General features: G+C 45.5%; 1 protein-coding gene across 1 annotated transcript; it reads left to right on the top strand.

The window, feature by feature from the left end:
* The first annotated feature begins 1556 nt into the window (after positions 1–1556).
* LOC146833291 (uncharacterized) lies at positions 1557–317092 on the top strand. The gene is made up of 9 exons (XM_085601001.1): positions 1557–2276; positions 34943–35003; positions 63858–63953; positions 94066–94230; positions 180711–180827; positions 228650–228870; positions 229909–229958; positions 262664–262737; positions 313930–317092. Exons 1-9 carry the CDS (start codon positions 1711–1713, stop codon positions 315397–315399), a joined length of 2820 nt encoding a protein of 939 aa, XP_085457127.1. The 5' UTR covers positions 1557–1710; the 3' UTR covers positions 315400–317092.
* Positions 317093–576716: the final 259624 nt, after the last annotated feature.

Here is a 576716-nt window from a genome sequence, read left to right on the forward strand (position 1 = left end):
ATTACAAAGCCTTTTAATAGAAAGCTGTTGTTCCAACTAAGAGTGGGTACATTGCCCGTTAAGTCCTTCACAGCAAGTTGGGGGACAATAGTTGACACGTCCTGCCCCTTTTGCCATGTACCCACAGAGTCTTTGGCCCATTTGCTATTTGTGTGTCCAGCATATATAACTCCACGGCGCATCTGGCTGGCTGCTATCTGCCGTGCTCTGGGCACTCGTAAATGTGAGGTTGCACTTAGATTAATTTGCACCGAAACATGGTTACCACTGCTTATAGCTACTGCCAAATTTTTTTTTAGGATGAGCATGGATAATTAGATCAAAAGTGATTGTGGCATCATAATTCATGAATATTGCATTGTTTATTTTTCCTTTCCATCTTTTGCACATTGGTATATACTTAAGAGAAAAAGTAATTGCGGCTCTGTAATGATTGAAAATGGTTTGTTACATTTTCTATTATTTGTACATTGGTATACAGTCTTGAGAGGATTCTATGAAGTTTACTATTGTTGTTTTTAGTCTTTTTATGGTTTTTATATTTGAGGGAAAAACGTCCCGCTTTTTAACAATTTTTTATAATTGGTTATTTATTGTGTAATGGATCTTGCTTTTATGATTGATCGTCGAATAAAGCATTTCATGACTAAGAATGACCAAGTTAACTGCAAAATGTACAGTCATGTTATATATTTTTAATAAACTGCGACCTTTTAAGTCACCAAATCATGTTTGTCCATGGTGTAATTGAAGGTAAAGGGACGCAGTTGAATTGGCAAAGGGGGGAGAGGGAGACTCGCCCCTGGGAGGGGTTAAAGATTTTCAAACATTTACTACAGTGGTACATGGTTTGCGCGGTCTAAAGAAATTAAGACAAAAAGTTGCAGATGAATGCATTTGGAAAAACTCTGATAACTCTACAACATGGAGCTTCTTAGGGGCACCACCTGTACTGGAACAAATATTGCTACATTGTGTGTGATTCTGCCTGCACAACCTTAAATTAGTATAGATATTAGTCAGAACAGTGTGTTAAGGCCACTGTCCTTGCTCGTGAAGCGCGTTCAAATTTTATTCCAGTGAGACATGAAATGTGCGAGGTTATCCATGTGGTGCAGGGAAACGTCACAAGTAGGAGTCTGAGGCCTTACATCTCTATGCTACTCAGAGTTTGTGTTTTCATTTGTGTAAAGAATTACATTTCAGAAAAATAGCTACGTCAGCTGCACGGCTTAATGTGTTTAATACATTTGTCAGGTAGGAATGTGTTTTTTCCCACCAGATTTGTGCTGAGATGTACATGATATTCTGATGAATACCAATTTAATGCCTGCAGCTAGGGCCGGTTTGGTCTGCTTCGTGCAGAAGGAGGATGCTGAGATGAAGGAATAGGATGCATTGCCACAGGCGCTGGGTGGAGTAGCTCGGCTGTTGCATGAAAGAACAAGGTAGTCCTGTGAAAAAATAACTCATGGTTTTGCAGTGGTGCCTGAAGCTGGGCGTCACCCTGTATAAAAGATCTTACTTTCTCCAGAAGAGCAAACACTTGTGGTTCACCTTCAGTATATTACTACCCCTCTCCAAATTACTAGCTTCGTCAATCACCTGGTATCTCTGAAAGCCTCGCCTCAACAGCTTTGTGACTCTTGGCTGGTACACTTAAGGTTACCCGAGCAGCAAAAAGACCAGTTAGATCGACCATTAAGGACCATGTCTGTTCTTCAGACGTTCCGTTCGTTCCTGCATCACAGTTCAGTGCCCTCTGAGAAAGAGGTTACTTCCTCCGTTCGCGAGAGCACCGCGAGTTCTACGGAGGCCCACGTGGCCACGTCTAGCTTCTCTCGATCAGAATTTGAGGAGACCGCTGAGATGCTGAACAAACCTTTGGAGGTCGAGTCGTCCCGCATATCCGCCAACTGGTCCACCCGCAGCTCAGAGCTATTGCTGCCGTCCTACCAAGAACTGAGGTTTTCAGGCTCACAGGAGGAAAACTGGAAGTACTGGAACCGCTGCTCCAGCGAGAAGGCCGAGCTGCAGCAGCTCAACGAGCGCTTTGCCACGTTCATAGACAAGGTGCGCAGCCTGGAGCAGCAGAACGCGCAGCTCCTGGTCGAGCTCAACATTCTGAAGTCCAGGGAGTCCCAGGGAGGCGGCGGCGTGTACCAGCAGCGGCTCAAAAAGACGCGGGAACAGCTGGAGCAGCTGACCAGTGATTACAACCGCGTGAAGCTGGAGAGGGATAGGCTGAGGGAGCAGCAGGACTTTCTGGAGCAAAGGTAAGCTCAGAAGGGAAGCAGGTGGCGGGGCCAAGATAGGAACGGGAAATTGGGGTGAAGGTTAAACTTGCTGGAGGGTTGCATGGTTATATATAGGATTAAGGCAGAATCGGACCAGCCTATGAGGCAATCAGGCTGTGCCCATAGACTGGTCAGTGCGTGGGACTGTTTTAGGGTCTGGTCGGTCGGTTTTTAATGTTTTTTTCTCTGATATTAAAACAGACATTGCCTTCAGGATGCACACATGCATGTAGTCTTCCAAACTATGCAACACACTCATAAAATGTGTCTTTGCAAGTTCAAAAGTGCCCCAAATTACAAACGTGGGTCACTTTTTTGTAGCTATCTAATTCACTTATGGGGCTAACTTTTATTTTGGAGCCTGGTCTATGTTTTTTTGTCCCAGTTTTCTGTCCCGTCCCACACTGGTTCGAGGGACATGGAGCAAGAGATATTTTGCAGAAGCTAAAAAAGTACCATTCCAGGGTTCGTTCTGCCTTCGCTCCAAGACTCCTGTATCCTCTGCTGCTTTTTGTAAGTTTGTGACCACAAGGAAGAGTACATTTCAGTAGCACACACTCTGCAAATGTTGTATAAGTGCAAATGGTTCAAGTGGAATGTGTGAGAAAGGCATGAACAGCCCAGTGGCTCTAAATGTATACAGTATTTCATTTTAGCCCGTGTTTGCTATTGCTGGGCAACGACGATTATTTTTGGGGACTGGCACTTATTTCCCCCGTGCAAAAGCAAAGACGGAGAAATATGGCAAAACCGTCACAAAGGAAGAAAGCAGGAACATTCAAGAGTGAGGAACAGGTAGTGTCTGCTAGTGGGTTATAGAGAGCCCCCCCCCCCCCCCGTAGTGTTTCTCAGCCCCGGTTGCTGCAGCTCAAGCTGAGTTGGGCTCGGCTGGGCAGTGTCTGGAGTCTCATTCCCGGCACCCCTACGTTTTTCACAGATCTTTAAAGACCGCATATTTACCTACCTTTGTGAACTGATTAACGAGGCTTAATTTTTTTGGGGGTTCCAGTACCCCCTGAGCCGGACTCTGCCGATTCCTTACATTTGCATTTAACGTTTACCGCCGTAGTCTGAAAATGCATTTCGGAGGAGGAATATAAAGTAGGGTTGCCCAAAAAAAATGCCAGCCATGTGTTGTTTAAAGAGCCTGCAAAGACCTCTCTTGACACTAAATAGGATTATAAATAAAAAAAAGTATGTATTCATTTGTAATGTGACAATTCTGTCGTTGTCATGGATCATTCAGGCAGCCTTAGAACACAATAAAGTGCTTTCTATTTGTATTTGCTGTTCGAAGTATGCATAGATAAGTGCTGAAAATACTCATTAGGTTACTGTTTAATTTTGTACCATCTGGGACATCAAAATAATGAGCTGGCAACCCTAATCACAAGACTGGAAGTTTGTTGCAGGATCAGCACATTATTTATATCCTCCACCCTCGATAACTTATCAATGCCATAATAGCAATAGTTTAACTTATATCTGAAACCCTGCACCGCCATCAATAACATGCTGAGTTACTTCAAGTGTCTGGTAATGAACCCTGCATTCAGACAATTCACTCCTCAGTCTCACCCTTCACTTTCACATTCACCCTGCACTCACAGCGATCACAGCACTCTCACACTGATCACGATGTACTCACACCATTCACCCGCTCACCCTGCACTCACAGTGATCACTCTGTACTCACAATGCACTTGTGCTGTTTACCCTTTACCTCGCCCTGCAGTTAATCGAGCACATTACTCACCCTGCACTCATGTGACACTTCACTCACTGTCCCCTACACTGCTCAATCTGCAATCTCACTCAAACAAGCCCATCACTAACCTTGCATTAATTCGTCCCACTCTGCTCTTACATCTGCACCCAAATTCATATGGTCAACTCACTCACTCCTCTTACCCTACTCTCACACTGTCGCATTGCTCACCTTGCACTCACATGGGCACTCCTGCCACCCACACAGCGCAGAGGGTTAATGTGCCTGCTACAAAGAACTTGTACCATGCAGATCACAGAACTGAGTTTGAGTAAAGTATGAGTAGCGCAATAAAAAATGAAATATTTATCAGGAAGGTTCTATAGAGAGATGAGGTGCATTGTTGGTGAGTGGTAGTGAGGGAATTCGTGGAGAAGGAGGAAATGAGGGAGGGGGTGCCAAAAAAGACTTGCAGCATGTGCGACCAGTGCTAGGGCCAGCCCTGTTTGGGAGTGTTAGCCACCCCCGAAGTTCGGGTCTAGTTGCTCCCCTGGTTATAGACTTTCAGCCTTGGTATTCCACGTGCGGATGTTTAATTGCACCGGCCCCCGGCTTCTGAGCAAAGCTTCGCCAACCAGCACTCTTTCTTTCACAAATTAAACACTGAACATACACAGTTATGAACTTTTCAAACTTTATCTTGAAGAAGTATTCTGGAGAGAATACTCGCTCCTCTCCTCTTCAGAACACACTAAACAAACATACACATAACTCCCTGCGTTAGAATCACATTTTGCAGGATTTGTAATTCGACCTGGCCAAGCCAACTGCTTCTGGGGAGATTATACTATTCAGTTCTGTGAGGACAGTGTTGCTTATCATTTACCCATTTTTCAGAATCACATTTGCTATGAAAAGGCACTTTTATGATGGAACATTTATTTTTGCCTTGGAGAAATCCAATCCTAAAAATTGATTAGCAAAAATATAATGCTTAGCTACATCTCAAAATTCTGCTACTTTTCCAGCTTTCCAACCTTTCAAATATGACTGCAATACCCTGCTCAGTCATATACAAGTGGCACGAGTCAAGGTCTTTCCCTTATAGACATTTTTTAATTGTACTTTTATCCCATATAGTCCTATATGCCTGTCCGTCATGGATCTCAGCCAAAATAAAGCAGTATATATCAGGAAAAAAAGACCCACTTGGGCTAGGCTTGTGTTTACTTCTGGCACTTTGAAGAAAAGCAGTAGATTTTCAGGAAAATCTGAAAAAAGCCTTAAAATCCTTCCCTGGATTAGATAACATTAGTACTAACCCTGGGCGTTATACTACGCTTCGCCCACGTAGTGTACGTAGCGCTGCCTGCTTCGCAGTTTTCGAAGTAGGCGAAGCAGGCAGCGCTACGCACACGCCAGGGCGAAGCGTAGCTGCCTGCCACCCGCTACCCGCCCGCCCTCCTTTTAAAATAATATCATGCATGATAAAATATTTAAATGTAAAGACTTACCTGCAGCGCGGCGTCTCCGGGGCTCCCTCTTCCTCGTTTCCAACTTCTTGTGACAAATGCGCCTGGGTTACGTGGAGCGCGCAAGTGTGCGTAGATTTGGGCACACTACGCGCTGCTCCACGTAGCCCCACTATGCCCAGGCTTAATTAGTACCACACGACACCTGCTAACAAATACATACACTCTCGATCTCCCAGAGACTGGCATGTTAGGCGCTTGTGGTATCTCTGGGAGAGTGGTGTGTAGGATCACTTTGATAGGTCCTGAAGGTCAATTTTTAGACCATGTAAGCATTCAGTTCAGATTGGTATGATACACAACCACAGTATTCTTCAAAATGGCTACTTTAGACATCAATCTTTTGCTGATAGGTCTGATTGACGACTATTGTTATATCTTGAAAATGTGTGTTTAAACAATTTTGAGTATTTCTCGGGGACAAGTTTGTCTGATATCCTTGGTCACCTCTTTTGATGGGTTAGTAAGACTGCCAACAGTATCACTTGGAATGAATTTGACATCCAAGGGTACTCTTGGATGATGAAACCCATCTTGGGATGGTTGTGTTGGGTGATCTTGGTCATCTCTTGAAGAATGGTATGTTAGGTGATCAAGTATGCCATTTGGAGATGGGTGCCGTACACAGATGTGTAAGGCTGCCACTAACATCTTGAGATGGGGTGGTAGATGATTGAGAGTATCGTCAATAGAATAACGTTAAGATAGATTGTCCTCCCGGGGAAGTTCTTCAGGTGTATTTAACAATGTTCCTGTTGCCTTCCCCTTTTCAGGAATTCTTTCCAAATTATAAATGGGATAAGAAAGTAGCTGTGAAAGCCCTAGAAGTAGCCACAGTGAAAGGATGTGTTCAACAATTGTGTTGCATAAAAGTAAAAGATTACTATTTTATACTTCAGAACTTAAAGTCACTGGATTAATATGATCTAACGTGGGTTTGCCTGTGAGATTATTTAAACTTCCAATGGTAGCACAAAGTGTGACAGTAATAATAAGGGGCATTCTATATGACTGACACATAGGGCTGATTGACAAATGTAAACTTACCCATTTGTGTGAGTTTACTCTTTTCTGTATTCACAAAACTGCAATTTAATAGTAACTTTATGACTGCAGAAACTCTACAGTTGGGGCAGAGTTCTCCTCACATAAAAAGATAGGCTTGTTCTATGGTTTTTTATTTGGGGTAGTTCTCCCCTCTGCTCCGCCTGACTGCGAATTCTCCGCAGTCATAAAGTTACTATTAAATTGCAGTTTTATGAATCTCTAAAAAGAGTAAACTTACACAAATGTGTAAATTTACCTTTGTGAATCAGGCCCAATGTCTCTATTTGAAAAGTGCCTTAGATTGGATACCTATCTCTGCTGGAGTCCTTTATAAAATTGCATCTTTTAATACATCAACTATCACATGAAGTTATATGTTTTGAAAAACCTGCTCTGCTTTTGAAGTCCTGGGTGTTAGGAAAGACCAAAAAGGAGTCTTCATGGAAAGGTGATGCTTTAACGGACAATAGTGATTCGGAATAAAGTACCTTACAACTGAAATGAAAGAAAGTCCCAGATTCTCAGAGAAAGTTTGAAATAGTCCGGGCATAGTACTTTTTAATGCGACGTATCTTTCTGGTTGTCTTTCAATCTCTTTGTATATAGTACTTAAAAATAATTTCCAGGTCAGATTGTCTGTATTGGGGAGCAACGAATGCCCAAGTCACTAATTGCGTCATCAGTGTCATTGCACTAGGATAAAGGCCACAATTCGTCCTGAGTAAGTTTACTTGCTATTTGGCTCGAAGTATTGTGGTTTCTGAAGATACTGAAGAAACCTACAGCTGATTATGGGGATCTTAATAACTAGCGGCCTATCTCAGATCTTCCTTTTCTCTCAAAGGTCATTGAAAGTATTGTAGAAATACAACTTAAACAGTGCATCTCCAACAGTTATCTCATATGAGTTCCATTGAGGATTCGAACCAGGCTGTAGTCATGAGACTGCCTCGCTCCAGGTTGATGAAAATGCAAATCACATTCTTTAACTCTGTGCTTCCTTTGACACAGTCAGCCCTTCCACTCTTATTAGCATCCTGTATGAGTTCAAAATTAGCAACTCCTTTTCCAGCCCTATCAATATTTTGCAAGGAGTACCCCAAGCATCCATTCTGGCACTTCCCCTCTTTAGTATCTACCTCAAACCACTATACTGGCTTCTCATCCAGAAGAGATGCAGTTCAAGATACTCATTCATGCATACAAAGCTCTACATGATCAAGGACTGAACTTCCAACTGCCCGCAAGTCACCTGCGCTCCACCTCACTGGCCCTAGCACAGCCCCCCATCCACCGCAGCCGCAGCGGGGGACCTTCTTCTTCTTCATAGCTGCCAAGACCTAGACAACCTGCCCCATCACCTCTGAACAGCACCCTCCCAGGCAGACTTCAGAAAGAAACTCAAGACCTGGCTTTTCGACGGAGACACCGCACCCTCAGCATCCAGATATTCTTAGGGGTGACATTGCTGCACTATACAAATGCTGATTGATTATTTACTTCATCCTGAAGATCTCTTGGCTCTCATATCTCCAATAAACTTCTGATACTCTAATCTACCCCAAGATTGCTTTACCTACACACCTTCTCTTGAAGTTTAGGGACAGACTTAAAGACATGGGGGAGGAGTAATGACATTGTTTAAGCTGCTAGGCCGACTCATGACATCGTGATACAGACATACTGTGGGGAATTTCACTTTCCCTGCTGCAATGCATGCTATGAAGTGGATATCAGACCGTGCTCCTGCATCACAGGCCAACACCGAGGTGACCCTCACTTTCCTCAGGGAAGTTGGCAGGCTGCCTCTGCCGCTGCAGGGATCCCCGTAACCCAGGAGACACTATGGGGTTATTACAAGCCCATTGTGCCGCAGTTTCTTCACTTCTTTTGACGCGCCAGCAGTGCAAACCCATATCTACGAGTCCACGCAAAGCCACTTTGTGTGGCTTTCCATGGCCTCGTAGATATGGAGTAAGGCAAAGCAGTGCAAGTCGCTATGTTGCCTTATTCTGCGTCAAAGAGTTGTTCCATGGGCGTTGCAGTGGGTGTTCATATGCAACACCCATGGATTTTAACACCTTCCCAAATTTACATGAATGTTTAAACCTGAGAATGTGTCAAAAACCTATGCCTTCCCAGGGAAGGCCCAACGAGGAGAAATAACTTTGGGCCTTATTTACCAGAAATGACGCATCAAACTGCAGCAAAGCAGCGAGGCATCAACATTACTTGTGACTGAGGCAAAAAACCTTACAATGCCAGATTTACAATATAGGGCTCCATGGTACAAGGACCCACTGATGCATCAGAAATAGTGACTCATCTGTGGGTACGGTGCTGCAAGGCAACATGCCCAAAAGTGGCGCATTGATGTAGTTGGTCATAAGACTGACACAGCTACGGCAATACATCAAAAAACAGAGTGGCTGTGTCAGTATTGACTGACAAAAGTAGCCTACTGTATGGGAACCAATGTAATAGAGTGTGAAAAGGTGAAAAACTCACCTTGGACTCTACTGCATTGGTCCTGTATGTCTTGCATACAAGTAGGCATAGTGTACTTATGTGTACCACTACACCTACATATGTTTGACATATTGTGTGAGACCACTATGTGTGTGGTAACAAGTCATTAATGTTGTGTAATGTGGCATTTACAGTTTTACCTACCTTATGTGTGCACTTAACTGTTGAGGGGACATTATTTCCTGGTAAATTACATTGTTGAAAGTGACTTCAGCTGGTCAGATACCGATGCCACAGCAAATGCGTCATTCTTACGCCTGGATTTTAGAAGCGTAGGAATTGTGACGCATTGCAAGCACAGCGGCCCGCCTCCCGATGATGTGTCACTTTTCCAAAAAGTCAAAAATACTACTTTGTCAGTTTTACGGAAGATATTACTTGGGAACGCCTACCTTCATATATTAATTCCAACACAATGCAGCCGATTTCGATGAAGGTAAAAACTGATGCAAGCTGATGAAAAAATTGACACATCTGTCTAGATGTGTCACCTTGAAATTGTGCAGCAAACAAAGCGCTGCCAGTGAGTAAAAGAAAAACGCAATGTCGGCGCAAGCTGCTTGTAAATAAGCCCCTTTATTTCTCCTCACTTTTTGCTCTTTCTATCTGCGCTGCATTCTGCAGCACACATAAAAGGAAGAAAATGCCTCCATTTACAGTTTTTGTGCAGAAAGGTATCCCTTCCTGCACAAAAAGATGAATTCCTACAAAACAGATACCCTTGCACCATGGTGCAAGGGTGTCTGCATTGGCACCAGTGCAGAGGGAAAGGACAGGAATGCGCCGTATATCATAAATACAACACATTCCTGCCTTTTCTTTGGATGCAGGGCAGCAAAGTGCCTTACTGCGTCAAAAACTTGGAAATAAGGCAGTTCATTTACAAGAGGCCACTTTTTTTGATACTCCGGTGGTACAGGCCTCTCAATCATATCTGTGAGGTGACGCTAAGCCACCCTGAGTGGCTTTGCATGGCCTCATATATATGGAGTAATGGCAAGGCAACGGCAAGTGCTGTGTTGCCTTACTCTACCTCAAGGAGGTGTTCTATAGAGGTTGCTGTGGGTTTCCCCACACAATACCTATGGGCTTTGACACATTCCAAGATCTGCAAGGATCTGTAAACCTAGGAATGTGTCAAAACTGTGCACCTCCCCAGGGGAGAAGACATAGACAGTGGAAAACGCCTCCATTGATTGTTTTGGTGCAGGGAGTTGTCCCTTCTTGCACAAAATCAATCATGGGAACAATGCAGACACCCTTGCACCCTGTTACAAGGGTGCCTGTGTTTGCACTAGGCATCAATTTGTGCAATGGCGCAGGCAGAAAGTTCAAGAATTCACAGTATCTCGTAAATACGATGCATTCCTGTCCTTTGGAAATGCCACAGGGCAGCGAAGTAAAATGATTTGCCATGCTGCCCTACGCCAATTTTCTGTAAATGAGGCCAACATGGTGGTGGAGCACTGAACTGCTCTAAGATCGATAGCTGTGGAGGTGTACTGGTTGGGCCATGGCTATGGAGAGTTAAAATAGTGAGAGAAGACCCCAAGGGAGGGCAAAGGTACCAATAGACATAGCAGGAGAGGAGAAACAGAGGTCATCTTCAGGGTTGGAACTGATGAGGAGCAGAGACTTGCAAGGCTAAGGAGGGTCACCACCGTTAGCCCGAAAAGGATCTGAGAAGTGTCAGGTTGGAACAAAAGACAATTCTCTAGAGGCAGAGCAGACAAGAGGAGATGGGCAAGGGTCAAGAAACCTCAGAGATTGGAGAGTAAGAGGGAGAAAAGTGTGGTTGCAGACTATGAGCATAGAGGAAGTTAGTGGATTGATTAGGACAAAGAAAGGGGACAGAGTGAATTGATGAGAGGGAATATGATGGAAGGAATTAGGAGGGGTAGAAGGCAATGGGAGAGAGTGGAGTTTAAGAGGTTCCAGAGAGGAGGTGGGATTTGTAGGAGAAATTCCTTGACGGTGGCAGGGGGAACAGGAGAGGCCATGATGAAGTGGATGGGGTTGACAAGGAGACAGACGCAATGGAACCCGAAGGGTTTGAGAAAGTAGGATATGGAGTGCCTCTCGCAGTTGGGTTGTGAAACAAGTAGAAGGGGGAGTAATGGAATTGGGAAACAGTGCAGAGAAAAAAAGAGTTGGGATGGATGCAGAGAAATGCTTAAAGCTGCCATTCCTGGGGGTAGCATACCCATTGGGGCTCCATTTACAATATATGTTATATATATATTTTTGAGCTATTGCACAGAGAGACAAAATATTAAGTAGTGTCTATTGGAGGAGAGGGAACTAGGTAGATGCTCTAGAGTACAAATTAATATTGACATTTGGACAGTAGCATTTACGTTATATGCCAGTATCATTTATGATAAATCACCTGAGAGTAGTGTGGCATTTTTCAAGTATTAAGGTCATAAGTATCAGTTTTAGCAGTCTTGCATGGATAAGGTACAGAGAAGAATACTAGTTTAGACAAAACTTGATTTCATAGGAGTCACAAGGGTAGTTGGACAATGAGCATTAGCTGAAGTATAAGTATATGACACTTACAAAACCCATGCTGTGTATACACAAGACAAGTAGTTTACCACTGCTCTACTCACTGTTTCCAGGGTGGCCACTTATGGGGAAGGAGCATCCATGCCAGGGCTGAGAGGAGGGAGTTTGAACTTTACCAAAGACTTGCTGCAAGTCCGTACATGAATATTCAAAATATGTTGGCTGACACCCATGGGCAGATTTACTAACATTTTCAGTTGTTGTTGCTTCAATTTTGTGGCGCAGCCATTATGCAAAACGCTGGTAGATATTTACAAAGCCACTTAGGGGGTGATTTGCGCTGCCTTGTTTGGCTTTGCATAAAAATGTAACGCAATGCAGCATCTTGCGCTGCTTTCTGTTACATTTCGCTCTGTGAGGCATTCCATAGGTAGAACATAGGCGTTCCCATGCATCCACCCATGGATTTCACACAATCCTAGATTTATAACGTTTGGAAACCTAGGATTACTTGAAATCGCTCCACTTCCCAGAGGACGGCGTAACAAATTGAAAAATCTTTTTTTCTCCTTGTTATTTCCTCTTTCTATGTGTGAGGAAATGGGCCATTAGATGTGTATCCTGCACAAGTAATAGGTCTACATTTGCACTCCACTGGAAACAAAAAACCCCATTGTAGCGATTGACTCTCTCAGCATAGCGGAGCAGAGCAGTCCAAAGCCTACTCAAGGGAGTTGGTGTGAGTTAGTAATCACCATTCACTGGCATGCAATAATAACACTCAATAAATGATTGTCCAATCTGTGCTTTTTCTTTAGAAAAGTAAAAGTACATGTATTGCACACATGCACACACTACTCAATATTACATAGTAATGTATAAATATTCATAAGGCTGGTGGAAATTCCTTTCTCAACATTATATTTGACCCCTAAAGGGTCATGACCTAAAAATTCACATGACACCCCTTTCATGTACAGTACAGCATTTAACTATATATGGTGGTGTCAGTTTCAATAGGTCAATGTTGTCCAATTTCTAGAGGTGGCCAATACATTTCACTCTGTCTAGCGGAGTTAGCTGAGTTTTGCCCACCATATGCGGAGTTCCAGCAAAACTCAATGAACTGCTGTGTGGAGGAGTTTTTTCTCACACGGTTCACCAACATTAAGTTGGCACACATGAGCGAGAATTGGCGACCCCTATCGTGATTTTCAGGCACCACAACAGCACCTGGAAAGATTTTCTCAATGCGGGTGGTCATGGCAGACACAACCGTTCGTGGTGAGAAAGCTGTCACTCAATTAGAAAATCTACTCAAATGGCAACAAAGAAGTGGGGCATTCTGGCCGTGTGGTGTCCTTCATGCTAATTTTGCAGTGCGGAGCATGCTCCCGTTGCTAAAAATCAGCGCGAGCAGATTGATGTACTGATTTCTTCCGAAAGCTTCAGAATCTCACTGAGCTTTTATGTAACTCTGTGAAATTCAGCAGAGTGAAACTCAGAGAGTCCCTCCCACCCCTACCCATTTCTTGATTGAAATCACGTTATGGTGATACTTAATTTCATCACTGATTTAACTATAATCCCTCTGCACATATTAAGAATAATCAAGCATTGCAATAACGTGCTCACCTTACCAGTAATAAGGCAGACATCACTGCATTATCAACAATAAAAAATGACATCTCCTCCTGCACTTATAAGTAACCAGGCATAGCAATAAGGTGCTTACATTATCAGTAAGAAACATTACAGCCCACCCGAAATAAGACTTACTGTCAGCATTACCAACCCTTTGAATAAAGGTATGTCATTAACATCTTTGAATGAAGCATTGGTTAATCTCATGGTGCAAAATCCTTTGAAAGGAAGCACTGTCAAACCATCATGAATAAAGCATTTTCAAGCATGTACCATGTGGCTTTGTCTTTTATAATGATCTTTAGGCCACAGAACCAACAGTCATAAACTCAGCCTCTAGAGGGCACTGCATTCCCAATTGTAGAGAGCCAGCCTGGGGAGCATTCAAATACCAACAAATGAGGCCTGGATGGTATTCCCCTTCTGGACCCACCAGATTAAGGGACCGATTACGATATCAGGCGGACGCACGTCTGCCTGACACCACCTCGCAAATGGGACTGACCGACCTCCAGTCAGCGGTCCTGCCCACCTCATTAGGATGCGACAATAACCACATCTCAGTGGTCATCACACATGACAGGGAAACACTTCCCACATAGGAGCAAAACCAAGATGTAGGAACCTGGCTCGGTACATACTATACCAAAGTAAGGTATAGTGTGCACAGATTCCAGTGGATCCACAGAGGTATAGCAGAGACTAAAGTATATAATACCTTACTCTCTTTTGCGGCAGTGTGGTTGAGCAGTTTGGCTTATCAGGAGGGTAGTGTTAAGCATTTGTTGTACACACTCAGGCAAGAAATGATGTCACACACTCAAAGACTGAATCCAGACCAATTCTTTGTATAAAAAGTTATTTTGTTATTTTATTTCTAGAACCAAGATTTACTTACAAGCAGGTAAGTTGCACTCTTCATACAATGTTACTTTTAGCAATACAGTGAAAACTGGGTTCTTAGGATCATTCAAATTAGGTTTTCAGTGCAGAAAACGACTTGTAAACTTCAAGAATGCATGTAATTACTTTTAGATTACAGTTCTAGTTTGATACGAAACACACTCCTAACACAGTTTCCACAACACAGGACATTTGTAAGCAGGTTACCTCTTGTGCAAGCAATACATTTTTTTGTGCAGCACAAGACAGTTCAGCACAGAAGATTTTGTCAGAGAAAACCCATCATTCAGTCCTATGGGAAGAACAAAGTGTTAAGTTACAGGCATGTAAAATGGTTTTGGATTTGGAGTTTTAGGGGATAGAACCAAGGTTCCCCAAGGTTCAGGTTGGCACTCAAGGGACACCACCAGCAGCACTAGAGCGGCCGGGTGCATAGTGCAGGCTGCCAGTATTAGCCAATGGGGCACCTTGGTTGGGGACTGCTCACGGGCAGGGACCTCGGTCTAAAGATCCAAGCTACTAGGGTTGAGATCAGGGCAAAGGGGTTCACTGGTTTGCACCAAGTCCACACCACCAGTAGCGCTGGGGCTGCTGGGTGCAGAGTGCTTAGTAGGTGTCGGGAACCCAATGCATTTCAATGGAGGGTGTCGGTCGCAGAAAAGGGCTGCTGGCTGGACCCAAAAGACTGGACAAAGGGAACCAATGACTGGAGGATGAGGTTGGAGAGTTGCTGGACAAGCCCTCTGTGTGCATTTTTCATTAAATCCCAAAACTGGCATCAGTGTGGGTTTAATGTGCTAGGAAGTTTGATACCAAACTTCCCAAACATCATTAAAGCCATCATGGAACTGGGAAGTTTGTGTTTGACCAACTCCCAACTCATGTACTCAAAATAGCTTCACTGCACTTACAATGTCTGTGAATGGCACACACACTGTAGGGGCATAGTGCTCATGCAGCTATGCCCTCACCTGTGGTGTGGTGCATCCTGCCTTTAGGGCTGTAAGGCCTGCTAGAGGGGTGACTTATCCATGCCACATGCAGGTGGGCATGGCACACAGGGATGTGTTACTTAAAAAGAGGAGGAACAGGGGCTGTTTATGACAGGTCCAGCATACATAGCCCAGATGTACTCGAATAAGTAAGAAAGTATGCTGTTCCTAAAGAGAATTATTGGTGAAAAAAGAGATAAATGAGTCCCTGAGGTCAGGAGGAAAATCCTTCTTTAGGAAAAAGACCCTCACACACCCGGCAGACTAGCTGTCATATGTCGTCAGCATGTGGCCCAGATGTAAAGTGTCATCATCGGGTCTGCTCCGAATCGGGGCGGCGCTGCAATCCCCGATCGGCGACCCCAATGGCGCCTTTTAATGGAGATCTTTATTCCATAGTTGCCGGTGGGTGAATGCAGGTGAGGGCCTTCAAGTGAGAAGTGTGTGGTGAGGGGAGTGTATTAAAAATAAGTAGTGGGGAACCTGAATAGTGTTTATTAAATGACTGGGGTCCCACTCTTACAATAAAAACAATAGAGTGCGTAATATTACAGTTAGATTGACTGTATTACGCTGTGGTCATAGATGGTCAACATGTTTCTTGCTTAAGTAAAGTAACCGCAATTCTTCAGGACCAGGTGATTCACACACTCATTGGTAGTGGTAGTGGCTAATTTGACACTTACCACACATACAGCACCCTAATAAGTGGTGACTAGTGCAGGTTAGGAAAAATGCCTGAAAGAGAAAAATATATACAGGGACACAAACATACATGTAAGTAACAATCACATTGCGACAAGCATTATAGATCTTATCTCTTAACAACTACGATAATCAGTTGTCATGCAAATTCAATACTGCCAAGTGTTCAGCTATAAGGTGGTACTAGTTGTGAACACCCTATAGAAGTGGACTAAAAACGGGAGAATTTTAAAAAAATATATGTATTTTTGACCACTTCCCACTGTGACTGGTGCTAGGGCAGAAAATTAAGAACGCCGGATGCGCGAGGTGTTTGGTGGCATCGGGGCAGAGATAACAGTTTATTTTAGTTCAACCACTCACCCTTCACTGCAGGGCTGTAAAATCCAACGAGCTGGCGCTGGAGGCAGACACCGGATAGTACAGTGTCCTAATGATACACAGAGCGGCGACCAGCGGGCAGAAGGTGCAGCCGCAAGAAAATGGAATAGAGAGCTGATCATTTAGTAGCATGATCATATAATAAGGAAATCCGCATAAGATGAGGACCCAGGTGCCACGAGGGGATACTTACAGAAGTCCGTAGTACAGGACGCCTATCCACCTACCCTTGATCCACGCCGACTCGGGGGACGAATCTCAGAACTCCCGAAGGGATTATCTAGCGTAGACCAGCCAATCCGAGCCGTGCACTAATTGCTACGTCAGAGAGGTGCTGGCGGAGAGACTAGTGCGCGAGGTGTACTTCCGGTAGAGGAAAAGAGAGGGATATGGGCGTGTGGCAGGAAGCGCCGCGTAAACCACAGGAAGTGATGACGCGGGGTAACGTGTGACAACAGTGTTACGTGAGGAGCCCTTATTGGTTGTTAGAGCTGGGGTTGCTGTGGTAACCAAGTGAAATCGTGTCAGTCTGGAATGCTTGGACTGGACGTAATTCCACAGATCGAGCCGCGAAAAGGTATCTATATATGTGACAAATGCGTGTTGTTGGCACATGATGTAATGTCATCATTGTGTTGCCAACTCGCATATTTTACGTAGCCAGTTCGAATGTGAGGGAAACTGGCATGCATATATCATAGGATATCTATAGGTATCTAATGTGAAGTGATCATTTTGTTGACAACTTGCATGTTAGGGAAACTAAGTGTATCAGAGGATGCCTATAGGTACATGTATTAATATGCTCTGGTGTCTAAGCGTCACATGCTTAAACGAGGGGGGGCCCACACAGGTACAGAACGTCTATTGGAGACAGCTAGTTCTGTCACGTCAGATGTTTGTAAGGCTGCTCCACGGGATGTCCTCGTTCAATCCATCGGTATTAGAAGACAGTCTCATCACCCACCTCTGCTCCAGGGTGAACAGTTTGGTTTTGGTGACATTTTTAGGGGACTGGAGAACTACCCACTTGAAAGAGTCAGGGGAGTGGTTATTTTCACAGAAGTGCTTGGTCATCCTAGTGTTCATTTTTTTGCATTGGAAATTACTCCGATGCTCAATGATTCTCGTCTTCACTGATCTAGTCGTCATCCCTATGTAGGGTAAGTTACACGGGCAGGTTATCAGATAAACGCAGTAGGCAGTATTGCAGTTAGTGTGCGTTCTGCATTCCCACGTGGTCCCATTAGGGAAGACAATGTCTTTGGTTATTTTAGTTTGAGGACAAACCACACAGTTACCGCAAGGGTAGTGGCCCCTGACGGGAGGAAGGTTCCATAAAGTCGATTGATTGGTGTTCACTGGTGGTTTGGGTTTGGGTCTGGTATGTATTAATCTCTCCTTCAAATTGGTGGTGCGTTTGAAGGCAAAACGGGGGTTCGGTATTGTAAGTTCCCCGGTGTGGAGGATACCCCAATGTTTGTTAAGGATTTTCTTGAGTTGTGAAGAGTTAGGGGTGTAGGTGATCACACAGGTGAGGCAGTCGTCAGTTTTTTTCTCTCTTGGTTCAAGTAACCCTTCCCTGTTATTGTTGCGGGCACGTTTGTAGGATCTCTGGATGTCCCGGTTCTGGTACCCCCTCTGGAGAAGATTGGTCATGAGGGTTTTAGACTCCTTTTTGAAGTCAGTAACAGCGCTACAATTCCTCCTAATACGGAGGAATTGACCAAAGGGTAAATTTTGTTTGAGCGCCCCAGGGTGGTAGCTGTTGAAATGTAGCAGACTATTTCTGTCAGTAGGTTTGCGATGTAGTGTGGTGCTCATTTGATGATCGTCTAATATGATCAGGAGGTCCAGAAAGGGAAGCTGGTGGTCAGAGATGGTACTCGTGAATTTTAAATATGGATTTAAAGTATTTATCCATTGGCAAAATTCATTGCAGTGTGCTTGATCACCCTTCCAAAAGGATCAAAATATCGTCAATGAACCTCTTCCACAAAAGGATATTAGCTCTGTAAGGGTTCGATTCATTATGGATGGCTCGTTCCTCAAATGCTGCCATGTAGAGGCAGGCCACACTAGGGGCAAAGGTACTCCCCATCGACGTGCCCTGTGTCTGATGGAATAATTGGCCTTCAAACTCAAAAAAGTTCTCTGTAAGAGCTAGAGTGGCACATTCAATAATGAAAGGGCGGGGAGTAGGTGATACCCATTCCAGACTACTCAGTGCATCCTCTATAACATCAAGGGTAGCCCTCTGGGGGATATTCGTATAGAGGGCCTCAACATCGAGGGTGATGAGGAAGTCAACCTCTCCCTGATGTTGGGTGTCCTCTAGAAGCCTGAGTACATCGGTGGTGTCTCTTAAGAATGAAGGGGTGCTTTGGACTAGAGGTTTGAGAAAGTAGTCTGCAAACTGGGAGAGGGGTTCCAACAGGGAACCAATCCCCGAAACAATCGGTCTCCCTGGGGTCGGATTAGTGCCCTTATGTATTTTGGGGAGACAATAGAAGTAAGGAGTTCTTGGTTCGCCAATGACTAGAAAGTTAGCCTCTTTTTTCGTGATCCAGCCCTGAGTTTCGGCATGGAAGACCATGCTCGCGATCAGGGTCTTGAGCCTGTTGGTGGGGTCCTCCTGGATGGGAGTATAGTATTTCCTATCCCGTAACTGGCGTTCACACTCAGTGCGGTAATCACAGGTTGACATGATGACCGTAGCGCCACCCTTATCTGCTTGTTTTATGGTGATAAGGGGGTCGTCATTAAGTGAGCGTAGTGCTGCTTCTTCCTCGTTAGTGATATTGTGGAAGGTCGCAGTAGGTTTAGCTTGCTTCCAATCTTTAAGAACGGCCTGTTCATAAGTTAGCACCTCGTTAGGGACCATCCCGCTGTGTGGTGTAAAGGTAGAGGGTTTATGGAGGCCAGAGTCTTCACATTGACCCTCTGGTCCATCCTGAAAGTAAGCTCTAAGACGTACTTTGCGAAAAAAGGCCTGAATTTCACACATTTCTTTAAAGTGATCGACCTTAGGAGTAGGTACGAAGCCCAGACCCTTCTCAAGTACCCGCCTTTCTGTGTCATCTAGAGTGCGGGAAGAGAGGTTAACAACTAGCGTCTCTTGTTCTGGGCTTGGCTCCTGGTCTCCATGGATGTTGAGGGTTGATCCTGCCAGTGCACTTTCTTGTCGTCTCCTCTTCTCCGCCCTCTTCCTCTGCCCCAGCCTCTGCCTAAAAAAGGGGGGCCTTGTTGGTAGAAGGGAGGGGGCGGAGGGGGACCCGGTTGGAAGTTGGGAAAGTGCCAGAATGGTGGGGTTGGCTGGTATTGTCCCTGGAACGGGATCATAGGATAGTGGGAGTAGTTCTGTTGTCTCTGTCTATTCCGATTGTTAGAGAAGCTGCCCCCACTGGAATCGCTACTCGTATTGGAGTTGCGTCTGGAACCACTAGACTCCTCTTCAGAAGAGTAGCTGTTAAGCGTTGAGGTATAATCCGCCTTAAGGTAGGGATAAACCTTTTCCTTATCAAACTTTTTTATATCTTTTTGTAGTTTGGTAATCTTCTGTTTCATTAAAAACTCTTTGTTCTCCGCTATTTCATTGTTGATTTCAGACAATTTAGTTTTGAAAATTGCCGTGGTTAAGGTGACTTTAACAGCCCCCTCCGCATTCTGAATTCTGATCAGAAGAGCATCAGCTAGTCTCTTGGACGTATTAATTATTAGAATCAACCAATCCCTGGTGCATTTCCATGACACCAGGGACCATTCCTTTTTGAAAATCATATCGTCAAGAAAGAGGCGAGGAAATTTTTTTACAATTAACCCATTCGGGGCGATATTGGCCCTCAGGTATTCTGTCATCATCGCTCCATGCAATGTGATTTTAAGCCATTCCCGTTTCAATGTGGTAAGGGTCATGAGGTCGTCTGATTGGGCTCCAGAGGTGGAACTGTTATCAGGCCCCAGAAGAGACGGAGTTCGTAGAATTTCTGCAGCTATGTCATCGCCAAAACTCAAACCTTGGCAATCATCCATGGTTGAGTATAAGGTTAGTCTAAGATAGAGGGGCAGCCAATGTACCCAAAATCAGGGGAAGGTAATGTATAACACAACAGAAAATATATATATATAAGGCCAACAGATAATCTAGTGCCTTATGTAGTGTAAATGGACCAAGGCTTCAAAATAATGAATGTCTCTGGTATCCTATGTAGTTCCTACGGGATGACCCCGTGTAAAACATGGTACTTAAAAAGAGGAGGAACAGGGGCTGTTTATGACAGGTCCAGCATACATAGCCCAGATGTACTCGAATAAGTAAGAAAGTATGCTGTTCCTAAAGAGAATTATTGGTGAAAAAAGAGATAAATGAGTCCCTGAGGTCAGGAGGAAAATCCTCCTTTAGGAAAAAGACCCTCACACACCCGGCAGACTAGCTGTCATATGTCGTCAGCATGTGGCCCAGATGTAAAGTGTCATCATCGGGTCTGCTCCGAATCGGGGCGGCGCTGCAATCCCCGATCGGCGACCCCAATGGCGCCTTTTAATGGAGATCTTTATTCCATAGTTGCCGGTGGGTGAATGCAGGTGAGGGCCTTCAAGTGAGAAGTGTGTGGTGAGGGGAGTGTATTAAAAATAAGTAGTGGGGAACCTGAATAGTGTTTATTAAATGACTGGGGTCCCACTCTTACAATAAAAACAATAGAGTGCGTAATATTACAGTTAGATTGACTGTATTACGCTGTGGTCATAGATGGTCAACATGTTTCTTGCTTAAGTAAAGTAACCGCAATTCTTCAGGACCAGGTGATTCACACACTCATTGGTAGTGGTAGTGGCTAATTTGACACTTACCACACATACAGCACCCTAATAAGTGGTGACTAGTGCAGGTTAGGAAAAATGCCTGAAAGAGAAAAATATATACAGGGACACAAACATACATGTAAGTAACAATCACATTGCGACAAGCATTATAGATCTTATCTCTTAACAACTACGATAATCAGTTGTCATGCAAATTCAATACTGCCAAGTGTTCAGCTATAAGGTGGTACTAGTTGTGAACACCCTATAGAAGTGGACTAAAAACGGGAGAATTTTAAAAAAATATATGTATTTTTGACCACTTCCCACTGTGACTGGTGCTAGGGCAGAAAATTAAGAACGCCGGATGCGCGAGGTGTTTGGTGGCATCGGGGCAGAGATAACAGTTTATTTTAGTTCAACCACTCACCCTTCACTGCAGGGCTGTAAAATCCAACGAGCTGGCGCTGGAGGCAGACACCGGATAGTACAGTGTCCTAATGATACACAGAGCGGCGACCAGCGGGCAGAAGGTGCAGCCGCAAGAAAATGGAATAGAGAGCTGATCATTTAGTAGCATGATCATATAATAAGGAAATCCGCATAAGATGAGGACCCAGGTGCCACGAGGGGATACTTACAGAAGTCCGTAGTACAGGACGCCTATCCACCTACCCTTGATCCACGCCGACTCGGGGGACGAATCTCAGAACTCCCGAAGGGATTATCTAGCGTAGACCAGCCAATCCGAGCCGTGCACTAATTGCTACGTCAGAGAGGTGCTGGCGGAGAGACTAGTGCGCGAGGTTTACTTCCGGTAGAGGAAAAGAGAGGGATATGGGCGTGTGGCAGGAAGCGCCGCGTAAACCACAGGAAGTGATGACGCGGGGTCACGTGTGACAACAGTGTTACGTGAGGAGCCCTTATTGGTTGTTAGAGCTGGGGTTGCTGTGGTAACCAAGTGAAATCGTGTCAGTCTGTGTAAGTGTATCAGAGGATGCCTATAGGTACATGTATTAATATGCTCTGGTGTCTAAGCGTCACATGCTTAAACGAGGGGGGGCCCACACAGGTACAGAACGTCTATTGGAGACAGCTAGTTCTGTCACGTCAGATGTTTGTAAGGCTGCTCCACGGGATGTCCTCGTAGGCATCCTCTGATACACTTAGTTTCCCTAACATGCAAGTTGTCAACAAAATGATCACTTCACATTAGATACCTATAGATATCCTATGATATATGCATGCCAGTTTCCCTCACATTCGAACTGGCTACGTAAAATATGCGAGTTGGCAACACAATGATGACATTACATCATGTGCCAACAACACGCATTTGTCACATATATAGATACCTTTTCGCGGCTCGATCTGTGGAATTACGTCCAGTCCAAGCATTCCAGACTGACACGATTTCACTTGGTTACCACAGCAACCCCAGCTCTAACAACCAATAAGGGCTCCTCACGTAACACTGTTGTCACACGTGACCCCGCGTCATCACTTCCTGTGGTTTACGCGGCACTTCCTTATTATATGATCATGCTACTAAATGATCAGCTCTCTATTCCATTTTCTTGCGGCTGCACCTTCTGCCCGCTGGTCGCCGCTCTGTGTATCATTAGGACACTGTACTATCCGGTGTCTGCCTCCAGCGCCAGCTCGTTGGATTTTACAGCCCTGCAGTGAAGGGTGAGTGGTTGAACTAAAATAAACTGTTATCTCTGCCCCGATGCCACCAAACACCTCGCGCATCCGGCGTCCTTAATTTTCTGCCCTAGCACCAGTCACAGTGGGAAGTGGTCAAAAATACATATATTTTTTTAAAATTCTCCCGTTTTTAGTCCACTTCTATAGGGTGTTCACAACTAGTACCACCTTATAGCTGAACACTTGGCAGTATTGAATTTGCATGACAACTGATTATCGTAGTTGTTAAGAGATAAGATCTATAATGCTTGTCGCAATGTGATTGTTACTTACATGTATGTTTGTGTCCCTGTATATATTTTTCTCTTTCAGGCATTTTTCCTAACCTGCACTAGTCACCACTTATTAGGGTGCTGTATGTGTGGTAAGTGTCAAATTAGCCACTACCACTACCAATGAGTGTGTGAATCACCTGGTCCTGAAGAATTGCGGTTACTTTACTTAAGCAAGAAACATGTTGACCATCTATGACCACAGCGTAATACAGTCAATCTAACTGTAATATTACGCACTCTATTGTTTTTATTGTAAGAGTGGGACCCCAGTCATTTAATAAACACTATTCAGGTTCCCCACTACTTATTTTTAATACACTCCCCTCACCACACACTTCTCACTTGAAGGCCCTCACCTGCATTCACCCACCGGCAACTATGGAATAAAGATCTCCATTAAAAGGCGCCATTGGGGTCGCCGATCGGGGATTGCAGCGCCGCCCCGATTCGGAGCAGACCCGATGATGACACTTTACATCTGGGCCACATGCTGACGACATATGACAGCTAGTCTGCCGGGTGTGTGAGGGTCTTTTTCCTAAAGGAGGATTTTCCTCCTGACCTCAGGGACTCATTTATCTCTTTTTTCACCAATAATTCTCTTTAGGAACAGCATACTTTCTTACTTATTCGAGTACATCTGGGCTATGTATGCTGGACCTGTCATAAACAGCCCCTGTTCCTCCTCTTTTTAAGTACCATGTTTTACACGGGGTCATCCCGTAGGAACTACATAGGATACCAGAGACATTCATTATTTTGAAGCCTTGGTCCATTTACACTACATAAGGCACTAGATTATCTGTTGGCCTTATATATATATATTTTCTGTTGTGTTATACATTACCTTCCCCTGATTTTGGGTACATTGGCTGCCCCTCTATCTTAGACTAACCTTATACTCAACCATGGATGATTGCCAAGGTTTGAGTTTTGGCGATGACATAGCTGCAGAAATTCTACGAACTCCGTCTCTTCTGGGGCCTGATAACAGTTCCACCTCTGGAGCCCAATCAGACGACCTCATGACCCTTACCACATTGAAACGGGAATGGCTTAAAATCACATTGCATGGAGCGATGATGACAGAATACCTGAGGGCCAATATCGCCCCGAATGGGTTAATTGTAAAAAATTTTCCTCGCCTCTTTCTTGACGATATGATTTTCAAAAAGGAATGGTCCCTGGTGTCATGGAAATGCACCAGGGATTGGTTGATTCTAATAATTAATACGTCCAAGAGACTAGCTGATGCTCTTCTGATCAGAATTCAGAATGCGGAGGGGGCTGTTAAAGTCACCTTAACCACAGCAATTTTCAAAACTAAATTGTCTGAAATCAACAATGAAATAGCGGAGAACAAAGAGTTTTTAATGAAACAGAAGATTACCAAACTACAAAAAGATATAAAAAAGTTTGATAAGGAAAAGGTTTATCCCTACCTTAAGGCGGATTATACATCAACGCTTAACAGCTACTCTTCTGAAGAGGAGTCTAGTGGTTCCAGACGCAACTCCAATACGAGTAGCGATTCCAGTGGGGGCAGCTTCTCTAACAATCGGAATAGACAGAGACAACAGAACTACTCCCACTATCCTATGATCCCGTTCCAGGGACAATACCAGCCAACCCCACCATTCTGGCACTTTCCCAACTTCCAACCGGGTCCCCCTCCGCCCCCTCCCTTCTACCAACAAGGCCCCCCTTTTTTAGGCAGAGGCTGGGGCAGAGGAAGAGGGCGGAGAAGAGGAGACGAAAAGAAAGTGCACTGGCAGGATCAACCCTCAACATCCATGGAGACCAGGAGCCAAGCCCAGAACAAGAGACGCTAGTTGTTAACCTCTCTTCCCGCACTCTAGATGACACAGAAAGGCGGGTACTTGAGAAGGGTCTGGGCTTCGTACCTACTCCTAAGGTCGATCACTTTAAAGAAATGTGTGAAATTCAGGCCTTTTTTCGCAAAGTACGTCTTAGAGCTTACTTTCAGGATGGACCAGAGGGTCAATGTGAAGACTCTGGCCTCCATAAACCCTCTACCTTTACACCACACAGCGGGATGGTCCCTAACGAGGTGCTAACTTATGAACAGGCCGTTCTTAAAGATTGGAAGCAAGCTAAACCTACTGCGACCTTCCACAATATCACTAACGAGGAAGAAGCAGCACTACGCTCACTTAATGACGACCCCCTTATCACCATAAAACAAGCAGATAAGGGAGGCGCTACGGTCATCATGTCAACCTGTGATTACCGCACTGAGTGTGAACGCCAGTTACGGGATAGGAAATACTATACTCCCATCCAGGAGGACCCCACCAACAGGCTCAAGACCCTGATCGCGAGCATGGTCTTCCATGCCGAAACTCAGGGCTGGATCACGAAAAAAGAGGCTAACTTTCTAGTCATTGGCGAACCAAGAACTCCTTACTTCTATTGTCTCCCCAAAATACATAAGGGCACTAATCCGACCCCAGGGAGACCGATTGTTTCGGGGATTGGTTCCCTGTTGGAACCCCTCTCCCAGTTTGCAGACTACTTTCTCAAACCTCTAGTCCAAAGCACCCCTTCATTCTTAAGAGACACCACCGATGTACTCAGGCTTCTAGAGGACACCCAACATCAGGGAGAGGTTGACTTCCTCATCACCCTCGATGTTGAGGCCCTCTATACGAATATCCCCCAGAGGGCTACCCTTGATGTTATAGAGGATGCACTGAGTAGTCTGGAATGGGAATCACCTACTCCCCGCCCTTTCATTATTGAATGTGCCACTCTAGCTCTTACAGAGAACTTTTTTGAGTTTGAAGGCCAATTATTCCATCAGACACAGGGCACGTCGATGGGGAGTACCTTTGCCCCTAGTGTGGCCTGCCTCTACATGGCAGCATTTGAGGAACGAGCCATCCATAATGAATCGAACCCTTACAGAGCTAATATCCTTTTGTGGAAGAGGTTCATTGACGATATTTTGATCCTTTGGAAGGGTGATCAAGCACACTGCAATGAATTTTGCCAATGGATAAATACTTTAAATCCATATTTAAAATTCACGAGTACCATCTCTGACCACCAGCTTCCCTTTCTGGACCTCCTGATCATATTAGACGATCATCAAATGAGCACCACACTACATCGCAAACCTACTGACAGAAATAGTCTGCTACATTTCAACAGCTACCACCCTGGGGCGCTCAAACAAAATTTACCCTTTGGTCAATTCCTCCGTATTAGGAGGAATTGTAGCGCTGTTACTGACTTCAAAAAGGAGTCTAAAACCCTCATGACCAATCTTCTCCAGAGGGGGTACCAGAACCGGGACATCCAGAGATCCTACAAACGTGCCCGCAACAATAACAGGGAAGGGTTACTTGAACCAAGAGAGAAAAAAACTGACGACTGCCTCACCTGTGTGATCACCTACACCCCTAACTCTTCACAACTCAAGAAAATCATTAACAAACATTGGGGTATCCTCCACACCGGGGAACTTACAATACCGAACCCCCGTTTTGCCTTCAAACGCACCACCAATTTGAAGGAGAGATTAATACATACCAGACCCAAACCCAAACCACCAGTGAACACCAATCAATCGACTTTATGGAACCTTCCTCCCGTCAGGGGCCACTACCCTTGCGGTAACTGTGTGGTTTGTCCTCAAACTAAAATAACCAAAGACATTGTCTTCCCTAATGGGACCACGTGGGAATGCAGAACGCACACTAACTGCAATACTGCCTACTGCGTTTATCTGATAACCTGCCCGTGTAACTTACCCTACATAGGGATGACGACTAGATCAGTGAAGACGAGAATCATTGAGCATCGGAGTAATTTCCGATGCAAAAAAATGAACACTAGGATGACCAAGCACTTCTGTGAAAATAACCACTCCCCTGACTCTTTCAAGTGGGTAGTTCTCCAGTCCCCTAAAAATGTCACCAAAACCAAACTGTTCACCCTGGAGCAGAGGTGGGTGATGAGACTGTCTTCTAATACCGATGGATTGAACGAGGACATCCCGTGGAGCAGCCTTACAAACATCTGACGTGACAGAACTAGCTGTCTCCAATAGACGTTCTGTACCTGTGTGGGCCCCCCCTCGTTTAAGCATGTGACGCTTAGACACCAGAGCATATTAATACATGTACCTATAGGCATCCTCTGATACACTTAGTTTCCCTAACATGCAAGTTGTCAACAAAATGATCACTTCACATTAGATACCTATAGATATCCTATGATATATGCATGCCAGTTTCCCTCACATTCGAACTGGCTACGTAAAATATGCGAGTTGGCAACACAATGATGACATTACATCATGTGCCAACAACACGCATTTGTCACATATATAGATACCTTTTCGCGGCTCGATCTGTGGAATTACGTCCAGTCCAAGCATTCCAGACTGACACGATTTCACTTGGTTACCACAGCAACCCCAGCTCTAACAACCAATAAGGGCTCCTCACGTAACACTGTTGTCACACGTGACCCCGCGTCATCACTTCCTGTGGTTTACGCGGCGCTTCCTGCCACACGCCCATATCCCTCTCTTTTCCTCTACCGGAAGTAAACCTCGCGCACTAGTCTCTCCGCCAGCACCTCTCTGACGTAGCAATTAGTGCACGGCTCGGATTGGCTGGTCTACGCTAGATAATCCCTTCGGGAGTTCTGAGATTCGTCCCCCGAGTCGGCGTGGATCAAGGGTAGGTGGATAGGCGTCCTGTACTACGGACTTCTGTAAGTATCCCCTCGTGGCACCTGGGTCCTCATCTTATGCGGATTTCCTTATTATATGATCATGCTACTAAATTATCAGCTCTCTATTCCATTTTCTTGCGGCTGCACCTTCTGCCCGCTGGTCGCCGCTCTGTGTATCATTAGGACACTGTACTATCCGGTGTCTGCCTCCAGCGCCAGCTCGTTGGATTTTACAGCCCTGCAGTGAAGGGTGAGTGGTTGAACTAAAATAAACTGTTATCTCTGCCCTGATGCCACCAAACACCTCGCGCATCCGGCGTTCTTAATTTTCTGCCCTAGCACCAGTCACAGTGGGAAGTGGTCAAAAATACATATATTTTTTTAAAATTCTCCCGTTTTTAGTCCACTTCTATAGGGTGTTCACAACTAGTACCACCTTATAGCTGAACACTTGGCAGTATTGAATTTGCATGACAACTGATTATCGTAGTTGTTAAGAGATAAGATCTATAATGCTTGTCGCAATGTGATTGTTACTTACATGTATGTTTGTGTCCCTGTATATATTTTTCTCTTTCAGGCATTTTTCCTAACCTGCACTAGTCACCACTTATTAGGGTGCTGTATGTGTGGTAAGTGTCAAATTAGCCACTACCACTACCAATGAGTGTGTGAATCACCTGGTCCTGAAGAATTGCGGTTACTTTACTTAAGCAAGAAACATGTTGACCATCTATGACCACAGCGTAATACAGTCAATCTAACTGTAATATTACGCACTCTATTGTTTTTATTGTAAGAGTGGGACCCCAGTCATTTAATAAACACTATTCAGGTTCCCCACTACTTATTTTTAATACACTCCCCTCACCACACACTTCTCACTTGAAGGCCCTCACCTGCATTCACCCACCGGCAACTATGGAATAAAGATCTCCATTAAAAGGCGCCATTGGGGTCGCCGATCGGGGATTGCAGCGCCGCCCCGATTCGGAGCAGACCCGATGATGACACTTTACATCTGGGCCACATGCTGACGACATATGACAGCTAGTCTGCCGGGTGTGTGAGGGTCTTTTTCCTAAAGGAGGATTTTCCTCCTGACCTCAGGGACTCATTTATCTCTTTTTTCACCAATAATTCTCTTTAGGAACAGCATACTTTCTTACTTATTCGAGTACATCTGGGCTATGTATGCTGGACCTGTCATAAACAGCCCCTGTTCCTCCTCTTTTTAAGTACCATGTTTTACACGGGGTCATCCCGTAGGAACTACATAGGATACCAGAGACATTCATTATTTTGAAGCCTTGGTCCATTTACACTACATAAGGCACTAGATTATCTGTTGGCCTTATATATATATATTTTCTGTTGTGTTATACATTACCTTCCCCTGATTTTGGGTACATTGGCTGCCCCTCTATCTTAGACTAACCTTATACTCAACCATGGATGATTGCCAAGGTTTGAGTTTTGGCGATGACATAGCTGCAGAAATTCTACGAACTCCGTCTCTTCTGGGGCCTGATAACAGTTCCACCTCTGGAGCCCAATCAGACGACCTCATGACCCTTACCACATTGAAACGGGAATGGCTTAAAATCACATTGCATGGAGCGATGATGACAGAATACCTGAGGGCCAATATCGCCCCGAATGGGTTAATTGTAAAAAATTTTCCTCGCCTCTTTCTTGACGATATGATTTTCAAAAAGGAATGGTCCCTGGTGTCATGGAAATGCACCAGGGATTGGTTGATTCTAATAATTAATACGTCCAAGAGACTAGCTGATGCTCTTCTGATCAGAATTCAGAATGCGGAGGGGGCTGTTAAAGTCACCTTAACCACGGCAATTTTCAAAACTAAATTGTCTGAAATCAACAATGAAATAGCGGAGAACAAAGAGTTTTTAATGAAACAGAAGATTACCAAACTACAAAAAGATATAAAAAAGTTTGATAAGGAAAAGGTTTATCCCTACCTTAAGGCGGATTATACATCAACGCTTAACAGCTACTCTTCTGAAGAGGAGTCTAGTGGTTCCAGACGCAACTCCAATACGAGTAGCGATTCCAGTGGGGGCAGCTTCTCTAACAATCGGAATAGACAGAGACAACAGAACTACTCCCACTATCCTATGATCCCGTTCCAGGGACAATACCAGCCAACCCCACCATTCTGGCACTTTCCCAACTTCCAACCGGGTCCCCCTCCGCCCCCTCCCTTCTACCAACAAGGCCCCCCTTTTTTAGGCAGAGGCTGGGGCAGAGGAAGAGGGCGGAGAAGAGGAGACGAAAAGAAAGTGCACTGGCAGGATCAACCCTCAACATCCATGGAGACCAGGAGCCAAGCCCAGAACAAGAGACACTAGTTGTTAACCTCTCTTCCCGCACTCTAGATGACACAGAAAGGCGGGTACTTGAGAAGGGTCTGGGCTTCGTACCTACTCCTAAGGTCGATCACTTTAAAGAAATGTGTGAAATTCAGGCCTTTTTTCGCAAAGTACGTCTTAGAGCTTACTTTCAGGATGGACCAGAGGGTCAATGTGAAGACTCTGGCCTCCATAAACCCTCTACCTTTACACCACACAGCGGGATGGTCCCTAACGAGGTGCTAACTTATGAACAGGCCGTTCTTAAAGATTGGAAGCAAGCTAAACCTACTGCGACCTTCCACAATATCACTAACGAGGAAGAAGCAGCACTACGCTCACTTAATGACGACCCCCTTATCACCATAAAACAAGCAGATAAGGGTGGCGCTACGGTCATCATGTCAACCTGTGATTACCGCACTGAGTGTGAACGCCAGTTACGGGATAGGAAATACTATACTCCCATCCAGGAGGACCCCACCAACAGGCTCAAGACCCTGATCGCGAGCATGGTCTTCCATGCCGAAACTCAGGGCTGGATCACGAAAAAAGAGGCTAACTTTCTAGTCATTGGCGAACCAAGAACTCCTTACTTCTATTGTCTCCCCAAAATACATAAGGGCACTAATCCGACCCCAGGGAGACCGATTGTTTCGGGGATTGGTTCCCTGTTGGAACCCCTCTCCCAGTTTGCAGACTACTTTCTCAAACCTCTAGTCCAAAGCACCCCTTCATTCTTAAGAGACACCACCGATGTACTCAGGCTTCTAGAGGACACCCAACATCAGGGAGAGGTTGACTTCCTCATCACCCTCGATGTTGAGGCCCTCTATACGAATATCCCCCAGAGGGCTACCCTTGATGTTATAGAGGATGCACTGAGTAGTCTGGAATGGGTATCACCTACTCCCCGCCCTTTCATTATTGAATGTGCCACTCTAGCTCTTACAGAGAACTTTTTTGAGTTTGAAGGCCAATTATTCCATCAGACACAGGGCACGTCGATGGGGAGTACCTTTGCCCCTAGTGTGGCCTGCCTCTACATGGCAGCATTTGAGGAACGAGCCATCCATAATGAATCGAACCCTTACAGAGCTAATATCCTTTTGTGGAAGAGGTTCATTGACGATATTTTGATCCTTTGGAAGGGTGATCAAGCACACTGCAATGAATTTTGCCAATGGATAAATACTTTAAATCCATATTTAAAATTCACGAGTACCATCTCTGACCACCAGCTTCCCTTTCTGGACCTCCTGATCATATTAGACGATCATCAAATGAGCACCACACTACATCGCAAACCTACTGACAGAAATAGTCTGCTACATTTCAACAGCTACCACCCTGGGGCGCTCAAACAAAATTTACCCTTTGGTCAATTCCTCCGTATTAGGAGGAATTGTAGCGCTGTTACTGACTTCAAAAAGGAGTCTAAAACCCTCATGACCAATCTTCTCCAGAGGGGGTACCAGAACCGGGACATCCAGAGATCCTACAAACGTGCCCGCAACAATAACAGGGAAGGGTTACTTGAACCAAGAGAGAAAAAAACTGACGACTGCCTCACCTGTGTGATCACCTACACCCCTAACTCTTCACAACTCAAGAAAATCATTAACAAACATTGGGGTATCCTCCACACCGGGGAACTTACAATACCGAACCCCCGTTTTGCCTTCAAACGCACCACCAATTTGAAGGAGAGATTAATACATACCAGACCCAAACCCAAACCACCAGTGAACACCAATCAATCGACTTTATGGAACCTTCCTCCCGTCAGGGGCCACTACCCTTGCGGTAACTGTGTGGTTTGTCCTCAAACTAAAATAACCAAAGACATTGTCTTCCCTAATGGGACCACGTGGGAATGCAGAACGCACACTAACTGCAATACTGCCTACTGCGTTTATCTGATAACCTGCCCGTGTAACTTACCCTACATAGGGATGACGACTAGATCAGTGAAGACGAGAATCATTGAGCATCGGAGTAATTTCCGATGCAAAAAAATGAACACTAGGATGACCAAGCACTTCTGTGAAAATAACCACTCCCCTGACTCTTTCAAGTGGGTAGTTCTCCAGTCCCCTAAAAATGTCACCAAAACCAAACTGTTCACCCTGGAGCAGAGGTGGGTGATGAGACTGTCTTCTAATACCGATGGATTGAACGAGGACATCCCGTGGAGCAGCCTTACAAACATCTGACGTGACAGAACTAGCTGTCTCCAATAGACGTTCTGTACCTGTGTGGGCCCCCCCTCGTTTAAGCATGTGACGCTTAGACACCAGAGCATATTAATACATGTACCTATAGGCATCCTCTGATACACTTAGTTTCCCTAACATGCAAGTTGTCAACAAAATGATCACTTCACATTAGATACCTATAGATATCCTATGATATATGCATGCCAGTTTCCCTCACATTCGAACTGGCTACGTAAAATATGCGAGTTGGCAACACAATGATGACATTACATCATGTGCCAACAACACGCATTTGTCACATATATAGATACCTTTTCGCGGCTCGATCTGTGGAATTACGTCCAGTCCAAGCATTCCAGACTGACACGATTTCACTTGGTTACCACAGCAACCCCAGCTCTAACAACCAATAAGGGCTCCTCACGTAACACTGTTGTCACACGTGACCCCGCGTCATCACTTCCTGTGGTTTACGCGGCGCTTCCTGCCACACGCCCATATTCCTCTCTTTTCCTCTACCGGAAGTAAACCTCGCGCACTAGTCTCTCCGCCAGCACCTCTCTGACGTAGCAATTAGTGCACGGCTCGGATTGGCTGGTCTACGCTAGATAATCCCTTCGGGAGTTCTGAGATTCGTCCCCCGAGTCGGCGTGGATCAAGGGTAGGTGGATAGGCGTCCTGTACTACGGACTTCTGTAAGTATCCCCTCGTGGCACCTGGGTCCTCATCTTATGCGGATTTCCTTATTATATGATCATGCTACTAAATGATCAGCTCTCTATTCCATTTTCTTGCGGCTGCACCTTCTGCCCGCTGGTCGCCGCTCTGTGTATCATTAGGACACTGTACTATCCGGTGTCTGCCTCCAGCGCCAGCTCGTTGGATTTTACAGCCCTGCAGTGAAGGGTGAGTGGTTGAACTAAAATAAACTGTTATCTCTGCCCCGATGCCACCAAACACCTCGCGCATCCGGCGTTCTTAATTTTCTGCCCTAGCACCAGTCACAGTGGGAAGTGGTCAAAAATACATATATTTTTTTAAAATTCTCCCGTTTTTAGTCCACTTCTATAGGGTGTTCACAACTAGTACCACCTTATAGCTGAACACTTGGCAGTATTGAATTTGCATGACAACTGATTATCGTAGTTGTTAAGAGATAAGATCTATAATGCTTGTCGCAATGTGATTGTTACTTACATGTATGTTTGTGTCCCTGTATATATTTTTCTCTTTCAGGCATTTTTCCTAACCTGCACTAGTCACCACTTATTAGGGTGCTGTATGTGTGGTAAGTGTCAAATTAGCCACTACCACTACCAATGAGTGTGTGAATCACCTGGTCCTGAAGAATTGCGGTTACTTTACTTAAGCAAGAAACATGTTGACCATCTATGACCACAGCGTAATACAGTCAATCTAACTGTAATATTACGCACTCTATTGTTTTTATTGTAAGAGTGGGACCCCAGTCATTTAATAAACACTATTCAGGTTCCCCACTACTTATTTTTAATACACTCCCCTCACCACACACTTCTCACTTGAAGGCCCTCACCTGCATTCACCCACCGGCAACTATGGAATAAAGATCTCCATTAAAAGGCGCCATTGGGGTCGCCGATCGGGGATTGCAGCGCCGCCCCGATTCGGAGCAGACCCGATGATGACACTTTACATCTGGGCCACATGCTGACGACATATGACAGCTAGTCTGCTGGGTGTGTGAGGGTCTTTTTCCTAAAGGAGGATTTTCCTCCTGACCTCAGGGACTCATTTATCTCTTTTTTCACCAATAATTCTCTTTAGGAACAGCATACTTTCTTACTTATTCGAGTACACAGGGATGTGTGCCATGTCAACTCTCCAGTTTGGTCTGTACCAAAATACCCAGTCTGCAATGGAAGGTTGGGGGTGTTATGGTGAGGGGACTCTGGGGATGGCACAATACATGCTTCAGCCCTCAGAGGCCTCCTTGGGTCACAGGGTCCTTGGTATCAGGGGTACCTTTTTCAAGGGACTTAAAGGTGGCCCATAGGTATGCCAATTGTGGATAACAAAGGTACAGTTTTGGGAAAGAACACAGGTGCTGGGGCCTGGTTAGCAGGATCCCAGCATGCAGTAAGTCAATTTGGCATCAGGTATCTTGTAAAACGTTAGGGGGCAACCATGCAAAATGGTCACTTTCCTACATAAGACAACAGTCTTCGAACCACATACCCTTAATGACATAGCATGGCATTCCCTTGACCACCACACATTGGAGTAGTAAGCACTTTATAAATGCAATACCACATAATACAAATAGTACAAATCAAACAAGCTCCCCAAAGCCAGGCTCTCTCTCTGCATTGAAGACCCTTATGTGTTTCGAATAGATGCTGTGACCTTTGCTTCATAGCACTAAGATGCCCTCTCCCAAACCTTTTCCAAGGCACTGGGTTTAAGGGATGTACTCAGACTTTCTATGTGTTAGAGGAAGAAAATGATTAGCAAAATAACTACTAAGCTTGATTTGTTAGTAGCAGATAAATGTGAGATGAAGTGTGGCTACAAAAGTGTAATGATTTGCCCTTACTCCTTCGTCACTGTCTTTTTTTTGCTTAGACTTGAAGAGGAAGTTCGCATTCGATTAGAAACCCAAACCAGTTCTGACGTGAAGCAGAAGGTGAGCCCCTGGTCCAGAAATTGCCTTTGATCTTCCTCTCTTTCACTCTGTCCACTCTTTCTGTCTTTCTTTCACCCCCTCAACCTCACACATTCTTGCTTGCTCTTTCAAGTCATTATGTTGTCATGTTTTATAGCATTAGATGTGTTGGGAAAAACTATACAAATTTCAAAGCATTGTACACAGTTTGCGTACTGGCAATTATTCTGTTGGTTAGTAGAATTTAGATCCTGTGTTGTTCATGTAACTTTGCAAATCAGTTACTGACTCCTTTCCCCCTTAATGGCATGTCTTTGTTTCCTCAAATTTGGGCCATTATAATATTATCATGTTCATCTTCTTTCCAAATCTGGTTTTGCTCACACTGTAGATCTATCTTAGTGTTGCCCTTACTCCTTCTTCTACTTGCTAAGCATACAACAATTGTGCTTCCCTGGTAAACAGGATGAAGGATCTTAACTTCCTCACTAAAGTGAGGATCATCAATCTGAGCTCTGTTCATAAAATTGCAACTCCTGGTGCAAATGTAACTGAATACCAGGGAGATTAATAAAAATGTAACTTTGTTTCATGGATTTTCATATTAGGCAACACGATAAAAAAAACAGCATAACAAGCAGTGCAAAGGTCTCATGCACTAGCACTGTATCTACCACTGGAATATTGCAATAGACATGTACAAAAAGAATTTCCAAAAAAGGCAGTTTAATGCAACCAGACCACACATTGTAAAGGATACCAGGGCACTCTGTCTTAGTCTCCGAATAAGACTCACAGAAGGGTATTGAACCTTACCACACTTAGCTGTCACATCACCTGGTCACAACAATACAGAGCATGTGGACGTCACGCCTCATCCTCCAAGCCAGAATCCAAATCTGAAATCCCCATATAAGTAAATTTGTCTAGAAGCCTCCCCATGTCATCACATCTTCTGCAGCCTTGTCATTTGGTCGGGAAAGATGCATGTGTTGCTCCTCTGCTTCCCCTTGCACAAGTAAATCCCTAAACCAGAAGGAGATCTGCAGCAGTTTAGTTCCCAGCCATCCAATGGCCACCCTTTGTTTATCCAGCAAAAGTGCAAGCTGGGAGACTCTGAATGGGATCTTCCGCCTGTTAGGTTTCTTCACCGACCCAGGAGGCAAGCCCCGGGTGCAAGGGGATCTTGATGCCAGTGGATGCCTCAATCCTAGGGACCACCTCTCTCCAAAAATCCCTGAACTATAGTACAGGCCCAGGCAAGAAAGAATTCCCCCACCACCCCACACCATGCACATCTCACTGCCCTAGTGGGATCCATCTTGATGAGCTGATAAGGGGTTACATATGTGCGGAGCAAATAGTTAAAGTCTAGTAATTTAAACAGGACACTGTTCTCACGAGTTCCCCAGATCCGCTTCCCATGTTCGCCTGGCCTTATAGGGAGGTTGTATCATGTCCCCCTTAAGAGACTTATAGAAGAGAGTAATTACGTGATGTCACTCCCCCCATTGAATTTTCTCCATAAAACCAGTGAGAGCTGCAGTGCAGCTGGGAACTCACTCCATGCCTTCCTTGCTGTTTGCTCCAGTTTAGCATAATGCAGGAGGTAGCCCGGTCCCACGCCAAACACCTCACTGGCCTCTGTGAAGGAAAAAACCTCTCCCCTAGATATAGATCACCCACTACCTGACCTGCTCTTCACTGATCAATGGACATGCCAGTTTCGATTGCCTGAAACAGTGCCAGGTCCTAGTGCCGCAATTCCCTGTCTAAAGGTGCTCTACGTAGCACCCTCTTGACCACTGTACCACCATATCGCAGTAGTGTGCCGTACCAAGTACGGGATAGGGTACTCAGATCAGCCCCCTCCCATTAATAATTGAGCCAATGTGTCATTTCCAAGCATGTCTCAGGACAGCCTCTTTTCCCAATTGTCTGGCTCCACTAACCAACGTGTTGCATTCTGCAGGTGAGCCACAAAGTAATATAGTTGCATGTCCGGAAGACCCAGGCCTCCATCCTCAATGTCCCTTTAATGAACCAACAGGGCTACCCTACTATGTCGCACCCCCCCCCCGACCAGAGATCAATAGGCTATTCAACTTGCAAAAGATTTGTGACCCAAGTAGGAACAATGAGTTCTGCACTAAGTAGAGGCAGTGGGGAAGAACAAACATCTTGGCTATTGCCACCCTTTCTATCACTGGCAGAAGCAATCTATTCCAGAGCTCTATCGGTCTAGCAAGACCCTCAAGGACCCTGTCTATGTTCATACGCCTGTAGCCGGTGTCAGTATCGGTAGCCATTATGCCAAGGATCGGAAGCTCTAGGTGTCCCAGTGGATCCCCAAGTCTGGAAGTTGTTCAAGAGGTTTCTCCACAAGTCTCCCAAGAAGAAATACCAACATATTCCTAATATTAACCTGTAGGCCGGAAATCTCTCCGAAGTCCACCAGTAGCCTCATCAGGATTGGCACCACCCTTTCAGGAGAATGAACGTACAGCAATGCCTCATCCACGTATAGAGAGATGACATGGTTGGCACCACCGACCTCCTGAATACCCCAGTGATCCAATTCTTTGCATAAAAGTAATGCCAAGGGTTTAATGCCGATTGCGAGTAAGAGTGATGAAGGAGGGCAGCCCTGTTTGGTGCTCTTTCCTACTGACCAGGCCTTTGATAGTTCACCTCCGGTCTAAAAACGCATCATTGGGTCCGTGTACAGCAGCTTCACCCAGTCATAGAAGATAGGCCCAAACCCCATCCCCCGCAGCACTGCCATCAGATAATCCCACTCCACGGTATCAAAGGCTTCTCCAGATCTATAGATACTAGAGCCATTTCCCGTTCGTCAGCAATGAATTAGTGAAGCACACGCTTAAGCCGACAGAGATTTAACCCCGACTGCGAGCCGGCATGAACCTAGGTCTTCATGCACCAGTCCTCGTATGTCACCTCATAGTCTCATCATCAACAACTTTCAGAGACCCATAACATCTGAATTAAGAATGGTGAGTCGCAGGTGTGAGTAGGAGTCTGCTGGGTCCTCCCTGGTTTTAGCATAAGTCAAACTATACCCTCATGCATGGAGGGTGGGAGGATCAACGTCTCTGTGCCTATGTAAGAACTTTCAACTTTCAATGATTTCCCCTTAAGTTCAGAGGAATAAGTTTGAAGGAATTCAATAGGAAATCTATCCCTACTGGGTGCCATAGATGTATTTAAATCACTGAGGGCCACACCCAACTACTCCAGGGTGATATCCCCATCTAGCTCTCACAAACACTCTGGTGATAGGTGTGGCAGACCCACCCCTGCAAGAAACATCTCCAGCACTCCCAGACGACCCACCCCTCCTGCTCTGTACACAGTGTGGAGATATGCTCCAAGGATATGAAGAATTTCCTGCCTGCTTGTCACCATCTGGGGCACGGCGACACAGGTCGGGGGGGCTGTAATTTGCACCTAAGGATCCAAGCTAGAAGCTTACCAGACTTATCACCCTCCCTTTGCAATCATTGGCAAAATGTCTTAAGCGTACATTTGTCCAGAGCAGGGTTCTCCAAAGTTGGTCCTGGAGGGCCGGATCCATGCCAGATTTTTAAGATAACTATATTAATCTAAATGTGGATATGCTAAAAATCTGGCATGGAACTGGCCCTCCAGGACCGACTTTGGTAAACCCCGGTCCAGAGTGTCCCACAGCCCCCTGAAGGTCACACTGAGCACGCCTCACCATGGCTCACCCCTGCACTGAGCCCAACTTCGAATTATGGCATTGCTCTTGCACCTTAATGTCAGCCTCCAGTTATCTTCGGACCCCACAAATGCATGTCCCTCTCATAACTGCCTTAAGAGCCTACTATTCACTAGCTCTAGTGATGGTGTTCCCCCAGTTAGCCTCTAGATAGTAAGTGTGGTCGCTTGTGAGTTCCTGCAGACCGCATCCGTCAGGAGCACAGAGGGCATGTGTGAACTTCGAACCAGGCAAGGACCAGCACCCCACCACAACAGGAGCAACACTGGCACGTGATCAGAGAGGAACCGCCCCAGGTGAGTAATCGTGCCCAAGCCCACAGGGTCTACACAAGCCACCAATATGCGGTCCAGATGGCTATAAGTGTTATGACTTAGAGAATGGCAGGTGTAGTAGCAGCCCTCTCGGTGAAGCACTCGCTATCCATCCAAAAAACTAGATTCCATGTGGTTGCAGCAAGTGAGCCAGTCATCAGTGGCTTATTTGCCAGCCTTCGTGGGTGGCGACTCATTTACCATCCAAGACACAGCTGAAGTCTCCATACCATATCACAGGAATCCCCAGACTATCCTCCAGTATGTCCTGCATCCCCTCATAAAAATTCCTTTCATCCATATTGGGCGCCTCCACCAAGTACGAGCATCCAGACCTGCCTGTCACCCACAAGGCCCAAGCAGAAGTCCATGAGTCAGGTGGGGGTCCATAGAATTAAGATGCCCTCCTGCAATCAGGGAGCACGTCCCATAAACTGATGGAGGGTTAGATGGAGGGGGCACACCAAGAGGACCACAGGGGAGCCATCAAAAATAGCATCTCGCAGATGGAGGACCTCCAGTAGTACAACCAAGAGAGGAGGAAGCAGGGGGGGGCACCATGTCCTAGGTTTACAGTCAATGTTGCCCCATTCCCCGAAGACCAGCTCAGACAATCCCCCAGGGCCAGAACTCACCAGAGGGTCCAATCTCACAGCGAGTCCGGCAGGGATCTAGGAATCCCAGTCATAGAGTGTGGTGAGCCTCCAATGCCTGAGACACCCTGATCACCAGGGACCCGCCTACATCACCAACAAGTGGGCGCCTTAGACAATGTAGCTGGCATTAGGCCTCAAGCTCGTTTTGCCCCAGCTTCACGGTCCAATCACAGCCGGCACTCACAGCAGTTCACTGGATCAGCAACGAGGGGAGGGACGGGCTGCCACCTCCTGATGCAGAATCTGAGCAGGCAGGGCTGGTCCCCTCAAGACTACCAGTAGTCACAATACAGATGCCATGCCCGATGCAGAGGTCGCCCAGCGATGCGCCACACTCTCTTTGCGGGATCCGCCAGCACCTCAGGGTAAAAGGGGAGAGAGGGAGCCTCCTCCGTCCTCTCGGCCTCAGGAATACCAAGCCCACAGGTTGCCTGCACACAGTCAAGGGACCATCCACAACTCTCAGAAGAGGCCACCCGCATTGCCTCCCTATACCTCCAGACGTGCTACTCAGTGGCTGGGCCCGCTCTGCCACGTGCGATTCAGTCCTGTACAGTGAAGGTTGTTGGTGCCAGGGCTTTAGCACTGGGACTGAAACGCCGCCCAAGTATGTAGGGGTGTTTCAGGTTCAAGCTCCCAAATCGCTGGTACAGCTTACAGGTGGCAGGATTCCAATGGGTTAGGCCCGGGCCAACAAGGAGCTTCTTAGGAACGCGTCTTGTCGGCCATCTTGTGTGGCCACATCCCCTGGAGATTAAACTTTTAGGTGTATCTACTGCATGACTACTACTTCAACCAGAAATAGATAGACAGGCTGTCACACATCCAGACTGAACAGAGGCTGTGCTTCCACTCACCGGCCATGTGGTGGTCCACTCTCAAAGAGTTCATCTCTGCTCTAGAGGGAAATTTTCAGGTAAAGGGGCATATTATCAAGCCCCCATCGCCACCACAACGTAATTTTTTGTGACAACGTGGTGGCGATAGGGTCAGCTCCCTATTATCAAGGCAGCGTTAAGCCACTTAACGTGGCTTAAAGCCACGTTAAGTGGCGTTACACTGCCTTGATCATAGTGCCCCTTTCACGCTAAATTTAGTGTGAAAGGGGCGTGCAGTGGGTGTTGTGGTGGACGTTCCACCGCAACACCCATTGAATTCGACGCTACCAGCTATTATCAAGGGTGTCGATAATATGTGGCAGCGCCAAACTTAAGACCAGGAAAATCCTGGTCTTAAGATGACGACAAGAGGAGAAATGCATTATTTCTCCTCTTTTTTGCTTTTTCCAGGTGTGCTGCCTTGTGCAGCACACATGGAAAAAGCAAAATGCCATGGTTTGTTTATGTACAGGAAGGTGTCCCTTCCTGTACATAAACAAACCTTTGTTAAAAATGCCATTTTGTAACTTACATGTGTGCTGCATGAAGCAGCACACACGTAAGTTACAAACTGGCATTTTAGATTTGTTTATGTGCAGGAAGGGACACCTTCCTATACATAAACAAACCTCCCTGCTCACAGACACCCTTGCACTCTGGTGCAGGGGTGCCTGCGTTGGAGCTAAGTTGTAAAATTTAGCGCCATCGCAGGGGAAACGCGAGGTTGCACCATATCCTTGATAATATGGTGCAGCCTTTTGTTTTCTGAGGTGGCGGAGGGAGGCATTAAGCCAAAAAGGCTAACACATCTCTCCGCCACTTCCTTGCTAATATGCCCCATAGTGCTCTATTGAAACAGCATGATTGAACCTGGCTGATGTATTTTACGACAGGGGAACTTTAATGCCACTACAGCAGTTGTGTTCATTAAAATTTAGTTTGTCCTGACAATAATCCTTTAATGTGCAGCCACTATGATCAAAACATTTACTTGTTTCTAGTGAATGAATGAGAAGTTGACCACTGAGTGATCACACAAAGGAGATGATTTTAGCAGTTTTTCTAAATGGAATTTTACCTCATCTCTCCCATTGTGTTTTATATATTTTTCTATGTGCTTTTTAATACTTTACATCTCACAGCAAGAGTGTTAGATTGTAAAGGTTTTGGCAATTATTCTGTACATATATTCACTCATGAGGCTAGTGGCGACAACTTATTAAACTAGCACAAATAATATAAAGTGCCTTCTAGAATGTCAGTTGAGTGATTTGTTTATTCCGAATATGCCTTTGGATGTTCCTTGATTAATCAGATAATTTTCCAGATAAACATTTGTTTTGTGATCAATTAACTATTTCAACATGAACTAACACATAACCATTTTTATAAAATTTTGATGGGTTACCATTTCCTATGTGTCCATTTTATTTTCACAGACTTTATTCCTATGCAGACATCATACAAGGTGTCTGTAGCGAAAAGTGTAGTAATGAGTAAGCAAATTCCGAAGGCAAAAGATTTTGTGGGATATCAGGAATCTGAAAAAAATGATAGTCATTCCTAGATTTTGCAGGATTGATTTTTGGTCTATTTGCCTAATCACATTCAAAGACATCTAGATGTTTGGCTTTCTCTGTGAGATAAAACTGGAATCTATTGATTAACATCGCTTTCTGAATGCTAGTCTTGACTATGTTCATAGTTCATAGGATCTTGTGGCCTTGATCAAAAAAATATTCCGACTTCAACAAGAATACATACAAACCCAATGTGAACCTTTTATAAAATGACTTGGGTGGCCATTTAGAGATTGTTGGAATGGGTGTACTGTCATAAATTGGCAGTGCTTCTGCCTCTCCATTCTTGCAGTTCCCCAGCTCCAATTGGAGGTGAGGGAACTCAACCGCATGGCCCCTCTGCCAGGCCACAGTGAAGCTCGCCTTCATTACTGTCATTAAGTTTTCTCACCCGGGTCCTCATGCTTTTACAGATTTTCAGTTGAGGGGCAGGCAGTGGTTCATTTTGCAAGTGATTATCAAGATTAATAATCCTGAGTCATGGTTCATTATTTTTGAAGATGAGATTAATGAAAGATGATGTGCCCTCTGTATTTCTTTTTAGAAGTACCAGGCAACATGTTCCGAAAAAGAATCAGACAGAAGTTTAGCCATACATATCTGTGGTTTAACAACCTTCTCTCGCTCCAGAATCTGAACTACTTTAAATTAAATCTGCAATGGCGATCTTCTAATGTTTTGTAGTTCCTAACAATCCTTAGGACCTGCACATTATTTGAACAACATAAACTAAGGGCTTGGTGTCAAGACTGATTCCAGACACATCCGCAGGATATGTCGACCTACAGACCAGCTAGCTCACAGTGCACCCAAACACCCTCTAACCTTACTAGGTAGCGAATGGTTTCTGGCAACCACTGAACATGACAAACCTGATACCCCAGGGATCGTAGAAAAAGTACAGAACCTTTTCTCTCAGTCACTCATGCTCACTGGTTCCCAGAGAAATATACAGAGAATACACAATGGGACGTTTTCAAAAGCATTTATTGAACCGATGTTATTCTTGCATAAAACACGTGTGTTGCAATGATTAGGAGACAGAAGCAGATAAACGTGATTAAAAGCACCAAAAGTGTAAATAGTAGGTAGGGTTCTACCATGGTGCTAAAACAGTGGATATATGCAGGCATATAAACAAAGCAGTGATATAGTGTATTTCTGCGAGGCAAACCCTACTTAAGTGTACCTAGAGTGTATGTAGGTTTAGAGCCAAGTATCCCCACGAGGGACGATCCAACCCCATTACCTGATGGGAAAGAGTGAAGGACCCTGTCTTGGTCATGAGCTAGACACCCCTCACAATATGTTAGGCAGCTCTGTGGTGATCTCTCAGCATGCACAGAACCTCAGTGTCAGCGGAAGTGCCTCCTCTAGCAACCGGTCAGGATGCTCATCTTTTATAGTAGAAAGCAGCCTTGCGATGTACGCATAGATTAGCGGTATTATGGATATCCAGATAGTCTTGTTGCCCCGTGGATAATAATAGTGCTGACATTTGTAAGCATTAGAGAACAAGCCCTTGTACGTGATGTTCAGGGCATTGTGATAATGTTACGCGAAGCAAAATATAAAACAAGTTTAGTTTCAGAGGAACAAATCCAGCATTGTCATGCGCGCATATGTATGCCAAAGGTTACAGCTTGGAAAATGTGTGTTCATGAGGACAATGTAATAAATATGCTACTTCGGCCTACCTGGGGATATAACACAGAGTTTTTCATGACAGTCTCCTCCTGTTCTTGTCTCTTTCCTTTATATCTCTGGCTCCAAAAGCTCTCCTAGTTTGGCAACTTTCTTAACTGCCCAACAGATTGGTACTTAAAAACTCATTGGGACAATTGAGAGCTCAAGCTGCAATACTTTATGAGAATCTCTCTTATGAAGGTCTGGAGATGGAAACTGACAAGCTAGCATACACAGATGAAATCATTCCTGTCAGCACTGACACAACGCCAACTGCTCCAAATTTTACCACACCAACTTCTGTCACTATAACTGTCACTGCTGCTTCGACTTAGGTCCTCATTCCGAGTGGCCTTGACCCAAATGTGATAAAATTTATTAAATTCCGTTTCCCAGGGGAAAGGGTTAAACTTAGCAAATTTAAAACATGCAAATTTGTGTGTTTTCCGCTGTAATAGCTGCAAATCCCAATATGTTCAATCCATTTTTAACATGTTAAATTTCAGCAGGTACAACTCCAGGGAGTCAGACTTTATCACATCTGGGAATTGCCTGCTGGAGTAAATGCCAGCAAACTTATATTTGAGACCTCTGTGCAAATAGGTGTTTGTGCTGGGGCTGCAATATACTGGGTGACCTTAAATGACATCCTATGTGATGGGTGGTGTGAACCTGGTGTGCAGTGTGGCACTGGAGTAGTTTCATCCAGCCAAAAGTCAAAAACGTCATCACTGTGTCATGATGGATTTTTCCTTGTATACTGGCCTCCATACAGTGGTCACTCATCCCAACTTTGGGCCTCATTAGGATGAGGGATAGACCGCAACCAACAGGCCGGCGGTGGAGATCAGTCTGACATCCAGAAGAGCGCTACCACTGCATTATGATGTGGTTGGTCAGCCCGCATTGGTCGGAGAGTATGTCGAATCATATTCCCTACATGTTCCCTACAATAGGGCTGGTGCCTGCACAGGAACTGCTGTAGGGATTACGATGTCCCTTTTCAACAGCCTATCCATGGTGGTCCAACTGCCATGGAAAGGCTGTCGGAAAGGGACTTTGTGGGCCCCTAGCGGGTCCCCCGTCCCCATTGGTCCTCCGCTATGAAGCCTGGGGGGCACCAGAACATCCACACCCAGTGTGCCAGGCACCAAACGGTACCTGACACACGATGCATGGATGTTTAAAAACATCTTTTTTTCCATTGCAGCTTGTGCTGTGGCCCTTTTTACACATCTTTCGTTCGCCATTAATTAAAATAGTTCTCAGCGTACTCAAGTTCCTTTGAAGCGTTCCAGATGCAAGTCAAAGGAAAACTTTGTCCTCCATTGGTAGATACTACCTCTCGATCTGTTCATAGGGGAGTCTTTTTATCACCCATAGCCACCACTGACTCTAATTATGGGTACATCTTTCTAGGGCTGGTGTCATCTTTTCTTCTGTGCGCTGTGAACACCATAAGCAAAAACAACAATTGATGGACAGAATGCAGAACAATGTCATACATTCACCCCAGTACAGAGATCTGGGCCTAAATCCATCATTTTTTTGCTCACCATGCCATTCCAGTTTGAACCCAGCCATATGCAAATCAGTCTTGACCCTGTGCCCCATGGGAACAGTCCAGCCTGACCTGCCAAGCCCAGATCTCTGTACTGGGGTGAATGTATAACATTGTTCTGCATTTTGTCCATCAACTGTTATTTTTGCACAGTGAACACCATAAGAGCATAAGCTTCACATGAACATTCTCCATCTCAGAACAGTAAGGTTACACATCTTCAGGAGAAGTAGGCCCGCATCTTAACAGGCAGTAGCTGTTCAGTGTACGACCAAGCAGGGAGAAATATGGCTACTTCTCATGAGTAAGGAAGCCACCATGCGTCTCTAATAATGAGCCCTCAAGCAAAGCAAGACTTTATCTGTTAACAGCTCATATAGCTTGGCACCTGTTTACCTTAGCAGAATCACAAAGGGCAGGTTCAGCTTGAGGATTTACATTGTTTCTTCCTGCTAGGGGCTTTCTGAAAATATATCTGTTTGCAAAACCTTTCAACGAAAGGTTACCATTGTACATCTCTAGTCAGCTTTCTCTACTGGATTCTTTGTGTGATGCTTTTTCGATTTCTTGAATCTTTCCCCTGCATTGTGCTGTGCCTCTTGTACCCTTACTGCAGAGGGTCACTAAACAGATCTGAGTTAATTGAGCTGTTTTGATTCTAATTGCACCTGCCTAGGCAAAGATAATCTTCTACATCTGAGTATCTAACTGCCTTGTTGCCTTCTGCCCTGGGAGGATATTCGTTCATAGTACAATTAAGAGATTCTACATTCCAGTCTGGAGACTCTGGGGCAGATTTACAACCCCTTGCGCCACTTTTGCGTCACTTTTCCCATGTTAAAAATGACGCAAAAGTGGCGCAAGGGGCTTGTAAATCTGCCCCTCTGAATTTACCTACTTGGAATTCGCTCTATCTTCCTAGGGATCAAACATCGTCCTGTTGGCCAGCCAGCTTTCTACTAAGGCAGTTTACTCTGGTAAATGGGTCATATTTGCTACGTCCAGCCAGAATAAAGGTTTGGATCCATTCTGTGTGGTGGAACCCCCATTCTTCAGTTGGCTGCCTTTCTAGCTAATAGAATTTACACTTTTGGCGAAATGAAGGATTGTCTCTGCTCTTTCAGCCTGCTTGTTTTCCTTTAATTAGGGCTCTCTTCTCAAACTACTTGTCGTCACTTACTTTTGAAATGAACTTCAGAATCAATTCGTTCCAGCTTTGTTTTGAGTTGCTCGGTAGGGCTTGCATTTGGTACTTGCATTTTTAATTGAACTGCCATTCAAACCATTGCTTCGCTGCCCACTAAAATATCTTCGCCCGCAAACGTCTTTCCCCCTTGCACACTCTTTAGCTGTCGGTCGAGTGAGGGAACTTCAAGATTTCACCATATGCACCCTTCACCACATTTTTGAGAGATAAAGTGCCCCGATTTGGCCTTCTTAATACCACATCGACAACCACCCCATTGGCATATCTCATACCGAGTGTACTGGTAACCCCACAGGCGTCGCTTAAATGGATTACAGACTAAACAATTAGATACCGCTGAGAGATAAGGAATTACTCTCCAACTGGGACTTCTGGTTATTATTACTCTGGTAATTTCTCATTTACCCTGTAACAAAATATGTTCCAAGTCCCTTGTAAATTCTTAGAGGCAGTAATTTATCTGAGGGGTGTTCCATTTTAGACCATTTTGAAATGTCAGCTATTTGGGCCTCCAGCCACTCCTTCTCAAACCACATTTGTCTTATTTTGGAAGATTAAAGAAAATCTCTTTTCAGTAGAACGATGTTGCTGTCTTTCTTAACGCATTTTTTTCTGGATATCCTAAACACTCCTCCTTTAAGAATACTAATGGAGTAGTTCACTTAAGACATCTTCAGCATTGCTTATCAATTAGAAGAACAAGTTACTTATTATCAGCAACATTCCATCTGATGGGTACAATAGTTCCCCCAGATTTCTAGAGACCTTCCCACCTCCTCTATTGATGATGTTTTTTATGGTGATTATGACTGGTTCCTATTGGCTTTGTCCTCTATATCGCTTGTCCTCGATAGGGATGATGTGGAAAAAAGAGAAAGGGAACTGGCCTCTCCAATGGTGGAGTGCCCATTCTATGCTGTACTTTTTTCCGAGTAGAGTTGTGAGGCTCTGTTGCTAAAATCGAAGGGTGCCATCTGGTGTCAGTGATGGAGTACTGCTACTGAACATTTTCTGAATCCAGTCTGGTGACCATAAAGGGATCATTTAAGAAATCTACCAGAGCTATTCTAGCCATCAGATGGAATGTTACCAAAGGTAAGTAATTTATTCCTTCTTTTAGTCTTAAGAGGGGCCTCAGTGGTGTGTGTGTATTTCATGGAGCACTAAGTGCATGGTATGCTTTATGTAGAAAATCCACCTTTTGTGCGTGGTCACCCTGGATTTTTTGCCTTTTGCTGTACTCTGTATTTTGGATGGCTTTAAAACTTTGTGTACTTCATCCCTTCTTACCAGTAGTAACCCCCGGCCCCCTCCCCTTTTAACACGGTTGAATTAGCATACTCCTAATTGGTATATTTACCTAACCCTAGTATGGTACAAAATATATTCAGGGCTTGTAAATTAAATGCCACTAGTGGGCTGAAAATCTGTTGTGTCATCGGGGGCGCTAGGTGGCGCACGAGTGGAATGGCCGCCTTAGAGTGAGGCTCCCACAGGCTGGCGATATAATTCATTAGTTATCCTGCTCCCATCGGAAAAAATTTGCTGTAAACTGCTGACTACAGAGGCCTGGAACTGTGGTATCATCCGGTGACCGCGGGAAGGACCTAGCAGCTGAGTTGCGCCGGAGGGAAGTCGCCCAGGCTCTCGGCGGCCGGAGGCAGGAAAAGTCCTGGAGCCGAATGACGACGGTGGAGCTCACGCGAGCGGCGGGCGGCACACGTGACTGCCAGGCCGCGCTCTGATACTTCCTGGGACCCTGCACCGAGCTGCGCGTAGGAGGCCCCGGTGACGGGCTTGATCGGATACGGACAGGTTTAGAGGCATCCACATATGAGACGGATGCAGAGCGAACTCCATGATAGATCGACTGCTTGGGCAACGGCAGCGGAGAAGGCGGCTCAGCGAGGCCCAACGGGCCGAGGGACACTCCCCATCGGACAGTGAGTAGGAGCAGGGGAGCGAGGCTGCTTGCTGGGAGGACAATCGGCGCTAGGGGACAACACGCTGCGAAGGTACACGTTGGCGCGCGACTGTGCCGGAATCGATACCCGTGGGCGCATTATTGACGGTGCTGTACAGGATCGGAGGGAAGGAACAGTGCCCGCTGCGGATGCGGTGGAGAGCTGGGACACTGCGAGAGAGGCGGCGCAGGGCATCGTGGTGCCACACGAGAATCGAACGGTGGTTGCTCCTGGCTGGGAGTGAATAGGCATTGGTGCACTGGCCCCTTCCTCCGACGTGCGACTGGGAGGTCAAGCGAGAGCAGTTCTGTCTGGAGGTGGATGTGCATCCCCCCCCGCGTACACCCAAAGTTACTGGGAGGGCACGGCTGCAAGGGAACTCGGCGCCCTCCGGAGGGGACTTCACTTTCCTGAAGCGCTGGACTATCGGGGGTGAGCCATAAGCGGAGAGACGTTCGCCGCCCAGATCACTACGGCAGGTGCACTCCCGCAGAGAAGCATTGAAGGGCAGCTTTGAGGATACTGGAGAAGTCAGCGGGGGGCTTCCGGATGCCCGAGGGACTGGGCTAGCCTGCATAGAGTGTGAGATAATTGACGGCTGTGAGAAACATTGATCCTACCACTTCTATCAATCCCACTGAGATGGGGAAAACAGATGCCCGCCAACAACGACTAACTTTCGAAGCCCAAAAAAATGGCGAAACAGCCGCAGATAGAGGCAGTATCAGAGTCGGAGCCCCCAGGGTCGGAACTGGTGGTAGGCCCAGGGGAGGACATAAAGACGGTCCTAACGGAGATGCGGCAGGGGTTTGTGGCCATTGCGGGCAAAATAGATACAATGTCCACCCGCATGGACGTGATAGCTCGGAAGCTAGAGGGTCACGAGGCGCATTTGACGGAGGTAGAACAGCACGTCTCCAATGCGGAGGACTCTGCTACACAAGTGCAAAAAACTACTGAACAGCTTGACAAACTGCTTAAAGTGATTGCGGCAAAGAATGAGGACATTGAAGCGCACAGTCGCAGAAATAATATTCGCGTATTAGGGACACCGGAGAGCACCAACACGGGCAAACTGGAAGACTATATGGAAAAATTGCTGTTGGCAGTGGTAGGGAAGGAAGCACTTTCCTCACAATTTATCGTGGAACGCGCACACCGATCCCTTGGGCCACGGCCCCCCCGGGCGGAATCCCTAGGCCAATCATCGCCCACCTATTGAACTATAGGGATAGGGATGTCGCCCTCCGAATAGCTAAAGAAAAGAAGCAATTAACCTATAATGGGGTAACATTCACCATATACCCGGACTTCACCCAGCACGTGCAGGAGGAGCGCCGTCGTTTCTTGGGAGTGAAGCAAAAGCTCCGGCAGGCTGGGATTGACTATGCACTGCTGTACCCGGCCCATCTCCGCATCACACACCAAGGTAATCAAAAGTTTTTTACCACCCGCAACAGGTGGAAGACTATCTAAAACAGCAAAGACGGTTACTTAAAGTGTCGACAACGCTGGACCAACCTGGGAGATCATCGTCACCTGAGGTGGAATAATCGAGCTGAGTATGGAGATGGTGGAACATTGGCACATACCTATAGACTTAGCCGACGGAACAGTTTCGAGTGCTACAGGGGAGATAAAAGAGTGGAAGCCGAGATAAGCAGCAGGCAGGACAATGACTAGAACATTTGCCACTAGTGAAGCCCCATATTTCTGGATCGCCAGCCGCCCTCGGCGTCGGTCATGGGGCCAGTGGACGACACTGCTGGAACAGCACTGACGGGAGGTTGCCGTGCGCCACCCAGGCACAGGACCCCAAAGGGAACTACCCTATATTTTTACGTTGATGTGTTATTGTTTTCCCATGTGCACTACCTAACATGGGGAGGGGGTGTAATAGTCCTGTTGACTTGTTGTGGCTTAACAAGGGTACCCCTAAAAAACATTTCCTATTCTAGGGTTTTAAAGCAAAAATTTTTTGAGAAAAACATAATAGGAAACAATTCATCATTTATATTGCACAGACATTCTGAATTTTTTACTTATGATTATCCATTGATTAAGTAGACAACTGTTGCATATATCATTACTTCTTTTTATTTCTTATTTTTTCAGTTCTGTTTATATATATATATACACATGTACAAAAACCTTATTTTTTGTATGCTTTATAACAGAAATATCATGTCATACTTCAATATAAACATTTGCATTCGTATTGTACATTAGATAATCAATAGGACACTAAAGTTAATAAGTAAACCAAACGGAAGAAATAACAAAAACAAACAATAATAATGTGTTATGGCTAATTTTTTGTGTTTCTACGCGCGTTTCGGCGATCAGCCTTCTTCAGGTAGCCATAATCCTGATACCTCCTATGGTAAAAGAAAATAGACTATAATTGTCTGTGCAAACCACGACATCCTAACAGTGCATAATCACGATTATAAAAAATATATATATATACATTCATTTACAAATTTATCACATACAATTAACTATTTACAATTTCATTCCTATTCTTATACTTATTAAATTATATTCATTTCCAAATCTGTAAAGGTATCTATACTTTTCAAAGTAGTTAATTTTTACTCAGGAGCTAAGGTTTGGGGAAACTCAAAGCATTCAGTTTAAATCAAAGTCATTAGAGGCTCTTCAATTTTACGAATTACAGTGTTTTGAATCTATCCCTTTTTACACTGTGATAAGACTCTTCACATTCTCCCCTTGTTCTCTGATTAATAGTGTATATCTATACTTGACACGACCTTATTCTATAATATGCGAGCTCATCATAGTATTTAAAATATAGACGAGTTTCATTAAGGTTCTATTCCGTTTCTCTTTATATATGCTCTACATAATTACATATCGTTTCGTTTCATTACCTTACAGCGTCTGATCACTCGTATCTATTCTGTTGGATACAGGTCCATAGATACTAACTTATTTTTTCATTTTTTTCCTCTCACCGCTAAAAGGTTGTGATCAGAGTTCTACAACAGGGAGAAATAAATTTTTTTGATTTTAGAGTTGATGTTGTTGCATGTTTGGGCCTCATTGTATTTGCATAATTTCAACTGACTTACTAAAGAGCAGCTTTTAATCTCATTAAGCCTGTAGTTTCAGAAATTCACTCACCGGGGCAGAAACGTTATTTGCTTTAGTGAGTCACCGCATACACAATGGTTGCTTGTTATTCGTGTATTTTCTCAAAACGGCTCGCAATGATGTCGTCTGTAAATGAGTATATTTAAACTCAATTAGTAGTTATAGTCTGTCTTATATTTATGCGAACTTGTTCGCATTATCTTCTCTATTGATGCTAGTTCTTAAAAAGCTTGATTTGCACTCACCAGAGATTCGTCCTAATCTTATTTAGAGTTTTTCCGTTCCCCGCTTTATCGCTCTCCTGTGGTCGTGTCAGCCTGCAAACGCCATTGACATCCGGCAATCACATTATATTATGCAAGCCTCTCTACTATTGGCTGATTGTAGACCGTGCTAGCCTATCACGCGCCATTTTGCAATCATTTCCACTTATCGAGCCATGCATGATTGGCAGCTTTTTAAACATTTAAATACCTAATTATGTCTGTATCCAATCGATGTTGTCGATATAACTTGATTAAGTGGAAATGATAGAGAAGATAATGCGAACAAGTTCGCATAAATATAAGACAGACTATAACTACTAATTGAGTTTAAATATACTCATTTACAGACGACATCATTGCGAGCCGTTTTGAGAAAATACACGAAAAGCAAATAACGTTTCTGCCCCGGTGAGTGAATTTCTGAAACTACAGGCTTAATGAGATTAAAAGCTGCTCTTTTCACCAACTAACAATGTATTAAATATAAATATAAAGATCCGTCTAGCTGTATTTGGACTTCTTCTCTCTCGCCCCCAGATCACGTCACTACTCCTCGCCTAATCGTTAACATATTAACTAGCTGATAGACACGCCAGATTAAGGACGGAACAATCTGGTGACTATACATTGATACTGTGCTCGAGTAAGTATCTAAGATAACTAATATGAACTAAAAGGGCCAGTTATGAATGTTTTGCTCTTAAAAATAAAAATAAAAATATAAACATTAATCTTGGGAAACCAAAATGTTATATCTCCCATAGAAACCACACCAAGCCGTTCTTAAGACGTATCAGATGCACGTTATTATCATCCTGCCCTGCTCAGTGTCAGAAAATATCTCACAAAGTAAGTCAGTTGAAATTATGCAAATACAATGAGGCCCAAACATGCAACAACATCAACTCTAAAATCAAAAAAATTTATTTCTCCCTGTTGTAGAACTCTGATCACAACCTTTTAGCGGTGAGAGGAAAAAAATGAAAAAATAAGTTAGTATCTATGGACCTGTATCCAACAGAATAGATACGAGTGATCAGACGCTGTAAGGTAATGAAACGAAACGATATGTAATTATGTAGAGCATATATAAAGAGAAACGGAATAGAACCTTAATGAAACTCGTCTATATTTTAAATACTATGATGAGCTCGCATATTATAGAATAAGGTCGTGTCAAGTATAGATATACACTATTAATCAGAGAACAAGGGGAGAATGTGAAGAGTCTTATCACAGTGTAAAAAGGGATAGATTCAAAACACTGTAATTCGTAAAATTGAAGAGCCTCTAATGACTTTGATTTAAACTGAATGCTTTGAGTTTCCCCAAACCTTAGCTCCTGAGTAAAAATTAACTACTTTGAAAAGTATAGATACCTTTACAGATTTGGAAATGAATATAATTTAATAAGTATAAGAATAGGAATGAAGTTGTAAATAGTTAATTGTATGTGATAAATTTGTAAATGAATGTATATATATATATTTTTTATAATCGTGATTATGCACTGTTAGGATGTCGTGGTTTGCACAGACAATTATAGTCTATTTTCTTTTACCATAGGAGGTATCAGGATTATGGCTACCTGAAGAAGGCTGATCGCCGAAACGCGCGTAGAAACACAAAAAATTAGCCATAACACATTATTATTGTTTGTTTTTGTTATTTCTTCCGTTTGGTTTACTTATTAACTTTAGTGTCCTATTGATTATCTAATGTACAATACGAATGCAAATGTTTATATTGAAGTATGACATGATATTTCTGTTATAAAGCATACAAAAAATAAGGTTTTTGTACATGTGTATATATATATATAAACAGAACTGAAAAAATAAGAAATAAAAAGAAGTAATGATATATGCAACAGTTGTCTACTTAATCAATGGATAATCATAAGTAAAAAATTCAGAATGTCTGTGCAATATAAATGATGAATTGTTTCCTATTATGTTTTTCTCAAAAAAAAAAAAAAAAAAATAGTCCTGTTGACTCACATGGGAAAGCGGTTGGGGGAAGGGATGGGGGAGGGTTTTGTCTGTCCTGGCATGATTGGGATGCTCCAGTGGGTGGGGGAGGGGCGGGATGGGGAAGTTATGGTATATAGTGATACGTACACGCAGTTCGTGTGCTCTGTGCAGATGGGTAGTGGAAAATGTATTAGTGGCAAGACTGACTTAATACAGGCATGGTATTTGCAGGTGCTGCACCCCCATGGCGCAGGAAGATAGCCAAATGATTAGAATCCTGTCCTGGAATGTTAGAGGGCTGGGGGATCCGAGGAAGAGGAGACGGATTCTGGCATACCTAGACAGGCAGCAGATACAGATAGCATTGCTGCAGGAGACGCACCTAGCCCCGAACGCGATCTCTATGATCGCAAACAAATGGGCGAGTCACCGTCAGTTCTCCTCTTACTCCTCCTATGCTCGGGGGACGGCGATACTAGTTAAAAAACATACTCGGTTTGAGCAGGTAGGAGCCCTCACAGACACGCAAGGCAGATATGTTGTTATATGGGGCAGATTGGGCACAGATTCCGTGACAATAGCAGCCTGTTACGGGCCGAACACAGATAGTCCCGAGTTCTTCACAAACCTCTGGAGTAAAATATTGACGATAGGATCCACCCACATCATATGGGGAGGGGACTTTAATGTTGCGCTATATCCGCGTCAGGATCGGTCCAATGCAGCGACGCACCATGACAGCAGGGCTAGAGCAGCACTTCACGGTATTCTGGAAGAGGGTGGTCTTGTGGACAGCTGGAGACATCTACATCCGCAGGGCAGGGAGGGCACACACTTTACATCCTATAGTGGGACCTGGGCGAGATTAGACTATTGCTTTTTGTCCAGGGGACTCTGGCCCAGCGTCAAACAGGTAACACATTTGGCCAGAACATACTCGGACCATTGCCCGGTCAGGGTATCGTTCATACCACCAGGATATACGTGTCCAAGACCCCGATGAAGATTGCAACCCACGATGTTGCTGGACACAGTGTTCTCTACAGAACTGCAGGAAGAGATTCAGGATTTTTTTGTTAGAAATAAGGGGTCAGTGGATAGTGTCGAGGTGATCTGGGAGGCCTTCAAGGTGACGATTAGAGGGATTTGCATGTCAAAGGGTTTTGGAGTGTTACGTGACATACAGCGCACTCTCAGGCGCCTGGAGAGGGAATTAAAAGATCTGGAGGAATCTATGGAGCGGGAGGAAGGGAGACAGGCACATGGTGCATTTCGGACTAAGCTGACGGAATATGAAGCAGAAGCCCAGCGAGAGCTGAATTTCCCCGGACGCTACTGGAAGGCCCGCCAATATGGGGAAGGGGAGCGCCCAGGGAAGGCGTTGGAGTAGATTACACGACACTCTCGTTTCAACACCTACATTTTAGAGGTGCGGAGTCAAGAGGGAATCGCCCAAAGAGACACGTTAGATATTCTGGAGACATTCACCTCACACTACAATACACTATACACATCTCAGAGACGAGGGGAGCTCGATCTAGAGGACTTTTTAGGGGAGGTAGCAATAGGGTGGCTAGGAGATGCGCAGCGTGAATTCTTATGTCATCCGTTCGAACTGGACGAAATACGGGAGGCGATTATGCAATTTGGAAATGGAAAGGCACCAGGGTCAGATGGGTTACCGGCGGAGTTTTACAAGACTTACATAGACATAATGGCGCCGGTCCTAAAAGAAATATATGAGGAGTCCATGGAGAGAGGAATGTTGCCTCCTTCGATGAGAGAGGCGACGGTCACATCCCTGCTAAAACCAGGAAAGCCCCCTGACTCATGCGACTCATACAGACCACTATCACTCATAAATTGTGATGCCAAGATATTGGCCAAAGTATTGGCAAACTGCTTGTCCCTCCTGATGGAAAAACTAGTACTGCCAGACCAGTCAGGATTTGTACCGGGCAGGTCGACCTCGCACAATCTCAGGATGCTTTTTTCGTTAACACAAACAGTAAATCCCGAATTCCTTCCTTGACGCTACAAAAACGTTTGATTCAGTGGAGTGGGATTACTTGTTCGGAGTTTTGTGGAGGATGGGGTTCCCGCGACTGTATATGTCATGGCTTCAATTACTATATTGTCAACCCACAGCCCGAATATTAATAAATGGCCATCTGTCCCCCGGGTCTCTATCTCAAGGGGCACTCGTCAGGGATACCCCTTGTCGCCGCTGCTCTTCGCTCTTGCAGTTGAGCCTCTAGCGGCACGACTGAGACAAGTTCATAATGACAAGGCGTTCCGCTGCTGTATGCGACAAATATTAATATCATTATATGCTGACGACATAACATTATACATAAGAGACCCACAGAATAACATAAATCCCATATTGCGAGAATTTATATGATTTGGACAGCTATCTGGGATAGGGATTAACTGGGGGAAGTCCCAGGTATTCCCGCTGGAATGGTGTCAGAGGGAGTTGAAATATCTTGGAATCTGTATAACTAGAGATAAAGAGGAAACTCTTCGGGCAAACTACGGTACGGCTGTGGAGCGCCTGAAAGGCAGTGTTATGCGCTGGATGGCGCTGCCCCTGTCCATGGCGGGTAGAGTCTCACTCACTAAAATGGTGGTACTCCCGCAATTCTTGTACCTGTTCCTCAATATCCCTTACCACCCCCGACGATTCTTTTTTGCCACGCTGCGCTCGGAGTTAACGCGGTTGGTCTGGGGCGGCAAGCAGCCACGGTTGAAGTGGTCCATATTGACGAGACCATTTGAACAGGGAGGGTTTGCTGTCCCTGACTTTGAGGTATACTTCCTTAGCGCTCAGGCGCACTATGCATATTATTGGTTGCATCCTCCACGATACATGCCACAAATAGCGGTAGAAGACTGGCTTGCAAACCCGACACCCCTTAACGGGATTATATACAGCCCACTTCGCGAAATAACGCCGCGCTTCACCACTGTAACGAGCACAGTATCGGCCTGGCACCGGATAAAAACCTTACTGAAAGTGCCTCTCATTTATACTCCTGAAATGCCACTTGTATATCATCCTGACTTGACGCTATTGCAGGAAAAGGGGTTCCGGGATCTGTGTGGCAGTGCGCAGATCAGAACATGGGGGGACCTCTTTCGTGAGGGAAGCTTCCTTACATTAGATCAATTTCGCCCAGAGGTGGCTCGTACGCTACTGGACGTTTTCTTATATGTACGGCTACGGCAGGGTATGAAGTCGCTCCTTCCGGAGTTCCCACAGGAGCCTATGAGATTAGAACCATTGCATAGGATGCTGCGGTCTACCGACGGCAAGCATCTAGTGTCCGGACTATTCGCCACGGTGCGAGCCCTTAAGTCGGAAACAGATGATAGGTCCCGGCAGCGCTGGGTGAGGGATGTGGGAGGGGAGGTCACCGCTGAGCAGTGGAGGTATTGCTGCCTACAGACGGAACAGATCTCGGCTAATAGTCGTTTCCGGATGATCCACTATAAATTCCTGCACCAGTTATATTACACACCGGTCAAAAAAGTACGCTTCCACCTGGCAGACAATGATCACTGTGAGAGATGTGGTATGTCGGGAGCAGGGTTCCTGCATCTGGCGTGGGAATGTGCGAAAATAGCAGAATACTGGGACGGGGTGTTTGTGGCGCTGGAGGTAATGATAGGCATTCAGCTAGACAGAGACCCCATGGTGGCACTCATGGGATACATGGCGCAGATACCGAAACAGTGCAGAAAACTGGCTGCTATAGCGCTGCTGCTGGTGAAGCGTAGAGTTGCTTGTCGATGGGGCAGGGGCAGAGCCCCGAAATTTAAGGAATGGCTCGCAGACATAACATATTGTCAGGAACAAAATAACATATACGCAGAATTGCTGCCACGCAGGTCCCAACCCAGAGACATTTGGGGACCACTGGTGAAATATCGGCTATCACACAGCACTGCAGTGGTGGAGGCGACGGGGGTAGGGGTTGAGACGGGAGGGGAACAGGATGGTAGATATGTGTAAATCAATTGGGAATGATCATGGGCCTGGTGAGGAAAGAAAAATGGGATTGGATTGGATGGTGGATGTCTGCAGCATATTGGAAGATCAGGAGAGAATATAAATGTTCTGGCAGTCGTGAGGTACTTAACAGATGTCTACACCTTACTTGGGCTGGGCTGCTGGTCACCGGGCACTCTGAGTATGACATAGCTGTGCTTAACGAACCTGTAATGAGAAACGTAAGAACTGTATCATGTTTTGCCACTATAGACCTATGAATGATGTAGTAAAACTCTTGACTGCACGTGAATTGTAACACTGCGTACAGGCTTTAAACTATAAATAAAGTTTTAAAAAATCTATTGTGTCATCCACTAAAGTGGCAGTGCAAACATTGCCTGACTGTAACAGTGCAAAACATACAATGCAACCTGTCAAAGTAAACTCATTTTGAAAGGTATACACCTTCCTTTTCAATATTATTAAGTCACCCCTGTGTAGACCTTGTAGTTCACAATCCAGGGTGTAGGGCATGTGAAAGTAGGACATTTAGAAATGTAAAGCTAACAAGTCTTCACTGTGACTAGTCACCAAAAGCTATTTTCACTGTAGGAAGGCTGCCTCACTCAAAGATGAACACTGTGAAGCAATATTAAACTTACTGTATCTTGAGTAAGGAGCCCGATAGAAAAATAATTAAACCACAATTATTTATAGTAATTCAAAACCCAATTCAACAGTTGTTAGAATCCGGGGTCTCTGGTTGGCGCAGGTATGCACTTGCGACAAGCAGGGACCCTTTTCATCTAAGTCAGGGCAAAGGATCACCTCTTTAAAAATAACCCCTGCTCACCCTCTAGGTAACGTGGCGCGAGCAGTCAGGCTAAATTTCCAGAGGGCATATAGGTTAAGCGTTCAAGTTGTCCCACACAATAATCACCACCCCACCACACAAAGACACAAGGCTGTATTTATGTCCAAAATATAATTCTTTATATAAAAGGTTTTCTTTCAGGCAGGTTGCATAAATACAGTTCTCTTGGTAAAATAATCCAGTTACTCTCAAAATGCTTTACGGGCAGTCCACAGTTGTAAAAATGGCACAGTTCTCTTTAAAATAGGTTTCTTAGGTCTTCTGGGCACTTCGTAGCGCCTTTGGGGTGCCTTTGGCAAGGTTTTTACAGTGCCTTGCCGTTTCCCACGCTTCTCGCGTGAGCCGGAGTACGCTTGCCGAGTCTCACTCTTCTCGAGTGAGCACCGGTAATGCTTTTCAATGCAGTACGGTTAAAACGTAGGTACGGTTCGAACCTTGCTGTTCCCAGGGTAAGTACGGGTCGAACCAAGGCTGTTACGGCTCGAACTCAGCCAAAAGGAGCACTTTTCAAAGCGCCATTATTTCAGCTGGCAGTACGGTGCGAACCAGGCACAAGTATTTACAAGGCGGGTACGAACCAAGGCACTTCACAGGCAGTACGGTGCGAACCAGGCACAAGTATTTACAAGGCGGGTACGAACCAAGGCACTTCACAGGCAGTACGGTGCGAACCAGGCACCCGTAGTTACAGGGCAGGTACGGTTCGTACAAAGGCAAGTACGGGCCGTACTTTTCACGCGCTGGCACAATACCTTGCAGATTTCACGGGGAAGGTTCGTGGCGGCCTCGCGGTCCAGTCCAGGGGTGTCCCACGTCGCGCTGGTGTCCCCAGTGTCCAGGGGACGGCGGAGCTTCGTGGGGCGCTCGGGCAGGATGCAGGTTGCCACGAAGGGGGTCAGAAGCAGGAGGGCAGCCTCGGGGTGAGATCACAGCGCCGCGCGCTGTTAGCTTCGGCCGGAGACGCGAACCAGGGCACTTTAGTCCTTTGCAGAAGCCTCTACAACCCGGCAGGGGTCACAGGGACTCGGCGCTCAGGCGCGGAGATCTCCACCTTACTTTGCGAGCTACGGCTCGAGGGGGCAACTGTTCACGGTGCTCGGGCTGTCAGGCCTTTACGTTGTTTGCAGCCACGCCAGCAGCAGAAGTCGCGTTGCTCAGCGAGATCAGGGGATGCACAGGTTCTCCGGGGTCAGCTTGCTGAATCACTTCAAGGCACTTCTCCTCTTCTTTCAGGATGGTAGCGCCCACTGTTCCTGGGGCGCAGGTCAGGGGGCAAGTTCACACGCAAGCCCTTGGAGATTGTTTTAAAGGCACAAGTTGAATCAAAGTCCTTTTCTTCAGGCTTTCCCTCTCCTTCCAGCAGACAGGCACCCACTGCAGGCCAGTCTCTCAGGCAGAGAGACAGTATTCCTCCTTCAGCTTCTCCAGGTCCTTCTCCTTCAGGCAGAGTTTCTTCTTGGCGCAAACAGGATCTGATTTCTTAGGAGCCAGGCTCCTACTTTTATAGTGCGATTCTTTTGTTCTTTAGCGCCAGGGGGCCTGGGCCTGGCTCAGTCCAGTTCTGGAGCACTTTGTTGTGGTGACTCTGCGCTTTCCTTTCAGCAGCAGGGCAGAGACATCAGCCGCTCCACAGGGGGCGGCGCCGGCTTTGTGCTGTCAGAGCACAGGTCTATTCAGAGTCAAGGGTGGACTCCTCCCACCCATCCTGGTGTAATCTCTCTACCCACCACCTGGCAGCCAGCCTGTCTCTGGGGATTCCCCAACCCTGCTCCTTACTGTTGCTAGGCAGAACACACACACACAGCAGAGGCGGACTGAAATGGCCAGGTCAGTAAATACTAACTTTCTAAAAGTAGTATTTACAAACGCAGGATATTAAAATAAACTTTACTAAAAGAAGTATTTTATTATTCTGAGTCCAGGCATACTAAACATGACTTTCTACCATGCTCTATGAGTCCACTGGGGTCACAGCGTGTAGTGACTCCAGCAGCCCATTCTGGCCTATGGAGAGCAGGTAGCCTTCAATAGTGAAAAACGAAAATGGCTGTAATTCACTATTAAGACATGCCACACACATCAGGGCATGTCCTACCTTATGCCTACAATGCACCCTGCCCTTGGGCCTACCAGAGGGGTGACTAATATGTAGTTAAGGGAAGGTTTAGGGACTGGCAAGTGGGTGCACTTGCGCAGTCAGCGCGACGGTACCAGACCGCACGCAGGTTCTGCAGTGGCAGATCCTAGACACATTTTACTAGGCCGCTTCTGTGGGTGGCACAACCAGTGCTGCAAGCCCACTAGCGGCATTTGTATTTACAAGCCCTGGCACTCCTGGTGCACTCTACTAGGGGCTGACAGTAAACCAAATGAACCAATCATGGACACCAATCAATGTATACATTTTACCATAGGGAGAGCATATGCACCTTAGCACTGGTCAGCAGTGGTAAGGTGCCCAGAGTCATAAATCAGCCAACACCAGGTCAGAAAAAATACAGGAGGAAGGCAAAAAGTTTAGGGATGACCCTTCAAAAAGGGCCAGGTCCAACAACAGTGAAGTCGGAGTTTTAATAAATATTAAGGAAAAATAACTTTTAGAAAGTTGTCCTTTATCTGTTAAACTGTTAGAAGGCTAACTAGCATAATCCTCTGCCAGCTCTCAGCATGTGATCAAGCGTTGAATAGGTGTGAAAAAGGTCTGAAATGACTCCTTGGAGCAAACAGTAGGCTGACCTGAATGGGCAGAGATGACACCTCAGATTATGCACGGTGGGGGCTGTGGGTCTCCTTTGGACAGCACAGTGTCAAATCCTGCTTGTCAGGTATGTTGATCACATGGAACACTTGGGGCAAACTTGGAAAGAGAGAGAACAGGATGCCAAGTCAATTCTTGTGGATCCACTGTCTGGTAACTGGAGGCCCCTGCTTTTATCCTACCAGACTTCTGTCTCTGGGTTTATTGTGGATAGAGTTCATGCTTTAGATTGGATCTTATTGCTGGATGTGGGAGGACTCTAGGACTACCATAGTACACTTCCCCCTCCTCCCCCCAGACCTCAGAGCCCAGGTTTAGTGTGGCTCATGACTTTCATCATCTTAAAAAATGCTATGACACATGTAATTCGAGGCCTGTTTGCAGTAAGGCAAACAGCAATTACTGGAAAAGTGGGTAGGGTTTGCCCCAGGAACTTTTACACCCATTGCTTAGGGTTTGTCCAGGAGTCACCCCAAATCCCTAGCTTGTTCCAGGCATAAATGTGACACCACCAGGAACACATTTCAGAACACTTTGTAGATCTGCAGAAGATTGGGAAAAAATACTGGACTTGCTGTCTATAACCTGAGAGGAGTGGCAAATGTCTGATCCTGCTCTATCTTGTACCCTGTAGGCCTGGGCACATTTCTCCGGGTTCTGGTGCATGATACGCCGCAAAGTGACCAAAAAACTCTACCCGCTATGCAAACTTCCACAAGCGGTGGAGTGCGTTACGTTGCGCCATTCGTGTTGATTTTTAGTGCCGGGTGTTTGTCCCGCACTGTAAAATCAGCATGAACGGCACCACTTGAAGCGCAAGAGGGCACCGCTTCTTTCTGCCGCTCAAGTAGATGTTCTACATGAGCTGCAACTTCCTCAACGCAGAGGGAAGGTTTCTCAATGAAAGTGGTAGCGACCATCCGCAACTCCCGCTTTGAGAATGCTCACTTGGAGGTGGGCAGGAGTAGAATTTTCCTCACTCTCAAGCGCAAGTGAGGATAAAACTCCACGTGCTATGTGGAGCATGGAGTTGGAAAAACTCTGCAAACTCCATGAGTGGAGTAAGACTTTGTGCCCTGGCCTAGTACCCAGGACAAAGAACAGGATTCCAGAGGTCAGTTGGCTGAACTCCTGTGTGGCTACAGGAAGACAACAAGCTACTGGAGGCCTTTTCCTTGACATACGCAGCTGACCAGTGGCAACTGGACCTGGGTTGGACCCTGCTGTTGGCCTCTGCCTGACACAAGGTGGGTCTCTAAGTACCTTTCCTGGGGTCCTTGGCACTTTAAAACTGTACACATGTGATGGAATGGGAAATAAGACTAACAGGCCAATTTAGACTTTCAGCGGATGGGGTTTTACTCCATCAGGGAGATGGAGTAAAGTGCTCTGGCAAAGTACCCGCCTGCCACATTCTGGCATGTCCACTGGCCCAGCGGACATCTTCATCAACATGATGGAGCTGCATGGCAAACTAACAATGTTTTTTTTATTTTCCGAAACAAAAACCCAAAGTGGGATTTTGTTTTGAAAGAATTACCAATGCCCCCGCCCCCCGCCATGGGAGTTTTCTCCCATGGTGAGTGTGGCATGTTGCTGTTTTCACTGTCACTTACCATCAGGTTTTCCCTGACCCATGACGGACAATAAAAACTGGGCATATGTTTTCCCACTCTAAATCAGGTGAGTGGACACATGGCCAAACCTTCAAGGGCCCTGCCCCTTACGCCGTCGGGCCATCAGAGGTTTATTTTGGCAGCGGAGATGGTTTAATCTCTGCCATTGACATAGTGAAGATCCCTTAATATGCAACTCCTGTCAATGGTGCCCCAAGTGCTGCCAGCAACTTTATCAAATGGAATCAAAGTCATTTAGATACATAGACAGAATTCACCTGTTTCTTTAGCCTTTCGAGTGTAACAGCGCCTCCACCAAAACAGAATGTGATCCTCTATGGTGGATAATACAAACCTCTTGTTTGCACTTTTAGCAGCATTTTTGTGCCAGTTGCCACTGGTGAGAGGAAAGAGGCTTAAATACTGGGCCACTTCCGTTCATCCACAAACTCTAAACCCTTTGCTCCCTACCTCTCTCCTTGTCTCTCCCTTTTCCTAAACCTCTCCCCTTCTGTCTTTTTCTCTCCTTCACTCTTTCCTCTTTGGTCTACATTTACCTTCCTCTCTTCTTCCTCCACTCTGTCTATGCTTGCTTGTCTCAAACTTCGCTCTCATGTTTTTCAACCTGTCTCTCTCACTGTTCTTCTTTTGGCCCTACGTCAATGCAGGAAATGGATAATGCCAAGCTGTACAACTTGGACCTGGAGCAAAAGATTCAGTCTCTGAAGGAAGAGATGGAGTGCCTGAAGAACGGCCATGACAAGGTATGTTGAGGCTGAGAGCTTGTACCATTCTGTAGTACAGGGCAGCAGTGTCAAATCTAGATTATTATAAAGTAAACCAATGCATATATACCTACACTTTTAGTTTTTCGATGCACTTACTCGAAAGTACCTCAACACACTGAAGGAAAAAGTCCCCTTAGGTCAATGATCCTCACAGGGATGGTGTTTATCTGGCTTTGTCAGGGATTACCAATACTGTGAGTAGCAGTCCAATCATCACAGTGTGGTTTAAGCACAGTGATTAATATGAGCCAGTGGTTGCCGGTGGGGACCACTGGCACCCATTTTTCCTCATCACACATTTCCAGAGAGCAGGAGAGGAAAAACCACTCAGACAGAAAAGGAGGAAGATAAACACAGAAAAAAGATACCAAGGGAGAAAGCAGGAACCCACAAGATTGAGATAAAGAGACAGAGAATGCCTGGCAGTGGATTAAAGAGGCCTGGGGTGTATTGAGAACTTTGCAGCCTTGGCATTTGATGCTCTGACTTTTATTAGCGTCATCCATGGACCTCTGATAAGCTTTTTGGCCCCGGCACTCATTATTTTGCAATACTTCAGCACTGATTAAACATGCACGCACACACGCAGGTACACACGCATGTGCACATGAGCGCATGCATGCACACACACATTATCTCTGTTTACTCTTCACATTCAATCTGTTTTCTTATTCAATCAATTAATGAATCAATTAAACATTTATAGAGCATGGTGAATCAACAGTGTGGGTCTCGAGGTGAGGGAGATGTTTGCTGATGCGTGGAGGTTTGATCATTCAAACACTCAGGCCTTTAACCCCTTCGCTGCCAGGCCTTTTCCCCCTCCTGTGCCACGCCCTTTTTTGGCTATTTGGGGTAGTGCGCGCTGAGGCCCCTGTAACATTTTGACCACATAAGGTATCAATGCCAAATTTGCGTCCTTTTCTTCCAACAACATGGGGATTCTGAAGGTACTCAGGGTTTGTGGATTCCCCTGGAGGGGTCACAGAAATGAGCCAAAATACAGCAAAATTTAGTTTTTGGGGGGGAAAATGGGAAAAAACGGGCTGCAAATGAAAACATCTGGGGTTTTCCCTGCAAATGTTATCAAAAAAGGGTTTGTGGGGCTGAAATCACCATTTTCCCAGCTTTTAGGGGATACCAGACTTTTGTCAGAAACCCAACATTTTTTCACAGTTTTGGCATTTTTCTGGGACATAGCCTATTTTTGCTATTTTTTGTGCTTTCAACCTCCTTCCAGTTAATGGTAGAAATGGGTACAAAATCAATAATGGATCCTGGAAAGCTATACATTTTAGAGAAGTAGACACAATTCTGAATTCAGCAAATGGTCATTTGTGTAGATCCATCAAGGTTTCTTTATAGAAACTAACAGTTAAATATAGGATACATTGAAAATTTGTTGAAAAAAAAAGCCTTTTGTGTCAACGTTTTCACCTGTAACTTCTTCTAATTATGACAGCTCTTTGAAAGCAATATACCGTTACATCCGCTGGACATTACTGGTTGTGGGGATATATAGGACTTGTAGGTTCACCAAGAACCTGATAAACCCAGAGCCAAAAACTGAGCAGCAACTTGCAATGGTTTTTTATTATGTACCGGTTATACAGTAATTATTCTGTAAAAATGAGTACGTGGAAAAATCGGTATGAAAGACACCTATGTATTTCTGAAATGGGAACAAAATATACAGTTTAGAAACAGTAGATATTTGCACATTTTCGAAATTGGGAATACTCATACTAGCATGAGAATTATCAGTCATTTTTTAGAATGACATCTTTTTTACACAATGTCTTTCATTTCGAAGGCAGAAATGCATCAAAAGTCAATAGGTAATAACAGTTCCTTTACAAATCTGAATTACCTTAAGTCTCCCGATAAAAATGGTACCTCACTTGTAGGGGTAGGCATAGTGCCCACGACAGGAAATGGCTCAAAACCCAACGTGAACACACCACATTTTCACAATGCAAAATTACCCTTTTTTAGCAAAGTACCTAGCTGTAGTTTTTTAACCTTAGCTCTGCCGGCACCTAGGGAAACCTAGCAAACCTATACATTTTTGAAAACTAAACACCCAGGGGAATCCAGGATGGGGTGACATGACTGCCTCCCACCAGGTTCTGTTACCCAGAATCCCTTGCAAACCTAAAAAATTGCCAAAAAAAACACTTTTTCCCCACATTTCTCTAGTGGAAAGTTCTGGAATCTGCGTGGATCCACAAATTTCCACCCACCCCGCGTTCCTCAAAGTCTTCCGAGAAAAATGGCACCTCACTTGTGTGGGTCAGCCTAGTGCCCGCGACAGGAAACGGCGCAAAACGTAACGTGGACACACCTCAATTTCGGAGCGAAAAATGACCCTTTTTTGGCAAAGTCCCTAGCTGTAGTTTTTGAACCATAGCTCCGCCGGCACCTAGGGACACCTAACAAACCTATACATTTTTGAAAACTAGACACCCAGGGAAATCCAGGATGGGGTGACTTGACTGCCTCCCACCAGGTTCTGTTACCCAGAATCCCTTGCAAACCTAAAAAATTGCCAAAAAAAACACATTTCCCCATATTTCTGTGGTGGAAAGTTCTGGAATCTACTTGGATCCACAAATTTCCACCCACACAGTGTTCCCCAAAGTCTCCCGAGAACAATGGTACCTCACTTTTATGGGTCGGCCTAGTGCCCGCGACAGGAAACGGTGCAAAACGCAACGTGGACACACCTCAATTTCGCTGTGAAAAATGACCCTTTTTTGGCAAAGTGCCTAGCTGTAGTTTTTGAACCATAGCTCTGCCGGCACCTAGGGAAACCTAGCAAACCTATACAGTTTTGAAAACTAGACACCCAGGGGAATCCAGGATGGGGTGACTTGACTGCCTCCCACCAGGTTCTGTTACCCAGAATCCCTTGCAAATCTAAAAAATTGCCAAAAAAAACGCATTTTGCCCACATTTCTCTGGCGGAAAGTTCTGGAATCTGCGTGGATCCACAAATTTCCACCCACCCCGCGTTCCCCAAAGTCGTCCGTGAAAAATGGTACCTCACTTGTGTGGGTCAGCCTAGTGCCCGTGACAGGAAACGGCGCAAAACATAACGTGGACACACCTCAATTTTGTAGCGAAAAATTACCCTTTTTTGGCAAAGTGCCTAGCTGTAGTTTTTGAACCATAGCTCTGCCGGCACCTAGGGAAACCTAGCAAACCTATACATTTTTGAAAACTAGACACCCAGGGGAATCCAGAATGGGGTGACTTGACTGCCTCCCACCAGGTTCTGTTACCCAGAATCCCTTGCAAACCTAAATAATTGCCAAAAAAACCACATTTTCCCCACATTTGCCTGGTGGAAAGTTCTGGAATCTGCGTGGATCCACAAATTTCCACCCACCCCGCTTTCCCCAAAGTCTTCCGAGAAAAATGGTACCTCACTTGTGTGGGTCGGCCTAGTGCCCGCGACAGGAAACGGCGCAAAACGTAACGTGCACACACCTCAATTTCACAGCGAAAAATGACCCTTTTTTGGCAAAGTGCCTAGCTGTGGTTTTTGAACCATAGCTCTGCCGGCACCTAGGGAAACCTAGCAAACCTATACATTTTTAAAAACTAGACACCCAGGGGAATCCAGGATGGGGTGACATGACTGCCTCCCACCAGGTTCTGCTACCCAGAATCCCTTGCAAACCTAAAAAATTGCCAAAAAAAACACATTTTCCCCATATTTCTGTGGTGGAAAGTTCTGGAATCTGCGTGGATCCACAAATTTCCACCCACCCCGTGTTCCCCAAAGTCTTCCAAAAAAAATGGTACCTCACTTGTGTGGGTCGGCCTAGTGCCCGCGACAGGAAATGGTGCAAAACGCATCATGGACACACCTCAATTTCGCAGTGAAAAATGAACCTTTTTTGGCAAAGTACCAAGCTGTAGTTTTTGAACCCTAGCTCTGCCAGCACCTAGGGAAACCTACCAAACCCACACATTTCTGAAAACTAGACAGCCGGGGGATTCCAGGGAGGTATGGCTTGCGTGGATCCCTCAACGTTTCCTTACCCAGAATGCCCTGCAAACCTCAAATTTAGCTGAAAAAAATCACATTTTTCACACATTTTTGTGTGGGAAAGTTGTGGCATCACTGGGCTGACACAAATTTCCTACCACTCAGCGTTCCCCCGGGTGTCCCGATAAAAACGGTGCCTCACTCGTGTGGGAGGCCCAAGTACCCGCGACAGGCAAGGGCCCACAACGTAGTGAGGCGACATGAAAATTGCCTATCTCAAAACGACCTGGTTTTGCAAGGGGGGTCATTTGGGTTTTTGGCCCGGTGCTCGGCGGCCACATAGGGAAACCTACCAAACCCACACATTTCTGAAAACTAGACACCTGGGGGATTCCAGGGAGGTATGACTTGCATGGATCCCCCAACGTTTCCTTACCCAGAATGCCCTGCAAACCTCAAATTTAGCGGAAAAAAATCACCTTTTTCACACATTTTTGTGTGGGAAAGTTGTGGCATCACTGGGCTGACACAAACTTCCTACCACCCAGCATTTCCCCGGGTCTCCAGATAAAAACGGTGCCTCACTCGTGTGGGAGGCCTAAGGACCCGCCACGGGCAAGGGCCCAAAACGTAATGAGGCGCACTACGTTTAGGACCCTTGCCTGTTGAGGCGCACTACGTTTTGGACCCTTGCCTGTCGCGGGTACTTGGGCCTTCCACACGAGTGAGGCGCCGTTTTTATCGGGAGACCCGGGGGAACACTGGGTGGTAGGAAATTTGTGTCAGCCCGGTGATGCCACAATTTTCCCACACAAAAATGTGTGAAAAAGGTGATTTGTTTCAGCTAAATTTGAGGTTTGCAGGGCCTTCTGGGTAAGGAAGCGTTGGGGGATCCACGCAAGCCATACCTCCCCGGAATCCCCCGGGTGTCTAGTTTTCAGAAATGTGTGGGTTTGGTAGGTTTCCCTAAGTGGCCGCCGAGCACTGGGCCAAAAACCCAAGTGACCCCCCCTCGCAAAACCAGGTCGTTTTGAGATAGGCAAATTTCATGTCGCCTCACTATGTTGTGGGCCCTTGCCTGTCGCGGGAACTTGGGCCTCCCACACAAGTGAGGCACCATTTTTATCTGGAGATCCGGGGGAACGTTGGGTGGTAGTAAATTTGTGTCAGCCCGGTGATGCCACAACTTTCCCACACAAAAATGTGTGAAAAAGGTGATTTTTATCAGCTAAATTTGAGGTTTGCAGGGCATTCTGGGTAAGGAAACGTTGGGGGATCCACGCAAGCCATACCTTCCTGGAATCCCCCGGGTGTCTAGTTTTCAGAAATGTGTGGGTTTGGTAGGTTTCCCTAGGTGGCCGTCGAGCACCGGGCCAAAAACCCAGGTGACCCCCCTTGCAAAACCAGGTCGATTTGAGGTAGGCAATTTTCATGTCGCCTCACTACGTTGTGGGCCCTTGCCTGTAGCGGGTACTTGGGCCTCCCACACTAGTGAGGCCCCGTTTTTATCGGGAGACCCGGGGGAACGCTGGGTGGTAGGAAATTTGTGTCAGCCTGGTGATGCCACAACTTTCCCACACAAAAATGTGTGAAAAAGGTGATTTTTTCAGCTAAATTGGAGGTTTGCAGGGCATTCTGGGTAAGGAAACGTTGGGGGATCCACGCAAGCCATACCTCCCTGGAATCCCCCGCGTGTTTAGTTTTCAGAAATGTGTGGGTTTGGTAGGTTTCTCTAGGTGGCCGCCGAGCCCCGGGCCAAAAACCCAAGTGAACCCCCTTGCAAAACCAGGTCGTTTTGAGTTAGGCAAATTTCATGTCGCCTCACTACGTTGTGGGCCCTTGCCTGTTGCGGGTACTTGGGCCTCCCCCACAAGTGAGGCACCGTTTTTATTGAGAGACCCGGGGGAACGCTGGGTGGTAGGAAATTTGTGTCAGCCCGGTGATGCCACAACTTTCCCACACAAAAATGTGTGAAAAAGGGGATTTTTTCAACTAAATTTGAGGTTTGCAGGGCATTCTGGGTGAGGAAACCTTGGGGGATCCACGCAAGCCATACCTCCCTGGAATCCCCTGGGTGTCTAGCTTTCAGAAATGTATGGGTTTGGTAGGTGTCCCTAGGTGGCCGCCGAGCACCGGGCCAAAAACCCAGGTGACCCCCCTTGCAAAACCAGGTCGTTATGAGGTAGGCAATTTTCATGTCGCCTCACTATGTTGTGGGCCCTTGCCTGTCGCAGGCACTTGGGCCTCCCACAAGAGTGAGGCACAGTTTTTATCAGGAGACCCGGGGGAACGCTGGGTGGTGGAATTTTGTGGACCCACGCAGATTCCAGAACTTTCCACCACAGAAATGTGAGGAAAATGTGTTATTTTGGACACATTTTTAGGTTTGCCATCGATTCTGGGTAACAGAACCTGGTGAGAGCCAGTGAAGTCACCCCATCCTGGATTCCCCTCGGTGACTAGTTTTCAAAAATGTACAGGTTTGCTAGGTTTGCCTACGTGCCAACTGTGCTAGGGCCCAAAATCCACAGGTATGCACATTGCTAAAAAAAATTTGGAGTCCGGTGGGCTTTCTGCCGCCCTGGGGGAGAATCGGGGAAGGGGGTTTCATCCCGATATGCCCCTAAAGGGGCAGAAAGACTGTGGCTATTTTTTGTGGGGGTGGGGGCATTGGTATGACTATTTTGGGCAGACCCCACCCCCACGCATAAAAAAAGCCTGCGTGCTCGCTGGCGCCTAGTGGTCTTTCTGCCCCCCAGGGGGCAGATCAGGGGCCACTGCCACCATCTGCCCTCCCGGGGGGGCAGATAGACTGGAATTTCTCTGGGGGTGGGGTGGGGTATTGTCATGCCCATTTTGGGGAGCCCCTACCCCTACACTAATAAAACAAAAAAATCCATGGTGTCTAGTGGGCATTCTGCGCCCCCCAGGGGGGGCCAGATTGGGGGCTACAGCTCCCATCTGCCTCCTGGGGGCAGGAAGACTATCATTATTGTGGGGGGAGTGTGGGGGCATTGGCGTGCCCATTTCGGGCAGCCCACACCCTAAAAACAATTGCGCAAAAAAATCCCTGGTGGATAGTGGGCTTTCTGCCCTCTGGGGGGGGCAGATTGGGGGTTACTGCCCCATCTGCCCCCCGGGGTGCAGAAAGGCAGTAATGGTGGTGGGGGTTGGGGGCATTGGCATGCCCTGTTCGGGCAGCGTTCACCCAAAATAAAATCCAACACCCTAAATAAAATTGCGCAAAATAAATCCCTGGCGTCATGTGGGCTTTGCGCCCCCCTGAAGGGGCAGATTAGGGGCCAATGCCCCATCTGCCCCCCAGGGGGGTAGAAAGGCTGTAATGATGGCGGGTGGGTGGGGGCATTGGCATGCCCGTTTCGGGCAGCCTCCACCATAAAAAAAAGCTAAAAACAAATCCCTGGTTTTTAGTGGGCTTTCTGCCCCACCAAAGGGGCAGATTAGGGGCCAATGCCCCATCTGCCCCCTGGGGGGGGGCAGAAAGACTGTGATAATTGGGGGGTGGGGTGGGGTGGGGGCATGGGCCTGCCCGTTTTGGGCAGCCCCCACCCCTATTTTTATTTTTTTTCAAATTCCCTGGTGTCTAGTGGACTTTTTGCCCCCCCCAGGGGGGCAGATTGGGGGCTACTGCCCCCATCTGCCCCCCCAGGGGGGGCAAAGAGATTCCATGGTGCCAAAATATTTAGGGGGAGCAAAGGCCCTTGCCCAAGGGGCCGCTCCCCCCTCCCTGGTGTCTAGTGGGTGGATCCCTGCTTGGGGATCGCCCTCCTGTGGCGATCCCCAAGCACTGGGGAGATTCTCCCCTTTCCAACGATACCTCTCCCGTCTTTCTACATGCTCAGGGGGCTGAGATAGCCCCCTGAGCACGTAGAAAGTGAAACTGAAATGAGCCTCTTGACTCATTTCAGTTTCAGTTTCAGTGTAATGATGTCGGCGCAACGTGCGTCCCGATCGTCATTACACTGAAAGCAGGGGGGGGGGGGGGGGAGCCTCGGGAGCTGGGGAAGCCCAGGGAATGCCTCATGGGCACAGCGTGACTGTGCTCCAAGACAAGTCCAGCTCGTCATGGGCACAGAAGGGGTTAATTCTCTTCTGAATTGCTGGAGCGATGGCACTGTCCTGAGGTGCAGAAGGAGGTTGTTCCAAGCCTTGGCTGCCAGGTGTGAGAAGGAGCGGCCTTCGCTATTGGCTCGACGGATCCATGGGGTGTCTGTGAGGGAGTGGTAAGCTGATCAAAGGTGTCTGGTCACTTGGTGGAGTGTCATGTGTTTGTTGATGTATGCTGGTCCTTCATTGTGCAGAGCCTTGTAGGCTTGAGCCAGCATCTAGAACAGGCAACTCTTCTGAATTGGGAGCCAATGTATTTTCTTGAGATGTGGTGCGATGTGGGTCCTTCTGAGAAGGTCGAGTATGAGTCTTGCTACTGAGTTCTGTATTATCTGGAGTCTCTTCAGGAGATGTGCAGTGATTCCTACATAGAGTGTGTTTCCATAATCCACTCTGCTAGTGATAAGGGTCTGCGTGACGGTCCTTCTGTTGTTTTTTGGGAGCCACCTGAAGAACTGGCGGAGCATGTGAAGGGTGTGGAAGCAGGCAGATGAGACTGTGTCGACTTGCTTCTCCATGGATTGCTTGCTATCCAGGATTATGCCATGGTTGCAGGTGTGGTCTAATGGGACGGGGGTGTACCAAGCTCCGCAGGCCACCGGGTGTCGGTGCATGGCGAGGTGTTGTTCCCAAAGATGCAGACTTCCATTTTTTGGGTGTTGTGTTTGATACAGTTGTCCTTCGTGGTGGAGGGACCTTTGTACTGTAAAAGGATGAGCTTTGTGTCATTGGCGTAGGATATTATGCTGGGTCAGTGTGGTCTGACATTGGTGGCCAGGGGGGTCATGTAGGAGTTGAAGAGGTTCGGGATGAGGAACGATCCTTGGGGGACTCAACAGATGATCTTCTTGCACTTTGAGGTGAATGGTGGGAGGAGGATGAGGGCTGCTTTTTTCCTGCATTCCAGGAGAGCTCTGATGTTGTCTGTGGCTGTGATCAGGGCTCTCTTGGTACTGTGGTTATCTTGAATTCTGCATTGGGAGGGGTTCAGGAGTCTGTGGTTTTTTAGGTATTGGGTGAGTTTTTGTTAGATCGCTTTCTTGAGAACTTTTGCTGGATATGAGGGTAGAGAGATGGTCCAGTAATTATTTTTTTGACTCATCGGTGGTGGCTTATTCAGTGTGTTCCCAGTTGTCAGGAAAGGAGGTTGCAGTGATGGAGTTGTTCAGGAACATCACAAGCTCATCGCCGATTGTGTAGCTTCTGAGGTTGAAGATGTGATGGGGGCATGTTTCCGTGGGTGTTCCTGAGTGTACAGAGTTCACGATGGAGATAGTGTCTTGCATAGTGAGGAGTTTCCAGTAGGTGTGAAGGTGCTTGGGTTTTGTGTTCATGGGGGTGAGCTGGTTGATGCTGTCTATCACCGAGGGTCGGCATTCGACGTTTTCATAGTTGGCCGAGATGTTGTCATGAAAGAAGTCTGCGTGGTTGTCGCATAGTTCCTGGGAGGGAGTGATGTTGGTCTCAGTGGCTGCAGGATTGGTGAACTCCTTTATGATGGCAAAGAGTTCTTTGCTGTGGTTTACGCTGACTTTGATGCAATCTGCTAGGGTGTTCTTCTTGGTTTCTTTCAGGAGGGGGTAGTACTGGTTGAGAGCAGACATGGAGGCTGTGCGTTTTTTTTGCTGATGCGTCATTTCCTTTCAAGATATCTGCAATTGAATTTGGTGGAGTGCAGTTCTCTATGAACCAGCTTGCTATGTTGCTTTGTTCTTTGATTCTGGCTGTCCTGGTAGGGGCGATGATGTCTGCATATTCTGTGATCCACTGGGAGAAGCTCTTAGCTGCTTGTTCAGGGTCATGTGTAGATTCTGGAAGTTGGGAGCAGAGAGTGTCGTTCCATTGGCCTTCTGATACCTTTTTCTAGTCTCTTTGCATGGATCTGGGGGGCACGATGCCAGAGTAGGTGAGTCCTGAGATGGTGAAGTGTACACTGTGCTGGTCAGACCAGGTGAGTGGTGTGGTATGGATGTACCTGGCTCTGTTGCTGGAGGGGAAGATTGTGTCTAGCATATGTCCTGTGATGTCGGTAGGGTCAGTGACAAACTGCTTGAGGCCGATGTGTCTCATGCTTCTCAGGAGGTCAGTGGAGTTGGAGTCGCTGGGGTCATTGAGGTGGAAGTTGAAATCCCATAGGAAGATGCAGTGTTCAGAGTCGATTGAGAGCAAAGCAATAAGTTCCGGGATGGCGTTGCAGAAGCTCTGGCATGGTCTGGTGGTCTGTAGGGAAAGGTGCCTCTGAAGGTTCTTTTTCCACATGTGTGAAGTTGGAAGTTGAGCTGCATTACTGGTGTTGGGTTGTCAAGGCATGTCATGCAGCAAATGGTGTCCCTGTAGATGATGGCTATTCCACCTCCTTGCTTCTTGGTTCGGTCCCGCTGTGCTCTCTTGTAAACTTCAGGGATGGCGGTGGTGATGTCTGGTGCGGAGGCTGGGTTTAGCCAGGTTTCTGTGAGGAAGATGACGTCTGTGGTGAGGGAGGAGATCGTGTCCCAGACCTCCATGGTGTATTTACTGAGTGAACGTGCCTTGAGTATGATGCAGTGGAGTTGTGACGGCATGCTCGCGGTTGATGTAGCAGGTGCGGTCGCACTAGCGGTGTTGCTGATGTCACTGACTGTTTCGGTGCTGAAGGTGAGGTAGCAGTGTCAGCAGGAAAACGGTCCTCTGGTGGTGAATGTGGATGTGCAGTGTTAGTGGTTGTTGGAGTGTCCGGGGTCTATGGCTTGGACGTCAGTGGTGGTTTATCTTTTGAAAGAGCTAGGTAGACTCTGTCCAGATGTTGACGGGTGCAAACAGGCTTGCCTTCGGTGCACCAATAGCATGCCAGCAGCACGGACGCACTGCAACCTCTATTAAGTAGGTCATGGAAGGAGGGAGGCGTGCTGAGAGAGTAGGTGGGATTAGGTGGAGGGCGGCAAAACGGTCTGCAGGTGGGAACAGCAAAAGAAAAGACAAGGAAAAAGCAGTGAAAATACAAGGGAAGAGCAGGGGAAAGTGCTCCAAAAAACAGGGAAAGAAGGGAAAAGCAGTAATAAGTAAAAATGAGGCAGAAAGTAGGAGGAAGCACTCAGAAAAATGGGGGAAAGGAAGGAGAAGGCAGTTAAAACGAGGCTGAAAGCAGGAGAAAGCAATCAGAAAAATGGGGAGAAAGTAAGAAGAAAGCAGTAGAAATTAGGCAGAAAGCAGGAGGAAGTGCTCATAAAAATGGGGAGAAACTAAGGAGAAAGCAGTAAAAATGAGGTAGAAAGCAGGTGGAAGGCCTCAGCAAAAAGGAAGCTGAAAGCAGTACAAATGAGGCAAAAAGCAAGAGAAAGTACTCAGTAAAACGGGGAAAGGAAGGAGAGAGCAGTAACACGAGGCAAAAGCAGGAGAGAGCGATGCAGCAGCACGGGAGAGCTGGGCCTGGTACCATTGAGACATTTTGTCTTATGTTCATACACAGTAGAATATCACTACCCTTACCTGATGCTGGAATATAATATAATTCGGAAAATGCTTCTTCCTAAAGGCATTTTTGTATATCTAACATGCCAGCATTCTCAGTATTTTTAACATACCCTCTGCTAATTTGCAAATTAAAACTATGTATTCAGAATTGGCTGAGGACCCCCCAACCACTTTTACCATCCTCTTCTATCAATAAAGAAAAGCGGAAAAGGTGCTTTAGTTATTACATTTAACAAGGATAAGTAATTTTGTACCTGCTCCTTTAAAGGTTTTTACATGTTGCACTATCCCACTATGCCCTTTAGCGGATGCCAAATCCATTTACATGCTGGCTTCATGGAACAAGGATCTTGGAACACTCTGTAGCTTTTTTTGCTCTATTGTTTGGTTAAAATTAAATTTAGATGCACAGGTTTGCCTTTATTCTATAGTTTTGTTAGAGTTTAGTAACTCTTTCCTTATTGTTGCTAGAGAACAGGTTTTCTCTTTTATTTTACTCTTAAAATAAGCATCTTCTCATCTATACCCCGCCATTTGTTTTTCCAAATGCCTTACCTGTGTTGAAAAAAGTCCTAGCAGGAAACACACACAGGTTGTGTGGGTGGGAATTGCGGTGTTTAACTGCAGAAGCCTTACAGGAGGCTGCAGGATATGAGCGAGATTGTCTAGGCTTAGCTTTGTAGAAAAACAGTCTCATCCCTTTACCCCAGTATCTCAGTCCAGTTCTAGTGCCAGCAGAATTTGATCCCAATACTGATGAGGTCCTTCAGTGGTCCATCACTGCCATTCCAACACTGTTTGTACTGCCCTGCTAGGAAGATACTGTCAGACCGTATGGCAGTCCTTGACTCATTTTTAGACCTTCTTCCTAAGATGGTAAAGAGGATTTTCTAAAAATATAAAAGAAAGGATGATTAATGCAGCCTAGACCATTGGTACTTAAAAGGACTTGGCAGGCCTAGGTACACATTTACTTGAATGTCCTGATTTTGTGGAATGGCCTACTTCTGTACAGATGGCTCAGGTTGAAATTCCTCATGGTAACACTCCATAAAAGTGTTAAGACCCTAGGATGTTGCCTTATTTTGGAGCAGGACCAGTTTTAAATAAAGGACGAGTACAAAAGTCTCCGTCTGGATGACATAGTAGATAACCCTGAATTAGGATTTACTAATCTAGGTTTAATACCTTCAACACTACCCAACTGAGCATGTAGGAAATTAATACCTGCCATTCATCCAGGTGTTATGAGGGAAAGAAGCAACCAATACTCATTCCAGCCTTTTTCTACTTTTAAGGTGAAAGCTCTGTCAAGTGCTCCTTCTCCAAATAATTTTAAACAAAGTTACAGATGGGTGACCCTACCACTTTCCAATCACTTTCCTGAAGCCACAGTCATTCCCCAGGACAGTGACAATTGAGGTTTCAGTGCCTCTTTCCTGGAGAGTCAATCCGATGCACATGTGTGGTGTTCTTCTAGGTGTGTTTTTTCAACTCCCTCTGTGCTTCTGACCGTGTCCTCTCTTTTGACAAAGGCTCCTCTTCCAATCTTCTACATTCTGTGTGCCCTCCTTTGGTCATCTCTGGTTTGTCACTCTCCCCCCCATCTTATGATATTATTGGTGTCTCTACTTTTTTAAGTCATATCTCTATAAATCCTCTGCTTCTGTATAACTAAACAATGTTCTTCCTCTTCTCTTGATATACCAGTCTTGCGTTACTACAGTTGAGACTAGAAGTTACATATGATGATTGCATTTCTTCTCCCTTTGGGTATCAGGGAGCTGAGAAAGTGTGCTCATTGCAACTTTTGGAATGATAGTAAAGGTGGGATTTACTGAGAGATCATCTTTTTTTTAGGATATACAGAAATGAACTGTATAAAAGGAGATGTTTAAAATTGTTTTAAATTGCGTATCATAGAAAATAAGTCATTCAAAGATCAATCCTGAAATCTTACTGAAAGAAAATATCACTAACTCAACCAGTTCAAATGCCTTGCTTGAAAAGACCTCGGATTCAGACAAATGGCGAAATAAATGTTGAACTGACCTCAACTATTCACTCTCTGGAGGAAAGATCCTTTATTTTATTGCTAATGACTTCCTCACTCAGCCTTCTACTTTAGGGACTTTGCTGGGCAGATACATAGAATCTCATATTTCTGTTTGTCATAGTATAACAAAAGACAAAGGTGGCTTTTCTTTTATATAAAATAGTGACAAACTCACGTTTCCGAGTGTGCTACCCATTATTCCACCGAAGGTATTGACATATCTTATCTTATGCTAGCTCATGGTATTCTGCTGCTCTCGTAAAAAATAAAGTAGAAAAGCTTCCAGTGTTTCTTCCTAGTGAAGAACAAGAGTCTATAGAATACGTTTTGGCATATACCAGATCCAAAGGTCTCCAACAAAAGACTTAAATATAAAAGATTTTAGGACTCTAGCTCTCCCTCTGATATAGCTACAACTTAAACAAGGGGAATGGATTGTTGCCATAGAGCTGCATAACATAGTATGTAATATTCCAGTATGATAAATTGCAAGAAAGGTTTCCTATTCAAGTGGTGGAATGAACGAAGCCAAGTCAAGATAAGTTTAGCCTGAAGTCAGCTCCTGGTGTCTAAGTGTGTGGCAGTGGTAACAGCTTTTTCTGAGAAGCCATATCATTTTAGATTAACACTACCTAGAAGAATAATTGCTCAAGGTTTCTTCTTGCCAGACCAGGATTTGCAAACGACAGCAAAGATGTTTCACATTCTTGAAATGTAGTTTAGTTATGAAAAAGCAACATTGACACATGTCCAATTAATTTAATATCAGGTTGTAATCACTGTACAGGTTTTTTTAGGGCGTCTAAACTCCACGCTGTAAATGACAGTCTGTAGTGAACTATTTGGTCCATGAGGGTTGCCTTTTATCCAGATACATGCAAAAAAAATTTATGAGGTAGTTGCGAACCAAAGGTACCTGCTCCTTTATGGCTAGTGCCAGAATAGTAGTTGTTTCAATGCAAAAATGTCTGATGGATTAATGGTACCAAATGTTGGGAGACTGGAATGACAGAACAACCCACACCAAACAGCATGCCATTTCTCTGTGTGATGGCCTGGGTTAAAAGGTACAACATGGTGATAGGAGTACCTATTCGGATAACATTTCCAAAACAACTCATCATCTTGGGCTTTTTGATGGAAGAGTAGGAATCCCCTATCAACGAATTCACAGGGCAAGAGTATGGGACATTCAAGTGGCGATCTTGCCACATAAGCATGGTGGAACTCTGAGTAGTCAAGAATGCTCTAAAATTGTTTCTACATTCTATCATTGCAAATGAGGAATAATAGACCTCTAGTGATCTGCACTATTACAGGCCCATGCTTCTCAGGGCCAAAACAATATTTAGGAATTATTGCCACATACAACATTTTGTTTGATGCTTAGTCAAATATCAGGGACAATTCACAAACTGCATTTTGCAGTATGTGTAGTAGTACCGTAATAGTCAAAATGCCATTCATCAATGTGTGAGTGTAATCTTCACCTCCACCATTCCTATCTTTTCTATGCGTAAATCTATTAGGAGATCCTCACACACTTAAACTTACTGCTTAATAGTAAATGTACAAGGGACCAGGAAGTGCGGCTGGAAAAGAGGAGCATACTTACTACTGGTTGGGTGAATAAGGAGGAGTTTTGGAAGTGCTAGGGATGGGTTTAGGAAGGGCCATGCATCCACCCACAGAGAATACAACTCATTGCTATTCATAAACCGCACTTTTAAGGTTCCCACAGCTCAAAGAGGGTTATAAATAAGCCTGGGCAAAGCACTACGCTACGCTTGCGTAGTTTGCGAAGTTTGCGCTACTTCGCACTACGTGAATTGCACATAGCACAGTGCAAACATACGTAGCGTAGCGTTGCGTAGTGCAGCGGTAATTTTTTGCTTGCTCGCGGTCCTCAACATCAAGTTGGCGACCGCGAGGAAACAAAATGACATCCCGGTGAGACTTTTTCCTTGTTCGCGATCAGCAACATCAAGTTGCCGATCGCGAGCATGGAAAATAAACATCCCGGCGAGATTCTCAAAGCGGGGAGGTCAGGTTTCTCATTGTGAGTGGTCGCGTATGCTCGCGACCGCTCGCGATGAGAAACTACCAGTCCGCGTTGAGAAAGCTGCCGCTCGAGTAGGCTCAGCTCAAAGAGGGTTAATAAATAAGCCTGGGCAAAGCACTACGCTACGCTTGCGTAGTTTGCGCTACTTCGCACTACGTGAATTGCACATAGCACAGTGCAAACATACGTAGCGTAGCGTTGCGTAGTGCAGCGGTAATTCTTTGCTTGCTCGCGGTCCTCAACATCAAGTTGGCGACCGCGAGGAAACAAAATGACATCCCGGTGAGACTTTTTCCTTGTTCGCGATCAGCAACATCAAGTTGCCGATCGCGAGCATGGAAAATAAACATCCCGGCGAGATTCTCAATGCGGGGAGGTCAGGTTTCTCATTGTGAGTGGTCGCGTATGCTCGCGACCGCTCGCGATGAGAAACTATCAGTCCGCGTTGAGAAAGCTGCCGCTCGAGTAAAAATCTACTCGAGCGGCAGAAAACTACAGCTCGCACTGTGCAAGATGCCGTTTTCAATAATTGCACAGTGCCGGATGCTTGTCCGCACTGTGCAATCATTGAAAACGGCATCTTGCACAGTGCAAACAGGGTACTACGCAGTTCGCGAAGTGCTACGCGACGCTCGCGTAGTGCGAAGTGCACTTTGCGTAGCTTCGCGCAGTGCTACTTCGCGAACTACGCCCAGGGATAGTTATAAAAAATATTAAATCACTTCAGGTCAAACCTGAACGAAGTCCAGCACCACACATAGCCAACTACTGGTAATGTAACACCCTCCCATAGAAAATAAAGGAGGTAGGGACTTAACATAAAACCCATAGGAAATAATGTTAAAATCGATCCAACTATTTAAAAAAGTTAAAAATATAAATGTAATTTAATGTTAATAATGTCCAAAAATAAAACATGTTTATTATTGGAACAAAATACCCCTGCTAAAAAACAAGATACATAAAAATGTACTATATAATTATCTAATTACTAAAGGTACAATAAAGCTGGTAACACTTGTTTAAAATTCAGTGGTAGAAGAAGAGGTCGTAATAATGTATGACGCTGATTTGCAAATCTAGGGCAAATAAGCACAGTGTGTAAAGTGTCTAGTGCAGCAGCCATGTTACATGTGCAAATCACAGGCTCTGAAGGTTTATGCCAACCAACTTAAATTTGTGGGAACATGTTAAAACAGAAGCAAGTCAAAAAGCGTCTATGCAAAGCAGGCATATCTAGGGTTAAATACACAATTCAGTTTTGCCTAGGGTTTTGACCATATCATAATTTCTGCATCGATTTTTAAACCATGGCTGTTCCTCCCTTTTTCTCTGTGCAAAGGCACAACATGCCTCCTTTACCCACAGGACATCAGCTTTAGAGATAGAATCTGGGATAGTAAACAGTTCGGTTCTGCCGAGGTCACCAAAGGTTCCGTTAACATAATGGAATCAGGGAATTCGTAGATAGTGATGCAGCCCCAGACAATCTGATGCAATCGTTCCATTGAGTTCGAACTCTGTTTTAACCAAACGGATAACCACAAAACTATAGGGCACACATGTATATAGTCAGAAATAAACCCTATGTTCAATTCATCATGCACCATCTCAGCAGGCATAGATTGTGGTATCTTCAAAAGTCTTCTCTAGAATTTATTTTTCCCAACTTGAATGGTACAACAAGCATTATAGCCCTAAATTTCAGAACCAAAAGTCACTATTGGGCCTATAAAGATTAATTACTGATTTAATGCACTGAATCGACGCTGATGGTAGCTACAGAGGATATTCGAGAAACTCTGGACAGAGGAGGGAATGCGACATTGGTCCTCTTGGACCTCTCTGCGGCTTTTAATATGGTTTACCATGTTATTTTGGTTGCCTGTATGCGGAGGCTGGGGATAGAGGGCATGCACTTGCTCTCCTCCAGTCCTTCCTTGCGAACAGCCAGCAGAGGGTGGCTTTATGTAAGTTCATCTCTAAATCTTGTCCCTAGCACTGTGTAGTGCCACAGAGATCATCGCTGAGCCAGATGTTGTTCAACTTATATCTTACACTATTAGCTAAGCTTATAAATTCATTTGGCCTCTCGCTAGCATCCTACGCAGTTGACACACAGATTGCAGTGTCACTGTCAAAGCATGAGATCAACTCTGGTGATACCTTTAGGACATGCATGAGTAAGGTGGGCAACTAGATGGATGGTAACTGCCTGATATTAAATTCTGCAAAAACAGAGGTCATCCTTTTCGGCAGTAATTCATCCTTTTGGACACCTAGATGATGGCCACCGGAAGTAGGCTCCCTCCCCACCCCAGTACCTAAAGTCAACAACTTAGGAATTTTGCTATATAAGGATCAGAAGCTCAAAGAACAATTTAACAAGGTTACATCCGCCTCCTTCTGCTCACTGAGATTTGTTTAAAAAAAGGGATATATCTGCCCTTTGAGCTCTTGAAGACAGTAGTCATTTCTCTTTATTTGTAAGACTCAACTACTGCAAGTCTATACCTCAATCTTTCAGCAAGCTCTCTAAAGAAACTGCAAACACTGAGGAAATCTGAGGCATGTTTCCTTCTTAAAAACATCCCTAAATGTGAGTCAGCAAAGGGGGCTATTAGAAAACTTCATTGGCTGCTGATAAGGCAGTACATCAGGTTCAAAGCCCTCTGTGAGACTTGTAATATGCTGCAGGTCCAAGGCCCATCACTTTTTTAAGAACAAACTGAGGTGGTAAATCCCCAGTAGGACCCTCCGGTCAGGCTCGGCTTAGAATCTAGCAGTTACCCCCTTTAGGAGGACTACCTGGGGTGGGAAAAGTTTTTCAGGTCCACCGCCCTACTCTGGAATAGCTTACCTTTTGAACTTGAAACAGTTCCTTCTCCATCAGTTTTCAGAAAATCTCTGAAAACCTGGCTTTTTGTACAGCAATAGGAGACTTGCTCTTTAAAATTAGATCATTGCCCAATAAGAGGAGACCAGAGCTTTCACCTTCCTGTCTTTTGCAGCACCAAAATGCCCTCGGGCAAGAGTTTGCAATTAGTAAATCCTATTCATGCATTTCATTCATTTGCTCGTTCATTCATTTCTTTATGGGCCTAAGCTCCCTCAAGGAGGTATCAATACGTATTGCCCAAATACTTAAACACATTTGTATTACTAATAGGCTGACCCAGGATTGAAAGGGTTTTAGTCTTGACACTTTTCGGCCCCAACACCATTGTATACGTTTTAGGTAGATTCGTTTTTAGGTATATGTTGCCCATAAAGATAACAAAATGATCAATATAATCATTAGATGTACGCGCTATTAAAGAAGTATCATAAGCGTACAGTAAAGTTGTGACCAACCATTTCCCAACCCTAGGGACATCCTTACCCTGGGCGTCAAGAATAAGTCTAACTGAGTGACACACAAAATAAAAAGCATAAGTGCTACGATACAGCCTTGACCAAAAAAATCACTCCCCAACTGAAAGTGTGTGGTGCATTCACCATTTGAGCCAAATCTCACAGAGGCTACCAACACTGCATGTATGTCAAATAATAAGGAAAAATGGGCTCCATCTACCCCCTTGGCCACCAGCACAGCCCATAATTTTATTCTGTCAACAGAGTTGAAGGCTGTGCTGAGATCCATGAAAGCAAGATGGATAGACTCCTTCTTCACCAGGGTGTACTTAGAGATCAGGAGGTACAAGTTGAGGTTCTTTTCTATTGTGCCTGTACCCAGTCTAAAACCACACTGGATATCAGAAATAACCTTCCCTTTCTCTGCCCAGTCCAACAGACACTTCTCAATACCCTACCTATAATCTTCACTTCAGCAACTATTAAGGAAACAGAGTGGTAACAGGCTAGGTCTGCTTGTTCCTTTTTTTTAAAAAACATGACGAATACTGACTTCTTCCATAACGGATTACAACAAACAAATGATGGACGGAATGCTGACAATGCATACATTCTCCCCCAGTCAAGAGATCTGGGTTAAATCCATCGTTCTTTTGCCCACTACACCACCCCAGTTTAGACATGGCCATATGCAAATCAATCTTGAACCTGTGCCTCATGGGAACAGTCCAGCCCGAACTGCCAAGCCATGTCTTCCCTGGACCGGAATCAAGCATCCTAGGACCGGTTTCTGGCTATCAGCCGTCATCAGCCAGGATAGCTTGACTCCAGTGGCGTAGTGAGCACGGGTCCCACGTCTGGGAATACCCATCCCACTTGGGGCGAAAAGCGTTACAACAAACAAATGATGGACGGAATGCTGACAATGCATACATTCTCCCCCAGTCAAGAGATCTGGGTTAAATCCATCGTTCTTTTGCCCACTACACCACCCCAGTTTAGACATGGCCATATGCAAATCAATCTTGAACCTGTGCCTCATGGGAACAGTCCAGCCCGAACTGCCAAGCCATGTCTTCCCTGGACCGGAATCAAGCATCCTAGGACCGGTTTCTGGCTATCAGCCGTCATCAGCCAGGATAGCTTGACTCCAGTGGCGTAGTGAGCACGGGTCCCACGTCTGGGAATACCCATCCCACTTGGGGCGAAAAGCGTTACAACAAACAAATGATGGACGGAATGCTGACAATGCATACATTCTCCCCCAGTCAAGAGATCTGGGTTAAATCCATCGTTCTTTTGCCCACTACACCACCCCAGTTTAGACATGGCCATATGCAAATCAATCTTGAACCTGTGCCTCATGGGAACAGTCCAGCCCGAACTGCCAAGCCATGTCTTCCCTGGACCGGAATCAAGCATCCTAGGACCGGTTTCTGGCTATCAGCCGTCATCAGCCAGGATAGCTTGACTCCAGTGGCGTAGTGAGCACGGGTCCCACGTCTGGGAATACCCATCCCACTTGGGGCGAAAAGCGTTACAACAAACAAATGATGGACGGAATGCTGACAATGCATACATTCTCCCCCAGTCAAGAGATCTGGGTTAAATCCATCGTTCTTTTGCCCACTACACCACCCCAGTTTAGACATGGCCATATGCAAATCAATCTTGAACCTGTGCCTCATGGGAACAGTCCAGCCCGAACTGCCAAGCCATGTCTTCCCTGGACCGGAATCAAGCATCCTAGGACCGGTTTCTGGCTATCAGCCGTCATCAGCCAGGATAGCTTGACTCCAGTGGCGTAGTGAGCACGGGTCCCACGTCTGGGAATACCCATCCCACTTGGGGCGAAAAGCGTTACAACAAACAAATGATGGACGGAATGCTGACAATGCATACATTCTCCCCCAGTCAAGAGATCTGGGTTAAATCCATCGTTCTTTTGCCCACTACACCACCCCAGTTTAGACATGGCCATATGCAAATCAATCTTGAACCTGTGCCTCATGGGAACAGTCCAGCCCGAACTGCCAAGCCATGTCTTCCCTGGACCGGAATCAAGCAAACTGGAATGGCATGGTGAGCAAAAAAACGATGGATTTAGGCCCAGATCTCTGTACTGGGGTGAATGTATGACATTGTTCTGCATTCTGTCCATCAATTGTTGTTTTTGCATTTGTTACCCCGAGTGGGAAGGGTATGCTCAGACGTGAGTCCCTTGCTCTCCATGCCACTGGAATCAGGCTATCCTGGCTGACGAGGGCTGAAAGCCCGAAACCGGTCCTAGGATGCTTGTTTCCAGTCCAGAGAGGACCTGGCTTGGCAGTTCGGGCTGGACTGTTCCCATGGGGCACAGGGTCAAGACTGATTTGCATATGGCTGGGTTCAAACTGGAATGGCATGGTGAGCAAAAAAACGATGGATTTAGGCCCAGATCTCTGTACTGGGGTGAATGTATGACATTGTTCTGCATTCTGTCCATCAATTGTTGTTTTTGCATTTGTTACCCCGAGTGGGAAGGGTATGCTCAGACGTGAGTCCCTTGCTCTCCATGCCACTGGAATCAGGCTATCCTGGCTGACGAGGGCTGAAAGCCCGAAACCGGTCCTAGGATGCTTGTTTCCAGTCCAGAGAGGACCTGGCTTGGCAGTTCGGGCTGGACTGTTCCCATGGGGCACAGGGTCAAGACTGATTTGCATATGGCTGGGTTCAAACTGGAATGGCATGGTGAGCAAAAAAACGATGGATTTAGGCCCAGATCTCTGTACTGGGGTGAATGTATGACATTGTTCTGCATTCTGTCCATCAATTGTTGTTTTTGCATTTGTTACCCCGAGTGGGAAGGGTATGCTCAGACGTGAGTCCCTTGCTCTCCATGCCACTGGAATCAGGCTATCCTGGCTGACGAGGGCTGAAAGCCCGAAACCGGTCCTAGGATGCTTGTTTCCAGTCCAGAGAGGACCTGGCTTGGCAGTTCGGGCTGGACTGTTCCCATGGGGCACAGGGTCAAGACTGATTTGCATATGGCTGGGTTCAAACTGGAATGGCATGGTGAGCAAAAAAACGATGGATTTAGGCCCAGATCTCTGTACTGGGGTGAATGTATGACATTGTTCTGCATTCTGTCCATCAATTGTTGTTTTTGCATTTGTTACCCCGAGTGGGAAGGGTATGCTCAGACGTGAGTCCCTTGCTCTCCATGCCACTGGAATCAGGCTATCCTGGCTGACGAGGGCTGAAAGCCCGAAACCGGTCCTAGGATGCTTGTTTCCAGTCCAGAGAGGACCTGGCTTGGCAGTTCGGGCTGGACTGTTCCCATGGGGCACAGGGTCAAGACTGATTTGCATATGGCTGGGTTCAAACTGGAATGGCATGGTGAGCAAAAAAACGATGGATTTAGGCCCAGATCTCTGTACTGGGGTGAATGTATGACATTGTTCTGCATTCTGTCCATCAATTGTTGTTTTTGCATTTGTTACCCCGAGTGGGAAGGGTATGCTCAGACGTGAGTCCCTTGCTCTCCATGCCACTGGAATCAGGCTATCCTGGCTGACGAGGGCTGAAAGCCCGAAACCGGTCCTAGGATGCTTGTTTCCAGTCCAGAGAGGACCTGGCTTGGCAGTTCGGGCTGGACTGTTCCCATGGGGCACAGGGTCAAGACTGATTTGCATATGGCTGGGTTCAAACTGGAATGGCATGGTGAGCAAAAAAACGATGGATTTAGGCCCAGATCTCTGTACTGGGGTGAATGTATGACATTGTTCTGCATTCTGTCCATCAATTGTTGTTTTTGCATTTGTTACCCCGAGTGGGAAGGGTATGCTCAGACGTGAGTCCCTTGCTCTCCATGCCACTGGAATCAGGCTATCCTGGCTGACGAGGGCTGAAAGCCCGAAAGCGGTCCTAGGATGCTTGTTTCCAGTCCAGAGAGGACCTGGCTTGGCAGTTCGGGCTGGACTGTTCCCATGGGGCACAGGGTCAAGACTGATTTGCATATGGCTGGGTTCAAACTGGAATGGCATGGTGAGCAAAAAAACGATGGATTTAGGCCCAGATCTCTGTACTGGGGTGAATGTATGACATTGTTCTGCATTCTGTCCATCAATTGTTGTTTTTGCATTCTTCCATAACGGAGGCATATGCCCTTTTGAGGCGACATTTAGATGTTGTGTAATTATGGGGCCCCAAAGATCTATGCTTGACTTAAAAAGATCCCCAAGGACACCTTATGGGTCTCTCACTTAATAAACAAATTGCCCACCATCACTGGCTTTTGTCATCCAACCTGAAGTTTTTGTTGTCCCTGCCTTCTCCGTAAAGCCTAGTGATTCAAGCATTTTTAGTGAAACGGAACCTCAACTCTTTCCCTACCCCACTTGAAACCAAGAATCGCAGTGATTACCTTGAACCGGTGGTTGCAGGTGGGGCCCACCAACATTAATTTTTGGCAGTGGACATTTATTTTTCCTCAACAGCTTTAAATTTAGAGCAAGAGAGAGAAAAACAGAAATAGGAGAAGGAAGGAGGCAGAGAAAGAGAGAAAAAAATGACAAAGTGAGATATAAGGGGTGTAAAAGGAGTGTATGGTAGTGGATCCAAGATTGGAAAGCCTGGGTATTCGGCGGCCCAACCTTCAATAATGCTGACTGCATGCTTCTAAGCAAAGTTTTGGGCCCCATCACTGATTAAATGGAAACATCTAGACTCCATAGGGTGCAATCTTTTTGACTCCAGCAGTGTGGCTTATGCTAATTGCATCATTCATCTGATGCTCTGTTTTGCTTGTTCTGCCATCAACTTTTGGTTGGGAGAAGGTCTCTTATTTTGTGAGCCATTGAGAGTCCATAACCAGAGATTTTAGGGTCCTCTATTTGATCTGCAAGGGTTACGCCCTCCCCCTTTTGCTCACTGCTACAGAACTCCAACCACCCACTAGGAAGTGTTCTCATACCCATGCCTTCATATTGCAGGCTGAAGTCCTGACCTTGTTACAGAAAGAGATCACAGAAATTGTGCCCAAAGCAGAGGCATAACACAAAATGATGGTGGGCCTTCAGAATGTGATGAGGAGCCCTGGCGTTTTCCATACTTCAAAGATCCCAATTGGCCGTGGGTTCAATCGGGCCCCCCTGAAGGGTTAGGGGCTAAATGCAGGGCCTGTGTTACACTCTTGGCCCAAAGTGGATATGTGTGCAGACATGTATTCCCTCTACTTTCTGGTCCTCAACATGAATGAGTTGAGGTTTATGCACCTCTTTGTCTGCCAGGACAAGTTTAAGATTATGTCCCTGAGTCAGTCCTCCTAGAGTTGAATGTACAGAATTTAATTATTGTCCCTGCATACTCCATGATGCCTTCGTTCACCTGAAACCTTTGGGTCCGCAGATTTTTGTCTCCTCTTCACAGTGCGCTCCCAATACTGCCAATTTGAGGTGCTGCCTTTTGGCCAAAAGGCCGATTTACATGCCTTCACAGTTTTAGCAGCCTCTACAGTGTTAGCAGCCTCCTTCAGTCTGTACAAGGATGACTGCCTGGCAAAGGAAGGGCCCCCACATTGGATTTAGACTATTTGTTATGCACCTTGTTCTTTCTTAGTCTTTGGTCTATCCGCCAAAAGAAGTCATAGCGAACTCCACTATATAGCCTGGCCTTCTATGTGGTTATCCTGAATGCAACCTGCATGAGAGTTCAAATGTCCGAGATACTATGAGGAAGAGGAAAGTCTATGATCCTGATGTTTCACTCTCCAAAGTCCATTCCTTGTCTGACAGTCTTCTGCTGTGGTACTTGATGGCCTTCAGCATCCTCTTGGTGCAGCATGTCTTGTGAAGGAGGAGGTTCCTCCAATGGTGCCTTATATGGAAGTGTTTTCTACATAAGGAGACCCTTCCTGCTGGGGGGGAGAACTGTCCTTTAAAATCTCTCCTGTTGAATGTGCCTCTCTAGCCCAACCTCACCATGGGCCACTCTTAATGCCCTCCTCAGGTGCATGCTACTGTTGCAACAAATGCCTCCTCACAGGACCACAGACCTCTTCTGGAGGACATTAGAGAGTGGGGCTTTTTGTTTCTGGCAAAACCATGACTACACATCAACTTGCTGGATCTTCGGGCCATCCACCTAGCTCTGAAAGTGTCTGAAGGTGTTTATTTTTTCCATATCTTGCTCTGCTGCCCTCATGAACAACATTACTGCGGTCCACAACCTCAACACAAAGGGGAGAGAATTATTTTGCCCTTTGCTAGGAGGCCATGTACTTGTAACAAATGTATCAGGATTTTACAGTGGCAGTTTGTGAGGCAGGTATTTCAATGTGCGGGTGGATGACTCGGCCACCCTTTTAAACTAGGAATTTCTTGCGTCAACCTCAGGGTATTGAACAGGCACTGCTCGTTGCTCTGGACTTTCCAACACAGGATTCTCCAGCTGGTAGCTTCCATTTGAGATGGTCTCAGGGCCTGAAAATGCAATTGCATCCAATTCCACTAAACTCAAGGGCTCTGCAGAAATTAAAAAATATAGTACATAGCTCAATCTCATTGCCTCAGACTGGGTGGTGATGAATTGGTACACCAATCTATTGGTCCTCAGCATCCAGCCTCCTCTTTCAGACAGGGATCCTCTACTTTCACAGCAGACTTGTTGAGTTCTCCACCCCAATTCTCCAAGGTTATGTTGGCATGCATAGAGATCGAGCAGTGTCAGTTAAAGATTTTCAGTCTTCCCCCCCACCCCCCACCCCCAGAGTGGCAGATGTCATACTGGGTGCTGAGACAGATTTGCATTGGTCACAGGCTTGAATCTCTTTGCGACTTGCCTGTGAGATGTTCTGCACTCTGCGCTTTCCCTGGTTTGGAGGTATTTACTGTGAAAGGATACATGGTTGAATTGTTCCTGACCTTGTGTCTCCTTGACAAGTCTTCCTTGTTCAGGTTCCCCCTGTGGCGTGTTTCTTGAACGGTTTATTGTACGTTTTCTACCACACCTTTTGTGGCTCTGCAGTAGGATTTAAACCTTGTTCTGAATTTCCTTATGGTATTACCAATATTACCAATAAGCAGCTGATCTCTTCATCTTTTTTTTTTTTGGAATAACATTTTATTGATTTTGTCAAGTATACAAATATATTCACATTGATGTCCGCAGCACCATAGCACCCCAATATGAATAACACAAAGAAGATTGCATTCACAATGTTAACACGTCTCTGAGTTCCTTCCGTCTTAATGTCAGGTCTACCAACGGGGATGTGCATAGGGACCCTCTATAGCTATTCCACGCCTTCCATTTCTTTTCCCACTTTCTAGGGCACCCTCTAATGATAAACACTTCTTTTTCAGCTATCATGCATCTGTCGAGCTCCTGTACCCACACTCGTATGGATGGTGCCCCAATGATCTCTTCATCTTTTAACACTGAACACTGCCTCTTTGCTCGCAATTACTGCTGCCAGGTCTGGCCACCATATACAATATTTTACCTGGAGTAGTTGGTCCTACATACCTATGCCTCTTTTCTGCCTAAGGTGCTGTCCCACTTCTACATTGGCCAGTCCATAACTGCCCCATTTTTCTTTTTATCTTCAAAGAAGAGGAGCCTAGACAGACTGGCCATTAGCCATGCTGTCTTCTAATAAATCGAACGGATGAGATAAGATTAAGTAAATGACTGGTCCTTTTACTAGCACAAAGAGGGGTAAAGATGTGACCTGTCACGCAATTTCTCATTGATCACACTTTACATTAAGATATATTGCTCCGGGACCAGGACAGACCATTGTTTAAAACAATGGTGTCCAATCCAAAGGGATACTAGCAGTTTTACTGTCTTGTCCTCAGGGGTTGCTGTGCGGCCACTCGATCTTGTTGAATACCTTTGCCAGTTATTATTATCTGGTGGCTTATGCAAGAAGTGATGGCTGCTTCGTCAGAGCAGTTCTGCTGAATTTTCTTGGTGGATTGTCACCAATCAGTCCAGTCACTGCTTTGGGCAAAGGAAATATTGTTAACTTTAGCGATGTTTTCGTGGATACTATGGGCCAGATGTAGATAATCCATAAATACCGAATTCTTAATACCGAATTTTACCGATTCGGTATTAAGAAATCGGCATTTCTTATGTAGCTAATGAATCGGTAAAACATACCGATTCCTTAATATTCCTTATTACCGAATCGGAATACCTATCCATTCATTCTATGGGCTTGGAGGCCCATAGGAATGAATGTAAAGCCATTCTGTATTAGCGATTCGGTAATACCTGGAGGTATTTCAAGGGTGCCAGGGTGTCCAAAGGACACCCTGTTGCACCCCTGAAATGTGCCTATGTGCACATGTGGCACACATACATGCCCTAAGGGCATGGATGTGTGCCACATGGCACTTAAAAAATATTCAAAAGTGAATTTTTAAAGGAATTCGTTAATTACCACCAACTTGAAGTTGGTGGTAATTAACAAATTATTAAAGCACATAAGCACTCTTATGTGCGTTCTACATTGCATTTACCGATTCGATAAATACAGATTCGGTAAATACCGATTTGGTATTTACCGAATCATCACCTACATTAGGAATGGCTAAATACCGGTCGGTAACCCTGAAATTTACCGAATTTCGGGGTTACCGACCGGTATTTAGCCACCTACATCGGGTCCTATATCTTTTAGCAGATTCCTTGCCACCCTTCCTCCTCCTCTTCTGATGTAGTGTTGTTCTTAATAATATTCTATGGTATCTGGCGGTTATGTTCTGGTTGCACAGTGATCTGCTGGGGTTAAGGTCTCTTTATTTCTGCTCCTTACACTTTGGTTGATATTGTCACTTCTGGAGTGGGGCGTGCCCTGAATGGACGTGTGTGGCATCAGCTGGCGGTGCTGGAGAGCTGCAGTTACAAAAAAAACGCTATGGATCTAGTCTAGGTTCTTAGGATATTAAAGTGAGGAATCTGTGGGAAGATATAATATTCACCACAAAAATTCTTACTGAAGGCAAATAACTTTTGCTTATAAGTTATTGGAGGTGTGTTGGCTACATGGAGTTATGGCTGCCAATAATGTACTGAAAGCAGGGTTGTGTGTTGGTTTTGAGTTTGGATGATTAGAGTAGTCAGAGTAAAACCCGATACTGTCCTAAACCAGACTCCTTTTTAATGGTAAACAACGTTTACCACGAATCTTTTTCCCCGCAGGGAATCACAACGCAGTTGTTACAACGACCGCATTGTGATTCCGCATGCCATTACACCGCAAGTCAGAACAACGACTTGCGGATGGGGGGGTGTTGGATTTAAAATCCAACACCTTCCCAGCGCCCCCCCCCCCTCCGCAAGTCGTTGTTCCGACTTGCGGATAACGGTATGCAGAATCACAACGCAGTCGTTGTAACGACCGTGTTTTGATTCCCTGCGGGGAAAAAGATTGCGGGATAACAACATACATTCCTTTTTAATACATTAGTGTTGTGTTGTGTTGGGTGGTGCTTTGGAGGTGAGCAGTCAACCTTAGTTGTGTTGTGGGGGAAAAGCACAAGGAGAGGCAATGCAGTCTTCACAGTCCCAGAACAAACACCAGTTATGTGGGTAGACTCAGACCATCAATATGTACTAAAGAAGTGAATTTCATGTCAGTGAATGCTCTGCTGTGAACCATGGTGTATTCATCATAAGAAAACCTGTCGTGCGGGACCAACCAATGGCTACATAGTATGTTGTCTGCCTTTCTGTATCATCATAAATCTTTACAATGACCCTGTGGCACTTTCTTTACCTGGAGGCCTTTTTCATAAAACCAGCAAACCAAGTGTATGAAAAGAGTGAGTGGAGGTGAGAGAGAGATGGAATTAGTGTGTGTTTGTACTTAGGTGTAATAACGTCTAATTCTTAAAAGTTAAGAATTGGAGAGTGACTTTGTTACTTGTTATTTGATGTGTATCAGGTTTATTGTCTAATGTCACACCTTTCTCTAAGTAAGCTTCACATACTTGACTTTGCTATTCGGTGAGAGACAAGTGCTAAAGGGGAGTACTTGGCCATGCAGTAGGAGCGCAACCATATTTTCATCCAGAACAACAGTGGCAAATTACAGAAATTGTTACAAAGGATTCACAGTGACTACAGGCATGCCTAGGCCCCTAAGAAAAGGCAGCACACAATGCTGACATTGTCTTAACATGCTCTGGCCAGCATGGCCGCTTCTCAAAACACATTCTCCGCTGATCCTCTGTTGTCATATCGCAGGGTGTCATCAAACAGGGTGTCAAGGTCAGCTTGGCATGTACATGAGTTACCTGTCCTTAGATGAGCTTCCAGCTAATAAGTTCAACCTTCAGGGAGTTATCCAAGCCTGGTCAAGCCTCAGGAGGAAGAGCAAGAGAGTGCTGGTATGCACATCTGTCTGCAGCTGGTCTATAGGCTCTACATCTTGAACTCACAAGGTGAATCACATTACTAGTGGAATGTTTTTGCCATGGTCCAGGGAGTCCAACAGGGACCTGCTCCCTAGCATAAGTAGACCCAAACTTCAAAGTTGAAAGAATCATTCTTTCTGGGGAGGTTCAGCATAAGGGTTAAGGTCCAACTTAAAAATGTAGGGCAAAACTAAAAGGATAGGGGAACATGCAAGAGTCACATAAATGAAAATGCAAATATATATCACTGTCTCGCGTGCATGATAAGGAAGCCCCATCTTTTAAGGTCTTTGGTCCTTTCAATGAAACCATCAGCTTTCAGCTCTCTATAACCCTCTCACACACCACCTGTTCTATGTGTGAGAGGGTATGTTGCATGTATGGTACATATTTTCCATTTCTTACTTGAGGCTTGAGAAAACCTTTTAACTATAGAAGAGCCAAGAACATTTGTTTTGCTTGTTCTTAAAAGTCAATACATCTCTTTGGGTAGTTCTGACTAGCAACAGACATCCCGCAGGTAGGGTTGAAGAGGCGACAAATTAAAACCCAGTAGATACCCACATCATCAAAAAATGAATGATAGCTGCTTCGATGAGTAACTCGGGATGTCTTCTTTCTATTGTACTCAGGAGTTGAACGAGGTACGGATGACCGTCCAGAGCAATGTTCTTGGACAGAAAAGCAGTGTTAAAACACAGCCAGACCTGACCAGCGTCCTCCAGGACGTCCACAGCCAGTACGATGGCATCAGGATGAAGATTCAGAATGAATACTCAAAGTGGTTCAAGACGCAGGTAAACCACCCACCCACCAGGGCCACTCAAACGCTTCCGGGTGAAATGGGGCTGGCTGACTGCTAAGCCGGTCACATGCAAAGAGATGAAGAGGTTGTGTCTTTGTGTAGCAAACAGGGGTACTTAAGTCAGTGTAAACAATACAGCAAGAGAGAGGCACACATCTTGCTATGCTGGGGCATTCTGTGTGTGCAGAATCTTGGCTGAAAACTGTGAGCGTGTGTATGTGTGTGCACGTGTCTGTGCGTGCACCCGTGTCTACATATTTAAAACACAGCTAATTAAACCACATTCGTCAAATGAAGTGAATTCGAATGAAATTATAATGTTGTCAAAAATATTGCTAAAGCCTATAAAAATGTAGTCTCAAATGTACTCCCTACTAAGGCTAATATTATTTAAGTCGGTGACCTTCCTTACTAAAATCCTACTTGTACAGTCATCCATAGCTTGTCTGTTAGGCAGTTTTTGCAGTCACTAAGGGAGGAATCTATTAATCCTGCTGCCTTTTAATGAGTTTTTGGCTGCAATCTTACTTTTGTACTTATTTGTTGGCCTCTCTTAAGTCATTTTGCTTATTTGCAAACATTTTTTACAGTTTGCAGAAATGTTCTTGATTTTCTCTTTGAAAATATTTGTTGTTTCTCTACTCAGCATTGGCGACTCTTTTCAACAAGTGTTCACCTGGTGGTGTGAAACTGTCCACGTAGGTGTTCCACTTTGTGTGGCCTGCTTTTTGGCTTATCAAAGAGTAACAAGTTCTGGAATTTGCCAGGAGACGTCCTTAGAAGGCTGCAGGACAGAGAGCGGTTTGCTCTATGTGAGGAAGTTAAATAGTGCAGACCACCTATGCCAGCAGGATCTGTTTCCTCTGACAGGTGATGGGGCTGTTTTTTTCTCCTCCTGTGCCCATAAAAGAGTTCAGTGTCATTGTTTGACCTCCTTGCTGCTCCACTTACAGACAACATCAAGATGCTCTACGTGGCCTCTTTCTAGACACTTCAGCACTAGGACTTTTGGACAAGCTGGTTCGAATTTTAGGTATCTTTTGGCATCAAAGACTTCTGTAAATTATGGCGTTTCTCTTTTCTTTGAGACCTTTTTCAACAATGATAATTTTCAAGATGTGGTGACAGATCGAAGGAACACACCTACCTCCCCTATCTTTGGAGCCACCAGCCTAAAGAGCGTCTACAGATTTTGGCTTCATTGAATGAGATTGATGCACCTACTCCTCCAAAGATCACTCCAGGCAGTCCCAGCTTTAGGTGCATGTTACTGTTCTTGCTCAGCCCTATCATCATCTACTTTGCCTCCTGCTAAAGGTAAGCAAGGAAGTATATAATAAAAGATTAAGGACAGAAGACTCCTCCTATTGACATCATAAGAGAAATATGGAAGAAGGCCATCACACGTAAAACCTAGGAATGTGATTTGGAGGTAAGGTTACCCTTGTCCTCAGGATGAAGGGGTTCCAGAGGAAAAGAGGTGCCTAGGGGCACCCATCCACGACAACATCCAAGTTAAGTCACCTCTTGTCTGACACAAAGTCAAAAAAGAGGTGTCGTCCCTCAGCTCCAGGATCTGATGGTGTCCTCTTCTCAGCTTCCAAGTTTCAGCAGTTCTAGGATTTCACCTGTGGGCAGTGGCGTAGCATTTTACAAGTTTGCCAATAGTCCAGCAAAGAAGGTGAACATCGATACCAGATTTACATCCCTTTTTTAATTCCACAATTACAAAGTCCAAGGTTTCATCCCTGACAGTTTTGTGATAAGACTTTGGAAGCCAGAGCTACAATGTGTAAGGATATGGTTAGTATGTACCAAGTGCCCAGACTACACATAGGAACACTGATGTTACACCTCCTTCCTCCAATGAAGACACACAAAGAGGTATGTTTTTTTCTAATTCATTCACCTAGTACCACCACCAAGCAGTGCGGGGTAGCTTCTCTCTCTAACTGTCACTCAGTGGGATTTTACATCAAGATTCCTGAGTGACCTCCTTAACCTTCTAGCTTGTAGCTAACATACCTAACATTCTACCAAGCACTTACCTTAACAACTAGTTTGAAGTAACCCACTTCTGCTGTCTATATCTGAAGTGTTGAAGCAAAGTATTTACAGGAGGGGCAGCCTTAAGTTGTTTCATATGCTATTCAATCAGCTGGGCTTTCAATCATTTACTGCTTTGTGATCAGTCAGAGTCTGAAATAGGAGTTTTATAACTAGCTGAAGAGCAGACATTCTCTAGCATTTGATCTTTCATATATTCACATGCCTGAATCATTCCCTGTCGTCAGGCTGTGTAACCCCAGTGATCATAAATAGCATTAAACAGAGTTAAGATGGCAGTGGGCCTCAACAACAGTGATTGTTTAATAGCACATCCACCTAATTTGAAGTAGTCTGACCTTCAGCCAATGTGGTGAATATGCCAGCTTTCCTACTTCCCTTAGAGACCACCCTAGCTCAGAGTTCTACCGAAAGTCGAAGGGATAGAGTCCGAGACAGAGAGATCTACCTTATCCCTTTTAGTGACCTTATACTGTTGCTTTTCAGATCTACCCTTGCATGAACCAGCCATATGTTCAGCTTTAAACCTCCTGAAATTGTTTGGAGGGAACATTATTTATTTCCTGGGCTACGGAAACATTTCCAGTTACTAACTGTGCCTAACTGTCACCATGTCTGACAGAGAGAAGAAATCTATTTCTTAAGGCCTTGTAAGGAAATGCTTCTTTGTGCATGAGTACCCCCGAAGTTTTGGATTGATCAGTGGCAGTTGGTGACATTTGAAAGTGGTAGGACGTAAAAGTTGGGTATGAGTGTTACTTCGCAAGCTTGCAAAGTGTACAAGCACGACCAACACAAAGGGTGTTTGGGGGTTCTAAATGACCTATTGATTGATTGATTGATTGATTCTCCCGCAGAGAAAATTGTGAAGAAAACAGTGGCAAATGGTGCATTTTAAAGCAAATCTGAGAAAAGAAGGGAGGTTTATACAGCAATTGTGAACGTGTAGTATTGAACTATTTAAACATTAAAAACTGCCCCATATCTTACTGCATTAAATAAGTTAAACAATTACTGTAGTGTGCAAATTGTACAGTACACTGAAACTATGGAAATGTCGCACATAAGTAATCTGAAATCCCACAAAAGGCACATTCAATTGCTTCAAATGTGAGTGTCACCATCAACCCTAGACATAACTGTCAATTAACAAATAAATAAAACAGAATTCAAATTAAATTGCTTCAAATGTGAATGTCACCTTCTACAATTCTGACCAGCATTCCCTTTTTCAAGACTGTGTGGCATTATTTATGCTTACTATCGCTCTACACACTCCAGTGGGCAGCAGTGGCCAGGGAGAAAACATTTCAGTTCAAAATGTATGTCTTTACAACAATAAAACCAGTAATATACAGGACTTCAAATCAGATTCCTCAGCACTCCATACCTCAGATGTGGAAGTTGAAGAGCTTATATATTGCAGGGGTCCTCGACTTGAAAGGTCCACTAACTGCCTTCTCAAAAAAGGTCAGAACAGATTAAATCCCATAATCCTCTCAGAAGGAGAGTGTTAAAATGAATCCTTTACATTCCCAACTTCTTTAAAAAAAACTAGAAGCAGAAATCCTGCTGGCAGACAAAGTACACCTCACAATAACCTAAAAGGGAGAAGTCAGAGGGGTTCTGTAACCTATGCCATCTACAGACAGCAGCAACAGGTGAGAGCACCCTACATCAATAATGCACAGGTGTTGGCTTTAGGCTCTAGTCTGAAGAGAGGTTTTCCTTGTCTTGCTTTCTTTTTCACAGCAGCCCTTACTCAACTGCTCCCACTAATACAGTGTGTTCCTGGTGCCAGGGCAGCCGCACGAACAGACAAGCAGTAGGGGCACCTAAAATGCTGTCTGTCAAACTCCACCCGGTGCTGAAGCGCCCAATGCTCAAGTATACAGCGCTGAGGCACCCCAGTGCCCCAGTAGCTGTGCTAACAATCTGCAACAAGTGCTCCTGAACAACTGCAGCTATCAAGGAGTACTTGGTGCTCGGCTGCCTTCAACCTATACATACATGGCACCAGTGTGTGCAGATGATTTTGGAAACGCGGTTAGGAATTAATCTTTACAGAACCGTGCATAATTCTTATAAAGAAGGTTTGCAGAACGAGTGGGGCTTTATACTGGGGTATGTGGTCATTCATGGCCTTTTTTTGTTTGACTATATATTCTATGTAGGAGGACAGATTCTGTATTTTTAACATACTGAGTACTGCTCTGCATCACGTCTGATCTTTTGCAGTCACCCTTTCTTCGACAGTGACCTTATGCTGCTCCTGCCCAGTGGCTGACAGGGGCTGCTCTCACTTACCACTACCTTTGAAGGGTCAATCTTGGGCTCCTAGGGTGTTTCTCATGCCAGATCCTATTCTGGAGCTTTGCTGCCAGTGCTGGTTCTGCCGCCTTTGGTTTAGTGGTGGGTTTCCCCAAGGGTTTCTTGACAGGCAAGGTAACTCCTTCTTTGGTGGAATGGTGCCGGATGTGAGCTGTGTAACAAACTGAAATTTGGTGCCCAAGCAGCCACAAAGTGCGCAAGAAACGCTGCGCTTAGGCAACCTTTTGACCCCAGCTCTGCCTCACGTCAGAGACCCCCGGTAACACCTCTGCTTGCCAGCTTCTCAGTCTAAACCAATCCTGGCACTGCTCCTGATGTTGCAGCTGCACCAGGATTGGCTGGGGCAGGGAACCTCACCGCTCATTACTGAGACGGGGGATTCTGCTTTAAGTCAACCCCCGGTTCACTAATGTGCGCTGTTGCCGAGACTGAGAGAGAGACCTAGTGTGCATGTGTGGCTGGCCAGAGAAAGGTGGACTTAGGTGCGATGGCTACTGCTACAGGTGTTTGACTGGCAATATTGCTGCAGTTTCAAGCACCACCCCCCCTGGCTTCGCTTTTCCAGGACCCACCACAGCCAGGAGCGCTCTGCACTCAAGCAGTCATACCATATGCCTGCAAATTAAAAACACTTTAAGATATGACATTTCTGTATGTTTATTACATTTATTGGGGGGATCAAGGGGCCACAATAATGAGTGGGACAATGGCCTAACACCCTCATGGAGTTACTGCCGCTGGGATTGATGCTGCTTTTTTTTTTTAACTCAGAGCGAGACAAGGCCTGATAACTAGATCTCAGTACCAGTGCTCTGCTGACACTTAAAAGTGTAATGCTAAATCAGCTTATACCCAATTGGCCTAACTGTACTTACTTATAAGCCCCTAGTATATGGTACCAGGTGTACCCTGGACCAGTAAGTTAAAATTGTCCTACCAGGGCTGCAGCTTTTATTGTGCCACCCTTGATGTGACAAAGTGAAAGCATTTCACCCAACCTGCCACAAATGTATGACGTTACAACGCAAACATTTACAGCGCATGCCTTTACAACACAGTTTTTACATCGCAACATCCATTACAACGCATGATTTTACATTGTATGCCATCACAACGCATTTTAAGAAAATACACATTCACAACGCATTCCATTACATCGCATTATACCGTTACAACGCATACCATTACAAAGCATACCGTTACATTGCATTTAAGGTAAGTGTTGGATAGTGTAGGGGTAAAAATTACTATTCCCACTCCGGTGAATGCAACAGTAGGATAAGTGTTGGATAGTGTAGGGGTAAAAATTACTATTCCCACTCTAGTGAGTGCAACAGTAGGGTAAGTGTTGGATAGTGTAAGGGGAAAAACTATGCGTTGTAATGGTATGCTTTGTAATGGTATGCGTTGTAGTGACATGCGTTTTAATGCGTTATAGTGACATGCCATGTAATGGCTGCGTTGTAATTGCATGCGATGTAAAGGCTGTTGCGTTGTAATGACTGCGTTGGAAAGGTAGTGCGATGTAATGACTGCGTCGTAAAGGTTGTTTCCCACCTGCCACTGCAGACAGGTAGAACAGTTTTAAACTACTAACTCTACTATGCCATTTAAACACGGAAGGCCTATCGAGTCCTAGGCAGGGTTCTGTTTATTAAAAAGTAGGACATATATTTTCAGTAAAAATCCCAGTAAAACCCCCAAATTGTTGTTTTTACCTTGGAAAGGCTAGTAGCCCCATTGGTGAATATGAGGTTACATGCTGGCAACTCAGCTGAGCCAAATCCAGAGGGGGACTACTAAAGTTGGTAGATCAAGGTACCAAATTAAGCGTAACATTAAGCCCAACTTAATGTCCAAGTTGAATTTGCTGTCACTTCTAAGTGAAAGACAACTTTAGAAGTTGCCAATCTGTTGCCCAAGTTTTTCAGCAGCTATTCTCAGATGCTAATTACACACATCCTTCTACCTTCCTGGAGAGAAGTGTGAACTACTCCCAGGAGAGAAAAAAATAGAGTTCTGCTGTTGGAAGAGGTGTCATCTCTCATGGCAGGAAGTCACACAGGTTGTGAGTCCAGAAGGCAAGCTTCAAAGGGGAAGCTGCTTCTGAAGGGAAAATGATGGGCACAGACGAGAGAGGCTGCTCTTGTGCCTTGGTAGATAGGTTGTCGTCAGGGACAGAGAGGGGAAAATAGTTGCCAAATCAGTTTTTCTGTGGGTGTGTAGCCCTAAGGTAGTCGCACCTCTAGGGTAGGCTACCAACCTCCACACACTTAGAGTGGGGCTCTGCCATCTTAGGGGTGGACAGAATATTGAACTCCGAGATAGCTAGATGCAACACTTTGCAGGAATCTGGCATCAAGCAGGATATGACATCACTGGCACCCAGACCTCAGATCACATCAAGACTGGAAAGAGAACTGAGGAAACACTGCCCTGCTTTACCCTGGAAAAGAGAGGTTGCAACAGTTGCTGGACTACACCTGCTGATCCTTCGACGAGCAAAGAGTGGATTGTGACTGAGGTGTCTGGCTCATGGAAAAGTCACTCCCGAAACTGGGACGGAAGAAATTAACTTGAAAAGTCAGTTGACTTGACTTCGTGTTATAGTCACTTCATAAACACTGACTGCCGATGTGCAGCCTGGAAGATCGAGTCCCAGTGCTCAAAAATTGCACCCAAGTCTGCTGGACCTGGGGGAGCCATTAAGTGTAATTTGGTCACCCAAGACGAACATTGGCCATCATGAAAGGGAACCACTGGTTTTTCTATGTTCGGAAACTAGCAATCCTTGGTAACTGGGTTTTTGATGGGCCAAGGAGGACTTTGGCCATGGGGGTTGATGTCCCTCAAAGTCACCCCACCAAGCCACTGGGCCAAGGAGTAGCCCTAGGAAGCCCCCATACACCACACAGCATCCTCAGCATCTTACAGCATCTTCAGCATCCTGTATCCCTTGCATCAGGACCACTATGTTAAAGTCTATGGTGGTTTGCCCATAGAGCCTGGAACTGGACTTGAGAATCCTTTGTAATGTGGTAACTGTTCTACCTCTCATTTTTGGCCTACCTGACCTTCCCCTTATCAGAGTTGGTCATCCAACACAGTACGCAGTAGTTGAACATATGTTTCCAAACTTTGCAGTTACCAATGCTTGTTGGAATTTTGAAGTGTTTTATGATTTACCTAAAAATCTATATCCCTGGAATCCTCTCGTGGATTGTGTATGTTTTGGTGTCTAATAATTCACAAAAATAAGATCTATTTTTATAAATGGTGTTGGATTTCCTTCGCGTTGCAATACTTTCTTATTTCTCCATGAATGGTGCTTCTAAGTTCTTTATACTTGCTCTTTTGCCTGAAGCCACAACTACCTACAAATGGATCTGACTGAACCCATGACAGGTTTTGAGTTTATTACACAGTGAGGTCGCACAATCATACCACATAATAAAACATGTTTCCTTGCAGGCATGCACTACCTTTGGCCAGAAAAAAGTGTATTTGTATGTCCCTCTTGATAAATGTTTTTATTAGCTTGATCCTAAACACAAACCTTCACATTGTGACATTTGTAATACTTTTCCTTCAGAAACTCAGAGAGTAAATTGGCCCGGTATTTGTTGGAAAAGAAGAAATACCATTCTTCTAAGGCGGGATGCCTGTCATCAGGGAATGATTAATTAAAAAGCACTCCTCCAAGTACTTCCAGGAAGGCTGGGCAAAAAAGGTTTAGATTTTTCTGAGCTGGAGCTACAAACAAAAGTACCAGCTGGCATCACTTCACATACAGGCAATGAGGTTTCCTCAGAAAAATGCCTAAATATACTAGACACAAGTCTGTACAAAAACTTGGCAAACAATGTCCTCTCTAAGCCTTCAAACTGATTTTCTGTCTCCACCATTGACATCACCAATGTCAATAATAAAGAAAGTTTCACCTTCAATGATGTTTCAATTGTCACCCATGACACAATCGACAATGACGATACCATCAACATTATCAAAGTCAACACCGTCAATGACACTGTCATTCACCAGATCATCTCCGACAGCACCAGCTTCAACGTTAAGGACACCGTCAACAGGTGAGTCACCATGGATAATGACAGCTCCATCGATGTGAAGGGCACAGTTGACAACGACATCATAAACAACATCAAGGATTCTGGGTTTAAAATTTGAAGATGATTGCAGTGACCAAGATGATTCAGAGACTGCTGACAGTCCAAAACACATTTAAATGTCTGTTATGTGCCAGAATTTGAGAGCGATCCCTGGATGATGCCTCTCATAACTATGATTATCATTCACAGCAATTTGCACCATGCCAATCTCATCAACCTTATAATAGACTTGGTGCTTTTTCCAAGACAGAAATATTTCAAGTGCCTGCTCCAGTTTTAACTACAATGCAACAGAGGATGGACACTTTTCAAAAGCTACTTCCCCTCCAGTCTCAGCTCATACTTGCTTCATCTCTGTTACCACCAAAACTACTGCCACTGCCTCCACCTCTGCCTTCTCCACTTGGGCATCCTATGCTACCTCCAAGACATCTGTTTCCAAATACAGGAACACCTGTCTTGGTGCCACCAACTACAGATAATATGGGAGAAGAAGATTCTTCTGAACCACTTTATTCTGACATAGAAGACAGAGGCAAATTGCTTCATGATGACAGTGCAGAAGATTTGGATGATTGGTTATGTGGCACCTAAGTAAGGTGACTAGTACCCCATTTAGCCAGATGATCCTCCATATTATATAGCCCAATCCCATGCATTAATGGAAAGAGCTGCTTTAAAAATCAACTTGCCTATGTCACTGTCGAACAACAGTTCTTCTTGTATGGTTTTAAAGAGGACACACGTAATGCTATAAAATCTAATCCTATACTGAATTTCATCTGCTGAGAAGCCCTGACATCACTGAAAATGGCAGCCACAGTACCGGCTGTCGTATCCCATTTGGAGAAGAAGTACTGGGCTCTTGGCACAGCCTCAAGCTACCTTATGGGCTATCCTAAGCTGGGTTCTGTGATAGCCTCAGTAAAGGTTAAAAAATCCTACCAAGCCTTTCTCCATGCCCCTGGATATCGATGGGAGATGCAGCAACAATTTTGGCTGTAAAGTTGGTTCGATGGTGGCTGCTTCTATCAAGGTCACCCATGGGTTAGCGATTGTGTGTCATTACGATCCACAGATTTGGCATGACATTGCGATACTTGTTGACCTCATTCTGGAGGTTAAGAGGGACATAGCCAGGAATATTGTTAAAAAGGTGCAACAACTTTAGTGGCTATCATTGGTGCAGCCATTGATGTTTCCTATGCAGGTTTTTGTTAATTAGCAGGAACATCTGTTCTGCCAGGTTAGCTACAGTTTACTTACTTTCATTTTGAAGTCCAAGCAAAAATATTAGACTTTCCATTTGATGGGGCAACTTTATTTGGCAAATATGTTGATGAGGGCTTGCAAATTATTAAAACAGATATTAATACTGCAAAATCACTGGGAGCTCTCCAGTTTCGCCACTGCAGAATCACACAGTTTTGTGGCACAAGAAGATCACAAACTTACAGCGGAGGGTTTCATCATTACAGAGTACAAAATTGCCCCTATTATCCCTCAAAACAACCTGGGTAAAACCAGGGTTATACATAAAACAGATATACCAGGCAGAACTATGAAGGATCTTCTGGACAAAAAATGAGCTCCTCCCAGTTGTGCTCTCAGAGGAATTAAAAACATGCTTGACTTTCACAGATGCCCCAAAGCTCATGCCCACCAAAGGTGTGGGAGAATTTCCCTTTATGCTCCCACATGAGAACTGTAACAATAGACCAGTGAGTGAGGCATGATTGTTTACTCAGGTTACATCTTAGAGTTTCTTTAAACAAAACTGTCCGCTCACCTAGAAAGAAGCATTGTGATGACCTGGGTATATTATATGGGATGGTTGTATGACAATACTGTGTAAACACTCACAAAAATTGTCTTAGATCCAGTCAGGCATGTTTTCCAAACCATTATATCAACCCTGGTTAGCTGTGGTTTTGAGCAGTAAGGCTCAAACAAAGGAATTAGTGTAAAGCATTTAGAAGCACCAAACAACAAAATCAGAAAGTCACACAACACAAAAGATATCTGATAGCATATAGAAATACCTTTTAGTTTTATGAATTTTAAAACCCAAAATTAGCAAAATCCACGTGCGGTTTCAGAGCTATAGATTTGTAAAGAAAACGCGAATCTCAGTTCTATTAGTCACAACCACAAACAAGCATTGGTAACTGTAAAGTTTGGAAACTTTTGAAAAGTTAGAAAGAGTTGTGTTTGGCTAGTCCAACCAGACTTGGCTAGCCAAATCCGGTAGGGAGTAGGTCAGGGTGGCCTCCACAGAGTATTTGGAATGTGTCCTGGTTAACAAAGCGTTCTCCAGTCCTGAACTTTACATAATGACTGCCATAGACTTTAATGGAGTGGCCATGATGCTTGGTACGCAGGAGATAGAGGATGCTGAAGGATTCTCTGGATGCTCTGTGGTCGACAGGGGTTCCCCTTTTGGTTACTGCTTGGTCCAGGGGTCAGGTGGAGTACCTTCGGCCACAGAGGTGGTGGTAACTCGAAGTCCTCTTTGAGCTAATAGAAGGCTAGCTGCTGCTAGGCTACCGATCTCCGGTCACAGCGGGTTCAGTGGTATCCTTTGGTGGAGGCTGGTGTCCTTCTTGGGAGACCAATCTGGACTCAGACAACACTCCCAGGTCCAGCAGACTTGGGTGCAAGTTTTGGCAGTCAAGGATCGGTCTCTTGTTGAGCCCTGCAGCAGTAATTAGGGATTATCCAGAAGTGGCTACTGACTTGGCAAGTTGGGCTACTCCAGCTTTGATGTCCCTGCTGTTGGTTCCAGGGGGTCAGCTGACTGACACTTGGAGTCACTTCTTTGGTCTGGTTCTCAGGAGCATCTTTTCCTTGAACCAGGAGCCACAGGCACAGTCCTCTTCTCGCTAGCCCAAGGTGTGGCAGGTGCAGTCCAGCAAACAGTGCAGCCTCACTTTGCCAGGTCCAGAGGCCAGCAGGACAGTCCTCCATTGATCCTTTCTCCAGTTTTGTAATGATTTCAGGTTCAGGTTGCCAGGGGTGCCATATGTATGTCCAGAAAGTGCCCTGGGGGAATAATGTGGCCACTAGCCAATGGGCAACCAAGCTCCCTCCCACCCTGTGATGTCTTTCAGCTAACTGTGACTTCTAGAAAACCCAGGGTACACTATTCTGTCCACTCACAAGATGTCATAACACTTCCTTGGATTTTAGGAGCTTGGTAGCCTTTGCTAGAGGTATGGCTACCTGTGGGCTACACACCCACGTGAAAACCGGTTTGGGCACTGGTCTCCCCTCTCAGTTCCTGCTGCCAGGCTCCCTGAAAAAAGGGGCAATCCTTTCGAAGTGTGATCATCAATTGCCCACCAAAGGTGGCTTCGCCTTTGAAGCATGCATTTTGGTCTAACACCCTGAGTGGCTTCCTGCAAGAGGGAGGTAACATCTCCCTCTATAGCAGGCTACCATTTTCAGCACTCCGTCCATCATCTTGTTGTGGCGTCTATGTTTGCTCTAAGTGGCCAGGGTATTCCCAGGTGTGGGTCCCTTGTTCGCTGTGTCACTGGATTCAGGCTGGCCTGGCTGATATGGGTTGATACCCCAAAACCGGCCCAGGATGCTTGTTTCCTGTTTAGGGATAACCTGGCCTGGCAGTTCGGGCTGGACAGTTCCCATGGGGAGCACGGTCAAGACGGTTTTGCATATGGCTGAACATGAACTGGGGTGGCACGAGAAGCAAAAGAGTGATGAATTTAACCCAGATCTGTGACTGGGGGTGAGTGTTTGAAAAGTTCCAGCACTCCATCCATCATCTTGTTTTGTTGCTACTATTGTTCCTAAGTTTGGAAGTCATCCGCACTACTTCCCAGGAGCGCAGAAAGCTGTCTGGTGGCCATCAACTGTGTGAGGCCACTTGACAACCTTGGCTACAGAGTGGCAACTTTTTAAAATGTGCTTTTCCATAAAAGTGACATTAAATTTGACTTGGTCATGAAGTCAAGTTTAATGCCCGATTAATTTGATACCTTGAGGTAACCATTTTAGTAGTCCCTTTCAGAAGTTAGCCCGGCTGAGGGACCAGCCAATAACTCTGCGTTAGCCAATGGGGCTACTACCTTTTCTATAGCAAAACAACAATATTGAAGTGTTGCTGTCAGGACAGATGAAAAGCATATGTCCTATTTAATAAATATCTCCCTACCTCAGAGCTCCATAGGCCTTCCTTAGGGAAGACTTACATATATTGTTAAGGTAAGTGGGTGCTTTGCCATTGGCTTAGAATGCAAAGTCAAACTAGCAGTTTAACACTGCTCTTTCAGGCTCCAGTGGCAGGCTGGGGATAAATCTTGTTCCTTGAACCACACAGGGTGGCACAAACAGTGCTGCAGCCCTGGAGGGACACTTCTGTCTTACATGTTCCGGGTAACCTTCGTACCATATACTAGGAACTTATAAGTAAGTCAGCTTACACTAATTGGGGTAACCAGTTCAACATACACTTTGTAAGGAGTTAGAACACTGGCACTGAAACCTGGTCAGCAGGCCTCAATGCACTCAGAGTCTAAAAAGCAGCAGCATCTGTCCACAGCATTTGGGGTGATCATGCAAAAAGAGGCATTTCCTTACAAGTATCATCTTCACTGTCAGTGTTAGAAATTGGGCTGTAGGTTTATTAGATGTGAGTCTTAATCAAGCTGAAACCACAATCCTAGTCAGGGTAAGAAGCATGCAACTCCTAAATTAACCCGTGCTCACCCTCTAGTAGCTTGGTACTGAGCAGTCAGGCTTAACTTAGAAGCAATGTATTAAATATTTGTGAAACACCTCAAAATAGTAAATCAGCAGAAACACCTCACAAAAATATTCCACACCAGGTTTTCACAATAGAGCTTAATTTAATAGGCCCTTGGTGTCATGCTTCATCATGGGGGTCTTCCTGTCCCGCTGCGGGATGGGGCGTGCTACGACCTGCGAATACACGGGAGCACTGATCTTCAGTACTATGTGTCGTGTAGGGATTTGCAGTGGGACGGGAAGACCCCCATGATGAACATGACACCAAGGGCCCTTTTGGTGTGTGAGGGGTATTTAAGCAAACTCTGTGTGCTTCCAACCAAAGTAGGAATCACACTCTAACCAGTAAGAACCCTTACACTACACTCTACCATATACAGGTGGATCCTTTTGTTTAAGTAAAGATTGACAGAGGAGGACATATTCACCTCCAGTACCCTTCTAGGACACTACCTCTTCACTCCCTCTATTGTTTTGTGCAGCACAGCAAAGCAGCAGTCCAGCACAGTGGTGATCCCAATGTTATCCTAGGAGAGAGATAGGCCTTGCATTAGTGATAAAAGAATGCAAGTGTTTTTCACTACCAGGACATGTAAAACCTACCAGTATATGTCCTGCCGATTAGATAAATTGCACCCTGCCTTCTGGGTTGTTAGGGCCTGCATTGGGGTGACTTATGTGAATAAAAAAGAAAGGTTTGGGCCTCGGAAAAGTGTGTTTTGACAGGTTGACATTGCAGTGGAACTGCCAAAAGTGATAAAAAATGTAAAAATTACAAAACATCCCATACCTGCATGCTATCAATTATTCTGATGTATTCAAAGTGTTTACTTGTTTACGTGCTGTCTTGGTGTGTGCACTCTCCTAATAGCGCAAACTGTGATGAAAAAGTTGCTGGCAGTGCCCGCACTTAACCGTCCCAAGACACACTGACAATTAGACCCATAGGTACAATCAACGTTTCTGCAAATTCTTGAAATGATAAACAAAGATTAATTTGCTGTTGCTGCCTTACAATTAATTACTTTTTTCATATGATGGATTGCAACATTAATTGTTCAATCCAATCTCAGTCAGCCTTAAAACACCATCTCAATTATCCTTGAGATGACCATTTGTTTGTCAATGAAATCCAATAATTCAGTCCAATGATTTGAATGACCCAATGCATTTTGAGTCGAAAACCCTTCATCCAGGGTAACTACAAAAAGAGAAAAAAAAATATATAGCACTTGTTGTTGTCCAGGAATCTAACATTATTGAATCCATGATTTAACAAATGTGGCAAACCATGTGTTCCAAATCAATAAAGCTGTGTTGCCAGCAATCCATGAATTGCGCTTACCCAATCAATGGAAATCACTGTGCTAAACATTCATCTAAACCGTGTGAAAGATGTTGATTGAACCCATGGGTCTAGTTGTCAGTGCATCTTTGGACTGGTAAGTGAGGGCACTGCCCGTGTAAACTGCACACACAGGGTCTGCAATGGTAGGCTTGGTTAAGGGCTACTTAAGAGGGTGGAACAAACAGGGTGGGAGGCCTGCTAGTTGCATTTAATTTACAGGCCCTAGTTATAGGGAGTACCACTTTACCAGGGACTTCTAGAAAAATTAAATATGCCAATTGGGGATGGACCAATGTCACCATGGTTAGAGGTGAGAGCACAAGCACTTTAGCACTGGTTAGCAGTAGTAACGTACACAGAGTCCCAATACCAGCAAAAACTAGGTTAGAAAAAGAGGAGGAGGAAGGCAAAAGGTTGGGGGGAAGGACGCCCTAAGGCTGTCAGGTCTAACAGGCATGTTCTGCAACAAGAAATTCTCCTCCTCCTCAAAGGAGCAATCAAAGCTTTCCCAAAGGTCCAGAGAAATCAGAGGGTCGATTCTAGATTCTTCCTGATGAAGAAAACAGGTCAATGAAGAGCTCTCATTGGCCACAGATAACTCAACAAGTTCCTCAGAAACAGTCGCCCCTCATGATCATTTTCCTGGAAGTACTCCTTATGCTCCAGGAGAACAACTGCATGATATCCCTGGATCTTCAGGATGCGTATTTCTACATTCCAATAAACTGAAAGAACTGGAATTTCCTCCACTTTCAGTGGCAGGGACGCATTATCAATTTAAAGTATTGCCCTTCGACCTCAAATCCTTACCTCAGATTTTCACCAAGTGCCTTGCACAAGTTGCTGCTTACCTTCAGGGTTAGGGTCACTAAGTATACCCTTATATGGATGACTAGCTGCTCAAAGCTCATAAAAAGGAAGAAGCAAACACTTAGAAGTTTGCCTGCATCACTCTTTTTCAAAAGTTAGAGTTAACACAAAACATCAACAAATCATCCACAGAACCTCCAATCAAACTGCAATTCTTGGGAGCGATACTAAACACACAACTTCAGAAACTTTACCTTTGCAGAAAGACTAACAAAGCTTTAATCCATTGCTAGAAAAACCTCTAGACTAAACTGTCCATCACAGTAAGGCAATACAAAATATGTACTGGGTCTAATATCTTCATGCATATGCCTAATAGTACCTATCAGGCTAATAATTTCAGGCCCCTGGCAAGACCCATACAACAAGATCTGGATAGCCAATGGAAGCAAATTCATAGCTCATGCAAGTCACACAGCATTTGAAACAAGCGCTCAAATGGTGGCAGATCCTATCGAATCTCAATATGGGAGTTCCCTTCCATTCAACATCAGACAAATTAATTCTAACAACCAATGCTTCCATGGAAGGCTGGGGAGTTCACATGCAGGAACTTTTAACCAGAGGATTATGGTCAGAAGAAGGAAAAAAAGCTTCTCAATATCTTGAAGCCCCGAGCCATAAGATTGGGACTCCAGGCTTCCCATTGAAGACTCATAGGTAAGGCTGTTCTCATAAGAACATACAGCATAACACTAATGTTTTACATCACAAAACAGGGAGACCATGGTCCACTCTCAGAAGATGCGCAGTTACTATAGGATTGAGCCATCGCCCATCAAATAGACATTGCTGTGGAACATTTTCAAGGTTGACAAAACAATCAAGCCAGTGCACTCAGTTGAACACTATTGAACTCTCATGAGTGGGCACTCCACCAAGAACAAGTGGACTATTGCTTCCATAAATGGAGTTGTCCCACACTTTACTTGTTTGCCATCAAAAACAACAAGAAATGCCAATATTATGCCAGCAGGTTTTGGCAACCAGGGTCCAAGGGCAATGCCTTTTTGATTAAATGGTCTAACGTCTTTGTGTAGACCTTTACATTATTTCTCCTGCTTCCCAGGGATCTGAGGAAATCAAAGCCAGGCTACTTTACCCTGATTTCCATTGCCCCAGCTTTGTCTTACCAATTCTGGTTCACTGAACTCTTGAATCTCTCAGCACGCCCTTCAGTTCCATTAAAGATACACTCCAAGCTCCTCTCCATACACAACAGAGACATTCTGCACCACAAGCTTTGGTAATTGAGCCTGATAGCATGATACCTGACGACCTAGAACATGGTCACCATTCAATGCCAAAGGGAATTGTTTTTTGTCTAGTACAAGATCAAAGGGTTTCATCCAATAACAATAAAACTTTATTTAATAATTCCTTATTTACTGAGTCTAGCAAGGGATGCTTAAAATACTCATCATCATGAGTCCATCTGGCAGAAGTTTCAGAGAAAATGGGGTAACTCAACTACATTTTTCTCACAAAGAATCATAAAAAAATGTATGGGAGAACTTTTTGAAGTGTTCCTTCCAGTATGGTATTTGCCAGTATCATTGTGACATAATACTGTTCTGAGCTAACTTATGCTGCTATCCTTTGAACCAATCCATAAAGCACTTCTCAAATGTTTTTCAAGGAAAACCACACTCCAAAGGTTATTCTCAAAGTCCTTACTGACTTTCATCTCAATGAGCCCATCATTCTGAGATCCTTCTTTCCAAATCCACAGCATCAGCTTAGAAATCCTTATAGATGCTTGATGTATGCTGGTGCATTAAGTTTTACGTTGAAAAAACTAAAAACATTTGCGCTGCTGAGCAACTGTTTGCTGATTCGATCTTCCAAGAATACCCCAACCCCTTTCAAAGCACGTGATTGACACTGAATATCAAATTACATCACTTTCAATCACAACAAGACCAGGCATTTTCTCCATTGACAAGTGGGGGCACATTTCATCAGGAACATGTCTGTGACTGCAGCACTCTACACAGGTGTGCCCTTGTGAGACATCTGGCATGCAGCCACTTTGAAGAGCTGTCACGCATTCAAGAAGCACTACTGCCTTGATGTGAACGCAAGAGCCAACTTATCAGTGGGGCAGGCTGTTCTACGTAACCTGTTTTAGTAAAGGTGAACCTGTTTCCGGCTTTCATTGTAATTAATATGATTGTCATGTACTGCACACTAATCTGATTCAAGCAAGTGAATATATGAAAGAGACAATGCTAAAGAACAAATTAGTTACTTACTCGTAACTCCAATTCTCTAGCTTTGGCATCTTCCATATATTCACATGCAGCCCTCCCTTCTTCCCGGTCGAAGGCATATTTATTGTATATTCTTATCCACTTGTGCTATGAAATCTGAACTGTGGTGTCCTCTAGGGGGAAAAGTAGAACTGGCAAATCCATCTCATTGTCTGACGTTTAGGTTGCTTGAAATCAGGTGGATGTGCTTCTAAACAAACACTGTTGTTAAGGCCTATGGCCATTTTAACACAGTTTACATTTTAAGATGTAGATTCCCAGGCTAACAAACTGGAATGATTCAGGCATGTGAATATATGAAAAATGCCAATGCTGGAGAACAAGTGTTACATGTAAGTAACTAATTTCATATGCTGCAATCTAAGCTCTGACACTGTCCCATTTATTGAAGTACAATCCACTAGCATTCTATCAGATTCATGACCTTTCCATGGCAGTTGCTCCAGTTGTTTTTTAAGACTCCCAGAAGCAGGATTCTAGAGTAACTACAATGATTTCGGATATTTTTCTTGAAAAATACTTAATAATTTATCCAATAATGCTATCATTTGATGTCCTATGAGACAAAGAGATTCCTTTCTAATTGGTGGCAGAAAATATTTATTTTACACAGAAAGTCTATTTCTCTCTTTGAAATGCTTTCCCATCTAGTAGAAAAAAAGACACATAATGACCCACTCGATGTCAGCAATGTTTGTTTCCCTAAATCTCATCTTATGGTTAAATGTCCTTACAACCAGAAGATGTCAGAGCAATACTTAAGGATAGACAGAAGATGTGTTTCCATGGACGGCATGAAGTTCAGCGCAAGCATCAGGAGTGAATGTCAGAGAGATCTTAGGAGCATGGGAAAGGGCCCCCTATAACTAGTGCACACTCCAACCTTTCAAAGGATTCCTTGCCTAAGAGATCCAAATCATCGATAAAAGTGGCTTCCTTTTTGACGATGAGGATGGACACAGTTGTCACCTGTTTGCTGTTGAGGGCATGACCGCCGTCGAGTCACTCAACAATGAGGCATCAGAAACTCTTAATTTCAAAGACACAGAGATTCGCGACGCCAAATAATGGTTTGAAATTGAGACATACCTCACCACCTAAAGCCCCAACATCTAGCAGATCATTAAAACTGCCTGTCGACTGGATCCGGAGGTTATAGAAAAGGAGCATTATAGGGCATTGTGAAATTTTCTTTCATGCAATTACTCAAAATGTAAGGAACATTACAAGAAATTTTCAGCGTGATAACACATTTGAAGAAGAAAAAAAGCACAAAATCATTACGATGAACAACAGCTACCGGCTTTTGGGTTGTTTGAGTTGTTAACAGAGTCCCATCCATAATTTTGCCAAGAACAACAACGTAATTACATGGTGTGGCATTGTTGCATCATTTCAGGAATGTTTTGTAACAGAAGTAGCTAAAATTTTCCAAAATTATGGGAATTAAGCTGCACTGCTGATTTCCAGTATTCCTGGGCTTACTCGCCTTACCATGAAGTAACATATCACATTGAACTTTCTTCATCTCTTTTTTTTTTTTCAAGCAAAGTCAAACTCTCATTTCAGTGTTTGACTTTGCTCAGTATTATTTAATCCATTTGGGAACTTACTATCTAGCTCCAAAATCATACGAGATTCCATCTGCCTCAATTTTCTTTCCCTCTCGCCACCTCTTCGTAACTTGGGGAACGCTGCCACCACAAAATATTTCAAACAGTTTAGATTGTTATCATGCATCTGTTTGAAGTGGCGAGCCACCAGATAAGTAGTGTCATTATTCACAATGGCTCGTAGGTGCTGCAGAATTCGGACATGCATCTGCAGCTTGGTACTCCCCATGTACCTAGAGCCGCAGGTGCATCTCAGAATGTACACAGCATACTCCATTCTACAGTTAAATTTGCCTTTGATAGCAATTCTCTCCGGGCTGAACGGAGTGGTGTAATGAGTTGTGTTTTCCCCGAATCTGCAAGCCCTACAGGAAGAGCATTTAGTAAAACCCAGTTTCGGTTGCAGCCACATGGTGGCTTTAGACAATTCTGGGCTGCTCTTCATAATCTGTGTGCGCATAGAGGGGCCTTTTCTGTATGTTGCCACTAGGTAGTTATAGTCATAACCTAGTTTCCATAGGAAAATAATTTTTTGATTTGCTTATAACTTTGGCATCGTTTAACGAATCTTTATGAAATTTTCCAAAAAGTTGCACTTTTCAGGTCAGCTCCTATCTTGAAAGTTTGGGGATGATTCGTCAAGCAGGGGCTGAGAAAAAAGGGGGGTCCCAAAATGCGTTTTCACCATGTTAATTTCCATAGGAAATTTTGCGACGAGCTACAGCCCGAACTGTTGAACGGAATTACCCCAAATTTGGCAGAATTTAGAGCTTGGCTCGGAAAACGACCTTTTTTTTAAATGGTGTAAATCCGTTCAGTTGTTTTTGAGAAATTTTAAAAATAAGAGTCAAAAAATAAATTTCCCATAGGAAACTTTGTGCAAGGCTACAGCCAAAACTACTGAACGGAATTACACCACATTTTGCAAAATGGTAGTGCTTGGATCAGAAAGCGACCTTTTTTTTAAATGGTGTAAATCCGTTCAGTAGTTGCTGAGAAATTAGAAAAATTAAAGTGTTGATATCTGGGCGGAGCCTAGGTCCTGTGAACGAGCTTCACTGTGATTGGCTGTCAACACTCCAAACCAGAGAAACAAAGGTATAAAACAAGAGAAGGGGGCAGGGTAGAAACACCCTGACCCCCTAGGCCTGCTCAGGGGGTCCCAAAAAAGATGTTTTTATTTTTTTAATTTCGGCGCGTTTGCACAGTGGTGCAGGGAGGGGGCGGGCCCCCTGGCAAATTGTAAATTGGGGGATTAAGTCCCCTTCAATCCTGAGGGTCCCTGGGGGCGAACTAGCCCACCAGGTACCTCCAGTATGCGCTAGGAAGCTGCGTTCCAGAGAGGTGTTGAGAGGCCACGCCCCTTTTTACACCTCTCTGCAACGCAGCTCTGTGGCGCTTACTGGAGGTAGCTGGTGGGCTAGTTGGCCCCCAGGGACCCTCAGGACTCAAGGGGATTTAATACCCCAATTTACAATACTCCAGGGGGCGTGTTTGCACAGTGGTGCAGGGAGGGGGTGTGGCCTGATGTGACAAGAGTGCAAACGTGCCCTGTGGCTCGTTTTAAGTTGGGGGATTAAGTCCCCTTGAATCCCGAGGGTCCCTGGGGACCAACTAACCCACCAGGTACTTCCAGTAAGCGCCAGGGAGCTGCGTTGCAGAGAGGTGGTCCAAGGTCACGCACCATTTTTACACCACTCTGCAATGCAACTCTGTGGCGCTTACTGGAGGTAGCTGGTGGGCTAGTTGGCCCCCAGGGACCCTCAGGACTCAAGGGGATTTAATCCCCCAATTTACAATACTCCAGGGGGCGTGTTTGCACAGTGGTGCAGGGAGGGGGTGTGGCCTGATGTGACAAGAGTGCAAACGTGCCCTGTGGCTCGTTTTAAGTTGGGGGATTAAGTCCCCTTGAATCCCGAGGGTCCCTGGGGACCAACTAACCCACCAGGTACTTCCAGTAAGCGCCAGGGAGCTGCGTTGCAGAGAGGTGGTCCAAGGTCACGCATCATTTTTACACCACTCTGCAATGCAACTCTGTGGCACTTATTGGAGGTAGCTGGTGGGCTAGTTGGCCCCCAGAGACCCTCAGGACTCAAGGGGACTTAATCCACCATTTAACAATGCACCAAGGGGTGCGTTTGCACAGTGGTGCAGGGAGGTGGCGTGGCCTGAAGTGACAAGCGTGCAATCGCGCCCTGTGTCGCGTTTTAGGTTGGGGGATTAAGACCCCTTGAATTCTGAGGGTCCCTGGAGGCCAACAAGAACACCAGGTACCTCCAGTAAGTGCCAGGGAGCTACGTTGCAGAGAGGTGGTCCAAGGACACGCCCCCTTTTTACACCACTCTGCAATGCAGCTCTGTGGTGCTTACTGGAGGTACCTGGTGGGCTAGTTGGCCCCCAGTGACCCTCAGGACTCAAGGGGGCTTAATCCCCCAATTTACAATGCACCAGGAGGTGCATTTGCACAATGGTGCAGGGAGGGGGCGTGACCTGATGTGACAAGTGTGCAAACGCACCCTGTGGTGCGTTTTAAGTTGGGGGATTAAGTCCCCTTGAATCCTGAGGGTCCCTGGGGGCTAATTAGCCCACTAGGTACCTCCAGTATGCGCCAGGGAGCTGTGTTGTAGAGAGGTGTTCAGAGGCCACTCCCCTTTTTACACCTCTCTGCAACGCAGCTCTGTGGCGCTTACTGGAGGTACCTGGTGGGCTAGTTGACCCCCAGGGACCATCAGGACTCAAGGGAGAATTAATCTCCCAACTTAAAACAAGCCAGGGGGCGCATTTGCACAGAGTTGAAGCGAGGGGGGTGGGCCTGACATAGCAAGTGTGCAAACACACCCCCTGGCACATTGTAAATTGGGGGATTAAGTCCCCTTCAATCCTGAGGGTCCCTGGGGGCGAACTAGCCCACCAGGTACTTACAGTATGTGCCAGGGAGCTGCGTTGCAGAGAGGTGTTGGGAGGCCACGCCCCTTTTTACACCTCACTGCAACGCAGCTCTGTGGCGCTTACTGGAGGTAGCTGGTGGGCTAGTTGGCCCCCAGGGACCCTCAGGACTCAAGGGGATTTAATCCCCCAATTTACAATGCTACAGGGGGCGTGTTTGCACAGTGGTGCAGGAAGGGGTCATGGCCTGATGTGACAAGTGTGCAAATGTGCCCTGTGGCTCGTTTTAAATTGGGGGATTAAGTCCCCTTGAATCCTGAGGGTCCCTGGGGGCTAACTAGCCCACCAGATACTTCCAGCAAGCGCCAGGGAGCTGCGTTGCAGAGAGGTGGTCCAAGGCCACGCCCCCTTTTTACACCACTCTGTAATGCAGCTCTGTGGCGCTTATTGGAGGTAGCTGGTGGGCTAGTTGGCCCCCAGGGACCCTCAGGACTCAAGGGGATGTAATCCACCAATTAATAGTGCACCAGGGGGTGCGTTTGCACAGTGGTGCAAGGAGGGGGCGTGGCCTGATGTGACAAGTGTGCAAACGCACCCTGTGTTGCGTTTTAAGTTGAGGAATTAAGCCCCCTTGAATCCTGAGGGTCCCTGGGGGCCAACTAGCCCTCCAGGTACCTCCAGTATGCGCCAGGCAGCTGCGTTGCAGAGAGGTGTTCAGAGGCCACGCCCCTTTTTAAACTTCTCTGCAACGCAGCTCTGTGGTGCTTACTGGAAGTACCTGGTGGGCTAGTTGGCCTCCAGGGACCATCAGGACTCAAGGGGAATTAATCCCCCAACTAAAAAAAGAGGGGGTGTGGCCTGATGTGACAAGTTTGCAAACGCACCCTGTGGTGTGTTTTAAGTTGGGGGAATAAGTCCCCTTGAATCCTGAGGGTCCCTGGGGACCGACTAGCCCACCAGATACGTCCAGTAAGCACCACAGAGTTGTGTTGCAGAGAGGTGTAAAAAGAGGTGTGGCACTAACTCAAGGCAAATACAGAGGAGGTCATGCTAATTACAGGGGTACCCCAACACATAGTGTTCCCTAGTGTATGTAGGTGTTTGTACTGTATTCTAAGTATCTTTTAGCATAGCACTGGCTCTGGTCCTGGTTAGTCAGAGTCAGTTACCACCAGTACCCGTCACTTAAAAGTTGGGGGCACAGGAGGACTTTCTGCTCCTCTGTTGGTTCTTTCTGCTCATCTCTTGCTTCTTCCTGCAGTTTTCTTCGTCTTTCTGGACTTTTTTTGTCTCTTTCTGCATTTGTCTTGCTTCTTTCTGCGCTTTTCTTCCTCTTTCTTCACATGTCCTAACTTTGTAGGCATATTTAGAAATTGGCATTTAAAAAACCATTGAAATTCACTGAAAAAACCATAGGTTTCAGCACGTTATAGTTAGAAATTAGCATTAAAAAAAAATTGAAATTCACTGAAAAAACCATAGGTTTCAGGCACATTATAGTTAGAAATTAGCATTAAAAAAACCTTAGAAATTCACTGAAAAAACCATAGGTTTCAGAGACGTTATAGTTAGTTGGACATTTCACTTGTTCAAAATCATAGAAATTCCCCCGTTTTAGTTAGTTCAGCTAACTATAATTCGCGCCCCCGCAATGCACTGCTGATGACGTCATGTTGGACAGGCCACACAGAGGGCTGGCTCCCCCCCCGCACGACAGGGCCCGAGCTCCGGCCCGCCCAGCATACCCCCGTGACAAGCCCCTGTACTCCGTCTCCCGACGGACCCTCTGCCCTCGGACCCCTACTCATCACGGGGTCCAGCCCCACCGGCTTCCCCGGCCAGGTCAAGCCGCCATCTTGGGCCCTGCACCACGCGGCCGCGTGGCCTCCCCTCGACCCTAACCCCGGGCCTGGCCGGCCCCGACATCCCGGCACCACCATCCACCCAGGAGGTGAGCGGACCACTTGGCAGGTCAATGGGAGAACGAAGCGTCAAGAGCTCTTCCCCCGCCAGGTGCCGATCGCCTCCAGCAGCCCCCAGGCGCTGGCTCCACCCCCTGCTGGGTGTCTGGACACCTTCATCCCGGACCCTCCGACCTCCAAGTGCGAGGGTCCGGACATCAAAGGGCACCAGCCCTATAACTAAGACAGCTCCGGAGCAGGAAGGCAGTTGTATCCTGGAGTCGAGAGACACCGAGTGAACTCAACCCTGACGGTCTACTGGCGCTGCCGTAGCCCGCTCTTGCGAACCATCGTCCTGCCTGCTGGCGCTGCCGCGGCCTTCTGCAACCTTCATCTTCCTGGGACCTGCTGGCGCTGCCGCGGCCCGTTGTACCGACCATCCTCGCCGGGACCTGCTGGCGCTGCCGCGGCCCTCTGCAACCTTCATCTTCCTGGGACCTGCTGGCGCTGCCGCGGCCCGTTGTACCGACCATCCTCACCGGGACCTGCTGGCGCTGCCGCGGCCCTCTGCAACCTTCATCTTCCTGGGACCTGCTGGCGCTGCCGCGGCCCGTTGTATCGACCATCCGCACCGGGACCTGCTGGCGCTGCCGCGGCCCATACCACCTAACCACCAAGCTCGAGGATTGTGAGCTCATCACCATCTCATCCGAATTACCTGATTGGTAAATAGACTGTCCCGCTACCCCCTTCCCTACCTTACGAGACTCTAATCGAGGGGACCCCTGAGTCCAGACCTCCGTGTACCATTTTACCGTACCTTAAATAAGTGTCGATAAAGATCACTGAACCTTATCCGTGTGTGATATCTGTCTGTGGGGGGGAAGTTACTTGTCTGTACGATCGCTGGAGACGGCTCTCCCCGGAGACCTCTCCTCCTGACCCCGGCCGACCCTCCCGGTCCGTCTACCTTTTCTAACATTGGTGGCCAGCGGCGCGATCCGAATCAACGCGTAATCGTACAGAGAGTAGCTCACCCCACGACAAAGCACGATGTCGACCAAAGATAGCAGCTCCACCGAGAAGTTCCAAATGGAGAAACTAGAGGAGTACAACCACCGCGAACTGAGACAATTTTGCATAGAACTTGGCATTGCTACCACTGGCCTGAGTACCAAGGATGACCTAAAGCACGCCCTTGAGTCGTGGACAGAAACGGGGGTCGCAAGACCCTCCGACCAAAACAGCGTCACACCAGAGGGGAACGCCACGACTCCCGAGGAACGGGGAACGGGCCTATCACCGGAGGAGATACGAGAAAGAGACAGAGTCAGACTGCACGAATTAGAGATGGCACGACTCAAGATGGATGGGGAGCTCAAGTTAGCTGAACAGAAACTCAACCTCGAGCAGATGCGGATTCGAGAGGAGCGAGAAGAAAAACAGAGACAGAGAGAGCTGGAAGAGAAAAAGATAACGCTCGAGCACGAGCGCCAATTGGCAGAGATAGAACTGCGCAAACAACATAAGGACTTGGGGGTGCCTGAAAGACCCCACACCCCGGGACCAACGGAGAAAAAAGTTCACATCCCCAAGGATGTGGTCCGCGAGTATGTCCGAGAAGACGACATACAACAATGGTTTAAGGCCTATGAGTTCGCAATGACCTCCCACCGGATCGACCGGAGTGATTGGGGAGCCGGACTTTGGGGGAGATTTATCAACGAGGGTCGCGATGCCCTGCTGCAGCTCCCCGATCACCAAATGTCGTCCTACGACCACATGAAGGCTGCCCTCCTCACCCGCTACGGCCTCACGCCCGAGATGTACCGCCAGAGGTTCAGGGATTGCACCCGGATCCCAGGTACCACTTGGGTGGAATACGTGAACTATTTCAGCCGGGCCTTCGAGGGTTGGATCAAGGGAAGTCAGGTCACCACCTACGAACAGCTCTTCAACCTCATGGTATGGGAACACCTGTCAAACAACTGCTTCGTCGAGCTCCGGCAGCATCTACTCGACAGTAAGCTGACTGACCCCCGGCAGCTCGCCGCCGAAGCTGACCGGTGGGAGAGCACCCGAGTGGGCCGGAAAGGGCCACACGACCAGAACAGAAGCAACCAAGGCCAGCACCGTCCTCGGGGAGGAGGAGGAGGCCAGGGGCGGGGGAGAGACGCCTTGCCAGCAACAACCGTGGCCAGCACCCCGCCGCCGACCGGCCGGGGCAACCCCCCATTGCGGCCTGGGTACCGAGCCAACGTCACGTGCCACAGATGCCAGCGACTAGGCCACTACGCCAACGATCCGAACTGCCCGCTGAACCAAACGCCCAAACCCCGCCAGGTAGCTGCCGCTGCCCTGGGGGAGGAGCAGTCGTTGGAGGGTCCCGAGGAGTGTGAGCCGGACCAGCAAGGGTGGGAACCGGCCGCCATGGTCCTGGCATGCTTAGGGGGAAGAGACATGGTTCCGCGGGCTCCCCTACCCGCCAACACCAGGAAATACGGTCAGTGGGTGACCATTAATGGACAGAGAGCTGAGGCCTTGCGCGACACCGGCGCCAGCGTGACGGCCGTCCGCTGTCACCTGGTGAAGCCCGAGCAGATCTTGCCGAACATTCTCTGCCCCGTCCGCTCGGCAGATAACTCTGAAAGCATGTGCAAGATGGCCTGCGTCCCGTTTGAATGGGGAGGGGTCTCCGGCCTACTGAAAGTGACGGTCCGGGACGATGCCCCCGTGGACTGCCTCCTGGGGAATGACCTCGAGAGTTCCCCGTGGGCCACCGTCGAGAGAAGAGAGCACTTGGGGATGCTGGGCCTCCCGGACTGGGCCTGCATAACCACCCGATCCATGGCCGGCCGGGCCGCCCCCCGATCAGAAGAAACCGAATGGCCGGCACCTCCGCCCCCGGTTGCCCCCGTAGAGGACAACGGCGAGGCCGACCTCCCAGACCCGGCCCCCGAAGAAAACGCGCAACCCCAGGACCTTCCGGATCTGGCTCAGTGGCGGCAAGAAGGGGGGCCCACCCAAGAACAGTTCCGCCAGGAGCAAAAGACCTGTCCCTCCCTCGAGGGGCTTCGCCAACAAGCCAGCACCCAAGCCGCCGGGGACACCACCGGAACCCACTGGGTCTACTGGGATAACGACCTGCTCTACAGCGAGCAAAGAATCGCCGAGCTGGGGGCCAGTCGAGTTCTGGTGGTACCGCTCCGCTTCCGAGACTTTCTACTCAACCTAGCCCACGATGTCCCCCTGGCTGGGCACCTGGGCCAAGATAAAACGTACAGTCGACTGGTGACCCACTTTTTCTGGCCAAAAATGAGGAATGACGTCCTGAACCACTGCCGATCGTGCCCCACATGCCAAGCAAGCGGGAAGAGTGGCCGGAGGCTTAAGGCTCCTCTACAACCCTTCCCGGTGGTCACCACCCCGTTCGAGAGGGTGGGGATAGACATTGTGGGGCCGCTGGACCCTCGCACGGCACAAGGACACAGGTTCATCTTGGTACTAGTGGACCATGCCACCCGCTATCCCGAGGCGGTGCCCCTACGGACCGTGACCGCTCCAGTGGTTGGCCGGGCCCTGATGGGGATCTTCTCCCGGGTAGGCTTCCCCCGAGAAGTCGTCAGCGACCGAGGTACGAACTTCATATCGAAGTACATGAAGTCCCTCTGGCAACAATGCGGGGTCACCTACAGATTCACGACCCCCTATCACCCCCAAGGAAACGGACTAGTGGAGCGGTTCAACCGCACTCTCAAAGGGATGATTGGGGGATTGGAAGAGCCTCTCCGTCGCCAGTGGGATGTACTACTCCCGTGCCTCCTCTTCGCCTACCGAGAAGTACCCCAGAAGTCCCTCGGCTTTAGCCCCTTTGAACTCCTATACGGACACCCTGTGCGAGGGCCCCTCAGCCTCGTGAAGGAGGGCTGGGAGTTGGCCCCCCTAACGACCCCTCCAGACGTCTTCAAATACCTCCTGGCCCTACGAAACCAGACCCGGCGCTTCAGGGAGATGGCCAAGGCGAACCTCGAGGCCAGTCAGGAGGACATGAAAAGGTGGTATGATCACAATGCCTCCTCCGTTGAGTTCGAGCCTGGGCAGCAAGTATGGGTGATGTCCCCCACCGAACCATGTGCCCTGCAAGACAAGTGGACGGGGCCCTTCAAAGTGGTCGAGCGTAAAAGCCCCGTCACTTACCTCGTCGACATGGGGTCCACCCGGAACCCCCTGCGGGTCCTCCACACCAACCGGCTCAAACCACACTTTGTGCGCTCCGAACTAAGCCTCCTGATGGCGACCGACAGTGGTACAGAAGAAGACTCCGAGCCCCTCCCGGATCTCTTAAAGACTCAGGAGAAGGACGGCTCCGTGGATGGGGTCCGGCTCTCCGACGCCCTCACTTCGGAGCAACGCCAGGACTGCCGGGACCTCCTGCTGCAGTTCGCTGCCCTGTTCTCCACCCCCGATGGCCACTATCAATTTAAGGTCATGCCCTTTGGCATGAAGAATGCCCCCGCCACATTCCAACGTCTTGTGAACCAGGTCTTGGCAGGGCTCGAAGAATTCAGCGCTGCCTACCTGGACGATATCGCTGTATACAGCCGCCACTGGTCCGACCACCTCCGTCACCTCCAAGAGGTCCTCCAAGCCCTCCAGCGGGCCGGCCTCACCATTAAAGCCGGCAAGTGCCAAATTGGCCAAGGGTCTGTGACCTACCTGGGGCACCAAGTGGGAAGCAGGCTGGTGGCCCCACTACAACTTAAGATTGCTGCCATCCCGTCCTGGCAGCCCCCCGTCACCCAGACCGAGGTCCGAGCCTTCTTAGGGCTCACCGGCTACTACCGGCGGTTCGTGAAGGACTACGGCAGCATCGTGGGGCCCCTCACGGGACTCACATCCAAGAATCAACCGAAGCGGGTCCACTGGACTCCTGATTGTCAAGCGGCCTTCGAAGAGCTGAAGGCCGCCCTGTGCACCGCCCCGGTGCTCCAGGCCCCCGATTACAGTCGGGAATTTGTAGTACAGACCGACGCCTCCGACCACGGCATCGGGGCCGTCCTCTCTCAGCTGAACCCCGAAGGTCATGACCAGCCGGTGGCCTTCATCAGTCGACGTCTCCTGGCCCGAGAACAGCGTTGGAGCACAATCGAGAGGGAGGCATTTGCAGTAGTGTGGGCCCTCAAAAAGCTCCGGCCCTATCTCTTCGGTACCCACTTCCGGGTACAAACCGACCATCGACCCCTGCAATGGCTGATGCAGATGCGGGGGGAGAACCCAAAACTCTTGCGCTGGTCCATTTCCCTGCAGGGAATGGACTTCACTGTGGAGCACCGGCCAGGCCAAGACCACGCCAACGCGGACGGCCTGTCCCGCTTTTTCCGCCTCGACGAAGAGAGTCCCCAAGGAGATGGGTGACTCTCCCCGCCTTCAGCTGGGGGGGACGCATGTTGGACAGGCCACACAGAGGGCTGGCTCCCCCCCCGCACGACAGGGCCCGAGCTCCGGCCCGCCCAGCATACCCCCGTGACAAGCCCCTGTACTCCGTCTCCCGACGGACCCTCTGCCCTCGGACCCCTACTCATCACGGGGTCCAGCCCCACCGGCTTCCCCGGCCAGGTCAAGCCGCCATCTTGGGCCCTGCACCACGCGGCCGCGTGGCCTCCCCTCGACCCTAACCCCGGGCCTGGCCGGCCCCGACATCCCGGCACCACCATCCACCCAGGAGGTGAGCGGACCACTTGGCAGGTCAATGGGAGAACGAAGCGTCAAGAGCTCTTCCCCCGCCAGGTGCCGATCGCCTCCAGCAGCCCCCAGGCGCTGGCTCCACCCCCTGCTGGGTGTCTGGACACCTTCATCCCGGACCCTCCGACCTCCAAGTGCGAGGGTCCGGACATCAAAGGGCACCAGCCCTATAACTAAGACAGCTCCGGAGCAGGAAGGCAGTTGTATCCTGGAGTCGAGAGACACCGAGTGAACTCAACCCTGACGGTCTACTGGCGCTGCCGTAGCCCGCTCTTGCGAACCATCGTCCTGCCTGCTGGCGCTGCCGCGGCCTTCTGCAACCTTCATCTTCCTGGGACCTGCTGGCGCTGCCGCGGCCCGTTGTACCGACCATCCTCGCCGGGACCTGCTGGCGCTGCCGCGGCCCTCTGCAACCTTCATCTTCCTGGGACCTGCTGGCGCTGCCGCGGCCCGTTGTACCGACCATCCTCACCGGGACCTGCTGGCGCTGCCGCGGCCCTCTGCAACCTTCATCTTCCTGGGACCTGCTGGCGCTGCCGCGGCCCGTTGTATCGACCATCCGCACCGGGACCTGCTGGCGCTGCCGCGGCCCATACCACCTAACCACCAAGCTCGAGGATTGTGAGCTCATCACCATCTCATCCGAATTACCTGATTGGTAAATAGACTGTCCCGCTACCCCCTTCCCTACCTTACGAGACTCTAATCGAGGGGACCCCTGAGTCCAGACCTCCGTGTACCATTTTACCGTACCTTAAATAAGTGTCGATAAAGATCACTGAACCTTATCCGTGTGTGATATCTGTCTGTGGGGGGGAAGTTACTTGTCTGTACGATCGCTGGAGACGGCTCTCCCCGGAGACCTCTCCTCCTGACCCCGGCCGACCCTCCCGGTCCGTCTACCTTTTCTAACACGTCACATATTACATTATTCATGACATGGTCAGTGACATCACTGATGACATCACTAATGACATCTCAAATGACATCACTGTTGACATCATCCACGTGAAAATCTGATGCACCTCCTCACACTCTAATATAACCTTTGATACACCCACTGTAAAATACAGACTACCATTTTCGAAACCATCAACACACCAATACCAGTTACTACATACGCACTCACTGATTCCTAGGTCTACACACACATCCACTCATTCACCTATACAATCACTCATACATAGAGTCACTCATCGATACAACACTATTGTTAGAAATGGGATTTCTGGTTGGCTAGGGCTTGCGCCAAAGCCAGGCAGAAACCACCACTCTAGTCAGGGCTAGGGAGTTACACGCCAAAGATAACCCCTGCTCACCCCCTTGGTAGCTTGGCACGAGCAGTCAGGCTTATCCCGGAGGCAATGTGTAAAGCGTTTGCGCGCGCACCCAGCAACAACACCCAAGGCCCACCACAAAGGAAACTCCACACAAGGTATTATATAAAAATAGCCTTTGTATTATACCAAAACACATTAGATAATATTCACACAATTTACACTGTGCCAACTGGCACTGGGCAGAATTTTACAAGGGACTATTTACACGGGACAGGGCCACATGGACCACTGTCAGAATCAGCACAAATCACCAATTTGTACATATAGAACATATACTAACTGTAGCACAAATTATCACTGTAGAGCACCACCAGTAACTACTGGCGCAATAATGACCTCAGCGTCATCACACTAGCATCAGGTATAAAACCTATCCTGCATCCATCACAGAGGCATAAACACATTATGCAATTTCTCCTTGGTCTAACGCATTAGACCTAACCACCTAAGTATACCTATACTAGGGGCATACATCGCACAGGGAAGTACAATCTCCCTAACATCAACCTAAACAGGTAAAACAACCTCCTAGGCAGAAATAACCACATTTAGAGGTATGAAGCACAGGGTGCGCAGTACATTTCCTAGCACCAAAAGCATGAACACAGGGTGCGCAAAACATACTACATCGTACATTTCCTAGCACCAAAATCACATTAGAGTCCAGGTCGCACCAAAACCTAAACGTAGCAGCTGCCCACTACTTGCTGGGCAGCTGCGGACAAGCACAGGGCCTAAACGCTGCAGCTGGCGCTAAGTGCTGTGCAGCTGGGAAGGCAAATGAAGCTTGGGCCCTCAAATCAAACATGTCCCCCTGGTTGGAGCCACACGGGGCTCTGCAGATTATGGCGCCACATATGGGAGCCACGTAGGCCCTGAAAATCACTATGTCACTTGTTGGAGCCACATTGGGCTCTTAAAATAATCATGGCCCCACCGTTGGAGTCCTGCTCAGGGACTCGAGGGACAATTGTGCCCCAGCGTTGGAGCAGCCCGCAATGGCGGGACCACTCAGCCAACAACAATGTTCCTCAAATCGCGCCACCTCACTGGGGCCCTCGGGGCCTATAACTTCAATAACACTGCCCCCTCGGTGCAGCTGCCCTCTGCAAGCGGGGCAGCTGAAGTCACAAGTGGAAGCGGGGGGCCTGGCACATCTGTGCCCTTGACGTTAGAACCCCACACAGGCTCTGAAAACAACCCATGCCAGCCTCGTTGGAGCGCATGGGCTCACGCTGGAGCGGCCCGCTGCAAGACGGGGCCGCTCAGAGACTAGGGAAAGAGAACTGTGCCTCGAGGGGCACCAACAACACGGAGCCCCCACTTACCGGGCTCTTTTCTAGCAGCAGCACTCTTCTCGTGGCGCGGGACTTCCCTGCACTCCTGGGAGCCCCGCGCTGCAATCGTCAGCCTCAATCGCCTGCCTCTCTTCACCTGGGCCCCCGGGACTTGGATCTCAAGCCGGCAAGGCTCCAGGCTTCTCCCGCAGCGCATCCTAGTGCGGGGTGGGCTCCCGCTTGGGTCGTCGGACGCCGCATTTCTTCCTGCTCGGTGTGGGGAATCTGCGGGGCTCTCTCCTCCCTATGAGAGCCCCGCCAGAAATCATTATCGTCATGCGGGGCTCCCTCTTCGCAACGGGAGCCCCGTAGGGGCAATGGCCAAACTCTGGGTCTGGAGGAGTGACGCTCGAGGCCCCACCCACAAACAGGCAATGGCGCCTGTCTTCCGGGTCGCGCTGAGACGCGGCCCGGCAGTCTCTATGTTCACTGGGCGAAACGAGGGGTATGCTCCCTCTGAGGCAAAACACCAAGAGGGGTGGGCACCCGCCGTAGCCAGAGTCGCAGCGGCCACAAGCGGGGTGGCACCCCCAGCAAACAAAGAAATAAGCGGGGTGGGCACCCGCAACAGGACACAAGGCGGGGGAATCCCTACGCTGGGGATTCCCTCCATGAAGATCGCAGCCCAGCGCTGCAGGCAGCAGAAGCGCTCCTTCTCCAAAGAGAAAATCAAGCGCTCCCAGAATAAGTAAAGCGCTCTCAAGGCGCCAGTATAGCAAAAGGTCCTGTAGGAAAAGGAGTAAATCCATCAGAATGTTCCTGTAGAGATTTAAGGGCAGAAGGGTCCCCAAAAAGAAATCCTCCAGGCATCCAGGGGCTGGGCAGGGCCCAGGGAGGCAAGCCTTCCCCTGAGCCCCAGCAGCACGCCCCTGGTAGTTTCTAGTCCAAGAACATTTTGTACGGGGTCACAGCCCCTTTTTATACACATTTTACCTTTGTCTCAAGGTGCAGGGGAGGGGCGAACCAGATGCAACTGGTTCTTGAGCACTTTGTTTTGCTCAGCCCCTCTCCCTATTCACAGGACAGGCCAGGGTCATCAGTCGCACCACAGGGAGCGGAGCCAGCATTGTGTGGGGAAAGCCCAGCCCTATTCAGGACCCAGGTGCACTCCTCCCCAGCCATCAGCATGCTAATCTCACACTCACCACTGGGGCAGACCCAACCAGACTCCTGGAGCTAGGCTCACCAGCCAGCTCCAGCCAATCGCACGCCAGACACACTTTACACTAATATGCCATCTCCTAGAAGTGGCACTTCCGCACATGACATAATCACGCATTATATATCATTGCGAAGCATTCGATCACACGAGTCCGCACACACCAAACTCGAGCCTGCACACCCCACGCATCAGGAACTACCAGGGACACATACATTCCCCATGCATTCCTACGGGAGGGCAGGCCTATCTCACCACATGCACTCAGAGGGCGCACGCACTTTACTCTGGGACACAGGGAAAGTGCGCAGAAACCATAAATCACTACCACCAGGTCACCAATAAAAGCAAAAAGTTCAGGGGTGAACCTGCCAGAAGGGCCAAGTCCAACAACTATCATGTGCACTCATACACCTATACAGACACTCACACAGCGCCAATCATTCATGGAGTTACTCTCTAACCTAGTCAGTCATGCAAAGAATCAATAACACTTCCATTTACTGACCTATAGAGTTATACACACAACAGATCACTTATTAAAACAGAAACAACCACATAATTACTCTCTTATACAATCACTGATTCAAGTAAACACTCATCTATACAGCCACTCTCACAATCACTGACTCTCACATATAGTCATTTATATACTCCAACTCTCACATACACTGCCTTTTACATATGTAGTTACTTGGACATGTACCACTGAGACATCCATTCACTCAGTAACACACCCATACACACACTGACCCACCCATACAGCTGTTTCCACACGCACTATTGAACCCATGCAGCCAGTGAATCAATCACTAAAACATGTATGCACAGAGTCACACACCTCCCATGTACCCACACACACATTCAGGCGCTCATACAAATACTCTGGCTACCAATCAATAACCCATATAGACACTCATGTAGCTACTAACCAACCCATGGAGCAGCTTATACAACAGCAGACAGACTGATACAGACATTCACACAGTTTAGTCACTAACCCATGCATTCAATAAGACACCTGTAATAACTCACTTAAACAGTCAGTGACGCACCTACTAAATTTTCCATCCAGACACCTACACACCCACTCATTCTTCAATACACCTTGGCATATATATAATACATATTTAAACTTTATAGAAACACACAGTCACTGAGTGATGTCATCAGTGACGTCACTGACCATGTCATGAATGATGTAAATGTGTGACTTCATCAGCAGTGCATTGCGGGGGCGCGAGTTATATTAGCTGAACTAACTATAACGGGGGAATTTCTATGGCTCTGTACGAGTGAAATGTCCAACTAACTATAACGTTTATGAAACCTATGGTTTTTTCAGTGAATATATATATATATATATATATATATATATATATATATATATAATTTTACAATATATATACATATACAATCACTGATTCAAGTAAACACTCATCTATACAGCCACTCTCACAATCACTGACTCTCACATATAGTCATTTATATACTCCAACTCTCACATACACTGCCTTTTACATATGTAGTTACTTGGACATGTACCACTGAGACATCCATTATATATATATATATATATATATATATATATATATATATATATATATATCAACACCAGTCTCTTTCCCAAACGAAAGAAGGACGTGTGACACATCTCCAGGGTAACAATGGCAGGCTTTATTGCTATTAAAGCGCAAGCAAACAAAGGGTCCCTGAAACACTCAGCAGACGTGTTTCATCCTTCAGTTGTAATCTTCAGTGCCCGTCTCAGTTGTAATCTTTACCGGGGGTCCTTCGCTCTGATGTTTTTAAAGCTGTGGCCACTTCCAATTCTGTGACCATGCCCCTCCTCTGCCTCACAGGTGTGAAGCTCAGTGCGCTGTGTCTGCTTTACCACTGCATGCTGGACATCGTGGTTCACTGCAGGGGTCCATGCAGTGAAGGGTTTCGCTAAACACCAAGCGATGCTTCCAACAGTCGTGGACGGTGTTCCACCACCAATGCAGTCGTATTGCAGGAAATAAAGTCCTCCTTTGTCCCCCTTTTCAGGCAGTCAAATACTGCCTCCTCTCTCCCCACTTGCTAATGACCACCAAATGGGAAACCAGCACCAGGGGGGGGGGGGGGGGAGGGGGTGACGCGATTGCAGTTCTATGCCAAACATCCAACCAGGTTAGCAGGTAAGTTGCATAGCTCCAGACCGAGAGGGCGGTCACACTCCAGCACCTACTAGCTGGCAAAATATCAACACCAGTCTCTCTCCCACACGAAAGAAGAACGTGAAACACAGCTCCAGGGGAACAATGGCAGGTTTTATTGCTATTAAAGCGCAAGCAAACAAAGGGTCCCTGAAACGCTCGGCAGACGCGTTTCATCCTTCAATTGGAATCTGCAGTGCCCGTCTCAGTTGTAACCTTTACCGGGGGTCCTTCGCTCTGATGCTTTTAAAGCTGTGGTCACTTCCAATTCTGTGACCACGTCCCTTCTCTGCCTCACAGGTGTGAAGCTCAGTGCACTGTGCCTGCTTTACCACTGCATGCTGGACATTGTGGTTCACCGCAGGGTTCCATGCAATAAAGGGTTTCGCTAAACACCAAGTGATGCTTCCAACAGTCGTGGACGATGTTCCACCGCCAATTCAGTCATATTGCAGGAAATAAAGTCCTTCTTTGTCCCCCTTATCAGGCAGTCGAATACTGCCTCCTCTCTCCCCACATGCTAATGACCACCAAATTGGAAACCAGCACCGGGGGAGGGACGCGATTGCAGTTCTATATAAAACATCCAACCAGGTTAGCAGGTAAGTCGCGTAGCTCCAGACAAGAGGGCGGTCACACACCAGCTCCCACTAGCTGGCAAAATATCAACATCGGTCTCTCTCCCACACGAAAGAAGAAAGTGTGACACAGCTCTGGGGCAACAATGGCAGGCTTTATTGCTAATAAAGTGCAAGCAAACAAAGGGTCCCTGAAACGCTCAGCAGACGCGTTTCATCCTTCAATTTGAATCTTCAGTGCCCGTCTCAGATGTAACCTTTACCGGGGGTCCTTCACTCTGATGTTTTTAAAGCTGTGGCCACTTCCAATTCTGTGACCACGCCCCTTCTCTGCCTCACAGGTGCAAAGCTTAGTGCACTGTGCCTGCTTTACCACTGCATGCTGGATATTGTGGTTCACCGCAGGGGCCCATGCAGTGAAGGGTTTCGCTAAACACCATGTGATGCTTCCAACAGTCGTGGGCGGTGTTCCACTGCCAATGCAGTCATATTGCAGGAAATAAAGACCTCCATTGTCCCCCTTATCAGGCAGTCGAATACTGCCTCCTCTCTTCCCACGTGCTAATGATCACCAAATGTGAATCCAGCACCGGGGGGGGACGCGATTGCAGTTCTATGCAAAACATCCAACCAGGTTAGCAGGTAAGACGCGTAGCTCCAGACCAAGAGGGCGGTCACACGCCAGCACCTACTAGCTGGCAAAATATCAACACCAGTCTCTCTCCCACATGAAAGAAGAAAGTGTGAGACAGCTCCGGGGGAACAATGGCAGGCTTTATTGCTATTAAAGCACAAGCAAACAACGGGTCCCTGAAATGCTCGGCAGACGCGTTTCATCCTTCAATTGGAATCTTCAGTGCCCGTCTCAATTGTTACCTTTACCGGGGTCCTTCGCTCTGATGTTTTTGTATATGTACAGGAAAATGGAATACCAGCCCGCTCCGGCACAGGTGGGCTGTTGACGACTGGAGCCAGAAGCGGAAGGGCGGAGTCAGAGCGAGTGTGAGCAGGTCTGAGGAGGCTTTCGTGGCGTTCCCTGCTTGCTCTCTGGAGAACTTTCCGGTTTCCACTACTAGCGACCCCAGACAGTGATCTTGGGGTCAGAGCTTCCTTTCCCTGGGGGGGACCTTTTCTACAGTTGCCGCCTTTCCCTTGCTTTGGAGAACCCTTCTTCCCACCTGCAACAAGAGAATGCACTAGTAACGGACTTTCCTTCTTCCTGTCTGTCGTGCGAGGTCGCGCTGCAGAGTGCCTCCCTTCTCCCCATTCACCTTCCTACGATCGTCAAGCTGGTTCTAGAGTTTCGAGAAAAAGGCGCGAGGGAGCGCTGAAACTCATTTTTTGATTGTTTGGTTGCCGCGCAGAAACGCGCAAACATTTCAAAAGAGCGCTAAGACGCGTTCGTGATGAATGAGCGTGAAGCTGCTCATTAACTTTAAAGTTCTTTCTTCTTTGGTAGCGCTAATTAGCGCAGTGGAATTCTGGACTCGCAGAGTCGCGTTACTTTTAACTTTTGGGAAAAGACTTCCTTTGTGCCCCTACGAGTTCTAGAGCAACGAGAGTAATAGTACGCACACATCTGAATTTGGAAAGCAATATAAACGAACTGATAATCGGAAAAGGACAGTCCGTTTTTATTTCTTTTCCTTTGGCCTGCCAGATTGTGGAACACGATTGAACTGAGGAACAATTGCCCTATTCACTCCACGGAATACTCTTGTAACCTGACATTGGGGCGTCCTACTATACGCTGTGTGCTCGAAGCTGTCACCCTACCTGCCTGTTCTGGACACATCCTTGCGCCTGGTGATCGTCTCCCTCCCGCTGCCGCCACTCCATCGCGGCCGCTGTGAGGAAGAGGAGACTACATCCCCCAGCATCCCAGCGGCGGAAGAGGAAGCCGCCCCCTGTACTCTCGCGCCTGGAGGCACTATAAACTGTACCTGGGTTTCCGCGCAAAGGGCGGGCCCTCTGAGGCCCTCAGAGGCACAAGGAGGCCGGGACGGGCCAGAGATCCAGGACGATATCCTGACCAGCTAATTACGGATGGAAAGGTTTAGTACTTTATATATTGTGTGGATTCTATTGGTGGGGACTTGTCTAAATTGCTCATACTACATCTTTCCCTCTCATAATCCTCACTTATACGTTTATCCTCTGATTGTGATTGAGTGATATTGGATACCCGGACTATCCTTATTTACTATCAGTTAGGATAATCCTGCCCTGTATATGTCTGAAAATAGCCTGCACAAAATGACCACGCGGGAAACTAGAAGTAAGACTGTAACCGGGGGGACTAAGCTGACGGGAACACTCGATGACTTTATCGTACGTACTAATTCCCTTATAGACCAAGGGATAGTACTAATGGAGAGAAGGGTATCTCAAGACTTAGCTTTTGCTAAGAGGTCATCGTTAGGCAATATAGCCGCGGCACGTAGCCCAGATAATATTTCATCTGATTCTCACCTACTACCAACACATGTGGAGGTACATAATAGTGCTGGTACTTACTTGGCCTCTCAGAGTCCAATTATTACGGGACTTCAATCATTACATCCTGTGGAAGAAACTATGCCAGGGGCACACTTAGATACTCAGGTTGAGGCTGCAAACACTAAATTAAAAGGAAAAAGGCAGGGGGCAATCCCAAAAAAGTGTGCGAAAAATTATAAGTCAACTTGCAAGAAAGTGAAGGTAAAAGCAGTTAAGATGGGTGGTACTAGAGAGGTGAGTATTAAAGACCTCAAGGCAAACAAAACTGGGATTGAATCCGAGAAAGAAGTTGCCAGCCGCAAGAAATTGTCCATGCCTAGGATAGATGTCACTTTACCTGATGAGTCATTAGCTGATATTCTTGATGAGAGTATCATAGTTAACAGTACAGGTGAATATGTAGACAGGGAGAATTCCATGACACATACCCTGTCAACGCTAGTTAAATCCTTACTTGCCCCCATAGAAGAGAGGCTCTATGGTATAGAGAAGCTACTTCAGATATTGCAGAAGGATATAAAAATACAGCACTATAGCCAGGAAAAAAGGGTAAACCATGAGATCATTTCGGTGGATAAACCGCTGCTTATAAAAGATAAACGGATGGAAGGGAAGAAAAGAACACTTACAACTCCTCTCCCCAAATCTATGCAAACTACCAATGGCCAAGTAGTGAGTATAGATCCTCTCAAACTAACCCCGGCACCCGAAGTAACAGTATCTACTACAGTTTTGCCCTCTGCACCCACTCCTAACCCTGATAAAGCACAACACGAGAAAACAGAAAAACGTAGAAGTATAAATTTACCACCAGATGCATGCCCTTATGTGGTAGTATTAACAGGGGTCCCTGAACTGGCCCCCCATATTATGGAACCCTTTGAAGCACTCAGAAATAAGGTGATTCACTGGTTAAATTCCAATTACCCTATACCACCAGTTCTAGCCAGTAGAATCTTAATGGTCCAAAGGGTTCCATGGGTGGGTCACAATAGGAAGAGACTACAGGGGGACTGTGTGGTCATAACTTTTGAAAACCCGCAAACGGTAGACTATATCTGCCGGGGGGTTCCTAGGAATCAGGGTTTGTCGATCACAGTTAGACCCCTGTCTTATTTTTATATTCCAATTGAACAACTAGATGACAGATGGAGCTGGACTAGGGACGAAAATTGTGCTAGGGAAGGGAGGAGATATGATGTGTATGGGGACTTAAACCTTAACAGGCAGGGAGGGAGGGAAGATGACTACTGGACATTAATACAGCGAAGGGCTGGGAGAAATCAAAAGGGAGGTCAGCAATATTGGGGAGATTGGTCAGGCGCACAGTTTGGTCCATCTCCCCTTCCATGCTATAACAGAATCAGTCCATTGGATATGGTTGACTGACGCCCAGGGTATGAAGAACGTCCTGACTTGTGGCCATCCGTAAATACTACTCTAAACCTTTCAGCGCTCAGTTCCTCTCAGAAAAAATTTGATACGACCAATGGTAGTCTGAGTAATAAGATTGCACCAGTAAGTCAAGAATCAAATAATCAGGCCAAAAGGATGGCGCAGGAGCATGTCAAATGTAAAAAGGGATTACCTCTTCATAATAGTCAAAATCTGACCTCCGAGTCAATAGAAATCCTGGGCGGATCCACAGTGGAAATAAATGAGATTGTTAGGGGTCATGTCGTCACCGACGAGGCAATAATATCTAGCCATAAAGAAAACTGCACTGTGATGTTCTGGAACGTGGCAGGTTTAAAGCAGAACATTTTCTAATCCCTCTTGGAAAACAGCCACGGATAGCATGGACATTGTGGCTCTGCAAGAAACTTGGACTATAGACCCCATACATTTAACTGGATATAAAACTTACTGTACTCCTGCAGTAGGAGGGACACATGGGAGACCTAAAGGCGGTATGATTACGTACCTTTCAAACCATTTATCATATGAAAGTGTCCGCTTTCACCAAGAATGTAGTTTCTATCACAAAGTAGTGATAGATACTAAAACTGGGATCAGTCTTGTTATTGTTAATTTTTATAACAATATCCCAAGTACTGCAATTCAGGGGATTATGAAAAGGCTAAATGTTGATTTACAAGGGGAGATAGATAGCAAGATGAAGGAAGTAATGATTTTATGGGGGGGGATTTTAACTGTCATCTTTGCAAAAAGGGTCAAAAAGGAATTTGTGGTTTAATGTTAGAGCAAGACATTAACCTCACACATTTTGACCATACTTTAACTGGGGATTTGTTGAATGAGATATTATTTCACTGTGACCTGGGATATGTAAACGAACTGGCCATGCGCCCAACACCATTTGTCCCGACCTTTATTGGGAGGGGTGCATCGACAACCATTGATTTTATTATGTGTTCAAATACCTCTGGATTTAGGGCCTCTAGCTTTAAGATTTACGAATTGCCACTGAGTGATCATTACCTACAAGTACTTGAAATTGATTGCCCATTGACAGCATGCCAACATGATAGCTTGCAGATACAGGCAGCCCCGGATGTGCTGATGGGGAGACAAAATGGGTATTCTCTTAAGTGGAGTAAGGTGGTCCCGGACGAATTCTTAGCCAAACTGGTTAATACCTGTACAGATAGCTTTAGAATTTGCCTAGATGAAAATTCAAAGAGTGATAATATAATTGAACATTTTAATATTATAGCAGCCACCGTTAAAGAGAGTTTGAGGATGTCTTCTAGAAACAGGTCTAAAAATGGTAGAAGATGGTTCGATAATGCATGCACTAAGGCCGTGATTGAGCCCCCCCTTAATAAGAGACTTAAGGAACCGTTACAATTTGGTACTGCAACAAAGTAAGAAAACCATAAAGAGGTTGGCCTGGGAACAACTATGTGATGCCTCACAGTCTAAAGATATATCTGCTTTTTGGAGGGTGGTTAATGCGCCCCTCCTTTTTGATAATACCAAGGCTCGCATAAAAATTGCAATTAGTGAGGATGACTGGGTCACACATTTTTCTACCCTCTATATGTGTTTAGAACACCCCTCACAAAAAGATTCTACCTCACTATGTGAAAAAGGGATGGATGTACAAAAAGTATCGGTTACGCCATTGGAGGTCCTATGGGAGAAAGGGGGGTTCCCGAAAAAATAGTGGTTACCCTGCCCGAGGTCTTATTGAGCCGAAAAGCCACAAAGAGCGGAAAGGCAGCAGGCCCAGATGGGATCCCAGCTGATCTGTATAAAGCTAACAGTGACATCTGGGTCCCCATTCTGGTACAGCTTTTTAATGCAGCATTAGCAAGGGGTTTAAGTCCGTCATGGTTTACATCTATTATTGTTCCCATTTATAAAAAGGGAGATAGACAAAATTGCTTATGTTATAGGCCAATATCTCTACTCGATTCATCCATAAAAATCCTCGGCAGAGTTATTTTAGCAAAATTGCAAAACTGGGCGGAGGAAACTGGGGTAATAAGTGACCTACAGTTTGGCTTCCAAAGGGGCATTGGAACTATAGAGCAGTGCCTAAATGTATTCCTTGTTCAGCAGAAGTATATATCGATAAAAAAGGAGCGTTTATACTTTGCTTTTGTCGATCTTACTTCGGCTTTTGATTGTGTATCCCATAATAAACTATGGAAATTGATGCAAGAGATGGGCGTGGATGATCCGATTCTTTGCTTCTTGAAGGAGCTATATTCTGGGGCTACAGCAACTGTCCGCTATGGAAAAGGGGGGGAATGCAGTAGACCTTTTGGGATAGGGCGTGGAGTACGCCAGGGATGTGTCCTGGCGCCTTTCCTATTCCTGATCTATATAAATGGGTTGGAGCACCGTCTACTGCAGGAGGGCAGGGATGTGCCTGTTGTTGGTAATCGGCGTATCCCTGCGCTCCTGTATGCAGACGATGCTGTCTTAATGGCACGAACACCAATTGCCCTCCAAAATTTAATAGTATCCTTCAACAACTTTATGCACAGTTTGGATTTAAAAATCAACTGTAGTAAAACTTTTACCATGAATTGCGGAACACGATCTAAGAAGAAGATGAAAACTATCTTAATAAATAATGCTTGCTTAGAAAACATGCCCACCTTTTCTTACTTAGGCATCTTGTTTCATGAGACTGGCTCATGGACAAGTGCGATTAGAGCAAGAACTCTTTTGTTCTCAAAAACAATAATGGCTTTAAAGAGCTTCATACAGAAACTGGGAAAGAAGCCCTTTAGGGAAATTGTAACTATTTATAATGCAACGTGTATATCGGTGGCTGTGTATGGAGCAGGACTTTGGGGGTATGCCAATATAAACACTATTCAATTAATCGAAAATAAGTTTATGCGGTACATGTTGTCTGTACCCGATAGTATTGCAACCCTTAATTGTCACGAGGAGCTGGGGCAGCCGTATATCTCAGACATAATAAGAATTCAGCCCATTCTATTATGGCACAGGGTCTGGACTGTTAATGAGTGTGTTGTAAATCGTGCCATACTTCAGGATGTGTTACAACTTGAAAATGTAAATATTTTCAAATGGTTAAACTATGTGAAGACCTTTTTGACAGAAATTCACTGTCAACAATATTTTGAGGATCCACTTTTAATGGTACACATCTCTAGAAAATTACTGAAAAAAATCGTGCATGGAACACCTCAGGGGAAAAAAGACTGTTTGAGGAAATGAAGAAAAAGACAGTTGATATTGAGCGGTGCTAAACTACAACCATACCTATGCCTCTCTATGGCAAATTACGATAGATTCTGCCTAACACGTTTCAGATTTAATATTGTTTTTAGATTACTAACCTTCCCAGAAATTAACTCTTGGTCTAATGAATTGTGTTTATGCCCATGTGATGAATTATCTTTACAATCTGACATTCATGTGCTGTTTTTCTGTAGATTTTATACTTTGCCCCGTAGGAAATTCATTGTCCCAATTCTTAAAGAGATGAAGGCAAATAGATGCCGCCCAGCGTTTTTAGAATTGCAAAGAATGGACACTGTATTTATTGTTGTTTCTTTGACAGAAGTTTTTAAAAATGTTTTTAAATTGCGTAAACCGATGGATGGATAATTTGTAACCGTTCATATAGAAAAAAAAATTCTGCATTTCTCCCCTGTAATAGCAACTATGTACTGAACTATTTTTAATTGTCTGCTGCTTTTATGGTTAGTGTTTTTTAACCGAATAAAGTATATTTTGACTTTGACTTTGTATATATATGAAATACACTGAAAAAAACATAGGTTTCAGGGACGTTATAGTTAGAAATTAGCATTTAAAAAACCTTTGAAATTCACTGAAAAAAACATAGGTTTCAGGGATGTTATAGTTAGTTGGACATTTCACTCATACAAAACCAGAGAAATTCGCCTGTTATAGTTAGTTGAGCTAACTATAACTCGCGCCCCCGCAATGCACCGCTGATGACATCACATATTACATCATTCATGACATTGTCAGTGACATCACTGATGACATCAATGATGATATCCGACATCACTGAAGACATCACTGATGACATTATCCAGCGACTGTGTGTTTCTGTAAAGTTTAAATATGTTTTATATATGCCAAGATATATTGAAGAATAAGTGGGTGTATGTGTCTGAATCGATGAGTTAGTAGGTGTGTGACTGACTGTATAAGTGAGTGATTAAACTGGTCTTACTCAATGCATGGGTTAGTGACTAAACTGAGTGAATGTCTGTATCAGTCTGTCAGATGGTGTGTAAGTGGCTACATGGGTTGGTGAGTAGCTACATGAGTGTCTATATGGGTTATTGATTGGTTGTCTGAGTATCTCTATGGGTGCCTGAATGTCTGTGTGGGTGGGTGGGGGGTATGTGCATAGATGTGCGAGTGGGTGATTCACTGGCTGTATGGGTTCAAGGGTGTATCTGTGAAGGGCTGTATGAGTGGGTGAGTGTGTGCATGGGTGTGTTGGTGAGTGAATGGATGTCTAAGTGGTACATGTGTGAGTAACTGCATATGTGAAAGGCAGTATATGTGAGTTTTGGAGTATATAAATAATTATATGTGAGAGTGAGTGATTGTGAGAGTGGCTGTATGGATAGTGTCTGCTTTTATAAGACAGTAAGTATCTGTATGAATAAGTGAGATGGTGTGTGTATATCTGTATAAGTGAGTAAATGGGAGTGTGATTGATTATTTGCATGACTGACTAGGAGTGTGGGCAACTCTATGAATGAGTGTTGGTGTGTGAGTGTCTGTATAGGTGTATGAGTGCATATGATAGTGCTGTATTGATGAGTGACTGCATGTATGAGTGACTGTATGGGTGAATGAGTGGATGTGTATGTAGACCTAGTAATCAGTGAGTGGCTATGTAGTAACTGGTATTGGTGTGTCTATGGTTTCGAAAATGGTAGTCTGCATTTTAGAGTGGGTGTATCAAAGGTTATATTAGGGTGTGAGGAGGTGCATCAGATTGTCACATGGGTGATGTCATCAGTGATGTCATCAGTGATGTCACTGACCATGTCATGAATTAAGCAATATGTGACGTCATCAGCAGTGCATTGCGGGGGTGCGAGTTATAGTTAGCTCAACTAACTATAACGGGCGAATTTCTCTGGTTTTGTACAAGTGAAATGTCCAACTAACTATAACGTCCCTAAAACCTGTGGTTTTTTTCAGTGAATTTCTAAGGTTTTTAAATGCGAATTTCTAACTATAACATCCCTAAAACCTATATTTTTTCAGTAAATTTCAAAGGTTATTTAAATACTGGTGTCTAACTATAACGTCCCTGAAATCTATGTTTTTTTCAGTGAATTTTAAAGGTTTTTTACAGGCCATGTCCCCTTTCTCCACCACTATGCAAATACACCTTTCGACACGTTCTAAGTTGGGGGATTAAGTCCTCTTGAATACTGAGGGTCCCTGGAGGCCAACCAGCCCGCCAGGTACCTCCAGTAAGCCCCACAGAGCTGGATTGCTATGAGTGGTACGAGGCCATGCCCCCTTTTTACACAACTCTGCAAATGTGCCTCCTGGCAGACTGCTGCTTGGGGGATGAAATCCACTTCAGTCCTCCCTCAGGTCCTCAGGACACAAGGGGACTTCATCACCCCACCAGCAGTGCGCCAAGAGGAGTGTTTGCAGAGTGGTGTAAAAAGGGGCGTGGCCGAGTACCACCTCTCAACAATCCCATTGTGTGGGGCTTACTGGAGGTTCCTGGTGGCCTAGTTGGCCCCAGGGACCTTCACTAGCAACAGGAAATTAATCCCCCAATGCAGAGTTTGCAGAGTCATGCAGGGAGGGGGCAGGGCCTCCGGTGAGTTGCCGTTCTCTTTTTTTTTAATCTTATGGGAGGGGGGTCCCTGGGCCACTTCTGGTCCTGGGGACCCCATCACCTGGGGCCTGGCCAGCCTTTACTTTTTTTAAATACATTTTTTGGAGGTGGGCCGCGTGGCCCCCCTCCTGAGGCCAATTACGGCCCAGGGACCCCATCCCCAGGGCCTGGCAAGCCTTGTTGGTTTTTTTTGAAGGGGGGCTGCGTGGCTTCCATGAAGCAAAGCAGAGTTTGCAATGACAGGGCCGGAGCCGTGCTCCCACCCTGCTATTGCAAACGGCAATGTCCTGGGTTTGGGTACCCCGGAATATTGCAGGAGCCGGCCCTGGGGGTTGGCGGTCCCCAGGGCAATAAAGGGCTCCAGGTGGGGGGCCGCACGGCCCCCCTTCCAATGTATAAATAGCCCTGGGAGGTGGTGGTCCCCAGGGGTCTGCAACGGACCCCCGCATTTAAATAAAGTGTGCCCCGGGGAGATGGTGGTCCCCAGGGCAGTGTGGGGGCACTCGAGCCCCCTACAGTTCCTTTATATTTAAGCCCCAGGGAGGTGGCAGTTCCCGGGGCTTGGGGGCTCGTGAGGCGCCCCCACGCATAATTACCAATGCCCTGGGGAGCTGGCAGTCCCTGGGGCAGCGTTGTGGGGGCAGGAGCCCCCCACTCATTTTTCAATGAAAGCCCCTTGGAGGTGGCGGTCCCTGGGGCTTGGGGGGCAGAAAGGCCCCGCACATAAATAATAAAGCCCGGGAGAGGTGGTGGTCTCCGGGGCTGCGGGGGACCCCACAGGCCCCGCTACATAAATCATGAATGCTTCCGGGACCTGGCCCGGCTGGAGGGCTTTAAAAAACGAAGCTGAAAAAAAAACAAAGGTTACAAGGCTTTTATAGTTAAGCTCAGATTTTACACACATAAAACCATCCAAATTCAGCAAACATAGTTACCTTAGTTAATTTTACCTTACCCCCCTGCCGTCACTGCGGTGAGTATAAGTGTTTTGTAAACGTTTCTGAGCCTTAAAGTGTAAGTGTTTTGTAATAGTTTCTGAGGCTTAAAGATACTAGGCTACTGCATAAGTTAAAATACTATTCTTTCTGTACTGCTAATGAGTGATACTATTTGTAACATATGTCAGATGATCTGTTATCATGTTTTTTAAAATGGGTGTACTATTTAGCAGTGAACTAGCCTCTACACTGATCCATGTGCCCTTTTGATGTATGTGTATGGTAGTGCTTTGCGACAGTCTCAGCTGTTCATTGATTCTTCACTCCACAGTGATAGCCGAGTATAGTTTTGTTTTATGACATACTGACCAGCTTCCTTAGGCTTCTCTCCTTGGTGATGAAGGACTGTAGTAGTGGATTGCAATAAAGTCATCTGTTCACCAAGGCCCATATGTACAAAATTTCCATTTTACATTTCCCTTATAGCGAATCTTAACAAATCGCTATTTAGGAAATGGAATGTACCAAAATTGCAATTCCTACAGATTTGCAATAGCTATTAGGATATCACAAATTTGGAAAATAAAAAAGCAATCACACCTATGGCCCAAAGGACCCCCTTACATCTATAAATACAAATAAAAAAGTAGTGCACTTGTAAAGCACTCCAGTGCCCTTGGGGTAAGTGCATTCACATCGCACTGCAAAAAGTGCATTTTGTGTGCCTTCTTCCTATTTATACATGGTTATCACCAAATAGGAATCAATGATAATAGCATTTCCTAAATGTCCATTTCGCATTTAGGAAATGCTTCGTACATGTGCTTAGGGAATAGCAAATAGGAAATCCCTATTTGCGATTTCTTCTTTTGGCAATCACATAATGCAATTTCTACGGGGAAGAAATCTCAATTAGCGACCACAATTCTGCTTTAGTACAAATGGAAAGCATATTTAGTGTTTCTTAAAGGCCCGAAATAGCGATACAGCCAGTTAAGAAATGCTTAATAGCTTTGTACATATGGGCCTTAGATCTTTAGTAAACATTTACAACAGACTGACCTCTCTGCTCACACTTTTCTCCAGGATGAAGAATAATTTTACTAGTGATTTGTAACATAGTGGCCTACCTGCTAAGACCTCCCTACTGGTTGTATGTTTTAGTGGTTTGTGTAAATCTGACATTTGCAATAAAACCCCTTTCCAGGTTCACAAATGGTGTTGTTGTAGCTTGCAATAGACTAGCATATACGGTTAGACGTTTTACTTTGGTCAGTAGTATTTAGAGTAGTGGTTCAAAAGAGACAAGACTATCCACTGAGAACTGACTCTTAGGTATTAACTGAGTGCAGTGGTTGATAAGATTACAGTCATCTCTGTGCTGTAGCTCTCTCACCTGTGTCTTCTTATTTTAAAAATAATTAACTAGTATTTTATGAGGTATATTGAAGTTTGCTTTGCTGAATGATGTCATCAGTGATGTTTGTTCATTTATTATATTTTTAGTTGGCATATATAGCCATAAAAAGAAAGTGCTACAATACATGCAATTAAAATCTGATTTTTACAAACCATGTAGACATAAAACAGTAGAAAACACAATAAAATCCTGCTAAAATCGAAAAAAGGAACTCAACCAGACCATAGGAAGAACCTAATTCATCATCAGCGCGGGGAAGGAATCACTTATACATTAGGTAAACATTTATACATCCACCATAAATAACAAGGGCCAGGGGTATTCCCAAACATGGGTAGTATCACATTTCTGCCCCGCCCCTTTTAAATTATATAACCAAATCCTTCAACGACTCCTATATATAGCAATTGAAAATCTTCCCATTGCACATGTCACATTTAAAAATCTCATATTTACCAGTAGGCGAAGCGCTTGATTCCTACAAAAAATTTCATAGACAGTAAAAAGGGGTTTCAAAAATGTTTTTCGTTCTTCTAAGAACCACAAGCAGTCCAACAGAATATGTGGGCCGTTGCATTTTACTTGTAATCCACATGTGCACAGACCTTGTTCATTCATCATAGCGGATTTTATCTTCCAATCAGTGTTGCATGGGTTCAGGCCCACTCTAAATTTCAAGATTATATTTCTAAGCTTTGGGTTAGGCATGACTTCATTATAGAGGAATATTTGATCATTAGTCCAACCGTTTATCAAGAACCGGGAGGAGGATTTACTCCTCAAATAACCCAAATCTTCCTCTCGGGCCTTTTCTATTAATAATAGCACGCAACACCGACTTGGGAATCTACTGCCGCAGCCTCCATTGGTCTGGTTCTAGGGATAGTTTGACACACAACTTTTCTAGCCTAATTCTAGCTTGGGACGCCCAATTTAGTACGCTAGCCTCTATTTCTTTTTTACAGAGTTTTGCTATTTTGGCAGGCCCCTCTCCAGTCATTCCCTGCCAAAAGTTCAATACTGCTTGCATACCCCGAAAATTCCAGGCTGTAAGATGACATTCTACTCGTACAGCTTGTATCATTGTTGACAAGGGGAGTGCAAGAAGCTGTTTGATTCATTTAACCTCTTCTAAGCTCCAATCCGATTGACCTCCCATATATAGTACCTCTACACCGTATTGGAACTGTGGGCATACCAATGCATTAAAAGCCGATAGAATTGGCCGCAGAGAGGGGCCTCCATACTTTTGCTTAAAATGTATGAGGCCCCATACTAAAGAGAGCCCCTTTGATTTAAGTGACTGTTTGTGATCCCTCAAATTTAACTTATTGTCTAACCACATACCCAAATATTTGTATCTATCCAATTCTTCCACTCTAACCTCTCCCAATTTCCAGTACAGGGAGCTCTTCTTTTTTCCCCAATACCATTATTTTGGATTTTTCTAGGTTGACCGTGAGGCATTATTTTAGGCAATATTCATAACAAATATCCAGTTTTTTTGCAAGCCCAACTCTGTCTTATCCATTATCACTAAGTCATCTGCATCTAACAGACAAGATATATGGGTCCCTCCCATCTTAGGGCTTACCCCATCTGCCCTACTCAATATATTGGGCAAATTGGATAAAAATAAGGAGAATAACAATGGGGCAAGAACACAACCCTGCCGCAAACCAGTCATTATCTGGTTTTTATTAGATAGGGTTCCCTGGGTGTCCAAGATAACCCTGGCCCAATTACTTAAGTGCATTTCCTGGATTAAAGCAAGTACTGCCTTGTTGATTCCGAGCTCTGCTAGCATATTCCACAGTAGACTACGATCTACTGAATCGAAAGCAACTCGGAAGTCCACAAAGCAGAAAAACAGATTACCTCACACATCGATTGCCTTTTTTGCCATTGCCCATAGACTGAGGCAATGCTCAATGGTTGAATGGCCCTCCGGAGACCCACCTTGTTCTATTGGTATTAGGTTATACTGCTCTGCCCAGTATTTCACTACGCCTAGTAGTATTTTAGAGAAAACTTTCTCCCCTACATCCAACAAACGTATTAGGCTGTAATTCTGAGGTAGTGTAGCATCTTCTTTTTTATAAATTGGCCTCACAATGGCCCCCTTCCAACTTTCTGGGAATACTCCAGAATTTATAATATGTTGAAAAGTCGCATTTAGGAACCATGCCCACCAATCTGTACTATTTTTTTATATGATTGCAGGCAGATTATCTGGCCCTCCTGCTTTGGTTAGCTTTAGGGATTGAATAGTTTATTTTATGTTTTGAATGGAGAAGTGCAGCCCTTGTAGTTCTGACTCCTCGTACCTTATTTCCAGGGTATTTTCCCTATTTGTACCATTGTACAGTTTACTCAAATGGCTAGCCCAGTCATCTTCACCCACTAAACACTGCATTTCCTCCTGTACGTTTCCCTCTTTTACCAGGCGCCAGAATGATATTATAATATTTGTGTTTATCAAGTCTAACATTGTTTCCCACTTTTTGGCCATACATTGTAATTTACTGTCTCACAACTTATTTTTATATTCCTGTTTTACCACTCGGAGGCTCTCCAGAGTTCCTTTATCTGGCCTTTTTCTTAACTGTCTCCATTTTTGTACCCTCAATTTTAACTTCCTACACTCATTATTAAACCACCCATTTGTTCTCGCTTTTTTATTAAAGGTGGGCTCTGCTTTTACCTGCATGTCATCAGAGTCGGGCTGGGCGGTGAACTTGCAAACTTTTTTCCACTCCTCTCTCTGCTTGGAGCACGGAGTTCGGCAAAATACTCTGCCTCCTATGTAGCGTAATGGAGGCCACCAGCCCACCCCTACTTTTATACAAACTCTACCATGGAGCACTTTTAAACGAATTATGCAGTATTCTTTATACATCATGGACCCTTCCAAAAACACAACATGAGGTGGCTTTAATCAGAAGTGTTTCACAAATAAACATTTGCTAACACATACATGTAGAGCATTGTATGCAACCTGTCTCATAGAAGTACACACATAGATATGCACATGTGACTCACTCCCTCCGCCACAGTCATCTGGACACCCCTCATGCTGGAGCACTATTATTCTGCAGGCGAGGAAGGGGGGACCCAGGCCACTAATAGGAGCCAGGAACTCAGCTTCACCAAAGTGACATTGTGAAGCACACTGGCTGGAGCACCAGTTGTGAGTGGGGGAGACAGGAAAGGTCTCTCCCCTGTCACCCAGTCAGCCACAGGCATGACAGAGCATCATTTCCAACTTCTATTATGCTCATCACAGAGCGTCACATCCAACTTTCATTATGGTCAACAGGTGTATATGTGAGGCTGCGCAAAGTCACTTTCACACTTTTTGCCATGTGACGAGGAGGCAGTCCTTGTTTTGAGGGGTATGTTTCTGCAGTGGGAAGTGTCTGTCTAGAGTGATCCGCCACTGTCAGGGCTTGGGGCAGGCTCTGGGACAGCTCACATCCCTCTATGGACCTGATGCTGCCACCTTGCTCCATCTGAGAAGAGCCGACTGGCACACGATGCACTGTAACAGCTCTCTGAGACCGCAGCACACTCTCTTGGCCTTGGTTTGCCCTCTGCTCAAAAGCGTACAGCTCTTCCTTCACCTACCGGACCCTATATCCAAAATTGTGAGTAGCGAGCCACAGTGCGTTTAGTTATTGGTATGTCTGGGCCACGTATATCACACCAACAAGTCTATCACTGCACAAAAACATATAAACTCTGTGATGCAGAGTTTTCACAGGCACAGCGAGCTCAGATTAGGATGGAGCGGAACTCCACAGAATTCCACAGAGTTTTTATGCAACTCCACGGAATTATTCGTAGTGCAACTCCACGAGCTCTGCCCTCCCCTACATCAGAGATGCCATTTCAGATATCATCAGAGATGCCAATTGAGATATCATCAGTGATGTCAACAGTGATTTCACTGGATCTGAGGAAAGCAGATATGTGCAATATGTGAGGTCATAGGCAGTGCATTGCGGGGACATAAGCTATAGTATGCTCAAGTACCTATAACTGCAGAATTTCTGTGTTTTTTTGTGTGTACAGTCTGAGACTAACTAATGTCCCTATAAACTTTGTTTTTTTCACTGAATTTCTAAGGTTTCTTTAAATTCTATTTCCTAACTATAACGTCCCTATAACCTACTAAGCAATTTTTGTACAGCAGTCAGCTTTTCACAGTTTCACACTGGTCTCTTTTATCCTTTCCCCACACTCTTTTAGCTCCGTTTCCATAGTAACCATGTTTCCAATAGTCCCTGCCTAACAGTAATGTCAAAAGTTCACAAAACTTTCTCTCAACAGCATACTAACTGCACATTAACTGTAGCTGGTATGGTTGAGTGCTTGCAATTCCAAGCATTACCCAAACAACATAACTTTTTTTTTGTAATGTTAATCACAGAGTTAGTTAATTTTTTCTTAAAGTCACTACCTAATTTTAGTTTCCTGTGCATCTTCATTATCAATTCACATATGTTCTTTTATATTTTACTTGCTGTCCTCCATTGTAACTGTCTTTCTTCTTCAAAACTGCCTCATACTGCTGCAGCTGTTTTCTGTGTGCTACTCCTTCTTGTCTCCAAAATGGTTAGAGTCTGGATTCTGGCCCATAGTTTTGTGTTTTGGGCCAGAGAAAGTGCTAGAAAGAGTGGCAATGACAGGGGCAATTGTTTACCTAGTGTAGATATTACTTGGGTTGGCCAGAGAGGGTTAAAGTGGCATTAATTTCTGCCTTTGGTTGAAAGCATTGCTTGGTGTGTGAGTGGTTGTGTGGGTATGTAACTGGGTGTGTGAGTGGTTGTGTAACTGGGTGTGTGAATGTGTGGTGGAATGTGAGTGGCTGTTTTAGTGCTTGTGTGGGTCTGTGAATGGGTGTGTGAGATGGTCCATAGTGGCTGCGTGAGTTTCTGTGTTGGTATGTGAATGGGTGTGCAAGTTGTTTTCTGGGACTCTGAATGGGTGTGACTGGCTCAATGGGTGTGTAAGTAGTTGTGTGAGTATATAAGTGTGTACATGGGTATGTGTGTGGGTGTGTGATTGCCTGTGTGGGTCTGTGAGTGGATGTGTGACTGGTTCCCTGGGTCTGTAAGTGGTTTGTGACTGGGCATGTTGGTGGCTATATGGGTGTCTGAGTGGGTGTGATAAGTTCTATCTTTGTGTGAGTGGGTGTGTGAGTGGTTATGTCGATATGTGGCTGGGTCTGTCATTGGTTGTGCCTGGGTGTGTCAGTTTCTGTATTGTAGTGTGGCTGGGTATGTTAGTAGTGTCTGGGCATGTCAGTGGATTGGCTGGGTGTGTAAGTAAGTGTGTCAGTGTTTGTTTGGGTGTGTGAGTAGCTGTATGGGTGCATAGCAGGGTTTGTCACTGTCTATGTCAGTGGTTGTCTGGGTATCTAAGTGGCTCTATTGAAGTGCAGGTGGGTGTGTTATTGTGTATATGAGTGTGTACCTGGGTGTGTTAGTAGCTGGATCGGTGTGTGCCTCAGTGTGTCAGTGGCTATATTGGTGTTTGCCTGGGTGTGTCAGTGTCTGAAACAAAGGGGCGTATGTACAAGGGGCTAAAGCCACCTTAGTGGCCCTTTTCTGACAGTTTTGCAGCATTTTATATCGCCATAAGTACAAGCTGTCGCTAACCTCTGTTAGTGGCAGTTTTCTGGCGAGAACGTCCATTCTAAAGATTGCCACTTCTGTTAGCGCTATCGACATGCAAGGGAGGTGTTCCAGTGCAAAAACGGCCGCTAACCCCACTTCGCAATATTTACAAGGGGATTCCTGAAGTTTGGAGGACCAAAAAAACTGCTTCTAACTGCAGTTAGAGGCAGTTTCTTAAGACCAGAAAATAGCTGGACTTAAAAATGGAGATAACACTAAGGGCCTCTTTCCAGTAGGTTTTGGTGCTGGACAGCACTCCTTCACTACGTGTCTCACCTTCTCCTTACCTGGACATTGACACCATCGACCAATCCGCTGCACTCTCTCCAAATCTGTGACTCAGCCAGCAGGAGCCTCAGCCAAGTGGGATTTCACAAGCCTGAGTAAAGCAGTTGCTGCCAAGTCCCCTGTTGAACCTCTTGATGCAGTTGAAGCAGCAGGGCCCCCTTAGGCATGAAATTGCAGCACTCCCGCCACACAAGTTCAGTGCAGCTCAGGACCTCACCCTCTACAGTGTCCAGCCAGCGCAACCGCGTCCAGCCAGCGCAACATCATCTGGCCTGTGATGCAGAGAGGCGCAGCCCACCATTGGTAATCTCCTCCGTGCACCCCGGTGTCGTGGTGTATCATAGTATACGATGCAGACCTCCCTATGTTGGTGCGCAGGAGTGCCTCTACCATTCACAGCTCCAAAGGACACAAGGCGGTCTTCTCACATAGGTCAGCAACGTGTCTCCATGCGACCAGCCAGACTTCACCACCAGGTACGGGCGATCGCCGCACCTCAATGTCTACCGCCACGGCTTATTGACTCCACAGCTCCTACGCATCCCACTCCAAGCACCAGGTGCAGATCCAGCGAGGCATCCAGGCTCCAGGCGCAGGTCCTGCGATGCATCCATGCTCAAGATACAGGTCCGGCGAGGCATCCAGGCTCCAGGGGCAGTCCCAGCGAGGCATCCAGGATCCAGGCGCAGGTCCTGCAAGGCATCCAGGCTCTCATCCTGGTCATCCTGGATGTTGGTTGGCTTGAGGGGGTTGTTGATATGTGCTACACTTGGCCCCAGCTGCTCCATTCTGCATTTCATTTTTTTTTCTGCCTATTTTCTATTGGAGGTTGACTGATAGGCTATTTTTTCCATTAGAGGCAAAACAAACTCACGTTGGGCTGACTAACATGTGTTTTTTTGCCGCTAATGGGCCTTTCATTGGTTTTCGCCTGCTAACGCCGGAATTCCTATCGCCATCACGCTAATGTTAGCAGCAGTTTTCACTGCTGATCCCTGAAGCTATCGCCATGTAGCACCGTCTTGTTCATACGTCGCTAACAAGGTGATAGTTTACAACGGTACACAGCGGTAAGAAAACTGCCGCTGATTAGATATGTGAGAGTGTGTGTGGCTGGGTGTATCAGGAGTTGTATTAGTGTGTGTCTGATGTGAAATTGTCAAGCAATGTGTACCTATGTGTGTCAGACACTGTACCTGTGTGTGCCTGGGTGTGTCAGTGGCTATATTAGTGTATGCCAAAGTGTGTCAGTGGCTATATTGGTGTGTGCCTGGGTGTGTCTGTGTCAGTGACAATGTGTGCCTGGGTGTGTTAGTGTCTATATTAGTGTGTGGCTGGGTGTGTCTGTATCAGTATATGTATGGGTGTTTGACAGGCTTTATCAGTGTTTAGCTGAATGTCTAAGTAGCTCTATCAATATGTGCCTGGGTGTGTCAGTGGCAGTTTCCATGTGTGCAAGAACATATCAGTTACTGCATCAGAGTGTAGCTGGGTGTATCATTAGCTGTATCAGTGTGTGCCTCGGTGCGTCAGTGTCTAACAATGTGTGTCTGGGTATGACAGACTTTGTGTCAGTGTGTGGCTGGGTGTGTCAGTGGCTGCATCCTGAATTCCTGCGCCCAGAAGCAGATGATTGCTCTAGAAAAATTGGTCAGGAGGGTAGCTTTAGAAGCTCAACTCCTGGACATAGAGAAACAGAGAAAAGAGGTGGGCCTAGGACACATCTCTGGTGGGAGCAATATCATAACCAGGGAGAGAGACGAATATTGTGATCCTAAAGTTCCCAAAGGGATTGTCTCCAAATATATAGATGGTGATGACATCACCAAGTGGTTTATTGCTTTAGGGAGAGCGTGTATCAGTAGAAGGGTAAACAAGGAACATTGGGGCTCTCTCTTGTGGCAATGTTTCTCTGGTAAATGCAGGGATAGACTCCTGACATTGAACAAGGAACATGCTGAGTCCTATGACCTCATGAAGGATACCCTGATTGATGGCTTTGGACTCACCACTGAAGAGAATCAAATTCAGGGAGACTCGAAAAACCCAGAGTCAGTCCTGGGTAGATTTTGTAGACTAGGTAACAATGTGCATGACTATGATGGGTTTTACAATTTAATCATGAAAGAGCATCTGTTAAGTAATTGTTATCAAGATAAATTGTATAAGTTCCAGGTAGACCTAGGGCCACTTTCTCCTCAAGAATTTAGGAAGAAGGTAGACCATATTTTTCAAAACAATGGTGTCCAAAACTACTGCTGGTGGGAGTGACTAAAAGAAAGAGGACAAAAAGACCCCCCCCAAGGGAAAGTTCGTGACCAAAACATACAAACAGTGAGTATTCAAAAGGCCCCCAAACACCTGCTCAGGAGGGTAGACGCTGAAACTCTTCACACCCTAGGGGTGGGTACCAGGGTAAGAACTGGCATCCCAAGAAGGCTTGGTGCTACGACTGTAAAAACACAGGCAAAAACAACAGTTGATGGACAGAATGCAGAACAATGTCATACATTCACCCTAGTACAGAGATCTGGTCCTAAATCCATTGTTTATTTGCTCACCATGCCATTCCAGTTTCAACCCAGCCATATGCAAATCAGTCTTGACCCTGTGCCTCATAGGAACAGTCCAGCCCGAACTGCCAAGCCAGGTCCTCCCTGGACTGGAAACAAGCATCCTAGGACCGGTTTCGGGGTTTCACCCCTCTTCAGCCAGGATAGCTTGATTCCAGTGGCATGTAAAAACACAGGGCATCGAACTCGAGACCTTAGCTGTACCAATAAAAAGAATGTCTCTAGTGCACCTGCATTAAATGCAGTGGTAAGTCTCCAGATGGCCGTGAGACCCTCATGGGTGAGTAGCGCGCTATACAAACCTTTGATTGATTGAGATGGGATCACAGTTTGGATCTGACCATGTCAAAGAGCACATTGAGGCAACTATAGTCTCAGATGGTTAGGTGGATGTAGCTACCCTGGATGTTTGGCCAAGTAACCTGTACAGACAACAGCCAAATATCAATGGGGTGAGAGTTGAAGCACTGACAGACACTGGTGCCAGTGTCACCATGGTGAATGAGCAGCTGGTGTCCTCAGAACTATACTTGACTGGTGAGACCTATACAGTGTAGCATATAATGAAGGCAGCGGACAATAAATGCCACACCTGACCTGTGTTCCAAAAGTATAATTCTCCCAACAATTAGGAGCATGTGAACACATTATAGGCGCCTGCTGCCAAGTTGCATCACCCAACATAGGTTTAAGACAATAAAATAGAACATAGAGGTGCACTTCATAAATAATAATACAGAAGAACTGGGGGGACTACCCAATCAAACTAGTAAGCTTTGTGCAATTCTTGTCTTTCCTTTCTTGAAAAGCATCACACATATACGACGTAGACAGCCAAGGCATTCCGTCCATAGCAATCGGACTACAAGGAAAGATATTGTTCGTGATTCACACGGATTGCAAACCTTGATGAAGGGAATTATCCTGTACTATTTCATACACTATCTCAGTGTAATCGATCCGTATGTGTCATCCGTAGCATCATAATTGCCCTGAAGAAGTTTGTTGCTATGGATGAAATGTGTTGGATATCTTCATCGCATAGGTGTGTCATTTTTTAAGAAAAGAAAGTAAAGACAAGAATTACACAAAATGTACTTGTTTGATTGGGGAGTCTTTTCTCCCTATATCTTTTGTGTGTTATTATTGATGTGGTGCAGCTCTACGTTCTATATTATTGAGACTTATACAGTCTTCAGCGCTGATAATCAGGCTAAGGTACATCCAATAGAATTGGTGTCTTTAGAATGGGGAGAGGTTACTGGCCTCAAAATGGTAGTGGTATCTTCTGCTATCCCTGTACAGTGTCTGCTTGGCAATGATTTGGAGTCCTCAGCCTGGGCTGAGGTAGAAAGAAAAACCTATGCAGCCATGCTGGGTACACCTGAGTGGGCGTGTGTGAAAATCAGAGCACAGTATAGAACCCAGGGTGACAAAGAAGTGTTTGAGCCTGAAACTTTGAACCAACCTTCCAAGTGAAAGGGCAAGACATCTGGGAAACCAACTTCTATACAGAAACCAGATCAAATCTCCTCTCCTCAAGGAGAAGACTTGTTAGCCTCAGAGGGAACTGAGCCCCAGGAGCTTGGTCTTACACAGCAGGGCTCTTGGGCCCTGTGGGACCCTCTAGGTAAGATGTGTGCCAGGGGCAGAGGATCTGTCCCACTCTCTAAAGCCTGAGGGACTCCTTTACACTGAGGCTAGAGACCCTAAACCTGGTTCTACTAAGAGAGTGGTTGTACTACAGCAGTTTAGAGAGTTCCTCCTCACATTGGCCCATGACATCGGGGTAGCTGGGCCTCTTGGCCAGACCAAGATGTGGAGTAGGTTTTTGAACCACTTGTACCATCCAGATATCTCCTAGAAGGCGTAGGACTTTTGTAACTCCACATGTCAAGCAATTGGCAAGATAGGTGACCACCTGAAGGCCCCCTAATTCTACTTCCAGTGGTTAGGGTTCCCTCTGAAAGGGTCGGGATTTATATTGTTGGTCCCCTTGACGCTCAAACAGCATCAGGAAACACATTCATACTGGAAGTAGTGGATCATGCCAGCAGGTATCCTGAAGATATTTCCCTAAGGCCTACCACTGCCCCTGCAGTGACTAGAGCCCTTCGTGGTATCTTTACCAGGGTTGGCTTTCCTAAGGAGGTGGTATCAGAAAGAGATACACACTTTATGTCTGCTTACCTTAAACACATGTGGGCTGAAAGTAGAGTGACTTATAAGTTCACTACCCCATATCATCTGCAGACCAATGGGCTTGTTGAAATGTTCAATAAGACCCTGAAATGTATGATTGGTAGACTCCCTGGAAAACTCAGAAGGAGATAGGATGTCTTACTGCCATGCCTGCTTTTCGCCTACAGGTAAGTGCCACAGAAGTGAGTAGGGTTTTCCCTCTTTAAACTTTTGTTTGGTTATCCTAATAGGGGACAATTGTGTCTTGAGAAGGAAGGATGGGAGAGACCTCTCAAAGAGCCTAAAAAGGATACATTGGATTATGTGCTTGGCCTTTCCTCCAGAATGGCTGAGTACATTAAAAATACAAATAAAATCCTTGAGGCCAGCCAAGAGCACCAGAACCTCTGGTATGACTGAAAGGCTGACATGTTGGAGTTCCAACCAGGGCAGAAGGTGTGGGTTTTGGAGCTTCTGGCACCTAGGGCCCTTCAAGACAAATGGCCTGGGCCCTACCCTATCCTTGAGAGAAAAGGGGAGGTTACCTATCTGGAGGACTTTAATTCTTGCAGGAACCTCAAGAGGATCATCCATGTAAACCATCTTAAACCCTACCATGACATGGCTGATGTGATCATGCTGATGGTCACAGATGAGGATCAGGAAGCAGAGAGTGAAGCTCTCCCTATTTCTGCTCAGTGCTGGGGCCCTTGTCAGAAGGAACTGTAGTTTGCACCACAAATTGCCATTGTTCTTATACAACTACTAACCATCACACTGCTACATGTGTGACAATTCAGATTGTTTGAGGCCGCCAAAGGTTAAAGAATGGATTGGGCGGCAGGTATTAGTTGTTTTTAATGTATTTTGAATTAACAATCAATAGTTTTTCTGCTCATCTTTAAATTGCACAAAAAGTGCCACCATGAGGCAGCTGTCATAAGTGCAGGTTCTGGCAATTAGGTGCTGGCAATTAAGTGCCGGATGTCAAGCACTGGAAATTACCAGCTCAAATTAAGCACAACCGCTACTCAAACAACCCTAAAGATGGGTCATTGGAAGGAGTGGCCTTGTCAGACACCCTCACTGCCCAACAGCAGACTGATTGCAGGCAAGTCGTAAATCAGTTTGCTGAGCTCTTCTACTTAACCCCTGGTCAGACTAACTGGTGTAAACATGATGTGTACAACTGGTGGTAGCCTTCCTGCCAAAAACAATATCTACAGGCAGTCTGATCATGTCAAGGAGAGTGTCAAAACTGAGGCAAGTAAGATGATGGAATTGCGAGTCATTGGACCCTCAGAAAGCCCTGGGACAGCCCAGCTGTTTTAGTCCCCAAGCCTCACACCCAGGGTAGAAAAAAGAGATGAGTTTTTGTGTGGCTTATAGGGGTCTCAATGCAGTCATAAAAATGGATGCACACCCAATTCCTAAAGCTGATGGGCTAATTGACAGGTTAGGGGCAGCCAGTTGTCTCAGTACTTTTGATCACACATAAGGGTACTGGCAAACAGGTCTGACCCCTGGAGTCAAAGAAAAGTCAACATTCTTGACCCCACATGCGCATTACAAGTTTACTGTGATGCCCTTTGGATTAAAGAATGCCCTTGCCACTTCCCAACAGTTGGTTAACAAAGTCCTTGCTGGGCTGGAGGCCTTTAGTGCAGTTTATCTTGATAATATTTCTGTCTTTATATTTACCTGATGCAATCACCTGATTCGCCATGGCAAGGTCCTTGAAGCTCTTCAAAGTGCAGGCCTCACTAGCAAAGCAGCAAGTGCTAGATAGGGCAGGGCACAGTTGTATACTTGGGTCACCTTGCAGTTGAAGGCCAAGTTCAACCCTTACAACCCAAGACCTAGTCAATTCTGGACAGAGTAGCTCCAACCACCCAGACTTAAGTCAGGGCATTCCTTGGCTTGATTGGGTACTACAGGAGGTTTGTGAAGGGATATGGGTCCATTGTGGTCCCCCTCACAGAATTGACCACCAAGAAGCTGCCCTAAAAGGCTGACTGGACAGTGAGCTGTCAAAATGCTTTTTACACCCTGAAAAAAGAAATGAACTGCTTGATGTAATCTGGAGCTTTCAGAATGGGAGCTGAGCACATGTTGCAGAAAGAGGCCTCTGAAAATGGGATAGGAGCAGTCCTATTCCAGACCAATGATGATGGCCATGACCTGCCTGTTACTTTCATAAGTAGGACGTTACTCCCCAGAGAGCAGCATTGGACTGCCGTTGAGAGGGAAGACTTTGCTGTGATTTGGTCCCTGTAAATGTTGACACCATACCTGTTTGGATCCCACTTCCTTGTCCAAACCAACCACAGGCCTCTCAGAAGGCTGATGCAAATGAATGATAAAACCCCAAACTGTTAAGGTGGTCCATATCTCTACAAGAAATTGACTTTACAGTGGAACACATACTTGGGACTGACCATGCCAATGCATATGACCTTTCCAGGTTCATCCACTTAGAAGATGAAGACTCTCTAGGGGAAAGTTAGTTTCATTCTCTTTTGTTTGGGGGCGTCCTCTATGAAGGTGCCTCTTTTGACATGGTTAGCCCACACTTTTTGCCTGGAACATTATGTGATTTTGACATAAAGTGACTTTGGTCCCTCCTACCCAGGTTCCCAATGCTAGAGTTCTTTCCCAAAACTGTACCACAATTGGCACAACTTGAGCCACCATATAAGTCCCTAATAAACGGTACTCCTGGTACCTAGGGCATTGGTACTGATGAATGTCCTCTAGGGCTGCAGCAGGAATTGTGCCACCCTAGGGACCCCTCACCAAGGCCATGCAAACTGTTTTTGCAGGCTGCGTGTCTTGGTGCAGAAAAATCTGAAGAGTCGACATGGCACACAATCTGTATGCCTTGCCCACAGACACTGCATGAGATATAGGTAAGCCACCCCTACTGCATGACTTACAGCCCTAAGGCAGGGTACACTATATACCATGTGTGGACATATCCTCATGATCAGATATGACTGTACAATCCCCCAAGTCCATTCTTGGAGATTGTAAGTACACAGGGAGCCATAGAGAGTACATGGGCTAGACACTCGTCACGATGACTTCATTGCACCCTAAGATGTATGGTACCAAACATCTCATCCTAATAAGTCCTCACTGATGAAAGTATTGGATGTATTAATAAATGCACACAAAGTATGCTTTAGAAGTGACCCCTGAAACCTACCAGCTACTAGTGGGGGTACCCATTGGTCTCAGCCAGCCTGCTACCAGTAGACATGCTTGGGCCTCCTGAGGTGAGAGATCCTTCACTCTCTGAGGCCGGGAAGAATTGCATTCCAGGGCAGGAAACTTCAAAAGCGTTGCAGCCTTTGAAATGCAACCCAGGCTCCTCCAGTCAGTAGAGAAGCCAACCCCCTGCCCTGATCCCACTTTTGGTGGGAAGACAAGCAGGAACATTAGTTAGATAAGGAGGTGTGACCACATTCAGCCAGCACAACCCCAAAGGGTGGGGTAGGTGATGTGGACCCCACTTTTAATATTCCTCCATCTTGTGTTGGAGAGAATTAGCCAATTAGGGTCAGAGTTGTGCCCACTCCCCAAAAGAAGTGGTCACATAGAGGGTGTAGACATCTTATGGTAGGTATCCCATTAGCTACTACCTGTCACTTCCTGTAACACCTCTAAATTTAGTATTTAGGTGGCATCCCTCAGCCCTGAACTTCTAATTCAACAGACCTAAGGGAGAACCGGATAAAGAAGAGCTGCTGACCCGTGAACGAAGTAGCTGCTGCATAATTTTGATACAAAACCATGCCTGCTGCCACATGGACTCGACCATGGTGGTGTGCTGTCTTGTCCTGCTGGTGTGAGGCCTCCAATAACACTGGAGCACCTACAGCCCTTTAACAATCACTAAAGAATTCCCTTGGGGTAGAGGAGCTACTCCCCTGCAGTCCACAGGCACCAAACCCGCAGAGTCCGGCTTGCCAACTTGCGGCTCTCCAGTGATGCTGTCACAGCAATGAAACCAGAAATGGTACAACAGCTCTAAAGGGTCAGATCTGTCACCCCACCAACTGTAAAGACACGAGGACCTACTGGAGTTTACCATAACAATACCCAGGGTACTGGATCCTTGCCTCTGACACCGAGACAAAGAGTCCAATCCAGACTCCAAATGCCAAGTAAGCAAGTACCCATTTAGGGATGTCAAAACTACTGAGACCTACACGATGAGTGGCCCACCTGCCCCAAATCGTCCCTGCAACCTGCCTGCTGCTGACCACAAAGACCAACCTAAGGCACAGGACCTGGCTGATCCTGGTACTGATGAACCAGCTGTCCTCCCATGTTCCTGCGGCCCTTGTGACCTGATCCCTCATTTGTCCCATTGTGCAGCCTGTTTTGCGGTGGCACCATTCTTCATAGCAGATAGCACACCTGCTACCAACAACAACAGCATCCTGCTTTTGGCCGAATCCAGGATGTTCCTGATGATCTGCTGGTTGAACATTGGACCTGGCCTTGTTACTACCCTAAAACCAGAAGGTGAACCCCAAGAACCAATTGTACAATTTTATATAGATTTTGCTATTTTTCTCCATAGATTTCCCTTGACCAAAATTGCGCACAACTTTGCTTTATTTTCCAAACTTCAAAAATTCATAACAAAATGAGTTCTTGTCTGCGAATGAAGTTCTTGGTCTTAAAATGTAAATACAAATAAGTATTACTTTTGATAATTGCTCTCAATTTTCTCTTTAAGTGTATGCCTCATTTATTACCTTTGTGAGTACAACAAATGCTTAACACTACCCTCTGATAAGCCTAACTGCTCACCCACACTTCCACAAATAGAGCATTAGTATTTTCTACTTTTGCCTCTGTCAAGCAATCTGGGTCTCAGTGGACTCTCTACACAGTGTACTTTGTTGTAGTGCACTATATAGAGAGCCATCTTTCCACAGTATGCAAGTATGACAGCCTCTGAATCAGTCTGTGAGTGGGTGGGCAAGCATCTCAGTGGGTTTGTGAGTGGGTGCATGAGTCTCTAAGTGGGTAGGTCAGTGGCTTCATGACTCTCTCAGTAGATCTGTGAATGGGTGCATGAGTTTCTTAGTGGGTTTGTAAGTGGCTGTGTGAATCTGACTTGGTCTATAGCTGGGTTCACAAGTCTCTGAACAGGTCTGTGACTGTGTGTGTGTGTCTGAGTGAATCTGTGAGTGGGTACATGGGTGTCTGAGTGGGTCTGTGAGCCTGTGCGTGGGTCTCCTACTTGCACTATGAGTGGGTGCACAACTCTGAGTGGGTCTCTGAATGGGTGCATACAATTCTCGGAGTGGATATGTGAGTTGGGGCGTGAGTGTCTGAGAGAGTGAGTGAGTGCGCGCATGGGTCTCTGAGTGACTCTGTGAGCAAGTGTGTGACTGTCTGAGTATGTCTCTGAGTAGCTTCATAACTGTCTGAGCACATCTGTAATGGGTGTATGAGACTATAATTGGGTCTGTGACTTGGTGCATGAGACTCTGAATGGGTCTGTGAGTGGCCGCATCAGTGTCTGAGTGTGTCTGTGAGGGGATGCATGAGTGTCTGAATGAGCCTGTGAGTAGGTGCAGGATAGTATGAATGTGTCTGTGAGTGGGGGCATGAGTCTGAGCATCTTTGAGTGGGCGCATGAATCTATGTGTGGTCTATGAGTGGGTGCATCAGTGTATGAATGGGTCTATGAGTAGGTGCGTTTGTCTCTGAGTGGGTCTGTGAGTGGGTGCAAGGGTCTCTAATGGAATCTGTGAGCAGATGCATACATCTCTTATTCAGTCTGTGACTGGGCGCATGACTGTCTGAGTGAGTTTGGGAGTAGTACCTGGGTCTCTGAGTAGGCCTCTGAATGGGTGCATACATATCACAGTGGGTCTCTGAGTGGGTACATCAGTGTCTGAGAAAGTGGGTGAGTTTGTGCATGGGTCTGTGAGTGGGTTCATGACTGAGTATATCTGTGAGTGGCAGCATAAGTGTCTGAGTGGGTCTCTGAATGGGTGCATGAGTCTCTGAATCACTCATGGAGTGAGTGCATAAGAGTATGAGTACTTCAGTGAGTGGGTGCATGAGCCTGAGTGCATCTGTCAGTGGGTGCATGAGTCTCTGAATAGGTTAGTGAGTGGGTGAATAAGTCTCTGTTTGGGTCTGTGAAGGGGTGCATAGGTCTCTACGTGGGTCTGTTAGTGGCTGCAAGGATCTCTGAGTAGGTCTGTGAGTGGTTTTGTAAGTCTCTCAGTAGATCTGTGAGTGAATGTATGGGTCCCTGGGTCTGTGAGTGAGTGCATAGGTCTCAGAGTGGATCAGTGAGCGGGTGCATGGGTCTTTCAGTGGGTCTGTGATTGGGTGAGTGAGCGTCTCAGTGAGTGGGTCTGTGAGTGTATAATGAGACCGAGGATAGCTGCCTAAATATATATATTATTTTTTTAATTTTCTGTGATATTCACAAATTTGGTGCGATGTTCATTCACAAATATGTAGTGACATAACAGGGGGGGGGCCACGCTGATGGTCGCAACCAATTCGCAAACATTGGTCATGGAAAAAAAATATTTTTCTCTGCATATTATATACATCAGGGGGGGCCGTAAAACACCCCTATTTTGCAGCCATGAGGGCAGGTCACATCCAACCTGACCTCTCATGCCACTTTCTCCCATTGTGTTTCAGCCCCTGGGAATGTTTCGATGAACTAAAAGGGAGGCCACAACTCTCTGCTCAGTTTGCATCCAGCCAATCAAGGCATTCCTATTCGCATGCACATTCGCGATTAATCAGATCATCACAAATTAGCTGCAATAACAGAAAAACAAATTGAGATTATATATATATATATATATATATATATATATATATATATATATATATATGAAAAGAATTTTCTCCCTTGTGTACGGAAGAAAAACGAAGCCGTGTGCGGTTGGAAAAATGCTTTTATTCCTCAGTCAGCCGTCCGTCAAACGCGTTTCGAGTGCGCAGCACCCTTGTTCACTGACGCTGAGTAAAGTTTTCACAACCATTTTAACTTTGTGCTTTCCACGTGACTATGCAACTACACAGTGAGTGTATTAGAAGACAGACTCGTAGTTTTTACGTTATTAACATAGTCAACTCAATGAGATTTCGTAATATTGAACTTAAATAGTAAATCAACAGTGATTATGTTGGAAATCAAATACTCTGTCATCCATTGCATTTTTAAATAACAATAATAATAATACATTGAACGGTGTCAGTAATTCCCAAGTGGGCTTTCTTGTAGTTGTTGCACATATTTCCGCGTTACTGGCATGTTCATCACAGTACAATTTCATTAATGTTAAACTAAAATAGTATTTCAACAGTGATTGTATTGGAAAACAATTACTCCATCATCCATTGCATTAATCAATTGTATTAATCAATCAAACAAATAAACCACGTCAATAATGTCCCAGTGGGCTTACATCATTTGACCATATCACTGTTAGTTTTCTAGTGACCTGTTCAAAGGTTTGAATTCAAGTGGGCTGTTTTGCCAATGCAATGCCTTGATACAACTTTCGTCAATTTGCACATGGAAAGCTCTACATAACAAAAGATTTGGTTAGGAACGTTAATTCAGATCTACTTATCAAAGGTGAGTGTACATGTCCTCTTCGACATTCAAACCTTCTGGCTGCTTGGAATTTAATTTAATTATATAACGTGACTCCAATCTCCTTAACTGTTTTTCCCTGTTGCCTCCCCTAGGATTCTTTTCAACAGCATCTATCACAAAATATGTGAGACCATCAGGTCGCTTATTGTGGAATTTCTCAAAGTGTCGTGCGACAGGATATGATCTGTCGTCATTTTTTATTGCTCTTAGGTGTTGTAACACTCTCTTGTGTACTTCTAAAATAGTGCTGCCAACGTACCTCAAGCCACAAGGGCATTGAAGCACGTAGACAGCGTACTCAGTTTTGCATGAGAATTTTCCTCTTATTGTTTGCATTTGTTTATTTAAGCCTGGTAAATACTTTTCTGTGTTAACACCGTGCTTGCATGCTTTGCACTTGGTGCATTTTATAAATCCCTGCTTTTTTGTTAACCAAGTCGTTTTTGGTTTGGATTTTTTTAAAGTATTTTTAACCAGGGTCTGTTTGAACGATTTCGCTCTGCGAAATGTGATCTGTGGTCTTTTTGGGAGAACTTTTCCAAGGATTGGGTCATTCTTAATTACATGCCAGTGTTTGTTTAAAATGCCTCTTAATTTAATGTGCTGTGTATTGTATGTTGTGATGAATCTACCTGGTGTGGTTAAGGACACTTTCTTACTTTTCCCTTGATCATCCTCTTTTTTGTCAAATAGAATATTTTCTCTTTTCCTTCTCTGAACTTTATGGATTGCACTTTCTATCCAATCATCTGGGTATCCTCTCTCCTGAAATCTCCCCTTTAGTACTGATAGTTCCTGTACAATTATCTGTTCTTTACTACAGTTGCGCTTTGTGCGTATGCATTCGCCATAAGGAATACTCTTTTTGAGATTTGTGGGATGAAAACTTTTAGCATGTAAAACGGTATTACTGGAAGTAGGTTTGCGGTACAACTTGGTCTCTATCTTTCCATCTTCAATATACACTGTCAAGTCCAAAAAATTAATTTCAGTCTTGCTTATTTCACTGGTAAATTTTAAATTGAGATCATTGTTTTGTAGGCTATTGATAAATGTCTTAGCCTCCTCTTCAGTACCTTTCCATATGACGAACAAGTCGTCAATAAACCTACTCCAATGTAAAATATTATTCTCCCATTGTTGTTGATACTGCGACCTGACCACCTGCTCCTCCCACCAGCCCATATGCAGATTAGCATAGCTGGGGCGAAGCAGGTGCCCATCGCAGTACCGCATACTTGATGGAACAGTTCATTGTGGAACAAAAAATAATTATTTGTGAGACATCTCTCAATCATTGACAAGAGCATTTGGGTGTGGGCCCACATTGATATAGGTCTAGAACCTAAAAAGTATTTGACAGCCTTTATCCCATCAGTGTGCCGTATACTCGTATAGAGTGTTGTTACATCTATTGTTATCAAAAGATAGTCATCTTCCCATGGTAGGTCATAGATACCCCTCAAAAAAATCTCCTGTATCCTGGATATAGGAAGGTAAAGTTTTAACTAAGGGGTTAATGAAAGAATCTACATATTTTGAAGTATTCTCCAGGGCACTACCAATTGCAGAAATAATTGGGCGCCCTGGAGGTACCTCAATATCTTTGTGGACCTTGGGAATTAGATAAAAAACTGCCGTTGTTGGATGGTCTATTTTTAGGAACTTGTATTCATCTTGTTTGAGTAGGCCCTGATCAAACCAATACTTCAACTGTACATTGTACTCATCATTACTTGTCAACATGACTTTCTCATCCACTCTTACATAGCATTTTTTGTTATTGAGTTGTTTATATGCTTCACTCAAGTATTTCTGTTTGTCCCATAGGACAATATTGCCCCCTTTGTCCGCATTACGTACAATGCAGTTCTCATTTTCAGATAGCTTCTTTAGCAGGGCTTTATATTCTGATTGCTTCATATTCTTTTCTCTCATGTTTATTTGGCAACTCAATTTTTTAAGTTCATTGGTAACAAGTTCACAAAAAATGTCAATTCCATCCCTTGCTGACATTGGAATAAATCGTGAAGTGGGTTTAAAACTTGTTGGTATCCCTTGTCCAATAGATATGCCCTCTTCTTGTGCAATTGTTTCCACATCCTCAAATGCGCTTGTTGTGTCCATTGATTTCAGTTCCATCATTAGGTCAAAGTCTGTGACTTGTAGTCCGCTTACTGTAGTTGTAGGGATTTCCAAGGTCGATGTTTCTCCCGTTGAGGGTGTGCCCCTCAGCATAGGGTTAATGAGAAAATGTTTCTTTAACTTGAGTGTTCTTATAAATTTAAAGAGATCTATTCTCGTTTGTACATAATCCAGGTTAGATTCAGGGCAGAAAGTTAGGCCTAACTGTAGAATTTCTTTTTCTCGATCTGTGAGAATTATATTCGTTAGGTTAATTATCGCCGCATTGTTTGTTGTCCTCATTTGTTCATTTTCTTGTCTTGCTTTTGTTGCCCTCTTCCGACAGGCTGCCCCCTTCCTCCTCGCTGTCCTCTGCCTCTTCCTCTTGGAGGTCTTTGTGATCGTGTTTGTACCTGTTGTCTTGGTCGCAGGTTGAACCTGCGTTCTTCGCATAAAAAATCGAATTCTTCAATTACTGATGGTACTGTGATTTTGTGGGGTTGCTGCCTCTTCTAAGTCGGTATCCACTTCTGAACTCTGTATACTACTGTGTTCAGAATGCTCTTCTGTGCTTGGTTTGTTCATCTGGGCAAGTTTGTTCCTTCTGATTGTATCAAACTTTTTTGCGAAGGTGTAGATCTGTCCCCTGTCATAATCTTGTTTGTCCCTGATAAATTTTTGCGCTTTCCTCTCTCTTATGGTGGTTTCATACTTTTTCATCCTTTCTTTCTTTCACTCTCTCCCTTCGTGCTTGTCATTAAGGAATCAGACTCACCGAGTGTATTATTATTATTGTTATTTAAAAATGCAATGGATGACAGAGTATTTGATTTCCAACATAATCACTGTTGATTTACTATTTAAGTTCAATATTACGAAATCTCATTGAGTTGACTATGTTAATAACGATATCTGGAAGTAGAAAGAGTGCCCAGGGGACTACGAATAATGGTTACTCCAACCTATGAAGAACCCAATCCAGATATGTTACGTAAGTGGGCGGCAAATAACAATGACGCCTCAAGAAGGATGCTGGCGATTTTAATAAAGTATGCCGATATCGATAGAAGCAAAATCCTATCTGAAATAGAATGTTTACTCAGTGACCTAAGCAAAGAAGAAAATCAAAGTTTGATTTCTGAGTTCAAGTCATCATTGAAAGAAAGGATGAAAAAGTATGAAACCACCATAAGAGAGAGGAAAGCACAAAAATTTATCAGGGACAAACAAGATTATGACAGGGGACAGATCTACACCTTCGCAAAAAAGTTTGATACAATCAGAAGGAACAAACTTGCCCAGATGAACAAACCAAGCACAGAAGAGCATTCTGAACACAGTAGTATACAGAGTTCAGAAGTGGATACCGACTTAGAAGAGGCAGCAACCCCACAAATCACAGTACCATCAGTAATTGAAGAATTCGATTTTTTATGCGAAGAACGCAGGTTCAACCTGCGACCAAGACAACAGGTACAAACACGATCACAAAGACCTCCAAGAGGAAGAGGCAGAGGACAGCGAGGAGGAAGGGGGCAGCCTGTCGGAAGAGGGCAACAAAAGCAAGACAAGAAAATGAACAAATGAGGACAACAAACAATGTGGCGATAATTAACCTAACGAATATAATTCTCACAGATCGAGAAAAAGAAATTCTACAGTTAGGCCTAACTTTCTGCCCTGAATCTAACCTGGATTATGTACAAACGAGAATAGATCTCTTTAAATTTATAAGAACACTCAAGTTAAAGAAACATTTTCTCATTAACCCTATGCTGAGGGGCACACCCTCAACGGGAGAAACATCAACCTTGGAAATCCCTACAACTACAGTAAGCGGACTACAAGTCACAGACTTTGACCTAATGATGGAACTGAAATCAATGGACACAACAAGCGCATTTGAGGATGTGGAAACAATTGCACAAGAAGAGGGCATATCTATTGGACAAGGGATACCAACAAGTTTTAAACCCACTTCACGATTTATTCCAATGTCAGCAAGGGATGGAATTGACATTTTTTGTGAACTTGTTACCAATGAACTTAAAAAATTGAGTTGCCAAATAAACATGAGAGAAAAGAATATGAAGCAATCAGAATATAAAGCCCTGCTAAAGAAGCGATCTGAAAATGAGAACTGCATTGTACGTAATGCGGACAAAGGGGGCAATATTTTCCTATGGGACAAACAGAAATACTTGAGTGAAGCATATAAACAACTCAATAACAAAAAATGCTATGTAAGAGTGGATGAGAAAGTCATGTTGACAAGTAATGATGAGTACAATGTACAGTTGAAGTATTGGTTTGATCAGGGCCTACTCAAACAAGATGAATACAAGTTCCTAAAAATAGACCATCCAACAACGGCAGTTTTTTATCTAATTCCCAAGGTCCACAAAGATATTGAGGTACCTCCAGGGCGCCCAATTATTTCTGCAATTGGTAGTGCCCTGGAGAATACTTCAAAATATGTAGATTCTTTCATTAACCCCTTAGTTAAAACTTTACCTTCCTATATCCAGGATACAGGAGATTTTTTGAGGGGTATCTATGACCTACCATGGGAAGATGACTATCTTTTGACAACGATAGATGTAACAACACTCTATACGAGTATACGGCACACTGATGGGATAAAGGCTGTCAAATACTTTTTAGGTTCTAGACCTATATCAATGTGGGCCCACACCCAAATGCTCTTGTCAATGATTGAGAGATGTCTCACAAATAATTATTTTTTGTTCCACAATGAACTGTTCCATCAAGTATGCGGTACTGCGATGGGCACCTGCTTCGCCCCCAGCTATGCTAATCTGCATATGGGCTGGTGGGAGGAGCAGGTGGTCAGGTCGCAGTATCAACAACAATGGGAGAATAATATTTTACATTGGAGTAGGTTTATTGACGACTTGTTCGTCATATGGAAAGGTACTGAAGAGGAGGCTAAGATATTTATCAATAGCCTACAAAACAATGATCTCAATTTAAAATTTACCAGTGAAATAAGCAAGACTGAAATTAATTTTTTGGACTTGACAGTGTATATTGAAGATGGAAAGATAGAGACCAAGTTGTACCGCAAACCTACTTCCAGTAATACCATTTTACATGCTAAAAGTTTTCATCCCACAAATCTCAAAAAGAGTATTCCTTATGGCGAATGCATACGCACAAAGCGCAACTGTAGTAAAGAACAGATAATTGTACAGGAACTATCAGTACTAAAGGGGAGATTTCAGGAGAGAGGATACCCAGATGATTGGATAGAAAGTGCAATCCATAAAGTTCAGAGAAGGAAAAGAGAAAATATTCTATTTGACAAAAAAGAGGATGATCAAGGGAAAAGTAAGAAAGTGTCCTTAACCACACCAGGTAGATTCATCACAACATACAATACACAGCACATTAAATTAAGAGGCATTTTAAACAAACACTGGCATGTAATTAAGAATGACCCAATCCTTGGAAAAGTTCTCCCAAAAAGACCACAGATCACATTTCGCAGAGCGAAATCGTTCAAACAGACCCTGGTTAAAAATACTTTAAAAAAATCCAAACCAAAAACGACTTGGTTAACAAAAAAGCAGGGATTTATAAAATGCACCAAGTGCAAAGCATGCAAGCACGGTGTTAACACAGAAAAGTATTTACCAGGCTTAAATAAACAAATGCAAACAATAAGAGGAAAATTCTCATGCAAAACTGAGTACGCTGTCTACGTGCTTCAATGCCCTTGTGGCTTGAGGTACGTTGGCAGCACTATTTTAGAAGTACACAAGAGAGTGTTACAACACCTAAGAGCAATAAAAAATGACGACAGATCATATCCTGTCGCACGACACTTTGAGAAATTCCACAATAAGCGACCTGATGGTCTCACATATTTTGTGATAGATGCTGTTGAAAAGAATCCTAGGGGAGGCAACAGGGAAAAACAGTTAAGGAGATTGGAGTCACGTTATATAATTTAATTAAATTCCAAGCAGCCAGAAGGTTTGAATGTCGAAGAGGACATGTACACTCACCTTTGATAAGTAGATCTGAATTAACGTTCCTAACCAAATCTTTTGTTATGTAGAGCTTTCCATGTGCAAATTGACGAAAGTTGTATCAAGGCATTGCATTGGCAAAACAGCCCACTTGAATTCAAACCTTTGAACAGGTCACTAGAAAACTAACAGTGATATGGTCAAATGATGTAAGCCCACTGGGACATTATTGACGTGGTTTATTTGTTTGATTGATTAATGCAATTGATTAATGCAATGGATGATGGAGTAATTGTTTTCCAATACAATCACTGTTGAAATACTATTTTAGTTTAACATTAATGAAATTGTACTGTGATGAACATGCCAGTAACGCGGAAATATGTGCAACAACTACAAGAAAGCCCACTTGGGAATTACTGACACCGTTCAATGTATTATTATTATTGTTATTTAAAAATGCAATGGATGACAGAGTATTTGATTTCCAACATAATCACTGTTGATTTACTATTTAAGTTCAATATTACGAAATCTCATTGAGTTGACTATGTTAATAACGTAAAAACTACGAGTCTGTCTTCTAATACACTCACTGTGTAGTTGCATAGTCACGTGGAAAGCACAAAGTTAAAATGGTTGTGAAAACTTTACTCAGCGTCAGTGAACAAGGGTGCTGCGCACTCGAAACGCGTTTGATGGACGGCTGACTGAGGAATAAAAGCATTTTTCCAACCGCACACGGCTTCGTTTTTCTTCCGTACACAAGGGAGAAAATTCTTTTCATTTGATAGAGACCGGCTTCCGTGCGGTCCATTACAACGAAGCAACTCTCGCTCAGGTGGAGGCACTTCATAAACGGAAGACTCCAAGGCATATATATATATATATATATATCTGTGCTCCTTTGTTTTCCACCAGCAAGAGCAATGATTATAGAACAATGCAGCATGCCCTTTCAAAGCGTAATAACTTATGCTTTGGTCTATTATATGAATCAGCTTGTTGAATAATTGCACATATTTAGTGGTAATATCATGAATTTTAACATCTGAGAGCAATTGTATTACATCAGTGCATGCTACAAAATGGCGACCGCATTAGCACTGCCTTGATTTAGGTTTTTAACTAGTGACTTCCTTAATGTCAATGAATTACAAGCAAGCTGAACGTTCAGGAAGGTGTTCGTCGAAACGCGTCCTGTTTCATCTCTGTGAATAAAGAGTGTTTTCCCTTCTCTCGAGAGTGCAGTTTCCTTCCTTGGGGAGTTTGCAGAAACTATGTATATCCTCCACCTGGTTTTGGCATGTTGCCGTCAGGCTGCCAGATCACCAGCAGTGGTCGTATTCAGCGCTACGCCACACACTGATATTGAAATCCAAAAAGGAGGCTTCCTTCACTCAAGAACACCACAGCACACCGGTGCAGTTTGTGGTTCATGTTATTTATTTCTTCACACACAGCGGAATAGCATCAATGCATTTCGGTGCCTCACTACGCCTTGGTCACGATGATGATCATTTCCATCAAACCCCATCTTAAACCTTCCATGAAACGTGACATTGGCATAAAGAAAGGACAAGCTCATAGTGATTATCAGAAGCGCCAATTTGTAATGGCTAATATTACATCATACTAATAAAGCAAATATTTGTTTGTCACTCATAAACTATTCACTCCATGCATTACAAAGATGTTCAAATTTGTGCATTAAAAAGATTTGTTAATTCCGCATTTATTTCATTGCGTGCCTCCAGTGTATCAGACATATGGAATTCTCTCCATAGTAGGTCGCTATCTTATAACATCTAGTGATCACTGCATAAAGCCCTAGTGAGAAGTTCAACTATTAAACTCGATTTTTAGCATATCTACTTTCCATCTTTACTTCACAATTCAGTCTCCATTTCTCCCTGCGTGGCATAAAGCAAAAATCGATAACAAACATCTCAACATGCACAATTTCAGTTCTATGAACCCTCCACTGACTGGGTTCTATAATTAAATACATTGAAACCATAAATCAAACCACCCCAGTTGCTCTGATTCTCTGATCTCAGGGCTGAATCAAAAGAAGCAGAGCTGGTTTATTTGCCTTCCGGTACTTGACTTCCTATATTGCAATGCATTCAAGCTTGTATTCCTATAAATACATCCATGTGCACAAAACATTAAAATTAAAAGTTGCACCAATGAACTCAGGAGCTAGCAGCGAGGAATGGAAGCCTGGAATGCAACCAGGGGTTACATATACACCTACAGTTCTTCATCAACATTCACCTCTAATGATTCTTTGCAATCCATTTCTAGAATGTATCTTGATTTGAGCCTTCTAAGCTCTTTTTCTCTGTCCCACTTAATCTTTTTGGCACGCATTCAATCACACTGTATGAGAGTAACTTGTGGTCACCTTCATGCATTCTCTGGAAGCGCATGCTACAGGATAAGTGTTGTCTGCGTTCTTTATTGCTCATAAGTGTTGGAGAATACATTTCAAAAACTGAAGGATCATACTTTCTATGTACCGTTTAGGGCATGGACTGGACAATGCATACACTGCATATTCAGAATTATACAACAAACCCTTACTCACTCTTATTTTCTTGTGAAAGCGTGTGTTGAGTTTCGTCATGTTCTTACCATTGACACAGGCCTTACATTTTGAGCTTTTTTTAAAACCTGAGCTAGGCTTCAGCCAGGTGCTGGGACTTGTGGTTACTTCGGTCTTTATCAGGAGGTTCCTCATAGACCTTGCCTTTCTGAATGTGATTAGTGGTCTTTTTGTGAGAGTGCTGCTAATGATTGGATAATTTTTGATCAAATACCAATGTTTGACCAACGGTGTTCTCAACATCTGATGTTTATCGTGGAATGTGGTGATAAATGTGATATCTTGGTTCATGTCTCTTTCCTTTTAACTGTTTTTCTCAGTGATCAATATGTCTTCCCTTTTAGGATTGGAGACCATTCTTTGGGCTTCTCTTAGCATGGCTTCTGTGTACCCATGACAGCATACTGTACTGGGTATCCTTACAGAGGTCTCAACTATTGCAGATGCACCGCGCCCTCAACAATTCCCCAAATAGGATATTGTTTTTTAGAGTTTTGGGGTAAAAGCTACCTGCATGGAATATGCTGTTTCCCACTGTGGGCTTACTAAACACTGTAGTCGTAAGTCTCGAGTCCTTGACAAGAACTCGTACATCAAGGAAATCAATTTGTGTACTAATCTCACTGGTAAAGTTGAGATTGTTCTTACTTATATCCTCTACAAACTACCTGACTGTCCCTTCATCTCCCTTCGATAGAGTGAAAACATCATCTGAGTACCAAACTAATAGTACGATCCTCCCTGCTTGGTCTTTTGAGTACCTGCTGCTCCCACCAGCCCATAGGCAGATTCCAATGGCTGGGGGTGAAGTAAGTACCCATTAATGTCCCTCTGTGTTGATGGAAAAGTTCGCCATTGAACAGGAAAATGTCCCTGCTCAGGTACCATGCAATCATCTGCAAGGTCATCAAATTGTGTTTGTAATACTTGATTGCCCTTGTTCCTAGGAAATACTGCATTGCCAATTGACCATCTCGGTGTCTGATGCTCATGTATAGAGATATCACGTATAGGTTAATCAGTAGCATACCCTCCTCCTATGCCACATCAAAGATTTTCCTGCCACATTTGGTGTATTTCTGTTCACTAGTTTTTGCAGTAGTTCTTCTTAAAGAAATACATTGAAAATGCATGGGGATTGGAACCCCTCTTTTTTCACAGCCCTGGCTTGAAAAGCTCACCCTAGGCCAAAAAAGTACACTTTTCTGGAAAATTTTCAGAAGATTTGTCAAATGGTACCAAAGTTATTAGCAACACAAAAACACATTTCCTATGGAAACGCTGAACTAACATCTATATAAATATTTTATAATTTTTTTTTTTTTTAGAAAACAGGCTGATGAGACAACATACACCTTAAAACAGGCTGATGAGACAACATACACCTTCTGTAATTTGAATGTGCACTAACACATTTATTTTTTCATTAAGACATTAAAATGTTTCTACTAAGTGACTTAGTCATTTTTTTTTTTTAAAACCGTTTTTATTGCAGAACAGAATAATAGGCAACGTACATTCATAATATTCCCGCACCGCTATTGCCAGTATCATATCTCACGTGGCCATTTAGGCAGTCTTACACAGCTTGTGAGCCCACATCCCAGAGGCCGGGCAGCGTCGTCAAGGATAACAGTATACTGTACCATATTTCGATCTGTACTTTTGCCGCGAACTAAGTGACTTAGTCATGTTTAATTTATCAATTGGAGGATGAAATGCTGAGATGTCCTTGCTGGGTATTAAACCAGTGACCTGCAGATTATATATAAACCCCTGCAGAAGACATATCTATGTACCCATAAAAATCATGTGAATTATGCAGCATGATCCATAGAATATTATGTCTTTATCCCAATTTCAGGAGGCAACATTTATTTCGTAAATTTTTTGGGCGGAGAGACTCAGACTTCCATCCTTAAATTAAGTAACAGTAGCCAGTTCTTTTTACAGCAGTTAGAAAACGCAAAAGTATGGTATTTAGCGCTATATACAAACTGTTCATATTATTTAACTTACTATTCTTACCTGCTGCAAGTTAGAAATGGCCATATGTCAGAAAGTAAAGAAAACCCCCCCCTACTATCAATCAATCAAATCTTTATTGAACAGTTAATTAAAATATTTAAGTACTAACAAATTCTAAAATTGGAAGAAAATGTTTTTGTACAAAGTAATTCATTATTATGAATGCAAATAATTATCAAAGCCCTATAACTTGCCTTTTTATTATACAATAACAAAAAACTTCATACACAAAACCACATGTGCCCTTTTTGTGCAGACATCAAAATATATTAGTTAAGGTGGGTGAATCAAATGTATCTATGGCACACGCTTCAGTCATCCCACTTTTGTACTGCTTTTATAAACTTTACAAAACTGTTGACTTAAGATCACAGCTGTTAAAACACCATTTGATGCTTCATCATGGGCTCTGTATTTTCGGGTGCACGTTTGCTGAGTCTACAGACTCCTTTGACCGGTCTGTATTAGACGTGATTTTCTTCCAAGACCGTCTTAACTGTCCCAGATCAAACAATGCAGATATAACCCCCACCCCTTTTGTTTTTTAAAGCAATTGATCCAAAAAAAGTAAGGACGGGCATGACGATAAACAAAGCAAGACATTGCAAGAGAGGCACTCCTCATCATATCACACAATGCAAAATAAAATTTTAAGGATTTAAATAAAGTTGACATTTGAGGTCTAAAAATGTTAGAAACTATTACACCCTCCTAAATTTACTGTAGATATCTACTAAGATATGAAAGTTTGTATGTTTTAAGTGCATGTAAATGTTATTTGGCTGGACAGCAAACTTACAATTGAAACTCAAGCCATAAAATTCTCTGCAACAAAGCTACAGTGGTTCTGTCGGGTATGTGACCAATTTCTTCACAGAATTATTATTTTCAACAGTAGACAATAGGAACACATGTGGAAACCACTTCATGTATACCGAATTAAATCAGAATATTTATTTAAACTAAATTTATCGGGCTGTCAACAAACACAGTGACAAATAGTGCAGTGAAATAAGTGCTCAGTGACTGTTGTGAAGTGAAAGCAATATATACAGATTTGAATAAAATATGTACAGGTATTCACAAAAGAGATTCCAATTTGTTTGCAAAGGAGGTCAGTACATATATAATCAATGTCTCTGGTAGTGCGCCAAAATGCATTATATTGAGAGTCCAGAGACTCAATAATACTGATCCAACAAGTTAATAATGCCGACGTTTCGAGCCTGATGACAGGTTATTTCTTAGGTGTCATGGCGGGTCTTCCTCAAGGCTATAGATTAGGTACGGACAGCCAAATGCTGAAGTCTGAAATTCTCAGACGCACTCTTCTTCCCGAATCCGAAGAGTATCTGCTGTGAATCGGAGGCCAGTATGGTCTTGATTGGTAACTGGAGACTGGACAATAAATTAGCCATTATTCTGTTTAGAGGCGTGCGATTTTTAATGGCACGTCCTCCACGGAGACAGTCTTGCAACATGTTTTGGTCTATTGCAACCACTAAGAAAAGTCTTGCAGTTGCTACAACCCTCATCCTAGAGGGTGGTCATCAAGGGATTAATTAACTCACCCTTGATTAGGGAAACTCCCTGTTTCTGGGAAGCCCTCAATATGTCCTAAAACGGCTACGATTCATTTAGAATGCCACAGCATGCCCACTTTTCAAGTTCCCAAAATACCTCTCAGTGGCTCCAGCATTGACTGCGTTGCATTGGCTCCCAAAACAAAAAGGATCCATCTCAAAATCCTATACATGACCCACCGAGCGATGCTAGGAAAAGGTCCCCTTCTGATTCGAAGATTACTTTGGCCTTGGAGATCACTACGCTCTGAGAACTCTTTTCTACTGGCCATTCCTAAGATCAGACGGGTTATGTGTGGAGGTTGCCCCTTTGCCTCACTGACTGCTAAGCTGTGGCATGCCCTCCCTGCCAATCTGTGACTGACTTCTAAAGACTCATCTATTCTAATGTTGGCATGGCTTGCCAGCGTCCTGCAGGTGTCCCTGTCTTAGCGCCTGGAGGCCATTCGGGGTAGCTATGTGCTATACAAGATGTCTTGAATTGAATTTTCTTTAATGAGCAAGAGAGAATTATTTTTAGATCGTTTGTCTTTTCGTTATTTTTGTCTCTTCAGCCAGTGTTTCACCTGTAATGGCTTTTGAAAAAGGAGAAAAAATCATGTTGCTGTCACTATGAGCACCTACAAATCTAACGTGCACAGAAATAGTCACAGGTTCAGTCCATGATGATTTAGCCAGTTAGCTGAAGAGCTTTTTTGTGGGCATATTTGCAAGCCCCTACCGAAGCTGGAGCATTGTTTTTTTCAACGCTACAGTGGCACACAATTCTTCACCACATTTACAAGGGCATGCAAAGCCAACCTGCATGGCTTTTCATGGCCTTGTAACGATGGCACTCTTTCACGCATTATTTGGCGTGAAAGGGTTGTTCCATGGGTGTTGCTGTGGGTGTTCCCACTATGGCCGTACTGGGAAACGAAACCGGCCCTGGCAAACTGTTTGACGGCCCCCCCCAGGGGGGGTGCAGCCGAGTCGTTTACAAGGGCCGAATGCTGCCGATTTTGTTACAGGGGGTCGATAATCTTGACCCCGGTAACAAAAACGGCCCCCAGGGGCCCAAATCCGGCCCCTACCCTGGCGGCCCACCGGGGAAATGCCCGGTGCCCGCAACAGCCAGTCCGGCCCTGGTTCCCATGCAATACCCATTGATTCTGATGCATACCTGGATTTACAAGGTTTTGTAAACCTGGGAATACGTCAGATTCCGATGCCTAACCAGAGGATGAGTTAAAGTGGTGCAGCAAGGAGAAATACCTTTATTTCTCCTTGTATTTTGCTCTTTCTATGTGTGCTGCATTCTACAGCACATGTAGAAAGAGGAAAACACCATCACTGATTGTTTTTGAATAGAAAGGGACACCTTCCTGCATAAAAACAATCATCTCTGCAATGCAGGCACTCTTGAACCATGGTGCAAGGGTACCTTTATTGGCGCTAGGCAGCCAATTGTGTGTAAGTGCAGAGGAAAGCACAGGGATGTGTTGCATTGAAAATACAACACATCCCTGCACTTTCCTAATGATGCAGGGCAGCAAGATGGCTTGCACTGCTGCGTCATTTTCTAGTATTTATGCCCCCTTGTTTACATATTTGGTGCACGTTTTGAGTTTGAACATAGATCCTTGAGAAATCCCTATGCCTTCTGACCATTACAGGATGAAACACATGTTGCCTGAGTGTTCGCTGCCTACTTACAAGCAGCTTTGCAGCTGTACATGCATTTGTGAAACTACTGTGTATATTTTGTATCGAAAGGCTGATTGTCCATTGCCTTGTAGTATATGCAGCTTTAATATTGTACATCCACATGAGAAACTATTGTGCTTTAGAAAATATTATGTACATTTTATGACTTCTAGACTGAGATGTGTCAATCAGTCTTTGGTAAACGTGTCATAAAATAATTGTCACTAAATAATCCTGAGCATTTAACCAATTCCTATTATCTTCATTGGTCAGACCAGCTTTCTGTCTTTGAATGTGGCTGAAGCATCCTCTCACTACAAATGCTTATTATATCTAAGTTTAAGGGCTGTAACCTACGTAGGTGCTGTTTCCATCCATTGAACATATTTTATCAGAATTTGGTATTATTGAAGACTGGGTATGAACAAATAGTCCTTCCTGTGTTTTTTAAAAGTTGTTTATTGTGTGCCGCCAAACAGCCTGTCATGACACCATACTACTTATGCCATATGCAAATAAAATGTTCTTTTATGAAAAGAAATGAAAAGCAACCGGGGGTGGGGGGCATCTTAAGAATTGTGGGTGCCCTGGGCCAAAGATATTTTGGGGACCCCTGTTCAGAAAAGTTTTGAATTTAGGATCCAGTTTCAACTCTTTCATGCACTCTTTGGCCAGGTCACATGTGGTTGCATCTAATATTATGGGATAGTGTAGCGTCAATATTGTAACTCAGTAGCAGCTCACTAATATTACTGTAAAGAATCACCTCTGTGACCCCCTCCTATTTCTCATATGTGAGTTCCTGTTTAGGTCTAAAAGAAACTTTTTTATGGATGTTGCATAAAACATGAATATTTCTCTGCAAAATGTCTGAAATAGACTCCCATGCATCACCCAAATTAAAAATAAATTAAAGGAAAACGGTATTTAAAACAATCTGTTTAAGAATTATTCAAGGTCATCAGGGCGAGACTCTCTGCAGATCAGAGCTGGCTCTACCAGGGAGCCCCGAGAAAGGCTGAGGCCCTGGGCCAGGGCCCCCTTTACCCATGCCTTAAAATGTCTCTGAAATAACCCTTTCTTTTCCCCAGTAGAGGGAAAGAGACATTGATTGCAGAAAGAGCAGAATTGTAAGACCTACTCTAGAAGAACTGGTGTGACTGCCACTGACCCAGCACAATGGTAATTGGGACACTGACGGAGTGTGCTTTTGTAAGTGCCAGATTTCCAGCCTCTGTAGGCTTCAGTCTATCTAGCTACATTGCCCTTCTTTTCTCTCACTTTTTCATTTTAAAAAAGGTTAGCAAAATAGTTTTTCCTGTCAGTTTTCTTAATGTAGTGACACTTTTTTAAATTTAAAATAGATTTCTCTTATAATGGAAATTAATGTTAGTTGGCTAATACAGCCTGCAATCGATATTTTAGGGGTTTTGCCCAGCATCTGGCTGCATGCCAGGCTCTGTGCCCTTTGGTCACTCCACATGGCAGAAGTCCTTGGGCAGCAGGTTTGGTGGGATGGGAGCAGGGCACTGGATCTAGCCAGGACTAGCTTTTACGGTGATGCGACCTGTGCAGCCGCACCTGGTGCTGATTTTGATGGGGGACGCTGTGTTTAAAAATAACTATTGGTTTAAAAGCATGTGAACCTCCTTTTGCATTCAGCAGTTTCTCGGCAACAATAAAAATGTAAAAAATAACTGTCGTTATCCCATTTCCCCGATCTTCAAACAGGTAGACCAGGCGCTCCGTATGTTATTATGGCAGGGAGGTGCACCTCAAATGGCTCTTGAGAAACTCCAGAAAGGGATTTACGATGGAGGCTTGGCAATCCCAGATATCAAGAAGTATTATTGGGCCTCTCAACTGTTGGTGATTAATGATTGGGTATACTCAGACTAGGATGAACCAGCCTATAGGGTAGATAGAGATGCGATGCCAGGTATAACTATGAAACCACTCTATACACTCGTAAGCGAAAGGGGGCCTCCCCAGACATACTTCTACTGTGATGAAGTGCTGGACCGAAGCGGAGGTTCACTTGTGAGGGCTAGATGCACTGACTTCCATGACTCACATCAGGCACAAGGATAGACTGACAGAGGTCTCCAAACTGACTGGCTTCTCATGGTGGGCAAAAATAGTTATCAAGCACCTCGGCGATATATGGAGGGTGAACCTTTATTTCTTTCAACACCCTGAGGTAGGAATTTGACATAGCAGACTCCAAGACACTCCACTATCTCCAGCTCGGGCTTGCTCTTAAGGTACACATACAAGAGGGACGATCTTGCCCGATTCCTCTCCCCTGGATGACCGCCTGTTAGCTGACCCTATTCCTCACAAAGGTGTTTCAGTTATCTACAAAAAATTAATGAATAACTCCCCTGACCTGCCGAGCAACTTGGATGGATAATCTGGGCGACATAGCAGATATGGGGTGGGTAGAGGCACTCCAAGGCGATTCGAGCGCGGTTTAGGTTAATACAACTCAAGTTTCTTCACAGAACATTTTATCCCCACTCTCTACTCCACAAAATGGGAGCAGTGGAAGAGCCCTTATGTATAAGGTTGTGGACAAATAGGCTCCTTCTACCATATCCTATGGGAGTGCCCACTGATACACAGATACTTGAAGGACATGCCACTGTTATGTCCAAGGTGCTTTCAGTTGAAGTCCCAATCAAGGCTAAATGGCTGGTGTTGATGATACAGGGGAAGGTAGACTGGCCCAGACATACTGGGATATGGTTTGCAATGGCGGGGGTGGTGGCTTAACAAACCATTGCCAGGAGATGGGGGGCGCGGCTCCGGTCATTGGTGACTGAATGGGATAAGGATCTAGACTGGTGTCGGAGGGAGGAGAAAGTGGTGTATCGTAGAAGGGATAGCCCCAAAAAGTGGGAGAAGATATGGGGCCCTTTAAAATGTATCGGGGGATGGACCTAGATAGATAATTGCCCCTGGATTAATGCCAGACTCTATCGCTAGAGTGAAAGTGAGTAAATGAAGAGTGTACCCACTGTTTGTTTATGTATTCTGATTGTATGAGACATGCCATACCCTGTAAGTGAAGCGAAAACGTACCTTTCTGATAAAACCATGGTGTGACGCATCTCTGCACATGCTATGTATTGTCAACTCTTATATTATGTGCTAAGCATGTTCAATAAAAAAGTTTAAAAAAAAAAAAACATGGTGATTAATGTTCGTACTAGAGAGAGATCTGAATTTTGCCTAGTGGCAGTTTTGACTCATCATAAAGTAGCACGGAGGGTTAATGTGCCTGCTGAAAAGAGCTTGTACAATGCAGATCACAGAACTGAGCGTGAGTGAACTATGAGTAGCGCTATAAAAATTAAATGTATGTCAGAGAGAGGCTATGGAGAGATGAGGTGCACTGCTAGAGAGTGGTGGTGAGGGAATTCCTGGAGAAGGTGGTCATGGAGGGGCACCACAAAATACTGTCGCACCCGTTGCCAGCAACACTAAAGCTGGCCCTGCATCTAGCCTAAGGCCAGGTCTGAGCACAGAGCCCACTGGCACAGGGGCTGACATCAGCCAGAACACTGGTCAAACTATGCATACTGTGCTTTGCGGCATGAGACCGTAAACAGGACCTCACTATAGGCAAGGCATTGCAGCCAGAGCCCGCTGCGCAAGGCCAAAGCCCATTTACAGTCTGCACAAAGACACGGGATTGGTAGCTAGGCCCTGTTTCAGACTACCTAGCTGCACAGGGTTGCATGCTAGGCGCTACAGGTTTGGTAGGACAAAGATGGTACAGGAACCTAGAATCTAGATAGTAATTGAGATAACGGAAGAGAGAGAAAGGGGATGAGACAGAGAGCCGATACACAGCGGGTAACCATTTATTTAAGGTCCAAGATTGCTTTGAGGGGTTCTTTTGACATCCTATATTACTTGGCTGAAGACATGCAGTTTTATAAATATTACCAGAACCCGGAGATAGCAATGTAGGACCATATAATGTGTTGCCATTATGTATACGTTTATTTTTTGGTACTTGGCTAGAAAAGCGTGTTTTTTAACAGAGAAATATTTATTGACGATAGTAAGAAAAGTAAGTGAAATATTGACTATACTATTCGGTCGCCTGCAGCGAAAAAAGAAAGTCCTACTTTATTATGCAGTTAGGAATATAGAATTAAAAAATACGCTTTTTGGGGGTGGGGTGCCTCCCTTCCCCCGTCGATGATTGAATGGAAAGCTGATATGGATTGGTGCCAGAGGGCGGAAGGAGTGATCTATAACAGCAGAGGGTGCCCTAGAAAGTGGGAGAAGATTTGGGCCCCCTGGCACAGCTGTAGGGGTGCAACATAGGGATCATGACTTACTTATGTGCAGCAGCCGCTGCTATGTATTCAGATATTGAAGAACGTGGGCAACTCAGGATTCGCACGAACCGGGGTAATTGCTGTAATGTCCCTGAGCCCTCCAGTCTTTGTGCTTGGACCACTCTCGTAACATGCATGCCGAATTGTGCCATTGTACTCGCAGCGGATTCTCAGACTTTAGACTGTTTGATGAGCTTGTTTAATCAAAAAAAAAATTTAAAAACCCTTTCACTGTTATAAAACACATTCCATCTGGAGAAGGGAGAAGCTGCTGTCTCAAGGGCTCAGGCCACAATGTGCAGTAAATGGGATTAGAAACGCTTAGGTTTTAAATACCCTTCATCGATAGATTAATGATAAAACAAAGGATAAAGGTCAGGTCAAGTGGAATGAAGTGATTAAGCGGCTGTATTGTTTAGCAAATGATTATGGATGAACCCACTAACCATAGAATTTGCAGCATAAATTGCAGGTTTAAACATCTAGCTCAAATGAATCAAAATATTACTGACAGATGATGTGCCACCTAATTTACCGTTTTGACACATATTCAGATACCCCAGCTGCCTAATTTGATAGTCCTATTAGCCCTGATAATGGAAAAAGCTCTGCAGAGGGGTTTGGAGCCCGTCATTATGATGATGGAATCCACGTTTCACAGGCACCCATGAAATATTTTGTATATTGGAGGAGTTTCTGTAAAATATAAGTTTGATACCACTCCTTGTGAATGTGTGTATAAAGAGATATAATTGTACAAATGGTTTTGAGGACAGAAAAGGCTGCCTTTAATAGGCTTATGTTTCCCACAGGCTTGTGCTGTATTCTAAATTCACTCCACATTAGATTTGTGTGCATTAGAAAACTCTGTTCTGCTTTCCTGTACATGTGAGACACATTCTGCTGGTATCGAATTCAGAGAAAATACCTGATTAGCAGTGAGTTTTCATTACATATTGCTCTGTGTAGCATGCTCACTATACAGTTCCTTTTCTGCATTTATTTTCCAGTTCCCTTACCACTCTCCTAGTTCAGACATCGAGAAGGAGACTCTGGAACAGGAGCTGAAAAAATCCCAGACTAAGATCACGATCTTGGAACGCAAAATCGACGCCTTAGAGGAAACAGTGAGTACACAAAGTGATGGGTGAGCAAATCCTAGCACAGGACACTCAATCAATACTTAATACAATTTATATAAGTGGATCAAAACTTAATTTCCACATGGTGCAGCAAGCAGTATATTACTCTCAGATCTGTGGTACTCAATTTAGTGAGCTTTAAAGGATGAAGAGTTGAATGGACCCTGGAAAAATCGAATCAATGACCTGAAGGCTACACACACACTTCTTTAGCTGATGTTCCACCCGCTGAGTTTTTTTATCCTCCATCTATGTAAATCCCCCAAAAATCCAAATAATCCCTTACGAAAACATTGTTGTAAATGTGTGTTTTTCAGATTGACAAATGCGAGGAAAGAGTGAGAAGGAGACGGTGTGGGAGTGATGCTTTTTGAGGTTGTGGCCATGAAGATAAGGCAATAATTACTCTTGACATCAAATGACTTTGTTGCTGTTCCTTTTCTAGGTCTGGCATAAAGACTGGTATAGTTGTCTTGACAGCCTCATGTTGTCTCCCTCAAATTATATAGAAAATATATACATATATAGGGGCTCAAACTAAGCAATCTTTCACTATTGATCTGTTGACATGTCACTCAATTTATACCCCATCCCACCCCAGCAATAGGTATAGAGCACCTGACCAGCCCACTGAAGCCATTGAATCTCTCACTTAGGGGCCTATTACATGTCTGACTCATGGCGGTGCTGCGGTGGCAGTCCATTTCGACTCTAGTGGTCGTGCTGCCTGGAGACTGCAGACTCTGCCAGTGAACTGCCATTCCCTGGTGGTGCGGCGTTCAAACTCGTAATAGGGCTCTTAGAGTAACTGCATTTTTCTCATGCACACATACACATGAAAATAGTTTCCCGAAAATAGAAATTGTTAGACACTTCCCAATGGCTGATAAACTATTTTCATAACTCTTAAGACATTTATTGTAAAGTGCAATGTTCATTCCTCACTATGAACCAGCTTTGATATAGTGACTCATCCTAATGAAAATTATCACAGATCATTAGACTAGCTAGAGTGGATATGCAGATGTTTATCTGACTTGAGAGAGCCCGCTTGTAGGACAGCATCTTCCCCATTGGTGTGTTGTACAAGCACAGTCACAGTCAGTATGCAGAAAACACTTTTCTCAAATCAAAGAATTTTGCAGATGCTCACAAGTCTACAAGTATGCCATTTTCCACTAGCGAAAGCTTCAAAACACTGCAATAGCATGGATCTCCCCTAGAAAAAGATTTACACATCTGCAGTTAAAACCACTCACCCATGGAGTAAGTGTAAAAAACCATAATCAATTAATCAATCAGGATTTGTAAAGTTTGGCTCCTCACCCGTGAGGGTCTCAAGGCGCTGGGGGGGGGGCTACTGACCTGTCTGCGCTCTGGTGTTCAGTCAAAGACCCAAGTCTTGAGGTCCTTCCTGAATTGGGTCAGCGATGGGGAATGTCTGAGGAGGGTTGGCAGGGTGTTCTGGGTCTTGGCGATGAGGTATGAGAAGGATCTTCCTCCAGTTCTGGTCTTCTGGATCCGAGGGACGGTGGCCAGGGACAAATGGGCAGAGTGGTGGTGTCTGGTGAGGACGTGGAATGAGAGGCAATGGTTCAGGTATGCTGGTCCTGCGCCACGGAGGGCTTTGTACGTATGTGGGAGGAGCTTGAAGGTGAATCTTTTGTTGACTGGGAGTCAGTGGAGTTCTCTGAGATGTTTGGAAATGTGGTTGCGGCGAGGGATGTCTGATGTTTTCTGAGGAGTTTCCATGTGACACTAGCATAGAGTGCATTTCCGTAGTCAAGTTTCCGATTAGTGCGTGGGTGACTAATTTTTGGATTTGGTGGGGATCCATGTGAATGTCTTTCAAACAGGCGTGTGTAAGCATGATGAGGTTACTGCATTGATCAGATGGTTCATGGTGAGCGAGGAGCCAGTATGATGCTGAGGTTTCGTGCGTGGTCTGTAGGTGTGGGCGGGGTTCACAGTGCGGTGGGCCACCATGAGTCATTCCAAGCTGAGAGTGATGGTCCTAGGATGAGGACTTTGGTCTTGTCTGAATTAAAGTTGAGGCAGCTGCTCTTCATCCAGTTGGTGACGGTCTTCATTTCTCTGTGGCGTTGAATCTGGCATTGTTGGTTCATTGGTGAGAGAGAGGATCAGTTAGGTATCATTAGCGTAGGAGACAAATTTGAGGTCATAGTTCCTGACGATGGTCACGAGGGGAGTCACGTAGACGTTGAAGAGGGTGGGGCTCAGGGAGGAACCCTGGGGGACTCCGCAGCTGATCTCTGTGTGTTCAGAGAGGAATGAACATTTTCTGACTCGCTGTGTTTGTCCAGTGAGGAAGGAGTGGATCAGGCCCTTGTCGCGGATGCCGGCGTCGTGGAGTCTCTTGATTAGGGTGAAGTGGAAGACAATGTCGAAGGTGACTGAGAGGTCGTGGAGAATGAGGGCTGTGGTTTTTCCTCGGTCCAGGAGTGAGCAGATGTCGTCAGTGGTGGCGAGGAGCGTAGTCTCAGTGCTGTGGTTGCTCCTGAAGCCGGTTTGGGAGAGGCCCAGAACGTGGTTTGCTTCAATGAACTCAGGTAGTTGGGCATTGATGGACTTCGTGATGACCTTGGCAGAGAAGTGGAGCAGAGAGATGGGTCTGAAGTTCTTGAGGTCTTGAAGGTTAGCGGATGGTTTCTTTTCAGAGGGCTGATCTCGGTGTGTTTCCAGTCATCGGGGAACTATTTTAGGAGACCCCACGCTTTGTTGTGAAATGCCCGCCGGGTGGGCCAGGTCCTGGGGCAGTGTACAAATAAAGGAGGGGGTGCACAAGCCCCCCCTCTTAGAGTTTATTATGCCCCGGGAATCAACACCTCCCTGTGGCTTCATTTAAATAAAAGTGCAGGGGTTGCTGTTGAGGCAACTCAAATGCCCTGGGGATTTCCACCTCCACAGGGCAAAATGTTAATTCGAATGCTGGGGGCCCGCTGCCCTCCCAGTCCCCTGCAGCCCCTGGGACCACCACCTCCCCGGGTCTAATTAAGCATAGGTGGGGTGCTGTGCTGCCCCCTTCCTGGGCCCAATAATGGCCCTGGGGACCACCACTCCAAAGAGCCGGCACCTTTGGCTTTGTGGTATGCTGGTATTTAATACTCTGACATCATCAGTGCAATAGCAAACAATGTAAAAGAACCAAGTCCCACAGGGGTATCATGGTCATCATCTTAAAATGATTCAATTCATTCTGACAAGACAGCACAAATAATATAATAAAATAGCAATGCAATTGCAATTGAAATTGGGGTGAAAAGACCCATATACATTACCTACCTCAATTATTGGGATGCATATCTCCCTTCAGTACATACTGGACTGCGCCCCACGAATATGTCCATTTCAGTAGACACTAAATTTGATAATGAGTTGAATCCAAATCAAATCAAAATTGTAAACAACGCAATATGGATTCGAATAGCAAAATAATCATGATAGTGGCCAGGTGGGCTATGCTCTCTGGATAGTACAATTATATAAGTAAGATAATACTGCCACATGTTTGAAATAATTCCCAAGATGTCTGTGAATAATCAAGAACATTGCACTGTAGTTCACTGTAACCCCTAATTCCATGATACATGCAAGGTAAGAATGTAGAATAATCAGTGCCCTAATAGTTCACTAAACTCACTGAATTGAGTACATACAAAAAAATATAAATAATTTCCCGACCTATTACCACTTTAACGAAATGGTGATAGGTAGGGTCCTAGTACGTATGTATATCTAAGGCTCTAACACTGAACATAGCCAAAGTGCAGTAAAAACAATATGGCTTCATTCTCATAAAGCAGCCATTACCCAATCATATACTGGCTTGTCTTCACCATGTACCACAGTATACTGCAAAGATATCACGGTATAGCATGGCCCAAAATATAACTACGGCCTAACTGTATTATTAGAGTGTGGTATCCTTGCATCACTCATGGTGTCGCATGGGCAATGCAATACTTTAGTCAGATTTACAAAATAACGCAAGGTCACCATGCGTGGCCCTGGATTGACTGGTAAATCTGGAGAAACACAAGGCAACACAATTTGCTGTTTTGCGTTACTCTGCACACCATAATCTACATTGCTTTTAAATATCAGATACATCCTTATGCCACGCCAATGTAGAACCTCCACTATACATTATTCCACTTACGCCTCTCCACTGTATGAGACTCCACTCTATACTAGTACACTGTATGTAACATCACTGTATGCCACTCCAGTCTACGTCACTCCACTGTATGACACTCCACTGGGTGCTACTCCACTATAAGCTATTACACTCTATGCCATTCTACTCTACATTACTGCATTATACTCTAGTCCACTGTACGCTATTCCACTGTATGGTACTCCACTGCATGCTACTTCACTCTACTCCACGCCAGTGTATGGCACTCCACTGTAGACCACTTCATTCTAAGCTATTCATTTGGACCCCACTCTAAAGTATGCAACAATACTGTATGTTAATACACTCTATCTTAAGTGACTGTACTCCACTCTGCTCTACACTACTCCATTATATGCCACTCCACTGTACGCTACTCCACAATACACCATTGCATTCTACGCCACTCCACTGTATAACACTCCACTTTATGTGTTGGCACCTCCTGGATGAGTGCTTTAACTTGAATTTTATTATCACGTTGAATGATCCTCAGTTGCTTCTGGGCTTTAAACGAATAGCTGAAATGTGCACAGATTCTTCTGCAGGTGGTCAGTAAGTTGCTGACTCTGTGTTCTTTTATGATAAAGTCTTGAACAATGATGTTAATGCAGTGCGCCAAACACAGGACCCTAAAATAGCCACCATCGGCCATGGCCTTAACTATATTACTGGCATTGTCCGTGGCAACAAAACCAATGTTAAGCCCTCTTGGTCACAGCCATTCAAAGACCTTGCTGTCAAAGTATTCTAAAATGTTTGCAGCAGTGTGGGATTTCTCCATGGCGAACATGGCTACAGTTGCATGTTTCCGAGTGTCATTAAAAATCTCAGCAAAGTCAACAGCTGCAGATATCTTTTCTCTAACCCTCACAGAAGAGATCCAGTGTGCAGTGATGCACATGTAGTCAGTGGCTTGGCAACTGGCCCACATGTCTGTTGTCAGGTGGATAGTGTGAACAGCACCTGTGGCAAAATACGACTGGTTGGGAACCTTCCATTTCAGGCAGATGGCTACCACAAATTAAAAAAAACACCCCTTCCACAAAAGAAAAAGGGAGGAGGTCCAGCGCTAACATTTTAGCCAGCTTTGCGTTTTACAAACATGTTGTTGATTTGTTGCGTTCGTTCTGCCCCTCCGACCTAAACATGCTGGGGGTGGTAGCCTGTTTTCTTTTTTCTTTTCTGGTGCCACTGATGCAAGTGACTTCTTGAAGTCAGATGTTAGGATCAATGCATGCTTTTTCGTTACAGTACTCTCTTGCCTTGGACCCCTTGGTGTCTCAGCCCGACTCTTGTGCCATTGCGATGTTGCTGCTGATGATGTTGGGGGTACCATGCACTGCTGGGGAAAGGGCTGCTTTGTGTAACATAGAAAATGTCTCCCTCTTGTTCACCTTCCACCGTGATCAGATCTTCTACTTCTTCATCCCCTCCACCAACAACACATACAGTTTTTTTGGTCACTAAGGTGCGCCTCCCACTGGATCAAGTGGTGTTTTCTCAGATGAGTTGTTTGGCCTCTGGTACCATAGTTTGTACCATGCTTACCCTGACTAACACCGTGTCCACAAATGCAGCATATAGCAATGTTCACCTCCTTCTTGCTAACTGAAAAAAGTCCTAAACAGGAGAGGTCAATTTTCTGGCACCACTGGTGCCACTTGCAATGTCGGATGAACTGGTAGGTGGGAGTGACGTTTGACTCTCTGCAGTACCTATTGCTACTGAGATGGTTGTGGTGGATGTAGGTCCCTGCCGGCAAAATATGGAAGGTAGAGGTGGCGTTGGTGGTGTCTGTGTTGGTGGTATCTGTGCCACATCCCTCACAGCAATTTGGGATGGGGTAGTGTCGGTCTCCCCTGGGGCGGGACTAATGTCCATGATGACTGGCTCGTCATCATCCTTCTCTTGTACATCTACCTCCATAACTCTAAAGCTTTCTGCAACCTTCCTTTTTCCTAGCCTTGCTTCGTGGTGTGTCTCACTCTCAGACTGAGGTAACTTCCAAGTCGTGTCTAGATCATCAGAAGGGGGGCTTGCAGAAGAAGTTGATTAACTAACCCTCCTTTTCCTTGCTGGGGATCTGGAAGACAATGGATCTTCTGAAAGAGTGTCTGCTCTTCTTCTTCCTCTGCAAGAAGGTCGATCTCCTTAACTGCCCCTAATTCAGGAGGAGCAACTACTATTGCGGGTAGTTGCGGCTGTTGTTTCACACTTATCTGAGTTTCCTGCATTGATTGGGTACTACTGTGCGATAACGATAAGTCAATTTCAACATCACTGCTAGTCGGAGTTGGACTCGTCATTAGACTGGCTGTCTCTGCGACAGACATGGGCTTGTGCCTAGGTTCACTTTTCAAAAAGAAGATGACTTCAACAACCTAACTGATCCTATGGCCAGACACCGTGGCCATGTTTACGAGCACTCCCACACCACAGACAGCGCCAACGTGTGAATAAATTCACTTATAATCTCTTCCATGATGCTTCATTATATGGATAAACTGCTTACTACCCTAATCAGAGGGCCATAAGTGTGGCAAAGTCAAGGGTTTATCTTTCAGGTTGCTGTGTAGTGGTGTTGCACCCACCTCCCCTTCGGATGTCCATTCTCGGGGAGGAATGCATCAGAGATTCTGAGTCTGTGAGCTGAGTTCTGTTCAGGTGTTGTGTAATATCTACTATCCCCTTGGGATAGTGCTTCCCCTGCTCTTTGGCTGGCTGTCTTCGGTGAATAAACTCCGCCCAAGCAGGATCAGACAGAAGCAGTTGACCTCTTCTCGGGCTGAGCGAGGGAATACACGATTTAATGGGATACTAAATTCAGCTCAGGCAATACATTGCCTGACGTTTCCCTAATACTGCAGCCACTGCTGCAAAAGAAGAGATAGGAAGCAAAATCACGAGTAATACGGAGAAGGAAATGTGAAATAAAAGAAAATTAAATGCATGCATAGTGCCAGAGTGAAAGGATAGAAAATATTTTTGAGTAGTTAGAATCGAGTTATACAATAAGGGGTGGTCAAGCAATATTCCATCTGCTTGCGGAACTCCACAGAATTTCGAATTCCACTGAGAGAAACTCTGCAAACTCCGCCCAGGCCGAATTATGAATTGAGCCTTAGGGGTGGGATCCCCAGGACTCATAGTGTATAAATGCAGCCCACCTGCCATTTTTCTGTTTATCTGGATCCCAGAAGAGTCTTGCAGGATGGTGGCATTCTTTTGCATTCTTTTTCTTTTTTGATCCCCCCCATGGGGCATAGGAGGGCAGGGTATCCCTCTTGGACAGAGAATTCAAAAGAAGGCACATTGTTAGTTGTATTCCTTGAATTATATTTTGTTATTGAATTGAGTGCATCATCCGGGTGTTCAGTCAATCTCTAGCCTGCCCCCATATATCATTATTTTTTTATACATTCAGGGCAGTCCCCGAGTCCTGTAATGGCTGCCAACAACATTTTTCTCATGGTGCTGGCAGCCAGTCGGAATGCTCACTCTCGCAGGAGTCTGACTCCTGTGGAGCGAGATGGCCCTGGGTCAATCAGAGCGCTCTGTTTTTAAATTGGCACTCCTACTAGAGTCTCTTGAGATTCTCGGGGACCCAACTGCCTAAAATATATTTTACCTTAAGTTCTCAAAGCGACCGAATGGATGTACACTACACCAACAAAAACACAATATATGGACCAAGATCTAGTTTCCTGTGAAATTTGGTGTCAGTCCGTTCAGCAGTTTTTGCTGTAGTCTTGTCTAAAGAACTTTATGGAAAATGCATGGGGATTTTGTGTTTTGGGATCACTCTTTTTTCTCAGCTCCAGCTTAATGGATCACCCCAACACTTTCCAGAAAGGAGCTGAATTGGATTAACTGTTTTCAGGGAAGGTTTTGTGAATATTCGTCAAACTGAGCCAAAGTTATTAGCAAACCCCAAAAATGTCTTTCTATGAAAAAGCCGAACTGTAACTACCTAGTGGCGACCACCACCACGTAATATGTACAATCATGTATATACATTTACAAATATATATACCCTTAACCAAATATCCAAATATCTTTGTCTGTTGGCTTGCATTTTGCTTCTTCTTACCATAACCCATAGCATAAATCAGTGGGCTTTTTAATGGAGCATAAATATAATGCCGCTCAAATGAACTGTTTCCCAACAATATGGTAGAAGGCACTTGGGTTGACCAGTGATTGCTAGTACTTATATATACCAGGTTGAATTTACAAGTGTTCCATAGTAACCAAGACATTTGTTGAAAGTTGCAATATTGATTCATCAGCATATACCAGCATTGGCATATTTACTTATCCTATTGAAATTAAGCCCAATTTATCAGAGTAGCAAAAGTGGATATGAACAATTTTATGTTGAAGCCACATCCCCTCAACTTAGTGAAGGTCATTTTAAGCAGCTGCATCTTACTCAAGAGGGACATTTAGTAACAACATTTGTTATGACAACATTATTTTGGATATGTTAAGCAGCTGCTTCTGACTTGAGAGGTCCATCTAGTAAAGTTCTGAAGGGTTGCAGTCTGGTGAAAGACTTCACACTATGTGTTTCTGACTCGGAAAGGACCTCTAGTAAATTAATTACATGAAGTAACTGTAGCTATGTTAAATGACAGACCGATTGGCTTTGACAATGCTTGTTTCTGATAGTAGCTGTTTACCCTTTCTCCAAAGGTGGCCATTAATAATTTGGCAGCTCAGGGGGTGGTAGGAGTTTTACAATATATCAGCTCATCTGTCACAATGCCGAAATGCAGTGGCTTTAGTCTGAGCCATGTCAGGAGGCTGTCTTGAGATATTCTTTGATTCACAACTTAAATGGATCGTCGGTCACAGTCATAAATATTAATAGTCTTACCTGGAGCCAGGCAGAATGAGGTACCGGGGACCCCATCCCCTGGGATGAAAAAGGAGATCTCTAGTCATGCTCCTGGGTTTAATAGAGCAGCAGAGTCAAACCTACATACCTCCCCCCCTTGCCCGTCTCTGGTGGGACTGGGGCAGACAGTAAAGCTAGTAGAGCCCTTCCCATGCTCCATTTGGGTAGCGGAAGAGAGTTAAGTTGGTATATCTGATTTTTAAAAGCTTTATGAAATGTGCTTGGGGTTTATGTTGCAGATGATTTTATCCATTTTGGCATCTATATTGGGTCAGGTTTAGTTAGTGTAGCTATGTCTGATTTGTTGGATTTGTTTCCAAAATGGACACATCCAGAGATCAGTGCTTAACTGCTGATTAGGTTGTAGGTAACATTCCCGACGATAATCATGCCTCTGACCCATCTGCCTTACTTGTCTAAGTTTCATTACAGTAATGACAGCATTCAGGTTCTTGTGATTCGAAAGGGCAACTCCATTATTTTTGGGTCTCGCCTAGGCAGCGTACATGCGCTGTCTCTCCAAGACATTCAGTAATCCGTATGGTGATAGTAATCCCGCCTGCTACTTGCCTGCTTCTTGCAATTGGGTGAGTCTGATTTCCGGCCTCCCTATTGGTTGCTGCTCCGATTCGTCACTTCCGTTTTCATCGGAAGCAGCACCGACCAACTACAGTTGTATAGCATTGCAGGGCTTTCTCAGTTTAGTTTAGGGACTACTTGTTTTTTATGCGCCCAATCCACTCAAACAACCCCCCCCCCCCACATTCAAAACATATTACAAGTTCTCCTTGCGGTTATGAAATTTACCGGTGCCGTGCTTTCTTCCCTCCTTAACCGCCCGCACCCCAAACCAAAGGGCTCCAGGGATGTAGGTGACTGACAGGCACGAGGCGCAGTATGAACGGGCATTTTCATTAGCTTTGCGCGTTACTTCTAGGAAGCTACATCGGCATCATGGATTTAATGCCGATCGTCACGTATGGTCCTAATCTCAGCCTGGCAGCCAGCGTCATACACTTTGTGGTGGGCGGCTGCCGCTTGCCCTTTCTTCCCCATAGTCCCCCAGCCCAGGCGTGCAACGCCCATTGCCCCCCCCCTCCTGTGTGTCAGCCCGGGATGAGGCAGCTTCCCGGGCACACACAGCTGCACCGAGTACTTCACAGGTCTTTAAAAGACCATCTGCGAGGCTTTGTTGTTTTTCACTCCTCCTTAGAGCCCCTGCATCTCCACTGACTATCGCTGGAAGAATTAAACCCCCCCCCCGGAAATGTGGCTCTAGTTGCGCATCTGCCCCAGCCCCCCCAGTCATTACCTCTACCGCAGGGGAGACCAGGCCCGTACAACCAATGGACACTCTGCAGCAGCAGGGCCCTCGGCAGTACTCCGTGCTTGCAGCCTCCTGTCCACCCCAGCCAGGTGCACTTTAAAGAGCCTTGGGGGCCGGGGGGTGGGGGGTGGGGCCCTCAGTATTAACAGCCCCGTAACTGGTTCCAGATTTTGACCATTTACTTTACGGACGTATGTAATCTAATGCTGATCGTCACGTATGGCTCCTAATCTCAGCCTGGCTGCCAGCGTCAAGAACTTTGTGTTGGGTAGCTGCCGCTTGCCCTTTCTTCCCCATAGCCCCCCAGCCCAGGCGTGCAATGCCCATTGACCCCCCCGTCGTGTGTGGCAACCCGGGATGAGACAGCTTCCCGGGCACACAATGAGCCGCACCTGAGAACTACAATACCCAGAATGCATTCTGTTAACATCCGACACCGAAGACCCTCGCAGAGTATTTTGCTAATCTTGCTTACATACAGGGCATGCAGGTAAGATACACTCGCCACCATTCTTCCTGCACTCCCTCCTTTGGCAATGCTCAGTGTACAGTAGCTATAGTGTGGCCTGCCATTTTATAAACTGAGAGGTGAGCAAGTGTGGTTAGGATATAATTCTCACCTGATGCTAAATTAACACTTTCAAGGCCCAATCCTTTCGTTCTGCTGTGTAACCATTACTACGGACACAAATTTTACCCATGGGTAGGGAGGATGTCTGTAATTTATGTTTTTGGGAAAATGGAGAAAAAAAAAAAGCTGAAAGGCGTTCGTGTTTTATAAGCATTATTAGCAACTGGATCTTGAACTTACTTGGTGTAAAAGTTATTAAACAGAATGTCTGTATTCATCCTCTAGATTTGTACAAAAATATTTCAAGTTCAGAAGCGATGTTTGGCGAATATTTAGTTTGTGAACTAATCTTGTGAAACGCTTTAAATGTAAATTTTAGGAATCTTCTGTAACTGTCAAAATATCCGCTCCTTAGCTTCCACACAGCTAGTCTTCAAAGCCTTGCCATCTGTTTAAACAGAAGACAATGACAAAGCTTCCTCATTCCAAGGTAAACAGGAAACGTACAGAACAAGCATTTGCAATGCAATCGGTCTCGCATTTGTAAAAGTTAAAGCTAATGCTGTTATAAAGTATAAAGTTGTTATTTATATTTTTGGGTTTGCAGTGGAGTGAGTAATTAACAAAAAAACCTGCACGAGATGCACACATCAAAGAAAACAAAGGCACGTGGCCGCTATTCTTCATGATTAAGGATTTTTTTTTTTGTAATCCTCATTTGCCTCTTAAAAGAAAAGTAGGCACCATTCCACTTGCACCAGTAAAATGGAAAGTATCATGCCCTTCTGTACATTTATGCTGGAAGGAGGGGGGAGAGGAGACGCCTGCTTCAGAATTGTTCCCGCCCTGGTATAAAAAGAAGCGCCGTCTTCCAACCTCGACTCCCTTGTTATCACTCCTCTGCAATCCCCCGTGAGCCGAAGCACAGATTGGGAAGCAAAGAAAAAGGAGAGAAGAGCCAGACCAGCCGTACCAGGCAGATAAGGCATAATCATTGGATATCAGCATTTGTTTGTTGTTCACATCACTCAAAAACAGGAGACCAAAAATTGTGCTTTTTAAAAAACTTCATGTCTAAACTGGCCACATATTTAATAGAAGACACCCAATCAAGGAACCTGGGAGGAGATACAGAAATCCACTGCTTGCATATTTCTCTGCGTGCTAGTAACATAGAGTAAAAAACAGCCTTGCCTTGTTCTCTGTGGATACTTCAAGGGAGTCTTCACAGCCAAAAATAATCGACAGAACTCTTACCTTGATGTCAGAACCCAACATAGAGGACAGAGCCTTACTCACGTCAGACCAAAATATCTGGATCTCAGGGTAATCCACAAACATATGCACGTCGTCTCCTTTCAAACTACCGCACTTTGGGCAGGCAACATCACCTCCTCTCCCGAACCTTTACAACCTCTGTGGTGACCAATAAGCTCTGTGGATGGAGAAAAGGTGATTTCTCCTTAGGTGTGTAGGTTTTCCAATCTTAAAAAGCATAGACATTGATACTTGCCACTTATTTTCCAGCGAAGACTCCGGCAAGCATCATCCCCATAATTCCGTAGGTAATGTAAAAACACCATCCTCCAGCTCAACCAGCAGCCAGTAAATCATCGCCAGTTCTTTTTTAGTAATTGTCTCATCCAGAAGTCTGTCCTCCAATTCATTCGTGTTTCCTATCTCCAAGCTTGCATCTTGGAACCAACTCCGTATTTAAATCTAGATACTTGCTGGTTCGACAGGTAATTACACGTTTCCCAGCTTATTAGTTGCGAATCCAGTGTGATATGGTTCCAGCTTGTTAAGCCTGCCTCTCTCAAAGTCCTGGCCAAAGCATCTTTTGTCCATCCCGGTGAGCCTGGTGAGTCCCAGATGGGAGCCCTAGAACTATAATATGATATCTTAAGAGCTTTTCTGATGCTATACCAGGTCTCAGCTAGGCCTCTCAGGATCTTCATCCTAACTTTCTTGAAGTATTTAGGGTCTGCGTACTTGAACATAAAACCTTGGTTGCCTCCTGGCTCCTGTCTTGACATAGCTCCCAACAGTCTCCCAATTCCGATTGTGTGGGTGTGTTTAATAGCATTTTCCCGTTTTTTAATAAAAAAGCCCAAGAATAAAAAAGCAGGTCTGGCAATGCTAGGCCCCCTTTCACTGCCCTCCTTCTTAATTTCTTCCAGGCTATTCTTGGACCTCTACTCGTCCATATAAAACTGCTAGATTGGCCTTGCAGTTTTTTAAGCGTTTCACTTTCAAAGGGGAGAGGAATAGTGTCAAACAAGAAGGTTAGCTTGGGGAGAATCATCATTTTTATTAGATTAACTCGGCCTTGCAAAGTAAGCTGGAGATGTGCCTAAATTTTTAAAAGCCCAATAATCTCTTTTTGCCATTTCCAAATTAATTTTTGTTAGTTTAGAAATATCATGTGGGATCCTAACCCCTAGATATCTCATTACTTCTTTTTTAGCATCTTCCCCTGTTTCTAGATTCCAGGACATAATTTCGGTCTTGCTTTTTTTTATGTTGTATCCCGATACTTTCCCAAAGTCCGCTGTTAATACCGTAAAACAACTTAAGGTGTTTTGGAGGTTAGTTGTGTAAATAAGAATATCGTCTGCATATAAACCCAGTTTCCTACTCCATCCCGCAAATTGGAAAGGTATAACCTCCGGGTCTGCCCTGATTTTTCTGGCCAGAGGCTCTATGTATAAGTTGAACAGGAGAGGTGATAGAGGACACCCCTGCCTCGTGCCTCTGCTAATAAAAACCCGGTCCGTCAATGAACCATTGATCAATAATCTAGCTTTTGGGGACCTATATATGGCTTCCAATATTCTGCAAAAATGTTGGCCCAAGTTCACTGATTTTGCCACAAACTGTAAAAAGACCCAATTAACTTGGTCAAAAGCTTTAGTGGCATCTAAAGCTATGACCGGAAGTGGAAGCTCATAGGTAGATGCCAGATCTATTGAATCTATCAGAGAAAAAGTTAACTCCTTTAAAAACCTTCCACGTATAAAACCTTTTTGGTCTAAATGGATCAACTCCGCAATGGAACCGTTCAACCTATCGGCCAGTATCTTTGCGAAAATCTTGTAATCACAATTTAATAAAGATATCGGCCGATACGAATTACAGCTAGTTGGACGTTTGCCAGGCTTCAGGAAATATTTGCCTCATTCCAAGAGGCAGGCATTTCTGCCCCGTTGATAAAAAAGTCGTTAAAGATTTCTGAAAGAATAGGTTTTAATGTGTTTGCCATAGCTTTATAGACTTCAAGGGGTAAGCCATTGGGGCCTGGGGTTCTTCCTTTCTTTCGTTGTCCTAATACAAGTTCAATCTCCCCTTCCTTAATTTCCTGATTCAAAAGCCTGTTCTTTTCCTCTGTAAGGGTCTTTCTTGAGCCCTGACCTAACCAAGCTCCAAGCTCATCTTGAGTGGGTTTTTGATCTTCTTTATACACCCTACTGTAATACTTATGAAAAGCCTGCTTGATCTCCTCATTGTCACTAGTAAGGGCCTCTGTGCTATCACATTTGACCTGGTCAATTCTCTTCCTCGCCTGTTCTTTTTTGAGCTGTTGGCTTACTGCAGCCTTCACTATATTCAAAGTGAGCCAGCTTGCTTGCCTCCCATTTTTTTCTCACCCTTTCATGTAAAATTGTCGCCAATTTAGATTTTACTGTCTGCACTTTTTGTAATATATTCTCCCGAGCTTCTTCATCTATCATAGGGTCGGTCAGAACTTTCTCTAGAAACCTGAGCTGGTTCTCTACTGCGGACACCTCCTCATAGTAACAACGCCTTCTTCCAGACGCTATTGTCCCTAATCTGCCTATAAGAAAAGCTTTATAAGCGTCCCAAATTATTCCATATTATTACAACAAAGGACCTGTTCACACGGTGATATCACAGCTCGTATTCCTAAAGCAGTTGTCATACATTTAGACAGTCTATTGAGCCAGTGGTTGCACCATCTGTACTCCTGCAGGAACGGATCACCAAAAAAGAAGGAAAAGTTTATAAGAATTCAAATCTATCTATGTAAACAGTGACCTGTGTCTCTAAATACCCTAAATGTGGTGAAAAGATGTGGAAAAGGAATGGTGGTGCCTCACGGTAGCAACACCAGGGAGGATAAAGCAGGAAGGTACTCGCCTGCTACCTCAAGGTCTCATCATCAGCTACCACCACTCCAAATGAGAAAATGTAAAGAAGAATGAGAGTGAGTAGGAAAAACCCAAAAAGACAAGGTGCTAGGGTGTGTGATAAAGATTAACTGTGCAACAATTCGTGCACCAGATACAACCCCACAATTAGGACCTGGGGATCAAGGTATCGCTCCCCTTGTCCCTATCTAAAAACTGAGCTAGATCACACTTGCTATCAATTTTTATTCTGTGCTGTGTGTCTGCTCATTTAAAACGCCGACATGTTTCATTGTCACAGGAGAGACTCACGGCAATTTCTTCAGGGTCTGTCGCTCCACCCTGCACCAACACTTGTCTATTAAAAACAATTCTATTGGAGGCACAGGGAAACAAAAGATAGACAGACAACACATAACATAATTAGTTGGCATCTAATCACAGAAAAAACGTAATGCAGTATGAGAGACTTCCCTCACTGATTTTTATCATAAAATTTACCGGGATGTAGCCCATCATGGGCATACCTTTACCCTCGAGCACTTATGTATGTGCGTTCAATCACTCCTTCAAAGGCTCTTCCAGTCACTTCCTATCATGAATCTGTAAAGCATAGCAGAGTATCATGAGACCATAGGTGATTCAAACTGCACAACTTCCAACACCTGTATTCTTCCATTATACCCTTAGTCTTAAATGACAGCGCACGTGCTGGCATTTGTTAAGTATATCCACCTATCTCAAGCACATACTCTCACTATGGCATTTACGAGTGGGGAAAAGGGGACTATCCCTTGCTATGTTGTTACTATTTATCTTGAAGCCTTGCCCCCGTTTAGCCTATTTACATATCCCCCTATTTCAAGCATATACTCTCACTATAGCATTTACGAATGGAGGATGGAAACTATCCCTTGCTATCTTGTTACTTAGCGGGACACATTCTCCAGTAGTTATCATTATTTATTCTAAAGCCTTGTGCCCGTCTAGCCTGTTTACAAAGCAGCATGCCCAAGGTAAACTCACCGTGACTGTGACAGTGTCCGGTATCAACTCAGCACCGTGTCTGCCCGGCTGTTGCCTCGCGTAATTATTAACGTACTGCCGCTCGGCACGTCACCGCGCCTGGTAGTCCCCGCCTTCATTGCTGGGTTCAGTATGCATGCCCTGTTAACGTCGTCGCCATTGTTAAATGGTAGAATTGTTAGTAAAATATTCGATTTTTTTGTTGTTTAAGCAGAAAACAGATGTTTCAATATCGATGTTGGGAACATTAGATATGTTATGTATCAGTGCATATTATGTTGGCTTTATCATCCAATTAACAATGTTTTTTATTTAGAAGAGCCACACCATCTATGCACAGCAGTATGCACCCCTGTGCAAATCCCAGTGGTCATGATTTGCATAGCTGTAACTTGTTGTGTTTGTACAGCTAAAACCGGGTTCAAAAATCAACAATCAGAGCCCGTGCTTGAAACATGAGTTTCTTTTTCTATTGAATGTTTGATAGCTTTATTAATCCCATGATGAACAATATGGCCAAGGATGTGTACCTAGTGTGGTTTTCAGCGGGGGTTGTCTTCAATATTACGTATAGAACAACCATATTTATATTTAGCTACTCCCCTCACATGAGAAATAAAATAAGGGGTGTTTGAACACGCTGCGACAGATGGATTTACCATATCGTGTTCGATAGTAGTTATATTTTCCCTTATATACCCGACTTCATAGGGTTCGGGGGGGGAGTCATAAACAACTAAAAGAGTGTATATGCACTCCTGAGAGACCATAGTTGGATTGATGGATTATACATTGACTTTGTTCCATTCGATAAGGTCGTTCAATCCAGATTGATCTGCACCCTCCTGATAGATCCACCGTGCCTCCCTGATGCTAAGTCTGGTTTCCATATTGTATTGGTCCCCCATTACCCTCTCAGGAACCACCCAACGAACATCCTTAGGGGCATGCTTGTGGGTTTGGAAATGCTGCACCAATTTGGTACTAAGTTTCCCTGCACGCAATGTGCTCAAATGCTCTTGTATCCTTATTTTGACCTTCCTGGTCGTAAGGCCAATATAGTGTAAATCAAATGTCAATCTGTAAATGACGTTGGTTGTGTTACAGTTGCTAAATTTATTTAAGAACCAAGTTTTTTTTGCTGGCAAGTGTGACACTCTTTGTGGGAGATGTATATTCACACACAGAGCAGCTCCCGCATGGGTAGTGTCCCTGCGGGACACTGGTCTCGCGTAGTTCTTGTTTGGGTCTGGTATGTACCAAACGATCGCGGATGTTGGCTGATCGTTTGAAAGCAAACCGAGGTTGTGGCATTTGCATGTTCGGAGTGTCTAGCAGATGCCAATGCCTCCAAATGATTAGTCTGACTTTCGTAGAGAGTGGACCAAAGGTGGTAACCACAGGAATGCAGTCTCCATTCTTCTTGGGTGTCTTTTCCAAAAGTGCGGCACGTGGCGTGTTATATGCTCGTTTTCTCGCCTGTTTGATAACCTTCTGGGACTAAGCTCGATTCTCCAATTTACTGGCTAGTACAGTAGCCTGTTCCGAATATTTTTGTAGAGAAGAGCAATTGCGGCGATATCGTAAAAACTGCCCCACAGGCAGATTATCTCGGAGGGCTCTAGGGTGATATGATCTATAGTGCAGTAAAGAATTTTTGTCAGTTGGTTTTTGGTGCACTTTAGTCACTAGCTTGTCATGTTCTGCTTGAATGTCAAGATCAAGATATACTGCTGATAGTCTGTTCACAGACCATGTGAACTTAAGGCAGTCATCTAAATCATTTAGCCATGCTAGAAACTCATTGAGTCTCTCTTCCGTGCCTGACCATATGCATAGCACATCATCTATATATCTCTTCCAGAGGACAATGTTCCTCTGGAAGAGATTGGTGTCAGAGTGGATATGGTATGCCTCGAACTGGCCTACATAAATGCAGGCCAGACTGGGAGCAAAAGTTGCCCCCATCGAAGTGCCAGACACCTGCAGGTAAATCTGGTCCTTGAAAGCAAAAATGTTTTGAGTCAATGCAATCTCTATGCATTGCAAGACAAAAGTCTGAGGGGTGTCGTAAAACCACTCGCAATCCCCCAGGGCACGTGCTGCTGCCACCAGTGTTGCTTCCTGGGGGATGCTTGTGTACAACGATTCAATGTCTATGGTGACTAAGAGTTGGTTAAGTGGATCGTATGTTACATCCTCTAAAATTCTCAGTACATCTGTTGTGTCTTGGACATAGGAAGGTTGGGTGATGACACTCTCCCTCAGAAAAAAATCCGCAAACTGCGATAAAGGTTCCAACAAGGACTGAATACCCGAAACAATCGGGCGACCCGGTGGGGGTCGTTGTGCTTTGTGGATTTTGGGTACTATATAAAATGCCGGAACTCTTGGTTTCATATTGATCAGAAATTCGGCTTCTTTATATGTCAACCATTTTTTCTCCTTAGCTTCTGTCACCAGTTTAATAATGGTTGCCTGCAGTTCTTTAGTAGGATCCCTCACCAAGGGTCTGTAGTTACAACAATTTCCCAAAAGCCTGGCAACCTCAATTTCGTAGTCCTGGGTGTCCATCACCACCACCGCCCTGCCCTTATCGGCCGGTTTGATGGTGATGGCTGGATTACTCTGTATAGTTTTTAATGCTTGCCAGTCCCTATGGCTCATGTTACTGTGCATAGCAGCCTGCGTATTCTGCTCCAAATCTGAAATGTCTTGAAAAACTTTGTTCAAAAACCTGTATCTCAGGGCCCACTGAACTATTAGGTGGACAAAACTGTGATGGGCAACGCAAATTGGTTGAGAAGATCGATGGACTATTCTGTTCCTTCCCTTCAAAAAACGTTTTCAATTTAATCTTTCTCATAAGACCATATAGTTCACCCCGGAGTTTAAACCCATCATGTTGGGGAGTTAGTACAAACCCCAACCCCTTGTTGAGCACTTTAAGTTTGTCATATGTAAGTTGATGTTTGGAGAGGTTAACCACCATGTTATTATCGCTCACAGTTATAGGGGTGTTCTGCCCCTGCTGCGTGTGATCCTTGGAGAGAATGTCTGCCAAGTTGAATTCAAGTTTTGGCGGGCGCGGCCCCTCCCCCGGCCTCTGTGACTGACCCCTCTTTGATCTACAGGGTGTGGAGTTTGTTGTCCTAAAAAAAACCCTGAACATAGCTCCCAAATCTTCATTAGTTCTATCTTGGGGGTTAAATCTCACTCTTTGATTGGAAGTTGATGATTGGGCAGTGTATTCCTCATCCTCACTACTCGTGTTCTCAAATGTCCAATTGTTAGGAGTTCTTCTACCCTGTCGACGACCACCTCTCACGCCTGTTGAAAATGATGGCTGTGGTTGAATCTGTTGATAGTATTGGTCTTCTACATATGGGAAAGCCCATTCATGACTGAATCTATCTAGATTTCTCCTAAGTCCTTTGATCTTTTGATTAACCATGTATGTCTGGTATTCACCCAAATCATTTTGAATCTTGGCTAATTGCTCTTTCATATCAGCAATAGTTGTATCTGCTTTAATTGCTTCCTCTAGCTCTACAATTTTTTGAGGAGCTCATCGCTAAGTCTCTTGGCCGTGTTAATAATCAAGACAAGCCAATCCCGGGTGCACTTATTAGCTATATAGCTCCAGTCCACCCGGAATTTCTTGTCTTCCAAAAAGATTTTGGGTTCTATACGCACTAGGAGACTGGCAGGTACTGCACCCGCCCTGAGGTACTCGGTCATTAAAGCTCCGTGGAGCGCAATCCTCACTTGTCGTTTCCTAGTGTTTGATAACTTTTCCCATTCATCACGGGCTGAAGACGTCCCATTTAAAGGGGCATTGGGTAATAGTGATGGACCCGAGAGTATAGATGCTATGTGTTCGTCAGTGAAGGCCAAACAAAACTTATCCATATTCAGACCAGTATGGTCAAAGGAAGTCAGTGAAAAAACTGAGACAAGGGAAAAGGATGGAAAAGTCCTCAATAGTGAATCAATGCCAACTAAAAAACAACTGCCCCTGGAATAGACAGCGTTGTATGTTATGCTATGTACTGTGCATCGTTGTGAAAAGCAAATTCATTAAAAAGCTCTCACGGCTAAGCTGCCGTTCTCAAGACCAAACACAATAAGGAGCTATAGGGGCAGAGAACAGGTCTTCCCCCACTCTGAGACTTATACACAACAAAGGACCTGTTCACACGGTGATATCACAGCTCGTATTCCTAAAGCAGTTGTCATACATTTAGGCAGTCTATTGAGCCAGTGGTTGCACCGTCTGTACTCCTGCAGGAACGGATCACCAAAAAAGAAGGAAAAGTTTATAAGAATTAAAATCTATCTATGTAAACAGTGACCTGTGTCTATAAATACCCTAAATGTGGTGAAAAGATGTGGAAAAGGAATGGTGGTGCCTCACGGTAGCAACACCAGGGAGGATAAAGCAGGAAGGTACTCGCTTGCTACCTCAAGGTCTCATCATCAGCTACCACCACTCCAAAACAGAAAATGTAAAGAAGAATGAGAGTGAGTAGGAAAAACCCAAAAAGACAAGGTGCTAGGGTGTGTGATAAAGATTAACTGTGCAACAATTCGTGCACCAGATACAACCCCACAATTAGGACCTAGGTATCAAGATATCGCTCCCCTTGTCTCGATCTAAAAACTGAGCTAGATCACACTTGCTATCAATTTTTATTCTGTGCTGTGTGTCTGCTCATTTAAAACGCCGACATGTTTCATTGCCACAGGAGAGACTCACGGCAATTTCTTCAGGGCGCGGGTCTGTCACTCCACCCTGCACCAACACTTGTCTATTAAAAACAATTCTATTGGAGACACAGGGAAACAAAAGATAGACAGACAACACATAACATAATTAGTTGGCATCTAATCACAGAAAAAACGTAATGCAGTATGAGAGACTTCCCTCACTGATTTTTATCATAAAATTTACCGGGATGTAGCCCATCATGGGCATACCTTTACAATCGAGCACTTATGTATGTGCGTTCAATCACTCCTTCAAAGGCTCTTCCAGTCACTTCCTATCATGAATCTGTAAAGCATAGCAGAGTATCATGAGACCATAGGTGATTCAAACTGCACAACTTCCAACACCTTTATTCTTCCATTATACCCTTAGTCTTAAATGACAGCGCACGTGCTGGCATTTGTTAAGTATATCCATCTATCTCAAGCACATACTCTCACTATGGCATTTACGAGTGGGGAAATGGGGACTATACCTTGCTATGTTGTTACTATTTATCTTGAAGCCTTGCCCCCGTTTAGCCAATTTACATATCCCCCTATTTCATCCTTTTCCCTTGTCTCAGTTTTTTCACTGACTTCCTTTGACCATACTGGTCTGAATATGGATAAGTTTTGTTTGGCCTTCACTGACGAACACATAGCATCTATACTCTCGGGTCCATCACTATTACCAATGCCCCTTTAAATGGGACGTCTTCAGCCCGTGATGAATGGGAAAAGTTATCAAACACTAGGAAACGACAAGTGAGGATTGCGCTCCACGGAGCTTTAATGACCGAGTACCTCAGGGCGGGTGCAGCACCTGCCAGTCTCCTAGTGCGTATAGAACCCAAAATGTTTTTGGAAGACAAGAAATTCCGGGTGGACTGGAGCTATATAGCTAATAAGTGCACCCGGGATTGGCTTGTCTTGATTATTAACACGGCCAAGAGACTTAGCGATGAGCTCCTCAAAGAAATTTTAGAGATAGAGCAAGCAATTAAAGCAGATACAACTATTGCTGATATGAAAGAGCAATTAGCCAAGATTCAAAATGATTTGAGTGAATACCAGACATACATGGTTAAGCAAAAGATCAAAGGACTTAGGAGAAATCTAGATAGATTCAGTCATGAATGGGCTTTCCCATATGTAGAAGACCAATACTATCAACAGATTCAACCACAGCCATCATTTTCAACAGGCGTGAGAGGTGGTCGACGACAGGGTAGAAGAACTCCTAACAATTGGACATTTGAGAACACGAGTAGTGAGGATGAGGAATACACTGCCCAATCATCAACTTCCAATCAAAGAGTGAGATTTAACCCCCAAGATAGAACTAATGAAGATTTGGGAGCTATGTTCAGGGTTTTTTTAGGACAACAAACTCAACACCATGTAGATCAAAGAGGGGTCAGTCACAGAGGCCGGGGGAGGGGCCGCGCCCGCCAAAACTTGAATTCAACTTGGCAGACATTCTCTCCAAGGATCACACGCAGCAGGGGCAGAACACCCCTATAACTGTGAGCGATAATAACATAGTGGTTAACCTCTCCAAACATCAACTTACAGATGACAAACTTAAAGTGCTCAACAAGGGGTTGGGGTTTGTACCAACTCCCCAACATGATGGGTTTAAACTCCGGGGTGAACTATATGTATGGTCTTATGAGAAAGATTAAATTGAAAAAGTTTTTTGAAGGGAAGGAACAGAATAGTCCATCGATCTTCTCAACCAATTTGCGTTGCCCATCACAGTTTTGTCCACCTAATAGTTCAGTGGGCCCTGAGATACAGGTTTTTGAACAGAAAGTTTTTCCAAGACATTTCAGGTTTGGAACAGAGTACGCAGGCTGCTATGCACAGTAACATGAGCCATAGGGACTGGCAAGCATTAAAAACTATACAGAGTAATCCAGCCATCACCATCAAACCGGCCGATAAGGGCAGGGCGGTGGTGGTGATGGACACCCAGGACTACGAAATTGAGGTTGCCAGGCTTTTGGGAAATCGTTGTAATTACAGACCCTTGGTGAGGGATCCTACTAAAGAACTGCAGGCAACCATTATTAAACTGGTGACAGAAGCTAAGGAGAAAAAATGGTTGACATATAAAGAAGCCGAATTTCTGATCAATATGAAACCGAGAGTTCTGGCATTTTATATAGTACCCAAAATCCACAAAGCACAACGACCCCCACCGGGTCACCCGATTGTTTTGGGTATTCAGTCCTTGTTGGAACCTTTATCGCAGTTTGCGGATTTTTTTCTGAGGGAGTGTGTCATCACCCAACCTTCCTATGTCCAAGACACAACAGATGTACTGAGAATTTTAGAGGATGTAACATACGATCCACTTAACCAACTCTTAGTCACCATAGACATTGAATCGTTGTACACAAGCATCCCCCAGGAAGCAACACTGGTGGCAGCAGCACGTGCCCTGGGGGATTGCGAGTGGTTTTACAACACCCCTCAGACTTTTGTCTTGCAATGCATAGAGATTGCATTGACTCAAAACTTTTTTGCTTTCTCGGACCAGATTTACCTGCAGGTGTCTGGCACTTCGATGGGGGCAACTTTTGCTCCCAGTCTGGCCTGCATTTATGTAGGCCAGTTCGAGGCATACCATATCCACTCTGACACCAATCTCTTCCAGAGGAACATTATCCTCTGGAAGAGATATATAGATGATGTGCTATGCGTATGGTCAGACACGGAAGAGAGACTCAATGAGTTTCTATCATGGCTAAATGATTTAGATGACTGCCTTAAGTTCACATGGTCTGTGAACAGACTATAAGCAGTATATCTTGATCTTGACATTCAAGCAGAACATGACAAGCTAGTGACTAAAGTGCACCAAAAACCAACTGACAAAAATTCTTTACTGCACTATAGATTATATCACCCTAGAGCCCTCTGAGATAATCTGCCTGTGGGGCAGTTTTTACGATATCTCCGCAATTGCTCTTCTCTACAAAAACATTCGGAACAGGCTACTGTACTAGCCAGTAAGTTGGAGAATCGAGCTTATCCCCAGAAGGTTATCAAACAGGTGAGAAAATGAGCATATAACACACCACGTGCCGCACTTTTGGAAAAGACACCCAAGAAGAATGGAGACTGCATTCCTGTGGTTACCACCTTTGGTCCACTCTCTACGAAAGTCAGACTAATCATTCGGAGGCATTGGCATCTGCTAAACACTCCGAACATGCAAATGCCACAGCCTCGGTTTGCTTTCAAACGATCAGCCAACATCCGCGATCGTTTGGTACATACCAGACCCAAACAAGAACTACGTGAGACCAGTGTCCCACAGGGACACTACCCATGCGGGAGCTGCTCTGTGTGTGAATATACATCTCCCACAAAGAGTGTCACACTTGCCAGCAAAAAAACTTGGTTCTTCTTATGGGGCGGAGCTTGCCGGAGGCCATGGTGGACGTGTGAGCAGAGAGCTCCCCGTACTGGCCCCAAAACCATCCGTTAATTATCCTGTACAGCGGAGCTGACAAGTGAACAGGCGGGGGGGTCCCCTCCTACACCAGGCTGCCTCACCTGAGATATCCAGCGGCGGCCGGCGGGGCCCGGAGAGACGACAACTGCGAGCGGCGTGCCGACTGACGGACTGGGCCGCGATCCCCGAGCTGTCCTGCGGCTCTCCCCGGCGTGCGTCGCTCGGCGTGCGGCGGACCTGGAGGGGGCGGACCCGGTCGGCCCTGACCATCGGCTGTGGAGCGGAGAGAAGGCGGAGCGGAGGTGCTGACCGCACCGGAGGGGGTGACGGACGTGTGCGGACCCGCAGGAGGAGAGAAGCGGGTGGCGCGGGATCTCTCCCCCGTCCTCCGGCTGGGCCGCGTCTTGAGCCCCTCGGCGGCGGCTGCTTCGGGCGCGTGGAGCTCCTGGCGCCCCTGTGGATCCTGACTGGCTGAGCGTTGCCTGCGGAGGGGGGACTTGCCCGGAGGCCCCCTCCGACTCAGGGTGCCCGGAGGAACATTTGCATTGGACAACGGGAGAGACGCTGGGGGCTGACGGACCGGGGCGGGCCCCTTCTGACTCACCTGGGGCTCTGCGCCGGCCGCGTCCCTTCCTCTGGACGCCTCGGTCCCCTCAGCACAGTGCGAGGCTCCTGCGGGATGAGTGCAGGCGGAGGAGTGCTGCGGTGACGAGACCTGGTCCCTGGGGGACGTGGGCCCTTACAGACTTCCTTTGGCGGTGGCGTGCTCCCCCCTCCTCCCGAGGCGACTATCCTGGACAGCGGGGACTGCGGAGAGATTGCCGCTCATCCTCGATCCGCGCTGGGCCTGGTTCTTGCAACGCCTTCCCCGGCTGCCCCCTGCTCAGCGAGGTGCCGGTCTCTGCATCGCGGACAGTGCGGTAGGTGGCGGTGGATGCCCGGGGGGATCGCTCCCTCGACCTCAGTTGCGGCCTGGCTGCGTGACTCGGGGAGGCCTGCAGGGCGATCGCCTGGACGGGGACGGACTGCTGCCACTGGCCCTTTGTGAGCGGACCTCTCAGTTGCTGGCTGTCGCCCCAGGGGTGCCCCCCCCCCGGTACCGGACTGCGGCGGATAACGTGGAGGAGCGTGGAACATCCGCCCTGGGCGAGGGGAGCCGCCCCCTGCTCGGGCCTGCGGCAGTGATCGGGGGCCACCTGAGGTGAGGGCTTGCCAGGGACCCTGCGGGCTGGCTGGAGACTGCGGCCGAGAGGAGCACAGAGAGAGGCATCGAGATACGGTGTGTCTAGCGGTTCGAACATTGGTGGGGTGTGGCGGTGAGCCCCTTGGCCTGCTTTGCTGGGGTTGCTTGCTGTGTGGTCCCCCCCTGGTGCCGGAGCTTTACTTGGAGCGGCGGGCTCGTGGTAGCCGCTGACACTCGGCACCGCCATGGGCAAAGGCGATAAGACCCAGCCCAAACTGTCCTTTGACCCCCGCAAGCCGAAGGGGCCTGATGTTGCGGCACCGGAGATGCCATCCGGCGGCGCTGCCTCGGAGAGCTCTATGTGCGCGGACATCAAAGCGATGTTGGCGGCAATGGAAAAGGGGCTACAGGGCAGTCTGACTGCGATAGACACCAAGCTCGATGCGCTTACCTACCGCATGGACCGAATGTTGGAGCGGGTGGATAAGAACTCGGAGAGGCTAGATACGTCCGAGAAGAGAATAACGCAGGTGGAGAAGGCCCAGACGGAATGGGATTCGGACCGCAGGCAATTCAGTAAGCTGCTGCAGGTCATTCAGGACAAGTCGGAGGACTTAGAGGCCCGCTCGAGGAGGTCGAACGTCCGCATAACGGGCGTGGCGGAGTCGACGCACACCGGGCGGATAGAACCCTTCGTGGAAAAACTGCTGCGGGCCCTGCTGGGAGAAGACATGTTCTCCCCAATGTTTGTCGTTGAGCGAGCCCATCGTTCGCTGGGCCCCCGCCCCAAGCCCGATGCACCTGCACGACCCATCATAGCTAAGCTGCTGAACTATAGAGACAGGGACACAGCCCTGCGGGTGGCAAGAGAAAAGGGGAAGTTGCAGTTTGAGGGGATGGACATCTCCATCTATCCTGACTTCACGGCGAAGGTCCAGGAGGAACGGAGGCAGTTTGCACCCTTCGCGACTTGGGCCTGGACTATGCTAGGTTATACCCGGCGAGGCTCCGGATCAACAGGCAGGGACATTCGCACTTTTTCACGGATCCGAGGAAGCTGCAGCGATCCCTAAAGGAGTGGTCCAAGGAACAGCAGAGTGGCCCCCAGGGCCGCATTGACACTCGAGGGATGCCTCCAATCTGGAGGAACAGGACTAGACTGCCGATTGGGGCTCCCAGTTGCAGATTGCCGCCCGGCTGGGGTTTGCCGACTCGACGGGGGGGCATCTGCGTCCCCGGCGGAGCCATGTCCACTGGAGCTGGGAGGAGGCGCAAGAAGTGGCGACCATCCTTGAGGACTTCGAGGCCGCTGCTGGGTGAGACCTTTCTGATATGTTGGGGGTGCCCTGGCGTCAGGGCCCTAGAATCGGGGGGTTTGGGGGGGACGGTCTGCTGCACTGGCTGGCCACCAGCTGGGTTGCCCCGTGGCCTTTATCACTGAGGGGCACCCGCTAGGTCGCCTCCTAACGTTTGCCGTGCAGGCCTGTCTATGAGACTATTGGGCACTGGACTGGATGTTAATACCGGGACACCTTTGGACTGACAGGCCTGCCTCGTTGGATGGGGCGGCTCGATCCCGATGGGGGTGTTGGGGACTCCCCTAGAACCACTGGAGGTGAGGTGAGAATAGCTTGAGCTGTACCGAGATTTGGGGCAAGGGTGTGGGGGCAAGTTTATATGGTGGCCTGTTGAAAGGTTAGGGTAGCTGTTCCCCGGCGACCTCTGCCCCAGCGCTGATAGCTTACATGGCCCCTCCGGGGGCTGGTTTGGGGAAGGTTCAATGTGTTTGTTGTGGGGTAGGGAGGGGGGTAGGAATGGGGAGCTGTCTGGCCAGGTTGGGGGCGGTCGGCTGTGGGAGGAGGGTAGGGAAGTTAGGGGGATGTTTTGGGGTTGGGGACTGGGATCCACACGGTACGCTGAGAGACAAGTCTTCTGACCTATCTTTGTATGGCCGATCTATGTTGTCCGGTGTTGAATGGTGGGAGGGACCTCCCGCTCGGCCCTTAAGCTGCAGAGGTTGCGGTATGTTTTTGCAGGGATGTCTGGCCTCGGAGCGTTGATGGGTGACACTGGTGAAGTGGCCATTAGGCCATTGACATGGAATGTACGGGGGTTGAACGATTTCCGCAAACTCCAGAAAGTACTGAATTATCTCCACAGGCATCACATTGATTTGGCGCTAATACAGGAGACCCACCTCCCCCTCGCTAGTAAAATGTTGTCGGCGAGGGGGCTGGTGGGCAGCAGCGTGGCGGCGGGCTTTACATCACACTCCAGAGGGGTGGTCACATGGGTAAACCCACGATCGAAATTGCGGTTGACGTTGTTGACTGCCGACCCGGACGGGCGTTATTTAATCGCGTGGTGCGTTGGGAAAGGCTATGACCTAATTGTAGTCAATGTGTATGGCCCCAATTACGACACAACAAAATATGACAGAGCTGTTCCTGTAGGTAGAAAGACAAGGGAAAGGAAGAGGGGAGGAATTGTGTTCACGGACAATTGAAATATTGGATATTGAGGCCCTCACACAAACTAAAGGGTATCGTAATTTACGTACCCCTTCGAATGTATTGCATCATCATCGGGCTGCTCCTGCGTCGAGTCGGCTGGTGCAATACCCGACGGGCTCTTTTTTAAGGAGCACTTTTATGGAGATCTTTTTTATCCAATGAAGCCGGTAGTTGCATGGGTGTGTGGGGCTCTAGGGTGATGTAGATGAAGTGTGTTGATTATTAAAAATAGGGGTCGAAGTACTTACTCAACCAATTTATTAGGAAGTCTTCTCCCCTAATTAAAAAACTCTGAGGTTGAGTGTTATTAACTTAGGGTTATCGACTAGGTTATATACACTGCCTCAGTCAGGTCGACATGTTTCTCGCTCCATTAGAGAAATACTCTGGCGATTCCTCAGGACCAAAAGATGTATTCTATCTACATCTAAAATTCAACATTATATCTTAGTAAACAGTGAGCATTCTCAGTCACAGTTGTAGTGTTCCCTGCAGCTCGGTCTACCTGTAAGGGGATAAAGGCCAAGGAGGTTAAAGAATGCATGGTACAGTCACTGTGTATTGACATTAAATATCTCGTGAACAATTGAGTGCAAATGTGGTGAAAGTGCACTCTAAACGTGAAGGGTGGTAAAAAACTAGGTGAATCTGAACCCTGTGAAGTGACTTCTACTATACGTGGTGAAGGTGAAATTTAAATTAATAAAGGGACTTACCCTAACAATTCCTAAGGATAGTCCACTGCAGTTCCTGGTAGATAAACGCAAGGAGTTCCTCGCGTTCTGTAATTATATAGGGAGAAAGCTAGAGGAACGGGGGTGGTTAAAAATGACATACTCCAGGGTTGTAATAACCCCTTCTCTTACTGCCGAAGTTACATCATCAAACTGGCAAGTGTGGTTAAAAACAGGTTATTCCTGAATTAAAATAATCCCTTCTCTGATTTCGTAAAGGCATTGATAGATCATGATCTACAGAGAGCTACAGTCGGTGAGGGCTATAACAAGAACCCCTATATCTGGAGATGGTGCTGTCCCTAGTCTCCTACTCAATAAATACATTCAGTAGATGTCGAAGTGGCCATCTCAAGCGCTCGTCAGGGTAGTTGTGTGCTGTGATTACATTTGTCAAATACATGATAAGACACAACATAGAATAGGTTAGCGTTAAATGGTATCCCATTAGAGACTGACTCTGACAGTCAAAGCTATCCTCCGTTAATGTAAAACCTAGAAATGAATATCACCCACATAGTAAATATATAAACTTTGAAGGGGCCGCGGTAAATCAGCGAGTAGCGCCTTAGTTAAAAACGAAACCATACCATGGGCTCAACACTGTCAGGTTCCTGTCTATTTACTGACACGCCGGATCCCAGTTTCCAAAATGTATTCACCCAATGCACAACCTAATTTTGGAGAGTTAAGGATCAACAAGTAAGAATTTGTCTACTTACTGACACGCCGAGTCCGTGTCTCGTAAACACCTACCCCGTTCTACCAGGACTGGGTGGCGATATGCCGAGTCTCGTTTCGGTATTTGAAGGCGGCGTTTGTTAAATTCAGACCCGGAAGTGAAAGGGACACTAGAGATTGCATCGCTCCATTGTGACCGGTGGTGAATCCGGTCGCCATCTTGAGTGAGGGGGGTTGATTTTATTTGGTGTCGTATAGAAGCTCGTGAAATGCAACGGTTCTTATTTTAAATCGATTGTAGTTGCATGTACACATGGAGGCCGTCGCCCCAAGGAACAGGGTATATTCTGCGAGTCTGCGTGATTTTATTTGGTGTTATCGTGACGCTCGTGAAATGCAACTGTTCTTATTGTAAGTCGATTGTTGTTGCATACACACATAGAGGCAGTCACCCCAAGGAACAGAATCTATTTTGTGGGTCTGTATGATTCACTCTATTTCTTTCTTTCAGGGTCTCCAATTGAAAAACACTCTATTGTCCACTCAAGCATATACATCAGTATCGGAGAGTGCAGTTTGTCAAGGATTAGTATTAGTACAAGGGTGGTGTTGTTCATGGAGGTTTGATGGAGGCCCAAGGAATGGCGTCATTTAATCCTGTCACATGAGTGCCCAATCTAAACACCCACCTCTGTTCTTTGGCAAGCAAAGCTTCCTTGGTGATATTGGAAAACGATTCCAATATGAGCCAGGTAAATGACTCTGGAGGATGTCACTTTTCTAGAAAGTGTGTACACATTCTAGTGTTAATTTTTTTGCAGCGAAAATTGCTGCGATGTTCAGTCATGCGTGTTTTAATAGGGCGGGTGGTCATGCCAACGTATTGTAATCTACAGGGGCATGTAATCAGATATATGCAATTGGCTGTGTTGCAATTAGTGTGGCGACGTAGCTCCCATTTAAAGTTATTGTCAAAGAGGACAGACTTGTGTGTTGTAGTCATGGGACATACCGAACATGAGCCACAGGGGTAATGTCCGGTTACAGGTGGCAAATCCCATAATTGTCTTTGGATTGGTTGCCCCTGTAGACGTGGACGAGTGTGAATCAAGGTGTCCTTCAAGTTTTTTGTGCGTTTAAATGAAAATCTAGGGGTTTCAAGTTGCATAGTGCCTGTGTTCAAAATGTTCCAATGTTTTTTGATTGTCTTGGTGATCTGATTTGACAATGGGGTAAATGATGTGACACATGTCAGGATCTCAGTTGGAGCTGTTATTTTGGGTTCCAACAGGGCTTCTCGATTGTTATTTCGGGCTCTCTTGTTGGCTAGGGCTATCTGTTTGGCAGGATAGTTGCGTGCCCATAGGTTATTAGCCAATTTCTTCGCTTCTACCCTGTAGTCTGATAAGTCACTGCAATTTCGTCTTACCCTAAGGAACTGTCCAATGGGTAAATTATCCCTCAGGCTGCGGGGATGATGACTTGTGTATAATAACAGACTATTGCGGTCTGTTGGTTTTTTATACAAGGAGGTTGATAATATGCCCCTGTGCAAACTGATGTTTAGATCTAGAAAAGGAATGGTGTTGTTAGACACTGTCTGCGAAAACTTGAGGTGTGGGTCAAGGGTATTGATCCAATCACAAAATTCAGTGCAGGTCGACATATCCCCCTTCCAGAGGATGAGTATGTCGTCAATGAACCTCTTCCAAAGGTATATGTCTGTATTAAATGGGTTAGAGTCATGATAAATGTACCGGATCTCAAAATCAGACATGTACAGGCAAGCCAGACTGGGCGCAACTGTACTCCCCATGCAAGTTCCTTGTGTCTGCTTGTAGATTTGGCCTTTGAATTCAAAGAAATTCTCCATCAATGTTAGAGTAGCACATTCCATGATGAAACTGATGGGGGTGTTGTGCTCCCAAACTTCCTGGTTCAGGACCTCTTCTACCACATTCAGAGTTGCCCTCTGTGGTATATTTGTGTACAATGCTTGTACATCTAGGGTCACCAATAGTGTGATCTCATCCGTGGGTGGTAGTTCATTCAAGAGTCTTAGTAAATCTGAAGTGTCTTGTATATAAGACGCAGTCTTTTTAACAAGAGGTTGCAGAAAGTAGTCACAGAATTGGGACAACGGTTCTAAGACTGAGTCTATCCCTGATACGATGGGCCTACCAGGGACAGGTGAAATACCCTTGTGGATTTTCGGTAGGGTATAAAAATATGGGGTGCGTGGATTCTTCTTGACCAAAAATAAGGCTTCTTTCTTGCTAATCCAGCCTTCACTCTCAGCCGAGAAAACTAAGGCTGTGATGGTAGCAAGTAAGCTTTGGGTGGGGTTGGTGGAGACAGGAGTGTAATAAGTTCTGTCACTCAGTTGTCGTCTGCATTCCTGTTCATAATCTGATGTATCCATTATTACCGTAGCCCCACCTTTATCAGCTTGTTTTATGGTGATTGATGTGTCGTTAGACAAGTTTTTAATAGCCTCAATCTCCACTTTGGACATATTGTTGTATTGGTTATTGTTTAGGTTTGGTTATGTTGGCGAGGTCTTTTAATACGGCTTGTTCGAAAGTCAAGACTTCCGGAGGGATCATAGACATATTCGGAGTAAAGGAAGACTTTGTGTGTAAACCACTGTCTGTTCGTTCTGTGGTTTCAGTTCCATTGAAAAAGGATCTTAATCTGATTTTGCGAAAAAATTGTTGGATTTCGCATTGTTGTTTAAACTCATCAATCTGAGGTGTTGGTACAAAGCCCAACCCTTTCTGGAGTACTTTGTGTTCAACTTCAGTGAGATTTCTTTTAGAAAGATTGACTACTAGGTCTTCTTCCTGGTGTTGGAATGGCTCCGGGTTTCCATTGTTCTCGGAGTGTCTTCCCACTGGACTCTGGTTCCTTGTGGGGTTTGTTGATTGTTTCTTCTTCTTTGCCCGCGCCCTCTGCCCCAACCTCTGCCTAAAAAAGGCTGGTTGTATACCGGGGGGTAGAGTTGTGGCGGGCCCTGTGGTGGCATTGGATATTGTGGTTGGCCATGTAAATGCATAGGGTATTGCCAAAAGGCTGGATATTGAACGGGCGTTATTTAATCGCGTGGTGCGTTGGGAAAGGCTATGACCTAATTGTAGTCAATGTGTATGTCCCCAATTACGACACCCCAGTGTTCTACGACGCACTGGCGACACAATGCAGGCAGTACGTGCACGCTGGCATGGTGTGGGGCGGTGACTTTAACTTTACATTCAACCCGGACTTGGACCGCTCCTCGAGGCAGGTGCGCCGCCCAGCGGCTGCTGCCTTGCATATGCAGGCGGGGCTAACTAGACTTGATATGGTGGATGTCTGGAGACATAGGCACCCTGGTAAAGGGGGATACACGCATTACTCGGCATTTCATGATGTGCACACCAGAATAGACTATTGGTTAGCATCGCGGTCCTTGCTGGCGGTCGTCAGGGGATGCGAGGTCTTACCGCGCACTTTGTCGGACCACTCCCCCTTTCTTCTGGTGCTGGCTGCTCCAATCAGACGAGTTCCGCCGTTCACGTGGAGGCTGCCGCCTTACTCACTGTTGGATGAGGTGTTTCGGGGGGAATTGGCAGATGACATAGACTCCTTCTTCGAGATAAATTCAGGATCAGTCCAGAGTTTCCAAATGGTGTGGGACTCGTTTAAGGCCTATATTCGCGGTGTAGCTATAACTAAGCACTCTGGTGTGCTTAAATCCATACGGCAGCGGCTGGGGGCTCTGGAGACGCAACTTGCGCGGTTGGAGGAGAGTCAGGGGGTATCCGCGGACCCCGAGATAGCAGCGCAGATTCAGACCCTGGTCTCCGAATTCAACAGTGAAGCGGATCGGGAAGTGCAACATATGGGCAAGTATGCTACGGGCCGTACCTACGGGGAAAGCGAGCGCCCGGGCTCCTTGCTGGCGGGGATACTCCGCCAACACTAGGCGGCCCCTGGTCATCGACGAACTTGTCACTGCTTCAGGCGATGTGATCACCGACGAGACGGGGATTATAGACTAATTCAGGACCTATTATTCCGGACTGTATAAGTCTAAGTCCTCTCAAATGGAAGAGGAAATAGAGGACTACCTCAGTTATATTAAAATGCCCTTTTTGACTAACTCACAGAGGGAATTCCTGGCGCTGCCCATACAAAAGGATGAGATCCTGGAGGCTCTGGGGGGCATGAAAGTGGGCACTGCCCCGGGAGCGGACGGGCTGACGGTGGCCTTTTATAAGGCCTTTCAGGATAAGCTTCTCCCGCACCTTATGACTCTCTTTGATGATATATGTCTTGAAGGTTGCATGTCCGACACGATGCGAGAGGCTCTGTTAGTTACCATCTTAAAACCCGGGAAACCCTCTAACCTGTGCGGTTCCTACAGGCCACTCTCCCTGATAAATGTGGACGCCAAGTTGTACGCTAAGGTCCTGGTCACACGCTTGGCACTGCTAGTGCCAGAGCGCGTGGCGCCAGAACAGGCGGGCTTTGTCCCGTCCAGACACCTCACATATAATATCCGCACAGTCCTTGGGGTCATGCAGCATGTGCGCCCGGAGAGTAAGGCTTTAGCGCTCTTCCTAGACATGGAGAAAGCGTTCGATTCCGTGGAATGGCCGTTTATGGTGAGGATATTGAGGAAGCTTGGACTGGGAGAGCCTTTTCTGCAGATGCTCGGAGCATTGTATTTTAGACCTACTGCTCGGCTGCGAATCGGTGACTGTGTCACGGAGGCCTTTGCAGTCTCCAGGGGGACCAGGCAGGGCTGCCCCCTTTCCCCACTCCTATATGCGCTGGTGGCGGAACCCTTGGCGTGCGCAATGAGAGAATACCACAGATTTGAGGGTATTAACTTTCCCTCCTATAAGATTTGTATTTCTACCTACGCGAACGATACGCTGTTGTACGTTCGCGACCCGGAGGAGAATCTCGCTTCCATATTGCGAGAGGTGGTCCGGTTTGGGGCACTGTCGGGTCTCAAGGTGAACTGGAACAAGTCGCTGGCATTCCCGTTGACTCCGGCCACTCTGCCGTTCCCTATGGAGTACCCCTTGCAGTGGACAACGGATTCAATCCGATACTTGGGGATTCGGCTCCATAAGGATCCGGATGTTCTGCTGAGGGAAAACTACGGAGTAGCTTACTCCAAACTCGTTGACGATGTAGAGGAGTGGAACAGGCTCCCCTAGTCGCTGATGGGCAGAATAGCTGTCATGAAAATTGTGGTCCTGCCGCGCTTTCTGTTCCTCTTCAACAGCATCCCTATAGTGCTCTCTAGGGCCTTCTTCGCGCAGTTGACTCAGACCCTGGTTCGGCTGGCCTGGGGTGGTAAACAACCTAGAGTTCAGTGGAAAGTGCTGACGCTTCCCTACGAGATGGGAGGGCTTGGAGCCCCAAACCTGGAAAGGTATTATAGAGTGGCGCAGGCGGCCCACCTGCATACGTGGATACATGCCAACTCAGATGTCCAGCATGTGCTACTGGAGCGACTGTTTGCGGATCCGCTTCTTCTCCCGGCGACAGTCTTCCAGCCGGTGGATCGCAGGGTGGGAACGTTGGATTCGCTTAGAGCCACAAACCACGCGTCGTATGCATTAATGAGGATGCAAGGCCGAGAACTATTGTATTCCCCGCTGATGCAAGTGGAATGGGCGGTGTGGCTCCCCCCCCCTGCGGGAGGCAGGAGTGTTGCAGGCGTTGAGCGCTTTGGGCGTTGTTAAGATGGCGGACCTGTTCCTGAACGGAGTGGCCAAGACATGGGAGAGTATCGGCTCGAATCGGCCTGAGATCACGTTACTCCAGCGCTTCCAGTTCCACAGGGTCCGTAGTGCGCTGTCGGCTCTGTTGGGGCCGGGCATGGCGGAGCCCCCGGAAATCCCGGAACTTACCTATGTCATTAAAAAAGCGGCGCCGTCCAAACTGGTCACGACCCTCAAAAAACTCGGTGACCAGCACAGGGCACACCAGTGCTCCGCAGCACGGCGAGACTGGCAGACCAACCTCGAAATGGACATCTCGGATGAGATGTGGAAGTACTGCTGCTCTAGCACCCAAAAGGTTTCCTTGAATGGTCGACACCGGTTGATACATTTTAAGTACTTACAGCGGGTCTATTACACCCCTGAAAGACTGCATAGGTACGGGCTACGCCCAACGGCGGAGTGCGAGCGCTGTCACATCCCAGTGGCTGACTTCTTGCACATGGCCTGGCTCTGCCCCGGTGTGGCCCGGTTTTGGACGGCGGTGTTTCGGGAATTGAGTCAGATACTGGAAACGGAGATCCAACCCAATCCGGCATTGGCATTGCTGGGCTACTCCAGGCCTCTCCCGTTGGCGCTGAGACGTCTGACAGACATGGCGTTATTGATGGCGCGGCGAGTTGTGGCGGCCTGCTGGATGAGAGGGCCACTTCCCACTAAGAAAAGATGGGCCAGAGACATGCAGTATTGCAGCATGCAGGCGGAGACATATAGCGAATTGGTACCCCCGAAAAGTCACCCCAAGAACTTCTGGGGGCTGTATAGAACATACCTGTCTGCTGGAGACCCCGAGACGGCTGGTCAGGGGGAGACACAGAGCGTAGACCCCAGTGCTCACAGAGGGACGGAGGGGGGCGCGGCACAAGAACAGGACCCTACTGTAGCATGATGGTGTGTGATGCCGGGACGCCGGCTGGGATGGACGCTGGTCAGTGGAGGGGGTGATGGGGGGCTCCTCGGTTGTGGCTGGCGCTCCTTAGAAGGGGCCATGTGGGGTGTGAATGAGAGCTGCAGGGTTGTGAATGGCCTGAAAGCGGGGGGTGCAGTGGCTGGTCACTACTGGCTGCAGGGCTTGCGGACGCATAGACATGCGGAAGGAACGGAGGAGGAGACAGCGAGCTTGTGGTTGGTGGGGTGGGTGGGTGGCTGTTGGGATAAGGTTACGAATTCTCAGGAACTAGACCAGGTTTGTAGGAGAGGGTGGATAACACTAGGCTTGCCATTCAAGCACGTCAGGCGGTAGTATGGACTGGGGACTAATGCACCTTCCATTCTCAAAAAGCCATTCTGTCTGGTCTGTCGTGTGTGATGTCTTTATTGCAAATGCCGCCGGTCCTCCGGGATGTTGGCTGAATGGCCGTGTAAGAGACACCTGAACCGCTCTGCTGGTCTGTAGGGTCATCCCATTGCCATGGGATCCCGCGGCGATCTGACCTGTCCATTTACTATATATCAAAGGTTTTAAAAAAAAAAACTTGGTTCTTAAATAAATTTAGCAACTGTAACACAACCAACGTCACTTACAGATTGACATGTCCGTGTGATTTACACTATATTGGCCTTACGACCAGGAAGGTCAAAATAAGGATACAAGAGCATTTGAGCACATTGCGTGCAGGGAAACTTAGTACCAAATTGGTGCAGCATTTCCAAACCCACAAGCATGCCCCTAAGGATGTTCGTTGGGTGGTTCTTGAGAGGGTAATGGGGGACCAATACAATATGGAAACCAGACTTAGCACCAGGGAGGCACGGTGGATCTATCAGGAGGGTGCAGATCAATCTGGATTGAACGACCTTATTGAATGGAACAAAGTCAATGTATAATCCATCAATCCAACTATGGTCTCTCAGGAGTGCATATACACTCTTTTAGTTGTTTAAACTCCCCCCCGAACCCTATGAAGTCGGGTATATAAGGGAAAATATAACTACTATCGAACACGATATGGTAAATCCATCTGTCGCAGCGTGTTCAAACACCCCTTATTTTATTTCTCATGTGAGGGGAGTAGCTAAATATAAATATGGTTGTTCTATACGTAATATTGAAGACAACCCCCGCTGAAAACCACACTAGGTACATATCCTTGGCCATATTGTTCATCATGTGATTAATAAAGCATTCAATAGAAAAAGAAACTCATGTTTCAAGCACGGGCTCGGATTGTTGATTTTTGAACCCGGTTTTAGCTGTACAAACACAACAAGCTACAGCTATGCAAATCATGACCACTGGGATTTGCACAGGGGTGCATACTGCTGTGCATAGATGGTGTGGCTCTTCTAAATAAAAAACATCGTTAATTGGATGATAAAACCCACATAATATGCACTGATACATAACATATCTAATGTTCCCAACATCGATATTGAAACATCTGTTTTCTGCTTAAACAACTAAAAAAATCGAATATTTTACTAACAATTCTACCATTTAACAATGGCGACGACGTTAACAGGGCATGCATACTGAATCCCGCAGTGAAGGCGGGGACTACCAGGCGCGGTGACGTGCCGAGCGGCAGTACGTTAATAATTACGCGAGGCAACAGCCGGGCAGACACACGGTGCTGAGTTGATACCGGACCCTGTGACAGTTACGGTGAGTTTACCTTGGGCATGCTGCTTTGTAAACAGGCTAGACGGGCGCAAGGCTTTAGAATAAATAATGATAACTACTGGAGAATGTGTCCCGCTAAGTAACAAGATAGCAAGGGATAGTTCCCATCCTCCATTCGTAAATGCTATAGTGAGAGTATATGCTTGAAATAGGGGGATATGTAAACAGGCTAAACGGGGGCAAGGCTTCAAGATAAATAGTAACAACATAGCAAGGGATAGTCCCCATTTCCCCACTCGTAAATGCCATAGTGAGAGTATGTGCTTGAGATAGGTGGATATACTTAACAAATGCCAGCACGTGCGCTGTCATTTAAGACTAAGGGTATAATGGAAGAATACAGGTGTTGGAAGTTGTGCAGTTTGAATCACCTATGGTCTCATGATACTCTGCTATGCTTTACAGATTCATGATAGGAAGTGACTGGAAGAGCCTTTGAAGGAGTGATTGAACGCACATACATAAGTGCTCGAGGGTAAAGGTATGCCCATGATGGGCTACATCCCGGTAAATTTTATGATAAAAATCAGTGAGGGAAGTCTCTCATACTGCATTACGTTTTTTCTGTGATTAGATGCCAACTAATTATGTTATGTGTTGTCTGTCTATCTTTTGTTTCCCTGTGTCTCCAATAGAATTGTTTTTAATAGACAAGTGTTGGTGCAGGGTGAAGCGACAGACCCACGCCCTGAAGAAATTGCCGTGAGTCTCTCCTGTGGCAATGAAACATGTCGGCGTTTTAAATGAGCAGACACACAGCACAGAATAAAAATTGATAGCAAGTGTGATCCTGCTCAGTTTTTAGATAGGGACAAGGGGAGCGATATCTTGATCCCCAGGTCCTAATTGTGGGGTTGTATCTGGTGAACGAATTGTTGCACAGTTAATCTTTATCACACACCCTAGCACCTTGTCTTTTGGGGTTTTTCCTACTCACTCTCATTCTTCTTTACATTTTCTGTTTTGGAGTGGTGGTAGCTGATGATGAGACCTTGAGGTAGTAGGCGAGTACCTTCCTGCTTTATCCTCCCTGGTGTTGCTACCGTGAGGCACCACCATTCCTTTTCCACATCTTTTCACCACATTTAGGGTATTTATAGACACAGGTCACTGTTTACATAGATAGATTTTAATTCTTATAAACTTTTCCTTCTTTTTTGGTGATCCGTTCCTGCAGGAGTACAGATGGTGCAACCACTGGCTCAATAGACTGTCTAAATGTATGACAACTGCTTTAGGATTACAAGCTGTGATATCACCGTGTGAACAGGTCCTTTGTTGTGCATAAGTCTCAGAGTGGGGGAAGACCTGTTCTCTGCCCCTATAGCTCCTTATTGTGTTTGATTATAAATGACAATGCCTTTTATTATTGTGTTTTGAAAACCTGAAAGCGTCGCGTAAGCACACACTTTGTACTTCTAGTCATTGCTTATGAAAAGCAAGGCTGGCAGTAACTGCGCCTCTTTTACTGCCAGCCTTGCTTCTCATAAGCAAGGACTATAAGCCCAAAGTGTGCGTTTATGCACCGCTTGCAGGTTTTCAAAACAAATAAATGGCATTGTCATTTACAATGCTAATAGCTCAAACTCTTGTAAATGCGAGACCTATTTCATTGCAAATGCTTGTTCTTATTGGCTAGTGAGAAGACAATTTTACGCACCCATTTCCTTTTGAACTTTAAGGTTTCTTTCTCATCTAAATGTATTACCTGGATGAATGTAACGTTAGAACCCAGTTTATCCAGTGTGAAATTATTTCCTGTCACTTTATGGGGTTGTTTATCCTTTTGATGTTCCATGAGCCACTGTTAATGTACATTTTTGTAGGTGTCCAGTGGTCTTTCCCTATGGTAGCCCAATACAAACACCATAATTGTGAGCTAATGTTTTAAACTCAAGTAGAGCCTCTTTACACCTGCACTATACCCATGAAGAGTAGGTTTATGCTCAGCCTAGTCTAGGAGGCTGAGAAATGGAAGCTGCTGATGTACTATGGCCTCCTATACTAGCATGATTCAGCGTGAGTTACTAAAATCTCTAGAACTAAAGCAGGAGACTTAGGAAAATGTAATCAAATTCTCTTTCAGTAGGAAAAACGTGTTCAATCTTTCAACAATTTAAGTCACCCAGTCATGCAGGACAAGCACAGTCTTTGTATGTATAGCTGTAGCTTTACCTAGCTGCAAAGCAACAGCGCACTTACCAGCTGATGAGAGATTAAAGATTGTATCAAGTAACAGGTATGTTCCTATCGTGCAGAAAGGTAAGGCTCTTAGAAAAGATGCGTCTTCAATTTCTTTCTGAATGTCAGGATGATCAAAGTAATATTAATGTTGATGTATATGTTGTTTCAGTTCCTAAGCGTGTAGGTGGAGAAGGCTTTTTTCCCTTTTTGCACTTCTTTGAAGCTCATTATGAACCCAGCTGTATCTCTGCATCTCAGTCTGGAGTTTGAGTTATTTTTCTCATTATGGAAAATAACATGCTGACCTAGGAAACTGAGTCCAAATCTGCTTGTTTCTTCCGCTAGCAGAGAACATAGAAAGCCAAAATTGGTGGCATACATGAAGAAAATGGGCAGAGTAGGAGAAGAGAGAGCTAGTGGAGCATCTGCAGCCATCCCCATTGCACAGGAATAGTGCAAGTGAGGTCCAACTGCTCTCAGATGCTGCATCACCACAAATGGGTCCGATGTCTAAGGGCCCAGAATTTGTGGACCAGTGATTTCCAGGCTGGTATTTGCAAACCATGTCATTTGGAGACTGGAGACAAGGGAGAGTTGGAATAACTTAGAGCATTATCCCGTCTTGGATTACTCTGAAATAGACTTCTAGAAGGAAGGGTTTCATATTTTGTCAGGCAGGAGGTATGGTACCATGCTCTATTGTTTTTCTAGGACGTGTATCCTTTGAAGGCGAGGCATTAATAAAGTGTAATTTCAATGGATTTTGTCTTGCCTGTCAGCTGTGTGGGCGCAGATTGAAGCCATATTTGTTCATGTTTGATAGACACAATTAAATCCGAGGTCTGTTGCAGCTGTTGGTGATCAACAATAGTCTTTTTTGGGTTGAGTTTGAGGTAGGTACATAACACCCACTTCTGGATTATCGCAAGTCACTGAACTACATTAGCTGTGGAGCTTTTGAGGTAGAGTTGCAAAAGATCTTAATATTGTCAGTGTGTAAGGAACCTAGGGGTTCTATCTAGAGGTTCAAGAAGTTGCTAGAGAGGTAAGAAAGCTGGGGTGCTTAACAGTAAAACAAGTTTTTGGGGTCTTATAGTTTCTAGCTGTGTGAGGTTGTGACAGTTAGCGAATGAGCAGGCAAACCATTGAAGTGCTGTATCAGCGAAATACATGCTTGTTCCCCGTGCCTGATAGTCCAATGTTTCAAAGGCCACAGAGAGAGTGAGAAGTATCAAGAAGCAGGTATTTATTGTTGTTGAGTAGGGATTTACTATCAACTATTTGAAGAGCATCTACTTATCTGCTGCATCATTGTGTGAAGCTCAATTTGTTGTCTTGCAGGAGACTGTTATTTCTGATTTTCTTTCCAAATGCTTCTTGTGATGAAACTGTGACAAGTTTATGACTTGGGAAGACAGCAACCAACCCATCCAAAATCAGCAACCCTACAGTAAGAAACCTGCAATGATGTATCTTGATCCAACAAAGAAATACAATTCCTCCATGGGTCACCAAGCAGTACAAGTAGCCCACCAACATCAAATCTGTAAAGAATTCCCACTGGTTATCTAGTGCTGGCCTGTCTTCATCAAAGGACCAATAACTTATGTTCCTCTCTATTCCTCTAAATTATGTTTATTATCTGAGAGTCTTGGTTGCACCATAGTGATGTAGGTTCATGTTTGGAGGACCATGTTACATTGGTTCTGTGAGTTTTACATATTTCTTCCAGAATATGTTGCTAGCATCAAGACATTGTTGATATCTCTTGTGGAATAGAGGGAGCTACACAGGTTGAGGTGGTCTTCTTGAAGGGCTTCCATGGGGATGTCTTTGTAGGTCTAAAATGATAGCTTGTTTCTTTTTGGTTGACTTGAGATGTATGAAGAAGGGGATGGTAAAGTGGTCAGTCCAATCCAGGGGTTATGGGCCTTGCAGTTAAATTTGGATCAAGTTCACAGGATGAGGTCGAGGGTTTTGCCTTTGGGGGGTTAGCTGCTATCTAGGTGGCTTATTGGTCTATTGGGTCCAGCTTATGGCGGGAAGACTTGGCTGAGTGGTCACAATGAAATTGCCAAGTTCCATCCAAAGGGTACCACAAAGATCACCAACCCTCTTTCAGAGATGCAACACCTTTCAGACTTTAAAGTCTAGGATTCTTTTTGGGCCTGAGTTCAAGCCTGAGCATCCTCTTTTCTCAAGAAGCAGACAGGTGAAGAGTAGATGTTCCAGGAGGAGTACGAATCTGATCCCTACTGTTTAACTGGGGCCCAGAAGTACCCAACACTTCCCTATTGTCCATTTTGTCTCTCCAGTGGCCCACACCACTTGACACAGAAGACACATAGGTCCTCTCATTGGTGAGAACAGCTGTGTTATCTAATATTGGAGAATTTGTCGCCAAGGTGCAGTTGACTGCAAAGTTGATATTGTCTGTGTTGTCGACGACAGGGTTGACCTCATCAATGTCATCAAAGGCAGTGTTGACTCTGATGTTGTTGTCAATGGCAGGGATGTCACCTTCATTGGTTTTGTCATTGAAGGTCTCGTTGACATGTTCTTGTCATCATGGATGATATTGTCATCCATAAGGTTTCCTTTCAGGATACATATTTTGAAGATGTTTTCTTCTTTATTACCGAGTGATCCTTCTGATAATGTCTAGATGTTTAGAGACATAGTTTTCCCGTTTGCTAATTGAGGAGGTTGTTGCAAGCACTGTGCCAAATCTATCCAGTTCAGCAAACTGTATAAGTCTCCTTTTCTGTGTTGCCTTCCTGCAAGTGCTTGGAGGAGCAAGAAAGACAATAAACACACTGAGAATGTGGGTCATTAGTGTCCACAAGATGAATAAGGTTTGAAAAGAGATTTCTTCTCTCCGTCAGCCATGATGACAATTGGCGACAGTTGTCTGTCAGATAAAAGACAGAATCTACCGTAAAACAACTCTCAGTACTTCTGTGCTGAAGGTAGGGCTGGTTTAAATTCTGGTCGGATAAAAAAAATATCAGTTTTAGTTTTGTTGAAAAGGTTAGACCAGAGTTCTGGTATGGAATTCCCTCACACATAACACTCGGTTGAAATCTGAACTATGGTGATGTTGGGGAGTAGGAGAGCTTAAGCTTCCTCCTCATTGACTGAAGTTTGGGTTCCTACAAATGAGGTTAATGTGCTACTAAATAGATAATATTGTTTCAGCCTATGGCCATTTTAATACTAAGTACTGCTATTATAATGTGCAGAGGACTCCCGGTCTGACTACTGGCAATGATTCAAGCATTTGAATATATAAAAGATACCAACGGTGGAGAACTGCAGTTACAGGTAAGTAACTAATTCTATATCTGCCTCTGCCACCACTTTCCAGGCCCACTCTGCCCCCCAATTCATCATATGCAATTCTGCAAAATATAGAAAGTTCCTGTGTTTGGGAACATTTGAGCTACTCTGACACTAGAACATGGGCATGGAGCCTACTTCCCACAACTTCAAATAAGTGGTGGCCCTGTCCCTTATTTAATCTTTATGATCTAAATCAGTTACTCCCTGTGCAGAATATCATCATGATGACTTTGGCTCAGGCATTGACAGCTATCCCCAGCAATAACTCAATGTGCTGAGTGAACCCTCAAGGCCTGTCCTGAAGAAACGCAAGAAGTATTTCCAGTTAACAGTGAAACCCACACTGCCAGCAAAGAATACTGTAAATTGGTCTCAACACCTCCCCTCTGGTCTCTACCAAGGCCCTGACCCTGCTGGTGGTCTTCTTTCAGCTTCAGCAGGTTTACTTCTATACATAACTGGGTAATATTACCATTCCCTGAGCTCCAAGGGAAGGTGAAGAGTTGAGTTGATCCATGACACTCAACAGACTTGGGAGCTCAGTGAACTACCTGTATTCCTATCCTTGCCAGATTTCCCAGTCAAACCAACTCCAACTACTACAAAAGGACCACCATACCATATAATACACCACAACCCTCATAATTGACTTGCCCAGTTGATGTAAAACCTTTTTCTCCCCACCTGGCTGGAACAGGTAAGCAGGGGTAAAAATGCAAAATCTACAGCACCGTCATTGGAGTCTGTGGTATTGTTGTTCACTGCTTTAAACATCATCAAGAAACATTTGACAGGCTAAATGCACTCCTTGGACTTCAGCTAGTTCTTGCCAGAGAGATGTGCAGGCCTTTTAAATTGTTGCATCCCGTTACATGCAATAGCTTCCATTGAAGCTGGCCTTCTTAGTGCCCACAACATCGGCCTGGTGCATAAGAGAGCAAGAAGTCGTTTGTTTTTCTTGGCACTTCAGGATGTTCCAGTTGGAAAGAGTTGATCTCAGAAGCTGTCCTTAGTTCATTCCATGCGTTTTGGGGTTCCATCTCTTCTGAAAATTTTTACAGGCCCCCAAACCTTGTCAATTGAGAAGATCCAGTATAATCCGGACTTTAAATGGCCCATGTGTATTTATCTAGACTAAGGACAGTACCTGCGTTTGCCAGATCAACTGTTTGTGACCTTTATGTACAATGATGTGCTTGATAAAGCTAGGGCTACCACTGTCAGATGGTTAATGTAAGGAATCACCACAGCTGCACTCTGCTCGGGACCCAACCTCCACCCAGTTTCAGGTCACACTCCAGCATGACGTCGGCAGTGATGCAGGATAATTATATCAATGTGCCCAATATCATAGATGAAGGAAAAATGACTGGGAAGAGGGAGGGTAGAGCCAGGGAGCGGCTGAAGCTACCCTGTCTCAGGGTTCAAGTGTAGGCCTTATAAACTATTAAAGTGATGTTGATCAACTTTGTGCTATCCATTACGTTCCAAACATTAGAATCTCTGTGAGTCTTTCTCTTGTCCCATTAACACTAACCAGGTGTCAGAATCTTGGAGGAAGAGGATGGAGAGGACAGCCAATCAGGCAGAGCCTGCATTGGGCTCTCATTACACTATGGGCATGGTAGCAAGAATTACCAAGCCCATTGAGATGGCAAGTTTTGTTTTTACACACAGGGTTGGGAGATGATAGACCAGAAATGTGACAATCAGAGTGAAAACACCCTCTTTTGCATATTATACCTGAACAACTTGCATTTCCTGTTATTTCTACATCCCAGAATTACCGGGACCACCAGTAATGGCAACTCCAAGATGAGGAAATAATGGGAAGTCAGGGCCCACAGTGGCTGCTCGGTCCAATCGTGGTAGTTCAGGCCTTTTACTCCTGCTGTCCAGGTGCCCAGCTTACTATGGGTCCTTAGCAACTGGGCCAAGTATACATTTTGCACTTGGCTCTCAGTGGTAGCTGTGGTCAATCAGTCAAGTCTCCCTCGGGGGATGGTGGCTGTAGACACAGGTCAGTGAAAATGACTCATAACTCAAAATGCAAGCAGTGCACACAATAAATCAATGTCCAGTCCAATGTACATGTTAAAGAAAAAATAAGTATTTTAATTATAACTCTACACATGTAAAGGTATGTTACATTCAGAAACAATAACACAATAGTATCTATGGTGCCGCAGTACCATTTGCAGCAAGTTCCCTTGGGACCCCAAAGGGACAGTTTTAGTTTTATCTTGTCTAACGGTATGGGAGTGTTCTCTTCACAGGCAGTCCCAAGTCAAAATCCGGTACAGCGAGGTTGGGCCACTAGCAGTGAACGCACCAGCACTGGCCTACTATGGGTCCTGAGCAAATGGGCCAACTACACCTTCTGCACTTGGCTCTCAGTGGTAACTGTGGTCAATCGGTCAAGGCTCCCTCGGGGGGATGGTGGGTGTAGACACAGGTCAGTGAACATGACTCAACTCAAAATGCAAACAGTGCAAAAAATAAATCAATCTCTAGTTCAATGCTCAAGTTAAAGAAAAAATAAGTATTTTATTTATATTTCTACACATGTAAAGGTAGACTACATTCAAAAACAATAAAACAATAGTGTCTATGGTGCTGCAGTATCATTTGCAGAAAATTCCCTAGGGCCCCCAAGGGCTGGTTTTATTCTTACCTGCTCCAGTGGTATGGCAGTGTTCAGCAGTGCAGTGAGTGTCCTCGCCGCAGGAAGTGCCAAGTCTGAATCCTGTAGGGCGGAGTTCGGCCACACGTGGGGAATGCACCAACAACAGGCAGCACAGGTTCTTTATGTCAAACAGTGCTGAAGGTCAGTTTACAGTGATTGGACCTGTTCCTGCTGGGCTAACATGAAAGGGAAGCTGCTCTTCCCCCAGAACAGGGGCAGGGTGTGCTGGTATAGTCCTCCGGTTCCCAACCGAAGCTCCAACGAGGGTGTGATGTCCTCAGCAGTGTCTCATTAACTAGAGGGACTTTGTCAACTGCAAATAACAGCAGGAAGGCTCAACCTGCTGGTGACAGCAGTTCTCTTTTGATCAGAACCCTGGGCCAAAGTTGCACCGGTGGCCTCTCCTGGCATACGGGGTTGCCGCATTAATCACGATCCAGGAGCAGAACCTCCTTATGCAATTGCCCTCACTACAGTGGCCCCTCTTGGTGTACTGGGTCACTGATTTCTGCATTTACAAGCCCTGCACATCTGGCCCAAACTCAGTTCACTGGTGACCCCCCTCTGGCATACTGGGCCCCCATGATGTGGCTTGGTACTTCCCGCCCAGTGTTTCCGATATGGCTCTTAACAAGGTGGCCCACTCCGGACATGCATGAGTCCCAGAGCCAATACTGCACACAGGCAATGGGCCAATCAGTGCACAGCCTCACACCTCGCTCAGAGAATCCTTGTGCAGGGTTCCATTGGTGTCAGCAGGCAGGCAGTGTATGGATAGCCTAGCTGATGAGGGTTATGAACCTGAAACCGGTCCCAGGATGCTTGTTTCCGGTCCAGGGAAGACATGGCTTGGCAGTTCGGGCTGGACTGTTCCCATGAGGCACAGGGTCAGACTGATTTGCATATGGCCATGTCTGAACTAGGGTGGTGGAGTGAGCTAAGGAATGATGATGGATTAAACCCAGATCAGTTGACTGGGGTTTGTGAGCCCAATTGCCACTGCAACCCATTGATAGGTTACTGACACCTCAAAGTAGGCGGCAACCCTCTTGCACATGGGAAGGGGTCCTTTTGGGACCCCTTCTCCTTTGTCAATATTGCAAAAAAACATTTGTAGGAGCAGGCAGTGATCCCTGGAACCACTGCTTTTTGTTAGAAAAATATTTTTGAAACTTTTCTTTTTTCAACTGCCTCCTGTTTTCCTTTAAGGATAATAGCCTGCTTTATAAAAAATAGCTTTCTTCAAAAGCAGTCACAGACATGGTGGTCTGTAGAGCCCAGGAGGCACCATCACTCTTCTAGTGGCTCACAATTTGCAACCTACCTCATGCATACTAATGAGGCAGATCAGATTGCAACCCCCTATGAATCGCAATTTTGTGAACCAACATGTTTGACCATATGTAGCTGCACAAAAGAAATGCAATCAGTAAAAGTCGTTGTGCAAATTGCAACCACTTTTACCGAAGGCATTGTACAAACCTAAGGCCCACAGCAGTACATTCCTGATGGAGCCACATAAACGAGAAAGACAGATGGAAATGGATAGAAACTCAGACATGTCTGGAATTCATACTCACTTGTGGGTCAGGACTGTGAGCACTTGTAATATGAACATGACCATTTCCGGAGTCACTATGAGCAGTATAGTGGTCTTACTTTGGATAATTGTTTTGGTTACCTTTGATAGAACGAGGATCACCAGCGTCGGATGAAGGAGATGGAAGACCAATTTTACAAAGACATTAGTATCTACCAACAAACTATAGAACAGCAGGAGCATGCTGTTCGACTCCTGAAAGAAGATGTGGCCTGCCGCCTCCAAGAGTACCAAGAGCTGCTCAATGTTAAAATGGCTCTAGACATCGAGATCGCAACATATCGCAAGCTCCTGGAGGGCGAGGAGATCAGGTAAACCTGTGTTGGTAGCCAAAGTGTGCAGTGGAGATATGAATGCTTGTGGAACGAGGAATGGGGGCTTTTGGTGTGGTCAGATGTAGAGGATGCTACTATCCTCCTCATGGCAGGGAGGTTGTCGCCTAGCATTTTTGAATTTTCTCTGTAGTTTAATCCCTTTGATTGTACACTGAGGACATAAATGTCAATGATGCACATGTTCTTTCTGGTGTGTACTAGGGTCTTGGGTGTTGGCAGTTAAGTAGAAAATGGTCAGCGTAAGAGAAGGCTCTCAGTGAAAAGTGGAAGCCACAGGCTAGGGTGCTAATGCAAATGGTCTGTTGGACACACACCACTGATTCAGCGGGACTCAGATTCTAGGGCAGCACAACACTAGCAATAGAAGTAGTTATGTCATTAGCCAGAGATTGCCTGTTCGAATATTGTGGTTTTGCATCATGTTATTGAAGTCCGGTTTGGTTAATGGTGTCAATCATTGAGAGATAATATAATGTTCCAGTGCACCTACTAGTAAGTTTGTGCAATGGTGAGAGTAAGGTAAGTCACATTCTCAGGGATGATAATAAATGAGCACATGTTGGCAAAGGTGGTCTGTGGGCATGGAAGTGAGCTCGGGTTCACATTAGTGCAAGTGGGTTGATCAATCTCTGAGACAGACTGCCATTAGGCGTGGTGAAACATAAAAGAGTGTAGATCTGATGAGTTTCACTGGGGGAACCTATGATGGTTATACTTATGTGGAGCGCTAACAGGGAGTGAATGCCAGTCCACATAGGTGCATATGTTGGTGCAGGTGGGTAAATTAATCCTTGTGACAGACTGGCAGTAGGCGTGGTGAAGTATATAAGAGTATAAGATCTTATGAGTATCACTGAGTGAACCTATGATGGGTATACTCATGTGGAGGGCTAACAACGAGTACATGTCAGGCCACCTGGGTTCAGATTCTTTCATCCATATACCAATATATTTTATAGATAGCCTGTGTCACCGGCTCGACCACTCATGTCCAGTAATAATTTTTTCCTGTAGATTTCTCAACTCTTCACCATCATCTGCCTTCGTTCAAATCAAGAGCACAGGTGAGTTCACTCTGTGGTAAATGCAAAATGTCTTCACCTTTTAATCTTTATTTATGTCCCAACCCCCTTGTGTCAGATTCATGAGGGTTCTGCCCATCACAAGAGACCAGATCACTTTTCCATAGAGTTATTATCTGACTTGGGGCTTGATTTGGAGATTGTCAGACAGGGTACTCCACCACCAACACTGTGCGCCACCTGACTGTGCACCCACTTTATTTAAAAATAGGAGTATTGTTATGTTTAAAATGGCAGTACCCCACTGGCTCCGCCAGTTAAAACACTACACCAATGGCCAGACATAATAAGCGCTGCTGGGGTAAGTACATCAGACCGTCCAAACTATTTACAAGGGACAGACTATGTACCTTTTTTCTATTTGGGAGGGCCACGGAAAGACTGGTGGTACTGAGATGAAAATAAAGAAATAATGACCCCCCCACTCCATGGGAGAAAACTTCCATAGTTTCAAAATGTTATTTAAAAACAAAAAACTTTTGCTTTGGGAGTTTGCCTTTGAAAACCTAAAAGGTTTGTTGATCAGTTTCATGAAACATTGGGTCGTCTCAGCAAGGTTTCAGTGCCTTCAGAGGAGCCACCCTGGCCACGACTCCTTTGAATGCAAACTCATTTTTTCTGAGGACCCTGATCTGATTCCATCTCACCAGCCATAAGACCCAAACCCCACATGCCTCATTCAACAAAGAACTCAAACCCTTACTCTCTATTCAGTTACTCCACCCTTAACCCACCAAAATTATGATCATCCCAAATGAATGTATCAGACCACTGAAGAGTGTTTAAAAGAGCTGTTTTCATCTTTCTCCAAACAACACTACTATATTGAATTTTCTGCCTAAACACACACCATTTTTAACAGTCGTAAAGTGCTGTGATACCCTACTGGCTCCGGTTAGTGATATATGAAAACATAAATAAATAAATGCAGAGCTGAGATATAGGAACAATACATGTCACAGAACTCTAGCAATTTTGCGTCACGTCTTGGGCTAAAGAGCAGCGTTCTTTGAGAAACAGCTATGAATCATCCATTTCCAGCTGAGAGAATGGGAGTGGTGAGCCCACAAGGGCTTCTGCCTTACCCCAAGATATAGCCCTCGAGTCAGCAATGAAGGGGTGCCATGACAGGTGTTTGAATCAGCTTCTGTGAAGGCTCTGCTTGTGATCAACGATGAACACATTCTGGCCTCAGGGGGATTCTCCTACATGAATAGACCACAACAGTCAGAATAGCTCTTCTCTGTGCTATGTATATTGCACTGGATTTATAAGGAAGAACACAAGATTCAGATTCGGAGTGTCAGTGGTGTTGTAGGGTGCATCAATAGGCGCTGCTCACCACCTAATCCCTGGGGACCAACATACAGTTCCCTTTATTCTCCTGTTCGGTTTCAAACATTTGAGTGAAAAAACATTAGATATTTGTAATTTGGAAAATTGGCTAGCAGTTTCATTCTATTTGTGGTTGCTACTTTGTGATATATATATATAAATATATATATATATCCTCTGAAAAAAATTAAGGTTTTTTGGTGCGTTACAGTTAGGCTGACATTTCACTTGTACAAAACCAGAGAAATTAAGCAGGTATAGTTAGCTAAGCTAACAGGCAACTTGCGCCCCGCAATGCACTGCTTATGATCTCACATATTACATCACTCACAACTATAACGCCCCTGTAACCTTTGGCTTTTTCAGTGAATTTCTAAGGTTCTTTTAATTCTATTTCCTAACTATAATGTCCCTGTAACCTTTGTTTTTTTTTCAGTGAATTTCTCTGGTTTTTCAAAATCTATTTCCTAGCTATAATGTCACTGTAGCCTTTAGTCTTTCAGTGAATTTCTAAGGGGTTTTTAATTTTATTTCATAACTATAATGTCCTCGTATTTTGTTCTATGATTATAGGTATTGCACATTACATGTGCATGGTGCACCACTTATTGTTGTATTTGTCATGTATTTAATTAAAAAATACAACAGTCATCTTATTTCAAGATATTTTTGGTTTTCACGATGACGCCACCATTGCAGAAGACACCTGGCGAATACCGCATGTTTTTGAAATGTATGACATTGGTGGTGCGAATACCACCTGTTTTTCAGAAAGTGTTAAACAGGTATATAGACATGTTTTATTTAAAGTTAGAGTCTAGCTGTTTAGTAAGATATTTATTTAACTTTCCTCTTTGTATACATTTGTTGAAAAAATTACATCTGTAATGCATTTTTCTTGTTTGCGGCGCCACCGGAAGTTGCGATGATGTCGGCAGTCATGAAAACCACATGTTTTTGGCAAAGTGTTAAACACACATATAGACATGCTTTATTTAGCGTTTGAGTCTAGCTGTTTAGTAAGATCTTGATTTAAAGTTCCCCTTTGGATGCATTTGTTGAAAAAAGTGCATCTGAAATGTATTTTTCTTGTTCGTGGTGACACTGGAAAGTCGTGATGACATCGGTGGTCGCTAATACCACGTGTTTTTGGTAAACTGTAAAACTCATATATTGAAATATTTACATAAATTTTGACTGTACCCGTTTAGGAGCATATTGGTTTCCGTTTATTTTCTCAATGCATTTGTCAAAAAGAGCAGCTCCCAAAAATACCTTTCCATTTTTGCGTTGATGCTGGAAGTCAGGACTACGTCGGTACTCACGAATAGCATGTGACTACCAAATAAAATTATCTCTTTGGTTTACCCAGTTTCCTTTATGAAAGGAAGTAAAACAACATTTCTCCCTTCTTGAACTTTCCAGGTATTGGTTAGTTTATTATAGGAGCTGTCCAAAACTGATTTTCAACATTGTGCTGATTTCTTGCTATTTTTTGCAAAAATAAAATGGCATCAAAAGAACCACAGAAAGACCTAAAACTGGTTGAAGTTCAAGAGCAGGAGGTCCCAGCTGCACAAGAAGAGTCTTCTGATAAAGAATTACCAAAGAATAGCTTGGAATTTTTTCACTATTCCATCTGGTGAATCGAAAATCACAGCTTAATTGGTGAGGTGCTGCTTATGTCAGAAGAGATTATCTTGAGGTACAGCAAAAACATATGGTGTACACATGCTGTACTACTTGAAAACATACTACAAGAAGCAACTTAAAATTGTACAGAGAGTGGGAAAAGGAGAAGGAGCATCAGCCTTCAGACCTCCAACCTCTGTTCCTGGTGACAAAGTTCCAGCTAATGACCAATTTATAAAATACATCAGTATTTTTAGTCAGTGCTCACAATTATGTTACTTTTGTTGCCATTTTATATTTGGAAAAAAAAATGAGGAAACCCCCCAAAAAAAACAATCTGTTCTGAAAAAAATAGTTCTTTCCAGAACCGCCTTTTCTGGTTAGAAAAAGATACGTTGAATGAATGAGTGCATGAGCGGTGTATGGATGTTAGAACGAGCACATGAGTGGTGCATGGATGATTGAATGAGTGTATAAGTGGTCTGTGAATGTTGGAATGAGTGCAAGAGTACTGTCTGGGTGAATCTTTCAGTACATTGGTAGTGTCTGGGTGATTGTATGAGAGCATCTGTAGTGGCTGGTTAATTGTATGACTGCATGGGTACTGCCTCAGTGATTAAATGAGTGCATGGGTTGTTCCTGGGTGATTGGATAACTGCATGGGCAGTGTGTGGGTGATTGGATGAGTGCATGAGTGTTGTCTGGGTGTTTGGATGTGTGCACTGATAGAGCCTGGGTAATTGTATGACTGCTTGGGTAGTGCCTGGTTGATTGGATGAGTGTGTGTGCGGGCCTGGGTGAAAGGATGAGTATGTGGGTAATGCAAGGTGATTCGATAAGTGTATGAGTAATTGGATGAGTGCATGGGAAGCACTTGGGTGATTAGATGACTGCATAGGCAGTGCCTTGGTGATGAGTGCATGAGTACTGCCTAGATGACTGGATGAGTGCATAAGTAGTGCCTGGGTGATTGAATCACTGCATGAGTAGTGCCTGGGTGATTGTAGATGTGCATGGGTGGTTCCTGGGTGAATGGATGAGTACATGTGTAGTGCCTGGGTGATTATATGAGTGCATCAGTAGGGCCTGGGTGACTGCATGAGTGCATGCATAGTGCTTGGGTAATTGGATAAGTGTATGGGTAGTGACGGGTTCATTAGATGAGTACATATGTAGTGCCTGGGTGATTGGATGAGTGCATGGGTAGAGTTTAGGTGATTGGAAAAATGTATGGGTCCTTCCTGGGTGATTGCATGAGTATATGGGTAGTACCAGGGTGATTTGATGTGTACCTGAGTAGATAGTTCCTGGGTGATTGGATGTGTGCTTCGGTAGAGCCTGGTTTATTTTATTACTGCATGGGTGGTGTCTGGTTGATTGGATGAGAGCCTGGGTTGTGACTGGGTGATTGGATGGTGGTATGAGTAGTGCCAGGATGATTGGATGAGTGCATGAGTTGTAACTGGGTAATTGGATGAGAGCAAGAGTAGTGCCTCAGTGGTTCTATGAATGCATGGGTAGTGCTTGGGTGAGTGGATGGCTGCATGGGTACTACCTGGGTGATTGAGTGCATGAATCATTTCTGAATGTTTGGATGAGTGTATGGGTAGTGCTGGGTATTTGGATAAGTGCATAGGTAGTGTGTCGGTGATTGGTTTAGTATATGGGTACTACATGGGTCATTGCATGAGTGCAAGTGTAGTTTCTGGATATTGAGATGAGTATATGAGTAGTGACTCAATGGCACCAACACTAGATTAGTGATTTGATACACACAATCTATCCAGATCTGCAACCACTGTGAAAAAATATAAACAATGTAAAATGTATTCGGATTTCATTTTCAACATTAGACAACCAAAACAAGATACAATATTTTTACTCCAAAACTTTAATACAACATAGTAAACTGTTTTGCTGTTTTTAGCTTTCACACTTCTTCATTTCCAACAGTGGTCTGTATGAAGCATCATCATTAAACAGTAGGGAAAAACTATCAATGGATTGTAAAAAAACAAAACACAAATGCGTACAGTACATCATTACAACTATGTGACACTGTGCATCCCACTCATTACCGGTTTGTTAATAGTGGGTTGCTGATCGAATACTAACATATTGAAATCAACGATATATTAAAACGGTTTCTAATATTTTTAAATCTGGTACATAATGTCCAATAACTATGCGGCAGTCTTCATTTTGGATATCCTGTTGTAAACATCATCTCAGTCAGGCCAAATTATGTCTAAAATTTTCTTGGTACATGTAAAAAATACATAACAGACAGAAGTTGCTATAGAAGAAACACATTTTTCTTTTATTTAGTGGTGAAGAGACTTCTTAGATGCAACTTAAGGCTGCTGGTGTTTTAGTACTCCATATAGTTTTAACTGTAGTAACTGAATGTAGTCCTGTAATGTTTTATAACCTCCTTTCACATAGTTAAAAAGGGTCTTTCATTTCTAACAGCTTGCTGTAGACAATACCCCTAATAGCCCAAATATTATCTCAGAAACAAATAATCCATATACATGTCAACCCAATACCACATTTTGTTTTCCTACGTTTGCCTTAGAACCTTGGTTCTAGAAATAGCAGATATGAGTTTGGAAATTTTTTAGGAAGTCTTGATTTGAATTTCATTTGTATGTCATTGTACTATGTCCATCCGGTTTGACATCGTAAATATATTGTGTAGTGTTCAGAAGTTATATTAACTCCTTCATGAAATATGATTGCTGTAGTTGTGAAAGTTCTTTTTGAAATAGAAACTTGTCCAGCTATGAAGTTTGTAATTTCAGTTTCTAATTCAGTACCATCCACTCTGCAACCTTGTAGCATGACTGACATATTTTCCATACCTTTATAGTAACAACGTAGATATAAGTTCTGATCTGCAGTTTGGACAGATAATATCTTAATGGGCGTTTTTAGTCAAATAATCCATATACATGTCAACCCAATACCACATTTTGTTTTCCTACGTTTTCCTTAGAACCTTGGTTCTAGAAATAGCAGATGAGTTTTGAAATTTTTTAGGAAGTCTTGTTTTGAATTTCATTTTTATGTCATTGTACTATGTCCATACGGTTTGACATCGTAAATATATTGTGTAGTGTTCAGAAGTTATGTTAACTCCTTCATGAAATATGATTGCTGTAGTTGTGAAAGTTCTTTTTGAAATAGAAACTTGTCCAGCTATAAAGTTTGTAATTTCAGTTTCTAATTTAGTACCATCCACTCTGCAACCTTGTTGCATGACTATGACATACTTTCCATACCTTTGTAGTAACAACGTAGATATAAGTTCTGATCTGCAGTTTGGACAGATACTATCTTGATGGGCGTACTTAGTTAAATTTTCAAAGGGCCCAGCTTTACAATCTGGTAATATCAAGTAGAGGAATCGTTCCAAATTGATTTCAGTGCTTGACTTGAATTCACAATCTTCACAGTTATGGTTCAATGTATAAGTTAAACCAAATAATTCACTGATATTCACATCTACTTCCTCTAATAATCCTAGCTACCATTAAAATTCTTGAGCATCCTGCTGAAGATTTTAAGAAAATACTACTGATCCAGTACACTCATCTGTGAGTTTTCTTATCCCAGAAGCAGAATGTATAATGATTCTTAGTTCTTCAAGTAAACTACATAGTTGTGAAGACATTCTTTTACCTAGTTTTCTTTAATAATATTTGGAAAATGAGGCAAATGGTACAGTCCATTTCTCACTAAATTTGCATAACAGTTTACTCCAGATTTATTATCAAAGTGATAGCCTTCCATTTCCTCATTGTATTGTAGGTTTCTTTTCTTAGGACCTTGTGATTTTTCTTTTTCTTCATCTTTCAGTTCAGCTCTGCTAGACTCCTTTGATATTTTATGCTTTGGACACATCATCGTTTTTTCAAACACAGGCTACTGGCCTAAATGAGGTGCATATTAACCTCTTAACCGATTATACTCACTCACACAGCTCAAATCAGCATTTACTTTCTTCTCATCAAAATCAATCAAAAATAAACAAGACAATTTTTACAGATACACAACTATTTTTCTAAACCTGCAGTTTTCAACACAGACTTTTCTAAACTATCCAATTTTGATTGCAGTTTTTCTGTTACTAGCAATGTAACTCCTTGATATTCTATTTTATCATTTGCTCTAATTTCAACGATCTCTTCTTTTTCCAGTTACATTAATTGTTCATTGAATTTACTAGGGTCTTTTGAAAATGTAACTAAAAACGCCCCTTAAGGCTTCTCTTCCTTAACAATCAATCAATCAGTACATTTGTAAAGCGCACAACTCACCCATGAGGGTCTCAAGGTGCTAGGGGGAGTGGGGGTGCTGCTACTGCTCGAACAGCCAGGTCTTGAGGAGTCTCCTGAATGTCAGCAGGTCCTGGGTCTCTCACATGCGGATGGGGAGGGTGTTCCATGTCTTAGCGGCGAGGTGGGAGAATGATCTGCCGCCGGTCGCTCGTCAGATGCGGGAAACGGTGGCGAGGTCGGTAGAGCGAAGCTGGCGGTTCGGGGTGTAGAAGGTGAATCATTCGTTGGGGTACACTGGTCCGGTGTTGTGGAGTGCTTTGTGAGCGTGGGTGAGGAGTTTGAAGGTGATCCTCTTGTTGACGGGGAGCCAGTGCAGGTCTTTCAAGTGGGCTGTGATGTGGCTGTGGTGGGGGATGTCGAGCATGAGGTGTGCGGAGGCGTTCTGTATGCGTTGTTATACATTACTGCTGCAACTGCACCATTAGTTGGAAATAGATTCTTGATAAGACAGGTTTGTAGTGCTCTCTTTCCTTCTTTTCTGAGGACTGCCATTCAGATATCCTTTAGTATATCTCCATATTGAATATCTGATGCTTGGCACATATTTCTGATTAACTCTTTGTATTCAAAGTTTTCCCAAATGTTTACATTTTCAATACTACCTAGTGAATTCCTAGTTTCATTATGTAGTAGTGTCTTGAATGCAGCTTGTACTTTGACTGGAGTTAGTTGAAGCAGGCCTCCGAAGTCTATTAAGTGTTTTCCTCTGAAAGGGCATCATAGCTAGTTTTTAATATTTGTTGCATTCTTATATGTATAAAAGCTAACATTAGACTAGACACCATGCTCACTTCATCAATGATTAGTAGCTTTAATTTTTTTAATACTCTTGCCACATCATGACAAGAATCACCAGATATTTTATTGTGTTCTAATTTATTGTCGTGTTCAACAGGCAGCATAAATAATCGGTTAAGGGTAACTCCTTTAAAATTATGTGCAGCTAGGCTTGTTGGTGCAGTAACTACAAAAGAAAAATTGGAATATGTTGTCTTCTATGGATAACTTGTCAGTGCTTTGATCAAGAAGCTTTTTCCAGTTCCAGCTTGACCAACTATGTACAATGCAACTGGTTAATATGTAGAATATAAACTCTTTTTTCTCATGCAGTAATCCATGTTCTATTTTACCTTTTACTTCATCAAAAAATTCTTTCTGATCTGTATTCAATTGCTGTATTAGTTGTTCCAGTTTCTTGTCTTGCTTGCTGCATTGTATTCTCCATCGAATTCTTGGCTATTGCAGTTTCATTTTGAATGATTGGTTGTCGAAGAGGATCTTGACTTTCAGGTACTGAACTTTGACTGCTCTGAGAACCCTCTTGCTATCTCAGCAGCAATTGTTTCTTCTTGATCAATCTCATCTCTCAACATTTGAAGATACACTGGGAACATAGCTCACTCAATGGTATATTTCACAGTGTTGAGTGAGTATTCATAACAGTCAAATTATTCATGTAGCTCACTTTCAGTTTGCGATGGCTTGAGCAACAGGTCTAATAGAAAAACTCTCTTTTGTCTGGAGTTTGGCAACTTAGCTTTCTATGGTTGATTACATTTCCTTTGTTATGTCTGACCAAACATTCTTCACATCCATCAACAACAAATTTTCCATCTTGTATGTTTTCACTGACATTATTTCTGTATATATAATGTTGAAGTATTTTATACAGACACATATTTTCTAGATGAAGACTTCTTCTTGGATAGTATGTCTCCAGCATGTTAGTCTTCAGAATATCTGTACTGTGTAGCTCAAATTCAGCAAGATTTTGGATTTCAGAAAAAGACTTCAGTACTCTGTGAAGAGTATTAGCAAACCCTAAACTCACCCAAAGAACTCCTCTAGATTTATAAAGCAAACTAGCTCAGCTTAACTGGTCTGCACATTCATAAGAGTCGATCTCTTTGTAAGAAAGTATTTTCAAACTAAAACTGTACAATTTCTTAGTAAGAATCTCTTCTGCTGAAATCTCCTCCCACATCATCTTCATCTCGGTTTTCTATGACTTCATTATATAAAAGGTGACGTACCGAGCAACAGCAATTGAATTATCTGCAACAAACTGTAGATCCATGTTTGCATTCCACATCTTTCAAAAATGACAGGATTGTAGTCATTGTTGTATTTTGAAGCTTCTGTTCTTCTAAGTTTGTACGTGGTCTTTGGTGATTGGTGTGAGAGTGTGTCTGACTGCAGACAAAAAGCTGTTAACTCTTCCTCCTGAGATCACGGGTCATGGAAATCCAAAACGACATCTTTTGTAAAAAAAAAAAACCCTTTCCATTTATATATTCTACAACAGTTTTTTCATACCTATCATTTTGGAATTGTAGAACTTGTTGTTTTAACATTTTGGCAACACTTTCATTTGGGATGATGCAAGTCACATACTTCTCTATGAAAGACAACACAGAATCCTTGGAGTCTGTTCTAAACTTTGGGACATCTTTTACCCATATTAACATGTGAATATGTGAAGCCCCTCTGGTGGATTACTTTTGTTGCAGTTAAAAGCCATCATAGCTTGAAATCTGTGGTTAAAATATGTGAAAACGTTTTCAAGGTCCAATGAACAGAGTTTGCCTGGTGTCTTTAGATTTATGTTTTTATATTTGAATTTGCCTCTATCAAGAACTGAAGCAGGTCATCACATGCATACTCAGCACAACAAAGGGGCCAATTACGATGTCGATCGGAATTGCCTCTGCCCGATACCATTGCGATTCAGGACCAACCAACAGGCGGACGGCGGTTACAAGTGCCTGATCACGATGTGACCAAACACTGCAGTAGGCCGCACGGGCAAGAGGGCCCTCCTAGGGACCCTCAAAGTCACTCCCTGACAGCCTTTCCTTGTCAGAAAGGACAGCACGGAAAAGCTGTCTGAGTCCGACATTGTAATCCCGTCACAATGACCGGCCAGTTCAAGTCTCGACCACCGACATCATAATCAGATGGTCAGATTGGAAACCAACCACACCGGTCAGAAAACCTCCAACGTGGTTGGAAAGCTTCCGACTAGCAGTTGGAGGCTTTCCGACCGACATCGTAATCGGCCCCTCAGTGTTACAAACCATGTAGGTGCTCTTAAATTTCTCAACATGCATTTTAGTTCACTTTGACGATGATACCAATATTAATTGGTTCGATGCTAGCAAGCCATGAGATTAATCAAGTTGTATTCCAGCTGTTCATCTTTTCCATGAATTTTCTCTACAAATTCTGTTGCAGATAGATTTTGCAGATTTATTCCTGCTTTCAAAATGTGATTTATGGCATAAGACAATGTGGACAAATCCCTTTCAAATAATAGATGAAACATATAAGGGATATATTGATGAAATCTAGGCTCCTCTAAAAGTCTACTACATCTGTACTCGGCCGCAGGTATTTGTACAGACCGATCATCATTCCTACCACCTACTCCTGTAGATAAGACATGAGGGAAAAAGCGAGCTTCTAAACTTGTTTCCCATATACTTAAGGGAGTTTATGTTGCTTCTTCTAGTTGGTATAGATCAATAGCATCTCCAACAATTTATTTTGCATGTAGGGGATGGATGCTGTATTGTTGATAAATTTCTTCTTCTCTGCATCAATCCACTTTTTCTATCTGACCTGTGGATGATGTATTGTCCTCCATATGTGTGATATCTTGAAGAATATCTGCATTTTAATAATATATGTTATTTTGTACCAGATATGAAGCTGAATGTTTTACTTTACTAACATCTACTAACTCTTGCCATATCTTTTTACTCTTGGTCAGTACACCATTTAGTAGAATTACAAATCCCTCTTCCAAATTTCTATGTACCCCTAATATTTCCCTTAAAATCTAATGCAAGTATACAACTCTACTTTGTAGACCTTTCTGGAGCTCAGTTGGCGGTAATTTCCCTGTCTTTGTCTCCATGCGAACTATAGCTTGAAATTGATGTATAGACTGTATTAATATGGATTAATAAACATTCAAATCCTTAAGTACTTCTGGAACAGGTTCTATTTCTAAGTAGTTGTCTACTGCTCTAGGAGCATTTTGTTTTCCTCTAACTTATTACAGCACTACTTACATATACCTTGTTGGGTGGATAAGTCTAATCGTCCCGCTACAAATAAATGATCAGCAAATTCACACCATTTATCATTATTCTCTTTTTCAGATTTAATGTACAAAGCAAAATTACAAGTTTTACTTTTTTTAGTGTGTGTGTGTGTCAACAAGATATACAAGCATAGTTGTGTTGCTCTGAACAAACTGCTTTAAAGTTTCTAATCTCTTTTTCCAAATTACCAACACTATTATCCCTCCTTCTGTTCCACAACTCTTGTTGTTTTCCAACTCTTCATTTTACCTACACTCCTGTTCCGGTCCAAAGAAACAAAATTGAACATCATTACAAACCTTTTCTACTTCTACTACTCTACCATGCAAAAGAGCATCCATTTTTCATTTCATAATATTTTCCAGATTCATAAACTGCATGCACTAATATGTTGTCTTACAGATAGCCTTCTTCATTAAAGAAAGGCTTAGTCCTTGAAGTATGAATCAATTCACCATTAAAAACTTTGTAAAAGTTACTTCTATTAACAATTCTTTTCTTTTGGCTCTGTCTACTCATAGACAACACTATTTTGTCCAGTGTCTTCATTCTGTTTAAAACCAAGAGAGTTTCCTCTTTAGAGCAAACGCCTTATCAACTACACCTTCAATAAATTCCTTTTGTCTAATTGCTTGTGTTCTTTTTTATACTTCTTCATAGCTGCTAACAAGTTGCAAAGTACTGTAGTAGGGAACATTCTGCTTCTGATTTTCTTGAACTGCCTTCTGCTTAAAATCTCTCCTTTTTTCAAAAACATGTTACTTTTTGTGCTTTGATACTCAGTTATAGTTTTGTTTTTCTCTACTTTTTTTGGCACTTTTTCCAGTTGTGCTTAAACAATTTGAATACATGTCTTGGTGCTTTTACCAGCAGCTTTTTCTCTATGACGTCTTTTCTTGTTTTTTTGCCCCTTTTGTCTCTCAGTTCTAATAAGATGCTCTAGTTGCTGCTGCTTGTTTCTCCTCTGACTGATTGTTTGCATAGTAAATCTCTGTAGATAACTTGAGATTGATGTCTGAAAACAAAATGGGGAAGTATTCATCAGTTAATTACATAGCATCACAATATATATTTTAACTATTTAAACATTTAGGGGCCGAATACGATCTCACTCGGAGAGCCTCTGACCTGGGGCGGGAGGCTTTCTGAGATCATCGGTTTCACTTCGGACCACATAATTACAATTTAGGCAGTCGGAAGTGAAACCAGCTGGTCATTCTGTCTGTATTCCGATGAGCTCAAGGAGCACGTCGTACAGTCGGAGACTGGCCCGTAATCCATTTGGACAGCGTTTTACACCGGCCTGATGACGATGCACAGTTTGCAGCAGGCTTTCCATGCCGGGCTTTCTGACATGGAAAGCCTGACAGAAAGTGAGTTTGGGGGCCCCTTACAGTGCCCCCTTCTGTTTACGGCCTCCAGTTAAGGGCTGAGGTGACACCTATGGTGCCCCTTGTTAGTCCCTGCACCGTGTGGCAGGTACCCTGAGGTGCCTGCCACATGATGCAGGGATGAACACAGCATCCCATTTTCTTATGGGAGGATGTGCTACGGCCGGGTTACAGCTGTAGCACATGCTCCCATAGGGAAATGTGAGTATGTGACCACACCATTTGTGTTCGCATAGTAATTAGGTGGTTGGGACTGCCGACCGGAGGTTAGTCAGACCCTTCTGCGATGCTGTAAGGTAGAAGCAAGTCCCCCCGACATCATAATAAACCCCTAAGTTTAAAGGAGGATATATAGCTCAGACAATCTTCGGACTACCTGTGTTACCTTTTACGTATGTAGCACCCACCCTGCTCAATTAAATGTATGGGTGAGTGAGACGGTGCTCATAAAGCTACTCTCACAACTGTCATGCAGTTCCTATAAATCTGTATTGGAACTGTGTATTTAGACAACATAAACTATGGGATTGGTGTCCAGACTGATTCCAGACACCCCCAAGGATATGTTAGTCTGTAGACCAGCTAGCTCACAGTGCCACTATGTGTCCCTCTTACCAAGGAACAAATAGCTTCTGGCAACTATCGAACATAACAACCCTGACCTCTCAGGGATCGTGGAAACAATACAGTACTTTACGCTCAGTCACTCATGCTCACTTTGGCCCAGAGAGATAAACAGAATAAGCGGTGGGTACGTTTTCAATAAGTATTTATTGAAATAGCGTCATTCTAGTGTAAAATATGTGTGCTGCAACAACCATAAGATAGAAACAGATGTATATGGTCATAAGCACCAACAGAGTAAATAGATGGTAGAAGTCTACGATAGTGCTAAAACAGTGAATATATGCAGGCATGCAAATGCATGACAGTAGTAAGGCATACTCTTACGATGCTAACCCTAAATAGATATACCTAAATGTACCTAGCATTTATGTAGGTGTAAGTAGGGATGTCAGACCACTGCATGCTAGAGTATCTGTGCGAAGGGACCTCAGCGTCTCGTGTCAGCATGGAAGCCTTTCTCCTCTGGTTTGCCCAGTTAAGATGTGGTGCTCATATACCCAAAAGGTACCCTCAGGGGTTCTACCTAGAATGTGTCATGGTACTGTGGGCATGTCGGCCTAGGGTAACGATAATGGTTACCCTTTTACAGAGTCATAATGCAGAAGATGGTAATCCTGCTGTGATACTGAGAATCCTCATGCATAATAAATTAGGCTAGTTTTCTGATAAAACCACACAACATTTATGCAACACCTAACTAGGTAAAAGGTCAGCACCAGACCGTAATGTTGAACAATGGAAGGACAAAGATAGGGAAAAGGTCATGCTACTAACTACTCCTATGTTGGGGTACATTGGGGTTCATAACACACCCTCACTCACTTACCCATAGTTACTGACACACCCCCTCACTTACCCATACACCTACTTACACAGACAGGAACTTATAGGAGCATACCCTATTGATTGACTACAGCCTACCTTAGGACACTGTCATATATGCTAGAAGAGTAGCTTAACGCTTAAGAAGGTCTTTACATATTAGAATTGAAAAACATTTTTTGCATATTTCTGAATGACTATGTGAGTCCTTATCTAGAGCTGAATTTCCACGAGCGTATAACTTTGTTGGTACATAACTACCTCTCTTTGTGACCTCTTTAATTCACTAAATGGGCTGCATGAATTGCCTCCTAGGTGTGTTAGTGAATATTCGATTATACACGTGTGTGCAACTACCTGTTTTAACACAAGAAACATATTAGTTGTGCCTGTCTATGTGAGTGATAATGTAGGTGCTTCTGTCATTATTTTAGTTGATGTTTTAATGCAGGTCTGCTTTTCTTCTTAGGTGCGTCTGATTGACGTCTGTGTGGCAGAGTGGATATATAATTGAGCACATGGCTTTCTATGAGCACATATACCTTACTAAACCTACAGAGTACTTATGTTACTTTTTAAGCAAATACCAACCTGCCCTATGACCTATCTACAGCCTCTCTTAGTGGTGAGGAATGCATGTTACAACAATAGTTTAAGCATTCTCCAGGAGTTTTAAATCAGAATGTTGACCTAGCAGTAAACCTGCATGCACAGCCTCAAGTGTAGCAGGCCCAGGCGATGATGCAAGGGCTACTTCTCTACATGTTAGATTTGAAAGTGTAATTTCTCTAACAGATATCTGAATGAGAGTCTCAGTCTGTATCTGGGGTTGTCATTGCATGTCTATGTAAGTGTGTTCGAAAATACCTGCCTTTCTTTGTGACATCTATGGCTCCTAAATGTGTCTGTAAACGTCTGCATAGATTGCCTCCTGGCTGTGTTAATGAGTTAAGGGTTTTTTCAGTATTTATGGAACCGCTTCCATTAGTGCTAGATACATAGTTGCACCTGTTTATGTGAATGAATGTATAGGTGCGTCTGTCATGATCTCATTGGGTCTTTTAGTTTCTATCAGCTTTTCAACTTAGCTGTGCCAGATTGAAGTCTCGGAGGCAGACTGGATAAATAATTAGGTACATGGGTTTGTAAGACTGCATATAGATCACTGAATTTTCCGAGTACATCTATTAACTTTTAAGCACATAGCACCCTGCCCTATGGCCTAACTGCAGCCTACCTCAGTGCTGACTTATGCTTAGCAGAATAGAAAATTTAGTCTGCCAGTAAAACTGAATGCACAGGTTCAAGTATAGCAGGCCCGAGACATGATGTGATGAAAGAGCTACTTGTCTCATGCTAGATTAGAAAGTGTTTCTTTTTTACAATATATCTCAATGAATCTCAGTTCCTATCTGAGGCTGCTATTGCATGTATAATTAAGTTTATTGGTAAATGGCTGCCTCACTTCGTGACATCAATGGTTCTCTAACTGTCTCTATAAGAGTCTACATTGATTGCCTCTTGGAAGTATTAGTGAGTATTGGGCTAATTATGTTTGCGTGCAACTGCCTCAATTAGAGCTACATACATACATATGAGTCCTGCCTCTCTTTGTGAGTGACTGCTTAGGTGTGTCTATTACTATCGCACTGGGTGTTTTATTGTCTATCTGCTTTAGTCATTAGGAGTGTCAAATTGAAGTGTGAATGGCAAAGTGGATGTATACTTTGGCACATGGATCTCTAGGAATCCATATAGCTGACAGAAACTACCCAGAAAATGTTTTACCTTTTAATCACATAGCTCACTGCACTATGCTCTAACTACAGCCTATTTTAGTGCTCAGTTATATGTGCTACAAGACCAGTTTATTGTTTGTGTAGGAGTATTAAGTGACAACACAGCCCTAGCATTAAAACTACATGCACAGGCTCAAATCTACCTGACCCAAGACATGATAAAAGGGCTACTTCTCTGCATGGTAGACTTCAAACTGTGAGTTCTTTAGCAGATATCTGAATGAGTGTCCCAATTCATATCTGGAACTGTGATTGCATGTCCATGCAAGTTTCTTAATAAATAACTGCCTCTCTTTGTGACATGTAGGCTTCTCTAAATGTGTCTGTAAGGGGCTGCATGGATTGCCTCCTGGGTGTGTTAGTGACATTTGGGTTATTTAATTGTGTGTGTGCAACTGCCTCCATTACCGTAAGATACATATCAGTTCTGCCTGGCTGTGTGAGTGAACATTCAGGTGCTTCTATTGCTATCTCACCGGGTGTTTTAGTGTCTCTCTGCTTTTCTACTTATGTATGTCAGATTGAAGTCTGGGACAAAAGGTGGATATATAATTGGGCTCATGGGCCTCTAGGAATACATATAGCTCACTTAAAATTTGCAGTACTTTCATACATTATATGCACATACCAGCTTGCCTTAAGGCCTAACTGCAGCCCATCTCACTGGAGAGTTATACATGGTAAAAGAGTACTTTATACCTTTAGTAGGACTTTTCAATATGAATATTAATCTAGCAAGAAAAGTGCATGTACATGCTCAAGTGTACCAGGCCTAAGACATGATGCAAGGCCTACTTATCTGCATGATAGGGTGACCAGGCATCCCAGATTTGCCCAGACTGACCCGGGTTTTTACCATCTGTCCCAGCAGATTTCCTCAATTTTTGCTCATGTCCCGTTTTTTAGAGGGGGTCGACTGAAACCAGTGAGAGGCACTTACTGGTTGCACTAAAATTGTGCTAGTCAGCAGCTGTTGTAAGTAAGCAATTTAATACAGGTATGATGCTGGCTTTAGAAAGTACTTTTTTTTTTAGTGCTTCTTCTGTGTTACTATCTTGATAAGAGTTGTCATTCTGTGCAGCACTGTTGGTGTTAAATTGTATTCGTCCTTCTATTTTTGCTAAATGTCCCGGTTTTTGGTTCTCAAGAGCTAGTTACCTTACTGCATGGTAAATTTGGACGTGTCAGTTCTTTACTAGTTATTTGAATGAGTGTGTCAGTTCCCGTTTATGGCTCTGATTGCACGTGAATATAAGCCTGTTGCTAAATCACTGACTCCCTTTGTGACATACATGATTCTCTAAATGTGTCTGTAAGGGGCTGCATGGATTTCCTCCTGTGTGTTCAGTTTTTTTAAATATATGTACAGCTGCCTCTATTACCACTAAATACATATCAGTTCAGCCAATCTGTGTGAGTGAGTATTTAGGTGGTTCTCTAACTACCTCACTGGGTGTATTAGTGTCTATCTGCTTTTCTACTTAGGTATCTCAGATTGAAGTCTGGGTAGCAAGGTAGATATATAATTGGACACAGAAGTCTGTAGAAGTGCATATACCTCACTAAACTTCACAGTACATGTGCTACATTTTAAGTATATACCACCCTATCTATCCTATGACTTAGCTGCAGCCTATGTCAGTCATGATATGTATAGTAAAATACCACTTTATGCCTTCCCTAGGACTTTTACATGAAAAGGTTGGCCTAGCCATAAAAGTGCATGCACAGGCTCAAGTGTACCAAGCCAGAGACATGACGTAAGGGCGAGTTCTGGGTTATTTAAGAGTATATGCAACTATCTCTATCAGCTCTAGATACATAACAGTTGTGCCTGTCTGTGTAAATGAATGTTTACGTGCTTCTGTCACAGTCTGTATGGCTGTTTTAGTCTCAGTTATACTTCAGTCTCATATATCTAAGTAGAAAAGTAGACAAACAGGGTGGAAACATATTTGGGCACATTGAGCTCTAGGACTTCATGTAGCTCACTAAAACCTCAGAGTATATGTGTACTGTTTTAAGCATATAACACCCTGCAACATTACGTAGCTGCAGCTTATCTCAGGGGTGATTTATATATCGTAAAAGAGCATTTTATGCCTTCACTAGGACTTTAAAATGTGAAGGTTGGCCTAGCTGTAAAACTGCATGCACTGGCTCAGGTATAGCAGGCCCGAGACATTATCCAAGGGCTACTTCTCTACATGGTAAACTCAAAAGAGTCAGTAGTTTAGTAGATAGATGAATGAGAGTTTCAGTTCCTATCTAGAGCTGTCATTCCATGTGTGTTTAAATGTGTTACTAAATCACTGCCTCTCCCCCTCTTTTTATCAGAGATCTCGGCTATCCCCTGTGCACAGGGTTCCCTCCTGGCCCCCTTCATGAGCTGGCTCTTCCTCCCCCGCCCCCCCCCCCCTCTGGGGGGGATTTGCCTCTCTGTCCCCTCTTCTGCCTTCCCTCTCTGTGTCCTTTCACCTCTCTCCCTTTCTCTTCCCCCCCCCTTCCCCGCCCCTGCCTCTCCCCCTTCCTTCCCCCCCCCCTCTTTTCCCCTTCCTCCTCCTCCTCGGTACAGACCCCCCCCAGTTGGGGGCATTGGAGATTGGTGAGCACCTGCCGCAGCTACATCGGCGCGGGTGGTTCCCCCGCGATGCGGCACCAATGTTCTTAGTTAGTTTGGGGTTGGGGGGAGGTGGGGAGGTGGGGGTTGTGTGGTAGGGTTCAATTGAGTATTATATCAATCTGCTCTCTGTAAGTACAGTACCTGCCACTCGGGGTACTGGTTGATTGTCTCGTTCGCTTATAATCATTGACAATGGTGGAAATGTTGTAATGCATCGATGGAGAGGCGGATCTTTGTAAGTTGGATACCAGATCTTAGACTATTTTCCGAAAAATGCACAGATGGCGCATGGATACAGGATGTAAATGTATTTTTTTTTTTGTCTGATGCTCAATAAAGATATTTTCAACAAAAAAAAAATCAAAAAAAAAATCACTGCCTCTCTTTGTCTGATATATGGTTCTCTAAAAAAAAATGTCTCTAAGGGCCTGCAAACATTGTCTTTTGTGTGTATTAGTGAGTATTGGGTTACTTAAGAGTGTGTGAAACTGCCTCCACTAGCACAAGATGCATATCAGTTGTGCCTGTCTGTGTGAGGTAATGTTTACCTGCTTCTCTAACTGCCTCACTGGGTGTTTTAGTGACTGTCTGTTTTTCTACTTAGGTATGTCAGATTTGATCTTGTGTGTAGGCTGGATGTATAATTGGGCACACAGGTCTCTAGAAGAGCATACAGCTCACTGAAATGTTAGATTGCATCTTTTATTTTTTAAGCACATAGTTCCTTGCGCTATGGCCTAGCTACAGCCTACCTCATTGTTCAGTTATATGTTGTGCAAGAACAGCCTACACCATGTGTAGCAGTTTTAAGGGATAAAAAAAACCCAACAGTAAAAGTACATGCCCAAGCTCAAGTATACCAGGCCTGAGACATAATCCAAGGCAAAATGGAAAGTGGCAGTTGTTAAGGAGATATTTGAATGAGTGTTTCAGTTTCTATCTAGGGCTGTGATTACCTGTGTATGTATTTCTTTTTTTAAATCACTGCCTCTTTTTGCGAGATATATGGTTCTCTAAATGTGTCTGTAAGAGCCTGTATACATTGCCTCCTGGGTGTATTAGTGAGTATTGGGTTATTTAAGTGTGTGAGCAACTGCCTCTATTAGCACAAAGTACATATTAGTTGTACCTGTCTGTGTGAGTGAATGCTTACATGTTTCTCTAACTACCTAACTGGATGTTTCAGTGTCTGCTTTTCTTCTTATGTATGTCAGACTTGCGTCTGGGTGTGGGCTGTATGTGTAATTTGCCACATAGGTCTCTAGGAGTGCATATACCTCAGTCAATCTTTAAAGTAGATGTCTTACATTTTAAGCATCTGGCTCTCTACAGTATGGCCTAGCTACACCCTTCCTTAGAATGGACTTATCTGTTCTAAAAGAGCAGTTTACACCTTCTGTAGGATTTTTAAGTAAGAAAACAGCGATAATAGTAAAACTGCATACACAGGTCAATTACTCCACATCCAGCACAGAATTGATAGGTTTCTACTTCGATATGTCAGAATAAAATGTGGATGGCACAGGGTATGTACACTTCAGAACGAAATGTTTTATAAGTACATATAGCTCACTCAAATATTCAAAGGGCATATCTTACATATTAGCCACATAGCACCCTGCGCTATGGCCTACCTAGTAGTTCCATATCATGGTTTAGAAAATGTTCTAGTATCTGACTATCTCTTTTGAAAGCTCAAAACATGTCAATGTGCATTGCTGAATAAATAACAACAATACTTTATTTGGCTTTTGTAAAACAGAAACCATAAACGTCAAGACTACATCAAAACAGGGCATGCAAGAATTCACCTAATAAAAATGCAGATAATACAGGTTAAAAAGATACAAAATAACTTTGCGTCTGGGCCTGCCCCACCCACATTACTTAGTCACAGCTCGATCTGAGCTCGACTGCGGCCTTTAAAAAGCTAAGAACATGCCATACCATGGTCCCTGAAAGCACTGATAAAAAGGTAAAAGTATAACACACTTGTTTATAATTTACTTTTTTTTAAAATTGGAATTAAATAAGTCTTTCTCTGCACCTCGTAATTGCTACAAAACATTATAAAACATGTGCTGTGGAGACTTGCTTCGCAGCCACAGGACAGGATTGTCTTGCCTGGAAGATGGAAAAGATCAAAGTGAAATCTAGTCAGAAAAAAAACAGTCATACGAGCTAGGAAGCCCTAGAAGATATGGTTCCGTAGATTGTACAGTTTTTAAGATGATAAATCTACATACACTGGGCTTCCATGTCCATGTCCAAAGCCGGCTGTCTAAAAAAGGACTCCGTGGCCCAAAGCCGGTCTTTCATTCTAATTGGGTCCAGGTTGCTAAAGAGATCCACTCTTCCTAGTCTCCTAAATCCATCTCATATGTATTTAAACCAGGGAATCTGATGAGCATGCTCTAGAGCCAGGTAATTCCTTAGGATCTCTCTGTTTAAAGCAGTCCTGTTACTTAACCATACTTTGAGCCAATAGGATAGGGGGCAGAAAGACAAGAGGTCTGACAAATATGACATACCCATTTCTTCATGTACGATAAAAGTAGAGGTTCCCTGAGGTACACATAAAAGCTGTCTCAGGAACCTATTTTCAACTCTTTGTAGCTTGTCATGAGAGAAATAGTCCCAGATTTCACTACCATATGTCACCTGTGCTATACACTTGGTTCTATATATCTGCAGAAGTGCGCTTAAAGTTTTTTTTGCACAAACAGGAGGCAAAGCTAAAAATGGTTGCATTAGCGCATTGGAATCCCTCCTGCTTGCTGTATTTTAATGGGCCCCAGTTTAGCTTGGCATCCAGCATAACCCCTAGGTAAGAAAAAATACTAGTCTTAGGAACTGGAGTAGACCCGACCTCAAAGTTAAAGGGCTTTTTTGAACTATGTCCCATCTGCATCACATATGACTTGGAGTTATTCACTGGCAGGTCCCGGTTTTCCATAAACGTCACAAAGGAGTTGAGTTTGCAACCCCCTCGCAGTTCGGGCCAGAAGGACCGCGTCATCCGCATACAGTGATATGGGCCAACCACGCCTTCCCACCTGCGGAAAATTCACGTGTGTAGCTATCAATTCCTTCTCCAAGTTAATAATGTATAAATTAAATTAAAACGGAGCCAATATAAAACCCTGTTGAACCCCTCTCTGGATTAGAAACTGACGGGTCACCTTACAATCATTAGTATAACGTGCCTCCATTTTGGTGTCTTTATGGAGCTCCTGTAAAAACAAGGACAATGTTTTTTATCTACCCCACACACAGTAGGGTCTCCCCTAGCTTACTTCTATTCACTCAATGAAAAGCAGAGGACAGCTCCATGAAGGCAACTGTGTACTTGTTTACAATCAAGTACAAATTCAAGCTTTGATCCACTGTTGACCTCCCCGGACGAAAACCATATTGAATGTCTGCTAAGATATTATTGTCATATGCCCATGTAGTTAGCCTGTCCAATAGAATGCGTCCCACCACCTTAACCATTGAGTCCAACAGCAATATTGGCCTGTAAAAGAGAGTACTGTCCCTGTTGCCTTTTTTTGAAAACTGGGACGATGGTGGCTATAGCCCAGGTGCTAGGCGAATCGCCTCTTATAGCTGCATTGATAATTGAAGTGAGAACTGGCACCCACAGCTGAGGGTTATATATGTAAAGATCTGGGGGAATACCGTCGGGTCCAAGGGCCTTATTTCTATACCCTTTCTAACCTCATCAGCTGAGATAACAAGAGCCGATTTCCCTTCTCCCCTACAGTTGACTATGCTAGCTTCTATCGGGCTTCTAAACATTTCCTCAAAATGACCAACCCATTCCTCTTCTGTAATATGTGCATCAGGAGTCTGTGCAGCACCTCCTACCAAAAGAGGGCTGTTAGCGATGCTCCAGAACTTTTTGCTATTTTTTAAGGTGCTAGCCTCGGAGAACCTGCTCCATCCCTCGTCCCTCAACTCGACCTTGCACCTTGCTAATTCCGTTTTGTATAGTCCTCTACAAGCTTTCACCAAGGCAGGATCCCTTGGTTTGGTCCCTAACGCTCCCCTAAGTTTCCTGGCAGCTCTGGAGTAATCACGCTCAAACTAACTCGGAGCTTGATTCATCGGGTACCTATATGGTGCCCTTAATAATATGATAGAATGATCCTGGGCACTACCTGCCCTTTTGCACAGATATCTAGTTCCCTGTTGCACCTAGCTAGGAGAGACTCATAAAAACGGTCCTGGGTTATCTGTACCAACCTTAACCTTCTACCCTGGTCTGTTGACTTTAGTGTCCCCCCGCTCCTGTCATTCTAGATATCCCTAATGGGGACCATCTGGTCAGAACGCATAGCAGGTTGTGGTCACTCTAAATACTATTCTTGATGGAGAAGTTCAACAAAAAGGAGTAAAAGGGGTTTGAAAAAAAATAAAATCAATATTAGATGCCTTCCCTCCTTGTAAAGGTGAAAATGATGGATTTCCTGCCTCGGTCCAACCGGCACATTGCCATGGTCAGATCGAACTCATCGGCTAGGGTATTGAGGATGTCTCTCTGCTTTTTATATTATACATGAATGTCTATCAAATGCAGGCACCCAATGTCAGAGGGGTTTGACACAGTTGGGTACCTGAATAAGTGAAGATTGAAGGCTCCTGCAATCACGAGATAGCCATTTTGAAGGACCTTAAGAGTAATTTTCCTTAAAAAGGGTCCCATCCTAGACATCTTATAAACATCTAGAGAAACAGTGATAGCATTATAAAGGTTCAATAGCAGCAAATTATCAGAACTCTGAGAAAATAACACCTGCAAACAAGGATTGTCGGTTGGCAGCACCGTCAGGTGACTGCGTACTGCTAAGGAGACAATTTACCAGCCCGCCCTTAGATCTTCCCACCCTGGATGGGATGGCAGGCACAAAGAAGGTCTTATATCCCTCTAGAAAGAAACTGTTCATGTTAGACCAAGCCTCCTGGAGACATATCACATCAAATCCTTTTATAAATACGCTCCAGCTAGGGCCAGTGAACTTGCTTGTTAAACTGGCTATGTTCCATGATACTAATTTGCAGGGCTTGCCTTCCCCTGAACCAGTTGAAAGGCCTGGTGTCTTCTTTGGATAATAGAATAATCGCTCTGCTGGTTCCTTTACAGTTAGTCATTCACAGGAGTCCAGCATTTCCAGGGGGGCAAATCTATTAAAGAGGGGCGTGTTGGGAGTTGCCATCTGCCTGACAGGCTGTTGGTGAACAGGATAAGCAGGGAACCACCACTGCTTCACCTCACAAAGTGTCCTCACACTGCTCGAGGGACTCTAGAACTGCCCCAGGGAAAGGGCCACAATAGACGAGACAGCACCACAAGTTTTACTCTGTGTAGCTGTGTGCAAAACCCTCTCTGCCAGGGGACGTCTGTTGAAATTGACAATTACAGTCTCCTCCCACGTATTTTGTGGACCTTCCAACCCAGGAAACTCTGCACACCATGTTAATAAATGTCTCCATCCTGAGACAAAGGATCGTATTATGATTCAGCCAGTGCAGGACTTTGTTCTTTAATTGGTCAAAGTCTTCAACGGCACCCAGAGGAAGTGCCGGAACATTCCCAAGTACCACTATGTACGGAGTTGATTCCGGGGGAAGGTGTAAAACAGGTAACCTCTGCCATTGACTCTGTCACATAGAGTCTAATACTTGGCTCACCATACAAGCCACCCCACCCCTCTCGATATTTCTCCAAGTGAGGATTTGGCTAGCCCAGGGCAAACTTTAGGGCACTGGGTTTTTGGCACCACCATTACACCCAGGGGGTCTACCAACAAGGGATTTAAATTCACCCGTGACTGGGAGGGAAGAGTGTCACTACCTTGCATGGAATTTAACGAGGATGAATGCATTTGCCCAATAGATCCTTGTTCGCTTGCACTGGCTCTCTTTAACCGAGAGCCAGCTGATGCCCCCGAGGCCTGCTTTGTCAGTCGTGGTCCCCCACTGGGATGTGCTGCCCAAACTTCCAAAGCTCCAGTTCTATTGTTGCTAAGTGTTGCTTGATAGGATCTAATTTAAGGTCCATACTTGCCAGCAATGAGCCCAACCAGCCTTCCATCTTTGCTGTCATATCTTCCTTGGTCAGGGTTTGCAGTTTGCCTGCACATTGTGCTGTCTCCTCTGCCCTTGGACCTTTTGCTGTGCTCCCGGTCAGAGGCCTTTACTTTTAACTCCCGAACCTTCCCCTGATCTAGTGCTCCCTGTCTGGAAGGTAAGCTCTGCGCCCTTACGTAGAGCGGTCGAGCAAGATGGTTCAGATCCAGTGTTTGTGACTGATACTTCGTTGGGGACAGAACCTCCATCCACCTCCAAACTGGTGAATCTTGCAGGTGAGATTAAAAATCCAAGGTCTTGCTGGGCAAACTGAGCATTTTCTGCAGACTGGTCTACACTGACTATAACAAAATTCCTATGCACACGCTATGAGTGTTCTCTTGACAGTTCATCATATAGTGAAAGCAAGAAATTGTTCGAATCTGATTAAGTCTTTTCTTTGTCTTTTAATCCAATAAACACAAAAGGATCCAGCCAACACGTGTTTTGTCGCTCTGGGGAAATGTCCCCTGACTTCATGAGGGCTGTTTAGGTCTTTGTATTTGTAGCAAGTAATCACTCCGTCGGTTGTAATTCCGACCCGGCTGGTCAAGTATGTGGGTGATCTTGGAGTTTGAGTCAAAATTAAAAACCACTCCAAAGGTCGTGATTAAACCTAAAATGGAAATAATCAGCCATAATAGGTGTATGGCGTGTTAGTGCAGACCAATGTTGCTCGATCTGAAGCGAGTGTGCTCCGACCGACCTCGGCCACAGGTGTGCGTTTTGTTACGGATGCAACCGGCGGAGTGATTACTTGCAACACATAAAAACCTAAACAGCCCTGAGGAAGTCAGGGGACATTTCCCCAGAGTGACAAAACATTTTGGCTGGATCCTTTTGTGTTTATTGGATTAAAAGACAAAGAAAAGACTATCAGATATGAACAATTTCTTGCTTTAACTATATGATGAACTGTCAAGAGAACACTCATAGCGTGCATTTTGTTATAGGTACGTGTAGGGTTTGATCCTTCACAATGTAGGGGTTGCAGGCTGTTTTCCCCTACCTTTTTGACACACGTAACCTACAGAACCTACATATTACACGCAGAAACAGACAGGTGCCATCACTTCCTATACAACCAACACCCAAGTTTATTAAGCAGCTGGTCTACACTGACCTTTGGACTTACTTTGGTGGGCTAGAGGGGGGGAGAGTTACAGGGGAACGAGAGAGTCGACCGGCCACCAGCTCGATTTCCTTGTCAATGATCCCTACAGCTCTTAATAGGGAGGAGTCCATTGTGGATGCTGAAGGCCGTGGGGCACCTGCAACTGTTCTATTACGTTTTCCAATTACTCTCGGGCAGGTGCTCGCAAAAATGAAGAGCTAAACAGGCTAGGTCAAACAGTACCAGTATCCCCCTAACCAACGCCCAAGCGGGCAGTAAATCCATCTCCTACCTGCTCGAGCTGGGAGGCTGTAATGATGTGTCACTAGATCCTTTGCTAGCAGCTCCGTCCCTCGAGATCTCTGCTGAGGGACTCCACACAGCTGTACTCCAAATACTCCTAGCTCCTACACACAGGATCCAAGCTCAAGAGCCAAGAGGGGTAGCCCAGCCCAGTCTCCTCCGGGTTCTGCCACGCGTGGACGGGCACGCCCATGGCGTGAGTCCCAAGCTGCGGGAGACAAACAGCGCCTTTTAGCACGTGCGGGCGTGCTTACAAGCTCCACCTCCTCTCCTCCAAAGGTTCTGGGACACCAAGTCACTTGACAGCAGGAATTTTGTCTAAAAACGTCCCGCACCGCGGGACGCAAAAGGCGCTTTTTAGAGCGTGCAGGCATTCGCCCAAGCTCCACCTCCTCTCCTCCAAAGGTTCTGGGACACCGAGTCCCTTGACAGCAGGAATTTTGTCCGAATGCGTCCCCCTCAGTACCTGTATCACAAATTTGAAACATATCTCTAACTGCCTTTGATACTGCTTCACATATATCTACATTGTGAGTATCTTAATGAATATATACAAGTGCTTCTCTTAATCCATGAGTGGGTGAGAGAAAGCCTATATAATTTTGAAACAAGTATGTCACATGCAGCAAAGGTGCTTTACTTTATATAGTACTTGGCAAACCAGTGCCTAGCAGTGTTATATTACATATCTCAAGCTGAATATGATTAAAGAACATATCTCCCTATGTATGCACATACAAATCTACCCTATATTTATCCAACTTCTACACTAAAGAGTATGTAACACATAGCTATCAACTTTGCGAGATCCATATTTCAAATACAGCTACAGTGCATACTTTCCACTTTTAAATATGAGTGTTCTAGTCTTCTCTTATAATGGAACAAATAAGACTACTACTAGCAGAATTCAAATAAAAACCTTTGTTATAAACTGATCATGTATACACATATAAAACTTTGACATCTTATACTACATTCTTACATATAATTTTAACCATTACTGTACACTCTTTTCTTTTGCCACTTACATAATAGAGTAAGGGAATACAAGTGCAATATACACTTTCATTTAAACACATTCTGAACTAACTTGACAGACACCTAGTCTGTACCCGAGACAAACTATATCTTAGTTACCTATTGATAGATATATAAAAACACTTACAATGGCAATTATATATCATCCTTTTTTTTAATTCTTATATACATTTCAAAATCTTATCACAATATGACATTAGTATCAACCTTATTAATCTTTTTTTTTGCTTACAAAGAAATTTAAATAGCATACCAGAATATTGAGTTTGTTTGTAAAATATTTTTTTCTCTTATTAGATAGATGCAATATTCCCAGGGTTAGTAAAATCTTTGTATGAGAGTGTTATGCTATTCTTGTCCACAGCAACCATAAATGGCAACCTTCTGAATTTTGCATTGCCTGATACTGCAAAAGTCAGCAAATAAAAATATTCCTTTCATATTTCATTGTTGTAACTGCATTTCTGAATGGTTACTGTCTGTTAACCCTTTCACTCCTTTTTAGAGGTAGCGCAAAAAGGTTGCCTTTGTGTCAGTACTTGTGACGTGATCGTGATCTTCACGATGAATTCGCAAAACAAACAGGAGTCGGAAAACCTATTTTCCTTTATAGTTTTATCTTTTCAACACTATACTACACTTTTATGCAACATTCTCACTAGCCAATATTACTTACCTTATAAATAATGAACCTAAACCTGTACAATTTCAAAAAAAAGAATAACTGTCTCTAACGCCCTTCCACCATACTTCATCTGCAGATTCTCCATAGAAACCCACTAGAACCAGTAAGTCACAAGTTCACAACAAATTTCAGAAGGGTCATATTATTTAGAAAATGAACTACAGCAGGTGTGGTTTACTGCACATGCTGTAAAGCATATCCAACTCTCTATTACATTTTTTTCTATTTACCAGACCCAATCAAACATCTATTTACTAATCATTTCCAAATGCTTCCTACGTTTTTTCACCTGCATGTTCCTTCCACCCAATCACATTTTTTGTTAAGAGACCATAACATGGGCTGTAGCTACAATTGCAACCTGCCTTTTAAAGTGCATGGAATCTATAGAAGTGATGGAGTTCACTTTACAGATGAAGGAAACAGGATGTTTCTAAGCAACCTGAAACTCTGCATACAGTCTTTTCTGTAACTGTCTTATGCACACTCTCAACACAAAGGCGCTTGTCAGAGTTACCCGAGAGCCCAAAAGTTTGTTCATTTTCTTTTTAAATATATTTTTTTAGAATCTTGGAAATTTGCGGCAACATCTCAATGATTGCGATCACATCGCAAAATTGCAAAACAAAAGGAGACATTCGTCGACCACCACAAAATTCAAAAGTTTTAACTTAAAACATTCTAAGTATTACAATACACACATTACTAACATCACCACTCCTTAAAAAACATGTCTTTACACATATGTTTCTAGTAAGTTTTAAACAACACTGTGTTTGAACCCTACATTCTGTCTTCGCGCTGACGCCAATAGTCGCAAAGCCTTCGGTAACTGCAATGATCGTGCCTTTTTTAAGAGGTGTACAGCACATACATGCACACATTTTAAAGTATTTTAGCCACTAGGGGGTTATTACTGCACAGTTTAAAGTCATATATTCATAGGGAGTTTGTATAATACCAATCTTTTAAACCGATATTCGGTTTTCACGATTACTCTTAGAGTCATGATGACGTTGGTAACCGCGACGATCCTGCCTTTTTTTAATAAAGATTAACACACATATGCACACCATTTACAGTATTTCAGACACTAGGGGCTTATTGGTGCACTGTTTAAAATCATATTTTTCTAGGGCGCTTGTATAAAAAACATCTTTAAAACCGATTTTATGTTTTCGCAATGATGCCGGGCACTGCAATGATATTGGTAGCCACGATCACTGGGAATAGGTCTTGAAATGTTAAAACAAAAGCTCCCATTCAATAGCCACCACCACATATAAAACTTATACTGCAAAATTGATTATACCCAACACACTAAACACATGACTATCTAAAACACTCTGTAATAGCATGTATAACTCACTTAATAGAGTGCATAATTATTTCAGTGGAATCTGTGACTGTATGCATCACTGTATCAGTAAGTCTCTCATTCAGTGTATAAGTATTTGAGTGCATCTGTGAGACCGTGAATCAATCTATCAATGGTTTTGTAATTAACTGCATGACTGACTCAGTGAATCTATGACTGGGTGCATCAGTGTCTCAATGGGTCTGTGATTGGTTGCATGAGCATCTCAGTCAATTTGTGAGTAGGTGCTTGAGTGCCTTTTTGCATTTGTAAGTAAGTATATGACTGTCTGACTGGACCTGTGAGTGGATATATGAGTGAGTGAGTGGGTGCATGATGTCTGAGTGGGCCTGTGAGTGTGTGAGTGACTGTATGGGTGTGTGAGTGTCTGAGTGGTTCTATGAGTGGGTGTATGAGTGTTTGAGTAGATCTGTGAGTAGATCTGTGAGTAGATGTATGAGTGTTTCAATAGATCTGTGGGTGAGAGCATATTCTTTGAGTGGGTGAGTGAATGGGTACATGCATGAGTGTTTGAGTGTATCTGTAACTGGGAGGGTGAGGGTTTGAGTGAGTCTGTGTGTCTTTGAGTGTATGAGTGAGTGACTGAGTGAATATGTCTAAGAGGGTCTGTGACTGAGTGCGTTAGTGACTGTATGGGTATATGAATGGGTGCATGAGTTTGAGTAAATCTGTGACTGGGCATATGAGTGTCTCCTATGGTCTGTCATTGGGTGTGTGAGTGTCTCAGTGGGTCTGTGTATACATAAGTGTGTGTGAGTGAGTGAAAGTGGGAACATGAGTTTGAGTGTGTCTGTACATGTGTGCATAACTCTCTGAGTAAGTCTAAGTGGGTGCATGAGTATCTGAGTGGGTCTGAGTGGTGCATGAGTACATAGGTGGGTCTGTGAGTGGGTGTAAGAGTCTCTAAGTGGGTATGAGACTGTGCATATAAGTGTATGAGTGGGTGTCTAAGTAGGTATATGAGTATCTGAGTAGGTCTATGCATAGATGCACCATTCTCTGAGTGAGTCTGTAGGTTGGTACACGAGTACCTGAATGGATATGTGAGTGGGTGCATGAGTATCTGACTGGGTATGTAACTGGATGTGTAAGTATGTGAGTGGGTATGTGAATGGGTGTATAGGTTTGAGAGTATGTACATGAGTCTGTGATAGTGATCGGTGAGTGTGTACAAATATATATTTTATATTTCCACCAATATTCACAGACATTGCAGTAGTCGCAATGTCCCTGCGATGGCACACAAGGGGCCCCACTGGCAGTTGCATTGTCATCGCAAATATCATACGTGATTGAAAAAAACTATTTTGTACACAACTTGTGGCACTAACACCCCCATTTCTCAAACAGGGGGTCAGAGTATCTCCAATCTGACCCCTTACGTTATCTTGGACCCCATTTCCGGATCGAAATTATGGCAGCCGTAACTTTCTTCTCAGGTTGTGTCCAGCCAATCAGATCATACCCGTTGGCATGCACATTTGCAATTTACCCCAAAATTGTCACCAAATATCCATACCATTGCGAAATCGCAGCTAAATATCTGCAGCCAGAGATATCACTATATGTTTTAGCTTTAATTTCTACTGAATGGATTTGCACCAAATTATTTTATGCCCCTATTTCTCTTTCATCACTGTACAGATCACCCCCAAACTTTCCATGACACACAGAACCTACTTTGACACATTTTTGGGGAAATGTCATGCAGATTGGTTAAAAGATCCCAAGGTTATAGGAAAGTCAAAAAATGTTTTTCCTATGTAAGCTAAGGTGATGATTACGATGGTGGAGGGTCCACCATTGCCAGCTGTGCAGTGGCGGGCCCTCCGCCATCCGACAGCAGTTGTCCCCCTGCCACATTATAATGGCAGGGGGAATCGGCCTGTGACCGTGGCGGGCGCAAAGACCACTCACCACGGATCGGCCACAGACAATCATTCCGATTGTCTGCCAGATCGTCCAGATAGCGTAAAATGGTGGCGGCAGCCAGCCTTACCTTGGCGGGTAAATCGCCATTGAAAGTCTGGCAGAGAATGCATTCAGGGGCCCATTGCAGGCCCTCCTTGTGTTGGGGGGGTAGAGCACTGTGGGGTTACCCATGGTACCCCCTACATTTCACTGCACTAAGTAGCAGGCACCGTGGGGTGCCTGCCACGTAGTGCAGTGAATAGCACGACATGTAGCTTTAGCATTGCGGTTGTTGCTGCAGCCAGCAGCACCCACCACAATGTTAACCATGCACGATGCGATGGCTACGATGGCAGCCGCATCCTAATCTGATGTGCGGGACTGTCACGTTGCAGGCAGGCGGTCTCAGGCACCACTACGGTGGTAGGCGGACTCGAATCCACCCACCATCGTAATGACCCCTAAAGTCCTAACAATAACTAGCGACCACCAGTAGTGATATATATAAGTGCATACACACACACACACAGGCACAAACCCCTCAAACACACATACACACACACACACAGGGGGTGGCTGTTCCTATACAAAAGACATCTGGTTAGAGTTTATATAAAGTGAGATGATCTTTATTGGCAGGTATTGCCTTCAGACACCAATGTGGTTGTCATGCTTCATCATCAGGCTAAGCTCCTCGTGGGGCCAGTGCTGCAATTCCCCATGAGAGAGCTCTTTAACAGAGATCTTTTATTTTAGCCGTGATTGCTTGCGGGTGTGTGGGGACTCAGAAATGAGTGTAGTGAAAAAAGTGGTTTAAAACTACCTAAGAGGTACCGGGAGATAACATTCATCAGGGATCCCCTTGGTAGGGTAAAAAAAAAGATATGTGTAGATTGTCAAGACAGTTTTATAAAGCATGACAAACTTGTGCAAGGTGCTTAGGAGGTCGACATGTTTCACGCTTTCATGGTCCCGGAGGAATCTGTGGCGTTTCTTCAAGACCAATGAAATCAAGTGTCACAACCCTTACTCAGGGCAGGGTTTTGAACTTATAATGACTGGGTTCTGTCCAATGATCTCTAGTGGTGATAAAAAGGTTAATAGTACTAAAGATAATCACCCTACACCGATCTCGCATTCCAAACCACAGGAAAAGGACTTGTAGTTGTTAAGGTCAAGGCAGAGGGCCACGTGATTACTGCGGTATGAATTAGTCTGACATGGAGATTTGCATGTGACCGACTCCTCGCTCTGCCAGGCAAGTATGTATCTTTTCCTTGCATGGAAACACTCTAGGGACATCACTTATCTTATTTCAGAATGTACCTAAAATATGAAATCTAAAAGAATGCCCAATTTATTTTCAGATATGCTACTTCTCTCTTACTCTTGAATTGTTCTCCTCATCCCCTTTTTCTCACTTTTATTTGCATGTGGCTCAGCTCCTGACATTAATCGCAGCTCCTACACAATGAAGACCATCTCTACTGAGACCAGAGGACCCTCAAATCGAGAGGTGATGCAAGCATTTAGTACTATGGCCTAAGTTGCAATAAATGTAAAGGTTTGGGAGAGATTACCAAAATCTGCTTGCTTTGGCATGAGAGTAAAAGTTTAATGGTCATAAGATATGGCAATTCCCTATATAAAAGTGGCCTGAGGTTCATTGGATGTATATAGTGATGAACAATGTCAATGGTCATGGGCCCCAACAATGGAAAGGTAGATCCCACGTATGGTGTATTCAGTACTCAATGTATGGATGAATGGATGGCTAGATGGACGGATGGAAGGATATATTGCTAAAAGGTTCAATGGATAGAATAATGTATCTACATTTTCATATCTAGGGATTCTAGGATTGATGGATTGAAAGATGCTGTACTTTTCAATATCTGAGGCTCTTAAGATGATGGTCAGATCTTATACATGTTGGTGTCCAGAGCCCTTAAGGCTGTTGGAGAGATACCATACAGATCAGTATATAAAATGGGACGGATACTCTGCATATCTGTCAGGGCTCTTGAATGAATATAGAGACACTCTGCATGGCAGAGTCAAAGATGCTTTAGGACGATAAAGAGCCCCTGGAATAGGTGGCGAGATACCCGCATGACAGTTTCCAGAGCCCTAAGATGAAAGTATGGTGAGATACCTCAAATGTTTCTCTTCAGACCCACAGAACAGACAGAGACATGCATGTCAGGATATGGGGCTAGGAAGGATGGATGAAAAAATGGCATGCACATCACTATCATCCATTATCTATGACATTCATAAACATCAAATACCTCTGTTTACATGCTCTAGAAACTCATAAAACATGGGAAAATTAACTTTTATGAAATCAATTTTACAGAGGCTACAAGCTTACCTAAATTTGGAATTTATTTAATTAAAACCAGGTAGGATCACATTTGGATATCAGAAGCCAATGGCATTCATATCATAGTGCTTAGGTTGTAAATAAACAAGTGTCAGTGCTCTAGCTCTGCTCTGAAGCTTGTGGCCGATGTTATTAAATGTCTTCATAGTCTTTAATCAACTTCATCACTGGCAGACCTCAACGTTTTGAGCAGTGCCAGCACTATGACTAGGATTGCACTGAGCCTGGTGCTGACACAGTCAAAACCTTTTTGAAGAGTTTAGCACCTATATGCCTATCGAGAACATAGTTAATTAGGTTGGTGGTGAAGCTATTTCAAATAACAATGCCTTACTAGGTAACAGCTACTTCTCAATACATGAAACACCAAGCAATCAATATAAACAGTAGGCCTTCAAATGACCGCATCAGAACTTTCAGGATGCTTACTTCGAATTTTACCCAATTGAGAATGTTATGAGAGCTCATATATTTACTCACTCATCCGCCTACAAATTCCTCAGTGAGTTAAGCACTGGCCCCGGAGATCTATCTGAAACTTACACGTCACTCATCCCTGAACTGTACATGTTCTATGAGTGATGAAAGCTTAGACTAATTCTCCCTGCTAAGTCTGTTCTGCCAGAAATGGGAGACGGAGCATATTGCCCTTCATTGAGAGAGATAGGCTTGATTTTCTACTGCCACACTGCCACTGTTCGCTTGCTCGGCTGTTGTCAAATTTGTACCTGTCCTGTGATGGGAAAAACCTCAACTGATGCTACCTGTGGATTTAGGTACCTTATATGATATGGCTGTGGGGTCTTATCATGTAAAACACTCGCAAACATTGTCTTGAGTCCAGTGAGGTTCATTTGCAAACCTTAAGCTCAACCCTGGGCAGCTGTGGCTTTGAGCAGCAGGGCTAAGCAAAGGAACAATGTGTAAAGCATATAACAGCACCAAACTACAACACAACAAGAAAGTAACAGCAATAATTTGTAAACATTAAGACTCTGATTATGATGTCAGTCAGAGTTGCCTCCGACCGACATCAGTTGACTGGACAGACCGCAATATTACAATGCAACAGCACATAGTGCGGTCGCACACTCCCATTTCTCTATGGGAGCTTGTGCTGCGGTGGTAAACTGGCCATAGCACAAGCTCCCATGAAGAAATTAGAGATTCCGTTATTCCCTGCACCACAGGGGCGGCACCACACAGTGCCTGCAACAAGGTGCAGGGATTAACAGGGGGCACCATGGATACAGTCCTTCTGATGGTGCAGCCTCTCTCTGCGTAGTTTCAAGGGCAGCAGCGCAGTTCTTCATTGGTTCTTTCTTCAAGACAAGTGTGATCTGGTGAGCGGCGTGCCAGTGACGCCATATTTATCCCAAGATAGTGCCCTGACGGGACCATGTAGTCATCAGCCATTAGAATACTGGGTCCTCCTAGGGAGGTATTTCCTGAAAAGTGTGGCATCTTTCTATCCCAGAGTGCACTACTCTAGCCGCAATCACAATGTTGGGACCCATTCTCAGCTGCCTGGAGCTCGGTAGCCAAAGCTAGGGGTATGGTTACCTATGGGCTACATGCCCTAGGGAAAACTGGTTGGGGGAACAGGTTTTCCCTCTTTGTCCCACTCTCTAACTTCTCTGCAAGAAAAAAAGGCATCCTGCCTGGGGGTGTTGTTGCCGGTGGCCCTTCAAAAGTGACTTCCCCTCTGAAGCTCACATTTTGGGCTACCACCCTGATTGGCCTTCCTCAGCGAGGATGTAAGACTTAAATCTGTGCCAACTGCCTTTGTTCCTTAGCCTGGGAACTTTAAAAGTTAATTAATTTGATACATTACAGGACCCAGGTAAGGCTGTCCCATTCAGAAGTTACTGTGTCAACGAGAGATGTGTAGTTCCTGCAGGACAGGAAGTCTGCAGGGAATAAAGTATTCCCATTCAGACTTCAACCTAATGAAAGAAAGTGCACAAGGGAAGGGGATCCCTTCAGGGTGGAACTAAAACCCTCACACACCCAGCAAGCTAGGTGTCATGCTTCATCATCTGGGTTCTGCTCCTCGTCGGGTCGGCGGTGCAATACCCGACGGGCACCCATACAGGGGCTCTTTGTCGGAGATCTTTTGTTCCCTGCCGTATGGTGCGTGCGTGTGAGGGCCCGGGAGTGTAGATGTAGGTGATTAAAAAAGGTTGGTAGATCTGAAATTGAATTTTATTGGCTCAGTCGACCACCTAGTTAAAAAAAGGGGGGATGAGTGGCGTAAAAGCTATATGTACTCACAACGGATGAGTGGCTAGCTACGCTCAGCTCTTATGGTCAACATGTTTCGCGCACATTGAGTCAGGAGGATCTCGCGGCGCTTCGTCAGGACCTTAAGTGAAGTGAAGTGTGCTCGAATAAAACTATCTACAGTTGGGTGAGAAAAGCAAGGGTGAGAACAAAAGTGTTGGTCAACCCTTAGTAGGCGCCCCTACCTTACGTATTTGATTTAAGAGGGGGTCACCAATTTATGTTAAAAAGAGCTCCTCATCAGGTGCATGGCGCGTCCACAGGGGGAGAAACACATTCGTTCCTGCACAGATATCCCCTGGAGGTTATTTAACCTGCCCGCGTCGCCGAACCCGGAACCCATTCAGAAGTTAGCCAGCCTGGGGAGCCAGCCGGTAACCCTCTGTTTACCCAATGGGGATACCAACTTCCACCCAGCAAAACATCAATTTTGAGGTGTTGCTGTTAAGACATATAACAGATATATATTTTACTTAGCAGCATACAACTTCCTGACATAGGACCTCATAGGCCTCCCTTAGGGGGATCTTATATATAATGTTAAGGGACTGGTGGCTTTGCCATTGGTTTTAATGGCAAAGTCGAACTAGCAGTGTACATACTGCCCTTCCAGTCTGCAATGGCAGGCTGGGAGCCAGTTTGTTCATTGTCACACTCAGGGTGGCACAACCAGTGCTGCATCCCTGTGTGGACACTCTCCTTACATGTCCTGGGTACCATATACCAGGGACTTATATAAGTTGGTACTAACCATTTCAACATACTTTTGTTAAGGGTTAATAGCACTGGCACTGAGGTCGGGTAGCAGGCCTCAGTGCACTCCCAGAGTCAAAAACCCAACAGCATCAGTCCAGAAATGAGGGGGTGAAGATGCAAAAAGAGGAATTTCCATATACTACCCTCTACCTGTGCTCTGAAAGGTAAGACATTAAGTATTCAGAAAGAGTTAGATACCAAGTTGATCAACCTTGACAAAACCCTATATTGGAATTAGAGTCACTCTAAAACCCTGTTGGAAGACAAGGCTTTGGACTGTGATGAACAATATGCATGTATTATTGAGAAGCTATGGTGTTCTAATTTAAAAGAGTATATCTCCAGAGCACACGAAGGAGAATTAAAAGCGGAGTAGTGGCACTCTGAGTACGCAAATAATGACACGGGTCAGATTGTGCACTATCAACAAGACAGTAACCATATCTTAACAGAGTTTTATGTACAACTTTATTGGGCTCCCTAGAAGGCACTGATCAGTAAGGTAGAGGCCTTCCTGCAAAGAGCTCCTCTGGTAGCTCTGCGTCCTATGGAGATGAAGAGTTTAGGCAGTGCCATTTCAGCCGCCGAGATAAGGGGAGCTATTAAGGAACTAGCCAGAGGAAAAGTTTTGGGGTCCTACTGTAGGCCTCTCTCCATGCTCAATATTGATTTAAAAATCTTTAGCAAAGTGCCGACCACCAGATTGTATCCCTGTCTTACCACCTTGATCCACACATATCAAAATAGGTTTATGCAAGGAGGCAGCGCATCTCTTAACCTCTGAAGACTGTATAGGGTGTTACATGAGCTTAAGGCTGAATCATACTCTGGGGCGATAGTGATTTCCATTGCCGTGGAGAAAGTCTTTGACACTATCCAGTGGCACTAGCTAGAGGCAGTGATGTTGAAGATGGACTTACACTAATCCAACAGCTAGGGTGAGGACTGGATAGTATGTTTTCCAGCAGTACCTTGTTTAGTGGCACAAGCAAGGGTGTCACCACTATCCCCTCCTCTTCCCAAATGTGATTAAACCATTGAGTGCAATGTGTAGGATAGAGGTGGGGAGAGGGATAGACTGTTGGCAGAGGATGTCCGTGTCATATCCTTAAATGCAGCTGTCATACTGCCACATTAGAAAAGGGGAGATGGATCTGCCAGCAATGATGCAACGGTTGGAATTTGGGTTAATCTCTGGGTTTAAGAATAATGAATCTAAAACATGTTTTTCCTGTGTCTGCAGTGGGAAGGTCACCTGGAGCTGGTAAACTGGGACTTGGTTGAGCCCCTTATACGTTTAAATACTTTGGGATACATATGTATCATGACATTGCTGACCTTAGAGAAGGAAATTTGGGGGGGGGTTTGAGATTACTTAAATTTAGTATGGCCTGCAGAATATGGCACATCTGACCTGGACTAAAATGGTCATGGTGCCCAGATTATTATATTATTTTATTAATTTACCGTTGTGGGACGCTGGTTTCATGGTTCAAGCAGTTGCACTCACTGGGCATAGATTGGCTCTCAACGTGTTTCCTTAGAAGCATATAGGAGACCAATTTCGGAGGATGACCTGGGAAGCTAGATTATGAAATGTACTATGTGGTGGTACAGCTACAATGGGTTGCAAGGTGGCAGGGTAGGGAAAACATTAAGGAGATGGGCTGTGTGAGAAACAAACCTAATTAGTGCACTTTAATAGTGCTTCTAATAGAGGCTAAAATTAAAACGTGCAGCATACATTATTTCTATCTGCAGGGTTAAAATGCTGGAAGAGATGTCTTAGAAGACAGCAAGATATCTCCCATATGCCCCTGCACTGACATTAGTTTGCTTCGCTCACTTTCTTCAGTGCGCACTAGCTTACACACTGGACTGAAGTGTGGGTCATGATAGTTGGGGAATGCTATTGGACAGAGACCATTATCTCCTTAAATACCTTCATTAAAGAATATGAATTGCTACCCGGACAATCCTCAACATATGGGGACCAACCCTGGCATTCAAGAACGTATGTGGAGCAGGCACTGAAGAACCCCAACAACTTGGCATTTGCAGTTATTAGTAAAGATGGGAACTGGACGTCATCTGGTGACCTGATTTTATAAGGCATTAATTAAGAATGTACATAAAGACTTGGTAGGATTAAGGCAAGGCAGGAGGAGAATCTAAGGTACATAATTGAAGTGAGTGAATGGGATAGCATACTGGCATTTCTCTAGAAGGTATCTAGGAAAATGAGGCTAAAGTTTATTCAGTTCGATTATACACAATAGACATAACTCACGCCCTGTAATATAACTGAGACATATGATGGAGGCCCGGGGACCTGCCCTAGTTATAATGCATCCACTGAAGTTTTATTTGACTTGGTCTGGACCTGTCCTCCAATGGGGGCTTAATGGTCACAGATCACTCAACATTTGGGACTAACTCTAAATAGAGACGTGGTTTTCACCCCATAGGTGTGCCTCCTAGGAAGCTTTTCTAGACCAAACTCAAGAAATGTTACTGATGAAAACCTAGTACCCAGAGAGGGTATCTTCAAAGGCTGAAACATGTCAACACCATTTAGGGTGCAAGGGCAATCATTCTCGTTCTCACCCATTCTCATATTTTAATACTACCTGGGTTGCCCAACATTAAAGTAAATCTCTAAAAGTATCATAAGTGCTCCCTAGAATATAATCAACCTCATCTCGGTTTATAGGAACCTGGATGAGAACCAATGAAATGAAGCATGCCTCTAATGGAGTGGTATGAGTGTTTTTAAAATAAATAAAATGTTTGTCCATGAATCGGCCACTCTGCCTTGCTTCATATCTGATAGTAAAGCTAACACATGGGTACAGGATATCATTGTGTGTTTTCCTACACTACTGAGGACTGAGCACTGACGACTGTTACCTCTATCAGGAAGTTCCCCCTCTGTCCCAGACCATAATTGGTATATCTGTGACAATATAGGTGTATATGCATCCTTTCCCATGATTATCACATCTGAGCACCTTGAAATAATTCAATTCATGATGCTCACTGTATACAATCTCTCTTGTCTATGGTTAAATAGAAGATAATGTTGCTCCACCTATAAAAATAAAGACATATAAAGGAGAAACAAGACAACTGACTTGCCTTTTGAGGCATTAGTTAAATTATCACCACAGAAATGGCATGGGTCACTATTTTTAATAAAGGCCACTTATTCCAATGAAATAATCTAAGTGAAACAATCCAAAAATACACTATTTTATGTAAACGTTTGTACCTCATTGTTAAGTAAAGTTGCAGTCAGCAACACTTGCAGCAGGGTAGGAGGTCTAGGCTGAGCAAAGAGCTGATCTTCCACACAGGATTCAACACAGATGGGGCTGCATCACCACTACTGCCCTATTGGCTCTGCTAGTGAGACAGGAGATCCTTTGGTGTTGAGAGCATGGTTCATGGTCTCAAGGCATATTCACTCCCACTGCCCACACTCCTTCAGCTGGAAGTGACTTTGCAGTGTGGGCATGGCCTGCTTCATTTCGCAGGTACAGTGACCCACTATGGAAAGCATGCTTCACATGTTTACAGCCTCACCAACAGCATGTTGTGAGCCCTCTTCAAGGCCTATATAAAATGTGAGATACCTGTATTCCTTGGAAACACATGTGACTCCACAGGGACAATATTTGAACACTGAAACATGTTGATGAAAGAGAGAGGTAGGGTCCATTGTTTAGCCCTCCTGTGTTTAATTTTGTGGTAGGCAGCCATCTATAAAAACACATTTGTAGCTATCCAACAGATGACTTTAATATAGCTCTGAACGTTTAACAAAGGGAGAACATAAATGTCAATATAGGTAACATAATTTCACTCACAACCAGTAAACAGTAGTACTCTTGAAACATGGAACCAACTGCTGAAGTATATTGCGCTAGGTAGGTGAACCTTCATCTCATATGAGTACGTGAATGTTTGGTGATTTCATAATAGGTTTAGTTTTATCTTACAAGAATTTATAAGTCTTGTATATCTGTGAATGGAAATCATTCAAAAGATCTTTAACGCATCTCACTCTTTAGTGTGCTAGCTACTTGTGTTCTGTCTGACCTGTATGTGTAAGAAAATTGTGGAATGTTACTTCTGTCACCTATCATTATTATTTGTGCTATGGAAAGTTGTGCTGCTGTGGTCCATGTTGTACCTTCATTGTGTTGTGAAAGTCAGTATAGAAATGCATAAAATTGTCAATACTAATTTTAATGCATGAGGTGAGTAATATACGAGCAGAGTTTACTTTTGTTTGGGTTTGTAGGTGACTTTGTAAAATGTTAGAACATAGCTGAGAATTGACTCCGTGTTATGTATAACACCTCTAACCAATTCTGCCATTTTAGCCAACAGCTCTGTGCATGCTGGGATTTTAAACCCCTAATGAAAGACACTGTTAAAAGCAAAATAATAGGCACAACAATGCAACATGCTGTTGGCCAAAAAACAAAAATAGATGATGGTATCCTATGTTGTAGTGCGAAAGCACTAAGGCGCCAATTACGATGTCGGGTGGAAAGCCTCTGCCCGACAGTCGGAATCTCCTCGACCGTGTTGGAGTCCTTCCATCCGACTCAGTCGGTTTACATTCTGCCCGCCCGATTACAATGTTCGCGGTTGGAAGGTAAATTGCGTGGTCATTCTGAATTGTTTCCGAATGGCTCTCGGAGTATTCGTGTCAGTTGGATCTGCATCGTAAACCCATATGAACAGCATTTCCCTCCTCAGAATTATGATGTCGATTTCCAACAGCCTTTCTGCGTCAGCCTGGCCGACACAAAAAGGCTGTCGGAAAGTGACTTCAGGGGCCCCTACAGGACCCCTTAATCCTGCAGCCTCTAACTGGGGGCCGAGGGGGTACCTAAGGGGCCCCCCTGTAAAACCCTGCACTGTGTGGCAGGCACCATGGGGTGGCAGCAACAGGGTACAGGGTTTTACACACACACCCCATTTCCCCATAGGAATCTGGGTTACAGCCAGTTGTTGAACGTAACACAATCTCCTATGTTTAATTATTTATTTACTTATTTGAGAAGTATTATATAGCTCGAACTTGACCCCTGCGGGTATCAGAGTGCTTTACAAGTTTAAGAGATAATGACATACAAATTATAAAGCATAGTAAAAGTACATAAAGTGTCAAAGAAACAAATAGCATAAAGGGGCAGAGAATTAATGATCTATACCAAGAGTCGGTTCATTAATAGGAGTTTTTCTTGAAGGAGGTAATGGAGGCAGTCAGTCTTATATCAGGGGGGAGAGAGTTCCACATTTTGGGAGCAATGCCTAAGAAAGATCTTTTGTAGGTTTTCTTCATGTTGAAATGTTGGAGCTTTAGCAGGAGGGTGGAGGTGCTTCTGGTGGATCAATCACCTTCATTTAGCTAAAGCTTGTTGGCGAGATAGGTTGGGGTGTTGAAATGTAGAGCTTTGTTGGTCATGCACCCAATTTTTAGTTGAATTCTTGCTTCGTAAGGGAGCCAGTTGAAGTATTTCAGGTCACAGGAGATGTGATTATACCTTCTTGACCCCATGATAAGTCTTGCAGCTGAGTTGAGTGAGGCCTTTAACGGGGCTGTTGTGGCTCTAGGCAGGCCAGTCACAGTAGCACTTCCATATTCCAATCTATGGATTACGAGTGCATGCACGGCTAGCTTGAAGTCAATTTCAGGAAGGAAAGGTTTTAGTTTTTGTAGTATACTCAGTTGTAGGGTTACTCCTTTAGTGGTGACACTAAAATGCTTCCGCATATTAGGATTTTTGTCCAGTGAATTGGCTATTCAATGATTTGTGTTGAGCTATTGAAAGCTGTTAAATACTTCATCCAATCGCTCGTTTAGTGTATCTGGTTGGGTGGGGCAATAAGGAGAAATTCTGTTTTTTTAGTGTTGTTTGAGGTGGTTGCATTAGAGCCAATTTTCGGTGTTTGAACAATGAGATTGAGAGATCAGATGTCTTCAGGAGATGAACTTTTCCGGTAGAGTTGGATGTCATCAGCAAAAAGATGATGGTGAATGTTGGAGGACCTTAGCATTTCAGTTCGTGGTTCCATGAATAAGTTGAAGATAGTGGGGGAAAGGGAGGAGACCTGTAGGACCCCGAGTGTGATCAGCGTAGTGTTAGAAAGGGATTGATTTACCTTGACTTTTTGCGTTCTGTTTTGCAGAAATTAGGTGAACCAATTTAATACAGACCCTAATATTCCCATCCTATGCTCTAGTAAGCAAACAAGGTAACCCTGCTTTACTGAGTCAAAGGCCTTTGAATGGTCCAAGAGGATTAGTAGGAATGATTTATTTTGGCCCAGTATTTTTAGAGCATTGTCCACTATATGTGTCAAGGCCGATTCAGTGCTGTGGCCTGAGCGGAGACCAGATTGGTGCCGGTCAAAAAGGTTAAATTTGGTCAATATGATTGCAAAGTTAGACATGAACACATTTTTCAAGAACTTGGGCCAGTGTGGGGATGTTGGAAATGGGGCGAAAATTGTCAAGGTTGGTTGGATCAGCCATTTAAAAAAATAAAAAATAGGGGTGACCTGTCCGGCTTTTTAGGCAGTCCGGAATTTTGCCCTGACTTAGTGAGGCATTTACAATCCTAGTTCAGAGTGAGAGAATCAACATTTTGATATAATTGAGGAGGATGGAGGGAAGGGGATCATTAAAGTGATTTGAGGATTTTTAAGTCTAAAAGCATGCTAAGAATTATGTGTTGCTCAATTGTTTCAAACAAACTCCAAGAGGATTGTTTTTGAGGATGCAAGCCGGGTGGTGCGTGAGATCAACTGCATCAGTAGATGCGATTCTGCCGTTTGTTGATTGATGAATTTGTTGTCGTGGAGTCTGAAGGTCAGCTATGAGGTTATTAGTCTTTTCCAGGAAGAAGCATGCAAATTCTTCACTATTGGGCCGAAGACTGGGACCATTTAGGGCGAGATTAGATAGGCCTTTAGATTGCTGTTTGACCAGATCGGATAGTTTTTTTGGGTCCATTTTTGGCTTGATTGAGTTGGTGTGTGAAGAAATTAGCTTTTGCATTTGTGATGCTTTTTTGATAGATATTCCTTGGAGATCATAGCTGTATGAGATGTTCCAGAGTTGGAGAGGTTCTCCACTTTCGCTCTGCTAATCTGAGGTTGCTCTTTCAGAATTGAGGTTTTTGTTGTACCATGGTTGTGAGACGTTTGTGGGTAGTCTTTTTAGTTAAAAGGATGCAGTTGCATCAAGAATATTTTTCATGGAGCTTTTGTAGCGGTCCATGAGCTTTTGTACAGCAACCAAATTCTCAGGAGGTACTAGGATATTATAGCTGAGCGACGTCAATTCAGTGAGATCGATGTTTCTCATGTTTTTTTTCAAGATTTTCGGTTTGCATACTTGTGTGGTGATGGTTCTCAATTGAATAGTGATGTGAAAGATGACCTGATGATGGTCAGTCCAATAACAAGGGACGATAGACTCCAATTGGGTAGAGTTATCGTTACCGATGATAAGATCCAAGATCTCCTCTTTGTTGTGTATAGGGCTATTACAAATTTGCGCCCAGTTAACATCCATAAGAAAGTATTTGACACTATTGACTATAGGGCCATTCAGGTCACTCCAGTGGAGATTAAAGGCCCCAAGAAAGATTTGCGTGCCATGTTGACCCATGTTTGTTGAGATGGTGTCTATCATTTGTACTAAGAATATGAGATTGTCGCCAGATGGATGATAGAACGTGTGTAATTTGCATGGGTGATTATTTATTGTCGGCAATTTTGATACAAAGATATTAATATGATGAGCGGGCTGGGGACTGTAACTGTTTAACCGTAAGGGTGTTACGGTGAATAAAAGCAATGCCACCCTCTACCCTGATCGTTATATTTAGTCTTATGATATCGTAATTAGGAGGAACTAGAATGTTGAGGGCAGGTGCTGAGGACTCATTTAGCCAAGTTTCTGTCAAGATCAAAAGGTCTAGATCCTGTGCTATGATAAGATCAGCGAGGTACACAGCGTGCCTAACTGCAATTGAGAAGAATGCATTTAAGAATGGTTATAGGGATATCCTTAGAGTTCTGTGCAAGTGTAATTCTCTTGAGTACATGCCTGTTTATCATTCTTTGATTGGGTGGTACTTCTCTGTGGAGGTCTGCAGTGATCAATTGGATTTGACTCTGGTAGACAATTCCATCGTGGTGTAGAGGGTTGTATGAAAGTAAGAGTGACTCCATATCTTCCTCCGATAACGAGAGTGAGTCCGCAAATGTACAAGGTCTAGAGGATGTGTTGAGTGAGGAACATGTTCTCCAAATCTGCCGTGGGCTATACAAGCCTGCAGCGGATCGGAAGGGTTGGGGAGAGTGGAAAGAAAAGAAGGTGGAGAGTTGCATCATTCACATACAAGTAAGGTTGCACAGATATTCTTACTTGTCCCTTCAATGGTATTTGCCTTAGTGGTAAGACTATGTAAGTCTTCTTTCATTTGATGTAGCATTTGTACGATCTCATCCATCCTGTTCACTAGTAGGGTGTGCCCAGTTGGATGTCGGCTTGAAGTAAGGGTAGAGAGGGAGCAGGAGGGTTGGATTCTTTGTTGGACAGGTAGACTAGACTAGTAGTCAACGAGGATAGGGGATTATCCTTAGCATTCGGATCTTGGTGTATTTAGGGATCAGTTGGTGTAGAGAGAAGATTCAATGGAGTAAACCCATCCATGTGAACGTTTTGCTGTGGACCAGGAGGATGGATGATTTGCGATGAGGGATTCAGTGAGTTTTGGTTAGCTCACAGGGGGATAGGGTGAGGTGAAGTAGGAAGAGTCAGTGAATGTTTGAGGTATGTGATGAAGGGATTTGTCATTGGGGCTTCAGTGGGCTGTAGCGGAGGAAAGGTGGCCGATATGGTCAGGGTAGGTAAATAGATACCCTGGTTATGTGGCTCATTAGTCTTAGCCCTTGGATTGGGGTGGGAATATGTTGGGATGTTGCAAACGACTCGGGTCGCTTTGAAGGCGGATAGCTATTGTGAGACTGTTTATAGCTGGCTTGGGAGTGCGAGGGGATGTTCAAGGTTGTAGTTTTACGGATAATGTGGGAAATATTTTCCAATAGCTCTGGGTTGTGATCGGAGGCTTGGATAAGGATTGTCCCATTATTATAGCTGGAGATGGTGGCTTCTGCATTGTAGGCCGGTGAGGGGCTTACCTACAATCTTGAGCCGTGGGGAGTTTTCCTTGTTGCAGAGATATGGAGAAGATAGAGTAAGGCTCCTCCAGAGTGCCTTTCTTTTCATAAAGAGGACAATGTCACATGTGATATCACCTTTTTTATGCAGAAGTACGGGTCAGAGATCAGGATGGGCTTTATGCAGTCTTCGCTATTTAATTTGTAGGCATATTTGCCATATTGTACTGAGCGTGGGTCTAATGCTGTCCCTGAATCCATCACTGTTCGAAATGCGAGGAGATGTCTAGGGTAGGAGAATGAGGTTCACATGATTGTGTTATGTATTCAGTCAGTCAACCTAATATATGGCATATGATTGAGGTCATAAGTTGTAGGCCATATAAATCCAGCTCCAGAGAACACACATCAATCAAGTACAGGCCTTAAAGAATACCGATTTTTTTTTTTTGTAGAACATTTAATTGCTGCAGTACAATAACTCCAGGCCACATTATGCTGATTGGTATTTAGAATAATTTAAACCGAGGGGGGGCTACAGCAAGAGGAGAGATTTAGCCTGTGTGTCAGGGTAGTTCTTATTTTTTACCTATGTTTAGTTAGATGCGGAGCAAGTAGCACCTGTCCTTCTATCTCTAAGGCTGTGTTAAGACAAGTCTTTGTCAGTTTCCAGCACTAGTAATGGCTGTCCACCATTTTGAGGGAAGACGACATTAGGAATGACCAAATGTCTGACCATCAATAGCCATTGGAGAGAGCTCAGAAGCAGCAAGGCCAGGTTGGGTTTTCCTATTATGTTTTTTGGTAGTGAACCAGCCTCCACAGTCATAATTGTAGAATAGAGGGGATGAATCACTTACTGAATCTGCACTATTATCGAAAGTGGAAAAGATGAGGGGTAAGCTGCATCAAGAATATCCTACCACTGCCAAATGCCCCCAAGCAACACTATGCTGTGCTGCTAGCTTCAATCTGTAGTGGGCCTGAAGAGAGCCTACTGCGGATTCAAAGTGCCATTTTTGCTCACCTTTACAGCCAGCAGGGGCACCAACAAGCACGGTCACCACCTCACCTCTCACTTCTTCCTGGGCTTTGGAAGGGCACGGCAATAGTGAAGTATTCAGATCCCTCCACCCTGCTCTGCGTGCCGCATGGTAATGATTCCTCCCGGGTCCCGGCAGTGCACAGTGCAATAGTTATTCAAATCTCTGCATGCGGTGATCCCGGCACACAATCAAGGCTGGCAAAAAAATCCCAGTAACGGTTGCCGGCCACCACTCCAGTATAACAAGGCCTCCCTTCTTGCAGCCAACAAAGCTAGATTAGGCCCCAGACACAAACAGGCAACCATTAGATTCAGGAATTGCGGCACCTACCTCAATGTCACCATTGAGGTATTCTGTGGTCCGGAACAGACATTGCCGACCATGATGGATGAGCCGACGATGCTGGAGGCAGCCTCATGCACAATCCAGCTGCAACTCAAATTGGAAGTTGAACCCATAGGAAACAATTGGAATCTGACCGAACAGTGTTTGGCCGCATCATAATGAGGTGGGCGGAACCGCCGACCACGAGTCGTTCGGTGCCGATTCCGAGTCGATGTAGGGCAGAAGCTTTCTGCCCGACATCGTAATCGACACCTATATTGTGAAATGCAAAATAAAGTTTAGTTTCTAGCTTTCTGCCTTTTTGTATGCAATCACCAGCAGTTAATTTGAGCCGATAGTTGCTGGTGGGGGCCAACAGCACATAGTTTTGGGGACCAGCACTTCATTTTCCATCTCAGATTTATTGAGCACAAGAGAAAGAAAACACACAGATCGCAGAGAAAGAGAAAAGCGGCAAAAAATGGCACAAAGGGATAAACAAGAACCTGCGAGAGTGAGAAAAAGGAACATAGCCTGTTAGGTAGTGGAATAAGGATATTTGGCATGGTGATGTTTAATTGCACCAGCCACAGGTTTCTGAGGAGAGCTTCGGACACCAGCATTCTTTCTTTCACAAATAAAACACTTGCAATCCCGGGTTAATCAGCCTAGTGTGTGAGACGGCAAGAATAGGCTTTCAGATGAAAATGCATTTTTACGGCTAATGGGTTAATATTAACCCTCATAGCAAAACAGTCAAAAGACATTATTTACAAGAAGCAGCAGTTAGGCTGTCTAGTAACACAGAGAAAGGAAATATATGTCCCATCACCCCTCTTTCCAAGCATATCCTAGGCCTAGAAGTTTGAGCGATTTAGGTGGTGCACTTAGACTACTATTATGTACACTGAGTTGAACATGAGCAATAAAAGCTTCAGGGGCTGCCCCACAAGGTCTCCCAACCCACATCATTTTTCAATAATCCAATACTGTTCTCTCCCTTTCCATGAATTTTGCTCTTGCAGATTTCTGCTTTCTCCCATTGTATTTCCACTTTCCATGTTTTCCTTCTCTTGCTCTCTGGAAATGTCTCATGAAGAAAAATAAGTGTTGATCCCAAGTGCAGGTGACAACCAATGGCAACCATGGGCTCAAATTAAGCACTTTAAGTTCTTAGTACCCTGCTACTTTAAGGCTCCAAGGAGCTGCACTTTACCAGAATTGGATCAATATTTTTTCATCAAGCTGAAACTATTATCATTATAAACTGATAAAGTGAATTTGATCTTCTGCTAGCTCATGTGCTAAGAAATTGAACGTCCAAATTGCATTCCAATTGAGCAAAGTCCTAGACCCTAATTATGAGTTGCCCTTTAAATCCTGACCCATGGGAAAACCCCTGTTTACGCATGGGTCAGAACTAAGCGTGTGAAGGTATTTAACGCATCCGATAATTATCTGATGTATTAAATATGTCAAACTTTGCTAAATTTCTGCAGGACAATCCTGCCGAAATTTAACTGGAAAAAGCATACGGTATTTACCATACCATGCGGATTTTGATGTGTCAAACACCACAATGTCCATGTTATTCCCCAGAAACTCATAATAGGTGCTATTTATCGCACCCAATAAATAACGAGCCTCATAGTATTATTATTTACCAGGTGCGATGAATAGCTCCTATACTTTTAATCGGGCCCTTATCCTATTATAGACCCTTAATGGTGCATGCAATATAAACCAGTCGTGGCCGGTACAGGTAAGAGCGGTGCGGTGGGACAGGGTCAGAGCAGGATTGGGGTGCAGTCGACGGATGAGGAGAAAATGAAATTTAAAAAAAAGAAAACCACTTACCTTGAACTCACCGCATTGCAAAGTTGGCGATGCGGCGAGCGCAAGTTAAGAGTTTTTATTTTTTTTAAATGTTATTTTCTTTCGTTGTTTATTGACTTTAACCCCGCGATGTCCTCACCCTGCCCCACCCACCGGCCATGACTGATATTAACCAACTATCACATCTTCCTTTAGTCAATTTAATGTGCCATTTTAAAAAGGCGAAATTATCATGCTTTGACCTAATATTTACAAAACCTGCTCTGTTTCTACGTGCTAAATATTGTAGTTTAGAACTATTATTTCTTAAAAAACATTGATCGATGCAAATCGTGAGGTCACTCATGACGTTTTTCACAATGCAGGCATACACCAAGGAAGTCATTGTGAGTCCTGTGTAAATGCAGATTTTGGCGCAAACTGCATTTGCAGCTGAATCAAGAGTCCGAGTTTTGCAGTAATTACCATGCACTTGCCATTTTCCCCAGACACATCGCACCACGAGAAATCAGGTGTGAATTCAGAATGGTATGGTAGTACTGCACCATGTTTTCAGTATTAGCCTGGCACACTTTCAACACTTGAAATTTCATCAAACTGGGAATTAGAGTTTGGGTGTCAAATTCCCAGTATCCTACAAATCCTGATCTCAGAATCTGTGTTGTGCAGTAATACCTGCACATGTAGAACCCCTAACCTGCACCACACAATTTATGTCGTGTAAACCTGGCAAAAGTTGTTTGGGGAAAAATTAAATTCACATTGAGTTTGGTCACTTGCATGCGACACTGGACTCTGTGCAAGGTTCTTGCACAGGCAGGTGTGTGAAAATCTACAGGGCCAGTGGAAAAGCTTGTTTGTCTGTTGTGTAATGCAGGGTTTAAATCCCCTGCTCTTACAGTCTTCTCAGCTACTCCCTAATCTTTTGAATCTAAAGGACTTTTGCAGGGACAGCTTTAGTACTGCTAGCATCCGGTGCAACAATCTTTTTAGGCGCCACCCCGTGACCTCATTCCCTCACTAACACCTACCAACAGTGCCCCTTATTTCTCCATAGCCCTTCTCTCACATAGGTTTCATTTGCTTCCTAGCACTGCTCATACCAGTTTAGGGTGTCAGCACTTCACATCACACACATTATACAGGAATAATGAATCATACTAGTGCAACTCAGTCTACAGGAAACGTTACATAACACAATGAAGATTACAAGGTGTAGGAATCACATGTCAGTAGCCAGGATATTTTAAGACTGCATAGCCTGGAGTGGGTGGGTTGACATTACTAATAAGAATCAATTTCTACTGAAACAAACCTTTTTAGATCATTAGGATAATGAAAAAACAATGTTCTAACCTTTATCTTGCAGCAGTTTGCATGCAGCTCTTTGATGACGTTCATATACCCCTGTGCTATATTAGGGTTATAAATTAGAAACTGCAATTACCAAAAGGATCTATGTGACAAAATCAGTTACCCAGAGCTATCTACATAAAATACAGTTCTGTGATCTAAATGGTATACGGTCTTTGCAGCAGGCATATTCACCATCTGCACTACTTTATGATGAGTAAATATTGCCACTATAAAAGTCTCCAAATTCTCTCTAGGCAGGAACATTAACACCAGAGTTATCTTGACATTTTCATTTTTACCTGAAAACTGCTGGATGCACAAGGAACACTGCAGTGCGTGCACCTAATCCCATAAATTATTTGTATTTTTTAACAAATGCAGCAACAATCCCCCCTCCTCAACCCCGGGTCAATGCCAGGTGTGGCTGCACCGTTCGCACTACCCTAAAGCCAGCCCTGGTCTTGCAAGGGTCCCCTGTGGATTGTTGTCCGGCATCCGTTTTCCATCTCGGAGACAAAATTATAGCTCCAACAATATGTGAACCCCAAAATCTTTTGATGACCTCTGCTTCCTGTCCCCAACAGTAGAAAGACATGTAAATCCCATTTTGATTAAACCGAATGCAGACCCAAAATAGTTGGCTAATTACAAGTCCATCTCGAGACTTCCTTTCCCAGCTAGTTTTCATGTGGGAAATAAATAGACAAGTCAGACTCGTGTAGAGAAGAACGAGATATTGGACAAAGCACAAGTGGATTTCAGGTATTTACTTTGCATAGAAACTGTATTAGTGACCATGCTTGACGCTATTAGACTTTTTTGGACAAGGCACAAAGTGCTGCCTTCGTTCTGTTGGACCTAAGTACAGCCTTTGACTCTATCACATTCTGTTTTAACTCAGAACAAAAACTCAAGGAATCAGCAGAAACGTTTAGAATGACTTAAGTTTTTCCTGCTGGATCAGATCCAGAATGTAAGAATGACCATCTCCTTTTCCTCTAAGAAGCCATTGACTTCTTAGTGGAAAAGGCTTTTCAATCAGCTCTTACCTTTAATGCAGGCTTTCTGATTTAGCAAAAAACACACAGCTGGGTATTTGCTGTGCTTTATAAATAATTTTCATCATCATTATGGCAGTATGCCACCTCACGTTAATACAACATCTTTTGTGGCAAAATTATAGTGCAGGAGCAAGGAACCAACACAAGCAACCAGAACATGAGAAACTGATGTTCGAGACAATTTTATTTTTTGCCCTTATTTAACTTATCCTCATGTCGTAAATTGACAAGAGGACTCCTGTGCACAAAAATATAAGCATCAAATTACGAATTTTCATTTCACGGACTTGCTCATTTTCCAACATTTTACATAGATATGCAAAAACAAATGATACAACTTTTGCAATTCCCTAGTTAGACAATCATACACAGAAAAATATCCGACAAATTGTGTCCAAAATATTGTGTGAAAAAATATTGTCCTTTTAATTGTAGATTATTAACTCCCATATGGTCCTATTTTTGTAAACAATATTTATGTTAGGCTATATTGTGACAATCTTTTTCTGGTATTGTGCAGTAAACAAATTCATGCAAAGAACATTCTGAAATATGTCTTCAGTTCGTGCCCTTCAAATTCTATAGGTGCTGAATACTGTGTTGTGACAACTGGTGTCTGCTCATTGTAAGCCAAACCTGTAGCAAGCTGAAAGGACATTCACTGGAAAATGGCACTGCGACTAGCTCACACATCTACACTTTCTTGAAGAGATCCAGGTCCTTCCCATTGCATAGCTGTTCTTTGCTTTTAAAAAAACCAAAGCTGCACTCCGTACCAAACCAAAATTCAAGCTTAAAGTACCTTCATAGTTTGAAGTCAATAAATCTGTACATATGCAATTGTTCTTCAGACGTGAGGCAAAGGGTTCACTCTTGCTGTTTGCAAATATCTAAGGGGTTCATTATGATGGCAGGCTGACTTGGTCCGCCCGCCACCATAGCGGTGTTTGGGACTAGACATGCGGCGGTCCCACCACTGCTATTAGGATGCGCCCGCCATACTGGCGGGTGCATCCTGGTCCTTTAACATTGCGGGCGGTGCTGCTGTCTGCTTCCAGGAAAAAGTAAGATGCATTAAAACAAAAGATGTGATAAACCTCAAAGCAAGAATTAGAGGTAGAGAAGTTGCTCTTGTCATTTGAAGGAGACGAGGTCACAGAGATAACAGAAATCCAAGACAATGGATGCACCACTTTTGCCAGACTCTTCATCTCACAGAGAGGTGCCCTCTCCTACTTCCTACGCTTTGGACTCCAACCCAGGAATGAGCAGTGCCTCTGCTAGAACCGCACTATCTTCACACACTAGTGTGGCTCCGGTGGACAACTCAATCTGTGTATGAAACCCATTATTTTGGAGATACTCCTTACAACACTACATATAAGACCAATGGTGTCTTTGGTTCTGATTCTGCAAGAAGATACAGTTCACACGTTCCTTATTCCATCCACCATGAAACCATTGTAAAGGTGGCTGCAGAAGAAGTGCAGACCTCCAAAGCTGGATCTCTTCTTCCTAGGGAAACTCCTCCACTTACCTTTTCAGTCATCTCAGCTACCAAAAAGTGTTATAGTGCTCTGAGTGGCCCATCATCTCGCTAAAATAAGTGACACCATGGGATGGAAAATCTGTCAGACCACTCTCACTTCTATGAGGGTTGATACTTCTTGCGACCTCATAAGAAGAGACAATTGAGCATTTTGGAATTCTTTTCCCTCCTTCACTGACCTCCTTCACTGGGAGAACCAAAATGAAAGGATTTCCTACAAAAAGGCATGATCAAACCTGATGTGAGTGTTGCCACTGTCAGTCAATCTGGCAGCTCAAGACAGTTTTTCCAGCAATTTGCTCATTTTCTAAGCAAGCTCAGCAAAAGATTAGGATATTCATTTTCTTCAAACATCTCTAAATGATTTCCAAGATCAAGAAAAAATCCAGAATGTGAAACCAAAAGGGTGTCCTTAAATCTGGTTCACCCAAGGAAACACAAAGAAATTACTAAGTTTATTTCACAGGATATTCAAGATGCAAATAGTCATTACTGAAAGAGACAGCTACAGCTGCAGTGTCAAGGAGAAGAACAACAACTGTCTCAGAAAGGCTTTTTTAAGGCACAAGGTGCCTAATGGTTGAGGGTCATTACAGTCTGGAAAACAATCTGTTCTCGTGCCAATCAAAGCCTCAAAGGATTTAATAACAAAAGAAAAATTATCTCTCTGTAAATCACAGATTCAGTCGTTCAAAGTGTCACTGGAAAACTGGGTTGGAGCATGCTCCACAAGTAAAGGCACTGATAAACAAGCATTAGCAAATCTATTAAGTCGTGGATTTGATGCCATCCTTTTGGCTTTGTCAATGCTTCTATTTGTTTTGTCAGGGTTTTTGTAAAACTTTATTGTTGAGGGAGCAGCCAGACCCTCACCTATGTAAAAATGAAACACTAGTTAATGCAAATATATTTTCTCAAAAAGCTCACACTGCCATAGTAGTACCTGTCACAGAAGGGGAACAAGTGTGTGAGGATATGCACCTTGTGAAAGGGCAGAATGTCATCTCTCACAGAGAAGTTAACTAATGGCTGAAATGTGCTGTCCTACTGCCACATGCTGTATGCTGTGGTGGGTGGAAGCCAAATGTGAATGACAGAACAGAAGACCAGGGGATGAAGAGGGCAGGCTGCAAACCATAGAAGCAGAAGTGAATAGTATAAATATGTTTAATAAAAACAAAAGGTCTTGGCTAATTTCAGACCTTAACCCCTTCGCTGCTGCGGACATTCCGCTGCAGCGCTGGGGGGGGCAGGGGGGCAGTGCGGCGGGCCTGTGCTCATGACGGAGCCGCTCCGTCATGAGCCACAGTTGAGCTGTGCTCATGACGGAACGGTTTCGTCATGACTCCGCCCATTTGCGTTGTCGCCCCGCACAGGCGGGGAAACAGCGCCGCGCAGGCGGAGCGGCCGCCGACAGGATTGTCATGACGGAACCGTTCCGTCATGAGCACACGGCAACCGTGGCTCATGACGGAACGGTTCCGTCATGAGCAGGGAAGGGGTTAAAAGCAGAAAGGACTGTGCCCTTTGTAATAAACTTCCCAAAGTTCAATGCCTCTCTTTAAAATGCATGCCTAATTAGGTCAATCCTCCAACTGCAGAGGTGACTGTTTATCAGGTACTGATTCATTTGTTTAGCTGTGACCCCAGTATTTCTTAATGAATTACTTCAAATATTATCTGTTCATGGTGGGAGAGTTAGGTTAAGCTCCTCTCTAGGCTGCATAGGTGGGCTTTTCTTTTAATGATCTCTCCTATCTATTCTTAGCCACTAAATGTACACTAGTGCATCGCAATACTAATGAAATGTTTTCGTAGAGGGAGACAACAACCATTGGTTAATGGTCTTATACACTGGATAGTAAAGTCCAAATTGGCTCAGATTGTCAAATTAGCCCTGGAAAATCTCTTTGGATTTCTGTACTACGTGTGAGAAGAATCTGCATTTATTCTTCCAGATGAGACTTTGTTCTCTTGACCTTTTGATTCTGTGGATTATTTATTTTAGAAATCACCGGTGTCAATTGCTTTACAAGTACCTGATTTCCAAAGCCATTATGTGAATTTTTAACACATATCTGTGACAACACATGTGCTGCAAGCACTCTTACTTGCAAGAGATATTGTATAAACAACCAGGGATTTGCAACTCACCCATTGCTTAACATTCGTTGGCTTGAGTGTCACTCATATTTGCTGACTTTAATCTTCTTTTGACTGGAGCATGGGTCAGAAAGCTTCAGCTTGATGCTGTCCTTCCGCTGATCACACTATGATTGAGGAAATATTTTTATTTCTTCTTCTTCCCTGTCGTCTCTGTTGAACCTCTTGCCGTTTGTAGTGATATTTTACAATGCTACATGCACTTCAAAGAAGCCCCTTTTCTCCTTTGGAATGGATGTTTATTGTGACAATGATTTTGTTATCTGCTTTTATTGTGACAACAGATGTTATCTGCTTCCAAATGTATTTTCGCTAAGACACGGACATGGGTGTACTTGCTTTCCTTATTTGATTAAATTATTTTGCCAAATATCATATTTTTATATTGTTTCTTATGCATGGGGAGATTAACTGATTTGCTCAAAATCACAGGGGTGTTGTGCCAAGGCCTAGCAAGCATTGGCAAAGCCAATAGGTCTTGCCTTTGATGCTATTAGCTATTTCACTGACTTTTGTTCTTGCTGTACAGCATGGGCATTGCCAACTTGAAATGATTTGTAGCCATGCTGTATAGTAATGTGGCTGCTTTGCAGTATGGCTAGAACTAATAATAATAAAAAGGACTTTCATGCATCTAGGGCTAATGCACTTTAAAAAAGGTGCATTGGCCCTGGTTGTGTCCTAGCATTTGTTTTATTTTTTTAACCACACTACAAATCATCTACACTGGTGTACTGCATTGCTAGAAAACATTGCCAAAGCCAATAACTCTCAAAGGCAGGACCTATCTGCTGTGCCTAGTCTTATTAAGTTAATTTAAAAGTTCACAGTTAGTGCAGTCTAAGTCTATAGTTGGGATCTGCATGTGAGATTTTATCTCCAGTTTATAGGAGTCCTTGGTCTCTAGAAATGTAGCCACTGCTTCCAATTAGTGAAAGGGCAGAATGTCATCACTCACAGAGAAGTTGACTAATGGCTGAAATGTGCTGTCCTACTGCCGCAGAACAGAAGACCAGGGGAAGTTCTTGTGAAGTCTAGAGTTTGTAGAGGGGTTCATCTTCCGTGTGGAACTACTCTCCTGCCTTGGTTGAGTTGCAATCCTGCTGGTGCAGAGCGGCTACCACAGGTGCAGAGTTTAGCGCCTCTCTTCATGGAGTCCTGCCTTGTTGTGGAAATGGGTTTCTTCTTAGTATCACATCGAATCTACGGTTCTGGTTTCTGGGGTACCCCTTATATACTGGATTTAGGGGGTGTTAGTGGATGTGTAGACTAGTGGCCAATGGGCATCTAGCCCTGTGGCTATTCTGCCCCAGTAGTGACAACATCCTGTGGGTGTATGTCACTAAAAACTAGTCAAACTGATTTTAAGTCTAAATCCAAGATGACCAGCATCATCCTCAACTGTACACTTCAGCTGAAACACCCTAGAGGTGTGGTCAGCTGTGTGGAGGTGCACACATTCCTGAATAGTTAATTTCATGCCTGCCTGTGAAAAACCGTGCCTGGGGCATGGGAGGCTTGAAGGAAGTGGCCTGAATAGGGCCACCCAGGTCACTCGGTACTACCTCTCAGCCTTCAATACAAATGCAAGTTGGTCAGACAGTAGAGAATACAAACCAAGAATATGTTTATTCAGATACACTTGAGCGGAGCCCCGTCTGCCGAGTCGCTTAGTGGTGTTGCAGAGAGGACTGACCTCAGAAAACATGGCGATACAACATTATGTACGATTCAGACCCAAAGAAGGCATGCCCAGACTAGAAATTTCCAGATGTAGGCAGCTACACAAAGGAGGTACAGAAGGATAAGTGTTGATCCTAGGACAACACAGGACAACACAGCTAAGACATTTTTATTCTAACAGACTCATTTAAGCAGAAGCTAACAATTTTATGTTACTATCAAGAAACGTGTAACATAGTGCAAGGATAAGAAACATCACTATAAGCTGGTGTTCACATAATCAGTATTCAAAAACACCCTCATCGATCTGCATCATGTCCTCCTGCAACATGATCACAGCACTAGTATCATGAACTGATATTTTCTGTTTAGTGGTGAGAACATTTACACAATAGGTGCAATAAGCAGCGAGACAGTGTATACAGAGGGAACATGTAAAAACAATACTAGCAACCACAATCAAAAAGATGAGGAGCTTCTAACCCCATGCTGTTAGCATATTCCAGAACCACCCGTTAGGGTCCAAGTACCTGTCTCTTGATGTATGTCAGACGAAAGTCTATGTAATCTTTGTATAGCTGCATTCACAATGGGAGCATGATCAGGTATATAAACGTGGCAGCTGCTGCCAATGACGCGAAAGGCCCCTCCCCGATCTGCAAGGATGACTTCTAACACCATCCTGTTCTGCAAAGTGACTAATTACATAACCTGGTGCTCAGCAGTGATATTTGTCATTATCCAAGCAGTTGTATTGATAACTTCTTCAACAACTCTTGTTAGCTGACAAATTGTAAGGCTATTAGCCATGGGAACCCAATAAGGTAGTAGGCCCTTCAAAGCATCCCCGAATTGCTGTTCGGTAGTTTTCAGTCTGATCTATATCCGTTGTGTCAACAACCCTTCTGACTCGGGACAAGTGGAGACTTTTACGCTGCAGCTGATAATCTTTATAATAATTGGGCAGGGCAACATACACAGGGGAAGGAGGAAAGAGAGGTAACATCTGCCGGACCATCCCCTCGGAAGCCAGACATGAGCTTGGGATCCACAGACAAAATAGACATTATGGGGTAGGACCAAAGGCGGACTATTAATCATTCTCAGTCTGTAGGTGAAATTGCATTTACTCTCCCCCACCTTTACATCCCCAATCCCCTGGACGCAGAAACTAGCTGTTGTGTCGATCCAATTCTTTCGGCCAGTGACCTTGACCGCTGTACATGTTGCTAGAAGGACCTGCTCAGGCCTCTTCCAGCATGGCTCCAAACTATGTTTCTGCTGAAAATGGCACACAAGGATACAATCACCAGGCTGGATGTCGTGCCCGGGCCCCTCTGGTATATCAAGCAGGGTGTCCCAGACCTGTTTGTGAATAGAACGCACATTTTCAGTTAACTGGCACAGGTAGTCTGTCCACAATGAATACTCATTATCAGAAAATCTGCGAGGGCGCGGGACGCCCCAGACATTTGCTGGACTTCCAAACACAACCTCGTAGGGTGGCAATCCTGTTCTAGAATGTGCTGTTCTTGTCGACAAAAGAGCTAATGGTAAAGCATCTGGCCACTGTAACCCTGATGTCTCCTGAATCTTTGCCGATTTCAGTTTGAGAGTACCATTGTACTTCTCAACCAAACCTGCTGACTGCAGGTGGTTTGCAGCATGGAATTTCTGTTTTATGTGCAAACCGTCACAAATTAACTGTAGGACCTTGACTTTAAAGTGACTTCCGTTAGCACTCCAGATCAAACAGGGCAAGCCGAAGCGAGGAAAGAACTCCTTCAAAGAGTACCTTTGCAGTCGCAATGGCTGTATTATCTTTGGGGTAAGCCAACCCCATTACTGAACGCACAGACAACCACCAACACATACGTCAAATTATTGACCCTGACCAATTCAATATAGTCTAACTGAAGGACCTCAAAAGGGAAAGTAGATGGTGCAAAATTACCAGGTGGTGTAGGGGTACCTTTTCCAGGATTATGCATCATGCACACCATGCAATACTTCACTAAATGTGCAGCAGTTTTGGAGATGTTATCATTGTGCCATACACAACTTGCAAATACCCTTAGCACTGATGTGGGCTGGGCCATGGGCCATGGTGACTACAGGAAGAACATATGCATCTGGCAACATCCATCTTTGCTTCCCTGACTTGTCAATCCAACATCCCTAATTGTTCAATTGTGCTGTACTTTCTTGCCACACTGCTAATTCCTCACTCTATATTTCCTTCACATTCTCAAGTATATACTCAAGCATAGTGACCTCCGGCACCCACGTGGCGGGACCTGCTACAAACATTCTTTTCATCCTAGTCTGGGCTGTTTCCTTAGCTGCCTGATCTGCAAAAGCGTTCCCTTTACCCACATAATCAGTAACTTTCCTATGGGCGCTGCACTTTACTATTGCCAATTTCTTAGGGAGTGTCAAAGTGGACAAAAGCCTATATACAAGATGACCGTGCTGAATATTTGTTCCATGGGAAGTAAGGAACCCTCTCTCTGCCCAGCGTCACACTGAAATTGTCCCTCACTCAACTTGCAGGCTCCTATTAGGGCAACGAGCTCTGCAGCTTGGGCCGACTGATAGGCAACTTGTGATTTCTCAACTACCGTATGCAGCGTAGTGTCATCTGATCATTTTAAACAAGAGCCATCGACATATAATTCCCTTGAGGGTCAGACAAGGGAACATCAGTCAAGTCTACCCATCCTTTCGTCTCTTCTTCGGTTCAGAAGATGCAATCATGTATGTCAATCTCCTTATTCTCAGAAGGGAGGGGTAGTAACGTGGCTGGATTCAGAGTGGCACATCGTTTGATCGTAATATGTTTAGCAAACGTCAACTCATAACCCGTCAGACGTGCACTAGTGAGGTGCTGTGTCTTTGTCTTATTCAAAAGTGTATACACAGCATGGGGTACCATGACTGTGAGGTCAGTATCAAGTACAAGTCCAGCAGATTGCCTTATCGAGACACCCACGGCAGCGACCACTCTTAGACAGCTCAGGAGGGCTCTTAAGACAGGCTCAAGAACAGCAGAGGAATAACCCTGGGCAGCCAACTATGCTACGCTCGCGTAGTTTGCGCTACTTCGCGCTACGCGAATTGCACGTAGCACAGTGCAAAAACGAGTAGTGTAGTTGGCATTTTTTGCTCGCTCGCGGTCCTCAACGTCAAGCTGGTGACTGCGAGCGAGCAAAATGACATCCCGGCAAGACTTTTTCCTCGTTCGCGTTCAGCAACATCAAGTTGGCGATCGCAAGCGTGGAAAATAAAACTCCCGGCGAGATTCTCAACGCAGGGAGGTCAGGTTTTTCATTGCGAGTGGTCGCGTATGCTCGCGATGAGAAACTACCAGTCCGCGTTGAGAAAGCTGCCGCTTGAGTAAAAATCTACTCGAGCGGCAGAAAACGACAGCTCGCACTGTGCGAGATGCCATTTTCAATGATTGCACAGTGCGGACAAGCATCCGGCACTGTGCAATCATCCTGAACAGTGCACTACGCAGTTCGCGTAGCACTATGTGTATCTCGCGTAGTGCGAAGTGCACGTCGCGTAGCTCTACTACGCAAACTACGCCAAGGGTTAGTTAAAACAGAAAGCGTGCAACCAGCCGTCTTATGGACATATAATACAAATGGCTTGATATAGTTAGGCTGGAGCCAAACAAAGTGCACTTTTAGTTGCTCAAAAGACTGCTGACATTCAGGCGTCCAAGGCAGGAGTTCATGCACATCTTTAGTAGTCAAAGCAAGCAGGGGTTTTGTTAGTTGGGAATAATTTGGAATCCACTGGCAACAGTAGGAAGTAATGCCAATAAAAGGGCGAACATCTTTTTAAGTTTGAGGAATGGGCATTTTAACATGGTACTTATGAGCTCAGGGGTCAATCTCCTATCCTACTTCAGCAGTAGGTGACCTCCTGTCGACAATACTGAAATTTGGACAGGGATACTTTATGGCCATGTTGAGCTAAATGTAACAACAATTTAACTGTACGGTTTTTGCAACCTTGTTGTTTACCTGAGGTGATGAGCAAGTCATCGACAAACTGAAGCAATACATTACCTGTAAGGAGGACTATAGAAACTTGGCCTCTCTGTATAGCCTTGAGGAGTGCAACAGAATCTAAAGCTTCTACCAACTAGGGTGAACCCAAACAGATATCTGCTGTCAGGAAGAATGGGAATGCTGAAGAACGCATTTTTCAAGTCAATGACAGAAAATAATGTAGCAGAAGAAGGAATCATTGTCGAAAGAGTCATAATGTCGGGGGGACCACCAGAAACTGTGGAATCACTATTTTATTAATTTCCCGGAAGTCAATCACAAAGCGATAAACATCTGCATGTCATCAGGGGAACCAGAAGGTGCCCGTTTGAGAATGGACAGTATATGGCGATTGCAAACATTAGCAGTCATCTCCTCAACCACTATTTTCTCAATCAAATCCTGTGCAAGTTGCAATAAAGCTCGCTCACCTGCCTGCGATATTTTATACTCAGGGATGCGATGTAGAATGGCATTGTATTTAACTCGAATTGAAACTGGCAGTATCTGTAACAGTCCCACATCTGTGTCAACTGTCGCCCAAAAAGTGGGCGGTACATCTTTAAACTCCACATGAAGAGGTGCATCTTTGGACAGGCACTGCGTAGCAATCACCACATCCAGACCCATTGTCATGTAAACACCCGCCAGGGAGCAGTAAATCGTGGCAAGCAATGGCATGCAATTTCTTCAACAGGTCCAAAGTCATCAAATTTTCTCCACAATCAGACGTCAACAAAAATGGCAAATTTACAGTGAAAGGACCAATAGTCAACGCAAGGGGTTTTGAAATGGGGCTCACAACTAGTACACTAGAAAAACCTACCAAAATATTATTATAGAGCCGCCCCAGGGACCAAGAAACGAGAAATACACCTGTATCCACCAAAAACTCCTTAGCCTAACCATGCACTTCCGTACTAACATACGGACCATGTTGATCTACAGGTATTAGAACTGTTCCCTCACTCTGTCCCTGGCTGTCCTAGCTGTAAGACATCCTTGTCACCTCATCTGTGTCATAATCATCATGATAATACGGTCTTCCCCGAGGATCATCAAAGTAATTCTGATCAGTACGACGCTGCGGGCCACAGCATTCTGAGCCCTGTCCTGACCACCAGCTTTACGACCCCATCCACAAGAACCTCACCCTCTCAGGACCACCACCTTTTGTAAAAGCACAGGATACTTTTTACGCCAGTGTCCCTCCTCTTTACAATACGCACACTGATTTGGCCCTACAGGCAGAGTATTCCTGCTAGTACCTGGAAGCTGCCAGGCCAAACCACCAAGTCCTCTACCATTTCCCCAAGAAGCCTGCTGCAACAACACCTTTGTCTTCAAATCCTTGTGCTTCTTCTCCATCCTCTCCTTATCTTCATTTTCCCTATGTTCGTAATACTGCGCCATATTCAGAATAACAGAAGGGGAAGATGTGGATCAGGTGCTCTCAGAAGCCGGTAATTGGGTCACAATCTCAGGAAGCAAATTGGAAACAAATCTATTAACAATCGAACGCCACCTTTGATCGACAAATCCTGTCCACTATAGTCTAGAAACACACCTTCAAACCAAGTGAAAAATTAAAACACACTCCTCTTTCTTCTTCTGATAATTTGTTCCAATCAACCTTTCTCAGTGGAATAAGGGAATGCATATATGTGATAATGCGGCCAGGCAAAGCAAGTATCTCCGGTCTAGGCTTATCACCTGGCTTCCGTTCCAGATCCCATACTTTTATTTGATCCCAGGTATAATCCAATTCTGCAACATGATCCTATGTGTGCTCTCCAAATATCAACCGGAACCAGCAAACCAAAAAACATTTCAATATCCGCAAGCATCATTACTGTAGAAGAGGCTGCTTCAGTCAATTCTTTATCATAAGCAGTTGGATTCTTCTTAGGATATGTTAACTGGGTCTTAAGAGACAAGACTTCACTCCTTTTCGACTGAGTATAAACCCATTGTTCTTGGAAACGGGCCGCTGCCCCTGGTCTAGTAAAAATATTATGCTGATCCCTTAGCTCTGGTATTTTGGGATGATAGATAGGATGAACCTCCCACATTGGAAACTGAGATACCGGGTGGGATTCTTCTCAAGCAGTCTACCCTGATAAGCAACCAACGTCGCAACATTACCAAAAGCTTGACCAGGCTCCATAACAGTAACATATACATGATCCTAAATATCATATAGAATTTGCGGTGCTGCATCATTGAAGCACTGTTACCAAAGACCGATCAAAGTAGCCGACATATGCTTAAGGACATGCTGTTGTACAAAAGGTTCATAATCTTTCATCACACGCCACACATCTTCCACACCATAAATGGGATTCAAAGGCCACTGGGCAGCCTGAATAGCTACTACCCTTTTCTCCTCATCACCCACATCAGATTGGACTAACATCTGCCCCATGCGTTCCTTAAATTTCGTCCAGTCTCTATCCTCAAATCCACGTACTGGTGTCCCACTACTCTGTGATGTCAGGGAATGGAAGAACACAGTGGGAGTGATCACAGAGGTAGTAGGCACCAACGTCTCTGCTGGCTGTGTCGTGGGTGTAAGAGCTGGCGAAAGAGACGCCGAAGCAATAAGTGTTGAAGGAGTACTAACAGTCATAGTTGCCACAGACAGCGAGAACAAAGAAAGGGCAGGAGGTGCCAAGGCAGTCCGATCAACAGTAACAGAAGCAGAAACAGCAGAGATAGAAGAACCAGGTAGCTGAGCCTGTGAGGGAAGAGTGGGATATATCCTCTGCAGGGCATATGGGGGTGGGGGTCTAGTATCTAACAATTGTTCCACAAACGTATAATTTTCTTCTCATAAGATTTATCAATATTAAATTGAAACCTCCTATCTTCACGTTCAATTCCTATCTGCTGTTTCTCTCTATCATGTGCTATATCTTTATGAGTCAGTATTTGTATTCTGCCCTTCCAGGCCTCTTTCTCTGCTTTCATTCACCTCCTTTTACCACGTTCGAAGAGAATCAAACATAGACTGTCTACTTCTTTTCACAAACAACTTCTGTAAAAACCAATTTTTTGTTCATCAAAAGTGCTAGTCAATGGCCACTACCACTCGGCGTTGTCCCTCGTATATTTGTGCCACAGCGCACTAAACATAATAGGGCCAAGGTCATGCTTCACATACATATCAAAATTCAGAGTGCCTTCTGGAGGCACCGCCTGACTTTCTTCCAATGAAGCATCTGCAGAGCAACAACAACAACAACAAGAAACGGCTGAATTGAGGCATTTTCAACAGTGAGCCAAATTCGTTATGTTGCCTGGCAAAGTGTTCATAAACACCTCGTACCAAAATTGGTCCTGAGACCGCACCAAATACAATCCAAAATGGTACCATATGCACAAAGAACCAAAACAAACTCACCTGGTACACACAGGTCAAACAAATTTATTCTCCACTGCCGACTCTTCGGACCAAAAGGTCAGATCCAAAGGTTTTGCCATTCAGGACCCAAGTTGGGATGACCGCTGGGCGAGGTACCGTCTGTCGGGACAGAAGGGGCAGCTGCGAATTCAGGAACTCACTCGTGCAGGGATCTCTGGTCCATCCGTCTAAACCGACGATGGCCTTGACCTCCCCACCCGTCCTCAGGAGGGGATGAGCCACTTACCCAATGGGATCCCTGTTTGGGCACCAACTGAAGGAAGTGACCCGAATTGGGCCATCGGGTCACTCACGACCACCTCTCAGCCTTCCATACAAATGAAGAGTTGTGAGACAGTAGAGAATACAAACAAAGTATATGTTTATTCAAATACACTCGAGCGGAGCCCTTAACCCTGTCGCAGAGAGGACTGACCTCAGAAAACATGGTGATACATTATGTACAGTTCAGAACCAAAGAGGACACGCCAGACCGGAAATTTCCAGATTGAGGCAGCTACACAAAGGATGTACAGAAGGATAAGTTTTGATCCTGGGATCGGGCACCCACACTCTCTATGCCAAGGACGCTCTGCCTGCGCCCATCGCTGGACTAATGGGAGCAGGCCTCTATGTAGTAGGAAAGGTATGCACTAATAAGAACAGTATATACATTAGTACAGCAAGGCCCAACCTTGGGGAAAAGGAAAATTACCAAAGCTGCTTCTTGCAGGGGCAGAGAGAGATTAGTTTAGCTCATGGATCAAAATGACAGCCAAACATAAAATGGTGTAGCGAATGCTAACTTATGCAGACTAATATATAAACAACACATCTAAGAAATGTTTATTCTAACAGGCTTTGTCCTCGAGTCGGGGACAAGTCCTTTTTTCCAGTGGCACCAGTGAAGCCTTTGAGGATCACTGCTGTACAGGTCTAAATCACTAGCCCATTCTGAGGGAGTGGAGGTGTCACATCACCTCCTGCTCACACAGGTATTTGGCCTCGGGGAGTGGCACACACCCCCCAGCATGAGGTCAGATCTCGGTCTTGGCTGCAAACACTCAAAAACATCCACCAAGACAAGGGAACACTGGTTAAACTGGATGGGCACTGTCTAAAGTGCCACCTGGGTACTTCCTACATTAACCTAGATACCACCATTGTGTCAGGGGGTAACAAGCACAGTGTTTGACACCAAACACAAAGGAAATCAGTCAGGCCATCATGTAGCTGGACATATTGGTAATGGACATATAGGTAATGCCCATATGCCAGCCCATGGTATCTTATGGACGGCTGCTCACTTGCAGTAGAAATGTGTTTAAAAGGCTACCACAGTTCTATATATGCTTGCACATATATCGCCACATATATAAAATTCAGCACCCTGCCTCCTGGGCTATTGGAGACCTACCTTAGGGGTGACTGAAATATATATAATGCAGTGAAGTGACCCTGTCTCACATGATGTGTACAGGGTTGAACTCGAGCAGCAAAGCTGCTCATGCAGATCTAAACATGGATGATCTGCAGGCTTTCATGTTAGTTGGATCACTCAGGTGGGTACAATAAGTGCTGCAGCCCTGGTGCCCCTTTAACATCCCTTCTGTGTGTACCACTGCTACCATGCTAGGACCTTACAGTCCTTGCTATTGGGTGTACCAATTCACCTTTTGTGGTTTAAGGGAGAGAGCACTGGTGCTGGGCCTCGTTTTTAGTACCCATCCCACTTTTAGATCAATTACAACAGCAACTAGCAGATAAGTGAGGCAAAACGTATGGGGGCCCTGTAATGTCAGTCCATTTTCCTAAACTGCTTTTACGATGACCCATATGGAGAAGGAAAAGTTAGTCATTTGTACTTTTTTCCATTGTTGGGATCTTCATTGAAACCATAAGCACACTCCAGCCTCTGTGACAGGAACAATGGGATACATATACATAAGACATCAGTATTCAAATGCACAAGTTACTACTTGTGTAACGATATATCTATAAGAGACATTAGTTAGTGATAGATCTCTTACCTTAGAATATCCCCAGGCTTCAGACTGGATCCGGAAAGTTTTTGCAGCAGTACCCCTGCGCGTCAGTAGGTGGCGTTGTGCGGCTCCGCGTCCGTCGCTGGCGTAAGCGCCGAGATGACATCACGGAGACTACTTAGGCGCCACCCATGCGCACTGACGTCAGATCTGTACACAACTTTCCGCGCCAGGAACACAGAGCCATGCAAGAAACTGACCACTGGTGCCAAGAAACTAGGGCCCTGAAAGGGATGACCTTAACCCTAGAATCAGGTCGCAGAATGGGGAGGATGGGTGGGGCGGTAAGGAATCTATCACTAACTAATGTCTCTTACAGATATATCGCTACACAAGTAGTAACTTGTGCATCTGAAAGAGACACATTAGTGATAGATTCCTTACCTTAGGATAGATACCCCAGCAATACCAACCCCGGTGGTGGGTCTGCAAACAAGATTACACCAGAAAATCACAGGGAGCAGAACGACTAAAGAAGCCTTCTCTCCGGACCTAACTGTCAAGGCAGTAATGCTTGGTAAACATGTGCAGCGAGGCCCACGTAGCTGCCTCACAAATGTCCTGCAAGGGGACGCCATGTCCCAAGGCAGTAGTGGCTGCCGTTGCCCTGGTAGAATGGGCACGCAGCCCCACAGGAGGCTCCTTCTTAGCCAACGAGTAACATGCTTTGATGCACAGAACGACCCACCGAGAGATGGTTCGTTTGTGCACGGCCCGACCTTTTTTGGCACCCACATAGCCAATAAAGAGCTAGTCATCCACCTGGAACTGTCGTGTGTGCTGCAGGTAGAACGACAGCTCACGTTTTGGGTCCAGACCGTGGAGCCTCTCCTCCTCTCTTGAAGGATGCGGAGGCGGAAAGAATGTGGGCAAAGTTATGGTCTGCCCGATGTGAAAGGGCTTGACAACCTTTGGCAAGAAAGGAGGACGGGTCCTTAAAACCACCTTGTCCGGATGAACAGAAAGGAAAGGAGGTTTAGAAGAAAGAGCCTGGAGCTCACTCACCCTTCTGGCAGAGGTGATAGCTACCAGGAAAACAGTCTTTAGAGTGAGAAGACGTAAAGGACAGTTATGAAGGGGCTCAAAAGGCGCGCACATCAGATAGATCAAGACAAGATTTAAGTCCCATTGAGGCATTATGAAAGGCACGGGAGGAAACGTGTGCGTAACGCCTTTCAGGAAACGGTTAACAACCGGGGACTTAAAGAGAGAAGGCTGATCTGGAAGCCTTAGAAAGACGGAGATGGCCGAAAGATAACCCTTGATAGTGCCCAGAGCAGAGCCCTGCTGGGTCAAGGATAGTAGGAACAGAAGCAACTCAGAAAGGGGGGCATAAAGGGGATCCACAGACTTTGCTGTGCACCATGCCACAAACTTGTTCCACCGGCAGGCATATACTGTCTTAGTGGAGGGACGCCTGGCTGCCAGAATGACCTCACAGACTTAAGGAGGAAGATCAAAAGCTGTCAACTGTTGCCGCTCAATCTCCACGCATGGAGGTGGAGGCTGGACAGGTTCGGGTGGAAGACCGTCCCCTGCTGCTGCTACAGAAGATCCTCCCGAAGAGGCAGTCGGATCGGGGGATCAATCGCCATGCTGAGTAGCTCGGGATAACAGTATCTTCGTGCCCAATCCGGAGCCACACGGATGACTTGGGCCCGGTTGCGCCGAATCTTCTTTAGCATTCTGGGCAGAAGTGCTATAGGCGGAAAGGCGTACAACAGACCACAACTCTACTCGCGACGAAAAGCGTAGCCGAGCGAGCGCCGCCTTGGAAATTCCAACGCGCAGAACTGATGACATTGCGTGTTCTCTTTGGGGGCGAATAGAACTAACCATGGCTCTCCCCACTGTAGAAAGAGACCTTGCGCCACGTCCGAGTGCAGACGCCATTCGTGATCCATCAAGCACTGGCGGCTGAGTTCGTCCGCCCTGGCGTTCAAAGAACCTGCCAGGTGTTGAACCACCAAGGTAATGCCTTGATGTTCCAGCCACATTCAGAGGCGCAGAGCCTCCTGACATAGGGTCCAGGACCCCACCCCGCCCTATTTGTTGCAATACCACATGGCAGTGGTTATGTCTGAGAAAACGTGCCCCACATTCCCCAGACAGAGGGAAGGAATGAATGCCTTTAGTGCAAGTCAGATCACCCGAAGCTCCAACTGATTGATATGGAGCCAGGACTACGCCGGAGACCAGAGGCCTCTGAACTCCGCCTCTCCCAAGTGGCTACCCCATCCCAGGAGGGACGCATCCGTCACCACTGTGTGCTCCGGGTGGGGAAGGGAGAGGGATCTGCCATTGACCCAATCGCGATTCGTGAGCCACCACTGCAATTGCCATGCAGTTGACTCTGAGACCTGGACGTGATCTGACAGGTTGCCCTGATGTTGCGCACACTGGAACTTCAGGTCCCACTGCAGAGCCTGCATATGCCATCTGGCATGTGTCACTAGCAGGATGCAGGAGGCCATCAGGACTAGAAGCCGGAGGGTCATCCTGACTGAAACCCGGGATAGAGATTGAAAGATAGGAATCATAGCCTAACTATCCCAGACTCGCTGCTCGGGAGGATAAACCCGAAACTGCGTCGAATCCAGAACCGCTCCGATGAAGGGGAGCTTCTGAGAGGGACTCGGATGCGACTTCGGCCCGTTGATGGAGAACCCCAGCAAATGCAGGAGGTCGGCCGTAGTCTGAAGGTGGTTGACGACTGCCTGGGGCGAGCCTGCCTTCAACAACCAGTCGTCGAGATAGGGGAAGACTGACACCCCTGACCTGCGCAGATGAGCTGCGACCACCGCCATCACCTTTGTGAACACCCGAGGGGTGCTGGTAAGGCCGAAGGGGAGCAGGGCAAACTGAAAATGCTCCTAGCCTACCGTGAACCGCAGGTAACGCCGATGATCCGGCAGGACGGGGATGTGAAAATATGCATCCTACAAGTCCAACGCTACCATCCAGTCTCCAGGGTTGAGGACCTGAGCCAGAGTCAGCATTTTGAACTTCTCCTTCCAGAGGAAGCGATTGACGTTCCGGAGGTCCAAGATGGGGCACAGGCCCCCTTTGTCCTCCTTGGGGACCAGAAAGTAGTGGGAACAACAACCACGCCCTAATTCCGGCCCAGGAAAGCACTCGATGGCCCCCTAGGCCAAGAGGGCCGTGACTTCCTGCTGGAGAAGCACTAAGTGATCCCCCAACATGCAGTGGCACCGAGGTGGCACAGTTGGAGGCGAGGACTGAAAGGGAAGGGAGTAACCCCTGCAGATGATCTGCAACACCCACTTGTCTGATGTGATATCGCGCCAGTGGGGGAGGTCGTGGCGGTATCTGCCACCCACCGGCGTGGGGTGCTCCACAAAGCTCGGATTAGGAAGGTTTGGAGGTAGAAGCAGCGTGGGTGGAGGTGGACTGACCCCCACGCTGATTTCCAGACCCGCCCCTGCGGAAGCCGCATCTGCAGCTACACTGAGGATGGTTCTGCACAGGCTTGCCGAAGGAACGTGCCTGGGTGCCTCTGCCGTGGCCACGAAAGGAACGAAAACCAGGAGTGGCTGGGCGCTTGGCAGAAAGACCCAAGGACTTGGCTGTGGCTAGCGAGTCCTTAAAACGCTCCAGTGCACTGTCGGCCTTATTGACAAACAGGCGAGTACCATCAAAGGACATGTCCATGAGCGAGCTCTGGATATCGGGTGAGAACCCGTTAGATCGCAACCAGGCGTGGCGATGCAGTACCACAGTCATAGAAATCGCCCTACCCAGTGAGTCCGCAGTGTCCAAACCACACCGAATGGCGAACTTAGCCGCATCTTTACCCTCAGCAACAGCTTGTGACAGCACAGCATGGATCTCCTCAGGACACTGAGGCAACACCTGCGCCACTGTATCCCACACCGCTTGGGAATATTGGCCTAATAAGCAAGCAGTGTTCACTGACCTCAGCCCCAAGCTGCCCGAAGAGAACAACTTCTTACCGAACTGCTCCAGCTTCTTAGTGTCCTTATCTGGTGGGGCCGTAGGAAAAGCACTCTGTGACGTTGAGGCTTGGATGACCAGGCTCTCAGGCGTAGGATGAGTGGTCAGAAAAGCAGGGTCACCAGGCGCCGGACGATGACACCTGGCGACATTCTTATCCACAGGGGCCCCCGTGGCTGGCCGCGACCAAGTGCCCAACAAGACGTCAGTGAGGGCGTCGGTAAAGGGGAGCAGGGGATCCGACGAAGTGGATGCCATCTGGAGCACCTCAGTGAGGAGATTAGTTTTGAGGGCCACCGTAGGGAGATCGAGGTTGAGGACCTCTGCTGCCCGACAAAGCACCATCGTGTAGGAGGCGCCCTCCTCCATGGTAGGCGGGGGAGAGGCAAACCCCGGGTCAGAAGAGACGTCGAGGTCGCCGGCGTCCTCCAAGTCGTCCACCCAGTCCTGCTCGGAGTCACACTGATGGGAAAGAGGGTCCTCGGACCCCTTCCAGTCGTCCTGCACCTCTGTTGCATGGGGAACAGGCCGCGGTGGTAGAGCTGGAGAAGGAACATACGGCATCGGAAATGGCGCCAGAAACGGTGCCGGCCGGGGCCGAGCCGGCACCATGTCCCAATGCGGATCCCAGGTAGGAACTAAATGGTCCTGGAACCGGGGCAAGGGCGGGACAAACTGCACCCACTGCGGCGCCGGAGGAGCCGAGGTTGGCGCCGGAGCCGGCAGCGCTGGACCTTGTGGCACCGGAGCCAACGGTGCAGGATCCTGTGGCGCAGAAGCTGGATCCACCGCTGGCGGCCCCACAGGGTCCGGACATGGGACCGCGGCGCCCGAAGGTGCACCGGCAGGAACCAGAGGCCTAAAAAGGCAGTCCAAGGTAGCAAGAAATTCTTGCACCTGTCCGGGAGACGCTGACAGACCCGGGTAAGGCGGGTAGGCCGCGGGACTCCCAGGCTCCACAGAAGCCGCAGGAGCAGAACCCCTGTCCCCCTCGTCCGCATCCGAGGACCGACAGGGGGCCTTAGAGAGCAAACTTGCTTCTTCGACTCCTTTTTATGTCGTCGCTTAGCCGAATCCAAGGGCGAAGACTTGGAGCCCGAGGAGCGACAACTGCGGCCCCACGAGCGTTCACGGGAACGGTCCCGGGACCTGGAACAGCGCTAGGACGAGTGCCGGGCCTCCAGCAACTACCGGCGCCGCTTACGCAAGGCCTTTGGGGCCATGGCCCGACAGTCCCGGGAGTCGTGGTCGGTCTCCAGGCAGTAGAGGTAAACAAAGTGAGGGTCCGCCACCGACATATTGCGCTGGCAGGCCCCACAAGACTTAAATCCAGGCATCCCTACGTGCACCAAGAAGTAAAAGGAGACAAAAGTCTCAAAAAAGGGTAGTCAAAAAGTGACTAAGGTACGTGCTCTATCCGGATCTGCGCTTGCTGGCGTGGAAAAAGAAAGAACGTCAGCCCGCATGGGTGGCGCCTAAATAGTCTCTGTGACGTCATCTCGGCGATACGATGCCAGCGACGGACGTGGAGCCGCACAACGCCACCTACTGACGTGCATGGGTACTCCTACAAAAACTTTCCGGATCCAGTCTGACGCCTGGGGATATTCTAAGGTAAGGAATCTATCACTAACGTGTCTCTTTCAGATGCCTTGTACAAATCAACTGAGAGCCCAACTTCGACAACATGGCATATTGGGGGAAACAGCTGTTGTCTTTCTTCGATGAATAGTGTAAAATTTTCAGGTGCGTTAAGCTTCTGCCCATTTAGCCCCATTGGATATAATTTCTGTTGTATACCTAAAAAAAACAAAAAAAAAACTTAACTGTTCAGTAAATGGGCTAATGCCACCAATATGGAACTTTTGAATTAGAAATGCCTTTACTTCTAGCAAGAATCCAGATTAAATCCTGCAAATGTAGTCAGTAGGTCAGTGCCAACAAATATATTCACTTTGTGAAAAGAGATTTTGCCTGTTACAAAAAGGGCTCTAGGAGCCTTTGTAGGGTGGAAGAGTCCATGTTACATACCAAAGACCACAAGTAACTTTATTAGTCACCCATCTACATTAACCAAATGTTTTAGTTGAGGGTCACCTCTGTTTCTGAGGAGAAGTTGGTTGACATGGGTCCCCCACCCCTAAAACTGCCATCTACATCTGCACCTTGTCAGTGCTCACAGGCAAGAGCGGGTACCTGGTTGGCGTGTTAAACAAATTCCATGATGTCTGGGCAAGAAGTAGAAAAGCAAGAGAGAAACTTGAGTGTGGCACAGTCCTGTTACACTGTGGGGCTCATATAGCACTGCCTTGCTGCTGGAGCAGTGTGTGCGGGACGAAAAGCGTTCTAGACTGATGACCTCACACAAGAAGCAAGGTAGAAAAGAGCAAAGGGATTGGGCGCAACAGCACAAGGTGAGCACGAAAGGTGGATGGAGGCCATATTTACATATTGAAATTGAAGAGGTATTTTTCATGGATTTAGAAGGAAAGGTTTCTTCTAAATAATGTGACAGCTTTCGAGGTAATGGATGCTCCAAAACCCCCTATTCTCTGTACCAACAGCAAAACAGAAACACTGGACTGGCCTCTCCTTCGGAATCTTAGGTATTCTCTCAGGAGGCAGTATCTCACTGGCAGTTTTTGAGAGAGTTTGAGGAGTTGACACATCTGTACGACCTGAGGGGATTAGTAAGTATAAAGCAATGGATAATAATGCCACATAAAACAAACGTGCAGTGGGTTTGGCTCCAATGAGCATGAACCAACCTGGAAACCAGCTGACCCTTCCTGGATGCAGCTGAGAACACACCTGTCCAACTGGGAGGGCTCAATTCAAAGAAACAGGCTACATCACAAGAGAATGATGGACTAATAAGAGGCAATGGACTGGCAACTCTGAGGAAACTGAACAGAAAGAAAAAACAAAGATTGGGACACAAACTACAGGTGCTAACTAAACATAACCAAAGGGCCACTCAACTAACAACTCATTACCAGGTAAGTTGCACAGGTACTCATAGGTCTTATATAGGGCTCTGTCACCAAAAATACAGAACTAACCTCAGACACTTGAAGTGATTAGTGTGAGGGTCTGCACTAAGTGGTTCAGTGTTCCAAAGCCTTTTAGTTTTCACTGACCCATCTTCCATCTCCTCCAGTCCCCCAAATCAGGTTGAGTGGTGTTTGAGACCCTTAATTCTGGCATAATAGGAACTCATAGACATCAGGAAGACTGGTAGTCAAAATATTATTAAGTAAAAGTGACACCACTGAGCAGTGTTTCTCAGTCAGGGGTCGAAGGGTGAAAAAAATATTTGGACTGTGTCCTTCAGTACAGTGGGGTGTGAAGCACTTGGAGAAAAACTCGTGGGTGAGGGTCAAAGGTGTCACCAACAAGATCAAGTATCCAGGGAAGAATGATATAAAATAACCCAAAAAGTAAGGGGACATTATTCTCAACATGTCCTGCCCACTTCAACGTCCGTCCATAAATCTCAAATGGCAACTTTTCCCATTGTGAAAATCGTCTTAGCCCTGATGAGCTGCTGCAAGCACTAGGGGCCAGATACATGATCATTGATGTTTGCGACTCACAAATTGCATTAAATTGTGAGACGCAATTTGCGAGTTCCAAACATCAATGTAAAACAGTGTCAGAGACACTGTTTACAATTCTCAATAGGGGCGCAAATTGCATGCCTCATGCATATTAATGAGGCTGTCGCTATTTGCGACCCCATTGGAAATGGCTGGGACTCCCAGGGATGGTGGCCTGCTGGGGTCAGCAGACCACCATGTCTGGGACTGCTTTGTCAATAAAGCAGTTTTTTTGTAATGCAGCTCGTTTTCCTTAACCGCTTCAGTGCCCATGACGAGATGGTCTCGTCATGGAGCGCGGTTGCGCTGTGCCCATGACGAGACTATCTCGTCATGAACCCCGCCTGCTAATGCAACGCCCGGCACAGAGCTGGGAAAGGGCGTGGCACTGAAGAGGTTAAAGGAAAACAGGAAGCATTTGGTAGAAGAAAAAAAAAACTTTTTTGTTTCATTTTTTAAGGGCAGGGAGTGGTCCCTGGGACCACTTCCTGGTCTTAAAAAATGTTTGCGCACCCATTCACAAAGGGAAAGGAGTCCCATGTGGACTCCTTCCGGTTTGCGAATGGTTTACCACCCCCTTGAAAAGGATGGTAAACTGCGAGTGTTTTGCGACTGCAAATAAGGTCGCAAACCATTCTTACATAGGGTTAAGAGTCGCTATTAGAAAGGGACGCCCTTGGAACGCCCCTTCCTAATAGCGAGTTGGTAACCCTATTTTCTGAGTCGCTATTACATTAGTGATTCACAAAATAGAGTTGGTACATTGTGCTACCATTTTTTGCGGTCGCAAAAGGGCAAACGGTCGTACATCTGGCCCCTGATGTTGAAACTTCTCCATTTGAAAGCACATAATGAGCAGGTGAAAGGACATTTGGCTTCCTTCAGCAGGTCCACACAATCTTCAGGCAATTCCAAATATCCATATTGGATGAATAAAGACACATTGCCTAGATTCATTTGGTGGACAGGGGTGGAGTTGCCTCGAATATGAGATCTTATCTGATCTGCATGTCATATTTATATATATTGTCCTTCTGACATATGGAGGTGGTCCCAAAACCACTAATGCCAATGATGTTTAGGGCAATGTCTGGCACTGGAGAGTCGTTGGGCGTGATTTAGATCTCTGCGGATGGGTTACTCCGTTACAAAGGTGACGGATATCCTGTCCACATAAATATAAATCTCATCGGATATAATGGGATTTACATTTTGGTGGAAGGGATAGCCATCACCGTTGTGATCTAAATCAGGCCCATATTTGGTGAAGACTGTTAGACATTTCTGCAATGTGTTACTCGAAAGGACATGTGGCATGAATGATGACTGAGTTTATATCCAGGGATGATTAGTAACAATAACTATGACTGATCTTCTGCTACAGTACTGTTAAATTAATGTGATTTTATGATGCATTGTTTTCCTGAACTTTTATACTGATGTTTGCTCACTATATGCTTCAATAAAGACCATCGAAAAAGGACATCTGAACTCTGGTTGAAGATGCCGGAATAACAAGGTTTCATACTTCTTCGTTGTTCAAGATTGTCAACAAGTGCATTTGAGGATAACCCAAGTATTGGATGATGATGTGCAGTACTTTCAGAGTTGATGTTCCTCTAATTTGTAAGCTATCTGGCAACCCTCGCATCCACTTTTACTAGGGAGCATGGGATAAGCCTCACTTATGCCATTTCCAAGTGCTTGTGGCCCATCATGTCGGTATGAAGGTCTAGGATGGCCAATTGAATAAAGGGATTGGCATATCCTCATAACAGGCCAACCCGTAAGGTTACTGCAAGGTCATATAGAAAATTATTTAAAGTAAAAAAAATACCAGACACTGGTACACTGCAAAGTCCAAAATTTCATATATAAATGAAACTTCCTCATTAACAAACAAATTGCATTCATTATAAAAACAAAAGCACAATGTCCAAAGACTATAAGAAGGCGCTAAAAAGAGAGGTGAGGTGTACGATGACAAGACAGTTTGTGCCACTGTGGGAGGCCTTGTTTGTTGAAAATATGGCATGTCAATTGCAGTTCATTTTCAGGTGTCGCGGAAAACGTGATTTAATGTGTTGATGTTAATGTCTGGGCAGTCTTTTTTGCGGTCAAGAAAGAAAATGTATGATTATCACTTCCTCTGTTGCTGCATAATTTGATCAGGACTGTGGTTTTAATTCTTTTTGGAAGGGATAAAGAGGATTCCCTCTCTGAATTGTTTCAATAACAAAATATTGTGTCAAAAATATTTAACACAAAAATTTGTTATCCTATACTTACAATGTAAATCACTAAAATATTGAAAAAACATATTGTACATTAATATTGAAGACAAATATAATTTTTTACAGATATATACATAAAAATAATAAACATTAAATATTTTAATATTTAACAATAATATATGTTTTATACATATAAATAATTAAAAATATAAATAAACGTTATATTTTTTTTAAAGAAATACAAGCCTGTGTGTGCATGTAAATGCAAACATAATTTAAAACTATTATTAATAATTTGAATACAATTTACTAATTTTGTATTTATGTAAGTTTTAAAACTATATATATATATATATATATATATATATATATATATATATAAGCATCCAGAAACGAGATATCACTCGCGCTCTCAGATACTTCTGACGCAGATGAACCAGACTCCGTTTTAAACAAGTTGGGGGTTTATTCCAATCATAAACCCGCCGTGACGCGTTTCGCCACCGTAGCGGCTTGTTCACGCAGCGTTTGTAAACACAGAATGCCATTACATACATTTCTAAATTAGTGACAATAAACAAAGGACTTCCCGATTTGCAACAACAGTTTCTGCAACATGGGCGCCATATTATACATGTAATTATAGCCTGATTCACCCTTAATTTGATCTATAATATGTTCTAGATATTGCACAAGTTTTTTGACTACATGACTACATAACATGTGTCATCACTCCATTGTTTCTAATAACCAACTATGTCTAGGATCTGTCAATGAAAGTAGTGGACCCGTCTCTCACTACTACGGTATTCTGGTCTATGTAGTACCAAAACCTTCTTATTTGCGACTGTGTTACAAATATACTCATGCTAATGCATTACGTTCTAGTGCATTAATTATGATAGTTTCTCGGTCGCTCGATCTCCCTTTTCATTTGTTACCCTTATTAGTGGGTGATCACATGATATAGTCAGCTTAGTGACTATATAAAATTTATCGTAAGAAAGAAAGTCCATATAAGTTCACTCTTATTAATACATATCCAATAAAACTGATAGTAGCTGAATGGCATTTAGTTTACCCCTGTACTGGTCTGAAGAAAAGGGTAGGGATCTCATTGGCATTGGTCAGCGACGTATTCCCTTCCTTTTCCTCCTGTGGGAAATAAATATATATTTACATTAGACAGACTGTAGATAAGCTTTCAAAATCTACAAATTAAAAACAGGTCAATAGTTACTAATTGCTATTCTTCTTGTAAATGTATGGCCATTTCCTCATCCAGATTATGGCCATTTGGGAAGAGGGTACACATGCCTATTATGTGTCTTGATTCCCGCTGCCCAAGTCTTAAAACTCAATTGCCACCCCTGGCCTTGGGTAAGATCTGTTCAATGGCATAGTATGTTAATCTGGTGAATCTGAAAAATGATGGCTAGCAAAATGACGGGCAATAGGATATTGCTTGTCATTGTTAGTTATCGCCCTCATGTGTTCTAGCACACGTTTTTTTGCCATATGTGTCGTACTGCCCACATAACGAAGTTTACATGGACATTCCAACACATAAATGAAAAACGTGCTAATACATGTCAAAAATTGAGAGATGTTAATCATGATATTGGTACTGGTGTTCCAGTATTCCTTGACCATTTTGATATTCCCACAGGCTTTACAGTGGCCGCATGGGAAGAAACCTTGTAGATCTATACCTCTTACACCAATATTAGAGGTTTAAATCACTATGTACCAGTGAATCTGTGAAGCTGCGTCCTCTCCTGTATGTTATGTTATGTTGGGTCTTGCGGGTAGAGTCTTGCCTATAGTAGGGTAGTTTCTCAAAATCTCCCAGTGTCGGTAGACTACTTTACGTATCTAGGCAGAGTGTCCATTATATGTCATGATCATGCATGTTGTATTGCCATCATCACTTTCTGTGGTCATTTTGTCTGATGTTGTCAAAGTACTAGATCTCTCTACTGTTTTCACTCTTTCAACCGCCTTTTTGAGGACCCATGCAGGGTATCCTCTTGTCTTGAATCTTTCAATTATGATTGATTCTTCTCAAGGTAGTCAATTGTGGAACTGCAATTTCTTTTTGCTCTGAGTAGTTCCCCATAGGGTATACTCCATTTCAGGTTATCTGGGTGGCTACTCAGAGCATGAAGTAGTGTATTGCCTGCAGTACATTTACAATAGAGGATCGTGTGTATGATGTTGTTTTTCACTTGTACCCGTGTATCTAGATATTCAACTTCCTCCATGCTGATGGTACTAGTTAGGGTGAGATTCTTTTCATTATGATTTAACTCTTCAATGAAACGCACTGCATCTCTATCTGCACCCTGCCACACCACAAACATATCATCAATGTACCTAAGCCACAATTTGACCCTGGTAATGATTCTTCTAGTTTGGTATTGGTACAGTTGTCCTCCTCCCACGCACCCATGAACAAATTCGCAAAACTCGGCACAAAGCAAGTGCCCATCGCGGTACCGTGTTCTTGCTTATATATTGATCCATTGAACATAAAATAGTTATTCATAAGACAAAATCTGATCATGTCTAAGATCCTGTCAGTATTTTCCAAAAGGCTGATGTTTCTGTGTTTTAGGAATTTTGCACAAGCTTGTATCCCCTGTTCATGGTCTATTATGGTATAGAGTGAATTAACATCTAAGGTTATGAGGATGTAATCCTCTCTTCACACTAGATTAGCAATTTTATTCAGAAAATCTTTCGTATCCCTTACGTCGGATGGAAGAGTAGAAACAAATTCTCACAAAAAATGGTCTACATATCTTGAGATGTTTTCCAGGTAACTCCTCCACAAATATTGTGTGCAAAAATATAATTGCTAAGAATATCGTTTTTATGGTAATTAATATCGATGTTTAAAATATCGATGTTAATATAAATGTTAAAATATCTTTGTTAATATCACTTACAAAAATATCGATTTTAGTAATATAATTGTTTAATTATTTTTATGCATTTTAGTACATATTTTAATAGTACATGTTTTCCATTGTATAATTATTGTTAAGTCTTTAAATATAGTTTGTACATTTTTAGTTTTTAAATTTAATTTAATAAAATATTTTAGTGCTGTAGCAGGTTGTGGGATTTATAGGGGTACAGAGTGAGAAGAAATTATTTATAATTATTTAATAATAATTTGAATTATTATTAATTATTTATTTGATAATTATGTCAATTGTGTAATTGTTTTTTCTATTATGTTTCGGGTGCGGGCTGTAGGGATTTGTAGAGGTATAAGTTGGGGAGTAATTAGATCATATTTAATTGATAATTATGTAAATTATGTAATTAATGTAGTTTTTTTATTTATATGTTTGGTGTGGGTTGTGGTTTTTGTAGGAGTAAAGGGTGTTAAGGAAATTAATGACAATAATTAATTTGATTACTAATTGTTTAATTGATAATTACTTATGTACATTGTGTAATTAAGATATTTTTTAGTTATATATCAGGTGTGGGTTGTTGGATTTGTAGGGGGTGGGGAGTTAATTAAATATTAATTTAAATATTAATATTTCTTGTCATTGAATGTAGTTGTTAAAATATTTATTTTGTTTAAAGCAAACTACTCTCTCAATTGTTGTACAGACTGGAGTGGAAATAGTACTTTTTACCCCTCTGCAATCCAACAATTTCCCTACTGTTGCACTGACTGGAGTGGGAATCATAAATTATTACCCCCCTCCCCCCGGAGTCCAACCCTTTCCCTACTTTTGCACCGACTGGAGTGGGAATAGTAAATTTTACCCTTCCTGAGTGCAACCCTTTCCCTACTGTTGCACTGACTGGAGTGGGAACAGCATATGTTACTCTTCCTAAGTCCAACGATTTCCCTAATGTTGCAGATATTGGAGTGGAATAATGTATTTATTATTCCTCCAATTTTATAGCTCTGTTTAAATTCTTTAATTTTATATTATGATGTTTCTGTGTATTTAAAATTATATTATTTTTATTTAGTAATGTTTGTAATATGTTAAATATTTTTAGTAAAATGTAATTTTTCATATTGTTTAATTTTGTATGTGTAATTAAATTGGTCTGTTTAAAAATAAAAATAAAAATAAAAAATTCCAGTTCATTTGTACAGGTTTTTAATTTGTGTGTGTATGTGTGTGTGTGTGTATATATATATATATCAATCCAAGATACTCCTATTCGTGCCTTCAATCTTTAAGGGGTGGCGCAAGACTGGCGGAGAAAGACCAGTAACCAATATGCATCCAAAAACGAGATATCACTCGCGCTCTCAGAAACTTCTAACGCAGATGAACCAGACTCCGATTTAAACAAGTTGGGGGTTTATTCCAATCATAAACCCGCCTTCCCAAAGATTCACAAGAACAGGGAGAATCCCCCGGTAGACCAATTTTTCATCAAGAGATGAAAAATTGGTCTACCTGGGGGATTCTCCCTGTTCTTGTGAATCTTTGGGAGCAGATACATGACTGGTAGGATGGGATAGTCCCTTTTCAAAAAGCAGAACTCCTCCCATTCTAGCAAACCCTTGTCTTTCCATTCATTGAGTAACTCCCAACCACTGGAAAGGCTATTGTTATATTTCCACCCATGTAGCACTGATGTAGGTTTTACTGTCATTGAGTTGGCGTAAAGCCTCATTGGCATACATCTTTCTAGGTAGGATAACGATATTGCCACCTTTGTCCACTGGTCTCACTACGATACTCTCATCCGTTGCTAGATCATTTATAGCTTTTTTCTGGGTAGCTGTTCGATTATGCTTAAAATTCTTTATTTTCTTTGACCAATTTTTCTGTCTGAATTTTAGCATTTCAGTGCTCACTAGCTTTTGGAAGGTATCGATATTATCATGGCCCATTCTAGGTACAAAGGTGGATTGTAGTTTGAAGTCACTACAGGCTGCCTTATCATGTTTAATCTCTAACTCATCTAAAATGAGCAGTGAATCTGGGCTCATGTGTGTCTCGTCTGGATTGTTTTGAACTTCATGAAGGATAATCATGGTATTTATATCTCCAGTCGATAATTCTTCCTCCTGTGTGGTTCGTACTATGTGATGTTTTTCTTCACTTTTGGCTGGTTTCCGTTTATGCCACTTTTTAAGTTTCAATTTCCTACAAAATTTGAACACATCGATTTTACTTTCAACATAATTCATGGGAACTGCGGGACAGAATGAAAGTCCTAAGCATAACGTTCTTTTATCTTTGTTGCTAATAGTCTTAGTAGTTAGATTAACGATTGTTTGATTTACCATCCCATCATCCATTACTAATTCTTCCTGGAGCGTGTTTGTCTTCTTCCCATGTACTCCGTAGTTTTCTCTTTTCTTTCTTCTTTGCCTGGACCTTTTCCTCCTCTTCCTCTGGTACCCCTTCCTCTGCCCCTTCCTCTCGGTTGCGGGGAGTCCTCCATCTGATTCATTCTGGAGAGGAGTGATGACACATGTTATGTAGTCAAACAACTTGTGCAATATCTAGAACATATTTGTATAACAATACATGAAGCAACGATCAAATTAAGGGTGAATCGGGCTATAATTGCATGTATAATATGGCGCCCATGTTGCAGAAACTGTTGTTGCATATCGAGAAGTCCTTTGTTTATTTTCACTAATTTAGAAATGTATGTATTGGCATTCTGTTTTTACAAACGCTGTGTGAACAAGCCGCTACGGTGGAGAAACGCGTCACGGCGGGTTTATGATTGGAATAAACCCCCAACTTGTTTAAATCGGAGTCTGGTTAATCTGCGTTAGAAGTTTCTGAGAGCGCGAGTGATATCTCGTTTTTGGATGCATATTGGTTACCGGTCTTTCTCCGCCAGTCTTGCGCCACCCCTTAAAGATTGAAGGCACGAATAGGAGTATCTTGGATTGATATATATATATATATACACACACACACACACACAGACACAAATTAAAAACCTGTACAAATGAACTGGAATTTTTTTTTTTTTTTTAAACAGACCAATTTAATTACACATACAAAATTAAACAATATGAAAAATTACATTTTGCTAAAAATATTTAACATATTACAAACATTACTAAATAAAAATAATATAATTTTAAATACACAGAAACATCATAATATAAAATTAAAGAATTTAAACAGAGCTATAAAATTGGAGGAATAATAAATACATTATTCCACTCCAATATCTGCAACATTAGGGAAATCGTTGGACTTAGGAAGAGTAACATATGCTGTTCCCACTCCAGTCAGTGCAACAGTAGGGAAAGGGTTGCACTCAGGAAGGGTAAAATTTACTATTCCCACTCCAGTCGGTGCAAAAGTAGGGAAAGGGTTGGACTCCGGGGGGAGGGGGGTAATAATTTATGATTCCCACTCCAGTCAGTGCAACCGTAGGGAAATTGTTGGATTGCAGAGGGATAAAAAGTACTATTTCCACTCCAGTCTGTACAACAATTGAGAGAGTAGTTTGCTTTAAACAAAATAAATATTTTAACAACTACATTCAATGACAAGAAATATTAATATTTAAATTAATATTTAATTAACTCCCCACCCCCTACAAATCCAACAACCCACACCTGATATATAACTAAAAATTATCTTAATTACACAATGTACATAAGTAATTATCAATTAAACAATTAGTAATCAAATAAATTATTGTCATTAATTTCCTTAACACCCTTTACTCCTACAAAAACCACAACCCACACCAAACATATAAATAAAAAACTACATTAATTACATAATTTACATAATTATCAATTAAATATGATCTAATTACTCCCCAACTTATACCTCTACAAATCCCTACAGCCCGCACCCGAAACATAATAGAAAAAACAATTACACAATTGACATCATTATCAAATAAATAATTAATAATAATTCAAATTATTATTAAATAATTATAAATAATTTCTTCTCACTCTGTACCCCTATAAATCCCACAACCTGCTACAGCACTAAAATATTTTATTAAATTAAATTTAAAAGCTAAAAATGTACAAACTATATTTAAAGACTTAACAATAATTATACAATGGAAAACATGTACTATTAAAATATGTACTAAAATGCATAAAAATAATTAAACAATTATATTACTAAAATCGATATTTTTGTAAGTGATATTAACAGATATTTTAACATTTATATTAACATCGATATTTTAAACATCGATATTAATTACCATAAAAACGATATTCTTAGCAATTATATTTTTGCACACAATATTTGTGCATCATGATATTACAACTCGATAGTTTTGCATCTCAATATTTGTTTTCAATATTTTGACTGAATGCCCTAAGAATTAGGGGTGTTGAGCCTTTAGGAGCACTCCTTTGCAGGAACCAGGAAGGTGTGGGTGAAGTATTGTAGACATGCAAGTACTATAAAATGAATGTTTATAAAGGAGTTAAGGATTGCTTTTTAGGTGTTAAATACCTCCCAACTGTTCAGCAAAGGAAACCTATAACAGGTAACCCACATTACAGTTAGCTCCATCCATGTGTTTGTTGTCCCTAGGATAGACAGTTGGTAATAGTCCCTACATGTTAAGAAGAATGAGAGTATGTTTTTGTTTCGTTCTACCTGCTCTGGAATTTAGGGAGACAGTCTTTGCCCTAAAACTGAGGACAGATGTAGAGAAGGGACAGAGATATTGTGCTTCCATATGAATTGCAGTTTCCTCTCCTCAAGGCTTGTTTTGAAATTTTGTCTTACAGGTTGTGATTAAGTTCTTAGAGGAGGACGGAGAGGAAGAGGATGAAGAGTCTTCAGAATTCAAGGTGTATGAATTCAGGAAGGAGCAGAGCTCATGTACCATAGAAACGCTGCCTTTAGCCAACGTGGTAAAAGTCTCATGCCAGGAGGAAACGGAGAACAAAATATCATGCCAAGCAGAGGCGGTTAATCTCTACTGTCAGAGGGAGATGCCCATAGGTGAAGTTGTGAATATTTCATGCCAGCTTGAGGAGCCCACAGTTAATTCAAAGGCGATCACAAAAGAGGTTGTGGAGTATTCGCTTGAGCAAAAGGAGATCACAGTTCAGGTTCCAAATTCCACAATCAAGGAAGTAGACATCTCCCAAATTGAGAGACCCATAGAGGAGACGGTGGAGATATTATACACAGGGGGGGAGTTTTCAGTCGAGGGGGCGGACATCTCATGCCAGGTAGAGGAGTCAACAGTAGACAAGGTGGACATTTCATACCAGGCAGGGGAGAACACCACAGATGGGGTGGAATTATCATACCAGGAGGTTAAATCTACAGTAGGAGGGGAAGACATTTCATACCAGGTGGCGGTAAATACCATAGAGGGGGAAGACGTCTCCTACCAGGTTGAGGAGACTACAGTAGAGGGAGTGGATATTTCATATCAAGTAAGTGAATCTCTACTAGAGGAAGCAGACATCTCATGCCTGGTGGTGACATGCACAGTCGATGGAATGGACAGTTCATATGTGGTGGGGGAATCTTCAATAGAGGGAGAGAACAACTCTTACCAGGTTGGGAAAACTACAGTAGAAGAAGTAGATATTTCATATCAAGTGAGTGATTCCACCACAGAGGAAGCAGACATTGCATTACAAGTGGAGGAGTCCATAGTTGAGAATGTGGCCATTTCATGCAAAGTGGAGGAATCTACAGTAAAGGGAGTGGACATCTCATTCGAGATGGAGGGACCAGCAGAAGAGGAGGTGATCATTTCATACCAAGTGGAAATGCCCACAGCGAATGAGGCAGATATCCCATACCAGGTGGGGGAATCCCTAGTGGAGGCAGAGGTTATATCATATGAGTTAAGGCAGGACAAGGAGAAAGAGGTGGCAATGGCATATCAAGTTGGTGAGTCTTTAGTAGAAGAGGTAGACATTTCATATCAAGCAGGAGGGTACACAGTTGAAGGGGCAGGCATCTCTGCTCAGGTGGGAGATACCACATTAGAGGGAGTGGACATCTCATACCAGGTAGTACAGTCTACAATGGAGGGGCAGGATATCACATACGGTGTGGTGGAGTCCATAGTTGAAAGAGTGGATATCTCAGACCAGGTGGAGGAGTCGATAGTTAATGAGGTGAATGTCTCTTACCAGGTGGAGATGCCAACTATTGACAAGGTGGAGATCACATACCAGGTGGTGGAATCTGTTGGTGGGGTGGAGGTTAGCTCTGATGCAGTATTAGATTAGCTCATTTTCTGCTGCTCAAAATTCCCTCTCATCCTCTGAAGGTTCAGCCAGGAATATTCAACTTCCATCATACAATAAGAAATCCGCATGGAGCACCAATCTTCCTCTCATCCAGTGAAGATCAGGCTGAGTTGACCACCCTCTAAACCTTACTTGCCAAAAGGAGTGTCAGCCTGAAACTCTCCAATACTACCTACCACAAGTTGTATATTAGTATAACCCACTCAGTCATTGAATTATTTGCCTGAGATCTACGACCTCCACTTACCTCATGGGAATGCAGCAGAGATCATCGACGAGCACTCACTATGTTCCCTACATTCAGTTGTATAGGAGGAACACAGGCTATGTTCCATACTGTCCTTTGCCTAATTGAGGTATTCAAGGGAAGCTAGACCTGGGTCTCTTCCACTCTTCTACTCCTACTAACTCAGTGATAACCCAGCATGAGATCTGGTACTCTCACTTACCAAATGCAAGAACATGCATGGTCCTCTAGTTCCCAACACACAATGGCTGAGTGTTAACTTCCAAATTCTTTATACCCAATCAATACAAAACCTGTAAAGCTCTGCCTTTGACTCTTACTAACCATGGGACACATGCTCATCTTCACCCCATTTATATTCCGCCAGAGTTTAACCTACCACTACTTACTTATACTAGGACTTTATCCCATCCAGTGGGAGTGAAGCCTGTGCTCCATACTTCCATGGACACAACAGGTTATGAGCTAGGCCACCTACTATCACTCACTCAACAGAAGCTAAGCTTCAGTTTCCTACCTCCCATACACACATCCAAAGAAATCTATTCTGCTTGGGGCCTATTATTCCCATTCACTCATTCTTAACTTACCCAGCAAATCAATAGTGACTGGGAGCTCAGCCTTTAATACCTACACTCTGCTGCTCTGATAGTGCAGTCTATGACCCCTATAACAATTCACCTGATTGAAGATCAGCATAGGCCACAGTTGCTCCTCACCCAGTGGGAGCTCAGCCTATAACTTCCTAGTTCCACTCACACCGTGGAAATCCGCTCTAATACCTCTTCCTTCTCCTTGCTTTATGAGAGCTGAGTAAAGGTTTCTAACTCCCATTTAATTATTTGACACATAGCTTGGAACTCTTGCTCATCTATGGGAGCTCAACCTGGGAGCTGTACATTTTAATACCCAGTGCAAGCTCTGATCCCATCAACCAATGGGAACTTAACCTACACCCCCTACATTCTATAAAGATTCACAGCCTAATTCTTAGTCACAATTTTCTCTCTCCACCCACCATCCTCCAGCCAAGCATCCATTGGTTGACCATTTCTTTTACCTCCATCTCAAGCCAACAATGAGGTTTCATAAATCAATTATCTTCAGATTTTCAAAGTCACTATTCCTCAGAAAAGTTTGCAAATTCCAGAATTCACTTTATATCATCTGTCAACCATTTCAGTACTTACTTTACATCAAATATTGGCCAACATGTGTTTTTTGAATAAATCTCTTTCGCAATCTTCTCTGGGCACAGTTCATCACTTGAAAGAAGGCATATAGTGCTCCAACGATAACAAATGACACCAGGACACTATGAAGCTTACCAATGCCCTTTGACTGACACCGCTCCTTGACCCTGCTGCATGATTATTGTACCATTTATCTGCTTCAACTTGCAAATAAAGATCATACCCAATCTGAGACCAGGTATATGTGTATGTATGAATGAGTGCGTGTGTGTTTAAAGTTTCAAGACATGTAGAAACTGGTGATTCACCTTACGATAAAGTGTTCTGATGACTAATACAATGGAGGTCCAACTACTAATATACCTTAACAAACCAAGTTGAAAAGAGACTGATATTATGGTAAAAAGATAAATACCCAGATCAAGAGGTTTAGTCTAAAAGCTAATGGCCTAATTTTTATACTGACAGATAGCTCGTTGTTCCACCAGCACAATGGAGTAAATTACTCCGTTGCCCTGGTTGAGGGACCACCCACCAGACTTGTACATGACAGCCGCACTGGAGGACATTTATAAAGCATTGGCAGGAACGGTTGTCAGAGCAGCTCCTGTCAATGCAGTTAACTGTTTAGTGCAAGGATCCGTCAGCAGGAGGGAGCCTTGTAGCACACAATTAATTATTTAATTTAATTTAAGAAGAAAATCTTGAAATGTGATTTTGTTTTTGAAAAGAAAAAAGAAAATGCATTGAGCAGTTTTTACTGCCCTTTACCAACAGGGTTTTCCTGACATTTACCTCTAATTCCACCCTCTAAATTAGGAATTACAGGTCTGCCTCTGATGACCCTTACTCCACAGGGCCATCATAGGGGTTTAATCACAGCAGAGATGGAGTAGTCTCCAACAGAGTATACACTCCATCAAGATATAAATTAAGACCCAAATCAGCAGAACAAATGTTTAACACCTCAAAAGAGTGACCATTGCTAAGGTTGAGTTCCTTAAATATTTTTAGACTACTTACATTCTACAGCAGGACTTGAGGTGAAGCTAACTTAAAATAAAACAATTCCAACGTTGGTTCTGCAGACAAGATCTCAGTCTTCAAAATATCTTAAAATATTACAACCAAAGTAAAAGTTTTAGAAACCAGGGCACCCTTGGACAAATGTACTCCAAAACAAAATGTATGCCTGCCTCTTTCATGAGCCACCTGAAACACCTGGCCAAAATGGGAGAGAATATAGCTGAAAAAACCTCCAAAGGAGACCAGAAATTACTTCAACTCTCTAGATCTCTAGATACTCAAAAGATTCTACAACTCATGCAAGCAATGTACTACACACAACTTAGGGTTGTCCTAGAAGGCTGATAAAGAACAATCCAGTCATTAGACTTGGGGCCTTATTACGAGTACGGGACCACTTTACCCATGTTGGCAGTCTGACTGCTACCACCCTGGTGTGTCCACCCACCGCATTATGAGTGTAGCAGTGGAACCACCATGAGCCGCCACCCGGATGGAGGATCCTGCTGTGGTGGCAGACTGCAAATGGCCTGAATATGCTGGTGGTGCCAATGCTGGTACCACCGAGCATATTGTGACCTGCATATCCACCACTGTTGGACTTGGCCCTTTTTGCAGGGTTATCCCCAAAAGTTTTGCTACTTCCTCCTATTTTTTCCTGACCTGTTGTTGATGGTTATAGGACTCTGGGCACTTTACTACTGCCAATCAGTGCTAAAGTGCATATGTTCTCCGTATAAATTGTGATCATGACTGGTTATCCATGTTTGGCATATTTGATTTACTGTTAAGCCCCTAATAAAGTGCACTGGTTGTGCCAGAGCCTGTAAATCAAATGCTACTAGTGGGCCCGCAGCACTAATTGTGCCATTCACGCGAGTAGCCCTGAAAAGGTATCTCAGACCTACCACTGCAGTGTCTGTGCACAGTTAACTGCCATGTCGACTTGGCCAGTGCACCCACTTGCCAGACCCTAACCTTCCCTTTTCTTACATGTAAGGCACCCCTATGGTAGGCCCAAGGTACCTCCATGGGTAGGGTGCAGTGTATGTGAAAGGTAGGACATGTACTGGTGTGTGTCACATGTTCCGATAGTGAAATACTGCCAATTTCGTTTTTCACTGTTGAAAGGCTATCTTGCCCCACAGGATAGAATGGGAAATGCTTTGTACCATCTTACAAGTATAACTTACCATTAGGACAAGACGGAGGAATAAAGTTTAGGCTCTCTGAACTCAGAATTTAATAACGTATTTCTAGTAAAGATGGTTTTTAAATTGTGTGTTTGAAAATGCAACTTTTAGAAAGTAGGGATTTTCTTCTTTAACCAGTCTGTGGGCCTCTGCCTGTTTGTGTATTGACAGTCGGATTTTGGAGTGAGAGGGGCTGGAGATGTGCATTCACTGTAGACAGCCACTGGGGAGGTTGAGGTGTGCCTAGCCCTTCCTGGATGACTCAGACCTGAGCTGAATGGGGCTTGGCTGCATTTAGAGTATTGGGAGGAGATTTCCTTGCACCTGAATAGGGCCTGTCTCCCTTGCACAATGCTGTCTCCACCCCCTGTTGTCATACTGCACCAGTGAGGACAGAACCGGTTTGGACTGGGCTCAGAGACCCTTGCGCAAAGGAAACAAAGACATTTTCGGTATAAGTGCTAGACCTAAAACCCCAGAACTTTAGACTACTTCTGGAATCAAGAGGAACCTTTACCAAGGAAAAAAGCTGGAGAAACTGGAAGAGGAGTACTGCTCCTTTGCTGTGTGCTGTCTGGTGTTAGCCTGCAGTAGCTGTTTCTACCAAGGAAAGGAAAAGGACTTTGTTGTGTGCTGTGTCCCCCTGCTTGAGGAGGATCTTCAAAGGCTTGAGTAGAGCTTGCCTCCTGTTCTGAAGTCTCAGGGACACAACAACTTCATCCCTAGCTCCGCTGAACTTCCTTGCTGTGAGTTTTGACCTGTCAAGAGGTGCCTGTGACTGTGTTGGGCCTCTGGTGGCTGTTTCTGCTATTGGGAGCTGGAAAAAAACTGACGCAGCACCACTCGATGCCACGCATCAATCGCTGATGCATCTCGGATTTCCACGCATTGTACCTGAGCGGCAAGTTTTCCCGACGCATCACCTATGGACCAGAACCGTCGCGGATCAACACTTCACTTCCCCCTACAGACCAGATTTGAAGGAACACTTCTGCGTGCAGCAGAATTGTCGCATCGCCTCCCCATGGTCTCAGGAACTGGCACATCTCTTTGTTTTTCAACGCTTCCCAATTCTGCAGCTGTTTGGCCTTGTGAATTTGGCGCGACTACAGGTACTTTGAGAGAAATCATGCATCCATAGTTTTCCATGGGTCAAGTTGTTGGAAACCTTTTTAAAGTCATATTCTTATTACATGTTTGTTGGATTTTTGTTGTTTAGGCCTTGTTGAGTTTACATAAAGATACTTTATTCTTCCTAAACTGGTGTGGTGTCCATTTGTGGTGTTATCACTGTATTATTGTGTGTTTTGAGTACAAATACTTTACACATTGCCTCTGGGATAGGCCTGTCTGCTTGTGCCAAGCTACCCAGGGGGTGAGCAGGGGTTATATAAAGTGTGTATCCCACTTACTCTGATTAGAAGTAAGGGTCCCTATTTGGGCAAAGGTACCTACATCTGCTAACTAGAGACCCCCATTTCTAACATTGGTGATCAACGGTGAGGATTTGAACTTGTATTTGTACTTGACCCACAGTGATTGGTGTGCATCACTATTTTACGGCAGACCACTATGCAACCGTATACTGTGTTTAAAAAATATATATTTTTATTGTTTTTCTTCATTTAAACAATAACAAAATTCAACTGCAGTCACATGGGACCACACAGTGCCTTCTTATAGAAGAGCATCATTTCCATCATGCCTTCTTGATGCCCTTTACTTTTCAACCAGGAACTTTTAAAACCATTATTTTGCAGTTTGCCCCTCTTCTTCTCATACAGTTCAGTGTTGCCTTCTCCGGTATTCACAGTAAGAATTCCCCTCAATATATTTTGTACATTTATAATCACTATGTTTCCTTCAGAACATATCTGGTCTATATCTACTGTTACATCCAATCCATAATAATTCCTCCATTTGCCCTATACCTTGTGGAATTTTTCTAGCCTCGTATGGGACCCTCTCTACGGCCATGTACATGTCCAATCCCGTTCTCCATTGTCGGATCGTTGGCAGAATTGTATCTCCCCATCGCCTCGTTATGTCTCCTTTCGCCACCAGTCGTCCTAATGTGCTAAATATCAGTTGTGATCTATATCTATGTCATTCAGGATTCCTACCAATATACTTTATTCCGTTATGACATACTTTCAGTATACCTGTATAATTGCGCATTCTCAAATACTGTGGTAGAAATTCCCCTCCTCATGTCCACATTGGTAACATGTTGAATCCATTGCTCGCCCTATCTTGTGCAGTCTGGCCCAGTCGTAATAGGCACTATGTAATATTTTGTATTGGCTAAGGCGGGGACGGCATTTGTTTGCAACCTCCCTGGCATGCATCAGGGCTGTCTCCCAGTCCACCTCCTCCATTGTGCCTACACATTTTTTCCCATGTAGTCCTCAATTTGCCTAGTCTGTCTGGAGCATTGGTATTTAGGGTCTTGTAGGTGGCTGATACTGCCTTTGTTGTGAGATGTTCTTGGAGTATTCTCCCCTCCAATGGTGCATAGTCTGGCAGAGGGGTATCTTCTATGTTTTCTGCATGCCATGCATGCTTTAGCTGGACATACTTAAGGAACTGTGTCAGTTGTAGTGAGAATTCTACAACTCTTGAAATTACCTTTGTCGATAATGCCTCCTATCGTGAAATGCCTATGGTGTCCCTCTCCTTAAACCCTATCAGTTTTTTTTAGCTCCTTCAGCCAGTTTCTGTGCCACAGAGGTGTTTCTTTGGTGAATTTATGGTCTCACCCCATTGTTTCAGTTGCCCTTCCGCAAGCCTCTTTCGTAACTTTTGTGGCTGGGTGCAGTTCCCTGACACCTTTACCACTGTATAGGTAATAGAGGAATGCTCGCCGTTGCATGGTGTCTGTCTCTAGTCTATATGTTGGGTGGTCACCCAGTGTGTGTATCAATTGTTAATTGGTGCTAAGTGTTCAGTCCAGTAGTAGGCTTCCATGTCAGGCAGTGATATCTCTCCATTAAACTGATTGCGTTGCAATGTATGTAGTGCTATTCAAGGTTGTTTCCCTAACCACAAGAGTGAATGTAATTCAGCGTCTATTTCTGAAAATATCGATCGTGTGGGGGAATAGTATGTGTTTTGCAAAGCGTAAAGAAATTACGGAGGGGTTATTGTACACATGGCCGCTCGACCCAGTATAGTGAGCGGTAATGTTTTCCATAGTTGTGTGTCCTCCTTAAATTTCGTCAGTATATGTTTAATATTCTTTTGGCAGCATGGGTCTCTGTCTGTCGTGAGGAAGATTCCTTAGTACCTGAACCCGTTGTGTGTTACTTGCAGATCTCTGGGAAGTACAGGCCAAGTTGTTACTTCTCCAGGGCTATAAACCACAAATGTGTGCCTGTTTATCCTATAGCCAGAATTTGGTCCTTACATATATAGTGTGTGGAATAAAATGGTAATCATTGTATCGGGTTGAGTGAGATGTAAGAGGACATCATCTGCATATGAAGAGATCTTTTCTTTTCTGGAGTCTTCTGGATTAACATGGAAACCATGTATCTCTGGATGGGGGGGGGACCAAGCAGGCTAATGTCTTCGCCATCAGGACAAACAGCAGGGGGGGTACAGAGAGCATCCCTGCCTCATCACACACTATATGGGGAAGTCCCAAACTGGAATGGCATGTGGAGCAAAAAAACAATGGACTTAGAACCAGATCTCTGTACTGGGGTGAACTTATAACATCGATTGTTATTGCATTTGTCACACCAAGTGGGACGGGTATGCCCAGACGAGGGTCCTGTGACCTCCATGCTACTGGAGTCAACTGGCTGATGAGGGGTGAAACTGCTCCTGGGATGCTTGCTTTCAGTCCAGGGCTAACCTGTCTTGGCAGTTCGGGTTGGACTGCTCCCATTGGGTGCAGGGTCAATACTGATTTGCATATGGATGGGTTGAAACTGGAATGACATGGGGAGCAAAAAACAATGGATTTAGGCCCAGATCCCTGTACGGGGTGAATGTAAGACACTGTTCTGCATTCTGTCCATCAATTGTTGTTTTTGCATTTGTCACACTGACTGGGACAGGTATGCCCAGAAGTGGGTCCCGTGCTCTCCATGGCAGTGGAGTCAAGTTATCCTGGCTGATGAGGGGTGAAACCTTGAAATTGATCCTAGGATGCTTTTTCCAGCCCAGGGAGGACCTTGCCTGGCAGTTCGGGCTGGACTGTTCCCATTGGGTGCAGGGTCAAGACTTATTTGAATATGGCTGAGTTCAAATTGGAATGGCAGGAGGTGCAAAAAACTATGGATTTAGGCCCAGATCTCTGTAAAGGGGTGAATACATGACATTCTTCAGTATTCCATCCTTCAATTGTTGTTTTGTCTTTCTCACCCCGAGTGGGAAGGGTATGCTCGGACGTGTGTCCCGCGCTCTCCGTGCCACTGAAGTCAAGCTATACTGGCTGATGAGGGGTGAAACACTGAAACAGGTCATAGGATAATTGTTTGCAGTCGAGCAAGGACCTGGCCTGGCAGTTCGGGCTAGATTGTTCCCATTGAGCACAGGGTCAAGACTGATTTGCAGATGGCTGGGTTCAAACTGGAATGACATGGGGAGCAAGAAAACAATGGATTAAGGCCCAGGTCTTTGTACTGGGTGAATCTATGACGTTGTTCTGCATTCTGTCCATCAATTGTTGTTTTTTCATCGGTCACCCCGAGTAGAGTGGATATGCCCAGATGTAGGTCCCGCGCTCTTCCTGCCACTGGATTCAAGCTATCCTGGCTGATGAGGGGTAAAACCCTGAACCCGGTCCTAGGATACTTGTTTCAGTCCAAGGAGGACCTGGCCTGGCAGTTCAGGCTGGACTGTTTCCATTGGGCGCAGTGTCAAGACTGATTTGCATATGGCTGATTTCAAACTAGATTGGCATGCGGATCACAAAACTATGGATTTAGTCCCAGATGTCTGTGTTGGGGTGAATATATGACATTGCTCTGCATTCTGTATCAATTGTTTTTGCATTTGTCACCCCGAGTATGATGGGTATGCCCAGACAAGGGTCAAGACCTCTCCACGCCACTGGAGTCATGCTATTCTGGCTGATAATGGGTGAAACCATGAAAATGGTCCTAGGATGCTTGTTTTGAGTCCAAGGAGGATCTGGCCCAGCAGTTCGAACTGGACTTTTCCCATTGGGTGCACGGCAAGACTGATTGGCAAAGGGCTAGGTTCAAACTGGAATGGCATGGGGAGCAAAAAAACAATGGATTTAGGCCCAGATCTCTGTAGTAGTGAATGTATGACACTGTTCTGCATTCTGTCTATCAATTGTTGTTTTTGCATTTGGCATTTTTCTGTGCGAGGGGACAAGTATGCCCAGACGTGGGTCCCGTGCTCTCCATGCTACTGGAGTCAAGCTATCATGGCTGATGAGGAAACCGGTCCTAGGATGTTCGTTTCACGTCCAGGGAGGACCTGGCCTGGCAGTTCGGGCTGGACTGTTTCCATTGGGCGTAGGGTCATGACTGATTTGCATATGGCTGGTTTCAAACTGGATTGGCATGCTGATCAAAAAAACTATGGATGTAGGCCCAGATCTCTGTATTGGGGTGAATGCATGACATTGCTCTGCATTCTGTCCATCAATTGTTGTTTTTGCATTTGTCACCCCGAGTATGACGGGTATGCCCAGACGTGGGTCCCATGCTCTCCATGCCACTGGAGTCAAGCTATCCTGGCTGATGAGGGGTGAAACCCTTAAACTGGTCCTATGATGCTTGTTTCCAGTCCAGGGAAGACCTGGCTTGGCAGATCGGTGTGGAATGTTCCCATTGGGTGCAGGGTCAAGACTGATTTGCAAAGGGCTAGGTTTAAACTGGAATGGCATGGGGAGCAAAAAAACAATGGATTTAGGCCCAGATCTCTGTAGTGAGTGAATGTATGACATTGTTCTGCATTCTGTCTATCAATTGTTGTTTTTGCATTTGGCATTTTTCTGTGCGAGGGGACAAGTATGCCCAGACGTGGGTCCCGTGCTCTCCATGACACTGGAGTCAAGCTATCCTGGCTAATGAGGGGTGAAACCCCGAAACCGGTCCTAGGATGCTCGTTTCACGTCCAGGGAGGACCTGGCCTGGCAGTTCGGGCTGGACTGTTTCCATTGGGCGCAGGTTCAAGACTGATTTGCATATGGCTGGTTTCAAACTGGATTGGCATGCTGATCAAAAAAACTATGGATGTAGGCCCAGATCTCTGTATTGGGGTAAATGCATGACATTGCTCTGCATTCTGTCCATCAATTGTTGTTTTTGCATTTGTCACCCAGAGTATGACGGGTATGCCCAGACATGGGTCCCATGCCCTACGTGCCACTGGAGTCAAGCTATCCTGGCTCATTAGGGGTGTAACTCCAAAACCGGTCCTATGAAAGTTACTTCCAGTCCAGGGAGGACCTGGCAGTTCGGGCTGGACTGTTACCAATGGGCGCAGGGTCAAGACTGATATGCATATGGCTGGGTTTAAAACGGAATGGCATGGGGAACAAAAAACGATAGATGTAGGCCCAGTTCTCTTTACTGGGGTGAATATATGACATGTTCTGTATTCAGTCCATCAATTGATGTTTTTGCATTTGTCACCCTGAGTGGGACAGGTATGCCCATATGTAGGTCCCATTCTCTCCATGCCACTGGAGTCAAGCTATCCTGGCTGATGAGGGATGAAACCAGGAAACTGGTCCTAAGATGCTTGTTTCCAGTCCAGGGAGGACCAGGCCCGGCAGTTCGGGCTGCACTGTTCCCATTGGGGGCAGGGTCAATACTGATTTGCATATGGCTGGGTTCAATCTGGAATGGCATTGGGAGCAAAGAAACAATGGGTTTAGGCTCAGATCTCTGTACTGTGGTCATTGTTTGACATTGTTCTGCATTCTTTCCATCAATTGTTGCTTTTGCATTCGTTACCCCGTTTGGGACAAGTATACCCAGACGTGGGTCCAGTGCTCTCCATGCCACTGGAGTCCAGCTATCCTGGCTGACAAGGGGTGAAACTTTGAAACCGGTTCTAGGATGCTTGTTTCCAGTCCAGGGATGACCTTACCTTGCAGTTCGGCCTGGACTGTTCCCATTGGGTGCAGGGTCAAGATTGTTTTGCATATGGCTGGTTTCAAACTGGATTGACATGCAGATCAACAAAAACTATGGATTTAGGCCCAGATCTCTGTATTGGGGTGAATGTATGCCATTTCTCTGCATTCTGTCCAACAATTTTCTGTTTTTGCATTTGTCACCCCAAGTGGGAAAAGTGTGCCCAGACGTGGGTCCCGTGCTTTCCATGCCACTGGGGTCAAGCTATCCTGACTGATGAGGGTTGAAAACCTGAAAACGGTCCAAGGATGCTTCTTTCCGAGCCAGGGAGTTCCTGGCCTTGCAGTTCGGGCTGCACTGTTCCCATTGGGGGCAGGGTCAATACTGATTTGCATATGGCTGGGTTCAATCTGGAATGGCATTGGGAGCAAAGAAACTATGGGTTTAGGCTCAGATCTCTGTATTGTGGTGAATGTATGCAATTTCTCTGCATTCTGTCCAACAATTTTCTGTTTTTGCATTTGTCACCCCGAGTATGACGGGTATGCCCAGACATAGGTAACGTGCCCTACGTGCCACTGGAGTCAAGCTATCCTTGCTAATTAGGGGAGTAATCACAAAACCGGTCCTACAATACTTCCTTCCAGTCCGGGGAAGACCTGGCCTGGCAGTTTGGGCTGGACTGTTGCCATTGGGTGCAGGGTCAAGACTGATATGCATATGGCTGGGTTTAAAATGGAATGGCATGGGGAACAAAAAAACTAAAGATGTAGGTCTCTTTACTGGGGTGAATATATGACATTGTTCTGCAGTCAGTCCATCAATTGATTTTTTGCATTTGTCGCTCCGAGTGGGATGGTATGCCCATTACTAGGTCCCGTTCTCTCCATGCCACTGGAGTCAAGCTATCCTGACTGATGAAGGATGAAACCAGGAAACTGGTCCTAGGATGCTAGTTTCCAGTCCAGGGAGGACCTGACTTGGCAGATCGGGCTAGACTGTTCCCATTTGGCGCAGGGTCAAGACTGATTTGCATATGGCTGGGTACAAACTGGAAGGGATCAAAAACAATGGATTTAGGCCCAGATTTCTGTACTGGAATAAATGTATGACATTGTTCTGCATTCTGGCCATCAATTGTTGTTTTTGCATTTGTCATCCCGAGTGGGACAAGTATGCCCAGACGTGGGTCCCGTGCTCTCCATGGCACGGGAGTCAAGCTATCCTGGCTGATGACGGGTGAAACCCCAAAACCGGTCCTAGGATGCTTGTTTCAAGTCCAGGGAGGATCTGGCCTGGCAGTTCGGGCTGGACTTTTTCCATTGGGCACAGGGTCAAGACTGATTTGCATATGGATGGTTTCAAACTGGAAAGGCATGCAGATAAAAAAAACAATGGATTTAGGCCCAGATCTCTGTATTGGGGTAAATGTATGATATTGCTATGCATTCTGTCCAATTGTTGTTGTTGCATTTGTCACCCAGAGTATGACTGGTATTCCCAGACATGGGTCCTGTGCTCTCCATGCCACCGGAGTCAAGCTATCCCGGCTGATTAGGGGTGAAACTCTGAAACCGGTCTTAGGATGCCTATTTCGAGTCCAGGGAGGACATTGCCTGGCAGTTCAGGCTGGACTGTTTCCATTGTGCGCCGTTTCAAAACTGGTTTGCTTATGGCTGAGTTGACATTGGAAGGGCATGGGGAGCAGAAAATGATGGATTTACTCCCAGATATCTGTACTGGAGTGAATGCATGACTTAGTTCCGCATTCTGTCCGTCAATTGTTGTTTTTGTTATCCCGAGTGGGTCGGGTATGCCAAGATGTGGGTTCCGTGCTTTCCATGCCACTGGAGTCAAGCTAGCCTGGCTGATGACGGGCGAAACACCAAAACCGGTCCCAGAATGCATGTTTCAAGTCCAGGGAGGACCTACCCTGGCAGTTTGAGCTGGACTGTTTCCATTGGGCTCAGGATCAAGACCGATTTGCATATGGTTGAGTTCAAACTGGAATGGCATGCGGAGCAAAAAAACAATGGATTCAGGCCCAGATCTCTGTACTGGGGTCAATGTATGACATTGTTAATGTTTCTGTCTATCAATTGTTGTTTTTGCATTTGCCACCCTAGGTGGGACTGGTGTGCCCAGAAGTGGGTCCCGTGCTCTTCATGCCACTGGAGTCAAGCTATAATGGCTGATGAGGGGTGAAACCCAGGCACCGGTCCTAGGATGCTTGTTTCCAGGCCAGGGAGAACCTGGCCTGGCAGTTTTGGCTGGACTGTTCCCATTGGAGTCAAGACTGATTTGCATATGGCCATATGGCTAGAGGCACTCTTGTGGTCCGACACCCTGTGATGAACTTTGACTACCATTATTTTAATTGACTTTCGTGTGTTATTTTATCCTAGCCTGAATGTACGATGTCCTGCATATGCCTTGCTTCTCTTACAGGTTTATTTCTTGTAATCGTGCTGCCTTTCAGTGGGAGCTCTTACGGATTAGAACAGCCTTGCCAAGAACAGACCGTGTGGTATGTGCATTTGAAAGCGTGAGAGGGAGAGAGAGGTGTGGAATGTACTTTTTGGTCTCGAAGTGCCGTGTTGTGGGCAGTGAGGCACACCTGTGCTCGGTGTTGTATATTGAGAGATAAAGTATGTGATGCTATAGGACATTGAGAGATGAAGTATGTGAATCTAAAAGCAGTTGTGCACAATTGTGCATTGTTGAGAATTATGAAATTCTTACTATTGGCTTTGACATGGCCTCATGTCATCCTTTTTCCTGACTCTGCCTTGCTTCATCTTTTAATGCGTGCACAGCAGCGCTTGCAAGTTGTTTGGGTTAATCACATTTAAGGATTTTTTTTGTGAGAGATCGTTTAATATACCTGGAAGGATTTTTGAGCTTCGTCAAGATAAAGGCTGGAACATGTGAGATTTGGAGAAGGGGACGTGGGAACTCCTTCCTGCCATGGAAATGCTTGTTTGGAACCTGGCCAGTTCTGGTAAGATTCCTCTGGTGCAGGGGGAGGTCTCTCCCGAACCTTCTAGTGTGTTTTGAGATTACAAATCTGAGGGTTGTTGACTTAGAAACCGGGAGTTTGGAATCCGAACGGGGACGGACGCGTCTACTTCGGAGCGTGGAACCCTGGTTGCTGAGGCTCTCAACCACGGCTGTTTAACTTCCCCAGTCAGGAGTGGGCTGAGATGCAGTGTTTGCACCAGGTGAAGTATTGAGTTTTGACTGGTACCATTGTGATGCGTGGTTCCAGGTGCTGTGGTCATTTGAGGTGCTTGAGCTTTGATTATTGCCATTGTGATGTTTGTCCAGTGGCTCTGATCATTTGAGGTGTTTTCTTTGTGATGTGTGAGTGAGTTGAGGTGCACATCCAAAGTAATCATTTGATATATATACATCTTTCTGATCTCTTGCAGGACGTCCCAGTATATTTGCTTGAGTCTTATCTCATATTCTTTGCTGCTTGTTTATATCATTACTTGCATATGAACATATACATCTCTTTGTGTATTTTAATGTTGTGCATTTGGCATCTGGGAAAGCCTTTCTGTTAGAGAGCATTGTGTAAAATAAAACCCCAAGCCTTATTCTGAAAGAAAGAGAGTCCTTGCATTTTGTTATATAAAACCTTTTTCTAAAGGTGCTGTCTTATGTCTCCTGCTTCATCGAGTGTTGAGCCATCGTGTGGAAGATTCTGTCTTACCTGAGAGGCGAAAGCATGACATTGGCTACGTTCAATCTGGAATGGCATGGGGAACAAAAAAACAACGGATTTAGGTCCAGATCACTATACTGGGGTGAATTTATGACATTGTTCTTCATTCTGTCCATCAACTGTTGTTTTTGCATTTGTTACCCCAAGTAGGACAAGTATGCCCAGACGTGGGTCCCATGCTCTCCATGCCACTGGAGTCAAGCAATCCTGGCTGATGAGGGGAAATCACGAAACCGGTTCTAGGATGCTTGTTTCCAGTCCAGGGATTACCTCACCTGGCAGTTCGGGCTGGACTGTTCCCATTGGGCGCAGGGTCAAGACTGATTTTTATATGGCTGGGATCAAACTGGAATGGCAGGGGAAGCAAAAAAACGTGGATTTAGTCCCAGATCTCTGTACTTGGTAAATGTATGACATTGTTCTGCATTCTGTCCATCAAGTGTTGTTTTTGCACTTGTCACCCAGAGTGGGACAAGTATGCCCTGACGTGAGTCCCATGCTCTCCATGCCACTAGAGTCAAGCTATCCTGGCTGATGAGGGGTAAAACCCCGAAACCGGTCTTAGGATGCTTGTTTTCAGTCAAGAGAGGACCTTGCCTGGCAGTTCGGGCTGGACTGTTCCCATTGTGTGCAGGGTCAAGAGTGATTTGCATATGGCCCGCTTAAAAAAGGAATGGCATGTGGAACAAAACAATGATGGCTTTAGGCATAGATCTCTGTTTTGGGGTGAATGTATGACATTGTTCTGAATTCTGTCCATCAATTGTTCTTTTTGCATTTGTCAACCCGAGTGGGTCTGGTAGGCCCAGACATGGGTCCCTTGCCCCCTATGCCACTGGAGTCAAGCAATCCTGGCTGATGAAGGGTGAAACCACGAAAACAGTCCTAGGATGCTGGATTCCAGTCAAGGGAGGATCTTGCAGTTCGGGCTGGACTGTTCCCATTGGGTGCAGGGTCAAGACTAATTTGCATATGGCTGTGTTCAAACTGGAATGGCATGGGGAGCAAAAAGACTATGGATTTAGGCCCAGATCTCTGTACTGGGGTGAATGTATGACAATGTTCTGCATTCTGTCCATCAATTGTTGATGTTGCATTTGTCACCCTGAGTGGGACGGGTATGCCCAGAAGTGGGTACCATGCTCTCCATACCACTAGAGTCAAGCTAGTCTAGCTGATGAAGGGTGAAACCTCAAAACCGGTCCTAGGATGCTTGTTTCTAGTCTAGGGAGGACCTGGCCTGGCAGTTCAAGCTGTACTGTTCCCATTAGGCGCAGGGTCATGATTGATTTGCATTTGGCCAAGTTCAATTTTGAATGGCATGGGGTGCAAAAAAACTATGGATTTAGGCCCAGATCTCTCTTCTGGGGTGAATTTATGAGATTGTTCTGCATTCTGTCCAACAATTGTTGTTTTTGCATTTGTCACCCTGAGTGGGACGGGTATGCCCAGAGATGGGTCTTGTGCTCCCCATGCCACTGGAGTCAAGCTATCCTGGTTAATGAGGGGTGAAACTCCTAAAGCAGTCCTAGGATATTTGTTTCCAGTCCTGGGAGGACCTGGCCTGCAGGTTGGGCTGGACTGTTTCCATTGGGTGCTGGGTCAAAACTGATTTGCATATGGCTGGGTTAAAACTGGAATGGCATGGAGAGCAACAAAACAATGGATTTATGCCCAGATCTCTGTACTGGGGTGAATGTATGACATTCTTCTGCCCATCAATTGTTCCTTTTACATTTGTCACCCCAAGTGGGACCCGTATGCCCTGACGTGGGTCCCGTGCTCGCCATGCCTCTGGAGTCAAGCTATCCTGGCTGATGAGTGGTGAAACCCCGAAACTAGTCCTAGGATGCTTGTTTCCAGTCCAGGGAGGATCTGTCCTGGCAGTTCGGGCCTGACTGTTCCCATTGGGCACAAGGGCAAGACTGAGATGCATATGGCTGGGTACAAACTGGAATGGCACGTGGAGAAAAAAAACAATGGATGTATACCCAGATCTTGGTACTGGGGTGAATGCCTGACATTGTTCGACTCCAACTGCCTTAGATATGAGAGTGGGGACGTCTTAAAAAACAAAGCCATACATTGATTGAGACACGTCCGGGGGTGCAGATCCATAATAAGGGAGGACATCATCCTCGCCGAGAGGTGCATCGTGGCCCATAGCCCAGTGGATGCAATTGAACTAACATTAACCACTAATCAACTAGTGCACAATTTGATTGCCTTGGAAGCAAGATCTCATTCCAATGCATCAACGAAGATTAGGCTGAGATTGACTGTCCCCCCTGGTCCAAAAACAAGCATGAGTAAAGCACCCCTGGCTTCCCCGACTTCAACACTTTCACAGATTGATTGACCCATTCCCTCACCTTCCAGTCCAGCAACGAATAGCCTTAGTAGGGTCCAGATGATCCCTATAGCCACTTTCCATCTACCCTCCGAGGGTTGTCCGGGTGAGCAAGAGCGGAGGAGTTGTTCCCCAGTAGAACCTGACCATTCCCACTCACCATTGGCAGTGAATACTCGCCCTCAGGCTAGCGATCCAGCTAGAAGGACTGACAGCTGAGATGGGCCCATATTGCAAGTGTTGCCCTCCCCTCAGGTCCGGGTGAAATTAGTTAATGGGGACATGATGAACATCCTCTCATGGAACCTGGCAGGTATTAGTCAAAAGTGTAACTGCCCCTATTGGTTGGACCTGGTTTCCCGCCAGGAAATATGTTTGTTTCAGGAAACCTGGTCCCAGATTCCTATACATGTCCCTGGGTTTAAGTTCTTTTTTAAACCAGCAGTATCTTCCAAAGCGGGCCGGGCGTCAGGTGGGCTACTCATCCTAGTAAATCTCACCCTGAACTGTGAATCAAAAGAGCTGGTTACTAATAACCCGGACATTTTGGGGATTAGGTTAGCAAACGGGAATGGACAAATCGTTGATATGTACAACGTATATGCTAGGAGTACCAGAGGTGGTAGTTCGCCGACCCTTCTTGCTTTGGACAATCTATTGGGGGGGCAGGAATGTCAGCCATCCGCTGATAATCGGTGGCGATTTTAATGTTACATTCGAACCCCTTGACTGGGTCGAGTCCTTTGACGTGTCTGAAGAGGATAAAGTTTGGAGGGGACCTCTGTTGGAATTACCTCCAATCAAAAAATGGTCACACGCTGCCCTCCAACTGAATGCAATTTCCCTAGAATACAGGCTAAGGGCCACTAATGGTCGAACCAACTCTGACAAAAGCGGTGGAATGACTATATATTAGTGGATCTGACCTTGTGGCCCCAAGTCCAGGACATATTCATACACCAGGCCTGTGATAGTGATCACAACTCCCTACACCTACCCATTAGTCATCTATGGGGGAGTATTCAGCAGGATTTCACTGCCCCATTATGCACGAGGGAGCGGAGTGCCACAAATGGTAAGCTTCAGCTTGAATGGCCCAAGGTCTTGGCAGATGAATTTAAAATGAAAAAGAATAATTAAGTTCTAGCTGAGCATTTAGTGACATTCGAATCAGCAAGTAGCGATCCACTCTCTATGAATACCTGTAGTGTCCTCCATGGAGCCTTTTTTGAGCAATTGGCTACTTTCTTTTACATGCCCTCTATAAAGATTAGATCCTCGCAGGGTAGTCGCCATGGAGTAAATCCTTGGTACAACAAAAACTGCAGGTTAGCGAGAGCGAGATTGACCACAGCTATCAAAAACGGGGAGCAAGTAAGCATCCGTGACTGCAGAAGGGCCTACAAACAGGTACAGGGTAAAGCTAAAAAAACAATGGGATGAAGGGAGATGGGAAGAGCTAGAGGAGGCTATTGGTCATCCTGACCCTTGATAATTTTGGTTGCTAGTGGCAAAAACAAACTTCGACCGCTCCCCTCCAGTGGCCAACAGCATCACGTCATTAGAATGGTATAATCATTTCAACGAGCTTTATTCTATAGGTAACACTACCGATAGCTTTCGGATGCCCCCCAGCTTGAATGCCCAACAAAGCACAATCAAATTTACTAGGAAAGAGTTCATGAGTTCCTTAGATGCCATTATACCTGCCAAAGCCTCAGGCCCAGATGGCATCCCAGGTGACCTCTTTCACGCCGATAGGGCGAACTGGCCGACATATTTTATGAACTTGGCCAATGATATTGTCGAAGGAGAAAGGATTCCGGATTCATGGAAGGGGGCTGAAGTGATCCCAATTTTCAAAAAAGGGGACAGGTCTAAGCCCTCCAACTACCGTCCAATTAGCTTGATAGATTGCACCCAAAAGTCTTCTGTCGCTCGCTCTTAACCAAAATCCAAACCTGGATGGATGAGAAGAACATCCTCTCTCCATTACATGCAGGCTTTCGACGGAAGACCAGTACTATTGACCAGGCTTTTCGTCTTCTCTTGCTATATTGGAAGGTGGTTGTGTTGGGCAAAGGCAGTCTATATCTTGCCTTCATAGATCTTAAAACCGCCTTCGACCTTGTCCCCAGAGATCTACTTTGGCAAACCCTCATGAACATGGGAATGCCCCTTGAAATTTTAGAACCTTTGGTCAGGCTGCATGATGACAATTTTGCAGGTGCGAGGTGGGGCAGCCAGGGAAAACTTACCGACCCAATTAAAATCCGGCATGGGTCCGCCAAGGGTGCGTTTTGCCCCCTACTCTTTTTTTCCCTTTATGTCAACCAGATTGTCGACCTTCTATGTTCAATTTGCGGTACTTCAAATTTTCATGGCGCAAGTAATATAACAAAGAACTTGGCAAAGAAGCTGAAATATGAAAAGACATCTTTATTAACTCAATTGAGTGAGACTACGTCGCACAGAAGCCTTAGCAACTGAATGAGGCAGTCTCCAGAACAAAAACCGGTCTTCTCTTTTATACAGAATATTACGCTTTGGGCAACACCGCCCCTGTTTTACAAGTGGTCATTCACATATTTTCGCTTCAAAGAAAAGGCAGAGTCATGATGACAATCCCACATTCCAGTTCATTCAGCCCACAATCTTTTAACCCAGCAAGGCTCAGAACCCTCATCAGATATCAGCAGACCCCAATAACACGGGCACCTCCTGCTCGTAAAACAAGCCATAAAGTAGGAAACAGAGTCAGATGTGAAAGAGATTAGTCAGGGTTCGTGTGGGAAGAAGGAATTTATGATGCCTCGGGCCTGATGCTAATCCCATTTGGCCGCAGTAAAAGGAACCGGCCGGACAGGCAGTAGAGTCAGTTTGCACAGGTCACAGAGAAGTCACAGAAGGTGTACGTGTCCTTTAGGCCTTAGCATGGCCTTAGCACACAGCCTATGTGAGGGCAATCACAAAAATGGCTACTGTTCTAATATGGAACCCGAGGGTTCAATATGTAGTATTATATATATATACGGTGAATTCATTGGTTAAACATGACGAAAACACTTGTACATACCGCATGTCATTTGCGGTTTGTTGATACCAAAGTCGGCAGGGTAGGGGCATGCGTCCAATGTGGTTCCATATTTTTACAGTACCACAGACCCTCCTTTTGCCCTTACATAGGCAATAACTATACTCATACTAATCTGAGTCCAGGTCTATATTCATAAAGTCATGAAGATGTTGCTGTAGCATCATCCTATTACTTAGCAACTCTCTCGGGACACGTCTCCTTACACATGTAGTAGCGCAAAGGCCACATATGGCAGGACAAAATAAGGAATACCTCTATCCGTAGGAGGTGGCGTAAGATCACACACCCAACAATTAGTGATGTTCACTACTAACTAGTGTTGATGCAGAAGCTGTACAAAAGAATTGCTTACGAATTCTGATCTTTTAACCTGCTCATGTTCAGGAAAAGGGTGAAAAGAATGCAAAGAAGCAGTAGTAGGAAAGGACATAGGTTGGGAAGCGGGTGCAGAAGTCAATTGGGTAGAAAAAAACAATCCCACCCATAAATGACAACGTCATGTTTAGAAAGACACTAGAAAACACGTTATTAAGAACATATAGGCAAGGGGAGAAAGTAGTGACCACTATTACAAATGAAATAATAATTTTTCACAACCCTAAGCAAAAAGCAAATCCCAAAATTATCCAGTAACATTTTTAGGGCTCCTATGCATTTCAGTAATTCTTGTATGTTCAGGTGAAACAGTGGTGACCCTCATCAATGCTCTAAGGTGAAAATATTCTTTCCACAGAAAATTGACTTTATTCTGCTTTTACTAAACAGAATAGTACTTTAAAACAATGCCAGCAAAACAATCAGTCTCCTAACACCTAGTCTATACAATCACACGGAAACCTCTTGTGAAACCAACTATGCCCAGAGTCCGTTCAAAAAGCCTCTCTGGCAGGCTTCTATTGTCCATCAAATCTTCTTCTGTTGTTTTCTTTTCGCATGGGCCTCTTCATTCAAGCCTTTCATGACAGAAGTACGGCTTAGTTGGAGTGCCCTCCTGGCAAACACCCACAGCTCACTCGAAAGTCTCAATGTCTCAAGGCAGTGCACCTGTGTCTTTCCTCTGCGGCAGACACTACAAATAATATGCTCTTCATTGGTCATGGGCACAGATCATCTTGTGCAGACCCGGGACCATTCTCAGGATCCAACACTCATCATTCGGTGTCAGAGGACGCTCAGGCTGCCCTTTCATGGGCACCAGAATGTAGTGCCTTTTGTCAATTTTGGACCCGCCGGTGCACTGCACTTCCATTGGAGCAAAGGAAAAGAGGGGGGTGTGTGGCCAAAAACTCAGGCCAAGGGGCTCAAGGGACTGCACACTGTCAGAGGTTACCAGCACATGACAGGCGCTCTTTTGCACTGAAATTCTGGTTCTGTGGCAAAACCAGCTCCTCCTCCTTTTCTGATGTTCAACGCCTTCTGATGAAGCAAGTGCGATGCTTTAAACAGTTTGTTGTATAACAAGGGAACTGTAAACAGGCGGCCTGTGATCTTCAAAGGAGTGGCCACACGCCATGGGACAATTTTGGTCTAGAATATACTGTCATTCTCAAAAAGCAATACAAATATAAAGGCAGTAGGCAAAACAGTGCCTCTAAGCTTTTCAATTGGGTTTCCGTGTGAGAGCCTCCATCATCTAAGGGTAGATAACTACACGAGAATTCTATCTAAATGGATGTCTTCACATATGGTGGCATTGTCTAATGGGGCAAACACATTTTTTTTTCTCAATGATTTCATCTAGGTGCTCCTAAATTCCTTATCTAGAACATCTCAATTGGGAAATCACATGGTACAAATTATCATGGGCATGTAGAAAACTTTCACATCAGGCGCAATATGCAATACACAGGCTAATAGTCAAATATGCAAACAAAAGACAAGAACTAGAGGATCCTGATATTTGCATGATTAGAACACATCTGATCCCACCAAAAATTAAAGCAGCAGGAACAAAAGGGTAAAAACCACATTAAAAATAGACATTGAAAATTTGTCATGTTCAAAAGGGTAAACGTAAGATATCTCCTATTGATATGGAAAACTTGTCTTATTATAATATTGAGTCAGTTAACCAGTCTATCGCTACCCTGACAGTCAGGCTGGAAAACATTGAAGCAGGCCTAAGGAAAATTCTTGGAAACCAGTCTGGCCATACAAAAGGGAATTATACATAAACATGCAGTCTGGAAGTGTGTACCTGAACAATACACCTACAACAATAAATGGGCTGACTGGTGAAAGGAATACGGAAAAGGGAATTGGAACTAGGACACAACTAAAATCCCCAATAACTAAGCATGATGCGACATCAGTCAGGAGAGAAGCAACAAAAGAAAAAAGAAATCTATAGGAAGAACAAGAAGTTACTTGGGTGATAGTCAGGCATGTGACACAACACCAAGAGTACGGGTGATTCACAAAAGGACAAAGTTAAAGAATTTTAACTCTACCGCTGGCGACTACACCATTTACGATACTCCTAGGTAATATTCCAGTTCCTTCTTCAGGAAAAAAAAATTAAAACCTGGTTTTTCTTTTAAGGAACAAGAGCCATATGCTACTTAGGAAACAGAACATCATAAACTAATGTAATATAAAAATTAGGCCACCTTGAGTCACAGATCTATAATTTCATCCTTAGGTCCAATCAAGGATACATAAATATAAGGCTGCCTGTTCCTTTAAGGGAAGGGGCAGTAACGTGACTAACTACAGGTGACACACTTCGATCCTGTATATCTCTTTTATTTTCCTTCAATACTATTATAGCCAAATAGCCATGCACTGGTGAAGTGTTGTCTCTCATGTTCACAGCATGAAATATCATTAGCTGTGGAATTTAGTGACCAGAACAAGTTCAACCAACTGTTGCGTAGCGATGGGCATCGTCATGACCATCCCCTCACAACACAGGTAAACTTGTAATAGTATCAAAAGCAGCAACAAAGAGAACAAAAACATGCATAATAATAAAAAAATAATAAAAACGCACAAAACGTCAAGCCATCAGATATACTTGCTGTATATCAAGCACAAAAAGCATAGACAAAACAATAGCATATGTAAATAAGCGGTGACACACAACACCATGTCATGTACTTTTATGCACTGTAAACCTGCAGCCCAAAACCCAATATACGGGCCTGTTTAATTTGTCAGGTTTAAAATCTTTACCCTCCTTTTGACAGCAGATCACCAGGCAATGGAAATCTGCTGTCAAATATAACTTCACTGTTTCTCTTCTAACGTACAGGACCAGCAAGAACAATTCATGATAGGACCAAATACACAAAAATAAATTTCCATTACTTAACTGTTACCCTCTTGTCAGTTACCTGGCAACATCAAGCCACCGTAGTTTTACCTTTCTGAAAGTAAAAATCGTTACATGACACTCCATATTAATTTGGCACCTACAATTTCCACTGTGAAAAAGAAGTCTTAATTGGCAATACGTTCTCACTTAGGCATGTAGCCTTAAAAATTTTATAATCTTATTTTCTGTCTAAGACTTAATGCAACACTTCGTTTTCTGTTAAATAAGAGCTAATAGCAGGCATCATTCTATTTTTTTTTTTTTTTTAGAGCGAGACACAAATGTATCTGTTCTGCAAAGCATTTAACATGATGTTTGGGCTTTCAAAGAAACCCCTTTTCTATATTTTCCCTTTGGAATTAAGTTCTTTAGTTTTAGTGATGTTGTTATGGAGAAACCAGAAACCCCACCTTTAGAGGCCCGTGTAGCAAGGTCATTCTGCATTCCACAGAGGCAAGGCCCTAATTTAAAAGGTCATAAATGTCAACATGGCAGCCTACTCCATTGTTTACGGGAAAACTAAAGATAGCATCTCAGCAGCGTAACTTGAGCCAGCCTCTGCAGCTCTCTTAGCCCCCAGCTTCTGCCACTCTGAATTTGTCAAAGCCAAAAGGCCTTCCTAATTCCTCCTAACTTGCAATAATTTACTCTATTTTGAAAGTAATTTCTCCTTTTTAGGCGCTAAAAAAATTATCTCTATTCCCAGATTATTAAACTACATGTACTGTGAATAATTCACAAAACTTAACACACATACCAGTTTTTAGAATAAATGCTTGTTGCAATCCTATGCAATGGTATACATTTCATCAACCTTAAATTAATGAACTTCTCAGTAGGCCCAGCTGAAGTTAGAACCTTCAACCCTGATATTAAAACAAGCCGTTGTACTGGCCTATTGACTCATTGAATCATAAGAAGGCACAACCTGTAAATATACATCAAACCTAAATGTATGTATTTAGTGAAGCCTGAGACACTTTAAAAAGTACTCTGAATGAAAGAAAATGCAGTTTAAACAGTGTTTTTACCCAAATTCGACTTTGATATTTCAGGCATTAAAAAACGAATGCCCTACAATTTTCTTGCACAATATGCATTACCAGAATGTCTATTACATAACCCATGAGTCAGGCATTGGAAATAATAACTTATACTTTATAAAAATGAGCTTGTTTGCGCCTGCGCCAAGGGAAAATTGTACACGCGAATGCTTGTCATTTTAGTGATGCAACACAACTCAAATCAAATTTTAATGCTAGGAGGTCATAGTATGAGTATTAAGCTTTATAAATATTAAAAAACGATTTTGGAAAGCACCTATTGTTTTTTTAAAATAATTTTTCCATGATTAATAATTTTCTTTAAAAAAAAAACATTATTCGTTTTTGTGATAATTCCATGTATAAAAAGCAAGCTGCATCTCTTGCCTATCATTTTGGACACATTAACTCACAAGCCTAAGCGCATAAGCCCAACTTGAAATGAGTCACATTTTTGCGCCACTTTCATTTAAAAGGACGGTTATGCAAAATTCCACCCATGTTCAACTGGGAAGGTGCTGGCTGAATGAACATTTATATCAAATATACTGCAGCTGAAAAGTTTGCCTGTGAACATCTAATACAATGCATCTAAGGAAAACGCTGTAAATTTATTTTATTTTTGCAAAAATAGATAATTTCGTTTTTGGGGCCTTATTCATGTCTATTGAATGTGTTTTCTAATTTTATCCTTTAAGCATTTAACGGCAGTTTTGTATATGTGCACAATTGCTCATTCTATAAATTAAAGCGCACCATATAGCTATTTTGGCACATCACATGGTTCACTTCTGTATTTTTTTTTCTAAGTTTCTCTTCTTAATATTAATTAACCAACATTTTGCTTAACAGACTGAAAACATCAGAAGACCCACAAACACATATTGAGCTCATTTCAGACAAACAGAAAGGGGTCAAACATACAGTACCGCACGCTTTAGCCATTTTTCATAAATAGCGCCGTCGCAATTTTCTTACAGAAGTTGCACTAATGAGAAAACCACATAGACATTTAAACACACAGTTGACTTACAAATCAATACGCAGGACAGAAAGAAAGAACAGCTCACAGACTATAACTTGAACTAAAATACTAGTTGTAAGTCATATTTACAAGAAATGCTTCTCAATAGTGTTCCAAAAGGCTGCATAAACAGCCCAACAGACAGATGCATGTCCAAGAAGTAGTGAATGCGCTCAATTCACTAGCTTTGCCTAGCAGAACACCAAACAAAATCGTTCTGCATATCTTTATTCATAAAACTGCGCAGAACGAAGGATCCTTGTTTTGTATTATGTCATATTTTAATTCCCTGGGGGTACAAAATCACCAAGGAAGAAATATGTTTTTAAATCTAACCTATTCAGATATTTCCCACACTATGGTACCTTCCAAAAAAAGCAACACATTTTTCCATGTGAGCTTACAAACAGGCATGCCAAAAATACTGCGGAAAATGCAAGTATTATAATCAAAATGGTGCTTAAGGTGTTTTTCGTACGTGCACCGTTCAACTAAACCAAATGGAGAAATATCTCCTCATTACCTGCCTACACAAATTGCAATTCGCATATCCAAACCTATACAAACCAAAAGTTGGCCAACACAAATTTCACAGTTCCAAAGCTACATTTCAAACTTGCTAAGATCAGGCATCTTATAGCTCACTAATCTAGCTTCAAACTTCAAGGGTTTATCTCTACCAATACACTCGCAAATATGCGAGACCCTTGGGTATGGTAATTGCAATGACCAAATCAACAAACCAAGAAACCAACCCCTCGGCTTTGGTAATTGCGATAACCAAATCAAAGACAAAGAACCAAAGGACTGGGAGCGACCCACTTATACTTAATTCTTATTTTTACTAATCAAAAGGTTATCCAAATTCTAACTGTCAAGTTCTACATAACCAAACGTCTTTTATAATACTCACGCCAAAAAGAGTTCTAATCGGGAGTGACATCTTTTGGAGAGTCAAAGTCAGAAAGACCAGAGATATACTGGGCTGCAGAGACAAAGAATCCCCCAGAACCTCGGTGCTCAGAGTACCTGCTTAGTGGATTTCTGTCCTGTTCTCCCCAGTAGATTTCGGTCCTCTGACAAGATCGCTCCTCCAGATAGTCACTTGTATTGATGACGCGCTGTTGGGCGCCAACTGCGGTACTTAAAATTTTCATGGCGCAAGTAATATAACAAAGAACTTGGCAAAGAAGCTGAAATATGAAAAGACATCTTTATTAACTCAATTGAGCGAGACACAGAAGCCTTCGCAACTGAATGAGGCAGTCTCCAGAACAAAAAACGGTCTTCTCTTTTATACAGACTATTACGCTTTGGGCAACACCGCCCCTGTTTTACAAGTGGTCATTCACATATTTTCGCTTCAAAGAAAAGGCAGAGTCATGATGACAATCCCACATTCCAGTTCGTTCAGCCCACAATCTTTTAACCCAGCAAGGCTCAGAACCCTCATCAGATATCAGCAGACCCCAATAACACGGGCACCTCCTGCTCGTAAAACAAGCCATAAAGTAGGAAACAGAGTCAGATGTGAAAGAGATTAGTCAGGGTTCGTGTGGGAAGAAGGAATTTATGAAGCCTCGGGCCCTGATGCTAATCCCATTTGGCCGCAGTAAAAGGAACCGGCCGGACAGGCAGTAGAGTCAGTTTGCACAGGTCACAGAGAAGTCACAGAAGGTGTACGTGTCCTTTAGGCCTAAGCATGGCCGTAGCACACAGCCTATGTGAGGGCAATCACAAAAATGGCTACTGTTCTAATATGGAACCCGAGGGTTCAATATGTAATATTATATATATATATATATATACGGTGAATTCATTGGTTAAACATGACGAAAACACTTGTACATACCGCATTTGTCATTTGCGGTTTGTTGATACCAAAGTCTGCAGGGTAGGGGCATGCGTCCAATGTGGTTCCAAATTTTTACAGTACCACAAATTCCGGCTGATGCTCCCTCATTGGCGACCCAGAAAATAGCTACTTTACTGTTCGCTGATGATACCCTTTTGGCATCCAAAACTCCTATGGGCCTCCAGAAGCTCTTGGACCAATTTAAGGCCTTCTGTTATGAGAGGGGCCTGGTTATTAGCACTACCAAAACCAAGTAGATGATAATGAACCCTCGCAAAACTTTTAAACGGAACTTGGCCTTAGATAATGTCCCACTGGAGAGGGTTAGCTCCTTTGAGTACCTGGGCATAGTGTTATCCGATAGCATGACCTGGAATAATCATCTGAATAAGGCGTCCCTAAAATTGTATTAGCTTGCAGGGGCCTTGCGGAAAGAGATTTGTTTATCACACACCAAGCCCATAGCCCCAGCCCTTAAATTATATAGCTCTAAGGTTGTGAGTAGTGTGCTCTGTGGGGTGGAACTGTGGGGTTCAGTGGATGCAAAGAAATTAACAACAATTGAAAACAAGTTTTTTAGGAGTCTTGTAGCCCTACCTCAAAGCACCCCCCTCCTTCCATTGAAACTGGACCTGGGAGTTAGATCTATACATGACCAAGCGAGTCTGCGCCCCATGCTTTTTTGGTATAGGTTGGTCACCACTCCCGACCTGGCCCCTTATGTTGCTGCTTTTAATGAAGTGTTTGCCCTGGACAGGAACAAAAGAATTGGGTGGATAAAATATGTTAACACTGTTCGGGCAGCAATTGGCCTCCCAAACGAGCCCGTTAGCTCCCCACCACTGTATCCAAAGGACCTCATAAAGCGTCAATACTGGTTATGGGTAGAGCAGACCACCTATTCGCGGATTCATCATGGTTGTTTAACCGATGTCTTTTTAGATATAAAATTCTCTAAACATCTTGAGAAATATTTGGACATCATCAAAGTGCCTGGGGACAGGAAATTGTATACACAGTTTAGGTTTGGTTGTTTACCTATTAATGCTTTTATCAATCTTTGGCTAAACGAAACCAGCCAGCCTAAGGGATGCCCTTCCTGCCCAGACCCAAATGAAATTGTGGGCCATGTTTTCTGTGTATGTCCAGCTTATGACAGACCAAGAAGGAATTGGTTGGTTCCATTATGTAGACAGTTGGGGACTCAGCCATCTTGATGCCTTACGGATTTTAAGATCAGATACAAGACCATCTTTTGTATGTGCTGTTGCAAAATTTCTTGGTCAGTTTTGGGCCATTAGGCAAAGGCTTCTGTCTACTCTCCTGTGTGCTAGGGACTAGCTGCAGCAAAGACTATATGATTTGAGGGTGACCTAATTTCCAGGATCCTGTTTTTAACTCCTTTTTAAAAAGTTCTTATCAAAATTTTTTATATCATTTTTACTTAAAGTTACAAAGGCAACAGTGTCCCTATTGAAAGCTTCAGAGTGAAAACTGTGGAGATCGTTAGACACTAATGCACTCGCACTTTATTCTTGTTTTATCTAATGAAATTGGTTCTAATTGAGTATACACATAGCTAACGATGTATCCTAGTGATCTCTTTTGTGCTTACAAACTACATCATGAGATACTTGACTATTAGAACCTGGTGTATTAAATACTTTTTACTGTGACAACTGTATCGTGGGTTCCACTGTCAAGGAAGAATATGTGTGTATCTTTTATGGTTTTACAACCGAAATAAAGATTTTTAAAATGGACATTGATCTGCATTCTGTCCATCATTTGTCGTTTTTACATTTGTCACCACGAATGGGAAGGGTATGCCCAGACATGCTTCCCATGCTCTCCATGCCATTGGAGTCTAGCTATCCTGGCTGATAGGTGAAACCCGAAACCGGGCCTAGGATGCTTGTTTCCAGTCCAGGGACGACCTGGCATGGCAGTTCGGGCTGGACTGTTCCCATGGGGCACAGGGTCAAGACTGATTTGCAAATGGCTGGGTTCAAACTGGAATGGCATGGGGAGCAAAAAATCGATGGATTTAGGCCCAGATCTATGCACTGGGGTGAATGCATGAAATTGTTCAACATTCTGTCCATCAATTGCTGTTTTTGCATATCATCATTAAGTCACTCCCTATTATGTGGTGCGAAGCCAGTGAGTCTAACAGGATCTCGGTCAATTTTATTCAGTGTGCATGTTTGTAGTTTTGACGGGGCTTATACGGAGATGAGAGTCAAGTTGCATCTGCCCAACTTCCCGGTCACTCCCACATACTTGCTCTGTGGATCTGTCCATGTGCGTGCGGGGTGAAAGGGTGGTGATTTTTTAATCAGGATCGCCTCTCCTCTAGAGCCAGAAGTGTATCCTGCATGGACCAGGACCGTGTATGTACCCCTGCCGATGAGTCCGCATTTTGTGCCCTTCATGTGTGTTTCCTGTAGTAACACTACATCTGGATGTAGTCTTTTGATGTACGAGTTACTTACCTTCGGTAACGATGTATCTGGTAGAGACCATTCTAGCTGCAGATTCCTTCACGTAGAATTATCCCCAGGCATGAGACTGGATCCGGAAACTTTTTGCCACAGCATCCCTGCGCGGCAGGGAGCGGGGCGACACTACGCAACTCTGCCTTTGCATCGTCCACATGCGTGACGTCAGCAAGGTCACATAAGCCCCACCCCGGCGCACTTACGTCAGCTTTCATCAGAGAACTTTTCCACGCCGCAACGCGGAGCCACGGGGAAAACTGTGGGAGCAGGGGAACAGTGTGCGAAAGAGTAGAAACAAAGAATGGAGACAAACGACACCATAAGGAGCGGTGCAACACTGCAGCCTCCAAAGGCAGGGGCGGAATAAAGAACAGAGCAGAGCCCCGAGAAGCCACCCTGCCAGCATGTAACCGCCTTCCCCGCCCCTCCCCCAGAGGCAGGGAACATATGTAAAGGCAGTACACCTGTAGCAGGCCTACAACCGCCACCCGGAAATAGGGAAGGGGAGCCAGCCCCAGAACAGACAGGACAACAACAACAACCACCCTCCAAGCCACCCCAGCACAGAGGGCAACCATCCTCCAAGGAACAAGGATAGGGCAATGCCAGGTGACCCCCAGACAGAGGACTGCAGAGGGGCAGGGACCCCCAGCAGCAAGAGTAAGGGAGGGAGGGCAGAGATTGAAGGTAAAACACCCCCCAAACCTGGAGCAGCCCAAGTAGCGGGGCACAGGAGCACCATAACCCCATCCTCCAGAGAACCTAGGGGAGGAAGGAACAGCAACAAGACGGAGCAACCCACCAAGAGCAAAGGAATGCACTCACAAACGACACAGCCCCCCACCAGGAGGCGAGTGCCGAGACCAACCCACGGGTCCTCGCAGAATGGGGAGGAAGGGCGGGCCGTTAAGGAATCTGCGGCTAGAATCGTCTCTACCAGATACATCGTTACCGAAGGTAAGTAACTCGTACATCTGATAGAGACTACTAGCCGCAGATTCCTAAACATAGAATAGCTACCCTAGCAGTACCCATGGGGAAGGAGGGTCTGCGAAAGGACCCCCCCCAGGCATAACACAACAGAGGGTCACACAGGGGACCAGACCTGCGGACCGGGCAATAACCCGGCCCCTCCCAGGCAAGAGGAGCCCCCCTCAAGCAGAACACCACGACCTCAGAGGGATGGTGGGAGAATAAAAAGGGGGGGGCTTCACACTCGCGATAGAGGAAACAAGGGCCAGGCCAGAGAGGCCGAAGTACCCAACACCCCTTCAAGGCAATAAGCTTCCCTCCAAAGCCAGGAGTAGAGCCCAGAGGGCCCAAGGAAATGAGGGAAAAGAAGGCTAAGCCACACCAGATGGAAGGCAACAGGCCAACCAGAGCGGCGCTAACAGACAAGCCACCAGAAACAAGAAAAAACAGCCCAGGGCCCCAGGAAGACCGAGTGGGCAACACCTGACAAGGGAGGGCACAGAATTATCCCAAGCAGGGAGAAGAGGAAAGGGCCGGACACACCCGCATGAGGGGCCGCGCACACGCCCTCAAGAAGCAAAGCAACATACAGTAATGCCACGGAGAACAGGCACCAACGGGCCACCAGAACTCCCCAGCAGAGCGTAAGCTGTTAAACAGCTACCACTACCCCACATAGGGTACGTTAAATCCCAAGACATGGGAACCCTCTTTGGAAGAACTTCAGCAACAGAGGAAAAACAAAAGAGCCACAGGGAAAACACCCTAATCTCTGGGCCAAGTCTGCGTAACAGTTCTAGCAAGAAACACACATACAGCGAACAAGGGCCGTCCAGCAGCCAACATTGCCAAAGTCCCCACAAGGAGGACTCAATGGCCAGAAAACACACCCCTCCGCAAGAAAGACCAGAACCAGCTCAACTCCTTAATTAGTGAGGAGGAGGAGGAGTAAGAGGAGTATAAGGGGGAGGAGGACTGAGCCCCGCCAGGAACCTTTAGATGGCAGAGTCAGCTGGGGCATGGAACAACAGTCTACCATCAAACGGGAGGTCAATGAGCCATTCCCGAATACTTTCGGGGAAGACGCCGTCCCGAAGCCAAGCATGGTGACGGAGAGCGACTGAGGAAGCCATGGCTCAGCACCTCCAAGATGTCCAGAGTGGAGTGAAGGATAAAAGCCGCTAGCGCCCAGCCATCCAAAGCATGACGCCGTAAGTCCACCTGAACAGTCTCCTGAGAAGCTGCGGACCCCAAAGACTCAACCGAGTCCCACAGACAAGAGGAGGCCCAAGCCAGGACACACAAGGTGTTCAGGGCCCGCAGGGCCACGCTGGTCGAGGCAAACATGTTGCGCCCCCAAGAGTCCAGCCAGCGGGCCTCCCGGGAGGGCGGAGCCAACAGAGGCAGCAGGGAGGGAAAGGCAGTCCGCAAAAGAGGACAGGTGGCAGAGGGGTGGAGGGAAAGAGACGCAGGGTCACGTGGCGCCGAAAGGTGCCGGTGTAGAAGGTGCTGAGGCACCGGATCCCCTGAGGCAGGACGCCCCCGTCAAGGACGAAAGGAGCGAACCCTCAAAGGGAAGCAAGATCTCCCTCCCACCAGAGCCCTGGTAGAGAACCTCCAAGAGATGATCCGTCGGAAAATGAGCAATCGGGTCACCCATGCGCAGAATATCCACAGCCGTGGACACCGTGTGAGCAAAGGCCGCACCCGCCTCTGTAGGGCCCCGCGGCGGAGAAAGCAGCTCCTCCGTGGGCGACGGCTGCAGACTAAGGTGGCCGTCCCCCAAGCCAAGCGGATCGGGCAGGGGCCAGACCTGGAAGGTAGGAGGAGCAGAGGAATGGGGGACCTGCCGCTCCTCCGGCAAACATCGCGGCCTCAGAAACGGTGGGGAGCCACCCTTTGACGATGCCGGTGAATAAGACACCACTCGGCGGCCAGTCTCTGGGGAGGACGACACCAATATGCACTCAGCCTCCTGAGAAGAGGGAGCGTCCGAAGACGAATCCGCAACTCGACGCCTGTCAGGAGCCGTAGAGTCCGCCGCCTGAGGCAGAATGGTAATGCCAGCCTGCGCCGAAGGAGACGCTGGATAGGGCTCCTCGAAGTCACACTGCGCCAGGGACCGAAGCAGGGCCGGAGTCGCTGTGGACAGGGGGCGGCGGCGGAATGACGCCGACTCGACCTCCACCGAGGCAGCCGCCTGCGTGGAGGGACGAGAAGGACCAGGGGAGTGAAACGAAGCCCTCCGCCAGCCACGGCCCAGTATACGACAGAGGTGGTCCGGCGAGCCATGCGGTGCCGCCAGGGCCGACCCAACCTCCGACTCGCTCTCCGACGAGGCTGCCGCCTGTGTGGAGGGACGAGATAGTCCCGGAGGAGGGCGAGGGATTCGCGCCCAGCCTCGACCCGGAGCAGGACAAGTAGAGTCCACGGACCCCTGTGCCGCCGCCCGGTCCAGCAGCTGCTGACGCCGTAGCGGCGTCACCTCGGCCTTAGACACCTTGTCAAGGGACCGAGAGGGGCTCGGGGATGCGACCCAAGCCCCGGCGACCTCACGCGACACCACAGGGACTCAAGCGGGAGTTTGCGGCGAGGCAGAGACGCCGTGGTGTGAAGGAGGGACCCCAGAGGAGCCGCACCCCAACAGCACCACATACTCCAAGCCTGGATCCGAGGCCGGAGCCACCGGAGGCGCCACGGAAGGCTCCGCGCAAGGCAAGGAAACCGCTGACACCCCAGGAGGGGAAGGAGGAGACGCCAGCGAGGCCTGCAAAGCTGCCACGTATGTCTCCATCTGGACTCTCGATGCCGCATCACCGGGAAACGGTGGGTAGGAGGACACGTGGGGCTGCATCAACGGCGGAGAGTCCACGCCCCCGGCAGGCCGAGACCCGGCCCCCGGGGACAAACTGCGACACTTACCCACTGGTGAGCGACGCGCTTGCGACATCAGGGAAGGGTTTTTGACAACGACCATGGCCGTATCTGAAGCAGTCTGCCGAGGCTGATCGAGGGGAGAATGTCGACCTGGAGAGACGCGCTGAGAGAAGTTTCATTTGGCGCTTCCGCCGCAACTTCGGCTTCAACTGTTGGTATGCCTCACAATCCGTGGTGCCGTGATCCTCCCCCAAACACCACATACAAATGCGATGAGGGTCTGTCGCCGACATAAGATGCCCACACGACGTGCAAGCTTTGAAGCCCGAAGGCATTCGCACACTGTTCCACCAAGAGAAGGACAATGATGAAGAAAAAAGGGCCTGCAACAGGCCCGTAGCAAGACCGGATCTGCGTTGCACGCAGAAAAGGAAAAAACTGATGTAGGCACGCCGGGGTGGGGCTTATGTGACCTCGCTGATGTCACGTACGTGTACGACGCCTAGGCGGAGCCGCGTGGTGTCGCCCCGCCCCCTGGCGCGCAGGGATGCTGTGGCAAAAAGTTTCCAGATCCAGTCTCACGCCTGGGGATAATTCTACGTGAAGGAATCTGCGGCTAGTAGTCTATCAGATATATCTGTTTACAAAACCCCTATTAATCTTATCCCCGAGGTCATTATTGTTCCATGTTAAGATGAAGAGAGGGTCATTATCTAACGTCATCGTGGTTTGGGGCTGCGTTCTTCTGTATGTCTGGGGTATGTCAAACGTTGCGTTCTGGGTCGATGGCTTTGTCTTGGTGTGCATTTTGTATGTATAATGTGACTAAACTTTAACACTCACTCAATTCGTCTAATCCCCTCACAGCTAACCCACCTCCATACCTCCCGCCTCCCCCTCTTCACACTCCTCCCCACGGTCCCGTTTCCAGTTCCTGTTTTAGGAGTAATAAGTGGTTTGTTGCCCACCCCCCTCATCAACTTACACTATAAGTTTAAACTCCCACAGCATTGAAACTTACGATGAACAAAGAAAACTAAAGTGGAGAGCAAGAAAGAAGGACAAAGAAATGAACATTTTATGCAGGCCGCCTCAGGCCTGTCACCTTCACTTGGTCTCGGGCCACTTGTCCACTAGAGTTCAAAGGAAGCAGTGGGGGGGTGACCACATAGTCTTTGCTCCTACTGTCACATTTTGTAGCAGTTCCTTATTTCTTTGTTTAACTTGAATAGGGTGCATCTTCCTATGTTAGGTATTGTCCTACTTCCATGTCTTGTTCCAGTGCAGATATTGCTGTTACTAATGGGTGTTGATTTCCCTCTTCTTCTTCTGATGTGATTTTCCAACTATCTGTCCAGGATTCTCTCTGGCTGGCTATGTGCGTACTTTGGGAGTCCTTTCCTCTTATGGTTTTCTTTGAGACCAGTGTCTTCCTTCTAAATGTGTCTGTTCCACTGGACGTGTCCCCGGCGCATGTTTGCCTGTGTTCCAAAGTTCTTATCTTCTTCGGGGTCCCGGCCGTTCTCAGATCTATTGTATGTGCCCTCGCTCTGCTCTGTTGCGGCCCTTCCAACCTACGTAAGTTTGGTCATTCTTCTACCCATCTCCACACCTCTTCTGGGGTCTGAAAGAAGTGTGCTTTATCCATGGAGATCACCTTCAGGTTCGCTGAGAATAACATGTTTTGAATCTGGTACGATCTGAGCAAGCTTTCACAGAGTAAAAGGTTTGTCTCTGTCGTTGAACCACCCTACTGTAGTCTGGGAAAATCATGATTTGTGAGTTCTTGTGCCTGATATCCCCCGATCGTCTTAGTATCAAGTCTCTATCCAGGAAGTTTTGAAATCTAGCTATAATGGGCCTTGATGGTGCACCCAGAGGGGGCTTCATCACTAGTGCCCTGTTTGCTCCCTCGATCACAAAGCATACTGATAACTTATCTACAGGGATGATATTTTGGAGCCAGGAGTGTAAAAATTCCGGGACATTCGTCCCTTCATCCCCTACCTGGAAACCCATGAAGCTTAGGTTGTTTCTTCTTGCTCTATTTTTGGCGTCTTTGACACGCCACTGGTTGTCTTTACTTGATGTTTGTAGTTCAGCTACCCCTTTCTGGAACTCCTTTGTTGCATCCTCTGCTTCTGTTACCCTGGTTTTGGATTCTGTCACTCTTTCATACAGATGCAGAAGTCTTACCTCAGTAGTGTAACTTCTAAGCCCACTACTCATTTTCTCTTCCAATGTAGTTCTGGATGCTTAATTTGCTTGTAGCAGTGTCTCTGTATCAGACAGGGGAGGCGGCAGAACCTCCAGGAGTGGGGTGACCACCTGAGTATAGCGATCCCTCTTCCCTTGACCAGGGGGTTTAGGTACCTTATCTTTGTCTTTACACATTGCTGGGACAGATGCGATTTATTTCTGACGGGGTTGGACTTGTTCTTGTGTTGCTTCTCCTGGTATTATGTTTTCGTTGGGTGTGCACCACTGCTTTTAGTGTCTGTTCAGGTGGCCTGGGGAGAAACCAAGCACCCACCTCTATCTCTCTCTCTTTTTTACCTCTGGCCACTGTCTTCCCAAGGGAGGGGGAGGGGGGACATCATCCCTCGGTGCTATGGGACTATGTTGTTATATTGGTGGGTCTCTAGCGTGATTTTTGATGCATCACAGGGGGCCCCCCAAATTCTCCATACCCAGGACTCTTTCACCTGATGTGAGCCATCGGCTTTTTCATTGGTGTTCGTGTTGTTTAGGATCCAGGACCCGGCATGTCCTCTCTCATCTGTCCTTCGGGGTCTCTGTCTCTTTCACCAGTGCCATGATGCCTTCTTTGGAGTCTTTCTGGTGGGCCCGTAGACAACCTGGGGCGCGGAGGGTGTCCGCTCACCCCGAAAAGTAACTCTGTTGGCTTGATGGCTTTAGGCATCTCAAATGTGGTCAGCTCCACCTTCAGTTACCCATCCCTGGCAACAGCCGGCAGGCTCAGGACATTACTCACTTCTATCCATTGTGTTGGAGAGCCATCCCTCAGCATAGGCTCGCATCCTCAGGGTGTCTCAGAGGGTCTCTCAACTTTTGGGGTTCCCAGTATGTTCCCACCCTTAGTTGTGGCAGTCTTGGAGCCGGTGCTTCTCATCGGCCTCTTTAGCTGGTAGGTCAGGTCCTCAGGCATCATGCCTCAGGGTGGCCCATCTGTCTCGCCATGTCAGCCTCACCTTTGTCTACCCTCGGGATGGGGCCGCTCAGGAATCTGGGTGGTGCTGGGGTCCTCGCCCACAATTCAGTGTCTCCAGTGTGGCTAAGCCCCCGCAAGTGTCCTGACGCTGTCTGCCCAACTGCGGTCTTTTCTTCTATTGCGGTGGCCTGCCACAGTTCCCTGGTGCGGCCTCCTGGCCACCCGTAGGCATCCTTGGTTCACTTCAGGCCCAGGGGGACAGGATCTAGCATCTTGGTCAAAAGTCCCCTGTTTCCCAGGTTGGCATTGCCTTCCACTCTCCCCGGGATCATGTGTCTCAGTAGGGGGGGAGCCTCAATCATGAATCTTAACTTCCTTACTTCCGAGCCGTACCCCACAGGTGCGTCAGCGCAGCACACTTAGCCTTAGTTTCTGGCTCCGCTTCTGCGGCCCGTCTCGGGCGTGGTCTTTTCTTTTTGGGTGTACCTGTTTGGCTCTCTCCAGGCCGGCCACACAGGATCCAGCACTTGGCCCGGACCCCTCGAGTGTCAGGCTGGCATCCACCTCTTTATTACGGTGGACCACCTCTCTGTGTCCTGGAGAGGGCCCCCGGCAGCCACCTGGGGTGTCCCCGATTTCCTGTCTGGCCATAGCGACCGTCATCCGGTTGGGAGCACGGCCTTTCCCTCTTTGATGGGTCTCCTTTATTTCCCTGAAGCCCATCAGGCCATCATCATCATCTTTATTTCTAGGAACCGCCTCGCTCAGCTTCCCCAAAAGGACCCCCGACAGCTGCTTGGGGCGTCCTTGGCGAGTACCGGCCCCACCAGGATTCCTGACTAGGCTCACTCAGTCTCCCTTTCTCACTTGGGTGTAGCGGCTGGCCCTCAGTCGAGAGCAGAACCCTCCCTTCTTCGATGGGCCTCCTTAGTTTTCTGCAGCCTGGTGGGCCGGCATCCTTTGCTTTACTTCTAAGCAACACCTCGCTGGGCCTCCCCAAGAGGACCTCTGACAGCCGCTCGGGGTGTCCCCAGTGAGCTCCGGCCTCCACCGAGGTCCTGGCTGGGCCTGCCCAATCTTGGTTACTTGCCAGACTGTGGCCTACCCTTCTTTTCAATTGGCCTCCTCCTCGATTTCTTTGCAGACCTGAGTCACGGGGATCCGGAGCTGCTGCTCAAGCCTCCCGCCTCATAGGACCCGGGGCCATCTCACCTGCTCCCAGTCTTCGGCCCCTAAGACGCGAGTAGGGTGATTGTCTCTTTTCGGCCACAGCCGGATCGATAGTGTGTGCACCGCCCTCCGTGTTGGGCCAAGGCCGGAATCCCTCAGTCCCCGCATCGCCGCCTCCTTCCGCATCTTTTCTTTGTATTTTCACCCCTTTTTCAACTTATAATACAGGATTCATTATTATTGATGTTTCCCCGATTCAGGGTGACTTACTACCCATCTCTGGACTACAGGATTACTGTTGGACTTCTCGCTTTTGGCCGGAGCTTCGTGAGGACACTTCTCTCTTGGTCATGTTGCTGGCCACGCCTCACTGTGTTTTAGTATTGGTTATATTTTTGATGTGACCCTTGAGCTATCCATGCACCATGTCTCTAAATTGTAAATCCGCAAGTAAGGCTGCAGAATTGGAGTTTGACATTGTAATGTTAAGTAGTTACAAAGTAGAGCAACTCAAGCAACTCTGCAAGAGCTTTGGGTGTCCTATGAAGAGCCACTCCAGGAAAGAGGCGCTGCAAAGACCTTAGGGGCCAGGTGGGAGACCAGAGAAGCTGGGGAGTCAGATGATGCAGATGTGGATGGGGGTGTGCCAGAGGGCAGTTTCAGAACTCAGTATTTGCCTGTTGGAAGAGCAGCCTCTAAGGCTTGCTGCAATCATTCTTCCAGGAATTGGGTTCCAGAGGAAATAGAGGAAAGGCTAAGGGCCAGAGATCATGAGTTGGAGGTCATGAGGCTCTGGGCAAAGGCAGACGAGAGCAAGAACGCATATGCCTTGGAAGAGAAGAAATTGATCTTGGCACATGAGCTTAGAATGAGAGAGCTTGATAAGGAGCTCAGAAGGCTGGAGACCATGAGTGTCTTAGCCATGAAAAAAGGAAATGTGTGCAGCTTATGAAGTGGACTAGGCTGGGTTGGAGGTGGAGTCCAACTCAGATGGTGGCAACAGAAATGTAAGGTCTAGTGCTGAGAGAGAAGTGTACACACCCAGAGATTTGGTGCCTGACTTGAAGGAGGGGGTTACAACAAACAAATGATGGACGGAATGCTGACAATGCAGACATTCTCCCCCAGTCAAGAGATCTGGGTTAAATCCATCTTTCTTTTGCCCACTACGCCACCCCAGATTAGACATGGCCATATGCAAATCAGTCTTGACCCTGTGCCTCATGGGAACAGTCCAGCCCGAACTGCCAAGCCAGGTCTTCCCTGGACCGGAATCAAGCATCCTAGGACCGGTTTCTGGCTATCAGCCGTCATCAGCCAGGATAGCTTGACTCCAGTGGCGTAGTGAGCACGGGTCCCACGTCTTGAAGGAGGGGGTTGTCATACACCAAGAGGTTCAGGGTTATGAGAGATCTCCAGTGGAGTGCAGTGTCCCTGAGGTGGATTGGGGAACTGGTACAGGGGTTAATTTTCCTAGTGGTGGGAGGGACACTCTTCTGACTCTAGATGAGAGGCGCAGGGAGAGGGGTCCCCCCTTGGTAAAAGCCTTGGTATGTGAGTATGGAGACCGCCCAGAAGAGTGGGGGTTGAGTGACAGAATCAGTCAGACCCTGTTTCCAGTCTCAGGTGGGTGATGTGAGGTACTTGTGTGAGGCACTAGATGGTGAGGCAAAGAGTAGCTTGGTCACAATTATGTGAGGTTGTGTGATTCAATTGTTGGAGAGCATATTTTAAATCCAAGTTTTCCAGAGCTAAACAAACAGCTGGTGGAATGTGAGTTCTCTGACCCCAGGGAGCTTGCACTGGAGGCAGACCATTTTTTGGATTCCAGAGGGTCTAATGAAGCTTTTGGAAGTGATTCTGACAGGGGTGACACAGGTTTTCCCCAACCGAGTAAATTAGGGGCGGTTTTTGATAGCCCAGATAGGTCCCAGTGTGGTGGGAGGAGTATAGAGTCCCACCTGGTTGGTTCCATGAGTGAACCATAAACTATTGAAGGAGTATACCCCAAAGAAAGAAGAAATCAACAAGATACAAAGAGGGTGACAAAAGGAAAAAGTATTCCTTTTTTAAGACCACCCCTCACTCACCAACCTAGTTGGTGACATGCTTCATCATTGGGGTCCCACCCGAGTAGACCGAATGCCACCCGGGTGTGTTTCAACACCTGATTGCAGTGGAGCAGGTTTTTTTCGCAACGATAGTGCAGGTGAGTGAAAAAGTAAGTTTCAAATTGTCTTTATTGTTCTCCCTAAAGTTTAATATGGAGCAATAAGACAAGATTAAAAGCAAGGTGTGATACCTGGATAGGTTAGATTGACCTATGGTATCTATCTAAAATGGTGATCGTGGTGGTCTACATGTTTCAACCTGTTCGTGATATTACGAGGTTTTCTTCAGAACACCATGATTAGGGCCTAGTCTGTACCAGGAGGCCATCCCCGGAGGGGGATCCCAAAGAGTCAGGTAACCTAAAGGAGGCTGCTGAAACAAGCATCCCACCTGTTCTGGTGTCTGGCAGCACTGTTCCAGTTGAGATGGTGCATGAGTTCATAGAAAAGGGTGACGTGGGATGCAGTCCCCAGTGAATGGACTAGGTGGTTCGGGGTTGCCAGCTCTGAGGTCAGAGCACCCCAGGACTGACCCTCTTAAGGCCACTTATGGCCTAAGGGGTATATATGCTCTATCAGGTAGACAGGAGCCTGGAGACCTTCGCCTGGCAGACTCTCGCACAACTCATGTTGAATATCCGCTTTTTAAGGCCTCACAGTGACCAAATTTGCCATTGACATAGACTTATCCTCCAATTGAGAACCTTGTATTTTGCTCAATTTCTGGCATAAAAATAACTCTAAACACTTAGGGGGTGGTCATTATGATGGCTCCCAGCCGACGGTGGTGATCCACCCGCCATCACATCATTATTTACCCCCACCACATTACCATGGCGGGGGGTACCACGGCGGACGTAAAGTCTGTCTGCTGCTATTCCGCCGGTCAATCGTTACGACTGCCGGCCAGGCAGAAGTGGGGCATGATATGGTGGGGGTGCCTGGAAGGCACCGCCATCCATATCATGATGCCAGGTTTTCAGGGCCTCCAGGGGTCTGCACTTTGGGGAACCTATGGTACCCCCTACATTGACATGCTCAAGGGGGAAGGCACCGTGTGGTGCCTGCCACGTTGTGCATGGCAATGCACGACGTGCCTCTTTGACATTGGCTGTAAGCAGCACCCGCCGCAATGTCAAAAATACGGTCTGCGACCAACGCGGTGGCGGTCGCATCCTAATTTGCGGTGCAGGACCGTCGCACCGCAGGCGGCCAGTCCCAACACCGCTAGGGTGGCAGGCGGACTAAAGTCCACCCGTCATCCTAATGGGGCCTTTAGTTTAGTTCCAAAGGTGATCACTCACATCCAACAGTCATTTACAGTCAAAAGATTAAATATAAAAAAATCACCATTACTGACCATCTGGAGAAAGTTCGATCATTGTTTTTCCATCAGAAAATTTCTTTTTTGGACTGTACTAAAAATTATTCTAAATATCAATTGGATACTGCCTCATGTTTAATAACCACTTTTCAAAACCGCTAATTGACCAAAAATGCTATTTTTACAGACTTTTCCTCCTACTCAGAGGCTTCTATTTTGACCAATTTTGGGCAGGATAATGACTAAGCACATTTATTTTTGTTCCAAAAGTGATGATTCACATACAAAATTCATTTATATTCAAAAGATTAAACATTAAAAAAATCACCATTACTAACCTACTGGAGAAAGTACGATATGTCTGGGGTCATCGTTTTTCAGCAGAAAGTTTATTTTTTGTACTATACAATAAATGTTTCAATATTTAAATTAGATCGTACCTCCTGTTGAATAACCACTTTTTAAAGTCTCAGTGACCAAAATAGACATTTTTACAGACTTTTACTCCTACTCAGAAGCTTCCATTTTGACCAGTTTCGGGCAGGAAAATGACTCGAAACACACTTATTTTAGTTCCAAAAGTGATAATTCCATTGCAACAGTAATTTACAGTCAAAAGAAATTCAACATTAGTGACCATCTGGAGAAATTTCAACAAGTCCGGGGTCATCTTTTTTCATCAGAAAATACATTTTTTGGACTGTACAAAGAATGATTCAAAATGTCAATTGGATCGTGCTTCATGTTGAATAACCACTTTTCAAAGCCTCACAGTGATCAAAATTGCCATTTTTGCACACTTTTCCTCCTACTCAGAAGCTTCTATTGTGACCAATTTCAGGGCAGGAAAATGACTCTAAGCACACTAAGGGGTCTATTAGGATGGCGCTCGGAAAACCACCCCGACCGCCATGGTTGCGGAAAACCAACGCCTGCCGGTAACGCTGCAAAACCGGTGGTACAATTAGAATCAACTGGCCAAAAAATCTGACAGCGGCGGAACGAGGCCACGAGAAACAGCCCGCAGCAGGCAGAGAATGCAAAAATCAGTTCGCGGCGGTCAGATTCACGGCGGAAACACACCAAACCGCCGCCAGGACAGTGGTGACACCGCATGGAAAATTAGGATGTCAAGGATGTGACCGCGGTACGCTCCGCTGTTTCCGACCGCCGCGGTCGCAAACAGTGATGAATGGGAGATCTGGCAGAAGGGCTGTAGCATAGCCATCGCTGCAGACGCTCCGTGAAAAAAATGGCGGTTGACTGAAAAAACCGACAACAAGGCCACCAAGTGCACACAGCAAACTAGTCCTGCCCCCAAAAACACCCAACACATTCCAAAGAAATACCCCAAGTCAAATTCAAAAAGTACAAATCCCAGGACAACCCACCTGACAGCAATACCACATCCTGACACACCCACATAGCTGAGCATAAAACCAGCCCCTTCCCTGACCAGAATCCTTTGTAATACTCCACAACTGAAGGGACAAACATCACTGCTGCAAGGAGAGGCAAATCAACACACCATCACTACTCACACCACACACAGCACCACCACCACTTCCACACCTGCACATCTAACCCCTCTGCACATCACACACCATACACATCACCCCCACTCCCACCACTTACACACCTTTACCTCTAACCCCTTTGACCATCACACACCATGTCACCACAAAAAATGCCCAAATTCACAGAGAGTGAGTTGACAGTTATGGTAGATGAGATAATCAGAGTAGAATCACAAGTGTTTGGTAACCTGGTCCAACAGACACCATTAGCCACCAGAAATCAAATGTGGGTAAGGATAGTTGACATGGTCAATACAGTTGGGATCACCCCGCACAACAAACTGGAAATCATGAAGCGGTGGCATGACCTGAAGAGTGTTGTCAAAAAGAAGAGGAGCAAGAACCATGAGCTGGCTCAGAGGACTGGCGGTGGCCCTCCATTCCACTAAGAACATTCACTGCATGGGAGGAAAAGGTGCTTTCCATAATGCATCCAGAGAGTCTCACAGGAATAGCCGGGGGAGTGCAGGCTGGTAAGTACAAACACATGTAGACCATTACACTGCTATGTACTGTCCAGCACAACTACAAACCTACATCCCCAAGGCCCAAGTACATTCATATGCACCACAATATCCAACACATGTCCCACAGATGTAACATTCACTCCATCTGAATCACCCCAAAGGTAGCCAACATTTACAGGGTTGTATGTGACAAGGCAACCAGCACTACAACTCCCAACAGGCCACCTTGTCCAACCCCTGAGCAGGATGGAGCACTCCCTCCCACTCAGATGCATGTGTCAGCCATTGCATTGTACACTTCAAACTAACAGGTAGGTAGCCATCTTCCCATGGAGGGCTATTTGGGGGTGGGAGGCATCACAACAACTCCCACCAGGCACCCCTGTCCCACCCCTGAGCAGGATGGAGCTCTCCACACCCACCCAGAAGCATTTGGAAGCCATTGTAAGGTTCACCCTCAACAGGTAGGTAGCCATCTTCCCAGGGAGGGTTGTCTGTGGGTGGGAGGCCTGCACTACAACTCCCAATAGGCACCCCTGTCCCACCACTGAGTAGGATGGAACACTCCCACCCAGATGCATGTGTCAGCTATTGCATTGTTCACCTTCATCTAACAGGCAGGTAGCCATCTCAACAGGGAGGGGTGTTTGTGGGTGGGAAGACTGCACTACTACTCCCACCATACCCTCTTGTCCACTAGCTCATCAAGATGGTACACTCCCTACCACCCAGATGCATGCGTCAGCCATTGCATTGTACACTTCAAATTAACAGGTAGGTAGCCATTTTCCCAGGGAGGGCTGCTTGGGGGTGAGAGGCCTGCACAACAACTCCCACCAGGCACCCCTGTCCCACCCCTGAGCAGGATTGAGCTCTCCACACCCACCCAGAAGCATTTGGAAGCCATTGTAAGGTTCACCGTCAACAGGTAGGTAGCCATCTTCCCAGGGAGGGTTGTCTGTGGGTGGGAGGCCGGCACTACAACTCCCAACAGGCACCCCTGTCCCACCACTGAGTAGGATGGAACACTCCCACCCAGATGCATGTGTCAGCTATTGCATTGTTCACCTTCATCTAACAGGCAGGTAGCCATCTCAACAGGGAGGGGTGTTTGTGGGTGGGAAGACTGCACTACTACTCCCACCATGCCCTCTTGTCCACTAGCTCATCAAGATGGTACACTCCCTACCACCCAGATGCATGCGTCAGCCATTGCATTGTACACTTCAAACTAACAGGTAGGTAGCCATCTTCCCAGGGAGGGCTGCTTGGGGGTGAGAGGCCTGCACAACAACTCCCACCAGGCACCCCTGTCCCACCCCTGAGCAGGATGGGGTACTCTCTCCCTCCCAGATGCATGTGTCAGGCATTGCATTATTGTCTTCAAACTAGCAGGTAGATAGCCACCTTATGCTCTCTTGTCACACCCCTGAGCAGGATAGAGCACTCCAATACACACTCAGAGAGATGTGTCACAGATTCCAGCCAAATATGAAAACAGAACAGGTAAGTTGACAGTACATGCATCCAACCATTCCTCTCAAAAAGCATGGTGCCATATGAAAACACCAGCCCTCTCATCACACAAAAACACACACAGATCATTTTGCCACTTACAGTGTGCAGACAGCTAAGCAAATGTAACTGTCACAGCAACTAAAGTGTGACACCAATTCAAATGTAGAATAAAGTCTGGGCAGAATCATGCACAGCACTGAATGCCATGTGTAGGTGCCATGGGGCCAGAGCAGCAAGGACCACAAGAAAACAAAGAAAGCATGGTCGGTGGTACAAATTGAGATTTGCACATTACATGATAAAGGTATGCATGAGATAACAATGGCCAGTTCATGCTCAGATGTAACGTCTGCAAGGCAGAGCAATTGATTAACAGGCTTCACATAAATTCTTCCTTGTGCTAGTCGTTAGATGGCAACATGTCACTGTATTCACAAAATATGCACGTGGCGCATGGTATGTTTTGACACGTCACAACATGGACAAGTAATACATGTACCTCAACATCATGTCAGGAGGCACAGTAGTGTGCATACAAACCATTTGATGATTAGTCAACTGTGTGGTGTATAAACAGTGAATAATATATATTTAACACAAAGCTTGCGGAGTGCGCTACAATGACCATTTCCAATCTGTCCCACAGGTGACCAAGAGCCGACTGCAGAGGATAACACCAGCAACCTGCAGAGCCAGTCTCCCCAGCCCGGAACATGGACTCTCGGATGTTGACTCCCGGGATTCAGAGGACGAGGAGCTTGAAGCCGGGCCATCTGGTGTGTCAGGGAGCAACAGGTCCCAGGACCACATCGTCCCCCCACCACATCTGCAGCAACACCAACTTATCCGCAGACCCCAACGTCCTGTGCGTCCTCCGCCACTACCACCACCACTGCTGCCTGCAACACTCTCCCTGTCCCAGAGGATGACCACCCCACACCACCAACTCATGAGGGGAGGGAGAGGATGCGGGAGTCTACAGTGGTGAGGCAACAGGTCTGTGGCAGCAGGGCAGGTGGGAGGGCAATGTTAAGTCAAAGACAAACGGACACTGGGACCGAAGCCCTACACAACATCAACAGAGTCCTTTGGGCCTATGAACAGGCTCAGGGACAAAGGGGCCGGGCTGAGGAAGATTCAGGCAAGCTCCTCCTGATTGATGAGGTCCATGGACACCCGCATGGGCCAAATTGTGGACCTCTTGGGCCAGCTAGTGGCGGTATAGAGGGACAGGACTGCACCACAAACAACATCTCCCCCTCCCACTGGTGGGCTGCAGGATGACAGTTCAACATCCTTCCCTGCGGCCACAGAGAGGAGTGAGTCCTCAGTCATCAGACCCCACTGGCCGCTGCCAAACGACGAAGGGGCCGTCCCATGAAATCTCTGAGAGTATCCTGTGGCAAAGCACCGGCCAAATGACAGTGACGGAGCCAGCCATGATGGCAAAACTTCAATACTACATTGACTGTTTTAAACTGTCCCTACCCACACTGCCTTGTGAATGGCATCTGTCTGTTGGACTGGGTCACCACATCAATGTGGTGACTACTCAATTGTCTCATGTACCATAACTGACAACTAACAGCTTCACTAATCACCTCAATGTAAATATTCACCCCCTCACCTGTCACCATTGTAAATAAATACTCCTTACACACGTTGTTTCTGCTCCGTGTTTATTCCAGGATGTGCAGTCTTCACCATGATTACAATGTACCTGGAGTATGGAATGTATGTAGGCAAGGAGAGGCTGAAGGGACCTAGGAAAACACAACAGAACAATATTCACTAGTCAGGGGTTGGCATCACAGACATCACACAACACTTCCCATCAAGCTACTCCATTATGCACACATCACAATGAGCAACAGTGCCGACATAAACATCCTGTAGATGTGTAGAGCTACCCTGTCCCAGAAACATTGTCGGCCACCACTGAGACAACAACCGGCTGCAGTCACAAAGCTGACATACACCTTGCCAACAACAGTGACATCATCAGACAATGGGACCGTTGTAAATTGTCACTCACCTTCAAGTGAAGTAGTTGTTGATGAGCTGTTGACGCAGCTCAACACCTTCCTCCTCTCCACTATCCTCATCACTGAACACGGGTTGGTTTGAAGACGGGAGCCTTGGCTGCTTATCAGCATCCAGGAGCAGGGGGATATGCTTGCGCAAGGTCAGGTTGTGGAGCATGTATCATGCAACTCCAATCTGACACACCTTCCCGGGCGAGTACATCAGTGCACCTTCGGTCTTGTCTAGGCAGCGGAACCGTGACTTCAGGAGACCGAAAGTACGCTCCAGCACACAACGTGTACTCCCATGGGTATCATTGTAGCAGACGTCAGCTGGTGTCCTGGGATTCCGAAGTGGGCTCAGCAACCAAGGACGGTTGGGATATGCAGAGTCACCTAGGTGTGAAAGAAACAGAGAAACCAAGTAATGTTACTGTGGCAGATGACAGCATGTCATACACACCGCACGCTACTTGACTCTGCATACTCACCCACAATACATGCACACTCAGGAAGCAGATTAGCCATCAGCTGTGGTACAATGCTGTTACGCATGATGTACGAGTCATGGGCTGAGCCTGGAAATTTGGCACACATGTGTGAGATGATCATATCTGCCTGGCACACCACTTGCACATTTATGGAGTGGAAATGTTTATAATTCCTGTAGATGTGCTCACGTGCCTGTAGTGGAACCAGCCCAACATGTGTGCAATCAATGGCATCGACAACATGGCGGATGTGCCCAAGGGCATAAAAATCAGCCTTAACACCCGCTAATTCATTCCTCCTGGAGAAATGGATATATCTGTCCTTGTTGATCATCATAGCGGACAGGACATCACGTAGCACCATGCTGAACATAGGTTGCGACATCCCAGCTGCGCTGGACACCGTGGGCTGGAATGATTCAGTAGCAAAAAAATGCAGGGCCACCATCACCTTGGACGTTGCGGTGAAAGCAGTTGGATAGGTTCTGCGAGGCTGCAGGTGGGCCTCCAAATTAGCACATTGGTCCTGTAGGGTGGCTTAATCCAGACAGAATTTCTGTATGACCCCCTCATTCTCCATGTCTGCCAGCACTGTGAAGGGACGATGCAAATTTGGTGTCCTCCTAGGTGAGATGAAAGGGGACACCTGTCAATGCAATCCACCATGAGATGTGTACAACATTTTCCGTTTTGACTGACACAACACCAACAATGACTCATCGCAGTTAAGCTCACAGCACACCTTACATGTAGGGACACCTTCAGCTACACAACTCGTACACTTGACCACTTTTCAAACAGCAAGTACCTCCAAAACAATATCTGACAAGGAGAATGCCCAAAGGGATATGGCCACATCCTGCATGAGCAACCCTAAGAGTACTTCATACAGTATATGTGTGAAACTGCAACACTACTGTCTCATACCTAGCTGCAGTACATGTCACACCTTCAGGCGTAAGTCAAACAGGGCACACATCAACCACACAACGAGCACAGTCTGTGCGGAAAAAAAAAATGTGTGGATGAGCCAGAAAATGTAGACAGTAAAATCAGCACATTGTTCAGTAAGACAATCATCACTGTGAGTTGATCAGCACTTTCACACATTGACATGTGTACCCATTGGAGGGTCCATAACAACACTGTTCTGAGGGCATGCCCAGCAATATCACAAGTGACAGGTGAGGGAGTACATGCCAATGTTCAAAGGCATAAACACAAACATGTCATGTGTAGTGCACAATCATGTGCCATTAATCATGTGGCCACTGTGCACTGTTAATAACTGCCCATTGGCCATAGGTGCTGTCAAAGTGCTCCACCACCCAAATCAAGGTCATTCATAACAATGAATGGCACGTAAATTGCGGTAGCTACCGCCTGGCCCCAGCGGTGTGTCACCACCAATGCCCAAAACACAATCGCGGTAGTGATAGGTATAGGAGTGTTGCCAAATGGCGGTTGGCATGCTCCGCCAACCAAATCACGGTCACTCATAGCAATGTATGGCACACAAATCGTGGTGGCTACCGCCTGGCCCCAGCGGTGTGTCACCACCAATGCCTAAAACACAATCGCGGAAATTAATAAGCATATGAGTATTGCCAAATGGCGGTAGGCATACTCCGCCACCGAAATCACGGTCACTCATAGCAATGTATGGCACACAAATTGCGGTAGCTACCGCCTGGCCCCAGCGGTGTGTCACCACCAATGCCCAAAACACAATCACGGTAGTGATAGGTATATGAGTATTGCCAAATGGAAGTTGGCATGCTCTGCCACCCAAATTATGGTCACTCATAGCAATATATGGCACATAAATCGAGGTAGCTACCGCCTGGCCCCAGCGGTGTGTCACCACCATGGACCATGCCCTTACAGCCAATGGGAACCACAATCGCTGTAGCCTAATGCAAATTTGAAAATCGCGGTAGGCATACACCGCCACCGCGGAGCCGGTCATTGGATGCAATTGAAAGATGCACCACCGCGGTAGCGCCTGCCTGGCCCCTGCAGTGTGTCACCGCCATGGACCATGCCCTTACAGCCAATGGGAACCGCGATTGCAGTAGCCTAATGCAATTTTGAAAATCGCGGTAGCCATGCTCCACCACCGCGGAGCCGGTCATTGGATGTATTTGAAAAAGGCTGACCTGGAACACCAATTGCAGCAGCTTGGAATCACTGAAACTACCCCAGGGGGCTATATATGTGTGGGGAAGAGCCTCACATTTCCACAGCTCTCACAGCCTGTTGCCTTCCGACCCTCACCACAAACTGCTGCTGCTGTCTCCAGGGACTGCTGTCTGCCACCCCTCAACACCAACAGCTGCTGCTGCTGTCTCCAGGGACTGCTGCCTGCCACCCCTCAACATCAACTTCTGCTGTCTCCTGGTCACAGTGTTGGTGAGGACTGAGAAGATCCATGTCAGTCCCTTCACCACCGAGGAGCTGGAGGTCCTGGTGGACGAGGTGCACACACAGTATTCAAGGCTATATGGTGCACCAAATGTTGTGGTAAGTCTTCCAGAGTGGGAGCGAGACTGCGGGGTGGGGCACACATGAAGTAGATCTGCTGCAATATGTGCCTGAGAGAGTGGGGTTGTGTCATGCACTGCCTAGCATGCTGTCTCCAGGGGAAAGGGGTGTGTAGCCTATTTCACACGTTTCCCTGCCTGCACATCAAGATTGGAGGGACATGTATTGTCTTGTCAGTCATGCAGTGACGCAGCAAGTTTGTAAAGCAGGAGTCAGGACAGGGATTGCTTGTGTGAATGGCTGTGTGGGTCCCTGATGTCCTTCACAGGCCCATCTGTGTCCTTAGCTAGGGTTGTTGTCCAGAGGGTAGTGATGGAATTGTGTCGGACTCAAAATGTGCCTCCTCTCCAGTTCATCACTATGCTCAGGACCTCAATACCCGAGGGTGACACTTGGTGGTCATTCACCTATGACACAGCAGATTGCTGCACTATTGTGCGCAGACCCTTCTATTTCCACTAGCATGTGTACAGACTTCTGTGTGTAGGCACTGTTTGTGCTCTCAAATTGCCCCTTCATGTAACATATGTTTTGCCCCACGTTGGACCTTGGTGTGACCCCCACCTGGCCTGCACCGTCACTGCCCAATCTGACAAGGACACATCACTGAATGTAAAGAGTGTAACGTGTGTTTTTTCGGGACTCTCCATCAACGAGCCATCTCAGCCCTGTAGATTGCACACAACAGGCCTTGTGAGAAGGGTGAGGGTTTGTAAAATCATGACCCTCAATATGACCTCCATGACACAGTGAGCCATTCACAGAGCAAGGACATGGAGGGCTGCGCAGTGTTGGACAAAGTGAGTCTTCCCACAAGCATATATTGCAATGTAAGTAGTAAAATGGACAGTAGATGTGGTCAGCATACACATAGCTTTCTGTGCTGGCATCCTGGATGGGTATGAGATGGGCAGGTACTGTGTCCACCCTCATACCTGCATGCATTTATGTATGATTCTTCCATGTGAGATGCATTATTGTCTCTGCTAGACATATCGGTGAAGTTGGGATGAGTCAGTATCATGCTCCTGTACTGGGAGATAGTGGTACATTACACTGTTTCACAGATTTTTTTAACCTTCTTGTCTCACATGCCTGCAGCTCAAAGTCCACCAGCATATGGCCTTGTGGAGGGCCACTGATTGCAAGGTGCGGGCTCTGGGTGTCTCCAACCGACGGCGCACCCACTGTCACAAGAGGTGGGATGACATCTGCCAGCAGAGCAAGAACATGGCCGAGATGACACTGGGGCTGATCCCTTGGGCTGGCAGGTTGGCGCACCGCAGCATGACACCACTAATGGCCCACATCTTAGCTGTGACACAGCCTGAGCTGGATGTGCGTTTGAAGGAGCATCAGCAGCAAGCAGGAGGTGAGTATTCTGGGAAGGGTGACCTTGGTTGTGAGTGGCTGCATGTGTTCACAGCCTGGGCCAGCGCTGGCCTCCGTGATGTTGGTAGTGTGATACAGTGGCTTGTAAGTGGCCTCTGTGTTGGGTGCAGCTGTAATGCATTTTCCCTAACTGTACTTCCTAATGTGATTTGAGTAATGGGCATTGACATTGCATTCTGAGTCGTGGGCTTCAGGTATCGTCTGCATTGGGGTAGTCTGGGAAATCCTATGGAAGAGAATGATAGTGTGCATGATCTGAGTGTGTTTTCATCAATGCATGCATTGCCTGACCTCAGAATTGTGAGGCTTAGACATCTGACACCAATGTGCAACAGTAGTTGTGCCCCAAAGTACAACATGGTGGATGGCATAAGCTCATGGCCATTGTGGACTGTTCTGTTATAGTCTGTAGCTGTGTTGTCCCCTTCTGCTCCATCCAAATATGACAGTGTCAACATGTCGTGGGGTACATCTTTGCCCCATCAGGGTCCTAGGTGTGCTCAGAGCTATTTGTGTGTCTGGCTGAATGGAGCCACCGGCAGGATATTGTGCTGTGTGGTCATCACATGGCTCACTTATGCCCCTTTTGCTTGTTGACAAGCAAAATTCGAGTTCAAATTTGAGGTTGCACAATGTTATTGCACAGTGTGGTGTGTAACATGGAGATTTCATCATCTTTAGTGATACTTTGCTTGCATATGATTGTTCTGTTGATGTCAATGAACTGACCCTACATCTCTCTCTCTCATGCAGCATCTCCCGTGGGCATGGAAGGACAGGGGATGGACACCAGTGGTGAGGCATCAAGCACAACTGCTGCACACGAGCACAGTGACACAGTTGTGACCAGTACCTCGGAGGGGGACAGGAGCCTGCTTGAGGAATTGCAGCCAGAGACACAAACCTCAACGTCATCTGACGCCAGCGGTGACGCAGCTATGTTGGCGGGCACATGGAACGGGGACTCTGCCTCCACTTCCACCACACAGCATACAGTGCCGAGTCTCCCAGCTACTTCCACTAGTGATGCCCGTGTTCGCAACAGTAAGAAGGGAAGAGTGTCCTTCACCCCAGGCACCGCTGCCCCTGCCCCTGTTCCCCCTGCTGCCATCAATGCGGAGTCTGTGGACCTTTTGAGCCAGCTGTGTGTGGGCCAGACAGCTCTCCTCAATGCCTTCCTAGACCACGAAAAAAAGTTGGCACAGGTGGTTGCTTTCATGGAGGGCATACATCGGACTGTCCAGTCTTTGTCTTCTGCAGTGACGCCAGCCATTCCACTGGTACAATCTCGGAGTCCAGCTCTAGTCCCTTTGTCCACCCCCCTGCCAGTGGCCACATCTGATGATAGCGAGCCCACACCACAGACCTCAAGGGCAACATACAGCACAAGCAGCACACAGCAGCAGCCCAGACGGTCCAGGGTGCAGAGACCATCCCCCACAGAAAACTAAAGCCACCCCAGAGCGCAAAGACAAAAGCCTGTCAAGCGACACCGGGGGTACAAAAAATCGTATGCCTCAGAGGTATCCCCAGCCAAGGACTCTCCTGTCCCAAAAGCGTCACACAAAGACAAGCAGACAGTTTCTGTGCCCGCAGAGAAGGTGGTGCCTGCTAAGAATACACATAAGAAGAGCTCCAAGGCAGATTCACCCACAACCTCAACTCCCTCCCAAAGCTCTGTGAAGCAGGGTAAGGAGGACACGGTAGGGGGTACACCTGGTAAATAGGGGATGGAGGTGCAAAGGCCAGGTCAAGCTTACCGCTGGATCCAGCATGCCCCCAGAGGGAGGGCCACCGTCTGTACCTGATGCAGCTTTGGTGGTGAGTGTGCCTGTTGTGTCCACACCACTTTCCATTAATCCCAAGACAGGGAAGCCATTTTGAGTCCCCAAGAAGTGGAAAGTCACCCCACCACAATCTCCCACCCACACTGTGTCTCACGGCAGCATGACTCCACCTCCATGTGCCACTACACCACCTTGTCCGAGCAGCCCTCCGGCTTCACAAGCCACTGATGCCTCTACCTCAGCTGGGACTCTCTCCCCGGTCCAGTCCTCCAACTGTCCCCGACACACAGCCACCTCCCAGTCAGACAGACAGCCAAGTCCAAGTGGAAGTCCCCCTCACACACGTCTCGCCCACAGCGATGCCTGTACTGCCCATTGTTACCCCCTGACTGTGTTGCTGACCATGGCAGGGTACAGTCCCACACATTCCTTGTGCAGCTTCTCATGTACTTACTCTGCACCTTGGACTGGCCACTGGCCTTGTTGTTCACTGATGTTTGCCCCTTGCCTCTGCAGCTTCTCATGTACCTCATCTGCACCTTGGACTGGCCACTGGCCTTGATGTTCACTGATGTTTGCCACTTGCCTGTGCAGGATCTCATGTAACTACTCTGCACTTTGTGCTGGCCACTGGCCTTGTTGTTCCCTGATGTTTGCCCCTTGCCTGTGCAGCTTCTCATGTACTGTAGTGAAAGAGCCACTCTTGTGGTTTGGCACCCTATCATGACCTTCAACTACCACAATTGTAACTGACTTTAGTGTGTTATTTTACCCTAGCCTGGATATATGAGACGGTTCTGCCTTTGTCTGTTTCTCTCTTTTCTTGTCATCTTGCTGTCTTTCAGTGGGTGCTGTCACAGAGTAGAATAGTCTTGCCAAGAATAGAAGGTGTGGGATGTGCATTTGAAAGCGTGAGAGGGAGAGAGGGGGGTGAAATGTACTCTTTGGTTTTGAAGTGCAGTGATGCACACGTGCTTGGTGTTGTACATTGGTGAGAATTAGGAGTTCTTTGACATGGCCTCATGTCATCTTGTTTTCTGACTTTGACTATTGGCTTTGACATGGCCTCATGTCATCTTGTTTTCTGACTTTGCCTTGCTTCTGCGTGCACAGCAGTGCTTGCAAGTTGTTTGGGTTATGAGAATTATACGGTCTTACTATTGGCTTTGACATGGCCTCATGTCATTTTGTTTTCTGACTTTGCCTTGCTTGCGAGTTCTTACTATTGGCTTTGCATTGCTGCTCGCACGTAGCTGCAAAGTGGGGAGGACAGGTTTTTACTCTTCACTTGTTTTTTGCTCCTCACTGACCAGAGTCAACTGGAATATGTTGTGGGAAGTGTCTGCGGAATGTACAACTGCCTCGGAGTCAAAATACGGGAACTAGGCCAGCCTCCGTCTTGGCCTTGACACAGACGGGTACAGCCAGCTCGGTTTTTTCTAATGAGAAGGGGGCGAGGTTTTCTAGAAGCTTCACATCATGCTGAGTAATGGGATTAAAGCTGGGAACCTACCATGGCCAGATGGAAGCTCGCCACAGAATTGAGTTATTGCTGTGGAGGTGACAGAACTTGAGTCCTGACTGGAACTCCTTCCTGGGCTGTTGAAGGGCTTTCCCAGCTTGAGTTGTCAAGGATGATGCAAATTCAGTCGGTGAGGTGTTCCTATCCATTTTGTATATATTTGCTACTCGTTGCTACCTGTACATACTGCATTTTATTCTTATTGTTCATTGTAGCTAATTGGTACTTGGGAATCTGCATTAATAAAAAGCAGGGAAGAAAAAAGGGGAGGGGAAATGACAAGTAGTCTCAGATGAGGTTCGAAAGTCGTAATGTGGTGGAGACTAGAGACTCCTGGATGGTACTAGAAGTGCCCTCACACACCCTTGCGGGTGCAAAGCATCATCATCGGGCTGTGCTCCTCGTGGGGGTGGCGCTGCAGTCCCTCACGGGCCCTAAAAGGGCTCTCTATCGGAGATCTTTTGGTGGAGTCGCCGTAGTTGTGCGTGTGGGTGTGTGGGGAGGGGGGGTGTGTAGTGGTGAAAACTAAAAAGACCTAATGGTGCCCTAACTATTTATTGGTGGGTCCAGGAGGTCTATTAAAAATTAACGGGGATTGATGTTATATAAACATACAGAGTGGGGAAGAACGGTAAATACGTCCCACTACTCTCGACCCGTAAGAGTGAGGGTTTAAAGTGAGAGAGAGGGGGTACAAGTGGTGGTCAACATGTTTCGCGCTGTTGCCGGTCCCTAATGGATCCTAGCGCTTCGTCAGGACCGAGGTGGTGATTACAAAGTAAGGGATGGGATTCAGAAAAAAGAGGGGGAGTCTGCTGTAATCCCAGAGACACACAAAAAAGGATAGTTGGAGGATCACGGGTTATTCGTGTCCTAGACGTCGAACCTGTGGGGGAGAGGGAGAGAATAAAACATAAAGAGTAATGTTGGGCTTCCTACGGTAGAGGGCTCAAGAAGCATGCACCAATAAGGAAAATATTCCTGCCAAAATCGTGCTAGGAATAGGTGCTCGTGCCCTGTGTAACGTCAGTGGAAGTGCCCAACACTGGGGATATTAATGAAAAACAAGACAAACGCAAACTGCAATAGATGTTACTCAGAATGCCAGTCAAAATGTCCCTACAGAGAGAACCAGCCTAAATGTGATGGTGACATATGCCAGACTCAGTTAGAACGGTGTGCGAGGTGCCTAGGTTGTGCACACACCAGTGGATGATTGACTTACTCATACAAGTGAGGCAGAATGTACTGGGGATGTATCCCTGGCAATGATTCAATAACGTAGCCCAGGTGTAGTAGGGTGAGCACTTATGAATAAGGCATGTGCGTGCTGTAATATCATACCAAGAATTGCTGGTGCTGGGCATGTCACAATGCAAGAAACAGGTGTGAGAGGCACGTGAAAACGACGTTGAGAGATGACACATGCTTTCACACAAGGTTTGAAAAACAATCCTACCCGTAAAAAGTCAGGGTCCAAGCTGTACCGGATCTTGACAAGCTGGGGCGGGGGCTACAGCTGTGAATTTAAGCAGCATAAGTCATGTTCGGGGGTTGTGGCTCGCACACGGGTTAGCCAAGGATAGCCACGTCGTCTGAGACAAGGGACCCAAACACTATAACGACCATCGCTACATAGCATACAAAGTACTTACATCTGCCCCGGGAGATCGCGTTGATAACCTAAGGTGCCTCCAGAGTCGCCGGTAAAGCTGTACGGCGATCTCGTGTTTTATGTGCTCAAAGCTAATAGGTCAAAAGGGGTAGAGTAGGTATTGAGAAAGGACTCAATAACGTCTCAGAGAAGGTAGCGGCCATCTTAGAACGGTAAAATGTACGAACATTTTCCTATTCCTGTCTGATAAAGGCTGTAATCGTGAGTGTTGGGGTTAGTGTGGGTAAAGATATCCCATGTAGCCATAAGCTGTGGCTGTGGATTGGGTATGAGTAGTGTTCTAATATTGGGACTCATCTATGTCTCACAAAAAGGTAGCGGCCATCTTGGAACGGTAAATCATCCCAACCTTTTTATATATGGCTATATGGTAGGGGCTGGTGTCCTCAAAGGTGGGGTCAGGGGAAATGTGAGTATCGAGATCACATTTACCCATAAGTGGTGGATATGGGATGCATATAGTTTGGTGATCCGCAGTTGTATATGTTGGGACCGTCTATGTATACTCTGTTAGGGTGGCTCAGCAGGTAGAAGGTGCAATGTCACTGAATAGGTTATAGCATCACGCGTGGAGTGAGCTCCACGGGATATCGTCATTAAGGCCAGATACATTAGACTTAAGTCTAAAGACCCATCGTTGTTCGGTTTTGAAGAGGGTCCCGGCAGACCAGGTGGGGTTGTGATCTATGACAACCCAACGTAAGCTCTCAGGGGAGTGGTCATGTTCTAGAAAATGGTTCTGCAGCCTTGTCTGGGTACGTTTGCATCTTATTGTGCTCTTGTGTTCCCCAATACGGGTTTTGACAGGTCTTGATGTCATCCCGATATAATGGAGTCCACAGGGGCATGTCAGTAGATAGATGCAGTTCTTGGAGTTGCAGTTAGTATGTCGTTTTAATTGCCATGGTCTAGACATCCCTAGATCAACCTCTTTAGTAGATCTAGTTTGAGGACAGCAGGAACACGACCCACAGGGAAAATGGCCAGAGATGGGAGGTAAGTGCCAAAGTGTAGTGGGCGGTTTGGGGACGGTTCTGGGGCGTGTATGTACAAGGATGTCCCTCAGGTTTTGGGTGCGTTTGAAGGCAAACAGGGGGGGAGGTCCCGGATCAAATGTCCCAGTACTGAGTATTTGCCAGTGTCTTTTAACTATTTTTTGGATAGTGTTGGAGCGGGGGGTGAACGAAGTTACGCAGGTAAGTGCGGTGTTCTCCGGTCTTGTTCTTGTTTCCAACAGGGATTCGCGATGGTTGTTTCTTGCCCTCTTGTGAGCTGTTTTAATGATCTTAGTTGGGTAGTTCCTGGCAGTGAGGTTTTTACTCAGTATGGTTGATTGTGTCTCGAACTCCGTAAGGGTGTTGCAATTTCTTCTTAGGCGTAGGAACTGACCCACAGGGAGGTTATCCCTCAGTGATTTAGGGTGGTGACTTTGATAGAGTAGAAGGCTATTTCTGTCCGTTGGTTTTTTGTAGTTGGTAGTGTAAAGCCCACCCTCTTTTAGTGTGATGAGGAGGTCCAGAAATGGTATGGATTCAGGGGAGTGTGTTCCTGTGAATCTGAGGAAGGGATCAATTGTGTTCATCCAAGTGAAAAAGGCGGTACACTCCTCTACACTGCCTCTCCAAAAGATGAGGATGTCGTCGATGTATCGGCGCCAGAGGAGGATGTTTTCATGGAATGGGTTGGAGGGTGTCCTGATTTTTGCTTCCTCCAAGTCAGCCATATAGAGACATGCCAGGCTCGGCGCAAAGGTGCTGCCCATGCATGTACCTTGGATTTGGTGGTAAAGTTTATTGTTGAATGCGAAGAAATTTTCTTTAAGTGCAAGGTGAGCACAGTTGCAGATGAACTGTATCGGAGTGATGTATGGCCATGGGTCCACATTCTGTAGAGCACGTTCAAGGACTGCTAGAGTGGCGTCCTGAGGGATGTTCGTATAAAGTGCCTCAACGTCCAATGTCACGAGCAAATCAATCGTCTCGGGGGAGTCAAAAAATTGTATCAAGTTGAGTACCTCCATGGTGTCTCTAAGGTAAGTGGGTGTCTTGCTGACTAAAGGTCGTAAGAAGAAGTCGCAGAACTTACTTAAAGGTTCAAGTAGGGAATCAATACCCGAGACTATGGGTCGTCCCGGAGGAGGATTCGTGCCTTTATGGATTTTTGGAAGGCAGTAGAAATACGGTGTCCGTGGGTTGGTTTGATTCAGGAAAAGGGCCTCATCATGCGAAATCCAGTCCTCAGCCTCAGCTTCTGTGGTCATGCTCTGTATCTTGTTCACAAGGCGTGACGTTGGGTCTGTTTCGATGAGGTGGTAATATTTGGTATCTGTGAGTTGTCTTTCACATTCTGCTTCGTAGATTCTTTTGTCGAGGATGACGATCGCGCCGCCCTTGTCAGCTGGTTTGAGGATGATCGTCTGGTCATCCGCAAGACTTGTCAGGGTACTTCGTTCTGCCTTGGATAGGTTATCGTAGTGATGGCCAGTGACTCTGTTCTCGGTGACTTCTTTAAGGACTGCCTGTTCGAAAGTGAGGACTTCGTTGGGAGTCATAGCTGAAGTGGGGGTAAACCTGGATTTATTCTTCAAACCAGTCCCTACTACCGGGGGAGCAGGTTTACCGTCAAAGAATGCCTTGAGACGTATTTTCCTGAAGAAAAGGTGGAGTTCCTGATGGAGTCTAAAATCATCCTCTCTGGGAGTTGGAACAAAACCAAGACCTTTCTCCAGGAGTTGTCCCTGTGGGTCGTGTTCCTGCTGTCCTCAAACTAGATCTACTAAAGAGGTTGATCTAGGGATGTCTAGACCATGGCAATTAAAACGACATACTAACTGCAACTCCAAGAACTGCATCTATCTACTGACATGCCCCTGTGGACTCCATTATATCGGGATGACATCAAGACCTGTCAAAACCCGTATTGGGGAACACAAGAGCACAATAAGATGCAAACGTACCCAGACAAGGCTGCAGAACCATTTTCTAGAACATGACCACTCCCCTGAGAGCTTACGTTGGGTTGTCATAGATCACAACCCCACCTGGTCTGCCGGGACCCTCTTCAAAACCGAACAACGATGGGTCTTTAGACTTAAGTCTAATGTATCTGGCCTTAATGACGATATCCCGTGGAGCTCACTCCACGCGTGATGCTATAACCTATTCAGTGACATTGCACCTTCTACCTGCTGAGCCACCCTAACAGAGTATACATAGACGGTCCCAACATATACAACTGCGGATCACCAAACTATATGCATCCCATATCCACCACTTATGGGTAAATGTGATCTCGATACTCACATTTCCCCTGACCCCACCTTTGAGGACACCAGCCCCTACCATATAGCCATATATAAAAAGGTTGGGATGATTTACCGTTCCAAGATGGCCGCTACCTTTTTGTGAGACATAGATGAGTCCCAATATTAGAACACTACTCATACCCAATCCACAGCCACAGCTTATGGCTACATGGGATATCTTTACCCACACTAACCCCAACACTCACGATTACAGCCTTTATCAGACAGGAATAGGAAAATGTTCGTACATTTTACCGTTCTAAGATGGCCGCTACCTTCTCTGAGACGTTATTGAGTCCTTTCTCAATACCTACTCTACCCCTTTTGACCTATTAGCTTTGAGCACATAAAACACGAGATCGCCGTACAGCTTTACCGGCGACTCTGGAGGCACCTTAGGTTATCAACGCGATCTCCCGGGGCAGATGTAAGTACTTTGTATGCTATGTAGCGATGGTCGTTATAGTGTTTGGGTCCCTTGTCTCAGACGACGTGGCTATCCTTGGCTAACCCGTGTGCGAGCCACAACCCCCGAACATGACTTATGCTGCTTAAATTCACAGCTGTAGCCCCCGCCCCAGCTTGTCAAGATCCGGTACAGCTTGGACCCTGACTTTTTACGGGTAGGATTGTTTTTCAAACCTTGTGTGAAAGCATGTGTCATCTCTCAACGTCGTTTTCACGTGCCTCTCACACCTGTTTCTTGCATTGTGACATGCCCAGCACCAGCAATTCTTGGTATGATATTACAGCACGCACATGCCTTATTCATAAGTGCTCACCCTACTACACCTGGGCTACGTTATTGAATCATTGCCAGGGATACATCCCCAGTACATTCCGCCTCACTTGTATGAGTAAGTCAATCATCCACTGGTGTGTGCACAACCTAGGCACCTCGCACACCGTTCTAACTGAGTCTGGCATATGTCACCATCACATTTAGGCTGGTTCTCTCTGTAGGGACATTTTGACTGGCATTCTGAGTAACATCTATTGCAGTTTGCGTTTGTCTTGTTTTTCATTAATATCCCCAGTGTTGGGCACTTCCACTGACGTTACACAGGGCACGAGCACCTATTCCTAGCACGATTTTGGCAGGAATATTTTCCTTATTGGTGCATGCTTCTTGAGCCCTCTACCGTAGGAAGCCCAACATTACTCTTTATGTTTTATTCTCTCCCTCTCCCCCACAGGTTCGACGTCTAGGACACGAATAACCCGTGATCCTCCAACTATCCTTTTTTGTGTGTCTCTGGGATTACAGCAGACTCCCCCTCTTTTTTCTGAATCCCATCCCTTACTTTGTAATCACCACCTCGGTCCTGACGAAGCGCTAGGATCCATTAGGGACCGGCAACAGCGCGAAACATGTTGACCACCACTTGTACCCCCTCTCTCTCACTTTAAACCCTCACTCTTACGGGTCGAGAGTAGTGGGACGTATTTACCGTTCTTCCCCACTCTGTATGTTTATATAACATCAATCCCCGTTAATTTTTAATAGACCTCCTGGACCCACCAATAAATAGTTAGGGCACCATTAGGTCTTTTTAGTTTTCACCACTACACACCCCCCCTCCCCACACACCCACACGCACAACTACGGCGACTCCACCAAAAGATCTCCGATAGAGAGCCCTTTTAGGGCCCGTGAGGGACTGCAGCGCCACCCCCACGAGGAGCACAGCCCGATGATGATGCTTTGCACCCGCAAGGGTGTGTGAGGGCACTTCTAGTACCATCCAGGAGTCTCTAGTCTCCACCACATTACGACTTTCGAACCTCATCTGAGACTACTTGTCATTTCCCCTCCCCTTTTTTCTTCCCTGCTTAGTAGACCATACTGGCATATATATTTCTTTAGGAACTGTTACCTTAATTTGTATGTGGATTGATTTCAGGAGCACCGGTACAGGACCTTCTCCCTCTTCTACTTATCCCGCTCCTTGTCCCCCTATTCTCTTTACAGTGTGTATACAAATCTGCATTAATAGACATATTTGGCCTCCGTTTTTGAACATTACATTAATAAACTTGTGTGTGCGTTATTTTAAAAAGCACCTGAAAACATGTATTATTTAAAGGTGCAGTGGTATATTTGCCTCCAGAGTGGGAGCGCAGGGTTTGGGTGTGTCCTTTTAGAGAAAAGCACACTCATTACATGCTCAAAAGTGTATATTATTTAAAGGTGCAGTGGTAAATTTGCCTCCCAGGTGGGAGTGCAGGGTTTGGGTGGGTCCTTTTTGTGAAAAGCACAGTCATTACATGTACTTACTCTGCACTTTGTGCTGGCCACTGGCCTTGAAGTTCACTGCAGTTTACCCCTTCCCTGTGCAGGATCTCATGTACCTCATCTGCACTTCGTCCTGGCCCCTTGCCTGTGCAGCTTCTCATGTACCTCACCTGCACCTTGGACTGGCCACTGGCTTTGATGTTCACTGCTGTTTACCCCTTCCCTGTGCAGGATCTCATGGACATACTCTGCACCTTGGACTGGCCACTGGCCTTGATGTTCACTGCTGTTTCCCCCTCCCTGTGCAGGATCTCATGGACATACTCTGCACCTTGGACTGGCCACTGGCATTGATGTTCACTGCAGTTTCCCCTTCCCTGTGCAGGATCTCATGGACATACTCTGCACCTTGGACTGGCCACTGACCTTGATTGTCACTGCTGTTTACCCCTTCCCTGTGCTGGATCTCATGTACCTAATCTGCACTTTGTGCTGGCCACTGGCCTTGTTGTTCACTGATGTTTGCCCCTTGCCTGTGCAGCTTCTCATGTACCTCACCTGCACCTTGGACTGGCCACTGGCCTTGATGTTGACTGCTGTTTACCCCTTCCCTATGCGGGATCTCATGGACATACTCTGCACCGTGGACTGGCCACTGGCCTTGCTGTTTACCCCTTCCCTGTGCAGGATCTCATGGAAATACTCTGAACCTTGGACTGGCCACTGGCCTTGATGTTCACTGCTGTTTCTCCCTCCCTTGCTCGTCTACTTTTGGTGCCTATCTATGTGATATGTGAATAAAAACAGTTACTCCTGTTGTCTGCATTGTCAGTGTCCTTGCTAAATAAAGCATTTTCTGTGTGGGTATGGTTTACTGTGACACATTCTCTATATGCCACTTCAACATGGGTTCATTTTTAAGGGTTTTACAGAGGTGACGGGCACTTCAGTTATTCTTGACTCTGAAGCCTGGGGGTGCAATGTGGTTGGATTGTGATGAACTACTGTTCTCATAATCACTCTTTGGTCAGATTAGCTATATTGGACACATGTCATGTTTGTAAGCAGTGCCAGCACAAAGTGGGATTATATCCACAGTATTGCTGGCTGGCCAGGGTCATCATGTCTGTGTGAGCTTTCTTGATGTGTGCACAGCAGTGTTGGTGTATGCTCATCTAGTGATGGCCAGGCATCCTAGTCACATGGGTTAAATTCTTGGGTGTTCTTGGGTGTTCATGAAGTGTGCAGTGTGAAGGGGGTGACTGTGTCAGTAGTGTTGTGTGTGTGCCCCTGCAATATCAACTGCACACATGTGTCACCCAGGAGTTGAGTGCCTGTTTTGATTGGTCAGCCCTGTGCTTGTGACTGTGTGCACATGTGTGAGTTGTAGGTTGTGCATTGTGTTGGTGTGTCCTTGCACTTCTGGGGAACACCTAATTGTTGTTGGTGCCAATTGTGAGTATGCAGTGTGTGTGACTGGCAAGTCAGTGTTGTGTTTGGTGGATCAGCCATGTGTCTTGATACTGTTTGTGCTCACTGCGCAGCCCTGCTCAGCCACACTGACATTGTGGGTGTGTTTTCTCATGCATTGCTGTCACTTGGGTCTTTTTTTGATCCATTATGGTATGTGTGGTGTGGAGTCATACCATTCCCTATCTGTGCTTCAGATGCCCCCTGTAGGAGAGTAGGATCTGCTTCACATGGGTACCCCCACTTTTTGTTGGTGTTTCACTGTTTTTCGATCTTAGTCTGGCTGTGGCCCTGCTAATCAGGACCACAGTCTAGCTGCTTCCTCTCTAAAATGGTTTGCATGTACATTAGGTACATATCTAATTGGATTCTGGAGTGGCTTATAAGTCCCTAGTATATGGTATACTATGTCCCTAGGGCATAGGTACCTCAGAGTCCTACCAGGGGCTGAAGCATGTATTATGCCACCCCTGGGAAGCACTCCAAAATGGCACCACAGGTCTGCTACTGCAGCCTGGGTACGGGTGTGCTTGCACCCCTTACAGTGGTATAGGCTACCTATATCCACCTATATATACAGACACATATAAACCTGTAAGTCACTCCTATGGCAGGCCTTGACAATCCTGAAGGCAGAGTGCTTGGGTTTGTGTGAGAGGGTGCCCAAGCATGAGCTGAGCCCCTCTGCAGCTTTTGGAAATACTTCCTTATGGCTGTTCTGTGATACAGCCATACCATATACTCTTAAGTGCATTATAACCTTGCGGTAAATGCTAACTTTGGAATGGCTGCATCAAAACATGTTGTGTTTGGTGTCAAACATCTTGGAATACTACCCCCCCCGCCAGTTCTGGCGGCGGGGGTAGCATTCCACCCTTCTAGAGGGAGAGACATGTTCACACTGGTCAAACCCGGTAGGACTTTCCAGAGCCCTGGCATCACAAAATGGATGCCTCTGCCACAGACACAGGTTTGGCCTCCTGCTGCCTACCGAAACTCCGGCAGGGGAGGCCTGGACAATAGGTTTCCTGTCGAAGGGAGGTGTAACCACCTCCCCAGACAGGCAGATGTTTATTGGGGCTGGGCGGGAGCACTCTCTGGTGCTTTGAAGTCTTGCACTGGGGGGCACATTTGGTGTCCCTGTGCATAGTCCAGTTCAAACCGGTTGCAGGGGGTACCTGCCTCTGCTCTGGCATGAAACTGGACAAAGAAAATGGGTGTAACCACCCCTCTTTCCAAACCCTCCCATAGGTGGGTCCCTAGAGTATGTCCAACCCCCAAACTTAGTATAAGTATGGGAACCCAGTCCTTGAGACTTTAGATTACCCTGGACAAAACTCTGCAACCTATATCCTGGACCTTCGACTTTCTATTTCAACTAGAAGATGGAAGAAATGTCCCTTGGGGTCAAGGAGTGACTCCCCTGCTTGGCAGGCACCAAAGAAGCAACTGACTGGTCTGCATCTCTGAAGCTCCCGCCAGACGCCGAAGTCTATGCATCACCAGAGGTGGATTTCCAGACTTCCCCGAGGCTACCCTGAGCCCACAGCAAAGCTGAGGCCTATGGCTAACGTGGAACCGTGACCCCTGGAAACCGTGAACTTTTGCAGCAACACTATCTTCTGGGACCTCCTCGAAGTTGTGCTTTGGGCTCCGAGTAGCCCCAGCCTTGAGCACGTCCTGCACCAAAGATTGCTGGCCTCCACTCCACGAGTGACTCGTGGGCCAGTTTCAAGTGCGACCGCTCGAGGCTCCCTCGCGATCGCTGGCCTGTTGGCTAGTAGGTCCCCATGAAGGCAACTCCTCTTCTACTTGGGCTTTCCTGGTTGCTCCAGACGTGCCCTGACTTACCCTCGCTTGGTGAGTCCCTCAGATCTTGCTGGTCTGCACCGCAGTCCTTTCTCTGAATTCCAGTGACTTGCTGTTGCCAAGGCTTGTTGGGTCCAATCTGGTCGCCGACACCGCAGCACACGACAGACTTCGTGGGACAGCTCGAATCCAGCTAATGGACTTCGTCGACGCCTCCTGGACCTCATGGCTGAAGACTCAAGACACCCGCAACTCACCTGAAGCACCCAACATCTGTGGACATTGGTCTATCCTGCCCTCAGTCACTGGCTAGTGACCCAGACTGTCCCCTCTGCTTTCAGGTTCCTTCCATCCTAGATCCAGGCTTGGATCTCTTCGGACACTTCTCCTCTTCACGGCAGCAGCAGTTCTTTGCAGGATTCCATTGCAATCGACGACGCGACCCAACACCAAAAGACACCTATGCACCCGGCTTCCCTGGGTGAGGTAACTCGAGTATTCCGGTGCTCCTGTGGGTGCTAGCCCTAGAACTTCTTAAGTCCAAAAGGGTTTGGTCCTGACTCGATTCTAAGTGTCCCTAATCTTTAAAATTCCAATCGCTACATTGCCCATAGAAGCTAACAGGAACCCGGTTGTGTTCACACACTGCATTCAGTCCCGTGGATCCCCTGTGTCACTACCTTGGGTGGTTCCTTGGGGTCCCAGCGATTCTACAGGCTCTAGGCCTTGTGTCTAGTTCAGTTGTGGTTTTTATACCACTTTTTTGGTATATGGTTTGGTACGCCCCTAGGGCCGAAACGTGTATTTGTGCTATTACTGTTGATTGCTAACTTGTAACTTAAGTTCTTCGAACTCCAGTCTCAAAGAGACTAGAGGGGTGTGTTTTAACCTAAATACTTATATTTTAAATATATAGCTGGTGTGGTTGTCCTTTCATTTGATCATTTAAGAGATTATAGACTGGTAAAACAAGCTGCTTTACATTCCTTCAAGACTTAGCCTGAAGGCTGCTCTTCATGGCTACCACTAGGATAGCTTTCAATAAAGGTTGTCTTTAACCAATTCACCATAAGGGGTTGTTTGGACTGAAACAAGTTGCCCACTAGAACTAGTGGACAGCATATATCAGGCCACCTTCTCACACCCCCCCCATTGTGAGTGTGCACTCTATCTTTGCATGGGGCACTCCTCACCTGTCCACTACTGGCGTACACACTACTTCACTCTCATGTCAGCTGTCCCCTTTGGTTGCCAGTGTATGTGCCTCCCCATAAGTTCATTGGTTACACTATGCTTTGTGGTGCTGATCTGTGCACAGGGCCAATGTGCCACTCAGGACAGTTGACCAATTGGTTAAATGTGATTTTATTGTTTTGCAGACATGCTTGCTCATATGTGTAGGAAGGTGGAATCTGACTATATGGTTGCCCCCACTTTTTTCCTGGTGTTTGAATGGTTTTTGACTAGTCTGGCTGGGATCCTGCTATCCAGGACCCCAGCCTATCTGCTTACTCCCTTAAATGATTGGTGTGCATATTAGATGCCCTAGTGATTGGATACTGTCGTACCTTATGAGCCCCTAGTATATGGTACCTTAGGTACCTAGGGCATTGGTACTTCACATGCCTACCAGGGGCTGCAGCAGTATTGTGCCACCCCTGGGAAGCATTCACAATCTGACACCACAGGCCTGCTACTGCAGCCTGTGTGAGGTAGTGTTAGCACTCCTCACAGAGGTATAGGTTCCTATATCTCACCATACACACACATATAAACCTATCAGTCACCCCTCTTGCAGGCCCTAACAATCCTGAGGGCAGGGTGCTTGGTTTACTATGGGAGGGGGTGCTTCTGCATGAGCAGGACCCCTCTGCAGCTGGCAGAGTCTATTCTCTGCTGCTGTTTGTGGATGCGGTTAAACCATATACTCTTAAGTGCATTATAACCTCGTGGTAAATCCTAACTTTGGAATGACTGCATCAAAACATGTGTTTGGTGTGTTTGGTGTCAAACAACTTGGAATCATACCCCCACACCAGTAACTGGTGTGGGAGCATGATCCCACCCTACTAGAAGGGACGACATGTACCCACTGTACTAAACGGTAGAAATCTTCTAGAGCCCTGGCACCACAAAATGGGTGCCACCAGCACAGACACTGGGCTGCCCTCCTGCTGCTGACCGAAACTCGCAGTGGAGGAAGCCCAACAAAAGGTATCCTGTCACAGGATTTAGTGTATTGGAGCTGGGTGGGTGCACTCTTAGAGTGCCTTTGAAGTCCTGCACTGGGGGAGCAGTAGGCTCCTCTCTGCATATGCCAGCTCAAACCGGTTCAGGGGCTACCTGCCCCTGCTCTGGCGTGAAATTGGACAAAGGGAAGTGGGTGTAACCACCCACTACCCTGACCCTCCTAGAGGAGTGGTCAGAGCTAGTCCCTCCCCTATCTTCACTATAAGATACCAGGCATTGCCAATGCAATTCAGATTACCCTGGACGACGCTCTACAAAGAAGAATCCTGGCCCTTCGACGTTCCACTATCTCTGGAAGACTGAAGAATCTCCCTTGGAGTCAAGGAGTGACTCCCCTGCTTGGCAGGCACCAGTAACTTTGATCAACGGTTGCAAACTTCACCGCTCCCGCCGGAGTCCGAAGTCCCTGCGTCCCCTGACATGGATTTCCTGACCTCTCGACGGCCATTTTGAGTCCCCAGCGAAGCTGTGGCATCTGGACCCCACGAGTGACGAGGAACAGCAATACCAGGGAACCGTGCACTGATTTCGAGTGCAAACCCTAAACAACGTTCTACGAACTTGTGCTTTGGACCATCTGTAGGCCAAGTCGCTGGCAGGTCTGGTACCGAAAATCAGCGGCCTACCCCGTCCCGAGTGACCGTGGGCTCCTGTGGAACTTTTCCTGCAAAGGCGTCTTCGCGGTTGCTTGCCCGTTGGCTAGTGACTCACCCGAAGACTTTCTCATCGACTTGTTGCTCCGGGCCTGCCCTCACTTACCCTTGCTGGGTAAGTCCATCAGACCTTGCTGGTCTGCATCATCGTCAATCTTCATTCCACACGAGACTTGCAGTTGCCAAGGCTTGTTGGCTCCGGTTGCGGACACAGTCATCAGCTGCAGACGTCGTGGGACCCTCCGAATTCAGCTGCTGCTCATCGTCGATCTCTCCTGGACCTCGTGAGCGAAGAGACAAATCACCATCGACGACCTGAAGCGACGCAACATCAGTGGTCATCCATCCTGCTGGCCACCGGTCACTGGCAAGTGACTTTGAACACTGTCCCCTCAATTGTCAGGTCCTCTTCAACTTCAATCCATCTTCGGATTCCAGCTGACACCTCTTCAGTCGTCTCAAGCAGCAAGTCTTCAGTGATCTCCATTGAAAACAGCATCGCGACCTGACACCAAAAGACACCTATGCACCCGGCTTCCGTGGGTGAGGTAACTCGTGCACTCTGGTGCCCAAGTGTGTGTTGGCCCTCGAAATACTTACCCTGTAAGTGGCTTGCTTGTTGACTTCTTCGAAGTGCCCTAAAACTTTAAAATACAAACCGCGACTTACACCATTGAAACCTATAGGAAACCCGCGGCTGTGTTTAGACACTGCACGCGTCTCCCGTGGGCTGATTACTTACCTGCTAACACTGCAGAAGTGAAGCCCCAGCGATTCCCAAGGCCCTAGGCCTTTTCATTTTGCAAGTCGAGTTTGTGAAACCATTTTCTTAGTATATGGTCTGGTACGCCCCTAGGGCTACAACCATATTTGTGCTTAATTTATTGAGAACTGTTGACATTTGAATGTGTATCTGGGTTCTAATCTCATAAAGAGATTAGTAGAGTGTATCTAGAAATAAATACATATATATTTGATATATATACCTGTGTGGTGTCCTTTTCATTTGGTAATTCAAGAGATTATAAGGTAAAACAAGCTGCTTTACATTCCTCAGAGACTTAGCCTGAAGGCTGCTCTCCACAGCTACCACTAGGATAGCTTTCTTTAAAAGGTTGTCTTAAACCTATCTACCATAAGAGTCGAATTGGACTGGTGCAAGGTGGCCACTATAACTAGTGACCAGCATATGCCAGGCCAACTTCTCACAATATGCAGTTCTACTGTTTGTGCTGCACAGTCCTCTACTCATGTTGTTGTCAACTGTGAGTCCCAGACTTGTGCATCAGTGGGTGTTGGGTTAGCTGTATGTGTGTTTGCTGTGGTACTGCTTCACTTCCTGAGTGTGATGTTGTGTTTGTGCTGTGTTGATTAGTGTTGTGTGGGTTCATGTTGTGTCACTCATATCTGTGTGGGACTGGTATGTTTTGTGTGCACACACGGCTTGTTGTGCATGCAGTGCTGTCAGTGTATGTTGCCTTGTCCTTGCCTGGTGTGCACCCCCTGATGTCCTGCTGTGTTTGTAATGTGATGAATTGGCATGTGCATCTGTTCTGTGGTTGATGTGGATGTGTGCAGTGTTTGGGCTGTGTTGTCTCTTGCAGCTGACAGATGCTCGGTTTGTGGTGTTCTATTTGCATGTCAGTGTGTGTGTTTTGTTAGTGTGTTGTGATTCATTCAGATGTGTGTTTCCAGTGTAGTGTGAATTACTTGCGTGTCTGTCACATGCACCTAGGGCTATTCTTGTTCATGGGCTTGTTTTGGGTGCATCCTTGGGGTTTCCTCCTCATGTGTGAGCTGTCATTTGTCAGGATTGTACATGTGCATGCATGTGGTACACTCTGACACCATGTTGAGTTGATTGGTGGTGTGGTATGTCTGTCTGTGTTTCATTGTAGGCCCATTGGTCCCAGTTTGTGTCCATGATTGTTTTGAGATGATGCACTCCTTGTCTGGGTTGGGGTATGTTGTCTGTGCATTGTTGCTGAGTGATGTTGTTGTGTTCTTCTGTTCGGTCTGTGCTCCCATTGCCTTTCTACAGTTTTGCTGCACAGGTCAGGTCTGGTCTTGTTGTACTCCTGTGTATATTGTTATTGATGTTGGTGTTTGGCTGTTGTTTTGGTGCCAGCATTGGTTCAGGCATCCCTGAGTGTGTGAGAGATGTTTGTGTATGCTCCCCAGGGAGTGTGATTTTTTGTCAACGTATTGACTGGACATTATTGGCACCCTTCTGTGTGTTTGACACTGGTGTTGTGTGATACAGGTGTGAGTTGGGGGGTATGTGTGAAGGATCCTACTTATGTTTGACAGTTATGGAGTTTGACAATGGGCCCTGTGTGTTGTGCTGCTGACACACACCTGTCAAGTAGTTGGATGCAGATGTGTGGGTGTTCACGGTTTGACTTCAGAGACTTCCTTTCATTCCTGGACCTATACATGGTTTGCCTTGCTATCTCCCTGAGTTGTTGCAAAGGGGTGACTGTGTTTTAATTTCACTTACTGTGCCAGCCATGTGTGATTTGATGGGCTAAGGGTGTTGTAATATGTTCCTTATCTTGCATGTGATGTACACATGCTTAGTGGTTCTTTCCTGGGCCTCCCATTGGTGTGCACCTCACTTTAGCTTTTCTATCTGTTGTCCTACATTGCTGCTGACATCTGATCTGTGTATGTGGCTGTGTGTCAGTGTGGGGTATGTCTGTGTGACTTGACAGGCTGTGTGTCCAGTTGAGTGATTGTTCCTATTCTGTATTTTGTGTGTGGACTCAGTGTTCTTGACAGGAGTGTAGTGTAGGTGTGGTGTGAGGGTTGCCCTGGCCCTGTGTTTCTGTGCTGTGTGTTCCTCTGCAGCCCCACCTGCTGAGGCTGTCTCCCTAGTTGTTTGGTGTGTGGTGCAGGGTGTGAATTCACCTGGGTGGTTGTTGTACATGGGGTAGCACAGGTGTGGCACATGGCATGTCCCTTCAGGAGGGGGCTACTGTGTGGAGGTGTGGCTCTATGATCTTTGTGCACTGCCCATGCCTGGCACTGGCCCTGCCTTCTGCATTGTTCGCATGTTTTCCTGCGTCTTCACCGCTGCGGTGACGTGACCGGGCCTTACTTCAAGATCGCGGTAGATGGGTGACCTGGATGCGGAGGGGTGATTTGGTGACAGGTAGGACATGTGTGGGTACACTTGTGGATGTGTTCCTGTCCCCACCATGGTGTCTGGTGTGGACAGGATCCCTATATCTGCACCTGGGTAATGTGTTGTGGTTGTGTGCGGAGTTGTGTGTTTGCATACCTGCGGCGTTGTCCGCGATGGTCCATGACTTGCTGGTAATGCATCAGGTACAGCACCGTGTAGATGTGTAGAGCTGGATCCATTGTGGTCGGGACCGGGTGGAAGTGACCGGGACTCTGGTTTCGCGCTCTGCTGACGTGCTTCCGCCGTCTCTGGTAGGGCGGTTTGTCCGCTGCGGTGCGACTGGCTGTTTGGGGAATCCTGATTTGTACAGAGGACGGGACGTTGGTCCGCACAGCGGTAAGTCTCCATTGGCTCCCAACGCCGCAGTGGCGGGCGCGAGTACAGCTGCTAGCGTGCGGTAAATGGCATTTTCCGCCACCGACAGCACCGCGGTGGTGCCTCCGCCCGCCATCCTAATGGACCCCTTAGATAGTCTGAGGCCTTAAAAAGTGTTTCTCCACCACGGGATTTGGAGGCTTTGAATGTTCAAGCAAATGCGCCTGATTTTTGACGGAAGAGATATCAACCCCCTATTACGACATGCTTCTTTCTGAAAGGTAAAAAATGGTCAGTTTTGAAATGTTGCGTCTTTGAACTACATCTCATAATTGTAAGTGGATCATCACTTTTAGAGATAAAATGAGCATGTTTGAGGTGAATTTCATGCTTCCTGCGGCCCTAAACGCAAGATTTGTGGAATGGGTAAAAGTGAATGAAAATGGCCAATTTACACACACTGAGGTCACAGTGTTTTTTTCCCCCGGGAAGTGAAATAAATACCATTTGGAAGCATTTAATGTTCAAGCTTAAAAAAAAAGATTTGACTAAAGAGATAACACCCCACTTACGACATGCTTCAGAAAGTAAAAAAAGGTCCGTTTTCAGATGTTGCTTCTTTCAACTACATCTCACATTTGTACGTGGATAATCACTTTTAGAGATAAAATTTGCTGTTTAAAGTGATTTTCATGCCTCCAGGAGCCCTAAACGCAAGATTTGTGGTCTGGGTAAAAGTGAATGAAAATGGCCAATTTGCTCACTCTGAGGCCTCAAAAAGTGTTTCTTCAACCCTGGAAGCAAATTAAATAACATTTGGAGGCATTTACCGTTCAATCAAAAATGCCTGTTTTTGATGAAAGGTATAACACCCCCCTAACGACATGCTTTAGAAAATAAAAAAATTGTCTATTTTCAAATGTTGCGTCTTTGAACTACATCTCACATTTGTACATGGATAATCACTTTGAGAGATAAAATGAGCTGTTAAAAGTGATTTTCATGCTTCCAGGGGTCCTAAGTACAAGATTTGTGAAATGGATAAAACTGAATGAAAATGGCTAATTTACTTACTCTGAGTGACAGGGCTGGGGATATTTTAATGGTCCGAAGAGTGGGATGGGTGGGCAAAAATTCAAAAATAACCCAAGGAGATTATATAGTCATCAAGTTTAGCAATCCCCTGACTGTATAAAACATTGCAGGCCAGTTTGTTAGCACCCACGCACCGCAGTCATACTTTAGACTTTTTCTACCTAGGAAATCACATCTAACCCTGGACACCAGCACTTAGGGTCCCTACAAAACGATTCCAGCCATATCAAAATGCAGGCCAACCCCTTAGACCTCTCTTTAACATTCCAGTACCAAATAGATATGGGCCTCTTGAGGAGGTGGATTGACTTGGGTTGCGAGGGGGCCTCAACCCCAACATTGGGACGGGGAGACCCAAGAGGGCAGCAGGGGTGAACTCTAGTGGGCTATCGATTCAGCATACCCCCAGCAGCAAAGATAACAAACCAGGGGTCCTGCAAACCCTCACCTCCCATGGGAGCCCTTGATCATCATGGGTTAGGACCGTCCTTGCATGATAACACATCCTCAAATTTTATGGCCCATGTAATTTCCAGTCCAGACCCTACAACAAAAGATATTCCCATGGCACGGCCAGCTGTCATTCATAGCCCTATCAACTACTGCCATGATGCGCATGGCGGTAATGCCTCCGCCAGCCACAAGCTAAGGAATTTATCCTGGAACATCGCTGGAATCAAAAATAAGCTCCACAGCCCAGACTGGGGACAGTTTGTGGGTACCCACGATGCCTGTATGTTTCAGGAGACCTGGGCAAGAGAGGATATAGAGTGGGGAGGCTTTGCAACCTTTAACGTGCAGGCCACCACAGGGGGAAGAGGCAGACCCTCGGGGGATTATGCACCTTGGTTATTACCCACCTGGATTGCACGGCAGTCCAACTGAGTACCGCATCAAACGACTTGTAGTGTATTGTACTCACTTTCCCCTCCAGCCTAAAACTTGCTCTTATTAACATATATTCCCGTCCTGTAAACATCACCCAGGAATCTCCGACGATAGACCTACTCAACACCTTCATCGATACAGTTCCCCCAAATGCTAGATTGATTCTTGGAGGCCCCTGGCCACCCCCACTGATGCCCCCTCTAGCGAAGAGGACAGTCGCTGGTTAATCCCCGACCCGCAAGTTCCACCAGTAAAGGCCTGGACTCCTCTGGTACTTCAGATAAATGCAGCAACCCTAACCCACTCTTGAGGGCCTGTAATGGCCATACCAAGTCTGACCAGCCAGGGAAGCTAACCTTTAATAGAACAGGACAATCCTCCCTGCTGGACTATATTTTAGTGAAGACAAGCATGTGGCGGTGGGTGGTCGACTTCGCTGTCTTACCAAGACTTGACAGCGATCTTAACGCCCTGACTTTGGAGCTTGAGCCACCAGAAATTTACAATCCCACGTCTTCTGGCACCCCGCATGCATCAACCTAATACTCGCCAACAATAGAAGGAAAATCAGGTGGGAAAAGTTTAAGCAGTCACCCGATAAGGAGGCAGTATTATACTCTAAAATCATCTCGCCCGTAATAGAAACAGAGCTGGCTGCTGCAACACTCGACACTCCACTCCACTAACCATCAGCAGACTAGAGGCACTGCATGAAGAACTGTCAACAAGTCTGACCAACATCTTTAATCCTATGACACGTTCTAAGCTCATCAAGGGTGTCAAGCAAACATGGTTTAACAATTCTTGCCGCAAGGCAAAGGGCGCCCTAATAGATGCTATCAAGCTCAAGGATAGACAATTAAATCAAGCAGGGCCCAGTATCGAGAGTGTATCATGTTGGCCAAGAAGAACTGGGAGCTTGAAAGGTGGGAAGACATTAAGGCAGAACTTTACAATAGGGACATGAAGAAGCTCTGGTCTTTGGTGAACGTAGATGGTAGCGTAGAGAACTCAGCGATAGAGGCAAATATTGCTGCTGCAGCGTGGAAACGGCACTTTCAAGCTCTCTATTCAACCGAGGAACCTACAGAGCCCAAAGTTGCAACGGTTCCAGTTATCCCAGGGAATCCTAATGAAGACCCCCAATGGATCACTCTAAAAGAAGTCACAAACACAATTAGGAAACTCCCCATAGGAAAGGCCCCTGGCTTAGACAAGATCCCTGGGGAGGAACCTAACATCTGGGGACCCAATGTCTGGGTAATTTTCAATGCTATCTTGCTAGGTATGAAGATCCCGGTATGAAGATCCCGGATATGTGGCTAGGGGCCAAAATAGTCCCTGTGTTCAAGAAAGGCTCACCCCTCTTGCCCTCTAACTATAGTCCGATCAGCCTCATAGAAGTCACCCAGAATTGTTCACCAGGATCCTCCTTGAGCGTCTCCACTCTTGGATGGAAGAGCACGAAGTCCTGAGCGCATATAAGGCAGGGTTTAGGAAGAATACCTCCACCATTGACCAGCTCTTCAGGCTCCAACTTTTATATTGGAAAACAGTGTCAATAGAGGGTGGCAGCCTCTATTTGATATTCGTTGACCTCAAATCGGCCTTCGATCTGGTCCCCCGAGCAAAATTGTGGGAGGTTCTTGAGCAGCTGGGTATTCCGCCCTACCTGGTGTCACTGCTCATAAGATTTGCCCAAGTTAGGTTTGGGAAATCTGGAGAACTGACCCCCCACTTCCCAGTAAATAGAGAAGTGAGACAGGGGTGTGTGCTGGCCCCACCCTGTTTTGTATTTTTATCAACCCTTTCGTGGCCCAATTAAACGAAGTAGCGGACAATGATGCCCCGAAGATGGTGCAAAGCAGGGTGCCAGCGATGATGTTCGCGGACGACACATTGCTGTTGTCCAAGTCTCCTATGGGCATCCAAAGGTCCTAGATAGTTTCCCTTTATTCTGTATAAATCATGGGCTGGAGATCAATACAACAAAGACCAAAATCATGGTATTTAACCCAGCCAAAACATCTTGCCCAAACCCCTCCCTAAATGGCACCCTCTTAGAGAGGGTGACTGTCTTCAATTATCTTGGCGTTACGTTGTCTGAAACGTTTGATTGGGGCCCACAACTAGACAAGGCAGGCTTAAGGCTAGCGCAGCTAGTGGGGGGAATCACCAAATCATTTAGGAACTACTTATACAAACCGCCAGGCCCTGTTGCTGAAATCTATAAAGTGCAAGTAAGGAGTGCTGCAATGTATGGGGCAGAACTATGGGGCGCCTCTGGCCGTTTGGCCAAAATATAAAACCAATTTATGAAAAATCTTTTGGGCTTACCATCTAGCACTCCCTTCATTCCACTGCGCATGGATCTAGGAGTCAAACCCTTACAGAAGAGATTGGTCTAAGACCATTGACCTTCTGGTGCAGACTGTGGGCGACCCTGAACTAGCACCCTACCAAACTGAACTCAAGGGGGTCCTGGGTCTACCGGGGGTGGCAAAAATTGACATGGTTCAAGTACATCAAAGAAACATGTGCCAGAACAGGTATGCCCAACCTGTGGATTAATCCTGAGGTAGTGTCTCCAACAATGTCTTGACTACAACTTGTTAGAGCTTATAGAGCTCTCAAACTAGTTGATCTGCTTGCGAACACTAAAGTTGGGCATTTAACGGCTGAATTTTTTTAATATAAAAACCGTACATCTCTGAGTCTTTTCTGGATGACATACAACCCCCCATGGCAAGGAAGCTGTATATCCAGTTTAGATTAGGGACCCTTCCGGTCAATGCTTTCATGAACAAATGGTTAAAAGATCCCCCTGTTGGTTGCCCTGCCTGCAACAGCCCTGATGAGACCGACATACATGTTCTCTTTTTCTGCCCTGGCTATAAATCTGCCAGACGGCGTTGGCTCGTGCCATTATGTAGAAACATGGGCTGCACACAGTGTCTGGAGGTGTATAGAATTTTAAGATCTGACACACCCCCATCCATAGTATTTGCCGTGTCCCGCTTTCTTAAATCTATGTGGCACAGGGGCAGGGCCTTTTTTTTTTTTTTTATTTGTTTATTGGTTTTTAATTACAGCCACATATACAAGGGTGGACAACATGTTCAGGATACACAACATTGCAGTTGGGCAGTCATAGATGAACAGTACAATTAAGTAAGACTTTCTTGTTCAACACGTCAATTCAACTCCATTTCAACTGTAGGCGACACACATGGCTCTCCTCTATACTTATTCCATTGCGACCACTTCTTATCCCATTTTTTGGGGCACCCCCTCATCTTAAAAACCTCAGTTTCTGCAAGCATACATCTGTCCATTTCCATAGCCCATAGGGTGACGAACGGTGGGTCTGTGCCCCCCAGCTTCTCGCCAGTTCTCGTTTAATCAATGTGTACCCCAGTGTTGTGAATAGCTGTTCAACTTCCGTGAGGTCAGTCGCCTCCCATATGTTTAATATACCCAGTTGTGGCTTCAATACTATTTCTTTCCTTAAAGCTGCCTGCATATGGGTTGACGCTCCCTCCCATAGGGTACGTATCTTTGGGCAACTCCATAACGTATGATAGAATGTGGCCTGCTGTCAGCATCCCCTCACACAGAGATCGTCAGGTCTAGCACTTATTTTCGCCGGGACTACCCCTGTGATGTATGATCGGTGGAGTACCCTAAGCTGAATCAGCCGAAATCTAAGGGTGATGGCCGCTTCTCGGGGGTACATGAGAGCCAACTGCCAGTTTTCATCATCTATCGGGCCTAGGTCGTCCGGACATCGCTCTCTGAGTTTTGGAAAGGTGTTAGGTAGATTATTACTTAGCTTCTTGTAAGTCAGGGATATCGCCTTTGAAACGAGGGGCCCGTCCAACAAGCGGTCTTCTAGTGGGGACGAGTATGGTATATCTTTGAGAGACGGAAAGGCCGCCCGTATCGCATGACTGATTTGTAGATATATGTATTGTTCCCCTTGGGCCAGATGATATTGCCTCTGAAGGTCCCCAAACGTAAGCATGGCTCCCTTCTTCTCCAAATCTTTCACCGCGGAGATACCAATGAGGTCCCATTTGTCGTAACCGGGCTGATAACATAACATGCCCAACTTCTGGGTGTACCATAACGGCGTCACCTGTGAGAGGACTCCCGCCCATCCCAGTCTAGCATTAGCTATGCACCATATCTCAAGTGTATGCTGGGTTGGTAAAAAAAATGTCCCTCTACGTTTCCTATCACTGGCGTATAGGGCCCCTAGATATCCAGAACAATCAGTTTGGTAGCGGTCCAGAGCATATGCTGGGTCGCCAGGTGAGCGATATATCCAATGGTTAACGGTCACCAGCTGCGCCGCCCAATAGTAGAGTTGCAGGTCAGGGAGAGCCATGCCTCCATCATACCAGCCTTTGGTCAGTTTCGTCAGTGCTATCCTGGGAGCCCTTCCATCCTACAACAGCGTTCGGATTTCACCTTCAATCGCCCTAAAGTACGAGTCTGGGACTCTGTGTGGACAATTTTGGAGTATGTAAAGAAAACGAGGGAGGGCCAGCATTTTAAAGAGTGCAGCTCGCCCCACCAGTGTTAAAGGCAGAGTTCTCCAGTGCTTCACATCTGCTCGTAGCCGAGCCAAGGGGGGGGGGGGGGGGGGTCAGATTGGATCTGTAGAAACAGATTGGGTCTGATGTGATAAAACACCCGAGATATTGAAACCCCTCCTCAGCTACCGCCACCGTGCATTCAGCCGGGGGACTTGTCCCCTCAGCATAAACAATACCGACTTGTGCCAATTGATCGCATACCCCGAGTACCTACCGAAATTCGTGAAGATGTCAAGGACTACGCATATTGATTTATACGGGGAGGCTAAGTATAACAGTATGTCATCTGCGTATAAGGAGATGCGATCTTCCACTCCGTCCGCCCACCACAGCCCCCTCACCATCACATCTCTGCGAACCCATGCTGCAAGGGGCTCCAGTAGAAGCGAGAATATCAGCGGAGAGAGCGGGCAGCCTTGCCTAGTACCTCTCCTTAACTGGAATGTACGAGATGTATAACTATTAACCCTCACTTGTCCCAGCACCTCCGTGTATAGAAGCTTTACCCATGCTATGAATTTCGGGCCCAGTCTCACCCGTTCCAGAACTTCAAATAGATACGGCCATTCTATAGAATCAAATGCCATCGAGGCGTCCAGGGATAACACCGCCGCATCCTCCTCAATGTAGTTCCTGCGGGCCATCACATTATGTAGATGTCTTATATTAAGGCCCGTATTCCTTCCCGGCATAAAGCCAGATTGGTCCGGATGGATCAATGATGTAATAACCGTCGCCAGTCTATTCGCCAGAACTTTTGCCAGCACTTTTGCCTCCACATTAATCAGTGCAATTGGCCTATAGGAGCCGCATCTATCTGCTGGTTTTCCCTGTTGGTGGATAACCACAATAGTGGCCAGCCTCTGGTCTAGTGGTAGCTTCCCAATCTTCAGACTTTCTTCATACATAGCTTTTAAGTGTGGCACAGTCAGAGAGGCGGTAGCTTTCAGGAGCTCCACTGGTATGCCATTGGGCCCCATAGCCTTACCGGATTTAATCTGCCCTATGGCCTTGCTTATTTCTTTGATCGAGAGGTCTGCCTCCAAGGACGTCCTTTCTACATCCGTGAGGCTCGGTATAGTACTGTCACGGAGGGGCTGACGGGACTCTTCAGCCGTGTAATGGGACGAGGGGGAGTAGACCCTCTCCAAATGAGCCGCGAATTCCTCAGCTATGTCATACAGATGCATTACTGTTGCACCCCCTTGAGTCGTCAGTGCATGTACCCATCTAGAACCCTGTTCTCGCCTCTCCAGCCACGTCAATATCCTACCAGCTCTATCACCTAGTTCATAGAGTCTATGTTTGGTGGCACGGTTCTTGGCCTTCATGTGTTCTCTGGTTTTGATCCTGTATTCATCCTGCTTCATTAAGAGCCTATGGCTCGTCTCCAGTGAGGGATTTTGTGAATGCTCTCGTTCCAATTCCAGGAGGTCTGACTCAACCCGGGTCAGGAGCTCACGTTTTTTAGCTAGATAGCCCGTTTTCAATGACAAAGCTTGCCCCTTCAAAACCACTTTGTAAGCTTCCCAGATTGTTTGTTCAGAATAGACCGAGCCTACATTTTCGGTGAAATAATTAGACAATTGCTTACGTATCTCTTCCCTAATATCTGGTATATGTAAGAGCCACGGGTTAAGGATGATAGTAGTGCGCGCCTGTCTTTCCCAATGTGTATATTCCATCCAGACAGGGGAGTGGTCTGATATGCCTCTGGGTAGGACTTTATACTGGGCGAAGTTACCAACCGAGGACATATGTGTAAGAAAGTAATCGATTCGTGAGAGACTCTGGTGGACATTAGAAAAATATGTGAATTGTCTGCCAATGGGTTGAAGCTCTCGACCCACTTCCGTCAGCCCCATTGCCGTTGTGAAATCAGCCATGAGAGCACTAGAGGTAGCTCTAGACCTCGGTGGGTGACGATCTATAGTGTCGTCCATCGTCATGTTGTAGTCTCCTCCCATGGTCAGCGTGCCCTCTCGGAGTCCCGCCAGCCTACCTCCCAGGTCCTCTAATGCCGTCCTACCCAGAGCGGGCGGCAGATATACTGAGAGTATATTGATGTACCTTCCATCCCATTGGGCCTCTACTCCCCCGAATCGCCCCCCTGGGTCTGTCCATGTCTTGTGAACAATGAGAGGTACACTCTTCCTAACCAGTACAGCCGTTCCCCTCGAACCCGTGGTGTAGTCCGCATGAGCCAGAAGGAGGCAGGGCCTTTTTAAACACATCTCTGCAACTGTAAAAAAAATTCTCTGCACTCTTGTTGTTTTTAGACTCAAAATGTTAACAGCTTATATCTGGTTTTAATCATTCTTGTTTATAATTGGTGTAAAGATATTGGACAAACTAAAATGTTCTTTTGGATATACTATAAAATATGCAATCAATGAATTATCAAATATTGTCTATTAATGCTACACTTGTATATGAATTTCTACTTTCTATGGCCTGTTATGACCGAAATAAAGTTTGTTGAAATGGAATGAAAATGGCTAATTTACTTACTCTGAGGTCTCAAAAAGTGTTTCTTCACCCCGCGAAGTGAACTAAACATTTGGAGGCATTTAACGTTCAAGCAAAAACACCTTTTTTTTTTTTTACAAGAGTTACCCCCCCCTTTCCCCCCCCCCCCTTACAACATGCTTCAGAAAGGTAAAAAAGGTCAGTTTTCAAATGTTGGTTTTTTGAACTACATCTCACATTTGTAAGTGGACCATCACTTTTAGAGATAAAATAAGCATGTTAAAAGTGATTTACATGCTACCAGGGGCCCAAAACACAAGATTTATGGAATGGGTAAAAGTGAATGAAAATGGCCAATTTACTTACCCTGAGGTTTCAAAAAGTGTTTCCTCACCCCGGGAAGGGAATTAAATAACATTTGGAGGCATTTAATATTCAAGCAAAAACACCCAATTTGTAACAAAAAATGTAATACCCCCCCCCCCCCCTTTCGACATGCTTCAGAAAGGTAAAAAATGCTCCATTTTCAAATGTTGCATTTTTTTTAACTACATCTCACATTTGTACGTGGATCATCACTTTTAGACATAAAATAAGCTTGTTAAAAGTGATTTACATGCTTCCAGGGGTCCTACAGGCAAGATTTGTGGAATGGGTAAAAGGGAATGAAAATGGCCAATTTACTCACTCTGAGATCTCAAAAAGTGCTTCATCTAACCCTGGGCAATGAACTCCGCTCTGCTAGCAGAAGTTGCGGAGATTTAATAACTACACATTTCATTGAAAACATGGAATTCATGCAAGAATTTTCACTCCATTACGCAATGGAGTTATCTACTGTACCCACAACCCTTTGGTAAATCAACTTTACCTTTACATGCTGAAAAGCATAATATCAATCCACTAAAGTGAACTTTGAAAAACATCAGGCAATGAGAGAGGTGGTGATTTTGGGGTCACCCCTTACCTAGGGGGAGGGAAAGCAGATGCCATGAACACAAAAAGCATATCATGCTGAACGATTTGGTGGTGGTCCCATCCTCCTAGGACCACCCCAAGCAAAGTTATGGGCAAAAATACAATGCCAACCAAAGGCCCAGCAAAGCATTATGGGGTGAGATGCTAAAGTTTAGTGAATATTATAGTATTAGCTCTCAGCTGAGCCCGAGAGCCTGCCCCTTGAGGAATGTTTTGATATTGGATACTATAATATTCACTGCACCATACAATATTGTCCCATAATGTCTTGCAGGGCTTTTGGTTGGGATTGTATTTTTTGCCCATAACTGTGCTTGGGGTGGTTCTAGGAGGATGGGACCACCACCAATCGTTCAGCATGATGTGCTCGCGGGAGGCGCTTGCGGAATTTATGGGCCTCAGCGCCCTCTAGTGACGCTCGACGTCTCCCTCGCGCAGCCCCCTGGGAGTTGTAGTCGAAGATCAGCCGTTGCCCTCACGGCGACGTCACAAGTGGCAAGGTGTCGGCAGCAACACTGCAGCGAAGATGAATGCTGTAGGGAGAGGGAAGATTTCCAGCCGTTCCCCTCACGGCGTAGGCAAGTTCGAATCAGGTGCGTCCCCTACATTAGTGACACTTTACAGAGTTTGCCAGTGAATAACTAATACCATTTTCTCGTCTTTCTTTGAGCAGCATTGTTTTCCCCGGGTGGGGAAGTGCACCATTCCTGGATATAGTGCAATACCTGGTTCATGCGTGGAGTAGAAAACGTTTAATGTGTTTGCCTTTATAATTTATTAAATGTGTACCGCGGCTCTGTGTTCAGGGACGTGGTCTTTTTAAACCATACTGCTTATCTTTTGTAAGGATATAAACAATAACATTGAAATGGGTGCCTTCCATGCCCTGTAGTCATGTCCTTAACTTTTCTGGCAAAAACACTTATTGATTTCTGAATAATAAGTGTAAAAGTGTTAAGGTAACCATGTTATTCCTGCTTACATTTCACATGCTTTGCTTAATCTTGCATTCCCTATAAGTGTTTGCTTTTTCCAGGATGTTATTATGGTTTTTTTTTTCTTTCACGCAGCATATTACTCTTGTCTGGTGCATAATGTGAATTGAGTTGCATCCAGGTGTTTATAGCGGGGCACAATTGGATTGTTGCGGAAGGCAGTGCGAGTTTTTCTTTGTGGGGTAGTTTGGTGTTCGGGGTGACAGGATGTGGCCCTACGGCCAGAGCAGCCTAATTTGGAACTGGGGAACCAGGTTGAGCCTTCATAACCAGCCTCCAGACCACTCTCCTGAGGGAGCACATTCCCATGCTAGACCTAAGAAGCCCTGGGGTCCTAGCACCAACAGGTAAAGCCTAGCAGTGGCAAGTGTGAGTTAACCTTGAAGGCCTGTCCACCACAATCCATACTGAAGTTCACCTACGGTCTTGTGGGCAGCCTACGAAAACAGCACACCCTACAGCGACAGTGACTGTCGCTGTGGTCATAGGACCCTTGAGGCTAGTCGGCATCACCCATTGGTACCTCCATAGGCCTTGTTTTAGCAGTAGTAGTGCAACTCACCACGGATCGGCAATGCAGGATTTGCATGCAAGCCAAACTAAGTTCACAAACTTCTTGGTCTCTCTGCTTCATGCACAAGCACTTTTAACATGTGCTGCCTGCTTTGGGGCACTGGAATTATGCAGAAATGGAGGACAAAATGATGTCGCAGAGTTGACTAAATTATGCAGCACATAAAAGGCTGCAGCGTAATGCAGTACATTTTCTGACACTTTACTATTTTGACATTTTTAACACATGCTAACAGTCTCCACAAAGATTTTGCCTCATTAGTAACAATGTAGTATGCAAATGCAATAGTGAGAAAGGTGACCGGACAGCCTTTGCCCTCCCCTTAAAAGCAAAACAAGTCACTTTTTTAGTTACAATCATTAGATTATGTAGCAGATGATATATTATATGGCAAATACGGCAGAGCCATAATTATGTGGAACATATTTGCAAACTAGGATATTTTGCCATTCATGTTTGAACTGCTCTTGTGGAAAATGGGAGAAGTGATGATGACAGACCCTGCATAGACAAATGACACGCAACTCCGCTTTTAAGCATATTTAGGACATTCTGTGATTGGAAACGTATCCCACTTTGTAAATGTATTTATGTCAATAACTCATATTAAACCTTAAATAGGCAAGCCAGTGAAATGTCAAACAATTTCAAAAACTGGGATGTTTGCTCCTTCTGGCCATACCTCTGACTCCGCCCACTGACCCAATCCTCCAGTTATTCCCGCCCTCTGATTCTCTGCCCACAGTTCCCCTCATTTTTGTTCTCACTTCGATACTGCTTAATCATATTTTATGTGATGATTTACATGCCAAACATGTTCAGGGCTCAGCTCGTGCACGAGGCCTTTGGCTTGGCTCGCCCTGTTAATGTGCTGGCCCCCCCACCTCTACTGCAACCTAAATAATGTCCCTTGCAAAATAGAAACTCCAATTCGAGCCCTCAAGGTCCAGTCACAAGTACTGATCAAGCAAAGGTCTTTTGGCCAACTCATCATAATGATGTTTCTTCGAGGGCATCCTTGTCATGATTTTTGCCTTGCGGGCAGCTTGTGTGATGTCCAGGATTGGTCGCTCTTAAATCAAAACCTTTAGGAAAGAGTTGAGGAATCGATACCATTTTTGGTCACATACTTCCCATGTTAAGAAATACGTGTATTCGGTAATTCCTCTGCACCTGGTGTTAGGTCTCTGACTGCACTTACACATTTATTTTTTTGGGCCTCCAGACTGTTTTCCAACATCTTGTAGGAAGTGCATTAAATTACACCATTGTTACACAAATCTCAAAGAAAAATAGGCACGGGCACCATCTACTGGCGAGCAGGGGAAATGGCACCATCTGATGGGAACTACAATAAAGAAATGGCGTCATCTGGCGGCAAAAAGAAGACATAAAAGCGCAATCGGGTGGAAAATTAAAGAGATGGCTTGGTTGATGGGAAATAAAGATAATGGGCAGTTTTATCTTTTTTAAGCAAAAGTGTTTGTCCTAAGGTAGTCCGAGACCCGTGACAAAAGGTTAGATGCATAATCTCTACTAAAACAATGGAGTCAGTAACACCTGTAGGGGACGCGCTAGCGAAACAGATAATTACACTCGGACTAGAGCGGCTCTAGGTGAAGCTGAACGACAAGCTGTAAACGTGCTTGTTAGGGTGACTAGGCTGCTGTGATAGCAAGTGACTTACACATGGTCCCCTTACCAAATGCGCCTTCGGACGAAATGGTACTTGATTTCGCCGGTCCTTTTGAACTGCTTCCCAGCAACAAGAGGGGCATGTTAGTTCTTGTGGATTATCTGTCCAAATGGGTCTATTTTGATTTTGTATCTACAACTGACATCAAGTTCCTTAACAACATTTTTGACATTGAGGGTCCTCCCGAAGAACTTGTAACTGACAATGGCGCACAGTTCAAGTCTCTTCAAATGTTGCAGTTTATTGAAGGTTTAGGCATCAAACATCTCAAAGTGGCTTTGTACTCTCCAACACCTAATGGTCTGGTTGAACGGGTCAAAATCTTTTTAAACGAAGGCTTACAAACAGCTTTGTCAGCTGGCTTTGATGTGGAGAATTTTCTAAGAAAAAATCTTAAACTTTCATATTACACCACATAGCACTACTGCCCCTTTAAGCTGCTATGCAACAGAATTCCCAAATGTAAAGTTTGTCCCACTTGGGTTTCGGAGTTTTCCAATGGTACTGGTGTTGGTGCAGTTGACAACTTAGATGTCATGAGGAATGAAGTGTCTAGAAAACAAAGCCATATCTAGTCATTATGGTAGTAAGAACAATACTAAATGCCTGCATTACTCAGTTGGGGATTGGGGACTCATGAAAAAACCTAACTGGGTTAAAGAAAGGAGTCAAAGTTTACTTTACCTGTCAAGATTGTTAGGGTCTCAAAAGGTGCCATTCTTTTCCAAGAGAGAGGGTGGTGGAATAGGAGTTTGGTGAAGGTCACCAATGAACAAGCTATAAAAATTCCAAATGCTAAAAGTAAAGGATTAGGTTACCCAGAGTTTGGTGAGGGAACTTCCTGGTTGGCCCTTTTGCATGAGAAATCTCTGATGCAGGCAAGCTCTACAGTTCATATTGCACAGACAGATTCTGTTGCATCAGAAGAAAACGATCGGCAACATGATTCTCCACATATTGCTGCCAGGTAACGAGTCTGCCATTTCATCTGATGACGGCAGGGAGAATCTTTCCAGAGATTCGTCTTCTCTCAGATCTCCTTGCAGGTTCTCTCGTAATGTTTCATTTCCTTTAAAGTTCAAAGATTATTATTTAATGTAGATGGTTTTATTTCATGTTCGCTCTTGTTTCATTTTTGTTTTCTTTATTGCATTGCAAACCATGTGGTTTCCGCCTATTTACTTTAATTGTGTTTTAATTTTGCTATGTTTTTCACCTTCTACTTATGTAAGAAAAGGAGGAGGATGTTGTGATAGCAAGTTGTTCTTACGATTTCAAGGACAACTTGCTATGTTCTCTCGTGCTTTTACACGTGTTTCATGGTATCCATTAAATGTGGTTCTATGTTCTGCTGTCCCCGGTGTTCTGCTTTAACTGCTCTGTTCGGCAGTTACACTGAGGATGACAGGAGAGCAGTTGTGGGTTCCTGGTACTCCTGCTTATCCAATCAATAAACTACCATCTTTTGAATACCTTGCCTGAAGAATTTCTCCATTTAACACAGGGGTCCCAGATTTGACAGGACAGTCCCTGGTTTTCACCAGCTGCCCGGCAGATTTCAAGGAATTTAGCTCATGTCCCAGTTTTTAGAGAGGGCTCAACTGAAAACGGCGGGTGGTTCTTTATTATGTTTTACAAAACAGGGGTAGTTAGCAGTTGTTTCAAGAAAGCAAACTAATTAACAGGCAAGGTCCTGGGTTTAAAAATTGCATTTTATTTATGTTCCTAATGCCTGTTCTGTAATTCTTTGCTAAGGAGCGCTGTCATTCCTTGCGCTCGCTTGAAGTAAAATTGTAGTCCTTCTATTTTTGTGAGATGTCCCGGTTTTTGGCTTTAAAGTTCTGGTCACCCTTTTACATGTTGATGCTCGAAGTTCCCTCCCATCCGCAGTCTTGACGACTCTCTGGGAGTCGCAGTGCATCATTTAAAGTCTCAGAATCACCTGACATCACAATGCTGGCTGAACTACCCGGCAGCCTCCAAGGTGCCAAAACCCCATAGCATACCATCCAAATTCAAACGTGCCAGGAGTTTGAAGATACCATTCATCTGAATGAGGATCTGAAGGAGATGACTTTCAGATTCTCCCTATGCCCCCATTTCTGGATGAAGATTTGCAAATACACACCCTAGTCAAACGGGAGATAGCACGCCACTGGGGGGCTACAGAGGTGCCATCCATACGAACATGGGTACAGGAGTTAGACAGATTTATGCTAGCTGAAAAGGAAGTCTTCATAATTCGAGGGTGGCCCAGGAAGTGGGAAAAGAAATGGAAAGCATGGAATCGATACAGAGGGTCCTTGTGTACATCCCCACTGGTGGATTTGGCAATACGGCAGAAAGAACTCAAAGAAGTGTTATACCAAGGAATATGAATTACTATACGTTATTTGGAAATGTGTTGATATGATGCTGCTGCTACAAGTATAACCCTGTATGTGCAACCGACAAAATCAATAAAATGTTATCCAAAAAAAAAAAAGATTTGCAAATACAAAGATGGTCACCTCCTGATGACCTGTCCTCGTCAGAGAAAAATGTCGAAAGCGGCCACAAAAAGTAAGCTTACCAAACTATTCTCTTTGAGAGCGCTCAAAGATACCATTTGTATCACGTATTTCAATAGATGACTACATTCAGTACCAGCTAATGACAGATGAAAAGAACGAGGACCCCAGTTTCTTCAAATTTTATTTAGAGATCTGCCTCGACTCGGATTTCTGCTAGGATGGCGAGCCATAGCGTGGAGCTTTTGATGTGTCGAGAACTGCAGCTAAATTTTATGTCAAGACCTGAGGCTATTATTATTGCAATCTTCCTTTAATTGCTACCACTCAGCAGCCTCTTTCAAAAACTCGGAACACTTAACAAAAATTCCAACATAATAAAAGGCCAGAACACCCTGATCTCTTCCTTCTTTTTTGGCTGCTACTGCACAGTTAAGTATAACTCTGATACTTTCACAAAAGGCAACTACTGATATCTATTTCCAAAAGTTGTTAAATAGATCCTCAGGCTCAGAATTTTGAGCAATTACGGTGGTATTCTGTCTCAGATGTTATACTGAACCATAACCAATCTAATTCCTTTAGGATATCCAAAGATATTGGAGAAGACGCCTCACTCACTTAATAGTGACATGCTTCATCATGGGCGTCTTTCCACACCCAGGTAAGATGGTACTACCTGGGCGTACTCAACCAAAAGATGTTATAGGAGTTCTTAGATACATTTTTTCTGGTTATACAGGGAACCAGTTGGATAAGATGATTAAAAATACCTACAGGTATACCCCAATGCTTTGCTTTATTCGTGGGGTACCTGGGGTACTGGATAAAAAAACGTATGTAATTAATAGAAACAACAATATTTATGAGGCTTATAGACACACCAGACATGGGTGGATAGTTTTCACCAGTTTTATGTCCTAGATAGAATGGTATATAGCATAGTACCACAGATATTCATAGATGTCACAAATGGTGGTTTTTCAATATAGATCGCGTAAAAGGTACATAGATCTGTTTTTTCTTCTTTTCCTTTTTTTTCCAGATAATCTACTGGATTTCGTTAACTAGGTGAGTGCAATAGGCCTCATAAATATTGTTGTTTATATTAATTGTAATATTAAACACTAACCAGGGAAACCATTAAATAGACAACATAGCCCTGAAGAAGGCCCCAGACCCGGTAGGGCTCTTGGCGCGGGCCGAAACATGTTGGCATACGAATAAGGGTACATCTGAATCAAATAGTTCATAACAACCCTAACAAAACATACGTTTTTTTATCCAGTACCCCAGGATGTTCAGTATGGAACTCTCAGGATTGGTGGACAGGGAAGTGAGAGAATTAGAAGAGAACGGAGCTATTGTCAGGGTGAGGACAACTCTAAAGGATTTTGTGAGCAATATATTTTTAGTACAGAAAAAAGGCAAAGGTATGAGACCGGTGATAAATATTAAGAGCTTGAACGATTGGATGGAATATCACCAATTCAAGATGGAAGGTTTGCATTAACTCAGGGATGTTTTGCAATCAGGGGATTGGTAAACAAGACTAGATTTAAAGGATGCATACTTGACAATCCCAATTTGGACACCCCATCAAAATTATCTTCAGTTCAAGTGGAGTGGGAAAATGTGGAAGTTTGTGTGTCTGCCTTTCGCTCTATCCACAGCCCCTTGGTGTTTCACCAAGGTTCTCCACCTAGTAGCAGCATAGCTAAGGGAACGAGGTGTATGTCTGATTATTTATCTGGACAACATTCTTTTGATGGATCATGAAAAGTCATAAGTATTGGAACATACTCTAATGGCAGTATCATTGTTGGAGGACTTGGGGTTTGTGGCGAACGGAGAGAAATTGTGTTTAATTCCGATTCAGATGACTCAGTTCAAGGAAAAAAATAAGGAATATTTTACGAATGGAAAGGATGTTAGCGAGAGTGGTATGTTCGTTGTCCTCTACAATTTAAGCTATTTTCCAGGACCTTTAAATTATCGTGCTCAGAGATTAAAGGCCAAACATCTGAGACAGGGTTTGAGATACTCAGAGGAGATTGTGCTTTCAGAGTAGTTCCAGGATTAGCTTGGTTGGTGGTCAAGGAATTTGGAGGTGTGGAACGGAAGAGCTTTTTTGGAACTCTACCAGCTATGGTTCTAGAGTCAGATGCGAGTTTGATAGGATAGGGAGTAACTTGTGGGTCAACTTCTACAGGAGGTTTTTGGTCAGAAGAGAAAACCAATTGCCACATAAATTGTTTGGAACTTTTGGCAGGCTCTTTTGCGATAAAGAGTTTCACAAAGGAAAAGGCTAGGTATTTGATCCTTCTGCAGATGGACAATATGTCTGCTATAAGGTATGTGAACAAGTTAGGGGGACAGAAATTGAAAGATCTGGCAGATTTGGCCAAGGTGTTTTGGGAGTATTGTTTGAGACAGAACATTGTAGTATAGGTGGAACATATTCCAGGTTTGAGTAATATGGAGGCAGATTGGTTCTCAAGGAATCTTAGGGATTCAAGCAATTGAAACCTGGACACAGCGATTTTCATGAAATTGATGGATCTTTGGGGACCTTTTCAGGTGGATTTGTTTGCAGACCGACTAAATACCCAGTTGGAAGTGTTTTACAGTTGGCATCCGGATGCAGAGTCTGGAGGGATAGATGCTTTCAGACAGGATTGGAGGGGCCTGAGGGGTTATTCTTTTCCACCTTTTAGAATGATAACTCAAGTAGCTATGATGGTTCGCAGGTGCAAAGAGACAGTGGTGTTGGTAACATCTCTATAGAAATCTCAGGTGTGGTACCCAATATTGTTGGAGATGTTGGTGGATTATCCAATTCTGTTGCCAGTGTTTCCAGAGATCTTGAGGGGCTTAGCAGGGGAATTACACAAGTTGGTGCTAGAGGGTCAATTGAGGATAATGGCATGGAAAGTTAAAGGCAAGTTTGGAAGGGGCCAGGACTTTCATAAGGGGCATACAATCCTATCAAGGAATAGTGGGTGCCTGGAACATGAAAGATGTATAGATTGGCATGGCAAAAATGGATATGCTGGTGTGTGGAGAGGAGTTTTGATCCCTTTTCAGTGGATGTCTTGGAAATAGTAAATTACTTATCTGAGCTATTTGCAAAGGGATTGTCTTATAGGACAATTTATGTTGGTCGATCAGCTATTGCGGCCAGTCATGTACTTATTAATGGCAGTTCAGAGAGTCAGGATGTCCTAGTGAGGAGACTTATGATAAGTATAAGAATTTTGAAACCGCCGGTTTCAAGATATAATTCAGTTTGGGATGTGAGAAAAGTGCTGGGGTATTTGGATGTTCTGGGGACTAATGAAATTTTAGATATTAAATGCTTATCTTTTAAATTATCTGTTTTATTATGTTTAGTATATTTAAGCAGAGTATCAGATGCAAGAACCTTAGAGATTTCAAACAGGATCTTTTCACCTGAGGGGTGTGTTTTTATTTGAATAAAAGGGTAAAGACAAACTCACAGGCTATATTTTACCTTTATTTTGATGACCATGAAAAATAGTGCGTAGTACGTTGTGTGAGAGAGTATGAGAAGAGAACAATGCATTTGAGACCCACGAATGTGAGTAAGTTATTCATCTCTTTCAGGTATCCTCATAAAGGCAGGTCATCTCCAACTCGTGAGGTGGGTGAAAGAGGTTATGCGGAATTCAGGTGTGGATGTGAGTTTGTTTGGGGCACATACAGTAAGGGGAGCTTCTGCTTCTCAAGCCTTTATGAAAGGAGGAGCATTACAGGACATGCTGAGAAGTGCAGATTGGTCAAATGATAGTCTTTCACAGATTTTATTTCAAGCCTGTTGACAATGTAGATTGTTATTTGTTAAAAAGCTTTGAATTTGCAATAATGTTAGCCTCCGGTCTTGACATAAAATGTAGATTTTCCCCAGCCTTGGTGGTCAGAAAATCCAGATTTTATTGAAGACAGAGGATATTATTATTCCCACCCTGTACCCAACCCTGTTTACAGATGATTATATTATTTTGTAGGATGTGGTCAACAATAGAAGAGGAGGATGAGAAGGATGGAGTAGTACAGGATGTGGAACCTGTTGAAGTTTTGGAGCTGGATTGGCTCTTGTAATCCGATTATGGACATGTTTATTTCTTACTTCTTGTTGTTTTTGGAAAACTGTAAGAACATGCTTCAGGAATATGATAAGTAAAAAAAAATGTAAAAAAGGGAAGAGATCAGAGTGTTCTGGCTTTTATTAGATTGGGATTTTTGTTATTAAAGGTTCTAACTTCTTTAAAGAGGCTGCTTATTGATAGCAATTAAAGGAAGATTGCAATAATTTTAGCCTCTGATCCTTTAGTAAAATCCAGATTTTCTGACCATCAAGGCAGGGAAAAATCTACACTATTCTTATTCATTAGTGTAGGTGACCATTAAGTTCGAGGTGGTCGTGGTAAAGCACCTGGGGCCGTATTACAGAAAGTGCCCCAGGGGAGCAACAGGAATGTGCACCGGAGCTTCAGAGTGATTTACACTCATCTATATAATGCAGAACATTTTTAAAAAGAAAACAAAATAAAACAATAGCACATTAGTTCACTATTATTCACTACTGTTTAGTTAAGGTTCCTAGCGGGTAGTTGTAAATCCGGCTTAAGGCAAGACTTAATTTCCTTTACGAACAAAATTCAATTGTTGTACTCCGGTATTGTGAAGCAAATTGATTTTTGGGTAATAGTTTTGTCTATTAATTATTAATGTTAAAGTACACTGAATAACCTAATATATATATTCAATTATTTGTTCATATTCCACATTCTAACATTGTCTTGTGTAATACAATGCATGCTTCACAAGCTATTTTGCCTGTGCCTGTAGAACCAATAATGAAATAGCAAAAACAGAGGGAATATTCTTTCTAATTATATATCAACTTCAGAAAATGAAAAATAAAAACTACATTTACTCATTTCAGGGAAAAAATATTACACACTTTAAAGCCAGACGGATTAAGGATTTACGACCAGATGGAAAAGACAATTAGAACTGCATAAGAAACTGATGCTTGAAAAACACACCTGAGATTTTAGATTCAGTCTGCTTGGCAATAGACAAGTTTAATTTCTTACAGAGAAAAAACAGAATGCAATAATCCTGTTGAGAACTATGTAGTCTCTCTAAAAAAACTAGAAATCAAAGGTAAATTTCGCAGGCTGGACAGTAAATGCATACACAAACCAAATTATTACACACCCAAAAAATCCACGAGCCCAGGGAAAGTTCATGGTTGAATGGACAGGAGAGTCTGCTCTAAAAGATGTCATTGCAACCATCAAAGATTGAACTATACAAAAGATGTGCAAAAGCTATTGTGAAAAATGGAGGAGGTAATAATCCTGTATGCAAATTCTTGCATAGGAAGGATCATTTGTCGTGGAAGAAGGAAAGGAAATCACTCAATACTGTAGAAAACTATATGTAAAAAACAAAGGGAATCAGGTATTTAAGTTTAAAGATAGCAGACAAGAATGCTATTAATGAGGAAGCAAATACTTTTTTGCCATGGTAAACCTTGTTGTTCTTTCAAGCAAAGATGTTCTTTATTTGAGTTTTTAAAAAAGACTATTAATACCAAAGTTATTACGATCGTATAAATATGTAAAAAAACAACAGATGAAAAAGAAAGAATGGTGACATAAAAGAGGAGAAGGAAAAGTGAACTTATTCATAGGTTAAATAAAGGTATACAAAAGTCTGACTGTAGATAATATAAAAGCAGTATTATATGAATCAAACGATAGATAATAGGCAAGAAAAATAATGCAATCAGAAATAGAAGTCAGGGAGGTTTCAGTACTTCTTGGGCTGCAGGCAAAGGTGCAAAAGATCTTTTGGTTGAATCATCTAAAAACTGTAATAGGTGTCCAAAGTTTTCACAGTTTTAGAACAAGAGAGATAGGTTGCATATAAGCAGTATCTAATCTATGGTTGTAACAAACCTCATACCGCTAAGTTCTGGAAGACAATTGTTTAGAGTCCTTCCGTTTAGTAATTTGCTGAAATGCAATTGCTAATAGATCTACTATTCGCGCATTAAATGGGACCTTATACCACACATTAGATATCCAAACAAAATATAGCATTGATTTGAGCCCTAACTTGTAGCCAGAAAGTGGAAACATAGGGACAAGTAAATATCAAGTGCATGAGGTCAGGCTGTTGTGCAGGGCATGTCCAGCAAGTGTCTGGGGTATCTGGATTAATCTTGTGAAGAAGAACAGGTGTTGTAAAAAGTCTATTGTATATAAAGAAAATAGTTTGTTTTGTATTTGGTGCTTGAGAAGATTTCCTAATTTTGATCTATATCTGCTTTTAGAGTTAGGCAAGGTGATGTGAAGATCATTTTCCCAGGCGAGTTCCTTATTCAATTTAGGGCAATCATTAGAGGGACATTGAAGAATTAAACATATAGTAGAAGCATTTGGGTTTGTATGTGAAAGATTAATGGATGCTGATGCATATGGTCTTTAATGAAGAAGTTAGTGAGGCAATTTTATTAATGTCAAGTAATAAAGCAGCTGGACTGGACAGTGTGCGGCCAATCTTTACAAGTTAAATGTGACATTATGGTCTAAAATACTGACACATGTATTCAATGCTGGTTGTCTGTGTTGTTTGCTGAGGTCATGGTCACTATCTATCACTATCCCAGTTTTTAAGAAGGGACAGAGAGACCCACGATGTTCAGGCCGATATCGCTGATTGACGCAGCAGTAAAAGTTATGGAAAGAGTGATACTTTAGGAGATTAATGGATTGGCTAGATGAGTGCAAGGTAATGTCCAATTTACAATATGGATTTAGGGTAGGTAGCGGAAACATAGACCAGTGTCTCAACTTATATTTGATAGCAGGGAAATATAATGCTGCCTCTGTGCATCTTTCCTCAACCTCTGACTGTGTGAAGAGATTCAAATTATGGGCACTACTGATTAATCTAGGAGTGGATCAGAATATTGTTCTTTTTTTATCTGATCTGCATAGGAATCATACTGCTGTGATGAGATACGATCAAAGGGGTAATATCACAGCATATACAGATAACTAGGGGAGTCAGGCAGGGACATATTCTAGCCCCTTTACGCTTTACATTATGTATTAACAATCCAGATTTGTCTCTGTGCATGGCCTGTAAAGATATCCCTCATGTAGGGGAACGGTTAATTCCTGCGCTCCTCAATGCGGACGACGCAGTATTAATGGTGAGGACAGCTGTAGGGCTCCTGTGTCTAATTAACTTTTGTTGACTTCATGGTCTCATTGGGCTTAAGTATACATTTTTCCAAATCACATACAATGATACTGGGCCCAAGAACTAGAAAAATAAAAACTCATTTTTGCAAAGGAAATGAAACAACAAGGGTGACTACTTTCTCCTATTTAGGGGTTCTGTTCAATGAAAAACGTACATGGAAAGGTAAAAAGAAATGCCGTAGCGAAAACTACTGTAGCCATCCAAGACTTCGCTAGGAGGTTAGGGCCCAAACCTATTCAAGCTAGGGTAAATATTTATAGACCTAATTGCATTACTATCATGTGCTATCGGTCTGATATTTGGGGGTACAGGAGGTAGAAGAACTCCAAATAGTGGAGAACAACTGCTTCAGAAACCTGCTTTCAGTTCCGCAATCAGTACAGTCTTATATTATACATTAGTAATTAGGGGCTGGTTTTGCCTCAGACCTGATTGGAATGGTCCCACTTCTGTGCTATGCTACATAAAGAGCTTAGTTGAGGAATGAGGGAGTTCTGCCATATTAGACTCGCCTCATGAGCTGGTCACAGAGGACGTGTCTTGGGTTAAGAATCGCTTCCTGTCTGTGGTACAGGCAGAGAGAGAAGCTAGAGAGCTCCTGAAACCTTCGGTACGGGCCTATATATTACTAAAAACAACTCCACTGATATAACTTAATTTAATTGAAATAACAAATCCCTATCACTGCTTCCTCTTGTTCAGACTTAATCTGCTATATTCTGTGCTGGTAGAATCTCAAGGGTGGTGTAAGGCAAAAGACTTGGGGCCCCTGCGACAATTTCTCCACTCAAGATTCTTTGCATTTTATGATGTTTTGTGACTATTATAATTGCATCCACAAATGTTTTTACATTACCGTTGTTAAAAGATAAAGGCTTCGTGCAAGTTAGACCTGCACTAACGTATTTGCGGATGCTGGACAATTCATTGGAATGTTTCATCATGGCTAGTTTCTTAGTTGCGGCTGTCAGGAAAAAGAAAAATCTTTTCCCTGATAATGTGAACATCTGATTCCTACGCAGTAACGTTGATAATAGTTTATCTTGATGTTTTGAGATATTTCTTTTTTTTTCTTTTTTACTGTGATGATTTGGAGTAGGACTTTATAGATATTTATATTCACAAGGTTTTTAATAGATATTATTGTGTGTGCTTTCATGGTTTTAGTTAACTGAATAAAGTATTTTGACTGACTGGCATTGGTAAGAGAAAGGGACTAAAAATTAGTATACGGTTGAGAAATGATATTTTGCCGGGTCCTGCATTTATGATGAGAAGTAGATGATAGGCCAAATAATGTTAGACCTTGTGAAAATGAAACAAAAGTGTCATTATTTTACAGTGGTTTGACCCAAAATAACCCCTTAGATCTCCAAGCTGGCCAGTAAATAGGTCTATTGTTTATTTGTGAAGTGAATATGCCAAATTGTAGAATCCAAAAAGGTTGTCAGATCTGTAGGATAGTATGAAGTAACATAAGTCAGTAAGTTAATGGTGTGTCTAAAAATTGGGGTGGTTGTTCTTTGAGGTTTTCGTGTAAAGGGAAATGAGAAAGGAGAAAGAAATTTGCATTCTGAGTCAAGCCATACTCTAATGAATGAGGATGAGGAAGAAATTCCAATATACAGATTTTTTTAATAGAAATGCTTTATGGTAATTAGTAAAATCCGCACAATGTACTCCTCCCTCTGCTTTAGGATGCTTCAATTTAAATAACATACAAGGCTTTTTATTATTCCCAAGAAAAAAGGTTAAAATTGAGTACATTTTCTTATAGGATCTAAGCGGAATTTTTAACAGGGTGTTAGAAATAGTAAAAAGATAATTAGGGACTAACATCATCTTAATGGTCTAACCGACCACACCAAGATAAATTTAGGGGATGCCATCTATTTGTTAATAAAGTAATCCTATTAAGGCACACACCCACATTAATGGAAATAGAAGTGTCAAGTGACTGAGTAAATTGAAGAACAAGGTATTTCATTTGATTAGGTTGCCATTTAAAGTTTGAGAAAGCGAAATCATGCTTAAAAGTAAATTTAAGTGTACAATTTCACATTTGTCAGTATTAAATTTATATTCAGAAATCGAAGTCTAAGATGCCACCTCAGATGAAAAAGCAGAAAGGGAAGAGTGAGGGTTTGATACAAAAAATAGAATATCATATGCAGCTAACTTAATTTGTTGTGCATCATATAAATAACATTGAGTGTATTTTGTCTAATTCTAGATAAGAAAGGTTCAAGAGCCAGATTAAAAAGAAATGGAGAAAGAGGGCCTTCCTGTCTTACTCCTCTACCTTAGGTAAAATAGGTAGAGGTCAGACCATTAGCGCATATAGCAGCCTGGGGAGATAAATACAAAGGTGTGAATTAGAAAAAAACAGTTTACCAGATCTAAAGCCTTCTCGGCATCTAAAGCAATGGCAGCTAAGAATTCAGGTAAATCATCAGACTTTGAAATAATGTCAAAGTACAAATGTGTTATCTGAAAGATATCTACCTGGGACAAAATCGGATTTCTCCTTTCCTAAATGAGTATGAAGAAAGTATTCTAATCTAGAAGTCAATGATTTAGCGAACATTTTATAATCTAAATTGACCAAAGAATTGGGTCTGTACTTTTTACAATAATGCAGAATCTTTCCATCTTTCTGGATAAGGCAAACCAGTGCTTCAATAAAGGATCCAGAAGAGGAGGAAGAATTTTTTAAAAGAGTGAATAAAAGTAAGTAATTTGGATAAGAGGCTTTTAGAAACATAAATATACAATTCTGCAGTAAAACCGTCAGGTCCTGGAGCTTGATCTTTTTTAAGGGAAAGCATAGCAAGATGTAATTCTGTAAAAGATATATCATTTTCTAACGATGTAAAATCCGGTTTTTGGATAGAACAGAGATACTGTAAAATCTCTTGGTCTGATAGTGAGTGCTCGGGTGTATATAAATTGGTATAAAAATTACAAAATTGACCTAAAATGTTTGAGTCCATGGAGTAAGTCTGATCATTATCTTCTATAATTAATTCAATGAGTAGTCTGTTTTGTTTAATTTAAGGATAATTGGCTAGTAACATACCAGACTTATTTTGGCCCGCATAATATTTGACACTAGTTTTAAGAAGATGAGATAGGCCGAGTTGGGAGATATTTTGTTAAAAAGTAGCTTTGCCTTAAGGAGTTGGTGCAAGGAATGCTATATGCGAGAGTTGTGCTATGTATGTTCAAGACATTTCATATCCTGGAGTAATTTTTTAGAATGAGCTTGAGATGTTTTCCTTTTTTTAGAAACAAAAGTAATGATAAATGAATGGGCTGAAGCATTAAAAGCATCCCAAATGATATAAAGGGGAGTAGTATCATAAATATGAAAATGAAAATATTCATGAAAAAAAGAGGTAAAAGAAGAGGTGAAATTGGAATCCAACAACAAAGAATTATTGAATCTCCAACTCTTAGGGGAAACCCGTTTAGGTAGGAGGTCTAATTGAATTGAAACTGGAGCATGATCAGAAATTAGGATGATACCAATGTCTGCAGCGTGGAAACATTGGGTAAGGTGATGTGAAATTTAAATATGAGCTATCCTAGACTGTGTATGATTTAGTGGGGAAAAATACATGTATTACCTCAAAGAAGGGTTAAATAGCCGCCAAGCATCTGTCAAGTGACACTGACTAATAGCCTGGACAAATGTATACTAGTGTGATGATTAGTATCTGTCTAAAAAGGGATCAACGCAGTGATTACAATTTCCTGCTAATTTAAAATGATCATCCGAGTGTTGTAAGAGTTTCTGGGCAATAATGTACCAAAACTGAAAGTCAGGAGCATTAGGGCCCTACACATTAAAAAAAACAATTGGAACTTTAATAGATAATCAATAATCAATACCCATCTCCCTTCTGAGTCTGATTTCTGTGAAAGCAGTTGGACTTGTAAAGATGCATGGCATAAAATGATAACCCAATTGTTTTGACCACTACCAGGTGAATAAAAAAACTATGCCTATTCAGCCTCTGCACAATTCCATACATTCCTGTTCTTTAAGATGAGATTTTTGCAAATAAGCAATTTGTGCATTAAGTTATGACAAGTGCATTAGTACTCTGACGTTTGATAGGGGAATTTAAACTGCTGACATTCAAAGAAACCACTGTTAGAAACATTGAAAAAATCAGACCTACCTTTAAAAGAAATATAAAACATCAAATGTTTTTAGAAATTATATCATCAATAATAGTGAAAAAACAAATGCACATGCTAAAGGGAGGTATTCAATAAAGGAAAGAAGTTGAGATGAAAGTGAAATGTTCAAAAAGGAGAGGTAAAAAGGGTTAGAAAAGGGTAAGGTTCAACAGAAAAGATGAGTATGAGAAAAAGAGGATAATAAAAAAAACATACCTATGAAAGTTGTTGATGAGGACGGGGTGAGACCACATGAGAAGACGGAACGTCGAAGCCCAAGAGGGAAAGGAGGTACACAAAGGGCAATGCAATACATAGCAGGAGACAGGAACATGAAACAACAAGAGATCAATCCTGTAAGGCAAAAAGTGTTTCAGTGAGTAGAAACCAGTAAAAAAAACTATCCAATGAACGCTTACCAGTACTATTTCAAAAACTCAAACCAGAAGATAACAATAAGAACATATCAATCTAACATTCCTGCATACGTCAAGAGGGGAACCAGAACCAAAGGATGGAGTATAAAGTCAAAATCATAAAACGTTATTTTGACTGAGAAGTTGATATAGTAAAATCCATATTTTTTCCCTTCTGACTTGCAATAAAGTCTTTAAAATGAGATGGATCATCATAGGTGGTAGTTTTGTTATTGTACATGACCTTAAAAAGACACGGATGGAAAAGCCCATAGTGAGCTCCAAGAGAGCGAAGCATCGGTCGCATATTTAAGAACTCACTTCGTCAATGCGCAGTAATCTTGGTGTAGTCTCGTGAGAAGAATAAATCATGACCGGACCATGATTTAAGTTTGAGTTACCTAGCAGCTGAGATAAACTGCATTAATGCCACATATTCAAGAAAATAAAAGATGACTCCTTAAGGCCTCCTAGAAGTGATCGGACCTTTGGAAGAATGACCAAGTGTATGAGCTTGTTGTATGTCAGTGACAGGCCTTCAAGCTGGGTCAAATTCTACGGTAGGAAAGTTTTGAAACAAGAGATAGGATTTGTTTCTTCTGTGCCCTCAGGAAGGGTATAAATGCTAAGGTTATTTCTTCTGTTATGGTTTTTTAAATCCTCAACCTGTCTACGCAAGCAGTCACTTGTTTCTGGAGAAGTTTCACCTTAGAAGGAGTATCCTTGAAATCAAAAACTTGCTGTTCCACATTAGAGACGCATTCCACCATAATATTCAACATGTCCGAGGGATTTTGTAGTATAACAGTTTCTATCCTGAAGGGGTACAAAGCTCTTATTGACTCCAATAACAAATCTAGAGAGGCATTAGGAGGAGACTTAAAACGTGGATCTTTTTTAAGTCTTTTGATTGATGCTTTGCCAGCGTTAGATTGGACAACACTAGCAAGTGTGACTAAGGAAGAAGAGACACCAGCAATCTTATGCAATAAAGCATTCTCCATTTTAAAGTAACCGACGCACAGGAGAAAAATTAAGGGACCTGCCTGAAGAAAGTCTAGTTGAGTGCTTTTTATTCTGTAAACTGCCCATATGAAGGATACAATTGTGGGGTGACGAAAGTATCTCAAATGGTAAAGATCAACTTAACAAGTACTTAAAAACATGCCCCTGTGCGAATATTAGTGTCCACAATAGAAGCATTGAACTGGTTGAAAGCACAGTGCAATATCATATTTTAAACCATAGCAAGAATAGGCAGAGTATATTATATTTCAAAACATGCTGAGGTTGATGCAGATACAATTGAGGCAAAGCAGTTTGTAAGATCAGTCAAAAGAGAAAAAAAAGGACCATCCAAGTAATTAAAACCTGCAGCCTGAGGAAAGTCACAATCACAGAGTTAGGAAAATAAACACCTGCTGACATGCTTTATTTGCATTGTGCCAAATACATTGAGGAAAGTTCAAAACGCGGAACAAAATGTCAGCTGGAGGTGAAAGGGAGACGCGTTGCAGAGAAGAGATGAATTACGAGCTCGCTCCAGTTGAAAGATGAATAGACCCGTGGCATCCTGCTTATTTTCTAAATGTATGCGAAGCAGCAGAGCTGGCCATATAACAAGGAAGCTGCTCTTACCAGGCCACTTCATGTACCGTCCCGCAGAGCCCAGCAGCATGATCTTCAGCTGGTGTCAAGCCATGCCCCCAAACAAAGATGTTCCAATTGCAGTGAAGTACGTTATTATATGCAAGAGTATAAAGCAAACAATATTTTTATTACACAGTGAAATGCGTTGCAGAAAATTCCAGTACCACATTCTCTGGGGGCTTAATGGCAGAGGTTTGAAAGTGAAAATTTGCAGTGCTATCTATAACGTATTTAGAACATCTCGTATGCGATCGAGGCATTTTACCCAAATCATTATTATTTAAACCATAATAAATGCTCCTTCACGATACAGTCTGATCCTTTTAGGTTTAGCAGAGCTTTATTCAAAATTAGCAAAACATTTTGGCGCAAAGACTTATGAAATTTGCCAGTTACTAAAGAAACTACTGTTTCTGATGGAACAAGTGTTTACAGCATACTTTGTGACAATTAAGAATGGCACACCATTACAAGGTTTGGATCATTCTGACAAAAGTTCTCATTACCACTGATGCCAACTGTCAATGCTTAGGAGCAGTATTATTTCAAATTCACGAGAGTGGAAGTCGCCTTTGCATCTTGAAATCAAATGCCATCTGAGACATGCTGCTCAGTTATCAAAAAGGAGATCTTGGCTTATATGTGGGAATTGACCTATTTCTGACCATATATGTGTGGATCAGAAGTTTTATAAATAACATACCATAAACATTAAGGTTCTCATTACTAGTGGGTTGTCAGGAGCTACCCTCCATTGTGACTAGAACGACCTTCTGTCTTCTAGACTATAATTACGTAGTGCAGTACTCACAGTATTTAATATTAGTATTGCAAATTCCATGAGTAGAGCATCCTTGCCCTTGAAGGATTGTCCAGTTTGCTGTGAAAATTGTAGGTGTTGACACTGATTTGACTACCTTGGATGAATGGTTAGAAACATATGTTAAAAAGGAACTTTTCAAAAACACCAAGACGTATATTCTAGCAGGATAGAGAGAACAAGATTGTCTGGATAAAGAAATAAATACATTTTGGGATCTAAGAAGGGGTTTGTCAGTTGAAGCTTTTGGCTTCTTGTTGCGAAATTACAAAGTTGTTCCACCTGCATGTTTAAGGGAAATTATTTGACGATTAATAACAAGGGATAGTTAGGCATTGCTAAGAGGAGGATTAAGGAGCAGTATTGGTGTCCAGGGATAGATTCCCACATTAAACGCCTTCTGAGTACAAGGCTTTCTGGAGGAGACAGGTCTTAAGTTGCATTCTGCCTTTTGCTGTGTCCTATTGGAAATCCTCAAATCCAGTGGGAGTCTTGGCTAGATACAGAACTTGGTTGGTGTATGAAAAATGTTTTTGTGTTGGATAGAACCTCAAAATGGACATTAGTCAGTGTAGTGTCTAGGGCTGATTCTTCCAGTGTAGTTAAATTCTTAAACAGGGTGTTTCAAATAGGTCTTCCTAGATCTATATTGGCCCTCAGTTTTTTTCTGAAATGGTAGAAACATTTCTTGCACGTAATGGCATCAACCATAAATTCACTTCACTATATTATCCTGCAGGTAATGGTGGTGTAGAACGCTTTAACAGTCATTATGGGTAGTATGCAAATTGCCTTGAAGAATGATTTGGCATACAAGAATGAATTATTGAAAATGATTTGACCTTGTTGTATTGCTTAACAGTTACAGTTTGCAGTCCTTTCAAGATCCTGAGCGGAGAGAACCTTGTACTAAAGACAATTTGTGTTGGATGACAGCCAAACGTCAAGGTGATTGGTCTCCAATCATGGTTAGAGACAATATTAGGTGGGCCCAAGCAGTCTACAAAGAATACTATAATCGGAAACATGGAGTCAGTTTAGTGAAGTTGGATGGAGAATGGGCCTGGGTTAAGAAGCCAAACCAACCTTGCAAGACTCAATGTAAATTATCTCCTCCTGATGTAACATTTCAGTTGTGGAAGTAACCATCCTGTACTCACCCCCGTTCAGCTTCCTTCTTGGGTTGTCACAATAAGACTGCCTTAATCAGTGGTGGCTGGGAGGGGATGGTGGCGGCAGGGTGGGGGAAGGGGGGTAAATGAGGGAGGGTGAGGGGTTAGTAAAGAAAAGAAAGGAAATAAAACATACCAGGGGTCACTGTCCTCAGCCGCCGTCTCTCTTTCAATGCAGGAACCAGGAAGAACACAGTCTCCCAGAATCCACTGACTAATCACAACGCTGCCTTACAGCAGCAATGTGATTGGTCTGAGCCGTGCTTTGGCACACAGATAGGGGCTTGAAGGCTGTGCATGTTCTCCACCCAGGCTGCATAATACAGCCTGTTGAGAACATGCCCAGTGACAGTTTGGCCGGCGCGAGACAGTCAGCCAAACCATCATGCGCACTTAAGGTGCAGCCACCACTCCATTTCATTATTATCATTTTACTTTTTGTTTGCACTACCTTAAAGTAGTGGGGCAATACCTTCGTGTACGAGCCGCCCCTAGTCTTAATGCAATTGTATCTGTGAAGGTGTCTCTCTACATGGAGCAAATCTCTTATGATGTATCTGCTGATAGTTTTCTCTGAAGTAGGTTGCTGTTTAATGATAATCTGCTCAAACCTCGTTCTGGTTATAGTAAATCTGTGTTTTGTTAGCAGGCACGTGAGAACTGATGTCATAGGCTTCCAAAATCACTGGCACAGGGGGCATGCAAATGGTAAGGCAAAAGATTCATGGGAAGGAGTCCAAGTTAATAATGGTGGAGTTGGAGAAAAAGGGCCCAGTTTCACCTGCTGTGTATGATTGGTTAGGAAGGATGGGAGTGTCTTGAGCCACTGATGCTTGGTAACCAAGCAGGAACGTATTGGCGATAGTATCAAATGCTACAGAGGCTCATGCTTGACATTCGTCACAGAAAAACTCTTGTCTATTGTTCAGAAGTGTAGTTTTGGTCCTTTGCTCTGGGTCAAACTCCTACTAGAAGTTGCTTACTAGGTAACTCACTTAAGACCAATGTTCGCTCTAATTATTTTGTTTGGTGAGCGGCAATGCAGAGTCTTTATGCACACTATTCTGAGATGTGAGCGTAAATGGAACTTACCAGGAGCCATTATTCAAGGGAGCCTGCTACCTCTTTGGTGATCGGGTGAAATAACAGTTTAATTTTTTTACACTAGTAAACTAAATGGTAAATAATATTTTTAAATGTAATTATTCAAACTGTATTGTCTAAAGGCAAATAGGTAGTAGTGAAATTTCGGGGAGGTTGTGGTGCAACTCATGCAATATTCCAATCTTGGCAGTCCAATAGAAGCGCCACAGAGGAGTTTTGTTAAATTGAACATGCTCCTTTCCTAATTTACTGCACCTTGTCTCCTGCCAAGGTTTCTTCCTGCAGACACTCCCAGAGCACAGATTCAGCTGCTCATGCTCTTCTCTGAATAACCCTCTACACCGTCTACCAACCAGCACATCCAGGGTTCCAACTTAACCCTAGATGCCATGCTTACTTTGTATTTAAAAAAAAGAAGAAAAAAAATATATATAGATATATCAACTTGTGGTACTTGAATCATATACATCCAGGTATGTTAGAAAAGTAGGGACATTGGTGACAAATATATGGTTATTTCATGTTTGAGACCTAAATACATTTTTAGCATGTCTTCAACTTTCCAAATTTGGGCAATATACCTGAAAAGTGTGATTAATATACATGATGTTTTTAAAGTGTCCTTTTTCCAATCTCTGTTGTGTGCAATGTAAGAATAGATATTGCATTTATAAATTGTGATTAATATGTATTTATACAGATATCATTATTTATTTATTGCAAGCGTATGGACAATGTTACATCATGTTTTAAACTTTTCTAAAACAGTATCATGAATTTTACTGCTTGGCGTGAAGATTTAAGATAGCACAATAGTCTTTCTTCATGGTTGTTTGTTGCACTAGCACTTTAAATGGGAGAAAAAGTTTGAGTCATGTCATGTGATCAAGGGCTGTTGTGCCCAAACGCCTCATGGCGACATTTTGCACTTAATAAACCAGCATTTTGCACAGAAGAATTGGGGTCCGTTTCCTTCTTGATAGTACCGGATCAAGGTTCTTTTCTTGGATGGAATACCTGCGTGTATATATATTCACTAAAAAAACCATAGGTTTCACACACGTTATAGTTAGGAATTAGCATTTAAAAAACCTTGCAAATTCACTGAAAAAACCATAGGTTTCACACATGTTATAGTTAGCTGGACATTTCACTCGTAAAAAACCATTGAAATTCCCCCGTTATAGTTAGTTCAGTTAACTATAACTCGCGTGACCGCAATCCACTGCTGATGACGTCACATATTACATCACTGATGACGTCATCCAGTGAGTGTGTGTTTCTGTAAAGTTTAAATATGTATAATATATATAGGGAAAGGCCTGTGGAAGAATGAGTGGCTGTACAAGTGTGTGAATGGATGATTTTCTAGGTGCGTAACTGACTCTATAAGGGAGTCATTTGAGATGTCATCAGTGATGTCATGAGTGATGTCACTGACCATGTCATGAGTGATGGAATATTTGACGTCATCAGCAGTGGATTGCTGTCGCGCGAGTTACAGTTAGCTGAACTAACTATAACGGGGGAATTTCAATGGTTTTTTACGAGTGAAATGTCCAGCTAACTATAACGTGTGAAACCTATGGTTTTTTCAGTGAATTTGCAAGGTTTTTTAAATGCTAATTCCTAACTTTAACGTGTGTGAAACCTATGTTTTTTTTAGTGAATTTCTAAGGTTTTTTAAATGCTAATTTATGTATGTATTATATGTTTTATATATTTAATTTACAATAAACTACCTATGTATATAGTTATAGATTGACTTTATCCTGTAATATGGAATGGCTCAGCTCTTTTTTTTTTATTTGGATAAAGTTGAACAGCATAGTTAATATCTTCTATAAACTTATAAACAGTTTAAAATGTCTTTTTTTTTTTAAGGCTTTTTCACGGTGCGCACACCGGCAATTTTATTTTTTAAACGAAATGTTTTTTTTTTTTATTTACGAGGTACTTTAGGGACCCCCTGAGAAGGTCTAGGGCAGAGCTTTCCAAACTCTGTGTCGGGACACAGTACTGTGTCACCTGACATGTGTGGGTGTGTCGCGCGATGAGCATGGCTGCCGAGGTTTCAGATTGCCATGTATGACGATTTCATAATTTCAGGGTTATGATGAGTGACATTTCAACGAGTATGAGAGACACTTTCTCCCAAGGAAAGCAGCAGCAGCAGAAAAAACGGACTCCTTGTTTTCTTCATTTCCTCAAGGTGTGTACTGCGAGTGAATGCTAACAGAAAGAAGTACAGCTGCAGTTTAATTACCAGCTCATGCATCAGCTGAGCATGTGGCTCGTCCTTCCTCTTTGTGGCGCAGTTGCACCAGAAATGCTCTAAACAGAGCTCTAACCCCGGGGTTTTGATCTCTGTTTTCGTCTCTGTGTAGCTGCAGTGTTGAGAAATGAGGTACGGTCCTACCTTCACCTTGTCCTTGTGTCCTAATCCGCCTGTACAAAGCCAACCCTTAACTCCCATTCCAGTTACGACTAGAAAAACTTGAAAGAAGATGCCTTTGACAGATTTATTGATTTGGGGGGGGGGGGGGGGCAAATCGTAAATGTACCATAAACATGCATTTCCAGCCTAAAACTCAAGCCATGGTTAGCCTTTTAAATTTGGGAACGCCCAAAGCTCGTGCATTTGTGGGCATTCTTAAACTCCAATCAAAAACTCTCTCACCCTGGAAATGAAATAGAGAAAGCAAGAAATAAATCAGGAGACAAAAGATACCAAAACAAGAGGCGAAAGGAAATAAGTGAAAAACTGATTAACACCCAGTTTTGCCAGTCACTGTCTTTGTTAGAACAGATTCACAGTTGCTTTATTAACCTTCCTGCTTTCTAAAATTTGCTTGAAAATGCACCACTTGCCTACTTTTTTTCCAAAATTTTCTCTTAGGTGGTTCGGGCTCGCTTGCTTCGCTCGCTCGCTCGCTACACTGCATTACCGTGTCGCGAAATGATGCATGTCTAGAAAGTGTGTCACCAACATCAAAAGTTTGGAAAGCTGTGGTCTAGGGGGTCAGGGACTCTCTACCCTGCCCCCTTTTCACGTTCTCCACTTGTGTTTTTAGCTCTCTCCTGCCTCTAAAACTCAAAATGGCGGCTGGGGGGTGGGCGCACCGTGCACGCACCCCGCGATTTTTTGAAAAAAAATAAAATGTTTTTTTCACCCTCCGGGGTCCTTCAGGGACCCCCTGACAAAGGCTAGGGGGCAGGAACTCTCTACCCTGCCCCCTTTTCACGTTCTCCACCTTTCTTTTTCACTGTCACACACAAAATGGCATCCAACACTTCCTGATTTCGACCGATTGGAATGTTGACTGACATCTAACCACCAATCAGAATTACGCTCGCGGACATTTGGTGCGCGCACGGTGCGCGCATATAGATATTTATGCACTTTTAACTGCAATTTTCTCAGGAACTACTGAACAGATTGACACCATATATGCAAAAGGCACATGCCTGACCTGAGGACTACCTCTTTGCCAAATTTCAAGTAATTCTGTTCAGCCGTTCGGGCTGTACCTTCGACTAAAGGTGCTATGGGAAAATGCATGGGGAAAACGCGTTTTGGGACCCCCCCTTTTTTCTCAGCCCCCACTTGACGAATCACCCCGAGACTTTCAGGGTAGGAGCTGAGCGGAGCACCCCATTAGTTTTGAAAATTTCACGAAGATAAGTCAACCGGCGCCAAAGTTATTCAAAATAGAATTTTCAGATTTCCTATGGGAACTTGGTCCTAACTATAACTATCTACTGGCGACCGCCAGTAGATAATATATATATCCTACTGGTGATAGCCAGTAGTAGTTATAGTTAGGACCAAAGTTTCCATAGGCAAAGCGGTTTTTGTTTTGCCGATACCTTTGGCGCTGCTTGACAAACATTCACGAAATTCTCACAAAACGTCCCTTTTTGGTTCCGCTGCTATGTTGAAAGTTTCGTGGTGATGCGTCAAGCGGGGCAGAGAAAAAAGTGGGGGTCTCAAACGCATTTTCTCCATGTGATGTCCATGGAGATTTTTTCATTTTTTGAACACAACTACAACTAGAACCCCTCATCAGAATTACACCAAATTTGCCAGAAAGCTAGATGTTGGTCAAGAAAGCGTGCTTTTTGTGATTTGGTGTAAATCCGGTCAGTAATTTTTTAGATATTTAAGTTTAAGAAATCTAGATATCTGGGAAGTTGAGTCCCTGCAGAGGACTTGGTTCCGACTAAAATTGTAAGGGCTGCCAACAGTTCAACCAGGAAGTGATGGCAGCCATCTTTGGACTTGGCTTAAAGCCCAGTCCCACTAAAAAGGTAAAACAAAAAAGCAAAGTGGGAAGGGTAGGAATACCCTGACCCCCCATATATGGTTAGGGGGTCCCACAGGGACCCTGCCAGGAATTAAAACCTCTTTTTTAATTGAATTTTGAGTGAATTTGCAGATGGATCCACTGCAACATTTTGAAAAAAAGATGCAGGGGCTCCCACATGTCTTTTTCATTAAAGCCCTGGGTGGGCCAAATCCTGGGGACACATTTTTATAATAATACGAGGGGTGCCCATGCGGCACAGCCGTGCCCTGAGGACCGCCACCACCCCAGGGCTCTTTGTTAAATGAGGGCAGGGCCTCCCCCACAGCCCTGGGGACCGCCATCTCTTTGAGGCTTTATGTAAAATGAAAATGGGGTAGCTGTGCGGACCCCACCTCACTGGGGCTTAAAACGTGAATAATGCGGGGTCGCACGGACCCTCCTTGCATCCCAGGGGACCGCTACCTTCCCGGGGCTCAAATAATACAATGAAGGGTGTCTGTTGCAGAGCCCTGGGGACCAACACCTCCCTGGGGATAAATACTTGAAAGAGAGGGGACTGAGGGCCTCAGGACTAAAGTGGACTTCATCGCCCAACTAGTAATGTACCAGGAGGAATGTTTAAAGAGTGGTGGAGAAAGGTGTCATGGCCACTGAAAACTTCGCAGCAATCCCGCTGTGTGGCACTTACTGGAGGTACCTGAATGGGTAGTTGGCTCCCAAGAACCCTCAAGAGCCAAGGGGACTTCATCCTCCAAAAAGTAGTGCACCAGGAGGCGCATTTGCAGAGTGTTGGACAAAGGAGGATTGGTCTCTGAAAACCTCTCAGCAGTCCTGCTGTACGGGACTTACTGGGGGTAACAGGAGGGGTAGTTGGCATCCAAGGATGTCCTTGGGGGCCAACTACACCACCCTTTACCTCCAGTATGTCCCACACAGTGGGTTTGCTAGTAGGCCAAAGGAGGCCACGTCCCCTTTCTCCACCACTCTACAAACACGGCTCCTGGTGCACTACTGGTTGGGGGATGAAGTCCACTTTACTTCTGAGGGACCTTGGGGGCCAAGAAGCCCTTCTGGTACCGCCTGTAAGTCCTACACAGCAGGATTCCAGAGAGCTGCTTGCAGGCCTTCCCCCTTTCTCCACCACTCTGCAAACGAAACTACTACTTAAGAAAAACATAGAAATTCACTGAAAAAAACAAAAGATACAGGGATGTTATAGTTAGGAAATGGAATTTAAAAAACCTTAGAAATTCACAGAAAAAAAACAAAGGTTAAAGGGACTTTATAGTTAGGCTCAGGTTTCACTTGTGTAAAATCAGTGAAATTCAGCCATTATAGTTAGTGCACTGCTTATGACCTCACATATTGCATCACTCATGACATGGTCAGTGGCATCACAGATTATATCATCCAAAGAATCTCCGGTGCACCCATTCACACCCAAATATAACCTTTCATACATCCATTCTAACTTCCACACTATCATTCTCAAACCTATTCATACACCCATACCAGTACTTAGACAACCACTCACTGATTCATAGATCAGCGCACACACTCACTCACCTATACAGCCATTCATACACCCACTCACTAACTAATACAGCCACTGACATATCCACTAATACACCCATATGGCCACTCAAACACTGAGTCAGTAACCCATAGAGCTACTCATACACCTACTCACTCACCCATACAGTCAATTACACAACCACTTACTCACCTATACAGTTGCACACACACTCACTCACGCATACAGATACTAACACATACTCACTCACCTATACAGTCACTGAAACAAGCACACACTCACCCATACAGCAACTCTTGCATTCAGTTACTCACTCAAACAGTCTCTCACACACCTCATCACTCACCTGTATTGCCTTTCACATACCTAGTTACTCATCCATATACCAAAGATACATGCACTCACTCACCAACACAGCCATACACTCACTCACTCAATTAAACTAAAAGAGGGTGACTATGGGTTCGATGGCGCTCACCTACAAGTAAACACTCAATTTGGTATATGCAAGTAAGTAATGCGGTGCACATACAAGGAGGGATGCCCACCCTACATCTACAAACAGAACTTAGGTTCTAGATAAACATATATACAGCCTTATGGCACAGGCAATTAAGATTCCAGTCTTCAAATGTTGTACTTGGTCTTGAGCATTATGATTGCTTTAGTCCAAAACAGCTTTGTTCCCATTTTCCAACAGGTGTTTTGGCGTAACCCCGACTTCATCAGGGCTAGATACCTGTGCAGGCGGCGTAATAAGAGTAATTGACAGTCCTTCTGACGTGTCAGCTGCAAATCTAAATCTTCACATACAACCTGGTACGATGCCCAGTTTACAGTTCTACTCCACACAATAAAATTCTGCTTTGTCACGGTGTAATTTTCAATAGCAGCCATTAATATGAGCCAAACGTCCTGGATATGGGTTTGTGTCGGCTCACAACAATTACCAAAAATCATCCAGTCTCAATACCAAGTAAAGGTTCTGAGTCAATGCACGAAAAGTCACAGCGAGTATCCAATGGATCACTCACCCATACAGCCCTCACATATGCACTCACTAACCCATACAGCCACTGACATGCGCACACATGCACTCACACACCCATACAGGCAGTCACACAGACACTCAGACACCCATAGAGGTACTCGGACAACTAATCACTTACCCATACAGAAACTCTCATGCCCACTCACACACCCATATTGCCACTTAAACACCAACTGGCAGACTGATACAGACATTCACACAACCAGTCACTCACCCATATATTCACTGCAATATCTAATAACTCACTTATACAGTCAGTCATACACCCACTGAATCATCCACACTGGCACAAATACACTCACTGATTTACCAATACACCTTGGTATATATATTTAACAAACTTTTTTTAAACACTCACTCAATGGATGATGTCATCGACCATGTCAAGTGTGAAGTGATATGAGAGGTCATAAGCAGTGCATTGCGGGGGGAAGAGTTATAGTTAGCTCACTAATTATAACGCTGAATTAGAACATCCCTGTACCATGGGGGGGGGGGGTGCGTGTGTGTTCATGTGTGTGCGTGTGTGTGCCCATGTGTGTCCGTCCATCCACACGTTATTTTAGGGTACCCTGACCACTTCTCCTACTGATACAGACTAATTTTTAAAAATAGTGTCCAATAGTACATCTTATACCTAATTTTGACATTTATTCGCCAAAAAACTTTCAAAGATCACTTTCAAGGGAACTTTCATGTTCCCTTTTTGGAGGGGGTCATGGGCTGGGCCTCTGAGCGAAAATAAGACACTAGGCAGCATAGTTCAAGGTCTTTTTTCTCAGAGGAATGCATACATGCATTTAGACCCAAAGCAGACTGGCAGGTAGCAGTCAGAATGTTGGTTCTCGCCCAAACTAGCAAAATAAGTTTAATGTTTAACAATGGGGACCACTACCAGAAGGACAAACTTAAAGTGTCCTGATCCTCATAAATAAGTGGCAGCAGTGCACATTGGCAACAGCCAACTCATATTAGGTATGAGATGCATGTGTTATCTTGGTACTTAACCTGTTCAAAATTGCTGAAGATACTCACATTTTCATTTTTTGGGAGCTGTTTTCTAGAAGGAATACCAGTCCCTTCAATTCTCACCCCTCATTACTGTTTTTTCAAAGGTAAGCTATTCAATGTTAAGTGAACAAGACTGCAGTGGGATGAATGTTGGGATTTCATATATTTTGTCACTTTCCCAGTTAGTTCCCTGCTGCAATAATGTGCATTTCCTGCCAACACAAGCTGTTTCAGATATGTGGCTGTGGCATTACATTCCAACTTTGAAAACAGATTTGAACAAGCTAAGCCGACTCAAATCCTTATTGTTTCATTAAGACAAGGCATTAACATCTGCTCAAGAAACCTTTGAATTGCAGGTTGCATGGACGTTCAGTAAGATACTGTCACTTTTAAGCACAATATTGCCACTAAATTTCGGCGAGCTTGTGCATCGCATCTTTAATGCTTCCAATACTGCCAGTATAGCACACTTTTTAAAAAAACTATCAGAACTGGATCACTCCATACCCTACAGAACATCTTTGGAGTAAAACTGGCCTTTATACATTCCCGGTTTGAGTGTTTTTGGAGCCATACCCTTAGTGTTATTCCTCATTTGCAGCATCCTGGTTCCGTTTTTGCTACTCTACAATGGATGATCCATTTCGAAGCCCACTGGTAACAGAACTACCACCGGTCCAGCTGTGCTGTTAGCGCATGATACAATTATTTGGAGTCCCTTTGCTCCAGAAACTAAACACCGATTGGTCTTTGTTGTTCCGACCTGCCTGGTTTGCCTGCATACAACTTGAGTTTCTTTGCCTGGGCCAGCACTTGATGTGCGTCTTGATCTGCAAGTGCCTGTTCCTATGGACATTAACACATTGATGAGTTCAATAATGACCCATTTTCGGAGTTGACCCATAAACCTGTAGCTGCTTCGCAAAGCATGGTATGAGCCACTCCCTCTGGGGGAGATGGGTGCTTCACCACCAGGATTACCAAACTCTGTCTCTAATGACAGATGTAGGACAGCAGGCTACTTCCGCAGCATCAGCAGATAATGAGGATCATGTCTGTTCTTTAGAGCTTTTGAATGAGGCGATTACAGAATCGACAGCGGAGATGGAATCCATTCTGAATTCACTAGACATAACTCTTGTGGAAAAAGTCTTGGGTGCCTCCAGCTCAAACTAATTTGGCCCGGTTTTCAAAATGTTCATTATTTATTTTTATCATGCCTATATATGTTGAAAATCTGCTTATTAGCATTATATTGAATTTGCTTAGCTTGTTATTTTTATTATTTTGTTAGTCGCTAAGTTACTTTCCTGTCAAGGAGGGGTGTAGTGATATCCTTTCTGGCCCACTTTGGTTCTCCCTTAGTTTTGTGAAATAGATGATTAAGCTTGCCTCTGCTTTAGCATAGCCACATATAATATATTTGCTTTTGTAACATAACAGTATTTTAGAAAAACGCTGTTATTTGCTATTTAGTGCCTGTTCTTGGGATATAGTCTGCACATTTTGTGCAAAGTCGAACATAGTGAACCGTTTTCTTGTCAGTCTACATCTCCTAACGTTTTGGACTTAAGGTAGCACAGCTGCAGCTTTCCAAAACAGTATATAAAGTCTCGCCCCCTCTGGGGGCAGAGAAGAAAATTACAGCAGAGAGTCCTGGAATAAATGTAAACAGCCTTGCATAAACTGAAATTACACCTATGATGTGGACCACCTAACTACAATACCAGGCATGGGGCCCATTGCTAATCCCAGAGATCACTAACATATCCCTGTTCTCACATAGTGAGGGTAGGCCTAAACAAACATATAATTTACCACGGTGGGGTTGTTTATTTAATACAGCTTGCTAGTAATGCTGACTACATTGCTCAGTTGCATTTGCCTACGTATTGCAGCACATTTGCTTCATGATATACTGCAACAGTCTCAATAAATATTGTAATCTTTCTTCGTATCGTTCTTTTGTTTAATATGGACGTGAGTGAGAAACAAAAGGTGATTATCTATTTACACGTTTCCCTTGGGTACTAGAGGGTCATCTTCTAGATTGCCAAAATCACCCGTTACTCTGGCAAGGCTATGAGTTCAGGTGAGGCACTGTGAGCCAGCCAGGATCAGGGCCAACAGATACTGACGTGGTAGAGAAAATCAGTCCCTACATTCTGACTTACTTATTGGTCTGGGTTCAACCTATTTTTATTTTTTATTTTAAACAAAGTCCTGCAGTCAGTTGTTCAGACCAGGAAAATGAGCATGATTCAGAGAGTTTCATACTATACCCACTGCTTGATGGGCAGCCAATAAAGCATTTTTCTCTCCCTAGTTATGTTGTATTTAGGAGGCTGCACCCTTTCCAAAAGGACTAATCTTGGATTTGGGGAAATATTCTCAGTACAGTGTCCGGTCATCCAAGGTAGAGGCTGTTACAGAAGTCCAGTTGTAAAAGATCATTGGCTATGATTTTTGTATATGTTCTTATGTAGAAGGCAAAACCATAGCAAGCATATTATGTATTTAAAAAAAAATCAGCACAGCATTAATTTGATCACCCGGGGTAAGATTGTGATCAAGCCAGAGATTAGATAATTTTTACATACTGCTGGTGTTGAAGGGTTCCCAGAGAGGAGGCCAAACTGAGCTGTGCAACCTACGTCTTATTTTGTTAATGCACAACAACTTTGTTTAGTCACAGGGTGGAGCCAGCTGCCGTGATCCGAGGACGTGGGCGACTGAGTTCGTCACTGTCCGTGATCTCCACGGGCCTCGTCTAGCGACTGTTGCCTCTCCGCTTTAATGGGGGAGGCTCCCAGAAATATCTGGGGCCCCGGGAAAGAGCTTGAAGTTGACCAGGAGTGCAGGACTGAGTTGTGAGACCACCACACTCACCCGGCTCTGGTGTCGACACCCAGCACAAGATGGTGGACACGCTTTATGCATGCAGGCCACTTCAGTCATACCTGCAGCAGTGTAACTTTAAGGGGTAGGTGCCCCTTATGAAATTTCAAAGCAGGCCCATGGACCTGAGGGCCCCCCACGACCCCACTTTGGAGCCTGCTATCATCAGCACATAGGGGTCATCTGTGCTTGGCCATGGGAAGGGCTTAAGCTTGTGGCCTGCACAGTTCACGGAGGCTGCTCTGGAGTACACCTGCTGCCTCGGCGGTGCTCTTTGAGGGACTGGTGCTGCTTCATTGTTTCTGGTGAGGGGAAGTCGACAGACTTGTCTGTCCCCCACTTAACTGCCTTAAATCCACCTGGACTCCAGTGTTTGGTTGCTGGCCCACTCCCTCTTTGGCTGCAGAGGTGAATTGGATTAGGGGCATCAAGGCCCTACGCTGTCCTTTTGTGGTGGAGACAGTGCCTGATGCAGAGACTTTAGTGAGCAACATCTCAGAGATCAGGAGGCCTTCCCTACCTGTGGTTGTTGGGATGGGCTGGAAGTAGGTGAGAGGCATATTCTTTCGCAGGATGGCCCTTTCACTACCATCACTGGGGCCTACATCCTGGCACCCTTGGCTGTGTGTCTCCTGCACCCCATTTGGGACCCCTTGCCTCAATTTGATTTGCCTCCAGTTGTGCCACTGAGGAAGTTGGTGGCCTTTCTTGTGCCTTTTTTCTGATGTTCCTTGGGGATCCCCGTCCACTTCTGGTGCCATTATAGGGCGCACCCAGTGCTCTTAGGATGACGCGACAGTAAGCATCTCCCTGCAGGGGATCAAGCAGGGCACTGGGAGCAGAGGCACAGTATACTTGAATAGCAAGTTTGATGAACTTCTAGCTGCCATTGGGGGCGTGGCCAAGCCGCGGGCTGAGATGGCCGCGCGGTGTTGAAGCTCCGTGGCCGACTCAGCACCAAACCTGTTTTTCCCGACCTCCTGATGCGGGCAAAGGCTGCCCGGACCCGGCGCTGACTCCCCTGCTCTCCTGCAGCGACCCGGAGTGGTGATCGAGCCCCGATTGCGCCCGGAGCGAGCGACCGAAGAACGCCGGTGCTGAGCGGACCCGATGCCCAAGATGGCGGCCTGACTCGGCGGCCGGAGAGGTTGGTGCGGCGGCGGCGGCCGACGGCGATGCGGGTGGCCGGGGGGTACTGGGGGGGGGGGGATTTGAGAGCTGGGGCGCGGTCTGGTGTGGGCCCGCTTCGCCCCCTTCACCGCCGTTGGCCTGCAGCGGATCGGGCGTTGGGCCGTTGCTCGGCGCCGCGGCCGCTTCCTCCCTCGCTGGCCCCTCTCGGGTTCCCCGCGCTGTTGCGGACTGGGGGCCTGGGGGGGCGACGACGCGGCTGACTGGCGGTGGGGGTGGGCTGGAGGGGATCTGCGCGGACCCAGCGCCCGGGCCGCCTCTGCCCCCCTTCCCTGGGACCTGGCTCGACCGCTCCTGGGGCTCACGGCCTGCGCCGTCCGGGCCCCCTCTCCCCGGCCCTGGGTCGCCTGGCTGCGTCTGCTGTCGCCCTGATTGATCCGTGTCTCGGACCCCCGGAGAGGCGCCCCCTGGTCTTTGGCGCGAGGAGGACGCCTTGTAGCGGTGCGGCCTGTGCTGGTGCCCGGGCCTGGTGGGCCACGTGGTCGGAGCCTGCGGGGTCCGCTGCATCGCCCGCGCTGCGGGCCGAAGAGGTGGCGGAGTCGTTTCTCCTTCTGAGTCATCGTCCCAGTGCATCGCAGCCGCCTGTTGGCACCCCACCCGCGACTGGAAGTCTGTCCTGGTGGGGGCATGGGACGAAAGGACCCCAAACAAAAGACTTTGCCCTTTGAAAGGCTCCACGATCAGCCGGCGGACCAGCGCCCTGACATGTCGGACCCTGCTGGAGGCCGGTCCGCTGGCCCGGCGGCTGCTGTTCCACCCCCAGAATGGCTTCAGGAGATGCGTGCTGGATTCAGGGCCCTCGATGGGCGCTTTGATGCACTGAACAAAACGTTAGAAACGATGGGGCGAAGGTCCAGGCCCACGATAAGCGTTTGGGGGAAGCTGAGACTCGAATATCTGCGGTGGAAGATCGCGCAGTGCAGGACACTAAACGCCTAGACCGGCTGGAGCGCATACTAAAGGAAGTGGCAATCAAGAACGAGGACTTGGAATCGCGCAGTCGGCGCAATAACGTCCGAATCACTGGGGTCCCTGAATCCACGGCTACCGGCAGGTTGGATGTTTTTGTTGAGCAACTATTGTCGGACATTTTTGGGAGAGACTCCTTCACACCAGGCTTTGTGGTTGAGAGGGCGCACCGCTCACTTGGGCCGCGACCTAACCCGGGGCTCCCTCCTCGCCCTCTGATCGCCCGGATCATGAACTTCCGAGACCGAGATACGGCCCTGAGGCTGGCCAGGGAGAAGGGCGAGATCACCTGGCAGGGCTCGAGACTCTCGTTCTATCCTGATTTCACCGCCATGGTACAGGAGGCTAGGCGAAAATATGTTGGGGCGAAGGCTGCGCTCCGCAACTTGGGCCTTAAGTATGGTATGCTGTATCTGGCCCGGCTGAGGGTCGACATCGATGGCCGACCGCGAATATTTGACAATCCTACTGCGGTGCAGGAGTTCTGCCGAACATATAAACCACGCAGGGGCCCTTCGGGGGGCGATGAGGATGGACACACCCCACCGCGCAGTGGTTCTGCGCTTAGCCAAGACCTGTTCTCCGGCTCTGGGCCTGGTTGAGTCGGTGCCCGCGACGCAGCTTTGACTTCTTTTTCTGTCTGTTTGCAATGGGAACGTTTGAGACACTTTGCTATGTCCCTGTTTTTTCCTGTGGTGCTGGGTCGGCAGCGGGTCGTTGCCATTCCCCTTTGGTTGACACCGCCGGGAGCATTTTTGGCTTACAATGCCTATTTTTTGTTTAATTGTATATCATTGGTATTGCTATTTGAAACTTCGCTTTTCTTCCACAGGTTGGGGTTTGCCTCACGTTTGCGTGATGTGGCTGGGTGGGGGGTGGGGGGATGGGGTGGGTAGTTTGGATATTCTTGACATGGCTGGTCAGATTGTAACTTTGCGGAGACGCTTCTGCTTTCCTGCTCTCATTGTTAGGGGTATGGCAGCAACGGTACACATAGGCTTACATGAAGCCCCCCTTGGTCTTTCACTCATGTCTTGGAACGTCAGAGGCCTGAACAATCAACGGAAATGTAAGCAGGTACTACACTATCTGAATCGACACAAGGTCGACATTGCCTTCCTGCAAGAAACGCATTTACACACATCTGTTCCCGCTCGCTTTGCAGCTTCCTGGGGCGCCCACAGATACTTCTCCAATTTTAGCAACTACGCCCGAGGCACCGCGGTGCTGATTCACAAGAGAGTCCCGTTTCACTGCCAGCTGTTCCGGGGGGATCCTGAGGGTCGCTTCTGCATAGTACAAGGGGTGTTGATGGGTCATGCGATCGTCCTGGTGTGTGTGTATGCCCCTAACACTGATTCCCCGGAATTTTTTCATGCGCTGACTGCCCAGCTTGCGACGCTTGAACCAGCGGGCCTCATTCTTGGCGGCGACTTTAACTTATTGCTAGATACTGCCTTGGATAGCACATCTGGGGCTGCTCCTTCCAAGCCCAGGGACCTTTGTCAACAGTTCTCCCTAGTAGATATTTGGCGCAGGCGCAACCCAAACACCACTGACTACACACATTTCTCGGGGCAACACAACACCTGGACCAGACTTGACTATTGGCTGCTGTCCCCGGGCCTGTCCCCATGGTTTAGTGGGCTCCTTACTCTCCCTAGAACGTACTCAGACCACTCCCCTGTCTTGCTCCGCTTGGATGTCCCGCGCCCCGAGGGTTTTGAGCGGCAGTGGCGATTCCCTGGGAGAGCACTGCTGGATGACTTATTTGTCCACGAGATTTCCGAAGCGATAGAGGACTACTTCACGATTAATACAGGATCTGTAGACTCACAGGCTGCGCTCTGGGAGGGGTTTAAGGCCTACATCAGGGGGGTTTGCATAGCCAAGCACTCTGGGGTTTTGAAGGCGCTGCGCGCTACCATTAAGCAACTGGAGGCACAGCTAGAGTTGATTGATGCCGATGCGCAGCGTGGGCGGGATGGGGACGTGGCCGCTACGCGGCTTCGCCTCCTGACTGACTTCCGGGAGGCTGCGGACAGGGAGATTCTGTATCTTGGGAAGTACCAGACGGCGCGTAGATATGGTGAGGGAGACAGGCCGGGACGCACACTGGCTCAGGCTTTGAGGCCTCCGTATGGTAAGTCCTTGATAGTCGAGGTGAGGGGCGTAGATGGCTCGCTCCGCACAAATCCCACAGCGATCAGAGACGAATTCCTGTCCTACTTCTCCGACCTGTACAAGACCAAGTTGGGGGAATCCCCAGCCTCTCGTGCTGCCTACTTGTCGGAAATCGCACTTGTGTTCCTCGATAAGGGCATGCAGGAGTTCATGGCGGAGCCTATAACTGTTGCGGAGGTGCGCGGGGCGATTAAGGTGCTTCGAGGGTCCACAGCCCCCGGCCTCGATGGCTTCTCCGGGGATTTTTATAAGGCTTTCTCTGATCAGCTGGCGCCACAACTGATAGAGGTGTATGCGGAGGCTCTGGAGCGCGGCTCCCTTCCGGCTACCCTCAGCGAGGCGGTGATAGTCCTCCTTCCAAAGCCAAACAAGGACCCGACGTTGTGTAGTTCCTATCGGCCCCTCTCCCTTTTAAACTTTGACTACAAGATCCTGGCAAAGATAGTGGCCAACAGGCTCTCTCAATTGATGGAATTTATCATTTCGCCCGTCCAGTCGGGCTTTGTCCCGCGCCGCTCTACGTCTTTAAATCTGCGAACGCTTTTCACGGTCCTACATAGAATTAACCCTGCCACGCCTGCGGCGGCGGTCCTCCTGGATACCGAGAAAGCCTTCGACACTCTAGAATGGCCTTTCTTTCTCTCCGTCATGCAACGTATGGGCATGCCGGAGAACTTCCTTGCCACTACGAGGCTTTTGTATAGCCGCCCCACGGCCCGATTGCGTATCAATGGCACACTGTCCTGTCCCTTCTCTTTAACGCGTGGCACGCGGCAGGGCTGTCCACTCTCACCACTACTGTTCATTTTGGCCATGGACCCCTTGATCCGCCATTTCCAGGAGCGCCATCTCCACAGAGGTCTCCAGTTCCGGACGGGTCCCTTGCTCGCGTCCCTCTACGCAGATGACACCATACTGTATGTAAGAGAACCACAGGTCAACCTAGCCCCCCTGATACGGGAGATCCTTCGTTTCGGCGCACACTCCGGGCTGGGCATCAACTGGCATAAGTCCGTAATCTTCCCATTAACCAGCAGCACCTCCCCATGGCAGTGCGAGTACCCGTTGGAGTGGTGCTCTGACTCGGTTCGGTACCTGGGCGTACAGATCCATCTTAACACGGACGAACTTATCCGCCTCAACTATGGCCGCGCTTTGGACAGGCTGGAGACACAGGTGGAGGGATGGTTGAGACTCCCACTGTCTATGTCGGCCAGAATTGCAATCATAAAAATGATAGTTCTCCCTAGATTTTTATACCTCTTCAATAATATCCCCGTCCCCATCACCCGGGCCTTCTTCACCACGCTGCGATCCCAGCTGATCAGGCTGGTGTGGGGCGGGAAGCACCCCCGGATCGGTTGGAGGACCCTCACGCTCCCTCCTGATAGGGGCGGCCTCGGGGTACCGGATCTGTATTTGTACTATCTGGTTGCGCAATGTGCGCATGCCTATGCCTGGTACCACCCTGACGCTCGTATTCCGTTCCTGCGTCCCGAGGCGGATTTCGTTCTCCCGGGCCGTTTAGCGGCTGTGTTACCAAAGGGGGTTCCCCGGGACCCAGTTGATATTCAAACGGTGTCCACCACAAGCTGGGCGTGGCACCGTCTTACTCGCTATCTAGCCCAGCCTCTCCTCTACTCCTCTTCTCTTCCACTTCCTAACCCCGGATTGCTGTCTGGCACGGGGGAGGCGCTGGTTCAGCGTACTTTGACTAAGTTTCACCTTACTAAGATCGGGGACCTCTACCCTGGGGGCCACATATTTTCGGTCTCGGAGGAGGAGCGCTTTGGGGAGGCCACGTTCATGGACAAATTTGTCCTGCGTCGGTTTTATTGTGCGGCTCGTTCAGACATTGCGGGATTCCCTCTCGAGCCAGCATCCTTTGAGCCTCTAACTCTCCTCATTGACAAGGACTCGGGTGCCCATATGGTATCTAAGCTTTACAAGGCATGCGCGGCGCTGGTTCCATGTGAGGATGGCCGACTGCGAGCGGCCTGGGAGGCAGATTTGGGTAGGCCGATCACAGATGAACAATGGACCGCTTGTTGCAAAGTCACTAACGCGATCTCGCTCAATAGTCGACATAAGCTCCTCCATTATAAATTTCTTCGCCGCTGCTACATGACCCCAGCTAGGCTCCATGCCATTGACCCTGCGCGCCCGCACACATGTTGGAAATGCGCTGCACCACACGCTGACTTTGCACACCTGTCCTGGACGTGCCCCAGACTGCAATTATACTGGACACAGATACACGAGATCCTTGGCGCTATGTTGGAGCTCACGCTGGTTCCCACTCCTGAGGTTGCGTTGTTGGGCTATACAGTGAACTTCCCTAAGAACGTCCGCAGGCTAGCCTCCCTGGGCCTACTACTCGCCAAGCGTGAGGTGGCAAAACATTGGGGCGGTAGGACGGCCCCCACGGCCGGGACATGGCTCACGTCTATGGCTTATTGCAGCACAAACAGCGAGATATACGCCAGTCTCCTCCCTGCAGTTGCGCGTCCCAAGGATATCTGGGGCCCCTACAAGACCTATATCGCTAACCTCCCGAGCTCTTCCCCACCGCGAACCAGTTCCGGAATAGTGCCTACGGGAGTGGGGTAGCTCTGGTAGTCCTCCCTGTTGGGAATTGGGTTAATATGCGCTCTCGGGGCGGGATGCACTGGGGGAGCTGAGCCGACAATGTGGGTACCCGCTGCACATGGTTGGGGAGTCCTGACTGCGTCATGTCCCTTTGGTGGACACGGGCGGATGAGACGAGTTGGCTCTGGAGGGGGGGTCTTTCTATTGTCTGCTGCCATGAAGTTGTACTACTGTTTGTATATGAGGGGGGAGTGTACTGCTGTATCTCCGCACTTGTTCCTAAAGATCTGCACAGCCGATATGCTTGCATTGTTATGTTTTTCAAAACTCAATAAAAAAAGTTTAAATAAAAAAAAAAAAAAAACTTCTAGCTGCCATTGACGCTTCTGGAGAATGGTTGGGCGACAAAATGTACTCCCATTCCATCGAACTAGGTCTTATTCAAGAAGACTTGTGAAAGATCTTAGAAAGGGTCGCTGCCCTGGAGAGCATAGTGGAGACCCTGATGCTTGTGGATTATCGCTTCTTGGCTCTTGAGTTACAGACTCGGCGCATGGCCGCTCACTTAGCTGACCAGGTAGGGCAGGCCAGGCATATTAACACCATCATTGTGGACCTACCCGAGCATGCTGAGCGGGGGGATTCACTGCTGGCTTCTTTTGGACCTGGCTCAAGGAGATTGTGATTCCTAGAGGGTCTCCAAATTCAATGCATTGGAGTGTGTGCACAGGATGCTGGCACAGGAACCTCGCACTGGGGCTCCACTGCATCCTATGGTGGCTCTCCAACAACTGAGCTGGCAAAAATAGAGCAGCTGAGACCTAAGCCGCCAAAAACGGAGCCGCCAAAAACGGAGCCGCCAAATACTGAGCCGCCAAATACTGAGCCGCCAAATACTGAGCCGCCAAATACTGAGCCGCCAAATACTGAGCCGCCAAATACTGAGCCGCCAAATACTGAGCCGCCAAATACTGAGCCGCCAAATACTGAGCCGCCAAATACTGAGCCGCCAAATACTGAGCCGCCAAATACTGAGCCGCCAAATACTGAGCCGCCAAATACTGAGCCGCCAAATACTAAACCGCCAAATACTAAACCGCCAAAAACCGAGCCGCCAAAAACCGAGCCGCCAAAAACCGAGCCGCCAAAAACCGAGCCACCAAAAACCGAGCCACCAAAAACCGAGCCACCAAAAACCGAGCCACCAAAACAGGAGGGTTGAAGGCAAGTAGTTAGGGAAGAACCGCACCAAGAATACCAGGTCTAACAGGCCAAGAACCAACTCTCACCAGTCTCCCCCAAAAAATACAAGCCATCACAGCTGGCAGTTGTAATGGGGGGGTGGGGGGGGGGGGGGACACATCGGACTACCTTTGGAGCATACGAATCCTCTATCATGACATACCCCCAAAATAAAAAGAGTATGTGGTGGAAGGTGTCTATGCCTCCCAAAAGCTAACACAAGCCTCCCTGCAGTGGTTTCTCCTATAGCTTTTGAATTTACAGTTCCAATTCTGTCATTGCTGATACTTCAAGTAGACCAAAGGCATTAACGCATGGGCAGTTGCTTAAGGTGTCCTACCTTCTAGGCAGTCCCCAGGGAAAGTTAACTTTTACCAGTTTCTTAACCTCTCTATTCAGGATACCTCTACCTCTTACTGTTGCTCTACCCACTGTCATCTGATCAATTTATTTAAACTCTGGGCAAGACATGGCAGTGATTTTTAAACAACATTACTGAAAGGTTAATGTACAATTCAACATATGGGCTTCAATTTGCAGATATTGAGTAATACAATTCTGATTTTGAATAGGGGAAAAATTCCATAGGATGACACAAGTACACATGAATCATGCAAAGCCCTTACCTAGGATCCTCACAAAAATGTCTTAAAGTGGCTTAAAGATGCCCAACACCAAGAGTGTGGCCAAGCAACATGGCCGACAGGACATGAGTTTTAAAGCTCCCGGCCAGCCTACCTAATTATCGTACATAATCCTGTTAACTGGATCCGCAAACCAGCCCAGAATGTTAAATAGATAATAAGCAGTTTAAGGTGCTTTTACTACAGCTTACCTGCATGTCTGGACCCTCAAAGCAGAGAAGGAGATCGGGGGCCTGAGCAGGCCTTGTACCGGACCAGGCTTGGTCGATGGAGTAAAGCAGAGAGGTGCGTGAAGTCAAGGCCCGTCCGTTGACTGGCTGATCCTGTAGACATCAGATCGTCTGGAGTCAACTTGAGAACCTTCCCGTGTGCTGGTGGCCCAATGCTGAGGTGGTGAGGGCTGGGTGGAGTCAGGCGGGCGGGGCCCGATGGATGGAGACGCCAGCTGGGGAGAGAACGTGGTGCGATGGGTGCTGGGGAGGCAGCGCCCCAGGCGTCGACTGCAAGAGAGGAGCTGGTGATCGCTTGAGGGCCCCCTCCGGAGAAGGTGAGCTGGGGCTGTGACGCCACCCGCTGGTGGTGTGGGACCTCCATGGCTCACGAGGGGCTGCCAGCGACTGCGGAGAGCGATGACGCTGCTAGGCCTGTGGATGCAGAGAGCGGGACAATCGGGCTGCCGTCACGGTCGGGCATGCTGCCCGTGACGGAGTGTACGGCCCCTTCCTGAGTTCAAGGTGCCATCAGGGTACACACTGACCCGGGCACAGAGTTGTGGCCCTGTGGGGGGCGGGCCCTGGACTGAAACGACATAGGCGTGGCTGGATCCATAGCGTGGCTCCAGGACAACCATACACAGGAGCAAACAAAGGGAACACAGCAATGAGGTGGGCAAGTGAACTGGGCCTCTCCCAATGAAGTCTGCCCTAGTCACAGGAGGACAGCCCCACATCCCCCTTCAGCATACCTGCTTCCACCAGTGTCTGTGTGGAGGTGGGGGAACTGCCACGCGTAATTACAACCACCAGATTGATGGAATTGCTGAGGCACTGAACCGGGGGCATCTGGGGGTCGGCAATCTACAGGCTGCTCGTGTGAGGAGCCAGTTGTCTCTGCCCCGCCTTGCAGAGTGGGGCACGGAGAGTATTAATATTTGTGGGGGTCAAGACATTGCCTGGGCAGGCTTCAGGTGCCCCAACTTAAGCAGGGAAAAGACAAAGTCACCCACACTGGGGGTCTTAATACCATCACGCAATACACCACTCCACCCACACATCGCATTATGCGACAAATGGTCGGAGAAGAAGATGATGGTGGGGAGAGAAGCGTCACGGGCCGAGCTCCTAGCCACTATTCAGGGTTTGCAGAAGGCACTGGAGAACCAGATAGAGGCCGTATCAATAAACGTTAATCTCTTCAGAGCGGACCTTCGCTTAGTAGCAGACAAGTTAGCCACTGCTGGGGGAGACATCATAGGACTGAAGGGCAAGGTGGCAACCTTAAAGAGACAAGTAGCCAAAATGTCCACCATGACGAAGGCCCTAGAGCACCAAGCGGAAGATGTGGAGGGCCAGGCCAGGTGCAGCAATATTCGCTTACTGGGCTTTCCTGAAAAATCAGGGGAGATATTGGAAGAATATTTCCGAGGGCATTGGAACAAAACTCTGCTGCGCCCTATGGTCCTCTCGGACCTCTTTACTATAGAAAGAGTGCACAGGGCCTTGGTCCCACCGCCTCCACCAGGGTCACCTCCGCGCACATTTATTGCATTTATTGTACTGAACTACAGGGGCAGAGATTGCATTCTGTGGGCTGCTAGAGAACAGCAGGACATATGCGATGAAAAAAACAAAAAAATCAGTATATCCAGACTACCCAAAACAAGTGCATGAGTTAAGCAGAAGCTAAGGGACTTGGACCTCCAATACATGGTATACCCCAGGTCCTGGCCAAGGGTAAGGTTTACTTCTTTAAAACTCCCGAGGAGGCATGGGAATGACTGGATGTCCATGGATATGCGCTCCCCCTGCATGAGCACGGGTTTGGAAATGGCAGTGGGGCACCAGATCGGCGAAGGAAGTGCAACGCAAGAGGAATGGAGCAGGGACACCGGATGCGGTGCCAGACCTGGAACAAAGGGTGACAGCTGGGAGTGTCGGTAATATCATATTGGGAGCCGATATCCCAGCGGGCTCTGACAATGAGGGGGACCCAGCAACCCCGAATGCTGGGGAACAGGCACCGAGGTTGGGATCGACCGCTGATGTAGTCCCAGAGACACAGCTGGAAGAGGAAGCTGATGCACATGAAGACTGAGGGCCAGGGGAGCAATGTCAGGGTGCTGGGGGGACCCAACATGTTGAGTAAATATATGCCTGTGAAGTGTGGATGGGGTCAGAGATGTATGGCCTAGTGGGTAGGTAGGTAGCTGAAAGGGAATCCCAGTGGCTGCTGCGAGGGGCCTTCGCCCTGGGGCGAGGGGTTCTCGGCATCAGGGCTCCAATTTATGACTTTGGCTGGTTTTAGTTTTTCTGGTGGGCGGGTCCAGTCAATTCACCCTGTGGCAGAAGAGAGCTATGGTCCCAGATGGGCGACTTAGGCTAACGTGCATGTCTTGGTACGATCTAGGAGTAGGCATTAACAGTAGCACTGTTGCTCACACAATGTACGTGGGTTGGGGTTGGGGACTCATTTCCGGAAGTTTTCTTGTTCAAGTTTGTTACAAAGGTGTGCACCGTAGGATGTCAGCAATGGGTAGACAGGGGCTAGTATTAGGCACCAGCATGAGGCTGTTCAGTCATGGGGACAGAGTTTAGATTCCTGACCTGGAATGTTTGGGGGTTGGGCATCTGCACTAAGAGGCATAGGGTGTTGTTAACCTTTCTTAAACGTCATCACATATCTATAGCATACCTCCAAGTAACATACCTTGACGATGCTGGCACAGCTAAGGTAGCCAAGAAGTGGCGATGTCAAACGCATCATTCCTACTTCTCTGCATATGCCAGGGGCACGATGATATGGGTGGCCCCGGGCATACCATTCACCCCCATTTATAGTGAGTCTTACATAAATGGCCGCTATGTCCTTCTTCGAAACACAGTGGATGGTAGGGAGATCACTATCTTGAATACATATGACACCAAATACTGATGATCTTATGTTCTTCCAAGTCATCCAGGGTTTACGGGCTAACGAGCTTGAAGCTCCATTTATATGGTTGGGGGACTTCAATTGTGTCTTCAACGCTAATCTAGACAGACACCCCACTAAGCCCTTAACTAAACCCAAAATGAAGCAAAAGGTCCGGGATGTCATGCATGAGTTAGGTATTTGAGATGTCTGGAGGGAGGCTCACCCCACAATCCCACTTTTTACATGTTATTCCCTCACGCACGGACGCCTAGCAGAGTGCTGGTCTTGGGCACTCCGGCTTCCCCAGAGGAAGAAGTAACACATATGGCACGTTTCTTGTCAGAACATGCTCCGTTACTTTGCCTAGTGAGGTGGGAGTCTCTTATATTGGGTCTGAGAAGATGGAGGTTCCTGCCAGGTCTGCCTGAGGATCTGGTGGAGGGAACCACCCTCTCATAGGTGGTAATTGACTATCTGGTTGTGAACTGGGGAGGCGGACCGGAAGGGCAACTGAGTGGGAAGCCCTCAAGGCAGGGGCACGGGGGCTGGCATAGGACTAGTGTGTGGAGTGAAACGACAGCTGCAGGAGGAACTTTAGAGGGAAGAAAAAGCCCTAGCTGAGATCTAGACGGGGTATCAGACTCACTTGGACATGGGAGACTGAGAAAGGAAGCAATGCATGCGTATAGCAGACATCTGGGAAAGACTAGATAAGTACACATTGACACGGTATCGCCAGCAGTTTCACGCTGAAGGGGACTAATCAGGGTGCCTACTGGCTTGGATCCTGCAAAAGGAACAAACGGCTCCGCTGATGACCACCTTAATGGCTGAGGGAGGGAACCTAGTTCACATCAGAACAGGAATACTGGCGGGTATTCCAACGTCATTTGCAGTTAGTCTACACTGCAGATCCAGGGGTGAGTGTAGATCGTTATACTCCCCTTCTTGGGGAGTTGGCCCTACCGCAACTATCACCCACGGGATTTTGTGCAATTAGGCGCCAAAATAACTGTCGAAGAAATCCAAGAGACACTGCAAACCATGCCCGGGACCATAGCCCGGGGGCTGATGGTTTCCCGTTGGCCGTCCTGCAGGCATACTCTGGCTATTTGGTGCAGCCATTGCTGTAGGTGCATGATGAGGCCTTCGAGACGGGGCTGCTGCCCTCGACTATGCAATAAGGAGAGAACGTTATGTTATTAAAGCTTGGGAGGAATGACCGGGATCCTGCGGTGTACCGACCCCTCACAATGATCAACTCCGATATCAAAATTCTGTGCAAGGTCTTGGCAGCCAGACCGGCCTCACACAAGGCTCACTTAGTTCACAAGGACCAGTGCAGGTTCATACCATCCCGCAACATGGGTATGAATATTAGAAGCAAAAACCAAAGGAAATGATGGACGGAGTGTTGAACATTGCCAGCACTCACCCCCAGTCAACTGATCTGGGTTTAATCCATCACCGTTCTTTAGCCCACTCTGTCACCCTAGTTCAGACATGGCCATATGCAAATCAGTCTGACCCTGTGCCTCATGGGAACAGTCCAGCCCGAACTGCCAAGCCATGTCTTCCCTGGACCGGAAACAAGCTTTCTAGGACCGGTTTCTGGCATTTCAGCCGTCTTCAGCCAGGCTTGCTTGAATCCAGTGGCAAAATGAGCAAGGTCCCATGTGTCAAAGATCTGAGAAGTCAATCACACAGAGCAAGTCAGACGTATGCAAGGTGGCCCCATGAAGAGGCCCATGCATCATAGACCCGATGAGCCAATAAGTAAGAGCAGGTCAGAGGTGTGCAATGTCATCCCATGAAGAGGCCTGTGCATCAAAGCCCCAAGACATAAATCACACAGAGCAGGATAGAGGTACGCTAGCTTGCGCCATAAAGAGGCCGAGGCATCAAAGCACCGAGATGTCAATCATGCAGAGCAACTCAGATGTATGCAAGGTCACCCCATGAAGAGGCCCATGGGTCAAAGCACTGAGATATCAATAATACAGAGCAGGTCAGAGGTATGCAAGTTTGCCACATGAAGAGCTAAGTGCATCAAAGCACCAAGATGTCAATCACGCAGAGCAGGTCTGAGGTGTGCAAGGTCACCCCCTGAAAAGGCATGTGCATCAAAGCACCAAGATGTCAATCACACAGAAGAGGGCATGTGAGTCAAAGTAAGGAGACAAACAAGCAGAGAAGTCAGAGGCATGCAAGGTCGCCCGATGAAGAGACCCATGCATCAATCCACAGAGATGTCTATCATGCAGAGCAGGTCAGAGGTACGCAAGCTTGCCCCATGAAGAGGCCCGTGCATCAAAGCACCAAGATATTATTCAAGCAGAGCAAGTTCGAGGTATGCAAGGTCACCCCATGAAAATGCCTGTGAATCAAAGCACCAAGACTTCAATCACGCAGAGCAAGTCAAGGTATGCAAGGTCACCCCTTGAAGAGGAAAGTGTGTCAAAGCACTGTAAACACAACTACAAGAGCAAGTCAGAAGTATGCAATGTCCCACAATGAAGAGGCCCGTGCTTCACAGCACCAATGAGTCACTCACTAACAGTAGGTCAGAGGTATGCAAGGTTATCCCATGAAGAGACCTGTGAGTCAAAGCACAGAGAAGTCAATTACACTGAGCAAGTCAGAGATATGGAAGATCGCCCCATGAAGAAGAGCGTGCGTCAAAGCAAAGAATAGTCAATCACGCAGAGCAAATCAGAGGTATACAAGCTCACCCCATGTAGAGGCCGTGCATCACAGCATATAGACATCAATCACGCAGAGCAGGTCAGAGGTATGAAAGGTTGCCACATGACGAGATCAGTGCATCAAAGCACTGAGAAGCCAATTACAAAGAGAAAGTCAGAGGTATGCAAGGTCGCCCGATGAAGAGGCCTGTGCACCAAAGCACCAAGGCATCAATCATTCAGAGCAGGTCACAGGCACACTTGCTCATCCCATGATGAGGTCCATGTAGCAAAGCACCAAGACATTATTCAGGCAGAGCGAGTTCGAGGTATGCAAGGGCACCCCATGAAAATGCCTGTGCATCAAAGCACCAAGACATGAATCACGCAGAGCAGAACAGAGGTACGCAAGCTGGCACCATGACAAGGCCTGTGCACCAAAGCACTGAGACGGCAATCACGCAGAGCAAGTCAGAAGTATGCAAGGTCACCCCATGAAGAGGCCTGTGCATCACAGCAGCGTTGAGCCAATCACTAAGAGCGGGTCAGATGTGTGCCAAGTCATCCCATGGAGAGGCCCACGAATCAAAGCACCGAGATGCCAATTACACAGAAGACACCTTTGAGACAACAATCACGCAGAGCAGGTCAGAGGTTTGCAAGCTCGTCCCATGAAGAGCTCCATGTGTCAAAGCACCAGGACGTTCATCATACAGAGCAGGTGAGATTTATGCAAGGTAACCCCATAAAGAGACCTGTGTGTTAAAGAACCGAGACCGTAATGATGCAGAGCAAGTCCAAGGTATGCAAGATTGTCCCATGAAAAAGCCTATGCATCAAAGCACAAAAAAGTCAATCACCCAAAGCAAATCAGGGGTATGCAAGGTCACCCCATGAAGAGGCCCCTTACGTCAAAGCACCAAGAAGTCAATCACACAGAGTAGGTCAGAGGTATGCAAGGTCGAACTATGAAGCTGCCTGTGCATCAAAGCACTGAGATGTCAATCATGCAGAGCCGGTCAAAGGTATGCCAGGTCGCCCATGAAAAGGCCTGTGCGTCAAAGCACTGAGACATCAATCACGCAGAGCAGTCAGACGTATGGTAGTTCATATCATGAAGAGAACAGTTTATCAAATACTGAGAAGTCAATTACACAGAGCATGTCAGAGGTATGCAAGGTCACCCCATGAAGAGGCCTGTACGTCAAAGCACAGACGGTAATGATGCAGAGCAAGTCGGGGGTATGCAAGATTGCCTCATGAAGAGACGTGTGCCTCAAAGCCAAGAAAGGTCAATCACCCAAAGCAAATCAGGGGTATGCAAGGTAGCCCCTTGAAGAGGCCCCTTGCATCAAAGTACCAAGAAGTCAATCACACAGAGTAGGTCAGAGGTATGCAAGGTCAAACCATGAAGAGGCCCATGCGTCAAAGCACCGAGATGTCAATCATGCAGAGCCAGTCAGAGGCCCACTATCTCACCCATGAAGAGACCAGTGCATCAAAGCACTGTAAAGTCAATTACAAAGAGAAAGCCAGAGGTATGCAAGGTCGTCCCATGAAGAGGCCCATGCATCACAGCCCAGATGAGTCAATCACTAGGAGCAGGAAAGAGATATGCACAGTCATCCCATGAAGACACCTGTGAGTCAAAGCACCGAGATGCCAATCATGCAGAAGAGGGCCCGTGAGTCAAGGCACCGAGAAAAACAAGCAGAGTAAGTCAGAGGTATGCAAGGTTGCCCGATGAAGAGGCCTGTGTGCCAAAGCACCAAGACGTCAATCACGCAGAGCAGGTCAGGTCAAGGCACGTTAGCTCATCCCATGATGAGGTCCGTGCATCAAAGCACTGAGACATTAATCAGGCAGAGCAAGTCTGAGGTAAGTAAGGTCACCCAATGAAGAAGCCGTGCATCAAAGCACAAAAGACATTAATCACAGCAGGACAGAGGTACGCAAGATTGCACCATGAAGAAGCCTATGCACCAAAGCACAGAGATGTCAATCACGCAGAGCAAGTCAGAGGTATGCAAGGTTGCCCCATGAAGAGGCCCGTGCATCACAGCAGTGATGAGTCAATCAGTAAGAGCAGGTCAGAGTTGTGCAAGGTCAACCCATGAAGAGACCGGCGAATCAAAGCACTGAGACGTCATTTACACAGAAGAAGCCCAGGAGTCAAAGCATTGAGACGTCAAACAGGCAGAGCAGGTCAGAGGTATTCAAGGTTCCCCAATGGAGCGATCAGTGTATCAAATACTGAGAGGTCGATTAAACAGAGCAAGTATGAGGTGTTCAAGGTCGCCTCATTAAGAGACCATTGCATCAAAGCACAGAAAAGTCAGTTACAAAGAGCAAGTCAGAGGTATGCAAGGTAGGCCCATGAAAACGCCCATGTATCAAAGAACTGAGATGTCAATCATTCAGAGCCGGTCAATGGTATGCAAGGTCGCCCATTAAGAAGTCTGTGCATCAAAGCACTGAGACATCAATTACGCAGAGAAATTCCGAGGTTTGCAAGGTCGCCCCATGAAGAGTAAAGTGCATCAAAGCTTTGACAAGTCAATTACAAGAGCAAGTCAGATGTATGCAAGCTCACCCCATGAAGAGGTTCATGAATCAAAGCACTGAGATGTCCATCACGCAGTGCAGGTCAGAGTTATGCAAGGACTCCCCATGAAGAGGCGTGTGGGTTAAAGCACCGAGATGGTAATGATGCAGAGCAAGTCAGGTATGCAAGATTGCCACATCTAGAGGCCCGCGCCTCAAAGAACAGAAAAGTCAATCACCAAAAGCAAATCAGGGGTATGCAAGTTTGCCTCATGAAGAGGCCCCTTATATCAAGTGACCAAGAAGTCAATTATACAGGGCCGGTCAGAGGTATGTAAGGTGGAACTTTGAAGAAGCATGTGCATCAAAGCACTGAGATGTCAATCACGCAGAGCCGGTCAAAGGAATGCAAGGTCGTCCATGAAGAGGCCTGTGCGTCAAAGCTCTTAGACATCACTCACGCAGAGCAGTCAGACGTATGGCAGGTCTCATCATGAAGACACCAGTGTATCAAATACTGAGAAGTCAATTACACGGAGCAAGTCAGAGGTATGGAAGAGGTTTGTGCATCAAAGCACAGAGACGTCAATCACGCAGAGCAAGTCAGAGGTGTGCAAGGTCGTCCCATGAAGAGGCTTGTGCATCAAAGAACTGAGACGGTAATGGGGAAGAACAAGTACAAGTATGCAAGATTGTCTCATAAAAAGGCCCATGCATCAAAGCGCAAGAAGTCAATCACACAAAGTAGGACAGAGGTATGCAAGGTCAAACCATGAAGAGGCCTGTTATTCAAAGCACTGGGACATCAATCAAACAGAGTAAGTCCGAGGCATGAAAGCTTGCCCCATGAAGAGGCCGGTGCAACAAAGCACTGACAAGTCAATTATGTGGAGTAGATGGGCATCACACAGAGCAAGTCAGAGATGTGCAAGATTACCCCATGAAGAGGCCGGTATAACAAAGAAATGAGACGTGAATCACACAGAGCAATTTAGAGGTATACAAAGTTGCCTCACGAAAAATCCGGTGCATCAAAGCACCAAGGACTCAATCACCAAGAGCCAGTCAGAAGTAGGCAAGGTAGCCCCATGAAGAGGCACATGCATCAAAGTATAGTGAAAGTCAATCTCACAGAGCAAGTCAGAGGTACACAGGGTCATCCCATAAAGAAGCTTGTGTGTCAATGCACTGAGAAGCCAATCGCGCTGAGCAAATCAGAGGTATGGAAGGTCGCACCATGAAGAAGTCCAGCATTAATGCACCGAGATGCCAATCATGTAGAACAAGTCAGAGGTATGGAAGATTGCCTCATGAAGAGGCCCGTGCATCAAAGCATAGCGAAGACAATCACACAGAGCAAGTCAGGGCTCTGCAAGGTCGCCCCATGAAGAGGCCCATTCGCCAAAGCAAAGAGAAGTTGATTATTAAGAGAAGTTCAGAGGCATACAAGGTTGCCCCATGAAGATGCCCCTTGTGTTTAATCACCGTGAAGTTATTTACTATGAGCCAGTAAGAGGAATTCAAGGTCAAAACATAAAGAGGCCCCTGCATTAAAAAGACTGAGACATCAACCACGCAGAGCCGGTCAGAGGTATGCAAGGTCGCCCCATGAAGAGGCCTTTGCGTCAAAGAACTTAGACCTCAATCTCGCGCAGCAAGTCAGACGCATAGAAGGTCACCTCATTAAGAGACCAGGGTATCAAATGTGGAAAAGTCTATTACACAGAGAACATGTGTTATGGAAGGTCCCCCCTATATAGAGTTCTTGTGTCAAAGCACTGAGACATAAATCATGTAGAACAAGTCAGATATATTCAAGGCTGCCGCCTACAGAGGTCCATGCATCAAAGCACCAAGAGGACAGTCATGCAGAGCAAATCAGAGGTATCCACAGTGGGCACTATGAAGGGACAAGTGTTTCAAAGAACTGAGATGTCAATCAGGCAGAGCAAGTCAGAGGTATGCAAGGTGGCCCTATGAAGAGGCCAGTGCGCCAAAACACCTAGAAAGCAAGTCAGAGGTTGGAAGGTAGTACCATGACGAGGTCAGTGCATCAGTCCAATGCAACATCATTGATGCAAAGCCAGTCAGAGGTATGGAGGGTCGCACCATGAAGAGGCTCTTGCATAAATGCAACAAGACGCTAATCAAGGTCGCCCCATGAAGAGGCCAGTGCGTCAAAGCATCAACAGATCAAGTCAAAGATATGGAAGGGTGCCCCATGAAGATGTCCGTGCATCAAAGTACCAGGACGTCACTCACACACAGCAATTCAGAGGTATGTAAGCTCGACCCATGAAAAAGCCTGTGCGTTAAAGCACCGAGCACTCACTCACTAAGGGAAAGTCAGAAGTAGGCAAGGTCGTCCCATGAAGAGGTCCATGAATCAAAGCATAGAGATGTGAATCATGCAGAGCAGTACAGAGGTACACAGGGCTGCCCCAAGGAGAGGCCAGTGCTTCAAAGCACCGAGACATCAATCATGCAGAGCCAGTAAGAGGTATGCAAGGTTGTCCATGAAGAGGACAGTGCTTCAAAGCACAAAGAAGCCAATTAAGCAGAGCAAGTGAGAGATATGCAAGATCGCTTCATGAAGACAAGTCAATGACAGAGCAGGAGGTATGAGGGTAATTTGACTCTCACCCCAACACTTACACAGCACAAATGAAGAAAGAGGTTATTGATGGCCTGTTAGAGTGGCTCACTGACACAATTTTTTCAATTGAAAGACAGCAGTCTGGGGCATAGTAGATACAACTCTTTGCTAGGTGCATTCAGGACTCCCGGAAAACATGTCTAATCACCAATTCTCAGATCCTGAAAAATCACTATTAATTAAAGTTCTTTCTTTTGTTCCTACAACCCATCCCAAGTTTGGGGATTTACAAACTGAACTTTTGAGATTCTTTCGCAAAATAAGACTGCATAGCTATTTTATGCTCAACCCTAAGCCTAACCAGACTCCTAATACACCATTACGACCCCCTTACACTTTTTCACCTTTCTAAAGCATGGTTGCTGCTGTGATAATTACATTTGAAAAACGGTCCTCCACGACGTCACGCAACTTTAAACAGTACGCCGCTTTAAGCATACAATATCTCATTTGAAGAGAAAGCAGCACTTACCACATTGAAATCAAATGAAACCCTAGTCATCAAACCTGCTGACAAAGGGGGAGGAATAGTTCTCCAAGAAATAGACTTATACAAAAGAGAAATTCACAGGCAATTGACACCGACCACTAATATAAACTGCCTACTGATCCCACGAGTGAACTGCAAAAATAGTACTGATGGGGTCTACATTAGTTTGCTCACATTAATCCTTGTCTAGGGACCACTGTCTTTAGAAATCCTCAATACCGCAAAGCAGCGTACTACCAGTTACCACCCCTCAGTAAAGCACAGCAGCATATTTCTTCTTACCACCACCTGATGAAGCACAGCAGTGTACTCCCAGTTACCACCCCTCAATGAAGCACCGCAGTGTACTGAATTACCACTCATACTCCCAGTTACGCCCATGAATGAAGCACAGCAGCTTACTCCCAGTTGCCACCCCTCCATGAAGCACAGCAGTGTACTTCTAGTTACCACCGCTCAATAAACCACAGCAGAGTATTTCGTTATCATCCCTCATGCTCCAGTTAACACCCCTCAGTAAAGCACAGCATGGTATCCCAAGTACCACCCCTCAGTAATGTACAGTAGAGTATTCCCAGTTCTCACCTGTCAGTGAAACAGAAGTGTGCTCCTAGTTACTGCCCTCGATGAAGCACAGTCATGTACTCCTAGTTACAACTTCTCAATGAAGCACAGCAGCGTACGCCATTTTTACCCCTCAATAAAGCACAGCAGCGTACGCCATTTTTACCCCTCAATAAAGCAAAGCAGCGTACTACCAGTTACCACACCTTAATGCAGCACAGAAGCATACTCTGTTACCACCATTCGAAGAAGCACAGCAGCATACTCCCAGTTACAACACCGCAATGAAGTATAACAGTGTAATCTGTTACTACTTATCAATGAAGCACTGCAGTGTACTCCACTTATCAATCCTCTATCAAGCACAGAAGAGTATAGTTACTACTCTTCCATGAACCTCATTAGCGTATTCCCAGTTATCACCCCTCAATGAAGCACATCAGGGTACTCCCAGTTACCACCCCACATACTCTGTTACCACTCCTCAAAGTTGTGGACCATACTCCATTACAACCACTCAATGATGCATAGCAGCGTACTCCATTTACAAACCTCAGTGTAGAACAGCAGCTGACCCCCAGTTACCAGCCGTCAATGAAGCACAGCAGCATACTCCCAGTTAACATCCCTCAATGAAGCAGAGGCGTTTACTCCCAATTACTACCCGTTACTGAGACTCAGCAATGTACGACATTAGCACCCCTCAATGAAGAAAAGTAGCGTACTCCCAGTAACCACTAGTCAAGGTAGCACAGCAGCATACTCAGTTACCACCGCTCAATGAAACACTACAGCATACTCAGTTTCCACACTTCACTGCCACCCTTCAATGCAGCACAGCATCATATTTCCATTTACCACCCCTCAGTCAGTGTAGCACAGCAGTGTACTTTCAGTTACCACCCCTCAGTGAAGCACAGGAGTGTAGTCGGTTACCATCTCTCAGTAAAACAGCAGCATTCTCTCAATTGACACCCCTCGATGGTGCACAGCAGCGTACTCCTAGTTACAACCACTCACTAAACCACAGCAGCATATTCCGTTACCATCCCTCATACTCACAGTTACCCCTCCTCAATGAAGCACAGCAGCGTAGGCCCATCACCCCTCAGTGAAGCGCAGCACCATACTTCCAGTTACCACCTATCGACGATGTGTAGCAGAGTATTGTTTCAACTCTTAAATCAACCACAGCAGCGTATTCTGCTACCATTCTTCATGCTCCCAGTTACCACCCCTCAATGAACCATAGTAGCATACTCAGTTACATGTCTTCAATGAAGCACTGAAGCATGCTCCCAGGTACCACTCATCCATGAAGTTCATCAGCGTGTTCCGTTACCACCCCTCAATAAAGCACAGCAGGGTAGTCCATTTCCACCCCTCAATAAAGTACAACAGTGTGCTCCCAGTTACCATCCCTCATCCTCTCAGTTACCACCCCCTCAGTCAACCGCAGCAGCATATTCCATTACCACCCCTCAATAAAGCAGACCAGTGTACTCCCAGTGACCAACCCTCAGTAAAGCACTTCAGCATAATCTGGTACCACTCATCAATGAACCACAGCAGCATATTCTGCTACCATCCCCCATGCTCCCAGTTGCCATCCTTGAGTGAAGCACAGCAGTGTGCCCCCAGTTGCAACCACTCAAAGCACAGCAGCATGATCCCAGGTACCACCCCACAATAAACCAGAGTAGAAAACTCTGTTACATCCCTTCAACAACGCACACTAGCATACTTCCAGTTACCACCCCCTCAGTGAAGCACAGCAGCATATTCTGTTACCATCCCTCAATGAAGCAGAGCAGCGTACTCCCAGTTAATGACCCTCAGTAAAGCACATCAATGTACTCCTAGTTCCCACCTTTCCAAGAACCACAGCAGCATACTACCCGTTCCCACCCACGAAGCACAGCAGCGTAATCCCAGCTACCCCTCTCAATCATAAAAATGCGTACTCTGTTACCAACCCCAATGAAAAACGGCAGAGTACACCACTTATCACCCCTCGAAGCACAGCAGCGTACTCCAGTTACTACCCATCAATGTAGCACAGTAGTAAATTTGCAGTAACCAATAATCAATTAAGCACAGCAATGTATTCCCAGTAACCAAGGTTCAATACAGCACAGGACTGTATTCTGTTACCACACCTCCGTGAAGCAAAGCAGTGTACTTCCAGTTACCACTCCTCAATATAGCAGAGTAGCGAATTCGTAGTTACTAGTCATTAATGAAGCACAGCTGCGTATTCCCTATTACCAACGCTGAATAAAGTACAGCAGCGTATTCTGTTATCACACCTCATTGAAGAATGGCAGCGTATTCCCATTTACCACCCTTCATACTCAATACCACTCTTCAATTAACTAAAACAGCGTAGTCTGTTACCACCCCTCAGTGAAGCACAGCAGCGTACTCGCAGTTGCAACCACTCAGTAAAGCACAACAGCTTACACAGCAGTTACAACCCATCAATGAAGCACTGAAGCATATTTCCAATGAACAACCCTCAATGTTGCACAGGAGCATACTCCTAGTTAACACCTCTAAGTGAAGCGCAGCAGTGTACTCCACTACCACCCATCAATAAAGCACTGCAGCGTAGTCCATTAACACACTTCAGTGATGCCAACAGTGTACTCCCAGTTACCCCCCTCATCCTCTGTTTCCATCCCTTAAAGAAATAACCCTCAGTGAAGCAAATCAGTGTACTCCAAGTACCCACTTCTCCGGAAAGCACAGCATCACCTTCCCAGTTACCACCCCTCAAAGCACAGCAGCGTAATCCCAGTTACCACCCCATAATCATAAAAATGCATACTCTGTTACCCCCCCAGTTAAGAGAGCGAAGTACACCAGTTATCACCCCTCGAAGAAGCACAGCAGCGTACTCTAGTTACTACACATTAATGTAGCACAGTGGCAAATTTGCAGTTAGCAATCATCAATAGAGCACAGCAGCGTATTCCCAGTAACCAACGCTCAATACAGCACAGCAGCGTATTCTGTTACCACACCTCAGTGGAGCACAGGGGCGTACTCCCAGTTACCACACCTAAATATAGCAGAGTAGCGAATTTGCAGTTACAAATAGACAATGAAGCACAGCAGCATATTCCCTGTTACCAACTCTCAAAAAAGCACAGCAGCATATTTTGTTACTACACCTCAGTAAAGCACAGCACCGTACTCCCAGTTACCACCCCTCATACTCCGTACCACTCTTCAACAAACTACAACAACGTACTCCTTTACCACCCCTCAGTGAAACAGCAGTGAACACCCAGTTACCACCCCTCAATGAAGCACAGAAGCATACTCCCAGTTAACACCTAAGTGAAGCGCAGCAGCGTACTCAATTACCAGCCCTCAATAAAGCACTGAAACGTAGTCCATTACCACACCTCAATGAAGAATAACATTCTACTCCCAGTTACCACCCGTAAATGTAGCACAGTAGCGAATTCACCGCTACCAATCATCAATTAAGCACAGCAGTGCATTCTGTTACCACACCTCAGTGAAGCCCAGCAGAATACTCTGTCATCACCCCTCAGTTGAGCACAACAGCTAATTCCATTTACTACCCCTCAATGAAGCAGAGCAACCTACTCCAAAATAACATACCTCAATGAAGCACAGCAGCGTATTCCAATACCACCTATCATGCTTTTATTTACTACCCCTCAATGAAGCACAGCAGCATACTCCGTTATCACCCTCATCCCCTCAGTTAACATCCCTAATGAAGCACAGCATTGTATTCCCACTTATGTTATGTTATGTTAATTTATTTCTTCTATAGCGCACGGCTACTCCCAGGAGCGTCCCGGCGCTTTGCTGAAGAACATTAGCAGATAAAAACAAAACATAGCGACTGCAAAAGAGAAACAGAAAAGAGACTCAGGTTATCTAGAGGTACTTAATTAGTGAAGAGCCACGTTTTAAGCTCCTTTCTAAAGGCAAGGAGACTCGGGGCCTGTTTGAGAGAGAGTGGTAGTTCATTCCACTCCTTCGGGACTAGGTAGCGGAAGGATCGACCACCCATCCTTGCACGCTTAATGACCGGGACTGTCATTTTGGATAGCAAAGATGATCTCAGGGCCCTGCCCGGTACATATCGGGATAGACGTTTCCTTATGTATTTGGGGCAAGAGCCATGTAGAGCCTTAAAGGCAAATGTCAGGCACTTAAAAAGAATTCTTTTAGTGATCGGCAGCCAGTGTAAGTCTCTCAAAAGAGCCGTGGTGCCGGCTCTTCTTGGGAGCCCGTAAATAGCACGGGCTGCCGAATTCTGGACCACTTGCAGACGGGTCAGAAGATATTTTGGTAAGCCCAAAAAAAGGGCATTTGCGTAGTCCAGTCGCGATCCAATCAAAGCCTGAACAATGGTCTTCCTATACTGAACAGACAAAAGAGGAAGGAACTTTCTCAGCATACGTAAAATGCCGAAGCATTTACCTGAGAGGCACGAAATATGTGGCCCAAAAGACAGTTCACTGTCCACAATTACTCCCAGGTTTTTTGCTTTAAGTGACACACTGTCAGGTGGAAACAAATCTTGAGGCCACCAGGCTTTCCAATCTGGTTCAAAGGTGCAACCAAAAAAGAGCAGCTCCGACTTGTCGGGATTACACTTTAACCCATTACACCTGAACCACTCGAAAACCGCCCCCAAACAGTCCTTGATCTGTACGCCATCGAAAGTTCCGCCCCTGTCACAGGTGAACAGGAGCTGGGTATCATCGGCGTAGGATATGACCTGGGCACCAAAAGATTCCGCGACTGCCGCCAGAGGAGCCATGAAGATATTAAATAGCGTGGGGCTAAGGATGGAACCCTGCGGTACCCCTACCTCTAATGGAGACATATCCACGGAAAAAGGAGGCGCCCAGATCGTTTGTCGGCGGCCGGCTAGAAAAGATTTAAGCCAACTCCACACCGTTCCCTGAATGCCGCACTCCCAGAGTCTTTTAAGGAGGCGATCATGGGGGACGGTGTCGAATGCCGCCGATAGATCTAACATTACCAGCATAGCCCTTCCTCCGGAGTCGAGTACTTCCCTGATGGCATCCGTGACCTCTAAGAGGGCCGACTCTGTGCTGAAATTTGCACGAAACCCAGATTGCGTATCGTGCAACAGATCGTGTTCCTCAATGAAATTAGAAATCGTCCGATGGACAAATTTCTCGGCCACCTTTGCCAGAGCAGGGAGAAGGGAGATAGGTCTATAGTTGGCATGGATGAGGGGGTCCAAGGTAGGCTTCTTGATCAATGGCAGGATCAAGGCATGTTTCCATGCTTGTGGGACCACTCCTGTAATCAATGAAGAATTCAAGAGTGGATTCAGTAAAGCATTTAAAGCAGGTGCTACCCTCCCCAGATGTTTAGCTGGGCACGGGTCAAGTGGAGAACCTGATTTCAGACCAGACAGAAGCTCCAGGGAGGTGTCAAGACAAAGATGAGGAAAAAGTGAGAGAGAAGGGCCTGAACTCTCCCTAAAAACAGGGAGAGATGGGAAACTTATGACTCCTTGATGAAGCATAGCAGGGTATTCCAGCAACAATTCCTCAATGAAGCACAGCAGCGTACACTGTTACCACCACTCAATGAAGCACAGCAGCTTATTCCATTACCACCGCTAATGAAGAGACCGGTCTATCAAAGTACTGAGAAGTCAATCACGTAAAACAATTCTGCGGTATGAAACATTGACTCGTGAAGAGACCAGTTTACCAAAGCAGCTAGATGCACAGCACAATTCAGAGATATGCAAGATCACCTCATGAAGAGACCAGTGCATCAAAGCACTGACAAGTCAATTTCACAGAGAAAGTCAGGTATGCAAGGTCTCCCAAAAAAGAGGCAGGTGCATCAAAGAACCAAGACATCAATCACACAGAGCTAGTCAGAGGTATGCAATATCGCCCCATGGAGTGGAATGTGCATCAAAGCTCTGAGAAATCAATCACGCAGAGCAGGTCAGACTTATGCAAGGTTACCCCATGAAGAGTTCTGTGTGTCAAAGCACAAAGATTTAAATCACGTAAAGCAAGTGAGCGGTATGGAGGGTTGCCCCCTACAGAGGCCCATGCGTCAAAAGTACCAAGAAGTCAATCATGCAGGGCAAATCAAAGTTATGCAAGGCAACCCCATGAAGAGTCTTGTGCATTAGAGCGACGAGAAATGAATCTTGGAGAGCAAGTCAGGGGTATGTAAGATCATCCTACGAAGAGGCTCATGCATCAAAGCACTGAGAAGTCAATAACACAGAGCAAGTCAGAGGTATGCAAGGTCGCTCTATGAAGAGGCCCATGCATCACAGCACCGATAAGCCATTCAGTAAGAGCAGGTCAGAGGTGTGCAAGTTTATCTCTTGAAGAGGCCCTTGAGTCAAAGCACAGAGACGTCAATTACACAGAAAATGCCCATCAAAGCACCACAACATCAGACACGCAGAGCAAATCAGAGGCATGCATGGTCGTGCACAAAGAGGCCCGTGCATCAAAGCACCAAGACGTAAAGCACACAGAGCAGGTAAGAGGTACACTAACTCACCCCACGAAGAGGTCCGTGCATCAAAGCACCGAGACATCAATCATGCAGGGCAAGTCCTAGGTATGCAAGGTCACCCCATTAAGAGGAAAGTGTGTCAGAGCACCGAGGAGTCAATCAGGCAGAACAATATCAAAAGTATACAAGGTCGCCACATAAAGAGACCAGTACAGACAAATCAATTCCAAGAGCAAGTCTGATGTATGCTAGGTCAGCTGATGAAGAGGCCCCTGGGTCACAGAACCGAGATGTCAATCATGCATAGCAGGTCACAGGCACGCAAGCTCACCCCAAGAAGAGGCCCATGTGTCAAAGTACATAGTCGCCAATCACGCAGAGAAAGTCAGAGGTACGCTAGCTCACCTCATGAATAGGCCCGGGCATCAAAGCACCAGGACCTCAATCACACAGACTAAGTTTAAGCCTAGGTATGTATAGTCGCCCTATAAAGAGGCCTGTGCATCAAAGCATCGAGATGTCAATCACACAGAGCAGGTCATAGGCATGCAATGTCACCACAAGAAGAGGCACGTGCGTCAAAGCACGAGAAAGCAAGTAAGAGGTATGGAAGGTCGCACCATGAAGAGGCCCGTGAGTCAAAGCACCGAGAAGTCAGTCACGCAGAGCAAGTCAGAGGTATGCAAAGTCACTCCATGAAGAGGAGTGTGTGTCAAAGCACCAAGAGGGCAATCAGGTAGAGCAAGTTAGAAGTATGGAAGGTCGTCTCATGAAGAGACCAGTGCATCAAAGCACTGAGAAGACAATAGCAAGAGTAAGTCTGAGGTATGCAAAGTTGTCCCATGAAGAGGCCAGTGTACCAAAGCACTGAGAAGTCAATTAAACAGAGCAAGTAAAAGGAATGCCAGATCGCCCCATGAAGAGGAGAGTACGTCAAAGCACAGAGTAGTCAATCACGTAGAGCAAATCAGAGGTACGCAAGCTCACACATTGCACTGGCCCGTGTATCAAAGCACTGAGACATCACTCACGCAGAGCAGGTCAGAGGTATGCAAGGTCATCCCAAGTAGAGGCACATGCATCAAACCACCAAGACGTCAATCACGCAGAATAAGTCCAAGGTATGCAAGGTTGCCCCATGAAGAGGCCTTTACATCAAAGGACTGGGACAAGTATCATGCAGAGCAGGTCAAAGGTAGGCATGTCCGCCCCATGAAGAGGCCACCAGTTTGTCAAAGAACCGAGATATCAATCATGCAGAGCAAGTCAAAGGTATGCAAGGTCATCCCAGGAAGAGGCCAGTGTATCAAAGCACTGAAGTCAACTACACAGAGCAAGTCAGAGGAATGCAAGATTGCCCCATGAAGAGGAGCGTGCGTCAAAGCACTGAGACGTCAATCACATAGAACAGATCAGAGGTACGCTGGCTCACCCCATGAAGAGGCCCTTACATCCAAGCACAAAGATGTCAATCATGCAGAGCAAGTCCAAGGTATGCAAGGTTGCCCCATGAAGAGAACCGTGCGTCAAAGAACCGAGATGTTAATGATGCAGAGCAAGTCAGAGGTATGCAAGGTCGCAATTACAGACAGCAAGCCAGAGGTAAGCATGTTCCCCTCATGAAGAGGCCTGTGAATCAAAGCATCAAGACGTCAATCAGGCAGAGCAAGTCAGACGTATGCAATATCAACTCATGAAGAGACCAGTGTATCAAAGCACCGAGACATAAATCACGAAAAGCAGGTTATAGGTATGCAAGGTTGCCCCATGAAGAGACCAGTGCATCAAAGCACTGGGAAGTAAGAGATCTGTGTGCCAAAAAACTAAGATATCCATCATGCAGATTTGAGTTATGCAAGGTCGCCCCATAAAGAGGCCTGTGTATCATAGCACAGATGTGTCAATCACTAAGAGCAGCTTAGAGGTATGCACGATCATCCCATGAAAATGCCCGCAAGCCAAACACAAAGACATCAGTCACAGAAAAGAGGGCCCATGAGTCAAAGCACCGAGACAAACAATCAGAGCAAGTCAGAGGCATGCCAGGTCACACGATGAAGAGGCCAGTACGCCAAAGCACCAAGGCATCAATCATGCAGAGCAGGGCAGAGGCATGATACCTCACCTGATGAAGAGGCCTGTGCATCAAAGCACTGAGATCAATCATGCACAGCAAGTCCGAGGTATGTAAGGTCACCTCATGAGGCCCGTGCGTCAAAGCACCATGACGTCAATAACGCAGAGCAGGGGGGGCGTGGCTTGGCGCCGACAGTAAGGGCCGCCTAAGCGAGACGCTCCGCCGGAGCCAAGGTCCAAAACCCCTCAGATCTCCGGCATAATCCGACAAGACAAGATCGGAACTGCGCCCGACACTTGTGGAGGCAGGACGGACCCTGGCCCTGGAAAATTGCGGTCCAGATTGCTGCCAAAGGACGTGCTGAGCCCCGGAAGGCGTGGCGCCGGTAGCCAGTCGGGAGGAGCGCGGCCGAAGAAACACCGAGACGGCGCTCGGCTTCCGTGCTGCACGCCTCGCAAGGGCAAGGACGACATTGGGAATCGGGCCCTCCCCCCCCTAGGGTCATCGAATATAGATCAACGGGTGGCCGGCTACGCTCCGGGAGGCCTGAGGAGGCGCCGCCACCCAAGGTGGGACGGAGGAGTGGCGATATTCCTCACCAGCGGGTGAGCCTTCGCAGATCTGCACGCACTGGAACCTGGCGGCCCTTGAGTTAAGTGATTCTGCATAAAACGTGGCGCCAGCCGAGTGGGAGGACCGGCGCACATTCGGCGGGCTGCGTGGGCCCACATAGTGCGCCTCCCGCGTTGTTGTTGCCGAGCGCCTGTATTGCGGTGGGATGTGTCCCCACTGCCCCCCCAGGGAGATTTATCGCAAGTGAGGCGGCCGACATCCAGACAAGGCCGCAACTTTAGCCCAGGGAGAGATTTCAATGGTGGTGTAGCCTCGCGGCAGTTCTCATATGTGGCTGGAGCTGAGGGGGCACAATCACACTAACTTTGGGCAATATTGGATGGGGGTGGGGGTGGACCCTCATAGGCTGCATATACCACTGTTGGGCCCCTTGCCAGAAATGGAGGGTACATAGAGAGAGGAGCGCGGCTGACGGTGCGAGACGCACACTCACCGCCTTGACGAGGGTGGGCCCTGCCTGCCGCCGGAGGTGAGAAGCTACAGCCAGAAGATACAGAGGTGAACTGCCGGGAGCACAACGCGCTGAGGTCACGAGACGTGCCTGGGGCGGCCAGGGTGTGGAAGTGCCGCCCACCCACAGGACGGAGGAAAAACGAGACGAGGGATTGCGGCCTGTAATCGCGAGATCCCCTCACCACCGGGGTTCAATGAGCGCCGGACGGACTATCTTATCTCATAAGCTCATAACTAAATTGCGGGACAGCGCTGTCTCCGGGAGCTGAGTTTGGATACCTCTGGCTGTCGGGGTGGGGTCAGCCCTGCCAGCCACATGACCTGCGGCGGAGAAAGCAGAAGGTAAAGTTTGGTAGGCGGGATCGCGGTGGAAGTAACCGCTCTAGCAGAGTATAACACCTCAAGGGGAGAAGTGCCATCTGGAGGGGTGCACAGGTGACCACCATACCATCACCATGAAACCTAAGAGCGCCACTACAGTGCACTCTAACAAGTTGGACAAATATGCCGTCCCGAAAACGGCGCCGCAGGATGATGGGATGCAGGGGGACCAGCCGGACGAAGCGGAAACGTCTCTCCAGTCTATAATGGCAGCCATCAAGAGGCTGGGGACCACCCTCGAAACAAAAATGGACAAAATGTCCATCGAGATGAACTTGATGAGAGCCGACATGAGCAAAACAGCAGAAAGAGTCAAAGCGAATGAAACCAATGTTTTGGACCTCCAGACAACTACTAAACACCTGGAAGAGCGACTTAACGCCCTGACCCACCAACACCGCCAAATGGCCCTTAAGCTTGAGGATCAGGAAGGGCGGGCCCGCCGCAGTAACATTAGAGTGGTAGGGGTTCTGGAGGGACTGGAGGGACCGAGCGTCTACCTCTTTCTTGAAGACCTCATCCTAAATCACCTCAAACCAAAACGACTCTCATCGCTCTTCACAGTGGAAAGGGCACATCGAGCACCGGTCCCCAAGCCCAGGCCAGGTGCGGCCCCCAGGACGATTATTGCAAAGATCCTCAATTACAGAGACCGTGACGCGATACTGCAGGCAGCGAGGGTCCAAGGGGACCTACACTACGACAACGCTAATATCCGGTTTTTCCCAGACTTCACTCTCAAGGTCCAACAGGAACAGCGATCCTTCGGAGGGGTGAAGGCAACCCTTCGACAACGTGGATTTAAATACATGATGTTCTTCCCAGCTAAACTAAAAATACTCGCGGATGGAAAGTCCCTCTTCTTCACCAGCCCCCTTGAGGTACAGGACTGGCTGGATGGGAAGGCGGAACAGAAGAGGGCCTCTGGGGCTGGGGGAAACCGGAAGGAGCCTAAAACGCGCGAACTGGGATCGCCCGGGGATCAAGGTCCAGCAGTCCGGGTCTGTCAGCGGCACAGAGAGACTAATGGAACAGGGATTCTGGAGCTGAAGCCGGAGGCTATGTCATCAAACCGTAATGTATAAACCGCTATATTGTTGGAATATGGGGTGGCAGACACTGGGGCCCCATTGAACTCAAAGATGGCCTCTTAACTTTGAAGGAACTTTTTGCAGTGCTGGGAGTGCACTCAAACATTATTCTAACCCACCTGGCAAATGCAATATGCAGGGTGCATTCCTGGTTTGCGTATCATGACTGCTTCATATACTGGGCCACTACCCTCAGATCTCGTACTTGGCACTTCTTCGAGCAACACAGGGGGGGAACCTCAGGCGGCCGGAGTTCGCTCTAGCCCACTTCCCCACGACACAGTTGACCAGTTATTAGGGCGATAAGCACTCTGATAGTTGGGGATGTGGGTAGTTTCGAACCTACGTGGCAGGGTAGCAGGGAGGGGGGGTGAAGCAAAGGGGCTAAGAAGATTGTGGGTTTTAAATTGTTTATTGTTGGTTGTGGGGGGGAGGGAACGGGGGGAGTTTCTACGTTGGTCATGCAATTTACAGTCTTTAGTAAAGGGGTCGGGTCACAGGCTTGATGGATGGTTCAGAAAACTCTACTACTGTAATTGGTATGCACTGGGATAAAAGTATCAAACTCATAAGTTGGAACGTCAACGGGTTGGGTGACAAAATAAAAAGGAGCATAGTGCTACAACAACTCAAGAGACACTTGCCAGATGCTGCACTGCTCCAAGAGACACATCTAATTTGTAATACATGTAAAGCGCTTAATAGATGGGGCTATAGAATGTTGGCACACGCCGGGTTCACAACGGGGTCCCGAGGAGTGGGTATCCTCCTCAGGCACACCTTTCCCTTCAATACACAACACACGTGGGCCGACCCGCTGGGAAGCTTCGCAGCGGTCTCGGGGGGATGGGAGGGGCGCACACTCACATTGGTGGCTGCATACATCCCCCCCAGGCCTACAGGTTCAATCCTATTCGGATTTTGGTACATCTCTTCTCTCCCTGCCTGAGGGGCATCTCGTGATTGGGGGAGATTTTAACTCCGCCGTATCCGGGGAGTTGGACAGATAACCACCGCGAGAAATTAGTGCGGGGCAGCAATGGCTCCCCAACTTTGAGGCGTTTGGCCTCATTGACCTCTGGAGGCGGCACCACCCCACTCTTCAGGAGGATTGATTACGTTCTCGCGCCCCTTCAGGAGGACGTGAGCATGCGTGAAATCAAGCATTTGGCGAGGGGTGTCTCTGACCACTCCCTCATAAATTCCTGGTATCTTAAAGATCAGGATACCAGGGCCGCATTGGTGCGGGCAATTGAGCAATACTTCTTAGACAACGAGGGTACGGTGAACTCCCCCACTACCTTGTGGGAAGCATTCAAGGCGGTTCTACGGGGACACGCGATATCGGCCGTGGCGGGAAGGCGCAAAGATAAAGAAAAGCAGCTGATTGAGATTGAACGCGACCTCCTCCGTCTGGAGGAGAGGGCGGGGCACGACTCGGACCCTGCTGTGTCTCATCAACTGCAAATAAAAGCGTCTGAGTATAAAGCAATTGTGACCGATGCTGCGAAAACCCTTGCAAGAGACAGAGACGGGCAGCTATATGATCAGGGTGACAAAGCAGGTAAACTGATAGCCTGGCTAGATAAAAAAGAGAGGGCGCAAAGAGTGGTGTCTAAACTAAAAAGTATTGCGGGTGAGGTGCTCACTGAACCCCACGATATGGCCAGAGAGTTCGCGATGCACTTCGAAAGAGTTTACCAGAGGGGCTCTGAACTCACGGAAAAAGACTCCTCTGACTTCTTAGCAGATATTCACCTACCGGCCCTCTCTGGGCACGATCGTGAAAACTTGGAGAGCGATCTCACAAATGACGAGTTAGCCAAAGCGATAAGACATTTCCGCACGGGCAAAGCGCTAGGTCCCAACCGCCTTCCCATTGAGTTATACAAGCTCAAGCCAGATAAAGTAGCGCCTTATCTGATAAGCACGTACGAGGACAGCAGGAAAATAGGGAAACTGCCAAGAGACCAACGTATAGCCACGCTGGTTACCATTCCCAAGGAGGGGAAGCCAAAAGACGAATGTGCTTCGTACAGACCGATATCCCTGCTAAACGCGGAACCCAAGATACTCGCCAAGCTTCTGGCCAATAGACTTTGGCTGATTATATCTAAGCTGGTACACCCAGACCAATCGGGCTTTATACCTCACCGAAATACGGCCCTTAATCTGCGGCGTCTCAATGGAGTGCTGGGACGCTGCCCCAGTATCCAGGAAGATGCGATAGTGGTCTCACTGGACGCAACTATGGCATTCAATACTCTGGAATGGGCATACCTCTTTGCAGTCCTTAAAAAGATGGGCTTCGGACCCAAATTTATAGGGTGGGTACAGCTGCTATATGCGGAGCCACTGGCCCAAGTGGCGGTCGTCAACAAAATCTCAGATGTGTTCACACTAGGCAGGGGGACCAGACAGGGAAGCCCGCTGTCGCCACTCCTGTTCGCACTTTCACTTGAGCCACTCGCAGCCTGGATACGGAGCAATGCTTCGATCCGGGGACTTCGATGGACAGAATTGGAGGATCGGATCTCATTATACGTTGATGACATCCTTTTTTATCTTGCTTCCCCTCCACGATCGCTGAGGTTGGTGTTGGACATCTTTGCCAGTTTCGGAAGAAACTTGGGCTTCCAAATTAACTGGAGCAAGTCATTGCTATATGTCCTCCATGGGAAAGCCCCATCCTTACCCGGGAACTGCCCAATCCAGATAGCTGTCGAGGGATTCAAATACCTTGGCGTATTCGTCACCACAGATGCCAAGACACGATATGAGCGCAGCCTCCTCCCGCCCTTGCAGAGGCTCAGAAGGGACACCAGCACGTGGAAAACACTACCCCTATCTCTCCTTGGGCGGGCAGCGCTCTTCAAAATGATGGCATTACCCCGATTTCTATATACCCTTCAGAACTACCCCGACCCGGTCCCACATGCGTTCTTTAAAGACGTCGAAGCCCTACAAAGGGATCTACTATGGGACGGGAAACCGTGCATAGCACTCCGGAAGCTAACTCTTGGATGGTATGACGGGGGTATCGCCCTTCCAGACATCAAAAAGTACTATTGGGAAGCACAACTGTCCGCCATAAACCAATGTCTTTATGGAAACGGGGATGACCCAGCTTATGGTATGGATAGATGGCTGCTACCGGGAGGGGATTTTACGAGAGCACTATATTCTAGGCCGGCTAAGTTTCCGCTTACTGGACCTACCAAACACGCGGTGCAAGTATGGCACGTGGTTAACCGTAATCTGGGATGGGCCAGCAGACTCACGCTTGCGACTCCCCTTTGGGACTCCGAACAGCTGGGAACTCTAGGACGTACTAAAGGGTTTGACAAATGGGACCTCATAGGTATCTCGCGTATAAAGGACCTCTGGGGGCGGAATGGGGTGGTGACCTTCACCTCACTACAGCAAACGTACGAGATGGCCGACTCGGAATACTTTAGATACGTGCAGATCAAACACTCCCTACAGGCCAACATTCCGGCTGGAACGTCACTACCAGAGTCCTCTCCTCTTGAGGATAGACTTCTCGATGGACACCTACCAGAAAAAAGTATATCCCTAACATATAAAAAACTCGTCCACCATACTCCAGACACTTTGAGAACACTTAGGGAGAAATGGGGGAGGGACGGTCTCGAAATTGATGATGAAGAGTGGCAAGAGGCACTCTCCTCCCCTAAAGAAGTCGCCATTTCGGCAAAACTGAGATTGGTACAATTAAACATTTTTCATAGGGTTTACCTCTCGGGCGGCAGCTAATGCTCATGGGTAGAAGTGAGGATGGGATGTGTAAGAAGCGATGCGGGCTGGAGGGTACCTTCCTGCACGTACTCTGGGAGTGTCCGCTGATTCAGGACTTCTGGAAGAAAATCCTCGAATGTATGAGTGTGGTCTGGGGGGGGGGTGGTGACCCTTCGGCCGGAAGCTAAAAGATGCCTTTTGAATATCTGGGAGCCCACAGATTGGAATGTAAAAGGGAGGCTCTGGGTCACACTTGGGCAGATGATCGCCAGGCGCAATATAGCGCAACTCTGGGGGGCTGCGGCACCAGCAACAGTGAAGGGGTGGAGGGAGGACATGGATTGGTGTATGGCAAGAGAGAAAACAATATACGTTGCCCGTGGATGCCCCAGGAAATGGATAGCAATCTGGACTAATTGGAATGTATATCGGGGAGGAGTGTGCGAACCCCCTAATGTTCCCTCCCTTGACGAACACTTGATGATCTGAAACCAATTGCATGAGATATTGTTGCAACTTTTGATAACATGAGACGAAACACCAATGCTTGTAATGACGCGGCTCCCCGTAATGTGCAATTGATTATCTGTATGACATGACCCATCTTGATGTTTAATAAACAGAATTTATAAAAAAAAAATAACGCAGAGCAGGATAGAGGTACACTATCTCACCCCATAAAAAGGCCCATGCACCAAAGCACCAAGGCGTCATCTAAGCAGAGCAGGTCAGACACACGTTAGCTTAGCCCATGAAGAGTCCTGTGCATCAAAGCACCGTGACATCAACCACGAAGATCAAGTCAGAGGTATGCAAGGTCACCCAATAAAGAGGCCTGTGCATCACAGCACCTGATGAGTCAATCCCTAACAGCAGGTAGGAGGTAAGCTAGCTGACCCCATGAAGAGGACCTTGCATGAAGCACAGTGATGTCAATCACACAGAGCAGGTCAGAGGATGCAAGATCACCTTATTAAAGACACCAGTGCATCAAAGCACTGACAAATCAATTACAAGAGCAAGTCAGATGTATGCGAGGTCGCCCCATGAAGAGGCCTGTGCATCAAAGCATTGAGATGTCAATCACGCAGAAAAGGTCAGAGGTATAAAAACTCACCCCATGAAGAAGCCAGTATATCAAAGCACTGAGAAGTCAATTAGACAGAGCAAGTTAGAGGTATGCAAGACCACCCCTTGTAGAGGAGCGTGCGTCAAAGCACAGAATAGTCAATCACACAGATCAAGTCCGAGATATGCAAGGTAAACCCAAGAAGAGGCCAGTGCGTCAAAGAACCTAGACGTCAATCACGCAGAGCAAGTCTGAGTTATGCAAGGTCGCCCCATGAAGACAAAAGTGTGCCAAAGCACCGAGATGTCAATCAGGCAGAGCACGTCGGAGGTATGCAAGGTGGCACCATTAAGAGGCCCGTGCATCAAAGCACTGACAAGTCCATTACAAGAGCAAGTCAGATGTATGCATGGTCGCCGGATGAAGAGGCCATTGTGTCAAAGCACCGAGACGTCGATCACTCAGAGCAGGTCAGAGGTATGCAAGGTTGCCCCACGAAGAGAATAGTGTATCAAATAATGAAACATCAATTAAACAGAGTAAGTCTGAGGCATGCAAGGTCACCTCATTAAGAGACCAGTGCATCAAATCACTGGGAAGTAAATTACAATGAGCAAGTCAGAGGTATGCAAGGTGGCACCATAAAGAAGCCTTTGCATCAAAGCACCGAGACGTCAATCATGCACAGCAGGTCAGAGGTATGCAAGATTGCCCCATGAAGAGATCAGTGTATCAAATACTCAGAAGTCAATTACACAGCAAGTCAGAGGTATGAAAGGTGGCCCCACGAAGAGGCCCATGCATCGCAGAACAGATGTCTCAATCAATAAGAGCAGGTCAGAGGTATGCAAGGTCATCCCATGAAGACGCCCACGAGTCAAAGCAGTGAGAAATCAATCATGCAGAAGAGGGCCCATGCGTCAAAGCACTGAGATAAACAAGCAGAGCAAGTCTGAGGTATGAAAGGTCGCCTGATGTAGGGGCACATGAGCCAAAGCGCAGAGACGTCAATCATGCAGAGCAGGTCAGAGGTATGCAAGGTTGCCCGATGTAGAGGCCAAAGCACAGAGATATCAATCACGCAGAACAGGTCAGAGGCACGCTAGCTCACCCCATGAAGAGGCACGTGCATCAAAGCTCCAAGATTTCAATCACGCAGAGCAAGTCTGACGTATGCAAGGTAACCCCATGAAGAGAAACAAGCATCAAAGCACAGAGACAACAATGATGCAGAGAAGGTCAGAGGTATGCAGTCACCTCATGCCTGTGCAACAAAGCACCTAGACGTCAATCACGCAGAGCAGGTCAAAGGTACGCGAGCTCGTCCCATGTAGACTCTGTGCGTCAAAGTACTGACAAGTCAATTAAAAGAGCAAGTCAGGACTATGCAAGGTTACCCAATGAAGAGGCCCGTGCATCATAGCACCAAAGAGTCAATCACTAACAGCAGGTCAGAGGTAAGAAAGGTTTTACCATGAAGAGGAACGTGAGTCAAAAGGACACAAGCTATCAATCACACAGAGAAAGTCAGAGATATTTAAGTTAACCCCATGAAGAAGCCCGTGCCTTAAAGTACCAAGATGTCAATCATGCAGAGCAGGTCAGAGTTATACAAGGTCGCCACATTAAGAGCTCAGTTTATCAAAGCAAGATTGCCCCATAAAGAGGAGTGTGCGTCAATTACGCAGAGCAAGTTAGAGTTCTGCAAGGTTCCCCTAAGGACAGGCCCATGCGTCAAAGCACCAAGACAGGTATCACGCAGAGTACGTCAAAGGTATGCAAGGTAATTACAAGAGCAAGTCAGATGTATGCAAGCTCGCTCCATAAAGAGGTCCATGTGTCAAAGCACCGAGATGTCCATCATGCAGAGTAGGTCAGATGTATGCAAGGTCGTCCCATAAAGAGGCCCTTGCATCACAGCTCCATTGAGTCAAAGACTAACAGAAACAAAACCGTAATCACGAAGAAGAGATTATCCCATGAAGAGCCTAGTGGTTCAATGCACCAAAATATCAATCCCACAAAGCAAGTCAGAGGTATGCAAGATCGCCACACCAAAAGGCCTGTGCATCAAAGCACAGAAAAGTCAATCAACCAAAGCTAATCAGGGGTATGCAAGCTCACCCCATGAAAAGAGCCATGTGTCAAAGCACTTAGACATCAATCACGCAGAGCAGACAGACCTATCGTAGATCGCATCATGAAGAGACCAGTGCATCAAACCACTGAGAACAAGAGTGAGTCAGAAGTATGCAAGGTCGTGTCATGAAGAGAAGTCAATGACACAGAGCAGGGGATGCAAGGGCAATTTGACTCTCACCCCTATACCCACACAACACAAATGAAGAAAAAGGTTACTGATGGCCTATTAGACTGTCTCACTGGCACTGTTTTTTTCATTAGAAACACAGCAATCTGAGGCATTGTTGATCCTTCTCTTTGCTAGGTGCAATCAGGACCCCCGGAAAATCTCTGCTGTAAGGAATACATAAAAAATGTAATGCTGAGCAAGAGCAGATACACGTGGTCTGAGCATACTCACTCGTCAAAGGTTCCACCATCTTTGGGCTTCTTCATCAACTTCCAGAGAGGGAAAGCTTCATCGCCTTTGATATACACTTTGCTAAATATGTCTCGAACGGCACCCGGCAAAGGTATCAATCTGTGCCTGATCCCCCAGGTTCCCGAGGGAAAAAAGCATCAGTCAATGTGCATAGAAGCTGCTATGTGGTAGGTGAGGTACTATTTGCCTCTCGCACCCTCATCATTGTTTAATGATCTACTTAAGTTAATCAAATCCTCAAGTATAAACTGCACCCCCATAAGCTCCTCAAAGACCACCACCAACCCCTGAACATTACAGACCTGTTTAACTAACTGGTTGGAAGGGAAACCCGAGATCCGTAAACCCTTCTCAGCAAAACTAACAAAGTTAAACAAGCGGGGAGCGTGGCCAACTGTTATGGCCTATCGGACAGGATCCTGATCGGCTCCGTCCCAGGCCCCTGGCAAATGGACGCATTGAGGCATACCTACGGCGATTGCAATGCTTTCTGATAAAGCTCAGCCCTGGACGATAACGGGGACCACCTTGGAATTGCCGCGTTGCGCCTGCATCGGCTAGATCCTGAGATCTGACGGTGATCAGCGACCACTCACAGAAAATGGCACCTGACCAAGCAGCGGACCCCGTCCGACACGCAGCATGAGCACCTAGACTGCTTCCAGCCGCACCAAAGTCCCGAGCAGGAGGGAGACAGTTTGTGAGGTGCTCCAGTGGCAGCTCCGACACCTAGCAGTGCTTACAATTACTGAATGCGGCAACAGGGAAGGCGCCGCCGAGAGATTGTCCGTCAACGGCTTTGAACCTTGAGTGACGCATCGGCTCCCTGGGCTTGGGCCACATTCCTCCCCACCAGCGCAATGTCCATATGAGACCTTTGGTTGGCGGAGGGCTTCAGGGGACTGCACACTAGGTCCTTTAGGACTGCCTAGAGGTGAGCCATGGGGGCAGCTATTCATTATCATGCATGAGGCAGATGCGAATGGAGGAGAACGCTAGCACACTGGGCAGACGGGCAGCAGTGCTGAAGAAGCAATTACCGAGCGGTCCGTTCAGAGGCCATCACTACGCTTTGTTTTTTGCCGCCTGTATCCAACATGGCCGACGAGCTGCTATCTCCAATTTCCTAGGGGATCCCCGGCAGCACTGCGTGGGGTTCTGGGCGGGTCCTCCTGCTTGTGCTCCATCGAAATGGAGACCTTGGAGCTCTACTTATCAGGAGAGCTGGGCAATAATACTGAGGGGGCATACAGGGCCGATCCAGTGGTTCCAAGTCTGGAGGGCGAATTGTCCCCCCAAGTGGCGAACGAGGTGGTCCGGGGCCTGCCTGCAAGCATAGACGTGCGGCACTGAAGGTCCGAAGAGGGGGTCAGACGCTGACCAGTGAAAGAATCCCCTTATGCCACCCAAAAGGACCCCCACCAACAAGGTCTCCAACTACTTTGCTTCCACAGGCGCTGGAGTGGCAGGCAAAGAGGCGACAGATTCACCGGGGACCATGGCGCTAACTAGAGACTACCTCCTGTCCTCCCTTAGGGACTTCAAAAAAGAAATGCGGGCGGACTTCAAGGCTGACATGGATGCTTCCTTTGAATCATTCCGTGCAGAAATGAGAGAAAAAATGATATCCATACAGGCGGATGTGGATTCGGTGGTTACCAGGACGTTGCATCTTGAGGGGAAGCACCAGGAGCTGGCTGACCTTATCACGCCTTTGGAGGAATGCTACAAGGACCTCGGTGACCAACTGCGAGCCACCATGCTTAAATGCGGAGATTTAGAAAATCGCTCTCGACGCGATAACATCCGAGTCAGAGGCCTGGAAGAGGACTGTGAGGGCCCAGATCTGGAGGCGTTCATGGTGGGTTTGTTCTCCTCGGTGCTAGGAGAAGCGGGCCCTGAGATCCGGCTGGAAAGAGTTCACAGAGTAGGTCCGAGGATGCCGGGAGAAAACCGCCGGCCCGAGACGTGCTGGCGAAGTTTAGCTCGTTCAAAACTAAGGAAATGGTCCTCCGACGAGCGAGAGCAGTGGATAATGTCACCTTCCAGAGTGTTTCGTGTGCACTTTACCAGGACGTGGCGCAGGCCATGCTCTTACGACGCCAACAGTTCCGTCCGGTCACCGAGTTCTTGAGAGACAAGAAGATCAGATACCGGTGGACATACCCCTTTGGTATAACTTTCCAATGGGACAAAAAGCCCCACCATTGCACGGCGCTCTCAGAAGCTGCAGATCTCCTGGGTCTCGAGCTCTCCCCCTCTAGCAACAAGTCCCCTTCACAGGACTTGGACAATGATCGGCGGCAACAAGGTGGAGGCCAGTGGTGCACTATGGGCCCAGGGGGCAAGAAAGCCACGGAGTAAAGCTACTGCTGCTGACCACTAGGCAGCCCTTCCTGAATCCTGGAGGATCTGATGGTCCCGAATTGATATGTTAACACCTAGAGGCTGGATGGAATGAAGGACTTGCATCTATCTTGTCTAAAAGATTCATGCTGGGCCTCCTCCCTTGGGGGCGGTTGGAAGTTTCCGTGGAGAGCTGGATGGAGCGGAGGACTTGCAAACGATATCCCAGTGAGGGGCCTAGGCATCTGGGCCTCATGAGGCTATCCGGTCCCGGGACCTCTCTTTTGGGCCACTGGGGTGCACGATGCTGGATATGTGATGACGTTGAGACTGTCCTCTCTCACCTGTGGTAAGGGGGTCCTGATTGGAGGGTGGTGGGTGCGGAGAATTTGTATCTTTTCTCCCTGTCACCTGCGGTGCCAATGGAACTCTTCAAGTGGATTGCTTTTGTTTTTGCGGGGGTCTTCACCCACATGTTTACTGATAATTAGCTATATATTGTTACATACCGTATGCCTCAATTTTTACTCAGAGGGGCTAGGGAATCGGAAATGGTAACGTTCCTCGAGTGTGTCTTAATTGGGGGATTTCCCTCTGGGAGGGGGTCTCTCCACACTTGTTCTCATTGTTTGTCCAGGTTAATTAAGTTAATTCGATGTCATGGAGCCCTTATTTTGTTAGTGGGTTCAGCGGGTGGGGGTTGGCGACCCAGGAGTTTCACTTAGGCAGTGAACCACGCCCAGGGGGGGACAGCCCACTAGTTAATAATGTCGATCAAGGTTTTGACCTGGAATGCCCAAGGCTTGAACTCCCCTAACAAATGCCACCGCTTCTTGAAATACGTTCTGGATCACAATGTCCAGGTGGCGGCACTCCAAGAGACGCACCTCAAACGATCCGAGGAACATTAGGTTGCACCATAAAGCCTTTCCCCTTGTCTTTAGATCTTCCCATGCTGCAAAACACAACAGGGTGGTGCTGCTGTTTCACACGGTGATCCCGTTCCAAGGACATGCTCACCAAAACGGACAAAAATGTGAGGTACCTTATGGTTAATGGAGATCTCAGGGGCCGTCTATGCACCTTTGCAGTCAACTATGCACCTAATTTGGGTCAGCAGGACTTTGTTCTCTCCTTCCTTATGACTTTGGAGAGTTTCGCACAGGGGGATATCTTGATATTGGGGGACTTTAATCTTGTTTGGGATCAGGTGTTAGACTAGTCACATTCACAGAGAGCTCCGGGTGGGGTCTTTGGTAAGGCACTTAAATCACAGCTTCAGCTCATGGGGTTGGTGGATGTTTGGAGAGAGGCCAATCCCACGGTCCGTGATTATTCTTTCTCCTCCCATTCCCATAGAACCTACTCCCGCATTGACCACATTTTTATAAGCCAATCTCTGCTCCCCTCGGAGCTGCAAACACACTTCCATCCTATTTGCCTGTCTGACCACGCCCCTTTGGAGATGGCGCTCACTTGGCCAAACCTGCACCAAAAAATACGCACGCTGGTATTTCCCCAACTTCCACTGCAGAGATAGACTTCTCCACGATGATCTCCGCAAAGCTATTAAGGACTTTTTTGCTCAGATCGACCTGGAGGTTACTTCCCATGCAATCACCTGGGACGCTCTCAAAGCAGTAGTCCGGGGTAAATGCATCAAATTGGCCACCACCTAGCGTTCCCAGCAATGCAAGGAACGCCTCCAATTAGAACAGGACTTCGTAACCGCGGAACAGGCCCATAAGGCCAGCACTTCAGTTCTGACCATGCGAAGAGTCACAGCTCTAAAGGGGAAACTCCAGGCCATCTATACCAACAAAGCAGAAAAAATCATCTTACGCCTTCAGACCAGGGCATACAAGGGAGATAACAAGGTGGGGTAATTTCTACTGCACCTTTGCACCGGAACTTGTCCCCTTTTTAACTCTTCTTTTTAATGTCATTGCCTCTACACAACAACATGGGTGAGGCACTCGTGGCAGTGATTCCCAAGGACAAGGACCCCACAGTCTACTCTTCTTACCGTCCGATAGCGCTCCTAAGCCTCGATGCCAAGCTCTACTACTGAATTTTGTCCTCCCGTCTCGAGACAATCCTTCCCGGGCTCATAGACCCAGATCAATTGGGAGAAAGCTTTTGATCGCGTGGAGTGGTCTTTTCTGTTTCAAGTACTTCAGTGCTTTGGCTTCAACTATGCCTTTATAGGGATGATTCGAGCCAATCACTTTTCTTGCTCCCGGTCAATGGCATTGCTTCCCTTCCTTTCAACCTGGCTCGCGGGACAAGGCAGGGTTGCCCACTATCCCCACTCCTTTTTGCTCTGAGCATAGAACCTCTGGCCCACAGGATTAGGGGGAATCCGGACATAAGAGGGATACGATTTGGCACAGACTACCATAAGATCTCGTTTTTTGCCGATGACGTGCTTCTCCCAGTCTCAGCAGCCCTGATCTCCCTGCTGGCTATTCAAGACGAGCTGGTGAGGTTCAAACCGGTTGCAGGATTTAAGATCAATTTACCTAAGTTCTTCTTCCTGAATTTGACCCTCACCAAAGAAGAGTGGATAAGGGTGACAGATGTCGCCTTTTTGCTGCACCACGAAGGAGATCTTCTACATAGGAGTTAAGCTTACCCCTTGCATACGGGATCTTTATAAAGCTAACCCCCCCCCCCCCCCTCCTTCGTCAGCTAAAATCTGATATAGGCAAGTGGAGTGTGGCATTTATCACATTTATCACCTGTTTGGGTAGGATTAATTCCATCAAAATGAATGCTCTCCCCTGCTTGCTTTACCTCTTTCAAGGATTGCCTATCCCAGTGGAGGACGGTCTCTTCAGAGAGCTCCGACGCATGATTATTACATTTATCTGGCAAGGGAAGAGGGCGCGCTTTCCCTATGGCCTGCTCATAAGACCGCGCAAAGAGGGGGGCTGGCTTTGCCGGACTTTCAGGCATACTATCGGGCGTCCCAAATGCGAGTAATCAAAGAATGGCCATTGCGGGCCTCGGAGAAGCATTGGCTTCATATAGATAGACAGATAACGGGGCACACTATCTGGGATCTCTTATGGAAACCGAGGCAGGATAGACCACTCAATGCCTACATCAGCACACCCACTTCTACCACTGTAAGGGTTTGGGATGTCCTTACTAAGAAGTTACACCTTACGACCTTCCCCTCCCCCTACACACCTATCCATTTTAATGCTGCATTCCCCCCCCACACTTAAGGAGGGACCTTTTGAGGCTTGGAGGGTGCCACATGATTTCTCATCTATTTTGCAAAGGGAAACTCCTTACCTTCCAAGAATGCAAGACACAATTCGCACTGTCCGCCAAAGAAGAATATCATTACATGCAGCTGAAACATTGGGTTCAGCAACCCCGAAGCGGCTGGCTGCTACCAGGGCTCTGCTTCCCATTGAGAAATTCACCCAGTCTTGTTCCACCTCCAAGGGATGTATTTCCTTCCTATATGCTCTTATACAAACCCTGAGCCCTAGATCGACCCCGTGCTTTAAGTGCTTCTGGGAAGCACTTTTGGATTCCCCCTTAGAAGCGAAACAATGGGAACATGCCAACAGGGATATAGTGAAATACAATTGTTCCATGTTCCTACGGGAAGCACATTATAAGCTTATGTACGATTGGTATCTCTACCCTCAGAAACTCCATAAGATTTTTCCTACCACTTCAGACAGGTGCTAGCGGGGTTGCGGCATGCTAGGCGACTTACAGCACAGCTGGTGGGATTGTCCCTCTATATAGCCTTTCTGGAAGGAAATCCTATACCAAATCAAACTTATCCTGAGTTATCCGATCCCCAGCTCTCTGGAACAAACGTTGTTGGGGTTACGAGCTCCTTCCTTGAAACGCCAAACAATCAATCAATCAATCAATCGCATTTATAAAGCGCGCTACTCACCCATCAAGGGTCTCAAGGCGCTGGGAGGGGGGGGGGGGTCAGTGCTCGAAGAGCCAGGTCTTGAGCTGCCTTCTGAAGGAGAGGTGGTCAGGTATGGCGCGAAGGTGGCTGGGCAGAGAGTTCCAGGTCTTCGCTGCTAGAAAAGAGAAGGATCTTCCTCCGGCGGTGGCTTTGCGGATGCGGGGTACGGCTGCCAGGGCCTGACCGGTGGAGCGCAGAGTGTGCGGGGGAGTGTAGAAGGAGACGTGGTTGTTGATGAGTTTGGGTCCGAGGTTGTGAAGGGCTTTGTGTGCGTGGGTGAGTAGTCGGAAGGTGATCTGCTTGTTGACGGGTAGCCAATGGAGTTTTTTCAGGTGTCCGGAGATGTGGTGGTGGCGAGGGATGTCCAGGATGAGTCTTGCGGCAGCGTTCTGGATCCGTTGGAGTTTCCTCTGCAGCTTGGTGGTGATGCCGGCGTACAGGGTGTTCCCGTAGTCCAAGCGGCTGGTGACGAGGGCGTGGGTGACGGTCTTCCTGGTGTCGGTGGGGATCCAGCGGAAGATCTTGCGGAGCATGCGGAGGGTGTTGAAACATGCCGAGGTCACCGAGTTCACCTGTCTGGTCATGGTGAGGGAAGAGTCCAGGATGAAGCCGAGGTTGCGCGCGTGGTCGGTGGGTTGGGGAGTGCTGCCTAGGGCGGGGGGCCACCAGGAGTCTTAGACTAGGCAGTGGTATTATCAATAGAAAATAGGCGCTTGTAGTGAGTACACCTAATATTAGTGACGTAATCAATTAATGGCGGTGCTCAAGGGTAAGGGAGAACCACTAGCCTCCCAAAAGGATTGTGACAAAGCCACACAAGTCAACACAAAAGGTACCTAAGCACACGCAGAAGTAATTTTTGCAAATATTAATGCGTTAATTAAAACATGTAACACAACAAGTGAGTCTCCGTTTCTTTCTTCAATTTAATTTTCAAGTTTTCATAGTTAGTTTGTAGTCTTCACAGTAGTTCCCAAGCCAACACGTGTTTCGTCGCCTCTAGTATTATTGTACATGCGACTTGTTCACGGCTAGGTACAAATTGATATGATAAGTTGACATTAGTTCAGCTGTTATCTCAAGACGTTTGCAAACATTTGTTGATACTACAAACAAATGTGCTCCCAGGGTTGGTGTTGAATTTATGATTTCTCTACGTGGGAGGTGCTATCACAGGCTATGGTGTATAGCATGCACCGTGAGTTCAAGTGAGAACCATTCTTTTTATATCAATAAGTGACCAACCAGAAACATGTAGCTCTAGCGTGAGGGCAAAATGATGTGAGATCTTCCATATGTGACTATTGTCCTTTCATTGTGTGCTGACAAACTCAGTGAGTCATGCGGTATGCAGAATACAGATCTGTAAAAGGTGGTGCGTGAGTGAGTGTCTAGTTATAAAGTGATGTGAGAATATCTAGGTATTGGTGTTGATAGTTCAATGTGGAAAGACTGACCTGAACACTGTATTTTAAATAATCACTGTAGAGAGGGGGTACAAAGGAAAGAAATTGTACAAGTATTTGTTAGTGACCACGAGGTGGAACATAACAAGTAACGCTGTAATTATGCTCATTGCGGGCAATGTGCCGAAAAGAACATACTTTATGTATGACGATAATTCCGGGTCATACAGTCAATCGACGGGGGGGGCCCAGTCCTAGTTTAGGAAGGCGTATTTCATCCGTAGCGGTCCTTAGTATTTGTGTGAGGTGCCCATCTAAGTATCAACAAGAAAAAATGAAGGGTTCCGAATGAGGAACTCTTATTCTGAAAAGCAGTGAGCAGAAGCCCCATGAAGGGGACGGTGGATAGGAAACAAATATGTTTTCCTTCAGCATTCGTGGTGTCTCTCTTACCTCCGAGTAGAGGAGAGAGTGTCCGTAGTCTGCAACTGCCCCCAACCGCGTCTGGCTCCAATTCGAGTTGCCGGTACTGTTCGCGCGGTTTGTTTATCACTCGTGATTGAAGGTCACGTGACCATCTGTCATGTGTAACAGAGAACTGACACTTCGCAGGAATGAAGCAGCCTGGATTCTGAAATTGCGTACGACTGATATAGGGATGAATGTCGATGATGAAATGCATTACTTCCTTGGAAAATGATAATGAAAATAAGGATATGATCTCATATGTCAACAGAGCGACGCATCATTACCTGTCATATATACACAGTTGTCCAGCTTATATGACAATTATGCAAGTCATGTATATACTCTGTTCTATATGTATAAATGTAATTCTACACTGTTTTAAGATGTCACTCACCCTTGCACCTTAACTATTGATGAATATAATTTTTAAATCACCACCCTCCGTTCACAAGCGGTATGCATGATCTCCAAACACACATATTAATTCTCAATTTCCTAGATAGAGAAAGAATCTCTCAAGGCCTTTGTATTCCCATTATTATCAGTAACCTTAGGTTCTTTTCTCATTTTAACTGACTTAACCTGCATGATGACAACAAAACCATTGTCTGTCAGCTCCTATTCATTTTCATGCTGACTACCCACGACGCAAACTCAATACACTATACGTAACTGTCCTCGCGGATTCTCATAGTATGCTCTCCGTGCTTACCCGATCTTACCCGTTCGAAGATGGCCGCCACTTCGTAGTATTGAGAGACCCTAATACGTTAGGGTCCTCCCAAATAACTAATTTGTTTGGCGCCAGAGTTTTGGATATTGCCTGCACACTATTGTTAATCTTTCACTTTAATATATATATAACTAACCCTAATCCGATAAACTCACACACAGCTGACCGAACGCCGTGCGTAATTTCCCGGGATCTTTGAGCGCACATTCACGCGACTCTCATTTAATTTGTAACTAGCGACAGGACTGTTGTGAATCACCTTGTACCCCACAATATATGGTGGGCACTATGCTAAGTAACAGCCTCAAAGATGGCACCCATTTTGACGATGTTATGGCAATGATTACACATGACAGATGGTCACGTGACCTTCAATCACGAGTGATAAACAAACCGCGCGAACAGTACCGGCAACTCGAATTGGAGCCAGACGCGGTTGGGGGCAGTTGCAGACTACGGACACTCTCTCCTCTACTCGGAGGTAAGAGAGACACCACGAATGCTGAAGGAAAACATATTTGTTTCCTATCCACCGTCCCCTTCATGGGGCTTCTGCTCACTGCTTTTCAGAATAAGAGTTCCTCATTCGGAACCCTTCATTTTTTCTTGTTGATACTTAGATGGGCACCTCACACAAATACTAAGGACCGCTACGGATGAAATACGCCTTCCTAAACTAGGACTGGGCCCCCCCCGTCGATTGACTGTATGACCCGGAATTATCGTCATACATAAAGTATGTTCTTTTCGGCACATTGCCCGCAATGAGCATAATTACAGCGTTACTTGTTATGTTCCACCTCGTGGTCACTAACAAATACTTGTACAATTTCTTTCCTTTGTACCCCCTCTCTACAGTGATTATTTAAAATACAGTGTTCAGGTCAGTCTTTCCACATTGAACTATCAACACCAATACCTAGATATTCTCACATCACTTTATAACTAGACACTCACTCACGCACCACCTTTTACAGATCTGTATTCTGCATACCGCATGACTCACTGAGTTTGTCAGCACACAATGAAAGGACAATAGTCACATATGGAAGATCTCACATCATTTTGCCCTCACGCTAGAGCTACATGTTTCTGGTTGGTCAATTATTGATATAAAAAGAATGGTTCTCACTTGAACTCACGGTGCATGCTATACACCATAGCCTGTGATAGCACCTCCCACGTAGAGAAATCATAAATTCAACACCAACCCTGGGAGCACATTTGTTTGTAGTATCAACAAATGTTTGCAAACGTCTTGAGATAACAGCTGAACTAATGTCAACTTATCATATCAATTTGTACCTAGCCGTGAACAAGTCGCATGTACAATAATACTAGAGGCGACGAAACACGTGTTGGCTTGGGAACTACTGTGAAGACTACAAACTAACTATGAAAACTTGAAAATTAAATTGAAGAAAGAAACGGAGACTCACTTGTTGTGTTACATGTTTTAATTAACGCATTAATATTTGCAAAAATTACTTCTGCGTGTGCTTAGGTACCTTTTGTGTTGGGCCACCAGGAGTCATCCCATGCGGTGGGAGTGGGGCCGAGGATGAGGACCTCCGTTTTGTCTGTGTTCAGTTTCAGACGGCTGTCTGTCATCCAGTTCGCCACTTCCTTCATGTAGTCTGGTCCTAGCTGATGTGGGGTTGTTAGTGAGGGATAAGATGAGCTGGGTGTCATCGGCGTATGATATAAGGTCGAGTCCGTGTTTGCGTGCGATGTTCGCCAGGGGGGTCATGTAGACGTTGAAGAGAGTGGGGCTGAGGGAGGATCCTTGAGGTACGCCGCAGATGATCTCCGTGGCTGTGGATCTGAAGGGGGGAAGGCGGACTCTCTGAGTCCTTCCGGAGAGGAAGGAGACGATCCATTCCAGGGCCTTGCTTCTGATGCCGGTGTTGCTGAGGCGGCGTATCAGGGTGCGGTGGCAGACCGTGTCGAAGGCTGCAGAGTGATAGATCTATCATGTGGCTGTCAGGGGGCAGCAAAAATGGCAGTGGCAGCTGCATGGAAAAACCAAAACGCACCATCTCCTACCAAATGGCATGCGAGGCTCTGGAGGGCGCTGGCACTGGAGCGCATGGCTGACATTGTTGACGCCAGAAAAGGCTTCGACTATATTTGGTCTCCTTTGGTGAGCTACCTTTCGGAGGGGCTCCCACTGACAGCCTGTTCATCTTTCTTCCTTTTTTTTCTTAAGTATTCCTTTTCAGGCTACTCTCTTATGAGGGTTAACTGACTTTCACAAGAAATGGACTGTTTGCACCATGTAGTGATTGAGCTGAGCTTAAAAGCTGGTTTGCCACAGACCTAGTGAAGAAGCTGTAACCGACATGTGAAATCTAACTTTGGGCTGCTTGTTTTTTCTTTCTCGTTTCTTAATGGACTGATGTTGCATATGTCATACTCATGTTTCACTCTCAAAGAAAATTATAATAAAAAGAATTTGAAACAAAAGTTAAACGAGAGGAGTGTAGATTACAGGGTCTTTCCTCATTTGGATGGTAAGCTGACAATGATGCAAACAAGCCAACTAGAATTAAGCGGAAAAGAAAATGGACAGAGAAAACCTTTATTTACCCAATAATTCAGTGCAGGTTTCCAACTTAAAGGCCCTTCTAAGCAATCAGTGAAACATACGGTGGCTGATGATAAAAGCGAGCTCGGAACCATCAGCATGTAGTCTGGCAACTTCAGGTAGACATGAGATGCAAACCCCAAGAGTGGAAGAGGTACAAGTCCAACGCACCTGTATTTTTCCAGGGACATCAATGTGTCTGGATAGGAACTCGTAAAAGGACTTGGCTGCCCTTCGGACATCCACTTGGACACACTGTAGAAGAGATGGGCACACTGTAGAAGAGATGAAAGTGAGAAGTGAATTACACAGAGCAGGTCAGAGGAATGCAAGATCGTCTCATGAAAAGACCAGTGTACCAAAGCACTGAAAGCAAGTATGCGGTATGCATGATCACCTCATGAAGAGACCAGTGTACCATACACACAGTTACCACCATTCTATGAAGCACAGCAGCATAATACCAGTTACCATCATCTCAGTGAAGAAAAGCACCATTCTCCCAGCTATCACCCCTCGACGATGATGATTCTCTGGGAAGATGTAGATACAGATCAATGAACACTACTCATAACTCAAAGTGCAAACAGTACTTACAATAAACCAATGCCCAGTCCAATACTTGCCTTTATATAAAAAATAAGTATTTGATTTCTAACTCTTCACATGGAAAGTAATATGACATTCGGAAGCAATAACGCTATCTTCCTTATGATCGAATTTCTAGTAGTTGTCAGGCAAATCCCTGTCCCACACGTCTTCGTGATCTTGGTGTACTGGGTGATGTCTCCACAGCCAGCAGGGATTTGTCCCAAGTCCTGGTCACAGGCAGAAGTCTTGCAAAGCTTCACCTCCTCATACAGCCCAACTGGCTGCTTAGACAATGACAGTTTCTGGTTTCAATCTCCCCTTTCTGAAGTCCTTTTCCAGACAGCAAATGTGATTTTGGGCCGAAGCCTTTGACATTTTATATTGGGGTTTTGCTTTTTATGAAGTAGACAGCTTTCCTTTTCTCCTTTCCTCTGAAGGAATGGTTGTCACAGAGACATGACTGAGGATTATTGACCCACAACACAATTCACATCAGGATGTCAGCCACAGGGCTATGTGCATAATAAGGTAATCCTGGGTTCCCTAGCCAGGCTCTTTGATTCCTTTATCAGCCCCATTTCCATTCCTAAGATGTGTCCAGACCCCTTCCTTTTGATCTATCACTTAATCAAAGAACACTCTTTGAAGTGTAGGGGGGGGGGGGGCCTCGCTCTCCCTTCTCCAGTGTGTCCCAGCCAGCTCACAGGAATGCATCAATGCACAAACCTGTCTGGGGGGATTCATCTCATCCTCATGTCTTCACCAGGAATGGGCGAAACGTTCAGAGTTTCACCCTGCAGAATTCTGCAGAGTTACATAAAAACTGAGCTAAATTCTGCGGAGTTCCACCATCCAACAGAGAAAATACATTTTGCACTGCTTGCACTGCAATTTAGATCTAGTAGCTCCAGAAGTGCTGACAAATCAGTGCGAATGGCAGTATGCTGTGTGCACAAACACGTGGCCATTCAAGTAGATTTAGCTGCCAAGTAGAAAATCTACTCAAGCAGCAGAAAATCTTCTTGAGCAGCAGGAAAACAGCCCTCTGGCCGCAACTGTCCTCATTACAAAATGGTGCTATGGGAGGTCAAATCTCATTTGCATTTCAGGAGCCTCACAGGAAAAGACTGCCACACAGCCATTGATGGAATCTGGACAGAAGTCAGCATTACAAGGGTAATGTAGATTCCCCAAATTCCGCCAATTCCTTGGGCAGAATGCAACATTCCACCCACCCCTAGAGGTCACCGGGCAAACCTGGACCTCTCAGAAAGGAACCCAGGGTCCTCCATGTAATGTACCATTGCAGGCTCATTGGCACTCAGTATGCTTTCACAGCACACTTACTGTACAGCTCTTCTATTTCCATTCATTGTACCATTACATGCACACATACATTCAGCACACACATTCAAACTCTGTGCACTGTTCAACACTGAAGCCTGTATGCGTATTAGCAGGGTGTACTTTTGTTTTTTATAACACACACACACACTCACCATGTGTGCTGCACAGCATTTCACCCTTCATGTATTGTACTTCATGGAAGCACACAGACTCTGCACATGCTTTTCTTGTGCATGTACTGCCCAGCATTACATCTCATATGTACTGTAGCCCAAAAGGCATACATACATTCAGTGCATGCACAAACCATTTATCTACTGCGCAACACCTCTCCATCCCTGTACTGTACCCTTTACAGGCATACATACAGAGGCACTACTCCTGCGCTGTGTAGCACTTCCACATCTGATGTAGGTCAAGGGTGAGTTAGGCACACAGCAGCTGAACTTTTAAATTGGTGAGTAGCCGTAGGCCTCGCTCCTGTGGCACAGGGTAAACAGGACCTGTTCACTACTAATGATCACTACACGGTATGCTGCCACTACCGCTCTTGTGCTGCTCAACTCCTTGTGAAGGCAGTAGCCTTCCACCACTATGAGGGTATTGCTTGGGGCGCCCCTCCTGTTCCATCAAGGCCGCAATCAGTGAGACAGGCCTATGTCATGGCACATGCGCATGATTCGTGTTTGTCTAAGACAAAAAATCAGCATTAGGGATTCAGACAACAGTACAGTAGGGCACTCAGGGCAGTGGTACACATCACTCACCATTTAGAGAATTTTCCGTCCCAACAACCTATTAAATGCAATAAGCTGACCCAATGTTACCCCATGGGAGAGGTAGGCCTAACCGTAGTGAAAAACAAATTTTGAATTTTTTCGCTACAAGGACAAAACTTAAAACCACATGTCCAACTTTTTAAATACACTGCACACTGCCCTAAGGGCTGATTAGGGCCTACATTAAGGGTGCCTTATTTGTATTAAGAAAGGGAGTTTTCGGCCTGGCAAAGAGTTATTTTGCCAAGTCAAATAGGCAGTTTGAAACTCCACATAGGCTGCAATGGCAGGCCTGGAACATGTTTGAAAGGGCTACTTAAGTGGATGGCACAATAAGTGCTGCAGGCCCACTAGTAGCATTTAATTTACAGGCCTGAATACATGTTATGCCATTTTACTCGGACTTAAGCAAATTAAATGTGCCAGTTGCGTGTAGTCCAATGGCATTATGTTTTAAGGAGTGAGCACAAGCACTCTATCACTGGCTATCAGTGGTAAAGTGTACAGAGTCTGAAAGCCAACAAAAGCAAATTAGAGCAAAACAGGAGAGAAGGCAAAAAGTTTTAGGGGCGGCCACCCTAAGGCTGTCTAATCGAACATTCAGAAATTGACAAATTGAATATTTTCACTATCTTATGCTGCAACACATGGTTGTTGGTAATTAAAGGTCATTCATGGGTGCGTTAGTGGTAGGGAGCGGTTTCCATCCTGTCACCTGTTCTGAATATAGTGATGGTCGGTCCCTCCTTATAAAAGTATAAGTTTCAAATGTGTTCACAACTTCAAAAGCAAAGGCCATGAATACAAAGAGTATCTTATATCTCCATTATTTTCTGTTTTTAGAAATAGAAGAACATTTGGCCAAGATCACTTATTCAAGGCCATAAGTCTATTGTGTCCTCCTCTGACTATAATGCCCTCCTGTTGGGAATTAGTGAAGCAGGCCCAGATCGGCAGTCTCTACTGGGAGTCTTCAATCTGCTGCACAGGAGGATTCTATGTTTGGGGACACTATGAGTGAAAAGATTTGCCACTAGTTTATAGAGAACATACGGACATCTTCTGATGGATTGATACAATGGTAGGCTTTCAGGATGGCCATCAGGGGAATATTATATGGACAACAGGAAAGAATTACAGTGGCAATGGACTGTGCTAGATCGACCACTGCCCCAAGGAATGGGAACAGACTTCCGAATGAGACTCAGACGTCCAAAAAGAGCTACTTCTACACAGGGAAAAACACGCCAAAGCCACCATAATGGATTGATTACAGAGGCAAAGAATACGTGACAAAACAGCATAATAAGGGAGATAAATCCAGGAGGCTAGTGGCCTGTCAGACCAAACCGAAAGCCTGAGGGAGACATAGCAGATGCAGAGGATACAAGTCCAAAAGGGTATTAATCAAGTTTCTTTGGTTATTTCTCAAGTTGGAGTGAGGAAAGTACTGAGGTTTCTGGTTTGGCTCTAGAAAACTTTGTAGCTCATCGGAATGGGTGGGCCTCAACTACCAACTTAAAAAGGGCTCTGGAGGTTGTATTAAATGTCCAAGGGGTACGAAAACTGAATTGAGTTGGCCAGGGGGCAACACCCCTGTATCCGATAGAATATCAGCAGATATTTAAATGACCTATGTGAAGGAGCTAGCCCTGGGGCTAGTAGAGGTATACACTGCTGTTACCTGACTGACATAAAAAATGATGATTCTGTCATTGCCAAAACCTAGACATGACCTCTTGCACCATATTAAAGCCGGTAGTGGTCATAACTGATCTGGAATAAGACTTTGGCACAATAGGATTCCGATCTATCTTCGCAGTCAGGAGAATATTAGAACACAGGCCTAATATCATGCATTGGGTCGCTCTATTATATGCTCCACCCCTTGCGTGCTTTCAGACAGGGTGACGGTGTGAGAGTCATACCAGATAAACTCACCATGTATGCTTTCTCAGCCTTTATTTGTGCTATGGGCATGGCGAATGAAAGAAGATGCGATTTTAAAGATAGGGGAATCCACATATTGCATACAGATAACTACACATTACATCACAATGCTCAGATGATATACTGCTTTATGTTAGGAGCATTACGGAAGATTTGCCATCAATGTTGGCAGTAGTAACAACCTTTGCTGAGGTGTGAGGATTAAGGGCCAAAAGGATGAAGTCTTGCATTTTTACTATTTAACCCTATCCCATTGGACCCGACAGGCAGATTAACTATCAGGGTCTTCAATGGGAATGTAACTTGTGCCTCCTTCTGGGGGCTCAATTATACCACAACAAAGCAGGCATACTTAAGAGCAATATAGTTAGCGCAGTGATAGCCCTGAAGGGTAGTATCCAGCTCTGGAGCTTTCTTCTCTTATTGGTCATGGGCATGATATTGTTGTCTCAAGAGAAAAGTGGAGATGAGAGGAATATCACGAGGGGTTCGTCCTTTTCAAAACCACCGCTGACCCCGCCCCTTTTTTCCTTCTGTTCCCTCCCCGCTCCCGCCTCCCAGCTGCTCCGCCCACCCGCGCACTTGGCCTTATATGGCGACCGTGCGACGCAGGTGAGTGTGACCCACTTGTGGGACACCCCCGCGCCGCACGGCCACCAGCTGCTGCGTGTGCCCCATTGCCCGCCCTCTGCCTCGCTGCCTGCCTCGCTGCCGGCTGACTCTGCTGTTGTTTGTTTTGATTTTTGTTTTGTTTTGACCGTCATTTGTGCCTGTATATTTTTATTTTCTGTGACCGTGTTAGCGTTTTTTTCCTTCCTGTTTGCCCGCCTATCTCGCCGCCCTCCGTCTTCCCTCCCCGCTCCCCGCTTCCCGCCACCACCGCTGACCCCGCCCCTTTTTTCCTTCTGTTCCCTCCCCGCTCCCGCCTCCCAGCTGCTCCGCCCACCCGCGCACTTGGCCTTATATGGCGACCGTGCGACGCAGGTGAGTGTGACCCACTTGTGGGACACCCCCGCGCCACACGGCCACCAGCTGCTGCGTGTGCCCCATTGCCCGCCCTCTGCCTCGCTGCCTGCCTCGCTGCCGGCTGCCGGCTGACTCTGCTGTTGTTTGTTTTGATTTTTGTTTTGTTTTGACCGTCATTTGTGCCTGTATATTTTTATTTTCTGTGACCGTGTTAGCGTTTTTTCCTTCCTGTTTGCCCGCCTATCTCGCCGCCCTCCGTCTTCCCTCCCCGCTCCCCGCTTCCCGCCACCACCGCTGACCCCGCCCCTTTTTTCCTTCTGTTCCCTCCCCGCTCCCGCTTCCCAGCTGCTCCGCCCACCCGCGCACTTCGCCTTATATGGCGACCGTGCGAACGCGCAGCGGTCACGCGCAGCGGTCACGCGCAGCGGGCGCGCCGATTGTGCGCCGAAGGCGCGCCAAAGGTAAGCCTGTCTGCGCCCGTCCGCGCCTGGACCGCGCCCAGTGCCAGGACCCCTGGACCTCGAAGACCCCGGCCGACCCGCCAGACGTACTCCGCCGCCACCCTCATCGCTCTCAACACCGGCCGACTCCCAGAATGCCACCAAGCCACACCACGACGCACCCACGGACCTTTCAGCTGCCACGCCTGCAAATTCACCTGCATCCGGACCTGCCTCGCACCAGCACCCGCCAAGTCGAACACCAGCAGCACCCACCTCAAGTGCATCCTGCTCAACACCCGCTCCGTCCACAGACACGCCATCGAACTCTGGAACCTCCTAGACGCCACAGCCCCTGACGTTGCCTTCCTCACAGAGACCTGGATGAACGCCTCTTCAGCTCCCGACATCGCCATCGCCATCCCAGAGGGCTACAAGATCGTCCGGAGGGACCGCAACGCCAACCAGATGGGAGGAGGCATCGCCATCATCCACAGGAACACCATCCGTCTCACGACCAGCACCGACAACACCCTGACCACCGCCGAACACCTGCATTTCCAGATCCACACCGACCCGAACACCACCCTCAGAGGCACCCTGATCAACCGACCCCCGGGACCACGCACACAATTCAGCGAGGACATCGCCGACTTCGTCAGCCCGCATGCCCTCCCCTCCGCCGACTACATCCTCCTGGGGGACCTCAACTTCCACCTGGAGAACAACAACGACCGCAACACCAGCATCCTGCTCGACAACCTCGCCAATCTTGGACTCAAGCAGCTGGTGTCCACCCCCACCCACCTCGCCGGACACACACTCGACGCAGTCTTCTCTTCCAGCACAGACATCGACTTCAGCCACGCCACAGAGCTTCAATGGACGGACCACAGCTGCGTCCACTTCACCTTCAAGAGAACGACGACCCACCACCACCAGCAACAGGCTGCCCGAAGAAGCTGGAACAAGATCACTGCCGACCAGCTCGCCACCTCCCTGAGCCAGCACCCTCCTGCCAGCTCAGCGAACCCCAGCCAGGCCGCCGACAACCTCACGAAGTGGATCAGCAACTGCGCGGACGAACTCGTCCCGCTGAGGACCCCGCCCAGCAGACCCGGCAGCAAGAAAGCCCCGTGGTTCACCGACGAACTCAAGAGCTCCAAGAAGAACTGCTGAGCCCTCGAGAAAGTCTGGAGAAGGGATCCTACACCGGACAACAGGACCACCCTCAAGCTGGCCACCCGGAAGCACCACCAGCTGATCCGCGCCGCCAAGAAAACTGCGTTCAAGGACCGGCTGGACAACAACGCACACAACTGCAAGGAACTCTTCAACATCGTGAAAGAGCTATCCAACCCCAGCGCAGTAAACAACGACATCACCCCATCGCAAGACCTCTGCAACTCCCTCGCTTCATACTTCCACAACAAGATCGCGGACATACACAACAGCTTCAACAACCAACCAACGCACACCAAGACCGAACAACCACCCCCCACCACCACCCTCCACGCCTGGACCCCGATCAGCACCGAAGACACCATCCGCACGATGAACTCCATCCACTCCGGATCACCGACCGACCCCTGCCCTCACCACGTCTTCAACAAGGCTGACGCTGTCATCGCACCCCACCTGCGAGACATCATCAACACATCCTTCGACACCGCCACCTTCCCTGAGAGCTGGAAGCACGCCGAACTCAGCGCTCTACTCAAGAAACCCACAGCGGACCCCACCGAACTCAAGAATTACCACCCCATCTCGCTCCTCCCGTTTCCTGCCAAAGTCATCGAGAAGACCGTCAACAAGCAGATGGCCGCCTTCCTCGAGACGAATGGATCCCTCGACCCCTCACAGTCCGGCTTCCGAGCCAAACACAGCACCGAGACCGCCCTCATCGCCGCCACCAATGACATCCGAGCCCTGATGGACAACGGAGAAACAGCGGCCCTCATCCTCCTAGACCTCTCCGCGGCATTCGACACTGTCTGCCACCGCACCCTAGTACAGCGCCTCAGCAACGTCGGAATCCAGGACAGGGCGCTGGAATGGATCATCTCCTTCCTCGACGGAAGAACACAGAGAGTCCGTCTACCACCGTACAAGTCAGAGGCCACCGAAGTCATCTGCGGCGTCCCTCAAGGATCCTCTCTGAGCCCCACCCTCTTCAACGTCTACATGAGCCCCCTCGCGGCCATCGCACGCCAACACAACCTCAACATAATCTCCTACGCCGACGACACCCAGCTGATCCTCTCCCTGACCAACGACCCCGCCAGAGCCAACCTGCACGAAGGGATGAAAGAGGTAGCCGAGTGGATGACGACCAGCCGCCTGAAACTGAACTCGGACAAGACGGAGGTCCTCATCCTGGGCTCCTCACCCTCCGCCTGGGACGACTCCTGGTGGCCTCCCGCCCTGGGCACCGCACCCAAACCGACAGACCATGCACGCAACCTGGGCTTCATCCTGGACTCCTCCCTCTCCATGACCAGGCAAGTCAACAACGTCTCCTCGGCGTGCTTCAACATCCTACGCATGCTACGGAAGATCTTCTGGTGGATCCCCACCGAGACCAGGAAGACCGTCACCCAGGCCCTCGTCACTAGCCGACTGGACTACGGCAACGCCCTCTACGCCGGTACCACCGCCAAGCTCCAGAAGAGACTCCAGCGGATCCAGAACGCCTCAGCCAGACTCATCCTCGACATCCCACGAACCAGCCACATCTCCGGACATCTGAGAGACCTTCACTGGCTCCCCGTCAACAAAAGAATCACCTTCCGCCTCCTCACCCACGCACACAAAGCCCTACACGACCAAGGCCCGAGCTACCTCAACAGCCGAATCAACTTCTACGCTCCCAAACGCCACCTCCGATCAGCCAACCACGCCCTCGCCGCCGTCCCCCGCATCCGAAGAGCGACTACAGGAGGAAGGTCCTTCTCCTACCTGGCCGCCAAGACCTGGAACTCCCTCCCGACCGACCTGCGCCTGACCCAAGACCACCTCTCCTTCAGGAAGAAGCTGAAGACCTGGCTGTTCGAGCAGTAGCGGCACCCCCCCCACCCCCAGCGCCTTGAGACCCTACGGGTATGTAGTGCGCTCTATAAATGTCTTTGATTGATTGATTGATTGAAAACAAGATAACTCGTCCATACTCTGTGTGCTAACCCTCCACAAGATAGAGAGAAAACTCTAGGTTTTCTGATATAACCCTCACCAACAAGGTTTGCTCCTAGGCAGCATGCTTCATTACAGGACTCCTCCCGCTTTACTGCGGAATGGGCGTGCTACGATCCGCGAGTAATGCGGGAGCACTAAGTAGTATGCTCTAAATGATGAAAATATAAGAAGTGGGAGGGGTATTGTTGGAGGTTTAAAAATATCTGCCAGGTAAGTAATACTTTAATTTGTCCTCCAGGTGGTATCGTTAAAAAGTAAGGATATAGAATAGAAAGTGTAGGTTGCAATGTATCTTCTTTTCTATAAGTCTACATGTTTCAAGTCAATCCACATGGCTTTTCTTCGAGACCAAGGATCTAACTCCCTGATTCCACTCCTAAAATAGTACTGATGAAGTGACCTCACACACTTTGCATGCTAATAGAAAACGTTTTTTAGCACCTACTTGGTGTTACTGCCCAACAACCTGTAATATATAATGAGAGAGTTAGCCTGCCAAAGTTTTGTGCAGAAAACAGGATAACAGTGCGTTTACACTAGTAAATTAAACAAAGCGCGCTGTAAATACTTTAAATTTATTCTTAAGAAATCACCTCTGTGTGGTAGGTTATGTGAACTAAAACACGCTTGCTGAGGTGAGCACATCTAAGTCATCCCTGTAACATAAACACAAAGCAAAATAAACACAGCCATAGCACAAACACTACATACAAAAATGAGGCAAGACTTTTGCATCATAGGTCCCCCAGTGGCAAGACGAGCCTGTAATCACACTCTATGGGGTCAAAAAACACATAAATCAAAGCTATCATGTCGGGCTCGTAAGAAGGAACTCACTTGGATAACTAACTGCCGTGCTCACTGCTTTTAAGGTGTCCTCTGTGTCACATCACCCAAGGAACTGCACTGGGGCCTAAATATTACCATCCTTACCCCATAGAGCTGTTCATATACTAAGTGCTGGTGAGCAGGCTCGTGGGCTGTGGTTCTCGCTGCACTGTCTAGACCAGAGAGCAACTAGACCACTCGCTTCATTCCACAATGGCAGGCACGAGTGCAACCACTTCCTAGTTCCTCTAGCGGTGTCACAGGGTGCAGACATGGGCGCACGCTCTAGCTGCATGTCCTCATCTGCCTTGGGTCCTTATTTTATAGTTATGTGGGTGTTGGCTGTATTTTTCAGTAATTTATTGAGCTATGGGTGAAAAAACTGATTGATATTTCTCAGATAAGAAAATATATTATATATATTCCCAGCTAAAAGAATATAGGATTGTCACTAGTAGCTCTTATTAAAAAAAAAAAGCGGGGGAGGGTGTTTATGTACCCTGATAACATGTGGCAAGATTGTTAAAAATCAAGTAATGGTTAAGAATGGAACCTGGTGTTATTATCTATGTGCGCTAGCCGATTGAATGTGTCCTGTACCATATGTTGCTACAGAGGCCTAATTCAATCAGGGTCAGAGATAATTAAAACTTATTAATGGGAGGTATGCCAGTAGTTCACAAACTTTTTTAACCAGCGGTTTCTCTGACCTATTGACAGTGGCTCCCCATTACATAACTTTTTTGGCGGGGCGGGGGGTTGTCGAACTTGCTCTTTGTAAAACTGCAAAAAAAGCTCTTACATGGCTAGATCAGTCTCTGCTCTGAGATCATATTCTTGATAAAGAGGTGTCTTTAAATCTGAATAAGACTGTTAGACCCGGCTTCTTGGGCACCAGGGCACTCGGGGTTACTATTCTCCAATCGCATCAACTGGAGTGTTCCCAGCTGGTGTCCTGCGGCCTTGGTACTAGTGGAACCAAAACTGGATAACCAAGTACTCTCCAGCTCTTGACTCTCTCAGGGTAGTGAGATAGAGCAGTCCAAGGCTTACTCAAGGAAGTGAAGTGAGTTTAAACATTCAGAATACAGTTCACACCATACTATCAGCTGATAAAGTCAATGTCCAAAAAGTGCTTTACATTTTAAAAAGAAAAGTTATTTAATACACACAAGAGAAATATACTACACATTAAACTGGATAAACAGTGAAAACTAGATGTCGCTGCATCCCTCAGGGCCAGAGTTCTGACCCTAAACAGTATTATAGAGCCTAGACGCTAAGCACTATAAAAACACAGTTAACATGGAGAAACACAATTAGCATTGCATATAACAGAACGTGTTGCACAGGGTTGCTCTAATTAATAATAATAAAAAATAAATACCAGCATTTGTAAAGCGCACAGCTACCTCCGGAGAGGTGTCCCGGCGCTGGTGGCCGTCGGGAAGATTAAGCAAGCTCTTGCCCAGATCACAAAGTGCTGGGCTAACCTGCCGCCGGCAGCGGGGATCGAACCGTGACCCACTGTGTTCCGGAGTCAGTCGCCCTGGCCGCTGCACCACATCTCATTCAATAGAGATAGGATATCAATAGTTGTATTGAAATAATATTGTTTCAGCATTTCAAATTTATTTTCATTTCAGCCTTTAACCGGCCACCCAAAGAAACAGAATCGACCTCCCGTCCTGAGTGAGGACACTGCTCTCGTGGTGTCAGGGATCCGATCACATGTGCCTGATGTCTTGGCACAGTTTACTGGAGTCCCACTAGTTCAGTGGCCACTGGTTAGCTGTAGGAGAGTAGTGACTGGCCAGATTGCCAGGACACCCTAATACCCCCCCATATGTCACAAACACTAAGGTGGGGGCTTGTACCACAGAACGCTCTTTGCAAACTACAGCTTGTAACTGGAAGTACCACACAGGCTCCAACAGCATAGGGGAGGGTTCTGGGCAAATAGATCTCACCTTCAAGGAATGGGATTAAGAGTCCCCATCTCCCTTTGTCTCTGTTGATGTGCTGTAAGCTTCCTTATCTTCAGCAGCTGTCTGTAATTTATTTGTTCAAAGCGCCAGCTCCACAAGCCTAATAGAAACAGCTGGGTCTCTGACCTCTGACCGATGCTGCTGACCGATTCTCCTCCTCAAACTGGCAAATTCCTTTGCTGCATATTCCATCACTCACAGAGAAAACCTCTTCAAGTTCAACCCCTTTCAAGGGGCTTTCAGATTGTCAGACACGGTAAGCAAGCTTATCTTGTCTTCACACCACAGGTCCTGACTGGCTTCCTTGGATGGACGGACACTTTGTGGATCCCCTTCATAAGTAGACAGTTGTGAACAAACAATTGACTGCTAAGGCCAGACTTTAATCACCTCCGATTGGTAGGCTGATCCAATTAGTGGGTCCGCTACTTTTGAATCCTGGGTGCCATTCCAATCGTGAGGCACATTTGTGGCATGTTCACTGCTGTCTAAGGTATGGAAAGGATGACCTAATTTCTTTTATTGCACCAGTCTGGGCTACTCCCAAGAGAGGACTTTCAATTACCTCCAGTCCAGGAGGCCATGGCTATCCCTCAACAGAAAGGGGGTAGGGTCCCTCCTAGCAGAGTTAATGTAGCTAAACATGTTGCGGGGATTCTGCTCATGCACAGAACTATGCGCAGGAAACCAGGACCTCAGTGAATTGTGGTGTACCAAAAAACTCACCTCAGTACCCAGAACCCCTATCCGACTAGCATCAGTGTCTCATTTGTTCTCCGTACTACAGCAAACCTACCAATGATTAGACAACACAGAACAATCGACTGAGGATACTCTCAGGAATGGTGGGAATCAAGAACACTCATCTTTATTCTCATATCAGTCCACAACGTGAGTAATCAGAGACACGGAAAAGTTAAAAATGTTTAATTCTAACTACGTGCTCTAAGATGCAGTATTTTGGCTAACATAAGCAGACAAATGATCAGAAATAAAACCATCAGCGTTTTTACAATTCCATAAAACACAATGGGAGAAATATTATAATGAGTGGTAACAGGTCTTATAGCGCCTTGTGTACCACCCCCCCCCCCCCCCCCCGGTTAGAAGCTAGTTTTATAATAATAGAAGGTCTCTAGGTTTGAATGGGGAACTCCATACCGCCAAGATCAGCGTAGGTGATTCACATCACAGGATCAGCAATGCTCACTGTGTCTGGAAAGGTTTTCTCCAAGTGCCAGTATCATGCAATATTAAAGGCACCAGAGTTCCAGATATTTGCAGCTGTGTGCTTGTTGTGTCTAGAGCATGGGACGATCAACCTGAATTCAACAGCATACATTATTATTTGACCATGACGGCTTCTGCACACAGTGTTCAGACTAAGGTCACGGTGTAAGTCTAGGGATGTGAAAAACAGTTCTCATGTGAAGAAAAAGCAAGCAAGCAGTTTTACTTATAATAACAGCTACCTGTGATGTTGTGTGAAAAAGCAGCAAAGTGGCAAGATGGCGTTTAACATCTAAAACACTTATGCTAACATAGCAATGTGTGTAGGCAAAACCCTGTCTTCACTACACCCTCCCTTGATCGGACCACAAACAAAATAGGGAAGCAATGTAGGAACGCAGAGTTCAAGTTCAAATTGCGAGGTCGAAAAAAATTCAAAAAAGAAACCTCAAGCAAGGGCGACAAACAGCCCCTTCAGGAGGAAAAAATAAGGGCGAAAAACAGCCTCCAATAGGAAGTCATTGTAATCATCAGTAAATGATTCAGCCATCTAATCTAATAAAGTAAATGAACATACATGTTCTTCGATAGCCAGAGCCTCTAGCATCATCAGAGGCAAACTTGCATGTTCCTCGATGCAACTTCGCGCCAGGAAGTCATAGGCTGCTGCATATATATCCCAATTGCCTAGGATTCCATGCGCAGCCGCACAGGCCATAATCCTGAAACCAGAACAGTCCAACTCATGAGCCACTAAGGGACTCATCAGTCGATCATAATCCAGGGCAGTAGACGCCGTGTCGGAGAGGCACAAATCCAGGGCCCATTCAAATGCACAATCTAGGCAATGGAAAACAGGTTGCACGCAAGTAAAGTATGAGAAGCGGAAGGACAATCCATAGGCTACACTCAAAGTGGCCAGAGGTAGTGTTCCGTAGTATTCAAGCATCCGGTTGCAAAGCTGGAGCAGCCGGTGTTGGCTGTCTTGTGACACAGATTGTGCAGCCATTGCAGAGCAAACAAATCAACAGCAGCACACCAGCAGTCAAGGCGAGGATTAATAGAAGCCCGGCGAAGACGCTGGAAAAAATAGAATGAAAAAATGCCGGTACCACACCAAATATTGTTTGGAACGAGGTCACAAGGCCGGAGCCCACAACTTAAAAAAAAAATGCACCAAACCAGTTGTTGACAAGGCATTGAATATAGTGTGAATCAGAGCACTGAAATGAAGTGGGAGATCAGAATTCAGAAACGCATGCACGTCAGTGCAGGTGTTCGCTAAGTGAAGGACAAATGTTTCACGAGCGGAAGTTAGAGCAAATTCTTTTTTGGACAATAGAGCCCTTAATCTGCTCATCTTGTTGAACTCTGCTTTCAAGGTTGGCATGGAAGGCCAGATGGATACATCCAGTCTCCCATGCGGGGGTGGGAAAAGGACATTCTTACAACAGACTACTCGTTGGGAGACAGTTATAATGTACGGAATCCCTGCTAGCATCCCGCAACACGCCTCATTATTTAAAAGCAAATAACTACCGTTAGCTAGTAATGGGAAAGTCGGTGTAACAGCAGGTCCAGGATTTCCCTTTAAAATGCAAGACGCACAAAACTTGAACCACCCACGCCGTGAGGGGAACGGCAGTCTTACACCCTCTGCACACAAACTCACTTTTTTTTTTTTAGTTTTTCAAAACCTTTATTTAAAAAGGGGCCGGCAGCAATGCCCGCTGGGCACATAGTAGCACATTCCGTAGTAATTACACAGCATGCCGCCTACAACCCAACAGGGCCGGCCGCGTGAGAACATGTAGTCATAATAACACAAGGCAACACGAAAATCAGCACATAACTATCAGTGGCACCACATTGTAAACAAATACAATAAGAAAAATAAAGAGGGGTACAGCTAGTATACATATACTGGGTATTGTCCCCGCTAGCCTGTATTCACATAGGACCACAGCGTGGGGCGGGGTGCAGCAGCCCTGCAGCCCGTGCCCCTGCAGAGGCGCCACCCGGCACATTCATACCCATATCGGTTGCACACTCCAATATCAATATTAGGCCATAAGAGCCCAGGCAGCCCGCGAGCGCTGAAGAGACCCGGTGATAGGGACCCCGCACTCCCCGCCGCACCCCAGACGCCCCCGGTGCGCGGCAGGCTCAGGACATAGGAGCAGCAATATTAACCTGTGTCTGAGGGGTTTGAAGCAGGTACCCCCTTAATGGGTCCCATACATCTCAGGGTTTGGAGGCGGTCGGCAAAAGGTCAGCATACAAAGTAAGTTCTTCCTGCCAACGTATCAGATCCTCTAGCCAATTCTTAAACTTAGGGGCACGCCCTCTCCCCCATCTGCAGGCCACCTTGCGCTTGGCCAGGAGAAGACAAAAAGAGACAAATTTTCTATGAGGAGCCGGGATGCCCTCCGTACATCCCAGGATATCCATTTGTGGGGTCGGAGGCAGAGGAGTGGCAATCATTTTCCCAACCGCGTCAAATACCAGGGACCAGAAAGCATGCACAGAGGGGCACGCCCACGCCAGATGCAGCATACCCGCCCCCTCGACCCTGCATCTATCGCACCTAGAATCCTCCCGCAACCCAAACCAATGGAGTTTCACGAGGGTGTAGTAGTAGCGCTGAATGAACTTATAGTGCGTGACCCGGAGCCGACTACTAGCAGCCACCTGCTCTGTCTGTCTGCAGCTAAATAGCCAGTCGCGTTCAGTCAAGGGCTGTCCCAGCTCCTCCTCCCACCTGCCGCGCGCAGCACATTGCACGTATTCCGTCCCCGTGTATATTGAACGGTATAGGGCCGACACCAGGTGAGAAGCCGTCGTGGCCCGTAGCACTGCGTGTAATTGGGGCGATGTCGCCGGTTCCAGCGGATAGTCCGGTGTGGCGGCCTGAACTCCGGCCTGAGCCTAATGTACAGGAAGGTGTCCATTGTGGTGGGGGGAGGGTCAGAACAAAGCTGTTGCAACGTGATGAATCTGCCGTCTCTATACAGGTCCCCCCACGTATTTAGTCCCCTATGCTGCTTCATTTTGATGAAAACTCCCTCCTGCAAAAGAGGCATGTGGGGGTGGTACACGAGCGGGAGCAGCGGAGAGTACAATAAAGGCACTCCCGTCTGTTTCACAATCCACTCCCAGGCGCGGCCCGTGCACTCCACAGTATCAGGACTGCGTTCACGTTGGGAGGTATGCCTCCACAACGCCCCAGCCAGCGGTACAGGGTCAGCAAGCCAATGCTCTGTGGCCACATGCGCTGTGTACCGCGGTCCGCTCGTCCAATAGTGCGCGTAATGCGCCTGAGCGCACTGATAATACAACTCAAAGTTGGGCAGGTCTAGGCCTCCTGCTGTGTATGGGCGAGCCAGAACATCCCAATTGATACGGGCTTGTTTCCCTCCCCACACCAGCCGCAAGAGTTCAGTGCGCAGGGTAGCGAAAAAAACTCTGCCCGGATGGAAGGGGATATTCGTGAAATAGTAAAGCATTTTCGGTAGGATTACCATTTTGATCAGGGATATTCTGTCCGCAAGGGACAGAGGCAGGGCAATCCATCGTGTTATGGTGTCTTTCATTGCCTCTATCGCCCGCCCATAATTGTCTCTCATGAGTTCCTCCCAATCCGCAGAGACCTGCACCCCTAGATACTTTACGGTGGAGTCGCACCACTCCAATGGAAAGTCGGTATGGAAACGCGACACGGCAGAAGTAAGGGGGAAATCTGGGACTTAGCCCAATTAATGTGTATACCCGAGAGCCCCCCGAACCGCATGAACTCCCTCAGCAGCGGATTCAAATTATTCTGTGGGTCTTTTACGTATAGAGTCATATCATCCGTGTATAGCGAAATGAGGATGGGACGTAAGGGGCAGCTGAGCGCCTTGTCACGGTGATACTGCCGTACCAGCGCCGCCAATGGTTCCACAGCCAGCGCGAATAACAGGTGACAGCGGACACCCCTGTCTGGTACCTTGGGAGAGTGGTATGGCGGTAGAGGTGTGACCATTTATCATTACTTTAGCCACTGGTGCGGTATACAGCAACCGAATCCAAGCAGAGAATCCCACCGGGAACCCCATCTTGCGCAGGACCGCGTGGAGATAGTCCCACTCAATCGAGTCGAACGCCTTAGTGGCGTCCAAGAAAATAGCAGCCAAGGGGAGATGCGGGGCAACCTGATGCATGATAGAGAAGAGAGTGCGCAAATTATGGGACGTCGCTCTCCCGGGTATGAATCCTGCCTGGTCTGGCAACACCAGCTTGTCCATGAGGAGATTTAATCGATTCACTATCATTTTAGTTAAGATTTTGATGTCTACATTGATTAACGATAGGGGCTTGTAGGAATCACACTTGTCAGGGGGTTTCCCAGGTTTCAAAAGAGATATAATAAGGGCCTCCCTCATTGTGGCGGGCAATACCTGCGCCTCCAGCGCCTCAGAGTAGACCTCTAGCAACACCGGTGCGAGATGGTCGGTATATAATTTATAGAAGTCCACCGGAAGGCCGTCGGAACCGGGCGCCTTTCCCGATGGCAACTGGGCGATTGCGTCTCGGATCTCATCCAGCGTAAATGGGGCAGCGAGAAACTCCCTTTGCCTCCCACTAAGATATCCCAAGGTTATGTCCCCAAAGAAGGCAGCAAAGTCAGTTGTATTCACCCCTTTGGACGTGTACAGCGATTCATAGAATGTCATGAAAGTATTCAGAATCTCCAAGCCATTCCTGTGTCTATCCCCCTGTGCATCCTCCATTTCCAGCACATAACTGGTGTACCGTGGTCGTCTGATGTCGCGAGCCAGCACGCGCCCTGGCCTGCGTCCCTCACCATAGCGTCTGGCAGTTACGTATTTCCCCCTAAACCTTGCCTCACGTTCAGCTGTGGAAGTGTAGTCAGTGATGGTATCACGCAATTTAGCTCTCCCCTCACCCGAGTCCTCGCGCCAGATATCTACCTCCAGTAGTTTTAGTTGACCTTCGAGCAGGCGTAGACGCCGCCGCATGTCCCTCAAGACCCCAAAGCTCTTTGCCATACAGGTGCCCCTGATTGTGACCTTGAAGGCCTCCCATAGCGTGCCCACCATTGCCACCGTCCCCTTGTTGCGGGTTATGAAATCCACTATCTCCTCCTCTAGCTCAGTTTTAAACACCTCATCAAGGAACACCCCAGGGACCAGTCGCCAGCTTCTAGGACTGGCAATAAGGTGCGGTATCTCCAGTGCGAGGCACACTGGCGCATGATCAGAAAAAGTGCGTGAAAGGTGGCCCACCGCACATACCCAGTCACATAACCCCCTGGACCCCAGCCAGTAGTCCAGCCTCGACCAGGCCGCATGCACCGTCGAGTAGTAAGTACCCTCCCTTCCCGCTGGGTGAGTGTATCGCCAGAGGTCAGTAAGTCCCTCGTTTGTAAGGAGCCCAGCCATCGCCGCCTGACTACGGGTGTAGTGGTGCGGTAGCGCGCTGGATCTGTCCGTCTGGGGGTCGCTGACTGTATTAAAATCCCCGGCCCATAATACATGTGTGGCCCTCACCCCTGTGATCTGTCCCCAGAGTGAGTGTAAAAAAATCGGGGTCGTCAGTGTTAGGTCCATAGCAATTCACCAGCACAACAGACTGCGTGCCCAGTGTGCCCCACAGCATACAACTGCTCCCATCCCTATCGCTCTTCATTCCCGCACATACAAACGGAGTACCACGTTTAATGAGGATCACGGTGCCCCTGGTGTATGTGGAATAGGAAGAGCATATTCGTTCTGAGGCCCATTTGCTCCCAAAAGTCGGGTTGTCCTAGGATCCATGTGTGTTTCCTGGAGGAACGCTATACTGACATGGTGCCTATCAAGGTATGAGAGGATCTGCCGCCGCTTTCCGGGGTCCCCAGGATCTCTAACATTCCAGGTCAATAAGTTCAATTTGGTCAGTGCAGGATGTGCGCGTGTACTGTAACGTAAATGTACAATGGGTTACAACATAGAGGCCAAACTCCCAGTGCCGGCCCCAGGCCCTGTGAATAGGTACCCTGTATTTCGTAGTCTAAAACATCCGTAGTTGCCTGAGTGGTTGCTGATGTCGTCCCTCCTCTCCACCCTCCCCCCCAACATGCGACCCAACCAAGTACTGCACCCAACTGTAGATCCATAACATTCCAACCCTGTAGGGAACTGCCCATGGTGGGGGCACCTGTGGACCCAGATAACCCTCCCTTCCCCTCTCCCTTGTGGTGGTCTACTACCCGCCAACAGGGCAGGAGAGCCTGGAGAGGGAGTGTTGGGAGGGGGCCTGGCCTTATACCCAAAAATTTTTGCACAGTTCCCCTTATTCCAGCTATATCGCAGGAGGGTGAGCGCTAGGGGAGTGTCCCATACCTGTATTCAAAAGGATTGTCTCTGATATCCCCCCCCGCCCGTACTCCATGAGAGGTAGTCCAAGTCTGACCATGTAGGAGTCCTCATTACCACCCCTTCATCCCCCTCTCACCTCCGGCCTCCATGTCACAGTCAATCCGGAAATGGAGGCAACGCCAATGCAGGGGCGTAGAGATTTTCACTCCCGCCCCGCGTTTCAGGAGCAGGCGAAGGGGGACGCGATCCCTCATTATTCGTGGCATGGCTAGGTGAGCGGCGCCGCAGGGTCTTAAAGTCCTCCGCTTGCTGAGGATTCAGGCACAGAGTCGTGCGTCCTTGGTGCCTGATGCGCAATTTCGCAGGGTACAGTAGAGCATATTCAATGCCGGCTGTGCGCAGTTTTTGTTTTACAGCTGCAAATTTCCGTCTCGACTCCTGAACAGCCATGGTGAAGTCAGGGAATATGGAGAACGCAGTACCCTCAAACTGCAAATTATGCTGCTCTCTCGCCCTCCTCAAGGCCAAGTCACGGTCTCTATAATTAAGTATGCGTGCCACAATCGGCCGAGGCGGCCCGCCCGGCGGCGGGCGAGGACCAAGCGATCTGTGGGCCCGCTCCACAATCAGATGGGACGAGAAGGCCTCAGCACCAAACGTCGTGATGAGGAGCCTCTCCACAAAATCTTCCATTCGTCCGGTATTGGCACTCTCAGGGATCCCGGTGAGGCTTATGTTGTTCCGGCGGCTACGGGCTTCCAGGTCCTCGTTCTTCGCCGCTATCACTTTCAGGAGGCGGTCCATCTGCGTTATTTGGCTGTCCATAGTACCTGTGCGGTCTTCATTATCAGAAATGCGTTGCTCCACTTCTTTCAGTTGTTCTTAGTGCTATCCAACTTTAACACAAGAAAGTCGAGCCTGTTGTTCATCGTGTCCATTTTACCCGACAGACCATTCATACTCTGTTGCAGCATTTTCATCATCTCTTTGACCTCATTTTCCAGACTTGCCGCTTGGTTGGGCGGCAGCTCCTGCTCCTGCCCGGGGGGTTCCTCCGCTACCGAGCGAGTGCCCACTTTCTTAGTTTCAAAGTGGAGCCGTTGTTGCCGCCCATCTGTCTTCCCCATCTCGGCTGGTCCGCTCCGGCCCGTCAGGGCACCCTATTTAGTGGGGTGTCTGCACGTTGTCAGTGGGCCGCCGCCCTCCGGAGTTGCTAAGTGCAGATAAGTGCGCCGGACCCTGGTCGCCGCGGGGCCAAATGAAACGCCGGAGGCCCCCCTCCACCACCACCACAGGAACTATGAGGACATGTCGGCGCCCAATCGGGAAGTGCACAGGGGCATCTCCCCGCTCCAGGCCACGCCAGAGCCAGCGATCCCCGGGGCGGCCGTTCAAGTTAGCCCCCCGCCAACCACGCAATCCACCTCTCGTGTGTTAGAGGCCCGATGACCGCCGCAGTGTCTCACCCCCTCACATCATAGTCTCTCAGATGTCCAAGCAACGGTGGGGGAGGCGGTTAAAAGTATGCGGTGGCTGCAGGGGAGATGCCCAGAATCATGCAGAGGTGAGGAGCATGCCAACAGGTCTGCATTTGCACAAGTGGACGCACTCAGAGCCTCGAGGCGCCTCAAAGCGCGTTTCCAGATTTATATGGTGCCCCGGAGAGTAGGAGCACCAGGAGCCACACAACGGCCGCGGAGGCGCCGCCTATAATTTGCAGGGGTTTCGGGGTGTGCGCCCAACGATGATCAGTGCCTCGGATAGCGGAGGGGACGCGCCAAGAGGTAAGCGGCAGCAGAGCTAGGGGCGAGGGCGCACCCCGTCACCATCATCACGGCCCTCACTCCCTCCGATATCAGACCGAGTCCGCCACAAGGCCCTCGGATGGTCCCCAATCAGCACAGGGGATGCGGCACACAGGGAGCGCTCCAGCGACACTATGGTGCTCGATGGGACATAAGGAGAAAGCCACAAAACTCTATCAGACCTGTGCGGCGCTCATCCGACCATCCAGGCTCCCGGGTGTGTTGTGCAAGCGATAGGCGGGGGTCGAAGCGGCTCCGCGCACAGTCGGCAAGCGCGCCACGCCCATCCACCGCCGTCGGCGAGCTGCGGCCTCGTCCCTCGTGGCCGCATCGGGCTCGTGCAGGTCCAGCGCCCGGCACGCCGTTCCAGGGAAGTCAGCAGCACAGCTCCCGGCCGATCCCCAAAGGCCACCGCGACTCCGCTCTGCCACCAATCGGGATGTAAATTTCACTGAGGGTGGCGGCAGTCTCTCCCCACTCAGGCGTATCTTCGTAGCGCACGGGGAATATGCCAAGTACTAATAATTACCGGATATACGGGGCAGGCTGCCAGAGCCTCACTACGGTGCAGCCATCTTGGTCTGGCGCCACCTAGCGCCCCGCACACAAACTCACCTTGCTTTCTTCTTCGCCATCGCCGTGAGGGGAATGGCAGGTCAATCTTCAGCCACACTGCCGTGAGGAGAACGGCCAGGCTAAAAAACGTAATCTCCCAGGGGGCAGTGCGCGGCGCCAGCGGAGGGCGTCTTCAGAGGGCGCCAGAGGCCCTTAAAATCAGTGAGGCCCTCCCGCAGCATGGGACGCACACGGGCGTGCCTGGGCCAAGGGCGGGCCCATCAGAGCCCATCAGAGCCCGTAAGAGGCTGGGCTGGGCCACCCCTCTAATTTGCATCAATGGGTAAGAGCAAACACCTGGGTAATCAAGATCATGGGGGATTAAAGGCTAAAATCCCTAGAAAATCACCCTCTATAATTTCATATCTGACTTCAGCTGTGAGTGCCTTGAATAAAGAGATAGCCAACGCGGAGAAGGAATTGGATTTGGGTGCAAGTGAAGATTTTGGCAAGGTGATTAACGCTAGGGTAACGGTGTCACCTACCCCCGTACCTTTGGAACGGGTGGTACTGATTAGTGGCCCAATAGCGAGGAGCGAAGTCCCGTCTCCTGATACTGTAGCTCCAGATGATGGAGATATAAGACTGGGGGCTTCTACGCTGGTCTCAAAGGGTGTCTCGTGAGGGGGCCTATCGGGGTTAAACGTACTAACAAAAAAGCAACCAAGCGGGGGTTGATGAGAATATTCAACTGACATTGCGGACTCTCATTGAGGATATATTCAGTACCCGATTTGAATCCAGACTGACTTCTATTGCTAAAGATGTTATTGACACTATGAATTCCTGTGTGGCTGACTTAAAGAAAAATTGTGAGCGTTTAGATATTTTTATAGACTCATGTTTGAGGGACAAGATGTGCCCTCCGGAAGCTACTATGAACTTAGGCCTACTACCTATATCCTCAGAAGCAACCAGGACCACTGCGTGTGGGAAAAATCAAGGAACTCATTTGTTGCCACTTCCGGGGGGGAGCAAAGTTGAATTTGTGTGGCAGGCTTGAGGACTCCCAAGATTTGGGTTTAGGGGCAGTAAAAGTATTTAAAACTGGCTCTTGTTCTGATACCTCGCAATTAAGGGAACTATCTGCAGTATCTAGGGTGAACTTTACTCATTATAGGAACCAGAAAATTCCTAGTGATAGTAGAATTGATCTCCCCCCAGAAGCTACCTCTTTGGTTGCAGTTCTTGTTGGGGTCCCTCCTCTAAATGTGTCTGATAATGAATCAACAGAGGATTTGTTGCGTAAATCAAAAAATTGGTGTGATAATCACTGTTCGGGTCAACCCAAAATCTCTAACCACATCATTATGGCTAGACGGGTGTCCTGGGTGGGTAACCGACCCAAACAAGTTCCTGGCGACTGTATAATAATTAATTTTAATAAACGGGATACAGTCGACAGGCTGTTTTGGGACGCTACTGATGTACATGGAGGAGGCATAAGGGCTCTCCCGTTGGGTTACTTCTACACACCAGTAAGTGCAAACTGCACCCCTGTTAGGATAAGTGCTAAAAGCATTCATCAGTCCCTGTTGGGTCGGTCGTGTAATACAAGTTTTGTCATCAGCCCTGTAAGTCTAGGTGGAGGGGAGATACTTTGCCTAAAATGTCAGGATTATTGTTAATGCCGAATGAGGAAGGCCTACCACTCAAATAGATTCTCCCCACTTAGCCGGCTGGACACGAATGACTGACTAGAAGAGAAAGAGGATTATTTACCAGCATTAAGTTCTAATAATCCTGTTGGTGGTGATATTGGGAAAGAGGTCTGTTCATCTGTTCTAAGTCCCAATATTCTGGATAGGGCTGATACTGCGGGTAAAAACCCCACTAACTGTAGAATTATGAGCTGGTATATTGCGGGCTTAAGGGCTAAAAGAGACGACCTAAATTGGTTACATTTTATTAAAACATACAACATAATCGCTTTCCAGGAGACTTGGGACAGGGGAGATAACTTTTGGGTGGATGGTTTTAGTTCTTATTTCTTACCTGCTTGCCCAGCCCCAGCGGGTAGAGCAACGGGTTGCCTTATGTTCCTTTTCTCTCTGAAATTAATGGGGTATACAAAAAGGATTGAGATAGACTCTGTTAATTGTCTGATAGTAGAAGTAAGCAAGCTAAATTGCACAAACTTACTATTTGTGAACTTTTATATCTCTGGGGAGAGTGATTTTATGAACCAACACTTGAGTAATCTGAAACTCTTTTTAGAAGACTATAGGACAAAGCAATCCACTTATCATTTACTACTTATGGGTGTTTTTAATATTCATTTATGTGATTTGCATTGTCTAATTGATGATCTCCATGGATATAATTATGCGACGATCCCCCACTTTGAACATTCAGCACGGGGTGAGGGCCTAGAGTCCCTTTTGACTGAAGCCAACCTTTTTGAACCCAGTATTGTTAATAATCATGATCGGTGCCCCACGTTTAAATCTAAGGTCAGAGATACCGTTATTGATGATATTTTTTTGTCTCCCATGCTACTAGGTAAGGTAGTCTTCTATAACGCCCAGGAATCACCTTTTAGCAATCATAACCCTGTCATTCTAGAACTGGACAAAAGTTGTGGCTTAATGGGCAAAGGAGGTAAGAACTTGGTGTCTAGTAGTATGGAAACATGTGATCAGGGGAGGAGGCTTAGATGGTCCAAAGTTATGCCTGACACTTTTTTTATGGACTTGTGCGAGAAAGGTTTAGGGATTATTACAATTTGCGCTGGCCCCTTTAGTACTAAGGATGCGGTTCTTAGAGCCTTCGAGGGTATCTGTAGACAGATAGCACGTGATTTAACCGTTAAGACTAAACCAAGAATCACCTGTGGTTTAAGATGGTTTGATGATAATTGTTCGTGTGCCCACCGCTCCCTAGTCTTAGCCTCGAAAAAATTACCTTGTGATAGGGCTCTAATTGCTAGACTGCGGACGCAGTTTGAGATAGTATTGCTTAGCCGGAAAGCCGAGATCAAGGCAGAGGCGTGGAATGCGTTACTATCCGTTGAGGTGCTAAAGGATAGCTCAAGATCTTGGGCAATCATTAACACCCCGTTTTTTGTGGTGAGGATAACTAGGTACAGGAAAGCAATATTACAGAGGCCCAGTGGCAGTCCCATTTTGAGGCTATCAATGACCCTAAATGAGGTACTGGATAGCATTACTAGGCCATCACTTTCCCAAGTTAAAGCTCCACTCGTTTTTAATGAGGAGGAAATTGAGAAAGCCATTAGAGACACCTCTAGTAATAAGGCTCCTGGCCCAGACTGCGTCCCTGCAGATCTCTATAAAAGTGAACCCAAATTTTGGGCCAAAATCCTGGCCAATGTTTTAATGCCTCTGGTTCTCTAGGGTTCCCTGTATCATGGTCCCAATCGATTATCATCCCTGTCTTTAAAAAGGGTCAGAGAGGGGATCCACGGTGCTACGGACCAATATCCTTGATCGACTCTTCTGTAAAAATATTAGGTAAGGTGATTTTAACTAAAATTACAGACTGGGCTAGCGAGAGGAAGATCCTATCTAACCTACAGTATGGGTTTAGGCAAGGTTGAAGCACCATAGATCAGTGCCTTAATTTATATTTATTAATCAGCAAATACACCATGGCTAAAGAAGGATGTTTGAGGATGGCATTTATGGATTTATTCTCTGCGTTTGACCTGGTCAACAGGTCAAAGCTATGGAATATTTTGTTGGAAAAGGGTCTTGATCCTTGTTTAGTACATTTTTTGGCCAATCTCCATCAAGATCTCAAAGCTTTGGTTAGGATCTCCCAGGATGGTAAATGTACAAGACCTTTTAAATCAGGCAGAGGCGTCCGTCAGGGGTGCATCTTGGCGCCCCTGCTTTTCACTCTTTATATTAATGACCTGGACAGGTCCTTACTGGAGGCATCTCTGGATATTCCGCGTGCAGGAGACTGTCCTATCCCGGTTATCCTATACGCGGATGATGCTGTTCTCCTAGCCCGTACTGCGGTAGGTCTCCAGCGGCTCTTAGATGCTTTTGGAGCCTATATGCAGTCTTTGGACCTCTTAGTGTATATTGGAAAGTCACGTTATGTCAACAGGTAACAGAGTTAGAAAAGCTCAATCTTTTTACTGTAATGGACTGGAAGTCTCTTCAGTGTCCTCTTTTACTTACCTTGGGGTTCTATTTGATGACAGGTCCTCCTGGATACCCCAACAATTTATTTATTTTTAAATGCAGTCATCTAATCCTCCTTAGGTTTATTAGGGTTTGCACAGCGCTTGGGGGCCAGACCCATAGAGGCCATTTTAAAGATTTATAGAGCAAAATGTCTGGCCATTGCGGACTATGGTACCTCTATATGGGGATTTAAAGAGCAGGCTGGGGTTTAGATAGCCGAAAACAAATTTTTACGAAGTCTCCTGTCTGTACCACAATCTACCCCAATTTTCACTATACATCAGGAATTGGGGTTAGGCTACGTCTCTGATATCTGGAGCACAGCTCCGTTGCTTTGTTGGCTCAAGAATTGGTTAAATCCTGATTTATCCCTGAATCATCATATCTTAAGGGATTGCGTCAACCTAGATAAGTCTCATAAAATTAAGTGGTTGTCCTATGTTAAATGTATGTTATCCAAAATAGGGCGGCCTGAATTATATGAAACACCCAATAAGATCCGGAAGGAGGATGTGATGTGGGTGAAAATAAATTTTAGGAACTTATTGATGCTGGAGCGGGAAGATCAGGAGCTATTCTAACCTTTATTTAGGGCCCACTTTTTGATAAAAACAACTATTCTTATTGAACCATACTTGGTATTGGTGAATAAGCCTTTCCATCGCTGGCTCCTAACTAGGTTCCATTTTAATTTGATTCATTTTTCACTGGGGTATTTTTCGGGGTGGTGTAAACCTGAGAATGCAGAACCTTGTCATTGTGACAACTTTTCACCTCAGGCTACCTTACATTTTATGATGTTCTGTCATTTTTATACTGACATTCGCATGAAATTCTTGATACCTATTTTGAGAGGTAGGGGCTTTTCACGGGTCAGACCAGCGTTCGTCCATTTACAGAGGCTGAGCAATCCAGGGGATATTTTTTATATTGCGTGTTTTCTAGTTGTTGCTGTGAGGCTCAAGAAAAATAGAAACCTTATGATGAAATCCGCTTAAATAATATTAATTCGATTTATGGAAATTTTAAGTTTTGAAAATTTGCACATGATTATCTCACAAGTGATACTGTTTTTATATATTATATTTAAATGTTTTTATTGTCTGTGTATTGTACTTTTATGATTTTAATTAATCGAATAAAGTGGATTGACTGACTGGCAAGCTAAATTCGGTGCATGAACGTTGCACGCACCATGAAATTGTATATTCTTGCAAACTAATAAGTGATCAGGTGAAGAAGTGCACTCCTCACCTTTTAAATAAACCTCTTTACGCTCTCTCAGGCACCTGAATGTGAATTGATTTTGACCATGGTTTAAAACAGACATGTCATCCTGTACAATATCCACAACAGATGAAACAATATTATCTAATGTGTAAATTCTGGAAGAAAGAGTATTCATGCTATTATCAATGACCGCAAGCACTTTTTCCAAATTAGCTTGATCAATAGCTCTCAATCTAGAAGCAGCTTCAATTTGAGATAATTTCCAAACTTCGTTGTAAACAGCATATACCCATCTTTTGGACCTGCCTCCCACAGGGTCTTAAACAAAATCATTCAAATCAACATCGGCAGTTAATTGGGACAAATGAAGTTTAACTGACGCTAAGGTGGAATGTTTAAGCCAGTTTTGACATAATTTGCCTACTGAACAGGTAGTAATAGAATGGGAGGTTTCAAACCGGGGGTCCACCCTAACCTGTGTATAGCCTGATCTCAGACCCAGAAAACGATGTTGACATGTATACGAAGTTTATTGCCACAATAACCATCTTTGGGGATCTAAGTTGGAAATATTGAAGGATGTATTTGTAAGTAGTGACTGCAATTCATCAAGGGACAAATCTGTGTGATTGTCCCAGGAAGGATAAGCACCTAGATCAGGAATGGTAGGGGCATTCATTTTTTTTTCTTTTTTTTTTTTTTTTAGAAGTCGCCAATCCAAAGCAAGTGGTTTGAAAAATAGAATTCAAAAACAAAATTGGTTCGGGATAAGGCATGCACGATGCAAAGCTTTGGTGCCCTGCACTTGCCAGCTTTTAGAACCCCAAACAGATTTAAGATCAATGGTATCCTTCCATAGCTCATAGCCCCCTATAGCCAATTCATCCATAAAGGACTTCAAATACAGCAATTTAGTGTGTGTAAGCATAGCTTTTGAAGTGGATTTAGCAGATATTTTGAAATAAAAGGCTTCTGGATTAGATTCACTGAAATCTGTAAAGTATGTAAACTTTTTCAATGGAGTTTTCAAACTACCTTCAATGGGAGCAGGACAATGTTCTCATTGTGTATAATTAACGGCCATTCTAAATGTATTAGTTTTATGCAGGAAATGATTGCCATATTGTTGATAACAAAATAACTTCGCATAATTTGTTGAGTACAATTACAAACCTTCAGCATCAAAAGCAGCATAATATTTCAAATCAGAAAAGAGAGCCTCAACGGCTTGGACATCCCAATCATCAGAGCGTGTGTTTTGTTTTACAACATCCCCCATAGAAACACAAAGTACATTGGGGACATTAATCACCTTTGTAGGGCCATGAATTTGAAATTTTACAGCATCCCATACAATCCCATCTAACACTGGCCAGGCAGTAATATTAACAAAAGTCTGGTCTCTCTTCATGATGTGTGATGAGGAGTGGGGTGCCAAAGTTCCATCAATGAATCTAATTGCAGTTCATTCGGTAAGATAATGTCTGTTCACTAGACGAAAAAAGACTACCACAAATCCAATCGACAAAAAAAAAAATAGAAATGAGCACCAGCCAAATGTAAGTCCAAGGGGGAATTTAAAAATGTTTTTTAAACCAAACAGCAAAAATAGAAATTTCGATGGCGCACTCAATGTTGTAGAGTTAGTGTCAAATGAAAAACGTGACTGGTCAACTGCACTTGTTTTTTACACCAGGCAACGACATCTGTGGGATAGGTATACTCAGTATCTTCATGGGGACCACCAACCGGTGGAGTCAATAAAGGATTAGTAACTGTATGCATCTCGATGGCAATGTCAGGCCTGGTCGTATTTGCCGGTGCCAAAACAGAATTTCTCAGCTTTGCTGGACAAGAGACCACTGGAGTCATACTAAGAAGAATCGGCCACTCGTCGTAGTTTGACATTGTCAATGGAGATGTACCTGTTGTCCTTGCGACAAGGAAGTGGAGGTAAAATGACTGTTCTTGTACCCTGCATGCCAAGCAATGGAACAGGGGCACGATAAGAGGGGCCAAACTCCTCCTTGTTCTCCACCTTCTCACAGACCAGGTCACCGACTCGAGGTAGCCAGCCAACTACCGGAATCTGAAGTGCAGCATCAGTTGTGGAGGGTAAGTGTTCCATTGCAAGACTGTCTCAAGCAACTTGTAGAGTCTGTAACACAGCAGAATGATCATCTACGTCAGAGGGTGCGGCCGACGCCGCCATGTCTAGATACAAGGTCCGGGACAAACATTTTTATGCCAAAGAGCATTTCATATGGGGTCCGCCCACCCAGAGATCTTCTTGGGAGATTATTAAGTGCACGCTGAACGCTATACAAATGGAACAACCAGTTTCTGCCAGCACCTAAAACCCTAGCTGTCAAGGATTGCTTTAAGTCACGGTTCATTCCACAACAGAATTGCCCTCAGGCCGGTATGGAGACGAAAATTTGACTTCGACCCCCAAAGACCTCATGGCTTCCTTGTACGCCTTCGAGGCGAACGCCGGACCCTGGTCGGAATGAAGGGTACCACAAGTAAAAATTCCCACAAAGACACGCAAATCCCAGATGACAGTTTGAGCATCAGCACTCCTTTGTGGCCAAACCCATAGAAAACGTGTGCAATAATCTACTGCAACTAAGATGAACTTATACTCAGTATCAGAGGAGAAAGGACTGCAGTGATCTAAAACACACCCAAGTTGTTTATTAGATATGTACAACTCTGTTAGAGGTGGCCGCGCAGCACTCGATCTGCTGGCAAATGTCACAAGTAAGGACATAATCACAAGTCTGTTTATACAATCCGTGCCACCAGTAATGTTGTTGCAAGATAGTGGCAGTCGCTGAGACACCTGCATGAGCCGAGGCCATACCCTCGTGAGTGGCTGTTATCAAAGAAAGCCTGCGGTCCGCAGTGGGAATCAATCTGTCACCAACGTCATTAATTCTCACATAGGGAACTTTATCAGGACTTAAATGATAAGAGTATTTAGAAGGGAAACCTCTAGGGTGATTATCTCCCTTCTGTGTCGCAGCAATAGCTGCCAAGATGTCATCATCAATCTTACTTTTGTATCTTGTAACTGCTGCTACTAGATATGTTGCCACTGCTGTTTCCGCTGTTTCGTCAGTTAAACTGTTACCAACAGCGTGTACTCATATGTGCTGGTGACCAAGAGTATGAGTTACATTCACGAGGGGGAGACATTCTTTAAGTTCTGCGACTCGAACCCAAAGCATTTTATATTTGATTGTGCCACCTTTGGAATCTCGATATTCATTCTGAGTCCAAAAGAATAAATTGTCATTTTAAGACTGAACACAGTAGTAAGAGTCACTTACAATAAGCGTAGTCACACGGGGATCCGCAAACTCCAGTGCAAGCACCAGAGCACGTAGCTCTGCCAATTGGGCGGTACAATCTCCTAATGTCTGCGTGTGCACGACATCAGACTTGAATTCTCCATTTACAATGGTACCAGCCACTATTGCGCAGGCAGCTGAATACGCATGCTTAGATTCCGTCGCCGGTTGCGCAGAAACGTCAGTGTAAATGATACAATGGTAATCCTCAAGTGGGCGCATGGACTGAGGAGCTGGATGAACAAATTCATACTGCAAGTACTCCTGAGTTTGCAATAAGGAATACAAGATAAACATGACATCCGGAGACGTCATGGAAGTAGCCCATTGTATCCAACATGGATGCAAAGCTTTAGAATTAGGTACACTGGCCTTCGTCACTGCCTCAAGGGCAGGATACGGTGTGAAAACCAACATGCGTTTTCCCTGCGACAGTGCTCTCTCTTTCAGAATCGCCATCTGTACAGCAGTCAATACTTTCTCGACGGTGGAAAAGCGCATTTCAGCCAAAGTGTACAAGTGTGACTTGTAAGCAATAGGGAGTGTGTCTCCCTTATTAAATGTTAAGTATGTGAAACCCACTTCGCCAGGTACAATTTTTATTACGAGGTTTGTGTGGTTATCACATGTCAATAAATATTTAGATGCAAGAAGATCAGCTTGCAAAGAGTGCTCTGGCAGCCAGCAAGATTTGGTAAAAGTATGTTGTACCAAGGCATATAGCGGCTTGATACGCTGGGCATATTCGGGAATGTATGTACGCCCAAGTTCCAAAAACCCAGCAAGGATTGTAGTTTTTTCAGAGTTGTTGGAGCGCGCAAACATGCACATTGCTCCAGGAAGTGAGGTGCTAAAACACGTTCTTCGTTGTTGAGTTCATAGCCCAAAAACAACACTGTATACTCTGCAATGTGTGATTTTGCAAAGTTACATTTGTAACCGAAGTCCGCAAACATGACAATGATGTGGTCAATGCGACACAGATGCGGCCATAATTCTTCGTCTGTGAGATAAATATCATCAACATACAAGTACGCATCAGGGTCAATGCTCTCTAACAGAGAGACAACACGTGCGGCAAAGACGCCTGGACTGTTTTTGTAGCCCATAGCTAATCTTTTAAACTGTTTTTGTTTGCCACCAGAAGTAAAGGCTGTCCATTGTCTACTAATAGAGGACAGGTTATGACTTTAAAAGACATTTGAAATGTCATATAGTCTATCAGGGGATCCACTCTAGTGTCAGCACTTTCTACAGTAATAAACGTGTTAGTTGCTGCTGCCTTCAGATATGGACGCAGTGCTTGCCGAACTATTGTAGCCTCCACTGTCTAGCAGCGTTAGTGCCCATGTCAGGTTCCGATGGTTACAAATAACGGGTTAACCCAAAAATCCCTGGGACCTGGGTACAAGGCAGTATTTATAATGGTGGTCCCAGAAGTCAAAGCATCATGTGCAAGGGGAAAAAGGAATAAACAATCGTACTTGAAGTAAAATGTTCGAACAAGTCTGGGTAAATTGTTGCAGTGTTATTTAATCACACTGAGACAACATGACAAATATTGATCGACATATATTTTAGTGAAACAAAATCATCATAACAGTGCCCAAGGGGGGAAGGAAGGAGGGGCGGGAAATTGACTTGTGTGCGGTGGTGAGGTAAATTAAATATAGGTAGTGGTATCAATATCTCAGTTCAACAGTAGGGCATATACAATTTGCACACCCAAATGTCAATCAGGTAATAATCACAGTTCATCTATGCATATTCGGCCATGTCATATGTACATTCATAGTAAAAATGAGTACTGATGAGAAAGACTGGCGAGAGACAAAGTGTCGACGTTTCGACCCCTGTGTATGTGTAGGTTCTTTAGACCCTTACAAGCGGGGTCTTCCTCAGGACGGAAGAGGGGAGTGCAGGGGGCACCGTAAATGGCTGGGGATGGGGCTTCTCACAATTAACTGGTGGAAGCGCAATGGACTCCCCTGATTCATTCGGGCTTTCTGACTTTCCGATTTATACGGATTCGCCATAATTGTGCTTGGGATCCATGTTTATTCTGGACCAGTTTAAACACAACACTTGAAGTTTTTCTCACTCCCTCCATTCACGGTGCCCACCGCACTCCCCACTTCTGTCCTGAGGAAGACCCCGCTTGTAAGGGTCTGAAGAACCTACACATACACAGGGGTCGAAACGTCGACACTTCGTCTCTCGCCAGTCTTTCTCATCAGTACTCATTTTTACTATGGATGTATATATGACATGGCCGAATATGCATAGATGAACTGTGATTAATACCTGATTGACATTTGGGTGTGCAAATTGTATATGCCCTACTGTTGAACTGAGATATTGATACCACTACCTATATTTAATTTACCTCACCACCGCACACAAATCACTTTCACACCCCTCCCTCCTTCCCCCCTTGGGCACTGTTATGATGATTTTGTTTCACTAAAATATATGTCGATCAATATTTGTCAAATGATTTATCATGTTGTCTCATTTTACTTCAAGTACGCATGTCAGGTTCCGAAGCTGTGTTCTCACTATCTGTGGCATACCTCGCTCTTAGTGCAACAACTTTATTTTTCTGAAACTGAGGTCATTGATGTGGAAAGTCGTCCTGCCTGCCTTTACCATCAGCCAGACGGGCTGCTCACGTCCTTGAGGGGCATCCTGACCTCTGCCGTGTTCACCTCTGCCGGCTTCTGAGACCGATGTTTCCTGTGAAGAACGAGGAGAACGTTGAGCAGGAACCTAAAATCTATCAATAGACCTAAGTCAGGTACGATTGCACAACTCATATGTGCGTTCAGTAGTCACTGGTATTGGTGATGCGGGACGTGACCCTTGTTTCTGTTGCGGCTTCCCCAGTTTTTTAGCTTTCTAATTTTGTTTAGGAAAAACAGGACGGTCGTCTTTAGTAGACTTAACCGTCTGAGTTTGCGGTTGCGCTGTTATTTTAGCAAAAGGCTTAACTCCCAAACTATTGCGGCCAATGGTCTTATAAGCCTCAGCAATAATTCTCGGTAACTGCCGGGGTTTATCGGTGTCGGCGACGAGGTGCAGCTCATTCGACACTTGAAAGTCAACTGCATCTCCCTTGACATTAGCAAGGATGAGATCAGCAACTACGTCGAACATGCCGACAAGCCTCATTCCCAACTCGACCACCGCCTACGGACAGTGCTCATCCTGAACACGCTTAATCATGGAAGGCAGTACAGTCATAGACAGTGTGCCGAAGCACTGCTGCAAATACTTTGCCCCAGTTCTCACAATCTGTTACCTCAGGGACCAAGTCTTTCTGCAAACTAATTGTAAGAATCCTGTGTCTTTCCACAGGATTTGTATTAGGAAATACTGCTTCCAGCTGGTCAAATTTTTCAGCAATCAATTATGCTTGCCCATTACCGAATTAACCATGATGGGACTAATTAGAAATCCTGGCCGGTCCAACTGGTTGCGTCGCAACTCCAGGTGTCCCCACCTGGAGATTGTGTGAGACGTATTGCACCAAAGCCCTATGCACCGCTATCAAGGCGGTATGTAGCTGACGTAAGTCATCCACCAGGGCTAGCCAATTACGTGAATGAGGTGTGAACCTGGCCAAGTGGCCCCAGGGATGGACAAGGGACCTGACCGAACGGGAGTTACAGTGTGGGGGAGGGCGCCATTGAACCAAATACGAGGCTGCCATGCGGAAATTGGAATTTCCTGCATCCTATATGGTGTATAATTCGCCGGAACTGCAGGAGGAGCGTAAGAGTGGAACGTGTTATCATCCACATCCCCTTCAGGAAACGTAACCCAAGAGTAGAAAAGCTCATAGGGGAACGATGCATCGGCATTCACTACAAAGATTACTGACATTCCGTCGTCAGGCACCCCAAACTGCGTCAGATGACGGCGGAGTGGTGCACAACTATGTGCTGCAATAGCAACTTCAGCCACAAGGACGTAGAGAAGAAAAACAATCTATATTAAACTGTAGCACAAAAAAGGGGCAGTAATTCAAAATGAAACCTTTTTAATTGTCAAGCTTGAACAAACCTATAATTTATTTAATAGGTAGGTAATCCATCACTTCTGTCAACCGGAAACAGAAGTGAGGGTGTTGTGGACAAATAGTAGCACTACTAAAGTGTCTCGAATACAAGACCAAACGTTAGGTGCGCCATGTTGCAGGGATACTGCTCATGCACAGAACTTTGCGCAGGAAACCAGGACCTCAGTATATTGTGGTGTACCAAAAACCTCACCTCAGTACCCAGAACTCCTATCCGACTAGCATCAGTGTCAGTCGTTCTCCTTACTACAGTGAAGCTACCAATGATTAGACAACCCAGAACAAGCGACTGAGGATACTATCAGGAATGGTGGGAATCAAGAACACTCTTTCGTCTTTATTCTCATATCAGTTCACAACGTGAGTAATCAGAGACACTGAAAAGTTTAAAATGTTTATTTTTAACAACGTGCTCTAAGATGCAGTATTTTGGCTAACATGAGTAGACAAATGATCAGAAATAAAACAATCAGCATTGTTACAATTCCATAAAACACAAAGGGAGAAATCATATTACATGATAGTGGAAACAGGTCTTATAGCACCTTGTGTACCACCCTCCCCTGGTTCGAAGCTAGTTTTATAATAATAAAAGGTCTCTAGGTTTGAATGGGGAACCCCATACCTCCAAGATCAGCTTAGGTGATTCACATCACAGGATCAGCAACGCTCACTGTGTCTGGAAAGGTTTTCTCCAAGTGCCAGTATCATGCATGCAATGCAATATTAAAGGCACCCGAGTTTCAGATATTTGCAGCTGTGTGCTTGTTGTGTCTAGAGCGTGGGCCGATCAACCTGAATTCAATAGCATACATTGTTAATTGACCTTGACGGCTTCTGCACACAGTGTTCAGACTAAGGTCACGGTGTAAGTCTAGGGATGTGAAAAACAGACCGTTCTCATATGAAGAAAAAGCAAGCAAGCAGTTTTACTTATAATAGCTACCTGTGATATTGTGTGCAAAAGCAGCAAAGGGGCAAGATGGCGTTTAACATCTAAAACGCTTATGCTAACATAGCAATGTGTGCAGGCAAAACCCTGTCTTCAATACAAACAGAGATATGATTAAGTGTCCTACCCCGAGCCCACTTTCTTTTTATATAGAGCGAACTCAACCAGTAGGTATCAGAGCACTTGATATGAGCACCAGTTGCGTAACAGATGGACACATTTATTTTGTTAGGCATGGGGAGATTAAGTAATTTGCCCACAATCACAGGATTTTGAGTGTCCTTGCAGAGACTAATCCGGATCCCCAACTCCAAGATAGCCCACTCTGCTCTTTAAGCCACATCCCCTCCCCACGTTCCAGGTAGACAAGGGAGACTGCACAGACTTGATCAGTAGGGTGGCTAGTAACCCACCCTTCTTAGAACACAGGGATACCAGACTATAGATTTATTGCTGCCACCACTGTCAGTCTACCACAGCCTGGGTAGAGAGGGCAGTAGCCACTCTCTGTGAAATTGGGGTGCACAATACATGCACCCCTCGACCTCACTTGGGTGTGGGTAGTGGGAATCTCCCAGTTCAACACAGCCTGGGCTTTAGCAACCTTTCCATTATCCACCAGATACCCAAGATAAACGGAGGACTGCCCAACTTAACACTTGGTTGCCTTGATGGTCAGTTTGGCCCCCTGCATCCTCACCAACACATACCTCATGTGGTGCTCCCAGGAGGTACTGTGTACAACAATGTCGTCCAAGTATACCACACAGACTTCTTCCTGACCTGACAATACATGGTTGACTAGATGCTGGAAAGTGGCAAGAGCATTCTTCAATCCAAAAGGAATAACTTTAAATTTGAAGGGCCCCCCTGGGGTTAAAAATGCTTTTTTCTCCTTGGCATCAGAGGTTAAGGCAATCTGCCAGTAACAGCTGGCAGATCAAAAGTACTAAGGTACTTTGCGACACCCAACCTATCCACCAGCTCATCAGGTCCGGGCATAGGATACGTATCAGTTTTTGTCAGTGTTCATACTGCAATAGTCCACACAGAAGCGCAGGTGAGCTGACCCTTGCTTGGGCACTAAAACAAATTGGCTGACCCAGAGACTATCGGAGTGCTCAAAAAAACTCATATCCAGCATCTTGACCATTTCAGTCTTGATGCACTCTTGGGCCTGGTCTGACATCCTGTATGTCTTGCGTTTAACAGGCAGGGTGTTCCATATGTCTGTGCCATGAACTCAGACAGGCGTCAGCCCAGGAGTAAGTGAATAGAGATAGAAAAGTCTGCCCAAATGTCAAATAAAGCTCTTTACACTCCACCTGCTATTCAGGTGTCAGTTCATAGGCAAGCTTAACACCCTCAACCGAACAATCCTTCTCATCACCTTGCAATAGGTAAGGGAGTGGCTTACTCTCCTCTTCCACTTATTCAGCCATTGCATGCAAAGAAAACGTGTAATCCATTTGAAGACACAGCTTTAGCAGATTAACATGGAACACCCTTGGGGCTCCCTTGCTGCACCTACGTCAACTAAATAGATGACATAAGGAATCTTCCTAAGAACTTTGTAGGTGCCATACCACTTGTCCTCCAGAGCAAGGGTACAAATCAGCTTTAGTACCCACACTTCCAGGTCCAGCATACCCTTCTGGCCTCATCACTCCATCAGCTCCTGACTGGCTTGAAGATTATTCTTTGCTTTACTCATGAACTGAGCCATCACTCTATGGAGGCCCAGGACATAGTCCACCAATCCATGAGTAGGGGACTTAAGTTTGGCCTCCCAGCCTCATTGACCAAAGTCAGGGGACCTCAGACAGAATGCCCAAAAAGAAGTTCAAATGGACTGAACCCTACTCCTTTCTGCGCTATCTCCCTGTAAGCAAATAAAAAGCATGGCAAGAGGACATCCCGCTTCCTCTTGAGGGGATCGGACAGAGCCACCGTCTGCTGGAACCCATCTCTGGAAAAGATCACTAGCTACCACCGTGGCAGTAGTGTTCCTTAAAACCATCACCTCAGGGTACCTGGTGTTATGGTCACAACCAAATCTTTGCACACCCCACCCCGAAGTAGGGTGTTGTGAACTCACATTCATTAAAAAAAAAATGCTGGAGAAAAGATTGATTAAGCGGATTGTCTATCAGAACTGTTTAATTCCTAAAGTACATGTTCGTGTTATTACTGTATATGTACTGTGGATGTAATTATGATCACCTAAACCACTGTATTTCACTTAAGGACATGTACAAGAATGTAAAAAAGATACATGCTTCCCTCTCTCAAACCAGCAGTTCTAGATACACGTGTAAACTGTTACCGTTATGGCGTGTAAACAGTCAAGTACTGCAATGTGCAACACGTGTAGGAAAATTAGAGGCGAGGGTATTTAAACCGCTCCCCGCACAGATGCTTAGCCTTGTTGAATTGAAGCACTTACCTGAATTGAGATCGTCTCTTCGAGAGTAAAGGAGTCACAGATCTCACAGTATGTCACCAATGTTGTCAGTCACATACTTCGACACATGACCATCAGGATTACCTTTATTATTTCTGCACAACAGAGACATAGTCTTTCAGTCTTGATAATTTCTGGAGCCACTGGTAATTTCCTTGATTTGAGTTTAGCAAAATGGTTAGGAATTCCACATTTGACCAAGGCAGAACCTGAACCAGTGAGAGGTGCAGAGACAGAATATCGAATCAAAAATATCGAGTTGCACAAATAACGAGTTGCAAATATCGTGGATCAGAAAAATCGACAGCAAGAATATCGTGGTTAAGAATATCAACTTAAGTAATATCGATTTTAAAAATATAGAAGTGTTTACAATGGTTTACAAAAATATATTTGTTAAAAATATTGTTTCTTTATTAATGTTCTTTATTTTAGTATAGATTTAATATATGCATATGTTGTATTTTTTTGTACGAGAATTGTTTGTTTATTTAATATATGGTAAATATTTAGTAGTTATTTTTTTATTTGAATTTTGCGTTTTTAGTTCCGTAGCTGGTTGTGGGTTTATAGGAGAAGAGGATAGGAAGTTAATTATATAAAACTTATTGATTATTTTTTATTTATTAACATTTGTTTAATTGAGATGTTATAGTGTTAAATGTGTAATGTAATTTATTATTAATAAATTAATAACTGGTTCTTAATTTTAATTAATTGGTCATTAATTATGGTAATTGTGTAATTAATTTTAGGTGTGTGTTGTGGTGTTTATAGGAGTAAAGGGTGGGAAGTAATTTGTAATTAATATATAGTTAATTAATGTTAAATATTTGATATGTATTTTGGGTAACTGTTTTTCTTTTACTGTTTTGGCTTTTAAAGGGGTAACGGGTGGGTATTAAATACATTTTAATTACTATATTAGTTGTTAATAGTAATCGTTTTTAATTTATAAAAAAGTTTTAATCATGTTCTATTATTTTTAGAGTTTAATTTGTGTGTTAAAGTGTGTGTAGTAAATTAATGTTTATTTTTTTATTAACATTTTTTAATTTGATTAATTATGTTAATTTTGGAAGAAATGCAATTAAAAATGTTGAAGTGTTTTGTTATTGGTGTGGTGTTGTAGGGTAGGAAAGAGAATAAACATATTTATGTATTAATTAATTTGTTTGTAAATATTTTTTCTGTTTGAAAGACTTTTTTTATAAATGTATTTATTATTTTATATTATATATTATTTCCAAATGCTCGTTTCCTCGATTGGATCCTTCCTGCCCCCTGCATTCCTTAGATAGGTGGTGCGAATCGCCAGCAGAGCCCACTGGACACGTTAATTCAATTCTCTCCAACCAAGTAATCGCACACTCAGGATTTTTGCAATACCATAGGTTTATAGCCAGTTACGAGTTTCGACTGTCAAGGCAGCCTTGATCACACACTGGCGTGTAGGAGCAGCGCCTGTTTTGCATACAAAATCATGGAAATTGAAATAGAACAGTACATTTCATGTTGATACAAACCATGTCAATGTGGCATCCATTTTGTCATGGACAAATATAGCATAATAAATACAATGAAATTTGCATATCTGTCTATTATCTCCACTGAACATTTTGTATACCCACGATAAATTCTCATGGTAATAACAATAGAGATCTCAAAAGAGCTACTGAGAATCTATGGTACTTTTAGCCCCTTATTGGCTATTAGTACCGTAATTGATGCCTATAATGTATCTAAAGGTGTGTACTGGAATAATCTTGGCAGTCTCGCCATGTAAATGCTATTACCATGTATGTATTTATCCCCTCTGATGCTGCGATGTTAAGAAGGGAATCAGCGCAGTGTAACCATGTCAACGTGATACGAAATACCCATTGAGCTTCTGTCCGAGTGTTCAGACTAATGGTTAATAAAGTTAAATTGCAAAGGAAAACAAGGTGGGAGCGCCTAAGTGGCCCCTGGGCGTGGTGTGCGTGGGATGCACTTCCCAGGATGTGAGTATTGTTGTAAATAAAGTACAGTACAATACCTATGGTGATGCGCCATAGTGGCTGACTTAGAAACGCTATACCCGTGACAGAGAAAATTCTGTATATTATTGACACTGAGTCGCCAAGTGGCTACAAGAAGCAGCACATGGTTAGCAGCCTTGTCTAATCTTGTGGGGAGAGATTAAATGTCTACACTCCAATGTATACAAAACTACGCTGAAGCTCACCAATAAATCCCTAAGTGTTTCCCCTCATGTGCTCAGATATTTATGTGAAACTAAACCAATTGGCTCAACAATTTACATTTTTACAGGTACCTACATAAAGAAAATCAACAGTCTTATCTTATGCTGAGGTCCAGACAGGATGACGTGATGTCACGAAGAAAAGGGTAGGGAACCAAGATCCTCTTACACCTCCTGGATAAGGTCCCTTACTTTCCTCCTATAACAGAAAAAAGCAAAGTGCATGTTAAAAAACAAGCATATATCTAGATATAGGCTATCTATGGGTAGGTGTTGCAAGTCTATTCTTGTATCAACGTAGACTCTTACTCAGCTGAAAAGTTTACACAAAAGGTACGTAAGCAATGGATAATTACGGATGAATCATCTAACGGGAGATTAGACCCTAATGTGCATGTACAGTAGTAGAGGGGAAAGAGCAGTGAACAGAATGACAAAGTTAAATAATGTTGAATTAAATTCTAGTTTTCATGAAGATGGATCCCCAGTTTTTCATCTTCATTATGTCCCATAGGACTCATAGTTTGTAAGTCCAGTATGTACCATGATTCGAGCTGCCTAAGTTGTAACATTCTGTTACCTCCTCTAGGATTCTGTTTGACTTGCTCCAATATGTAATATTTCAGGAGTGAGCTATTTGAGAGATGGTATTCATCAAAGTGCCTCGCAACTAGATAGTGGATATCTTTGTTGTTTATTGCTCTCAAGTGTTCAAGCACTCTTTTCTTTGCCGCAAAAGTAGTGCTCCCTATATATCTCAGGTTGCATGGGCACTCAAGAGCATAAACAACAAAGTTGGTGCTGCATGTGAGAAACTGTTTTATGCTTCTCTCACCGCTAGGAGTTTGGTACGTTTTTTTCATGTGACTATTGCTGCAAGCTTTGCAGTGCCCGCACGGGAAGAGACCTTGCTAAGTGTGTTGAGGACCTTGTGATCTCTTAGTTATATCACCTTTCACTAGTAGGTCTTTCAAAATTCTCCCTCTCTTAAAGTGATCATTGGGCGTGAAGGTAAGTCACGTCCTATGATGGGGTCACACTCCAGAATATTCCAGTTTTTAGCAAGTATTCTGTGGATTTTACTTGATTTCGAATTTTATGTGAGGATAACTCTCATAGCATTTTGTTCCTCTGTTTCAGTATTATCTGTGACTTTTTCCTGCAGTGTTTCCTCCCTCTGAATGGTTTTAACTCTCCGGATTGCTTTGTTCAGAACCCACATCGGATAGCAGTGGCGGCTGGTCTTAACCCCTTGTGTGCCTCGCCCTTTCCACGCCCTGTGCCGGGCGTTTCATTAGCGGGCGGGGCTCATGACGAGATAGTCTCGTCATGGGCACAGCGCAACCGCGGCCCATGACGAGACCATCTCGTCATGGGCACTCAAGGGGTTAATGGGCAAAATGGGCGTCGCCCCCCTGCCCCTACCACCCTGAGTGGAGAGGCAAAAAGAATTTAGAAATTGCCACAGCCACTACTACTTGCTGCTCTCTTATTACTTGTTATGGGCAGCTGTGATAAACTTTGCAGATGTCCTGCTGCGTCTGTGCCTGCTGGGCGAGGTATTCTTCGACCTGCAGGCACAAGCTACAGCTGTGACATCAGGGCAGAGGGTGTGCCGATTTTCAATGCCGTAAATAGGTTTGGATTTCGGGCGCTTACACAATGGCCCTGGGGGAGTTCACAGAACTCCATTCATTTCAATGGCAGGGGGCGGGGCAGGCTGAGGAGGAGAACGAGGTAATGGGTGTTAACAATTTAAAGTCATCACAAGAGGGGGCGGGTTTTCGGAGGGGTGCAGCTGGATTCTCTCATTCCTCGTGTGCTTTCACTTTTAGAAACGCTTTCGTTGCAACACAGGCCCAAAAGAATACAGGTTGGCACCTATGCATGTTTAAAAGGAATCACCCTTACTGCCATTTTTTCTCTCCACCCGCTCGTCTCCCTTTGGGTCACCTCCCGTTTAATGCTACCTCTGTCCCTGCGCCTTGCTCCCCGACTCGGTCTTAGTCCCCGGGCTAAACTTCAGCTCAACTTCTTCCGAAAATCGCATCGTTTCCCCCTGAATTGAAACGATAAATGAGAGGTCAGTGGTTTGGGAGGGAAGGATGCCGAATGTGGGAGAGAATTAAGAACGCCTTTCAGCCCTACATTGAAACGAAATACTCATGGTCTGTTGTGGGGGTGGGGAATTTTTATATGGGGGATGTTTAGTTTAGTACTGGGCAAAAATATTAATTTTCACAAAAGCGTAAATCTGGGTCCAGCTAATACAGACAAAATTGAAGTGAAGCAATCTGTTTCTGTGAAAATTGTGTTGTTTTGCCTTCATTTCATTTTTCACAAATTGGTTTGGTTTCAAGGACGATACGTTTTTCCACAGATCAATTTGTGTATGACATAATTTGATCAATGCGTGTAAGCTTGTTTTCTTATTTGATGCATTTTCAGGGAAACTTTTATGTGCAAATTAGTAATAAGCACTTTGCCTTACGGTACGGAGACATATCCGCCTTGATTTATAACATTGGTAATTATTTTATAAAATGTAAACAATGCACCGATTCATCTATCTCACATCATTTGAGCCTTTGGCTAGTAGGCGACTGGCGAACTCTGCACCTCGTGCATGTACCCACTCAGTTACCCTATAGGGCATTTCTTGTGGTATAGAGGTTAACGGCTGTCATCAGCAGTAGGTGCAATCACCCAGAGGGTTATCTTAATTGGGCAGAGATCTCCGCCCTGCGAGTTTTGTGTATTTCTATGCAGTAAGTACAGCACAGACGTTTTGTAGCAGTTACAGTAATTTTGAAAGCATGAACTGCAGAGTTCCCTCTACATCCAGTAGTTTCAAGATAACTCAAATGATTAATGTTCTTCCTGGAGAGAGATCACAGTTTTGTCTCCTGGCAGTTTTGACTCATTTAAGGTAGCAGAGGGTTCATATGCCTGCTGGAAAGAACATGGATGTACTATGCAGATTACAGAACAGCATTTTATGTGCATAGCTTAGTGGGTTACTGCTTTTGTCACAGAGGTCCTTCTGTTACTGTGCAGTTTATAAATTACAATTGTTATCTCACAGTGCGAACTGCCATCAAAGAGCTGCATGCACGCTACAGGTTAGAAAGTTATGTTTTTTTCTAAGTCTTTCATTATCCTAATGTTGCTAAAAAAGGGTTTGTTTGGATAGAAATAAATTCTTATTAGCTCAGCTAACACTAACCACTGTGTTACGTCTGAATCCTGAGTTTGTGTTTCTTCATATCACCAAGCACTCTTAAAAATGCAACAGTATGGATAACTTGAATCCTACACCTAGTAGTCCCCTTTGTCTCATGTAATATTTTCTGTACACTGATTTACACACATAGGATTCATTGTTATCTCAAAGTCTATTGTGCAGTTCTGTGGTTATACTGAATAAGCAGCTACCTACGTCATCATATGAAATCTCTTTATTGATGTCATAACTGCATTTTCACAATTGCTTTTTTAAACTTCTCACTTTCTCAAATTGGTTTGAAAATGCACCATTTGCCCACTCTTGTTTAAAAATGTTCTTGTGGGTAGAAGGCCCCCGAACCACCCTTAAGGCGGTCAGGCTTGCTCGCTATGCTCACTTACCACAGGGAACTCAGAACTTTTATGCCCCACTACTTTCAAATGTCACCAGCCGCCACTGTCGGATAGCCTCTTTCCTTAAATCTTTCGATCATACATCTTTGTTCCTCCTCGTACAGACTGTCTGTGCTACAGTTCCTCCTTGCCCTCAGCAATTCCCCAAAGGTGATACTCCACTTTAGTGTGTCAGGGTGACTGTTGAGGGCATGGAGTAAACTGTTGCCAGCTGTGATTTTCCGCTGTAATCTAGTCTGTAGCTTTTTAGTTCCCTCATCCACCACCACCATCACTTCTAGGAATTCAATAGATTTTCTATTCATGGTGTGTATAAGTGTGAGGTTGTACCTGTTGTCATTTAGTTTATCCACAAAGTCCTTGGCACTGTCCTCACTTCCTTTCCAGATGACAAAAAGGTCATCTGCGTATCTTAGCCATACTGCTACTTTTTCAAACATGGGTATAAGTGTCTACTCCTCTGATTTCCTCTTCCTATGCTCCCAGAAATAGATTACCAAACTGGGAGCAAAGCACGTTCCCATCGCTGTCCATAGTGTTTGTACAGTGTACCATCGAACATAAAAATGTTATTGTGGAGGCAGAAACTCATCATCTCCACAAGAACAATCGTATGCTCGAAATATCTCATGGGTCTGTTTTCCAAGAAGTGTAGGCAGGCACCGATGCCTGATTAATGGTTGATGATAGTGTACAATGAATTTACATGCATCGTGATCAATAGGAAGTCCTCTTCCCACACAATATTGTTCAATTTACATAAAAGTCTTATGTGTGCTTGATGTAGGACGGGAGAGTCTCAACGTACTGTCTCACAAAGTGATCAACCTATTTGGAGATCTTCTCCGACACACTCCCAATTGATGACACGATAGGTCTTCCTGGTAGTGAAAGTGCGATTTTGTGGACATTGGGTAAAACATATCAAATAGGCAGTTTTGGAGTCTTGCTTCAGATAGCAGTATTCTTCCCACAGTAGGATACCCTTATCTTTCCATTGTTCCAAGCTGTTCCATAAACTGAGAATACTATCATTGTATTATTGCGTGCCTATCTTGCTGTAGAATCTTATCTTCAAGTTAGTGCAAAGCTTCTTTCCTATACATCTCTATATCCCACAGAACAATGTTTCCGCCCTTGTCTGCTGGGCGTATGACCAGTGTTTCATCCTCTGCCAATGATTTTATGATCTGTCTCTGGGAAAAGGATAAGTTGTTTTGTGTGTTAGTTCTGTTTTTATGTGGTCTGGCTTTGATCAGGTCCTGGATAACTATTATGAAAAGTACTGATATCGTGAGCAGTATTTGGCATAAAAATAGATTTAGGTTTAAAATTGGTGTCAGCTGGGTAATCAAGGTTAACCTCCATAGTGTCTAGTGAGGCACTCTCCTCTATACCGGTTTCTACTAGTAGTTCTTGTAGAGCTAGTAATGTGGGTAGATCTTTAACCATAAGTTCCGTTTTGTCGGATTCTTTTCCTAAATTGCTTCTTCCTTCACTATCATTAAGGGTTCTGGATTTTTTGAGATAGTGCCATTTCTTTAATTTTAATTTTCTGATAAACCTACAGACATCTATCCTGGTTTCTGGGTAACAGAAGTGGCCTGAAGGACAGAAGGAAAGCCCTAGACAAAGTGTTCTTTTCTCTAATAATGTGAGTGGTCTCTTGGATAGATTAACAATGGTTTTCTAATTTTAGGTGTGTGTTGTGGTGTTCATAGGTGTTAAGGGTGGGAAGTAATTTATTTTTAGTTGATGGATTAATAATTATGTTAATTAATTTTAATTAATAAATAATTATGGTAATTGTGTAATTAATTTTAGGCGTGTGTTTTGTTGTTTATAGGAGTAAAGGGTGTGAAGTAATTTGTATTTAATTAATTAATATATAGTTAATTAATGTTAAATATTTTATATGTATTTTGGGTGATTATTTTTTGTCAGTTTTTACTTTTAAAGGGGTAAAGGGTGGGTATTAAATACATTTTAATAATTACTTTACTAGTTGTTAATAGTAATAGATTTTCATTTATAAATACATTTTAAATGTGTTTTAATATTTTAGAGTTTAGTTTAGGTGTGTGTTGTGGATATTATAGTGTTAAAGTGTGCGCAGTAAATTAATGCTTAGTTTTTTATTATTAAATTTTTTAATTTAATTAATAATTATGTTAATTTTGAAAAAATAATTAGAAATGTTGAAGTGTTTTGTTATTGGTGTAGGAATGGGAGTTGATATTTTGTAGTCTATATATTTTTTCGATATTTTGAACATTAAGATTTTTGCCATCGATATTCTATCAGTGAACCCCAGTAAGAGCGGTCGATGCTTCTGCTCCTTCGTCGGGGCTTATTCGTTTTCATACTAGACTATTAATTTTCGTTAGTGAAAATGGTCATATGGAACAGACTCTCTTTGACCTCATAGATACACCAACATTTAGGGTTATACTTGGTGTTCCATGTTTAGAATGACACAATCCCAAGATCGACTGGGTGCAACAAACTGTCACCTTGTATTCATCATTTTGTAGGACACATTGTGCGAGCACACAGATAGCACCTTCTGCTCAGTTGCCAAAAGAATACCATGACTTCTGATGTCTTTGATCCACTTCAGGCCTCCCAGTTACCACCTCACAGGGTGTATGATTGTAGAATTGATATGATTCCAGGTGCTGTTCTACTATGCAGTAGAATCTATGCTCTCACAGAACCAGAGACACAGTAGGTAAGAAAATATTTGAACAAATTGCTAGAGATAGCATGTATAGGTCATTCAACCTTTCCTGTCTCCTCTCCTCTCTTTTGTAGCAAAAAGAATGTTGATTTTAGGGCTTGCATTGACTTTCGCGCAATGAATAATGCCACCATAAAAAATTGTTACCCATTGCCACTGATCCCGGTTCTTTTAGATCAAGTATGAGGTACCGCCATTTACACCAATCTGGATCTCGTTGGAGCTTACCATCTCTTAAGTGTAACAGAAGGTGATGAGTGGAAAATAGCCTTTCGTACTAAATGTGGGCTATTTGAATATACTGTTATGCAGTTCGGGCTGTGCAATGCTCCAGCAGCATTCCAGTATTTCATAAATTAGGTCTTACTTGACTTTCTGGATATCTGTGTGATCGTCTTAGACGATATCTTGATCTTTTCTAAAACTGAACAAAAGCATGTACATCATGTGCGGTCCATTTAGAGGAAACTCCATATATGCAAAGTTGGAAAAATGAGCCTTCCATGTTAGGACTTGAATTTCTTGGATATGTTTTGTCCCCAGAAGGAATTACAATGGATCTTAAAAAATTAGAAGCCATCCTCAACTGGCCCTCACCTATTCTGTAAAGGAAGTTCAGCGAGTTCTTGGATTTGCTAAATTTTACAGATGATTTATTGCAAATTTCTCTAGCATTGTTACACCCATCACGCAGTTATCAAGAAAAGGACAAGCTTTTTTTTGGACTGAAGCTGAAGAAATCGCATTTCAGACTCTAAAATCAGCATTTACCACAGACCCTATTCTCTCTCACTCAGAACCAGATCAGCCTTATTTTGTTGAAGCGGATGCTTCGCAATTTACACTTGGAGGAGTCTTATCACAAAAAGATCCCAAAACAGGTCACTTGCACCCTTTAGCCTATTACGCACGTAAAAACAAAACTGTGGCAGAGTATGAGCTCCTTGCTATTAAGGCTGTGTTCACTGAATGGCGGCATCCTTTATTAGGAGCGAAACACATCATCACAATATTTACAGATCATAGGAACTTAGTTCTTTACATCTGTATAGGTCCTCACCTCTAGAAAAATGTGGTGGTTACATTTTTTTCAGTGAGTTTGATATTCTCATAACATACCGTCTGTTAGATTAGGCCCGTTAATACTCACGCAATGTCATGTTTTAGCCGGCATTCACTGCACTATTTTCTTTTTAGACTCCATTTTGTATGCTGATTGAAACTAATCTGGCTTAGTTCTGAGAAATAACCTTCACTGAGTTTTGTTTCTGCAATTGAGAACTGTTAGTGCCAGTGTATAGCTTTCACACTAGATAAAGCCCTCTCCCACCTGTCTGGCAGTTTGTTCGCAGCCCAGGGTGAAACCGCCTTTGACTGTGCCAGGTAGTGCAAGATACAAAAACAGAAACTTTTTTTGTCTTTCAGCGTCCAGTTACATCTGCTTGGAAAATTCCACTGTGGGCGTGTTCTTCTTACCCAACCATGAAATGCACATAATGTATCTCTATGCTTACTGTTAGTTCCCTCTGTAGCATGAAGGAAGTCACCCGCTTCGGGCCACCCAAGTCACCACTGACCTCCTCTCAGCCTTTGTTACCAAAGGAAGAGTCGGTCAGACAGTGGAGAATACAAACCAATAACTGTTTATTCAGTCGCCAGGAGTGCTACAGATGGAACTAAAAACAGCAAGCATAGAGATACATTATGTATGTTTCATACCTGGGCAAAGACACGCCCACAGTTGAATTTTCCAGGCAGATGCAACTGAACAGTAAAATACAAAAAAAAGGTTTCAGTTCTCGTATCTTGCACAATCTAATATAGTCCAAGGTCGTTTCACCCTGGGCCTGCCACCCGCCAAGTGGGAGAGGGCCTCTATTTACTGAGAAAGCTATACAATGACATGAACAGTTTACTCATTACTGAAACAGAACTCAACATTTCAGAAACGAAACTTAGCAGAAGGCAATTCTCAGAAATGAACGAGCCTAAAATGGCGCCTGCAAAGAAAATGGCGCAGTGAATGCTAACTAAAACATGTCATTGCATGAGCATTTACAGGGCTAATCTAACAAGCATTCTCTCAAGACTGTGCAGATGGGGCCCGGCTCTGAGTGAATATGAATATGAATAAACAGTTATTGGAATATATTCTCCACTGTCTTCTCAACTTTTCATTTGGTCCCGAAGGCGGAGAGGTGGTCAGTGGTGACCAGAGTGTCCCTTTGCGGGTCGCTTCCTTCAATTGGCCCCCAGACAGTGACTGCTTCGGGTCATGACCCATCCATTTTCCACCAAAGGAAGGGAGGACGAGGACATTACCAGGTCGGACGGACGGCTCAAGGATCACTGCACAGAGAGCTTTGTTTCTCGCAGCCGCTGCTTCTGTCCCACCGGAGGGTGCCTCGCCTAGTGGTCATTTCGACTGGGATCCTGAATGGTGAAACCCCTGATCTGACTGTTTGGTCCAAAGAGTCAGTAGTGGAGAACAGGTTTATTAGTATCTCTGATAGCAAGTGAATCTTTCGGTTCTATGTGGATGTGGTACCACTGTGATTTGGTTTTGTTTCAGTCTAAGGGCTGTTTTGATGAAGTGTTTGCAAATACTTTGCCAGGTAAAATAACAATTGTGTTTTCTATTTCCTTTACAATGCCTGGTTGTAATATTTAGAGTTTGTGTTGTTCTACAGATGCACGGTTGAAAGAATCCCAGCCTGCACCTCCTGAGGACAGTCCTAATTTTGATATGTATGTAAAACACTGCAGTGGCCCTATTATGTATGGTACATTATGGCACAAATATACGAGGGACAATGCAGAGTTACAGTGGCCTTTGACAGACTCTTTTGACTAACAGAAGATTGGATTTCTTCAGGAACAGTTGTTTAAAAGACGCAGTAGGCAGTCTAGATTAGACTCCCTTTGGACTTGGCAGTAAGAGGCCAAACAGGGGCGGTTAACATGGCGAGAGATGCCAGAAAAGGAAAGATGAAAACGCTTACACAAAAAGATGTGGCTTATGATAAAGACAAGCAAGAGACAGGAAAGGCTGCAGGAAACGTGAAGATAGATTTGGTTGCATATGGATACATCTTATATGGTTCATTAAGACGGTGACACTTTTATGGAGGCATTGTTTGACACCCAACCCCGCCACCATGTGTCCTGGAAAGGATATATCCTGTCGTACCTCATCAGTCACAACAACCTGCCCAGGGTGGTCCCGTCTCTATGGCCGTTATACCTACTGCCCCAGTTAATGTACAATCTACTCCTTCTCATACCTTACAATCTCTGCCTATGACAACATCTGATACCACTGTTCCAGTTATTCATCCTCTATTTTTATTATCACTGACACACGGGTATGTGGTTCAGAAGACAGATTTGATTTAGGGAACAGTTAGGTCTGCTAATGAGATCCGGAGAGGAAGAGAAGAAAGTAATAGCGGACCAAGCCATAAGGTAGGCACGTAATATAATATACAGTCTTGAAGATATCTGGCAGGTTATGTGAGATTTTGAACTTTTCATACAACAGCATGCCCTTAAGTATATGTCTGACGCACTGATTGACAATTGGCATACACATATCGAAACAGAGGCTCCCCAAATATTATTCGGGTTTATGTAACACACATGGCACCGGACCAAGTGTCCAGTAAATTTTCCACTTTGCTTTCTTATAGAGGCAGACTACATGATAAGAGTCCTACTCAAATAACTCAGTTCCCAATGTGTGAAGTTCACCCAATTTACCACCCAGAAATTCCTGAAGTGACGGACCAACATGGAGCAGTCACTAGACCGTCCGTGGCAGCCCGCTTTCAGGAAAAGTGGGTTTATACTCCATGGAAAAGTAGTGGAATTTTGGCCCTTAAGGCTACTTTGCCTGATCCTAGGAAACAACCCACTGCTTATTATAAAGAGTTGACAGAGGCTGCCTCTTCTACTGTAATGACTTGTTGATATTGAAATGTTTTTTGGGCTGCCAGTTCCAGTTGATATTTGGTGGCAAGTGCATACTCAAGACCATGTCGCTGAGTTGGGCGGCACCTGGGATGCGATTAAGGGTTGGGACCTGGATAGGAAGCCGGGAGATAACCACGTGCTGAGTTACTTGCCTTGCCTGGTCTTATAATGGCATATATGCATACCCTTATTCCACCTAGGAAAGTTAGTTGCGATAGACTGCCTGTCGACAGAAGAAAGTTGAGAATGTGTCTGATTCCTTCACCAGGTTTGAAGAAACATTCCTGGATTAAAGTGAGCAGGATATGTCTATGAAAGGGGAGTCCACATGTTCGCTGACAGGTTTGTCAGTAATCTCCTCCCCGAAATAACGTCTAGCCTTCAGGCATCTGAAAGCACCTGGTCCATGTCCTCTCGTTCTGTTACTTTAAATATGGCCCAATATTACGAGCACAGAGACAATGAAGAAACAGACAAAAATGACCAGAAGCATAAGGATCTGAAGACAAAGTTATTATTGCAGCAGGCATATCGGGGTAACACTAGAGGATGGGGACCCCAACTTAAACTCCCACGCACTAGATAGCCTCAAATGACACCTTTGGGACAGAATCAATGTGCTTATTGGACAGAGGAAGGTCATTGGTGCAGCCAGTGCCCTGTACTTTTGCAAAACGTTTCTCCCACTCGAGGAAGGGGTTCTGGAAATAGGGGTTGTGGGACAGAGACAGAAAAACAATACGGCCTCTGTGGGCTGTTCTGACAATTATTTTGATAACCCTAGGGACGGACAGTACTATGACTTTGATGATGCGACAGGTATGCCTCATAGCTAGCACAGCCAGGGACAGGATAAGGGACCAGTTCACATACCTGTTTATCAGCGTGGCCCTTATCTCAAGTTGGATTTGCAAGGATCGACTAGGGTATTTTTGGTGGACACAGGTGCTACAAACAGTTCTGTCTCCCGACATATGGTCCCTGGGGCGACCCGGACAGGCCATAACAATGTTTTTCAGGAGTACCTGTTGTAAGCCCCATCTCGCGCACCCTTGCTCTTATCATTAGTCCTTTTACTGTGGACTCTCCATTTCTTTTGACATCTAATTGGGATAAGAATTTGGTGGGCTTCGACTTAAAGAGGTTGCACGCTACTATTGTTCCCCTGGTGATGTTTATATTACAATGGGTCTGGACGTGGGTACTTGACAGTGTATCTAAAGATGCCCCCCTTCCGCCTGAATTTAATCAAGTACCGCCTACTTTATGGGCCACCGGTGACACCAATGTAGACTTATTGCATATACCCCTGGTTTCTATACAGGATAATGTTGTATTGGCTTGCATTCCTCAGTATAAAATACCACAGGCAGGAGAACGAGCCCTTCGTCAGATTGCTCAGTATTTAATATGCAAGGGAGTTGTCGAAGAAACTACAGGCAATGTGTATAATAGTCCTATTCTTCCGGTCCTAAAAAGGGCACTCTCAGATCCCTATGATAAAGCTGATGATGTATATCGTTTTGTGATTGATTTACGAGAGGTTAATAAAATAGTAGTTCCGCAATTCCCAGTGGTTCCTGATATCACACTTTTACCTATGACTCCCTCTACCGTTAAGTTTTTCTCTGTCATTGATTTGAAAAAGGCATTCTTTAGCATTCATATACATCCAGATAGTAGGTATTTGTTTGGATTTACACTAGCTGGCAGAAGTTTCCGATGTTGTCACACTCCTCAAGGCTATCCTCAAAGTCCTAATATTTGTAGCCAAGCATTAAAAGGTTTGTTGGATTCACTCTCACTTTCGCCGGGTAATGTATTGGTACAGTATGTTGATTTGTTAATTGCTTCTGTAGCGTAACAAGGTTGTAAGGATAGTACAGTGAAAATGTTGCATTTGGCACATCACGGACATAAGGTCTCTCTTTCAAAATTCCAGTACTGTTGACAAGAGGTTACACATTTCGATCACCTGCTGTCGAAGGAGGGTAGACGGTTAACACCAGAACGCATTAGTACTATCATTAAAATGCCCCTTCCACAAACTCAAAAGGATGTGCACGCTTTTATAGGCATTACTTTCTACTGTCGACAGTGAATTCCTAATAATTACTTACTAATCAAACCTTTGCTTGCATTAACAACGGAAGCAGTGCATGAGCCCTTGCCATGGACGCCTGATTGTGAGCAATCTTTTGAACAATTAAAAGCTGTGCTTTGCTCTGCTCCAGTGCTGGGTACACCTAATTATAGGAAACCGTTTGTGCTGTACGTACATAAGATGGCTGGATGTGCTCTTTGTCTGAACACAAAAATGTGGTGATAGACAGCGACCTTGCGCTTATTTTTCTGCTGTGCTTGATCCTCTTCAAGGAAACTGAGATCCTCACCAGTCGTTTAAAGGAGAGGGGGTACCCAACGTGCACGCAAGCGTGCTTGGTATTGTCCGAGGGACCAACTCTTAGAAGTGAAGGAGAGAACACCAAGAATTTAGAACATTGTATGTGTGACTACGTTCAACACTAAAAGTAACGAGATGAAGAAGATCATAAAAAAATATTGGAATCTCGTGGCCAGTAAACTTCCAACCACTGAGGAACCGCTTTTTGCCTTTAAACGGGGCAGGAGCACAAAAGATAACGTGGTCAAAGCATACCTTGAGCCACCAAAATCTCTGGGACTCAGAGACCGACTGGGTCTTGCTCCAATTACAGGTCATCATAAATGCGGCCGCTGTAAAGCCTGTCTGTTGACGGTGGAGGGTTCCTCTTTCACTTATCATAACAGAACATATACATCATTGTGCTTTACAAATTGCAACAGTGATAATCTAATCTATGTGATAAGTTGTCCATGTGACCTACTATATGTGGGTCAAACCACACAAAAGATCAAAGCTAGGATACTTCAACACATGAGCCGCATTAGATGCAAAATACAAGGGGCCCCTATGGTGGACCACTTTCTCTCTCAGAACCATCAGCCAGAAAGTATCAGATGGTGGGTGCTAGAAAAAGTAAGCCCAGCTCCAAGAGGGGGGTCCATTACACCAATTCTGAAGAGAAAGGAATGCAGGTCGATACATTCTTTGAATACTGTCCAACATGGTCTGAATGAGCTTGAAGAGACTTCTAGACAGATGGGTCAATTATAATTCATTAATGTCAAATCTAATGATCCGAGTGGCCCTTATCTTTATTGTTACCACATAAATATAGCCAGCATTTAATTTGATATCCTGATTATGTTAGGCTTTTAATGTGGATACTGATACATGATCTGTGCACTGTAACACGCCATGTACTCCGAGGTGTGCATCCTAATTGTAAATTTAATGCACTATAATCTAGGTGTTTTCTTTTTAAGAGTTACATACTGTAAAAACTTTGTGTATCCTAACTCTGTTGGATTTCTAACACTTAGAAGCACCGCTCATACCTGAATGTTTAAATTGAATTGTCCATTAGAATGCTATGACATATCACCACCAGGTGCTCCCATTTTGATGAAAGGTTGAAACTGTATTGGAACAATTTTGCTCTCTGTGTTTATTTGTTTTTCAAGTCATTACATGAAATTGTTTTTAAGATTTTTCTGTTTCTAAGATTACGGTGTTCCGTTAACCTCATTAAGATTCGTTTTGTTTAACTCACAACACATTGAGCATTGGTTGCTTCAGTTGCCTATGAAGGTATACGTTGTTATGCCGCTCGATCAGTTGCGTGGTCTGGCCCTTTTCTGCAATGCTTAGTAACCAATACAGCACTCTTCACGATAGACGTCCTACGTCACTCATGGACGCGCGTGCTGATGCGTTTTTTTATGAGCTGCTTTGTTCACTTAGCAACCGTTACGGAGCCTTTCACGTTTCACGTCACGTAGGGACGTGTATACGTACACTGATAACTATTGGTCGACTTGTCAAGTGCCGTTCAAACGCGGCGTTGGCACATTGACGAAAGGTGGCTGAACGGCAGGATTTATTACTGCTCCCATGCGTTTACCATGATATATTCCGGCTGTCATTTACTAAGGTGAGCGCTTGAGTGGCTTCCCATTTGGTTTCTCTGAATTTTGTCCTTTAGCACGCTTAATTAAGCATATGTCTGTTTTTGTTATAGACGCTGACAAAAGGACCTAAACAACATTCCTTTCAAATTAAGTCTGACGGTGACTCCACATTCGGCTGAGCTTCATAACCAGCCTTTATCTACCGTTAAGGTGAGCCCCGAGTATCTCTCAATAATCAACTATGTCCTACATAATAGTGAATTTAATATGTGTCTGATTCATTATAAACACTCCCATAATTTGCTCATTGATCAGCCATTACCTCATATTGGCCGTGATGTTTGGTTAGCACCGTCACGAGTATTAGTTATCCTGCTTAGAACTAGAGCGGTGATTTGGACCCTTCGACATATTGTGTAGCAATTTTTCACTAGATAAATAATTTTCCCATGTGTGTACGGCTATGCGCTTGCACTGACTAGCTCGCTACGGATGTCTCCATGCTATCCATTTATTGCATGTCATATGCGTCATGCGTCACTTTGGACTGTTTTTTGTTTTGGTGCTTGATTGCATAGTTGGCGGGGCTAGATGATTAACAATATCTCATTCTGTAGTGATTGCACAGCGTGCAAATGACAAACAACTTACTCTATTTTAAATCTTGATCCGTAGAATCCCATTGGATGAGTGATTCTACTCTACACCGCGCCAATACAAGGCCCGCCTAGACTGTTTGTTAGGTGAGTCATGGCCATCCATTTCTGTTACCATATTTCGGTGGCAGTTGGAACACATGAATTCTTTTATCAAGGATCATTTTTGATATGTGCTATACTTGCTTTTGCAGGTTGCCATTGTGTAATTTTAGTCCTGATGAAGACCCGCATGACGATCTAGGATCGCATATATAGGGTTGAAACGTCGACAACACTGAGGCCCAGTCCAAGACCTTGTTTCATAAAGAATTTAAGTCACCTCTGGAAACAGTGTCATTGCCTTTCTTTATACTGGCCTGTTTTACTGTGTATATATTTTTTCTATTCACTCTGTATATATTACGCACCAATTGTGTCACTTATGTCACTATGTCACTTGCTCACAAATTCACTCTAATGTTCACAACTTTGGCAGCCTTTTTTTGCTAAAAAGAATTATATGGGTGTTAATATAAATGATGCAATTTATATATAAAGAATATCTAATCACCCAGCAAATCTGACTCTACGCTGGTTTGTGCATTCTCTTTTGTTTTCATGTGTTCTTCTTAAATGTAATTTGTACTTGATTTTTTTGTCGATTGATATATTCAGCTTTCTTCAAATCCTATTGCAAAGCGAAGTAATTGTGTGGTTATACCCGACAGAACCATTGTACTTTATATAGTGCTTGATCCTGTAGCAAGGCCCTCCCAAACTGTCTGCGAGCGGTCGCGGCTGTGGCCACTTCCATCAGACAATCGGCTGGAATCATACTCGATACTGATCTCAGAGTCATGGTACCCCATGCTGTGGACACACTTTTGAATCAGACAAGGGCACAGCACCTCACTAGTGCACGTCTTACCGACTATGAATCGACAACGTTAGCGAAGCATATCAAGATCAAAAGATGTGCCACCCTGAATATCCAGCCACGTTACCACCCCTCCCTTCCGAGAATGATGCAATTGACAAACATGATTGTATTTACTCTGTAAAATTATAAACAACCAACCGGACCCCACGGCGGCCGTACGGAAACACTGACAGGCTGATGTGGGGGAATTGGACGACTCGGACTGGCAGGAGGCATTAGCATCTCCACGAGAGGTGGCGATCTCCTCCAAACTCAAGTTATTACAGCTAAAGATCCTCCATCGCATATACTACACGCGCATTACGATGCATACACTGGGCTGAGCGCCCGGCCCCCTATGCTTACGACAATGTGGAACACCAGGCACATTCTATCACATTGTATAGCAATGTCCGCAGATTGAACCCTACTGGGAAAAAGTTATGAGTGTGATCTCGCGGGTGGGGGAGGCGGAGGTCCCACCAGAACAAAAAAGGTGCCTCCTCAACATCTGGGAACCTACGGATCTGAACTTGAGGATGCAGGAATGGGCAGCGCTGGGGATGACAATTGCTAAACATAATATAGCAGAAAACTGGGGTTCGGGGCTGCCCCCCACATAGACAATGGAGAAACGACGGACAGCGCAATGGTGTCCAGAAAGAGCGATATATATGCACAGAGGTTGGCCCAAGAAGTGGTCTAGAATATGGGGTAAATGGAACGCATTTAGAGGGAACATATGTGAACCCCCACGGGCAGAATCGATCTCGGATGCCAGTACATAACGAGTGTCTCAAAATTATATTTTCATGTTTTGCTATGCTACTATATGCTATGGTGGGAATGTTGAAAGGTCAAATGGTTTTCATGTGCATGCATTAGTGACAAAGGTCGAAAATATACTGTACATTAAGAGACAAGTGCCTTTTCATATACGCTGTGAAAATGGAACAAGTGGATCTTGTTTGGTAATGCTTTCAAAACTAAATAAAATATTTTTTTTTTAAATGATTGTATTTTCCAAACTGAAGAGGAGACTAAAGGACGGGTAGATTTGACTGATGTTCCCTTATCTGACCCTCAAGGAGAACTAGATGTCAGTGGCTCTTAAATTACCAGATGGCACCACTACTGCAGCTCATGCTATCACTATGTTGCGCACAGTGGTAGAGACATCACGAGTCCCCTATCAGTCAGCTCAAGCTGCAGAACTTGTTGTCCTTATACAAGCTTGTGAATTGAGTGAAGGATTGGTCGTCAATATTTATACAGACAGCCAATATGCATTTGGGGTCGCACATAACTTTGGGCAACTGTGGGCAGAGAGAAGGTTCCTTACTTCCCATGACACTAAGATACAACATGGACATCTCATACTGCGATTGTTATCTTCACTAACACTCCCTAAGAGAATGGCGATTGTGAAGTGGAGCGCCCATAGAAAAGTCACAGATGATGTGGGTAGAGGGAATGCGTTCGGAGATCAGATAGCTAAGGAAACTGCTTGAAGTAAGATGAAGAGAATGTTTGTTTCAGGTCCAGCTGGATGGGTCCCCGACAACGGCATGTTTGTAATTACTGTTGAGAGTGTGAAACAAATTCAAAGAGAGGCCACGATGGAAGAATTAGCGACATGGCAGGTAAGTACAGCACAGTTTAATGAAGAAGGGTATTGGATTGACAAGTCTGGAGAGCAGAAATGGATGTTACCTGATGTGTAGGTGCTTCCTGTGGTTACCATGGCTCATGGTCCGGTTCATATTAGTGCAAAAGGCAAAAAACGATTGGCCCTGGTTTAGTGTAGTGCTAACACTTCCAAAACTGCTGCGCATTTGGTGAAAAATTTCAAGTTTTGCATGAAGCACAATCGAGGAAAGGGTACCCCCTACACCATCCGGTAATTTTGCCGGACCTACATTCCCATGTGAAGTCCTTCAAATGGACTTTATTGAGCTGGAACGTTGTAACAATCTCAAGTATTTCTTAGTGGTTATATGCACGTTCAGTAAATGAGTAGAGGCCTTACCCCACTAAGGACAATAAGGCCACCACAACTGCAAAAGTACTCCTTAAAGAGTATTTTCTCTCCTCAAAATGCCCCGAATTATCTGGAGTGACAACGGGTTTCATTTTAATGGGAAATTGATTAGGTTAATCTGCGAAGATTTGCACATTAAACAGAAATGTCATGCTGTCAATCACCCACAGTCAGCGGGTCTTATTGAGAAGTACAATGGTACGCTCAAACTGGCAAATATTCAGGAAACAACAGGGTTAAAATGGCCAGATCTTCCGTTAGCTCTTGAGTCAACTAGAACCTCAGCTCATTCAAAAACTGGGTTATCCCCATTTGAGGTTGTGTTTTGACGCTCAGCCAATGTCTGGGGCGTCCCGAACCCTAAGAAATGTTCAGATATTGACTATCCTGTGTTGCTTGATTACCTTGGACAGTTAACGGAAAGTTTGCGTTCAATTCACCAACAGGTGTGAGACTACCTACACCTCCTAAACCAGAGGGACCTGGCCACAACATCCAGCCTGGGGATTATGTGCTGGCAAAACACTTCGAGGAAGAAACGTTTGGAGCCCAGATGGAAAGGTCCTGAGCAGGTTTTCTTGGTTACACAGACTACTGTAAAGGTTGCTGGCCGGAAGAACTGTGTTTATGCAACCCACTGCACAAGAACAACTTTGCCGTTGCATTATGACCAGTGGGTCAAGGAGGGAATAGGAGACGATGAATGTCAGCAAGTGCCATGATTTGTGCGTTTTAGCGACTCACAACTAATCTGGACACAGACAAGGAGAACGACGAGATTTTGATCGAGGCTGTCCCACCAGAAATACAAGCTATCCAGGGGCCTCTGCTCAGTCATCAAGCAGTGCCTGGAGCTGCCAGGTACAATTTACCTCCTCGGACAAGGACCACCAAGACTAAGGAGAAAAAAAGATTAGGGATGGACTGTGCAAAGATAGGAAATTACGGAGTAGCAGTACCAACGAGGGATCAAAACAAGTAAAAATTCTGCATCTGCTTTGCTTTTATTTGAACATTAGTTAGAGAATTATACTCAGAGTATACCAGGAGAAGTAAGGCAACCCCCTAAAACATAAATAACTTAGAGGTCAGGGCAAAGGGGGAAAGAAGCAAAAACTACTAATAGATAATATCCCTCCAGACCTATATTTCTTTCCATAAGGCTTTTATAAGCTCATATCTGGGGCACAAAGAACACTCTTTTGTACACATTACTATTATTTCTTTCTTTCATATTTTATTTCTTTTTCATCTTTTTTTTAAAATGCATCTTTTTTAAATATATTATTGTATACAAAACCATACAAAAATGTGACCAACTTTACAAATATACTTTTTTTTGAGAAACAAAGATTATATGCAAAGTATATGTCAGTTAGCACCAACATGTGGATATTGACAGTTAGAATATCCAAAATCACAAACCCCCATACTTTTTCACACCTCTTCTCACTTCGCATCCATATCACTTTCACACTATATATATATACTACCCGCCCCAGAACCAGACTACATGCACAGATTAAACCATTGGGGTGATTGACTCAACCCTCAGATGCTGTGCTGAGAGCTAGGGCGTGTCACTCAAGCTGGTCAGAGTATACCACTTATCAGCGTGGGACAGATTAGGAAAGAGCTTAGGACAGAGCAAGCTCCACCACCAGTGCTCAAGAGCGTCAACTAATTGATGGACAAAAGGAGCCTGTACCAGTGGGGCTCTGAGGGACACTGGTAACATTCATATTTCCTTTGCATCTTCTTCCTTTAATTCCCTATGGATCCTTTTGGCAGAAAAGTTAATGAGGAACAGTCAATTGTCACTATACAACATAGTATGACTTGGTCACTTCGGAATAAAACTGCATATGGTATTTTTTTGATAACTAGGATAGTAATAATTAGGGGTGGGCGGAATTTGCGAAATCCACTTTCGCAAATTATCGCGAAAATGTTAAAAATTATCGCAAACACGCGGAAATATCGAAGATGCAGAAGCTTTTTCCCCGCATGTTCGCGAGATTTTCTGCATGGTTGCGGCTCGCCAACTTACCCATGTGGTTGCTCGCGGGCGCGGTCATCTTGTTTTCAGTTATCTCGCGGTGCATGATCGCGAGAAGAAAGACGTGCTCACGCGACGCATGGCGTCACTGCGGGCGCGAACTGTCAGGAGACAGCGCAAATGGCTAAAAACAATGCATCTCATGGAGAACGCGACCGGATTAAGAAAACTTGTCGGCGAACGCAGGGATTCAGGTAAGGCGATCACGCGCGCGCGAGAATGTATTATTTTACAGCGCAAGCAAGTACCAAATTATCGCTAAGCTGCGGAATGCGGAAATTTTTACATTTTCGTGCTTTCCGCGGAACGCGAAAATGTCCAATTATCGGAATTTCCCTGAACGGAACGAAATTTTAGCCCAGGCCTAGTAATAATATGTGGGGTATCATGTTTTTTGGAGAATGTGCATAGTATGCGCACATGTACTAAGGATGAAGGCACCTCCACCAGGCATAATAAAAGGGCTGTTCCGAGTAGTGTGTTAGTGGAGACCCATAGGAGATTCTTTGGGAAAGGGACTGCTTGCTACTCCACTCGATCTGTTACTAGTCTTTGGACTGCATATCCACTATCATTTGTGAATTAAACGTACACTCGGCAACCTCAGTTTGCAGAGGTAAAGGGAATTTTGGGATTTGGTTATCCTGGGCCATGTCGGTATTATAACAAGCCCCAGGAGATGGATTATCCGGGTTGTGACAACAATACATATTGCGATCATTTCTAGATGGAAGCGCAGAATATAAGGCTGGTGGGTTGGCATTACAGGGAATTGACAGTACCTCGAGAGGCTGGGTTTTATCCTGCTTGTTGCCCAATAGTGAATAGTTTGGATACCTTTTTGTACATCAACTGTTAAGAGATGATACTATATAAACACATCTTTTCCCTAGTCAATAAAAAGAATCCACACTTCAGGAATGAAGTCTAGATACGCTGCAGTGAATTATGAGAGACCGATATATGCACATCCAGGGTTTTTCTTTTTGTCTAAAGGGACTTATTTCAACGTCCATAATGGCACTGATGATGTGGCTCTTGGAATGGTACTGCCTTTGGGTGTGCCGTGTAAATATGCTCGACCCAAAACAAGATGGGTAAAAAAAGACATTAACGAAAGAATTCTGTGAAGGAGTAACATATTTGGAAGTAAATAGCTATAGTAATGGTATTACTTTTGGATACATCCTCTCCTCCATTTTCACACTGGATGGTACTGCTATGGCCAGGGTGAGGAAGCTAAAGAATATTTTGGGTGTAAGCTGCAAATTCTATCCAATACTACAGAGGCGGCTCTGATCGATATCACTTCTCAGAAAGTATGCAGGTGTATTCGGATCAAACTAGATATGGAGTGAATTTTATCTTGGCTAAGGGTGGTGGTGAATGCGCAGTGTTTGGCGACCAGTGTGAGTTTGGTATAAAAAATATGGAAAAGAATATAGCGCAACACATCATGGATATGATTGACAGTGTTAAGGGAATGGAAAGTGGGAATTGGACGTGGTCCTTTTTTGGCAGCTGAGGTTGGATTCTTAAGGAAATGATTTATCATTGTGGTGTTGGTGCTTTGTTGCATCCTCATTCAATGCCTTCCTTTCTTTTGTTCCTACTGTGCCTCTGTCTTTACACCTAAATTGAAAATAAAAGCCCATGTTTCAAATGCTGCTGGGATGCTCCAGGAGGATATTGATGATCTCAAATATTGATGAGGGAATTTGAGAATTCCTCCCTCCTTGCTGTTACCCTTTCTAATGCTGATTGTAAGGAGTACCCACAGTTTCACTCTGTTTATATTTCTCAATTTTAACGCTCTGTTAACTTCTGATGTGTTGAGGCTGTTATAGTAATGCGACCCATGTATCGCTCTTTTCCAGTCTATATTAGGAAATGTTTTTAGCTCATGCTAAAAGGAGGGGTTGTTAGATTAGACCTGTTGATGCTCACTCTATGTCATGTTTTAGTTGGCGTTCGCTACACCATTTTCTTTTTAGACTACTTTTTTATGCTGATCGAAACTCATTTTTCTTAGTTCTGAGCAAATGCCCTTCGCTAAGTTTAGTTTCTGCAATGAAGTACTGTTAGTGCCAGTGCATAGCTTTCCCACTAGATAAAGTCCTCCTCCACCTGTCTGGCATTTTGATCGCAGCCTAGGGTGAAACAGCCTTGGAATGTGCCGGGTTGTGTAAGATACAAAAGCAGAAACTTTTTTTGTCTTTCACTGTCCAGTTACATCTGCTTGGACAATTCCACTGTGGGCGTGTTCTTACCTAACCATGAAATGTACATAATGCACCTCTATGCTTACTGTTAGTTAGTTCCCTCTGTAGCACTCTCTCAAGACTGCAGCCGGGCCCCGTTCTGAGCGTATATTAATAAACAGTTATTGGTATATAGTCACCACTGTCTTCTCAACTCTTCATTTTGTATGGAAGGCAGGGAGGGGGTCAGTGGTGACCAGAATGGCCCCTTGCGGGTCACTTCCTTCCCCGTCTAGGACATAAACAAATACAATCTGATACCTTATCTAGACTAGATGAAGGCAAAAATAAAGACGATTGTCAGTCACCTAAAAGCATCATTCCCTCTGACAATGTTATAGCCATAACTCAAGCTGACACCTTTTTACTAAATGTGAAAAGGGTATCTGAAAATGTGAACAACCAAGTCTAGTTACAAAAAACCCACAACACAATAAAAAATTGATATCTTTTTCATGGAAACAAACTATTTACTCCACAAGAAGCACAGACAACAAATCGTGGCATGGCATCATGATTCAGGTATAGCTCGAAAATTCCAGTATGCTCAAAACCTTAGAATTATGCCTAGGAAATTTCTGGTGGGACACCATTTGCAAAGATGTGTACTAATATGTTAAGACATGTTCCATTTGCGCTTGTAATAAAGAACGAGTTACTTACCTTTGGTAACGATGTATCTGGTAGAGACACAGTCTAGCCATAGATTCCTTAACTTAAAATATCCCCAGGCGTCAGACTGGATCCGGAAAATCTTCAGCAGTACCACTGCGTGCTGGGGGAGGCGTCGTATGGCTCCGTCCTGATGTCATCCACGGATATGACGGCAATGGAGCCATATAAGTCCCTCCTGGCGCGCTTACGTGAGTTTTCTACTGTGAAACTTTTCCACACCACAACGAGGAGCCACTACAAAAATTGTCAGTGTGTGGGAACAGTGTGCCAAAAAAGATCAAAAATCTTTTAAACAACAATGACAAGGAACAGAGAATGAGGAGAAACATCACCCTGTATGACAGAGTACTGCACACTGTAAAAGACTGAAGGGAAAGAACAGAGTACCCGTTCCTCAAAAAGCATTGCAGAAGCGAAGATCCATGCCCTCCTATGAGGCAAAAAAAACATTGGAAAGTAATACCATGACAACCTTAGGCAGCCCACAACCACAGGACGTAACTGCCAAGGCAACAAGATGGAACAACATGACTCGCGGTAAGTGACCACATTTCAGCAACCACAAATAATGTGCAACCATACACTCCATCAATGACCTATTGACTGTAGCACAGGCATATAGACCCCCAAAACAATTGACTGTGGCATTGTCAAAACAAGGGTGGAAGGGAGGGTAGGAGAACATGAGTAACCCTCACACTGGGTGAAACAGGGTGGAGGAGCGTGGAGGACATACAAACCTACCACCCCATCACGAGAAAGCGTAGAGAACCAACAGAATGAGACATCCTGCCCCGGACGGAGGTGAAGTAAATCACCCCGCCGGAAGACAAAAGCCACCTGTAGGGGGTTGGGGGGGGGGGGGGAAGTGGGTAAAGCCCAACCTGAAAAGGTCCTTGCAGAACAGGGAGGATGGATGGGTGTTAAGGAATCTGCGGCTGGACTATCTGTCTACCAGATACATCGCTACCGAAGGTAAGTAACTCGTTCATCTGATAGAGACATCTAGCCGCAGATTCCTCAACTTAGAATAGATACCAAAGCCATACCCCATTGGAGGAGGGTCTGCGACTGAAACCCACCAAGTTCCAAAGAGAACTAATCTGTCAAACATTGACTGAAGCACGGTGAGGACAGCAAATGCCAACACGGCTGACACCAGACCTATAAAGCTCTGTAAGGGAGCTGCAAAAAGGGGAGGCAAAGGCACTACAACCAGTCAGAGGACGGTACGAGACCTCCCTCGTCCAGGCAGGGATGAAAGGTAACACAGAACCAGAAAGGTCAGTGCATAATGGAAGAAGTGTATAAACTTCTGCAAAAAGAAGTTAAACTGAGCACCGGATCCCATAGATCCACAAGATACATAGTCCCAGAGAATGGAGAAGACAGTATGACCGCATCAGAGCATACAACTGAACATACACCACAGTGGATGCCAAAAAGGGAATGTCAGGGGACAGATGTCACCATGCAGAGATATACAGTACCATAACTACCAGGAGATACATGTATGTGTATGACAGGATACACAGAAGGGGACAGCGTGTACCGGGAGAACTACACCACACCTATGTAAAAGCCCAGGGAAAGGGAGCAACAACGGCAAGCATGCGTCTGCAAAGAGAGATGGACGCAGCACCAGGTAGTCAAGCAGCCAAAAGTACCCAGAGGTGCAAAGGTAAACCGGGGACACACAGAGGGCTCACTCCTATATGAGAGGAGGAGAGGGGGAGAAGGGGAGAGAGAGGGAGGGCAGGAGGGAGAGAGAGAGAGACTGGGGTAAAAACCCCAATACTAGGGCTAGGAACACCTAGTGTACATGCTCTCGCTGTATGTATACATCAGGACATATATACATATAGGCAAAACGTATATACGAACAAACCGAGAAATGGCAAGGGGAAAAATTCTGCATGCCCCTGAGAAAGGAGGCCACACAAGAGGTACCAATGGCACGGGTGTGAAGCATGGCAGGACAAAACAATGTCAAGACACCTAAAAAGCGACAGCTACAAAAGGTACACAGGTACACATATACACATACACATACACAGACAGAGACAGAGACACAGACACAGGTCTGGCAGAAAGGGGTATATACAGCCATTATATAATGACAAGGACTATCCTGAAGAATAATACTTGCTACCGTAAGCATTCAGAAAAGAAGGCAACAGTGCCATTAGTGCTGAATGAGAACTCGCAACCAGTAAAAACACCTGGAGTTGAACACATAGCCTTTGGAGTGAGAGTCAGAGACCATAACCACTAGACCACAGTGAGCATAATACAGCAGCAAAGAGCAGGAGCTGAAGTACCTGAACCCCTGCGCAGCAAGAAACAAGGGACCAGAGTCCCTGCCAGGGAAGTGCATAGTGAAATAGGGACAAGAAACGCGCAGCAGAGACGTAGCTGTCGGACACTCCACTGGCCAGAGGAAAAAACCCACAGGGCCTGAGCCATGAGAGAAGACGTAAGCACTTTCGCACACCATGAGTAGAGAGTAGACAACACCACCAGGAAAGATCGCATCCAAGACAGGGGCGCAAGCTATACCACCGGCACCCAGTGACAGCAAACAAATCTTGTGTGTACTCACACAGAACACGGAAGACTGTTCTGGAACAGAATAGAGCAACATGCCCCAAGGGACACATGCTACTGCTAAGACAGGCAACGGAAGCAGAAAGAACACAGCGAAAGTAGAAAGTACAAGCCGTGGAGAGTCGGGCGGGGCAGAAACCCAACAACAATGTGGGGAAGTGTGCCTCCACAGAGGCAGGTGAGAGCTACGGACCACCCGGAGATGACAATGTGGAAGCTCTAGGAGAGAACCACACCAACCCCATGGGTCTCACCAGAGATGACTTCCTACAACAATAGGAAGAGCGGGACAAAGAGGGCAGCCCGCAGTATGGCACATAGGACAATTCCCCAGAGGGACAGAAGACAATGATCCGAAAAAGATTCAGCGGGAGCCTACGAAACTTCCTGTGCAAAGAAGAGCAGTTATACAACAGCCAACAAGTACCCCAAATAGGGTATGGCACATACCTATAAAGCAAAGGACACCTCTTGAGACAAGCTCATAGGCACAGGTGTATTTCTCAAAACGAAATGTAGAAACTGCCGGCCAACCGTAGCAAAAGAAGGATAAAGACGGTGAAATAGCCGTGCAGTCAGTCTGGGAAATAACGTCTTGAACCCATAGACGGATTACCTGAAAAAGCAGTGACAATACTGCATCTAAAAGCCAAAGTCCGCAACAAGGACTAGAAACCACAGGATTCATGGAAACCTAGACATGAGACGTTTAACTGCTGAGTCAGCATGTCTGTTAAACAGGGTGACCCCATCAAAGGGTAAATCCCCAAGACTCTCCTGAACATTTGCAGGGGAGCAGCCATCGCACAGCCAAACATGGCGGCGCTGAGCAACTGATCTGGCCATAGCCTGACCCAACGAATCAGTGGTGTCCATGGCCGACTGAATGGAAAACTGTGCCATTTCCCGGCCATCACAAATCAACCAATCCAGGTCAGTACGAGGGCCCTCTGGAAGAGAGGGAAGGAGGCACTCAACGAACCCCAAAGGGCAGAAGTAGCCCGTGCAAACACGCAAGATGTATTCAGGGAGCAAAGTCCGGCACTGGTGGACATAAATATATAGCGGCCACAGGACTCCAACCATTGAGACTACCAAGTGGGGGAAAGTAAAGGGGGAGGGGCAGAAGGCAGCGAGACTGAGGCTGCCTGGACTACCAGGACTTGAGCCCTAGGATGGAGGGACAAACAGACAGGGTCATCTGGAGCCGGGCGATGTTGATGTGCAATACCACGATCCACCAGGTCCCCCAAAGACGGTCTCGCCAAAGTCCAAATTTCGCATTCTAGGTGGCGACAACAAGTCATCCATAGGAGACGGCAGAAGGATAATCCGTCCACCAAACCATGGGGGCTCCATAGCCCGAGAACAACCAAGGCCAGTGCATGGGTTGCTGCCCCGAGGGACAGTGAAACAACTCTCGGGGTGGCGAACCCACAGGGGCCTCCTCCTTTTTGGCTGCCTCAGCCTCCACCAACCGAGGAATTGCCGTGGATGACACCGGTGTCTATCGATCTTGCGACAGGGTCGTCTCGACGTTGATGGCCCCCGAAGGAGCCCCGGCCACCAGGTGTCGGACCAGCATCGACTCGACCTCCACCGAGATAGGAACCAGCGGAGAGGAATGGAGTCGAGAACTGTGCTGCAGCCCCAGGCAGCGTTGGCGTAGGGAGCCTCACAGGGCTGAGCGAAGACGACATAGAAGGCTTGGACATGCAAATAGGATGCCCCTCCCGGCCGTGTCCCGACATCGCAGCGACTCCGGAGTCGGGGTACTCGACTGGCGCCAAGGGCGAACCAGCCGGCAAAGTCCCGATCTGAGTCCCTACCCCCTCTGTGGGGCTCGAAGGCTCGCCAGGGAGAGGGCGTAACCCAAAGATGGCTAGTAAGGCCCGAGAATAGGCCTCCATCTGGGTCCTAGTCACCCCGCCCCAGGAAATGGTGGGTAGTTGGGGTAGACTCCTGTGTCCCTGTGTTAAGCGGAGACTGGGAGCAGCTGGCCCGACATCACGTTTGTGTGAGGTTGATGACCTGCGTGACATTTTCTTATGCTTACGTGCAGCAAGAGAGTGACGTCCGCAGGAACAACTCCGTGACTGGTCCCGAACCAACGCCCCAGTACGAAAGGGAGACCTGTGGCATAAGGACTCCGAACGGGACATGCAGCCAGTCAACAACATGCGATGTTCACGCAGGGACTTCAGCTTGAGCTGCGAGCAGGCCTCGTACTCCTTGGAGTCGTAATGCTCACCCAAGCACCACATACAGATCGCATGTGGATCCATCGCCGACATCTGCCACGTACAAGACTCACACGCTTTGAAGCCCGAAGGCATAGCACACTGTTCCTAGATGCCGAAGGCATGAAAACAAAAACCAGGCCAGAGGTAACCGCTTCTCCAGATCTGCGTTGGGATGCGGAAAAAAAGGAGACTGACGTCCGCGCACCTGGAGGGACTTTTATGGCTCCAATGACATCATATCCGTGGACGACGTCAGAACGGAGTCACGCAACGCCGTCCCCGGAGCACAGGGGTACTGCTGACGATTTTCCAGATCCAGCCTTATGCCTGGGGATATTCTAAGTTAAGGAATCTGCGGTTCTATCGGATATACAACATATAGCTTCTGCTGGACTATTGCAACCATTACCTGTTCCGTCAAATACCTTGGCATACCATCAGTAGATGTTATTACTGATTTGCCAAAATCGAACAATTATACTACTTTTCAAGTAGCGGTGAACATGCTATCCAAAATGAGTCATTTAATTCCATTTAAAAAACTACCCACAGCTGCTGAATTTAGTGACATATTTTTACAACAAATCGTAAAGTTACTGGGCTTCCAAGCAAAATTGTTTCTGACCGGGGCCCCCAGTTCACTTCAAAATTCTGGAAAACTTTATGTTCAAAATTGGGACTAGAGGTAGCATTATCATCTGCTTTCCATCCCCAATCAGACAGCCAAACAGAAAAAGGCAACCAGTATCTAGAGCACAGTCTACGTTGTTTAACATCCACGCTGACTTCCGGATCGGATCAAGGTCTTCCTCTTGCTGAATTCTCTTACAAAAACATGACTCATGCTGCACTGGGTTACTCCCCCTTTTACTTCCTTACTGGTTACCATCCTCATTCGATTCCAACTTGACTCCCATCACAATCTTGTGTCATGCCCTCTGTATCAGACAGATTCGAACAGTTACAACTCATACAGGAAAAAGCACGAAAATGTTAAGCGCGAAATAAAGTCAGTACAAAAATACAAGCTGATAAACACAGAACTCCAGAACCATCATATAAAGTCGGCAAATTAGTTTGGCTATCTACTCGCAACATTGATCTAGACCATCCCCATAAATTACAACCACAATTTATTGGCCCCTTTCCTATTAAACAAATCTTAAATCCAGTTACTTTATGGTTGCAATTACCAGATGAATATTCAATACATCCAGTATTATATGTATCACTCATAAAACCTTACCATCCAATGGCACGTAATAACGCTCCACCTCCAGTAATAGTGGGTGATCATCTAGAATACAAACGACAGTGCATTTTAGATGCTGAACGGATTCAAGGTAAATTGTACTATGTACTCGATTGGAAAGGTTATAACCCATCTGAAAGATCATGGGAACCAGCATCCTATCTGCATGCCCCCATCTTGTACAATCCTATCATGCTCTTAATCCTGACAAACCCCATCCGGTGAGGAGGCCTTTTGGGGGGAGGGGGGGGGGGATAACTGCTATGGGCACCACCAAACTTTTCACACCCCAAAGTAGTGTTGTGAACTCACATTCATTAAAATGCTGGATAAAAGATTAAGTGCAGTGTCTATCACAACTGTTTAATTCTTAAAGTACATGTTCTTGTAATTACTGTATAAAGGATGTAATCATGTATTAAAACTGCTCCCCGCACGGACTCTATGCTTGGCCTCGTTGAATTGAAGGACTTTCCTGACTCCGGTTCCTCAGCTTGCCCGGCGGCTTCTTTCAGCGTTCCTCCTCCTGGTCCAGACGTCTCTTGATGGCCCCTGGACTGGTACTTCGCTGCCTTACGCTCCAGTGACTTCAACCGCTGAGCCTGTAATAGAAGCACAACCAAAAGAAACATCAAAAGCAGAACAGTTTCTTCGAGGTAAAAACGAACCAGAAGACACAAACCCGGTGAGCTTAAATTTGATTTGTTATCCCTTACTTTTAAGGAAATGTGCACGAGACTTCAACTATTAATTGCTCATCAACAACTCACAGAAAACGAGCTAGAATTTGCAGTGAAGAGGAAAACCATACATTTTTGACAAGCAGGACAAAGACAATAGACTTTCATTGAACCCATGTGCACGTACAAATAGACTATCATTGAACTCGTGTTCACTTTTGAGCTCAATAGTTATAAAGCACAATAGCTATTGGTATCAGCAGAAATATTGTATGATTAAGACAATTTCTCGCATTGTATTTTCTTTTATATTTCTCTCTTTATTAGTGACTTCGAGCAGAAGTGCCTGGCAGAAATATTTTAGGTACAGTACATGTATAAAAACATGTTATGTGTTGAATGATGTCACAATGGGAATATATTGCTAAAGTTTACTAATGTTTATATTCTATTAACAGTGTTCTTATGATACCTTAAAAATCTGTCTCAATGTTTGCTAGCCTAGTGCGCATCTTTCAGAACAAACTTCCCACTGTTAAAGGCCTTATTTCTCAAATCTAGGTAGGATATGTTTCAGAAGAGTTTGATGTACTCCAGGCATTATAGTTTGGTAATGCATGTGCTTTATTCCAGTAACTGAATAAAACCAAAGGGGAACACAGTAGAAAAACCCCATCTCCTGAAGAAGCTAGTTTACATCCAGAACCCGCATCCTGAATGCCAAAAGCTCGTACTGAATCCCTGCGAGACCGTCCTGTCCAGCACATCAAGAGACTCCGTATTTCTCCTTTTCTTTTCTCTTGTCTCTCTTCCCAATCCCCTTTCCCCCTGAGAACTTCCGGAGCGGGGGGGGGGGGGTGTTTATCTAAACTGCCATTCCGTCAGTTCTCATTGGGATTAGGGAATAGATGTCACCAAAGCAGAACAACCTGGAGTTCAGGTGAGTGGTTTGTTTTAACACCTGGTGGCATGATCCACCACAACACGAATGTAATGGTTGCCTGAGGAGGATGGAGGTTCCAACAGACCAACTATATCAATCCCCACCCTCTTCAAAGTGAACCCTGACAACAGGTAGGGGCACCAAGGGTGCTTTCATCTTGCCACTAGCCTGACTGACCAGACAGGTACAGTAAAACTTCTCCACATCCTGACCAACTCATGGCCAGTAAAACAGGTGATAACCTGCCCTTTGTATTTTTGATGCCATAGTGACCAGCTAAGGGTATCTCACTTGAGGAACAACCAACTTTTTGCTGGCTCCTGGCTCTGGGTCAAAGGGCTCACTGTACAGGAGTCCATCTTCTTAAGCCACCCTGTGCTTTTTGACTACTCCAGTAGAGACCTGCTTCTGAGAAGTCTTCCACAGGCCAACAAGTGTAGGACCCTCAGCCTTAAAAATCTCATCATATGACGTTCCTCCTGCCACCACCAGCTCCTGCAGTTCTTGCAAGGACCCAGCCTCTGGATGCTCACCCTCCTTTCCAACTGAAGCCGGAGGTGCAGACACCAGGACAGGTGCCATCTCAGAATCTGTCCTTGGTTCTTGTTCAAGCCTATTCCCCTCTAGAGTCAATTCAACTAGAGTGCCCCCCACCTCACTAAGAAGTGGTTTTACCATCTATGCCCTATTGTGCAGTGATGAAATCCAGGCCATATAGGCCTCAGGTCCTGGTACTAACCCGGGTTCAACCAGATAATTCCCCAGAAACCACCCAGCGCACAGCTTCTCTCGAACTCTCAAGTTAACCATGGCCTTCTTGCCATTCATCTCTAAATTCGCTCTGGCAAGAAGGTACTCCATGTCATGACCTGTGGCTACAAGTCCATAACCGCTGGAACCAGGGATGAGCTCCTCGGGTTTGAGATCTTTCCGCTAACCATAGTCCTGTGGATACCAGTATCCCTCATGGCAGGAACCTTCCTTCCATTGATACTTGCAACACTCTTATACCCTCTTGAGTTAGGGTGAATAAGCTTAAGAGGTTCTAGGTCTAGTTCCCAGATGGCCCTTGGGACCAAGTTAAACTAAGTTAACTCTTTCTTCATGTCTGCCTCCAATGAAAGCACACCTGCTATCATGGATGCCACAGGCACTGCGCCCTTTACTGGGCAGTCCTGCTTTAAGTGTCCCTCTCTGTGACACTCATAGCATTTAATCACCTTGGGAGTGAAAGGACCCTTCCCTCCTTTCCCTTTCTGGTGCTGACTAGAGGCCCTGTTCCCCTTAGGCTCCTGTACTGGCTGAGAGCCTGGAGAACTCTTCATGCACGACCACTCTGGTTTAGGGCCAGGCTGCTGGGAGTTCCCCCCTCCCTTGAGCTTGGAACTGTGTTTTCCATTCACCTTGTTCACTCTCTTGGAAAGCCATTTATCTGCCAACACTGCAAGTTTCTTTGGACGCCTCTCAGCAAGGTCAAAACTAATACTGTGAGTCGGTAAGAGCACTCCTTCCACCCAACTCATTCCAATTTCTCACAATGTGGTGGACCCAATTCTCAAAAAGAACTCCATCCACCTTCTTGTTCTCTGTGAACCTCTGCAAGTACTGGGCTGGTTTCAGTCCAAACCGCCAAATCATAGCATTCTTTATGCACACATGTCAGACTGTCTTTCTTAGGTATCCTGTCAATCACTTCTGTTCCCTCCCGAGGGAGGCAACTTAGTAGAGTCACTGCTCTGGACTGACCATTCAAATATTGAGCCTTAAATGTGAGATCAAAGGCATGCATCCAGCTGAGAATATCAGTGCCTGGAACATACATGCTGCAGGAAAGTAGGATCTGCTTTCGTGGTCACCCCTACTTTTTGCCTAGTGTCAGTATGTTTTGACTGTAGTTTGCTGAGATCCTGCTAACTCGGAACCCTGCATCTGTGCTCTCTCTCCCAAAATGGCTCTGGTAAGTACATTTGTACCACCACAATTGGCTACTGGTGTACCCTTATAAGTCCCTAATATAGGGTACTACGGTACCAAGGGCATAGGTACACCAGGAGTATCCAATGGGCTGCATCATGTATTGAGCCACCCATAGGAGTCCACTTAAACTAAGACTACAAACCTGACATTGAAGCCTGTACGAGGTGGTGCTTGGACCTCTCACAACAGTTATACGTTTTCTTATATCTGAGGTCACTACACTTAAAACCTATAAGTAACCTCTATGGTAGGCCCTTCAGTCCTGAGGGCAGGGTGCCAGGCTATAAGCATTAGGGTGCCCCTGCATGAGCAGGACACCCCTTCTAACCCAGAGTTGATTATCCAGGCTTTGTAAGTGCGGTTAGCCATTTTAAGACATATAGTGGACATCAGTCATTAGGATATGTCCAACTATATATTGGCTGCGCCCGAACCTGATCTTGCTTAGTATCAAACATGTTGGAGTCATACCCCAACACCGATTCCGCTGAAGTAAGTATGATCCCATGTACTGGGGAGCCCCCTGTTCTCCTGGTTGGAGCCTTTCAGGGTCTGCCAGCAAGCTAGTGCTGCTGTCTACCACAGGCACTATTCTGCCCTCCTCCTGCTGCAGAGCTGCGCTCAAGCAGGGGAAGGTATAACAATAGGTTTCCTGTCACAGGGAGGTGTGACCACGTCCCAGACAGGACTTAGTCTATTGGGTTAGGGTGAGGCGTTTTCCAGCACCACCTGACGACATTGAAGGGCACATTTGGTGCCCTCCTTGAATACACCAGTTTGAGCCAGCTCAGGAATCCTTGGTACCCACTCTGACACAAAACTGGATAAATGACAGGGGAGTATCCTCCCTTCTGTCCAGCCCCTCCTCTGGGAGGGTTCCCTGAGTTTTTCCAACCCTTTCCTTGGGTATTTAAGGGCCTCCCCATGGGTGAGTCCTCAAATTCGTCATGGAACAAGACTCACCTCTGAAACCAAGACACTCTTCGACTAACTAGACACTTGGAGTTTGTTGGGCTTCGCAGTGAAACAATACTGCATCAAGGAAGACCCTTGCTGCTCCTGGAATCGCTGTTCAGCAAGTCTTCTGCCTCGTCTGCGACTGTGTTTTGCTCAGGTTACCCAGAAGACCAGTGGTCATCAAGGACATCCAAAGAAATCTCCCTTGGAGTGAAGAAGTTACTACCCTGCATCTGCAGGCACCGCAACAAAGCTGAACAGTCTGCAGCTCCTGTCATCCTACGGACTTACAGAGGCCCAGCAACACAGGTGGTAGCCATGTGGCTCTCCAAAGGCCCGACCTGTCTTCCCTGCAATTTGGAGGACAGTATCCCTTGTCAGAGCCACTTGGACCAAACCTATGCACACAGAGTCGACTTGCTGTTGCCAAGGCTTGCTGGCTCTGCACACCAGAGATCTTTGGGATACAAGAAGCTCCAGCATCCACCACTTCATCCCTTGAAGCCCAGCATCCTCACTGTATCCCTTGCACCAAGGGCCTCTATCTTTGGTGAGCTGCCTGAGGTCCTCCTGCGACTTCAGTGCCTTTGGCCTGGATGTCCTCATGAAGGTCTTCTCCTACTTTGGTGAGCTCTCCTGCTTTCTCTGGGCCTGCTCTAACTCTCCTGCACTTAGGAAGTCCCTTGGACCTTGCTGGTTCCAACAATTGCATCTTGTCATCCACACCAGCTGCAGCTACCAACGCTTATTGGTGCCCCTGCCAGACACCGAGCACCTAGACACTGACATCCGATGCGGGACAGCTTGTGTACAGCTCCTGGTCTTCCTCAGCATCGCCTTGTCACCACAGCTGCACCAAAAAGGTTGTCAACTCTCCTGAGCTCCCTGCCAAGGGTGGTGAGCATTGTGCTTCCATTCATCCTAGTCACCTTCGAGTGGCAATGACGCTGTTCCCTCTGCTTGCAGGTTCTCAAGAATCCACCCTTCTATTCCAGCTGAGACCTTCAGAGACTTCTCCAGAGGCCGTACTTTCCAGGTCTTCCATTGTAGTCTAACGGAGGTTCCGACATCACTTAACCCCCATGTGTCCGGCTTCCCTGGTGCAGGTAATCTGGTTCCTGCAACATCTCCAGGGGTGGGGTGGCTCTCCAACTTTCCATCCTCTAAAGGGTTTCTTTGGGGTCCTTTTGGAAGGGTTTGTTTTCTTTAAAACGAATTGTGACTTCTCTATTGACTTCCATTAGGCATATAACTGTGTTTCCACCCTGCACACAGCCTCCGTGGGGTTCCTGGTTACTTACCTTGAGTGGTTTCAGGTTCTCCCAGCTCCTCTGAATTCTTTGGTTCAAGTCCCGTTCTTCCTTGCAGTTCACATTCCACTTCTTTAGAATAATATGGTTTGACCTCCCCCTGGAGACCAGTATATATCAGTGCCACTTATCTGATTTCTTTGAAGTATTTTCATGTGCATTGTTGATATCTCAGGCGAGAAGATCTATCAATGTGATAGTGACTATGTTGTGTAAAAAATAGCCTTATTTTTCATAAACACTACGTGGTTCTTTTTCATCTAATCTACACTATTGATTACATGTGGTAAACCAAGCTGCTTTACACTCCTTCAGGATAAGCCAGAAGGCTGCTCTCCCCAGCTACCACTTTGACGGCCTAAGTTTATCAAAGACCACTAAAGTCACCATAAGGTTTGCCTGGATTAGTGCAAGGTGCGTCACTCTTTTAAGTGTGCACCATATACTAATGCAGCCTCCTACATTTGTGTGCAGTGGTTGGGATTATAGCCTGTACTGTTTTACCACTTAATCAAGTGAAAGTTACATGAGAAACCAACACTAGATAGGCACATAGAAATACTTTATCAAGTAAGTTCTACTCAACTTCTTGGATTGGTTATCAAGCATCTTAGCACAACCCTTTCTCCAATCTTTGGAAGTTTAGGACCACTATGGTGGGTAGATGCACTATACCACATTACACCTAGTACCATGTCTCAGATGGGTGAGTCCAGTGGGGCTCAGCCCTCTAGATACAGTGGTCTTAGGTTCCAGGAACCAAGGACCCTGTGTGCGTCTAGGAAACTGAAGACTGGTAGCAACCCTATCAAAGAGCATCTCTTAGAGATGCTCCTGCAGGATGACCTGCAAAAATTCTGAGGGGCTGGATAACTTAGGTATGGGTGGTGATGCTCCAGAGGTGGTGTCAGGGGTGTCCAAATCCCTTGATCCCCACTTCTGAGCACGCCCATTTTGTACATCTCATCTGGTCTGTGCCTATTTCGTCTCATCTCATCTTGGTCTTCACTCATTTTTGGCAACTCACTTTCACCTGCCTTATGCCTGATCCCTTCTCACATCAATCTTGTACCTTGTTTGGCTCTCATCCGCATTGACCCTTGATCCCTTCGCCCATCCTTTTCCGGTCTCATTTCACCGGCTCATCTGACTTGTGCCTTGCAATTCGCTCATCCCCCTTATGCTTCATGGCACTCATCATTAGAGTGGCACAGACCACTCCATCCTTGATCTTCTTTGATGTTCCTCTGTTGTTCAACTAGTGGATTGCTGCCCTCTCATCTGCTTCATGATTGATTACACTTTATCTAACTTGTGCGAAACTCCCTTTGCAAATTCAGACCATGTTTCTGTTCAATATTTCTTCCACTTTGTGCCTTGATTCTCCCTCTCTCATCCATTCTGAGCTTTGCTCGGCTTTCTCACCTGGCTTTGGCATTGATACTCAATTTCTTCTGGCTGGCCTCTTTATTCCTTTTACAGTGTCTCACTTCCCTCTCTTATTCTGCTAGCACCTTGTTTCATTCTGTTGACTATGTTTAGCTGTGCCCCCTTCTCCTAGTCTTCATCTCTATCAATCCCCTTTATTTGTGCTTCATGCCCCTCTCTCATCTGACTTTGGCCTTTTTTTTTTCTATCTCATCTAGCACGTGCTTTGCTCCACACTCTCATCTGGCTCTCGGCTCTGGCTAGCACCATGCTTTTTGAGCTGATTCAATCTTCTTTCTGTTCTGGCTTATGATTTACTGCTTCTCTCTCATCCATCTTGCCCAGGCTCTCCTCAAACACCCTATTGTCTTTCCCAGTCTTCTTTCTTTCGCCTGTTCCCTTCCTTATCCTTCGGGAGCCTTTTTAAGTGTTCCACCAGGGTTCCCTCTCATTTTGCAAACATCTTGTGGTCTGTGACACTTTCACATCAGTTATCTCTATTGGTACTTCTCTCATCATCCTCCTCTACTTATCCATTTTCAACTGATCTGCGCCTTGCTTCCCTGTTACCTGGCTTGTGACTTGGTCACACTCATCTATATTGTGCCTTTATCCCTTCTCACTTAGTGTGCAGGAAGGTACTCCTTCCTCTTGGGTCCTTGCTGCCTGATCACAGCCATCCTGCACCTCCCACCTAGTTCTCACCCAGAGGGTGTTTCACCTCCCTTTCTTATCCTGCTTTGTTCTCGCTCCATCCTCTAATTTGGCTTGCATGTTGCTGCCTTCTCAACAGCCTTGTTCCTTTCTCTCCTGTCATACAGTTGTGTTCCTGGTCCCCTCTCTTTCATCATTATTATAGCTGCACTCGCTTTGTGGTCACACATTACTACAGGGTCTGGTGACTCAGTGGACTAATGTGTCCACTGCAGGGGCCTGTGTTCGATTTCATGGTCACATGTTCAAATCCCAATGGGTCCACTCAGCCTTTAATCCATCTGAAGTTGATAAAATGAGTACCACTGAGTTGGCCAACACTGAACATCTGTTATTGAGCTGCCAAGATGCCTCCGGGTGAACGTGCCCTTTACATATACACGTTATGTTTTGTTACCATTTGTCTTCCACTTTTTTGCCTTTGCCTTTTTATATTTAAATATACACATTTAACATGAGAGAAAAACAAAGATAACTATTTAGCAACATATATTGTCCCTTAATTATTAATATTACTCTTAAGGTATTGAAGGTAGCATAACTAAAAACAGAGAATTACAAACTCATAAGGTGAAGAAAAGAGGTTCTTTATAACATTTACAGCCTCGGTTCAGTACATTCAATATATTTATCTATATTGTAATACAGCTACCATCCTAGAATCCTTAATAAATAGTATAAGTCCAGACAAAGTGGGCACAGGGAATGTATATCTTAAGCTATCAAATTTGGTTACCAAATTCACTCGAGAAGTTAATAGCATTTCAAGGATCAATCGAGAAGCACCATCCAGGCACAGGCTTGGCCATTATAAGTTGGCTTGTACCCAACAGTGCACAAGATATTTGCTTCATGCCGCCCGTGTGTAGCTGGATCAAGTATCAATGCAACAGCACCCACCTTTCCTTTACAACAGAAGTATAATGGAAAGAAGATGCAGCAATAGAATGGGAGAACTGATGTAACTCTTGACACCAAAGATGTGGAATAGTTTCTTCCTTCTTCACTCTACTTGGTATGACGAATCCCATCCACAAGCAATGCAGAAGTAATCTTTCATACAGTAGGTGCCTAAAAAGGACACATTGTAAATACCAAGGTGGCTATGTGGCCAATAATATTAGAATCTAAATACTACACTCAGTGGCTGATTGATACCATGTGCATTTGGATGTTTCTTGCTGCTGCAAAGTTGAAGGGTTTCTAAGATCCGAGCACTTGCTGAAATTCCTTCTTTTCTATTTGGGCTAAAAGAAGACAAATAGAGAATGTGCACCTCCACATCCATTCCTCATGCACTGCAGCCCTCCTCAAATTCACCATGTAGTGTGGGGAGCCAGGTTGATCAGTGCCCCCAAGCTCTGCATACTTTTTCAAAGTTATGACTTCTTCGGTCCAGCAGTGTACACAGCACCAGCACGAGAGTTGTGGGCCACTGGAAGTAGCATACAGACAAAAAGAAGATCCTGACCTTCATTAGTGGTAGGAATGTGGCCCACAGATTCACACCCTGAGGTAAAACATGTTTTGTCCTAATCTTGTTGACATTTAAAGTAATCTTGAAGCATTGATTTATTCCAACAGGTTTATTTACTTTCAAGAGTGCATCTTCTCAAGCTGTGTTACTCCAAGAACACTTGAATCCTAACCTTTCCAACCTAAGAATCTTCCTCAATCAATAAGAAAGGATGATCACCTTTCTGGCGCATGTGGGATGCTCCAATTTGGACACAATGCAACATGGCCACCATAAGGGAAATGACTGTCTAGAAACCTTGTGGTCTACTTGAGAACTGAGAGTAGCATCCAGAGGAGCAGGAACACAATACCCTGACCCTAGTGGAGGAGAGTACAGACCCTTTAATCCTGTTTGAAGATCTTCAGCTGCCTCCAGTAGTAGCAGGAACAAGCCCTTGTCTACAGGGGTTAATTGTGCTGCGGTTTCCTTTCCTATGTATACAGCCTGTAGCAGCGCCACAAGAAGAGCAGAGGGACCATGTCAAACTCTTTATAAAAGGTGCAGGTAGGTGCAGCTGGTCCTAAAGTATCAGCAAGCAGATCAGAGAGACAACACCCCGCTCCATGGAAGAGGAATGTTTTAGGGTGTTCTGTTCTGTTTGAGGTTTGAATGGAAGCAGGAGGAACTCCACCCACTCTTTAAAAGAGAGACAGCATGTGGTCTTCTAAGTTTATATGTCTCCTGCTAGTGCTTGGAAAAGGCAAATAAGAGCAGGGAAAAAGAAGACTACGGAGGACGTAGTGTCACCAGCAGAGCCCTGGAGGAGCTGGTTGACTAAGGCAGATGAAAGATGTTGTAGGGCCGCCCTAATGGAATAACAAATGCTAAAATGTGATAGAGGGGAGATGGAAGATGGACATGGAGGGGTCAGTGTAACCACTAGAGACAAGTAGTGATTACTGACTCCATGGACGAAGAGGCAGGGGCAATTGAGACGGGATGATTGAAAATAATGAGGGCCTGGTGGAGACTTAACATTAGGACAAAACAGATCATTGACACGGAGGGACCGGTGTAAGTTTGGGAGCCCTAATGGGGTGCAGATTGTTAAATCTGGCAGATAAAGGAGAGGTGCCTGTACAGCTCAGTGCAATTATACAGGTCTAGAAAGTGACTCGTTTTGCGAGACAAAGGGGAGGTTCATGTTGAGGGTCAGTGCAGTCACTAGAGCCCTTGATGTGACATTCTGACAGTCGACCGAAACAGGCAAGGGCGCGGAGGTAGATCCATTGTAAAAAGAGATTAGGGAAGGTCCCGGACTTTAGGCTAGGAAAAAGGCAATGGGGTCTTTAAGGGCTCACTGTGAGCAGCAGAGCTCTAGTGTGGTGTAGATAGTCAACTAGAGTGGGGTGCTCTAGGTCCACAGAAATCACTGAAATAGGGACAAGTAAATGGTCAGTGTAATCAATAGGGGCCTTGGAGTGGTCTGTGAGGAACCAAGTAAGGGCATGAGCAAAGGCCACTTCTCACTTTCGGAGCCCAGTGGAGATGACTTGCTCTAGGATAAAAAGGCTATGGCTTGAAGGGTACCCTGTCATCACCCAAGCTATAGCGTAGTGGGTATGATTGACTTCAGCAGATATCAGGGAGGGTTTGTTTGCATAATATAGAGTAATAGTGTCCAAGAGAGGCACCAGCCATTAAGAAGGGCCGAATGCAACAATATGGTCCTAGGAAAGGAAACTGATGATGTGCTATTTTAGGTACTAAACACATACCTTATAGGTCTTTGTCCTTGTGGAAATCTTGTAGTGAGTCAAAGTCTAGACATAAGCGCAAGGTGGTCAAGCAGAACCCAACCCCATCTCTCTACTCAAAAGCTAACAAGAAGCCACAAGGGCAATAAGCCAGAGATTGCGCTTGATGTTGCCAAAATCTGAACCAATCCTAGCAAATTCCTTGAGCCGTCATAAGCCTAACAGATATCACTCTTCAAAGATGTCGTGCTGCAGATCTCAATATTCCAGCTTCCTCCGGTGCACTTACAGGCTCCATGGAATGACCGGGAGGATCTCATATTGAACTTCAGGTTGGGAATTCACCCTCAATGCCACTGGCCTGCTCAGGACCTGCTATGTAGCCCACATTATTCCTGGGTTCTAGACTGGCACCAAGATGCATGCGAGTTCCTTCCATGCCAACACCATATCGACTGGCCCAGATGCCAGTCTCTGACCCGCAAACCTAAAGTGGCCCTCTCCAGGCCCAGGTTCTGCTAGGAAATAACGGTGCAACTGTTTGTTATGCCACCTAATACATCAATACCTCTGCAATGACACCAGTACTATCAGATACGTGAGGTCCTTCCAACTCTGGACCAAGGAGACTGAATGCCGTCCCTGGAATTTCAGAACATTTATTTCCATAAGCCAGTCCTGCAGATCTAGCAGTATTATCTGTGATTCAAGTTAGGCCAAGAACACTTTTCAATTTACTTAGCTCCCTTTCAGGCTTACCTCTGCCTCTTGGCTGTTCATTACAGTACTGTTTAGGGATTCATGCATTCCCACACCTCAATGACTGGGTCGTACAGGTAGGCTTTGCCGCAGTCAAACACCACCTCCGGATGATATCTATACTCCTGACCTCCTTGGGATTTTCAATGAGCGAAAGCGCCACTTTGTCCCACACAGAAAATTCCCTTCATTGGTACTGATCTGGTGACCTTCAAAGCCTTCCCACCACCAAAGCCACCCTAGGACATTTATCGTATGATCCCCACCTTTCAGGCTCAATCATGGTTCTCAGTGAGGATGATGCTGTGACTTCTTGGACTGCTCACATCACCCTCATCTCAAATGGCATATGCAGGGCCCACAATGGAATCTCAGACCCCAGGAGGCCCAGCATTAGCAATGCCTCTCCAACTTCATTGAGATCTTGAGAGAGACAGTACAGGATCTTTGGATGACTTATGGCTAGCAATTAAATGCTTTTGACTTGCCAAATGAGGGGTTTTCATCCATGCAGTGGCCAGATGCCCTTGCACAAATTAGTAGCCTGGTACACAGCCTAAAATACTCACTCCATCTGAGCCAGATTTTCAGATGTTCTTTTGATTGTACCTTGCAGTGGGCACAGTAAAAGCTTATTTAATTACCCTTTTTGCCTTCCTGTATTTGGCGAACCAATAGTCTTTAATTTACTGATTGTGATGCATTTTATAAAAGGTTTGGCTTATGCTTCCCCTGCTGCCACTTGCTACACCCCAATGGGATTTGGGCTTAGTCTTGACATTTCCTATGTACATGTCATTTGGACATTATGCACAGCTGTTTCTTCAGGCCTTTAACACTTAAACCAGTCTATCTTGCTGCAATTACACCTGCATAATGTGTGAGTGCAGTTCAAAATACAGAAAGATTACTTTTGGATTACTCTTCCATTACTTTCAGTGATTGAGGTGATATGCCGAGAGATCATATACTAGAGTTGGTCACTTGCATGTAAGTACGACAATTCGTAGGTTAAAGCATAGTTACTTTCTTTTCATGCAAAACAGTTAGTTAACAGACATATTTTAGGAACAAAAAACTTGTTACATTGGTTCCTATAGGAAAAAGAGTTTTAATGGTTGACAGTGAAATAAATGACTTACAAGTTTGAGTTTTGGGGTTAGGACCGAAGTTCCCTAAGGTCCAGGTAAACACTCAAATTGTGCCACCAGTGGCCCTGGGGGGCTGGGTGCAGAGTGCAAGGGCCCAATGTTAGCCAAAGGGGCTAATAGGCCTTCTCTTAGGGATTGCAGGCAAGCAGGCCAGTCGGTTGTGGGAGCAAAGCTCTTGGGATTAAGGTCAGCACTGCAAGGGCCAACAATGAGCACAGGAATTGCACCACCAGAAGCACTGGGGGGCCGGTTGCAGGGTGCAAAGAGCATGTGGCGGACCCTGTGCTTTTCAATGGAGACCTTCGGTTTTGCAAAGCTGCTGCAGGCTCGGGCAGATAGACTTGCTGAAGGCGACCACCAGCTGGACAGGTGTGTTGGGATCATCAGGGATGTATTGATACTGTTGGTTAGGCCACCCAAGGCCATGGGGTGTCGGGTGCAGGGGTGTCTTCTGCCGTGTTTTTTTTTACCAGCTCAGGTCGCAGTTGGGGGGACCCTTCAAGTTGAGGTTGCAGACATCATTTGAAGGCTTGAGGAAGGTCATGATCACCAGATCCCAAGTCAGGATCGATGGGGAGACGACCTTGTGGTTTTGGGCCTCTCAAACTCGTGCCGTGGCCATTGGGTGCAGAGTAGTGCAGAATAGAGGAGTCGCCGGAATCCGGTTTCTGGAGGTAAGCTATTGCTTGAGCAAATACAGTGCTCATGCGAGACAGGGTAGTAAGATGGTTGCAGGGCAGGTCCTCCAGGTTTTGGGGGTTGCTGGCTGCTGGACTCGCCAGTGTTCTTGCTGTAGGTGGGTCGCAGATGGGACAGGTCTGTAGGGCTGAGGCCACAGCAGTTGGTGTCCTTTTCTTCTTGCTTGGTCAGCATAGCTCTTCTGTCCTTCCTGTTTCTTCCTTGAGTGAGGAGGCAAGGTTCAGGGTGTTCCCTAAATACTAGATTTAGGGGCGTTAAAGGGGTGAGCAGTTGGGGGCCAATGGGTCCCTCCTTGGGGTGGATACACCTATTACACCACCCTCCAGTGGGGGGGCGAGATCCTCTTCTTAATTGGCTGTGTCCCCTCATCATCAAGTAGGAGGGGACTGAGATGTGTGCTTCACCTCGCATCTCCCAGCTGCGCAGCGGGTTTGGCAAAATTGGACACACCTCTCTTCCTAGCTTGGTTTTCCCATCGATTCTCCTGCCCAAAGTGGGGGCCAGAACCGGTGTGAGCCAGTTGCTGGGGGCAGCTTCCAAAGGTGACAGGCCTTTGAAGCTTCCCGTTTCATGGACCCAGCCCATACTGGGGGTGGAGGCATGACACCTCTGCCCAGGATGGGCTTTGTTTCTGGACCCAGAGAGCGGAGGGGTCCAGAAACCTGTCTGGTGGTGGCAAATGGCGGGGAGCCATTCAGGAACCAAACCAGGGCTGGTTGTTTGTCAGGGGGCATCTCTAAGAGGCCCTCTGAGTGCATTTTATATTAAATCCAACACTGGCATTAGTGTGGGTTTAATGTGCTGAGACATTTGCTACCAAACTTCTTAGTTTTTAGTAAAGCCATTATGGAGCTTTGGAGTTCTTAATGACCAAATCCCAGTCCATATACTCTTTATGGATTTACTACACTTACAAAGTCTAAGAATGATCTTAGACACTGTAGGGGTACAAGTCTCATGCCACTGTATCCTCACCTTAGGGCTAGTGCACCCTGCTATAGGGGTGACTTACCTGGACCTCCAGGAGTGGGTTGCAGGCATGGCACACAGGAATGTGTGCCATGTCAACTCTTCACTTTTCTTTGCATCAAAACACGCTGCCTGCCAAGACAGTGTGTGGGTTTTAAGGTACAGGGCCTCTAAGAGCGGCACAATAAGTGCTGCAGCCCTTAGAGAGATTCCCTGGTCACAGTGCCCTTGCTACCCATCGTACCTTTTACAAAGGGCTTACCTGTGGTCAGAAATGTGCCAATTGTGCATACAAAGGTACAGTCTTGGGAGAGAACACAGGCCCTGAGAACCTTATTGGCAGGGACCTAGGGCTCATCAAGCCAGGTTGCATAGATCTCAGTCAAAAAGTGGTGGGGTAACCATGCAAAAAGAGGCACTTTCCTACACTCTGTACTTTGTTCTTTCGTCAATCCCTTTGGCCCTTGTTCTGGCTAAACCACAGAAACCCATTGAAGATCCTCTGCTTTCTGATCAGTTGTTGGTGGTGGATGAGGGGTAGCCATCAATCTGCTAAGTAGATGGGTATTGGGTTTGGTTGACATAGCGTTCTCGTAAGACTTAGTCTTGTTATGATTCACTGGGTTTCTGCTATTTTTTGAGAATTTTTTTCTATGCTTTTTTTATTTGCATACAACTTGTAGCACTGGTTACGATAAAATATTGAAGGAGTCCTCAGAATTTGTAGTTTGCAACAGTGTGTCAGGAGGTAAAGATCTTCTGCTACCAACTGCTTCACTCAGGTTTACGAATTTGAATTTACGGAAAACCTTAAACAAAAACAATATTGAAATAAATTATGAATATGATGGATAAAGCACATTATAGAGCTGCCATTTTGAAAAATAATGAAAGGGTTGCTCTGAACAGTGATATCTGTTACTAGAAGACTACTTGACCCCCAAAACCTATGTTTAAATGCCAAACTTAAGTACATAGGTCTTATGGTTCCTGAAATATTACATTATCAGTGCAACACATCCACCATTTTAGAAATGTGATCCAGAAAAATTCAGCCCGGATTAGCAATGTCTACCCAAGCTAAATTACTTCTCTAATGATACAAAAACACAAATCAAAAATCAAAATCTCTGGGCAACAATTTGTTTATGGTGGTATATGAAGGGGCCGGGACTTTCATGGATTTATGCCTGTTCAAATTTTTCCATTTCAACATTCAGCAAGTACAGAGACTGAATATGCCATAGCTTAGACACATGAATGATCAGTAACATTCCACCATTCTATTGCAAAACCTCTACCTACCCTGCCTAATCCCTCTAATTTACAGTGCAATAGAGAGTAAGTTAAGGTTCCATTCCTGACTGCCAAGCAAATATATTTGCTGGAAATAGTTTGTGGCAGGGGTCAAGGCCAGGGAGTAAAGTGGGACTAAGTGCCCGATTTTGAGTTTTGTGGATGGGATACTCTGGGATGAACGTGACAAATGCAATCTATGCATCTTGTTCCTTTCCTTGTGCTGTAGTGCATCGTTTTTCCCACCATCTACTTATGGCAGACAGGGTATCCGCATTTTATACGAGACGTGTGACGTACCATCATTATTATTCATCTGCTTCTTTATAGTGAGGATAGAATTGAAAGGTATTTGGAGAAGAGCAGGGCCATTGGAATTAAGATAAGATAAATCTCAATTAAAGCTGCCCTAGCTGCAGACTACTGAGCTAGATAGCATGTCTGCATTAATTTAGCACAAGAATACTTGTACTCTGTAGTGCATAATGCCTTTCTCATTAATGAGAAGTAATTAATTTTTATTTTCCACACAAGCGTCTGTTTACTTTTTTACTAGGAAATCCATTAAAAAGAAAAAAAAAATTGTAATCTGGTGTGCTGTTAGTCTGCCTTAATTGCTTTCAGGCAGACATTGCTTTTATGTGAGGCATGTGTGGATAAAATATGTCTTTGTGATTAGTAATCACAACAATTTTCAATGACCCTGAGGGACCAGCAATGTACTGCTACTGTGCCACTATGATTTTAAACAAGCGTTTGCAAAGAGCACTGTTTACAATTTGTCTTTTTTCTCAATATAGCTACTCCTGCAGATCCACCTAGATGCCAGGAGATTGCAGTCCAGCTGCAACAGAAGAGGTTGGAGGCCAACCGTCTCGAATAATAATGGCTGGTGGCTCCAGAGGAAGTGGAGAAGGAGCCTGAGACATCTTCCGCTTCCCTGGTCCCCAGTTCCTCCAGCCAGCAGCAAATTACCTCCAGCCTCCCGGCAACATTGTCACTGCCGGCTGCAGCCACCTGTGCAACAACCACTGCTGCCCCCTCCTCCCCCACCCCCTCAGGCTCCCATTTTCAGCACAGTGTCCTGAAGCAATCAGCACACCTGGAACGCAGGATGGCACACATGGAGGCAAAGCTTGAGGAGCTTGGGACCCGCTTGTAGAACACCCTCTTCTAGCACTTCTTTATTTTTTATTTTGGTGCGAGCGGCTATTGGTGTGGGAGGAGATGGTGGGATTGGGAAGAAAGTTGGGAGTTACTTTGGCCTTTGGTTGGGGGGATTTTTCGGGGAGAGGGGTGAGCCTGTTTAGGGTAGAGAATGGGGTTTTATTCTCAAAAACAAGTAAAGGGAAAAGGTATTGTACATTATTGTCTTTTTTTGTTTTTTACTTTTACTTTTCACTGCTGGGTATTTTGTGCAGCCTGTTTTTTAATCTCCATTCTTATCAACATATAAGCATACCAGTTAGTTGTAGTTAGTTATATCCATGTCAAACTGCCCTATAACTATAATATTGACCATTAGGGGGGTAGAAAATGCTGCAATTGTCTGTATTGCCTACAATAACCTAGATAAACAGGAAAGTCAAATCTGTAATAGAAGTTCCTTATTTTCTAACTAAACTAGTTCACTTCACTCAATAGTTCTCTTACCTGAATAGATAAAACAATGGCTGCTACCTCTCTATATCTCACAAAACTAACTGCAGGGTTACCCAAGGTGCCTTTTTATTGGTGGTAGTAGTAGCAGAAGACTAGTATGCTAACAGGGAAGGCATCAAAACAAGCGAGGGCCAACTCCCACAAGGTGAGTTCCATTTGTAGGATTAACAAAGTTTATACATCACAGGCAACTAAATTGAAAGAAAAACAGAGTTAATGTGTTACATATTTATATCATAGCTTTACACAGACTGAGACCAAACTAATGCCACCATGACACAACAAAGAAAAGAATACCTGATACTATAACAAACAAGAAAAAGTAGCTTCTTCTGAGCAATGGGGAGCTACTTAATTAAATCTAAAGTTACAAAATCATTGAGTCAGAAAAGTGGATTCAGTCAGGAGTGGAGTCAACAAGGTTATGCGTTTACGCAACACAAGGTCTGAGTGATGATATTGACGAAGGATTTCTAGATCTAAGCCCCTTTTAACCCCTTCGCTGCGGCGGGAATTCCGCCGCAGTGCTGGGGGGTGTGGGGGGGCAGCGCGGTGGCGCTGTGCTCATGACGGAGCCACTCCGTCATGAGCCACGGTTGAGCTGCGCTCATGACGGAGTGGTTCCGTCATGACTCCGCCCAGTTGCATTGTCCCCCCGCACAGGTGGGGAAACAGCGCCGCGTGGGCGGAGCGGCCACCAACGGTCGCGGCATGACGGAACCGCTCCGTCATGAGCACACGGCAACCGTGGCTCATGACGGAGCGGTTCCGTCATGAGCGGGGAAGGGGTTAAGCATGGGTGGGTAACTGGGGCTGGTGTGGGGTATATTTCTCGGCTAATAAAAGATTCCGCAGTGGGTTGTGAAGAAATAAAAACCTTCTAAGGGGTTCACTGATCCACCTGGTCCTTTAAACCAACAAAGAAGAGATTGGCACAGAAGTTGTAATATCAAGAAAACATATTTATTAACTTCACATGAGGGAGATTGCATCACACAGTACCCTCAGGCCACTGTAGGAGGCATTCTAAGGAGTACAGAGAACAGGGGCCTTATTTATGCATAGGTTACATAGTCAGCATAAAACCAAGGGGAGGTCCTGGCACATACAAGCATGCTTATTGACTAATATGGGTATACAAAATTTGCTTACTCAACAAACTGGGAGGGGAGACTAAACTGCTTACATCAGTAAGAATAGCCTGACAATTCTATACTAGGAGCAGGTGCATTCTACCAGCTAGGCCTTTCTGAGCATGTGCAAGGCTCTGGAAGAGGGTGAAAGCACACCGCTAACTAAAATGGCTGCCAGGAACAAAATGACTTTTAGCTCATGCTAACAGCAATTCCTGCAATCTTTAACAGAAGGACCTTTTAGCATGAGCTAAAGACATTTCTATGATCTGGAAGGAACATAGACAATATTTTGCACATTTATTCTCATAAATGTATCAATAACCTAATCCATTGCTAGGTGGGCATTTCTCATTCTAAATATTGTTAAGCCGGCATATATAAGGTATAGACAGAAGCACAAAGGGAACAGAGCATTGGGTCATAAATAACATGCAGATAGCAGAAGAGAGTAATGACTATTATTACAAACAGAACCATCAATATTTTTCAACCCTAAGCAGAAAGCAAATCCTAGAACCATCTAGTCCAATTCTATGTAAAAATAAACATTTCCAACAGACTTTTCCAGTGTTCCTTTTATGAGGGCTAGAGTATCAATCATTATAATCAAGGAAAGGGCAAAGTAACATTTGTCAATTGCTCAGATGAACTTTTCTTTTGCAGAATAAACATTATTCCTAATGCAAATATTAAAGCAGTCAGACATATCACAAAACAATCCTGGCTCCAGGGGACCAGGAGGACAATAGGAATTAGGACGAGGAGCAGCAAAGGGGTACATTACTAACAGATAGAAGTCCTTGGGAAATTGAAGCCGCTGTACAACCAGCCAGAGGGAAGTCTTCTCCCAGTGTCCATTTCAGCCTCAAAGGCAGGCTCTTGTTGTTCCCACGGTGGAGCTGTACAACTCGCAACTCAGGAACCACGGCTCAGATTGAGAAGAAAAAGTCTTTCAACGATCCTGTCCAGAGCCTCAGGCAGTGCACCAGTTTTCTTCACTTTAATCTAACAGGCACCAAAGGCACAGCACCTATACCCTGAACTCAAGTCCTTCCCTAACTCCTGCATTGCTCCTCTGGCACACTGCTCTTTCGTTGGGGCCACAGATTGTATCCAGTGTGCCCAGGTATCTCTTGATCAACAAACAAAGGTGCAGACTTTACAGCCAGCATTCAAGGGCGTGATGCTTTAGTACCTGAAGCAACCCTTGTTTCAAAGGGGGTCACCTCAAGCAAAAGCCTCTTTGCCGTTCTGCGACTCTCAGCTGGGCATCAAAAACTGGATCCCCGACTTCTCCTTTCTGATTTGTGACCCTGTCTTTCGCCCAAAACGGTGGCAGGGGTACACACTTCACATCCCAGTGCTTCCGGCCTTCTACCTTCACTGAGGTTCTAGTTGTCAGCAACGCCTGTGCTGCTTGCTTTCACCTTGGCTTCAAGCTGGACTGGTGCTGACTCCTCAGACTGGATCTGATGTCCGGGACCCTCTGGCAATGGTTGTAAGGCAGCAAATATCTATTGGTGGACAGAACAAAAGGTCTTTAGACAAGGCATACAAATAATCTATCAACAGAGAGGATAGTCTCAGAATACTTCCTAGTCTTGGGGCGCCCAACGTATTAGCAAGACACCCAAGAACCACTTCATCTATACGAGAGTAAAAACCCTGGACCTATTACACTATTTGAAGCAGCTATGGAAGTCTGTGTTCATTTACTAAATTCGGAGGAAAAGAGAAAAACAATACAGACATACTCCAAAACCTTACATTTGTGTATTCCTATATTATTCATCTGAAGAACCTCAAGAAAAAAGGAAATGTTCTACACTTTTACTCAAACTTTACATTACTTGTACAGGACTGCAGACACTTCTAAAATTATTTTTCTTTCATAAAGACACCTATATTGTACGCTTAGGACCATGTTCTCATATTATAGGTGCAGCGGGAAAATCTGAAACTGCTAATTAAACAGGGATTATTTTTACATAAAGAACTAAAAAACTCAACGTAGGGGGTAAATACATTTCTCCAGCAGAACATGTTGTAACAAACAAACTCCTATAAAACCATATTTTCCTTCAAAAATGTTTGCTGAGGATCACATGGGCGTCTTCCTTGACATTATAAACCTTATGCATTCTACTTTTCACGATGTGGACTATGCAACATAATTTTCAAAGGAAATAATCCTATTCACCAGTTCTAATAAGGGCTGTCAGCTCAATTACACAGATTAACTAATAAAAGACTAGCAATGCCCTTGCGAAACTGTATGTAGCATGAGAACAACATATAGTTTCCCCTTAAAGGTCAAATAAGGGAACAGCAATCTAGACTACTAATCCTTTCATAATTTCATCTGACAGGATGGGCAGTAACATGGCGTATTTTTTATTCCTTTTATTAATTCTAACAATTTTAAAACAGTATTACTGACTAGCCAATTAAATGTCTCATGGCTTTTTCCCAGACAGCTTAGACAGGCTCAAAAGAGAGTGAGAAAAAGAGAGAGAAAACATACATTTGTCTACCCTTAATTTGTAGAGGAGCTAACCTCCTTCCCCCATTTCGACAGTAGAAAACCTTGAAACAGGTTTCACTTCTGTCAACACTACCAACCCCTAATTGTGGCAGCTGGGCACAAACAAACTTGTAGGAGGTAAATAGCACATTGAGCTAGCTAGAACACATTATTAACCAACTACCAATTCCTTTAGCAATTGTACTAGTGTAACATGAGGGCGCATGAATGCAAACTAAATCCCATTGCCTCCTTATCTCAGCCCTTGCACAGTAATTTGTAAGCTAAAAGCATTAGTGCCATATACATGGCAGAGCTATGCTCTAATCAGGGCCCACATATACCACTATATTTCCTTCTGTTCATATGACTGCACAAAAACTTGCTTTTGCCAAAAACAGTAAGCAAAACTTCTATTTCTCTCCCTGCGCTGTCTTCTCGTCTTTCAGAATTCTCAGAGGTCAAAATGTCAAAGCCAACCTTGCCTTTAGCCCTGCTAGGCTGCTAAATGCAGAACTCGACCTTTAACCCTTAGCAGCTGTCCTATTTTGTGCAAGGCATTCCATGCGGCTTTTCCAATTCAAAGCAACTTATTTAGAGACACAGCTGAAAAGCAGTCCTATTCCCTTCCTGGTTGCCAGTAATTTAGAGGTAGGATAATAACTTCTGCTGGTTTTTTATACTTATTTTCATTTGTGTGCAGTGTGTGGTGTGTGGTGTACTTTTCTAGCAGCATAGAGGTCAGCTGCTTGTTCTATACTTGCATGTGTGCATTACTGTAACCTGAGATCAGTTTGAAAACTGCCCTGGGTGGTAGAACTGCTTTTAAACAGTATATTTTGCCCAAATTCGACTTTGGTGTTAGGGGCACTTAAAAATGAATAACCAACAATGTTTTGGCATATTAGTCATCCCCAGAGTGTCCCCTAGATATCCCAGGAATGGGGGATCAGAAATGTATAAGGTACACCCTTAGGTCTCGGGAACGGCCTGCTATCCCCACCTGGCGTTTGCGCCCCGAAGCTTTGGAAGACCCGGTGTTTCGCACTGAAGTGCGGGAGGGTATAGAGCATTATTTCCTCGAGAATGAGGGGACGGCATCGACACTGGCTCTGGAGTGGGATTCATTCAAAGTGTTGATACAGGGCTTATGTATCGCTAAAACAGCTGGGATGCGGAAAACACTTTTGCAGGATATAGAAAGGGAGGAGCAGCCGTTACGTCGGGCAGAGAGGGCCCACCCTGGGAATCCGAGAATGCAGGCTGAGGTCATAGCTACAAGAGAGGAAGTGGCGACGCAAGTGGAGCGGTTACGCTGCTTTGATCATAAGGAGTATTTGGTACAAGCACACGCGGAGAGAGATAAGGTGGGCTCTCTCTAGTGTGGCTGGCGAGTCCAGCTCCGAGGGGTACGCGCGATTCCTGGCTTTGACCACCTCAACGGGGGTACCAGAATATACCCAGCAAGGGATTAATGGTTTCTGGCATATTATGCGGAGCTATATGAAAGTAAGTTGCAGGATACGAATGACTGATTGAGCTTGTTTCTAGCTGGGTTACGACAGCCGTGCCTTTAGGAGGACCAAGGGGACCTGCTGGGACAGGAGATCACGGAGGGAGAAATACGCAGTGCGATAAAACTTATGGCGTGCAAAAAAACCCTGGGGGCAGACGGATTGCAGATAGAATTTTACACGACATATGTTGATACCCTGGCCCCCAAACATCGGGCGGAATACCGAGAAGCCAAGGAATTAGGGAGATTGACGGTTTCTACTCGAGAGGCAATCTTTATCCCGCTGTTGAAGCCGGGGAGGGACTCACTGTCTAGATCGGTATATCGCCCGTTGTCAATGTTGACGACGGATTACAAGATTTTAAGTAGGATTCTTGCGGCCCGGCTTCATCCCTATATGACGCACCTGGTCCATAGTGACCAGGTGGGCTTCATCCCGAAGCGATCTACTGCGACCAACGTACAACGCCTCCTACGGTTCTTAATAAAGGACCATAGCGATACACCTGATGCAGCAGTTCTCTCTGTTGATTTTGAGAAGGCGTTTGACAGCCTAAAGTGGCCGTATTTGTACCGAGTCATTCATGCGTTTGGACTAGGAGAATCTTTCGTATGGTGGACGGAGCTTCTATATAGATCGGCGACGGCACGCGTGCGGATGGGTGTGACGATCACTTCGACTTGCCAGATTGGGCGGGGCACACGACAGGGATGCCCGCTCTCTCTGTTGTTTGCCTTGGCCATTGAGCCTCTGGCCTCCCATGCCCGGTTGGGGCAACATTACCCTGGCTTATATCTTCGAGGGGAAATGCAATTTATATTCCTCTACGCGGATGATTTGTTAATGTTTCTCGCGAACACATCGGCGGCTCTGGAGGGCGAGCGGCACTTGCTCCATATGTTTGGACAATACTCAGGGCTGAGGGTGAACTGGGCAAAGACCTGCTTATTTCTGGTGGTGCCGACTGCGATGAACCCTCCCCAGCTGGCAGGTGTTCGCTAAGTAAGTCAAACAGCCCCACTGTTTGACTTACTTAGGCACCAACATTATCCACGCCCCCGAGGATATACTGGAGGGTAATTTGGGTCGGGCCATACGCAGACTTAAGGGCAGTATGGCATTCTGGAGAACATTGCCATTATCGGTAGCGGGACGGGTGGCGCTCCTGAAGATGGTAGCGCTACCGCGTTTATTATATTATTTATGGACATTACCGATCTGGGTGCCAGGCTCAGTCTTCCAACAGCTCCGCTCTATGGCTGGTGGGTTTCTTTGGGGGACGGGCAGGAGGCGGGTTGCAATGGCTACAAAGATACGCCCGAGAGCGGATGAAGGTATGGCAGTGCCAGATTTCGAGTGGTACCATTTGGCGACCCAGCTGCAGTCGCTCACTCAAGCCGTGGTGCGGGAGTTCCGGGGCCCGGATGGCCCAGAGGGTCGTTGGGTCCCACGGTATATCTTATCCTTCATAGTGCTCCAGCAGAAGATGCGGCTTGAACGGCTCACGGCTGAGGAACAGACTATGAGGATGTGCTGGAACCGGGGCCAGCGTCGGGTTGGATTTGCCCACCCATATGCCCTGGAGATACCGTTGGGTATGTGCACGGCCTTCCCGCATGGCGGGGACTGGATGGCACTGGCTAACTGGGAGGAACTGGGGATACAAGTGCTAGGAGACTTCTATGAAAACAAAACCCTGTTGTCTTTCCAGGCCCTACAGCACAGATATGATCTCCTGCGAGGGGATTATTTGCTGCACTCTGCGCTTATTTCCGCCATCCAACGCTATTGGAGGACGGGATTGTCAGAACCGCGAACCTCAATGGCGTGCCAGTACGTAGTAATGGCTGCGGGGACTTTTAAGGCTTTTACGTGCCTATACATGTGAATGCTGACAGAGAACCTGAGAACCTGGAACCGCTGCGAGCATTGCAAGGGAAGTGGGAAGTGGACCTTGGCTGGGAAATTCCTGAAAAGACATGGGCTCAGTTGGTTAGGATGGCCTGGAAGAGCACGAGGAATGCCAGGTTTCAATTGATACATTTTTATGTTCTGCATAGAGCATATCTAACGCCTGCAAAGCTTAACCAATATTTCGAGGTGGCGGCTGCTTAATGTCCGCGGTGTGATTTGGAGGGGGCAGACTTCCAGCATATGATGTGGGGATGTACGAGCTTGGGAACATATTGGGAGGAAGTGCTGGATCTCTTATGTAGTATAACTGACAGGACACTAGATCTAGAGCTGGGCACTTGTTTGCTGCATTGGTTCCCGCATACTGCTGAAGCGAAAGTGACCAGCAAATTTCTCGATTTGGGCCTCGTCTTAGTCAAACGGGAGCTCACTATGCATTGGAAGTCACGTAGGGGGCCTAGCGTGGGGTGATGGTGGGAGGAATTACTTAAATGGGCTCGTAGTGAAGGTACACTTAGGTTGCAGCAAGCCTCAAGCGCCAATAACAAAAAAGCACAAGAAGCGGCGAGGGCGTGGGGGGCCCTAGTTGCAGCACTGCAGGCTCCAGACACAGACTCGGAGGAGGGGTCAATTTTAGAGGATGGGGGGGATCCAACCACCGCATTGGAGCAAGAAGAATGAACCAATACAGGCACAAAGTAGCGAAGGTAATCTCTAAGGGCTAACTACCCCCAGTACTGTATTAATGATGTTTAATACTGTTATCATACCAACTTCAGTAGCAATTTATTGGTCATAATGCAAGATCTATAGGTGCACCAGTGGTGGGGGGGGGGGAGGGCAAGGGGTGGAGGGTATAGAGAGAAGCGGCTTGAGAAATAGTGTATTGGAAACGAGTTGTTGTTGTCATGCTTATTCTGTCATAGTTGGTTGAAAATCAATAAAATGAAAAAAATATATGTAAGGTACACCCTTATAAAAATGAGTTTTGTATGCCTGGGTAAAGAGACATTTTCCATTTTAGTTCCCCCATTGCGGTAAAGCGCTGCTTAAATTCAACTTTGATGCTAGGAGTTCACAGTATGATTATTAGACACTATAGAGATTAAAAAATGAATTTAGT

Source organism: Triturus cristatus, chromosome 4_2 (genome assembly GCF_964204655.1).
Source record: "Triturus cristatus chromosome 4_2, aTriCri1.1, whole genome shotgun sequence".
NCBI classification, from domain to species: Eukaryota; Metazoa; Chordata; class Amphibia; order Caudata; family Salamandridae; genus Triturus; species Triturus cristatus.

Excerpts from the sequence above, each read along its gene's own strand:
- LOC146833291 (XM_085601001.1), top strand. The coding sequence starts at position 1,711 with ATGTCTGTTCTTCAGACGTTCCGTTCGTTCCTGCATCACAGTTCAGTG. Across the intron at positions 94,231-180,710 it reads CAAAGTGGTTCAAGACGCAG|TTCCCTTACCACTCTCCTAG; the intron begins GTAAACCACCCA and ends TTTATTTTCCAG. Across the intron at positions 180,828-228,649 it reads TCGACGCCTTAGAGGAAACA|AACGAGGATCACCAGCGTCG; the intron begins GTGAGTACACAA and ends TACCTTTGATAG.